A 576,716-nucleotide genomic window follows, 5' to 3' on the forward strand; every position below is an offset into this window, starting at 1 on the left:
GAAGCATCCCCATAGTATGATGCTGCTACCACCATGCTTCACGGTAGGGATGATGTTCTCAGGATGATGTACGGTTTTAGGCTTGCGCCAAACATAGCGCTTAGCTTTGAGGCCAGAAAGCCCATAAAGGCCAGTTTTGTGAAGCACCGGGCTGTTGTTGCCGTATGCACAGTGTCTCCCAGCTCAGTCGTGGAAGACTGTAACTCCTTTAGAGTTGCCATTGGTCTCTTGGTGGCCTCCCTGACTAGTGCCCTTCTCGCCCGGATACTCAGTTTTTGAGGACGGCCTGTTCTAGACAAATTCACAGTTGTGCCATATTCTCTCCATTTCTTAATCATGGATTTTACCGTGCTCCGGGGGATATTCAATGCCTTGGAAATGTTCTTATATCCTACCCCTGATTGGTGCTTTTGAAGAACCTTATTCCGGATTTGCTTTGAATGTTCCTTCGTCTTCATGATGAAGTTTTTGTTAGGAAATGTACTAACCAACTGTGGGACCTCCCAGAGACAGGTATATTTAACCTGAAATCATGTGAAACACCTTAATTGCACACAGGTGGACTCCATTCAACTAATTATGTGACTTCTAAAGACAATTGGTTGCACCAGAGCTTATTTAGGTGTGTCATAGCAAAGGGGGTGAATACTTATGCAATCAATTATTTTCTGTTTTATATTTGTAATTAATTTTGAACAATCTGTAGATTTTATTTTTCACTTTGACATTACAGACTTTTTTGTGTTGATCAGTCGCAAAAACTCCTAATTAAATCAATTTTGATTCCATGTTGTAACACAATACAATGTGGAAAAGTCCAAGGGGGGTGAATACTTTTGAGAGCCACTGTAATTGTATTTAGGCACGGGGATTGCACTTCACTTCACGTGCATTTAAAGTATGTAATATGTGAGCACGGGGTTGCACAGAATTAGTTCACGTGCTGGGATTCAAGTGAATAATTAATTAGTAATTGAATCCCGGCACAACAGTATATATAGACGCACAAAGCACTCACTCTGGGTTGTGTATTCGTGAGTGGAGAATGGGTGAGAGAGAAGGAGATTTATAAAAATAACAATTGCTATTTCATGCTGGAAGCTTCAGCACGGTACTTGTTTAGTGTTCGTCCACTTTGTTTGTCTGTCTATTTACTTTGGCCAACGCGCCGTTTTGTTTTGTGAATTGTGTTACAAACCTTTTATATTCTGTCTGTTTGATAATAAACTGTGCAGCAGCGCATTCAATTCATCACATCACCTCGCAGTTCTGTGTGTTTCCTTTCCTGGGTCTGACGTCATCACTCAGCCAGCCTGTTCACACCTCATATAACAAACAGAGAACAGGTGAAACCTTCTCTTTCTGATGGCCATTAATCCCCAGGAACTGCCATGGGTCTAACTTGTTATTGCTTAAAATGAACTAGATAGCATACACTGTTTTACACAGTTACTTCACTAGTTGGTACAGATTAAAATGTGATCTTTAGTCAGACCAGACGCAGTTGCAATATTATCTATCTTTTGAGTGGACTGAATAAATTGAACTCCAAACAGGGAAAGTAAAATGACTGTGTGACAGGATTGACCGAGGTTTGAGACTCAGAGACAGTATAAAGTTCAAAATAAAAGTTTTAATAAACAAAAATACAAAATGAACCAGCACAAGGGCCAAACAAAAAGGTTTTAAACATAAAATACAAACACAAAACAAAAACTTACAAAATAAAGTTTCCAGGCTGGGCGTTGCCTTCACTGGAACAGAAAAACCAACTGAAAACACAGCACAAACAAAAACACTCCTTCTCTTCTTCCAGAACTCTCCTTACAACCCTCTCTAGCCAGGGCCTCTCCCCTGGCTTTTATCCACTGTGGCTGGAGCCCAATTAATCAATAATTGCTAATTAGTCAATTAGGGCTCCAGCCACATTCTCACATGTTTTCCTGGCAGGGAGGAATTTTAACCCCCTCCCTGCCAGTCCCAACCATGATCATAAAGACGGGGCAGTCCCCCGTCACAGACTGGTATCACGATGTTGTGAAAGATCCAGAACCACATGTAATGTGTGTCATTTGACACTGGTCCAAGAACTAACTATAATATGTGTGACATGCACTGTACAGTATCTATAATAAATGGTGTGTTGCAGGTCCCAGCATATATAATATAAACAGATATTTGAATATACTGCAGTATTTATGAAACATGCATGAAATTCCTAAATCATATACTGTATGTAAATCATATATGGGTAAAAAGTCACAATGTACTGGAGCAATCTGCAGTGGCTTAGTTTAGACATTACATATTACAAGCAGTCATTTCTAGTTAAAACAGAAGGATTTCCACTGAACACGCTACTATTGCCCTCTGTAGCATGTCTCAACATCCTTAACTTGTACAATACTGTAAGTTAGTCTGGGAGATTTCCTATAAGTTTGAGGTGGCGGGAGGGTGATTGAGTTTTTTTAGACCGGGGCTGTCTGTAAAATATAAGATAACTTTAGCTTATACTGTACAGCAGGGGTCTCCAGCCCTGGTCCTGGAGAGCCCCAATCCTGTAGGTTTTATAGATGTCTTTACATAATCAATGGCAAAAGATCTGGAACACATGTTAATCTTGACTAATTAAGCCAATAATTGGTTCAATTATGTAACTGAGAGGTTGGTTGAAATGAAAACCAGAAGACCCTGCAGCTCTCCAGGACCATGGTTGGAGACCTCTGCTGTACCCTGCCTATGAACACTACTTCATGTTTAAAAGATTATAAAGATGTTAAACTTGGCAAATCTAGTAATTTATATTGTTTTTATACAATCCTAGTAGTTAATACAGTACAACATTTTAGGCACCACTGAAGTTTGGGTTCATGGAAAAGTTAGCTAGAGATCTTGATCTCATAGATATGATCCTAACAATTCTGCTGGACTCAGTATGGCACGACATGTTTGAAATGTTTCTATCGACTACTGTAGGTGGACCCCCTCCCTCCCCACCAAAAAAAAAAAAAAAAAAAAATATATATATATATATATATATATATATATATATATATATATATATATATATATATATTATATAAATGTAGTCAGTCATATGCAACAGCAAGCACTATTTATTTTGCTATTTTGCTTTATTTGTAATGTAATTTCTAGAGTATAATGTGCACAAATGTACTTAGAAAATGTATAATGTGCTTTTTTTATTCTGTAAAACTTTCAATACTGTCACCCCTTTGGTGTGCACATGAAATTATTAGCAGAATAAAATACTTTCCAAACCACAATTTGAAATTTTGAATAACACATATTATGAATGTTGGTAAATGTTGAAAATGCAGCTTGTGAAACTTTTTATCCTTTACTTAAAAATAAATCAGCTGTCATCGCAGACCAAGAACAAACAACATATTAAGTTGAGCAGGTTCACAGGCATCCAATGTGGACATGGGAATAGTAGATTTCTATTTGTGCCAGGTTTGTGCCATGTTCTTAGCCAAGCTACATTATATTAGCACTGCTTGAGTCCACTGAGAACAGTGAAAGGCTGCATTGAATGTAGCTCTTTTGTGAGCTCTGGGGGAGAAGAGAAAGGACATGGTAAAGTTTTTTTTTATTGACCTTGCTCCAAATCCACTGTGTCTAACTAGGAAATTGTTCCGTCAAATGAAAGCCAAAAGGCATCTACACCTTAGTTTGGCTGAGGCAGCAAAACCATTCAGAAAACAACAGTTTGGCAAATTGATGTAAATTAAAACAAAATTAATCCTTACACAAATTCACAGCAGTACTTCTGAAGACATTTGAAGTGAATTAAGTATTTTGGACATAGTAACTTTTCCATGCAGTACTGCTATAAAGTTAATGGGGTCAATTGAATGATCTAAACGGTGGTGGGTATAATACTGCCACTGTTATATCATTAAAAGAAGGGACATTTGTGAAAAACAACATCTAGATGACAGGTAGCTAATTGCTATAGATTTCCTCCATTTGTTGCTATTTAATACAGGATGCTGGTTTATCATATTTTCTAGACACCAGCACATCCTTCTCTGTGGTTCAAAACAAGTTATGACATTAACCTATTGGACAACATTGTAATAATTTGTATACCCCAGTGGTCCTAATATTAAGCACATACATTGGTATACTAGTAAACTGATGCTTGCTGAAGATGGCTCGAAACACAATATTCACATTTTTAAAGTTAATATAAAATGGAATTTGCTGTTTGCTTGTGCTCTGCATAGATTCTTTAAAGTGCAGCTCATCAAATGAATCGTATCCGTGGGACAAGTTTTTGTGTAATTATGTAATTCATGGAAATGAAATCTCACCACTGCTGTAGATGAGTTGAATATCTGCTGAAGGACAGCGTATAAAGACTTGGCTTGGTTCAATAAGAATGATTAAAAAATTGAAATAATAGATCTTTGGGACCAGTTTGTTCATTGCATCTCTTATTTCCTCTTTACAACTGTGCTTTGTGTTTGAACCAGACCATTATGCCTTCTTTGGGGCCAGCAAAAACCTTGGCTACCATAGCATTGTGTTGACTGCAAATCCTTATAATAAAAAAGTTCATTTTCTCCATAGAGATATACTTTATACAGTGTAATTAAACTTGTTTTCATAGGAATTAATGCTAATTACCCAGTAAGAAATGTTACACTAACACTGGTATCATCATGTTAAATAACTATTGCATTTTTTTAATTTATCAAATAACAAAGCATGCTGTAAACTACAGACACCTGGATTTATCATGACATACCTCATTTGATTAAGAATAAATAATAGCGTGCACGGGGGAAGGCAGCAGGACTGGTAGGTGACGTAATCACACATGAAGACATATACGATATACGCTCCTTTCAAAAGAGCCGGCTCTTTTGTACAGTGGTATCGGCGCTATGCTTCAGTGCGAGAGGTCTCAGGTTTGCGCCCGCCCTCTGTCTGTGTGATGCACTTGCCTGCATTAACCGAGATCACTACAATACATATATACAGTATTATAATCTAAAAGTGAATACTTAACAGTAAATAAAAACTGTTTAACATTAAACAGTTGACGAAAGAGTGACATCCACTAAATTAATAAACTTTCTAAAATAAAATATGGTGTTAATGGGCAAGAAAAGAACATATATAACCTACGTATGCGATGGCGACCATTTTGAAAGGACTCTTTTAAAACCTTTTATTATTTAATCATTTTTCCATTATAGTGTGCACTGTGGTTCTAACTCATTTTTAGAGCAGCTAAGTGATGGGTTGTGTATCTAAAAGAAGATTAGGGAGACACTAATATTTTTGGGCCATCTATTTAATGGGGGGGCCGCTGTAACACCTTGCCAATAGGGCAAGGACAATAGAAACTAAAACCTGGGAGAGGTTATAACTCAGGCAAAAAGTTATCTATATGTACTATAAATACACAGACTCTTTTAGAAATCAGGTAATTTATCACAATAACCTTTCAATGAATGCCCAAGACACAGGTTTTTATAAAAATACAGGTCAACTCTGGTTTTATTTCAGTCACCGCTGTACCAGAAGGGGTGGGTGGCTGGAGACGCAGCTCTGCTCAACCCCCGGAGAAAAGTGCAAAAGATGCCAAATTGTGAACAAAGTGAACAAAACCAAAATTTAATTTTAATACAATACAAATCAATCAAATACATATAAAATAAACCAAACAGAACTCAACTAAATAAAATCACACCAATACTGGAACACCATAGAAAGAATAACTAGTGGGCTGCAAATTTGGCAGGGGTGCAGTACCAACCCAGACCACCAGGAGGTACAGCCTTCAAGATGATCTGTAGTCAAATAAATAGATTTAAACGGGATAGAGAGATAGAGTTAACAGTTTGTAATTTAAGTTGAAGATAAACAAGTAGGCCAAAAAAAAAAAAAAAAAAAAAAAATTAAAAACACAATTTCAATAAAATACGGCAGCAATTACACCATTCAATAGACTGGACTGAGGGAGGAATTGCAAGGACAGCACAGCGGACTTCAAAATCAACCAGCAATCACACAGACAGGTCGTCGGACCTGCAGTGAATGGGCTAAATAGCAATACAAACAAAAAAAGTGTTAAGAAAAAACTCTTAGTTTGTAAAGCACTTCTTTATCAACAAAACAATGCGAATGGATAGTCTCACTATAACCAAACCCGTTTCTATACGACCAGAAAACAAACAGAATCAATATTCTCATTTCTCTCCAACAAAGCACATATATAGCGAAAAGACAAACACGGAAATTAGCTTGAATTAACAACGTGCAGTGTCTAAAAAAGTACCAGGTGCGTCAATTAGAAGCAATGACATAACCGCAGCAGATAAAAGGTAAGCTACCGATCGTTAAAACAGCATCCATCTATTCTGAATGACAACAGCATTCAGCTATTGTATAATTAATTAAACAATGCGTTATCAACATCTTTAAAGTGCCGCGTGCAATCATGGATTTATTAAAGCAGCCCCAATACTAGTTAAATATACAAAAAGTAGGGAATATTTGACTAAAATACACATTTGTTACAAGACAGTTTGTTATTTACCCCAGTTACCTCAATGTTTTCTTGTATTTGCCACTATTCTTGTTTATTTCCATTTTGTTTTAGTCACATAAAGTTTGTTCACACTAAGGATATCTTTTCTGAAAACTGCCGAATGACACACGGTTGGTTTAAATTAAATGAATGATGTCAGTGAGTTGTAAATAACTCAATAATGATATTAGGTTTGGGAATACAAAAGTGCTTATTGACTACACACAGTTGGTATTTACTATACTAATTGGTCATATACAGTTTGCACACATAACCTTAACCAGCTGAGTGATTGTATTAAGTCAGTGAACACTGAAATACTGTATTGTTCATTGCTTGATTGTATGTAATTCTACTTTTTGTGAATAATAACAAAAAAAATGATTTAAAATTTGTTTTACTGAAAGTAAATAATTGTTTGCAGCACATAGATAATTCAATACATTATACTGGACTCTAGGGTCATCTATGCGAAACAATCCGTATCTCTTGCACCTAGAAACGTGTTAACTTAAATGTGAAATATAATACAAGGATATCTCTGTTCATAATGCATATAAAAAGTCAAGTGTGTCATAATACACCAGTGCAGGAATGTTTTATATAGGTATTCTTGGCAGCATTACAAATAATTGACATTGCAAAAATGTTTTGTCCCCATCAAATTAGACAAGGATGAATCAATCTGAACCAGTTTAGAAAAGCTCCGACAATAGCATTGTTTCCGTTAGTGTGGGGCTTTTTTTTTAGCTTGCACAAACTCCAACAATATCATGTTATCCTGGTCAACACTGAAGCAACAGGGATTACAAGACATCAAACTGCAAGAAGTCATCTTCCCTTTGAAGTACTAATTGACTGTCTATCAGTCAGCAGCTAATCCAGTTTCTGCATGCACTAGGGTCTCCAGAGTAACTGAGCTGGGCCTGTCTCTGGCCTTTGCACTAAATCATATTAAACTAATGTGTTGAAAGATTTGCTATTTTTGATGGCACTATCATTAATGCATGTTCTACAGTGCATGTGTAGTGGCTTGCCAGCATTCTGGGTAATTGATTTATTTGTTTTATAACATTGAAACACTAATGTCCATGAAACTCATGCCCCCCAGTAATGTGATAACACAAGGACATCATGAGGATATTAATTAGTTTTAGGTTAATCAACTGGAACTCTGTTAGGTTAGCCCTCCTACCAAAATCATTGCATTCTTAGGGTGCAAACACCTTCAGGCCTGACTAAGTACAAACTGTGTGAGTTTCAGCCCACCCTGTATGTTAGTGAAAACTGTATTAAATAGCTAAAATTATCCCTTAAGTGCTTGCTTCACACAAATGAAATGTTCACAACTGGGCATCTTTCAAAGGACATATCACATACAATATTATAAACCAAAAAGAACATTGGACACTTCCATAGCCAATTAAGATGTCCATTAATTGCCTACTAATGTGAACTAAATGCTTCATCACTTTGATTAAACTCTAATGCAGCAGCCTAACTGTATTTGAAACTCAAAGCAACGATATTGGGATACAAAGTTAAGAGTCCTGATATAGGAGATTTTATTGAACGACATTAATTGAAATAGTAATGTGTTTACTACTTTCACCTGCTGCCCTGTTTACTTTTGAAAACCAAAACCATAAACTATTTAATTATCTTTATTTTTTTACTCAGTACTGCATACAAAATAAATAAATATTTTTTTGAAGATAAAAAAAGTTTGATTTGGGGATGTTTGAACCTTCCTTTGGCGATAGCTGGATCTAAAACCAATTTTATAAAATAAAATAAAATAAAAACATATGTTGAACTACTCCCAGGTCATTTTGGGTCCATTCAGAGTATTACAAAAAAAATCTATAATAATACATGAGAAAAGCAGACTGTGCACGAAATATAAAGCTTACAAGAAGTAAGAACATTGATTCATATGTATTGGTTAGCACAAAACAGGTTTTGCTTTGCTGGTGGTCTGATCATAATCATTCTCTTGCTTCAGTAAACTTGTTAATTTATACCACTTGCTGTCTTTCTAACTCAAGCAGCAAGAAGGGTGTGGTTATCTAAAACCCAACACCTCTCCTTGTCTGTAAATAACAAATCTGCCACATCACTGTGCAGTGACCGTAAAGGTATTTTAATGTAAAAGCAGTGAAGTGTGCCACACTGTTTACTTTCACCAGCAGTGTTGTCATTTTAATTTGTATATCTTTGTTGGTGTGCAAGGCAAGGCTTCACTGGGATTGGAGGAACTGTGGGAGAGGGTGGTTCTCGAGGCTTAGCATTCTGTAAGTCAAAATGTGACTTTGAGTCATGGTAAATACGTTTATTGCTTTTTTAAAACGTTTTCTTTACATTAAACCTTATTTGTAGCAACATTTTATAAAAACGCTATAATACGAACATTCTAAGTGCATATACTAGGGATTATATCCCTGTAGCTCAGCCAATCAGAGTGCAGGGAATCTTTTCACTGAAGTATTCAATTATATAGTCAGATCGTATAAATTATCCTGAGCACTATTATTATATTAGATGTAATTAAAATAAAAAAGCTGTTAACCCATAGCCACAAATGAGACCAGGACCACTTAATCCTCAATAACATCTCTTATCACAAAGTGGGATTGTGTGTAATAAATCAGTTAGTTTGTGTGTAATGTTTTCCTAAATCTTTATCTTTATGCACTTGGTGCCTGAGAAACAGATGTTTCTTGGTGCCAGAAGGAATTACAAATTGCAGACAGGAACAGTCAGGTGACTTGGACATACCTGGACATTGGACATTGTGTCTTCTTTTCACAGCAATCTGATCTCCCTCAGACTGGGTGCCGCCACCTGACACTTCTATAGGCTTGCAACTTGCAATTAGGGCCGATTGACTGGCTGATCAGGGCTGGAGAGGTGGGTTGGCTAGGATTACTGTGTGCACTGAGTGTCAGTATGTAATGGGGCAGAACCTGATTCTACATGCCACGTTACAAAAAAGAAACAAGAAAGAAAAAAGCGGTTACTGTATGTTAGTGAATTTGGAAATATTGATACAATAAACAACATAAGGTAACTTTTTTTAGCTTTTTGCTTTGGACAATACACTATACACCTCAACTCTAGTATATATTTATATCAATAATATCCCCCAAAAATTAAAGAGCAAACATTAACTATGGCACAAATAACAGCATGAACATACATTCAAAAAAGTTGTTCAGGCATTCACCATGTAGGCCATTCAAGAGCTCTTCAATAAAGTGCTGCAAAAAAGAAGCACATCTTTGTATCACTTTTGTATCTTTTACCCTTATTATTTCCTGGTCACATGTCTATTATCAAGACTTTAGTTCATACGAGCAGTAATAATTAAAATGGTAAATATCTAATCTGTCTCTATTTCCAAGTAATATTTTGTAATATACAAATATCTGCAAAAACATCTCAGCTCAAACCTCCAAAGCCTGAAGTAAACAATATACCACAAACACATTATCACGTATTCACAAGTAAGAAAACTTGCATACTTTAAGACAAGAAAACACAGTTTAATAACAACATCAGTACACCTGCGCTGTGAAGTTTGAATTTACAAGCTGAACTAGCATTTTTTTTTTTTTTTTGGGGGTTGTTTTTCTATGTTGAGGTTAAAACATGTTTTCTGTATTTCCTGACTGTTTGCTGGTCACATGCATTGAAATCCAAAGGTGGATGCAACTCAAGCAAATATTGGAAGTGGGTAATGGTTATTGATTTACTGTTTAATCAGGGACTCCGGGTACATTCCAACGCAGCCACAGATGTGTAACACTATAAGTCACAAAAGAATTGCTGACTGTCATAAATGCGGTGTGGAGCTTTCTATAATAATACATGAATGACCTGAACATTGCCTGATTAGATTATACTGAGGGTCAGTAATGACGAGGCCAGCACACCTGAGCAGTGCTGAATGTTTACATTTCCTGCTAGCTATGCTATCTGAAGCAGTAGCACAGACAAGAATGATTTAACCTATAACTGACCTCAGTAACCTCAGCTACAACTTTTTTTTTATTTTCTTACTAAAATGGCACTTGTCTGTCAAGAACCTGTCACTGTCACTTACATAATGCGAGGGCAGGATCAGGCCTGAGCTGTCCATCTTGTGAAAAATAGGTTAACAATGAATATAGTATCTTCTACAATCCCCACTGCTGTTGTGGGGAATTCACAAATTGTGAGTATCTAATCTGGTCAGGAGGGTAAATCACCCACACCAAAGCTTGAGTTTTGTGATAGGCATTCATTTTGAAGGAGAAGTGAAAGAGCCTGGAAAACATAGAAGTTTAACTAAAAATCGAACAATTGAATGCTTGGTAACTCGGTCTCACACAATAAAAAATCCAAATGCAGAACAATGATCTTATTGTGAACTTTTGTACAGCAGTTACAAGAACATAAGTAGATGGAAATGTGTATTAATCCAGCACTGCTATCCATAAATATTTGCCAATAGACAAGTTGAATTATACACATTCAGTTTACCATGTGTACTGTATGAACGTTTATTTATAGTGAGTTGAAAAACTGGTAGAATAATTATAATTTTGTTCCTCAAAGTGTTTTATACAAGCTAAGCCGCTAGAGTACTCAGTTTCACTGCTCAAAATACACAGCACACAGGAGTTTATAGAGCAACCTACACTACGGTATGCATATTATTGCACAAACAGAAACCAGGTTTACTGTGTTAACTAATCTGACTCTGTTGACCCTGTACTGCACACATTATTTATCAGGGATTTCATGTTTCTTAACACTGGGCAATCCTTGTTAAGAATGGCCTCATGGTTTTTATTATATATACTTAAAATGCAGACTGCAATGTTAATTGTATACAGTAAATTAAATCCCAAGACTGCTCTGTATGAGTTCAGAACCAGTGTTACTTGTCATCTCATGCCTTTTTGCAAACCAGAAGCCTGGTCATTCCAAACTGTCATTCTGACATTTTGTGTAGGCTATTTATTTATTCATCCACTTTATTTATGTTATAGTAATATCATTGTAATAATAGAAAAAAAGACTTACAAAACACACGTTTGAATTATTAAAATATTAACTAACTAAAAAAAATCACTAAAAGTATGTTCTTGTATATTGTGGCAGCAATAAATAAAACAGAACATCATTTTACGTTTCTTTTTTTTATACATTTGTATTGTTATTAGTATTAGGGCTACAACATTATAATGTCACTTTGACTAGCGTATGTGTAGACTTAGACTATATATTTTTGCAGATATTTATCCTTTTATTCTAGACCGTGGTCAGGACCATAGGTCTTGAAACCGCAACTGCAAATAAATCATTTGCAAATGCTTGTAACACACATGATTCTAAGAACTAATCGTTACTAGCCATTTTAGAAAAAGATGTACTTGAGTGTCGTTCTGCTCCCCTGACAAGGTGGTAGTTTAAGTAGTACTTTGATGGTTGGAATTTTATTCCCAGAACATAAATAAAAAATACACAAAGGAACCCAGCAGGTCTCTCCAAAATGGGAGAAGGAGAAAACGGCAAAACACAGCACAAAAGCTTTTTAAGCAAGTTAAAATTGTTTAGAATTTAACATGCATGCACAGCACTATGAAGGTTAAACTATGATACTGGATCTTTACATCATTCTCGTTCCATTAAACTGGTTCACCTACTGCTGTATTTAATCAAGATGCTATTTAATTCAACAGTTGTGGATTAATGCTATGTTCTGTATTCATAAAACGTGATACATATATTAAGAGATTATTAAAACTGATGTATTATTCAACAGCAACTTTTAAAACTTGCTTTGAGAAAGTTTCTAAATCCATGCTAAGCTTAATGTATATAGCACTATGTGTTTTTTTGTAACTAAAGAAATATCTGTTTAAGCTATTTAGCTTAATAAATTGGCTACCTTCAGCTTCTGACATTGCCTGCTCCTGTGACATAGTGATTAGTACAATTCATTAAAAGTTTGTAATTACAGAAGACTTTTGTAGACCAAGGCCTGCGGGCAAGCCATTCTAACACCTGTATAAACAGGAATACAACATTTTCCATCGTAGTTTAATAAAAAACTGGAGCCCTGTTTATACAACACTAATCATTAAAAGTAAGTTTAAGAGCACAAATGAGTCCAGTTACATAGCTGTGTTAACCTGCACTCAAAGCTGGTGCCTCATTAGTGGCGCACACTTGTGCTTTCATATAGGGGTGAGAAAATGTGTATATATTTTTATGTTAGATGCTATCATTTATTTACCACTTACATATTTATGTTGCATCCAAAAGCAGGTTGGTTCACAGGAAGGCTTCAGGCTGTGTACAAAGGCATTCAGAGGGTTTTGTTTAATTTTCCATTTAGCCAATTATTTTACCCCCATTTTTCTCCTCAATTTAGAATGTCCAATTACTGTATGCTCCCTCACTGCCCCAATTCATCACAACAGTGCAGGAGAATGGAAGGTCAGTGGGAGTCATCCGATCCCAAGACCAAGCCAGTTGCCTCTTTACACTCAGGAGCTTGAGAGCAGATATCAGCAAGCTAGCTGCTAATGGAGGACAAAGGACAGCCCTAAAGGTATCCACTGGAGCTCACCTGGTACCTAGCAAGTAGGGTGTGGTGTACCTTGATGATTTTGCCTCTTACTCATCAGAGACAATGAAATGTTCCCTGTGGAATCCCCAGGGAAGACTGACAACTTTGCACAGCCAGGACGCAAACCTGCACTCCCCTGAAATCATGACTCCCCTTTACACCACACGGTTATGCCTATTAAAGGTGAGCCACAGGGACACTTGTACTTGACATTTTCTTACCGAGAGGATTAGGTGGACATACACTGACACCATTCTGACACATTGGACAGGCAAAGTGGTGACACATATTCAGGGATGCAAATAAATGGTTCACAGGCCTGCATGTAGGCCAGAATAAAAAAAATCCAAACTTCAAAGCATAACTCGTAAGCGCAAAAGCGAACCACAAATTGATGAAACAGCGATATTTTAATTTAAATTGTATTTGAATAATGTTTTCTATAAAAATGTTACTTTTTAAAGTGTTCTGCAAGCTGCTGTCATGAAATCCATTAATAACCTGAATCACAACCGTAGTACCAGTATGTATTCCATGCTTGCCTAGCAATGACATCACAGCCAATGACTATAGCACATGTAGCCACATGGTACTGTCAGACAGAGTTTAGATGCACAAGACAGAGCTGAGTTTGAAACTTCAAATTAATCACTGTCAGAAAAAAAGGAAACTTAGTTGTCATTTGTTTATGATCTTTTTCAATCATATGCTTACTCTTATCACACCCTTTTGAAATGCTACTGTTCAACAAATGTGTATGCCTTGCCAGCTGTGGGGCAAAACAAATGAATTCATAGAAACACACTAGAATTGAAGCAGTTTATTATTGGAAGTATGATTCCAATATATTGTGCTTACTTGGTGTTACTGGTGCTATATATTATGTTTGGTTTGGTTTTCATACAATAATGCACCATTATTTCTTTAGTAATCTTAATTTAAACAAATAAAAACATTTAGAAATGATACAGGGGCTAATCTACTGTTTGTCGTCCCCTAGTACTCATGTTGTGCTATGTTAAACGCAGTTATTCTGTTTCGTTATTATGATATTGATCTCAATGCCGACTAAAAAATTTGAACTGCCCAATACTTTTTATTTGAACCCCTGCACATACTACTGTGCCACTGAAATAGTCAGCTAAGCACAATCTCCATTCTGCATACATTTCTAAGCTTTATTCATTTCAGGATTTCCACCTTGTATATAATTGCGGCTTGTTATATGTGCAGGTGTTTTATACTCCAATAAGCCAAAGCACACAAGTATTAGCGAAGGTGTTTGTAGTCCTTTTGGCTTCAGGACACACACTTGATTCAATTTACTATCAGTGTTCACTACTATGGTTTAACACACTTTCATTATGCTTTACAACACTATGCTATGTTTTTATTATTTATTGCAGTGGCAGACAACATTATTTTACCCCCGCCTTACAATTCAATGATTCTCAACTGTTATTTACAACATTTAAACAGTGTTATATCTATATATCGTATAAGTGTCTCATACAGGTTTTATATGATCCAAGACAGTATATACATAGAAAATCACAGCAGTTGTTTTATCATTTAGGAAGTATTATGTTAAAATTGTTCAAAAATATATATTATATTTATTATATTTGTTGTAGTTAAAATTAAGTCTGTTAGTTTTGTGAGGCTTGCATGTCATTAGCTTGATAAGATTTGTGGTTTTGCTCAGAATCGAAACTATAAATCATCCTCAACCTTAGACACTAGGTTCACTATTAATACATAGTTTTGTTTCCTGATTAAATGTCTGAGCTCCCAGCTTCCGACACCCCACCACCTCCACCACCTCCATTCCCCAACCCCTTTCTGGTGCCCATAACTCAAATCTTGAATGTTCTCTGCCATGCTTGAATAAATTCCCGCTTTTCCTGACCATTAACCACTAGCTCTGGAATGTGCATTTACTGTCTGAGTTCTCCTGCCCTCCCTTTCGGCACCAGGCTGCAAGTCAGGATTGTCTGTTTGCTGAATGAAGAACTCTTTACAGCCTGTTTGATATGGTCTGGGAGCCCACAGAAAACCACTGATGCAAAACCCACTTTTATCCCATGGGCCGATGGGAGTCCTGAAGGATAGGAAGCATTTCGAACAGACCGGACACGCTGGCTAGCACAGAGAAAAAGGGAATTATACCTCCTTGTGCTGCCTTAATGCATTTTCATAATCACTAGCATCCGAGAAAAGGTTCATGTATATCAAAAACTAGTATATTCAAGAACGTTAGCTTGAAAGCAAATGCTGTCTTGTCATGCACTTGTAGTTTCCTTTGTGCTGTGTTTATTGGAGTAAAAAGCTGCTTACATTTATTATTCTTTAGAAAGGATGTTTTGCATTATTTGAGCTTCTGTAGTTTTACAAAGGGAGGGAAAAGATGCATACAATTTTAAAAAGTTCAGTCAGCTGGTAAATAACCCTACATTTTTAAGACACGCTTCAGGGTAACCTGGTTTATAAGTTAATACAACACACTTATGTTTATTAATCTACTTTCAACTGTATACGTACATAGCAGAAAGCAGAATGTTTTTATTGGACTATAAGCTAATGAATTTCCAATGGTAATATTTGTAACACAGAGAAATTAACTACCAAAGATACAAAAAATAAATAAAAATACATATAACAATTAAAATACGATTCAAAATTGTCATGCTATTATTCCTGAAAAAATACCTGTCCTTTTTATTTTGATGTGGGTTTACACCTAACTTCTAAACTTTTAAAACATGCGTTGCATTATAAAGGGTGTTTACAAGGACTTTGTAAGATTTTTAGAATGGTATTATTGAAACTTAACTAATCAACCAGGTTTACAGAGCATTCTACTTGTCATCTCTGTTTTTTTTATATCTCCAAGGTTGTTGAAATGTAATTATTTGTTAAATGTTTCTACTCACAGCACAAAATAAATTCCTTAATGTTCTATGCTAAAGTTGTGCCAACATGCTACCGCTGCTACTAATTCAATTAACTTTCTTTTTTAAACTACGTAAGTTAATATGCGTTTTTATATATATAAATATATAGTAGTATATATATATATAGTAGCATTGCGACTATCAGAATAGCTTCATTGGCCCATGATTTATTTGTTTTGATGCATTTCTTAACACAAGATTAGCAACAGAGTTACAGGAGATACTGTACATACTGTAAGAACATACTGTAAGTGTATTTTTGTCTCATTAATATGATGATTCTGCAATTTGTCCCTTTTTGACCCATGTAACGATGTTAATCATACCAAAGTGGCACTGGCCTATACCCCCGCAGGCCCAATTATTCCACTATTAGAACGTGCATTTCCAAAATCTAGTATAGTACAGTACGAACATTCCGTTCTGGGTGACAGAAGTCACTATAAATGTATCTATGTCTCCCGTTAGAGTTGATAAGCAGACTTGCCATGCTTGGCATATATTATATGTCACCAGCATGTTTTAAATGTTTGTTTTTTTTTCTCCCATTATTATTTGCAGTAATTCAATAAGGGGACATACTATTACATGTTACATTATATAGGTACTGTGCTGTATAATAACAGTGGTAGTGGCGTCCGTTTTCTACTTGACACTTGCTAGTGTTAGGTCAGGCACTTAATCTGTAGTTAATTATTATTATTATTATTATTATTATTATTATTATTATTATTATTATTATTATTATTATTTATTTCTTAGCAGACGCCCTTATCCAGGGCGACTTACAATCGCAAGCAAATACAAATACATTCAAGTGTTACAATACAAGTAATACAATAAGAGCAAGAAATACAATAATTTTTGTTCAAGTGTGACAAACCACAATTCAATAATACAGCAGATAATAGTGATAGTTACATCAGGATATGATTAAATAGTGATAGTTACAGATGTGCTCAAATTTGTTGGTACCCTTACAGCTCATTGAAATAATGCTTCATTCCTCCTGAAAAGTGATGAAATTAAAAGCTATTTTATCATGTATACTTGCATGCCTTTGGTATGTCATAGAATAAAGCAAAGAAGCTGTGAAAAGAGATGAATTATTGCTTATTCTACAAAGATATTCTAAAATGGCCTGGATACATTTGTTGGTACCCCTTAGAAAAGATAATAAATAATTGGATTATAGTGATATTTCAAACTAATTAGTTTCTTTAATTAGTATCACACATGTCTCCAATCTTGTAATCAGTCATTCAGCCTATTTAAATGGAGAAAAGTAGTCACTGTGCTGTTTGGTATCATTGTGTGCACCACACTGAACATGGACCAGAGAAAGCAAAGGAGAGAGTTGTCTGAGGAGATCAGAAAGAAAATAATAGACAAGCATGGTAAAGGTAAAGGCTACAAGACCATCTCCAAGCAGCTTGATGTTCCTGTGACAACAGTTGCAAATATTATTAAGAAGTTGAAGGTCCATGGAACTGTAGCCAGCCTTCCTGGGCGCGGCCGCAAGAGGAAAATCGACCCCAGATTGAACAGAAGGATAGTGCGAATGGTAGAAAAAGAACCAAGGATAACTGCCAAAGAGATACAAGCTGAACTCCAAGGTGAAGGTACGTCAGTTTCTGATCGCACCATCTGTCGCTTTTTGAGTGAAAGTGGGCTCCATGGAAGAAGACCCAGGAGGACTCCACTTTTGAAAGAAAAACATAAAAAAGCCAGACTGGAATTTGCTAAAATGCATATTAACAAGCCACAATCCTTCTGGGAGAATGTCCTTTGGACAGATGAGTCAAAACTGGAGCTTTTTGGCAAGTCACATCAGCTCTGTGTTCACAGACGAAAAAATGAAGCTTTCAAAGAAAAGAACACCATACCTACAGTGAAACATTGAGGAGGCTCGGTTATGTTTTGGGGCTGCTTTGCTGCGCCTGGCACAGGGTGCCTTGAATCTGTGCAGGGCACAATGAAATCTCAAGACTATCAAGGCATTCTGGAGCGAAACGTACTGTCCAGTGTCAGAAAGCTCTGTCTCAGTCGCAGGTCATGGGTCCTCCAACAGGATAATGACCCAAAACACACAGCTAAAAGCACCCAAGAATGGAAAAGAACAAAACATTGGACTATTCTGAAGTGGCCTTCTGTGAGTCCTGATCTGAATCCTATCGAACATCTATGGAAAGAGCTGAAACTTGCAGTCTGGAGAAGGCACCCATCAAACCTGAGACAGCTGGAGCAGTTTGCTCAGGAAGAGTGGGCTAAACTACCTGTTAACAGGTGCAGAAGTCTCACTGAGAGCTACAGAAAACGTTTGATTGCAGTGATTGCCTCTAAAGGTTGTGCAACAAAATATTAGGTTAGCGGTCCCATCATTTTTGTCCATGCCATTTTCATTTGTTTTATTATTTACAATATTATGTTGAATAAAAAATCAAAAGTAAAGTCTGATTTCTATTAAATATGGAATAAACAATGGTGGATGCCAATTACTTTTGTCAGTTTCAAGTTATTTCAGAGAAAATTGTGCATTCTTTGTTTTTTGTGGAGGGGTACCAACAAATTTGAGCACGTCTGTACATCAGCATATGATTAAGTACAAAATACTACAGGTTAAACACTTGGCAGATTACAATATTCTGAAGTACAGGATTAAATGCAGTAAAATAGGGGGCAGATAAGAGCAAAATAAAGCACATTTAAATGAAGGGTGATAGTGTCCCAGGATACAACAGAGGAGTTCTACAGGTGCTGTTTGAAGAGGTGAGTCTTAAGGAGGCGCCGGAATGTGGTCAGGGACTGGGCAGTCCTGACATCTGTAGGAAGGTCGTTCCACCACTGCGGAGCAAGGGTGGAGAAGGAGCGGGCTCTGGAGGCAGGGGAGCGTAGCGGAGGTAGATCCAGTCTTCTAGTGCAGGCGGAGCGGAGAGGTCGAGTGGGGGTGTAGGGAGAGATGAGGGTCTGGAGGTAGCTGGGTGCAGTCTGATCAAGGCATATGTAGGCTAGTACAAGAGTCTTGAACTGGATGCGAGCGGTGATCGGGAGCCAGTGGAGCGAGCGGAGTAGTGGAGTAGCGTGGGCGAAGCGAGGCAGAGAGAACACCAGGCGGGCAGCAGAGTTCTGGATGAGCTGGAGCGGACGGGTGGCGGACGCAGGGAGGCCAGCCAGGAGGGAGTTGCAGTAGTCTAGGCGGGAGAGTACCAGGGCCTGGACCAGGAGCTGGGTAGCATAGTTGGTGAGGAAGGATCGGATTCTTCGGATGTTGCTCAGGAAGAATCGGCAAGTGCGTGCCAGAGTGGAGATGTGCTGGGAATAGGAGAGGCAGGGGTCCAGGGTGACTCCAAGGTTCTTAGCGGAGGAAGAGGGAGAGAGTGTGGTAGATTCCAGAGGAACAGAGATAGAGAGATCAGAGGAGGGGGAGGAGGAGGGAAAGAAAAGGAGGTCAGATTTAGAGAGGTTGAGTTTGAGGTGATGCGAGTGCATCCAGGAGGAAATAGCAGACAGACAGGTAGAGATACGGGAGGAGATTGTGGAGTCAGAGGTGGGGAAGGAGAGGAAAATCTGAGCATCATCAGCATAGAAATGGTATGAGAAACCATAGGATGTGATGAGGGGGCCCAGGGAGTGGGTGTAGAGAAAGAACAGGAGAGGACCCAACACTGACCCTTGGGGGACTCCAGTTAAGAGTGGGCGAGATGTGGAGGTTGCTCCACGCCAGGTTACCTGGTAAGTGCGGTTGGAGAGGTAGGAGGAGAACCAGGCCAGAGCAGTGCCAGAGATCCCCAGGTCAGCAAGAGATGATAGTAGAATAGAGTGATCAACAGTGTCAAAGGCAGCAGAGAGGTCGAGGAGAATTAGGACAGAGGAGAGAGAGGCAGCTCGGGCACACTTAAGTGAGTTGGTGACAGACAGGAGGGTGGTTTCAGTGGAGTGAGCAGAGCGGAAGCCAGATTGGAGAGGGTCAAGCAGAGAGTGGTTGGACAGGAAAGCAGAGAGCTGGCGGTGTACAGTCCGCTCGAGGGTTTTGGAGAGGAAGGGTAGGAGGGAGACAGGACGGTAGCTCTGGAGGGAGGTGGGGTCGAGGGTAGGTTTTTTGAGGAGGGGAGTGATAGAGGCTTTTTTGAAGGCAGAGGGAAAGATGCCAGAAAGTAGAGAGGTGTTGAGGAGTGAGGAGATGAAGGGGAGTAGAGCAGGAGCAGCAGCTTGAAAGAGGTGAGTGGGGAGGGGGTCCAAGGCACACGTGGTGGGTTTGTGACCCTGGAGCAGGGAGAAGAGGTCAGAGTCTGAGAGGGGCAAGAAGGTGGAGAAGGAGGGCGAGTTAGTAGGGGATGTAGTGGGTGTAGGGGTTGGAGCAGGAGGGGGTGCGGGGGAGAGAGAGGTGTTAAAGAGTTTGCGGATATCTGAGATTTTAGAAGAGAAGAAGGAGGCAAAGTCGTCAGGGGAGATAGAGGAGGGAGGAGGAGGGGGCGGAGGGTTAAGGAGGGAGGAGAAGGTAGAGAATAGTTTACATGGGTTGTTAGTGGAGGCTTAGATTGCAGATTGGAAATAAGCACATTTAGCAGAGGAGAGAGTAGAGGAGAAGGAGGAGAGGAGAGTGCGGTAAAGGTCTAGGGCAGCAGGGAGTTTGGTTCTCTTCCATTTCTTTTCAGCAGATGGCTGGGGTTGGAGAGATGGATGTTGAAGTCACCCAACAGGACAGTCGGGGTAGACAGAGATGGGAGGGAGGAGAGTAGATAGTCGAGTTCATCCAGAAAGTGAGTGAGAGGCCCAGGGGGGCTCCATCTGTATTGAGGCTCTAGAACAAAAAACAATTTGGAAGCATTAGTTGCCACCCACACTTTGGGTTACGGGGGTGGAGTAGCTGTTCAGCAGATTCAACACCTTAAAGTAACATGCACTGGTGGATACTCTAATGTGTACCTGATATACCAGCAGCAATTTAAAAATGTTCAGTTGTTTTTTTCTCATTTGAATAATTTGAACATGGATTTTCTTCTTTCAAATAGATATACTTTATTGCATAATATTTAGAGTTATGTAATGCTGGGGTGTGGTTGCACAACATTTACTCTCATGTAAACATGTCCTAGTTTTATCTACAGGAATACGTGTTTTCAGTTCCATCCACCGGGCTTGTCTTATACCAGATATGAGGAAACTACACAATGTGAGGTCTACTTGAATGAGTTAAAGTTAAAATAAAGTGGACTTTAGTGTGGGCTAGTTTTACAGGGTACAAACGACTATTGTTATATTTAACTGCATATTTTTTTTACAATCTATTTCAAACAAACATTGAGATTATTATGACATTCACCAGAAAAATATAACTGCCTGAATACATTTGGCACATTCTGTAAAGGAACACAAAACATACTGTATTGACTCAATATATTTTGAAAATTGCCAAAAGTTCAACCAGATGGAAATATGGGCTTTCTAAAGTTGTTTTCTTCACATCATCTAATTTATTGCATCCAAATGTTTTCCTGGACCTTCATGAATCAATAATAAAATGAAACACATTGGGAATTGCTTTCTTATTTCACCAGTAATACTCAAAGTTCCCATGGTGAACTTCCTTTTTAGTATGATAAGGTTTTTCTCCTATACCAGAGCTGTCTGGATTTAATTAGTTCAGTTACTCCCATGATGTCAATTACCAAGGGCACAGAAGAGAATTCCTCTCATCAGGGGGAGGCTGATAACTAGGAATGAGTGAGTGTCCAAGGTGGCCCAATGAATGCCCTGCAACTTAATGTAATTTCCGCCAGGGGTTATTCCTGGGATAAGGATGACATCTGTGCAGTGAAGTCATTTCAACCCAGAAAAGCTGCTGGTTACAATTACTAATGCTCAAAAACAACAGTTTTGACCATCAGGACCACCAGAAGAACAAAAACAGTCTGCTTAGGCCCACTTTTATTCCTTATGGTTTTATTCAAAGGGTCTGGCTATTGGAAAATGTGCAGGGTCAAACAAAAGTGAAGTGATTTTAATGATATGGAATGCTTTGATGCTAGGCTTCATAGCCTTATAATTGCCAGCACTATAGCTTTACAGCACTGCTTTGTTGTGTTCTAGACTGCAGATGCTTTTGCAAAATACACACACTGTATGGGAGTGGCAAAATAGTTTATAATGTAAGCATTGGGAAATAAAACCATGCAGTTCTCATAAACTCTTTATGTGAGATATATAACCTGCAAACATATTTGTTTTTTTAAGGAATGACTAACTATAGGAATTAAAAACACAATGTTTAATTAAGAAAGAGAGATTAAACTTTCCAAAGCTGTCTCATAACCTGTGTTAAATGGGCTGTTAAGTAAGGAACAGTATCTTTCCATTCAGACTGGTGTGGTCAGGCCATTTCACATGTACAGTGTACAGTGTATAGAACTATCCCGTGTCTGATTTATCCTTCGGCATAGTAAGGTTTTGTTTTTTGTTTTTTTTACATTTTTTTAATTATTATTATTTATTTTTGGTGAGAACAGTTACAGAACAGGATGTCTCCTACTCACACATGAAATACATTTTGTGTAAATATTGAACAGTCTGTGTGTACATTTCCTGTAAGCACAGTTTAACTGTTAGATAGACCATACACAATTCAATGGGTAACATTCTATTCATGGTTTAGAAATGAAAATATTAGGCTTCAGTCTAATATAACATTAAATACCGGGCTGCTAAAAAAACAATCCTTATGTTGTGTTTACAGCTTAAGATTTTAAAAATCCACAAAAATACTGCAAGCACCATGAACACCACAAGCATTTCCACTGTCCTGCCAATGCAGCTAAAACATTTGCTTTTTCGTTTCTTTACTTTACATATCCTAGTTTAAATATGAACCTATACTGACACCTTAAGCATTGAAATGTAATGATCAATCTTTTAATTGGGTACAAGTCGTCAGTGCATCCAGTCACAGTGCAAGGAGTGTCCCGATCCATACATTAGCTAAATACCCATCACACACAGCCAATCATACTGTTCTGTACTGATGCTATCCTGCCCACCACTTTTGCTTGGTCAGCTTATACAAGTGAGGTTATGTACCTTATGGTGTCCATAGCTTTACAAAGACATTAGTGGGGGTCAAAAAAAAATAAAAAGTACAAATGTTCCTAAAGCTTTCTGCACGATCCGATCGGGGTGAAGTATTACTGAGTTGATGTAAAGGTGAGTGCTTGGAGTCCTACTGTTGCACTATACAGTATCATTACAATTTTAGAGACAAAAATAATGTATGCACACATGGGAGATGTTTCCTACCTACCTCACAGTGTTCATATTGGCACCGTTTGTATATAAAAGTATAGAGAGATTAAACTTGAGGTTAAACTGTTGATGTGTAAACCAGGGGCAGAGTGAAGCCACTTGTTTTACCTCAGGAATGAAGTCATTCCTTTTGAGGCATTTAGCACAGCTCTCCTAAAGTTCATGTTGTTATAAATCAAGGCTAAACTATAACATTCATCTTCTTTATTCAAAACAGCATCAGCTTCAGCAGTTGGAATGCAAGATTGTGTGCAAAACTTTAAAGCGTTAATTAAAAAAACAAAAAAAAAACGTTTGATCTACAGACATACCTCAATTGAAATAACATTCAGTTCTATTTCTAACTCTGATCACCCCCAAAGCTTGGGGGGCTGTGTTTATATCCAGGGCTGCCATTCAAGGTGTAGCATTATCATCCTTCTTCAGAGAGGTAGTACCAAGTTGCATCAAATACAAGTCTGTGGTTGCACCTAGTAATTCTCACTCGAGTGAGAAAGAAATAGAACTGCGCTAGCTGCTTTTAGCTGCAGTCTGCTGGAGGTCACCGGCTGCAGAGTGATGACTGCCTTGCTACAACCTTTTCTCCAAACTAAGCTATGGGTTGTTTCCTTGAGGATACTAAATGCAATACAGACTATTGCTGGTAGGCGTCATTAGCAAGCAAGGCATTATTAAAACAAGAAGCCAAAAATACTGGCAATTGGTGTCACTGGGGAAGAAACTGATAAATAAAACCACACCTTATCACACTATGTAAACATTAGTGGAGTTGTTCTTGCATTAGCATTTGCAAAAAAGACCACTACATTTAGAAGTTTCTAGGGAAAATGTATCTACAATATTATCTGTAGATTATAGAATATTCTATGTGCCTGTTATAGGTGATGCAATTGTTAATAAATGGAAACCCAATTATAACATGACACTGGGGACTTCATTAAAAAGGTTTCACTCCAATGTAATGACTTTTCTTTTTCCCCTGTGAAGGAAAATTACATACTTAACTGCTCAGGTGCTCCCAATTATGTACTTTCAAAAGCCACTATAATGATAGCAGTGCCAAAATTAAGCATTAATGTCAGGCGCCATGGTCATTCTGCTAGATAATTGACTGAGGTGACAGTTAGCAGCAGTCGTGTTAAGGTAAGTTGTTGGTTCAGCATGCATTCAGGAAGAAAGGCAGATCTAGACAGGCATAATTGGGTACTTCCTTTTAACCTTTGTCTGTTTCTTTGAAGAATTCCCTGCTGCAAGTAGTGAAAGTTCAGAACATGTTATTTTAGTTCTGCTATAAGCCAACAAGGAAGACATTCCTTCCACAGCATGTGTCTTTTTATTTGGTTAATTTATATGTCCCCTTTGCATTATCTTTGGTACATGCATATTTCTTTCAGACACATTTAGTTTCCCTGCCTTTGCCCAGGTCACATCCTATTGTTAAAATGATTAGACATTGCTGCATACCAAAACAAAAATTGCGGTTTGTGGCCATGTTTAAACTAAAAGTAATCTTTACTTAAATTTGGCAATCCTGCTTCTGTTGCTTTGGTCTCATTCTTTTTGCAAATGTACAGAATCATCTGTATACAAAGCAACAGGTCCAATAACAGACACATGGGTAGTTTAATCTTAATGGTATCTCTTATCAGATTTTCAAATTAGTTTTTAATAACTTTCCTTGACCTTATTCAAGCAGCATGGTGTTACTTTCAAATAGCTTGATGGCACAGTGGCTATTGGTATATACGCCACATTATGCCACATTAACAATTCAGCAATTCTTTTCAACAGTCCAAATTATTTTTGAAATAATAGACAAAAGCATGTTTATGTCTCATTTGGTTGACCACTGAAAAATATGTGGGCTGGATAATCACCAGTAGTCGATTGCTAATCTTGTATAGTAAGCTAATTACTGAACAGTGCTGAGAGAATTCAGAGATAGAACCTTTCCCAGGCTCCAGGCCGCAATCTTTTAATACTCTGCTAGTCTATCAGCTGTTAGCAAGGCCTTAAACAACAGCTGCCAGAAACTGCAAACATCCGGCTTCTACTGAGGCATAAAGAACCAATTGATAGCAACAAACTGCAGGAAGCTCAGGAATTCCTGCAAGTTTACAACTTAATTCAGAAAGATTCAGTATTCACTTCTTAAACAGAAACACTTTATGTAAACAGAAACGACACTCAAAATATACAGTACATATAGTGTAATACACGTCACATAACAGAAACACAATTACATATGGTAAACACACATCACCTCAAGTTAAATGAACCTACATGAACTATAACAAGAAAAAAAATAGAAAAAAAAATACTTAAGGTAAAATAAAGACTGTTCTGTTCATGAGCCATGTTGACAGTTGAAGTTAGAGTCTGAGTGAAATGCAAGTTGCTGGAGAGCTGGACTGCACCGCTTTGTGGTCTGCTTGGGAAGACTAGGGAACCACCCTTTGCTCCACTTGTTGTTTTTACCTTGTCCTGTGCTATGTGACTGAACTGGGAAAAAAAAACGCTTGCAGTCTTCTTTCGTATTGTGGACGCATGTTAGACCCTCCTGGAAAAGCACCAATATGATAAACACATTCTGGGCCAAATTTAGATATATTCTGAAAACCGCATTTTAAAAGATTATCTTTTCATATAATAAAACAGAGTGACTATAACCAGTAGAAAATCTAGTAGCAGCAGCCTCTAATAATAAAATAAAATACAAATAAAATTTAATTAAATTAAAGGTAGTTTAGCATTAGAGTTTACGTTTAGAGAAAGGGAAATGGGTATTTGTATTAGGCATTTGTTTTGTGCAACAGAGATGATCAGGTATCTACTATAATATAAAAACAACCATTTCAGAATACATTACTGTGGCAAAGTGGTTGACTGGGTACAGGTGCAGGAGTGATGCAGTGCATAATTAAGCAGACAGGTTTGTAATCCAGTTTGGAAAAAGGTTTATTTATATCCAGGTCTGGTGACCAAACAATAAACACAAATATCCGTCCCACAATATACTAAAACGGTCACCAGTCCTGGGTGCGTGCAGTAGTGGTGGGTGATACAGGTTTATAAGTGACAATACTGCAGTGCTGTTCCGGGTTTGGTGCTGGCCCTTGGCAACAGCTCCGGAACATGTTAGCCGTCTAATAATAACAAACAAGAATAATTATAGACAAATAAACAAAACACTCATGAGACGTTTTATCACTGGGTCTCTCACGGGTACTTTCAGGTTCAATCTCACAAACCAAAGTGAAGGAACAGATTGCGTCTGTCTGTCCCCTTTTATGCTGTCACACATGACCCCTTGGTAAACGAGTGCCCCTCCAATCCGCGACTGCCACATCGTTTCCCTTCCGGAGGGAGGTGATGCACTGGAGTTCCGCCCCCTTTCTAGCTGGCCGACTTCCCTTGAACCCTGGGAAAGAACTGGCAGGTCAGCCCATCCAAGTAACGCTGTTCTCGCTGCTTAGCGCCCTCACAGGTCGGGAGGGAGATTTACTAGCAAGAATCATTATATTTCTGTCACAATTAGTTACCTACCTGTTCAGAACTGCTGTTCATTATGGTCTTAGGGTCACTGTTTGCCCTGAGTACACACTTGACAAGGTGGCATAGACTCCACAAAGTACTACAATGTGTCTTGAGGTTAATCGATTCAATCATAATATTTCACGTAACTGGTGCAGCGAGGTAGGCAGAGGATCTTTATGATAATTGCATCATTCAGGCAAATCCCTGCATGCTCATGGAAGGTGACCATGGAAGATGCCTGAAGTCTCTATCATGGACCTCAACCCATTCACATGTAATTCTGGCATGGTGGATGCATCTCTTCTTAAAAGTACCCACTGCCACCAGGGTACAAGTGCAGCATTGTTGGGTGGCTTGATCCACATTCTTTCAGCCTTCCAGTAATTAAGGAACTTGTGTTGTCTTCTCTATATTTGAGTTCTCTCATCCACGCAAAAATCACTCCTTAATCATCAGTAGTCCAATCTCTGCTTCTTTCAGCATACTTTCTTTTTGGTACCAATGATGAATGGTTTTCACAGTGGTCTCCAACTTAAGTAGTCCATCCATTGCAAGGTTCAATGCATGGTATAGAAAGGGGTGTGGGCTGCCCAGAATTGAATGTCATTTGAGCTACTGTTTGATGGTGTTCAGGTTTGACAAGCCCCTCCAGCTGTCTCTTCCAACTCCTTTTATCATTGCATTTACACTCTGAAATCTAACCTGTTGATGAAGCCTACCAACATGACTGTCCTTACAACTATGGCTCCTGCTCAGAGAGCACCCACTATCATGGTTCTTTCAAATGCTGTTTAATAATTTCTGGTAGACTAAGTGGAACTGTGCTTTTTCCCTACAGCTTCATAGTACTGGTACATGGATCACATGTCACATCACATGATCAAGCTAAATTTTCATCTCTAATTCAGGATGATGCCAAATCCTATTCGATAGACAGGTCCTGATGAAGCATCCAGACAGTGTTCTACGGGTTCCTTTTGAAAGTTCTGTATACAGTAATAGCTTACCATTGAGCCTTTCTTTACTTTCTTATACAGTAGTTCTACCTTGGCCTACTGCAAGACACTTTTTTTAAATGAGCTTTTCAGTTCAAAATATAATGTCATGCTTTGGTTTGCTATCATTTTTGAAAAAGTAAAAAGTGTTCAAAAAATACAGATTGGTTGGCCTTGTTATCTGCAATTCCTAAATGTACTCGTCATATTTGGCACATACTCTTCTGTTCTTTTGATAAGTACCTAAACAGGATGTCCTTGCAAATTAAATCTAAAAAGTCTCTGGAAAGACTTCCTCCCTCTGGGATAAGTATTAAAATTGGCAGCTGGCTTGACAGGAAATCTACAGGAATGCAATTCAGCCAGCATTGCACAATGGGTCCAGCAGATGTCACTAAGACAAGCCCAAAGCCCCATAATAGCAGCTCAGTCAGGTCATCAGCATTTCTGGAGCTTGAAAAATGAGCTAACATTTCATAGCCTACAATGTTTCTTTTCATTGATTTTCAGTTGTTTAATCAGGTGAGATTTTTCATCCACTTGACTAAACCTAAGAAAGGGTTATTGTATAGAGCTATTTTTAATATCAAACAGCAAAACAACGAGGGGCTTCCTGAAGACTGGACACCTCATATTGGGATTTTTAAAAAGACTGCAAAGAGTTGAGCTTCTAATGCAACTTTTTTTCAGAGCAATTTATCCCTTTTGCCTGATATGGCTATTGCAACATCCCTATTGCCAGTAATAAGGGCACTTTGTTCATTTTATCTTTAAATGTTTTTAACCTGGGTACTTTTGTTCAGTGTATTTTATGAAAAGGACTGATACCCGAGGAAGAAAAAAAAAGATTACTTTAAACTATCCAAAACTCTGGAATACTTAAAAAGATATATTTTATATTATGTACAAAGAGCAAACTGATGAAGAAACTAGCCCAAGACATTTGTCAATGTAACCATTTAACTTACAAACAAAAACAGTTTAAAGTTTTTATTTTATTAGTTTTTTAAATAGTTGTAATACCAGTCTTCTCTCCAGAACTAATGCATTCAATTCTCACTTCTGACAGCTGTGCTATCTAACCAAAACCTTTTACACGCAGTGTGAGAAAACAGGGATCAGCTGGCGATGTGATATCTACAAAATGGGCCAAGTTACAAAAAGTATTCGCTGTTGATGCAGTATCTACAAAACAGGCCAAGTTACAAGAAAAAAAAAATCCCACCTCCCCACAGCCATCCCTGAAGGCTTGAAATTAAGTCCAGCTGAGCAAAAAGCACGAAAGAACCTTGGAAAATGGAAGAAATATAATGGGTTTTGTTCACATGTATAGAATAGAACATGCAAACCTGCTGAAGTCCCCTGCTGAATAGAATGAATGTCATTTGAGGTGGGAGGGTATATAAAAGACTTGACAGCAGGAGTTGTCCTTTTAGCCTTTTTATTTGATGTAGTCACAGATGCTTTCCTCTATCAGGGAGGAAGGAGGAGGAAAGAAGAAAAGCAGTAATAACATATCTTGTCAGCAGAGGATTCAAAGAGGCATCGTTGTTTCATATGAACTGTGGACAGCTCAGTATTATCAGGAGAGATAGTGCTGAAGGAGTGGGTCCTCTCCATACACTGGAAGCTGAGGCCTTGAAATTGAATAAAACTGAACAGATAAGGTATGGGGGAAATAATTCAGTAAACACCAGTGTTGATTTTTTGGGTTTTGCAATACTCACATGCACAAAGAAAATCTCAATCTGCTTCATAGAAATGCATTCCCTGTCAATCCATTTCCAAGGGGGGTTGTTGATTACGTCCAGGCATATTCTAGTTTGGGACAAGGCAAAGGCAAAAGTTTTCTCTTTGTAAATTGTTTGATACACTGTAGTGTGAGCCATGGTATCAGGCACTATACAAACTATAATTAAGTAACCAACTATGCCAACCTCTTAGTTATAGAGAAGAGATAACTATTTGATTTGTTTTATATCTATAGCTAAAATAAGAACAAGTTTGTTTTATTTCAGGGAAGCAGCAATATAACTGAGCAGCCACACAAAAGAAGGTCCACCAGTTGCCATCAATTATACAACATTTATTATCCCAACAGTTAAAATCAGGTTTTAAAAGAAATTAAACAATCATTAAGCATTATCCCATAATACATTAAATGGAAAAATACAGAAGAAAACAAAAAAGGACAGTCTCTTTCCAGGGCTCAACAGTCTGTAAAGTCCATCCGTTCAAATAGTCCAAACCAGTAGAGTGCGTGCAGGAAACAACGACTGCAACAGATGTTCGGGGGGGGGGGCAGGGCAAAAGCAAGAAACAATCTAATAATAAAAAACGCAAAACCAACATGTACTTTCAGTGATAGAAAAAAATATATAACTATTAAAATAAAAAGGAAAAAAATCCAAACTTAAAACAAAAAAAAATAAAAAAAACTTAACTTTGAAGAGGGGAGTAAACAAATCCCTCTCCCCTCTCAAATAGCAAAAGCTGTGACTCGATCTCCGAGCTGCCGGTGTTCTGACCATCTGAGCATCCCCCTCCAAATGATCATCCCGTAGCACAGATTATCAGACTAGTCTGATCATTTGCGCATCCCCCTCCAAATGAGCTACCTAAAGAGAACAATGCGAGGAAGCTCATTAGGAGAAAAAGACCACTCCAAATGGGCTACCCTGTGTTTTAATTGAAATGTACAGGTTAACCCTCAAAATCCTGGGTAGCTCATTTGGATGAGAAGAAAAGACTGCTCCAAATGGGCTAAATTGTGTTTTAATTGAAATGTAGGGTAGCTCATTTGGAGGGGCAGCACAATGAAACTGATAATGGTGATGTGCATTTGGAAGTGCAATGTAGATGTGTCTAAGACAGAAAACAAGGCTCTGTGTGTCGCTTTAGATTGCAGGGTAGATAGATCATAGACAACATCTTGAGGAAGTTATTATTTATTTATAGCTGATTACTGTTTTTGTGGCAGAAAAAAAACAACAGAAATCCCAGCAATAACAATCGGTTTCTCCAGCATGCTGTGGAAGCCGAACTAAACAACTAAAAAAAGAACAAAGCAAAGACCTTCTTCTACCCATTGACTTTACATTTTTTGCACATAAATGAAAAATCATGCGATAACTCTTCGGCAGAGTACGGAGTGCATTCAGTGTGTGCCCGTCTGTTGCAGTGATCACATTGCACCTGAAAAAAGTAAAATAAATATTTTCCACTAGATGATTGCTAAACATATTACCCAGATATAGATGACACTAAGTAATTATTTAATAGTTTATTACACTTAAAATATATAACTGCGTATATTCTGTGGCAGATATACAATAAAAAAATAAAGAATATTGTGATCTTCCAGGGGATCTAGTGTCAGCAAATTATGCCCTGACACCAGTTATATAGAAATAGCGCAATCATTCCAAAACACACAACACCTACTCACAATATTATCAGAAAATACCAAGGAAGATCACATTCATTATTTGTCTTGATGTAATTAGTTGTTCTGGTTCAGTAAACACAAGTTAAATTGATCAAATATACACTTACTTCTGAAACAACTAAATACTATATATAATTACTAGAATAAATAAATAATTAATAATACACATGTTGTGTAATAATACAGGTATATTTACCATGTTAATTGTGGTGTTGGCTGATTGCGGGTCCATCATGCTGCATATTATGCAGTATTCATCTATGTTACCTGTGAAAGCAAACAAATTAGACAAACTAAAACAAGTATTTTAAAACCCTAATTATTTTGATCAACATTTTCAAATAAAAAGTTGTCACATTTTAAAGCAGTATAGTTCAACATGTACATGTAGCATCTATGGAAATTACATTTAGGAATAATATTGTGAACAAGAAGTGTTTATTGATGCAGTCCTTTAAAAAAAAAAAAACAAAAAAAAAACACTATCCAGTATCAAACAAGAGCAATGAGGGATTGTATTTATATTAGGCATCACAGAGAGATGAGTTCTGCGCAGTGCCATGGATTGTGGCTTTCAACACAGTATTGTATATCAGCCCTTCATTACTGCAAATATAATAAACATTTTACAAAAAGCATGAGGCAGAACGGCTCAATAGATTCTCTTAGTTGTGTTGTTCAGTCCTGGACTGTTGTGTCCTTTCATGTTGCTCATTCAATCTGCTATATATTCATAAGTGTTCAAATTACATGGTAGTCTTCCAGTTGTTTTAAACCTGTACACAGTAATGTGTTACCCTGATTTTCCATAAGGAGGCCAGCAATCTCCAGTCTTTCTGCTCTTATAGATGCTGGGCTGGTTTCCACCTGATCAATTGATCCGCTTGTAAGGTACTGTTCTGCAAACTGAAAAACAAAGCAAAGGTGTAATTTAAAAATTAAACACGAAAAGATTTAAGATAATAATGTTAGCTTTTTACATTTAATATCAGAACACCACAACTGCTGCCATCCAAAGTCTTGAAAGTCTGCAATTTACAAACCGTCTTATTTCCTGTGTCCACATTAGCTCTCACGAAACTCCTAGAAAACAGACAGTTTTTTAGAATTCTCATTGTAATGCCAACTCTACGGAGTGTACCTGCACTCCTAACTCAGGTCTACAGCCTGTATTCAATTCAATGTATAGCTGTAATCAAGTGTTTATTTGGCAGGAGTTATATTTCAATCTTAAGATACTTCACAATAGTAAACTGAATCCATTTTTATTCTGCTTAAGATACATTTAAAAACATAACATATATAACACTCGTATAACACGTATACCAACCTCCAGTTTCTTAATTCATCTGCTATACTTGTCCTTCTCACCCAGTGGATCAATCAAGACCACAGTATTTTCACGATCTGCAAAATACCGTATTTTATAATGGTAGCAGCAGCAGTTGTGGCTGTGTTAGTGAGAATAATTTAAATCTGTTAAGTTAGTAGATTCTTTTAATATGGTTTATTTACAATAACCTTGAATCTTCACTTAACCATAAATAAAGATAATTTAGTAATACCTAGACATAACATTTTGGAAATATTAGTTGTAACCAAAACACAATTTAATCAAAACAGAAAATGTAGGTAACGATGAAAATGTGTCTGTTGAATTTTGTTAATGTTACATAATAACATACCACAAGAATCCAGTGACTTACAGTATTGTAAGGGCACAGCACAATCGCATGTTCTTGTATTCTGATCTGTTAAATGTATGAAAATGTAAGGCCTGATGTTACATTTACATTTTACTAATTTCTTTGAGAACAGCTTATATATTACATGATTAGTACATTTCTGACAGATCTGAATTATCCATTTAATATTGATGTGGCAATAACTGCAGTCATGCAGTAGACCTTTTTCTGGTCAAAGAAAACATGTTTTACTCCTAATGTAATATAAAGTTACCTGAACAAATTGCCAAGAATGAATAAACATTTGTAATAAATGCAGATACACAATGAAAGGTATGGATACTTTAGTTAACACAAATGGGTAATTCATTTGTGCAGATCTGTATTCCATTGTAATGTCAAAATTAAAACTGATTAATTACGAGAACTATTGAGAATTTAAGCAAGCTCAGATTCATTTAAATAACATATACTTACCTTGAGTGTGTTTGTTAATACATGGAGGTATGAATCAATCACCTAATGTTACACACACACAAACGGTATAAGCAGAAGGTATTTTATCAGTATTATTATGTCATGAAAAAGGGCTGTTCAAATGGTTTGAATTAGATATTTCCTTACCTCATCTGACAACCAGGCGGATTCTTTTAGAGTTTCAAATGAAGTGTCATACAGCTTGTATGGACCGACAATATCTTAAATTTGTCCAACAGCCTTTTGAGACCACAGTTGCACTACTGAGAAGATTAAACAGTATGCAAGATGCAGAATGTTAAATCCAAGGATGCGATTAATATTGCAGAGAACAAATAAGAAATTGCCTAAACATTTTAAATTATTATTTTTCAAATAAAGTAGTGTTATTAAATTCATTTTGTAGTAATAGACAGATGTGAATTTTACTTTTGTTACATTTTTGGTGTCCATTATGGGAGGTTCCATTGGGAGAAGTAACTCCTGTCAGCAGTAACCTGTTCCATGGAGCCAGTACCTAATATCAACCATCATTCCTGGCCAGTAAAATCTGGATGACAAGGCATTTCTTGTTTTGAAAACTCCACTATGCCCCCCCCCCATGGGAGAGCAGTGGAATTCTTGGAACAGTTCCCTGCCACGCTCCCTTGTCATCACCACCTTTTTTGCTGTTCCCTTTGCAGAATAATACAGCTCTCCATCTAAATCAGTGGAACAAATGTTTATTTCAGTGGTTTAGTTGGAGGATATGTCATATCAGCAATTTGTCCCAAGAAATTCCAGAAAACTTTATTTAGAAAAGCATGAGTTTAAGGTATTCTAAATCACATTGCAGGGTCCACATATTTCAGTGACATTTAATCAAATATGTAAGGGTTATTGAAACTGAAAAATTGGCCTTGTTGTATAATACCTAGCATTGAATGCAAGAGTCCACTATTTAATGTACTTACTTTGAATGGAAAATTTGAAGCATATCTTCTTAAAGTTAGCTTCTGTAGCATGGAGTAAGATGGTGGATAATTGTTATCAGAAAGGTAAATGTACACTTCACGCATTCGATCATCCATGGCTATCTGTGCTTTAAAAAACAGAAACATAACTTATAATACAAGAGACCCATGGGCGTAGCTTTCATATGTGCAGGTGATTCAAGCTGCACCAGAATAAGAAACCAACTTTTAGGTGTGTGTGTGAAAAGAAGGGGGGCCCATCTAAGAATTCTGCACCAGGGCCCATTCCAACCACTTTACGAGGTTCCCAGCTGAACTGAATACCAGAAAAACCCTCCTGTATCAAGCAAGTTAAGTATAGCCTTGTTTTTATTATTGAATTGATCCAAGTTATTTGTAACTTACTTTAGCACTATTACTATTAGTGGCATGTTTTAACTATACTACTTCTAGCTGGTGGTTTTATTTAATTTTAACTACAATTGCAAGCACTGTTTGGAACCAGGGTAAATTCCTTAAACCAGTTCCAAGTGTATCTCGGCTTTGAAATAGTGCTAATTACTACTGGGCTAATTACCCAATCATGCCCAGGTGCAGAACCTGGCCAATGATAAAATCCTCAGCAGCTGCTTGATGCACCAGCACCAAGCACCTCTGAACGGAAGAGCCTGTGAACAAAAGAGCCAGAGGAGTCAAGAGCCTGTGAACTCTTGAAATGTGTTAATTTGTGATAATCTAAATTTTTTTGCACTTGTTAGCAGTTAAACTTGCTCTTTTTAGGACTGAAGCTATTGTATATTGCATGTTATAATAATTACAGTTCACTTAAGAGCAAGATACAAAATACAATCACTTCAGGTTATAATACAAGAGATACATCAATACTACTACGACTAATAATAACCAAGTTACGCCCCTGAATAGATCAGTGGTGGCCATAGCGGTGGACATTTCACTTCCCTAGCAATTTCACGGGGTGTAAAAATGTTTTAAACACTGTGCACATGAAAGCATCTCGCAATCGCGGCTAGCTGCTGTTCTGCTCGCTCTATTGCTCAACAGGCACGTCTTTTTAGAATAAACTGGAATGGTAATGATGGGCATTCCATGATATTTCCATGGATGTGGAAATACTCCAGGAGTCTAGTGTCCTTAACATCTACTTGGTTACACAGAATTAAATAACCTACATTCGAAGGGCAGAGTAACTTGCCTGAATTACGCAAACACAATTTCGTCCACTGGTCTCCATGCTGGTCCTAGTCCGCGGGCTCCCTCTGAGCTGGTAAAGGCACCAAAGTTGAAAATAAATTGGAGCAAATACATTTTTCTTTAAGCATTTAAAGTATCCTAGTTGACACTAACTTGTCATTTTAAAGCTATAAATTACAGGGTTTTTTTTTTTCTTCTGCATACAGTTCAGGATCTACTCTCTGATTATATTTAGCTAGACATTGTTGCTCGATTTTTTGTTTTTCCATTCAATAATTCTTCCCAATTAAAAAAAAAGAATAAGAAATGACCCAAGAAACAGAACCCCCACATATAGCCACTTTTGTAAATTAGTTTATCAGTTGGGCGTCTGTGATAATTATAATAAAAAAGAGGTCTGTTATTCACGTTATGAAAAAAAAAAAATGAACCTCTGATCAAAGACACTCGGTTTAAGTTCACATTTTCGTTTTTTTTTTTTTTTTTTTAATTCTTTAGTGAAGTAATATAATGTACACAATACCGATTGCAAATGATGGTACTAAATTGTAATACATAACTTAAAACACAAACTAAATTAAATGATTGTACCTTGCTATGGCAGTTTGAATTCTGATGGTAGCTCAAATTCTGGAGGTGTGTCATATGACGTCATAAGATGTCAAAAAATTGAAATGCGCATGTGCAGTAGCCCATTTGGCGGGGATGCTCAGTTTTTTAGAACACCGGCTCGCTCAGTCTTGTTCTGTGGTCTTGTTGGTCACTGCTCCACGGATCCGTCAGCCTCCCCATTAGTGCAAAAGGGCTCTGCTCGTCCCTGCTTCGGTCGGTCTTTATAGTTACAACCCAGAAAAACTCAGCCTGAAAGAGACTCAAACAACCGCATACACCAACGTACTAGACGTCTACCTAGTCAAAAAAATAAATACAATGGACGTCAGATTCTCTCTATTTATTTTGTTGTGGTGGCTGTGGAGACTGTTAAGCAATTAAATCTCTAAAACATCCCCAACACAAACAATATATTACAAACAGAACAAATATAAATACATTGTTGTCACATTACATTGTTTGCTGTTCAAGCTGCATATATTTTGAAAGCATTCAATAAATACAGTGTTTATTAAAAAGTTTTTCCAACTGTCTGCCATTAATTTTGTATGTTTTCATAGTAAACCATTGCAGGGATACTCCGGCACTGATTTTGATGTTGGGGAAAACCTCTAACATTACTGATTTTGATAAAAAAAAAAAAAAATAAAAAAAAAAATCTTAGCAAATGGGAACAAACTGCATTTGCCCTGTAATTAATTGGAGAATTTGTGTGTGTATCTTGAGGCACTACAGTACCTCAAGTTGGAATAAAATATGTAGTATGTAAAAATGGAGAAATTCTATTATACATGACCAGGCATCTGCCTTTCAAGTGAATGCAATGAACTAGACAAGAGGTGGCTGAGAATGTCAGCTGCTCTCATTGACACTGAGGTTAGAAAAGTATCCCTGTGAGGCGCTCATAGGAAGAGCAGTTCAAAGAGGCCTGTTTCAGACATGTCAGGTCCGTTCCATATGGGTGTATGGTTGTTTGTGGGTGGTTTCCACCTACTCTGGCCTTGCACTGCAAAACCTTTGTAGCAATTATACTCAACCGTATTTATGCCTGTTACTTCATGTATATTCGTTACAGAGTAGTCCTTGGAAACTATGTTGTGTTTCTGAAAGGAGAATCCACCCACTATTCATATACGTAATCAATAGCCCTCTCATCTTCGCCTCCTTGTTGTTTCTTTGTTTGGTGTTTCTTACCTGGCATTATGGATTTGACTCCTCCAAACGTTAGTTCTCGCATCCCCGTTGTTGTAAAAGTTTTAAAATCCCTATTTTTCGAACTTGGAGTTCCCTCTGGGACCCACTGCTAGTCTCAAACTTCTTGGGAATTCAACTGGATTCAGGAAAAATGGAAGCTTGCCTCCCCCAAGATAAATTGCTCCGCATTAAAGACTTTTTAAAATCTTTCAGCTCTCAAAAGTCGTGTACTAAATGCAAACTTTTTTCTCTACTTGGCAATCTCAATTTTGCGATAAGGATTATTCCTCAAGGTCATTCATTTATTTCTTACCTTTTGAAACTAGCCTCTTCTGTTTCTGAATTACATCACCACATCAATCTCAATGCTGGGTGCTGAGCAGGTACCACTCTATGGTCCCGCCTTCTTTCAAGCTAGAACGATATCTAATTTTTCTATGGTGACATCATCTCATCCCTTGTCCTGTATACTGATGCTGCCCCCTCTCAAGGTTTCAGTGGCATATAATAATAATAATAATAATAATAATAATAATAATAATAATAATAATAATGATGTTATTTTCTGTTCTGAACCCGGAAGAAGGGTAAACTTTCGGCCATGAAATCCCTAAGGTTTCCTCCCGCCTTTCGGTGAGTAGGGTTTTTTTCCTACCTGAGTGCTGGGTGGTTTAATTCTGCAAGGCGAGGGCGGTTGAGGTGGGCCTGTTCTTTAGGGGAAAATGGTCACGGTCACATGCCCTGCTGCTGGCAAGATATATTTAATTTATTTTTTAATTTGTATTATTTTATTAGGTAGTTCGGCCAGCATAAGGGGCGGCTATCGAGCTCCAGTGGACAAGGCCCAGATCAAATCAAATGTCATTCATTCTAAGTATGTTGGCCTTTTGGGAGAGAGTGGCCTTGAGTGCCACTCTTCCTGGCCGCTGGCAATATAAGTTTCAATTTTTATTTGTAGTTTTTTCCTTTATTAGGTAGTTCGGCCAGTATAAGGGGCAGCTATTGTGCTCCAGTGATCAGACCACAAATGAAAATCCATCAGTTAATTACAAGGATTCTTCTTTTCTCTATTTTACAAAATGTCATTAATTCTAATCGTGGGCTGGGCAATTTTAGGTAGGCTAGGCGGCCTTGTTCTTTTGGGGGAGGGTGGCCCAGAGTGCCACTTGTCCTGCCCGCTGGGATTAGTTATCATTCAATCAATATACATTTACATCATAGTTCGGTCAGCATATAGGGGCGGTTATCGAGCTTCAATGGACAAGGCAATGTTATATTACGTTTAATTATGGGCATGGTCATTTGTCAAATACAATAACGAATTGTTAATTTTAAATATTTTGTGGATGTCTCCTTTCTGAATTGGAAACTATGTTGTGTTTCTGAAAGGAGAATCCACCCACTAATCATACGTAATCATACATAATCAAGCTGTTAATTTCAATAGCCCCCTCATCTATGCCTCCCTGTAGTTTCTTTGGTTGGTCCCCCTACTTCCCTGCCTCCACCCTGTCTAGGGGGAAGGTGGCCCAGAGTGCCACTTGTCTTGCCCGCTGGCATTATTATTATTATTATTATTATTATTATTATTATTATTATTATTAATATTATTATTTATTGCTTTGCAGACGCCCTTATCCAGGGCGAATTACAGTCGTAAACAAAAAATACATTTCAAGAATCACAGTACAAGTAATAATACAATGACTTTGGTTCTAGCAAGTACAAGTATGACAAAATACGATTCAATAACGGAGCAGATAACAGTGTCAGTGATAGTTACATCAGGATATAATTAAATATAAAATACTACAGATTAAATAACACTTGACAGATTACAGTACTCTAAAGTACAGGATTAAATGCAGTAAAATAGGGGGCAGATAAGAGCAAGTAAAGCGCATTTAAGGAAGAGTGATAAGTGTCCAGGGGGAAAAAAGAGGAGTTCTACAGGTGCTGTCTGAAGAGGTGAGTCTTGAGGAGGCGCCGGAAGGTGGTCAGGGACTGGGCAGTCCTGACATCTGTAGGAAGGTCATTCCACCACTGCGGGCGAGGGTGAAGAAGGAGTGGGCTCTGGAGGCAGGGGAGCGTAAAGGAGGTAGAGCCAGTCTTCTAGTGCAGGCGGAGCGGAGAGGTCGAGTGGGGGTGTAGGGAGAGATGAGGGTCTGGAGGTAGCTGGGTGCAGTCTGGTCAAGGCATCTGTAGGCTAGTACAAGAGTCTTGAACTGGATGCGAGCGGTGATCGGGAGCCAGTGGAGTGAGCGGAGCAGTGGAGTTGCGTGGGAGAAGCGAGGCAGAGAGAACACCAGGCGAGCAGCGGAGTTCTGGATGAGCCGGAGTGGACGGGTGGCGGACACAGGGCCAGCCTGGAGGGAGTTGCAGTAGTCTAGGTGGGAGAGTACCAGGGCCTGGACCAGGAGCTGGCTGGCGTAGTTGGTGAGGAAGGGTCGGATTCTTCGTATGTTGCTCAGGAAGAATCGGCAAGTGCGTGTCAGTGGAGATGTGCTGGGAATAAGAGAGGCAGGGGTACAGGGTGACTCCGAGGTTCTTAGCTGAGGAGGAGGGAGAGAGTGTGGTAGATTCCAGAGGAACAGAGATAGAGAGATCAGAGGAGGGGGAGGAGGAGGAGGAAAAGAAAAGGAGGTCAGATTTAGAGGTTGAGTTTGAGATGATGCGAGTGCATCCAGGAGGAGATAGCAGACAGACAGGTCTTTATCATTCAATCAATATACATTTAGATCATAGTTTGCCAGTGTTTTTTGAGGTTCTGTGTAGTTTACACATGTGTGATCAAAGTGTGTCTTGAATTTTGTTATATTTTTGAGGAAATTGAAAAAATATACCGTCAGACCTGAACCATAGAGACAAAAAAGGAGTGTTATTTAGAGAGGCTGTCTGACAGAGGAGCTGTAAATGGTAAGTGTATTTGTTGGGCTGTGTGGATGTGTGGTCTCTACTTGAAGCAATCCATACTAACATGACACAAAACAGAACACTGATTTTGTGTATATGTCTGTGACAAGGATGACGTGTGTCGTGACGTCAGGCCAGGAAATTAATGCACAACACCAAAAGCAGACTGGGGTACAACTGCGCTGTGGCGCACTTACTATTAAATAAAAAGTTTAACCAAAACACTTTCTCAAAACAAAATGGCACATTGGCCAAACAAACAAACAAACAAACAAACATATTCTGAACAAACAGAACACTAAATTAAATCATGCTTGTGTAAATTGCTCACTTTTAGTTTCGGTTCTTACATGTCCCTTTCCTCCTCTGGACAACCCACCCCGTGCAGCCAAAGCTGTAGGTCTTTTATATTATGGCTGAGGGATTAACTGGCTATTAATTATCCTGTTAACCCCTCGGCCATAGGGCCGGACCAAATCAAAGTTAGAACTTAGCGAACGAGGATGCAAAAGCATTTGCGATAATAAAACACAAGAAAAATTACAAGCGAAATCTCGCGGAACCAAAAACAAGCCCTTTTCGCCCTTCAAAAAGCAGCTATCGCTTGTTGACTAAGTGGGTTGAGAAGGGGGAGTGGTTTATTATCGCCTGACCAAATCTACTCAATTCCAGCTATAAATCACATCACAAGACTTTCACAGGACTGGATTTTATAGTTAACTTCAAACTTGTCGAAAGCTATCGCGTATTAAGCAAATAATAAAAAAAATAACACTAAACATCCTGATATTCACAACAACAAAAACAAAAAAACAATATATGCCTCAACGCTCCACTGACCTCATATATCAAACACTTGCACACAACACTGAATAATTTAAAATGAATAATTTACAGTATCAAATATCACTATATGTATTATTCCTATTATTATCATAATATGTCGTGTTTGTTGCACCAACGAAACACGCACAAGACTTCTTTAGCCTACTTTTTTTTTTTGCCACTGTTCGAGTTAAATGTTAATAAAGCAATACGTCATATTTTAATACGTACAAACAGTAAACTCTTTTCTACTCACGGAGAGGTTTGCTTGAAGCAGTGTCTCTTTCAGTAACGGTAAAGCTTTTTAGATATATTTTCTTTTATTTCTTATCTTTGTAGTAAGCTACAACTACGGACGGTACACTTTTTTTAAGTCCATGGACATATTCACAGGTCATCTGTGACGTCACCTACCTCTGGTCAAATTATTCATTTCTTAAAGGCACAGTGCTCCATTACATTGAACTTTGATCAAACTCAAGGCTAACAAATGTAAACAAACTAGAATACTAATAAAGAATGTATGAATGTTTTAACCATTTTAAAATATATTAACTTTTAGTTTTAAACATTTGGTTACTCTCGTAAAGTACTTCAACATGTTGGCCTACACAAACATTATGAAGCCCAAATTCTCGGCATGTAAGAACAAGCCCACCGTTCCAGAACAAGGGGGCACATTTTGGCTATACTGTGTCTGCATGCCAAGCGGTCCCCTTGAATCGTATAAATCCATGTAGACAACAAAATTACGTAATACTTATAAAGGTCATCTCAGAAGCATCAAGATGAAGTTTTTAAATTTGCTTTGGATTTTCGACAGAAGAAATAATAATAATAATAATAATAATAATAATAATAATAATAATAATAATAATAATACAACTACCCGACTCTGCAATCTGCAATCTTTTTTTTTCACTGCACTGGATAGCATTTCATTCGACTTCTTATTGTATATAATATGTACCGGTACTGATCCTGGTGACAGTGTTACATTGGTTTTTGGATGTTCTATTCACCCCAAGTTTCTTTTGTTTTGTTTTTTTAATCTTCGTTCTTGTGCAGTTACTATACAGCCTTGTGCACAACAGGGCTTTGGGCAGCACCGTGCCAGTCTGGTATGAGGATGCTGGCATTGCATGGTGCTGACACTTTACAAAAATCATGAAAACAATGTGGCACGCTTTCATAACAGTGACAGTACAATGCAGCACAATGCTGCAGACGTCGTGGAAAAAGGGGTAACTGACAAGTGTGTGTGTGTGTGTGTGTGTGTTTTCTTTGTTTGATTTGGTCCGGCCCATAGTCTGCATGAGTCTAATAATTATGTGTGACTGTCAGGTAGTTACATAATCAGTAGCTGACAATCACACATTCTCACAAGTAAATTAAAACAATAACAAATAATGGCGGACGGCACCTCGCTCGTCCTGCCAAACATAATAAACTACAAAATAATACAGCAAATACAAAATACAAGTCATAATATGCACAGGGGCGGGGAGTACCCCATCACAATGTCACAAGTGACTAATTAGTTGGGGTTATGCACATTATGCTTTGCTTTTGTATTTATTATATTAATATGGTTTCATTTGCACTTGTGTTTCACATTTTATTTTTGTTCATGACCCAAATTTTTGTGCTATTTGTTAAGTGTGTGTTATTACTTGTACAACAAAATGGGTGACTAGTAATAATTAGTCTGATGCCCCAATTCCAAATGCAGCCAGGTCTTTTCCATTTGCACCAATTAACAATCATTGACAGTCCATTATAAAAAGGGAGCCAAAAGTAAGGAAGGGGAGCAAGTGGTTCCAGGGGGAACTGAATGGAGGAAGTCGGCTATTGTGACAGACAGACCTGGATGGTAAACAACAAGGATCGTTTAGAACACAGAACGGAATACAGAAAGATAATGACACGGCAGCCCGATGGAAAAAAGGACTGTTCAGAAACTGATAGTAATGCTAAGTATTTATCCTGGAATTGTACTGCTGAAGTGGTGCTAAGTGGATTAAGAGGACTGTTAATGTTTTTACACCGAGGACCGTGTGGAGTTTGACAAATGCTTCAAAAGTAAAGACACTGCAGAAATATCTAGATTACCAGTATTAATGGTGGTTTGACAAGGTGTTGTATTGCTTCCTTTCAAGGTACCCCCCCTCCATGACCGATGCCCTGGAAGAGCAAACAGGCACCAGCCAAGGGACAGACCGCCAGCTCCCAGTACACACCTTTTTAAAATAAATTAAAATATATACATTTTGCGCACGTCAATCATTGCAGTTACCTAATATTAAGCACACTTGTGAATCACGAAAGTTTGAGGGAGCACTATTATTATTATTATTATTTATTTCTTAGCAGACACCCTTATCCAGGGCGACTTACAATCGTAAGCAAATACATTTCAAGTGTTACAATACAAGCAATACAATAAGAGCAAGAACACACTATACTGGTAATGCAGGAACAAAGAGATAACAAACATACTTTTGATTCAGCTAGTTGTCACCTTAAATCCTATTGACATATAAAAGAAAAACTTCTCTTTGTAAGCCGACACAAAGCTGGGTCTGTTATGTAATAACACACATAATCTTGAGTATTTTATATATACTAGATGCAATTTCTTTCATTAAACACTTTTAACAGCTCACACTGCTTTTTTTTTTTTTTTTTTTTTTTTAACAAGCCAAAGGACTGCATTGTAGGTTTAACCAAGGCATGTATCTGTTTTTTTTACCCCCCTGTCATTCATAAGCAAAGACCACCAGCATCACAGAACAACCCTTGGCCTTCATTAACCACACTGTAGGGTCCCCTGTTACTACTTTGTCTTATTCTGTGTTGGGTTAAGTACTTCTGAAAATGTAACATTTTTTTTCAGTAGTAGATTATCCTTTTATTACCACGTGTTTTTATGTCTTTTTTCTTTGCACACATGGAGAAGAACAAAGAGAATTTAAGAAAGTCACCCTAATAAACTTGAATCCTTCTTAGTTCAGAAATGCAGGAGTTAAGTCTTGCGGTTCAGGCTCTGACCTGTTAACTGCAGATGAAAACCCAGTAGGCAGAGGGGAAAGAAAGAAAAGGAAAAAAGGAAAGGCTAATGATCCCTTCTTTGTCGAGCTCTGTAGCCTCTGGGAAAGGAAAGCATTGCTCTTTCAGGGTGAGAGAAGGGGAGAGAAAGAGACCAGATTAGCACTCTCCCTATGGCACCTCGCCTCATCAGGAGGAACTTTTCCAAGGGCTGAATTATAATCGTTATAGGGGTACCATAGGGAAATAAAGGTTGTGTAACCAATGAAAAGATTCATTTAGAAATGCCTGATGGGGGGGCCAGGGTCACCATTAATTTTCTCTAGAAAAGACACTGCTGTGCTAGGGGGCGCAAGGGGCTTATTTGCAAGCCTTCATGCTTTTCACCTCTGCTTTCCAGTCAGCTATTTTGGGGCATACTCGGTCAAATCAGTGGGCCTTTGCATGAACCAAATAATTTGCTTGTGCATTGTTATCACAATAATGGATGGCAGTAATATAGCATCATGTGTACCTGTTAACAGTCCCAAACCTCCCTATGGTGCTTTTATGTTATTCTCTGCCTCAAACGTATGGGACAAATCAATAATCACAGAAATAATCTTGCAGTAGAATTTCAAGTGAGAAAATTTATACCAGCAACAACCTATTCTGGTCAGAGCTGGTAGTTTTGTGTTTTTTTGCTGGTCATGCAGGTTCAAGAGACTTTATTCAGGTTGAAGAGCTGGTTAGGTGGGTTCAAAAAAAATAATGTAAAGTCCTGCAAAGTATCAGGCAGGATACTCAGAGGATAGGTAATGCCTTTTATTGAACTGACTGAACAATAATTAATCACAAGCTGATCTCTTTTCTACTTTCACCTGAAGAAGAGATCTCAGATCTTGAAAGTCAGTCCAATCTCTTTGTCTCTCATCTCTTGACTGATACAGCTATCATTTCACCTATCAAGGCAGGCTACTCTAAATGTGCCTGCAAATACTGTACCAGGAACATCTTTGTAACTATCATTAAAAGTCAAGCAGTCATTGGATTTAAGTAGTTAACATGGGCGCAGTTTTCTTTAAAATGTTTAAGATACACTGCCCCTATTTTTCCACAGTACTACAAAAAAAATGAAGGCGTAAGTAGCTTGAAATGGTTTTCCCCTTGTCTTTCTGAGTCTATGTTCATTATCAGACTGTTTGGAGAATGTGTTGAAACAAAAATCTGGCCTGTTGGAAGTACATCAGAACCATGATTGAAGGAGAGAAAATAGGGCCATCTTGTGGTCAATCATGAAAGGTATACAGTTTGTAAAATATTTAGGAAATAACAATACTTTTTGTAGTAAACAATATAACCGAGTGTCACATTTCAGTATATAAAATGTTAGCATGTTGTTGTTATTGTCTTATTCGGCTCCTCTATGTCTAGATGACCATTAAATGTGTGTTTTTCTTCTTTTTAATGAACCTATCAAGTAGAACTTTAATCTTTTGGCTATATGTAAAATAGCATAATGAAACATTTCCACTCTTCCTGGATTGATGACATCCAAAAAGTAGCCTGCAGATTTTCTTCTTCTTCTTCTTCTTCTTCTTCTTCTTCTTCTTCTTCTTCTTCTTCTTCTTCTTCTTCTTCTTTGTTGTTCTATAAACTTGCAACAAACAGTATTACCACTTAGTGATGGGCAATGTAGTGTTACAGTTAAACTACAGTGATCCACTGTAGACTTCTTATGCAGAAGCATATCAGCAGAGAATGAAAGGAAAGAGTGGGCCCCCTACTTAGGGTTATCAAGAAATTCACACCATTTTTTAGATAAGTTCAGATATCAGGCTATCAGACAGACTACCTTAGATGGGCTGTGAACTCATGACCTGAAAATACAAAAGATAATGTGTATTGTAGCTTCAGGTTTTCCATGAATTACCATCAACAAACTAGTTTTATAACCTCTTTTTATGATGGGTGTGCTTTACATATGTTTTAATCAGATATTACTTTTAAACCTAGATGGAAACCCAATCACAGATCTGAAGCAACTCACAAATGGTCAACAAATACTGTTTATCTTTCTTTAACTGCAACTATGTGTGTGTGTGATAAGTCTGTTTAAACTGCCTTATCAAACTGTTCAAACCTGTTCTTTGAAATAAATGAAGTGAAAGTTTAGCAAATATCATCCCCTTAAAGGAGCATTTTATAGTACCTTTGTTGGGACGAAATATGTGTGTTTATTTTCCTCAGTGATTTCCCCTAATGCCACACTTATCTACATCTTTTTGATGATAAAAGATGATTATTCTGGGGGGTTGTTTTCGGGTGAAGGTAAAGTTCAGGCCAGCTGCCCTCCAAGTGACCCCCGGTGACAGTTGTATATGGTGAAATAAGCCCTAATAAGGGGCACTGCTTTACAATAGGCCATTTGACCATAAAGAAGAATGGCCTTTAGAGGTATACGAGACTAGGCCATTAAGAGGTTTGCAGTTCATATGCTAATGTATAAATGGTTCATGCATGCCCTTAATACAACTGCTGTAAAATAATTATAAGGTAAAATTACATTTGTACAACCTCAGGCAAAATAGAAACCACTTACTGTAATAAATTCTAATGGGGGTTTCATGATCTTTAAAATCTCCATATTAAATGAATATTTTATTCATTGTAGTAATCCTTACTGAATTTATAATAATTGGAACTCCTAACTAACTTAGATCAAATAATATCTAATAAAGTGTTTGAATAGTTAATCCACATATTTAAATATTTCATGTTTTTACTGAACTTGTCAATACCTTAAAGTTGGTATGTACTTTTTTTGTCATTTTAAAACTGCTTATACAATCATGTGTTGTGCCTTTATCTAGATTAGCTATTTTAAACCAGTTATTTTTTAAAACTTTGACACAATTCAAAGATTTTCTTTTCCTTTAAAAGTTTTGGAGCATGTCTGAGTCCCTGAAATGACCTTCTCCTGGAGATTCAAAGCTTTAAGTGGGTTTCAACAGCAGAATGAAGAATGCAGGAAGTTTTCAGCAGAGTTTGTTCCCAAATTGGCATGTTGGAACAGAGCCTAAGAGAAGGCGTTAAAAGATAGAGGGAATTATCATTCATCAGGGCACTCAATCTCTTCCTGTACTGCTTCCTTATCCTGGTGCATAGACTGATATGCAGAGAAAGGGTATTGGAACTAGATTTTATAGAGAGACAAACACTTACAGTTAATATGCACATTATTGCTCAGATATAGTGCTAACATGACAAATTATTTTATTTTATTAGATTTTTTTAAAATAATTTAGTCGTTGCCAATTATTGTTTTATTATTTTCTCCCCAATTTGGAATGGCCAATTATTTTTAGGCTCAGTTCACCGCTACCACCCCTGCGCTGACTCGGGAGGGCGAAGACGAACACACGCTGTCCTCCGAAGCGTGTGCCGTCAGCCAACTGCTTTTTTTTCACACTGTGGACTCACCATGTAGCCGCCCAAGAGCTACAGCGTCGGAGGACAATGCAGCTCTCGGGCAGCTAACAGGCAAGCCCACAGGTGCCCGGCCAGACTACAGGGGTCACTGGTGCGCGGTCAGCCGAGGACACCCTGGCCGACCTAACTCTCCCTTCCATCAGAGAGTACAGAGAATGCATAGTATAGTTAGTACATTCATAAGCAACGGAGCAAAGGAAATGCATGCTGTAAAAGCAATGCGGATGAAGTATTTATGCTGGTCAGAATTTATAAAGGTAATCCTACACTTCTGTTTACAACTTTGAGAATGTGAATAATTAATATAAAATCTAAATTTGGCAATTTAGTAAACAAGCATAGTAATGAAGTGTAGTAGACTGATTAAGTTGTTTAATATTCCAAAAGGGTCATAGTATAGTTCTGGGATACAAGTATATACTGTATATACTTCACGGTCATCCTTAATCAGTTTACAGCTGTATTTGTAGTTCTGAATGCTTCTTAAAATGAAACTGTTTTTAAACATTTGCATACTATACCGTCTATATACTATACATCTACTGGTCTTTAGCATGGCTAACCAAGGTTCTGACCATGCTGTACCATACTTATTGATTTACTAGGTTTGCTTTTTTCTTTGCTAGGTTTTCCCCACATCTTTACTAAGCTTTTATAAACTTTTATGGCTTTAATGGTATGATATTCTGATGTAACATTTTAAAAGGTTAAATTAAGGGATTAAATAATGAACTATATTTAAACTAAATATCAAATTAATAGATAACTGAGTTAAACTGCATGTACATTTGCACTGAAAATACAACAAGAAAACAAAGAGGGTGTAAAAACAGTTGAACTAAATACAGTAATATGTGGCTCCTGCATGCATGCGCTCACGGCTTTCTCACAGTGAAAATAAACATGACGTGTTTGTATTTATAAGGATTATAATGAATGTTGAATGTTTTCTTTGACAAATGGGTAATGTCAGACTTTAGCCAAAAACTGTCCTTAACATTAAACAAAACCAGATAACTCCTGACCTAAATGCAGCTTTGATTGGTAGTACATTTAAGCCCTGCTGAGTGAAAAATTATGCTGCCAAGAAATGCTTTTCAACACTCTGACTGGATTCAGTATCACTAAGCAATGCAGAGTGTATTTAAAGCACTGGGTAAAGGATAAGAATCCTATTGCATAGGAGTTCAGTTCAAGTAATTTCAGGCTTTACTACTATGAGCATTGTAAGCTGAACTAAAATCAAGGTTGCTATAGAGTTCTTTATTAAACTCAGGTGTGACTAATTTGTAAAGCTTGCCTTTTTAATTTTAATAGAAAGAAAATCTTTGTTGTGTCTGCATGTGTAGCATGGGTTCAACAGGCAAAACGAATGATCTGCAGTAAGACACTGTCATCAGCTGCTTACTTATTTTAAATAGACGGAGACTGTAGATTAGATACATGAAGAAACACGTTTATTTGTCATATACAATCAGGACTGGAACACAAGTCTCACACTATTGTACAAACTAACAAGAGCCCCGAGCTCTGGCAATCTCACTACTTATAATATTAACCAATGAGCATCGAGTACATTCATGCTCTTTCTTCCTTATATGGAACATAGCATTGTTACATCAACACTTTTTAACTCTTTAGTTACCTTTACACCATTTTACATCTGCTTCAATCCTGTTATATGTATGTCACATAACACAATCTTGTAGGTTGTTCACATTAAATTTCAAATTTAATCAAAATTAAAATGCTTAAGCATTTGTAGTTTCTAACAAAAGAATAATTTTAGATGATAATGTTTGGGAACAAGAAAATTAATGGTCTACCCTACTTAAAAAAATTACAAGCCATTATTATCTAAAAAAAAAAAAAAAAAAACATCTGTGATCTTTGTTCATCTGCTGGATGTCAATGATACCACTCGGTGATATTTGAATGGGCGGCTTTAAAACTAAGATGCAATCCCAAGGATATACATTATTGCATTCTGGTACATTTACCATGGTGGACATGTGCAGTACCAGTAGGGGGAGAGCTGTGTGGATGGGGTTAATAGCCATCAGCCATCAGCTCTCCACTGGTCACCCCATATATGCATAAGCTTTATTTTCTTGGTTTAACTGAATTTGGTTTTTTTTTTTTTCCCCATGTAAGGACATGAAACAAGAACCATGTGCCAAAGACAGATCTGTTGAAAATATGCAGAATGTGTACCCTGAAAAGGCCACAGACGGCATTGCTTCCTGTTGTTCTGAAATTTGTCTTTCCCATCAGATAATCCAGGCATCAGCTGTGCTGTTATCATTCAAACAGGAAAGGAACCCTGAGATCTGATACAGATGGAACTACCAAGTACCTAAACTCTGAACAAGCACTTATGTTTGAGTTACAATCAAACCTCTATCTGCAATTCCTGTTTCCTAGTTTTTGTTGCTTTAATGTCTGATTCAAAGTAACATGACGTGGGGAATTCTTAGAATAGAAACGTAGCAAAGCAACAAAAACATCTGTCAGCTGTCTCCTTGTAGAGGAAACAGCACATTACTGTCTGAAGTCCTGATGTCTGTTTTATAGCCTTCTAAAAACAAAATGGATGGTACAGTACAGTACAGCTGTCCTTTTGACTCTTTTGACTCGTGTTGCTTGCAGTTACCCTGTCATTTAGGAATTACCATAATTCATTTTATTCTAACTGGATTGTGACATTTCAGAATAGGCCCAAAATAAGTGCTTTTGAAAATAATTTGGTAAGAATTATTACTTCATATTGAGAAATCAATGACCCGTACATTAAAAAAATGTGATGAGATTCCAGGGAGGATTCCTAGGTTTACCTTGTCAAAATCTGGTGACCAGATTTTGACAAGAATCCTGTGACATCTCTGGTGTGTTCCAGCAAAGCCTTATCAGACCGTTAATGCCCTTTGCCACAGAACTGACATTTGCACAAACTGATATAAAGAATAATCATGTAATTTACATTTGTCAAGGACTGGGTGACAGCACACCAAACATGATAAATATATACTATAAAAGCTAGCTGACTGAAATCTCATGTCAGTTACAAGATGGCCAACAGTGGATTAAGTTATGTAAAAACTACAAACATAACCTAAACAGAGAAAAAACAGAGTTTTTTCTATTAAAGTATTGCAACATTTAATTTGCTAACCTAGCAGCATAATTTCTAGAAAAGTACCAGGGGGCGTGAGTGTGCCATTCTTTTTCATATCTCACGTTCATTCATTTTCCTGATGATCTGGGATATTTCCAGATAGTCATTTTTGACCCTGTGGCAAAGTGGTTAACAGTGTGCAAGTGACCAATAAAGAGACAGACAATGATAATTATTATTATTATTTATTTCTTAGCAGATGCCCATATCCAGGGCAACTTAAAATTGTTACAAGATATCACATTATTTTTACATACAACTACATTATTTTTTACACATTATTTTTACATACAATTACCCATTTATACAGTTGGGTTTTTACTGGAGCAATCTAGGTAAAGTACCATGCTCAAAGGTACAACAGCAGTGTCCTCCATCTGGGATGAACCCACAACCCTCCGGTCAAAAGTCCAGAGCCCTAACCACTACTCCACACTGCTGCCCGTTCAATAATCCAGGTGCAATGGTATTTTATTTTATAATCCAATTGCCTGATGGCGAAACAGCAGTAAATAATAACAATGATAAGCAATACAGCGGCCTGTATTGCTTTACTGTAATCCGCGGGTTGGTCCCGAAATAATAAACAATCTTTTACACCCACACGTAACAGAAACACAAACACAAGTCCATAGTGTGTGCTCTAGTGCTCGTAGTGCAAATACAGTTTATTGTGCAAACAAGGTGAAGTGTTGTCCGCGTTTAGTGCTAGCCTCTGGCGACAGCTCCGGATCGTGTTAGCCATCTAAATAACAAACAAGTACACTTTAGACACGACAAACAAAACAGACGGTTCACAACACAGGTCTCCTTTTGGTTTCACTTTAACCATTTACAAAGGAATAGATCACATGGCTCCGTCCCTTTTGTACCATCTATCATGACTCCTTGATTAACGAGTGCAACAGCTCCTCCAATCCGTGGCTGCCACATTGTTTCCCTTCCGGGTTGATGATTTAGTGTACCGGAGCTCCGCCCCCTTTCTAGATTACCAACTTCCGCCTTACCCTGGGAATGAATTGTCTGGCCACCCGGTCCAAGGTACTCTGTTCCCTTTACACATTGCCCTCACAGGTCGGGAGGGAGATGCTTCACCAAGAATCATTTTGTTTCTGTCACAGACCCACAACATTTAATTTAAATGCACTGAAATGCAATGCAATGCAAAGAGTATTTGTTTCAAATAATTACATTCTGTTAAACTGATTTTATAATTGACAGAAGCTTAGGTTTTTAGAAGTAGACAACTACTGTACTGTATAGTGATTTTAACCGGGTTATAATTGTCCATTGGAGATAACTAACTGTGGAAGCAATAATGTTTTATATATGGTGTAGATTGTATTTGAATTCAACATCCAAAGTCATTAAGCTAGCTTTAATATTAACCCCTCAAGAAGACAGTAACATATATATATATATATATATATATATATATATATATATATATATATATATATATATATATACAGTGCCTTGCAAAAGTATTCAGACCCCTGACCAATTCTCTCATATTACTGAATTACAAATGGTACATTGAAATTTCGTTCTGTTTGATATTTTATTTTAAAACTCTGAATTATTGTAAGGTGACATTGGTTTTATGTAGGGAAATATTTTTAAGAAAAATAAAAAACTGAAATATCTTGCTTGCATAAGTATTCAACCCCCACACATTAATATTTGGTAGAGCCACCTTTTGCTGCAATAACAGCTTTAAGTCTTTTGGGGTAAGTATGTACCAGCTTTGCACACAGTGTCGGAGTGATTTTGGCCCATTCTTCTTGGCAGATTTGCTCCAGGTTATTCAGGTTGGTTGGACGACGCTTGTGGACCGCAATTTTCAAATAGTGCCACAGATTCTCAATGGGATTGAGATCAGGACTTTGACTGGGCCACTGTAGGACATTCACCTTTTTGTTCTTGAGCCACTCCAATGTTGCTTTGGCCTTGTGCTTGGGATCATTGTCCTGCTGAAAGGTGAATTTCCTCCCAAGCTTCAGCTTTTTAGCGGACTGGAGCAGGTTCTCTTGCAGTATTTCCCTGTGTTTTGCTCCATCCATTCTTCCTTCAATTTTAACAAGATGCCCAGTCCCTGCTGATGAGAAGCATCCCCACAGCATGATGCTGCCACCACTATACTTCACTGTAGAGATGGTGTGTCTTGAGGCATGGGCAGTGTTAGGTTTGCGCCAAAAAGCTCTATCATGGTCTCATCTGACCACAAAACCTTTTCCCACATCGCAGCTGGGTCACTCTCATGCTTTCTGGCAAACTCCAGACGTGCTTTCAGATGGTACTTTTTGAGTAACGGCTTCTTTCTTGCCACCCTCCCATACAGGCCAGTGTTATGCAGAGCTCTTGATATGGTTGACTGGTGCATCATTACTCCACTCCCAGCCACTGAACTCTGTAGCTCCTTCAAAGTGATTGTTGGCCTCTCTGTGGCTTCTCTCACAAGTCTCCTTCTTGTTTGAGTGCTGAGTTTTGAGGGACGACCTTTTCTTGGCAGTGCCTGGGTGGTGTGATGCAGCTTCCACTTCCTGATTATTGATCCAACTGTGCTCACTGGGATATCCAAACACTTGGATATTATTTTGTACCCTTTCGCTAATCTATGCATTTGTATTACTTTATCTCTAACTTCTGTAGAATGCTCTTTGTCTTCATTTTCCTTCAGATTCACAGCCTGGCCAATGATCCTTCAACAATGGGGTTTTTATCCAGAAAATGTGACAGCAACTTTAAACAGGTGGAGGCCAATGGTAAGGTAATTGTGTCCTCGTTAGGGCAATTTCTTTCATCGATGTAAACTGGGAGCTTCCACAGCACAGGGGTTGAATACTTATGCAAGCAAGATATTTCAGTTTTTTTATTTTTCTTAAAAATATTTTCCAACATAAAACCAATGTCACCTTACAATAATTGATTTTGAGTTTCAGAGTTTTAAAATAAAATATCAAACAGAACGAAATTTCAATGTACCATTTCTAATTCAGTAATATGAGAGAATTGGTCAGGGGTCTGAATACTTTTGCAAGGCACTGTGTGTGTGTGTGTGTGTGTGTGTATATATATATATATATATATATATATATATATATATATATATATATATATATATATATATATGAAAATGGAATTTGAAGCAACTTACTGTTTAACATTTTACTGTAATCTATGCAACACAATACAATACATTTCCAAAAGCAATTCATTTTCAAATCTTATTATTATTATGGTCTAATGTTAATTTGTGATGGGTTTCAATTTCATCCAAACCTTAAAGTTAATATGAATCGCAAAATTCTAAATTCCAATTCAGCCCCCCATCATGATAATTTAAATATTGTTCTCTATCCAACGGGCGCTTTTCAAAGTGAGTATGATCCTGTAGCATTTAGTACAAGACACACCTTTAGAGTAGGGGTATGCAGATATTCTAAATAATTCCCTTTAACAGGGCTGTCAAAAAAATAATGGCGATTAATCTTGAGATTAAAAAAATGAATCTAATTTAATTGCATATTTAATTGATACAATTACTGCATCCATCTAATTTAAGTTTGTTTTATTACTGATGCTATTATTATTATTATTATTATTATTATTATTATTATTATTATTATTATTATTATCAGTTTCCTTTACAGTTTCCTTTACACATAAAGTGATGTTTTTCATTGCTGTTTAAATAATAATAATAATAATAATTTTAAATTCTCTTTTATTAATAACTTGAAATTGCCTAAATGAAACACAACATTCAGAGTAAAAATAAATGTAGTTATTGAAATAAAACAAAGCTACAATGTTAACGGGTCTGCAGTCGATAACTATCCAACAGCACTGGTTATAGTATTGTACTCCGCTTGATTCATGGGTTTGCAATGAGCCTGAATATTTAAAAGAGTACTCTGTCGAAACTGATGGGTTTAATTTATTGTTGTATTGTTGTTGTCAGTCACAGAAAAAAAAAAAAACTACTAGAAAATGTAATTTGAGAAGTGAAAGCATGTTTAGCATGCAGGTGGTACAGCAGACAACATGCACTTCTGTGATATTGGAACTCACTTTTAAATGTGTATTATTATTATTATTATTATTATTATTATTATTATTATTATTATTATTATTATTATTATTATTATTAGGGCTACAACATTTTAACAAGTGTCGCATTCGACTCGTTTATGTGCAAACTAGACATGATCTTTTCTTATCTTGCTGATATTCATCCTTTTATTTCCATGACTGTGGTCAGGACCACGGGTTTTGAAAATGCACTACTTAATAAATCATTATCAGCTCATTAAGGAAAGTGGAAATGTATTGTCGAGATAATAAGATAAATTATCTCAGGATCTCGATATGTGGAACTGTTATTTTGAGATATCTTTCGATATCGACATAACACATTTATATTTTTTTCCATGTCCTCTATGAGCCAGTGTACAAACATGATTCAAAGAAATGATATAATTTTAGAAAGGATGTAAGTCCAGTGGTGTTCTCCACTGACAAGGCGGCAGTGTTTGAATGACAGGTTAGTTCTGTTGAGGTGAGCAGGTAAACCTTGATTACTTCAGTCGTAAGTTAGCAGACACAGGCCCAATCTTGCAGCTGCTTTTGAAAAGGAGTCAGTGTTATTTCAAGTAGCACTTTGAAAACTGGAATTTCTTTAAAAGTTTTTACATTGAAAACACACAAACGATTCACTCAGATAACCCTGCAGAGTTACCTGAGCAAACCCTTTGTGTATTTTCAATGTAGAAAATTGAAAGAAATTCCAGTTTTCAAAGTGCTGCTTTAAATTACACAACATGTTGTCACACGAGTGGGAAAGCTTGCAGGCATGTTTAACATTGCGATCAGAGAGAGAGAGAGAGAGAGATCTGCTTTCCACAACCTTTCAATTAAAATATAATGTGGTATTTTGCTGTACTAATATAACAAACTATGGGATATTACTTTATATGAATGATCATGTTATGTACAAATGTAAGAATTAGCTTTCTGTGGTGGTGTACTTTTTTCTTTCAAATAGCATATATCTATAATCGTTTGCGCGATATATTTTAATATCAAATATATATCTTCCACACTATTACAGTTTTGTAACAGCATACATTAGTGTATATCTAATGTAATCACAGTTTTACATATAGACTGCCCCTGTTTTCATTTATGTCCCAAATAGTGGGCTGCTTTGCTTTTCAGATAATGTCTCAAATTCTGGGCCAATTTGGTTTGCAGATAGCGTCCCAAATTCTGGGCCGCTTTGGTTTTTAGATAACGTCCCTGTGACAGGATAGCTAAGTGGTGACGTCAGGCCAGATGCAGGAAGAAAACAAACAAAAATACTGCGGTGCAAAAGGTGCGGCGTGCGCCATTTTTATTTTCAGACACAAAAATAAAATAAAAGGTTTAACAAAAAAACACACTCTTGCTCACAGAGCGAAAATAAAACAGTTAAAGAAAACAAAATCTCGAACCCAAAAATACATAAAATCAGTCAGGCTGGGCAATAGCCTTCACTGACACAAATTTCTTTTAGTTTCGTTTTCTTTTCAGTTTACCTCACTCTGGTTCCTCCTTCCTAGAACACCCACCCAGAGCAGGGAGAACTGCAGGCTTATATGCAGGTGACCATCTCCCGATTAGCAACAATTAATTAACTCGGGAGATGGTCACCTTCTGCACAAGGTTTTTTTAAATGCAGATGGGGCTTCCCATCCACGCTGCCAAACAAAACCTATGGCTCTTCGCCGTCACATTTAATAAAACAATAACAATAAGTAAATCAATAATAATAATAATAATAATAATAATAATAATAATAATAATAATAATAATAAATTGCACAGGAGCGGAGGGTTACCCCGTTCTAAAAATAAACCACACATTCATGACAGAGCTTTGCCCCGCCCCAATTTCTGTGCCTCTCTGTTTTTTAGATAATGTCCCAGATTCTGGGCTGCTTTGCATTTTCGAATTCAGCCCAGTTTTTGGGATATTCTGCTCAGCTGACAGCCGAGTTTCTAAGTCATGCATGCAAAGTTTACAATAAACTGGATCATGAATTCATTTAAGAGTAACCCTTAGTACATGAATCAAAGTTAATGTATTTTTTACTCTCCACAGAAAACATTATTTTTTTTTTACGAAGAAACAGAAATAAAATGTAAATGTTGAAAAAATGTGTTTCTTATTACAATGAAGAAACTACATTGCACTGAAATAGATACTTGCAAATTAATTAAAGCAGTCTTTTTCCTTTATTAAAGGCTAATATTAAAACACATTTTTGAGAAGGAACATGGTATTCCAAAACAAGGACATCTCATTTGCTTATGTAATGTCCGTCAATATATTGTAGCATTTCTGGTTCTTTTTGGGACAGAAATGAGACTGCAACCTTGAGTAGATGAGGGCCATTTAATTTAATTAATCACAAAATAAAATCATAAAGTGAGGGAAAGGGGACTGGGAGTCAAACGTGAAAATAAATGATGTAGTAGTTTTTCTTTTACCCTACCCTTCCCAGTATTTTCCCTGCACCCCCTTGTATGCCCTCGCTTCCCCCCCTCTTTTGCACCAAACCTGCACTCCAATTCCCCTCCACACACATCCACACACAACCCCTGCACGCACACACCACCATGCAACCCCTGCATGCACACACCACTATGCAACTCCTACACGCACACACCACCATGCAACCTTTGCACGCACACACCACCATGCAACCCTTGCAAGCACACACCACCATGCAACCCCTGCACGCATACACCCACCATGCAACCCCTGCACGCACACACCACCATGCAGTCCTTGCACGCTACACACCACCATGCAACCCTTGCATGCACACACCACCTTGCAACCCCTGCACACACACCCTCTACACCTGATTCTCTCTCTTCCCTCCAGGATCACTACAATATAGTCATGCCTAGAGGTTTGCTGAGCTGTCCTGGCACCTAGAACCGTGAAAACGGTGACTCCTTCTGCGGTTTCCCCGTAGGGTCCCTGTGACAAAGATGGCTGTGTGGTGAGGGCCGGCCAGATGCAGGAAAATAAACAGACAAGGCGTACTGCAGTGCAAAGGCGCGGAGGCACCGTGTTTATTTAAACACAAAAACAAAATAAAGATTTATACAAAACACCAAAATAAAGGGCACAAGGGCCAAACAAACAAACAGTAACAAGTAGTATGCTGGTTGCAAAACCAGCATATGTAGCAATTGTTTATTTCTATTCACAAACTCACGTCTCTCCTCTGACACTCTCCACCTTCTGAGCCGAGAGTGGGTCCTATGGCCCCTTTAGGGGGAAGCCCCCCTCCGGTTTTTAATTTTGAAACTTTAACCTCGGAGGCATGGTTTAAAAATAGTGACCCAGGAAGATGTATTTGTGGAAGACTGTGTGTTAGCTCTAGGAAGCCGTATTGGATACAATAATATTGTATCTGCTTCTAAAATGAATAAGGCCATTGTTATTTAAAAAAAAAAACAGAAGAATTAGTAAACGGCGTAGTAGAAGAGGGGGTGACGGTGAGTGTTTTTTTTTTTTGGCCCGTGCTTCTGTTGTCTTCCCCGGTAGTGAAGGTGGCGATTTCGAACATACCCCCGTTTCTCAAGAACGAGCTGCTGGTTACTGAGCTGAGCCGTCACGGAAATCTCACGTCAGAGCTCAGGAGCTGGGACACGTCATGTCATTCAGAAGACAGGTATTTATGATTTTAAAAGATGCAGAACAGGACCTTATTCTTGTAATGAAATACAAGATTGAAGGGATTGAATATGTTATTTTTGTAACTTCGGATGTTATGAACTGCTACAGCTGCGGAGCGCGAGGGCATATTCGGCACACATGTCCGAGGAAAGAGCCTGCTGCCGGGCAGGGAGAACAGCGGGAGGGGGATGAACGAAATGAACAGACGGAAGCTGCTGATGGTGATCAGCCGCGGGGTGAGGAAGTGCCTGCCAGTGAGATTGTGGAAAGGGAGTTAATAAATGAGGGTGACGCCGGGGAAAGAACGTCAGAAGTAGAAATAATAATTACTGATGACGGAGAGGGAGTAATGCCTGCAGTAAGCGCTGATGGTGAAAAAATACACGGTAGACAGACATGGGAATGAGGAGACGGTAGTTCAGGTTTCTTGTGTAACAAATTAAGGAGATAGTGGACTTTTTAAAATACCAAAAGAAAAACAATTAAAAAGACTGTATACATCTTAAAAGGTGCCTGTCTCTGCAAAAAAAAGAACCATGGTTGTAAGTGAAAGCCACACTGGTCAGCAGGTAGAAGCAGCAGTAACAGCAGCCCCAGGTGAGGAGTCTGACTGGAGGCCCGAGGGAGTGCCGGTGCGTCCCGAAGGGACTCGTTACGGAGCTCTGCAGCAAGCTTGGCCTCAGAGAGTGGAGACGAGCTGACAGATGAGGGGGGATTGGAACTGTACAGTGATCTTGATAGGAACCATTTGGAACCAAGTCCACAGTCAGTTACGCAGCTTCTGAAGGTAATTCATTCACATGATTTGGTTGATGTCTGGAGGAACCAGAATGGTATTAAAAAGAAATACACCTGGGTTGGCCCTGGTCAGGTTTCAGTGACCAGACTAGACAGATTTTATTATTATTATTATTTATTTCTTAGCAGACGCCCTTATCCAGGGCGACTTACAATCGCAAGCAAATACAAATACATTCAAGTGTTACAATATAAGTCATACAATAAGAACAAGAAATACAATAATTCTCAAGTGTGACAAACCACAATTCAATAATACAGCAGATAATAGTGAAAGTTACATCAGGATATGATTAAGTAGTGATAGTTACATCAGGATATGATTAAGTACAAAATACTACAGATTAAACACTTGGGAGATTACAATATTCTGAGGTACAGGATTAAATGCAGTAAAATAGGGGGCAGATAAGAGCAAAATAAAGCATATTTAAATGAAGGGTGATAGTGTCCCAGGATACAACAGAGGAGTTCTACAGGTGCTGTTTGAAGAGGTGAGTCTTAAGGAGGCGCCGGAATGTGGTCAGGGACTGGGCAGTCCTGACATCTGTAGGAAGGTCGTTCCACCACTGCGGAGCAAGGGTGGAGAAGGAGCGGGCTCGGGAGGCAGGGGAGCGTAGCGGAGGTAGAGCCAGTCTTCTAGTGCAGGCGGAGCGGAGAGGTCGAGTGGGGGTGTAGGGAGAGATGAGGGTCTGGAGGTAGCTGGGTGCAGTCTGATCAAGGCATCTGTAGGCTAGTACAAGAGTCTTGAACTGGATGCGAGCGGTGATCGGGAGCCAGTGGAGCGAGCGGAGTAGTGGAGTAGCGTGGGCGAAGCGAGGTAGAGAGAACACCAGGCGAGCAGCAGAGTTCTGGATGAGCTGGAGCGGACGGGTGGCGGACGCAGGGAGGCCAGCCAGGAGGGAGTTGCAGTAGTCTAGGCGGGAGAGTACCAGGGCCTGGACCAGGAGCTGGGTAGCATAGTTGGTGAGGAAGGGTCGGATTCTTCGGATGTTGCTCAGGAAGAATCTGCAAGTGCGTGCCAGAGTGGAGATGTGCTGGGAATAAGAGAGGCAGGGGTCCAGGGTGACTCCAAGGTTTTTAGCTGAGGAAGAGGGAGAGAGTGTGGTAGATTCCAGAGGAACAGAGATAGAGAGATCAGAGGAGGGGGAGGAGGAGGGAAAGAAAAGGAGGTCAGATTTAGAGAGGTTGAGTTTGAGGTGATGCGAGTGCATCCAGGAGGAAATAGCAGACAGACAGGTAGAGATACGGGAGGAGATGGTGGAGTCAGAGGTGGGGAAGGAGAGGAAAATCTGAGCATCATCAGCATAGAAATGGTATGAGAAACCATAGGATGCGATGAGGGGGCCCAGGGAGCGGGTGTAGAGAGAGAACAGGAGAGGACCCAAGACTGACCCTTGGGGGACTCCAGTCAAGAGAGGGTGAGGTGTGGAGGTTGCTCCACGCCAGGTTACCTGGTAAGTGCGGTTGGAGAGGTAGGAGGAGAACCAGGCCAGAGCAGTGCCAGAGATCCCCAGGTCAGCAAGAGATGATAGTAGAATAGAGTGATCAACAGTGTCAAAGGCAGCAGAGAGGTCGAGGAGAATTAGGACAGAGGAGAGAGAGGCAGCTCGGGCACACTTAAGTGAGTTGGTGACAGAGAGAAGGGCGGTTTCAGTGGAGTGAGCAGAGCGGAAGCCAGATTGGAGAGGGTCAAGCAGAGAGTGGTTGGACAGGAAAGCAGAGAGCTGGCGGTGTACAGTCCGCTCGAGGGTTTTGGAGAGGAAGGGTAGGAGGGAGACAGGACGGTAGCTCTGGAGGGAGGTGGGGTCGAGGGTAGGTTTTTTGAGGAGGGGAGTGATAGAGGCTTTTTTGAAGGCAGAGGGGAAGATGCCAGAAAGTAGAGAGGTGTTGAGGAGGGAGGAGATGAATGGGAGTAGAGCAGGAGCAGCAGCTTGAAAGAGGTGAGTGGGGAGGGGGTCCAAGGCACACGTGGTGGGTTTGTGACCCTGGAGCAGGGAGGAGAGGTCAGAGTCTGAGAGGGGCAAGAAGGTGGAGAGGGAGGGCGAGTTAGTAGGGGATGTAGTGGGTGTAGGGGTTGGAGCAGGAGGGGGTGCGGGGGAGGGAGAGGTGTTAAAGAGTTTGCGGATATCTGAGATTTTAGAAGAGAAGAAGGAGGCAAAGTCGTCAGGGGAGATAGAGGAGGGAGGAGGAGGGGGGGGAGGGTTTAGGAGGGAGGAGAAGGTAGAGAATAGTTTACGTGGGTTGTTAGTGGAGGCTTGGATTACAGATTGGAAATAAGCACATTTAGCAGAGGAGAGAGTAGAGGAGAAGGAGGAGAGAAGAGTGCGGTAAAGGTCTAGGGCAGCAGGGAGTTTGGTTCTCTTCCATTTCTTTTCAGCAGATCGCAGTGTGATTCTTGCCGAGCGGAGCACAGAGGAGAGCCAGGGATGGGGAGGGGAGGGGCGAGCGGGTCGGGAGGTGAGGGGACAGAGGGAGTCGAGGGAGGAGGTGAGTGATGAGAAGAGGGTGGAGGTAGCAGAGTCTACGGAGAGTTGTGAAAAGGAGTCGATAGGAGGGAGGTGAGAGAGAGCAGTGGAGGCAAGGACAGAGGGGGAGAGAGAGCGGAGGTTACGGCGAGAGGTGACAGTGGGGGTAGGAGGAGCAGGGAGAGGGGGGAGAGACAGAGAAAAAGAGATGAAATAGTGATCAGAGAGGTCCAGGGGGGTGACAGAGAGGTTGGAGGGGCAGCAGGCCCTGGAGAAGGTGAGGTCCAGTTGACGGCCAGCTTTGTGGGTAGGAGGGGACGGAGAGAGACAGAAGTCGAAGGAGTGAAGGAGAGGGAGGAATCCAGCAGAGTGGCTGGGGTTGGAGAGATGGATGTTGAAGTAACCCAACAGGACAGTCGGGGTAGACAGAGAGGGGAGGGAGGAGAGTAGATAGTCGAGTTCATCCAGAAAGTGAGTGAGAGGCCCAGGGGGGCGGTACAAAACAATGAGCAGGAGTTGACAGGGAGAGGTTAGTTGGACTGCATGAAATTCAAAGGTAGTGACAGAGAGGGAGGTGAGATCAGAGGGGACAGAAAAGAGTAAGGAGGGAGAGAGGAGAAGACCCGTCCCACCTCCCCGTCCGGTGAGACGCGGGGTATGGGACAGGACGTAGAGAGAGGACAGGGCAGCAGGAGTAACAGTGTTATCAGGGGACAGCCAGGTTTCAGTGAGAGCAAGGAAATCGAGCGAGAGGTGGGAGGCAAAGGCAGAGATGAAATCAGCTTTGTTAGCAGAAGAGTGACAGTTCCAGAGTGCACCAGAGAGTGTGCGGGAGGGGGGGAGAGGCAGAGAAATGAGGTTAGAGGGGTTGGAGGAGCAACAGCGGAGGGAGGGCAGAGGACGAGGACGGGAGGACAGAACAGGGATGTGAGAGACAGTCATAGCAGGACAAGCAAGACAAAAGGCACAGTAGGAGCAGTGGGGTGGAGGATACAGACCTGACTAGTAGATGGCTTCTTCCAGAGCGCTGGGAGGTTCGGATCTAGTCGAACAGCGTCTCAGCGCAGGCCTCCCCTCGCTGGACTCCCACAGCTAGACTCCCGGCTCTTTTGTTGAGGCTCTTCTGTTGGCTGGCGCTTCGTGCTGGCGCTAAAATAAGCTGCTTGAATAAATGTTGTTACCCCTGCTTGGCAAAAGAACCAACTAAACTGTGTGGAAACCAATCAAATAGCAAAATCAACTGCTAATCAATTTAGCCACTCACCTGGTACTAATCACACACAAACTCAGCCAATTCAAACACCACCTTACAATGTCACCAAATGTAGTAGTTACAATTACAAAAGCAGGAACTTATCTATCTGCCTCTCTCCCTGGTTCCCTGAAGACTTGTACAATCACCCCCAATAGTCTGTCCGACCACTGTCTGGTCACACTGTTGTACTCTATCCCCTCTGGTTTGACATGTAATGCTTACTGGCACTTAAATAATCGTTTGTTGTTAGATAATGATTTTAAGCACTGTTTTGTGTACTTTTGGGAGGGATGGAGAACGCAGCAGTGTAGATTTGTTTCTCTCAGGCAGTGGTGGGACAGGAAGACCCAGGTCAGACTCCTCTGTCAGCAATACACTGAAGTCACCAGAGGCAGTCTGAATGAGGCTATGAGGAGGCTGTAGGGGGAGATCTCAGGGCTGTACTCAGCACCTCAAATAGATCACAAGGGCAGATTGATTGAAGATCTGAAACTCAAGAAGCAGGAGTTAGCCAGCCTGCTGGATACTAAAGTATGGGGGGCACTGGTACAGTCACGGTTCCAGAGTATTACAGAGGTTGACGCACCAACACAGTTCTTCTTTGGGCTGGAGAGGAAGACACAGCAGAGCAGGGTGATACACTGTCTGAAGACGCCTGAAGGGAGAGTGCTGGAAAACAGGGAGGAAATCTGAACAACAGGAGGGCGCCAGGGCTTGGTGGACTAACCGCTGAGTTTTATAGAGAGTTCTAGGCTCTGTTGGGGCTGGATTTGCTCTTGGTGTTGCAGGAGAGCTTGAAGGAAGGTCTGTTGCCCTTGAGCTGCCAGCGGGCAGTCATCACCCTGCTGCCTAAAAAAGGAGACCTGACTTCTATAAAGAACTGTAGCCCTGTGTCGCTCTTGTCAATGGATTATAAAATCCTGTCCAAGGTCTTGTCAATTAAGCTGAGAGCGGTGATGACAGAGGCAGTGCACCCCGACCAGACGTACTGTGTGCCCGACAGGTCCATATTTGACAATATTATTGTCCAGAGAGGCACCAGGCAGGGATACCCCCTTTCTGGAATGCTCTACTCTCTCTCCATAGAGCCCCTGCTACATAGGCTGAGGCAGCTGCTTATTGGCCTGCTTATTCCCACCCATCCCTTGCAGGCAGTCAGGGTCGCGGCATACGCTGATGATTTGATCATCTGTGTGTCCGGCCAGCAAGATGTAGATGCTCTTTGTCAGTGTCAAGAGCAGTTTGAGAGGGTGTCCTCAGCTAAGGTAAACTGGGCAAAGAGCAACGCACATCTGGTGGGAGCTTGGGAGGGGGCGCACCCCCCTGCTCTCCAGGCCGGGTTGCAGTGGACTCGCTCTGGACCTAAGGTTTTAGGGGTGTTTTTGGGTGAGATTGATGAGACCCAGAAAAACTGGAATGGGCTTTTAGAGAAAGTCCAGAGTAGGCTGATTGCGTGGCGTTGGTTGCTGCCCCAACTTTCTTTTAGGAGTAGAGCATTGATTATAAATAACTTGGCGGCCTCTATGCTTTGGCATAGTTTCACCTGCTTGGACCCTCCCCAGGAGCTTGTTACACTGATCCAGAGAGTATTTTTGGATTTTTAACGGGATGGGCTGCATTGGGTCAAGAAGGGCGTGCTGTACCTGCTCCTCCAGGAGGGTGGGCAGGGACTTATTGATATCAGCAGCAGGCTTGCAGCTTTCCGGTTACAGGCATCTCAGAGGCTGCTGTGCCCCCCGGACCCTACTCACCCCCTACCTTGGATAATATTGGCTACAGCCATTATGCAGTGTGTTGGGGGGTTGCAATATGATAGGCATTTGTTTGTGATCCATAGTCCTGCTCTAGATCTGTCCCTCCTCCCAGAGTTTTATAAGAAACTGTTTAAGGTATGGCAGTGTTTACAAATAAAGAGAGACCCTGAACCTTTTAACTTTTTTTTGGTTTTTAGAGGAGCCACTGGTCCTTAATGAAAATTTTAAAATAGGATTGTTATTTTCTAAGACTTTTATTTCTATATTGGTCCGTGCAGGAGTTACTAAGATAAGGGATCTTTTAGATTTACAGCATTTTCAGTGGGTTAGTGTTGAAAGCCTGGCTATGAGGCTGGGAGTCAGGTCTGAAAGGGTCATTTCCAGGTTTTTATTTGCACTAAAGGAGGCACTCCCCTCTGGCGCTGTGGAGAGGGTGAATCAGGCTTTCTCTGAGCGTCAATGGCCAGACGACGCAAATGTTAGTTTTCCCCCCTCGTCCTGAGCTCTACCACTCCCTTACCGGATACACCAGGTTGCCTAATGACTTGTCATGATCTGACCAGTGTTTCCCTCTCCACAGCTGATAAGAAGGTCCTTTACCAACTGTGTGTGAAGGTGCAGCACCGCCAGCAGTTGCAGCCCCCCCCTGGACACCCCTTGGAGGGAGCGCCTGGCTGTGGAGGAAGGCCTCAGCCCCTCCTGGAAGAGTCTTTACAAGCCTCCATTGCCCAAGAGATCCGGAGACTTGCAGTGGAGAATTCTCCATACTGCTGTTGCCACCAATGCCTTTGCCCACACCTTGGACCCTCGTGTGGCAGACATATGCCCGTATTGTACAGACAGAGAGACTGTTTTCCACTGGTTTTGCTACTGCCCTAGATTACAGCCGCTGTTTGCTGTATTGAAGAGAGTGTTTAATGATTTTACTCTGGTTTTCTCCCCTACTGTGTTTATATTCGGGGTGCAGTACACCAAGCGCTATAAGTATCAGTGCCAAATGGCAAATTTCCTGGCAGGGCAAGTCAAGCTGCCTATACTTAAGAGTAGGAAGAGTCAGGTTGGGTGTATGGAAGTACAGAGTGCTCTCTCTTTCTTTAAGACTCTTGTGGAGTCCAGGATCCACCTGGACTTTAGATACTATACCATCATCAAAGATTTGGACACTTTTGGGCAGGTGTGGGGAGTGCAGGGTATTTTGTATGCCATAGATAATAATGAGCTGCTGCTAGTCCTGTGATGTTGTCATTGTTTTTTAATGATTTTTAATTGTGTTCGAACGAAAAATGAAAAAGATAATGTTTTTTATGGTTATTTTTAGTGTTTGTGATATATTTGTGTGTATGGGGATGTTTATGTATAAATATGTAGGTATGTATGTATAGAGTTAGTTATGTGTGTGTGTATATATATATATGTGTGTGTGTGTGTGTATGTATTGTAAATTTATTGCATGTTTGCACTATTGAATGGACACTATTCGGCTGTACTGTCTTTTCAGGAAGAGGGTAAAAAAGGGGGTTTTAAGGTATTTATTGTAAAATGAATGTCTAAATAAAAGTCAAGTCTCTCTCTCTCTCTATCTCCCTCTATCTCTCTCTCTCTCTCTCTCTATGTTAAATGTTAAAAATGCCTGCAAGCTTTCCCACTCATGTGACAACATATTCATGTGACAGACATGGACCAATCAAAACGCGAGTGTTATGCGATTCCATCCCAAAAACCGGGCCTGTGTCATACCTCGCTTAACCTGCTTAGAAAGCAGGATAATAATTAGGCTGCTGTATGTTAGTTACATATTTATGAATACTTTAAAGTATTTCAATGTATTTCAACTACTTTACTCATATTTAAATATTTTCAAATAATAGTTACTTTCTGCAATCCGTATTTAATTATTTTCAAATAACAGTTAATTTCTGCAATCTGTATTTAATTATTTTCAATTATTTACAACTTGTATTTAATTATTTTCAAATAATAGTTACTTTCTGCGATATGTATTTAATTATTTTCAAATAGTTACTTTTCAAACCATATTTATAACTATATTTATCCAGTGGTGTAGTCGAGGGTATATGCAGGTAAATGGCGTTTACCCACTTTTATTTTGGCCAATATAGCGCTTACCCACTTCTCATATAAGGAATACAGAGTTTACTAATTTCTACGATCCTAACAGCGCTCTGGAAGATGCCATATACTAGTCAGGTCTGTACCCTCCACACCACCGCTCCCTATTTGTCTCGCCTGTCCTGCTATGACTGTCTCTCACATCCCTGTTCTGTCCTCTCGCCCTCACCCTCTGCCCTCTCTCTGCCGCTGCTCTCCAACCCCTCTAACCTCATACCTCTGCCTCTCCCCCCCTCCCGCACTCTCTCTGGTGCACTCTGGAAATGTCACTCTTCTGCTAACAAAGCTGATTTCATCTCTGCCTTTGCCTCCCACCTCTCTCTCGATTTCCTTGCTCTCACTGAAACCTGGCTGTCCCCTGATAACACTGTAACTCCTGCCACCCTGTCCTCTCTCTACGTCCTGTCTCATACCCCGCGTCTCACTGGACGGGGAGGTGGGACTGGTCTTCTCCTCTCTCCCTCCTTACTCTTTTCTGTCCCCTCTGACCTCTCCTCACTCTCTGTTAACACCTTTGAATTTCATGCTGTCCAACTAACCTCCTGTGTCAACTCCTGCTAATTGTACTGTACCGTCCCCCCTGGACCTCTCGCTCACTTTCTCGATGAACTCAACTATCTACTCTCCTCCCTACCCTCTCTGTCTACCACAACTGTCCTGATAGGTGACCAATATCCATCTCTCCAACCCCAGTCACTCTGCCGGATTCCTCCCTCTCCTTCACTCCTTCGACTTCTGTCTCTCTCCATCCCCCCCTACCCACAAAGCTGGCCGTCAACTGGACCTCACCTTCTCCAGGGCCTGCTGCCCCTCCAGCCTCTCTGTCATCCCCCTGGACCTCTCTGATCACTACTTCATCTCTTTTTCTCTGTCTCTCCCCAATCTCCCTGCTCCTTCTACCCCCACTGTCACCTCTCGTCGTAACCTCCGCTCTCTCTCCCCCTCTGTCCTTGCCTCCACCGCTCTCTCTCACCTCCCTCCTACTGACTCCTTCTCCCAACTCTCTGTAGACTCTGCTACCTCCACCCTCTTCTCCTCCCTCGACTCCCTCTGTCCCCTCCCCTCCCCAACCCTGGCTCTCCTCTGCGCTCCGCTCAGCAAGAACCACACTGCGATCTGCTGAAAAGAAATGGAAGAGAACCAAACTCCCTGCTGCCCTAGACCTCTACCGCACTATCCTCTCCTCCTTCTCCTCTACTCTCTCCTCTGCTAAATGTACTTATTTCTAATCTGTAATCCAAGCCTCCATTAACAACCCACATAAACTATTCTCTACCTTCTCCTCCCTCCTAAACCCTCCCCCTCCTCCTCTATCTCCTCTGATGACTTTGCCTCCTTCTTCTCTTCTAAAATCTCAGATATCCGCAAACTCTTTAACACCTCTCCCCCCCCCCTCACCCCCTCCTGCTCAAACCCCTACACCCACTGCATCCCCTACTAACTCACCCTCCTTCTCCACCTTCTCTCCCCTCTCAGACTCTGACCTCTCCTCCCTGCTCCAGGGTCACAAACCCACCACGTGTGCCCTGGACCCCCTCCCCACTCACCTCTTTCAAGCTGCTGCTCCTGCACTACTTCCCTTCTTCTCCTCCCTTCTCAACACCTCTCTCCTTTCTGGTCTCTTTCCCTCTGCCTTCAAACAAGCCTCTATCACTCCCCTCCTCAAAAAACCCTCGACCCCACCTCCCTCCAGAGCTACCGTCCTGTCTCCCTCTTACCCTTCCTCTCCAAAACCCTTGAGCGGGCTGTACACCGCCAGCTCTCTGCTTTCCTGTCCAACCACTCTCTGCTCGACCCTCTCCAATCTGGCCTCCACTCTGCTCACGCCACTGAAACCGCCCTCCTGTCTGTCACCAACTCACTAAACCCGCCTAGACTACTGCAACTCCCTCCTGGCTGGCCTCCCTGCATCCGCCACCCGTCCGCTCCAGCTCATCCAGAACTCTGCTGCTCGCCTGGTGTTCTCTCTGCCTCGCTTCTCCCACACAACTCTGCTGCTCCGCTCACTCCACTGGCTCCCGATCACCGCTCGCATCCAGTTCAAGACTCTTGTACTAGCCTACAGACGCCTTGACCAGTCTGCACCCAGCTACCTCCAGACCCTCATCTCTCCCTACACCCCCACTCGACCTCTCCGCTCCGCCTGCACTAGAAGACTGGCTCTACCTCCTCTACGCTCCCCTGCCTCCAGAGCCCGCTCCTTCTCCACCCTCGCCCCGCAGTGGTGAAATGACCTTCCTACAGATGTCAAGACTGCCCAGTCCCTGACCACCTTCTGGCGCCTCCTCAAGACTCACCTCTTCAGACAGCACCTGTAGAACTCCTCTTTTTTCCCTCTGGACACGTATCACTCTTCCTTAAATGCGCTTTACTTGCTCTTATCTGCCCCCTATTTTACTGCATTTAATCCTGTACTTTAGAGTACTGTAATCTGTCAAGTGTTATTTAATCTGTAGTATTTTGTATTTAATTATATCTTGATGTAACTATCACTGACACTGTTATCTGCTCCGTTATTGAATCGTATTTTGTCATACTTGTACTTGCTAGAACCAAAGTCATTGTATTTATCTTGCTCTTAATTGTATTATTACTTGTACTGTGATTCTTGAAATGTATTTTTGTTTATGACTGTAAATCGCCCTGGATAAGGGCGTCTGCTAAGAAATAAATAATAATAATAATAAAAATAATACTCTCCTGTGATGTGCAAATCCTGGCCTGGGTTAAAGACAAGATATTTTAACTGTGTTGCGTTGCTGGGTGCGAGACTGATAGCTGAGAGCTCTCAGAACTGCGGCACGAGTAGGGGGACTGTGTGTTCTGTGTGTGTGTGTGTGTGTGTGTGTGAGTGTTCTGTGATTGGTTGTTTATGTTCTGTTCATGTTATGCTGTTAGGCACACTGGACCTGCAGGGTGGTGCTAGTAGCCTTCATCCTAGCCTGTGAAAGGACGCTCACAGAACTGTTCAGTGAAGCGCACCGTCAGCTCTGTGACTGTTCACGTGAACAGCACGTGAAAGGGTAAAGGACTGTATAGGTGGCTCTGGTTGGCTGAGGGCCGATAACAAATGTATCTGTTCATGTCTGTTCAATCTATCTGTTCAACTCTACCAAACAGGGCAGTTGCATGTAGCATATGTATCATAGGCAAGGCAACAATGCATGTGAAAATCGAATTATTGGTGAATTTTACGCTAGGTAATTTGCAATCCACTGTGAGAATACAGAATGATAAAATGTTAAATAAAATGTATGTTTATATAAGAATAGGGTTCATGTTAAAGTTCACCACAAGATGGCAGTAATACCTAATGATCCATTTTAATGAAACAAGAACATAAAGAAGCTGCAGTACATGTTGAACCAGTCTGTGTTCCAGTCAACCATTATTCATCACTACAGTGGTCAGCATCCTGCTTTAAATGAGTCCTAAGGGCTTTGTCTGTTGTGTGAGCCACAATTATATGCTGTCAGATTTACTTAAAAATATATCCAATGAATAGTAGTCCCAAAATGAACTGCTAATGGTGATCAAATAATTTCTAAATCTGTTACTGCAGTTGCAGAATATTTGACAACCCTACAATTTACCTATTATCAATCCCAAGCCAACTCAACCATGTCTGTAAAAAAAAATAAAATAAAAAATACTTAGCCTTACTCACAGCTATAACAAAATATGACTGTCATGTTGTAGGTGTATCAGACAGGCTAGAGTTGAATCCTAGCAGAAATAACATTTAGAAAGCCTCAATAACTCTGGAAGATAAATGATAAATGTTAAAATGTAACATCTGTTGGAGTGTTTACAACTAAAGCTATGACCAGCTATTACCACATTGTGTTTTTTCTTACCAGCTTTGAGTCAGCTGCACCTCATTATTCCTACTGTAACATGCAGTCTTGTGTGATACACTGCTGTTACGGATTCTGTGCAGTCCCCTGTCTGTGAGATTAGATGAGGTTAAAAGACGCTTGTTTGAGGTGCTGTGACCCAGATCTCATAGATTGGCTGCTGCCGATCGCAGAGGTTAAAGGAGGGAAGAGTGTAACGGGCAGTGTTGTGGATACACTGCCATTACAGATTCTGTGCAGTCCCCTGTCTGTGAGATTAGATGAGGTTAAAAGCTCTACAGTCACAGATGCAAATGAGCATGGCTATTTTGCATTGTGGTTTAGATGCTCGCTTGCGATGCGCAGGTTTGCGCCCAGCCTCCGCCCTGTTACACTGCCACTTTTAAATTAAAAATAAAGCTGGAGGCACCGTGAACAATACCCAGGGAACAGCATTAACATATTAAGCCTTCGTAACCCCAAACAAGGGATGGATAGAATGCTGTAGGTAGACAGGAAGTCAGAAGTTTTATTTTTTAATGCAGCACACATTGAACTTTGTTTTTGGCTTCTGTCCAGTCTAGTGGCAAAGTGAATGAAATAAAAAATGTAGATAATACTCTTTTTTTAACATTGGCTCAATTTGTTTAATAAGGGCTTGCAGGTTTTAAGAACATAAGAACATTTACAAATGAAAGGAGCCCATTCAGCCCATCTATATCTGTCTGGTTCCTAGCTGATTTTCTAACACATGAAAACTAGGTAAAGGTGAAATCTTATGTATAAAATAAACTTTTGGCAAGAGATTTATAAAGTAGGTCACAGCTTGATAAGAGACAAAGGCCACAGCCTATTGCCAGGCAAAGCCATTAAAAAATCTGCAGTAGAGTAGAAGGAGAGAAACAAGGTGGAAAGTTATCATACAAGTACGATTTAAACAGGCAGTCTGATTATCAAACAGAGGCACAAAAGGTACATAAGAACATTGCCCGAACAATCATAATGCACTGTGTGACTGTGAAAGAGTAGCCTTGCTGGCAAGCTACTGGCAGGAGGGAGAGTCAGAGATAGAATGATGCAGCGCTAATGAGCATGTTTATTAATAAAACAAACAAAAAACACAGGAACAAATAAACACAAGAACAAAGACCAAAAACAAAAGGTTTAAACAAAACAAATGCCTACTTTCCAGGCTCGGCAGCATGCTTTCACTGGAACTTCTCCTTTGGCACTTCTCCTTTCAAACTCCTCCTGTTCAAGCTGGGGCTGGTGCTAGGGCTAGGGCTAGGGCTAGAGCTAGAGCTAGGCCTTCACTTTCACTTCACCCTCCACCCTCCAGTAAACAAAGGGTTTGAAATCCCTTTTATACCACTGTGACAGAAAGACAGTGATTCTTGGTGGTAAATCTCCCTCTCGACCTGTGAGGATGCTAAGTAACGGGAACAGAGTACTCTGGACTACTTGGCCTGAGACTTCGTTCCGAGAGCTAAAAGGAAGTCGGTCATGTAGAAAAGAGACGGAGCTTCGGTACACTAACTCATTGACCCGGAAGGGAAATGATGTGGCAGCCGCGGATTGGAGAAGCGGCTGCATGACCAAGGGGTCATAAATAACGGTATAAATAGGGGTAGAAGCAATGTTATCTGTTCCTTCATTTTGGTTATTATGAAAGTGACCTGGAAGGACCTGTATTGTTGTGATTAATCGTGAGTGTTTGTTTTGTTCTGTCTGTTTGTTTGTAATCACTAGACAGCTAACACGTTCTGGAGCTGTCGCCAGAGGCCAGCACAAACCCGGAACAGCACTGCACTCGTATCACTATAAATTGTATCTGTACCACAATCACTAATTCACGCACTAATCGGACTTGTGTGTGTGTTTTTGTGTTTAATGTGGGGATACAATAACAGGACTATTATTTCGGGACTAACTGGGGATTATAACGTAAGTAATACACGCCGCTGTATTACTTACCAGCATTATTATTTACTGTTTGTTTCGCCGTCAGGCACTGGACAAAAAGAAATAAAAACAAACCTTTGCACCTGGATTACAATTGTCTGTCTGTTCTTTGATCACCTGCACACTATTAACACTAGAAGGACCAGGGATATACTCATACCTAGAAGCTATATAACGAAAGGAGAAACAGTCGGATTTAAAACGTTTTTTTTTTTTTCACAAACATCTGAACAACCGAAGCATATATATATATATATATATATATATATATATATATATATATATATATATATATACATAATGATTTCCATTACACGAGAGTAGATGTTAAAACTTCATGCTGATTTGAACTTCGCTCTCGCCAAGATAAGCACCAACTAAGATGTAGATTGACAGTAAACTAATGTGATCCATCTGTGTCTCCATCCATTTGCGTTTCCTTCCATATGATGATGTAGATATCCTTCTGTCTGGTGTTGATGGCTGAAGTGTAATGCTGGCTCCAGGGATCAGCTTATTGCCTCTCTAGCACATCAGCACACACAACGGCTGCGATGCTGGCCCGGGGATCAACCACAGTCGGTCTCCCCAGCGCATCAGCATGACAACCATCTGGATTGAGCTGAGTAGGGTAAATCTCTGGGGTCTTCAAGTGGGCACCTTCCATCCTCGGTGTTTCCTCGACTAGCCCACGACACCTCAAGAGGGCTCGGCGGTGATTCTTGCTCTCCTGGGCGGAGGAATGTTGTCTTTCGTGTGTAATGTTTTGATGGAACAGGTGGCAACTTATTGGTCATGTTACGCTTGTCTTCCAATGCTAAGGTCAAACATCGCAGCACCCGGTCATGGCGCCAAGTAAACCGTCCTTGGCTAAGAGCCACCTTACATCCTGTCAAAATGTGCCTTAATGTTGCAGGTGATGAACACAAAGGACATGAGGGATCCTCTCCTACCCAGAGGTTTAGGTTCTGTGGTGATGGGAGAACATCATATGTTGACCTATATATATATATTGTGAACAATCGAGTTCACTTTTGGTAGGTAACCAAGGTGTACAGGTGAGTGTAGGGAGTAAGCAGACGGGAAACTAGAGTTCAAAGGCAAATTAACGTTTCTTTATTTTATAATTGAAACCACCATTCAAAACCTACACAATGGGAAGTCCTTTTTATTAACCACCCGGACAGGCTCGGTCACTGGTAGTTGAATGTCTTTTATTAAGGACCTTTTTCTGTATTCGTTACAGGTTGTGCTGTTCTCCACTAGAGGGCGCTCTTCGAGGGTAAGTATACTGTCCCGGCTTGGCAGTCTGAGAATTGTAGCTCATGTGCGATGGCGACCCTCTAGGTGATATTCTCCAGGTTGGTGCAAAGGTAAGTTTCTTTCTCTGTGTGAAGTTGCAGCAGTCCCATAGGTATAACCAAATTGTAATCTCCACAATTCTTTCAGGCTGCAACTCCCTGGCAATAAAGAGCTGCCAGAAACCATGAACCACGTGACCAGGATGCCCGTTCAAAACCAGTCCAACCAAATAAACACACTCTTTATTTAAAACATTGTCCCAGTGTGTATTTGTAATCCACTTTGTTTTGTACTCTGTCGTTGGTGACTGTTTCACTTTGTCTACATCGGGACCATTCCGGTGTAGGGCTCCACCCCAGTGGGTTTTAAACTTTTACATGTTACTTCCTTTAGAGTTATACAGTCCTTTCTATGAACCGTTCCTTGGTTCAGTGGCGTATTTACAGTGTACTTTCTAACAGGGTTGTTTTTCCCCATGTAATATCAGTTCAACAAAAAGTGTAAAAATAAACAGCAACACAATCAAGCCAGCCGTAGCTCTCTCTCTCGGCGTCCTTTGCCGGAGGGTATTTTTAAGTTTCTGCTGGCTAACAGTACACGCTTCTCCCGTGCTGCACAACCCGCATTAAATAAGGTTAATTTCACTTCCTTAATTTTACAATATCAGACTGCCATATGCAGGATATAATACAGTTCCATGGATTCCTGTGTCAGTATTTTCCAGGCTATCAGTTCCTGTAAATTTCAACCGCTAAGGTAAGTAATCTTTTAAACTTTCCAGCTTCTTGCAAAAACACATTAAACACCAAACGTAGGTGTGGTACTTGCCAAAGAACTTGTGTAAGCCAACGTTGCTTCGTCCTTTGTTTTCTTGGTTTCTTTATTCCAGGTTACTGTGCATAACGTGAGCACCCTTGTTTCCTGGTTCACCAGCAACACAATCCAACTTATCTTAAACTCAGCTCTCTCTACTACTACAGCAGTGCAGTCTTTTATCGAGCCCGCCCCATCTGAGCTAATCTCTGCGGGAAATGCAGTCTTTTATAGTCACGCCCATTTTACCTTACTGGAACCCACAGAACTGTTTTTAACCCTTTTTATCATATCATTATATCATTTCCATTTCTCATTTTTACTATTGTCCTGTGGCAAAAACAACTGAACATTATATTATTTAACAGATACGGAAATATCCCCAGCTATTTCCATGGTTATTGACTATATATATATATATTGTAACACAGTGGCTGGATGGGTAGGCTGGAATCAGAATACAAGTACTTAGAGGCTGAAAGTGGTCTTCAACAACAGGACTTGCAGTTTATTATTTACAGGTTTGGAATAAACAACAAAAATAACCCACAACACCTCACAGGGCACAAAAGAAAAGGCCTAGCTCTGCACAGAGCACTAACTAAACACAGGCGTTCCTAAACTACAGTTGGAACGGCTAAGCCGCTTATCCAACAAACAAAGCATTTATCAAACTGTAACCAAACACAGGGTTACTTTCTTTAGTCAGGAATTTTTCCCTTTTCACAGACCATGTAAATTTAACTTGCCCTTAGTCTTCCACACTCTCTCCACTCGCGATCACCGAGCACTGACAAAGAGACAGCTTATATCTATGCCCGATTAGCTTAATTGGAGACAGCTTGACTTCAGCTGCTCCTACTAATCAGCTAGTTAAGCATTTGAGAGAGAACTGTCTCTCGACCCCCTAGTGGACATTCTGCACGTAACCCTTTCTTTTTAAATAGTTTTAAGATCAGGAGCTTTCTGGGAACAGTGCCCTCTTCATTCTCAAGCTGATATACCTACTTTCCAACACAAATTCCACGCACCTTATTACAATATGAACATTTATTTTACAAATCAAAACAAGAAAATGTAAATAAATAAACATCTGAACAGACATCGGTTTACAACATACATATTTATAAAACTGAAACGATAGCAATACATTTTCAACAGCAATCGGTTTATTATCAGGTGAGCAAAAGCAACTGAATAACATAGATAAATAAACTTAGAAAAAAAACATTTTACAGAAGCGCATAGCACAAGAAGTTATTAAAAAAGTCTAATTTATTGTTCTTTTTTTGACAAAAGGGTATTCCTTTACCTTGAGTCTAAGGCTGTTCACAATCAACACAGATAATGAGCTTCTCCACGACGCCTTTTTGCACAGAGCACAGCTGTCCGAAGTTTTATTTTTATTGCACTTGCCAACCTTGCATTGGCGTCTCTTGCGGCTCTCAGCGGGGTTGCCAACTTCAGCTGTGGGTACACGCTTGGCAGTCTCACTCTGTTCCAAATGCTTCTTGCTAAGTTCCTGTGCTTACCAAAGCAGACCATGGTTGGTCTGGCAATCAGGTGCCAGCCTTTCAAAAGGATGATTGAAAAACAATAGATTGTCATTCACTCGGGCAGAGAGTAGAGACTAATTGAATTACAGCTAAACACATTGCGGACTGGTAAATAAAAATAATAAAATAGAATACCATTCTGTATAATCTAAATACAATTGTTTTCTGTGTGGCCGTCAATGTGACTGCTCCTGGGGCTTTTAGGTATAATGTAATATATCTCCTTTATTTCTGCACTCCCACGTTTCATGCTTTGTGAGAATATGTAATACATACGGACAGAAAGGTACATGAACGTGCAGCTCCATATGTGTTACATGACTGGAGAAAACCGCCAAAATGACTGCCGCTGGGCTTCTAGTGTTAAGCACTTTGCCACAACCATGTAGCTGGGACTTGATTGATGATCAATTATCCAATCAAGACCCAGCCAAATTCCACACACATATTTGGCAGGGATGGAATTAACCCCATCCCTGATAAACTTAAATACAAAATACGCAGTCTTTATTTACAGACAAAAACACACTATTTACATGTGCATGGCTTCTGACCTGCCAGTGACATTATAGCAGTTGATGCTGCACTGTCCAATATTTTAAGACCAGGAAAATGTAGAAACACTAAAATAAATCTCAAACAAAAATCAGGCCTGACCAAATACAATGTGGGATGACAGGGTGACCTATACAATACGCAGGTATGGAGTAGGATGGATGAAACACATTTCTTTTTACAGAGAGAGACCTTTCAGGTCTTGTGTGATAGAGTCTTATTTATTTCTAATTTAGTGCACATGTTTATTAAAAGCAAAGATACTGGATTTCCCCAAATGTCTCAGTGGTATTTGTCCAGGCTAACTAAGAAATGCTAATTAACTATGAGGTTTGAAACTCTAGCCTTCAGTGTCTCAGGGCATCCATTTGAATTCCACATGTAAAATAGATCACATGCAGTTTCTGTGAAGGAAGCTACAAGTACAGTATTAACCACATAAGAACATAAGAACATAAAGTTTACAAACGAGAGGAGGCCATTCAGCCCATCTTGCTCGTTTGGTTGTTAATAGCTTATTGATCCCAGAATCTCATCAAGCAGCTTCTTGAAGGATCCCAGGGTGTCAGCTTCAACAACATTAATGGGGAGTTGGTTCCAGACACTCACAATTCTCTGTGTAAAAAAGTGCCTCCTATTTTCTGTTCTGAATGCCCCTTTATATAATCTCCATTTGTGACCCCTGGTCCTTGTTTATTTTTTCAGGTCAAAAAAGTCCCCTGGGTCGACATTGTCTATACCTTTTAGGATTTTGAATGCTTGAATCAGATCACAGTGTAGTCTTCTTTGTTCAAGACTGTCTGCATACAACATGCCTTTTAAACCAAGGATAATTCTGGTTGCTCTTCATTGCACTCTTTCTAGAGCAGCAATATCCTTTTTGTAACGAGGTGACCAGAACTGAACACAATATTCTAGGTGAGGTCTTATTAATGCATTGTAAAGTTTTAACATTACTTCCCTTGATTTAAATTCAACACTTCTCACAATATATCCGATTGGCCTTTTTTATAGCTTCCCCACATTGTCTAGATGAAGACATTTCTGAGTCAACATAAACTCCTATGTCTTTTTCATAGATCCCTTCTTCAATTTCAGTATCTCCCATATGATATTTATAATGCACATTTTTATTTCCTGCGTGCAATACTTTACACTTTTCTCTATTAAATGTCATTTGCCATGTGTCTGCCCAGTTCTGAATGCTGTCAAGATCATTTTGAATGACCTTTGCTGCTGCAACAGTGTTTGCCACTCCTCCTATTTTTGTGTCATCTGCAAATTTAACAAGTTTGCTTACTATACTATACTGATCCCTGTGGTACACCACTGGTTACCTCGCTCCATTTTGAGGTTTCTCCTCTAATCAGTACTTTCTGTTTTCTACCTGTTAACCACTCCCTAATCCATGTGCATGCATTTCCTTGAATCCCTACTGCTTTCAGTTTGAGAATTAATCTTTTATGCAGGACTTTGTCAAAAGCTTTCTGGAAATCTAAATAAACCATGTCGTATGCTTTGCAATTATCTATTGTCGATGTTGCATCCTCAAAAAAATCAAGCAGGTTAGTTAGACATGATCTCCCTTTCCTAAAACCATGCTGACTGTCTCCCAGGATATTGTTACCATATAGGTAATTTTCCATTTTGGATATTATTATAGTTTCCATAAGTTTACATATAATAGAAGTCAGGCTTATTGGTCTGTAGTTACCTAGTTTGGTTTTGTCTCCCTTTTTGTGGATCGGTATTACGTTTGCAATTTTCCAGGCTGTCGGTACACCCCCTGTGTCAAGAGACTGTTGCATGATCTTGGTTAGCGGTTTGTAAATAACTTCTTTCATTTCTTTGAGTACTATTGGGAGGATCTCATCCGGCCCAGGGGATTTGTTTATTTTAAGAGCTCCTAGTCCCTTTAACACTTCTGCCTCTATTATGCAAAAGTTATTGAAAACTGGATAGGAACAGGTCAACATGTGGGGCATGTTGTCCGTGTCCTCCTTTGTAAAAACCTGTGAAAAGTAATCATTTAATATATTTGCTATTTTTTTTTCTTCATCTATGATTTTGCCATTTGTGTCTCTTAGACATTTAACTTCCTCTTTCAATGTTCTCTTGCTGTTATAATATTGGAAAAACATTTTGGATTGGTTTTAGCCCCCGTAGCAATATTGATTTCTATCTCTCTCTTGGCCTTTCTAACTTCCTTTTTGACTTGTGTTTGCAGTTCCAAGTACTCTTTCTGTGTACTTTGTTTTTCGTCCCTTTTAAACGCTCTGTAAACTGCTTTTTTTCGCTGAATATTTTTTTTGATTGATCTATTACACCATTTTGGTCATTTTGTTTTAGATTTAGATTTGTCTACCTTTGGTATGTAATTGTTTTGCGCATCTAGTACTACATTTAAAAAAAAAACAGCCATCCTTTTTCTGTGGATGTTTTCTCTATTTTACTCCAATCTACTTCTGTTAGTCTCTGTTTCATACCTTCATAGTTTGATTTTCTAAAATTGTAAACCTTAGCTTTAGTCATTACTTTTGGGGTTTTAAAAATCACTTCAAATGAGACCATTTTGTGGTCTGAGTTTGCCAATGGCTCTCTGACCTCTGTTTTAGTTATTCTGTCTTCGTTATTTGAAAAGACCAAATCAAGGCATGCCTCCCCTCTAGTCGGTGCCTTGACAAATTGCATTAGGAAGAAGTCATTTGTCATTTTCACCATTTCAATTTCGTCCGTCGTGCTCCCCACCGGGTTCTCCCATTAGTTTGGCTTCTCCTTTTCTACACGCATTTCTAATGTCATTGTATAACAGATTATTTTGCTTGGCATCTGAATTTGGCGGTCTATAGCACAGTATGGACACTTTAGTACATGTATACCCTCTAAATGAAGCAACAACTAAAGTGAAGAGCTCCTATTAGAGCTTAAAACTAGCAGGCCTGCTTGACTAAGCGTTCACAGCTCTAACTCCTACAAGCGTAACCCCTAAGCTCCTTATATACTCATTCATTGAATTAACTTTCATAAAACGGCTGTGCAAGGGGATGACCTCAACTCAGACTACTTCAGATTTTTGCAGTTGTGTTAAAAATAGGTTTTAGAGTTATAGAAAATGTTTGCAGTCGTGCGACTATTTAGTTAGTTCTCACAAGGGCATTACAGTACTTTCAGAAATCATTATTGAAACTTTGCTTATGCCATTTCTAGCCACTTGGTTAGGACTGAGAAAGGTAATTGAACTACATTGTCATAATTTAATGTTAGCAATTTTTTTATTGAAATTTTAATTAACTTGCTATACACTGAGTGTACAAAACATTAGGAACACTTGCTCTTTCCATGAAATAGACTGACGAGGTGAATCCAGGTGAAAGCTATGATCCCTTATTGATGTAACCTGTTAAATCCAATTCAATCAGTGTAGATGAAGGGGAGACAGGTTAAAGAAGGATTTTTAAGCCTTAACACAATTGAGACATGGATTATTGTACTGTATGTGTGCCATTCAGTGGGTAAATGGGCAAGACAAAAGATTTAAGTGCTTTTGAACGGGGTATGGTAGTAGGTGCCAGGCGCGCCCGTTTGAGTGTGTCAAGAACTGCAACGCTGCTGGGTTTTTCACACTCAACAGTTTCCCGTGTGTATCAAGGATGGTCCACCACCCAAAGGACATCCAGCCAACGGCAGGCCAGTGGTCGAAAACAGCTCATTGATGAAAGAGGCCAAAGGAGGCTGACACGAATTGTGCAGAGCAACAGATGGCCTACAGTTAGTCAACTGACAGTCCAGTATAACATTGGTGCCGAAAGACCCATAAAAGAATGCACAACTCGTCGTACCTTGACACGAATGGGGTATGGCAGCCGACAACCTAACAGAGTTCCACTTCTTTCAGCAAAACACAAGAAACTGCGGTTGCAGTGGGCTAAGGAACGAAAACACTGGACACTGGAGGATTGGGAAAACATTGCCTGGTCTGATGAATCCCGGTTCCTGCTGTTTCACACTGATGGGAGGACTAGGGTATGGAGAAAACCACATGAGTACATGCATCAATCATGCCGCGTGTCAACATTGCAGGCTGGTGGTGGTGGTGTGATGGTGTGGGGTGTGTTTTCATAGCACACATTGGGCCCCTTGATAAAAGTGGAGCAACGTTTGAATGCCACAGGATATCTGAACATCATTGCCAATCAGGTGCATCCCTTCATGGCAGCAGTGTATTCATCTGCTAATGGATTTTTTCAGCAGGATAATGCCTCATGTCACAAGGCTAGGATTGTCCAGGAATGGTTCCACAAACATGACCGTGAATTCAGCTTACTGCAGTGGCCTGCAGTCACCAGATCTCAATCCAATTGAGCATCTGTGGGATGAGATGGAACGAGCTATTCAGAGTAGAGATCCACTACCAGCCAACTTGACACAACTGTGGGAAGCATTGGAATCAACATGGGCCAGCATCCCTTTGGAACGCTTTCAACACCTTGTAGTCCATGCCCCGACAAATTGAGGCTGTTCTGAGGGCAAAAGGGGGTGCAACTCAATATTAGGAAGGTGTTCCTAATGTTTTGTACACTCAGTGTATGTAGTGTGTTGGCTTTTTGCCATGAATTAAAAATTCTCTTGATGAACATTTTATTAATGAGTTATCACTATTTAACCATGTTGATTTCTTAATCGATTTTTACAAATGTATTATTAGTTACTTAAAGTTATCATTTAATTTATCTTGTGCTAATAAAATGTACATAAAGATCCCTGTGTCTTGAGTTTGCTAGATGTCCATTCTTATACCGAACCTGGAATGGGACATGGTATTATAAATATATTATTTGTTTATTGTTATTACACACAAAGCTGACTGTTGTTTACCATGGAAAATTACAGCATTGCACAAATTGTTCTACTCTTGTTTTCTTTAACAATACTTAGTATTAGATTAGTAAAATGGCTTCCTTGATTAAGGAGATGAGTGGATTAGGTCTTTTACATACAAGTGAATCTAAGCTGCTGTAATAAAGCAAAATACCTCGTGCCTGGTTGGTTAATAATGTGTTTTACTGCTCTTGCCCAAATTGTTTTTCAAATGTCATTAGTGGGATGTCATGTCGTTAGTAGTGAATACTGTTTCAACTGATTTATCTTATGACTCATTAATTAAAAATAAACTCTGAGGTATAAAATGAAACTGACCAACAGGTATTGCAGATCGCCATGGCTGAAAACCAGCAGAGATGTTTTATATATACAGCCCTTTCATTCAGGCAATACAGCATATAGGGGATCAGGTGATACTGCGTATACTACCCTGGCTTAGAAACCCTACCCGTCCAGATGGATGACAGCTGCTGAGGAAGCATTTTTAGCACCACGCTTGGGCAAATACAGGTAGTGGACACTTGAAAGGGAGTGTGGCAGATACTGATGAAATGGACTAAAGAATCAGATAAATTATTTACACTGCCATTCATTTGTATTAGTTTTTATTGCCTTTTCTGTCTGATTTCTGGTCATTTTATTATGTTTTGTTTTTCCAAAATAAATAAATAAATAAATAAATAAAGGCAACAAGACAAAAACACTACACAGGTGAGCAGAAGGTTTTTGTGCATCATCAGTAATGACACTGTCGACAAAACACTGTCCTACCTAGGCAGTAAACATGTTGGCCAAAGCAAATTGTAGTCCTGTAATAAGCTAGAAAACATCAATGACAAATGAGTAACAAATGGTTTAGTAAATGTCTTAGATCAATTCAATCACAGTGGGGAGAAATATGATGGTATATGTAGATGGTGACCTACATAAAGCAAACTTAGGTTAGTTAAAATTACATATGGGTTGTCTCTCACAGAAGAGTTGGAGGATATTTAACATTGGGTGGACCCTAGAAGTACCAGTCTATTTTTTTAAGAACCACTTCTGCAATTGTGTTGTGCATCATCAGTCATTGTATATACTGTATGTATTCCGGTAAAGCATATTGTGATCAACTTAACGATGCGCCATTGTATTTGTATATCCATACACTAGGGCCTAAATGTAATCAAAGTTTATGGTGCCGCCATAGCTATACATTATGATGGCTATGGCACTGCAATAATGTTGATTTCATCCTGGTCCCAGAATTGGCCCTTGACATGCCCACAGTTCCAGCTGCAGCAATGTAGATGTATTAACCTCATTTTCTTTGCAAAATTCTATAACCAACAAGATCAAATGCCTAAGGAAGGTTGATATAAGTATATTGCCAAAACAGCATCATTTGTGAGGTTAAAATAGCAGTAAAATGTTCTGCCCCGAAGCCTGCAATGGAGTTAATATACTGTTTTTGACTTATCTATAATCTTACTAGCCAGCTTTTCTGTTTTTTTTTTTATTACAGATGATTGTACTGATACCAGTCTATAGATGGATCTAACATGCCTGCCTCTTTATTAGCTTTTCATAAACAGTAAGAGGTACTTCTCTTATCTGCATTGATCAGTTAAGTAAATAGGTCAAGGGCTTATATAGAATGATACCAGCATATTTAACAAGTTGAGTAACACAATACTATAGAAGTAACTATATTGTCAATCAAATAGACTGCCATTTGTGACAACAGAACTAGAAGCTCTAAAGACTTTAAGACATTTCTTTCTCACTGCATGTGAGCCGCAGGACTACATGAAAAAGTAAACTGCTGCCATTTCATAACAGAATGATTATAGAAGATAGCAAAGCAAATTCAGGTGCCTTCAGGTGGGAATCTATTTACAGGTTCAATAATGGAAAGAAAAACTTGGTGCAGAGGAAAATAGTACCTGATGATAATGCCTTATACTGCTATTCTGACCGCCCAGACAGAAGAATGGTTTCCAGTTTTCCACTGCCAGACTTGTACATATTTGTAATTTTTAAAATCATTTTAAACATTATTATATCGGTCAAAATTGACTTTAGAACCCTTTATGTGACAAATTTTCTAAAAAAAAAAATATTAAAGCCTCTGAACTGCTGACCTAACATCACTGTTATTAAAAGCTTGGCTCAAAGCAAAACATCTTGATTCCATGGACTTGCAACAGAATTTTATGCAGCATTTAGTGAACAAAAAGGTGATTTAGTATGTACAAGCCATGATACAGTTCAAAGAGTGAATAGCTGGTGGTCTAGCTGAGTCAAATTAGACCAGATTTATAACTGTGTCACACGTTAAGCCCCCATACTCTAGTTTTATAATTAGATATGCCAGACTCTCCCATCTCTTGTACATGCAGCATTTTAAACCTGTAAGCTGTGTTTTAAGTCACGTAATAGACCCATTAACATGTTATTCTTTTGAGTTGCGAGTTGTATATTTCTAACTTTTGTTTTTGAATGATGACTAATACTAAAAAAAATACAAAAAAGTTAAATAACATCCCTTTAATGAACAAGTAAGCTCAAATGTTTAAAACAAAACTAGATATATTTGTTCTGAAATTCTGTTGGATTGAAAAAAAAAAAAAAGATTTCATTTTATGAATGATTTATGGTTATAATCACAGTTAATTTAAATGTAAACTGTTTGGCCTTTTAGAGAATAATCCATTAAAACAATTATCAAAAACCTTTGTCCTGAATTAGAACTTTGATTCAATTGCAAATGAGTTGCTGGTGCATACATCAAAGCATGACATAGGATTAAGTATAGAAAGCATGATTGGACAGAAGGAACATAATTTATTACTGGTTTACTCTAACTCAGAATAAAAAAAGACAAATTATATGTAAATTAGGCAGTACATAAAGACAGCAACTCTGTAGGGGTGCATTGGTGTAGTCAAAAAATAGATACAGACAAAGGAAAGACAATTTAGATTATTTTAAGTTTAAGGAAGACATTATGTAGGTGTATTATGTTGAACAAAAAAAGCAGTGTGTTGCATCTGCAGTTTTAAGGCGGGGGCGCAGTCCTGGGGGTCGCTGGTATTCATGGTGGGTTTCTTCCGTGATGTCAAGTCGCTAGAGAATGGTCTGCCTCACTCGCTCATAGTCGAGGGCATCTTCATTGGATAAGGCTTGGTAGGCTGCCTGGGCCTCCCCAATCAAATTGGGCCCCAACTGGGTAGCCCACCAATCCCGAGACCACTGCGCTGCCATTGCCTGCCTCTCAAAGGCAACTAAATAGGCCTCGGGATCATCATCCACCGACATTTTTACCACCCTTATCCTTGGTAAGGGTGGCGTTGGTTCTGTCGCCGGTCCCCCCCGATTGGCTTCCAGGAACATGGCGTGCATCCGCTCCATCATGGTCGCCATTCCCTCCTGATGTCTTCACTCCTGTGCCTCCAATATCGCTTCCAACGCGGCGGCGTCCATCCTGAATCCCTCTTCTGAACACCAACTGTGACAGGATGAATGATGTGGTGCAAAAGACTGCAAATGTCCAAACGTATTCTCCCAAAACAAGTAATTTAATAATCCACACAAGAACAGAAATATCCACAAAAATAATCCAAACAGGAAAATAATACACCCTGATACCATCGATGGTAATCAGGGCAAAACAAAACAAGGTCCACGTTCCAAAAATAACAAACAAAAAGACACTCCTTAACCACAATCCTCCGTGCACGAAACTGTGCTCTTTCCAAAGGGGACTGTGGTGCGTGCGCTGTGCTGTGTTGTGCTGTGTGATGAGGGGCGTGCTCTGGGGTTAGTGCTGGCTTGGTAGCGACAGCCTCCCGTCCTCCTGCTCCTCTACGAAAACACACAAACAAACAAACATACACCAGCTCTGGCCGGTCAATTATTGTTTCAGCGCAAGGGGAGATACTGACGTAGCTGCTTCCCCTTTGTACCCATAAAACTCCTCCCTGCAATCAACGCATCGCCTGGTTTCTCCAATAGAGGGCTGCCCCGCAGCTGACTGCAATGGAATCGTCCTGAGTACTTGCAGCTATGCGCCCCTCCTAATATGGTTACCTTCCGGTTTCCACCTACCACTGAGGTGGCAGATCTAGGAGGCAGCTTACCTTCCCCCTTACACAGCGCCCTTTCTAATGGGGAGGGAGATTTACAGCATCGATCCTTTCTCTCTCTATCACAGATGCCAAAAAACGAACATTATTTCAGCTATAATGACCTCCAGGCAGGGCATTTCCTGGCCATTAATGCCCTGGCTAGGAGAGTTGTTTATAATATAGAACAAAAAAATCTAATGACATAAAAAAAAATAATGTAATCAAATGTATGACATAAATAACAACATTAAAGTATTTATCAGTCTTTGCTGCTTAAACTTAGTATGCCGGCATTCTGTCGGGCCACGTGATGTCTGGTAGACACTTCAGCCTTGAGCCCCACTTAAATCTGAGACAAAAGCAACCTAACAACAGAAGGGTCCTTTATACTGACATGATTGGCAAACCCAGTACTCATTATTTACACATTATGCAGTGCAAGGCTCCCTCTTTCTTTAGCTATGTCATTTGCACATAAAAAACAACATGCAGTACTGAGGGTAGTGAATTAGTGAAAGGTCCTTACACAATAAAGTATTGCAGGTATACAAGTCACTGTCTACATGGCCTAACAGTGAATTAATAGAATGTGTTAGTTATCGAATTCGAGAAGAACAACGGAGAACTATATATTTGTGTTTTTTTTAATGAATACTACTGTAACAGGGGCAGGGTAATGAAGCCAAACAAGTGTAGGAGCATGCACAGCTACAGTGGGGGTAACTACGCTTGGGCTAAGCCACCACCGTGCCGTGCAGTAATCCAACTACACCAGCTCTATAAAGAAAGAGCAACTAAAATGTAATGTTTCCCAATTTTGTCCTAGTTTAACAGCACAGGTTATTTTATTTGGAAGGAGCAATGCATGAACCACAAGGAAAGTAGAGGACAAGCAAAATTGAGTTTTTATTTTTTTATTTACAAGATAAAATATGCTTTTCGCATTTACAAAACTAAAATGTATCAAATGGATCCTTTATTCCAGGGCTTCATAAAAACAGAGGCATATTAGTTATCAGCTACACAAATTAGACACAGTAGTTAACATGTCACCATCACAGGTTATAAAGCACTGAAGGGCACCTAAGCAGAATAAAACAATCCTGAGTTAATTGCATTGGTGAATTGGAAATGTGGTTCACGGGGCGGAGCTATGCCACCTGATAGTGTTTATTGACAGAGTTAGTAAACATATACACATGGAGAGAGGAGCGCCGCCTGTTCCAGGCCCAACATTTACTTGATCGATAGACACGATAAACAGGAGGGGGGCCACCGTCTTTGAGGTGACCCGACAAACGAGAGGGGCACCGTCTCTGAGGTTACCCGACATACGAAGAGGCTCGCGAACCGGAAAGAAAACATGAATTAGTATGGATAACACAAAAGAGGTTCCAGCTCTTCCTGACCCAACATATACAGTAGGGGGGTTCCGTTGCTGAGGAGACCCGACAAACAGGAGGGGGGCCACCGTCTTTGAGGTGACCCGACATACCAAGAGGGGCACCATCTCTGAGGTTACCCGACATACGAAGAGGCTCGCGAACCGGAAAGAAAACATAAAGTTAGTATTTGTTAAAACATATAATGCGTGGTGTTCCACCTCTTTGAAGCCCAACATAATAGAAGGGGGGTTCCGTCGCTGAGGAGACCCGACAAACAGGAGAGGGGCCACCGTCTTTGAGGAGACCCGACAAACACGAGGGATGCCACCGCTTGGGGACCCTCACATAGAGGCATCAGACCTGAAAGAAGAATCCCAAAAGAAACATACATGCAGATGGAAGGGTTTGGCCGGGGGTCCCCTCTGACTCATGGAGAACCCTCCTCTATGAGGTAAATGAAGCGGAGCTTAACAAAGGGTTGGAGAAAGTGGAATCACTAACCCCCAGAGGAGACCGATGCAAAGGCGGTTGAGATGCTAGAGGAGGAGGAGGGAGGAGGAGGAAACGAAAAAACACAAGACAGCGAGGTAGAGGTGACTAATGTTTAAATAAGGTAGGTTTAATTGGTGACAGCAGATGATAGGTTGTTGGTGCCTAGCTCCGCCCCCTGAACCCCACCTATAGGTTAACATTTCACGGGGCGGAGCTATGCCACCTGATAGTGTTTATTGACAGAGTTAGTAAACATATACACATGGAGAGAGGGGCTCCGCCTGTTCCAGGCCCAACATTTACTTGATCGATAGACACGATAAACAGGAGGGGGGCTACCGTCTTTGAGGTGACCCGACAAACGAGAGGGGTGCACCGTCTCTGAGGTTACCCGACATACGAAGAGGCTCGCGAACCGGAAAGAAAACATGAATTAATATGGATAACACAAAAGAGGTTCCAGCTCTTCCTGACCCAACATATACAGTAGGGGGGTTCCGTCGCTGAGGAGACCCGACAAACAGGAGGGGGGCCACCGTCTTTGAGGTGACCCGACATACCAAGAGGGGCACCGTCTCTGAGGTTACCCGACATACGAAGAGGCTCGCGAACCGGAAAGAAAACATAAAGTTAGTATTTGTTAAAACATATAATGCGTGGTGTTCCACCTCTTTGAAGCCCAACATAATAGAAGGGGGGTTCCGTCGCTGAGGAGACCCGACAAACAGGAGAGGGGCCACCGTCTTTGAGGAGACCCGACAAACACGAGGGATGCCACCGCTTGGGGACCCTCACATAGAGGCATCAGACCTGAAAGAAGAATCCCAAAAGAAACATACATGCAGATGGAAGGGTTTGGCCGGGGGTCCCCTCTGACTCATGGAGAACCCTCCTCTATGAGGTAAATGAAGCGAAGCTTAACAAATGGTTGGAGAAAGTGGAATCACTAACCCCCCAAAAGATGGACCCCCGGCTCCCCGCTGACGCAACATGAAGAAAAAAGAGAGAACCACCAATGCATAAGAAAAGAGAAAACATTTAGACGAAAGAAAACAAACACTTAACAAGATGAAGGGGTTAGTAGACTGTACCCTAATGACTATGTGAAGACCCTCTGCACAGTGGAAAGAAAAAAAAACCCTTTCTTTAATTTTATTTCTTAGGGGGAAATCTTTGGTGGCTCAGGCAGAAAGGTCGTCCCCACTCCGGACATACTAGCAATGGACTGATGTGCGGAGGATATTTCAGATGATGAAGAACGAATATAACTTTCAACTGCTGATGAAGTCCAGCGCCCCATATTTTTAATTAAATGCTGGTTAATGTTGGCTTTTGCGGCTGAAGTAGCTGCCCCTATTCTAAATGAATAAGGAGTGTAGAATTGTGAAGGAAGACCTGCTCTGGATACCACAGTGGAAAGGTGTGTTGAAAACCAATGCCTTGATACAATGGACCGGCTTGAATTGATAAACAAAGGGTCGGAGGATGAAATGGCTTTGCGTTCTGCAATGTACTTCAACATGGAAGTGAAGGGACACAGAGGAGAGTTGATCTTAGAAAGCTGAATACATTGTCCTTGCCGCAGTTGATCTGTTTTTGAAATACGAAGAAATAAGATGAAATGAGAATCTGGGATGAGCTTGAGGTCACTGCAGCGGATACCTAGGGTAGGAAAGCTGGCAATAGAAGGAACTGTATATTCAGAACATCTCAAAAATCCAAAAAATGCAGATAGACATATGACTTCCATAGTTAGATCATCAAATGGAGAAAAACAGCCGTGGCGGAGAATTGAAATCAATTTACTGAGAATGTCTATAGAAATAGGCAGGCGAGCAGAAGAAGGAGCCGGAGAGCACTTGGAAATTCCTCGTAGAAGGAGACGAACCGCTGGAATTGATAATAGAGTTGGGGAATTGATGGACATCAAGCGAAATTGATGCTGAATTCCTGACAAATATAGTCTGATTGTAGCTGGTGCCAGATGTAGAGAGTCCTTTGCGTGCACTATGAACGCCATGATCCAGTCCTGGTTGAATGGAGTAGGATTAATACTGCTTTGTAAACAGAAAGTTACATAACATGCCCAACCTGTAGAGTACGAGGATCTGGTAGATGGGGCAAGTGCTGATGCCATGTAATCTTGAGCTGAATTAAGAAGTTTATTAATAGTTGGATTTAGTTGAAAATCAGCTGATTGAACTGTGGCGTTGCTGCTGGATATTGCAGAGCTGAGGGCAGCAAACTGTGGAATTTGGAAATCTGTAAACGGGAAAGAGCATCAGCTGCATTATTAAAAATGCCCGGTACGTGGCGAGCTTGTATTAGGAAGTTATTGAAATCCATACTAGCCGCCGCAGCAATTGCATTATAAGGGCAGAGGAGGAACGTCCTTTATTTATAATATGCACTGTAGTTGAATTATCACAGTAAAATAGTAATTGACCAGAGATGACCCCATAGCTGGGCAGCTGCTACTATTGGGTATATCTCTAGTAGAGCTGTGGATTTTAGATGAGGAGATATGTTCTCGATTTCCTCAGGCCATGTACTGCAAAACCATTGATTATTAAATAGACCTCCGAATCCCAGAGATGAGGCATCAGTAAATAAAGCCATATCGTGAGGAGCGGAAATGAAATCATCATAAAACATAGAGAGACCATTCCAGTGCTGAATAAGCGCAGACCACATTTTAATGTCTTTCCTAGCTTCTGAAGAGATATTTAAATAGGAGTCCAGATTTTTTGCTGTTGATGCCAGTGCTAGCAGCCGAGATATAAACGTCCTCCCCTGTGGAATGATACGTATTGCAAAGCTAAAGTAACCCAGCAATGAAAGCAGTGCCCGTTTTTTAATTGTTTTACTGATCTGAAAATCCTGAATGAGCAAACGAATGTGGTTAAGTTTAGACTCAGGCAGGCGGGCTTCAAACTTTTCTGTATCTAGAATGATTCCAAGGAATTCCAAAGAATGAAGGGGACCGATTGATTTTTCTTCTGAAAGCAGAACGCCAACTTCAGAAAATAAGCTTTTAAGATTGGAAATCGCTTCTGCTGGTGCATCTGAAGGAGGAGAAATTACTAAAAAATCGTCCAGCAAGTGGAGCAAGAATGGGACATGATAGACATTAAGGAGAATCCAGCATAATGCTTCCGACAGGGTATCAAATATCTTCGGGCTGCTGCGGCAGCCGAAAGTCAATTGAGTGGCAAAATAAAACTTCCCTTCCCAGCATATACCAAACAGGTGACGGAGAGAAGGATGGATTGGTATTACTTTAAATGCGTCTGATATATCTGCTTTTGCTAACCAGGAACCACGACCTGCTAATTTAATTGAATGTATTGCGTCTGCAATAGTGATGTAATGCAGGGAAAATTGATCTTGGGGAATTAATGAGTTAATGCTGCTGGTGCTTGACCCCCGTGGTGCTGATAAATCAATAATGAGACGCTTTTTTCCTGACATTTTCCTCGTGGCAATGCCGATAGGATTAATTCTATATACTGGAAAAGGAGGAGCTAAAAATGGACCGACTATAAATCCTTTTTTAATTTCTTTTTCGATGAGAGACTGCACTGATTGTTGATCGTGAGTCGCTGAATAAAGATTTTTGCTTTGGAACGAGGAAGAAGGAATTTGAGTAAGACCGGTTGAAAAACCATTTTTTAATCCGTCGATCAGGTAATTAATTAAGTTACTGTCGGGATGATTCTGTAATTTACATGATAACGCCAGGATGTTTATAGGAGTAAAGACGGTGAGCATCGGGGAAAGTCACTTGCGTTTTAAAGGGCAGATTGTATTAGAGTGAGCGTCACCACAATTGCTGCACATGTGGATAAAATTGCATTGCCTATTCGAACAGAAGCCAGTATTGAAATTGTTGCAGATTTGTCTTCCTCCTGAAAATCTGATACTGCGCCCGTATTTGTCTTTCCTTGTAGATTGATTGAGGGGAGCTGAAGAATGTATAGGATTAGGTACTGAAAATCTGTATGAATTAGCGGCGAAACCGGGTGCTTTAGAAGTTGATGCAATTGCAGCTTTAGGGCAGAGGGCTGTTGAATGAGCTGTTGAAGCGCAGACCCCACATGCATTAGCCCTTAAACCACCGAAAATTCTATTAAATAGATCTGGATCAGGTTTAGCCCAATTGACGATGTGATTATCTGCTGCCAATATCGCTGCTGCTTTAGCAGAGAATGCTTTATGATACTCATAAAACATAGTCCCTCCGTATCTGACAGACAGCTCCACGATGTAATATTCGTACTATTCCAATTCAGCTCTGCGGTTAGGGTATACCGAGCATAACACATCTCTGAATATGGAGAAAGCAAGGACAAACTCCCCTAATGTAAGATTTTTAAGCAGTCTGGGATCTCTGGATTTTAGAGTTACCGCCAAATCTCCACAATCGACTACTCTATGGTCCAAGAATTCCGAAGTCGTCATTAATAGTGAAACAAGATTAATGTCCTTACCTTCGAGAATGACACGTCTGATTTGTGGAGATATAGTGTGACGTCTCGCTGCAGTTGGAGAGGAGGATCCGTATGTAGATGCAGTAGCGAGGTTGTATATTGGAGGATCTGCTTCGCTGGCTGAAATTAGGGCTGGACTATAAGAAGCTGTAGGTGGCGCTGCAGTATTTGATGCTGAAATTAATGACTGCGCTGTAGATTGTTTTCCCTGTTCCATAACAGACACCCTTTTTTCTAAATCCGACAGTTGAGAACTGATCGAAGATAGAGTATCGGAAAAAGGCTGCATAAATGATTTTATCTCGTTGAATATTTGTGAGTGTTGGATTTCAATGGCTGGCTGCTGGTTAGCGGTGCTAGTTGTGGGGGTGGTTAGATCCGGAATAGACTGCCTGCTGTCTGTTTTAGGACGCTGAATGGCTGGGCGCGGCTGATTATGTTGAGATTGAATTGCAATAGAGAATAAAAAGAGACTCTCTATCACTCCCTGCCAGAATCGCATTACCATTTTTAAGGAGGGTTTTTATCAATTTATTCATGGGCCAGTCCTTCCAAAACAATCGATCCGGAGGGGCGTCCTGAGTCCGAAGACGCTTGGATCGCCGCAGATTCGATGTTTGGGTGGCAGGAACGGTAGGCAACATTTGTACTGGAACCTGGTCGAGAGCCTGATCAGGAGCCTGATCAGATGTAACTGAAATAGCAGAAGGGGAGAAAAAACGGAGACTGGATGGACCCTGGATTGAAGCTGAAGGAGAATGATCTGTTAATGACAGAAAATCCTGGGAATCCTCAGAATCCGATGACAGCTGCTGTAAGTACTCCATTATTGAGGTACGCAAATGTAGATGGGTCTTGAAATCGCTTAGGTTTAAGCCAAAAACGATAAAACACAAGACAGCGAGGTAGAGGTGACTAATGTTTAAATAAGGTAGGTTTAATTGGTGACAGCAGATGATAGGTTGTTGGTGCCTAGCTCCGCCCCCTGAACCCCACTATAGGTTAACATTTGAGGACTCCGTCAACAAAATGTATTCAAATCAAAATAACTTCAACTAAACAAAACAAAACCTAGCGAGTCCTCAATCTCACCTCCAATGGAGTTCAGATACCGAGCATAGGGAACGTATTCCATTGACTAAATAATCCCAGTCTCACAGCTATCAAAGAAAGGAAATGGATTTTCATTTTACAGGCTAAATAATCCCATAGGAGCCATTCTAGATCCCCCCCTACCCCTCTTGCTACAGGCAGAGCCGGTGCCAGGCTAAGAATGTAGCAGCAGTGGCAACACATGAGCTACAATTGCTATATGCGGATACACACCACCACCAGTATACGCTACATTTCATAAACTTCACACACAAAGTAGCAGTTTCTCAATAACCCCTACCGCCGCTCCTACTTTCCAGCCCGGCATCCATGCTCACCCGAACTGCTCGTTATCCTAAACATCCTCCCAGCTCTCCCTCATCCTTCTTAATGAAGCTTTATAAAGTATTCAGCTACAAACAATTGAACTAATTAATCAATTACAAGACGAGTTTCTTTCACACATTCACACGTGTTTTAAAAAACATATCAATGTAAAATAATCAAAGAGCAATAGAAAAACGACATCTTAAATTATAAATTACATATATATTTTTGGCATATAAATCTTTAGTTCTAACCTTGAAAAATAGATTGCTATAGGTCCTGCATTTCCACTAAATTACACAGGACAGCCATATCTGAAAGACATCTAGATAGGCTTCTTTCCACCACTGTGTTGTTCTTAGATAGCCAATAAGGATTTCTCTTAAATGTTCACTTTGCCCTGCCAATCTGCCACAAAAGTGGCAATGAGCTCTTAAGATTTATGACTGTGGCCAACAACTAAATCGAGGTACCATACAGTAATGCATGGGTTATAATAAGTCATAATAACTTTTAAATGAATGGTTAACAGATATGTATTGCTATTTTATGCAGTTAACTAAGGGAAGTGGTCTGTCAGCTTCAGCTGCCTTTAGGGGGGTGTCAAGCCCACAGTGTCTGGTTTCACATAAAGTAGGGTGAACAGAAGGGTAAACTATGGAATATTTAGCTATAACTTGAATATTTTAAATGGGTTTTACTTCACTACCAGAAGACTGGCAAGTGCTTTCCATTTTGTTAACATTTAACATAAGGATTTTCAAGTCATTTGAAATCATTAGTATGACTGTGATCTGACAGCTGCACAGATAAACTTAAAAAAGCCACGAAGGATACAGTTCTGAGCTTTTTAATCTACACAAACATAGGCAATTTGAATAATTGAAAGTCGTAATACTGCTGTAAGATTCTTCATTTAGATACTGTGTCAGCTGACACTGGTTTCCAGATGGATCAGATAACAACAATAATCAATATGTTACAACAGATGTGTAGCCCACAGTCACAGGGCAGATCTATGAACATATAGCCTGTGACAGAGCGGTTGCCGTATGCAGGTGTGGTGACGTCACGGGCCAGGAACACAAACCAAAACAAGGAAATAGAGGGGCAAAACTGAAGTGCAACGGCGCTCAGCTCGTTTATTAAATAATAATACAAACAAAAGAGTTAAAAAAAAAACACAAGACACTACAAAACAAAAGGGCACAAGGGCCAAACAAACAAACACTAAACAAGTAGTATGCTGGTTGTGAAACCAGCATACGTAGCAATTGTTTATTTATTTTTTCACAGACTTACGTCTCTCCTCTGACACTCTCTTCTCTGAGTGCAGACAGCTGCAGTCTTTTATATTCCATAGTCCATAGTCCAGGCCATAGTTTGCACAAGTTTAATAAGGATGCGTGACTGTCAGCTAGTTAAATAAATCACTAGCTGATCAGTCACTCATCCTCACGAGGTTTTTAAAATATATATAAAACAATAACAAATAATATCGGCTTTTGCCATCATATAAACATATAAATAAATAATAAACAAAGGGGTGGGACACTCCGCCACAAAGCACTTGAACCAAAAAGCGCAGGGTTTTCATACGGGTTGTCGATGTAGTAGGCACAGATAAACAATGCAAGGTCAGTGACCATAAGGTCAATTGGGTTACCAATAAGAGAGGAGTTGGCAGTTACATAGGTAGGTATCTATCAAGAATGCTAAATATCTCAGTCGAAATTAATAAAAACAAATCTTTACAAGAATACTATCCATAGATAGTGAAATTTACCATGAACTTGGAGACCCAAACTGTCAATAGATAGTAGAAATGAAGGCTGGGATGATGCATTACATGGATTGATCACCAGTGATGGTCAAGCATATGTACTGTTTTTTTTTTCCTTTGTTTTTTATTGTTGTTAGTTTTAACAGCACTTTCTTGCATGTGGGTTCATTTTATACAACTACACATAAATAAAAGGTAGAAAAAAACAACCAAGATAGCTTTCCAAAAGTAACCTGCTTAGCCAGAAGCATCTTAAGCATCCCAGCAACCTTAGACCTCAATGAGCAGTTTTTCAGCAAGGCTGGGCAGATTGGAAACAAGCTCTGTTCCTCTTTAAAAGCAAAGAAAGTGGCTGCTGTCCTGTTTCTTAACAAAAACAAGACAGAAGAAATGGACACTAAGGGTCAATTGCAACAAACTGAAAGCAGCGTACTAACTGGGTATGATCCTGTGGTTAGTACGCAGCTCCGTACTAAACTAGTACGCAAGTTAAATACCAATTGCAACGAACTTGGAGGCTGAAGTTAGTCCCCAGCTGCGTACTAAAAAAGGTCTCAGTTGCAACAAACCCAAAAATAACTGCTGCTGCCCTCTAGAGGATACTAAGTATGGGACGAACTTAGTCTAACTCTTGCTATGGACTAAGAATTTTAGTATCGTACTAAGTGGAATAGGGGAAGACATGTGAAAGTCCCAGAATGTACTGGCAGTTTTTTTTGCTGAAATAATAATGTGTGCATATAATATGCACATATATACAGTATGTCGTCACTATATTTGAAGCATCTGCTGTCTGTACAGATATTGTAATAGTAAAATAAAATTACATTATGACTACAATACTGTTAACTACTAATAATGAAGGAAGGCGTCGGCAGCATTACAGTCATGCATATAGAGCCTGTAGTATGCGATAGTAGGTTTCACATTTGAGAGATGTATTTATTTAATTTGAGGGGACTCGACACTGGTGTTTCTTAGGGGCGAGCAGGGATATTGAGGAGTAGGGACACAGTGGGTAGAATGTGAGTTAAGTGTTATTTTACGTAGTAGGACCTGGGGGCACATTGAAAAATAAAATAAACAGTGCTCTTCTCAGGGTGTTTTTAGAAGTGATTATCTATGATACTTCTTCAGATTACCACCCCTACCCCTGACCACGGTTATCCTTTACTCCCTTTAAAACAGCCTGGGCCGCGCCGCACGAGGTGCAACTGTCTGTATCATGTATAAAGCTAATGTTGTAATCAAAAACAGAATTCAAAATTAAACCAGCTTTGCTAGTTTATTTCATGGCATTGTAAAAATGATTATTAGCTCCTAATATCGTAAAATACATACATTACTGTTACAAATATTTCAAATGTTCTGATTCAGAGCCATCCTGCCTTGCACCGTGTCTAGCTCCCTGTAAAAGGATGAAGCGGTTCTGATAATGAATGAAAGAATGATTTAGAGCCCCCTTCAGTTCCTGTTTGGTAACAACAACAATGCTTGATCCTTAGTACCGTACTAAATCTGGGGATCAGCTAGTCTACAACTTTGTTCCGCTTGTTTTTCGATGCAATTGGTACTAACTTAGTACGCAGCTGGGGATGATCCCGAGATTGTACCGTACTAGCTAGTACGCAACTTAGTACACAGCTCCGTACTAACTCTGCAAGTTCGTTGCAATTGACCCTAAGATACTGGACTGTTTTTTTGTAAACAAGTTATGTTGTTGTTGCCAAAGTGGAACTATCCATCACTTGTATTTGCTTGTTTAATTGTTCAGTGTATTATCATCATGCTTTTACATGGCACCAATAGAAGACAAAATAAGGTATGATATTATTTTAGAGGAGTTATAATCTTATGTAATTTAATTGAGGTAATGGCTCTCAATAATGTATAGCTAGAGTATATTATACAGATGCCAAGACATAAACTGATTTTTGGAAAGCCCCTGGTTATGCATACATAGAAAATTATCTGGATGCTGCAGACTTTTTTGATAAATATTGTGAGAAAATAGGTAGTTTTATAAGCTGTGTAGAATGGCACACTGTGTGGCTCTTGCTGCAAAATTGATTTTTTTCTTCTTTAGCAGCAGTTAATTGTCCCCCCAACACAGCACTACAGTGGACACCAAAACAAAGCTATGAAATGAAATGGAACATGAGTTAATTAGAATAAAACCTTGAATAAAACCTAGTTCTTTTTTAAACTTTTAATAAATATGCAAATCTTTCCATTTGTATATCTATGTTTTATATTTATATGGGATAGAAATAATTGTGTACTCTAGACCATTCTATTGTAATTGCTTTAAAACATAGAACTAATATTGTTAAACATATTTAACTGCAAGGCATAGTATTTATTTATTTATGTATTTATTTTTGGCTTAGGCCTGAGCTCAAAATACAATACAAATACAATACAATAAATTCCTTGCAGAGCCTTTATGAACAGGCATCCCAGAGAACAGTACAAACAGGATTAAAAACCACATATAGTTATGGTAAGTTTTTAGAGTTAAAAGAAAAGTGTAAGATTGTAAGAAGGTTAAGAAAGAAAAAGGACAGGCATATTGTAAACTAGCACAAACCTTATTTACAGTAACATTTCTATTTTTATTCTATAACAACAAATATATTCTGAAAAACTAGAAATACAGTAAAAACTACAGTATATCAGAAAGTGTACTTGGACTCTGGTACCTACTGCCCCCCACCCATAAAAAAATTATGGAAGGTTTGGAGTCTGTGCACCGAAGATTTTGGACATTCTGCTACCCTGTGCAATGGTATCATTTTTACTGTACTCTATATAGTGCATCATTTTTTGAGAGTAGCTGTTATTTTATTCATGCTAATATTGGACTTTTCCTTCACCAAACAAAACTAGACAGTAGTTGTGAGCACCAACCGAGATGTATCTTCACTGTAATATATGGGCCTTCAGCGCTTTTCCTCTGCATCAGCACACAGAACGACTGCGATGGTCACTCCAGGGATCAACCAAAGTGCAGCTTCCCTAGCGCCTCAGCATGTCAACCATCCTAGGAAGTCCGAGGACAGGTGAGTCAAAACCTGCTACAAATAGTTTTCTCAAAGGGCCATTTTGAACTCAGAAGTTTGGTAAATGCTGTATTTTGGTGTAATACTTATCAATTATACTTTAGTACTTATAGGAAAAGTACTATTTATAGGTTTTAACAACTTCCTGAACCACTGTAAATAAAACCTGTGATAGGGTAGCGTCACGGCCCAGACTGGCTACGAGCAGGAATTAGACCCAGAAAGCTGCAGTTTAAAGTGCTACTGAGTTGAAACAGCACAGCACAAACTCCTCCAACAAAGGATTTCTAGTTCCTTTTATACATGTGGCCACTCCCCAATTAGCACCAATTACCTACACACCTGAGGCATCCTGCAGTTCAAATTTAATGCATACTTTTTTTTTTATGGCCGCACATGTGATTGCTGCTAGGGATAGATTTAACCTCATCCCTGCCAGCCTTAAATTCCCACACGCAAACTATATACATTAAGGGCTTTTGCCCTGCCAGAAAACCAAAGATTATTTGTATGCCATATGCAAGGGCGTAGGTTTGGTTTGAACATTGGTGGGGACACAATTTTTTAGGGGGGCGGAGTCACGGTCGCTAGGGGGTTCGGGGGCATGCTCCCCTGGGAAGAAATTTTTTAGGAGACAACTGTTAAATGGTAACTTCTGGTGGCTTGAAATGAATGCTGGACATGAATCGAGGACAATCTGATTGACATGAAGTTGGCTGGTATACACTTAAAACACTATGATAAAGTGTCCCTCCTGGAAGCTGGTTTGACATCCCTGCTATATAATTACTAATAACCTGAATTATAACCTATCCCAGCCTTACTGTAAGCTACCAATACCCCTGGCGCTACAAGCATGAGCACATGCACGCTCACGTGCTCTGCCTGCCTCTCCTGTGTCTGTGCTGCTGCTCTTACCTGGGTGCATTGCTTCATTCACCTGATAAAATAATAAATTGATGTATGTCATATAGAGAGAAAATATATGGCTATGCTAACTTTATTTGCTGAGTATTACTATACAGCATTAGCCTACTATCATATCACAATGTGCCTCAAACAATAATATATCTCAAAACTGAGTCTAACACTTTCACTGTTATAATCACTAAGCCATTACAGACCTCACCTGCGACCCTGTTGCTCCACCTGCCTCTGTACTGCTTTTACCAGGTTGCACTGCTTCATTCACCTGATAAAATGATAAATTGATGCATGCTGTTTAGAGAGAAAGTATGACTCTGCTAACTTCATTAGTAAATTATTTTTACATTTGCTATGAGAATCATTATCAATTGTGTTTATTACTTTAACAACATCTTCCATCCTACTTACACTTTGACTTTTTGTAAAAAAAACTTCCTTACGTCCATCTTTCTTTTTTTGGTTGCTATTATGCTTTAGTCACCTAAAGCCAAATTGAAGTGATTAGCTAACGTTAGTTGGATGACGATATCAAAACATGCTCACGCACACTCACACTCACACACTCTCTCTCTCTCACACACACACACATAATGATTTAGCTGTGAAACAAGCTAGCTAGCCACCAAGGACGTGGGGTTAGCAGCTAGCAATGGGTCGCTAACGTAATAGGTAGGTAGGTCGGTAGGTTTATTCACTCAAACTATGTTGCTGACGAGCTGACAATACCTTCAGCCCCGGCACCTGGCATTCATTCAGTCAGTGGCTCACACTCATATCAGACTGACCGGCAAGCGGCAGCTTCAGATGAGCATCTTTCCAGAGTCCAGCCTAAGCCACTGTCCATTCAATCAAATACATATGTTCGTGTTCGCTTTTTACACACACGATACAAAAATATCAAGCAAGGAGTAAGTTAGTTACAAAGGGAGGAAGGAGGAGGATTGAAATAATGTGATAACGCATTAACCAACAAACACAAATATCGAATTCAACTGATTATATTTATTCTTATTTTTTAAAATAAATGTGAAAATTGTGGCACAATATACACCGTTTAAGAATGACTAGATTTTTTTTTATTTTAAACCCGGAGATTTACCTTTCACTCCCGAGTCCTTGTGCACTTTCGCACTTCAATGAAAACAACACTCTGCTGGTCCCTGACCTCAGCCACGCACTGAGTCTGTGTTACAGTGATGCATTATGGAAGGGCCTAAGCCAATCAAATTAGCGTGTTTTTTTGTTTGTTTTTTTGGAGGAGGGAGGAGTAACGAGGGGGGGCTTGAGAGAGTTAACCCTTTGTGGAGCAGATAAAATGACTTGACAAAAGACGTTTCAGATTTATCAAAATTATTGGTAGGGACAATTCAACGGTCCCTTGACATTGGTAGGGACATGTCCCTACCGTCCCTAGCTAAATCTACGCCGGTGGCCATATGTATTCCTAATGTACTTTAATAGGGTAATTTTTATACCTTAATTTACATCTAATTGCATTGGACTGAATACAGACTTTTAAAAACAATGCAAAACAAAAGTTTGAGAGTCAAGAATAAGCATTTAAACACTGTTTAAATATGAATCATAACAGACGTTTTATGATATTTACCAAAATGTGAAGCCCGGGTAAAATTCAGATTTTTTAAAATTTATGTGGATAAACTAAGGCATTTATAATTCTTTTGATGGGAAAATACATGTTTTAATTGGATTGCTTTTAAACTATTACCTCATTTGCTTTAAAAGTGCTTGTTCCACAATCAGGAAATAAAGCTTTCAAATGATGTATGGCAAATACACTTCAGGAAGAAAGAGAAAGGTTGCTTTCATGCGTAAGTGCTGACAACAAAAAAATCAATAACATTTTAGATCCTTTTACAATCAGCAACAACAGCAACCTCTTGGATGAGAGCATGCTCTGGATTAAAGGCAGTTTAATTGTCACTGTTCCTTATGCCTCTTATTGCCCTAAAAATGGGAGTGTATGTGTGCAAATGCATATTGTACAACACACAGATAAAGATGTGAGACCAATGCAACACTTGTGCTTCTTTGAAAATAAACAAATAAATAGAGGATACTGAATGATCGTTCGTGATATATGGTTTTTATTCACTGCAGGAGGATGTCCCAGTAAATCACTAGCCCCCAAAAGGGTGAGTGGTTTATGTAAGGAATAAAAACCATATACCACAAATGATCATTCAGTATTCTGTTTATACAACAAGTATATGTTTAAAATAAATAGCAATAAAATGTGTAAATTTTGTATATTAAATCAATTAATTCAGGGATTCTTTTTTCCTGGCAGATCTTTACTTTAATTGTCAACAGACTGTGCATCGACGTGGATTAATTTAGAACCCTGTTTATGGCCTCAGATAAATCAGACACAGTCAGATAGGCAACTGGCATTTCTTGACTAAACTGTTGTTTCCTATCATTACCGGTAATGAAAGGGCTACATACAGGCTGTTTGGATAAGTCAGACACAGGCAGATCGGTAAATGGCATTTCTTGACTAAACTCGTTCTCAAGGAAATCAGGAGTCCAAATCAAAACAACAATAGAAATCTGAAACTATTTCAGACATTCTAAAGTTGTTACAAAACACGTACAGGTGGCAGTATTGTTTGAACTACCAAAGCCCAGCTCGATCCTGAATTTCAGCAGCACATAACTGAATTGGAATGTAAACAAAGACACATTCAAAACTAGTCCTGGTAAGCATGTTATCCCACTCAAGCGAGATAACAAAAATATATCCCACGCTAGATATACCCACTCTTGTGGTATAAAAATTATAGGGACACCTGCAAATCTTACAAATAAATTAAAACTATACATAGACCATTGGCTTATGTAAAAGTTTATTATCCATTTCAGAAGGAAATATAACAGTGGAGAAGTTTTACTGGCATTTTACCTCCCATGAAACTGTTACCCTTTGTAAAAGAGTGTACATTCCTCTCTGTCAGAATGCTACAGACAGCTTTTAGAACCTGAACTAACTGAGACAAGAGATCCATGTGAAAATGAGACAGACATCGGAAAATAGGTGTTCTTTTAAATGGCGATCCAGAAAGAGTGTAGAGGAGGATATATAGTACATTTATAGTAGGAGCCACACCAGACACTACAGAATTATACAAAACAATGTAACCGTGGACAAAAAGACTTGTTAAAGTTAAATAAAAGCTACAAGGAGAAGGAACTAACTTCAATATCACTGCAGTAACACTTGGCTTTAGCCAGGACAAAAGTATAAAGTAAAAGTCTTTGGAAACAATCTTTGACAAATCAATTGACTGTAATAAATGAAAATAAGGCAACCTATATGACATATGATATGGTATCCTCTGCAGTCGTGTGGCAGGGATGGCCGAGTGGTCTGACGTCACGGCAGAAGAAGGGACCACAACAACAAAAAGGTATTGTGCAGTGGCGCGGGCGCCGTTTTATTTAATGAATCCAAAAAAATAAATAAAATATTCAAACAGAAAACACTCGCTCACAGAGCAAAATAAATAATTAAACAAAAAGAAATCACTAACACAAAAACACAGGTCAGGCTGGGCAGATCGCCGTCACTGTTCCTGTTTACTGTTAAATTTCAATTTCTCTCCTCTCGTTCTCCCGTTCCTCCTGTCGAACACCCACACAAAACACCCACCCCGATCTAAAGAGCTGCAGGCTTTTTATAACAGGTGACCATCTCCCGATTAGCAACAAATTAAACCACTTAATTCATTCGGGAGATGGCCACCTTCTGCACGAGTTTTAATTAATTACTCCTGGCAGAGGACGAGCACTGATCTCGCCTCTGCCAGGACACGTTTTTAAAAATAAACAAAACAATAACACATACGGCGCTCGCCGACAAATACAATACAATAAATCATAATACAATACAAAATAAACACACTGCACAGGGGCGGAGGGGGGGACCCCGATCTAAAAATAAATAAACAATGTACAGGGCTGCTCGCCCTGTTACATATCCCCCTCCTTGTGCGAAGCACACATGGCCCCAACGGCCACCTCCCCCCTCAGTCTCAATGTCCTCGGAGAGGGGGAAGCAAGTTGCTTCTGGGGGGTGGCCATGGTGGAATCTCCAGCACCCCCCAATTCTTTGTGGCCGGCAGCTCCCTCTTCTGGGGCTCCCTCCACACTCTCTCCTGCCGCGAAAGTGCGGCTGGGGGAGCTGGTCTCCTGACCTTCCCCCTCCTCTTCATGGCCAGCAGTTCCCCTCCGTGGGGCTCCGACCACCCAAACTCCTGCCGCGAAAGTGCGGCTGGGGGATCTGGTCTCCTGACCTCCCCCCCTTTCTTGATGGCCGGCCGCTCCCCTCCGTGGGGCTCCGACCACATGACCTCCGGCCGCGAAAGTGCGGCTGGGGGAGCTGGTCTCCTGACCTCCCCCCCTTTCTTGATGGCCGGCAGCTCCCCTCCGTGGGGCTCCGACCACAGTGTAGGGACCCCAGGTGAAGCAGGATCCCTGGCGACCCCAGGCGACGGCAGCGGACCCTCGGGAGGCGACGGCAGCGGCAGCGGACCCTCGGGAGGCGACGGCAGCGGCAGCGGACCCTCGGGAGGCGACGGCAGCGGCAGCGGACCCTCGGGAGGCGACGGCAGCGGACTCTCGGGAGGCGACGGCAGCGGCAGCGGACCCTCGGGAGGCGACGGCAGCGGCAGCGGACCCTCGGGAGGCGACGGCAGCGGACCCTCGGGAGGCGACGGCAGCGGACCCTCGGGAGGCGACGCAGGACCGGCAGCAACCCTAGGAGATGCAAGGGAGACACAGGCGACCCTAGGCGATGCCGACGGCGGGAGGGGAGCCCCTGGCCATGAAGGCGGCAGCAGGAGCTCCACTTCTCCCAATGGTGGTGGTTGTGGTGGAGGTAGAGGTAGCTCCTGCTCCTCTCCTCTTGACAGTAAAGGCGGCAGGGGCTCCTCCTCTTCTGGCGGCCAAGGCGGCAGGGGCTCCTCCCCTTCAGGCGGCCAAGGCGGCAGGGGCTCCTCCCCTTCAGGCGGCCAAGGCGGCAGGGCTTCCTCCCTTTCAGGCGGCCAAGGCGGCAGGGCTTCCTCCCCTTCAGGCTGCCAAGGCGGCAGGGCTTCCTCCCCTTCAGGCGGCCAAGGCGGCAGGGCTTCCTCCCCTTCAGGCGGCAGGGCTTCCTCCCCTTCAGGCGGCAGGGCTTCCTCCCCTTCAGGCGGCCAAGGCGGCAGGGCTTCCTCCCCTTCAGGCGGCCAAGGCGGCAGGGCTTCCTCCCCTTCAGGCTGCGAAGGCAGCTCCTCCCCTTCTGGCAGCGAAGGCGGCTCCTCCCCTTCTGGCAGCGAAGGCGGCTCCTCCCCTTCTGGCAGCGAAGGCGGCTCCTCCCCTTCTGGCAGCGAAGGCGGCAGGGGCGCCTCCCCTTCTGGCTGCAACAGGGAAACCAGCAGGCATGTTCCCTCTGCTGGCGGTGGTGGAAGCGGAACCAGCAGGCATGCTCCCTCTGCTGGTGGTGGTGGTGGGAGCGACATGTCGTCCTCCCACGGAGACGGAGGTGGCACCAGCAGGTATTCTCCCTCTGCTGGTGGTGGGAGCGACACGTCGTTCTCCCACGGCAGTGGAGGTGGAACCAGCAGGTATGCTCCCTCTGCAGGCGGAGGTGGGAGCGACACACAGTCCTCCCACGGAGACGGAGGTGGCACCAGCAGGTATGCTCCCTCTGCTGGCGGAGGTGGGAGCGACTCACAGTCCTCCCAGGCCGGTGGAGATGGCACCAGCAGGTATGCTCCCTCTGCTGGCGGAGGTGGGAGCGACTCACAGTCCTCCCACGGCGGTGGAGGTGGAACCAGCAGGTATGCTCCCTCTGCTGGTGGAGGTGGGAGCGGCTCACAGTCCTCCCACGGAGACGGAGGTAGCACCAGCAGGTATTCTCCCTCTGCTGGCGGAGGTGGGAGCGACTCACAGTCCTCCCAGGGCGGTGGAGGTGGCACCAGCAGGTATGCTCCCTCTGCTGGCGGAGGTGGGAGAGACACCCAGTCCTCCCAGGGCGGTGGAGGTGGAACCAGCAGGTATGCTCCCTCTGCTGGCGGAGGTGGGAGCGACTCACAGTCCTCCCACGGAGACGGAGGTGGAACCAGCAGGTATGCTCCCTCTGCTGGCGGAGGTGGGAGCGACTCACAGTCCTCCCACAGAGGTGGAGGTGTAACCAGCAGGAACTTTCCCTCTGCTGGCAGGTACCTGGGCTGTGGACCTTCGGCCTTCCCCTTCCTGGGCCGTGGACGCACCGACTCCCCCCTCTTGGGCCGTGGACGCACCGACTCCCCCCTCTTGGGCCGTGGACGCACCGACTCCCCCCTCTTGGGCCGTGGACGCACCGACTCCTCCCTTTTAGGCGCAGGACGTTCGGGCTCCTCCCTTTTAGGCGCAGGACGTTCGGGCTCCTCCCTTTTAGGCGCAGGACGTTCGGGCTCCTCCCTTTTAGGCGCAGGACGTTCAGGTTCCTCCCACTCCAGGTCCGTGTCTTTGAAGACCTCCAGGCAGTGGTGCTCCTCATGCCCGTATCTCATGCAGTTGGTGCACCACTCCTCTTCCCCTCGTTCCACTTTTCCTCTCTGCCGCCTCCTCCTCCTCCTCCTCACCTCTGTCTGTGTCCCCTCCTCCTGCCATATGGGGAAGGTGCCAGGGGAAATGTGCCATGGCTCCCCACAGTTAAAACACCACTCCTCCCCCAACAGGCAGGTAAGGCAGACTTGCTGCGGCTGTTGCTGCTGCAGCGGCTGCTGTCTCCTCATCCTTCTTCCTCCCATCTTCCTCTTCAGTCTCCTTTTCTCCCTCCACACACTCAAAAAACGAAAAAAAAATGAAAAAGATGCAGTACCCTCTTCTGCCTGCGTCCTGGAGGCGCTGCGATCCCACGCAGGACACCACGTGTGGCAGGGATGGCCGAGTGGTCTGACGTCACGGCAGAAGAAGGGACCACAACAACAAAAAGGTATTGTGCAGTGGCGCGGGCGCCGTTTTATTTAATGAATCCAAAAAAATAAATAAAATATTCAAACAGAAAACACTCGCTCACAGAGCAAAATAAATAATTAAACAAAAAGAAATCACTAACACAAAAACACAGGTCAGGCTGGGCAGATCGCCGTCACTGTTCCTGTTTACTGTTAAATTTCAATTTCTCTCCTCTCGTTCTCCCGTTCCTCCTGTCGAACACCCACACAAAACACCCACCCCGATCTAAAGAGCTGCAGGCTTTTTATAACAGGTGACCATCTCCCGATTAGCAACAAATTAAACCACTTAATTCATTCGGGAGATGGCCACCTTCTGCACGAGTTTTAATTAATTACTCCTGGCAGAGGACGAGCACTGATCTCGCCTCTGCCAGGACACGTTTTTAAAAATAAACAAAACAATAACACATACGGCGCTCGCCGACAAATACAATACAATAAATCATAATACAATACAAAATAAACACACTGCACAGGGGCGGAGGGGGGGACCCCGATCTAAAAATAAATAAACAATGTACAGGGCTGCTCGCCCTGTTACAAGTGGTTATAAATATTTGTGGGGGCTCTCGGTAAACATGATTCCCTTTCAAGTCGAAAATAACCATCAACATGAGATATTGCCGTCAGGCAGCACCGGTAGGCTGAGCTTTTATAGCAAAGCTGCCGATAGGCCCCCACGCCAGCTGCAGTGTAAGCCCGCCCCCCTGGGAGGCGACGGCAGCGGCAGCGGACCCTCGGGAGGCGACGGCAGCGGACCCTCGGGAGGCGACGGCAGCGGACCCTCGGGAGGCGACGCAGGACCGGCAGCAACCCTAGGAGATGCAAGGGAGACACAGGCGACCCTAGGCGATGCCGACGGCGGGAGGGGAGCCCCTGGCCATGAAGGCGGCAGCAGGAGCTCCACTTCTCCCAATGGTGGTGGTTGTGGTGGAGGTAGAGGTAGCTCCTGCTCCTCTCCTCTTGACAGTAAAGGCGGCAGGGGCTCCTCCTCTTCTGGCGGCCAAGGCGGCAGGGGCTCCTCCCCTTCAGGCGGCCAAGGCGGCAGGGGCTCCTCCCCTTCAGGCGGCCAAGGCGGCAGGGCTTCCTCCCTTTCAGGCGGCCAAGGCGGCAGGGCTTCCTCCCCTTCAGGCTGCCAAGGCGGCAGGGCTTCCTCCCCTTCAGGCGGCCAAGGCGGCAGGGCTTCCTCCCCTTCAGGCGGCAGGGCTTCCTCCCCTTCAGGCGGCAGGGCTTCCTCCCCTTCAGGCTGCGAAGGCGGCTCCTCCCCTTCTGGCAGCGAAGGCGGCTCCTCCCCTTCTGGCAGCGAAGGCGGCTCCTCCCCTTCTGGCAGCGAAGGCGGCTCCTCCCCTTCTGGCAGCGAAGGCGGCAGGGGCGCCTCCCCTTCTGGCTGCAACAGGGAAACCAGCAGGCATGTTCCCTCTGCTGGCGGTGGTGGAAGCGGAACCAGCAGGCATGCTCCCTCTGCTGGTGGTGGTGGTGGGAGCGACATGTCGTCCTCCCACGGAGACGGAGGTGGCACCAGCAGGTATTCTCCCTCTGCTGGTGGTGGGAGCGACACGTCGTTCTCCCACGGCAGTGGAGGTGGAACCAGCAGGTATGCTCCCTCTGCTGGCGGAGGTGGGAGCGACACACAGTCCTCCCACGGAGACGGAGGTGGCACCAGCAGGTATGCTCCCTCTGCTGGCGGAGGTGGGAGCGACTCACAGTCCTCCCAGGGCGGTGGAGATGGCACCAGCAGGTATGCTCCCTCTGCTGGCGGAGGTGGGAGCGACTCACAGTCCTCCCACGGCGGTGGAGGTGGAACCAGCAGGTATGCTCCCTCTGCTGGTGGAGGTGGGAGCGGCTCACAGTCCTCCCACGGAGACGGAGGTAGCACCAGCAGGTATTCTCCCTCTGCTGGCGGAGGTGGGAGCGACTCACAGTCCTCCCAGGGCGGTGGAGGTGGCACCAGCAGGTATGCTCCCTCTGCTGGCGGAGGTGGGAGAGACACCCAGTCCTCCCACAGAGGTGGAGGTGTAACCAGCAGGAACTTTCCCTCTGCTGGCAGGTACCTGGGCTGTGGACCTTCGGCCTTCCCCTTCCTGGGCCGTGGACGCACCGACTCCCCCCTCTTGGGCCGTGGACGCACCGACTCCCCCCTCTTGGGCCGTGGACGCACCGACTCCTCCCTTTTAGGCGCAGGACGTTCGGGCTCCTCCCTTTTAGGCGCAGGACGTTCGGGCTCCTCCCTTTTAGGCGCAGGACGTTCGGGCTCCTCCCTTTTAGGCGCAGGACGTTCAGGTTCCTCCCACTCCAGGTCCGTGTCTTTGAAGACCTCCAGGCAGTGGTGCTCCTCATGCCCGTATCTCATGCAGTTGGTGCACCACTCCTCTTCCCCTCGTTCCACTTTTCCTCTCTGCCGCCTCCTCCTCCTCCTCCTCACCTCTGTCTGTGTCCCCTCCTCCTGCCATATGGGGAAGGTGCCAGGGGAAATGTGCCATGGCTCCCCACAGTTAAAACACCACTCCTCCCCCAACAGGCAGGTAAGGCAGACTTGCTGCGGCTGTTGCTGCTGCAGCGGCTGCTGTCTCCTCATCCTTCTTCCTCCCATCTTCCTCTTCAGTCTCCTTTTCTCCCTCCACACACTCAAAAAACGAAAAAAAAATGAAAAAGATGCAGTACCCTCTTCTGCCTGCGTCCTGGAGGCGCTGCGATCCCACGCAGGACACCACGTGTGGCAGGGATGGCCGAGTGGTCTGACGTCACGGCAGAAGAAGGGACCACAACAACAAAAAGGTATTGTGCAGTGGCGCGGGCGCCGTTTTATTTAATGAATCCAAAAAAATAAATAAAATATTCAAACAGAAAACACTCGCTCACAGAGCAAAATAAATAATTAAACAAAAAGAAATCACTAACACAAAAACACAGGTCAGGCTGGGCAGATCGCCGTCACTGTTCCTGTTTACTGTTAAATTTCAATTTCTCTCCTCTCGTTCTCCCGTTCCTCCTGTCGAACACCCACACAAAACACCCACCCCGATCTAAAGAGCTGCAGGCTTTTTATAACAGGTGACCATCTCCCGATTAGCAACAAATTAAACCACTTAATTCATTCGGGAGATGGCCACCTTCTGCACGAGTTTTAATTAATTACTCCTGGCAGAGGACGAGCACTGATCTCGCCTCTGCCAGGACACGTTTTTAAAAATAAACAAAACAATAACACATACGGCGCTCGCCGACAAATACAATACAATAAATCATAATACAATACAAAATAAACACACTGCACAGGGGCGGAGGGGGGGACCCCGATCTAAAAATAAATAAACAATGTACAGGGCTGCTCGCCCTGTTACAAGTGGTTATAAATATTTGTGGGGGCTCTCGGTAAACATGATTCCCTTTCAAGTCGAAAATAACCATCAACATGAGATATTGCCGTCAGGCAGCACCGGTAGGCTGAGCTTTTATAGCAAAGCTGCCGATAGGCCCCCACGCCAGCTGCAGTGTAAGCCCGCCCCCCTGGGAGCTTACTTAACTGCGCGCGTGGGGATGCACTTCCTCTTTTGTCTTCAGCCTTGGTACGGTAGGTAATAGATAACAGAGCGAGCTTGTTAACTGATTGTACTCGATAAGCTTTACGCTTGAGAAGCTGGTTAATTACCCCTTCTCTGAGTTTATTTCAGTTACTGTGTTTTAGGATTATATATATTTCTTGTTAATATATATATTTTTCCTTTCGCTTTGCTTCGGCATCGCGTCTTCGTGGTCTCCCGTCTTCCTTTTCTTTGTTATTATTATAATATATAATTTATATTATATTTATTATTTGGGTTTTTTGTGTGTATATATATTGTTATATATATTCTTTTTTGTATATTGTTTGGGACGCGTGTTGCGTTGGCCTTAGGCCACGCGCATTTTTGCAGCCTCGGTCTTGCTTAGGCTAGACCGCATGTGTGTGTGTGTGTGCGTGCAGCCTGCATTGCAGTCTCCCCCCCCACCGCGGCGCGTTCTACCGCCACGTGGCTGCTATTGAGTATAGCCCCACTGTTCTTACACTATACGTAGTGTCTGCTGCAGCGTCCAAACAAAAAAAAAAAAAAAAAAAAAAAAAAAGTTTTTTTCCCATACAGTATTAAGGAAGACGACCACCAAGTGCATTAACTGTTGCCCTTATAAGCAGCACAACACCTTGTCTTTCGAGACTCAGACACAGTACTAGAGCACATAGCGTCTCCGCTTTGCGGGTCAGCTGACGTGGATCGTCTGGTGCAGTACTCGCGCTCCGGCGCTTTCGGTGTCAGCGCTTAGGCGCCTGGTGTAGCGCTTCGGCGCCTAGTGCTTGGGCTCAGTGCACGCAACGCACCTGTGCACGCACCTCGACGCTCGGTGCTCGGTGCCTCGGTGCACGCACCTCGACGCTCGGTGCTCGGTGCACGCACCTCGACGCTCGGTGCTCGGTGCCTCGGTGCACGCACCTCGACGTTCGGTGCTCGGTGCCTCGGTGCACGCACCTCGACGCTCGGTGCTCGGTGCCTCGGTGCACGCACCTCGACGCTCGGTTCTCGGTGCCTCGGTGCACGCACCTCGACGCTCGGTGCTCGGTGCCTCGGTGCACGCACCTCGACGCTCGACGCTCGGTGCTCGGTGCCTCGGTGCACGCACCTCGACGCTCGACGCTCGGTGCTCGGTGCACGCACCTCGACGCTCGGTGCTCGGTGCACGCACCTCGACGCTCGGTGCTCGGTGCCTCGGTGCACGTACCTCGACGCTCGGTGCTCGGTGCCTCGGTGCACGCACCTCGACGCTCGGTGCTCGGTGCCTCGGTGCACGCACCTCGACGCTCGGTGCTCGGTGCCTCGGTGCACGCACCTCGACGCTCGGTGCTCGGTGCCTCGGTGCACGCACCTCGACGCTCGGTGCCTCGGTGCACGCACCTCAACGCTCAGTGCCTTAGTGCACGCACTCGACGTTTGTCTTTCAGTGCTTGGTGCACGCGCCTCAACGCACCTTAAAGCTGTTCGCTTGGTGCTCAGTGCTTAACGCTCGGCGCTCCTATTACTGGCACGGTACGCTTCAGCATACAACGTGCTGCACCATGTCATTTCACCGCTGTGTCACCTGTGGGACGAAGTTACCGGCTAATGACCCGCATGAGGACTGCGTGTCCTGTCTGGGGCCGGAGCATGCGGCATCTGCTTTGGCAGACAAAGCCTTTTGCACGTTATGTGCAAGTTTTCAGACGCGCACTCTGCGTCGTAGGGCGAGGAGAGCAGTCGGGGATCGCTCCCCTTCATCTGGGTCGTCACACACCCTTTCCGCCCCGCAGCCTTCTTTGGCTTCCCCGCCAGCGAAGCTGCCTTTTTCCAGGAGTTCGCCTTCCCAGGTTACCCCTGGTCAACGATCTCCTGACGTTAGGCGTAAGAGAGACCGCTCCCACAGCCTTTCTGTAAGGCGAGGCCCTTCTCCTCGCGGCGAACGCCCCCGTCAGATCTCGAGATCCCGCTCTAGATCGCCCCGAAGGAGAGGACGTTCCCGTTCTCCTCGTCGCGACAGGCGAGGTGGTGTAACTGAGCTTACTAATAAGATGTCTCAGTTTATGGACCTTATGATGGGGCAGCAATCGTTGCTCATGTCCCTGGCCACAGCTCGGGCCGCAGAGGAGCCAGTCAGACCGGCTGTCAACCAGCCGATCATCCTACCACAACCCCTGTCCGTTCCAGTTGCGCAACAGGACGCATGGGACATGGATGCTATCTCTCGAGATGCATCAGAGGGTGAGCCTCTCCACGGAGAGGATAGTGTGGAGGCAGAGCTCACGTCCCACCACTCAGAGTCTGAGATGGAGGTAGGCGTGGATGACTCTTTATGGTCCCTAGTAGAGCGGGCGACTCGCCACCTGGGCTTAGAATGGCCTGCCACTGAAGAGCCTAGGCGCTCTCTTTTTGAGTCGCCTTTGGCACAGGGCCAGCAGTCTAGGACGCTTCCGGCCTTCCCAGACTTTGTTAAGGAGGTGCAGTCCACTTGGGGGACTCCAGCCTCCGCCCCGGCAACCTCGCATAAGGCGGCTGCCTTTACCATGCAAGGTGCGAGTGAAGCGGGTCTGGCGTCATTTCCGCCAGTTGGCGCTGCGTTCGCACTCTCTGGGTTGGTGAAAGACCCCACCTGTCCTAACAAGCAGTGCAGGATCACCGAGGTGCACCTCAAGAAGGGCTATTCGGCGGCTACAGAGGCAGTTAGGCTGTCCAATCTGGCCAGCCTCCTCTCAGTTTATCAGGCTGCGCTAATAAAGGATCTCCCAGACTACCCTTCGGTGTCTCTGAGAGCAGAGTTGGGGCTAGTTGCCCAGCTGCTGGTCAAGCTAGCCCAGCTTAACGCGCGGGCCCAGGGCAGGAGCATCGCGTCTCTGGTGGTGGCCAGACGACAGCTCTGGCTCTCGCAGGCGAGAGTCCAGGAGCATGACAAAGCTCCCTTGTTGGATGCCCCAATTACACCGGGGCACACATTTGGCCCAGCGGTGGAAGAGATGTTGCAAAGCTCAGCTAAGGCTAGAGAGACATCACAGCAGTTGGCTACGATATGGCCGCGTAGGCCTTTCCAGGTCAAACGCCCACAAGAACATCAGTGGCGTAGAACACCACCGCAACACCAGCCGCGTCCAGGGGGTACTAAAACCTCCCCGGCGGATACAGCAGCGCGTGGCCAAATCCCAAGGGGACGACCGCAGCGCACAGGGTGGCGACCTAGAGGAGGCGGCAGACCACGCCCTCGTGGCGCTGGCCAGGCCCCTCGTGAGCGAGCGAAGCCTAAGCAGCCCTGAGAAAACCAGGCAGCCATTAACCCAACCCTATACTGTTCCACAGCTTCTGTTTTGGCAACAATGCACCAGCGATATCTGGGTGCCCAAAACTATACTCACCGGGTACACCCTTCAGTTCCGGTTAAACCCCCCCCCCCCTTCAGGGGGGTGGTGGTAACTGTGGTGAAGGACGTGGTTCAGTCCTCGGCTCTGAATGTGGAAATACAGGCATTGCTCAGGAAGCATGCCATTCAACTAGTAGACCCTGCTCTGACCGACCAGGGGTTCTACTCCAAATACTTCCTTGTGCCAAAGAAGGACGGCGGGCTCCGCCCTATTCTAGACCTGCGTGTACTGAACAAATACCTACGGGTGTTGTCGTTCAAGATGCTCACGCACAGGCACATTGTCCAGTCTGTCCGGCAGGGCGACTGGTTTACCACCATAGATCTGACAGATGCGTACTTTCACGTTCCCATCTGTCCGGGTCACAGGAAGTATCTACGATTCGCATTCCAGAGCAGGGTCTACGAGTTTTGCGTCCTGCCATTCGGCCTGTCTCTAGCTCCTCGAACCTTTTCGAAGTGTATGGACGCCATTTTAGCTCCTTTGCGGGCTCAAGGCGTCCGACTGCTGAACTATCTGGACGACTGGCTCGTCTGCGCGCAGTCAAAGGAGCAGCTGGCACAGCACACAGTGATGGTTACAGACCATCTCCAGCGGCTAGGTCTGAAGGTCAATCCAGACAAGAGCCGCCTCGTGCCCAGCCAACAGACCGAGTTTTTGGGTCTGCATCTGGACTCCGTGTCCATGGAAGTGACCCTATCGACACAAAGAGTTGCCTCATTAGAGCGGTGTCTCTCCCTATTCAGGTTGAGAGAAACAGTCAGCATGGAGCTCTGTCAGCGCATGCTGGGGTTGATGGCTGCCGCCTCGCAAGCCCTTCCTTTGGGCTTACTACACCAGAGACCTCTGCAGGCCTGGTTCAATGCCTTCGCGTTGCACCCGCGGAGAGACAAGCACCGCAGGTTGAGGGTATCCCGAACCTGCTGGGAGGCATTACGCTGGTGGAAAGTTCAGTCGAACATCCGCCAGGGCGTGCGCTTGGGTCCCATCTTCCGAAGGGAAGTTATCACAACCGACGCTTCCAACCAAGGTTGGGGAGCAGTCTGGAACGGGACAGGGACCCGTGGAGTGTGGTCAGGACCCTGGAGGTCAGCCCACATCAACGCTCTGGAACTCAGAGCAGTGGACCTCGCCCTTCGGCACTTCTTGCCAGTGCTTCTAGACAAGCACGTGTTAGTGCGGTCAGACAACACCACAGTAGTGGCGTATATCAATCGCCAGGGCGGATTGCGGTCCCCCGGTCTTCACCGGATGGTAACGCGGCTGTTGCTCTGGGCTCAACCGCGTTTAGCCTCTCTGCGTGCAGTTCATCTGCCGGGCAGAGTCAATTACGCAGCGGATCTCCTGTCCAGAGGAGGTCCTCTTGCGGGCGAATGGCGTCTTCACCCTCGGGTGGTAGAGCGCATCTGGGAATGGTTCGGCACAGCGCAGGTCGATCTCTTCGCTTCGCGAGAGACCACGCACTGTCCTCTATGGTTCTCGGTGAAGGACCTCGACAGCCCCCTGGGGGTGGATGCACTGGCTCACGAATGGCCGCCAGGGCTCCTGTATGCCTTTCCACCGATTCCGATGCTCCCCGCCTTCTTGGAGAAGGTCAGGGTAGAGCGAGCGACAGTGATTCTGATCGCTCCTCGGTGGCCTCGGAGAATATGGTTCCCGAGTCTAGTGCAATTACTGCACGGCCGCCCGAGGGAGCTCCCTCTGCGAGCGGACCTGTTGTCCCAAGCTCAAGGAGAGCTTTGGCATCCGAACCCCAAACTCATGCAGTTATGGGCTTGGCCCCTGAGCGGGCGCGCCTGTCAGCCTTAGGGCTTTCGACTGCAGTTATATCGACCATCCAGAGTGCGAGAGCGCCCTCTACTAGGTCGCAGTATGCGTATAAGTGGCAGTTGTTTCAGAGTTGGTGTCTGGCTGAGAGCCACGACCCAGTCTCTTGTCCTATGGCAGTAATATTGCAGTTTCTGCAGAAACTGCTGGATGAAGGGAAATCTCCTTCTACACTTAAAGTGTATTTAGCCGCCATTTCGGCTTGTCATGTACGCATTGACGGTTTATCACCTGGTTGCCATTTTTTGGCATCTCAGTTTCTGAAAGGCGCAAGACGCTTGCGGCCTCCAAGAACGACCAGTTTACCGTCTTGGAGCCTTGATGTGGTGCTAGAAGCCCTTACCAAGGCACCATTTGAGCCTCTCCACAGCGTGGATATGAAGCTCATATCTATTAAGACTGCATTTTTGCTGGCTGTGGTATCAGCAAAACGCGTGAGCGAGTTACATGCACTTTCAGTGCATCCTTCTTGTACTCGTTTTGCAGGAGACGGTTCTAAGGTCTCCATGCGCCCTAATCCGGCCTTTTTACCAAAGGTTATATCCCCGTTCCACATGAACCAGTCAGTCGAGTTGATGGCGTTCCATCCTCCTCCTTTTTCTTCCCCAGAGGAAGAGCGGTTACACATGCTCTGCCCCGTGAGGGCATTGAGGTGTTATATCGACCGTACAAAGACTGTGAGGCAGACGGAACAGTTGTTCATATGCCATGGTTCTAGATCTTTGGGTCAGCCGCTGTCTAAACAGCGCCTTTCCCACTGGATAGTGGATGCTATTAAATTAGCGTATAAATCTGCAGGCCTTCCACCACCAGGGCAGTTGAAGGCGCATTCTACCAGGGGTATGGCGACATCCTGGGCCCTCTTTCGAGGGGTGCCGGTGTCTGATATTTGCGCGGCAGCCAGTTGGGCTACGCCGCATCCTTTCATGAGGTTTTACAGGTTAAATGTACTGGATTCCTCTGCTCCACTGTTTGGAGCATCTGTTTTACACTCTACGACGCCTCAGGATGCGGACGTATAGAGTGGTTGATAGCATGGTGTTGACTGTTCCACCTTTAAGACAGGTGTCATTACGAGCATAGACGCTGAGGCGCAGCTCCGCATATGCCTAGATGTACTGCCTACGCAGTTGCGTTATGACGTAAGTCTGTCCTACTGCCGAGAATCCTCCCTCGCGACAGCTAGGGTACACTGTATCCCATGTTGATGGTTATTTTCGACTTGAAAGGGAACGATAGGTTGCGGATGCAACCCCGGTTCCCTGAAAGAGAAAATAACCATCAAGCTGCGAGGTCGCTCCGGTAGCCTTCACGGCCTGAAGAGCAAAAGAGGAAGTGCATCCCCACGCGCGCAGTTAAGTAAGCTCCCAGGGGGGCGGGCTTACACTGCAGCTGGCGTGGGGGCCTATCGGCAGCTTTGCTATAAAAGCTCAGCCTACCGGTGCTGCCTGACGGCAATATCTCATGTTGATGGTTATTTTCTCTTTCAGGGAACCGGGGTTGCATCCGCAACCTATCGTTATTATTGATGCAGTATTTACATATTGTACATGCTTGGAAACTGCAGGGCGATTGATTATGATCTTTTGGAAATACAATATACTACACAGTTCACATATATAATCTAGTGCAGCTGCACAAAGAAGCATGTTTGACTTCTTGTGACTTAGTGGTGAGTTGTATGCAGAAACTACCTTTGACAAATAGAAACAAACTGTTAGAAATGGAGTAGGAATACTGTTTTGAAGGTGTGTCAATTGTCAAGGTGTGAAAAAGTTAACATAAAAACATTCAAAACTTTTGGGGAGTATGGTACTTATATATATATTGTGAGATAGTGGGTTGTGAGAGACAGCAGGGAGGGGGTTAAAACCTCCCTGCGAGAGAAACATGTGCGGAATGCACCTTTTTGTTTGATTGTTTTGCTTTTGTTTAGTTTAATTATTTAATTGTTTTATTATTAATTATCATCCACACCTGGGCGTTATGGGAAAATTAGATCCAGGTGCGGGGTTTAAAAGGAGAGCAGTCAGCCTGTTCGAGGCTGCTGAGTAGAAGGAGGCAGAAGGAAGGTGCTCTGCTTCCGAGCAGTCCTGAGAGTAAGTGCTTTGTTAAGAGTGTTAGTGTTAGTGTTAGTGTTAGTGTTAGTGTTAGTGTTAGTGTTGGTTGTCAGGTAAACGGCTTAGCCGTCCTGCAAGTTAGTCAGGGAAATACCTGTTCAGTAAGCGCTCCAAACGGAGTTAGGTGTTTGTTTGTATTTTGTTTATTTCGTATTTGTTTTATTTTTGTGTTTATTAAAAATAATAGCGCGACAGCGCTGAAAACTCAATTTCTGTGTTTCCGGGTCGTATTTTTAAAGGGGCACAAACCCAAGTGAGTGCAGCTGGTTTACAATATATATATAAATGTATGCATTACATTTGAACTGCAGGATGCCTCAGGTGTGTTGTTTTGTTAATAAAACATTAATCCAAAGAAAACCTTCTCTCCTTCAAGCAGTATACAGTGGAATGTTTTTATTTATTATTACAGAAACATTTTCCACACTTTCTCTCCATAGAAATAAGGTCTGTGCTGTGGTGAAAGTTGCTTTGGTCTCCTAGCAACTGTAAGCCTATTTTTCTGCTTCTACCTCAGTTTTGCTATTGAAAAGGTTGCTGAATACAAATAACCTGTTGATTAGGGGGTGGGTGTATTGCTAATGGTGAGAACCCTAATAAAAACAATAGTTCAATCAAAAATGAAAACATTTCCCCTGTGAATTGGTACATATCTGGAGGGCTCAGGGAGATAGATAATGGAGATGCCCACTAAGGCTGATCCCCTAGATTTAAACGTTATAACACATTTGTTATTAATTATGGCCATTTCTTTATTTTGGTGTATTCTGTGGCAAACCTAACTTCACTAGGGATCTATTTTTTATTTATCAATACAATACTTCAAAATACATTCAAGCAATGCTCCTCCTTCATTTTCCTCCTTCATGTTGAAGTTGATTTATGAGTTCATATAAAGGACATTCTGTACCAAGCAATAGATGTGCAGGTGCATAGATGTATTACTTGGCAACTCAACATTATTTTCAATACTGCGGAAGAAACACATTCCTCTTATTGTTATGAATGAACTTATTTTCTTTATCATAGCCATTGCATTTAATAAAAAAAAGTCAGCTAAAATGTATAAAACCTATTTCATGTATACAGTATATCTACACTACATATACTAAGAATGAAAGGACATTTCTGGTAGCCTTATTTTGTAGATTAGTACTACACACCTACAGAAGATGAAGCAATGATGGTAGATTTGACATTTGCTATTCAGTTCATACAGCGACAGCGTAGGAGAAGTACAGTTGTAGAAAAGTACACAGCAATTTAGAAGCAGTAAGGAGAAATGACATCTTTACAACTGCTTTAATCAGAAAATACATTACTTGGGAAATTAGTGCAGCTTACATTCTAACAGCTGCGTGTCTTTTTCTGATAACAAGCTGTAACTAAGAGCAGCTGATTCAAATTCGGCGCCCTTCTGAGACAAGGGGACAGGGTGGAGCTACAAGTACCAGCAGACATAAACAAAAGCAAGGCAGTTCATACAGCGACAGAGTGTGAGAAGTACAGTCGTGGAAAACTACACAGCAGTTAGAAGCAGTTTGAAAGCAGGTTGACAGCTGCAGAAACTAAACTTAAACTTACAAAAAAATTAACATAGCCTTCAAGCCAGTAATCTGTGACATCTGCATGATGTGGGAAATCCGAGAAAACCCAGCAGAGCTAAACCAAGTGTGTGTAAAGTGCTGCACGATCCAGGACTTGCTTAAACTAGTAAGTATGGTAGAAAGGGAGCTGCAGGATATGAGAGAGCAACAGGAGTTTGAGGAGTTGGCACACCGGAAATTCTTGGAAGTTCACACCCCTAACAGACAGAAAGCCACCAGGATAGACAGAAGAGGGTCAAAACAACTGGGTTCAGGTAGGTAGAGGCAGGGGAAAAAAAGAAACGTAGTCAAACAGAACCACCAGAAATCAAAACGTCAAACAAATTTGGCCCACTATAAAATTTAGATTATCAAAACCAACATCCAGGACCCCATAAACAGTGTTGGCCAGGCAGCAAAAAGAAGGGAGGTCATGATTGTTGGGGTCTCCATATTGAGAAACACAGCAAGTTCAGTGCGCAGTCTGGACCCCCTTCCTACAACAGTGTGCAGCCTTCCAGGAGCCTCTGTCAAGCACATCACTGAGAACATGGACAGGCTCCTAGAACGAACAGGAGACGACCCGGTAGTAGTCGTCCACATCGGTACAAACAACATTGGAAGAGACAGACCAAGATCCCTGCAAAACAAATTCAGAGAGCTAGGAAGGAAATTAAAAGACAAGACCAAAACTGTGGTATTTTCTGGGATACTGCAAAGGACCATATGGACAGCTGGAAATACAAATTCAAAATGCATGGCTGAAATCGTGGTGCACACAGGAAGGCTTTACCTTTCTTGAGCATTGAAGCACATTCTACAACAAGGACTATCTATATAGACGGGACAGACTGCACTTAAACAAAAAAGGAACCAATCTACTTGGAGAAAGGATCCTTGAGGAGGTTCAGAAGCATACTAGAAAGGAAGGGGGGATAAAATAAACAAAAAAACAGAAGGGAGCTGTGGCGGAGTGTCCCGCCCCTACTTATTATTATTTGTATTTTTGTTTGCGGCGCGGATAAAAGCACCGCGTCTTTTGTTATTGTTTTTTATATTTAAAAACCCCGTGAGGATGCGTGGCTGATCAGCTACTGATTATTTAACTAGCTGACAGTCACGCATCCTTACCAAACATGTGCAGACTGTGGCCGAGGGGTAATAAGATAATTAACAGCTAGTTAACCCCTCGGCCAGAGTATAAGAACCAGCAGCTGTCAGTGCTGCGGGGTTTGAGTGTACAGAGGAGAGTACGGGAGAACACGGGAGAGTGAGCGAAAAAACAATTGCTATATTTAAAATATACTTGTTGCTGTTTATTTGTTTGGCCAACTCGCCTTTTTGTTTTGTTGTTTGTTTAAATCTTTTGTTTTGGTTATTTGGTTAATAAATCACGCTGAGTGCCGTAGCATTCAGCTTCACCCGCCCATCCATTGTTTTGGTTCAGTTACTTCCTGGTCCGTGACGTCACCACACCTCACCACTGCAAGCCATCCTGCTACAGGAGCCTACATGAAAACAAGGGCAACAACTCAGGTAAGATAGCCATTAAATGTATTTATCTAAATGCTAGAAGTCTCAGAAACAAAATGTTAGAACAGTTGACAATTACATCCCAAAAGTAGACAAATCAAAATGTAAAACAAAATGGTTTAAGAGATCAATTAAAAAATATTCAGAGAAGAAGGACATTTTACAGAGCATTTAAAAGGTACCAAGAACAAAGTACACAGAAAGAGTACTTGGAACTGCAAACACAAGTCAAAAAGGAAGTTAAAAAGGCCGAGAGAGAGATAGAAATGAGCATTGCTAAGGAGGCTAAAACCAATTCCAAAAAGTTTTTCCAATATTATAACAGCAAGAGAACATTCAAAGAGGAGGTAAAATGTCTAAGATACAAATGGCAAAATCATAGACAAAGAAAAAAAATAGCAAATATATTAAATGATTACTTTTCACAAGTTTTTACAAAGAAGGATACGGACAACATGCCCCACATGTTGACCTGCTCCTATCCAGTTTTAAAAAACTTTAACATAACAGAGGCAGAAGTGTTAAAGGGACTAGGAGCTCTTAAAATAAACAAATCCCCTGGGCCAGATGAGATCCTCCCAATAGTACTCAAAGAAATGAAAGAAGTTATTTACAAACCGCTAACCAAGATCATGAAACAGTCTCTTGACACAGGGGGTGTACCGACAGACTGGAAAATTGCAAACGTAATACCGATCCACAAAAAGGGAGACAAAACCGAACCAGGTAACTACAGACCAATAAGTCTGACTTCTATTATATGTAAACTTATGGAAACTATAATAAGATCCAAAATGGAAAATTACCTATATGGTAACAATATCCTGGGAGACAGTCCGCATGGTTTTAGGAAAGGGAGATCATGCTTGATTTTTTTGAGGATGCAACATAGACAATAGATAATTGCAAAGCATACGACATGGTTTATTTAGATTTCCAGAAAGCTTTTGACAAAGTCCCGCATAAAAGATTAATTCTCAAACTGAAAGCAGTAGGGATTCAAGGAAATGCATGCACATGGATTAGGGAGTGGTTAACATGTAGAAAACAGAAAGTACTGATTAGAGGAGAAACCTCAAAATGGAACGAGGTAACCAGTGGTGTACCACAGGGATCAGTATTTGCTATTCTTAATCTACATTAATGATTTAGATTCTGGTATAGTAAGCAAACTTGTTAAATTTGCAGACGACACAAAAATAGGAGGAGTGGCAAACACTGTTGCAGCAGCAAAGGTCATTCAAAATGATCTTGACAGCATTCAGAACTGGGCAGACACATGGCAAATGACATTTAATAGAGAAAAGTGTAAAGTATTGCACGCAGGCAATAAAAATGTGCATTATAAATATCATATGGGAGGTACTGAAATTGAAGAAGGGATCTGTGAAAAAGACCTAGAGTTTATGTTGACTCAGAAATGTCTTCATCTAGGCAATGTAGGGAAGCTATAAAGAAGGCCAACAAAATGCTCGGATATATAATGAAAAGTGTTGAATTTAAATCAAGGGAAGTAATGTTAAAACTTTACAATGCATTAGTAAGACCTCACCTAGAATATTGTGCTCAGCTCTGATCACCTCGCTAGAAAAGGGATATTGCTGCTCTAGAAAGAGTGCTAAGAAGAGCAACCAGAATTATTCCGGGTTTAAAAGGCATGTCATATGCAGACAGGCTAAAAGAATTGAACCTATTCAGTCTTGAACAAAGAAGACTACGTTGCGATCTGATTCAAGCATTCAGAATTCTAAAAGGTATTGACAATGTCGACCCAGGGGACTTTTTTTTACCTGAAAAAAGAAATAAGGACCAGGGGTCACAAATGGAGATTTTAGTCTGTAATCCATATATTTATTCTATATGTTGAAAATATATGGTGCACCATATATTTTCATTAGTCTGTAATCCATATAAAATAAATATATGGATTACAGGAGACTAAAATATATTTTAAATATATCCCATATATTTAAAATTAAATATATAAAAAGGGTCCAATTTCTATATATGAAAAATATAAGGATCATATTTTTCTACCATATATTAAAAAGATATGTTTTTTCCATAAGGGACAGAGAAAGAGACTTCCAAGCAGACATGCAACAAGTGTGACTGATTAGAACAAAATCCACCTTGGAGAGTATTTGGCAAACAGCAAAACCTCATAAAACTTTGGGGTAACAAAATAAAATACCATCCAGATCATGGTGTAGTTTTTGTCATATCTTTTTTTCATGCTACTGGCAGAATGAAAGGCAGGGATGAGAGGTGTCTTCCCTGATAAAGAGAGGTAAATAACTCTCTACTCTTAAGAACATTGTATGTTGTGTACTTCAGTTAAAAACAGATTTAGGGTAGCTGCATGAATACACTGCATTGCTGATCAATAATATAGTCATGCCTGTGTATTGGTTGCAGTTATAATAAATATATAAAATTGTAACGGGAGACCTGGACTGGCCATCTGACGTATGCATGATGCTGCAGGAAGAGGGCGGCAGTCACGGGGAATCCGCCTGTCAGTCATGGCAGTGACACAGAGAGGTGGGGAAGAGGGTGTGTGGGCTTTTCCTCTCTCTGAGTGGCTGAAGGGCGGGCTCATGGGGATTGCTCGGCCAATAAACGGATACTTTGTTGTTCCCTCAGGTCTGCCCTTTTTAGATGAATGAGCCAGCGGAGGCGCTACGGACGGAGCGGGGCTGGAAGAGAGCCGCCAAATAATTACAAATAAAATATAAAGAAAAGAATCTTGTGCAGTGGGGAAATGAATGGGCAGACCCCAGGGTTTGTATAGGGAAGTGCAGCACCTTTATTTTGTAGATTTTGGTTAACAGTGTTTATTTTAGTTTTTCTTTGTGCCTTCTGTTTTGCCTATTATTTAATGCACCTGCGTGTGCGCTATAGGTTAGCGGTGAAATACCTTTACCATCATTGGTAACAACGGTATCACAGTGCCACCTTGTGGTCGTAAATAAATCGTGCACCTGAGTGGTGTTTAGAAACCCAGTTTTCTGTCTCCTGTGTCAGTGATTTTCCCCCACCCTTCCACACGTGGTGTTAGAGTGGGATTCACTGGCATCGCCCATAAAAAGCAGTGCACCCACAGAAGGAGCAGAAATGGATGCCACGCAATTCGCAGCCATGATGGACCTCCTGCGTCAGACCCTCACTGCTGCGGTGCAGGGGGCTGCTAGACCGGCAGGTCCATATCCCAGGTAGCAGAGGCCAACTAAAATGACAGCTGATGATCGCCCTGAAGCCTACTTAGAGGTCTTTGAGGCTATGGCGACCTTGGCTGGGTGGGACCAGGCACAATGGGCTAGCTACCTCTTGCCCCAACTGACGGGAGAGGCACAAGCAGCGGTGAGGGCGCTATCCCCGGAACGCATGATGGATTACCCCACACTAAAAGCGGCCATCCTTAATCGTGTGGGGGCCACGCCAGAGGGCTACCGGCGAAAGTTCCGGGAGACGCGTTTCACGGCAGAGGAGCATCCCAGAACAATAGCCCACCGCCTGAAGGATTACGCTATGGGTTGGCTGAACCCGGACACGACCACCAAAGCCAGGTTGGTGGAGGTGATCGTGGTGGAGCGTTTTCTGGAGTGCTTGGCTCCAGGACCTCAGCTATGGGTACAGCGGCAGGCACCTGCCACTTTGGACCGGGCGGTCGAGTTGGCGGAGCAGTACCAGGCAACGGAGCCAACGCCAGCGAGACTGCCTGGACAAAGTGTGGCTACCGGACCACCCCCTCTACTGGCCCCGGAAAGGGCGAAGGGACTTGGGGGAAGGGGTAAACAGGGTCCTGGACGGGGGGTGTCGGCGGGAGTTCCCGGCCCGGGAACCGGGGCAGGGTGACCCATGGGCTGCTGCGGTGTCGGACCGGGGTCTCTTTGATGGCTCCGGTCTTTCCGCCTCTTGCCGAAGCTCCGGGGCGGGAAACCAGCTCACCGAGGTGTTGGACGTGCAGGGAGGTGAGCCACATCGCTCGGGATTGCCACGTGATGGATTGTGACCTCGGCCGACCAGGTAAGCATGTTCAATTACCTCGGTCACTTCAGCAGACGGGTTTTGTTATTCCTGTGTCCGTGGATGGTACAAAAACCCAGGCTCTCTTGGACTCAGGGTGTGGTCAGTCCCTGGTACAGGAGAGCCTAATCTCACCGGGGCATAAGCAAATATTGGGACGGGTGCATATTAAATGTATTTTGCGGCCCCATCAGCAGTACGCCGCTGCTTACATAGATGACGTGGTTATCCACAGTGAGGATTGGCCGAGTCATCTGTGTAAGGTAGCGGCGGTACTGCGATCCTTGCGGGAGGCTGGGCTCACTGCTAACCCAAAGAAATGTGCCATTGGGAAGAATGAGTCGGAGTATTTGGGGTATCGAGTAGGGAGCGGCCAGATCAGACCGCTGATTGCTAAGGTGAAAGCCTTGGCTGCCTGGCCGGTCCCTACAACTAAAACCCAGGTGTGCTCTTTCTTGGGTCTAGTGGGTTATTATAGGAAGTTCATTCCGAGTTTCGCTACGCTCGCTACGCCTTTGACAGACCTCACCCGGAAGGCTGCCCCAAATACGGTTCAGTGGACAGAGCCGTGCCAGAGGGCCTTTTTCGCTCTGAAGCAAAGGTTGTGTAGCAAGCCAGTGCTGTGCAGTCCTGATTTCGGCAAGAGGTTAACCCTGCAGACGGATGTGTCAGAGACAGGTCTCGGGGCAGTGTTGTCTCAGGAGGTGCGGGGAAGCGAGCACCCGGTCCTGTACATCAGCAGGAAGCTCCTTCCCTGTGAAAAGAACTATAGTACCATCGAGAAGGAGTGTCTCGCGGTAAAGTGGGCAGTCGAGTCACTCCGGTACTACCTCCTGGGGCGACACTTCACCCCGGTGACAGATCATGCCCCTTTAGCGTGGCTTCACTGGATGAAAAATAACAACACCAGAATCACCCGGTGGTACTTGGCCCTGCAGCCCTATGCCTTCAGGGTTGTCCACCGAGCAGGAAAGCTGCATTAAAATGCTGATTCTTTCTCTCGGGATGGCATGGGGGTGTAGGATTTCGAATGGACCGGTGGTGCCATTCTGGGGGGGGGGGGGGGGGGGGTGTAACAGGGGAGACCTGGACTGGCCGTCTGACATATGCACGATGCTGCAGGAAGAGGGCGGCAGTCCTGAGGAATCCACCTGTCAGTCATAGCAGTGACACAGAGAGGTGGGGAAGAGGGTGTGTGGGCTTTCCCTCTCTCTGAGTAGCTGGGGGGCGGGCTCATGGGGATTGCTCAGCCTATAAACGGATACTTTGTATAGGGAAGTGAGGGAACACTGGTGAGTGTAGGATGGAGTCCCAGACCGTGCGGATAGCAAAGTGCAGCACCTTTATTTTGTAGATTTTAGTTAACAGTGTTTATTTTTGTTTTTCTTTGTGCCTTCTGTTTTGTCTATTATTTAATGCACCTGTGTGTGCGCTATAGGTGAGCGGTGAAATACCTTTACCATCGTTGGTAACAACAGTATCACAGTGCCACCTTGTGGCCGTAAATAAATCGTGCACCTGAGTGGTGTTTAGAAACCCAGTTTTCTGTCTCCTGTGTCAGTGATTTTCCCCCACCCTTCTATAAAAATACACTGACACATTTCAATAATGTGTTAATGAGTTGGCTGGGGCTGGGGGGGATTAGTGAATGATTACTTTATGGTATTGTGGTGTTACAAAAAGAAAGAAAAGAAAACTAGGAACCCTAAGTATGTAAATAAAATGAATAAACAAAGAAGAATACCAAAGAAACCAATCAAATCTATATCTAAGTAGTATATAAGTGGCTTCAACACAATTAACATACTAACATGCTTTTAACCTCTTCCCCCATCCACCAAAATGTCTGTTATGTTCTGTAGGGAATAGGCAGAAGACTCAGGTGGAAGTTCACAGTCTTTATTTACATGACGGTACTGCGGGTACAACTCACTAGTAGTCTACTACTGAACGCGCCAAAACAACAACAGGCTCCCCGTTATACAGTAGGACCCTAGGCAGCTGCCGCTTGCCTGACTAGAACTAAACCACATTGCTACATCTCCTCCCCTCTTAGTCCCAAAGTCTGAATGTAGTTATAAAACATAACAACTGAAAGGGAACAACTTTTTAACATTTAGTGGGAACTCTAACTAAGAGCATGGGTGTAGACTGGTCCATACTCGAGGCACCATAAGGGGATTATTCTGCCCCTTTTACTACATAGTCCTTGAAATGTGCAGGTGCCTTCCTATTTCTAGTGGGGTAGCGTGGTTCAACTTCTGGCTCTGTACCTTGAGGGCCGGATAGATGGATCTCTTCATTGCTGTGCTGCACTACAGGTGTACTCATGCTCTCCTCCCCTGTGACTGTGCTGGGACCGAAGTCTTCCAGTGGCTGTGGTCCCCGTGGAGTGGTGGTGGGGCTCTGATCCAAACGGAGGCGCACGTGATCTTGGTGCCTTTTGATGATCTGACCGTCCTCTGTCACAACTTTCCATGATACTGGCCCTGTTTTTTCAAGTATTGTACCTGGTATCCATTTGTTTCCATGTGCTTGAAAACCTCACACATATACTGCATCAGACTCAGCTAGTTCCCGATCTCTAGCATGTATATCATGCAAGTCCTTCTGCTTTGCTTGCTTCTGGGAGACTTTGTTCGACAGGCAGGGGTGCATTAGGTCCAGGTGTGTTCTCAGTTGGCGTCCCATTAGTAATTGAGACGGACTTACCCCTGTAGTAGTCTGGGGGGTTATTCTGTACTTTTTTTTTCCACAAGTACTTTTTTTTCTGCAATTTTTGTTTCCACATTCCCCCCGTCATTTTCTTCATTCCTTCTTTGAATGTGCGGACAGCTCTCTCCGCCAATCCGTTTGAAGCGGGATGATAAGGAGATGTCTTGATGTGCTTGATCCCGTTTTTCCGCAGGAATGTTTCAAATTCAGTGCTCACAAAACTGGGGCCATTGTCCGTGACCACCATGGCTGGCAATCCATGTGTTGCAAAATTGTGCTGCAGTTTCTCTATGGTCATTGTAGACGTGATTGAGGTCATTGTGTGGATGTCAATCCACTTTGAATGTGCGTCAATTAATATGAAAAACATCTTACCCATGAAAGGGCCCAGAAAATCCAAATGCAGTCTCATCCACGGCTGATTCGGCCACTCCCATGGGTGCAGAGGTGCTTCAGCAGGTGCTGTTTGGTTTACTTGGCACACTTGGCATTTTTTTTACTGCTGTCTCCAGGTCAACCTCCATGTTTGGCCACCAAACATAACTGCGGGCCAGGGCCTTCATGCGGGATATTCCAGGGTGGACTTCATGCAGCTCTTCCACCATTCGCTGTCGGCCTTGTGGGGGAATAATCACCCTGCTGCCCCATAGCACACCTCCTCCACACTCAGTTCATCTTTGCGGACCACAAAAGGTTTCAGTGCTGGAGCTGAACACACTTGGGGCCATCCACCGAGTACAATTTGGTGAATTTTTGAAAGCACAGGATCCTGGCGAGTCCAAGTCTTGATGTGCTGCACTTGAATAGGGGTTCCCTCAAGATGTTCCATCAGCAAAATCACATCTCCAATTTCCGGTGTTTCTCCCAGCATTTCTGGCAAGGGGAGACGGCTTAAGGCGTCTGCATTGGCATGTTTTGTCCCCTCTTTGTAGGAGATTGTATACTCATAGGCTATTAGGGTTAATGCCCACCTCTGAATTCGGGCAGCTGCAAGCTGTGGAATGCCTTTGCTTTCACTGAATAGACCTAATAACAGCTTGTGATCCGTAAGTATGGTAAAGTGCTTACCATAAAGGTACTGGTGGAACTTCTTAAGGCCAAAAATAATCGCCAGGCCTTCTTTTTCCAGCTGGGAATATCCCCTTTCTGCTGTTGTCAGGGAGCGAGACATATATCCAATAGGTCGCTCTGAGCCATCAGATAATCTGTGTGACAAGACGGCCCCCAGTCCATAAGGTGATGCATCATAGGATAGATATAGCTCTTTAGCAGCATCAAAGTGCACCAATAACTTGTCTGAATGGAGGCATGCTTTGGATTTTTGAAAGGCTTGGTCCTCTTCCCTCCCCCACTTCCACACAGTCTCCTTCCGTAACAGATTGTGCAGTGGTTCTAGAATGGTAGACACATTTGGTAAGAATTTGTGGTAATAATTCAGCATGCCTAGGTATGCCCTCAATTGTGTCTGATTTATGGGTCTGGGAGCCTCTTTAATGGCTGCGACTTTTTCTGCAACAGGATGAACCCCATTTTCCTCAATTCTGTATCCCAGGTACACTACTTCAGATGCCAGTAAACAGCACTTGTCCAAACGCAATCGCAGACCTGCTGTTGAAAGTCTATTCAAAACCTTGTCTAGGTGATCCATGTGACTTGCATCATCTTTCCCTGTGATAAGTATATCATCAATGCGAACCACCACATGTGGGATGCCCTGCAACAGGCTTTCCATTGTTCGTTGGAAAATGCCTGGCGCTGAAGAAACTCCATAAGGCAGTCTGGTATATTGATACAGCCCTTTGTGCGTATTAATTGTGGTGAATTTCCTAGAACCTTCATCCAATATCATCTGATATGCTTGAGACATGTCCAGCTTTGTAAATTTCTGACCTCCCCCTAACACTGCTAGCAAGTCCTCAGTTTTCGGAATTGGATAATTGTCCAGTTTTGAAACTTGGTTGACTGTGACTTTATAATCACCACATATTCTAATTGATTTGTCTTGCTTGACCACCGGTACAATTGGTGCTGCCCACTCAGCGAAAGACACTGGTTCAATTATTCCTGCCTTTTCCAATCTCTGAAGCTCTGTCTCCACTTTGTCTCTCAGTGCATAGGGCAAAGGCCTGGGTTTAAAATATCTGGGCTTTACTTCAGGGTCTACATATATTTTTGCAGTGGTTCCTACTAATGTGCCTAATGTCCATCTAAATCTATTAGGACTCGGAATGGATCAACTTTCTTCCCTTCATGTGATACATTGTATAAGCCTCTCCAATGTCCTTTTCCCCTTCAAGAAATTTGCTCCACGAACGTCACTTTTCCCTCTAAATGGTGCTCTTACAGATTTTTCATTTGCTTTATTTCTGCATTTTCGGGCCAAATGCCCCCTCTTGTGGCAGGAGTGACAAATTGCATCAGCAAATCCGCACGTCTCAACACTGTGCTTTCCACTGCATCGGAAACACCCGAATGTACCTACTGTTTTTGACGCAGAAGACTGGATTATGTTGATTGTAGATTCGGCTTTGGACTGCTGCTGTAACTCCAACACATCTTTGGCTGCCGTTTCTATGGCTGTTGCTAACTCCACGGCTCGTTGTAAAGACAAATCGGATTCTGAATGCAACCGGCGTTGGATCAGATCATCGTTTATCCCGCACACCAGTCTGTCTCGTATCATGTCATCCAGCGAAGCACCAAAGGCACAGAATTTGGTAAGTCTGCGTAGCTCGGCTACAAAAACTGACACTGTCTGCCCTTCTTTCCTGAATTTACTGTGGAATTTAAAACGCTGTACTATGACGCTCGGTTTTGGCTTGAAATGGTTGGTTAGTACCGTTGTTAACTGCACAAACGTTAAATCTGTTGGCTTGCGGGGCTGGATTAAGTCTCGCAAAAGACTACAGCTTTTGCTTCCACAAACACTTAAGAAAATAGCTTTCTGTTATGCTGCGTCACTTATTTCGTTCGCTTCAAAATAATATCCCAATCGCTCCACATATTGCAGCCAGTCTTCTGAGTCAGGCTCAAATTCGCTTATTTTCCCATAAGTTGCCATACTCCCTAATTTCTGTTTTTAATTTAACATGAGTTCTTTTAAAGGCCTACCTCGTCGCCAATGTTATGTTCTGTAGGGAATAGGCAGAAGACTCAGGTGGAAGTTCACAGTCTTTATTTACATGACGGTACTGCGGGTACAACTCACTAGTAGTCTACTACTGAACGCGCCAAAACAACAACAGGCTCCCCGTTATACAGTAGGACCCTAGGCAGCTGCCGCTTGCCTGACTAGAACTAAACCACATTACTACAATGTCAGTACACCGCACACTGTGAAACAGGTGTGACTTGTCCAGAATTGAACATTTATGTTATTTGGGCTACTGTTGCACATCTGTTGCTTGTCACAATACATTGGAAATCTGGTCACCCTAAGTAGAGGCCTATCTCTAATACACAGTCAGTGTGACTCACAAGGTCCTTTTCAAACTAATTCAATAAGTATCCCCCCATTATTAATTTGTGTTTCATTTGAGGAAAATTAAGTGAAAACAGTGTATTGAATATTATGTCAAGAACAAAAATAGTACACATTAATAAACAACTGGTATGCTAAAAAAAAAAACAGGCAGATTAACTAGCTTTGTTATTTAACAAACACCCAATCTCAGCACTGACTGACCCTTTTCTGAGTTAATCTTTCCCACTGAATATTGAATGAATAGAATACTGATTTTACCAAATTGTGGGCAGCGCAACAATTCCATATTGTAAATCTAGAGACAAAAAAAAAGAATCATCAGTTTTCATAGTATTTAGTCAAAAATACTTAATTATGAGTAAGTACTGTAGCTTCAAATGCAATTTAAATGTTTTATTTTACATTTATTTTACTATTTTAGGATGTTTACAACCATTTTGAGTAGTTCAGGGTTCTGTCTTTCCAAAATTGAATTATCATTGTTTTTCTCTAAATCTACCTTTTCCTGGATTTGAGCTAGCATTGAACTAGACTAAATATACCAACTACCTGCCTTATTCATTCCATTCAAGTCAAATGACACTTTGAACTTTAAACTCTGCCAGCCTCTAGCCGTCATCCTAAGACAGACCAACAATTTTGTATGGTAAGTGAAGTGAAGAAAGGCAGAGCTGTTTCCCAGTGGTGTTTGTAATGCTACATGTATAAAATGATTGATACATTATTGAAAGTCTGCATTGCAATATTATTTTGATGGCTGTGCTGTAGGTGCTGAAAAAAAAACAAGAATGTGATGTGCATGAAGAAAAGTGTTCCATTGCCTCTGCTGCTACTGTAGAAATATTCTAAAATGCCTGTCATACAGTCGCCTTAATGTAAGTCACAACAACCTACAGCACAATCTGATACTCCAGAATATGAATGGTCAGCAGATTCTTCCTCTAGAGAACTTTCTATGTCTAGGTGTGTCCAAGCTGTTATAACTGCAGGAGTCAGCCTAGCTACAAGTGTTGACAACAGGAGTTGCAATAAAAAAAAAAAAAAAAACAATTGGCAGGATTGCGAGTAAACTGTACTTACTTCCCATCGTTCTTGGACTTGGAAAAATGTTCCTCCCACGTTGAAATTATATTTGACACAGTTTTATATTAACCGTTTCAAACAGAGTTTTGGAATAGGTTGAAGACTCCCTAAATACAATTACATTCGTGGTATAGATCTCAATCTAGAATAATGACAATATAATGGGGCTTTTATTCATGTTTTACTAGAGCTCTAATTTTTCCAGTGCTACAGGTACGATTATCACTGCTACCTACTTGGATTGCTGAGGCAATAAATGCAGTAGCCCAAGACTTGTTGTATCATATTCATAACCAATGCATTCACAGTGCAAAATAATCATAACTTAAACTTCACTTGACACTTGGAAAATGAGACTACCAGAGGTTTCTAAAAAAAAGCTTACCGGTATATAATTCTGCATTTGTTAAATGCACCGCACAGGGTGCATTTTTCTATGATGCTTACATGAAATACTAATTGTTACTGTAAGATCCTGCCGTTGTCAGTAAACTAGTGGTGCAATCGGCACCCTAATTTCATATTCGATTATCGTATAGACATTTATCAACGATAATCGATGCATTGACATTTTATTTTTCAAAATAAAGAACAGTTGTTTTTTTTAACAGAAGATTGTGACAGGATGGCTTGAGTGGTGATGTCATCCCCGGAAAAAAACACACAGTACTGCGAGGTGAAATGCTGAATACACTTGCTTGTGTAGCAGTGGGTGTGCTAAAATGTACTAAAAACATTAGACCCCCATAAGACAGCCTTTAAAAGTGAAAACAAATATTGAGCTTCTGTGTATTTTGTTGTTTAGTGAAGTTATTGAATTGCTGTTTCAGTTTTCTGCCAGCTGGTGGCGGTAGCGACGCTCCCTTTCACTCTAATTCGTCAGTGTTATGAAGTGCATGTAGTAAACACTGAACACAGAGAAATTGTGTTGCGTAGCTGCTAAAATAAAAGAACAGTCTTTTATATGGTTACAGGTAAGCTGGCAACCACATATTAATCTATAATATGTATAAACATGTTTAGGATGATTTTTGCTAGGTTATTTGTAAGTTTGTGTTTTTGAATTTATAAATCTACCACGAAAATGCATTGCAGTTAGCATATAGGAATGTGTAAGTCAAAGGGAAAACTCAAGGCCTAGAAAAAGTTTTAAAATGATTTATGAATAAACTTGTTTCTTGTGTAATTTGGACAAACATTTTGAGAGAATGTTTTTATTAATTTCAGTTATTATGTTTTACTGTTTGTTTGAATTATTAAATTGTATTACAATGCGTTTAGAGAGAAACTGGGCCTTGTTTAATACTGTGCTATTCCATATAGGGAATTGAATATATATTGGTAAAGTTTTTGACACGTCATTAATATTATTTTTTTCAATAACTACACTGATTTATAGTTATTATTTTCCTATTTTGTTTAATCTAAAGTTATCATTCAGGTTTTACTGTAAACTGAAACAGTAAAAACGATGTTTAATGGTACTGTTGAAACTATAGATAACACCGTGTAACAATTTTTTTTTTTTTTTTTTTTTTGTTCCTGGGTAGTAAGTGTTATTTCCTAATTGCTTATGCCTCAAAAGTATAGAAAATGGCTATTATTCCCCACAAACTTTGTTTTTGTGACCAGGACAGTGATATTTTGAAATTTACCTAGTTTCCAGAACATTCCAGATAGATTCAGTGCTGAGTAAACTTGGAGTAACTTCTAGAACTTTCTAGAACTTTCTAGAACTTTCTAGTAATATAAATAGTAGTATAAATACAGGGGCCTTAAGCCCACCAGTTCAGTTTAGTTCCAGCTGCCTAAGTGGATACATATCTGCATTTTTCTGAGATGGCATCAAGGTCATAGGAGACTTCAAAATGGTGGCATTCCTGACGGGTCTCCAAGGCGGTTTTACCAAGTTTCCCTGCTATCTTTGCCTTTGGGACAGCAGGGACACCAAGGCGCACTACCACAGGCGGGACTGGCCACAGCGGACCGAGTTCTCTGTGGGGAGGAACAACGTCAAGTGGGAGCCACTGGTGGACCCCCGGAAGGTGCTGATGCCACCACTGCACATCAAATTGGGCCTTATGAAACAATTTGTCAGAGCTCTAGATAAGGAGTCGGCAGCCTTCAGGTACCTTCAAGACTTCTTCCCTAAGCTGTCTGAGGCAAAGGTCAAAGCCAGTGTCTTCGTCGGACCACAGATAAAGAAGATCCTGGAGTGCAATGAATTCCCCAAGAAGCTCACTAGTAAGGAGAAAGCGGCTTGGAACAGCTTTGTCGCAGTGGTTCGGGGCTTCCTGGGCAATCACAAGGCCGAAAACTATGTGGAGCTGGTTGAGACTCTGGTGAAGAACTACGGCACAATGGGCTGTAGGATGTCCCTCAAAGTCCATATCCTTGATGCTCATCTTGATAAATTCAAGGAGAACATGGGAGCGTACTCGGAGGAGCAAGGCGAGCGCTTCCACCAGGATATACTGGACTTTGAATGCCGCTACCAAGGACAGTATAACGAGAACATGATGGGAGACTACATTTGGGGGCTGATTCGTGAAAGTGATTTACAGTATAATCATAAATCTCGAAAAACTACTCACTTCTAAATCTTTTGTAGTCATCTTTGTATTACTTTAGTATAAATGCATGTTAATTTGGATTCATATGTTGTTTTTTTCTGAACGAAAAGACACAAATTCGCCCGTTTTCTCATTGGAAATAGGTAAATTTCAAAATATCACTGTCCTGGTCACAAAAGCAAAGTTTGTGGGGAATAATAGCCATTTTCTATACTTTTGAGGCATAAGCAATTAGGAAATAACACTTACTACCCAGGAACAAAAATTGTGTTACATAGTGTAATAAATCTATGGGAAGTTTAAAAAATAATACTATTCAGTTGAATATGGTCTATAAATATTGTTTTTGTGGTTGTACTTGTTAACATAAATAATAGTATGAATGTTAATTATGGTAAATTTACTGTAGTGGAGATGTTTTGTATTATTGTTTTGTTTATTTTGTGTTTATTTTGAAGTAATGTGTCAGTGTTCTGAAGTGCATGCAGTAAACACTGAACGCAGAGAAGTTGTGTTGGGTAGCTGCTAAAATAAAAGAACAATCTTTTATCTGGTTACAGAAAATCTACAAATAAATGTGTTGCACCAGGATGGACTCCGCTTTTTCATTCTAAGAAATTCAACACTTGCACCAGTTTATTGCAAATAAAAGGTTTAAACAGAAAACAAAACACTGAAAATAAAGAGCACAATGGTCAAACGAACAGGTTGACATTAACAAACACAGTGAGACAGACACACAAGTACCATGCTGGTGCTTCCAGCACGAAATAGCAATTGTTATTATTTAATTTAATTTACTCTCCTTCTCTCTCCCGTTCTCTACTCACCGATCACCCAACCCCGAGTGAGTGTTTCGTGCCTCTATATATACATTGTGCTGGGATTCAATTACTAATTAATTATTCACTTGAATCCCAGCACATGAACTAAATTGTGCAATCCCGTGCTCCCATACTATTACATACTTTATCTTCACGTGAAGTGATTATGCAATTCCAGTGCCTAAATACAACTATATATTTTAATTCACTTGTGCTACAGACCCATTTATATCCCATGCACCAATACCTATACACCAACATTAACACACCACATGCAACATATAACACATAATTAGGGCTTCTGACTTTCAGTTTTAACCGATAAAACCCAATAAAACACCCGATAGAAAAAAATGAAATCGGTGAGTAGCCAGTAAACACCGGAAAACACCAGAAAAACTGTGGAAATGGTTAATCAATTCACGTTGACATTACCCATGTTCCATTAAAAAATAAAACCTACTACAAAAATAATAATAAATAAATTTCCCACTGCTGCTGGGCAATGTCCCGCCTTCCTGACTTGCATCTATCATTGATTTGTTCTGAATACTTTAAACCCGCCCCAACTACTGAGTGACAGCACATTCCTACATTTCTATTGGAGACTCCGCTTGCGAGATTTAAAACGAGATTACAATCAGGATGGAGGCTTGTTAGCGGGATTTAAAGTTGTATTACAGTTAAGATACAAAGGATTTAAAACAGAATTGTGGCGAAATGTACAAAAATGCCTAGTTACTACTACTATACATATTTTAACAGAAAAAAATTCAAGCATTTTGGAAAGTAACCAAAACCACTAATTTCATAAAGTATATCAAAAACGAAAGCCCCCCAAAAAACGATTTACATAAAACTCAAAAATAGTTAAAAAATAAGCACCGAAAAATACAATTAATAAAACCTGAAAAACAGAAGCCCTACACATAATACACACATGGGCGGGGCACACTTCCACAAAGATCCAATAACTAAAAACACAGTTGTACATACTAGTTAAACAAAAAAGCACAACTTATATTCAAATTAGAAAAAAATAAAAACAAAGGACGTACATTTTTAACAACTGAAAAGAATATGTCCCAATAACATTGTAATAATAATAATAATAATAATAAAGTACTATATTTTAACAGAAGTAATTTCTATCTGAAGTATGTTTGTTCATTATTGTTAACATTTTATGTCCCAAAGCAAAGCAAAACATTTGAATTAATCTCACAAATCCTGACTAATTTAACTATTGTACTAAATTCAGCTTCTTTTTATATAAAATTGCCATATAATCCAAACACAACATGCTTTGCAACAAAAGAAGGTAATTGGTAGATTTAACAGATTTAAAAAAAATAAAAAAATAAAAATATTGCCTTAATTTTTAAATATAATTTGATGCATCAATTCACCAATATGTAATCGAAGCTCGGGAAATTTAAGGACAGATGATAAATAATCGATGCATCTATTAATTGTTGCATTCCTACAGTAAACTCAGCTTCTTTTTGAGTACACAATTAGCTACGCTAGAATATTCTAATTTTAGTAGAGGGTTGGGGTGTTTGGAAAAGGAACTCCTCATTTTTGCAATACCTTTGTAAACTATCAGCAGATGCTGGATTGTTTGGGAGAAGCTTCCCACTTCTTGGGAGTTGATTGACATAGCAGGCAGCTCTGCCACAGAGATGGTTACTTGGGAAGCTGGTAGCTCCCTGTTTTAAATAATTAGCCAATGAATTTACAGTGGAGGAATGGGAAGCAACTCCCAACCCCTCCAGCATTGGCTGGTAGTTAAAATTAAATATAAGTTGTTAGGTTTTAATTCAATGGAATGAAACATACTCAACACAAAACAAGTTCCCTCGGTTGCCTTTGTTTACATAGTTTTTATTTGAAACACCACTGGGGTGCATGGTTTTATTTTTCCCAGCACAGGGTGCTCGGATGCCTTAAACCAAATACCGACACTAGTAAGTGGGTAGATCTCAGTGGTTACCAACAATGGTAGGGATAGACAGTCTGAGTTGCACTTACAGGTGCTGCAAATAATATTCCACAAACAAAAGGCGAAAGCAAAAAGGAAAATAAAACACAGTAACAAAACAGCCTTCGCTCTCCGGTACAGCACGGGTTTCAGAGATACCTTGCTGCTCCCGCACTAACACTCAGGGGGTTATCCAGTATTCTCCAGCTAAACTGACAACGTCCCACTCAGGTATGTAATAAAATAATAGGTATCGCCTGTCTCACTCAGCCGGGCTTGCTTGCCCCTTTTTCTGTCCAGACACTGGTGAGCTGTGTTTATGTTTGGTAGTCCAATTTTCCAAAACCAGCTCCTGCTGTCGTTTCTCCTAGATGGGCAAGAGTGAAGGAACAGCAAACCGTCACTTTTATTGTTCGAGCGACCCACCCAAGACTCGCCTCCCGATTACTCAGAGATAGAGAGATGCGACACACCCTCACCCAACCTCTCTGTGTCATCGCCATGATTGACAGGCGGATCCCACGGGGCTCCGGCACCCCTAAACCCCTGCCCCCCCGGAGAATCATGCCTGCGTCTGATAGCCAGCACAGGTCTCCCCTATAACAATATACATTTTTAATCAATCCAACCAGCCATTTACTGCAATGAGGGTAGAATGACAAGAGTATCCACTAAAAAAAATATTTAGAAATCATGTATTTGATAATGTCTGGTTCTCTATATTTGTACGTATAGTTTTGTAACACTTTAGTGTTTGTGCACTATATTTTAAAACTGCTTGGCATTTTAAAAAATATGAAATGTTCTAAAATGTAATTTATATGTAATGATATGCAAACACAAATGCACTTTGTCCATCTAAAACTGCACACTTCACCATTTCTTTCCATTTAATTCAAGCAGCTGAATACAATTAAAATATTCACTCGTTGTTTCCTCTTCCAGCTGCTTATAAAAGCTTAGAAGTTAATTTGATCAACCTATACACTGGCGGGATAAACACCTAGCTTTTATTGTCAAGCACTAGGGGATCACCCTGGATTGCATCAACCACCTATCCATTATTAGGGATTATCCAGCATGAATCCCCATTTTATTAAATACAATAAAAAAATCTAGCTTTGGCATATACAACAGGCTTTGATAAATCAAACACTGTGATTGGCTGAACAAGATGACATGACCATGCAGTAAGAATTGTCTTATTACATGGCTAGGATCTAATCACCTCTGGAGATCAAAGAGTGTCTGGGTCAACGGCTTTAAAAAGTTCTTGCTGCCACACTGGCAGTTAAGGGTTTCAGGCCCCACAGATATTCACCTTTTGTAAAATCACCAAAATGAAATAGAATTGATCAAATTAAAATGATAATCAGTTTCCTTAAAGTACTGAATTCAGCTGAACTGCAGGATCAGAAATCAGGGTGGAGAGTGGTTGCACTGGATCTTAACAATGGAGAGACTGCGTAAGAAAAACAAAAAAACAACCAATGTTCAGATTTTCAAGAATAAAAAGTTCAATACATTACCGTAATTGCAGACATCAGTGTGTATTACAATAGTGAGCAGTTTTGTTGAGGTTGACTGATATGAGTGGCATTCCTGCACTGAAACTCTGGAGATTACAAAGTAAAGGTGCAGAGCATGATTGTTGTACTATGGAAACAGTGATTTCAAATATCACCTTACTGAAATGTAAAACAGTTATTTTACAAACAAAATAATGCATTAAAACTTCAATATATATATAAAAAAGGAGTAATACCTATTTTAGCAAATGTGCGGCTTCTAAAGACAATTAGTATAGGGAATATGTTGAATTCTAAGTTTAAAATCATATTGTTTTTGGTTTTCTTTTCATAACATAAACATATGCTACCTTCCTCCGGGGTGTGCAGTAACCCTACAGCCCTTGCCACACAATGCATCCAGGCATGCAGTAAGATCTGTCTTATTGCTTACTGAACCCAGCAGGGGTATATGCTGATTGAGTCAACCTCCTAATTGAACAAGGAAGAGTTGGTTTTGGGTTGCTGAGAAGATTTCTAACCCTGACTTAACCTGACATATATTGTGCAAAGAGATTTACATTTTAAGTACATTGTAGCTATGCATAATTACATTGCAATTATGTGTAAGTCCACATGAATGTACAATGTAACTACTATGTAAATGCACTGTAATTAGAGACACTTAATGTAAAGTGTTACCCAAGACACAGTATAATTAAGACTGAGGAAGACAGTATTTCATGACCAGTATCTAAAACCTTCCAATTCATATAATTTAAATAATAATAATAATAAAATAATGAAGTATTATTTTAAAACATATATTTGATATTCACTTAATATATTTAGATTATCATGATAATGTTAAAAACCACCTTTGCAATCAGTTCCCTTTTACAAGGCTGGTAGGTGTCTGTGTTTTGTTTGATAACCCTATGTATCTGTGTTGCTATCTGGCACTACATTGAATGCTACGTTCTTAGTAGTCATTTTGGAAGTGTTTGACCTTTTAATAGTTGCTGTCACATTGAACAAAACATGTCATATTGCCATGGTGGCTGAGACTTTGGATTTAAACTACAATCCTTGAGAATGAGAGTTCTGAAGTGGCAAGCTTGCATATGACTACCCACAAGCCCATCCCAAGGGAAAAGCCTTAACATTTACAAATGACAAATGAGAAAATTAGATTGCATGCTTGAGTGACAAGGACAGGGAGCTGTACTGCATAAACAAGGACATATACTCATCGCGTCATTTACACCCACCTTAGAAGGTTTTATTCTTCATCTCATACATATTTCATATTAGCTGCTTCTTTGTTCCATAATTAAAGCCTTGATATAAAACATAAAATACAGAATAAAACATTTCCTTCATGTGATGAAGTTTCTGATAACAAACGTGATGCTCAACACCAGGCACAGTAGTGAATTAAGTGTTCTACAAGTATTAACATAATTAGTCACAACTTCTAACCACTTCATATATGTTAGGGTTACAGTTTAAATCCCACATGGAACTAAATATTTCAATGAACATATTTCAACATATTTATGTATTAAAAATAGTGGGATGACAGCATGTCCAATTAAAATGACTATATCCATTAATATTGTTGAATGATGCTTGGTTTTCAGCCAAGAATAAAGTCCTCAATTCATAGTTACAAAGTACCTCCTAAGAGAACACTTCGCCGAAGGGAACACCCTTGTGGTGAAACAGATTTTTCCCATTGTAAATGCTCCGGCTAAAGCAGGGCTTCTCAGACTTGTTCCTGGGGACCCCCTGTGACTGCTAATTTTTATTCCGAGCTCTCAATTACTTAACTAGACCCTTAATTAAACTGATAATTTGCTTAATTAGACCTTTTTACTTGTTTTCAGTTGCATATTTCAAGTCAGTTATAACATTTTATAAGTAACTTGAACTGCAACTGTTTAAGAGCTGAAAACAAGTAAAAAGGTCTAATTAAGCAAATTATTGGTTCAATTAAGGGTCTAGTTAAGTAATTGAGAGCTCGGTTGGAATGAAAACACAGGGAGTCCCCAGGACCGAGTTTGAGAAGCCCTGGGCTAAAGGAACAGGAACTTCACTTAAAAGAACACCTTCTTGAAAATGATAGCGATTAGTTCACAAAGAATACAATAGTTTTGTAACCTGATAACTCATCATCATCAAACTTAAATTTAAATGGTTTATTCAGTGTTTTCAAAAGCAACTTGAGGCACACTGATTGGTTTATTAAATCTTTCCAGAACTGCTGTCATATCATTGACTCGTTTTGTATTCTGATTTCCACGAGTGCACCTGATCGCTACAAAATGGCATGTAAACAAATGGTGAAATGCATCACTGTTTGTCCTGCTACAAAAGGTTGGAAATTGTTCGCGCTCTTGAAAAAATCCTGAATCAGACACAAGTTGCCGAACAATTTGGTGTTTCCCGTTCCTGTGAGTTGCTTCACCATTCTGTTAAATAATGTGCATGCCTTGTATATTGCTGCTGTATTTTTTAACATGCGTAGAGGTGTAGTGTTAATTTAGTTTGACAGTTTATTCCCATTAGTTTGTCTGTTACTTTATTATTATAGTTTATTAACATACACTTGCCTATTGCTTTTCTTTTACTTCTTTTACTTATTCAGTTCATTTTATATGTTGATGTGTAACACGTGTGTTTCTTTTTTTATTATTATTTCGTTTGTTTGCACTCTCCCTCCCGTTCGTGGAGCTTGCTGATTTAACAGACTGTCAGCCTGCTAATATTATTGTCTGTTCTCCATGCATGCAGTGGTTAGTTACCTGTGCGGGATGACCTCACCTTGCTCACCTGGTTGCAATGTACTGATTATTCCTCTTTAAAATGGAGATACGGAGAGAACATGGCAGAGCATGCTTGATTGTGAAAAGTTGCTACCTGTATTCCTGGACTCACTGACTGAAGAGAGAAGCTGATCGTGGACGAGAGTTAAACTTGGATGTGGCACTGTCACAGGAATGGCTGAGTGGTGACGTCAGGCCAGATGCAGGAACAAACACAGAAGTGCTGCAGGGCAAAAGGGGCTGCGGCACCATTTATATTTAAACAATAAAATAAAAGGTTTGAACAAAAATAAACACACAGAGTAAAAATAAATAGTCAAAGAAAACAAAATCACAAACACTAAGCAAAATAAGTCAGGCTGGGCAATAGCCTTCACTGATCCTTGATTTTTAGTTTCTTTCATTTCAGATGCCTTCTCTCGCTCTCGTTCTCTCCAATACTCTCCACCCCAGAGCGCAGAAAACTGCAGGCTTTTTATACAGGTGACCATCTCCCAATTAGCAACAATAAATCAATGAATTAACTCGGGAGATGGTCACCTTCTGCACAAGGTTTTTATGATGGGGCTTTTAACCCCACCCATGCTGCCAAACAATAACAGAACACACGGCTATTCGCCGTCATTTCTAAACAATAAATCATAATACAATAAATAATAACAGTGCACATATACTATATACATAGGGGACGGGCACTTTGCCATAGGTACTCACCGATATTGGTGCCTGTGCAGGATATAGGGTGACCAGATAGCAAGAGTGAAAAATCGGGACACTTTCAGTTGGTGAGGGGAGGAAAGAAACCTTGTGAATTACTGCACAACGCAAGCGACACAAACTACATATCTAGATAGGCTTTTTTATTCCTTCACCTTCCTATGTGCATTGCACTTAGTCAAAAACAAAAACTTAGAGAAATATAATTGAAAAAAAACATACTCCAAAGCAGTTAAATTTCTTGTTTACTGTTCAGATGACAACAATGTCAGCCTATCAGTGCGTCTGTGACCTGCTGTACTGTACATAGCAGGTGGGACAAAGTCAGTGCTGCATTGTTTTGATTTTGGTTGCTAAAATCTAGTTTTCGGCATTAGAAGTAAAATACCAGAAATGGAAAACAAGCAAAGTATATTTTGTGTTTCCTTCTGTATGATGATGTAGATATCCTTCTGCCTGGTGTTGATGGCTGAAGTGTAATGCTGGCTCCAGGGATCAGCTTATTTTGCCTCCCTAGCGCATCAGCACACACAACGGCTGCGATGCTGGCTCCGGGGATCAACCACAGTGCGGTCTCCCCAGCGCATCAGCATGACAACTGTCTGGATTATGCTAAGTAGGGTACATCTCTGGGGTCTTCAAGTGGGCACCTTCCATCCTCTGTGTTTCGTCGACTAGCCCACGACACCTCAAGAGGGCTTGATGGTGATTCTGGTGTCCCAGCATCACCCCCTCTGTCCCCCACTCAACTCAGCCCAGCTTACCCGTCCATCAGCGTTTCTTTCTATTGTGCTTGAAATCCCCAACCAGAATATTTCCGTCTCAACCAGAGCCATTTGCTGCTCCTCTTTGCCGCTTCAGAAAAGTTCTTCACTGTGAGAAGCAAATCTTGGCCACTGAATCCGACGTCTGTGAGCCACAATTCCTCGACAACCCACCTCCACTAGGAAAACCCAGACTCTCTATCCTCGCTATTCCGCTTCAGCGGCTAGTTGAGCATACAGCAGTTTCTTCCTCTCATACTCCTCATCTACAGCATCATGGCACTGTTAACTCTACAATATCTGGTCAAAGGTTAGTGGTGGCAATCTCAGGTGGAAAAATAAGCTGTTGACCAACATCTGCCAGCATTTTCCAGTCTCTAGCAGCTTCCAGTTGTCCTGGGCGAGGATTGGTTTGAACACCTTTTCTTGGTGGTTGCTCTCCTGGGTGGAGGAATGTTGTCTTTTGTGTGTAATGTTTTGATGGAACAGGTGGCAACTTGTAACGATCACTCTGCATAACTGAGAAGCAGTTGTACTGTCCTCCCTAAGGAGATACTACTGGCCCTATTCCTATAGCTAAATAAGTCAGCAAGAGTGACAGACAGCAAAAGCAGGGATGTCAGAGGTGTCAGTTTCAAGAACAATCGGTTTATTATTGTGAACAATAATGTCAACAAATGAAGAAATGAACAAATGAATGAGATGAATAATGATAAGACAGGAATTCAAATAATTGTAGGTAACAGGTAAGAAATAAGATGGTACAGATAAGTATGTAGGGACAAACAGAAGGCTAAACAGATTCACAAAGTAGAAAATTAATGGTGTCCGGAGGGTCTCCAATAAACCCACACTCACAAACACAACCCACACAGATAGACAAAAGATAAATAAATAGATACAGACGAAAAACAGTGACTTGTGGGAACAATTACATTTAACAGTCTCTATGGCAATGGTGGGAAAATGACAGGTAGGCCCAACAAGTCCAGTAAAGCAGGGTAATTGAAATCCATACAAAGTAACAAAATAACAAAAAATACAGGAAACAAAGTATCAAATTAAAGTAGAAAAAATCCAAACAAAAAAGAAATGATCTCACCCACAAATAAGGCAGTCCAGCAAAGTGTCCCGAAATGATGGTGATTGTAGAAGGTTGAAAACATTGAGTACGTTGAAATTGTTGAGACTGTCCAGTAGTGTTGAGTTGAATGGTGAACAGTTGTTTGGAAAAAATCAGGAGGATCAGGAAAAAATGGAGACTGTCACACATAAAACAACAAACACTAACAGACCTAGAAAAACAGCTAAACTTAAACAAGTAACAGTGAAAACAAAAAGAGCAGTTTAGACAAAGCGCAGTGACAAAAGAAAATAAACGGATGCACTGGAATTATCTAAGGATGGTAATGGATTCACTGAAATTTAAGTAGAGAAAATGCTGTAGTTTAATGGATTCCTGTGAGAAAGGGAGTCTCCCTCAGGCCTGATTAGCCAGCTTTAATACAAGTGCTGGCTACTAATGAGCTCTAAGTTTGGAGGGGTGGAAATCTGAATGAGCCAATGGGGAGAGAGGATGAACAGAGGGTGGTTGCAAGGAACTATGGGAAATGAAGTTTTAACCTGGCCAGGCTACTGACCCTAATTAAAGGGACAGGTGGGTGAGACTTATACCCACATTATGTAGCATGGGAATTGCTACAAACTTATTGGTCATGTTACGCTTGTCTTCCAATGCTAAGGCCAAACATCGCAGCACCTGGTCATGGCACCAAGTAAACCGTCCTTACATCCTGTCAAAATGTGCCTTCATGTTGCAGGTGATGAACACAATGGACATGAGGGATCCTCTCCTACCCAGAGGTTTAGGTTCTATGGTGATGGGAGAACATCATATGTTGACCTGATGAGGAAACTGATCCTGCTCTGTTCCATTGACCATAGGTCTTGCCAGCCAATCTTGCGTTGTTCCACACTCTCCCATCTCATCCATTCTCCCTGCTTGGCCTGGGAAATGACCTTCATGCACTTCATCCTCTCCTCCTGCTTTTGCACCTCATTGACTACCAGCTTGAGCTGGGGCTGCCTTGTTCCATGTAGAAGAACTGAGACCAAGACCCCCTCTTCCATGCTGAACTTGCCCCATGATATCACCAATTCGAAGAGCAGCCTTTGCATCTTCCATGGCTTTCTTTGTTGCCCACTTCCAGTTTTCAACATAGGTGCTGCCTCCCTTACGCATTTGTCACATGACTCTACTAATGTCATTTACAGTCGGACCTTGGCACACTTAAACTCCTCGGTTAGAGTGGAGACTGGTAGCTGCAGTATTCCTTTACCATAAAGTCTGCCCAGATTTCCCTGCTCTGGCAAAGCTTCCTTCAGATGTACAGGACTGGGTGCTCGCTTCCCCGAACCTCCTGACACAACACTGCCCTGAGACCTGTCTCTGACGCATCCGTTTGCAGGATGAACCTCTTACTGAAATCAGGACTGCACAGCACTGGCTTGCTACACACCCTTCACTTCAGAGCGAGAAAGGCCCTCTGGCACGACTTCGTCGACTGAACCGTATTTGGGGCCTTCCGGGTGATGTCTGTCAAGGAAGTAGCGAGCTTGGTGAAGCTCGGGATGAACTTCCTATAATAGCCCTCTAGTCCCAAGAAAGAGCTCACCTGGGTTTTGGTCGTAGGGACCGGCCAGTCAGCCAAGGCTTTCACCTTAGCAATCAGCGGTCTGATCTGGCCATTCCCTACTCAATACCCCAAATACATCATCTATTTAAGCAGCGGCGTACTGCTGATGGGGCCGCAAAATGCGATCCATCATCCGCAGGAAAGTAGCTGGCGCTCCGTGCAAACCAAAAGGCATGGTATAAACCAAAGGGAGTTGAAAACGCTGTCCTCTCTGTGGATTTCAGGGTCAGGGGTATCTGCCAGTACCCCTTCGTTAAATCCAGTGTCGTCATAAAATGAGCCGTGCCTAGACGCTCCAGCAACTCATCTACCCAGGGCATGGGATAAGCGTCAAACTTCGATTTTTCATTAACTCGCCTGAAGTCAATACAAAACCGAGTTGACCCGTCTGGCTTATCTATTAAAACAATGGGACTGTTTCAGTCACTTTGGGACTCTTCTATTACCCCCAGTCTAAGCATTTAATCAATTTCCGTTTTTATTGTGCTCAGGTATACGGTATGGCCTCTGGCGAACTGGCGCCCCTGGCTCAACTTCAGTGTGATGTTGAACTACTCGAGTCTGCCCCGGGACGGGAGAATACACATCAGGAAATTCCATCATCAGAGCCCGAGCTTGACATTTCTGTGTTGGTGTCAGATTATCTGCAGTCTAAACTGACTCTTTTTTCGCCAACACAGAAAGATCAGGTCCCAGGTCTGTGTCGTCATCTGCCTGCACCACTAACAACGCCTCCTGTTACAACCAGGGCTTGCAGATCTCATAGTCCACCATCCCAATCCGGCGTGTAACCTCAAAAGGTCCTTGCCACTTAGCCAGAAGTTTCAACTTGGAATTAGGTAATAATGGATGCACTTTATCCCCCGACTGAAATGTGTGTAACCCAGCTCCTCTGTTGTACTGTTTCTCCTGCCTGTGTTGTGCCTGCTGCAAATTGTTTTATGGCCATTTTCCAACAGACTCAAGACGTTTGTGCAGGTCCAACACATACCGGACGGTATTGGTCGAATTATCCTGCTGCTCCTCCCACATCTCTTTGACCAGATCAAGCACACCCCGTGGTCTCCACCCATACAACAACTCGATTGGTGAAAACCCCGTAGAAGCCTAAGGTACCTCTCTGATTGCAAATAGAAGGGGAGGAATCAGCTGGTCCCAGTAACACACATCACTATGAATAAGTCTGTGCAACATGTTCTTAAGGGTCTTATTAAAACGCTCCACAAGACCATCGGTTTGAGGATGAAACAATGGTCTTAATGGTCTTAATTCCCAAAAGCTTACATGTTCCGTGGACTAGTCGAGACATAAAGTTGGTGCTTTGGTCGGTTAGTATTTCTTTGGGGATCCCGACTCAGGGAAAAAACCTTCACAAGCTTGTTGACAATAGATTTAGCAGAGGCGGAGGGGAATAGCCTCGGGATAAGGCGTAGCGTAATCCAGAATGACCAATAGGTATGTGTATCCTGCCGCACTCCTCTGCTGCGGTCTAACTATATACATTCCAATACGCTCAAACGAAGCTTCCACTAGGGGCAATGGCGCCAATGGAGCTCGTGGGATGACTCTAGGACTGGCCTTCTGACACTACCCACAACTTTCGCAAAAAACGTCTGATGTCACCATCCAGCCCCATCCAGTAGAACCGTGTCACAAGCCTCGCTTTAGTCTTATCCCTTCCCAAATGACCAGACAGGGGAATAGCGTGAGCCAACCGCAATAAATCCTCCTTAAAGGGTTGAGGAATGAGCAATTGGTGATGCACTTCCTCAATCTGGGGTAATTTCTCAACATAGTACATTAGATCTCGAGCAAGTTCAAAGTGAGGGTAAGCGGCGACGTGTCTAGGCTCGACCACCCAACCATTAACCACAGCTGCATGGCCAAAGAGCCTGCCCAGCACGTCATCATGTCCTTGCTCGAGTCGGAAGTCACGGGAACGAGCTAAAAAATCAGCTGCCATGGCTTCCAGCTCGGCATCGGGTCAGTTCTGAGTGGAGACAGCCGAACCAGACCCCTGCGCTGGCTCCGTGGCCTCCCCCACACTCTTCACCAATTGCCCCCACCTGAAACTTCTCTGACTCCCTCCATTGCCAGCCCTCATTCTTAGCGGCCTGGCACTCCCGTTTAGTTTCACAGGGTTTAAATTTTTGACAATACCATTCCAGGTCATGAAAGGGGAGAATCTCTCCAATTACTTCCTCTTTCTTAGCCACTGCTAAGTCCCATCCCAGAACTACTGGTACTGGCAATTGAGGAAACAACCCTACCTGTACTCACGTCACCTGCTGGCCAAATTTTACATTTATACTAACCTTGGGATAAGAGCGTACATCCCCATGAATACATTTAAAATGCACCCGTCCCAATATTTGTTTATGCCCCGGTGAGATTAGGCTCTACTGTATTAGGGACTGACCACACCCTGAATCCAAGAGAGCCTGGGCACCCATCTGCTGAAGTGACTGAGGTAAATGAACACGCTTACCTGGTCGGCTGAGGTTACAATCCATCACAGGGCAATCCCGATCGATGTGGCCCACCACTCTGCACGTCCAACACCTCGGTGGACTAGTTTCTCACCCTGGAGCTTCAGCAAGAGGTGGAAATACTGGAGCCATCAAAGAGGCTCGATGATAAGGTGACCGTGCGAGACCCCAGTCCGACACCGCAGCAGCTCGTGGGTAACCCCACCCTGCCCCGGTTCCTGGGCTGAGAGACCCTGCCGACACCCCCCATCCAAAAACCTGTCTACCCCTTCCCCCAGTCCCTTTGTCCTCTCCGGGGCCAGTAGAGGGGGTGATACGGTAGTCACACTCTGTCAAGGCAGTCTAGCTGGCATTGGTTCCGCTGCTTGGTACTGCTCTGCCAATTCGACCGCCCGCTCCAGAGTGGCAGGTGCCTGTCGCTATACCCATAGCCGAGGTACCGGGGCCAAGCACTCCAAAAATCACTCGACCATCTCCACCAGCCTGGCTTTGGTATTCGCATCTGGGTTCAGTCAGCCCATGGCGTGATCCTTCAGCCAATGGGCGATGGTTCTGGGACACTCCCCCGCCGAGAAGCGCTCCTACCAAAACTTTTGGCAGTATCCCTCCGGCGTGGCCCCCACGTGATTAAGGATGGCTGCTTTCACTATGTGGTAATCCATCATACACTCGGGAGACAGCGTCCTCGCCATTGCTTGCGCATCCCCCGTCAGCTGTGGCATGAGGTAGCTAGCCCTTTGTGCCTGGTCCCAACCTGCAGAAGTTGCCATTGCCTCAAACACCTCCAGGTAGGCTTCAGGTCGAGCCTCTGCTGTGACCTTGTCCCGTTGGCCTAGCAGCCCCCTGAACCGCAGAAGTTAGGGTCTGGCGTAGGAGATCCATCATATCGTTGCACTGTTCTCTGTCCGGCCACAAAGCTTCCACTGGCTCGTGTACGTCCTATAGGGACAGATCTGAGGGAACAACAGAGCGTTATTTATAGGTTCAGCAATCCTCTAAGGCCTGCCTCTCAGCCACTCAGAGAGAAGGAAATCCAACACACCCTCTTTCCCACCTCTCCGTGTCATTGCCATGACTGACAGGCGGATCTTATGAGACTGCTGCCCTCTTCTTGTAGCACCATTCATACGTCAGTGTGGCGGAGTGTTCCGCCCCTTTGTTTATTATTTATTTATATTATGATTTTTATATGTTTATTACGGCGAAGCGCTGCGTATTTGTTATTGTTTTGTATATGTATTTTTAAAAACCTTGTGAGAATGCGTGACTGATCAGCTACTGATTATTTAACTAGCTGGAAGTCGCGCATCCTTACTAAACTCGTGCAGACTATGGCCGAGGGGTAATAATTAATTATTAGCTGGTTAACCCCTCGGCCAGAATATAAAAGCCTGCAGCTATCTGCACTCAGGGGAGGGGTGTACAGAAGAGAGTACGGGAGAGCGAGCAAGGAGAGAGAAAGTAAAAACAACTGCTAAGCATGCTGGTTTTTACACCAGCACAATACTTATTTGTTTATTTGTTTGGCCAACGTGCCTTTTTGTTTAGTGTGTTTGTGTTTGTTCAAATCTTTTGTTATTATTTAATAAAAACACTGAGTGCCGTAGTGCTGCAGTTTCACCACCGCCATTCATTGTTTTGGTTTCTATTTCTGGTCCGTGACGTCATCACCCACACGCCACTCAACAACAGCTCGGTCACAGTCAGACAGTCAGTACAGATCTCCCCTGTTACAATAACAAATTAACAAATACCGAGCCTTTTAAGATATAGTCTTCATATTGGTATTCAATAGCTATCTCAGCTTTAGTACAGTAAAATAAAATATGTTAATCAAAGTAAAGAAATATACCAAAATGAATAGTCTATGTTATTTCTATAGTTATTCATTCTCTATATACATATTATATAGCTAGCATCACTATCACGGCACTTTCAGACTACTTTCATGGCAGTGTTGCACAATTATTAATCATCAGTTCAACTGCAAATATCATTCTGTCTAAACATTCAGAATGCAGCATTAATAATAGCAAATAAAACTCACAATAAGACATTAGGTTTTAGTAATTCAAAACGTTAGGTTACTTACCATAACCCTGGTTCCCTACCATAACCCTGGTTCCCTGAAAGAGAAGATGACCACCAATGACATTATGTATGGGATATGCCTGCCCATTGGATAGGTATCTCTATACCAGAGCTGCCGATAGTCCCCTTCCTGGTGTCACAGGGTGACCTAACGTTTACAATTTGTTTGTTTTTTTAGTTTTGTTTAACGCTTTACATACAGGTGTTTTAAAGCACCTCATATGATTAATGTACTAGCTTTACACTAAATGAAATGAAAGTTTAGGAACCATATTATTGTGAATAACAATAACGTTTATAATATACTAGTGTCTAGGAGACTTTCACAACATGATTGAACGTTTTTAATTGTCTTGCAGCTGCCAGAGCTACACACAGTAAGACTTGCACAAGTTATTTAAGTGAGTTATTTTGAGCATGTTTTATAAAATGTTATATTGGCTTGGTATTTAAGTTCAATTTTGCTTTATTTAGGATGAATTGCACATATTGTATTTTTTTTATTATGATTACATGTGCACGTTTTTATTATTTTAAATCTGGTCTTACCGTGTGTCTTGGTATGGAACGACATCCAGGCTGGGAGGGGGTTGAGAGTGAGTGAAGTCTCTTCCAGTAGAAAATGTATGCATTTTCCGCAAAGATGTTGGGAATAGTTCGTACAAATAACGTTAATAGATTCTGTCAACTGATTCGCTCTGGACAGTCAAGGGAGGAGCTTGATGGATATAAAGGAGCAGAGCCACAGGCAGCGAAGAGAGAGAGCCACAGGCAGCGACAAAGAGAGAGAGCCACAGGCAGCGACAAAGAGAGCCACAGGCAGCGAAGAGAGAGCGCCACAGGCAGTGAGGAGAGCAGTGACACAGAGAGCAGAGATGTGGAGAGCAGAGACTGGGATCCACATAGAAATGACAGATACTAAATGCACCAGTAGAACAAGCAGGCTGTACAGAAGGGTGGACTCAGGATGAAAGGGTTCAGTTTTAAAGAGAAGTAGTCGGCCCTCTTTTCAATGATTAGTACATTGCCTAATAGGGTTTTTGACCCGCTTGCTGTTTAGGAACCCTAGTGCACCTTTATTTTCTCTCTGCTAGAGTAATACCTGTATTTTAAAAAGATATAACCACAATAATTTGTATTTGTCTGCAACTTGTGATTTGTTCTGCAACGTTTAATGCTTGTTATTAGGCTATAAAGGCTTCCCCTTTGAAATGGCATGTATATTTGGCTGTGTCTAGTTATTACTTTTAAGAAAATATTTTTGTGGTGTGATTTATTGTTTTGCCCCTTTATATTGATATAAATGCCCACCACAGAGTGAGTGGTATTTCAGGTGCTGCATTTTAACGAACTGTGGCTGTAGAGTGTGCTCTTAAATATATGCTCTATGTATTGGTATAGTTAACTATAAAGAAGTATACTTTAATTTTTGTTGGGCTGTTATGTACACTGCATAACTGTGAGGGTCACTCAGTGCTGTTGCTTTTTCTGTCTCCAGGTGGGGGTGCCTGCCACCTCAAGGGAGGAGCCTGGCACCAATGTAGGGGGGACACTAGCTGCACCTGTCCTGGAGCAGTTGATGAGGATCCAGTGGTGGCTGTTGTGACTTGGTGGCAAAAGTATCAAAAAAAGTATTTTTTTTTTATACTTTTGCACCCTAGCAAAGTAGTGGGTGTTTCTTTTATTTATTTATTTTGATACTTTGTGCACTACTGTGCACTAGCAAATTAGTGTGTGTGTTTTTATTATTATTATTTTTTTACTTTTGGTAACTTGGTATTGTTAGTTTATAGAAATGTTATTGCCATATTTTAATGATTTTATAAGGATGAATAAATATTTTTTATTGTGAAACTGCACCACTGTTGTTTGCCTCTCATGTCATGGTCTGTCTGCTCTGAGTTTCAACTGGTCATATTTATGAACGGGTTGCTTTTAGTGTTACTAGGGTCCTAGTGCCCCATTCATTTAGTCACTAGGTGGCATAGTCGGCTACTTAAACTTAAACTCAGAGTGTCATGTGACACTGGGATGATGCACTCGGTCCCATCCGCCAAGGTGATAAAACTGTCATCCAAAGGAAACCATTTTTCTTTTTCCATCGAACTCGTGAGGGCGACCGATCTCACCTCGCTGTTGGTGGTTGTCTTCTCTTTCAGGGAACCTGGGTTACGGTAAGTAACCTAACGTTCCCTTTCAATTCGAAGATGACCACCAATGACATTACGTATGGGATAATGTATACCAGAGCCATCGCGAGGGAAAAGGAACGGCAGCATATGAGGGACGCACAAGCACTGTCTAACCCAGAGGTTAGCGGTGTGAACTTACACCCTCAAGGACCCTTGTACCTACAGAAGGCAAGGCAGGATCTACCACATTAAGATGGTAGAACCTGGAGAAAGTATGCTGCGTAGCCCAGCTAGCCGCAGTAAAATCAGACATCAAGGCACCTCTGAAGAGGGCCCAAGATGTAGCCAACCCTCTAGTGGCGTGTGCGGCTACCCTACCAGGTGATTGCAAGCCAGCACCATTATACGCAGTCGAGACTGTATCAACAATCCAATGTGATAGACGCTGCTTAGAGAGGGACTGTCCTAGGGTCCGTGTCCCGTGACAGATAAAGAGCTGGTCAGATTGACGCAGAGCTCTTGTTCTATACACGTAGCTTCTCAATGCCCACACTGGGCAGAGGAAATTCAATCTCATCCTCCATTGAAGCAAACGGAGGTGGATGGAAGGAGTCCAGTTCCACAGACTGATTAACGTGGAAGGCTGTGATCACCTTGGGGAGAAAAGCAGGGTTGGTGCACAGAGACACCCTGCTGCCATCCTCCCAAATACACATGCAGGAGCTGTGCACAGACAGCGCCTGCAGCTCACTGACCCGCTTAGCGGCGGTAATAGCCATGAAGAAGGCTGTCTTCATAGACAGGTACTTCAGCGCTATGGAGTGTATTGGCTCAAACGGGGCCTTCGTGAGAGCCTCTAGTACATTATTAAGGATCCATTCAGGGAGAACAGTCCCGCCTTTAAGAAAACGGGTAGCCAAAAAATGCGCTCCTGGAGACATTGAATCTACGGGGGCATGGCAAGCAGAGATAGCCGCTAAATACACCTTCCAAGTGGAAGGTGACCTACCAGCATCAAGCAGTTCTTGCAGAAACTGTAAGATGACTGGCATAGGGCAAGACATGGGGTCATGGCTTCTGACTGATCAGCTACTGATTTATTTAGCTGGCTGACAGTCATCCTTATTAAACTCATGCAGACGGTGACCATCTCCCGAGTTAATTCATTGATTAATTGTTGCTAATTGGGAGATGGTCACTGTATATAAACCTGCAGCTCTCTACCCTCAGGGGAGTGTACAGAGGAGAGTACGGGAGAGCGGAGAGAGCGTAGAGAAAGAAACAATTGCTATATAGAAACTATACTTGTTTCGTTATTATTTATTTGTTTGGCAAACACACCTTTTTGTTTGGTGTTTGTTTTATTCTGTTTAAATCTTTTTGGTTTATTTATTTAATAAATACGTTGAGCGCCATAGCGTTCAGCTTCACCCACCATCCATTGTTTTGTTTCGTTTACTTCCTGGTCCGTGACGTCACCAGTCACACGCCACTCAACAGCTGCTCGACCACATATGGTGTCCTGCGTGGGACAAACAACGCCTCCAGGAGCCGGACCAGGAACAGCAAAGGGCGTTTTTTGTTAGTTTTTTTTCGTGTTTTGGGAAAATAATAATAAAAAAATAAATAAATAAATAAATAAATAATGGAAGGCTGGAGCTGGAGTGACGGCTGCGGGGAACTGCAGGAGAGGAAGGACAGGGAGGAGGAGTGTCGCCTAATGGATAGACATCCAGGGCGATATAGCCAGCCATCGCAGGTGTGCCCCCTCTGCGACCAAAACCATCAGTTTGCCAACTGTCCCTTCCGCTATTATGAAGAGGAGGAACCAGCCCAGGAGAGGAAGGCGGGAAAAGGAGCAGGAAGAGAAGGGGGAGAGGTAAGCTGCAGCAGCAACAGCAACCGCAGCAACAGCAGGAGGAGGTCAGGGATGATGGCTGGGAGGTTTATGTTACAAACCTCGTGGCGGAGTTATGCCCTGGCTGTGGGGCATATGGGCACACGTTGGCCATATGCCCCACGCAATATGAAGAGGGGGAGTGCAAGTATCCAGCGCCCAGAAGGGGGGAGCACAAGCATCCAGCGCCCAGAAGGGGGGAGCCCGTGCATCCAGCGCCCAGAAGGGGGGAGCCCGTGCATCCAGCGCCCGGGGGTGGGAGCCCACAGGTCCAGAACCTAGGCCTCTAGCAGCAGAGGAAGAATACCTGCTGCCTCTGCCTCTGTCATCTCCACCGCTTCCACCAGCAGGAGCAGAGCAGCAGGAGCTGCCTCAGTCTCCGCCACCTCCACCACTTCCACCAGCAGGAGCAGAGCAATGGGAGCTGCCTCTGTCTCCGCCACCTCCACCGCTTGCATGAGCAGAGCAGCGGGAGCTGCCTCTGCCTCCGCCACCTCCACCGCCAGGAGCAGAACAGCAGGAGCTGCCTCTGTCTCCGCCACCTCCACCAGCAGAGGGTGAATACCTGCTGGTTCTATCTCCACTTCCACCAGCAGTGGGTGAATGCCTGCTGGTTCCACCTCAGCCATTGTGGGAGGACTGCTTGACCCTCCCACCTCCACGAGCACAGGGTGAATGCCTGCTGGTTCCGTCTCAACCGCCGTGGGAGAACAGCTTGCCGCTCCCAGCTCCACCAGCAGAGGGTGAATGCCTGCTGGTTCCGCCTCAGCCACCGTGGGAGGACTGCTTGCCCCTCCCACCTCCACCAGCAGAGGGTGAATGCCTGCTGGTTCCATCTCAACCGTTGTGGGAGAATAGCTTGCTGCTTCCAGCTCCACCAGCAGAGGGTGAATGCCTGCTGGTTCCGCCTCAGCCGCCGTGGGAGGACAGCTTACCGCTCCCACCTCCACCAGCAGAGGGTGAATACCTGCTGGTTCCATCTCCACCTCCACCAGCAGAGGGTGAATATCTGCTGGTTCCATCTCAAGCGCCGTGGGAGGACAGCTTACCGCTCCCACCTCCACCAGCAGAGGGTGAATACCTGCTGGTTCCATCTCCACCTCCACCAGCAGAGGGTGAATACCTGCTGGTTCCACCTCCACCGTCATGGGAAGGATTGCTCCTGCCCTGCCTCGCACCGCACAAGGATGCCTGCCTCGCACCGCCCAGGGATGCCTGCCTCGCACCGCCCTGGGATGCCTGCCTCGCACCGCCCAGGGATGCCTGCCTCGCACCGCCTAGGGATGCCTGCCTCGCACCGCCCTGGGATGCCTGCCTCGCACCGCCCAAGGATGCCTGCCTCGCACCGCCCAGGGATGCCTGCCTCGCACCGCCTAGGGATGCCTGCCTCGCACCGCCCAGGGATGCCTGCCATGCATCGCCCAAGGTTGCCTGTTGCTACCTGTTGCTCCGCATCGCCTGGGGCTGCCTGTTGCTCCACATTGCCTGGGGCTGCCTGTTGCTCCACATCGCCTCGTTATTGTTTATTTGTTTGGCCAACGCGCCTTTTTGTTTGGTGTTTGTTTTGTTCTGTTTAAATCTTTTTGGTTTATTTATTTAATAAATACGTTGAGCGCCATAGCATTCAGCTTCACCCGCCATCCATTGTTTTGTTTCGTTTACTTCCTGGTCCGTGACGTCACCAGTCACACGCCATTCAACAGCTGCTCGACCACAGGCGGGTTATTAACTTTTAGTTTGCAATATTGTATGATACTATTGCACTGTAGGCTGGATACTATTGTACTGTTGGCTGCTAATTCTCCATTTTTGCTGCTAATCTATATTACTGTTGCTAAACTATACTACTGCTAGACAATCATAGTTAATATCAAGCACCAATTTAACCAGGCTGCGGTGGAGTGCTTTAGCAGCTTAGTTTTCATTGTTTGTTTTGTTTATATTAGTGGAAGCACTGAATGCTTAATTGCACTTTTGTTGTTTATTTTATTGATTATTGTTTGAGTATCAATCACTGGATTATTTGTTCTGTTTGTAACTATTTTTCCCTTTTGTTATTTTCTTGTTACACTTATACAGTGTAAAAACTGACCTGCTTAGTAAACCAAGCAAATTGGTTATAATTGTAATTGGTTTGTCTATCTCTATAGACTCTCAACTATTTTCCTGACTGTCTGATTTTTATTGTGACACTTTTCTGTAATAAAAGTACTCCTTGGTTTTTAATACGGCCTCCCTGGACTTTGTTACATAGGAAGGACTCATACTGAAACCCCCAATTAAAAGAAATTGTGTGCTATATATTATCCTAACTCAATTATTTTATTAATATTTCTGGGGTGTAATTCCTCGGTGGCGTAGTCAGGTTATATTATTTAATCTCCAATTCTGTAATTACTTGTTACAGATGCACGTGCGTCATAACAAGTAATACATATTTATTTATTGATTCATGTTGTGTCTGGTCGCTAACTCCATCTTAGAGAACTCTTTGGCTATAACACTTTTCTTGTTTCCCAAGGGGTGTTTTCTTAGCTGGAGACTACTGTATTTCATTGCTGTCTCAGGGATAAATGAAACAAAGATGTGCAAACTTGAATCATTTGTTCTAAAACAGTACAACCTTTAGGACTATACTCGTCAATGTAAAAGGTATTTACTTTTATTTCATGTTAATAGCTGGCAATATCCTTTTTGGAGCAGCTTTTTACAATGATTGAGCCCTGATAATCAACAGCCATCCTTGGAGACATGGTTTCAATAAAGTGCTTCAGAATAACAGTAGAGAAAATACTGCCACTCCACAGAACTGAACTAGGGTATTGCCATGACAACTGGAATTGTTGAATTCCATGTTTTATATTATTGCAAATACATTAAGGCACTGTTACATCACATGAAGAACTGCACCATTTTAACGGTCATTAAATATTCACTATCATAGTTTCAACTTCAAAGTGTTGTACATGCATTATTTTGCAATTATAAAAAATGGACCTGAAAATGTTTTCATGCTTTGTTTTGCCGTTCTCTTTTTTTCCAATTTTGGAGAGACCTGCCTCCTGATATAGAAATGTAACAATTTAGCTTAAGCTTACAATGGTTAGTTATTTTTAATTGTCAGTGGAAGCCAAAACATTGAAGGTCTTCAATATATATTCTATGTTACCATGGCAACAGACCTCTAAACTGGAAAAAATAAATCCTGTTACATTCATACGTATGTATATGGCTAATAGTTTTTATCTTACCTACGTCATTACTGCCTATGCCGCTGTGGCAAAGTGGTAATGACGTGCAGGTGAGTGCAGTGCAGAATAATCACACAGACAAACGTTGATACAGGTGCAAGGGTGTTTATTTAAATTAATAAATGTCCAGAGCCTCAAGGCAAAACCTGTAAATAATAATGGTGCTGGAAGTGATATAGCGGCGTATATCACTTCTCGTTATAATCCTACGGGTTTGACCCGCAACCCCAAAGTCCCGTTCCGACACCCACACTAAACACAAACACAAAGACAGTGCGTGATTCAAGTGCTAAAAGGTGCAAACAACAGACAGTTCCAGTAGTGAAAAGGTGAGTGGTGAAGTCCGGGTTTGTCGCTGGCCTGCGGCTGCAGCTCCGGATCGTGCTCAGTAATCTTTAGTGAAACAACACACAAGACACACAGTGTTAGGACACAGACACAAAACACTCACGGTCGATTTCACAAACGGGCTCCTTCTTGGTCATATAATTTAACCATATGCAAAGGAACAGATCACTCAAGCCATGCCCCCTATTTATACCCTCGCCCATGACCCCGAGGTTAACGAGCGCATCCGCTCCTCCAGTCCTCGGATGCCACGCCGCTTACCGTCTGGGTCACTGAGCTCGGGTGCCATGGCTCCGCCCCCTTCCGAACTGACCGACTTCCATCTACCCTACGGAATAAATTGTCGTGCCATTTCATTAAGGGTACTCTGTTCCTCGTATACCGTGCCCTCACAGGTCGAGAGGGAGATCTAACACTAAGACTCATTCGATCTCTGTCACATATCCCACCGCTCAGAGTGGAGCCGAAGGAACACTCGGCTAAACCTACCTTTCCCATTACTCCCCCCTCCCGGGAAAAATAATCCGCATTTTGGTGGTCTTTCCCTGCACGGTGTACCATATGAAGGGCTGCAATGCCAGATACCACCGAGTTATCCGGGCATTGCTGTCCTTCATTGTGCTTAACCACTTGAGTGGGGCGTGGTCAGTGACAAGATCAAATGAGTGTCCCAGCAGGTAGTATCTTAAAGAGTGAGTAGCCCATTTCATGGCCAAACACTCTTTTTCGACGACGGAGTAGTTGCGCTCCCGAGGGAGCATTTTTTTACTTATGTACAAAACAGGGTGTTCTACTCCGCCTACCATTTGAGACAGGACTGCACCCAAACCGACATCCGAAGCATCGGTGTGGAGGATGAATCTCTTAGTGAAGTCTGGAGTGATGAGAGCAGGGGCCTGGCAAAGTCTCTGCTTAACAGTATTAAACGCCCCCTGACATTCTTCTGACCATTTAATTAAATTTGGTGCGCTCTTTTTGGTGAGGTCAACTAAGGGATTAACCACTGTGGCATACTCGGGGATAAAGCGGCGGTAATAACCGGCTAACCCCAGTAGCGACCGCACTTGAGCCTTGGTTTTGGGGATTGCCGCGTCTACCAAGGCCTGGACCTTGGAGACAACGGGTTTCACCCTGCCATTCCCCATTACAAATCCCAAATATTGTGTTTCTCTTTTGGCAAACGCACATTTTCGCAAGTTAGCTGTCAGCCGGGCTGCCCTTAGAGACTGAAGGACGGCTGTGATCCTAGCCAAATGCTCTCGCCAGGTGGAGCTGTAAATGACCACATCATCAATATACGCTGCCGCATATTCACGATGTGGGTGTAAAACCTGGTCCATCAGTCTCTGGAAGGCAGCAGGCGCACCATGTAACCCAAACGGCATGGTTGTAAAATGAAACAGCCCCTCTGGTGTTGAAAATGCGGTTTTCTCTCTAGACCTACGAGTTAACGGGATCTGCCAATATCCTTTCGTCAGATCCAGAGTGGAGATGAACCTCGCCGTCCCCAGTCTATCTAGGAGTTTGTCGACCCGAGGCATGGGATACGCATCAAACTTGGCAATAGCGTTTACCTTGCGGAAATCAACGCAGAAGCGGTTGGTGCCGTCCTTTTTGGCCACTATCACAATTGGACTGCACCACTCGCTCCTGGAAGGCTCAATCACCCCAAGTTCGAGCATGTCCCATACCTCTTTGCGAACGCCACTCCGTCGACTTTCCGGGACCCGGTAAGGTCTCTCTCGCACTGTGACACCTGGGGGAGAGATAATGTCATATTCAGCGAGGTTAGTTCTACCGGGCGTGTTAGAAAAAACATCGCTAAATTCCTCAATTAACCTGCGTAGTTCACGTTGCTGATCAGGAAGTAACTGTTCCCCCATCGAAATGTTCTTTGTGCTAGAGGGTTCTAGCTCGGGCCCTAAATCATCCTCTATATTGCCTGGGGCTATAAATAACACCTCTCTTGCCTGCCAGGGCTTTAATAAATTTATGTGATAAATTTATTTTTTGTTACGGCGATCGGGCTGTTTAATTTCGTAATTCACCTTTCCTATAGCCCGAATCACCTCATATGGCCCTTGCCATTTAGCACATAGTTTGGATTCCGCTGAGGGAAGTAGCAGCATTACCTTGTCTCCCGGTCGAAAAGTTCGGATTAATGCATTTTGATTGTAATGCTGCTGTTGTCGATGCTGAGCCGATCTGAGATTGTCTTGGGCCAAACGACCGACCAAATCTAGGCGATCTCTCAGTAGGAGCACATGCTGCACTACATTTTTGGACGAGCCTTTGTGCTCCTCCCACCCCTCTCTCAACAGATCGAGGATGCCGCGAGGCTGTCGGCCGTACAAGAGCTCGAAGGGGGAGAACCCTGTCGAACTCTGCGGCACCTCTCTCACTGCAAAAAGGAGGTAGGGAAGGAGCGATGCCCAATGTTTTTGCTCCTGATTCACAAATCGTCTCAGCATCGCCTTTAGAGTCTGATTAAAACGTTCCACCAAACCGTCCGTCTGTGGATGGTAAACCGACGTTCTGATGGGACGTATTTTTAGTAATTTATATACCTGCTGTAGCGTATTTGACAAGAAATTAGTTCCATGATCAGTCAATATCTCGTTGGGGATCCCTACTCTTGCCATAATCTGCACTAGTTCTTTGGCTATCGCAGCAGCACTAGTGGACCTCAATGGAACTGCCTCTGGGTATCGCGTTGCGTAATCTACCACCACTAATATATGCGTATACCCGGAGTCAGAAGGTAGCAAAGGGCCGACTATGTCCACTGCGATGCGTTCAAAGGGGGTGGAAATAATCGGCAGTGGGACCAAAGGGGCGGGGCGCACTCGACCCGGCGCTACTCTCTGGCAGTCTGGGCATGTGGCTACATACTTCGACACTTCTTTATAAACACCTGGCCAAAAGAATCGAGCCAATATCCGTTCCCTTGTCTTGTCAACTCCGAGGTGCCCCGCAAAAGGGATATCATGCGCCAGCCTCATGACCTCCAGCCGACAAGACGGGGGAACCAATAATTGTGTTACAGGATGTCCTGTGCCCGCGGCCAGGTTTACCCTATATAGTAATTGCCCCTTGATAATGAAGTGTGGAAATACTAGTGCCCCAGCGCCTTCAACATCCTTACCTTCAATGGACCGGACCTGTCCCCGAATGTGCACCAGTGATGGGTCATTGTCCTGCTCCCACACTAGGTTCACATTCGAGTGCCACATGTCCGGTATATTGAGCGGGGCGGGAGTAACATCTGCCCTTGATGGCCCAGTAACCTCGCCCTCTCGGTCACACTGCGTTCCGACCCCCTTTGACTGACGTTTTTCACCGTTATAACAGGCTCCCACCAGCCCCCAGCCTTGTCTCATTAACGCTCCCTCCCATTTCCGCAGCCTTCTCTCTTTGTTTGTTTTTTTCGGCCGGAACAGGGAAGAGAACATTTCCGCTTGAAAGGGAAAAACATTACCAATCATTTCCCCTTCTACTTTTTCTGCCACATTTGCGTGTATGGCCGGGACTGCCCTTAATTTCAATAAATCTTTATAGTTGGGCCAGTCCCGACCCAGAATAATGGGATGTGGTAACCTTTCCGCTACCCCAACTACCAGGGAACGTTTCATCGGACCGACCGATAAATATGCTTTTACTGTGGGGTATGTTGCCGTGTCTCCATGGATACAGGAGATCGCCACCTGACCTTGTGGCTGCCACACCATACCGCCTAAGAGAGATGCTCTAATTAAGGTCTGACCACACCCTGTGTCCACTAATGCATGGGTTTTCACATTTCCAAAAATCACCTTAACAATACAAGGCCCCTCCCGACCATTTTTCCCTCGCTCACCCGCTTCAGATGCCAGATTACAGACGGCCACGTCACACTCCATCGCAGATGGGCATGACCTAGCCTGATGTCCCGGCTGGCGGCACCTAAAACAGGTAGGGGGAAAGGAGGGCACAGTGTTAAATGGTCTGTCCCGCTGCTGGTATGGCAACGGGGCAGGGGCAGCACCTCTACCCCCGCTGGGGGCCGACCTTGGTCTCCATGAAGAGGAGGCAAGGTCGCCCATTGGGGTTGGTGCTCTCGGAGGTCGTTGAACCGGTCCTGGTGGTGGGGCTGATGGAGCAGAGAGAGGAGGTGGGGCTCGGCTGCTCCGTTGAGGTAGCGGGGTGAGTAGCCCGGTCTGGGCGGATACCAGGGAGTCCTCGAAGTCCTCAGCGAGCTTGACTGCCTGTTCCAGGGTGTCGGGGTTGTGGCGCCGTATCCATCCTTGGGTCTCGGCGCCGACCACATGACAAAACTGCTCAATGACGATGGCCTCCCCCATCTGGGCAGTTGTTTTTAGCGCCGGGGTGAGCCAGTGTATCATGTGGTCACAGAGCTTCTGCGCGACCACCCTGGGGCGTACGTTCGGGGACCTCCTGTACTCCCTGAACCTCACTCGGTGCGTTTCCTCCGTAATGTTAAGACGGCGGAGAATAGCCAGCTTTACCAGGTCATATTGAGCGGCGTCGTCATCCCCCATCGCCTGGTAGGCTGCCTGCGCTTCCCCAATCAGGCAGGGTCCCAGCTGGCTTGCCCAGAACTGTCGGGGCCATGACGCGGTGGTAGCCAGCCGCTCAAATGCCACCAGGTATGCTTCTGGATCATCATCCGCCGTCATTTTATGCGTCCTGGCTTTGGGCGCTATGAAGCCGCGTTCCGCTGATGCTGTGGGAGGTATTGCCAGCCCGACCCTCTCGATCAGCGCAGTGTACCTCTCCTCTCTCCGTCTTTCCTCCCCCTCCCGTCTGCTGTCCAGCTGCTCCAGCAGCACCGACAGTGTTGCGTAGTCCATCCCACTTCTGACACCACGTGTGGCAAAGTGGTAATGACGTGCAGGTGAGTGCAGTGCAGAATAATCACACAGACAAACGTTGATACAGGTGCAAGGGTGTTTATTTAAATTAATAAATGTCCAGAGCCTCAAGGCAAAACCTGTAAATAATAATGGTGCTGGAAGTGATATAGCGGCGTATATCACTTCTCGTTATAATCCTACGGGTTTGACCCGCAACCCCAAAGTCCCGTTCCGACACCCACACTAAACACAAACACAAAGACAGTGCGTGATTCAAGTGCTAAAAGGTGCAAACAACAGACAGTTCCAGTAGTGAAAAGGTGAGTGGTGAAGTCCGGGTTTGTCGCTGGCCTGCGGCTGCAGCTCCGGATCGTGCTCAGTAATCTTTAGTGAAACAACACACAAGACACACAGTGTTAGGACACAGACACAAAACACTCATGGTCGATTTCACAAACGGGCTCCTTCTTGGTCATATAATTTAACCATATGCAAAGGAACAGATCACTCAAGCCATGCCCCCTATTTATACCCTCGCCCATGACCCCGAGGTTAACGAGCGCATCCGCTCCTCCAGTCCTCGGATGCCACGCCGCTTACCGTCTGGGTCACTGAGCTCGGGTGCCATGGCTCCGCCCCCTTCCGAACTGACCGACTTCCATCTACCCTACGGAATAAATTGTCGTGCCATTTCATTAAGGGTACTCTGTTCCTCGTATACCGTGCCCTCACAGGTCGAGAGGGAGATCTAACACTAAGACTCATTCGATCTCTGTCACAGCCGCTTAAAGAGTAAGTAGTGGGGTTCTGAAAAATATAGTTATATATCACCATGTGTTGCTACAACTGTTTAAATAACATACCTGTCATTGTTCTTTTCATTGTTAACATCCTGATAACTTTTTACATTTACAACTTTAAAATCTGTTTCAAAGCTCTTTTCAAAATGGCTGTTTAGTGCACTGGGGTTTGAGATCTGCCCTCTAAATCACTGTAGGAAGAGCGATTAAAAGAAAAAAAAAGCAAGTGCTCTGGCTCTTGTGTTCCGTCCCACATCATGGATCGTTATTGCTGTGTTCCTGTTTAACAATGTGGGTAATACTTCAGTGCACTAGAGCAGCCATTTTGAAAAGAGCTTTGAAACAGAGTTTAAAGTGTTAAGTGTAAAAAGTTGTCAGGATGTTAACAATGAAAAGAAAAATGACATATGTGTTATTTAAAGAGTTGTAGCAACACGTGGGGATGTATAACGTTATATTTTTTCGGAACCCACTACTTGCTCTTTAAGGTCAACAGCCGCCATATTTATAACAAACAAGACCCACTACTAAAACGCACAATGTCGTATTTTGCATTCAGTGGGAGAAACGGCATAATTTCACCAGCTACCTGAAAGAGTCCTGGACATACACCTTTTAAAGTGTGTCTATAAAAAATTAATAAACTTTCAACAAATTTCTCTCTGAAGAATAGCAGCTTAATCTGTGCAGCCCTAACTATGAATGCAGCATTTTCTACAGCAGCGCGTCACAGTTTACACAAAAACGAAACTAGATAAGTAAGAAACATAGAATATAGAAAATAATAATGTAGGTCAGAATATATTACCACACAAAAATATGATATATTATTGTCTGTAATACAGTATATTCTGACCCATATAGTATTCTTTATATAACATTTTATTTTATGTTTATTAATTACTTCCCATCTGAAAAGTTGAAAGCTAAACAACAGATGACATTTCTAAAGTAGACAAAATATGAGGTGATATTTCCATGTAATACTTTTTTTTGTAATTAGTCTAACAACAACAACCTCTTCTTACTATTACAACTAGAAAAGCCTCCGGCATTTAATTTATTTGTTTAAAACTTAAACTTCTTTTCAATAGGAATATTTAAAAAGTGAATTATTTAGTTGTGTTAATCCACTCAATCAACCTAGAATAACATTTTGCGAACAGAACATGTTCAACTTCAAGGGCATGCGTTCAGTATATTCTCAGGGGTTGAGGGAAGCTTGTTCTTCTCATGGGAGCATGTAAGACCAAATCATTTTATACTAGCTGTACCCTACAACAGTATATAGGTTTAGGAGCTTTACAGACTCTAGGTCACGTAAACTCTTAGGTAATTAAATGAGGATGATATCTAGTTTTTTTTGTATATTACACACACAAAAAAATAATGAATATAGAAAATTGTCATTCTTGGGATATAATTATCTGATGTAAATCAATACGAGCAGGAAATAAATTGTATGGTGCAACATCCCTTTTCTGACAAACCTTAGCTTAACAAGTGTTTATTTGACAGATAGATGGACATACAGTATGTAGATCCCTATGCACACAGATTATGTGCAAAATAATTCCTCAGGTTTCAGAATAGGTGCTTCTCTTGTTATATGCACAACTATAAGTATGACATACAGACACATTGCCTCAACATGAATCCAAATTCTAATACTACTTTTATAAATTGTGCTAAAGAAGATAATTATTAAGTTTCATCACGATTGGACACAAGGCTCCCCAGGTGTATAAATGTAAAACAGTCAGATAGACAAGGCGTCTCAGATTATGAATGCCCTTTGTCTGCTCTCTTACAAGTTTGTCTCCTTAGCAGTGAGTTCAGTTACTTGGGAAGCAAGCACAACAATAAAATGCATTTTGGACTGTATTTTCATGTTGTCCTATGTTTAGCTATAATAACTGCTAATAGACATGTCTTTTTTTTAATTCATTTTAAATCAATATCACTTCAGCTAATTGATTGGTTTTCTAAAAAGGGTCTCTCAGTGTGGGAGTTCTTTCTTTTTTTCTGGTTTTGTACCCTCTGGCCTTCACTCTTGTGTGCATGCCTCATGGAATACAAATATCCACTACAGATGCAGTACATATTCAGTTCTGATAGTTTTAGCAGAACATGATGCCACAATTAGTCTGTTTTACTTGTTTTCATTACATAGACTTATTTTTCTGTGCTTTCTATTGAATATATGTAATACACCTGTATACATGTGTGATGATTTACAAGCGGAATAAGGGTTGAGAAGGTATGATAACAATGTGACTTTGTATGTACAGTATAAGCATCTCTTGCAATGTGCTGTCTCATGAGGCAATAGTGAAGCCAATGAGTCCAGGTTTCTGTTTTTGACTACAGCGCTTTAGGTAATGCTGACTTCCAAAGTTTTCCTTTCCACCGTTTGACTGCCTATTTCTCTTAATCTGTCCACAGATATTAAAAGTAATTATTTTGTTTGTGAAGTTAGAGTATCTAGATCAGTGGTTCCCAGTCCTGGTCCTGGGGACCCACTGTGTCTGCTGGTTTTCATTCCAATTACTTAAATATACCCTTAATTGAACTGATCATTTGCTTAATTAGACCTTTTTAATTGTTTTTAGCTCTTAAACAGTTGCAGAGTTCAAGTTACTTATAAAATGGTATAGCTAATTGAAATATGCAATTGTTAAGTGCTGAAAACAATTAAAAAGGTTTAATTCATCAAATTGTCAATTTGATTAAGAGTCTTGTTAAGTAATTGAGAGCTCAGTTGGACTAAAAACCAGCAGACACAGTGGGTCCCCAGGACCGGTTTGGGAACCACTGGTCTAGAGCTTTGCATAAGCATAGTTTGCATGGTGCTGAAACAACTGGGACAACTGGAAATACCCTTGATTCAAGATAATGTGCAGTCATGTATATTCTAAATTGGCTGGAGAAACTACCATGACCCCCAATTTCTTTCTGTCCGACTTCCAAACGGATACTGACAAGCCCGTCTGTGAGTGCCCTTAACATCCACATCAGAAGACAGGGCTTGCTACTAGATTACAAATAGTTTTTGTACATCATACACAAGGAAAGTACATTAGTTTAAATTGATTATTTACGTCTGCTGCTCTTTTCATTTTGTTAGGGTATGAAAAATTGTATTTTGTGTACTTAATCAATAGTTTTGTTATAAGTGGCTACATGAGAGCAAAGTATTATTGCATAAAGTTTCATAACAAGTTCTATTTGGTCTTTACAATAATCTGCTTCATGTTTGTCTTTGTAGAACAAGGCAACATTCCCTTTGGTCTGTCTGTCTTACTTTTATCCCAAATTTCTTCCTTTGTAAACTAACCCACTGGAGATTATTTTGTTTCAGAATGAAGTTCAAGAGCATTTTTTTCAGTTCTTGATTAGAAATAATGCTGGCTACACTGCGCTGTGAGAGAGCACACATCTGTACGAGCAAGGTTCATAGGGATATCCCTTTCCTGCCATGTTGTACAGATAGGGTTAACGTGTGTATGATTCATGTGGGTAATGTGGGTACTTTTATTTAAACAATTGATTAAAACACATACCTATATTACTGACAGCATTTTTGGGGTGCATTTTTCCACTTGGGGATGAAGCTCAACATTCAGGCCAGGTTTCATGTGCATTAGAAAGTAACATGAGATATGTAGTTCACATACACCCACTTCAAAACCAATGTGGCATGGCATGCTAGGCTATTTATTAGCAATATTGTTTTTCAATATACATTACAACTATGGGTCATCAAAAATTCCCTTTAAAATCTGATTGCAAAGACCCTCAAAAAGAATAAGACAGGTGTGTGTCTGATCTGATTAAAAGTGATGTGAATCAAGGGTATTGGTACCAAACACAAGGACAACTGTCTTAATATAAATTTCATAAATAAACATCTTTGTTTTTTGAGTAGGGTATATTGATTTGGCTTTGTCAGTTAATGTACATCGCTCAAAAAGGCTTCAGAACTGTAGGGAAATCTTTGCAAGCTTGTGTATCCAACAAAGTACCCACAGCTTAATGAAGTTGAAAGAATAGTAAAACTAAACCAGCCAAGCAATTCTAAATGATGGCAACATGTCAACGTGCATTGAATGATTAACCTCTTGGGGGTTGTAATCAACAAAGGTGGGTTTTTTAATGAAAGCTGCATGAGCTTAATGGAAACTGACCTAATTCTTTGACAGATGGTCTATACTTAAAGGTATTTCAAACATGATTGCATTTGCATTACACAAAATGCTTTGAATACCCTTGAACAATAATAATAACAATACTGATTTTTGTACACCTGGATATCAGCTGGATCTATTACTATGCCCTGTATATACGTCTGAAGGAACCCTCCGAACAGAGAGTTTTACCCTACTGCACAGTAACCCTTCACACATTGCAAACAGGATCATAGTAAGCTGATATTTGCAGGAACTAACACTGCCCTTTTATATAGAGTAGACACCACAGGGCTTGTCTGGCAGCAAAGTCAATAATTAGAATTCAATATGTAAAGTAATACTGTTTTGCATCCTAATCTATTGTAATTTATTACAAATAAAACTACGGCATTCCGATTTCCCTCATGGCAATTTGTCCATTTCTTTATTGAATAGGTGTCACAATTAAGGACTACCCAACTTTTAACTCAACTAAAGATAACTACCCTTTCATAAAAAAAAAAAAAACCTTTATAGATGAGCCTATTTCAACTTGGATGCATCCTTTCCTCAGCTTTGGAAAATGCAACAACGGTTCTTCCTTTTTTGCTCACGTCTACAGTATTTTTTTCCGGTTACTGTATCAGCAATAGGTGCACAAACTGAGAAGTCGTCACCATGGTCAGGAATAATTTAAAAGGAGTTTCATCTGAAATCCTGCCATCTAGTCTCACTGAGTGCTTTAACATGCTAAATGAGAATTGATTATCCCATTCTCTTTGCAGGAAATCCAATCTTGATATTGGCTATCACTCCTGACAGGGAAAGCTGCTGTGATAGAAAGCCTGCTCATTTACAGCTGCCCAAGCAATTGGTAATTTTTTACTTGCCATATGCAAACTTTTGTCTTATAATAAATAATTTCAGCAAAGTAAAGCTTGACTGGCCCTTTTGTCTTACAAGTTTCAGGTAAAATATTGGACTATGATAAATATTAGAAGACCAGCCAATGCCCCTAAAATAATCTAATACTGAGGGCAATTTATCATTTGAACTCACACATTTGATTGAACTCTGTTTGATTGAACTCTGCTGAAGAGTGCAAGGCTAGCTGCTACTTATAACCACACTGCCCACACTGCCCATATGCATACTGTAACTGTAAATGAAGCAAGCTCAAGTAACCCGATGCAAATAAGTTTAGCATCCCTAGTGGTCTTATGAGCACTACTAGTTCTAGCATTAGTTGAAGTTGTACATGTGTCCTGTAGTTTTATATAATCTCCCTATTTGTACTAACATCATTTAAACTTCTGGGTTAATTATTATTTATGTATGCATCGTGAAATACATATTACATGTTGAAATATAATTCGCTAATTCAGTTAAAGCTTTATCGTATATATACATTTTAAAAGAATATCATTGTTTTCTCCATTTGCCTGAAGTATTCTTAACTGTACAAGATTAATCATTATAAAACTCCTAAATTTTTTATTACAAAAACCTTTGATGTTCTAATTCAGTAATACTGAAAATATTAAATATTTATTATGAGAGCAGATTTTTATGTTCCACAAATCCTCTGATCACCAACAAAATGATCTTGTGGTTGAATAGAGTTCATGAGGTTAATGGACATCTGGAAACAGTTTATAAAATATTCAAATCTCAAAATTAATTATGCAGTCATGTTGAACTGCTTGTTTAAAATATTAAAGAGCAACAGTCACCATACTTAATGAATATTATAGTGAAACAATTTAGTTAGTAGCAGTGTATCAAAATATGATTTTTAATTCTGTAACCAATTGTTGTATAAAAGATCTGCTGGCTTCTCTGTGTACTATAACACAGTTTACAATACAAAAATGTTGTTGCGTGTGCATTTTCCTTACTGTTGTTGGCTAAACTGATTGGTAACTGTTCATGCTACTGTATTTGGTTTGCATAAAACATTGCTACAGAGAACTGATTCAACACATTTAGGGATTGGGTTATTTGGGGATTAATCACTGGGGGTGTACAACTTTATTAATTAGTGAAGATGTTGATTGACTACTGAGAGTTATGGGCATTGAAGTAAAAGTGTGAAAAAACCAAGGACTGTGAAAGAGATAGGGTCTTAGGGACAGCACAATGTGTGTTTTGGGAACGTAAATAAATTGCTGCTCCTGGGGGAAGGGGATTATACCTGTATCCGGTCTGTGTTCATGAAACACATCCAAGATGTAAAAGTGCTGTGTACAATGTTTATGATTTTTTCTTCTTGTCAAATAAGAATGACACTACATGTACAGTACCTCAGGGTCTTAGCTTTATAAAAATATTTAGACGATTCTTCATTTTCGTATAATTTAGTGCAATTGCAGTGTAGTGTTTTATTTGGTTCTTTCAAATTATACTTGCAAATTATTTAAAATATGTTATGTTAACTAATACTAAAGAGATATAACTAAAAAAGTGCAATGTTTTTTTTTAAAATGAACATTCTTATTTATATCATTCTCCACTTTAGTTTATACATGAGTCCTGGCATCTGGGAAGCACTGGGCCAGCTGTTCCTTTTTTATCTCACAAAGTGCTTCTGTGTGATTTATCATGATCAACTTGGAGCTTTCCACACATTTTTATTTGTAGAGTTTAATTACACACACACACCCCCATCCAATTCAATCGTCTAAGTTTGAGATTCAAAGTTAAGTGTGTGTCCTCTAATTCCCTTACCAAGCCAATAGCCTCTTAACACTCAGGAGCTCAACAGCAAATGTCAGCGAGCTAACAGCCCCTGCATGACAAAAAGCCAGCCCTGCAGGTGTCTGCTCGAGCTCAGGCACCTGGTAAGTAGGGTCCTCTGCAGGGCGATGAGGAGAAACAGTACCTGTCCTTTTCAGTTCCCAATCCTCAAACACTGTAAATCACCACAACGTGCCCTTTGGGATCCCCAGTGAGCTACTCATGTTACAGTATAGTGTTATCATGAAAAAGTAGGTCATCTAGCACAGGAACGGAACTGTTATATCCCTTGTTACTGTCTTATGGAAATTAATATCCACAAGGGTGCATAGAGACTTGAAAAGTTGCAAATGCTTATATCTCCTCAGTCAGAAAATATTATTGAGATGACCTGATCTGGTGCTAATTCCAGTTGTTGCTATCCTTTGTCAAGATGCAAACTGGAAAAAAAAACTGTAGCACTGTTCAGCTGGTTGATTATGTCATGTACTGTTGCCAATATGTGTTGCTCTCTTTGTATTGTAGTGTTTAAAAGCCTCATATCCTCACTTTATCAGGTGATTTTGGTTTTGGTATTGTTACTAAGGGGGCAAAGCTTGAGGTAGGTCCTTACACTCTTTCTCTGATGTACTGTCTTTCATATCTTTCAATTCCACCTCTATTTTTTAAAGGAATCCAGCCATGTATTTGACTCACTTTCAGAGGCATGTCAATGTGCAAGATAATTTGTGCTTTAATTTCTCAATTCCGTTTAAGAAAGATTGAAACTCATTCAGCGATTTGTCAGATTGAAACATTGGACATTCGTTTTGCATGTTGTGGATAATGCATCAGTCCAAGCTCTTTGGCTGTAGTACAGCAGATTAGACATCAACCATCCTTGTACGACATTAATATTACAGCTACAGATTTTGTTTGATTTCACGGCAGAACAGATATCGGTTTTATGACATGTTTTTGAGTCTTGTGATGGATTGTGACTTGCTGTCGACTGATTAATATCTTTATATAGTGGTGGTGCCCCACCTGGACAGAGAATTATTAAACTGTGAAGGCGACAGATTACCAAGTCAATTATTTTACCACGTCCTTCAAATCCTCATCTATAGGCCCACCAAAGGTCAGTTTGTTAGCTGGTGTCCCACAAGCGGGTTGAGCCCTTCAAAGAGGGGGACATTTTCGATACTTTCATCCTGAAGCCTTTTTGTGGGGTTATTAAATCAGACTGTAAAGTAGGTAGACAGTATACACTGCATACAGAAGGTCAGTTAAATTATGAGCACACCTAAGCAATTTGAAAGTGATATCTCTTCTACTTTAGAAGGAACATGCACTTAAAAATCACTAAGGAAATTGACGATTGGAAAATTTTTCAATTTTAAGGCCCCCAGCAACACAGAAATACTAAAGCGGTGGTACTTATTTTGCATGAATTCTACAGAAGACCTCCCTGGCTATCTGTACAGAAGCATTCATAGGGCTACTGACATTTTAAATATCATTTTTAGATCCTCAAAATCACTCCAAAATGAGATGTCTTTCAAGTATGACTACCCGCCCTACAAAAGGGAGTGTATGGTGTATCTCAGCAACTCTTCATCATTGAGCATACATATTTGGTCTGGTTTCATACCTGACCTGTATCTTCCACTACACAAAAAATAAGATGAATCAAAATCTTGAGGCAGGCATTTTCCTGGATTTTGGTTGATTTGACAAGGAATGACCGAGTACTCTAAATAAGCTATTACGTGCAATACTTATGTGCTATATTTGCCTGTAGAGAAAGATGGTATTGTAAGTGTGGCCTTTCAGTGCTGCGAAAATACTGAACTTTCATGAGAACAAAACTGAAACAAAAATATTGAATAAAAAAATAATTGTCAAGATTTTCCCTACACCCCATAATAAGAAATTATTACAGTTCAATCTTGTCCTCCTGAAGTGCCAAGTAATATTTTAAAACTGCATACTCTGCAAGGCCAATGTGATTTTAACTGTTATACATCTAATAAAAGGTGTCCCCTGAAGTAACATTACACATTTGCAATAACTTCTTGAATACATCATCATAAACAATTTCAATGTGGTAAAAAGAAAATAACATAACCTTACGCTTGTGACTCAAGCAAATAAGCTTTCCAATTTCATGGTTCCAGTGCTTTAATTGTTGTGCTCAAACACATTGTTTTTAAATCAATGTTTAAATGATAAATATGAACTATGCTTGCAATAAAATGTAATGTTTTCTTAAAAAGATTAAACAGAAAGATTTGCAATCACATGCAACACTTCTGTAACACAATAAACAAATACATATTGCATACCGTTTTTTGTGCTGCAAAAAATAATGATTTATTGAGTCATAAAGTGGTTTTAAATACAGATCGGCTTGAATTTTTTACACCTTACACATCACAGCATACCGTTATTATCTTACATTAGTTTGCAGTATCAAATATAGCCTATGAGAACACTAAGAATAAAACTATTTCAGGACTATTGAAGAACAGGTTAGTTTTTCACTTTTACAGTAATTTCACACTTTGTAGGGAAACATTTGGTGTTTTTATTTAAACTCAGAAAATGCAACACATGAAAAAAGGTGTATAAAGACCACTCTCAGTTAAGCTTCAAGCTCTACAATTGTCAGTCTGAGCCCCTAAATTGCCTCCTTGTCTCTGTTATTCTGCTTGAAATCAGATTTGTATTTATAGATTTGAAGACATAAATAATAATATTTTAACGAGCACTATTGGATACGGATGGGTGGTTGTCAGCTGGAATACCCTCAGTGGCGTGTTTGCTGCCACCACCTTTAAAAACCCAGTCAGGTCCAGTAAAGGCCAACAATGTCAGTGGAAGCGACAGTTCAAAGCAAGACCCAGGAGTCAGGGATCTTTTAAAAACTTTTATAACATAAATTAACAAGAACAAAAATCAAGCATGTGTTGTGTTGGTATTTTAAGTATTTATCCCTAATATGTGGTATTGCAGGAACACACAGGACAACCAATCAGTAAACGCCAAATCTTTATTTCACTTCATTGCCCGGAACACACGTACAGGAAGGCCACCCTTGATGTTCATTTCATATGCTATGATACAGGAATTAACTCTTTAGTTGCCTACCAGCACAGCGTGTATTCACAGGGAAATAGTAAATTACTTACACAATGCAAATATAATTGTTGTTTCTAGTATTTTAATAGAGGTAGATTTATGCAAGTGTATATTCCATTTATAACCTTAATTACTGTACAGTACCAATGTAATCTAATTAAATGGTTGCCCCTACAAGATGCACTCTAAAAAAAAGCAATTTAAAATATATAAATGCTCCATGCAACCAGTCTCCACTGACTCAGTGCTTGAGAAAAAGAGTGGGAGAGAGGTATAAAGGAAAGGGGTACTGTATATATCTGACTGCTCATAAACACACTGCTCCCAAGTAGGAATTACACTGAATCTGAACTACTTCTCATAACAATCGTATATTCTCCAATCCTCAAAGTCCACACCTTTAGGTGCAATCTTGTTTCTCAGCTTCTCGCCCCAGCAGAGGTCACAACTTGCAAATTACAGCTCCCAGATCCAGCACAGTTCATCTCCAGCATCACCCTCCTCCAAACTCACCACCTCAATGTAAGGTATATTGGTCTCCAAAAATAGGGATTGTGCCTGCATTTCAAAAAAGTGAATATGTTTCAAATATGTAAGTAATATTTCTGTAAAAAAAAAAAAAACAAACGCTGAGTTTGAACATCATAAATTTAAGGTCCGAGGACAAGTTACTTCTTGCTGATTGGTTGTCTTAAGAGGTGGGTGCAAATTGGAGGCACTATGTCCAAGACAAGGTGCCTGTTGATTGGTGAGTCCACACATGGAGGACAGGGTTGTGGACCTCCTGATTTGAGGCTCCACAATTTGTTTTACAGCAATCACTATTGCCATTAGTGTCGCACTAATCCTCATACTTGCACTAAAGTCTTTGGAAATGGAAAGGTAACTGCTAGTGAGTCAGGACTGCTGCTTTGTTTAATTTGTTGTCTGTTTAGGAATCATTTGATGAAAAGGGTTTCCCATTTTTAACTGTGTGTCTCCTTTGCCCTTAAATTATGAATAAGCCAAAATTGAACCTGTTAAGGTACACAAAGATTTTGAGCAGTTGTTCAAACAGTTTCTTATTAAAATACTTTTGAGTGACTCAAGTATCACCTGGAAACAGACAATTTGAATGACCAGATCCAACCTGTCATTGCATTTTAAACCTTGTTTCGTGCACCTCACTGTGAAAATAAGAACGTTAGTGTTTATTTTTCTTTTTTTTTTTTTTTGGGGGGGGGGGGGGGCAATGTCCCTTGTACCTTAAAGGGAATTAAGATGCTTAGTGTGACTACAGGGCATCAGTTAAGTATTAAGGTATAGTAGTCAAAAAAGTTATCTAAGCTGTTTACAAGAGTCACAAGGGAAACAAGATGTAAAGCTACAGTGTGCTGGACAGCTATGGCCAAATGTTTTGCATCACCTAGAATTTTAGGATTGAAACAAAATAAAAACTATATGAACTTAATCTTTTTTTAACATCATGTAATCAAATAAACTGCAAAATTATATCACAAAAGTCTACCAGAAGCCATAATAAGCCAGTATTTCATATTAGATTTTGAAATGTCACATTTTTACATTTTTGTCAGTTTTTCATTAAGTATATGGAAAACTACAAAGCAGTATGTAATTCAATATGTTAACATACCATTATTATTCATCAGGTTTCATTCAACTTTATGAAGCAAAATTAGTTAATTAATTCTATAGGGTGATGTAAAACATTTGGCCATAGCTGTAGACTGTAAGCCTAGGAGTTTATTATTATTATTTTATATATATTGTAACCGGCCGCACTCACAGTCATTTGTTTGCCCCTATAATACAGAGACCCAGGACACAGAAATTGATTTTTCAAGCGCAGTTGCAAACAAAAACAAAATAAACACCTAGCTCTTACGAGCCCTAACTTCACTTTGAACAGGTCCCTGACTAACACGCAGGACGGCTAAGCCGTTTACCTGTCAACAAACAAAACACACAGTTTTAACACATCACTTTTACATTGACTGCTCAGAAACAGAGCACACCTTCTGTCCCCTTCTACTCAGCAGTCCAGTGCAGACTAACTGCACCTCTTAATCTCGTTCTAATTTACAATTACTTCCAGGTGCACGGCATTTATTCAGCGCGTCTCAGGCTAGTCAGGTACAATTTATTTTCACACGCGCAGTTTATTTTAGACGCACTGTTTTAAAGTATTTTTTTCCACAGTAAAACAGGTTTAAAAGGCACTGCATATCAACAGGACACTCAGTACTGCATCTCCAGCCCTGCCCCACCCCTTGTTCGCTGTATTTTTCACATACCTCTTCATAGTAGTGCATACCGATAAATCATCTCTTGATCACTCGTTTTATCACCAAACTCCTCAATAATGCGATCCAAGTCATTATTTTATTACTATAACATCTCAAAAAAGCTCTGCAAATGTCTGTGTTATTCTTTGAGCACTGGATGCAGAAGCAGCTATTTTGTTTGTTTATGTCTGTGTTATCTACGTGGTGAGATAGGCCCATTTTTTTTTGGCTTCTCTCAGCTCCTATGGTCTCACTCGGTCATTGAATGGTTTTCTCAGCTTTTTCCGGTGAAAAAACGACTAGAGACCTGTTTTTTTATGTTTTTCTGTTGTTGTCAGACAGGGTCCGACATTGGACCGGAAAGGGAAAATTGCAATGTCGGATCAGGTCCGACATAGGACTGCAAAGGGTTGAAAGACCACCCACCCTCAAGTCCAATTTCTTTAATCTTCGCCCTTCTCCACGGGCAGGCTTCAGGGTGGGTTGTTCCCTCTGGCGCTTCCAAGAAGGGACCGAGAACTGGCAATGAGGGACCCCACCGTGGTGACAGGGGCAATTGGTGCGCCGACCGCAGACCTGATGGGTGGTACAGCAGGTAGAGGTCTGCGGATGGGTAACGACGTAGCGACCTCTGAACCACCTGGGGGAGCACAGCTACAGGCAGGGGAAGCCCAAGCGACTTCTGCCGCCTGCGTCGCGACGTCTGGGGTTGCAGGGGGAGCGCAGTGGTGAACCAGACGAGGGATTGTGCCTGGTGGATCAGACTCCTGGGCTCCAGGTCCAACGGCGGGAGGTCCAGAACCTTAGGTATGGTATCCAGGAGCACAGGGCAAGAGACCGCACTGACCAGCGCCGGACTAGCTTCCGGTGTTGGAGAGTGGAGCAGTGGTGGAGGTGCGCTCTTCACCTCCTCTGGCTCTGCAGACAGCACCTCCTCTCCCTTGATTGCAGCCAGTGGCTCCGGAGACAGCAACAGCTCCTCCTCCGCTGGCTCGGGAGACAGCGGGACTTCTCTCGCCGGCTTCCACTTCTGGAGCAGTAGCTCCAGTGGTGTTGGCTCCTGTTCTTTTATATCTTATAGGGGCAAACCCATCTCCCCTCTTCGCCTCTCAACCTCCTCCTGTAGTCACCGGTTGCTTGCTTGTTGCTCCGCCGTGTTTTTGTTGATCCTTGTGATCAATTCTTTTAAATCCATTTTAATTTCTGGGTCTTTAGGGGCACCCACACTCGCTGCCACCATATGTAACCGGCCGCACTCACGGTCGTTCGTTTGCCCCTATAATACGTAGACCCAGGACACAGAAATGGATTTTTCAAGCATGATTGCGCTATTTTTAATAAGCCACCCACAAACAAACAAAAACTAAATAAACACCTTACGAGCCCTAACTTCACTTTGAACAGGTCCCTGACTAACACGCAGGATGGCTAAGCCGTTTACCTGTCAACAAACAAAACACACAGTTTTAACACAGCACTTTTACATTGACTGCTTGAAAACAGAGCACACCTTCTGTCTCCTTCTACTCAGCAGTCCAGTGCAGACTACTTGCACCTCTTAAATACCCTGCACCTGGTTCTAATTTACAATTAATCCCAGGTGCAGGGTATAATTAACAATAAAATAAATTAAACAATTAAACAAACTGTGCATACGCACATGTTTTATGCAGGGAGGATATTAACACCCTCCCTGCTGTGGTACAATATATATATATATACAGTGCCTTGCAAAAGTATTCACACCCCAGACCAATTCTCTCATATTACTAAATTACAAATGGTACACTGAAATTTCGTTCTGTTTGATATTTTATTTTAAAACACTAAAACTCAAAATCAATTATTGTAAGGTGACATTGGTTTTATGTTGGGAAATATTTTTAAGAAAAATAAAAAACTGAAATATCTTGCTTGCATAAGTATTCAGCCCCTGTGCTGTGGAAGCTCCCAGTTTACACCGATGAAAAAAACTGCCCTAATGAGGACACAATTACCTTACCATTGGCCTCCACCTGTGAACCATTAAAGTTGCTGTCACCTTTTCTGGATAAAAAACCCACAATAATTGGTTTTGAGTTTCAGTGTTTTAAAATAAAATATAGAACAGAACGAAATTTCAATGTACCATTTGTAATTCAGTAATATGAGAGAACTGGTCAGGGGTCTGAATACTTTTGCAAGGCACTGTATATATACATATATACAGTGCCTTGCAAAAGTATATTATATTTTATTTTAAAACACTGAAACTCAAAATCAATTATTGTAAGGTGACATTGGTTTTATGTTGGGAAACATTTTTAAGAAAAATTAAAAGCTGAAATATCTATATATATATATTAAAACACATGAGACAGAATAAATGTTCTAACCCTTTGCGGTCCTATGTTGGACCAGGTCCGAGTCCCTGCCGAGAAAACCATTAAATGGCTGAGTGAGAGTGATAGGAGCCGAGAGAAGCCGAAAAAAAAGGGGCGGATCTGAGCAATACACATAGCCCCAGCATATAAACAAACAAGATAGCTGCTTCCGCATCCAGCGCTCAAAGAATATCACTGACATTTGCAGAGCTTTTTGAGATGTTATAGTAATAAAATAATGACTTGGATCGCATTATTGAGGAGTTTGTTGATAAAAAGAGTGATCAGGAGATGATTTATCAGTATGCACAACTATGAAGAGGTATATGAAAAATACAGCGAGCAAGGGGTGGGGCGGGGCTGGAGATGTAGTACTGAGTGTCCTGTTGATATGCAGTGCCTTTTAAACTAATTTTACTGTGAAAAAAATACTTTTAAACAGCGTGTCTAAAATAAACTGCACATGTGAAAATAAATTGGACCTGACGCACCTGAGACGTGCTGAATAAATGGACTGCTAAGGGCTAATATAATTATAAGTCCATGGGAATCTCTGGCCCCTACTCTGGCCTGGTTCTCCTCCTACCTCTCCAACCGTACTTACCAGGTAACCTGGCGTGGAGCAACCTCCACACCTCACCCTCTCTCAAAAGGAGTCCCCTAAGGATCAGTCTTGGGTCCTATCCTGCTCTCTCTCTACACCCGCTCCCTGGGCCCCCTCATCGCATTCTATGGTTTCTCATACCATTTCTATGCTGATGATGCTCAGATTTTTCTTTCCTTCCCCACCTCTGACTCCACCATCCCCTCCCATATCTATACCTGTCTGTCTGCTATCTCCTCCTGGATGCACTCACATCACCTCAAACTCAACCTCTCTAAATCTGACCTCCTTTTCTTTCCCTCCTCCTCCTCCCCCTCCTCTGATCTCTCTATCTCCGTTCCTATGGAATCTACCACACTCTCTCCCTCCTCCTCAGCTAAGATCCTTGGAGTCAACCTGGACCCCTGTCTCTCTTATTCCCAGCACATCTCCACTCTGGCACGCACTTGCCGATTCTTCCTGAGCAACATACGAATAATCCGACCCTTCCTCACCAACTACGCCACCCAGCTCCTGGTCCAGGCCCTGGTACTCTCGCGCCTAGACTACTGCAACTCCCTCCTGGCTGGCCTCCCTGTGTCCGCCACCCATCTGCTCCAGCTCATCCAGAACTCCGCTGCTCGCCTGGTGTTCTCTCTGCCTCGCTTCTCCCACACGACTACACTGCTCCGCTCACTGCTCGCATCCAGTTCAAGACTCTTGTACTCGCCTACAGATGCCTTGATCAGACTGCACCCAGCTACCTCCAGACCCTCATCTCTCCCTACACCCCCACTCGACCTCTCCGCTCCTCCTGCACTAGAAGACTGGTTGTACCTCCTCTACGCTCCCCTGCCTCCAGATCCCGTTCCTTCTCCACCCTCGCCCCGCAGTGGTGGAATGACCTTCCTACAGATATTAGGACTGCCCAGTCCCTGACCATCTTCCGGCGCCTCCTCAAGACTCACCTCTTCAGACAGCACCTGTAGAACTCCTCTTTTCCCTCTGGACACTTATCACTCTTTCTTAAATGCGCTTTACTTGTTATTATCTGCTCCCTATTTTACTGCATTTAATCCTGTACTTTAGAGTATCTCTAGTGTCATTTAAATCTGTAGTATTTTGTATTTAATTATATCCTGATGTAACTATCACTGACACTGTTATCTGCTCCGTTATTGAATCGTATTTTGTCATATACTTGTACTTGCTAGAACCAAAGTCATTGTATTTTATCTTGGTCTTAATTGTATTAATACTTGTACTGTGATTCTTGAAATGTATTTTTGTTTACGACTGTAAGTCACCCTGGATAAGGGTGTCTGCTAAGAAATAAATAATAATAATAATAATAATAATAATAATAAGTGAAATACATCAGATTTACAGTGTTTCCCCTTTTTTATTAGCTCTAAATAAGATTCTGTGATGTTTTGTTTCTGCTTTTGTCTCTTCCTGGCTGCTGTAAACCGTCTCCGCCCCTCTCAGTGACGTCACGCGAAAAAAAGAAACGATCAGGAAGTGAACGTCAGTCCCTCCCCTATCCATTGTTATGTGTTTTAAGCCTGTACTGTGGCCCTGTAAGTCATCAAAACAAAGTGCTTTTTTAATCGTATTTACACGATCGCTGTCCTAGAAGCCCACTTCAGTATGTTGTGTTAACATGATCCCGGTCCTTAAAGGGTTAATAATAAGGTGGTGTTTTTAAAAGAGCGAGAGAATTAAAATACAACACTTGCTCATACAAACCTCATAGTCATATTTTTGGTTAAGTGGGAGAAACAAGAGAACTTCACAAGATATCTGAAATAGACAAAGTCAGGATTGAACTGTGCTTGTTGTAATTGCAGCAGTTCTGTATACTCTAAGAAATATAGAATATATAAAATAACATTAAATAAACATTACTGCCAGAAATCAACTCAAGACATAGTAGACTGTGATAGTATATTCTGACTCATACATTCCATGTATGGTTAACCATTTGTCCCCAAAAGATGTATATATTTCCGATTAAATCATAAATGTGAATCTGGTATGCATTTACATTGATGTTAAAAGAAACACATATTAGAACCATCACCAAAAAGCAGCCTTATTATAGCTAGCATGCATTCGTATTTAGCTCTGTATTTGCATACTGGTATATACAATTGTGTTTAGATTGAAATATTACCATTGATAAAAGATAACATTCAGCTATTTATTTTATTGAACTAAAAGAATTTAAATGCAGGTGCAGTATACCTGTATTGCTGCTAATTATAGATTATAGGATCTTGTGGCAGGGCAAAGTCGTCCTGCCCCTTTAAGGGAAGGGGTCACGTGATTGGCAACCATTCTGTGGAGCCGGAATGGCCACCAATTAAACACAAATTGGGGGATGTAACAGGGCAAGGTGCCCTGTACATTTGATTTGTTTATTTATTTTTAGAACGGAGTGCCCCTCCGCCCCTGTGCAGTGGATGTTGTATTTATTTTGTATTATGATTTAGTATTGTATTTTATATGACGGCGAGGCGCCGCAGGTTTTGTTTTTGTATTTATTATTATTAATATGTTAGATGACGGTGTAGCCGAATGTTTGTTTATTATTTAGTAGCGTGGATGGGAAGCCCCATCCACACAGTATTTAAAAACTCGTGCAGAAGGTGGCCATCTCCCGAATTAATTAAGTGATTAATTTTGTTGCTGATCGGGAGATGGTCACTTGAATATAAAAAGCCTGCAGCTCTCCAGCTCGGGGTGGGAGTTCAGAGGAGGAACGAGAGCGGAGAGAAAACGAAACAAAACGAAACTTAATAATAGACATAGGAACAGTGAAGGCAATCTGCCCAGCCTGACCTGTGTTTTATTTATATTTTGTGTTCGGGATTTGTTTTGTTAAAATATTTATTTTTGTTTTGCAAATAAAAACGGCAGCCAGCCGATTCTTTCTTTTACCTGCAGTACTCCCTGGTGTCAGTAATTTTTCCCTTCCTGCTTCTGCTTGACGTCAGACCACCAGTCACCCTGTCACAGGGGATTATATAATTAATTATTTAATTGGCCCAGCTGGCCAATACAAAGCCGGCCATGCTGCAGCATTCAAGAGAGAACAAAAGAGAAACACTGAAGTGCTGGGGGCTGTGTGTTTGCTACCTTCCTGACTGTGTTTATGTTATGAATGTTATGTTTTGTTTAAGATATTTCTGTTGTTTTGTTTAAATCTTTGTTTTGGCCATCGTGCCCTTTATTTTGCTGTGTGGCGTTTCTTTTATTTATGTTTTGGTTTATTAAAATAAACCCCCCCCATGTGTTAAAATACCCTGTCTTGAGTCTTGAGAACACCAGTATCCTCTGCTTTCCTGTCACATACCTCTATTAACACAGCTCATATTGGGGAAATATTTCTTATAAAAAGAGGAAAAGTATTAAAATAAAATTAACAATCTCTGCTGTCAAAATAGCTTACACAGGTGAGTACCCTCACATGGTAAAGGCACGTCTGTCGGTGTGCAGGGTGAGTCATACAGTGGGTATCGCAGGTTTGTGCGGGATTCCACTGGGATCGCCCCATTGATTCTGGTGCTCCTGAGGGTTAGGAAGGCATAATTGTCTTGGATTGTTTCTCCTCACCAAACCACAGTGGATGCTACTTGTGAACATTCGCTCTCACCCACTGACCTTCATTTCAGCTGTTGTAGGCAATTGCTGCGGTGAGGGAACGTAATAGGGCATTGTAAGCTAGTGGAACAAATAGGAGTGATATAATTGGGCACTATTTTTGTTCAAAGAAAGCATGCTTTCATCAGCTGCAGGAGCATTTATATTTCATGACATTTTAGTCCAATAGCTGCAACATCTTCAGATAAAGAGATAATATTTCTGGTGTGGAGGATAACAATTATAAACCTCATGGTTTGTCATAGATAATCAGGTTCCAAGTAGAATGGGCATTATTCCATGTTAGATAGCATTTATGTTTAGTACCTAGTTCTATCAGTTATCAACGAAAAAGAATACAAATCAATGAATATTTAACATTAATGTCACTTTTGGAACAAAAGCCACTGTTGTCAAACATAAGCTAATGAACATTCTAGGGTTAACTAATGAGTTTTGGGGCAGGGCGTGAATACGTTAAAACCTGGTAAATTAGTGAGTCGGGTTCTCACTTACCTGAACAAACTAATGTTAGAGAGACACTGTACATAAAATCGATTGATTTTCTACCAATTACTGTAATAACCTCAAAAGTTTCAGTTGTGATTGACTAGATTTAGTACTACTTAACAATTTTCTTGATTTTTTTTTTAAGATACAGTGAGTACACTAAATAAACTGTAGAAATGCTGTATTAGGCATTAATACCAAAACTTGTATAAGTTAAAATACAAATAAAGGGTTTTTGTTCAGAGAGTTGCTGGAATAAAGTTAAAAATCAAGTGCCTTTTAACTCAAAACCTCAAAACACCAATACTGCAGTGTAGTAAGGTAAAGATATATATATATATATATATATATATATATATATATATATATATATATATATATATATATATATATATATATATATATTGTAAACGATCCAGTAGACACGTGCTGCTGAAACGTTTCTTTCCCGTTCCACCAACTGGCACAGACTCAATACGTTTGCAGGCAAGTAATTTTTATTTACAATATTTACATCAAATAAACAGTTTTTGTCACGGTTCTCGCCCTGTACGGGCCACTGACTAACTCACTTCTTCAACCCTCTCTAGCTATATCAGGATAGAGAGATAGCAAAAGAAGTCCAAGGATCCTCCGACTGAAGTGAGTCAGCCCGCGGGTAAGAACAGGGCCAGCTCTCCTCTCTAGAGCTAGCCTGAGTCACCTGTAAGTGTAGGGAGCTCCCTCTGCTGGAGTATATCTGCCACACAGGTAACTATCCACCAGACTCCCTCTGCTGGAGTAGTCCTGCAACTCAGGTAAGAACAAGGCAGGCTCCCTCTGCTGGAGTAGTCCTGCAACTCAGGTAAGAACAAGACAGGCTCCCTCTGCTGGAGTAGTCCTGTAATACAGGTAAGTATTAGACCGGCTCCCTCTGCTGGAGTAGTCCTGCAACTCAGGTAAGAACAAGGCAGGCTCCCTCTGCTGGAGTAGTCCTGTAATACAGGTAAGTATTAGACCGGCTCCCTCTGCTGGAGTAGTCCTGTAGCACAGGTAAGAACAAGACAGGCTCCCTCTGCTAGAGTAGTCCTGTAGCACAGGTAAGAACAAGACAGGCTCCCTCTGCTAGGGTAGTCCTGTAACATAAGTAAGTACAAGGCAAGCTCCCTCTGCTGGAGTAGTTCTAGAACACTGGTAATTACAAGACAAGCTCCCTCTGATGCAGTAATCCTGGGACACAGGTGAGTAGAAGAATGGATCCGTTTTTAATGAAGACTTCCAGGAACACAACAGCGATAACCCCAGACGTGCAGAGAAATGAACAAGGATAAAACAAGTTATATCCAGGCTGTGGAGAAAGAACTCCTGCAGCCAACTCCCGGTCATCCACAAAAGCAAATTGTGTTTCTTCTAAAAGCCAGTGTCCATTTTTCCTGTATTCATTATATGCAAAGTATCTTGTGTCTGTGTTATGAATAAACAATGTCTTGCACTTCCAGTCTCACAAGCCCGTTCCTTCTGGTTATTATTTACTGTCTCAGCAACACGTAAATAACCAATACCTCTCCGGGTTATAAAGCATATAGCACAACACACTATGGTTGTGGCGGCGCACAACCGCATAGCACAGAATACCGCGGGTCTCTTTTAAATTGCTACGGAGTACACTATCTTCAAGTCGCACCCCGACAACAGAAAATAAAAATAAACTTTAACAAACAAAAGGCTACCTCAACAAGAGGAAAAACCACACTTTGAAAAACCACACTTTGAAAAACAAAACGCCGGCTATATTTTAACACAAACGATAGCTTTTCCTTGAGATCTCTTTCTTTTTGGTTGTTTTCCCAACACACTGGAGCTTGCACACTATTTCCTTTCAGGGCAACCGGGCCGTATTCCCCACACTTCTCTCCCCTATGGCTCTGCCCTGTTCCTTTTTAAACCCAGAAACCCCACCCCATTAATTGACACTCGGATTTCTGGGTTGTGTAGTTTCTTCCTTAGCGCCGCCATTTCTTAAAGGCGACGCTATCCTTTCCTCACAATATATATATATATATATATATATATATATATATATATATATATATATATATAGTAGCGGTTTCAGGGGTTGTGTTGTGGATGGACGTTATGTGCCTGCGAGGTTTCTTTGTTTTCTGTCTGCCAGGACCACGGACAGCAATGTGAAGTAGTCCACAGAGGCAGGACCACGGACAGCTCAGTGGAAACTTCTAGACTGCAGCAGAACAGCCACACCTGTCTCCTGCTAAATAAACAAATAATAATAATAAACAGTTGTAATCAGAGCCAAACTGCAGACAGGTGATACTAATCAATTGCTCTATTTAACCACGCCCTGGATTTCTTTCTTTGTCTTTTTGATCCTGGCAGGTGAAGGAGTGGGAGGTATTTGGAGAGAGAGCGTGTACTGTGGAGAAGGAGGTTTTACAGAGAGGTAAATAAAATTACAACAAGGATTGAACACTCAACGACCAACTAGGACTGGAGAACCCGAACGGCACTTGGACCCACCTTCTGTATGAAAACGACCCTCGGTAACAAACCCCGGCCTGAAAAGACAACGTGCTGAAGGACCTCCCACTGGTGGCGGATTATTTACTTTGTTTGTTTTGATTTTTATTTATCAAGAACGCGGCCAAAGCCTGGAAATAATAAACAGGTTTTAACCTTTACTTGGACTTGTGTTGTGTGGCTTTATGTGTAAACTCCGCCTTACAAAGAACCCGCCCCAGAAAACGCTACAATATATATATATATATATATATATATATATATATATATATATATATATATATATATATATTTGTCCCATATGTGACATTTTTGTCCACCACCTGCTTCGCTATTTAAGGTCAAGTGCCTATAAGCACTACAATGCCTTAAAAAGTGACAGTGTTATATTCTTGTCACTGTAGCATATTTTTGTAGTTTACTAAGAGTGTGCTGAGTAATGAGTATAACTGAGTATCCGAGTACGAGTACAAATCTCACACTCCTTATTTAGACCACTCCTACTTTTAGCCCAACTCACTTCTGTTTTGTACAAATAGAACCTGATAACTATTGGAATCACTGTCAAGTAATGTTACAGCACTGTCTGATCACTTTCTGCATGCCAGAAATTGCAGGCGTTATCTCATGCACATGCTGACAGCGCGCCTAATAGTATTATGTGGGGGGAAGTAAAAATACATCATTTAGCTTTGAAAACTGATAGAAAACTAAGCTGTTTTTAACGTACCATACAGAATAATATTTCCATTGGCAGATTAAGAGGTTTTGTGTGATTGGCATATTTAGATGTCCAAAACCACTTAACAATAAATACATTCTGGTTTTAATGTTATAGAATATAGAAGGTGTAACACTAAAAGGCCAATACTTATTTTTGTGCAGTAACTTAAACTTTATATTGTAAATTGGTGTCAAAATAACCAGGCTGTTTACCAACATTTAAAAACAATAATAAAGACATGCATAATATGTTACTCAAGTGCAGTACATTACTCACACATAGCAGTCTTTATAAAAGTAAGAATCATTGTTTTTAAATAAAAGGATTTTGTCAACTAATGAAACCCTAATTCTATTAATATAAACTAAATGTATCTGTAAAATACAATCCCTTATCATTTACAGATACAGAAAATACGTATTACATGGCTTAGTCATGTAATATGGCATTTTTGTGTTCTTGTGACCAAGGGATGTTAATTCCAAAGATTGCCTTGTTTTAACTGCTTGGCTTGTTTAACTTTTCCCAGTAACACTAAGGTAAGGTATAAACAGAACAGAGCTTTTACGAAGTTTCCAAAGTAACACTCTACAGGCAATTAGTTTGATATTTTTTATAACAGCACTAAAGTTAATGAAGGCACATTCCCCATCACAGTTTGTACAGCTACATTATTATTTTAATTAAGAAAGAAGAATATAAAAACATATGGAACATTGTTTGAAAAAAACTATTACAAGTGCAACCATCCTCCTCATAACATTAGAGAGAGTATCCCCAAACAAAAACATCTAAATCCCAGAACTCATTACATTTTTATTTGGAGTTGGTGTACTACCCTCTTTTGGGACTCACAGCAGAACAGTTTATAGGTTGCTGTACGAATACAAATCCTTTTAATATGTTACATCTTCAAAGCAGCTTAAGTGAAATGTTTCTTCCTAATTCATTGGTATTGAGGAAAGGAAATTATTTTTTTGTCAAACGTATGAGAAGCTCTATGAGAACCATTGATTCTAGTATTTATCAGTAAATCCCAGTCATTTTGTGTCTCAAGATGACATTTGGTAAGTGTTTCTTTTTGTTTGGTTTTCCTTTCTGTTTTTGCTCTTTTTTCTCTTTATCAGTTTCTATAGTCTATGTAATAGAATAACTGAGATGATTTTCTACTCAGGATACCAAGAGATTTAGTGAGCAAATAGTCTGAGTGAAGTTATCCATCAGAAAACTCCTCATCCCCAAATTTACTGCTTACAAGGAAAAAGGAGAACATCTTGGGGTACTATTATACTGGTGAGATGATCATTAAAATATTTTGCATATGTTTTAAAGAGGAGAGGTTCCAAGGTATCTGGTCAGTAAGAGGAAAAATGGGCAATACACCCCTGAGCCTTAAATTGTTTGTTCTTTACATAATATGTGTTGGTATCTATATATATATATATATATATATATATATATATATATATATATATATATATATATATATATATATATATATATATAGTGGTAGAGTGACCGATGGCCAAGGCAACCCCCAGTAGGAAATACGCAAAACACAGGAGATGCAGTGAAACGCCGTAGCGTATGTTTATTGTGTACAGTGCCAAAATAAAATAAACAAACCAAAACCTACTCCAACAAGGAGTGTTAAATAACAATCAGTCCCTATCTAGGACAGGACAGCGAGGCTGTTTCCCTGTACAGAAAACACTTGGTAAATGTTACCAACAGCGCAACTGTTCCACCCAGTAACAGTTGTTCTTGCGAACTTACATAAATCTCCTCAGAAACATTGTATCACACTCTACAACCTCCTCCCTGGTAGTCTCTCCCTTTCACTGGATTCGAGGCTGGCTTTATACAGCCAGGACTCCGCCCTAACAAGATACAGCTGTGTCCTGTTACACAATTACCTCTGCCCAATTTGACTGTGGCTTTCTGAGAAACGTAGTCTTTTAGTCGGCAGCCATTTTACCACACTGCACACAGTACCCAGTATACATACAGTGATTTATTATGGAAACAGGATTGTTTTCATTCTGTTGCTTATGTATGCATTGTTACATACTTTACCATACGTTCCCCAAACCCCTCTGTCACAATATATACACTGAGTGTACAAAACATTAGGAACACCTGCTCTTTCCATGAAATAGACTGACGAGGTGAATCCAGGTGAAAGCTATGATCCCTTATTGATGTAACCTGTTAAATCCACTTCAATCAGTGTAGATGAAGGGGAGACAGGTTAAAGGATTTTGAAGCATTGACACAATTGAGACATGGATTGTGTTTGTGTGCCATTCAGAGGGTAAATGGGCAAGACAAAAGAATTAAGTGCCTTTGAACGGGTTATGGTAGTAGGTGCCAGGCGCGCCGGTTTGAATGTGTCAAGAACTGCAACGCTGCTGGGTTTTTCATGCTCAGCAGTTTCCTGTGTGTATCAAGGATGGTCCACCACCCAAAGGACATCCAGCCAACAGCAGGCCAGTGGTCGAAAACAGCTCATTGATGAAAGAGGCAAAGGAGGCTGACACGAATTGTGCAGAGCAACAGACGGGCTACAGTTAGTCAACTGACAGTCCAGTACAACATTGGTGCCGAAAGACCCATAAAAGAATGCACAACTCGTCGTACCTTGACATGAATGGTGTATGGCAGCCGACGACCTGACAGAGTTCCACTTCTTTCAGCAAAACACAAGAAACTGCGGTTGCAGTGGGCTAAGGAATGAAAACACTGGACACTAGAGGATTGGAAAAACATTGCCTTGTCTGAAGAATCCTGGTTCCTGCTGTTTCACACTGATGGGAGGACTAGGTATGGAGAAAACCACATGAGTACATGCATCCATCATGCCGCGTGTCAACATTGCAGGCTAGTGGTGGTGGTGTGATGGTGTGGGGTTTGTTTTCATGGCACACATTGGGCACCTTGATAAAAGTGGAGCAACATTTAAATGCCACAGGATATCTGAACATCACTGCCAATCAGGTTCATCCTTCATGGCAGCAGTGTATCCATCTGCTGGTGGATTTTTTCAGCAGGATAATGCCCCATGCCACAAGGCAAGGATTGTCCAGGAATGGTTCCACGAACATGACAGTGAATTCAGCTTACTGCAGTGGCCTGCCCAGTCACCAGATCTCAGACACAATTGTGGGAAGCATTGGAGTCAACATGGGCCAGCATCCCCGCGGAACGCTTTCGACACCTTGTAGAGTCCATGCCCCGACGAACTGAGGCTGTTCTGAGGGCAAAAGGGGGTGCAACTCAATATTAGTATTTTTGACACTGAATGTTATCAGATCTTCAACCAAAACCTAATATTAGGTAAAAGGAACCAGAGTGAACAAATAACACAAAAGTTTGATACATATTTCATTTATTTATTAAAGTTATGCAACACTGTCACAAAGATGGCCAGAGTGGGTGGCGTCAGACCAGAAAGGAATACACAGACAGAGACGGTGGTATGGTGAGCTGAGTGCAATGGCTGCACTCAGCGTTTATTAACAAATAAAAGGTTTAAAAGCAGCACAAAACACAGGACACGGCACTATACGCCAAAGTAAAAAGACAAACAAAAACGCACTAAACACAAACGGTGCACGGAGACAAACAAACACGGTGAGTACACACACTTATCTTTACTTTTAATGATTTTAACTCTCCTCTCTCTCTCTCACCCGTTCTCCTCTTCCGAACACCTAACCCCGAGTGACTAAAAATGTGCCTATTTATACTGTTGTGCTGGGATTCAATTACTAATTAATTATTCACTTGAATCCCAGCACGTGAATTAATTCTGTGCAACCCCGTGCTCACATATTACATTTAACCAGCACGTGAAGTGATTTGTGCCCTCCTCGTGCCTAAATACAAATCTACACTTTTTAAATACACGTGAAACACAGACCCGTTTATATCCCGTGTACCAATGACTATACACCAACATTAACATACGCACCATACATACAACACATAACACACAAATGCACACAGGGGCGGGGCGCTTTGCCACATATACCCCCCCCCTGTGCAAAGCACACATGGCCTCAACGGCCACCTCCCCCCTTAAATACCCAGCAGTCTCTGGCTGGGAAGGGAGGCTTCAGTGGGCCCATGGCTGGAAATGCTGTCAGCTCCCCTGCCGGTAGTGGCACGGCTGACAGCATGCTGGTCCCGTCCTGCAGCGAAAAAGCTGCGGGGGCAGGTGGTCCCCCGACCTCCCCCTTTTTCGTAGCCGGCAGCTCCCTCCTGTGGGGCTCCGGCCACAAGAACTCCTGCAGCGAAACTGCTGCTGGGGAAAGTGGTCTCCAGACCTCGTCCCCCTTCTTCGTGGCCGGCAGCTCCCCTTTCTGGGGCTCCGGCCACCGTACTCCCTGTGGAGGTATGGGCAGCAGAGGCAGCTCCTGCTCCTCTGCTCCGGGCGGTGGCGGAAGCAGAGGCAGCTCCAGCTCCTCTGCTCCTGGTGGTGGTGGAGGCAGAGGCAGCTCCTGCTCCTCTGCTCCTAGTGGAGGAAGCGTTGGAGGTGGCGGAGGCAGAGGCAGCTCCTGCTCCTCTGCTCCTAGTGGAGGAAGCGGTGGAGGTGGCGGAGGAAGAGGCAGCTCCTGCTCCTCTGCTCCTTCCGGTGGAGGTGGCGGAGACAGAGGCAGCTCCTGCTGCTCTGTTCCTGCCGGTGGAGGTGGCGGAGGCAGAGGCAGCTCCTCTGCTCCTGGCGGCGCTGGCTCCCTCCTCTGTGGCGGCTGGGCTGTTGCGCGCCGTGCTGCCTTCAGCAGCATGAATAGAGGCTGCTGGGGGACACCAGCCTCCTGCCCCTCTCCCCCCAAAAAATTTTCAGGGGGTTGGGCCTGTAACTCCTCCCCTTCCGGCTCTTGGGGCTGAACCAGCAGGCATTTTCCCTCTGCTGGTGGCTTGGGTCCCAGAGCTGTGGAAGCCCCGACTTGCCTCCCTTTGGGCTGTGGACGCACCGACTCCTCCCTTTTGGGCTGTGGATGCACCGACTCCCCCCTCTTGGGCTGTGGACGTTCGGGCTCCGCCCACTCAGGCGTAGGATGTTCAGGCTCCTCCCACTCAGGCGTAGGACATTCGGGCTCCTCCCACTCAGGCGTAGGACGTTCGGGCTCCTCCAACTCAGGCGTAGGACGTTCGGGCTCCTCCCACTCAGGCGTAGGACGTTCAGGCTCCTTCCGCTTGGGCTGTGGACGCTCAGGCTCCTCCCGTTTGGGCTGTGGATGCTCAGGCTCCTCCCATTTGGGCTGTGGACGCTCAGGCTCCTCCCATTTGGGCTGTGGACACTCAGGCTCCTCCCATTTGGGCTGTGGACGCTCAGGCTCCTCCCGCTCGGGCTGTGGACGCTCAGGCTCCTCCCGCTTGGGCTGTGGACACTCAGGCTCCTCCCCATAACTGCGGAAGGGACAGTGGGCGAACAGGTGATCCTGGTCGCAGAGGAGGCACCCCGGCGATGGCTTGTTACATCGCCGTGGATGCCTGTCCCTTAGGCGGCACTCCTCCTCCCTGTCCTTCACCTCTTTATCTGTCTCTGCCTCCCGCTTGGGCTGTGGAGGCAAAACCAGCAGGCATTCACCCTCTGCTGGTGGAGATGGGGACAGCAGGTACTCCTCTGCTGGTGGTCCTGCTACCTGGGCTGCTGTTCCGTTTATCGTTGCCTCCAGGTAGCTGAGGAGAAACTCCACACCTTCCTCCAAGGTGTTTGGGGTGTGTTCCTGCTGATAGGCCTCCCATCTCTCACTGTCCATCATCCACAGGGCCCGGACGACTATGGGCAGAGACTGGGCCTCCAGCCCAGCATTCTCCAGGAACCAGTCCCGCCATTTTGTGGCGTCTTCTGCCATTATATATATATATATATATATATATATATATATATATATATATATATATTTTTTTTTTTTTTTAAACAAAACCCCTCCTGGTCTGACGCTTGGAGGCGCGGCTATCCCACGATGACACCACGTGTCACAAAGACGGCCAGAGTGGGTGGCGTCAGACCAGAAAGGAATACACAGACAGAGACGGTGGTTGTGATGATGAGCCGAGTGCAATGGCTGCACTCAGCGTTTAATAACAAAATAAAAGGTTTAAACAACGGAATACAAAACAGGACACGGCACTTGACGCCAAAATAAACAGACAGACAAAACGACTGACACTAAACAAACGGTGCACGGACAGACAAACAAACACGGTGAGAACAAACACTTATCTTTACGATCTTTTATATTTACTTTACTCCTCTCTCTCTCTCACCCGTTCTCCTCTTCCGAACACCCAAAACCGACTGAATGAAATGTGCGTCTATATATACTATTGTGCTGGGATTCAATTACTAATTAATTATTCACTTGAATCCCAGCACGTGAATTAATTCTGTGCAACCCCGTGCCACACATTATACATATTTTATCTGCACGTGAAGTGATGTGCCATCCTCGTGCCTAAATATAATTATACACTTTAAACACACGTGAAACACAGACCCGTTTATATCCCGTGTACCAATCTATACACCAACATTAACATACGCACGCATACATACATACACAGAACACACAAATACACACAGGGGCGGGGCACTTTGCCACAAACACCCAATGCCCCCATGTAAAAAAGTAATTACCCCCTTAGACTCAATAAATGGTTACGCCACCTTTAGCAGCAATAACTGCAACCAAGCGCTTCCTGTAGTTATTGATTAGTCTCTCACAGCGCTATTGAGGAATTTTGGCCCACTCCTCCATGCAGAACTGCTTCAACTCAGTGACATTTGTGCGTTTTTGAGCATCAGGAATTTCTTTTGTTCGTGGCATGATGTGCTTCTAGAACCTGTGTGCTGACAACTTCACTGTGATGGTAAGGGCCAAAGTTAGTCAGATTTATATTGGGCAGGGCTGGCCCAAAACAGGCCTGGTTGTTAACCAAAGTACTCAAACAGTTGACCCTAATTATCCCTTTAATTGGGTGAATTAACTAGGGGGGGTGTGGCGGAGTGTCCCGCCCCTATTTATTATTATTTGTATTTTTGTTTGCGGCGCAGTTAAAAGCGCTGCGTCTTTTGTTATTTATTTTTTATACTTAAAAACCTGTGAGGATGCGTGGCTGATCAGCTACTGATTATTTAACTAGCTGACAGCCACGCATCTACACTACACACTACAAAAGAAAAAAACTTGCGGTATGAACTTCAAAAACATTTTCTGTTATTTATTTATGTTATTTAGTTATATGCTGTATCAGCTGTATTTAAACAAAATACTATAATGTCATGAATATTTGGCGAATCACATCCATAAAACCTATTTCGCTCCAGAAATGTTGGCGTCCTGTAGTAGTATATTACTTCATTATATGTACAGCACTAAGATCTTTGTGCCAAAAATGTTTACGTTTTTTTTCACACACAAAAAACGCATAATAAAAGGCTTGCAAATATTTATGGCTTTACAGTATATAAAGTCAGATTTACTATCCAACCTTGCCTCCTATTTTGACTGACTCATATATTAAATATGTTCTGCAGACTCATCGTGTAAAATTAAATGCCTTTTTTGCAACTATTTTAGTGTGGGAATGTATTGAAAGACCACGTTCCTGACACCGTGCCTGTGCCCCTTTACTTCAGTTCACAATGCACATGCTGAATTAACTGTATAAAAAGTAGCACCGCTATACAGTAAAACATGAATATTCACTTACAGTATTGCACTTAAACTGGGTAAATGTAATAATGCAGCATCGGTAATGGCTTTGGATTTGGGAATTTAATACACTAAACGATCTACACTGAAGTGGGGGAGACTGTAATTCTATACCACTTTGTTTTATTTCATATGCTGGCTATTTGTTACATTGCTCAATAAATGTAATCAGGAAACACATTTTCAGTATTTTAATGTTCACCGTGTTTAATTTATGCATGAAAAACATATGTAGAACGCTCCCCATGGTGTAGCTCTTACAGTATTTCCCCCATCCCCCCCTTAAACATGTTTTACCGAGGGATTACTGTATGTTATTTTTTTTAAATTTGGTTTTCACCTTCACAGGTTGTGAATAAGTCTGTTCTCAGTGTATGTTGCCGGTATAGATTAAGCTTTTTAATGAAGCACATTGCTGTTTGCCGAATTCCTGAATAAACTCCTATTTGTTTCTGATTGAATTTGGCCAACAGGTGGAGCTCTTTGTATAGAAAATATAAATATATAATTAATTGTGAATAATGCTCCTGGAAAATACACTTTTCATTTTAAATTGTAATTAGCAATAATTTCACTCTTACAGTGAATGTTGCTCAAAGTCTCTGTGGGCTTTCAAAACACTCAATAATCTCATTAGATTTCCTTAATGGACAGGTAAGGATAAACAGAATTTCTCAACATAAAATAAAAAGTGTTTAACTCTTACTGTGCCATGGACTGATCTTGGTATTAAAACAAAGGTAAGTGATTAAAGTCTATTCGCATGTAAGGATATCCCACAATATTCTAACAATAAGGACAATAAGACATTTTTACTTGTCTTATTTTTTTTTTACATTCAGAAAGCAATTGGAAATGTAGCCTATGTTTCTCTTCATTAAACAGTTACCAGGATTGCTTTCACAACTGTACCAGCATGTCTAAAAAATTATTCAGGCTTATCCTGAAGCATGCAGGTTTTCCCTAGAGTTGCAGTTGTAATAATAATAATAGTAATAATAATAATAATAATAATAATAATAATAAATAAAAAAAGACCACAGAGGATGCAAGCAAAAAATGAGCCCCATAACACCTATTAGCGTTAGTGATGTGTAACCACACCACTCATTAGCTTTGGCACACTCATTGAGGGTAGAAGCATGTGTCCTTATCTCTTAATGAAGTGCCACTGGCCTTTCAGAGCAGTTCTACTTCATGTAGTTTGCCTGATACTATGTTCATAACTTCCCTTACCTTACAGACTTCATTGCTTCCTTGTTTATGCAAAGCATACTCTAACCCCACAAGTTGGAAAAGTAGGGCACAGGCCACCCTGACCCCCTGTTTTCATCACACCTTATGGGGGTCAGTGATATGGTTGCTCATAATTAGAAATATTCTGATGTTGTGAATAGCTGTTTCAAGGTTTTAAATTCAAAGGAACTTAATGACTGCAGCACGGCAGATCTGAATCATCTGAAAGTGCTTTTGAAATGAATTCTCATGACCGTGACATAAAAATAGAAAAATAAATGAAAAATATAATGGTTCAGTTTTTAATGAACAGCAAAATGAACAAAGCAGACCAATTTCAATTCATGAAAGCTGGCTTGGTGTTTAGTGTGGAACTCTGATGTGTAAAGGTAGTTGACTAGTATTCTGGGTTTCTCAGGCACAAGTAAATGGTTGTGTGGATTTATTGAAGTATGCATAGCTGTAGGTCTTTTATATTCTTCAACTAATGTCATATAATACGGTTTCAGATGCATGTTTAAATAGGTTTAGAATAACTGTTATTCTGCGTGAATATACTGAATATAATGTGCATTTTTTTGATCAACCAGGTTTTTGGACACAGGTGGGCAGTGAAGGGCTGAATGGCCTCCTCTCATTTGTAGATTGTTATGTTCTCTTGTGAAAGCATACATCTCTTATATTTAGACAAAATGAACAAAATAGTATTTTTCCTGCATTGAAATGGTCACTTAAATAATTATTTCAATTACTCTGTTGATGGCACAAGTGATCTTTTTCTGAAAATAAATTGTTTTCCATATAGGCTACTAACTAAAAGGAAGGGTTCCCCAAAGATCTGGTGAGGGACATATTATTATGTTTCCAGGTCCATTTATTGAAAGTATACAACAACAACACAACACCAGTTGGGATTTTCTTTACATTAAAAAAAGCAGATTTTCTTTTTAAATATGTAGGATATTACAGGAGAAATCTTGATTTAACAACCACGTTTAAAAAATAAATAAATAAATACTTACAAGATGGGATTATCAGTGTATCTGTTAATGCACATAAACTGGCATGCATTTGGAAATGGGCAAATCAGCTTTAAATCAACCAAATTACTACTTTTGAAAGCTTTACACATTTCACAATTCAAGAGAAAATTAACTAAATCAGACAATGGTCTCTTCTCTTTTACACAGCTGGCTGCTGCTGATGAAAAGCAGGAAGTGGTCTCTGGAGTGTATTTCTTAAGTCTATCAGATGATGATGAAAAATCATGTTAAATAAATAATAGAATTCGGTCTTAATTTACAGTTTTAAACTGCCATGTTCTTCTTAAAGTGATCTAACAATCCTGTGAAATGATCCATATACACTGTCGCTGTAATGCATGTAATGACCAATATAAATAAGATAATCAATTTACTTTTCTACCAGAAACAGCTACTGTAAAGGTTGACAAAATATGATAGACATGATTTGACACCTCTTCAGTTTATGTAAATTCAAGTGCAATTGTTTATCACACTGCCCTGCACATTGTTGTATGTTCGACAAACAAAGGGATGGAAATGTTAGGATTATGAGTTATATTAGAAACAATATTGTTTCTGTTCTTTTTTTTTTTTGTTAAGAAGTTATTAGTCACCAAAATCGCATTCCAGGATAAGTGCAGTTCGAGTTTGTATTTCAAAATCAAGGGTAAACGCATTCTGCTCTAGCATTAGAGATTTGCCCCGTCATCGAAATCAGGCCCTATATGCCTAGTTTTAAAATGTCACCATTTTATTTTTTCACTTTTCATTTAAATGAGTTTTCAAGCATTATTATTTTTTTTTTGTTTGTTTTTGCTTTCTAGGATAATACTGGTACTGGCGAGACGAAGTCCAGTGCCTCCAACCCCCAAGAAGTCAGTGTATTGAACGTATACAGACACCCTGAAGGACCTTATTGCATTTATAATCCAGGTGAAAAAGTGGATTTGAAAAAGAAAAAAACAGAAATCATTTTTAGGGCAAAAAAAACAACAAAAAAAAAACGTTTTTTATTAAATATTCTTACGCCAAAAAAGGGAACAAAAAATAGTCCTATTTATAACTACCCAGTAAGTAAAGCTGGGTAAATAAATTTAATTGAAACAGGACTATTTATTTTTTATATGTGTTGAATTGTACATTGCCATTGTATGTACATTGTTTAAAAACATGCTGAAAAGATCCACCCCTGATAATACTGTACATCTACCCAGAAGCCCGGCACTGTTTCGGTTAACAGAGCTTCAGAGTTCATTATTTTTTTCAAGGTCTGTGTTGGAGAGGGGTAGATAATGTGTAGAAGTGTCTTTTTGTGTTTTTCTGTAGCATTTACAGAGCGCTAAAAAGACATTATTTGAAGTCACAAAGTCAGGGTGAGTGTGTATATTGACAGATTCGCCGGTTTTGTTTTCATTTATATATCCATTTATTCCAACTCGGAGACTAACGTAGCTTGAAATTATATATTCTTCCCCTTGGGCATTTTGACATTTCCACAGAAATCTTAGTATTTTATTAAGATGTGCATTGTCCACAGTTGAGACATCTATTTCAATGTGTTTCTGTTTTAGCCACTCTTGAAAGACGACAATTGGCACACTGTGTCATTTCTTTTGTATTTTCTTCCAATTTATTTAATTGTTCTTCATCCAAATCGGCATGTCTGCTTACTTTTTCTTTGGTGGTTCAGTTTCTTCAAAGACATTCATATCTTCAGGTAATTGTTCACTCAGTTTTACTAGTTACTGTAAGTGTAAACAAGATGCCTACTGTACTATAAATTCTGTGAGGCAGCACAGTAATTTCTGATAATGTGATGAGGTTTCAACTGTCCATATCCCTCCAATATACGGACAGCTGGAACCTTGCTTGTTTCACGTTCCATTGCCAGACCTGGATTTGTATCTATCTATATATATATATATCTATATATATATATATATATATATATATATATATATATATATATATATATATATATAGATATACAGTGCCCTCCATAAGTATTGGGACAGTGAAATCAAAATTGCTATTTTTGCTGTACACTCAAGCAATATGAAAATATGAGTAAAAGATTAATATGAGGCAAAAGTACAGAATGTCACATTTTATTTCTGGTGGTTTCAAGACATACATGTTTTACCAACTAAGAATAACAGCACTTTTAGAGTTCCATCCCCCCATTTTATGTGAGCATAAGTATTGGGACAATTCAACTTAAATCAAATATAGGAAGTATAAAAGCTAGTATTTTGTCGCAAATCCCTTGCATGCAATAACAACAGTGAGTCTGCGACCCATTGACATCACCAAACTCTTGGTATCGTCCTTTGAGATGCTTTGCCAAGCCTTTACTGCAGCCATTTTCAGCTGTTGCTTGTTTTGGGGAGTTTCTGACTTCAGTCTCCTCTTCAGCAAGTGAAATGCATGTTCAATCGGATTTAAATCAGGAGATTGACTTGGCCAGTCTAAAACTTTCCACTTTTTTCCCCTGATGAACTCCTTGGTTGCGTTGGCAGTGTGTTTTGGGTCATTGTCCTTTTTCATTGTGAAGCGCTGCCCAATGAGTCTGGTGGCATTTTCTTGTACATTGGTAGCCAAGATGCTTCTGTACACTTCTGAAGTCATTCTGCTGCTGCCATCATTCATTACATCATCAATAAAGATGAGTGAGCCCGTTCCAGAGGCAGCCATGCATGCCCATGCCATGACACTACCTCCACCATGCTTCACAGATGAGGTGGTATGCTTTGGATCATCTGCAGTTCCTTTTTTTCTCCACACTTTTGCCTTCCCATCACTTTGATAAAGGTTAATCTTTGTCTCATCTGTCCATAAAACTCTGTTCCAAAACTCTACTGGCTCATCTCTGTACTTTTTAGCAAATTCTAATCTGGCGTTTCTGTTTTTGGTGCTGATCAGAGGATTGCGTCTTGCAGTGTAGCCTTTGTAATTCTGCTGCCAAAGTCTTCTGCGAACAGTAGATTGTGACACTTTCACCCCAGCATTCTGGAGGTTGTTGGTGATTTCACTGACACTTATTTTAGGGTTGTTTTTCACAGCTCTGGTCATTTTTCTGTCATCAAGTGCTGTTGTTTTCCTTGGCCGACCTGGTTGTTGCCGATTGCTGAAGATACCAGTGGTTTCTTTCTTTTTCAGGACATCCCAAACTATTGATTTGGCTATGCCCAACTTTTGTGCTATGGTTCTAATGGAGTTCCTCTTTTCTTTTAGCATCCAAATCACTTGCTTTTCTTTCATAGACAGCTCCCTAGTCTTCATGTTGGATTATGCCTACTGACACCAAACGCAGAGTCCAAAGGCAAAAGCAAAGGATAGAACTGAGACTACACATTCACAGCTCTTTTATGTGTGAACAATCAATGCAATAGGAAACACCTGATCAATTAGAAACACCTGTGAGCCAAATGTCCCAATGCTTATGCTCACATAAAATGGGGGGATGGAACTCTGAAAGTGCTGTTATTCATAGTTGCTAAAACATATGTGTTGAAACAGCCAGAAATAAAAGGTGACATTCTGTACTTTTGCCTCATATTCATCTAGTAATCGTATTTTCATATTGCTTGAGTATACAGCAAAAATAGCAAATTTGACTTCACTGTCCCAATACTTATGGAGGGCACTATATATATATATATATGTGTGTGTGTGTGTGTGTGTGTGTGTGTGTGTTAAAGTGAAACAGAACCTAGTACTACTGTTCATTAGCTAGATAAAAAAAACAACAAAAAAAAAACAGTATATGTTATGTCTGCTATTAACAAATTAGTCCTGCATCATTTGCTGGTAGCAGTGGTTATGCCAGGGGGAGGCAAGGGGTGGTGGGCGCTACCCCTGAAATTTGTGCAACTCCCTTCCCGATAGATTGTGCAACTCCCTTCCCTAAAATTTCCACTAAAAATTACATCTCCTAAAATATAATGTCTTCATTTACCACACAAGAAAAATCCATTCAACAAAACATTATCCAATTGCTGGTTAGCCATATTACCTTTACAGCCAATCAGAGTAAGAACATTTCAAAGCTTCTCAAAGTCAGTCATGACCGTCATTTGGTTGAAGCATGAGCACATGAGTGAGAAAGGAACCAAACTAGAACCAAGACTTGTACCACCTGTTAGTACAAAAAAGCCTTTGCCTGCCTATAATATTAAACTAAACTGTTTTATAAGTTATAGATTTTTTATTAGTGCAGTCCCTTATTTTATTTTCCGGTGTCGTGAGCTTGTAAGCTATTCCATTGTGTTGTATTTATATTGTAAATTGTTAACTGAGATGGAGAATATAATGTTAAAAACAGACCTCAAGTAGTGTAATTATTTGCAGAGTAGGTGTCATACCTCAATGAAAAAAAGACACAGCCGGAAAGAACCTTGTAGAACACACACAGTTAAAAAAGAGCTATGGTTTGTCCATTCTTGAACATGTGGAATGCCCCTTGATTTCAAGTTTAAAAGAAAGGCATGGATGGATAATGTTCTAATTGAGCCTGCTGTACATTTGGAGAAGTTTATGGTTGTCTGTTATGTGTAAGGTGGAAATATTTTAAAAGTTGAACTTATTGCAGTAATATTAGATTTTACTGTAGACATTACAGTAAGTAATAGAGCTATGTATCATACATAAAATATATTTTTTGTCAAGTCCACATCCAGGTTAGTGGGTTTTTTCCACCTGTTTCTTTCATAATATTGTGTGACATTCTCCCTGGCTGCGTACGATAAAATAAACTATGGTAACAATTGGTATCTTTTGAGTATATAATATTGCAGGTCATCTTGGTAATTTTCAATTTACTAAAAACAAAAAATTATGAAAACAAAAATTTAGCAAAAATACTCTACAGTCCTTTCGCAAAGCGCCTTAATGTATCTTCCACTGATCTCCTGCTCTGCGCCCACCCAAGCCCATCTGTCTGCCACCCCTTCATCTCCCCTCTTTCAGAATCCTGGAGTCATCACTGGCTGGTAGACTACAAATACACATAATACCTGCCTTGGTACACTAACAAATTAACCATATGTAGAAAGGCCCCACAATGCAAATTCCCTAACACATACAAAGCATGCTCACTGGTTCTTCACTCCCAGAATGAGCACTGGTAAGTACCTGCTCCACATACCCTTACTAACTCCTTCTTCCCCTACGCTGCCTGCTTCAAACTTGAAAATATCTGTTTACTTTGACAAACAAATCTCTGCTTCTCAGCGAACTTATAATCAATACCAATCTTGATCTTCTCTGTCTAGCTGAAACCTGGCATTCTGTAAACGACATGCACTTACTGCATCTAGCCACCCCAAAGGGCTATTCCCTCTTTGACAAACCCTGCCCATGGTACACCCTCGAACTACGACTGCTTAAATCTGCCTGCTGCAAGCTCGAGTGCAAGTGGAGGTCATCTGGACTAACATACAGTGTCCATTTTAGGACATCCTCCTCCCTCCTCTAAAACTCCCTCCTCCCTCCTCTAAAACTCCCAGCTTCGTCCTCCTTCCTCTTAAACACCCTCCTCTAAAACTCCCTGGTTCGTCCTCCATCCTCCAAAACTCCCTCCTCCTTCCTTCAAAACTCCCTCCTTTCTCCTCTAAAACTCCCTGCCCCCTCCTCCTTCCTCCAAAAATCCCTCCTCCCTCCTTTAAAACTCCCTGCTCCATCCTCCAAAACTCCCTACTCTCTCCTCCAAAACTCTGTCCTACTACAACTTCTGTCTCCTGTGTCAGTGAATACCCACACCCTTCCACAGTAAGACATTTGCTTTTTTGAAGGAAAGGAAGGAAGATGTAGTTATGTGTGCATAACAGTATTTTAGAACATGACAACTTTTCACATTAGTGTATTGTATTTAGGTATTAGCACAGTATTGAAATTCATATTTTATTCTACTGATTTTTAAATATGAATATTAATAAATACCGCGATTTAAATTAAGCTAAATAACTTTTTCTTAACATTGTATTTTGGCTACGTACAAAAGCTTCCATTTCAGTAACTTAAAAATATAAAAAATATAGCAATGAATTGAGACAGTGTGTAACAGGGCGAGCAGCCCTTTACAGGGTCTGCCCCTGTGTTATTTTGTATTTGTTTATTATGATTTATTTATGTATTTATATGACGGCGAAGCGCCGTATGTTTTGTTTTTGTTTTTGTATTTATTATTGTATTTTATATGACGGCGTAGCCGTGCGGTTTTGTTTATTTTAAAATGTGTTCCGGCAGAGGCGAGATTGGTGCTCGTCCTCTGCCAGGAATAATTAATAAACTTGTGCAGAAGGTGGCCATCTCCCGAATTAAGTGATTAATTTTGTTGCTAATCGGGAGATGGTCACCTGCTTAAAAGCCTGCAGCTCGCTGCACTCGGGGTGGGTGTTAGAGCGGAGAGAGTGAGCGAGCGAAAACTAAACTAAAAGAAAAAGAAAAGCCAGGATCAGTGAAGGCTACTGCCCAGCCTGACCTGGATCATTTATTATTTTGTGTTCGAGATTTGTTTTGTTTACCTGTTTTATTTTGCTCAAGTGTTTTGTGTTTAAATATTTTATTCATTTTTGTATTATTTGAATAAAACGGCCCAGCCGCATCTTTCTTTTGCAACTGCAGTTGCCTGTGTGTGTTCTTCCTGCATCTGGCCTGACGTCACGTCTCAGCCATTCCTGTCACACAGTGGCTTTTACGTTATTTAAAAAAAAATACTCTTCTAAATCTATGTCCTTTTGTACTAAATCAGTCATATGATACATTATTTTAAAAATTAACCAATTCATATTATTAAAGGAATGGCCATTTTTTTTTTGACAGTCTTTGGCCTTTGAAACTGCAATGCTTACAGACAAGGTTAAAATATATGTAAATGAATATATAATATAACTTTAATCAATTATTTGATGTAACTGAGCATGTCTGCTTTTTTTACCTTTCACATAAAATATATTTATTCTAACAGATGCTGCATAAATTTTTCATGAAATGAAAAAAGCACTTCAGGAGAAAACATCAGTGAAGAAGAAACAGTTTCCACTCACAAAAAAGGAAAAAAAACATCATTCATAAAGGTTTGCTGAAAATCATGTAAAAAAACATGCATACACATACAAAAATATGTAAGTGTAAATATCTATCTATATATAAAGTCCACAAAATGTAACTGTAACAGGGCGAGGAGCCCTGTACAGTGTTTTGTTTATTTATTTTTAGAACGGGATCTCCCCCTCCGCCCCTGTGCAGGTTATTGTTTTGTATTTGTTTGTTTTAGATTTATTTATGTTTGTAAATGACGGCAAAAGACGTGTGTTTTGGTGTATGATTTATTTGTTGTATTATTATTATCGGTATGTGTAAATATGATGGCGAGAGCCATGCGTTGTGTTTGTTATTGTTTTATTTATTTTTAAACGTATTCTGGCAGAGGCGAGATTGGTGCTCGTTTCTGCCAGGAATAATTTAAAAACCTTGTGCAGAAGGTGGCCATCTCCCGTGTTAATTAAGTGATTAATTTGTTGCTAATCGGGAGATGGTCACCTGTATATAAACCAGCAGCTCTCTACCCTCAGGGTGGGTGTTAGAAGCGAGAGCGGAGATCGAGAGGAGAGAGAGACAGAGAGAGAGAGAGAGAGAGAAATGCAACTTAAAAGAACTACGGATCAGTGAAGGCTACTGCCCAGCCTGACTGGTAATGTTTATTTTGTGTTTGAGATTTGTTTTGTTTAAATATTTTATTTATTTTTGTATTATTTAAATAAAACAGCGCACGCCGCGTTTGTTTTGAATCTGCAGTACTTATCTGGTGTCAGTTTTTGGTTCCTGCTTCTGACCTGACGTCACCACTCGTCCACCCTGTCACACATGGTGTCCTGCGTGGGATCGTAGTGCCTCCTGGACGCAGGCAGAGTTGGATACTGCAGATTTTTTTCCGTTTTTTTTCTAATACTTGTGGAGAAAAGGAGAGTGAGGAAGAAGGATGGGAGGAAAAAGGAGGATGGGAAGGAGACAGCAGCCGCTGCAGCAACAGCCGCAGCAAGTCTGCCTTACCTGCCTGTGGGGGGAGGAGTGGTGCTTTAATTGTGGGGAGCCATGGCACATATCCACTGGCACCTTCCCCATATGGCAGGAAGAAGAGACCCAGACAGAGGTGAGAAGGAGGCAGAGAGGAAGGAAGGCAAGAGAGGAAGAGGAGTGGTTCACCAACTGCATGTGGTACGGGCATGAGGAGCACCACTACCTGGAGATCTTCCAAGACACGGACCTGGAGTGGGAGGAGCCTGAACATCCTGCGCCTGAGTGGGAGGAGCCTGAACATCCTGTGCCTCAGTGGGAGGAGCCCGAACATCCACAGCCCAAGAGGGGGAGTCGGTGCATCCACAGCCCAAGAGGGGGGAGTCGGTGCATCCACAGCCCAAGAGAGGGGAGTCGGTGCATCCACAGCCCAGGTATCTGCCAGCAGAGGGAGAATACCTGCTACTTCCACCTCCACCTCCATGGGAGGACTGTGTGTCGCTCCCACCTCCGCCAGCAGAGGGAGAGTACCTGCTGGTTCCGCCTTCACCGCCGTGTGAGGACTGTGTGTCACTCCCACCTCCACCAGCAGAGGAAGAATATCTGCTGGTGCCATCTCCACCTCCGTGGGAGGACTGTGTGTCGCTCCCACCCCTACCAGCAGAGGGAGAATACCTGCTGGTTCCGCCTCCACCGTCGTGGGAGGACGACTTGCCGCTCCCACCTCCACCAGCAGAGGGAGAGTACCTGCTGGTCCCACCACCATCTGAGGGAGAGGAGCAGGAGCTGCCTCTCCCTTCAAGACAGGATGGACCGGGACAAGATGCTGGCGGTCCACAGCTGCCCTTGCATAGGCTGCTAAGCAGAGCAAGTGGGGAAACCGCCGGGTTGCAGCGGCTGAGAAGAGGGCCAACCCCAGCACCACCGCTGGTCCTGGCTCCCCTCCTGCAATCGCCTCCCGAGGGTCCGCTGCCGCCATCGCCTCCTGAGGGTCCACTGCCGCCACTGCCCTGTCATGCATCGCCTGGGGATGCCAGTTCGCCATCGCCCGGGGATGCCTGCCTCGCACCGCCCAAGGATGTCTGCCTCGCACTGCCCAAGGATGCCTGCCTCGCACCGCTCAGGGATGCCACACCCGCTCCGCTCAGGGATGCCACATCTGGATCGCCTGGGGTTGCCTGTTGCTCTGCATCGCCTGGGGTTGCCTGCTGCTCCACATCGCCTGGGGTTGCCTGCTGCTCCACATCGCCTGGGGTTGCGTGTTGCTCCGCATAGCCTGGGGTTGCCTGTTGCTCCGCATAGCCTGGGGCTGCTTGCTGCTCCGCATCGCCTGGGGCTGCCTGTTACTCCACATCGCCTGTGGAGCCACCAGTTAAGGGTACGAGGGAGAAGTGGAGCTCCCGGTGCTGCCTCCATGGCCAGGGGGTCCGCTGCTGCCGTCGCCTCCCGAGGGTCCACTGCTGCCATTGCCTCCCGAGGGTCCTGCTTCATCTGGGGTTGCCGAGGGTCCTGCTTCGCCTGGGGTCGCCGGGGGTCCTGCTTCACCTGGGGTCACTACCAGTCCTGCCATGCAGCAGGAAATACTTTGGCTGGAGCCCCATGGAGGGGAGCTGGCAGCCAGGAAGAAAGAGGGGGAGGTCAGGAGACCCGCTCCCCCCGCAGCATTTTCGCTGCCAGATAGTGTGTGGCTGAAGCGCCAGAAGAGGGAGCTGCTAGTCACGAAGAAGTGGGGGGTGGAGGACATTCCACCATGGCTGCCCCTAGAAACATCTTGCTTTCCTCTCTTCCGGGACTATGAGACTGAGGGGGAAGGTGGCCGTAGGGCCATGTGTGCTTCGCAAAAGGAGGGGGATATGTAACAGGGTGAGGAGCCCTGTACATTGATTTGTTTATTTATTTTTAGAATGGGGTCTCCCCCTCCGCCCCTGTGCAGGTTATTGTTTTGTATTTGTTTGTTTTAGATTTATTTATGTTTGTAAATGACGGCGAAAGACGTGTGTTTTGGTGTATGATTTATTTGTTGTATTATTATTATTGGTATGTGTAAATATGACGGCGAGAGCCATGCGCCGTGTTTGTTATTGTTTTGTTTATTTTTAAACGTGTTCTGGCAGAGGCGAGATTGGTGCTCGTCCTCTGCTACTAATAATTTAAAAACCTTGTGCAGAAGGTGGCCATCTATCGAGTTAATTAAGTGATTAATTTGTTGCTAATCGGGAAATGGTCACCTGTATATAAACCTGCAGCTCTCTACCCTCATGGTGGGTGTTAGGAGCGAGAGAGAAACGCAACTTAAAAGAAATACGGATCAGTGAAGGCTACTGCCCAGCCTGACTGGTAATGTTTATTTTGTGTTTGAGATTTGTTTTGTTTAAATATTTATTTTCTCTCTGTGAACAAGTGTTTTCTGTTTAAATATTTTATTTATTTTTGTATTATTTAAATAAAACGGCGCACGCCACATTTGATTTGAAACTGCAGTACTTATCTGGTGTCAGTTTTTGGTTCCTGCTTCTGACCTGACGTCATCACTTGTCCACCCTGTCACAGTAACATATAATATTATTATTATTATTATTATTATTATTATTTTTTTATTTTTTTATTTTTTTTTTCTTAGCAGATGCCCTTAGCCAGGGCGACTTACAGTCATAAACAAAAATACATTTAAAAAATCACAGTGCAAGTATTAATACAATTAAGAGCAAGATAAATATAATGACTTTGGTTCTAGCAAGTACAACAAAATACGATTCAATAACAGAGCAGATAACAGTGTCATTGATAGTTACATGAGGATATAATTAAATACAAAATACTACAGATTAAATAACACTTGACAGGTTACAGTTCTCTAAAGTACATGATTAAATGCAGTAAAATAGAGGGCAGATAAGAGCAAATAAAGTGCATTTAAGGAAGAGTGATGTGTCCAGAGGGGAAAAAAGAGGAGTTCTACAGGTGCTGTCTGAAGAGGTTAGTCTTGAGGAGGTGCCGGAAGGTGGTCAGGGACTGGGCAGTCCTGACATCTGTAGGAAGGTCATTCCACCACTGCGGGATGAGGGTGGAGAAGGAGTGGGCTCTGGAGGCAGGGGAGCGTAGAGGAGTGTGGCAGGATAGCAGCAGAGGGAAGACTCAGAGACAGAAAGTGCAGTGAAACCAAAATATTTTAATTAACAAAACACAAATAAAAAGGCATGATGGCCAACCAAAAAGAGAAACACAAAACAGGCTTTAAACAAACCAAAAATAAAAAACACTCACTCTCTCTCTAACACACGTCTTCTCTCTGTTACAAACACTCACCCCCTAACATACCCAACCACTCCCTTTTATACAGGTGCCTGGGCTAATTGGGCAAGTCGCACCTCATTAGCCCAGGCACATTCCACACATTCCTCACACATACTCACTGAACCACACCCCAAACTCACTCACATCCACTCTAAACAATACAAAAACCCAAAACCACCACAAAATAGGCTGCACCCCATCACACACCTCCCCTCCTTGTGCGCAGCACAACATGGCCTAAATGGCCACCTCCCCCCTCAGTCTAAAAGTCCCGGAAGAGGGGGAAACACAGTGTCCATGGGGGTGGCCATGGTGGGAGGTCCGGCACCCCCCAACTCTTCGTGGCCGGCAGCTCCCTCTTCCGGGGCTCCCGCCACACACTATCCTGCCGCAAACGTGTGGCTGGGGGAGCTGGTCTCCTGACCCCCCCCCCCTTCTTCATGGCCGGCATTTCCCCTCCGTGGGGCTCTGACCACACGATCTCCGGCAGCGAAACTGCTGCGAGGGGAACTGATCTCCCCCCCTTTCTTCATGGCCGGCAGCTCCCCTCCGTGGGGCTCCGGCCACAGTGTAGCGACCCCAGGCGAAGCAGGACCCTCAACGACCCCAGGCGAAGCAGGATCTCTGGCGACCCCAGGCGAAGCAGGATCCCTGGCGACCCCAGGCGAAGCAGGATCCCTGGCGAACCCAGGCGAAGCAGGATCCCTGGCGACCCCAGGCGACGGCAGCAGCAGCGGACCCTCGGGAGGCGACGGCAGCAGCAGCGGACCCTCGGGAGGCGACGGCAGCAGCAGCGGACCCTCGGGAGGCGACGGCAGCAGCAGCGGACCCTCGGGAGGCGACGGCAGCAGCAGCGGACCCTCGGGAGGCGACGGCAGAGGCAACTCCTGCCCCTCTCCCTCGGGTGGTGGTGGTGGAGGCAGAGGCAGCTCCTGCTCCTCTCCCTCGGGTGGTGGTGGTGGAGGCAGAGGCAGCTCCTGCCCCTCTCCCTCGGGTGGTGGTGGAGGCAGAGGCAGCTCCTGCTCCTCTCCCTCGGGTGGTGGTGGTGGGAACAGCAGCTCGTCTCCCTCTGGTGGCGGAGGCGGGAACAGCAGCTCGTCTCCCTCCGGTGGCGCTGCTGGCTCCTCCGACAGCGGGGTTAGAGCTGTTGGCGCTGCCGGCTCCTCTGACAGCGGGGGTAGGGCTGGTGGCGCTGCTGGCTCCTCCGACAGCGGGGGTAGGGCTGGCGGCGCTGCCGGCTCCTCCGACAGTGGGGGTAGGGCTGGTGGCGCTTCCGGCTCCTCCGACAGCAGGGGTAGGGCTGGTGGCGGGCGTCTCCGCTGGGCTCCCTTCAGCAGCAAAAACAGCGGCTGCTGTGGAGCCTGAGCTTCACGCCCTCGTCCCTCCCAAAAAAAAATAGGGGTTTGGGCCTTCAGCTTCTCCCCTCCGGACACAGGATGCACTGGCTCCTCTCCTCCGGACCTAGGACGCACCGGCTCCTCCCCTCCGGGCCGTGGACGCACCGACTCCCCCCTCTCGGACCGTGGACGCACCGACTCCCCCCTCTCGGGCTGTGAACGTTCGGGCTCCTCCCACTCGGGCTGTGGACGTTCGGGCTCCTCCCACTCGGGCTGTGGACGTTCGGGCTCCTCCCACTCAGGCTGTGGACGTTGGGGCTCCTCCCACTCGGGCTGTTGCAGCGGCAGCTCCTCCTCCTCTTACTGGGTGGGGCAGATGTCCACTGTGTGTCCATATGCCCCACAGCCGGGGCACAACTCTGCTGCGAGCCCTTTTAAAAATAGCTCCCATCTGTCATCTGCCTCCTCCTGGACCAGCTCCATTTTCCTCCACCTCATCCTCTCTTCCCTTTTTTTTATTTATTTTTTTAAACAAAACAAAAAAACTGCACTTCCACTCTGAGTCTCCAGGGGGCGCTATCCCACTCTGACACCAACCTGTGGCAGGATAGCAGCAGAGGGAAGACTCAGAGACAGAAAGTGCAGTGAAACCAAAATATTTTAATTAACAAAACACAAATAAAAAGGCATGATGGCCAACCAAAAAGACAAACACAAAACAGGCTTTAAACAAACCAAAAAAAAAACACTCACTCTCTCTCTAACACACGTCTTCTCTCTGTTACAAACACTCACCCCCTAACATACCCAACCACTCCCTTTTATACAGGTGCCTGGGCTAATTGGGCAATTCGCACCTCATTAGCCCAGGCACATTCCACACATTCCTCACACATACTCACTGAACCACACCCCAAACTCACTCACATCCACTCTAAACAATACAAAAAACCCCAAACCACCACAAAATAGGCTGCACCCCATCACAAGGAGGTAGAGCCAGTCTGAGGTGATGCGAGTGCATCCAGGAGGAGATAGCAGACAGACAGGTAGAGATACGGGAGGGGATGGTGGAGTCAGAGGTGGGGAAGGAGAGGAAAATCTGAGCATCAGCAGCATAGAAATCGTATGAGAAACCATAAGATGCAATGAGGGGGCCCAGGGACTGGGTGTAGAGAGAATACAGGAGAGGACCCAAGACTGACCATTGGGGGACTCCTGTTGAGAGAGGGCGAGGTGTGGAGGTTGCTTTATGCCAGGTTACCTGGTAAGTGCAGTTGGAGAGGTGGGAGGAGAACCAGGCCAGAGCAGTGCCAGAGATTCCCAGGTCAGCGAGAGAGGATAGTAGAATAGAGTGATCGACAGTGTCAAAGGCAGCAGAGAGGTCGAGGAGAATTAGGACAGAGGAGAGAGAGGCAACTCGGGCAGAGTTTAGTGAGTTGATGACAGACAGGAGAGCGGTTTCAGTGGAGTGAGCAGAGCAGAAGCCAGATTGGAGAGGGTCGAGCAGAGAGTGGTTGGACAGGAAAGCAGAGCTAGCGGTGTACAGCCCGCTCAAGGATTTTGGAGAGGAAGGATAGGAGGGAGACAGGACGGTAGCTCTGGAGGGAGGTGGGGTCGAGGGTAGGTTTTTTTGAGGAGGGAAGTGATAGAGGCTTGTTTGAAGGCAGAGGGAAAGAGACCAGAAAGGAGAGAGGTGTTGAGAAGGGAGGAGAAGAAGGGAAGTAGTGCAGGAGCAGCAGCTTGAAAGAGGTGAGTGGGGAGGGGGTCCAGGGCACACGTGGTGGGTTTGTGACCCTGGAGCAGGGAGGAGAGGTCAGAGTCTGAGAGGGGAGAGAAGGTGGAGAAGGAGGGTGAGTTAGTAGGGGATGCAGTGGGTGTAGGGGTTAGAGCAGGAGCAGGTGTGAGGGAGGGAGAGGTAAAGAGTTTGGAAAGACTAAACATATAGCTTATTTGTAACATTCTTATTTACCATTGTTTTAAGTGTCATAAATAAAAAATAAAATAATAAAATAAAAAACTGTACTGAATTGAGTACATGGCACGTGCTTTGAAAAATGTTTAGTCTTTCCAATTGGTAGTTAAACATGATGAATTAAGGCAAATGGTATCAATATTTATGAATCATACTTCATGATTTTCATAAAACTTCTTCCTTAAGAAGAAGGTACTGCCTATGGAGTGGAGACCAAAAAACTAACACCAAACCTGGAAAATACCAGAAGGTTATTTTAGAAGAAGAGCCTCCCAAGTTCTGAGAGAATCAGAAGGTTATGATGACCTAATAAGGAAAGCTAAGGACATGCTGTGGAAGGATAAGGAAAACGATGAGGCACAGTACACACTATGCAATGTTGATGGATCAAGATGGCCAAAAACTGATTTTGAGAAAGAGTATCAATTGGTCAGTGATATTCCAGATTTATGGAAGAAAACATTATATGTTGGCCGTAGAGATTTAGGTAAGTTTTATTAAAAGAAAAAAAAGTAGGCCTTTATATTGTTGCTATCTGTCCGTGCAGTATGAAGTATATACAATGCCATAGAAAGTCTACACCCCCTTTCAAAATGTTCACCTTTTGTTGCCTTATACCCTGGAATTAAAATGCATTAAAATAGTTTTTTTTTCATTTATCTGCACATACTACCCCACAACTTTCAAGTGAAAAAAATATTCTAGAGATTTGTAGAAAGTTAATTAAAAATAAAAACTGAAATAGCTTGGTTGGATAAGTGTCCACCCCCCTTGTAATAGCAATCCTAAATTAGCTCAGGTGTAACCAATCGCCTTCAAAATCCCACATCAAGTTAAGTGGCCTCCACCTGTGTTAAATTGTAGTGATTCACATTTTTTCAGGATAAATTCAGCAGTTCCTGTAGGTTCCCTCTGCTGGGTAGTGCATTTCAAAGCAAAGACTCAACCATGAGCACCAAGGCGCTTTCAAAAGAATTCCGGGACAAAGTTGTTGAAAGGCACAGATCAGGGGATGGGTATAAAAAAATATCAAAGGCCTTGAATATCCCTTGGAGCACGGTCAAGACGATTATTAAGAAGTGGAAGGTGTATGGCACCACCAAGACCCTGCCTAGATCAGGCCATCCCTCCAAACTGGATAACCGAGCAAGAAGGAGACTGATCAGAGATGCTACCAAGAGGCCAATGGCAACTTTGCAAGGCTTTTATGGCCAAGACAAAGTGTGCATGTGACAACAATATCCCAAGCACTCCACAAATCTGGCCTGTATGGTAGGGTGGCAAGAAGGAAGCCATTACTCAAGAAAGCCCACCTTGAATCCCGTTTGAAGTATGCAAAAACACAAACAAAAAAATGGTGATCCTGTAGCCATGTGGTCTGACCAAACTAAAATTGAACTTTTTGGCCTAAATGCAAAGCGTTATGTTTGAAGGAAGCTTCATAATAATTATATTTGTTGTTATAATACTATTCTTGTTGGTCTTTGAGAGAAGAATTGTACACACAATAATTACAGGAAATGTTTTTTTGTTTTTTTGTTTTTTGTTTTTTTTTAACAGGCATCAGATTTTAAAGATTAGATTGTTTCTTTCTATATTTGTAGGAGACTTTGTCATCCCAACATTGTGCAATTTATGGCTGCAGAAGAAACTGAAACCTACTTATAGCAAACAAGTACATCCACGGTGCAAGCTTGCACATTGTGCTTTATCAGAAAGACTGCCCAATAAAGGTATGGAATATATTTTGTCTGATATCAGTTTTCTTACAACATATGTTTTTGGCAGAGTATTAATATATTATGGATGCTTACCCCATTGTCTAAACCAGTGGTTCTCAACCCTGGTCCTGGCGACCCACTGTGTCTGCTGGTTTTCGTTCCAACAGAGTGCTCAATTGCTTAATTGATCTCTTAACAGATTTATCAACCAACGGAAATAACGATATATGTATAATTAATTACTTTATTTGTTCAATAAAGGGTGTACTTAAGTAATTGAGAGCGCAGTTGGAGTGAAAACCAGAAGGGACAGTGGATCGCCAAGAACACGGTTGAGAAACACTAGTCTAAACAAGAGGTTATAAACCCTGTCTCCCTGGAGGACTGTAGTGTCTTCTGCCTTTCATACGAACTCAGTTGTCAGTTATGTTATTGAACCCTAAATTCAACTAATGATCTGCTCATTTCCTGTGGCTGCTGGGGTTCATTCCAGCTCAATTGTCAGCTACTTAATTGAACACTTAACCTGAACTATCTCCACCTGTATAAGATTAAAACAATTGCAAATCAACTATCAGTTCAGTTAAGGGTCAATTATATAACTGAGCGATGACCTGGAACAAAAGACTACTTTTATTTTTAATTACAATTACTGTGATAATAAGTAATATTGCTATATTAATTACTTATTTAATTTTAGACCTGTATAACGATGTTGTACTCTTTTTACAGTTGCAAGCAGAAGACATAAATTAAGTTGCTCTTGATGTGTCAATGGTAGTGGAATACATCCATTCCAAAAATGTAATCCACTAGGATCTGAAGCCAGAAAAAATTTTGGTGAGCTTTTTGTGGGCAATTCCGATTTGATTTTATTATTTTATTTTAAGCAATTTACTTTTATTAAGATGGGAAGAAATTCAAGAAAGGATAAGCTTCTGAAATGATTGTTTCTATTAACTGAGTACATCAAATATTATTGAAAATTGGCAAGTTTTATACATCTGAAATTCTTACAGATTTCATATCACCCATCTTGAATATCTACAAAAGATTATCATAAATCAAAGTAAAAAGTAAAATGTAATTAAAAGTAATGCCACATTTATCATTTCCTGTAATATAATACAGATACAATGATTACTGTACTTTAAATTAGAATAACATATGATGGACAGGAACAAATATATTAGGGAAGCAAATATCATTAATACAGATAATACACCAATTTATTTAGCTTTTATCTTGATAGCAATCAACAACATCCATTTTATTTTTTATTTTTTTCTACTGTTGAAAGTAAAAAGCTTCATAGTTGATATGCACTTTCATGATTGTTTCTGGTATATTGTAAATATAAAAACAAGATCAGGCTTAGGTGACTGTTCCTTATAATAATAATAATAATACATGGTGCTACACACTGAAGACAGTTCATTCAATGTCAACTTAACCAGAAGTCTGAACTAACAATCTCAAGATTTTTTAAGATAAAAAAGTTGGGTGGGTTAGTGGAGGGGAGACATCTTTAAGAAATGAGAGCTGAGTGTCTGGAATGAAATTACCTTCATACACTAAACCATACAGCATTATGTACCGTATGTGAAATAAGGAGGACAATAAAGTAGCATTATGTTTTTTTAATGATACATCTATCAAAAACAAATCACATGTGTTACAATCACTGATTTTACAATAGTCCTATTTTCCATTGCACGTTTTTTCAGCAGCTACCTGGCCAAACCACCTGAACTTTAAAATTTTACACAGCCACTACTATAATCATTACTACATTGAAGGGATGTTAAAATAATGTCCTGTATAACGGTTACATGTTTTAAAAAAGCAATATATAATATATATGAAACATATAGCATTTAATAAATTCTTGCATATTTATTAAATATAATGTAACCTACTGTCACATCTCTCCACTGCAATGCTGTCTCTCCCTGTGTAATACAACAAACATATCATTACAATGATCCATAGACAACATGACAAGAATAATATTATATGACAAAGTATAACAAAAATAATTCTAAAAAGAAATATTGTGCACAATTGAAAATGGTAACGTCAAATTAACATTCTAAAGTGGATAAACACTGCCAAGAAAGTTCCAAAAATATACAAAATTATAAGCAAATGCAGTTGCGTTAAGCGATATATCAATAAATAATTAAATGTAATGAACTTAGACGCTAAACCTATATACTTTTATGCTGCACATTAATAAATACCGGGACTTTTTAATTCTATTCTTATAAATAAATAAACAGCATTACCTTTCTCTCTCTCTCTCTCTCTCTCTCTCTCTCTCTCTCTCTCTCTCTCTCTCTCTCTCTCTCTCTCTCTCAATTCAATTTCAATTCTATTTCAATTTCAATTGCTTTTTTGACATGACTGATTTTTTACAAGTATTGCCAAAGCAACGATGGGTAAATTCCATCTTTACAATGAACATTTAAAACATGTAAATAAAACAAAAACAACACAGTACTTCAAACACATCACAACAATAATAATAAGAATAATGATATACATTTATATATGTATTCTATAACATTTATTTATTTATTTATTTATTTTTCTTTTCCTACCTGTGTGAGGAGCCTCATTGTCACTCCCTGTCCTTCAGGCTGTGGCAGGCGCTTGTGTACTGGGCTGCCACTTCTATACAGCTTGTGTGCTCACCGAGGAGGATGGGGAGTTTTTCTGGGTCTGGCAAGTCTGAGAAATCTATGCAGAGATGTTGTATTTTTGGGAAGAGGCTTCCCTTATATTCTTATATTTTGTGCACTGCAGAAAAAAGTGTATCTCTGTCTCGACCTGATTGAGCTGACAGTGATCACACAGCCTGTCCTCTTTGGGCAGCCATGTCTGCCTGTGTTGGCCCTTCTCAATGGCCAGGCTGTGCTCACTGTACCTGTACTTTGTTAAGGTCTGTCTCTGTTTACTGTTTTTCACCCTGGTCAGGTATTCAGCCAGGATGTAGTGTCTTTTTAGGGCCCAATAGCATTCCAGTTTGCTTTGTGTTTCAGTGTGTGTGTCCCAATGAATAAGATATTCTTGTTTGTTTTGTGCTATAATTTGGTTGACCCTGATTGTATGAGTTAGAGTGGAGCTGTCCTGAAGCTGGTTGGTGTTAGTGTGTGTTAGTGCAGTGAGCTTCAGGACCAGCTGGCTGTGGGGACTCTTCTCTGGGCTCTGCTCTTGGTATTGCAAGGCTTTATGGTGGTAAGAGTTTATGTTACTATTTTTTAGATGGAGCCAAAATTTAATTGCTCTTTTTTGGATATTAATCAATAGTGGGTATTGGCCTAATTCAGCCCTGCGTGCATTGTTTGGAGTTTTCCTTTGTATTTGCAGGATACTTTTGCAAAACTCTGTATGCAGGGCTTCTGTTGGGTGTTTGTCCCATTTTGTAAAATCCTGCTCTGGGAGCGGACCCCACACTTCACTGCCATACAGGGCAATGGGTTGGATGACACTTTCAAACATTTTTAGCCAAATTTTAATTGGGATCTTTATATGAATTTTTCTCTTAACCCTTTGCGGTCCATTGTCGGGCGTATCTCATGAATAGTCATACATACCCCTGGCATTAAATAGGGGCGGTCATAAGGAAACAAGCTGAATGGTACTGTGTCAGCGCACAGAGACTATCACAGACATTTGCAGAGCTTTTTTGAGATATTATAGTAATAAAATAATGACTTGGATTGCATTATTGAGGAGTCTGGTGATAAAACAAGTGATCAGGAGATGATTGATCGGTATGTACGACTATTATTATTATTATTATTTATTTATTAGCATATGTGAAAGCGATAGCGAACGAAAGGGTGGGGCGGGGCTAGAGATGCCTAGTGAGTGCTTTTTTGATATGTAGGGCCTTTTAAACCCGTTTGACTGTGAAAAAAAATACTTTTAAACAGCACGTCTAAAATTAACTGCGCGTGTGAAAATAAATTGGACCTGACGCGCACTTAATAAATGGACTGCAAAGGGTTAATAGCATAAAATGCCCTGCATGCTTTTTCTTTTAGTGCCTTCACTGCCAGGTTGAAACTCCCTGACGCGCTGATTTCTAGGCCTAGAAAGGTGTAGTGTGTGCAGTGTTCCAAAGTGTTTTTGCCCAGGGTGAAGTGGAACTTATTTCCCTGAGATCTGGCTTTCTTCTGGAATATCATGACTGTTCTAGCAATTACAGGCTCTGCTGAAGACCCTGCTCTGTGGGTGACAGCAGGACCAGGTCATCTGCGTAGAGCAGGAATTTAACTTCAGTGTCATGTAGAGTGAGGCCAGGAGCTGCAGACTGCTCCAACACTGTGGCCAGCTGATTGATATAGATGTTGAACAGTGTTGGGCTCAGACTGCAGCCCTGTCTACTCCCCGCCCTTGTGAGAAAAATGGTGTTCTTTTATTGCCAATCTTAACCCCGCATTTATTTTCTGTATACATAGATTTGATGATGTCATATACTTTACCCCCTACAACGCTTTGGATAACTTTGTAAAATATTCCTCTCTCTCTCTCTCTCTCTCTCTCTCTCTCTCTCTCTCTCTCTCTCTCTCTCTCTCTCTCTCTCTCTCTCTCTCTCTCTCTCTCTCTCTCTCTCTCTCTCTCTCTCTCCCTCTCTCTCTCTCTCTCTCTCTCTCTCTCTCTCTCTCTCTAACAATTTAAATTACATTTACCATCCTGCAGGCAGGTTGTAATTATTAAAAAAAAAAATGCAGAGTAGATGGAGACTTTGTATGATTGCATCACTTCCATAGCAACAGTCCTAGCGACCAGGAATCAATAACATCGGAATGTGACGGAGGTAGGAGGGAGGTTTTGGAGGATGGAACAGAGAGTTTTTGAGTATGGAGCAGGGGGTTTTGGAGGAAGAAGGAGGGAGCAGGGAGTTTTGGAGGAGAGAGGACAGAGTTTTATAGGAAGGAGCAAGGGAGTTTTGCAGGAGGGAGGACAGAGTTTTGGAGGACGGAGGAGGGAATTTTAGAGGAGGGAGGAGGGATTTTTGGAGGAAGGAGGACGGAGCAGGGAGTTTTAGAGGAGGAAGGAGGGAGTTTTGGAGGACGGAGTTTTGGAGGAGGGAGGACGAAGCAAGGAGTTTTAGAGGAGGGAGGAGAGAGTTTTAGAGGATGGAGGACCAAGCAGGGAGTTTTAGAGGAGGGAGGAGGGAGTTTTAGAGGAGGCAGTTTTAGAGGACACCGTACTAATGGTTCAGAAAGATCTGGACTGACCATCTCACGAACTACAGGCGTGCACTCGCTGCGGCCAAGGTGAAGTACTTCTCTGAAATCATAACCACAAACCCAGTTTACTACTTGACCACCTTGACACTCCTCCAGTTGCCCCTCCTGCCCTCTCTTCCTTCTCTCCTCTCTCCATTGCTGATGTTTCCGGCTTACTGTTGAAATCAACTACTGCTACAGTACGTGCCCCCTGGACCCCTGGCCGACTAACCTTGTCCGTGTCTATGCTTCTGGTCTTGCTTCTTCCATTATGCACACTTTCAACCTGTCCCTGAACTCTGGCTTGGTTCCTGCTGCCCTTAAGCTTGCCCGAGTTATGCCTGTACTCAAAAAACCCTCCCTCGACCTGGCTGACTTATCTAATTTCTGTCCCATCTCCAAGCTCCCTTTTCTCTCAAAAACTCTCAAAAGGGCTGTAGCCAGTCAGCTGATGAAACATCTCTACAGTCTGGTTTCCGGCCGACTGAAGCTGCACTGCTCCGGATTGTGAATGATCTCCTGCTCAATGCTGATGCAGGTGCTCCTCTGTGCTTGTCATCCTTGACGTAACAGCCACTTTTGACACCATAGATCATGGCATTCTTCTTGACCGCCTTCAGAAGTGTGCTGGAATCTCTGGAACCTGTCTCTCCTGGATGTCCTCTTACCTATCTGGATGCATGCCATCTGTTTTCTATGCTGGACGCAGTGGCTTTGCAAACCCAGTCACTTGTGGTGTCCCCCAAGGATCTGTCCTTGGGCCCCTTCTCTTCAATATCTACATGCTTCCCTTGGGTCACGTCATCCGCCAACACAGCTTCATGTTTCACTCCTATGCTGATGACACCCAGCTATACTTAAAGCTCGACCCAGGAAGCCCCTCTGCCATGGTCTGGCTCTCGGCTTGCATTCAAGACGTCGAGGCCTGGATGTCTGCCAATTTTTTTTCAGCTGGACACTAGCAAATCCTTTAGTAGGATCCAAAACTCAACTTAAGAATCTAAATGTAGCTGCCCTGAACCTCGGAAACTGTCTGCTGCTGCCTTCCCCCACAGTACAAAGCCTTGGTGTACTTCTTGACAGCAAACTCTCCTTTGATGCCCACATCTCCTCCGTGGTCAAATCTTCCTTCTACCATCTTTGAAACATCTCCAAAGTCCGTCCCTACCCCTCCCGGATGCAGAGATACTTTGTTATGCATTTGTCTCCTCTCAACTTGACTACTGCAACTCTCTATATGGTGGTCTCCCGGCATACACCATAAACCGACTGCAGCTAGTTCAGAATGTCGCTGCCAGGATCCTTACCAGATGTAAAAAACGTGATCACATCACCCCCCGTCTTGCCCATCTGCACTGGCTACCTGTAAAGTTCAGGACTACAGTCAAAACTCTCCTGCTCACCTACAATGCCCTTCATCACATACAGTAGGTCCCGAGTACCTCCTCATCCTGCTGATCCGCTATGTCCCTGCCCGCAGGCTGAGGTCCTCCAACTCTGGCCTGCTTGTTATCCCCAAGCAAAAGTGCACCACACTTGAAGAACGCTCATTTAGCTTCATGGCTCCGACTCTTTGGAACTCTATCCCAGCTTTGGTGCGTGATGCGCCCACCGACGCTCGTTTAAATCAACTCTCAAGACCCACCTGTTCTCTCTTGCTTTCCATGCTCTTTAAGCCTGATATCTGCTATTAGCTGCTGTGTTGCTGCTACTATGTCATGTATTATGCACTTTGCACTGTATTTAATATACTATTTCATGTATTATGCACTTTCCACTGTATTTAATGTATTATGCTTTTTTTACTGTATAGCATGGATTATGTATTTCTCTATATTTAAAGTATTATGGATTTTCTTGTTGTTACTGCATCTTGTAAAGCGCTTTGTGATGGTGGTCCACTATGAAAGGCACTATATAAAATAACGATTGATTGATTGATTGATACAGCAGATGCAATGTGGTGATCGTTTGCTAAATATATCTACCTATATACACTTTCATACATAAAATAATTTCCTGTAAAACTTTTTTTCTTTTTCAGTTCTACTTCATGCCTGAGCAAAAGAACAATCTTCTCTGTAAACCACTTTCTTAACAAGAACACCATTGGTAAAAAAAGGAAATCTGTCATTTTGACAATGCATTGATGTATTAAAGGCTGTGTTTGTTACAATGCTGTGTTTGGAATAGGGTTTGCTTTCTTGACAGCATGACTGTGTCAGCAATAAGTATAGATCAATATTTTTATAGCATTGCTGTGAGTTGAATACATAATTGGCTACTACCTTCAGAGTTGAAGAACGATAACAATTGAAGAGGGATTAGTGCTTCAGCAGTGTCTTCCAATCTGCTGCAGATTAAATCTCCATGGCATTGACATTATAGTAATTGCCCTGTCCTTTATGGATGCCAGTGGTGTTTGGACATGGTGGGTTTTTAGGAATATAGCTTGTGGAAACAACATGAACATGATTGAATACTATCAATTTCTACAAATTATTAAAGGAATTAAGATTGATGCAATAAAATTGCTACTGTTATCAAATAAGCATAGATAACGACTTGCATTAATCAAGTGTGCCCACTCACAAAATTATTTTCCATAAATTAATTAAAATGAAAATCTGAATTATTCTCTCCATGGATTAAGATGAAACACTCACTTGTTTTGCACCTTAGTTGGGAATCTGCCTGTTTTTTTGTTTGACTGGTGCAGCAGTATTTAAAATAGTTATTAATTATGAATTGACATAAAATCTATATTTTATGAAAGATAGAATGATCTACCATGCTTGGCTGTACAGAGGCTTGTTATGCATATATTAAACAGCAATCTCAATCTTGTTAGGACTACATAGCAAAATATTAAAGATAATTATAATGCATAGTTCAATATTGGCATGGCAGTGTCAGAAAAGGTATTTTAATATAAAGATTGCCTACTGAGTCAGTGCTATTGATTCATTTTAATTCAATGTTTATTTCTAATACTGCACTTTATTATTCAAAATTAAAATTGCATGCGAACTATTGATTTAAATTACCATGCCCATTTTGTAACATTTCCCAAAGGTATAAAACTGCATTTTGTGCAGAAAATTCTTATATAACTAGATATAAAATAAATCACTTCCACACTAGCCTTAGTTTTATGGAAAAAAGTCTAAGTAAAGTTTGTTTCCCCCTGTGACGGTGTACACCCTGCCCCTGTGTTTATTTGTATTATTATCATCTTCTTCTTCTTCTTCTTCTTCTTCTTCTTCTTCTTCTTCTTCTTCTTCTTCTTCTTGTTAAATGTATTTGTGTTGTTATTTTTTCTAGTTAAGATAGCCATATTAACAAAACATCAAAATTGAAAATGAATGCACAAAACGTTATATCCTAGCTAATTCTTATAATCTCATCCCTGCCAAATTTCCATTAAAAATAAATAAACTTTATTTCTAACCAAAAAAAAAACCCAAAAATAACACACACACACTATTTACTAGTGCAGGGCCTCAGCCCTGCCATGGTCACCTATACTATTCCTAATGTAGTTATAAAATACAACTGCTACAATATATATATATATATATATATATATATATATATATATATATATATATATATATATATAATGGAAGTTCATTGGTTGTTACGCCCTTCTTTATTTAAATTATTTCAGTTTGTTATTAGATGAGGTTTATCTGTTACAATTATCCAGTACACCTTAATTTCATTGAAGGGGAGTCCTTGTAACTGCACCATAGGAGTAAGTAGCTATTGAGCAGTTTGCCTCTCCTGACTTTCTCCTCACAGCCTTTCCTCTTCCATCTCCGGTGCAGCCTCTTCAAAGGTAGTTTGGTTCTGCACTCTACAATATGTACAACACCCAGATAACTGAGCATGTGCAAAGGAATCAGTTATCCAAAAGCTGAACACAACCAACTAGTCTTATATTCATCAACATGTAGTAGGGATAATGCAAGAACTAACTTATCGCTGATTTCAATCAAAGTGTTCTGGATAAACAGCTACATCAGCCAAACCAACTCTACCTGACAGCTAAATGAAATGAAGGGAAAAAAATACTGTAGATAGCATAAATAACTTATAACTAAGTGATTTGCAGCTGAAAAATGCCCATATTGTGGCAAAAATCGGCGCTTTGCACGAGCAAACAGTGTTAAGCAGCGGTAAAGTGGGACTGTAGTGGCCATACAAATGCAGCATATGTAAAGAATGGTTTTCACCTACCGTTCTGCACCCGCTATTTACATGATATTGAAATGTATTCAAATGAAGAAAAGAGCATGGAATCGGCAGGATCTGGAATATTAAGCGGGCGCAAACATTATAATGAGATGTAAGGATTTTGCCTTGTACTTTGGCAATTGCTGACCCTCCAAAAACATTGCACCTCTTCTTACATTGGCCTCAGGATGGATGCTGTGGTACACTTCCTGATGCGACAACGCTTGGCTCTTGTTGAGGACAGGGAGGAAACATCCTGCATATTCAAACCCAGGGTCACTGTTTGGCATGCTGGAGGATGTGGTGGTAAGGTGTTAAGAAAATATTTAATGACCCTAGAACAATAAATAAATGTGAAAGTCTGGTTTATAATTTAGGCAACATAGTGGAGACCCACTGTATTTAGTTAGTAACAACTGTATTTTAGTATATATATATATATATATATATATATATATATATATATATATATATATATATATAAAGAGAGAGAGAGAGAGAGAGAGAGAGAGAGAGAGAATAATAAATGGTCTTCAGTGAGTTACAGGAAAATAATTCCATCCAGGGTTTATGTCACGTCATAAAGTACGAGACTGTTATTATTATTATTATTTGTTTATTTAGCAGACGCCTTTATCCAAGGCGACTTACAGAGACTAGGGTGTGTGAACTATGCATCAGCTGCAGAGTCACTTACAATTACATCTCACCCGAAAGACGGAGCACAAGGAGGTTAAGTGACTTGCTCAGGGTCACACAATGAGTCAGTGGCTGAGGTGGGATTTGAACTGGGGACCTCCTGGTTACAAGCCTGTTTCTTTAACCACTGGACCACACTGTTAGGTCGAGTGCTTTATAAACTGTCACAGAAACCCGAGATGGAATTATTTTCCTTTAACGCACTGAAGCCCATCTATTATTTTTTATAATACATGGATTTTATCTGTGATTAAAAGAAAGACAATAAACGGGTGTTGAGGTTCAAATTGCAAGTGAATTTAATGAATAATAATAATGTAAATTTAGGCAATATTAAAGAATCTTAAATATAATATTCTTTTTGATAATTCAGGAACGTTGAATTAAACTGGGTAGATAATGAAGTGCAAAAAATAACTTATTTTTAAGGAAAAGGTGTTTCAATGGGGTATGCTTTTTATTTTATTTGTCGCTGTGAGAGTCAAAGATTATTTGTCTCGTTCGCTTGGTTTGTGCTGCCGTTGGTGAAGCATGATTGTAAATCTCCACAGAGACAGATTTTTTAAAGAGCCTAAAAACCATGAATTATGGATGTTGTCGAGTGATTTTGTTTGAAAGTGGCCGGGGTGCACAGAAGTCAAATATGGGTCAAAGGTCAAGTATAATCTTCTAGACGAATATGCCATTTTGACATCAGTACTGCAATATTATGCCTTTTTTTCAAATGGCTCGGGGTGTAAGTACAGCCTTCATCCACACATTATATATATATATATATATATATATATATATATATATATATATATATATAGCTTCATACCAAAACGCTATATATCCATTTTCATTGTTTTTAGTAAATTGATATATATTTTTTTATTTCTGATACTTGGCAACAAGCATGGTTGCTTTTTTCATTATTAATGTGAGTAAGAACAATAAAACAAATATATAAACATTTTAAATCTACCTCAGAAAGTAAAAAAAAAAAAAAAAAATGAAGACTTTTATTTTTATGCAAAATGCTACATATCCATATCTCTACCAACAGCTTCACAAGTCCCCCTACATATGTCTTCATTTCCATCAAACATTTGTTAATATGAATTTATTTTAATACAGAATATACAGCATGTCAATTATTATCCAAACATCATCTTCAGATCTTCATCTGTGCAACTTCAGAACATGCTGATACACAAAACAATGTATCAACAACAACAAGGAATACAAATCAATCTATCTACCAGCTTGTCTAATAAGTAACTACAGCAACACAGAGTAAATTCATGGTCATGAGCAACACACTTCCTTTACTTGTTACATAATGTGAGCTGACGAAGAAGAGATTCATCCTAAGAAACTTTGTCTGCCTTCTCATAAAATGTATCATGATTCAGCACGAGATCTGCTGGTGTATGCTTGTCAGCATGACAGTGGTCAGTGTTCTTATCAGCAGAATGACTGCAGACCTTTCAGAATGGCGCTCTCGCTGCTTCTGCTCTTGCTTGTGAGCATCCTTGGATGCCTTACATTGTCACCGTCAGGCGATGTTACCACTGGCTCTGATATTTTATCAAATCTGTTCATTTTGACTGATTTATTCAGCCCAGTCATGATCCAACTTTCACTCGGAGATAATGTGCGCTGCCAATTGTGATGCAAGCGTGATGCTGATTGGCCGATGTGATATATTGTGGTTTGATGAAAACCGGAATTGCCAGATGTCGTGTTTTGAAATGATAGCTGTTTTTAGAATTTGGATTACATGGCAGATATCACATTTCGACTGAAAATGAGTACGCCAAGTGAAAAGGCTACCCTTCAGGAGTAAATTGACAGCTATAGTTGGAAATGTGTGAGATTTACATTTATCACATACTGCTATGCAACTCTTCATATATATATATATATACAGTGCCTTGCGAAAGTATTCGGCCCCCTTGAACTTTGCGACCTTTTGCCACATTTCAGGCTTCAAACATAAAGATATGAAACTGTAATTTTTTGTGAAGAATCAACAACAAGTGGGACACAATCATGAAGTGGAACGAAATTTATTGGATATTTCAAACTTTTTTAACAAATAAAAAACTGAAAAATTGGGCGTGCAAAATTATTCAGCCCCCTTAAGTTAATACTTTGTAGCGCCACCTTTTGCTGCGATTACAGCTGTAAGTCGCTTGGGGTATGTCTCTATCAGTTTTGCACATTGAGAGACTGAAATTTTTGCCCATTCCTCCTTGCAAAACAGCTCGAGCTCAGTGAGGTTGGATGGAGAGCATTTGTGAACAGCAGTTTTCAGTTCTTTCCACAGATTCTCGATTGGATTCAGGTCTGGACTTTGACTTGGCCATTCTAACACCTGGATATGTTTATTTGTGAACCTTTCCATTGTAGATTTTGCTTTATGTTTTGGATCATTGTCTTGTTGGAAGACAAATCTCCGTCCCAGTCTCAGGTCTTTTGCAGACTCCATCAGGTTTTCTTCCAGAATGGTCCTGTATTTGGCTCCATCCATCTTCCCATCAATTTTAACCATCTTCCCTGTCCCTGCTGAAGAAAAGCAGGCCCAAACCATGATGCTGCCACCACCATGTTTGACAGTGGGGATGGTGTGTTCAGGGTGATGAGCTGTGTTGTTTTTACGCCAAACATAACGTTTTGCATTGTTGCCAAAAAGTTCGATTTTGGTTTCATCTGACCAGAGCACCTTCTTCCACATGTTTGGTGTGTCTCCCAGGTGGCTTGTGGCAAACTGTAAACGACACTTTTTATGGATATCTTTATGAAATGGCTTTCTTCTTGCCACTCTTCCATAAAGGCCAGATTTGTGCAGTATACGACTGATTGTTGTCCTATGGACAGAGTCTCCCACCTCAGCTGTAGATGTCTGCAGTTCATCCAGAGTGATAATGGGACTCTTGGCTGCATCTCTGATCAGTCTTCTCCTTGTATGAACTGAAAGTTTAGAGGGACGGCCAGGTCTTGGTAGATTTGCAGTGGTCTGATACTCCTTCCATTTCAATATTATCGCTTGCACAGTGCTCCTTGGGATGTTTAAAGCTTGGGAAATCTTTTTGTATCCAAATCCGGCTTTAAACTTCTCCACAACAGTATCTCGGACCTGCCTGGTGTGTTCCTTGTTCTTCATGATGCTCTCTGCGCTTTAAACGGACCTCTGAGACTATCACAGTGCAGGTGCATTTATACGGAGACTTGATTACACACAGGTGGATTCTATTTACATCATTAGTCATTTAGGTCAACATTGGATCATTCAGAGATCCTCACTGAACTTCTGGAGAGAGTTTGCTGCACTGAAAGTTAAGGGGCTGAATAATTTTGCACGCCCAATTTTTCAGTTTTTTATTTGTTAAAAAAGTTTGAAATATCCAATAAATTTCGTTCCACTTCATGATTGTGTCCCACTTGTTGTTGATTCTTCACAAAAAATTACAGTTTCATATCTTTATGTTTGAAGCCTGAAATGTGGCAAAAGGTCGCAAAGTTCAAGGGGGCCGAATACTTTCGCAAGGCACTGTATATATATATATATATATATATATATATATATATATATATATATATATATATATATATATATACTACCGGTCAAAAGTTTTAGAACACCCCCATTTTTCCAGTTTTTATTGAAATTTAAGCAGTTCAAGTCCAGTGAATAACCTGAAATGGTACAAAGGTAAGCCAGAGGTTAAAGTTTAGGTTACCAAAAACTGAAAAATAATGTACATTTCAGAGTTATACAAAAAGGCCTTTTTCAGGGAACAAGTAATGGGTTAACAACTTACAGCTGTTCTGCAGCAATGGAAGTAAATTAAGCCTTGAAAGTTGATGCTAACAATTCCTACAGGTGTCCCAACTTTTGTTGATTACTTACAAACCCTCTGTCTGTATAAAAGCAGTGTTGGAACAGACTGTGTTACTACACCCTCTTAAGCATTATTTGGACAGTATTGTACTGCAGGAAGTAGTATATTGCTCTCATAATGGCGAGAAAAAGGCAATTAACAAAGGAAGACAGACAGACCATTATAACCCTTAAAAGTGTAGGTCTTTCCTTTAGAGAAATTGCAAAGAAAGCCAAGGTGTCCGTGAGTACAGTTTGCTACACCATCAAAAGGCACTTGGAAACTGGAGGAAACTCTAACAGGAAGAGGTCTGGCAGACCCAAAGCCACAACAGAATCAGAAGACAAGTTTCTGAGAGTCAACAGCTTGCGTGATAGGCGGCTCACAGGACAACAGCTTCAAGCACAGCTTAACACTGGTCGAAGTAAGCAAGTCTCAGTTTCAACTGTGAAGAGAAGACTTCGAGCTGCAGGTTTGACAGGTCGAGTGGCAGTAAGAAAGCCATTGCTAAGATGGCAAAATAAGAAAAAGAGGCTTGCCTGGGCCATGAAGCACCGCCAGTGGACTACTGAAGACTGGAAGAAGGTCTTATGAAACGATTAATCAAAATTTGAAATCTTCGGTTCATCACGCAGGGTTTTTGTACGCCGTCGAGTAGGCGAAAGGATGGTTCCTCGGTGTGTGACACCAACTGTCAAACATGGAGAAGGAAGCGTGGTGGTCTGGGGCTCTTTTTCTGGATCCAGAGTCGGCGACTTGCACAGAGTGAGTGGCACCCTGAACCAAAACTGCTACCACAGCATTTTGCAGCGCCATGCAATACCCTCTGGTATACGCCTAGTTGGTCAGGGGTTCATCCTACAGCAACCCAAAACATACCTCCAGGCTATGTCAGAGCTACCTTAGAAGAAAAGAACAAGACGGTAGGCTTCAAATCATGGAATGGCCAGCACAGTCTCCAGACTTAAGCCCCATCGAGCTGGTTTGGGATGAACTGGACAGAAGGGTGAAAGCAAAGCAACCTACAAGTGCAACACATTTGTGGGAACTTCTGCAACAGTGTTGGGAAGAACTTTCCGAACAATATTTGATTTCCATTGTAGAAAGAATGCCACGAGTGTGTTCGGCTGTTATATCTGCAAAAGGTGGCTACTTTGATGAGTCAAAAATTTAGATTAAATTTTGTTAAACAAAACGATTCCATGATTTCTTTTTTTATCTCCAATTGTTTATTTGTTCTATGCTTTAATTTCAGAGTACATTGAGACATTAAACTGCGAAAATTTCAATAAAAACTGAAAAAATGTAGGTGTTCTAAAACTTTTGACTGGTAGTGTATATATATATATATATATATATATATATATATATATATATATATATATATATATTAAGAAAAAGTTTTTTTAAAAGATGTACACAAAAAAGTTTAAAAGATTAAAAAATCTTTTATTTGCAGGACGTTTTGGGCAAAAAGCCCTTCTTCAGCGGTTAAAATTTTTAAACAGCTTAAGAAGGGCTTTTGCCCGAAACGTCCTGAAAATTTTTTAATCTTTTAAACTTTTTGTGTACATCTTTTAAAAAACTTTCTTTCATATGTCTTCAATTTTGTACACTGCTGTTATATATGTGTATATATAGTTGTTTATATATATATATATATATATATATATATATATATATATATATATATATATATATATATTATAATATAATATATATATAATGTTCAATAAAACAAAAACAAAAATATTGTCTAAAACACAAGAAAACATTACATAAACCCTAGATTCAACATGCCTATATTAACAGCAGTACTTGCTCCTCCAACTTTTGTTTGTAGCATTAAACCGTACATTGCAATTGCCTTTTAGTTATCGATAGCAATAACAACAACAACAATAATAATAAAACGTGTTAAACGACAATAACATTTGCATGGTGGTAGATGTTAGCATATTAGTGGTGTATCAACATGATCTATCTAGGCTTTCCTACTGTTTTGTAGTTTGTGTATCACCTTTCACCTTTCATGAAATATGACAAGCAACTGTACAGAAGGGCAGCCCTTTAGTACAGACAGGGAATGCAACATTAATAAAAAGGTTTTCAGCAATCTTTGAAAATGAATCCTGTAATTTCTCTTGGGGATGTTTCTTTGGGAGGGGGGATAACTCTGGGTAATAGAGATTTTGATGCGTTGTAGCATGTCAAAAGGGTTTTGTGGAAGACCAGAGAGCAAGGAGCATGCTGTAGTCTTAGTACAAGGGTCCTAGCAGTACATCACAGACAAGCAGTGTTTCGAAGTAAAATGCCTTGTGACTGATGTACAGGAGAATCAAAGCTTAATTCCTCTACCAATTTGTTTATCCATGCTCTCACAGTGGAAGTCTGCAGTCAGAAATGTCCAGTATACAGTGCCTATAGAAAGTCTACACCCCCTTGAACTTTTTTCACATTTTGTTGTGTCAGTGCCTCAGAGTTTCATGCATTTAAATTATTTTTTTCCACTTATCTACACACCATACTCCACACTGTTAAGGGGAAAAAAGTTTTTATTGAGAAAAAATATATATATATATATTAAAAATACAAAACTGAAAGATCATAATTGGATAAGTCTCCACCCCCCTGAGTTAATACTTGGTGAAAGCAGCTTTGGCAGCAATTACAGCTGTGAGTCTGTTGGGATAGGTCTCTACCTACTTTGCACACCTAGATTTGACAATATTTGACCATTCTTCTTTACAAAACTGTTTAAACTCTGTCAAGTTCCTTGGGGAGCATTGATGGACAGCAATCTTCAAGTCATGCCACAAATGTTCGATTGGATTTAGGTCAGGGCTCTGACTGGGCCACTCAAGGACATTTACCTTTTTGTTCCTTAGCCACTCCAGTGTAGCTTTGGCTGTGTGCTTTGGGTCGTTGTCATGCTGAAAGGTGAACTTCTATCCCAGTTTCAGCTTTCTTGCAGAGGGCAGCAGGTTTTCCTTAAGGACTTCTCTGTACTTTGCTCCATTAATTTTCGCTTCTATCCTGACAAGTGCCCCAGTCCCTGCTGATGAGAAACATACCCATAACATGATGCTGCCTCCACCATGCTTCACAGTAGGGATGGTGTTCTTTGGGTGATACGCTGCGTTGGGTTTGCGCCAAACATAACGCTTTGCATTTAGGTCAAAAAGTTCCATTTTAGTTTGGTCAGACCACAAAACTTTTTGCCACATGGCTACAGAATCTCCTGCGTGTTTTTTTGCATACTTCAAACAGGATTCAAGGGCTTTCTTGAGTAATGGCTTCCTTCTTGCCACCCTACCATACAGGCCAGATTTGTGGAGTGCTTGGGATATTGTTGTCACATGCACACTTTGTCTTGGCCATAAAAGCCTGTAGCTCTTGCAAAGTTGCCATTGGCCTCTTGGTAGCATCTCTGATCAGTCTCCTTCTTGCTCGGTTATCCAGTTTGGAGGGACGGCCTGATCTAGGCAGGGTCTTGTGGTGCCATACACCTTCCACTTCTTAATAATCGTCTTGACCGTGCTCCAAGGGATATTCAAGGCCTTTGATATTTTTTTATACCCATCCCCTGATCTGTGCCTTTCAACAACTTTGTTCCGGAGTTCTTTTGAAAGCGCCTTGGTGCTCATGGTTGAGTCTTTGCTTTGAAATGCACTACCCAGTAGAGGGAACCTACAGGAACTGCTGAATTTATCCTGAAATCATGTGAATCACTACAAATTAACACCGGTGGAGGCCACTGAACTTGCAGTGTGATTTTGAAGGGCATTGGTTACACCTGAGCTAATTTAGGATTGCTATTACAAGGAGGGTGGACACTTATCCAACCAAGCTATTTCAGTTTTTATTTTTAATTAATTTTCTACAAATTTTTAGAATATTTTTTTCACTTGGAAGTTGTGGGGCAGGATGTGTAGATAAATGAAAAAAAAAATATTTTAATGCATTTTAATTCCAGGCTATAATGCAACAAAAGGTGAACATTTTGAAAGGGGGTGTAGACTTTCTATAGGCACTGTAGTTGTCCAAGCTATGATTAATACAGATTTAATAGACAGAATACAGACAGCATGTACTGAGATTTAAATGAAGTGTTGTTGGCAAACATGAACATTTACAGAATGTCTCCATTATCAGGATTAAAAGTGGCAACTGAGCTAATCTGCTGCATAGGGTTTTTGGCCAAGATAGGTTGTACACTGTGGGTAAGATTTGAGTGCAACTAAACAAACACCATCCCTTGGATTGGATTGTTAGGCGCGGATACATTCGGGATTCAGTTCTACCGAAGCCCTGAACCGCAGATGAAAAAACACAGAATCTATCAACTTGATTTTGAACAATTAGTTGATGTCATTGGTAATAAACCCTCGTTTGTGTTTGTGCTCCTATACCGTAACATGTGTTTTGCTTTTTAATCTCAACCAGGGTTGGGGGCAATTGCTGTTCATCAATTCCAATTCCATTTCTAATTCCGCTTTAAAATCCATTCCCAGTTCCAATTCCCTTTTAATCAATTCCAACACATCATTGATCAAACTTGCCATTATCACTATTCTGTTAAAATGAGCTTCTAACAGTGGAAACAAATTGCTTAACTTGAATTGGGAATTGATTTTAAAAAGCAATTGGAATTTAAAAACATGAATTGAACCCAACCCTGCTCACAACATACCAGTATCAATTTAGTGACCTTTATAATTGACTCTACTGTTTTAATCATTTTTTAATAGAAAACCACATGATAGTAATATTATACACATCTGTATATTTTGTTTCACATTCTTATTGTAACTACAGGTAGGGAACAAAAAAATGGAAACACCTGGGTAAATGAGCGACACCAAGTATATTGAAAGCAAGGGCTTCCACACAGGTGTGGCTCATGCGTTAATTAAGCAAATAACATCCCAGCATGCTTAGGGTCATGTATAAAAATGCTGGACAGGCCTGGTTGCCTATAATTATGGCTTCCATACCTGCAAGAGGAGACCTCAGTGACTTTGAAAGAAGGGTGATTGTTGGGGCTCATTTGGCAGGAGCTTCAGTGACCAAGACAGAACAAACTTGCTGATGTTTCATGAGCAACGGTGTCTAAGGTGATATCGGCATGGAAAGACATCATCAGCAAAGGACAACAGTGGGCGGAAGCGCATACTCCAGGATCGTGATATCCGTGCATTAATTTGAAGTGCAAGGCAAAACAGGCAAGCAACTGCAGATCAATTGACTGCAAATTTCAACCTGGGACGCGAGTAGCCAGTTTAATCAAAAATGGTCCGCCGAGCACTCCACAGAGCGGGATACCATAGTGGCCCAATGCCCTATTAAGTGACTTTACATTGGCGTTTCCATTTTTTTGTTCACTACCTGTATATGACTCAATGCTTGCTTGGAGTTTTTGTTATTAGCACTATGCCCAATTCTCCCTTCAACTTGCCCCCTAGTATGACATTGAAGTGTTAAACACCAGATTAGGGCTTCACCCACATTACAATTTCTAAACAGGTTTTAACATTTTAATCAAAAATAATATTCAAATAAATTAATATTTGCAAAATGTCATGTTACAATTTGATGTTTTTTGTTGTCTTTCAGAAATAAACACAGACATTGTGTACCTGCGTCAGTTTAATTTGGGATGCATGTATTGGCATGTGTTGTTTGTATATGTGTACAAACTCCACAACTGTGAGCAGGAGGGCCAAGGTTTCCCAAGATCATTGTAATTATCATAGGCTCTGTGTGGTTATGATCACAGTTTAAGTACTTGCTAAAAGACTCTGGCACAGATTTCTAAAAGGATTGAGCATGTTTTACAACCATAAAACGGGCACTGAGGGTTCTGAATTCTTGTATGGGATTTATAAAACACATGCAATGACATAAACACACAATTAACACGTGATTTGCGGGGCAATGTCTCTGTGCGCTTTAGCCCTTGATGCATATGTAATTCTGTATATGCATATGTAATCCTGGGGCGTTTCTGAACGAAGCGGGTAAAATTGGGAGGGGATTTTACAAATGAGGTCTATTAAATTAGGGTGACCATACGTCCCCATTTTCCAGGGACAGTCCCTGGATGAGGTACTGTGTCCCCGGGCAAATAATGTCCCTGGAACGGTCCCCGGTTCACAAAGCTCATCCCCGAATAAACTTACTATTAATTTCTCGCATTGGTCTAATGTAATGTAAATGCGTTTTAGAGAAATATCCATGTTTCTATCATTAAATTAAATCCAACCGCTTTCTTGATTCATCACAGACATTCGTAGTAACCAAAAAAGTTACCGTGGGTTGATTGACAGAAATTCCTACCACTCAGTTTCTTTGTATAATCACTGACATTCTACTGATGGTAGCCTATCGGTCTAGTTTGTTGAGCTGACCCACTCTTGTTTCAGCTGCTGGTAAATCCAGCTTCAGTACACACTGGAGTGAGTGTGAAGTACAAGACTTAAGAGGGCATTATTTAGATTACTTTGTTTTTTTAATAAATGCATTATCGTCTGAAAAAAAAAAAAAAAAGCAAAAAAACACTTTTTTTTGTTTTAAAGAAAAACATGCTCGGTTTAGATAGGCTAATTTACGGAGCCCCAGAGACGACATGGTTGAGAAAAAAAAAAAACGTTGGACTAATCTGTGCGCACAGTTTACTAGCACAGTTTGTCATCAGTAAAGTGAGGCTTTAGGAGGCGCCAGCATACATATGAGTTTGCAAAATGGTGAGCAAAAGAGGAATTAATCGAGACATATTTTTACTTAGGACTGAAATATAAGGACATTATTCATGTCCTCAGTGCAAAACACAGGATAATACTGAGTCTCGGGAACCTACAGCGGATCCTCAAAAAAAAGGGACTACTTCACCGCGGAAACTATACAAATTTGGTTGACATTGTCAAATTTATCCAACATGAACTTCAAGGATCTGGGGCATTGCATGGTTATAGATGGATGTACCAGAAATGCAAACTAAATGGATTCAAAGTTCGAAAACAGGATGTTCGTCAATTTTAACTGCCGTTGATCCGACTGGGACAAGAGAACGCAGTTCGAGGAGACTTCATAGATGGTCATATTTTGCCAAGGGACCTAATTTTATCTGGCACGTAGACTCGTATGACAAGCTGCGACCTTTTGGAATTTGTATCAACGGTGGCATAGATGGATTTTCCAGAAAAATGGTATGGCTAAATGCTTATAACACAAGCAGTGATCCTAAAGTTATAGGAGGGTACTTCATGGAAACTGAAGAACAACTTGAAGGTTGTCCTAAAATTGTAAGGACAGATAAAGGATGTCACGTTTTCACTTTTCACGTTCTCTTTTTATTATATTATTTGCTCTATACACACTCTTAACTCAGGGGAGACGTTGAGGAGGACAAAGATGTTAAAAACTCCTAGTGGTTTGCATTCGAGCACTGGTCCATTAAACCTTTATTTAGTCAAGAAAATCACTCAGACTCATTCATTTGAAGTTTTACGAATCAGAGCAACATTAGCGCTCCTTCGGTTTATTAAAATGCCTTTAATATTGGATTAGTAGTTTGCGCATACCACCAACCCAAAAACATGTAACAACAATTAGCAATCCTAAGTTTATTACAAGCTCAGCATTAATACTTCAATAACATAATACAATTATATGTATTTAGTGCAGCCCTCGGGCTGGCTAAGCACAAAGCCTACAAGCACCCACTGCTATATTTAAGCACATTCAATATAACACTCTCTTAATACTAAAACATAGTGTCAATACCTCATAGCAATATAACCAATACATGCAAGATACAATAATACCATTAATATGCTTACCTCCTATTACAAGGGAGAGTAGCGTGAACAAAAGAGAAGGACTGTCTTGTGAAGACCTGCAAAGGATGGACCACGTGGCTCTGCCAAGCTGAGTCTTGATTGTGGTGGTCTCAGTGTGATCTGCCCAGGGTTTTTATACAATTTTTGTCCCATTGAAAGCAATGGGAAGCCCCAATTAAATCCAATCATTAATCTATATAGACAGCTCTTATCTCTTGGCAAACAGTAATCTGTTAAAAAATTCCAACCAACTCTTCAGACTTAATTGGAATCATATGCCAACAAATTAACACTGGCCCATGATCTCATCCACTCATTTCTGACCCCCTCCTTTTTTGAAAAGTTAGGTGAAGCGGAGTTCACAAAGTCCTTGTTACCTTTCTACCTTTCTATATGTGCATTTATAAAAGCATATTTGTTTTAATATATGAGTGTTGTGTAAATATGTACCACTCTAATAGTCTTGATTATACTGATTATATGTGCCTGGCTTCTAAAAAATATATTCCCTCATGTCATCTCATTTTTCAAATTGGTTTCCTTCTCTCCTTACAGGTGTGTGTATAGCAAGTATTATAGGGAACTTCCATCCTATGTCTTTTAGTATAGAGTTTCTCCCTGTGGAAAATCTAATTATTTTACTTGAATTGCAAGGCTGTGATGTCTTTCTCTTATGGGTCCCTGGTAGCCTGCCTTCAAATTACTCTGTACTTTTCAGCTACACACAAACTGGCTAAAACCAGCTTGCTGGAGACACCTCTTTTCTTGCCAAGTTTAATAGTGATTAATGTTCCCTAGAACTTTCCTTACACCTGTATCTTACGTGCTTGTTCCGCCTGGCAACTAACTATCTTAATATATTTTGGAATTAGACCATTTCTATTCTGTCATTTCTTCTTCTAAATTGAAGAATACTTCTAGCCTTGATACCGTAAATTCCTGATAAGAGAATCCCCGCTTCTCTTGCCAACGAAGACCTCTTGGCATCAAGCACTGATCCCTCCAAAGGCAGGCTTGTAGAAAGTTTGAGAAAGCAGGTTACACAGAGTTTACTTTTCCAAAGCCTGTCTTTTGCTTATAGTTATTCTTCAATATTTTTTCAATCTTTTTATTTTGTATTTTAAACACAACATCTTTTTATGCTGCATTATCTTTTTAACTCAGAGCCAAACTAAGTATTTTACTCCTTATAGAATATGGTTGTTAACTATTCTCCTCTTTACTAGCAGCAGCATAGCAGCAATATCACAATAACAATTTATTTAACTTTTCTGTTCCCTTTCTGTGGTGTATCTTCTAAAATACTTATCTTTCTTAAAAAGTACTCCTAACCCCTTTTTCTTTATATTCAGAAAGTATAATTCCTAAATGCAAGCACACAGCAATCCTTCTCATTAAATTGGGACTCAGTATTCAACCATGCCCATCTTGATAAGAAACAGCTTCAGGTATGCTATCATGTCAGGCAGGACTGAGCATATGATTTTACACATAAAAATTGTTCATAATATTTCACACTGTTATATAAACTAACAATCATTAACATTACTTATGATTACATGTTACCACAACAATCTATACTACTTAAAGCAAACATATTAACGTACATCTATTAGTACAACATTATTCTGTATTCAAGCTGAAAAGTGTTAACAGAGATTTTAGCACTCAATTCTGGGAACCGTGCATATTTTAATAAGAGACTGCTCAGGGCCGGCCAGTGTATCAAGTTGTACCAGATTCTGTTATACGGTCTTACAGAGAGAGCACTTTACAGTATTTGTTACAGACTAAAGATTATTCAAACATTACAAGTGGTTACAACACATATCATCTCATTAATACATTTCATTTTTAAATCATCCAGTCCATGTCCAATGTTTCAGCTCGTTCCCAGCAGGACTCCACTTCTGTCTTGGGTTCAGCTCGGGTCGGCTCTGCAAACACCACAATACCTATTTTGCTCTACATCATTAGCGGGCAGACTTAATACAACTGAATCTGAATCAATCGAGGAGCTGTGAACTCTAGCCACTGAAATTCTCCATGCAAAGGAATCCAATTTCTTACTACACATAATAACTGGTTCGGGGTCACCCGTGACAAGGAACAGAAAACAGTTCTGTCCGCGAATTTCAACATTTCCTTCGACGTGATGATGATGATGCTTTTGCAGGGGAGAGGAGTTTTCTGTACGGTCAGAGCATACAACCAGAGAATTGAAAGTTGGTGGGGCTTTTGTGCTAAGAATGCATCGACTTCTGGCTCGAACTGTTCCACAACATGGAAAATGAAGGACAATTTGATGGGGACTTCCTTGACAAAAACCTAGTCATCTTCTGTTTCCTTGGCATTATTCAGGTACGTTGTTTGTCATTTAATTATTAATGAAATTGCTGTAAATAATAATACCGTAATAATAATGATGATATAGTAGTCTGTGTAACTGTGTGCACCAATTAGTATTCCCTGTTTACCGGTAATAGAGAAAAAAATAAACAGGTGAAAGGGGGTGGGGGCTGCTTATTAAATGTTTAACATTTCTCATAAATTACAAGACAAGGTGAGAAATGCTCCTGTGATTTATAAGAAAATAGTTGGCTACTCTTAGTACTATAACCAAAATATCAGTTAATTAAGATTCTCATATGGGATCAAACAAATCAAGCTGTAGGTAGCCTATAGTACTGAATTAGAGTATAGTATTCTTTAAGTACAACAGTCAAAATATCAATATTATGGTTTTGACGTCTGATCAAGTGCCAGAGCTTCTTTACAATTGTCCCATTTGAGATGGCACAACCAATCTATGCATACAATTCAATCTTTTATTATTATTATTATTATTTATTTCTTAGCAGACACCCTTATCCAGGGCGACTTACAATCGCAAGCAAATACATTCAAGTGTTACAATACAAGTAATACAATAAGAGCAAGAAATACAATAATTTTTGTTCAAGTGTGACAAACCACAATTCAATAATACAGCAGATAATAGTGATAGTTACATCAGGATATGATTAAATAGTAATAGTTACATCAGGATATGATTAAGTACAAAATACTACAGGTTAAACACTTGGCAGATTACAATATTCTGAAGTACAGGATTAAATGCAGTAAAATAGGGGGCAGATAAGAGCAAAATACAGCACATTTAAATGAAGGGTGATAGTGTCCCAGGATACAACAGAGGAGTTCTACAGGTGCTGTTTGAAGAGGTGAGTCTTAAGGAGGCGCCGGAATGTGGTCAGGGACTGGGCAGTCCTGACATCTGTAGGAAGGTCGTTCCACCACTGCGGAGCAAGGGTGGAGAAGGAGTGGGCTCGGGAGAGTAGCGGAGGTAGAGCTAGTCTTCTAGTGCAGGCGGAGCGGAGAGGTCGAGTGGGGGTGTAGGGAGAGATGAGGGTCTGGAGGTAGCTGGGTGCAGTCTGGTCAAGGCATCTGTAGGCTAGTACAAGAGTCTTGAACTGGATGCGAGCGGTGATCGGGAGCCAGTGGAGTGAGCGGAGTAGTGGAGTAGCGTGGGCGAAGCGAGGCAGAGAGAACACCAGGTGGGCAGCAGAGTTCTGGATGAGCTGGAGCGGACGGGTGGCGGACGCAGGGAGGCCAGCCAGGAGGGAGTTGCAGTAGTCAGGCGGGAGAGTACCAGGGCCTGGACCAGGAGCTGGGTAGCATAGTTGGTGAGGAAGGGTCGGATTCTTCGGATGTTGCTCAGGAAGAATCGGCAAGTGCGTGCCAGAGTGGAGATGTGCTGGGAATAAGAGAGGCAGGGGTCCAGGGTGACTCCAAGGTTCTTAGCGGAGGAAGAGGGAGAGAGTGTGGTAGATTCCAGAGGAACAGAGATAGAGAGATCAGAGGAGGGGGAGGAGGAGGGAAAGAAAAGGAAGTCAGATTTAGAGAGGTTGAGTTTGAGGTGATGCGAGTGCATCCAGGAGGAAATAGCAGACAGGTAGAGATACGGGAGGAGATGGTGGAGTCAGAGGTGGGGGAAGGAGAGGAAAATCTGAGCATCATCAGCATAGAAATGGTATGAGAAACCATAGGATGCGATGAGGGGGCCCAGGGAGCGGGTGTAGAGAGAGAACAGGAGAGGACCCAAGACTGACCCTTGGGGGACTCCAGTTAAGTGGGTGAGGTGTGGATGTTGCTCCACGCCAGGTTACCTGGTAAGTGCGGTTGGAGAGGTAGGAGGAGAACCAGGCCAGAGCAGTGCCAGAGATCCCCAGGTCAGCAAGAGATGATAGTAGAATAGAGTGATCAACAGTGTCAAAGGCAGCAGAGAGGTCGAGGAGAATTAGGACAGAGGAGAGAGAGGCAGCTCGGGCACACATAAGTGAGTTGGTGACAGACAGAAGGGCGGTTTCAGTGGAGTCAGCAGAGCGGAAGCCAGATTGGAGAGGGTCAAGCAGAGAGTGGTTGGACAGGAAAGCAGAGAGCTGGTGGTGTACAGTCCGCTCGAGGGTTTTGGAGAGGAAGGGTAGGAGGGAGACAGGACGGTAGCTCTGGAGGGAGGTGGGGTCGAGGGTAGGTTTTTTGAGGAGGGGAGTGATAGAGGCTTTTTTGAAGGCAGAGGGAAAGATGCCAGAAAGTAGAGAGGTGTTGAGGAGTGAGGAGATGAAGGGGAGTAGAGCAGGAGCAGCAGCTTGAAAGAGGTGAGTGGGGAGGGGGTCCAAGGCACACGTGGTGGGTTTGTGACCCTGGAGCAGAGAGGAGAGGTCAGAGTCTGAGAGGGGCAAGAAGGTGGGGAAGGAGGGCGAGTTAGTAGGGGATGTAGTGGGTGTAGGGGTTGGAGCAGGAGGGGGTGCGGGGGAGGGAGAGGTGTTAAAGAGTTTGCGGATATCTGAGATTTTAGAAGAGAAGGAGGCAAAGTCGTCAGGGGAGATAGAGGAGGGAGGAGGAGGGGGGGAGGGTTTAGGAGGGAGGAGAAGGTAGAGAATAGTTTACGTGGGTTGTTAGTGGAGGCTTCGATTACAGATTGGAAATAAGCACATTTAGCAGAGGAGAGAGTAGAGGAGAAGGAGGAGAGTGCGGTAAAGGTCTAGGGCAGCAGGGAGTTTGGTTCTCTTCCATTTCTTTTCAGCAGATCGCAGTGTGATTCTTGCCGAGCGGAGCGCAGAGGAGAGCCAGGGATGGGGAGGGGAGGGGCGAGCAGGTCGGGAGGTGAGGGGACAGAGGGAGTCGAGGGAGGAGGTGAGGGAGGAGAAGAGGGTGGAGGTAGCAGAGTCTACGGAGAGTTGTGAAAAGGAGTCAATAGGAGGGAGGTGAGAGAGAGCAGTGGAGGCAAGGACAGAGGGGGAGAGAGAGCGGAGGTTACGGCGAGAGGTGACAGTGGGGGTAGGAGGAGCAGGGAGAGGGGGGAGAGACAGAGAAAAAGAGATGAAATCTTTGAAAGCATATTATCTGTATTAACAAAGGGAAATATTTTTTTCTTTATTTACTTTGTTGTAGGATAAACTTGATGCTACTGTTGATGTTTGGAACTCCCATGTGATCCGTCCATCGAAGAATGACAAAGTTCCACATGGTCGACCAAGCGTCATGTATTCTGTACCAGAACTGTACGATACACAAGAATACCTATGTGGCGTAAATGCCTGCAAGTAAGACTGCACTTTCTGGAGTACTTTTATGTGTGACGAGGATGTGTTTCACTTATGCATGTTGATAATGACAGAGAGAAACCTGGACATTGAAAATGAAGCATACAAGGCACACGACTTATACCTAGAGCTCAAACAAGTTTTGTCAACATTATTGTAATAAACCAGTTGCCAAAAAAAAAAAACACAAGTAGTGGCATGAGCTGAAAAAAAATAAGATGGCATTCTTTGTCAAATACAGTTGTTCTCAACCCTGAATGACTACTGTATCTGCTGTTTTTGTTCAGGCTTAGCTCTTACTTAATTTAACCCTTAAACTTACTCATGATTAAAATATTTAGACCTTTTCTTTTGTTTTAAACTGTTAAAGAGGTGGACATTGTTCATAGTGTTCAATTAAGTAACAGACAACTCAGCTGAAACAAAACCAGCACACACAGGGGTCTTCCCGGACCAGGTTCACTGGTCAAATACCTTCGTATTTTGCATTCAGCGCATGAATTTCATTTTCTCTAGCTAGACACTCAGCTTGACAGACAAGAAAAAAATAAAAACATTCATTTTAAGTGGACCATGTGTTTTATACCTAAAACAGTGTTCATTATTCCTCCTGGGTGACATATATTTGATTGTCATCAAACTTGAATAAGTTGCATATGGTAGTGTGACAGGGTGGCTTTTTAGTTTATTTTTGTACCAAGGTATTTTTGTTGACTCCAAGAACCTTTCCTACTTCCCTTCATGTCTGAATGTGTGTGTGCTTGTGATATGCATGATTAATGAATTCTGACTTACCATTTCCCCTATATTCCCCAAATCACTGCAGTGTATCCCCATTCTTGGAGAACAACACAAGTAAAGAGAAAATATAATTAAAAAACCAAAGTTTGTATTATTCATACCTGTGTATAAAAATCCTTGTTGCTGGTGGTAGCTGATCAGCAGTGTATAAAAGATGGCCGCCAGTGATACCTCAGCATATAAAGATGGCTGATAGTGCCACATCAGCAGAAACAAAATGGTTGCTGAGGTTAAAGGTCATAGCTAATATTTAAAAGTGCACTTTTCTTTATGTTGTTGTCTTATATATGTGTATGGTTAACCTTATGTGTGTGGATCTGGACAAAATATTTTTTTGATGATGCTAATGAAGCATTTTTGCATCTGTATTTATTTATTTTATTTTTTTTAAAAATGAGAGCTGTATCTTTAAATGAGAGTTGCCTTATGGGAAATTCATTCTATATATAAAGGCCTTGGAATGCTCAGGGGGGGAGCTCTAACCTTGAAGGTGGGTGCTGGAGAGACGTATTACTTTCTCTTGTGTTTCTTTTGTTTCATATAAATAAATCGTTTTTTTTGCAATTTAATTCTGGTGTTTTTATCATCCTTTTTGGCAAGCCAACTTCCAACACCCCAAAAGAAAGAAGACCGCTGGAGTAAAGTGGTACAGCATCTTAAACAGATGGCAGATGAGGATAAGAAGTTATAACAGGTGCCAGACCCAAAACAACTCCTACCTTGCAAGTCCAGACCAGGTCCCAAAAGACTAATTTTCCAGCAACCAGAGTTTCTGAACCAGCAGCTGAACTGTCAGGTGGCCCACCGGAAGTAGGGTCACTGTTAAAATGGCTGGCGATTCAGCAGGTGGAGACTGAAAAAAGACGACAGGAGGATGAGAAATGCCGGGTGGAGGAATTCCAGAGGTTCTGTGAAGAACAGCAGTTCCGAGAGCTGAAACTGCTTAAGGAGCAGCTTCAGAGAGAAGAACAGCAGCGCCAAGATTGGACAGACATGCTGAAAGCTCTGAAAGAAGCAGAATCTCGCCAAGTGCTGGTCTGGAAGGATCCCAAGCTGGTTAGGCTGATGCCAGATGATGACATTGAGGCATATTTGACTACTTTTTTACCTAAAGGCCTTGGAATGCTCAGGGGGGGAGCTCTAACCTTGAAGGTGGGTGCTGGAGAGACTCATGGCGTATTACTTTCTCTTGTGTTTCTTTTGTTTCATATAAATAAATCGTTTTTTTGCAATTTGATTCTGGTGTTTTTATCATCCTTTTTGGCAAGCCAAACCCAGTCACTCGGCCCGGTGACAGGTAGTAAAAACAAAATAAAAAAATCTTACAGCAAAATTGTTGAGCAACACAAACTCACCACCACATCACAGTTCATCTTCATGGGTTTGATGTTTGATATACTCTCAGCTGAAGTGCTGGTTTTCTTTCAAAATACATGTTTTAGAACAGGATTTGGCTATCTTGGCATTCCATTCCATTTCAATTCCTTGTTCCAAGTAAGTCTCATTAGAGATGTGACATGCGGCAGCAGGGTCAATTCAGTAAGTAAGGGTAATGTAAGCAAATAAAGTACTGGTTGGATCAGATTCCTAGAATTAAATGGAATTGAGTACCCCTGGTGCAAATAGTGGCATGAACAGGAGCAGACTTCTATTTAGGGGAGGAAGACTGTCCTGTTATGTATAATATACTAAGAAGCGCCTAAGTCAGGGTTTCTCAATCCTGTTTCTGATGACCCACTGTGTCTTCTGGATATCTTTCCAATGGACCACTCAATTACTAAAATGAACCCTAAATTAAAGACATGCCAACGAGAATGTAACATAAGGCAAAAAAACTGATTTAAGTATTTCGTTTTACATGGGGAGGAGCTACCAGAACAAGAAAAAACACACAAGATACAGTAGTTATAGAAATAAGTTTATCACAAAGTCAAGACTTGTGGCAGTATGACCGAATAACAATAAAGAACATTTTTTGTATTATTCTTTATTATGGGCATCTTTAAACTTGAATTAAAATGTAAAACCAATCAGTCTGATGTTCAAAAGGGGCAAAAGAAAATAACTAGGTCTAAAATTATTCTAAAACTTGATTCTTGTGTTTTTTTAATTTATTTATGAAACAAATACTGAATTTATGCTTGCATTTATTTTGATAAAACCAGCTATAGACCTAGTAAGGTGTGAATAATGCTGGGGGCTACTGAAGACATTTGTACTGCAACGGTTACTAATATATATATATTATATATATCGTATAGACATGTTTCATACATGAGAAGGCCATTCAGTAAATGCCGAGTTATTTCTATTTAAAACTTTTTTCTGCATAAATCCATTTATCACCTCTTATGAAAAAAGAGCAGATATCTGTGACTTAAGCATTAAGCATACAGGCTAAAACTGTAGCCCAATCAAATCAATATAGCTGAATAAGATGCAGAAATTCTGGCTCAGTGCTGGCTCAAGGATTTTGGCCCGATGTCACTCGCCAGAATCGGCCCCGTGTATCCGACCAGATCCTGACCGAATTGACTCAAGATTAAATAATTGAAACCTGGAAACAAATTACTTAACTGTAGAAACATGTAATAAAAACACAGCTATATTTTAATTTTGCAGTGACACTGTTCAACTTCTTACTTAAATTGCACCAAACACCAAAATTGCATGAAATCCGTTATATGCAAAATACAGTATTATAGAGCATAAAAGCCATAAACGCCATATATATTCATATATATATATATATATATATATATATATATATATATATATTATATATATATATATATATGAATATGAATAAATAAAATAAAGTTAAATTACTCAAAAGTAGCATGAGCGCACCAACATTCTCAAAACATTCACAAGAAAAATCTCTTGCTTTAACCGTCTAATAACTTGGTAATTTGTCACTTGTCGCTTATCAAGGATCGAATGAAGTAAGTCTCTTTGAATTTTATTTTTAACCTATACTGTGAACTGTAATATTATTATGTATTTGTGTAGGGCGATAACAAAAAATATTGTATGCACCGCATGTTGTAATTTTAACATATAACAGGGAATAATAGTTAAGTTAAAGCAGTAGTGTGGGTTTACACAGGTTTTGATTCTCATAAAACTTGGTAACTTACCTAAAATAGATGTGTAGCCTTTAGAGGATGTTGATCAGACTGACAGAAAATATCTATATTTTGCCCCTCAGATTGTCTTTTCTATTGTCTTCCGTCACAAAAGTAAGTCTCACTGTTGATTTCGGTTTTTTTAGTTTAGTTGTTTTTGTGATTGATTGAATGGTTAAAAAAAAAAAAAATTAAAAATAATGGAAAGAAAAAGATTTGGGATCAATGTTGTGTGTCCTGATGTGTTTCTTTCTTTTTTCTCTCTCGCTCCTTGTAAGGTTTTCTGTTTAAAGTACAATAAGCCTCTGTGCCCTTTGTCTTCTACATAAGACCAATTTTGTATCGATCATGATTCATGATTGACAGAAAATCTGTATTTTGCCCCTCAGATTGTCTTTTGTATCAGACAAGATCGTCTATCACACAAAAGTAAGTGTCACTGCATAGTAGTTTTGAAGTTTCGTTTTTAGTTTTGTTGTTTTTTGATTGAATGAAAGTGCATCTATGTATAACTACCTTTAGAATGTGAGTAGTAAAAGTTATCGCAATAAAAACACTTAGCTGTTTTGTTTCACTTATGTCTCACACAGACTACAGTGAAGTCTAAAGGCTCACAGTTTGCCTAACTATTAACTATTACGGTTCTCTCTTGTCACACCTAACTTTATAGATTTTTTATCTTGGGGTGATTGGGGGAACAAATGTGAAGGAAACTGTCTGGAGATTGCTCAGCAAGACCATCAACAACACCCTGGCTCAACAAATGAACTGGACTGGTGTAAATGGAAAGAGAGCTTTTAAAAATCTAACATTAAAGGATGTTGTTTTTGATAAGTGTGTTTTAATTTTTTTAGTAAGGTAACAAGAGCTCCCATGATAATGCATTCAGTCTTACAGAGCTACAGGTATAAACAAAAATAATTAAGTAGACAGTTTTTTTTTTTAATCCAGTTAAAAATCAATTTTAAAGTCATTAAGGAGTCATTGCCAATGCTCAATAAGGTGACTCTGTTACTCTGTAAACTTCCTCTCCAGCACTGGCAAGGACATATTTCTTTCAAAGCTAAATAATTTGTCAGTTTCCCATTTTGAATTGTTATTTTTATGTGGCATCAACAAGAGTTTCCCTTATTAAATGTTATTAAATACGGTACAACAGACTATTGTATTTATCTTGCTCTTAATTGTATTATTACTTGTACTGTAATACTTGAAATGTACTTGCTTACGATTGTAAGTCACCCTGGATAAGGGTGTCTGCTAAGAAATAAATAAAAATAATAAATAATAATAATATTGAGAAAATACTGTGATTAACAGCTGATATCCTCTGTTTAATACTTTTATAAGAACGTAAAAGTAGCTTTGAAAGTAGCAAGCAAGTAGCTTTAACTGTAGTTAAATATTTTCCAGCTTAGCAAGTCCTTATTGGGGGGAGTAACTATTTACTTTTTCAAATTAGCTTCCCCAACACTGCTCTGAGGTGAATTTTTTTCTTGATATAATTTTTTTATTTATTCTATTTTTTGCTTTACCATAGGTGCTGTTAGGAGGAACAGCCTGACATCCAAAGTAACGGATGAGGAAATTGAGGTGATCATAAAAAGATGGTTCCAGCTAGCCGGAGACAGAGCAGGAGGACGGAGAGCAAGAGAAAATAAAAAAAAAACTGTAGACTCTTAACAGCCAGGCCCGGACTGGCCATCTGCACGATCTGGCAAATGCCAGAAGGCCCGATCCCGAAGTGGACTGGTCGATGGATTTTGGGCCGTTGTCAGTGAATTAAAAAATAAAATAAAAAAAATTACGGCTTTAGTAGTCATCAACGAGATGTGCACGAAATACACGTCAGTCATATACATCCCCCCACTTGAAAAGATCCTGCAAACCCCTAACGCCGCCCCCACTCCCCCTCGTCAACGAGTATGTATGGGCTGGCGTCCACGATAAATGCCAGGGCTGAATTTTGTTCCCAGTCCGTCATTGCTAACAGCCCACTGTAAATAACCCCCTTTTTCTATTATTTTTTTATGCATTTGTTCTGCATTTGTCATTAATTTAATTGAATCTTTTAAATCTTTGTTTGTAATGTTTGTTTTTTTTCACTTCATGTAATTGTAAATTGTAAATACATTGTGTTTATTCACTACTTGTGTCTTATATGTTCATTTCTTGAATACATGAAAAAACCCTAAAGGCACTATACTACTGGCCCAGTAGTCTTACAATGTTCATGTTTTAATTTATTAATGTAACAAATAATGAATGTACACTTGCATTGCTTTTGGTAAAACCAATTACATTGCTTTTTTTCTGTGTGGACAGGGAACTTAACCTAGTTTTGAGTTTAATGCTAATGAGTAGCCGTTTTAATACTGAGAGACATATTTTTAGGATTAAAATTTATAATTCAAAGCTGATTATATTATTTGAAATGGAATCGGGCTGAGCCTGGCTGCCGGGATCGCGCCAGAGTCACAGCCGTAATCGGCCCAGTTCTGGTTCGACAGACACGGGCCTACCCTGGCTGCTGGGTCCGGCCCGGCTCCCTCGGACCGATAAAGGGCTGTAATACAGTTTGACATCAGACCGATTCCGGCAGCCGGCATCGTGCCAAAATCACCGCCGTAGTCGGGCCAGTACTGGACCAGAATATGTGTGCTATCTGGGTATAGGCAATCCACGGGGAGCGTGTAGTGTATGTATGCATGAAAAACCGACAGAAAAGTGTTTCAGACTGTCGAAATTACACATTGATAAATCCTGCATCATTTAAGGAAAAGGTGTATGTAAACATGAAACGTTTGGAAACGATTTATTAAAAAGTTTGAAACACCGACACTTGATGAAGGCCTGGCTGTATGCTATCTAGTGCGAATATCAAAATTAATACCCTTCAAAATGCATGTCAAAAATTGGACATTTTTTCAAGTAATTTGCAATAATAATAAAAACATATGTTAGGCTGTTTTATTTTGAGTAACATTTACCGTATCTAACAAACAAACCTGAAGTTCAGCTTCTCTCTTCCCTCTCAATGGAACTTTACTGAACGGAATGTGTTTTTACACAAATTCATGGAGGGACAAACGATTAAAAAAAAAAGGATTGTTATAAATGTGTAGCTCCATCTACTGGGCATTATCAACAAATGGATAGTGTAAGAGAAATCAGATTTTGTAGAAATGATTTGACTAGTCTGATAGATTACAGGCTTGAAAATACGTACTAATAAACATTTTTTCCCAACTCCAAATTGAAATATTACAGACAGGCATATTGATTTTTAACTATTAACACACACAACATTTAAGGCTAGAATGGTAGACATCTTAATAAAAATAAGTATAATCACCTGATCAGAATGCACACTCTCTATATATCACAATGCTTTGCGCACAGTGAGACGGAAGTCTCCATTGAAAATCCCCGGAGGCGAGTATCTTGTTAAATAGAATATCTTTTGAAATGCCCTTCTAAATATTATTGGCTGCAGCAGTTTTGAGTGAGGCTGGATTTTCATTGATTAAAATATTAGTGTGTGCTCCCATTGGCTAGAAAGGTTGCATTTTTTTCGCACAGTGCGAGATTGACAGTTGGAAGTTTGTCTGGTCGTTGGGAAGTTTGTCTGGTTGATTGGAAATTTGCAGGTCCGTACAGCCCTTTCGTATTAATAAATTTACAAATTAATTAATGAATTATTAGATTAATTAACAAATACGTTTATGAATTACTGTATGAATTGACACATTTATGGACTAATTGCTGGACAAATTGACCTATTCACAAATTGACAAACAAATTGACAAACAAATTGACAAACAAATTGACAAACTAACGGCCCGATAGTTTTGGCACAAATGGCGCTCCATACATGAGGATTATATGAGAATGGCGAGGGAGTAAGTACAAACCTTTATTATAATGTATGGTACAATATTAAGTTTAATATCCTGTTTTTGGATCTTTGTTTTTCATAAACGCCAGTGTTATGGGCATTAATAAGTGTTCTTGCTTGGTGCGTATGTAAATGTGTTAAACAGTGTTGAAGAAAAAACCCATCAAAATACAAAGATTTTTTTTTTTTTTTAAATACTTTTTTTTCCTTTTCTAAATTGACATGACATGAAAACCCATAACAGCATACTGTACAGTAGTATGTCAGTAAGATTCGATTTTATATTTTCAGGAATCTCCTGGTTACCCATATCCCAAAGTTCCCAGTATACATGTGTATCCCTGGCTACTTGGCTTTGGCTTGAAGGCATCAGGAGAAGTAGGCTCTTACATATTGCCTGTTTTGTTTAGTATGGGGAATTTTTTAAATGTCTGCTTTTTTGAAAATGTAAAGTTTTTTGCAATTATTGCGGAGTGTGTGTTTATTTCTGTAGGTTATATGCATATTTGTTTTCGATTTGTAATGAATATGTGCAACTGTTAAATATAAGTTGCTCGCAATACAATCTGCAACACACATTTAATCTTGGCTACTTTGCTGTGCTTCCATAACTGAGTGTCCCTGGATTTGGTTTACAAAATATGGTCACCCTATATTAAATATAATTTAAAATTTATTTTATTACTTTATTAAAGCTGCCGGTAATTACGGGCCTCGTATTTGCTTGATTATTTTAAGAACGCTGAAAAGCAGGCAGTAATTTGCCGCAGTCAGACAGTAGGCTATATAAAAGGCAAAGTGATGTGGGAGACTTGTCTGCAGCAAGAAGGAGACATTGTTTTCAATTAAACATTTAATAACATTTTGCAAAGAGATAATTTTTTAACTATTCCGATTAAGTCAGTTTGCAAATTACGGTTTATAGTACCGGTACAATATTGTTTTGCAAACTCCAATTTTCAATACATGTTTTATAGCTTACATGACAAAACAGAAAGTCTGCAAGTAGAGAATATAGAATCCATGTAAAAAAGTTTCTTAGAAGCACCTAAAAAGGTCTCCACACAGTGGCATGTGTTACAAATATTGCTTGTACTAAAATCTTCAATTCCATATTGGTAAATTTCAGTTTTCACTTCTGAGCATCCTCATTTACCATGGCTAGTACCAGGCTGAGGTCTTTGTGTGCCATTCATTTTCTTTTGGAATGTGTAAACTACACATGCAGGGTTGACCCAAACCCGCTATGTATTATGAGTGATGTGAAATTCTCCACCACTAATTGCAATGAGGGGTATTTAAATTGTTTGATTGCAGAATTGCCTGCTTTACCTAATTAGTCTTATAAAATAGGTTGTTATTTTGATGATGAGTGCAGCCGTTGAACACGCACATTACGTGGCTTTTTGCGGTCGGTTTTTCCCCTTTATAAATTTGGGCCTCTGTATCTTGTCTGCTCTCATTAGTGTTGACACAATTAGAGGGATGTGTTTAAACACTTCCAACAGGTGTACTTGCTGCATTGAAATTGGATTCCTTGTTTTCTCACAAAGTAAAGTTTACATTTGTAAAATGGATGTAACACACATAGCTATACAGAGACTTACAAAAAATGGCAGAAAATTAACCCAAACTGTAGCCAGGCATATTTGTTTCAGTAAAACAGTTTAAAAATAGAGTCAATTAATAAAGATAATTTTGAAAGCGCCATGCTAATGTCACAGCAGAATACCGGTGCCCCGCCCATGGCAAAATACCCAGGCTCCTCTGCATTCGTGGTTACAGAGCTTTTACCCTCATCTCATCTCACCAACTGGGGACAGAATCCACAACGGCAGTGCATCGCACAGCACATCGCGTTACACTAAACGCAGACTGCAACATTTTTGTTTTATACTCCTAGTGCTGGTAAACATTAGTAAGTATGTGCATTTTGACTCAATTGGATTTCAATTTAAGTAAAAGTAAAATGCAGTGAAGGTTTACCATTTACCTCTATAGATTTTTAGGACAGCTCCGGTACTGGCTTCAAAAACTTTTGTGCTGATCTAAAATATTAAAGGTTAGATTCTGCACTCCACGCAGAGCGTGTACTTAATATATTTCTTACATTAGCGACCCTGGTGTGGTGTCACCAACTTGACAACTATTAAATGTATTTATCTTAATGCTAGAAGTCTCAGAAACAAAATGTTAGAACTTGAAGCTACTGCACTAACAAGTAACTACAATGTGATAGGTGTTACAGAAACTTGGTTGTCTGAGAGTGATGGACACGAATATGATTTTAGTGGGTACACACTGTATAGGAAAGACAGGCAGGACAGAAGAGGCGGAGGGGTAGCGCTATACATAAGAAATAGTCTTGAAGCCCAGGTGTTAAATCAGGACAAAGAAAACAATGCAGAATCAATATGGGTCAGAATAATGGACAAAAATTCAAAGGGCATAATAATAGGAGCATGCTATAGACCACCAAATTCAGACGCTGAGCAAAATAGTCTGTTATACAATGAGATTCGAAATGCGTGTAGAAAAGGAGAAGCCATACTAATGGGGAATTTCAACTTCCCCCGTATAAAATGGGAGAACCCGGTGGGGAGCACGACGGACGAAATTGAAATGGTGAAAATGACAAATGACTGCTGCCTAACACAATTTGTCAAGGCACCGACTAGAGGGGAGGCATGCCTTGATTTAGTCTTTTCAAATAATGAAGACAGAATAACTAAAACAGAGGTCAGAGAGCCATTGGCAAACTCAGATCACAACATGGTCTCATTTAAAGTATTTTTTAAAACCCCAAAAGTAATGACTAAAGCTAAGGTTTACAATTTTAGAAAAGCAAACTATGAAGGTATGAAACAGAGACGACAGAAGTAGATTGGAGTAAAATAGAGAAAACATCCACAGAAAAAGGATGGCTGTTTTTTAAAAATGTAGTACTAGATGCGCAAAACAATTACATCCCAAAAGTAGACAAATCTAAATCTAAAACAAAATGGCCAAAATGGTTTAATAGATCAATTTAAAAAAATATTCAATGAAAAAAGGCACTTTACAGAGCGTTTAAAAGGGACAAAAAACAAAGTACACAGAAAGAGTACTTGGAACTGCAAACACAAGTCAAAAAGGAAGTTAGAAAGGCCAAGAGAGAGATAGAAATCAATATTGCTAAGGGGGCTAAAACCAATTCCAAAATGTTTTTCCAATATTATAACAGTAAGAGAACATTCAAAGAGGAGGTTAAATGTCTAAGAGACACAAATGGCAAAATCATAGATGAAGAAAAAAAAAAATTGCAAATATATTAAATGATTACTTTTCACAGGTTTTTACAAAGGAGGACACAGACAACATGCCCCACATGTCGACCTGTTCCTATCCAATTTTAAATAACTTTAGCATAACAGAGGCAGAAGTGTTAAAGGGACTAGAAGCTCTTAAAATAAACAAATCCCCTGGGCCGGATGAGATCCTCCCAATAGTACTCAAAGAAATGAAAGAAGTTATTTCCAAACCGCTAACCAAGATCATGCAACAGTCTCTTGACAAAGGGGTTGTACCGACAGACTGGAAAATAGCAAACGTAATACTGATCCACAAAAAGGGAGACAAAACCGAACCAGGTAACTACAGACCAATAAGCCTGACTTCTATTATATGTAAACTTATGGAAACTATAATAAGATCCAAAATGAAAAATTACCTATATGGTAAAAATATCCTGGGAGACAGTCAGCATGGTTTTAGGAAAGGGAGATCATGTCTAACTAACCTAGTTGACTTTTTTGAGGATGCAACAGTGAAAATGGATAATTGCAAAGAATACGACATGGTTTATTTAGATTTCCAGAAAGCTTTTGACAAAGTCCCGCATAAAAGATTAATTCTCAAACTGAACGCAGGAGGGATTCAAGGAAATGCATGCACATGGATTAGGGAGTGGTTAACAGTAGAAAACAGAAAGTACTGATTAGAGGAGAAACCTCAAAATGGAGCGAGGTAACCAGTGGTGTACCACAGGAATCAGTATTAGGTCATCTGCTATTCCTAATCTACATTAATGATTTAGATTCTGGTATAGTAAGCAAACTTGTTAAATTTGCAGACGACACAAAAATAGGAGGAGTGGCAAACACTGTTGCAGCAGCAAAGGTCATTCAAAATGATCTAGACAGCATTCAGAACTGGGCAGACACATGGCAAATGACATTTAATAGAGAAAAGTGTAAAGTATTGCATGCAGACAATAAAAATGTTCATTATAAATATCATATGGGAGATGCTGAAATTGAAGAAGGGAACTATGAAAAAGACCTAGGAGTTTATGTTGACTCAGAAATGTCTTCATCTAGACAATGTGGGGAAGCTATAAAAAAGGCCAACAAGATGCTCGGATATATTGTGAAAAGTGTTGAATTTAAATCAAGGGAAGTAATGTTAAAACTTTACAATGCATTAGTAAGACCTCACCTAGAATACTGTGTTCAGTTCTGGTCACCTCGTTACAAAAAGGATATTGCTGATCTAGAAAGAGTGCAAAGAAGAGCAACCAGAATTATCCCGGGTTTAAAAGGCATTTCGTATGCAGACAGGCTAAAAGAATTGAATCTATTCAGTCTTGAACAAAGAAGACTACGCGGCGATCTGATTCAAACATTCAAAATCCTAAAAGGTATAGACAATGTCGACCCAGGGGACTTGTTTGACTTGAAAAAAGAAACAAGGACCAGGGGTCAGAAATGGAGATTAGATAAAGGGGCATTCAGAGCAGCACATAGGAGGCACTTTTTTTACACAGAGAGTTGTGAGGGTCTGGAACCAACTCCCCAGTAATGTTGTTGAAGCTGAAACCCTGGGATCCTTCAAGAAGCTGCTTGATGAGATTCTGGGATCAATAAGCTACTAACAACCAAACGAGCAAGATGGGCTGAATGGCCTCCTCTCGTTTGTAAACTTTCTTATGTTCTTATAATGCGCCACTTGGGAGCCCTAACTTTTAGGTAGTAAAAAAAGCATGAAAATAAAAATGAAAATTAAAAATGCATCATTGAAAATTCATGCATTTTTTTAAAATGACCCCAATGTACAATAATAATTAAAAAATATATATTTTGCCATAATAGGTGTTCTTTCGTTAAAGTTCTAAAGAAAAACGCACCAGCTGACTTAAAACGAAAAAAAAAAACACGGTAAGTTTTTCATGGAACCGAGTGTAGCACTGTGAGGTAAAACTTAAACATGTACTTAATATATTTCATACGTTAGCGACCCTGGTGTGGTGTCACCGACTTGAAGTAAGGATGAAGTATTTTTATATATCTGAGTTGTATAGCCTGTGTGCCAATTGCAGCGCTATTATTTCGCTGTTAGTATACATATTTAATGCAAAATATATTGAATAAAGTATGGATAAACATTTCACTGCTGCCATTACCAATGCTTTTATTTTTGTTAGTGCTGGGACGAATATTTTTTGACATGTATTCAGATACAAAAATCAGATGTTCATATTCACTAGAAATGACAAAAATACCTTGCACTTATTTACCACCTCAACAGAAGTTGTGCGACAGTTTAAAAAATGGCAAATGAAAAAGAGCTCTGTGTGATATGTGAGATTAATATATAAATAAACACACATGCACAGGATCAACATAGCAGCTCTTGAGCCTCTATTTAAAAGTTTTAGACAGCAAAAAGTAAACAAACCGAATTATGCGCGCGCACACAGTGATCTTTTATGGAACGCCATCTGGGTCAAAAATGCGTTGTGCTGCTTTAGTCAAAATCTCATGCCCAACTTGCTAGAAATGCTGTGTAGTGATCTTTGTATAGATTTTATATATTTTTTGTTGTGACTTTGTTATGCGAAATGTAATAAACGAGAACCAAAACAGTGAGTTTTTTCCCCTTCATAGTCCAACACCATTTCCGCGTTTGTTTTATTTGATGTGTTTAAAGTTACATTTCAGTTCTCGTTTTGCTATAAAATAAAGGCACACGCAGAGGAGCCACGCCCCCCTGCCCCTGCCGCTATGCTGTCTCTGCCTGCATTCTGAGCAATATAATGGCTTGTATTATTTTTTGAAAATAACTAATATCTGAACGAATATCTAAATTATGAATGAATATTTGAACATGAAAATCCTGTGTTTGTCCCAGCACTTATTTTTCATTACATTCTACCCAATTTCAAATGACCAAATCATATCTCCTTTAGTTCTGATTTCTAATACAATCTAATGGTAGACCTGCTGCTTGGCCTTGATATGGAACATCATTTCCACCTCACTTTAATGAATGAATAAAGTGGGTTGTTAAAAATAGAACATACCATTAATTTTGCAAACCTTCCATCTGTACAGGCTGGCACAAAAAACCCTTATAACTATAGAAAATCTGTTGTGATAAAAGAAAAGCAAATGTAGTACTCTGGGCTTGGACAGACACACATCAAAATAATATTCTTAACTGCTGATTATAGAAGAAGGGATGTTTGTTTACAACTCAGTTTACATTTTCACCGCTGATTCAGGCTTGTTGTTGTGTTGGAGACTTGTTTCTTCAGAATTATTAATTCTTTCTATGCTTCCTGAACGATTATCTCTTCCTATTTGCACACTGATACTATACAAAACTGAAACTGTATTTGTTTTTTAAATAAAATAAACATTTAGTTGCATTATTATTCGGCTACTTTCCGTTTTCTTTGCAGCACTTACTCTCATCTGCGAACACTCACAGGAAGACTCTCTCTCACAATACACCGCGCTTGCCTTACAGTGGTGAAAAGACAACACGGAAATTTAAAGGTACGGGCACATAATTTAAAGCTTGAACTGCAGTATCAAACTAACATAATAAATGTATCAAAATATCACCAACTGTGTTTTGGTGTCATTTTGGTTACAAATTTAACACTGCAATGAAGTATTTGTATTTTAACCAAAGGGTCCTGCAATACTCCCCTCCACAATAAAATGGCGTCCCAGCATTTGTCAGGGCTACTCTAGTTTGGCAGCTACTTCAAGACAATTAAACTTATAACTCTAAAAAAAGAAGCTTCCCATGTGTTTACTCTTGGGGTTTGAAACCTATTCTGATTATTCAGATAATTATCCATAAGTCAGTGACATTAGCTATCTGATGGCTGGCCATTTGCACAAATATTTAAATATCATCACCTTTATATTTCTTATCTCCCAGAAATGTTACAATAACTTTATGCATGTTTTTATTTTTTAGTTCAACTAAACTTATTCTGTTTGCACCTTACAGGTACATAGCAATACTTTTCTTAAGCACAAAGTGCTACTTTTTCTTCTAAAACACGAATAAGGTATTAAGTAGCATCTTAATATTCATTACATTGAATCACTGAAACTATCTGTAACCTTTAAATTGAACAGTAACAAATGTCAATGTTTACAAAAACTGTTTTTCGCAACAAATAACAACAAATATTATGCATGTTTTTGCCAAGATTTCAGTTTTACAGTTTTATTCTTTCCATAGTCTCCAATAACTGACTGGTACTTGCAATGGGTTCCAAAATGGCGTTCCTCCTACAGCTTGAACAGTCCATGGCAATATAACAGGCCATTTTGTTTCCTGTTGAACTTGTATTCTTATTGAAATAATCGGACTCACCTAGGGGTTGATCAGGGGATAACTTGGCTGACCCAGCGTGTCGTATGTCAGTATCCTTCTGGGTAATCAGACAATCTTGTCTGTGTTTGAACTGAGACTCCTCAGGAACAGAATTATCCAGTTCCTCAGCCAAGTCTGAAAAGTTGCTGTCTTCCACTGAAACTGAAGATTCTTCTTCTGACAAGTCGACTAACTGAGTCTCAGTTCAGCATATTGGTTCAGAATTACATACTGGTGGATGCATTTCTGGAATAAAAACATAGCGATCACTATGATCGGGGCTGCTGCAAGGCCTGCCATTTTCAGTGTTTGTACAGTCATGTATCGTCCTCTGTGCGCTACCATTGGGTCACCATGGGGTTAGAAGGGCACCCCGTTATTAAAAGCCCAGAGAGAAGATAATGTGAATAAGGATGTTTGTGATGATGATGATGATAATAATAATAATAGTTGTGATGAATGATAATGTTTAAAAATATAAGATAATAGTGACGTTGATTTGATGCTTGAGTGGAAGCTAACATTGGAGCCTTGCGTGTGTTGATTGTTGTTGCTGGCTCCAATGTTCCCTCCCACCCACCTTTGTGATTTGTTTGTGTGTGTTTTATATATATATATATATATATATATATATATATATATATATATATATATATATAAAAAAAAATGTCGAATGGACCCCTACGGGTTCCATTCTGAGCAGGAGGATATGTGGCTGGACGGAAGCCCTGCACATGGGAAATATGTAGTTTTATTGTATATTTTCGGGTTAATTGTTGTAAATAGATTGATTTAATTAATGAATTAAATAATTAATTAACTCTATCACAGTCAGTCTTTGGAAAGGAAAGTGGCATGAACTGATCATCACCTGAGCTATCAGATTCCACATCAGTGTTCTGTCAGTTTCTGACATCTGGTTTGTCTGCTGCAAGTAACTGGTTTCACTGGTGAATTCAAACTGGTAACTGATTCCTCAAAGGGTAAAGAATCATAAGGCATCAGGAGATTTTGATGAAGTATTCTGTTTTTTCCTGTGCAATGCTTGGGTCTGACGTCATACACAGGACTTTTTACTCCTTTCCTTTCTACCACCTGGTAAATTTTATCTTCCCAGTATGCTCTAAGTTTGCCTGGGCCTCCCCGCTCCAACAGGTTTCAGACAAGAACTGTCTCCTGGAAACAAGATAGAGCTTCTCACATTCCAGTCATAGTAGTTATTATTCTGGTCAGCAGACTTTCAAATGTTTTTCAATGCAATATCATATGCTTCTTTTAACTGCTGTTGCCATTTTTGTGCTAGTCTTGGTAAAAAATATTGCTGTGCTTAGCTACCAAACATTACATCCACAGGTAATCTTGATGACCAAATAGAACGGTGAATGCCCAGTTGCTTCACTGGTAGTGCAATTATGAATTTGTTAAGGTGGTCCTTACAATCAGATTTCTTCACCTCGTCAAGAGTTCTGAGCATTGAGAGCAAAGTTCTATTGAAGCGCTCGGCAGGGATATGGAGATGGAGTTCTGTATGCCGGTATATTTCTGAAGTCATCTAATGAGCTGGTTCTCAAATTCTTGCCTCTCAAACTCTCTCAACACATAATCATTGAATATCTGGTCTGTTGCAGTCTTGCCTAGTTTATTCTTGATGGGATAGGCTTGGGAAAATTTTGTAAAGACATCCAGCACAACTAAGATATATTCAAAACCACCCTTGCTTTTCTCCAGATGGAGATAGTCAATTGCTATCATTTCGAATGGAGCAGTTGCCATAACATTTTGCATTTGAGCCTTGCTGGTCACATTTGGTTTCTTCTGCTTTACACATCTGCAAACCCTTGTTATGTTGTGCTCTATATCTGATTTCATACAAGGCCAGTTGTATTTGTGACCTTAAATTCGTTACTCTTCTTAGAACTCCATCAGTGCCCGAGTGTAATTTATTCCACTCTCTTAAGATCTCTTACTGTTTGAATGGTTCTTTTACTTGGTCGCTTACCTTTAGCTTTGAGTTCTAGAACTCGCTGAATGTGTGGCTCGTCAGTTTGTGCTTTTCGCAGCTCTTCACAAGTGAGGGACTTAATAGCTTCACTGGAAATGGTTTCCTCTTTTTCTGCCATAGAATGACAGGCTACTATTGAAGATATCAAGTTCACTTCACCTTTATCCTGAGCGCTCGTGCTTTGGTTTAAAGCTGTCAATGTCAGACGAGCACTCTTCTGTACAGAGATTGATGCATTCTTCCATGTTGAGTGGTGTCCTAGACAGAAAATATGCATCTGTATTTGTCTTTCCTGGTCGATACTTAATAGTGAGTTTAAAGACTGCTAATTCGGATACCCAACGATGACCAGGTCCATTTAACTTTTCCGATGTAATAGGTCAGTGGATTATTATCAGTGTATACCGTGAATGAAGCATAAAACAGGTAGTCTCTAAAACACTTTGTAACTGACCACTTAAGAGCTAAAAACTCTAACTTTCCAGAATGTAAATTATACATTTTTTTCTGCTGGGCTTAACGTTCTGGAGCCAAAAGCAACTACTCTAAGCTTACCATCCTGCTGCTGGTACAAAACCGCTCCCAGCCCTTCTGCAGAAGCATCTGTGTGAAGGACGTATGGCTTCTGGAAATCTGGGTAAGCTATGACTGGTGGATTTGACAGAGTGATAATTAGAGTTTCCAAATGCTTTTGCCAATGATGTTTGTTTACATTGTAGAGTCATTTTGTAGAACTTGAGACTTGTTTGATGACTTTGACATTCAGTTTTACAGTTTTACAGTTTGGTTCTTCCAGTCAAACCTATCTTCTGCTGTCACTCAGTTTCACTGCAGTAGTTTATTTTTTCAAGAAGTGTTTTATTGGGATTGGAATTTTAAACTTTTACAGTAGTAATACAGTATACAGTAGTCTGTCAAGTATCCGACTGTGGTGGTGGCAGAGTAAGGCAGATATTATAAAAAGGAAGGGGCTTGGCAGTTGCCTCCAAGTAGTCTTTCTAATTGGTGCAACAGAAAGATTGACACTGGGCCGGGTGTTATGGTCGACCAATCTGGCGCTTCAGTGGTTCACTCTGTGTTCATGCTGTAATAGGCGTGGCATGGTATCCAGTCCATGTGGTAAGATAGTTAATGACAAGCATTTTTTCTGAAGTTTGTTATATTTTTTAATAATATGGCATCTCTAAACAAAGGAACAAGGCAAAGCAATGTTTGACATTCAGTGGTTTATGCATATCATATTAACTTGACTGTTTTTATTTTTATCATCTCTTTGTAGATGGCAAAGCCTTTTCAGCTACTACTAATTTTGCTTTCAGTTCAGCTATTTCATGTTTTTGCTGCTGCACGTTTTCAATGTCACTGCTAATGTAGAGACATCTGCTGCTAAAGCTTCTTATAACTGCTTGTGGTCTACCATTTAGATTTTCCTCTAGCATAGCCTGTAGTTTACCATTTAAATCCAACAGTAATGACAGACCTTCATCTTCTAGTTGAACAAGGGTATCACTCTACAGATAGTTAACAACATGTTTCTTCAGAGCACAACATGTTTTTCCTGATACATTTGTTCTATCATCATTAACAATTCCTGAGAAATCACAAGTGGGGTAGACATTTCTCACCCATTACACACAGCTTCCCTTCTATCTCCATCAGTGTATTTTCCCGTTCAGTCGACATATAATGAGTTCTGGCCTCTGAATAGTTGAGCTGACGAAGGCTACAGTATAGCTTAAAAACTGCTTGCCTAATTAATAAACATTTTTGGCAAATTATACCCTAGATTGTGACTAGCTCACAGTAACTTATTTTGCGTACCAAATTTTGTTGTCAAAATTTAGCAATGGAAAATATAAGTATGAGCAGAGAAGCGCAGCCTACTCAAAAAATTTGAAATAAATAAGCTTTTTTTTTATTTATATGGAATTTATTTATATGGAGTATACAAAAAATACATAGCTTTAACATGGAGGCAGCTGTCCAATCCGAATTCTCCACTCAGTCACCACTGTACGTTTGGAGGAGGCAGATGTGCTCTTGTCTCCTCTGTAGTTATCATTAGGATGTTTATTAGCCGATCATATTCTTCCATTTCTTCAGCTGGCTTGCATTGCACACTGAGTAAGTGGCTGTACATTCAGAAAGTAAAATGTAAAAAGTACTACTCTGGAATCAGGTGATGAATGATAGACCATAAACTTCTGATAGTTTGTTTGTTTGTTTGTATTCAGCTCATGGTGAATGAATACCATTTCTGGGAGAAAAACCCAAACCCTAAACCATCCATTTTTTGTGTGTGTCATTTTCTATGTCATCCTGATATTTAAAAAAAAAAAGAAATCTAAACAGAGAAAGGCAGAGGAACAACAAAGCAACTCAATTTTACTGTAAAAGAAAACCAAATGGTTTAAGTAGGTTTATAATGAATATAATTTGCACGTAAAGCTGTTTGTCAAAACTGGTATATTAACAAATAAACCGTTAAAGGAAATAAAATGCTTATTATTTTTAATGGCAATGATTTTTTAATAATTTGAAGTTACTGCTATACTAATGAACACTGTTTCTTAATTTGCCTTTTGAGTGCCATGTAAAAGGTTCACAATCAGATTTTCAAATAGCATTAAATCCCCAAGAACCCAATTAGCAATGACCTAAGCATATGTTATTTGTTTTCCCTAAACTGAAAGCATGCAAGTTTTAAAATTACAAGCTACTAGATGATAAGCATTTCGTTACAATGCCTTACAGTAGCCAATTTAATACATTGAGAAATGCAGTTTTACAATACAGAATAGCTGCAGTCAACTGAAATTTACTTACTTTTACAGACAAAAAAAAAAGTACTAATACAACTGTCATGCATTATTAAAATTACAGAATGTGAATAGCAATTCAACTCCTAGAGACCCATTCACAAGGCTTTGTAGGGACTGTTTCATGTCTATAACGCACAACCTGTATACAACACAGAGCTTATCCTAAAATGTGCAAAAGGTTGCACATAATATTATGAAAATAACAGTACTTCATAATATTTATTTGAAAAAAAAAGTTTGCAACAATATGTACAGAAGGCAACCATAATTCTGAACCTGACAACATACAGAAACACATTTAAGATGATGTTCACCTTAGAACCCAGTACTGGGCTGGGAAGTGTAGAAATGAATTTTTGTGATTTGAGTGATGAGGGTCTATAATGGTTGCAATACATATAAAGGGTTCAATACATTTCATGAATATTTGCTAATAGGCAAAGGTTTTTTTTTTTTTCAGAGTAGCATTTCTAGATGTCAGCAAAATTAATGTTTTACTTGAAGAAATACACATTGGGTGTATTTTAAGGATATGTAGTTAGTTTAGTATTGATTTAAACTGACAGGTTGATTAACTGTGTGCAGTTCAACTAAACATGTCTAGTGAAGAGAATAAAGCACATCTAACTGCCCATCTAAGCTTGTTCGGTTCCTAGTGGCTGACTGATCTCAGAACTTTACCAAGTTGGGTCCAAGTGACTCTGCCTTAACAACATGACTGGGAATCCCATTCCATATCCTCACCACTCTCTGTTGAAGAATGGTCTCCTTCCCTCTTTCCTAAGTCTTTATCCACTTAGTTTCCACCTGTGTCCTCTGCTCCTGGTATTCTGTAGTGCGCTTCAAATATTAGTTTGGGTTAACTGTGTCAATTCCTTTTAGATTGTAAATACTTCAGTCATGCCCCCCTAATTCTTTGTTCCAGGCTAAATAGATTAATTTCTTTCAGCCATCTTTGTAGTTCCTTATCCATAAATTCCTATAAATGAAAGTTCCTTTTCACCTTTAAAAACGCCTATTCATTATTTCAAATACAAGCTACCGACCAAGTGACTTTATAATTCTATTGTAAATGTGTGATGCATGTGACCTTGAGATACAAAAAGAAAAAGCACAATAGATTTTAATATCTTTATTTCATATTAATTTACACAGATGTTTATCCAGACCTTGAGGGTATTCCATGGTCTAAACAGTCACATCTGCTGTTTTAAATAACATTATTTCTATATTTGTTATTTACAGATTAACAATGACCTGCTAATTATCAAATCTCATAAAAAAAGATTATTAGTGGAGTTCTTTGTTATTCAACATGTGCTTCTTAAGTAATATCAGTATAAACCAATGCCCATAAAACAGGCTTCCATTTTCACTGATCTCCATTGTGTTCTCTATCAGAATCATATCATGCTAAGCACACTTAACAGTTTGTCTTTGGAAGACTGACTTCTAAACAGGCTACACTAATTTAAACGTTTTCATAAATGAAAGACTAAAACATAACAAAGAGGGAAACATTTGTTTTAACGTAGTTATTTTGTGAACATTATCTTGGAGATGAGATCCATTTCAGAAAACAGTGTTAGTAACCTGTTCCCACTCCAGATCCATTTCAGAAAACAGTGTTAGTAACCTGTTCCCACTCCAGATGCATTTCAGAAAACAGTGTTAGTAACCTGTTCCCACTCCAGATCCATTTCAGAAAACAGTGTTAGTAACCTGTTCCCACTCCAGATCCATTTCAGAAAACAGTGTTAGTAACCTGTTCCCACTCCAGATCCATTTCAGAAAACAGTGTTAGTAACCTGTTCCCACTCCAGATGCATTTCTAGGTGAGAAACAGACCGCAACAACACTCTGAGCTATAAAGAACTAAATCAAAGTATAAAATAGTAAGACATTTGAGAACAGCATTTTAATCACTGTCATGATTCAATATACAGTATATATTAGTCTTAACCCCCCTATCAGTTTTTTTTTTTAATTCATTACATATAGACTGGTGTACTAATGTACGTTACTTACTAATGTACGTTACTTACTAATGTAAGTTAAAGAGGTAAAAAAATACAAATAAAACATCCACAATAAGTTATAGTTAAAAAATAATAAAATATGTCTATGGTCATAACCTGTTGTCCACATGAACACAGTATACAGAATTGATGACGGCCATCTGGCCAAAACATTGCTCTGTTTTTAACTTTTTAAATAATAAAGAATGGAAATTTGATCTAAGATCTATCATTATGGTGTTGCACCTCTACTTGCATCAATTGTGAACAATATAGATATATTTGAGAGACAACTATCCCAAAAATGGAAATACTGGTACTTATATAAAATAGTCAGTGTGCAGTATAAGCTACATGTTTTGGACTTTAGAACAAAAAAGTCTCATAGCAGTTTTAAAAGAATCCCACAAGTATAAAGGCAGCTTGGACAATGTACTATGCTGAGAATATTGTATATGAGCCTGGGTATTGAACTATTGCTACAAATGAGTCATTGAATGAAGACTGGATCTCTGTTGTTAAATCTGGTAACAACAATCATACATCTAACTAAAAGGGCAGTGGATTTTTTGTATATTAAATAAATGGTCAGTTGGTTGTACAATTTAGAGTGTATATGTCACTGGTACAGGTATTTATTGTTACAGTATCATATTTATACATACACATTGGTAAAGGTGGGAACATGTGGGGGTTATTTTGGAATCAGGTTGTACCTTACTTCTGATGCTCAGCATGCATCCAACATTCAAAGCTACTTTTCTACAGACAGCATGTTTCCTAGTCATCAAAATGTGTTGCAGAATTTCTCCTTGTATCTATTGCCAGCTATCTGAAAGAACAGCTGAACTCAAAAGGAATGCGATTGTGGAATAAGGCTCCCCAGCTGCCATATTCAAACCAAAATGCTATTTTCTTACGGAGGTTGATGGGCAGGAACCAAATTTAACTCCTGGGTAACTGATTTAAAGGGTCAGACCTCATATTTGTGAAGTATTACAAACGCTGTGCTGAACATTTTAATATCTATTTGAAAATACTAACAAAAAAGACAGAATCATGCTTTAATCCATTAGACTAATATGGACTATTTTACTGAACTAGGCTATGCTTTGGGGTTTAATAGAAACAAATATATCATTTTAAAATAAGTTGTGGATTTGTACTGGGCAGTCAATTGTGCCCTGAGTAAGTGGATTGTTTGTGCTCTGGCTTACAATATATCCAGACAACTTTTAAGTAATCAAGAGAAATCACACAGACCCATTCGGGTTTTAAGTTTTAACGAATCAGAGCAGTATTAGTATTCCTTTGGTTTATTAAATGCTTAAACATGGATCGAGTGGTTACAGACCACATTGGATCCCAGCTAATAGGCCATCCAGTGCCTTTACAATTTTAACAGTGTTAACACTTCAATACAATTATGGTTATCACATGTTTCACCCTTAGGCCAGACATGCAGAACGCTAAAACGCCCACTGCTAAATCCTAAAGCATCCAATATGTCACTCTCCTAAAGCTAAAGTATAATTCCTACCCCTATGTAGTCAATGCTTCAATATTAGTGAGATCAAAATTCAAGAGTATACTCACCTCCCAATATATTGAAGTGTTTTGTAGAAGTATAGACAAGAGCTGTCTTCGAAGGCAGAGACTTCTGAATACGACCAAACAGCAACCAGTTGTTTTAGAGATCTTCAGAGAATGGACCAAACAGCTTGTATTACCAAGCTGAATGATACTTGACTGGGGTCTTGCCTTGACTTTTTATAGAACTTTTCTTTGTGTGTCAGAAGACTTAATTAAATCTAAACATTTGGTCTATTTTGGCAGCTCTTTAAGTGAATAATATATTTAAAAAGTCCCAGCAACTCCTTTAAAATTAATTGGATATGATTTAATGTTCTCTACCTCTCTAATCTGTTATATATATGAGGTAACCTTCAAACTGATAATATATTTTGAGGTACCAGAGAGAGAGAGAGAGAGAGAGAGAGAGAGAGAGAGAGAGAGAGAGAGAGAGAGAGAGAGAGAGAGAGAGAGACCCCCTACTTCCAGTAGTCCTTGACAATTTATAAATAAGAATTCGAGGGGCCCACTTTGTAACCGGAGTTTACTTTTAACACTAGAACCACCAGGCGTACATACCTAGAACTAACGCAGCAGTCTTTTTTACGTTATATTAAAATGCGTATATAACTACTGCAGCGTCGCACGCTACAAAACTTTTTTTGTTTTCCTTCAGGATGTTGTCTGTGGCAGAGTTTTTGCAGCCTGCTTGTTACACATGAGGGAAAGCACCAACACGAGACTTGGGGGTGGTGTTGGAAGGGGACTTATGATTGCAAATGCTGGGCTATAAAACAGAGTGGTTTTAGCAGCTCAGAGACGACTTTTGACAGCAGGAGCTTATGACACTCTGTGGAGCAATAGACAATAGTGCCTAAAATGTGTTTGTTTGACTGTTTATACAAGTGTTTTCTGTTTGCCCTTTTATTTTGTACCTGAGTTTGATTCTATTAGCTATTCAATAGTAATTTCTGTCTCCAGTCTTGTAATAGCTGGTTTGGTACACTATTATTCAGTAACTTTTTTTTTCCCAATATAATCACGCCTAAGACTTGCTGTGCAGTGTTGCGTTGTATTGATCTATTCATTTTAACTAGAAAATAAGTATTTTTACAGCTGTTGATAGATAAATCACATCTGAAAATGTGTCCTGTAGCCATTCAAAACAAGCGTGAAGCTCTGAAGTTCAGCAGCACTAAGCCAAACCCACTGTTTTTACTATGACAGTCAAAATGACAGCTGCGGTAGTTCTCCATAGGTTTCTGCAACCCTGGGTCTACTGATGGTTTCAGATGTTTAATATATATATTTAGGAAAAGTCAAAAAAGCACAGGTCCCTAGCTGCCAAATCAGTGGAGAAAAATGCATTTAAAAACCGTGATGCGCCAAAAAGACAGCTTTGGTAGTTCTAGTTCTAAGCACTTTCCCAAATTCATTGCATTAGAGATCATACTTTTGCTCGATTCAAGAGATGCTCGGACTGGTATCTCTACAGAGAAGAAGAGCTTACATCCTAATTTCAAGCAACTAAGCTCTCATTCATTTTATGAATAACATAATGAGAATAAGACCATTAACTTTGTTTTCTTCCACCATAAAGTACCTTCTGTTGGTTAACATACAGATTATACACAGCGAAGGAACCTTGAATTAGACGGCATCCAACCAGCAAAATCCCGCTTTGAATGCCAAGACTCATTTTCCCTTATCGCCGAAGGTTTAATGCTGCCTTGCCGAGCAGGCAAAAGCCAGGAGGCCTTTTACAGTATGTCCACTGTGTACTTAATACAGATTTGCTGCCTCTAAGGTTATTAAATTTGATCACAGCTTGTACTAAATTGTCTCACTTTTAAATTTTAGTTTTCCTGTAATAAATACTTCTGTTTTCTAGTACAACTTAAATAAGTGCAACACTTCTTTTTTAGTTTGAAATGTGATTCTTTCTAAAGGCTGCTTTTTTCTTTGCAATACCAGAAGCTCCTGTGTTTTTTTGCTTACAAACTGCTTTCTGATTAAAGTTACTGCTTTTTCTGATAAGAACTTTCACTGTGAGCATTTTCTCAAGCCAATTAAATGAGATCCTCAGTCCTTCCTTTACAGTTTTTTCTGTTACAATTTTCTATTACTGTAAAACCTTTACACCTATATTCTGTTTTATTTAGATTGGAATACCTGTGTTTAGCTTAAAGACTGCTTTCAATTCAAGCTTACCTCTTTTTCTATTAACAAACTTGACTGTGAACACGTTCTCCAGTTAATTAAATGAGATCCTCATTTCTGCCTTGCCTCTCAAGGTTAACACAGGCTTCCGCACCAGTAGCTCTCAGATGAGGTTATTTTTTTTCGTTATTTTAATAAGCTTGTTTTTTAGTTCTAATCCTTTCATCCTGCTCATAATTTGCTGCAATAGTATTTCTGCTGGTTTCATATTCTTTAAAACACAGTACAGTTATTACAATATTTTAACATTTGCGGGGTTTACATGCAAGTTTTAACCGCTCTACTATCTTGCATTCATGATGTGTCACGCACAAATGACGCATGATTGTGCTCGTTCCAAAAGTGCACGGCATAAAAAGTGCACGCTAATTGGCCTAATTAGTCCCTAGGCAACAAACTCGAAAGTCGTGCAAAATACTTACAATAGACTTTCATGAAATAGCACGATACCTCCTCCACTTCCCCTATATAAAAGAACGCTCTTCTCTAGGAATGTTCTTTCCACCCTGTTGTCCTCCTCTGTAGCGTAAGTAAGATTTTCCTTATCCCAATCTTACTAATACAAATCAGTTAAATATCCATCCATCCATTATTATCAATCTGCTTCTCCTGATGAGGGTCGCGGCTAAATTGTATATAGAGATGTTGATTTATACCAATACAATGATGTCAGCAGTTTATAACATTATTTATTCATTTCAGTGAATTTATGAATGATGCATTAGAACTACCAGATCATTATTACCAGTATTGTTATCATAATAATAATACTACAAATAATGTCGCTTTTTTCATGCAGGATGTTTCAAGCTTCCACCCCTTCTGACAGCACACAACCTGGGGGTTATGGATGAACTGGATCGACCTCGCCAAAGAAATGCCACCATTTTCACCAGTATTACCGGGGCTCTGGCTGAACTTGGTATAAATAGAACGCTCCTGCAGGTACGAGGTAAATTCAAGAAACTGAAATGTCTGTACCTGCAGGAGAGACAACGCCTGCAGTCCTCCGGTCAAAGCTTGAGGTCCCAATTTTGATTCTGGGAGGAAATGCACCGGTTAATGGGTGACCGGCTAGTGGCAGTGGCATCGGACCATTTGCTGGAATCCTCATCCTCCCAGACGTCCCGCTGCCTCATGTCTGGGACAAGCTATGTCACCTAGGTCCATGCAAGACTACTTGGTTGACGAGAGGGTCCCGGTGACTGATGATCAACAACATGTGGGGCAGCGGGAGGAAGAGGATGAAGGTGATAGCCAGGGGGGGTCAAGCTCCGCTGTCTGTTCCTCCTCCTCCTGAACTACCAGCTGCTGAAGATGTTCAGCAACCTCTTAAGTATCCTAATCATAATGTTCGGAAAGTGAAATATTGTATTGTGCACAATTGAATAACTTTACCTGTAGCGTATCCATAGGTTAAAACAGATTATGAAAGATGTTCCCCACACATACGAGTTTATGAGTGTGTGAGTGTGTGTGTGTGTGTGTGTGTTTTTTTTTGTAATGTAGCTTAAAAACTCACTCGAGATGGCTTTTGCTGTTTATGTGATAGAGTATGTATATACTTTCCATTTGTAGTTATTTTACTGCTTTGTACAGTGCTTTGAGTAGCCTATGTGAAATGCATTTTCTAAATGTTGTTAATAAAGTTAATGTCTAAATTCTCTTATTTTAAAGTGTGTAGATGGTATTAAACAAATGGTCAATTCTGGTGGCAATTTAAGTTTTATATTTTGTTTCAGGGGCTGCTCAAGCCACTCAACGTCAAAGGGGGGCTTGACAGAGCGACAATTCAGACAGCATCTGATCCAGGAGCATTGCCTGATGCCCCTGGAGTACAGAAGGATGTACCGTCTGATTGCACGCACTGCTGCCAGGCAGGATCGGCAACACAACCACCTCATGGAAAGGCTGGACCACGCTGATCAACAGCACCAAGAGGTGGTTGCGTTGCACGCCGAATTTCTGCGCACAATAAAAAGAGAACTGCAGGTGCCTACCCCAGCTCCCGCTGAGGTGGGAACCCGTTCTGCTGTGCGCAGTCCTGCTGAATCAGTGGTCCGTGAAGTTGAGCAGCTGGGGCGAATCACAGGACCACGAGTAGAGGGAGTTCTTCGATGGGACACGCCAGTTCAGCTAGAGGGCAAGGTCGAGTGTAAATGCTGACGTGTGGCAATCTGTCCTTATATAAATAGAGTGCAGAACTCTTCAGGACATAGGCGTCATGGGAAGACCCTGGATGTCCCGGAAGCTATATTAAAGAAATATGTTTGGAAAAAAAGGGATGTAATATAAATGCATGATATGTAGCATATATAATCGTATATATCAAAGTAATTGTTGTCTCACCATCCATGGTCATCCACTACAGCCTGGATAATTAAGGATGCCCAGAATTTACGATTAATGTAATTGCGGCGGTGGCGGTGTGGGGCATCTATTGCCCCCATTACCTGAGGCAGACCGTATGTATCATACACACGGCGAACTATCATCTGACTGTCTCTCTCGTCAGGCATGACAATATAGGTAGACATATGTCTGCGAACAAGAGAGCGGCAGAAAATGTTCAGGTAGTGATGGACACTGGATTTGTGGACTCCAAATACATTCCCGACAACTCTGTACTCTGCGGCCGATGCAAGTTTGTACAGAGCAATACCCACTCGCTTCTGCAGCGGCACAGGTGTATGGACATGTATTGGTGACGGCTCCATGTCCACACTTACAAGTTCCACCAGTTGGTCAAACGTAGCTCGGATGATCCGAAATGTTTCAATCCATTGTTCTACATAAGAAAGCAATAGATGCACGATTCCTTTCCTGCAAACCCATTGCATGGGACTGAAGGAGTTCTTCCCATACAAGACTTAATCTAGCTAGTGTTTGTCTGCGTCTTCTCCATCCATCCATTTTTGTCGCAACTAACTTGTAAGTAGGCCTATGATTTTATATACCCTTATAACTAATTAGCAAATACACACAAATTATATATTTATTATATTAACAGCGTTTGTGTTTCCACATTTTCTGCATAATTGTAATATTTCAACAAAGTACCTGTGTTTGAAAACAAAACATCATGAGTTGTTTTTTATTATATTTGTTCTACTGATTAATTGATACATTAACGCATATTTGTGATTATTGAATGCATAATCCTTTTGTTTAACACATTAACAGTTACGCAGTTGGCTAAGACTAATATATATGGGTGTGTGAAAGGACATCAGTAGCCTAAGAAGCATAAGAAAAGCAGTAATGGGAATTGGTGAGTGCTGTCGGTTTTTGTACACATGCTACTTCCACCATTTCTAGAACAACTAATTCTAAACAATAATAGTAATAACTATTAATATTGTCTTCTTCTTGGCAGCATGGACCGTTTTAATTGCAAGCCCTTTGCATTCTAGACATATGAGGGGTAACCTTCTCTTCATCTCTGCCTAGCGTGTAAAGCCTCATGTAAACCCCTATGCATTATTTGAACGATATCCTTTATCGCGCAGCATCTCTTTTCAGCGCGTTTGGTGATATTTAAATAAACCCTCCCATTATTTTATTATTAATGAGGTCGTTTGCATTTGGACGACTAAATATTGTTAGCTGGGCTCCCATCTCTACAGTTCTGAATGCTGTCTAGATCATTTTAAATGACCTTTGCTGCTGCAACAGTGTTTGCCACTCCTCTTATTTTTGTGTCGTCTGCAAATTTAACAAGTTTGCTTACTATACCAGAATCTAAATCATTAATGTAGATTAGGAATAGCAGAGGACATAATACTGATCCCTGTGGTACACCACTGGTTACCTCGCTCCATTTTGAGGTTTCTCCTCTAATCAGTACTTTCTGTTTTCTACATGTTAACCACTCCCTAATCCATGTGCATGTATTTCCTTGAATCCCTACTGCGTTCAGTTTGAGAATTAATCTTTTATGCGGGACTTTGTCAAAAGCTTTCTGGAAATCTAAATAAACCATGTCGTATGCTTTGCAATTATCCATTGTCGATGTTGCATCCTCAAAAAAAATCAAGCAGGTTAGTTAGACTCCATCTCCCTTTCCTAAAACCATGCTGACTGTCTCCCAGGATATTGTTACCATATAGGTTATTTACCATTTTGGATCTTATTATAGTTTCCATAAGTTTACATATAATAGAAGTCAGGCTTTTTGGTCTGTAGTTACCTGGTTCGGTTTTGTCTCCCTTTTTGTGGATCGGTATTACATTTGCAATTTTCCAGTCTGTCGGTACAACCCCTGTGTCAAGAGTCTGTTGCATGATCTTGGTTAGCGGTTTGTAAATAACTTCTTTCATTTCTTTGAATACTATTGGGAGGATCTCATCCGGCCCAGGGGATTTGTTTATTTTGATTACTTAAATAAAAAATCTAAATTATGTTCATATTTATTATCATTACTAAATTCGAAAATTCTAGTGGATGCATAACTTTTGGCCATAGCTGTATTATTAATCTATAACAAAAACAAGCGATCAAAAAAAGGTGCCAAGTTAGAAGCAAGAATTGTGTGAATCTTGGGCCCCAGCACCTTTCCAATTGTGCCTATTTGCTTGATGCTTGACAAGGTTGCCCCAATTGCTTCTCCTAACTTGGATTTTGTGTTTGATATCACCCCTTTAAACGGCTGTTGCGTTTTTCTAACTTGTTTTTTTTACATTGACAATGTTTTTGTCATGGGATATCACTTCTTTTTTTTACTTCAACAAATAATGAATAATGTGAGGGAAAGAGATTAGAGAATGTGTATGGTAGACAGACAGACAATCCACGAGAGTAATAAGTCAAGTAAAATAACAGTAATGAGAAAAGATTTGAAAGTAAGATAGTGGTATATAAGGGACTTTTTGACTGTATTGAAAGTGTAAAGATTGTATTATTTTGGTTGCAAATGTACATCCATCAGTGATAAAAACAATATGTATATTTTGGTAACTTGATTTTTACGCAGGTACAAAAGTAAAATGTGATGAATGGTTAAAAATATACTTATGACTGTCAGTGCTAAAGGGCAGTATACTAAGAGATTATAATGCTTGAAACAAAACAGTATTCTCCTTGATATACTGGAGTTATGAACTTAGCCCAATAGAAGTCATTTGTAAAGCATTAGATCTCTTCATAAAAGGCCATATACATGTCCTTTGCATTTTTTGGCCATGGTTTGACTTCAATGAGTGTGTCATTTGCATACACCCATTTTCCAGTAGCACCCACTGCAAGAGCAGACACATAGTGTCCTGAATCAACACCCTGTCCCTGGTGTATGATACACCGTGTAACAATTTTTTATTTTTTTTTGGTTCCTGGGTAGTAAGTGTTATTTCCTAATTGCTTATGCCTCAAAAGTATAGAAAATGGCTATTATTCCCCACAAACTTTGCTTTTGTGACCAGGACAGTGATATTTTGAAATTTACCTATTTTCCAGACCATTCCAGATAGATTCAGTGCTGAGTAAACTTGGAGTAACTTCTAGAACTTTCCAGTAATATAAATAGTAGTATAAATACAGGGGCCTTAGTGGATACATATCTGCATTTTTCTGAGATGGCATCAAGAGGCTGCAAGCATCCGGCAGACACATTTTGGTATGTCTGCGGCCAATTTATCAAGACAAGAGCGAAAAAGTACTCTGTGGAAGCATCTGCTAAGATGTGTAAGGCCTACAAGGCATATTTCGGCATGCCTGTCAGGGATCAAGACAAACCCTGGGCACCTCATTTCACCTGCGAGCACTGCAAAAAACCTCTGGAAGGTAAGATGGACAGTTGTTGCTCGGAATTTTATGATATAAAATTTGTTAAAATTTTTAAAATTGTAAAAGTTTTTAATTTCAAAATGTTTTACAATTTTCAATGTTATTGAAAAAATATATCATATATGAAAAATGTTGCAAGAATCTCTTACACATTAGTCATGGGTGAAATAAATGTATTTTTGTAGGATGGTACAGAGGGGAAAAGAGAGCCATGAAGTTCGCTATCCCAAGAATTTGGCGGGATCCCACTGACCACTCAAGCAACTGCTACTTCTGCATGGTGGACCCTTCCAAACGTCGGACTGGCAAGAATGCACCTGCTATCACGTATCCGGACCTTCCTTCATCCATCGCCCCGGTGCCACACTGCCATGAGCTCCCCGTACCCACTCCTCCGGAGAGAGAGCAGCCGTCTTTAGAAGAGAGCAGCAAGTCAGAGAGCGAGGAAGACGTTGTAGATCCAGATGACAATTTCAGAGGTGGAGCTGAGGAGAGAAACCCATACTACCCCAACCAAAAAGACCTCAACGACTTGATTAGAGATCTTGGTCTCACCAAGTCCAATGCCGAGATTTTGACGTCTAGGCTCAAGCAGTGGAACTTGTTGGATGAAAGTGTGCAAGTCGCAGATAAGAGGAAGCGTCACCAACCTTTTTCCAGCTTCTTCACCCGTCAAGATGGGCTCTGCTTCTGCCACAATGTGACCAGTCTGTTCGAGGCAATCGGAATCACCTGTAACCAGAATGAGTGGCGCCTCTTCATTGACAGCTCATCCAGGAGCCTCAAAGCCGTGCTGCTCCATAATGGTAACAAGTACCCGTCTCTTCCCCTGGCTCACTCGGTGCACCTCAAAGAGGATTACAACAGCATCAAGACCTTGCTGGACGCCTTGAAGTATGATGAGTACGGCTGGGAGGTCATAGGAGACTTCAAAATGGTGGCATTCCTGATGGGTCTCCAAGGCGGTTTTACCAAGTTTCCCTGCTATCTTTGCCTTTGGGACAGCAGGGACACCAAGGCGCACTACCACAGGCGGGACTGGCCACAGCGGACCGAGTTCTCTGTGGGGAGGAACAACGTCAAGTGGGAGCCACTGGTGGACCCCCGGAAGGTGCTGATGCCACCACTGCACATCAAATTGGGCCTTATGAAACAATTTGTCAGAGCTCTAGATAAGGAGTCGGCTGCCTTCAAGTACCTTCAAGACTTCTTCCCTAAGCTGTCTGAGGCAAAGGTCAAAGTCGGTGTCTTCGTCGGACCACAGGTAAAGAAGATCCTGGAGTGCAATGAATTCCCCAAGAAGCTCACTAGTAAGGAGAAAGCGGCTTGGAACAGCTTTGTCGCAGTGGTTCGGGGCTTCCTGGGCAATCACAAGGCCGAAAACTATGTGGAGCTGGTTGAGACTCTGGTGAAGAACTACGGCACAATGGGCTGTAGGATGTCCCTCAAAGTCCATATCCTAGATGCTCATCTTGATAAATTCAAGGAGAACATGGGAGCGTACTCGGAGGAGCAAGGCGAGCGCTTCCACCAGGATATACTGGACTTTGAACGCCGCTACCAAGGACAGTATAACGAGAACATGATGGGAGACTACATTTGGGGGCTGATTCGTGAAAGTGATTTACAGTATAATCGTAAATCTCGAAAAACTACTCACTTCTAAATCTTTTGTAGTCATTTTTGTATTACTTTAGTATAAATACATGTTAATTTGGATTCATATGTTGTTTTTTTCTGACTTTATGTGAACGAAAAGACACAAATTCTCCTGTTTTCTCATTGGAAATAGGTAAATTTCAAAATATCACTGTCCTGGTCACAAAAGCAAAGTTTGTGGGGAATAATAGCCATTTTCTATAATTTTGAGGCATAAGCAATTAGGAAATAACACTTACTACCCAGGAACAAAAAATGTGTTACATAGTGTAATGGAAGATAATTGGTCATTCCTGTTGTCCACAGTAATTTTGCTCTTATGCACAGTAGTAAACTTGGCATTGTGTCGCTTTGTAACAGTCCCATCTGGTTTGTTTGCATAAGTTGGACTGCAGCCATTGTTCCTGCTGATTGAATAAGATGGTGTTTCATGATTGGAGAAGTGTTGCTTTGCTTACATTTGCTACCAGGAATGGTTGCCCATTTGTCATTTCTATATGACATTTGCCTTTTTCATCAATGGGAATGCATGTTAGAACAGTGCTATTATATGTGGCTTCCCAAAAGTAGGCCTCAGTGTGAGGTGTGTGTTGACTTGGGCCACATATCATCTCTACTTGTTGGGAGACATTGTCCTGTGCGAGAATTTGTTTAAGAAAGACACATGTGCTGCTTTGTAGTTCAGTAAACAGATTGTAGCTTGTTCTGCATTTTCAAAGAGACCTTGATGGAAAGGTCAGCAAGATATGTTGCTGTCATGAGTTTTGAAGCATGACTCCTGCCTTTTAAGTTTTTCACTAGTCGTGTGACCTAGTATTGTTTTTGGCGTTGGAGTGTTTTGTATGTGTTTACTAATTGTTTCACTTTGTAGCAAATGTTGTAGTTGTGTCTTCTTTTAGCGCTTACAAGGATATATTTGTCAGCATAATATGGTCTAAAGTTTTTTGTTTGGGTTCTGATGGTATTGTCTTTTCTTTGCAGTTGTTTGTAAAGCAGGATTGCAGCATGCTTTGTCTTTTCACTGTTTCTTTTTGGTTCTGCGTGGTGTTTGTAGGTTTCACGTTCCCGAAATTGCTTTGCCGCTGTGTTTTGTTGGTAACGTTCCCGCTGTTGAAGTCGCTTTGCCTCTAAGTTTTTATGGTATCTTTCGTGCTCCCGAAGTCTCTTTGACTCTGGGTTTTTATGGTAGCTTTCACGCTCCCGAAGTCTCTTTGCCTCTGATAGAAGCTGTTCTTGTTGCCTTTGTGTTTGGATATGTGGGTCCTGATGGTTGGGATGTAATTGTTTTAGTTGTTTTGGTTCTGGGTTATTTTGGCAGTGTTCCTGCAGTTGTTGTTGTTTTCGTTCTGGCTGTGGTTTGTAAATTCTTTGCTGTTCTGTTTTAAACTTTGGGGTATGACTGGTGTAGTGTTGTATTGGGGCATGATTGGTGTTGTGCTGGAATAGAAAGTTCTGTGGCTCTGGTTCTTGATAAAGTTGTACTTTCTGCTGTTGTGTTTTGTGCTGTGTCTCCAAGTAATACTAATCTGTCTGTTTGTGTTGTTGAGTTTGTCTGTTTAGTTGTTGGTCCCAATGACATTATTCCTGTTGCTGTTGGGCTCTGGCCTGTGGTTCATTGCAATGCTGATCCTGCTGGAATGTGTTACAGACAGTTGTGCGATGATATTCCTGACTGAGCTGTGTTCGCTCTGCAGATCTTACTTGGATAGTTGTGCAATGGTATTCCTGAATGTGCGGATTCCGTTCTGAATATGGTGGTTCAAGTGGTATTCACGTCATTGTCTTTGTTGTTTTCTGGTGAAAGGCTGGCTGTAAGAAATGATAATCCTTAATATCATTGTATGAGTATCCATAAACATAATGTGATACAAACAGACATGGGGTCAAATGCATTTACATTTAAATGTAAATGACTACATGTATTTGAAAATTGGAATTTGCTCAATGCAAATGTTATGTATGTACAACCAAACTAAATACAAATGCAAATATGTCACAAATGCTAAATGCATTTCAAATAGTTTGGCATATAACATTTGTTAATTGAGCTATTTATTGTCATGAATTTGGCACAGGCCTTTACCAAGGTACATAGAATGAGTATAGTTTATATAACGGCAACATAAACACAGTAGTTGCGTAGTTAATAGTCATTTCAAGGTATGTACCAATATCAGAAGCATGTTACATAAAACAGTGTTTCTCAATCTTGGTCCTGGGGTCCCACTGTCTGCTCTGAGCTCTGAATTACTTCATTGAGCCCTCAATTGAACTAATTGTCTAATCAGAGCTTTTGAATGATTTTTAGTTCTTAAATGGCTAGTTGCACAGGCCCAAATTAGCACTAATCTTGGACTACCTAATGTTAACTCAGGTAAGGTAGTCCAAGATTAGTCCTGATCAGGGTCTGTGGACTAGCAAAAAGAGCTGGATATTTCAAGTTATGTTTAACATTGCATGAAGTAACTAATTGTTAGTTCAATTGGGGGATGAATGTAATAATTGAGATCTCAGTTTGAACAATAACAGCAGACACCGTAATGATTGTAATGTTTAATAAACATGAAGTTGTGTAAAGTGGAGTCCTTTTTAGTTTGCATCTTTCAGGTTGATAAACTTTACCAACAATACTGAGGATTATTTTTCTCACTTTCTTACCTGCATTATTATAGAAAAGTATTTAAAAGCATTTGAAATTTAAATTGTTTGAAGCTTTTCCATGATATACAAATACAAATGAAAATGCTTCTATTTCAGAATATACAAATATCAAGTCAAATGCAAATAGTGCACATTATAAAGAAAAAACAACTTCAAAGAATCCAAGAAAACAGAAATATTGTTGAAACACAGAAAGTACAGTAGATAAGAGTGTAAGCAAGCAATCAGTAAAAGCAGGTGTGTAGGTCACACACCTGCTTTTACTGATTTGCTTGCTTACACTCATTTGGGTAAAATGTTGTGTATGTGAAATAATAGAACCAAAAATAATAAAAAACAAAATTAAACTATAAATTATAGCAAATAAACTAACATATGGCACAGATTGAACACATAACGTTTAAGAATTATGTAGAATTCCAAATGCCTAAACACCAGTGTTCTGCCTAATGACGTATCAACACTGCTGTTTAGGAATAGAACACTTCTATTTTACTATATACACTTACCTAGATATTAAACATGTCACAAATTCTTTGGTTTTACAGACTAAATGTATGAAAAGAAGACAGATGTATCCATAATACAGTCAAATTTAATGTCACTCCCTGCTTATTATAATTAATTGAATTGAAATGTCCGAATGTAATGTATGCTGTTTGTAAATAGGCTGAGAGAAACTTTGTTTATGTTATTTTAAAATGCTTTCCTGCTTAAACATGTTGAAATCGTTTATATCACGGAAGATGCATTGATATATTAACAGTATTTGCATGATGTTGGTTTAATAAAGTAATATGCAAACTTTCCCACAACGTGGTGTGAGAAACAACGTTGTTTTCATAACAAATCCAACAAAACATGGCAGCAGGCATGATACGTGTTTTCAAGAATGTTTCTCGGAGCCAAATGCTATACTGATTCCTTTGGGGCTATATGATGAATTAAAAAATATATTATCACTAAGACATAGCCTATAAACCAGGTGTTTAACTTTAAAACATGTAGGCTATTTGTCACACTTTTCAATTGATTCTAAATGTGTTTAGGAATTAAACACCTTGTGGCTTTTATTTTATATACTCTTAGACCTGTTTGAGTTGTAACACTTTTAAAATGTTCATACGCGTTGATAACAGGGCTGGTATTTAAAACCAAGCACTAACCAAGCCTGAAGATTATTATTATATTTCTTAGCAGACAATATCCAGGGCAATTGTGTCATTTTTTTTTTTTTTACATACAATTACCAATGTATTTTTTCTGCTGCAATAGGCAAAAGAGCAGTGTGTCCCTCACCTGGTCTTGAACCTATGACCCTCCAGTATGTAATGGAGTGCCCCAACTATTATATTACGACACTGACATATATTGCCAAATGCAAGCACTAAGTGATGGCTCACTAGTGTCATATATATATATATATATATATATATATATATATATATATATATATATATATAAATATATAGAACACCATTACATCATGTAAGAATAAATCATGAATTTGAATGTAAACAATAACAAGTAGTTGTCATGCCGTCAAAAACCTATAAATACCTCCAATGTTTGGATTCAAACACAGGCTCCCTTGAGAAAGATATGTACAACATATCGAAACGTTGGGCAGCTGGCTCTTTGAGCTAAAATATATATATATATATATATATATATATATATATATATATATATATATATAATTATATGTAATTTTTTTAACGTGATTTTTTTTTTTTTTTTACTTTTATATGGGTAGGCCTATACAAATATCAGTTGCTCTGGATAAAAGCATCAGCCAAATCAATTAATGACATGTATTTTCCTGGCTTGCCATTTATTAATTTATGTACATTTTAAAAATTAAACAAATTTGAACAGTTACCCAGTGATGCAGAAGGTTAAACTGTGTCTGTATCACAGCCTAGAACTCATGTTGCTAATTTGAACCTTGGGATTTTTTTTTTTGTGCGATATGTTATGCAGGATAGTCCCTGCCAAAATTTGAAAAAAATAAATAAATGAATAAATAGATAAATGAATAAATAAATAATTATCAAAATAAATAAATAAATACAGACCCTCTGCTGAGGCAGCATGGCACTCCCAACCATTTCCTAATGTATGAACTGATTAAAGCTTCCAGCTTCTCTACTGTTGTCAAAGATACCTCGTACACAGTCAGTGGCCACAGCAGCCTCAGCAGTAGACCAAACTGAAAGCACCAGAGTTTTAGTTTGCCTGGTAAAGCGCTGCTGTCTGTGCTCTTCAACCCTTCCACTGCTTGTTGTCTAACTTCTCCCACACAAACTGTGTCCTTTAGATCCCCGTCGTACCATCTCCCAAGACTTTTCCACTGGCTTCTCAGACACTGTTGGTATTGCCTCACCATCAATGTAGAACATTTTATCTACTACTTTACCTTTAATTATAGACATTCTCCTTGATTTAGTGGGCTTGAATTGTATTCGTGCCCATTCAATGTTATTGGTTAATTTGCCCAATAACCGATTAGTGCAGGCTACTGTTGTAGCCATGATTGTCATGTCATCTGTGAATGCTCGAATTGGTGGTAGTCGCATTCCAGAAGCCAAGCGCTTCCCACTACCCATTTTGATGCCCTAATGATTACTTCCATTGCCATGGTAAAAGCCAGTGGAGAAATGGTGCATCCTGCCATTATTCCAACCTCTAGGCATTGCCATGTAGTGCTAAATTCTGAAGTTGAAAAACTAAATTGCAAATCTCCAAAGTAGGCTTTCACTAAATTTGTTATTGTCATCGGTACACTGAAAAAATCAAATGCTGCTGTTCATGTGGCACTGAACCATATGCATTAGCCAAATCCAGGAATGTCACATGGAGCTTGACAGATCACATTGATGTGTTCTAAGCATCCTGGGAAACTTGGAATGCCTGCTTTTTGTACTGAAGTGTCAATGAAGCAGTTCTGTAATAGGTAAGTTGACAATCTCTGAGCAATAATGCTAAAGAAAATCTTGCCTTCTACGTTTAATAGGGAAATAGGGTGAAACTGACTGATGCTTGTAGAATCTTTTTCTTTAGGTATAAATACTCCACCTGTTTGGTGCCATGCTCTTGGTACAACCTGTTTTTCCCATGCCACTTTCATCAATTTCCACAGGATTCGTAGAACTCCTGAAGCACTCTTGTACACTCTGTACGGAACTCCATTAGGCCCTGGAGATGATGAAGCCATTGCTTTTTTCTCAGCTCTCTCTACTTCTTTCCACTTAGGTGCACAGTCCTCCATTTGGTATTCTGGTGGATTGATAGGTGGGATGTCTGAAGGAATTGACATAGGCTTCTGCCTTTTTGAATCTGTATGTGTTTCCCCCAAATATCTCTCCAGCTCAGACTTTGCTTTTAGTGTACCATTCTTCTCACTAGTGGATAACTTCTTTACAAATTTGAATGGGTCTAAAGTTAGTTCTCGCACGCTCCTTCTTTTTGTAGCGTTTCCGTAGGCGCTCAGCTCTGCGCAATGTTGCAAGCTTATCTTTTATGACCCTTTGTAAGAGATTGAGTCCCTCCTTCTGACTTTGTTCTGCTCTTCTCCATTGCTTCCTCAGCTGTCTCCTTTCTCTAACAAAGCGTTCAATCTCCTGCTGCCGTCAGACTTTCCAGGAATAGTTTGTTCTTTTTCCTTCCTTTTTTCAACTCCAAACCTCTCGCTTCCATATGTGTAGATGATGTCCCCAAATTTATCCATCTTATTTTCAACTGTTCCACTTAACCTTGCCTACGCAAAGCAGACATCTGTGTTTACTGTGTCCCACACAGTTTTCTCACAAGCTCTTGGCCATTTAACTCCAGGCTTGTGCCCGTTGAGGTTCTTTTCTCTCTTATGCTGGTTTATCTGACCGGGTTCACAAGGATCATTAGGTTCATCACTAACTATCCATGCAAGTGCTCCTCATGTCTATGACAGGGGTGCTGATATCCTACGAACTGTGGCTTGCTTCCTGTCACTGCAATTCAACTGACTTGACTGACTTCGTAAGAAGTACTGATCAATGCGAGGCCCTTGTCCCTTCTCCCTCGAGCATTTCATTCTCCTTTGATGAATCTTCAAACCCCTGACCGTTGTCACCTTGCTCCAGTCGCAGACACAAACCTGGAGTTCCATGTCTTTGCAAACTGCAGATCTTGAACTAGTCTTTTGTGAAATACTCTCCATACTCCTATCCGTTTCCGTTCCTAAGTCGTTAACCATGTTGTCCAACGTTGAGTCATCTTCCGCTCTAGCTCTCGCAGACTCTAGGAGTATTTTTCTCTTTATTAGAAGCCTTGGGCGGGTGTCTCCAGCATCCTGTAAACACAGAGCTGGATACTGCCAACAAGGGTAGCTAACCCTTGCCAGCCCCAATGGGGTCTCTTTCCTCCTGTCAGCTGTCTCTCCAGGCTGTCACGAGGTCTTTCCCTTGTTGCCAGCTGCACTATTCACAGCAATCACTGGACGTATCCAGATCTTTATGATTTCCATTACGCGAGAGTAGATGTTAAAACTTCATTCTGATTTGAACTCGGCTCTCGCCAAGATAAGCACCAACTAAGACGTAGCTTTACAGTAAACTAATGTCATCCATCTGTGTCTCCATTCATTCATTCATATGATGATGTAGATATCCTTCTGCCTGGTGTTGATGGCTGAAATGTAATGCTGGCTCCAGGGATCAGCTTATTTTTGCCTTCCTAGTGCATCAGCATACACAATTGCTGCGATGCTGGCTCCAGGGATCAACATATAGGATATTGTAACTTAAAAAAAGAAATGTCTTAATCAGAAACCTGTTTTGTATGAAGTCTGAAATATGTTTTTGTATTTGTGTAATGCAATCCAATCACATTATATGGTTCCACAGGCATTTTTGCAATCATTGCAGCTAATCAAGTGCAGCTTTTTTTTCTTTTTTTGCCATATCGTGAAGCCATTATAATTGTAATGGTTTTGTAATTGCACTTGCCTTTTTCAAACTATGAAATCAAATAATTGACCATGTGCCTTAATTTGGTTCATTTATACAATAAAATAATAGTCGTAAACAATTAGTTTACAAAAGTTGCATGATTCCATTATTTGCTGCAGCAGGGCTTCCCAAGAGAGAAGATCCCCTATGACATCCTGACTGAGGACCCCCAGTGAACCCATAAACATGGAGCAGCTTACTTTCATTGCAAATGAAATTGTTCCTTTCTCTCAAAAAAAATACATAGAATACATAGCTTCTTTGGATGTTTTTGCTGTAAATGGCTGTAGCAGGGCGCTAGTCAGCCCTGCTGATTACAAGTGTATTTGTTTATTTTTAGAATGGGGTTCTTCCCTCCGCCCCTGTGCTGTGTTATTTTGTATTTGTTTTGTATTATTATTATTATTTTTATTATTATTGTTATTGTTGTTTTGTTATTTATTATTATACGACGGCGAACCGCTGTGTTATTTTATTTATTTGTCGGCGTAGCCGTGTTTTGTTTTATATTTTGTTTAGCGTGGATGGGTAGTCCCATCCACAGTTTAAAAAAACTCGTGCAGAAGGTGAACCATCTCCCGAATTAATTACGGGATTAATTTTGTTGCTAATTGGGAGATGGTTCACCTTAATAAAAGCCTGCAGCTCTCGGCACTCGGGGTGGGTGTCAGAAGGAGAGAGTGAGCGAGAGGAGTGACGGAGAAACGAGATAAAGAAATTAAACATAGGAACAGTGAAGGCAATCTGCCCAGCCTGACCTGTGTTGCATTTATTTTGTGTTAGAATTGTTTTTGTTTAAATATTTTCTTTTGCTCTGTGAGCAGTGTTTTTGTTAAAACCTTTTATTTATTTTTGTTATTTTGTTTAATAAAAACGGCGCAAGCGCCTTTACCTGCAGTATGTCCCTGGTGTCAGTTTGTTTTCGTGCCTGCTTCTGCCGTGACGTCACCACTCAGCCACCCTGTCACAATGGCATTTCAACTTTGAAGGTTAGAGGCACTCAAGACAGCAATTCAGGCAGATCACACACTTTGGGCAATCTAGACCAGGGTTTACCAATTACTTAATCAAACCCTTAATTGAACTAAAAATGTGCTTAATTAGACCTTTTTAATTGTTCTCAGCTCCTAAAAAGTTGCTGATTTTCAAGTTACTTATTAACTGTATAGTTAACTTGAAATCTCCAACTGTTTAAAAGCTGAAAATAAATAAAAGTGTTTAAATGAGCTAATGAATGGTTAAATTAAGTGTTCAATTAAGTAATTGAGAACTCAGTTGGAATGAAAACTGGCAGACTCAGGGGTCCCCCAGGACCCTGTTTGGGAAACCCTGATCTAGGTTATCTTCCTTTCTTAACACACACACACACACACACACACAAATCAAAACTGAATATAATCAGTCATATTTTCTAAATGATTATTTTAATACCTTTAGTGAGAGAAGTTGTTCGTTTGTACCAGCCATGGTAGAAGTACTACTGCTTTCGTTATGTTCAGTGTCATGTCTCAGACCAGGGGTCTCCAACCCTGGTCCTGGGAGCCTGCAGCCAGCTGGTTTTATAGGTGTCTTTACATCATCAGTAGCTAAATATCTGGAACACCTGTTAATCTTGACTAATTATGCCAATAATTGGTCAAATTAAGTAACAGAGATTGGTTAAAATGAAAACCAGCAGCCACAGTAGAACTCCAGGACCAGGGTTGGAGACCCCTGTCTCAGACGTTTGAGAAACTGCTTCATAACTACTGTACTTAGTTATATACTGTCTGACTGCAAATGCAACATCTGCCTGTAAGCAGGAGCAGTATGGTTTATTTTATTTATGTATTGGGAATAATAATGGGCAGCTGGCTCTTTGAGCGAATATATATATATATATATATATATATATATATATATATATATATATATATATATATATATATACACAGTCAACTCTCAATTATCCGGGGGTGGATTAACCGGTTTGCGGATTAACTGTGTAAAAAATAATAATGGATCATGTATTTGTGAAAAAATTAAAATTATGTACTACAAATCAGCGAAAACATCAGAAGACATCTATTGTTTGGAACAATACAATACAAGAGACTGAGCAATGATGACATTGTGAGGTCGCTTGTCGGAGAGGAGGAGAATGACAGCGATAGTGAGGGGGAGGGGCTAGCTAGCAAAAACAAGATCACGCATGGTGCTGTGCTTAATCACCTAGACTGTCTGCTGGACTATTTAGAAAGTGAAGAGGACAGTTTGCTCAGTGACAAATTGATGTTGCATAGGCTTCGTTCTAATATTCGAAAAAAAGAGCTCAGCTAAGAAACAGACAACATTAACAGACTATTTTAAAATACAGTAGTGTAACCTTTTGGCCGTTTTTCGTCAAGCAATTTATGTGATGTTTTGTGTTCCTAAGCTATTGTACTTGTATTGTTTTTATACTTTTGGATGACGTCTGTAGAACGGTAAATGTGTTCCTAAATATTGGACGTAATTTTAACTAAATAAGTTTACATTAAATCAATTTTGTACCACGTTTTGACTAGTTTTGTTTTAATCGTGATTTTGGGTTATCCGTGACCTCCTTCCCCCCCCATTACCCCAGTTAATCGAGAGTTTTCAGCCCCAAACACTTTTTCCACATTTTGTTGTCTCAGATTCAGAATTTGAAATAGATTGTCAAATCAAAAGAAAAATTCCAAAAGCTTTACTAAAAATGAAAAACGGAAATTATCAGATTAAAAAAGTATTCATACCCTTTGTAATTGCAAGCCAAAATTTGCTCAGGTGCAATATATTACCTCAACAAGTCACATATTTTGTTGATGGACTCCACCTGTGTAAGAAATGAGTGGATCACCTGCTTTAAATTAATCTGTAAGGATAAATACCGCTCTCTCTGGTCCCACAGTATGGTAGAGACTTTCAAAAGAAAGAATCAAAATGAAGACCGAAAGAGCATTCTAAGCAAGTCAGGGATGTGATCATAGAGAAGCACAAATCTGGGGAAGGGTACAAAACCATTTCAAAGACATTGAACATCCCTCGGAGCTCAGTGCAGTCCATCGTACAGGCTTTCACTAAGTGGAAAAAATATGAAACTACCACCACACTGCCTAGATCAGGCCGCCCCTCTAAACTTGCCGGACAAGAAGGGCACTTCTTAGGGAAGCTACTGTGAGGCCAACTGTGACTCTGAATGAGTTACAGAAGTCAGTGGCTGCGATGGACAATGATGTTCATGTATCAAGAATCTCCAAGGCATTCCACAAAAAGGGCCTTTATGGGAGAGTGGCAAGGAAGAAGCCCTGGCTGAAAAAAACATATCCTTGCCCGCAAAGAGTTCGCAAAACGTCACCTAGAAGATACTGCAGTTATGTGGCAAAACGTCTTGTGGTCTGATGAGACTAACATTGAACTTTTTGGCCTGAATGCGAAGCGGTATGTGTGGCGCAAATCAAACACTGCACACCAGCGAGGTAACAACATCCCCACCGTAAACTATGGCGGTGGTAGCATCATGTTATGGGGATGCTTTTCAGCAGCAGGGACTGGCAATATTGTCAGGATTGATGGGAGGATGAATGGCACACAATACAGAGAAATCCTGGATAAAAACCTGCGCCCCTCTGCCAAAAAACTCAAACTGCGGAAGAAGTTTGTCTTTCAACAGGACAATGATCCAAAGCGCACTGCCAGAGCAACACTGGAGTGGCTTAAAATGAAGAGAATAGATGTCCTTGAGTGGCCCAGTCAGAGTCCTGACCTTAATCCCATCGAAAATCTGTGGCAAGACCTCAAAATTGCTGTCCGTCACCGTTCCCCAACTAACTTGACACAGCTTGAGCAATTTTGCAAGGAGGAATGGGCAAATATTGCTCCATCACGGTGTGCAAAGTTAATAGAGACTTATCTGAAAATACTACTGGCTGTAATAGCTGCCAGAGGTGGTTCAACCAAGTATTGACCCAGGGGGATGAATACTTAAAAAATGATAACATTTCTGGTTTTTAATTTTTATTATTTTATTGTTTACTATTTTCTTTCTTTTTGAGGGAGACTCTGTGAAGAAGAATGTGTGACTCACAGATAAAATTCTAATGCATCAAAATCCCAGGCTGTGAGACTTTTAAATGTGAAAAAAGGGATGGGGGCCTAATACTTTTTCAAGGCACTGTATGTATACTGTGATATATATATATATATATATATATATATATATATATATATATATATATATATATATATATATACACTGAGTGTACAAAACATTAGGAACTAGGGCTGCACGATTAATCGAATTCTGATTGAAATTGCGATATTGACATGTGCAATATCCATATCGCAAGAGGCTGTGATTTTCTCCTTTCTTTGACACTCCGTTAAAACAACAAAAACTAGGCTACGGTACCTCCTCCAATGAAATGCGCTAGACTTCGTTCATTCAGTGTCTTCATGCACAGAGGGTGCCGACCAATCACAAGTGGGCTCTCTCACTCTCTGTGTGTCATACACATGCTAACCAATCACAAGTGTCCCCACAGAGCGCGCTTTTAGACGCTGATGAGGAGAAAAGAGAAAGGGCTTGTCGGAAAAATGAGTGCTGCTGAGGAGAGCGTTGATTTGGTGGCCAAGAAGGGGGCATCCTCTGTCGTATGGCAGTATTTCGGCTTCAAACCAACTGATGTTACCCAAACGCAAGTCTTGTGCAAAAAGTGCATCCGAGTTGTTGCGATAACTAGAGGCAACACAACTAATTTATTCAATCATTTGAAAAAGCACCATCGCCCACTTTATGACGATTGTATGATGAAAAAAGCACCCGCCAGCACGAATGTGCCCCCGCCACAGCCAGCCAAACAGGCATTGCTTAAAGATGCGTTTTCAAGTGTAACGCCTTACGAAAAAACATCCAAAAGACACATAGAAATCACAGAGGCCATAACCTACCACATAGCCAAAGACATGGTGCCAATCTACACAGTAAGCAAGGACGGCTTCAAGAAGCTGATTAACAAATTGGACAGAAGATACAAGATTCCATCTCGGACATATTTCTCCAAAGTCGCGATCCCTGCAATGTATGACAAAATTAAGCGACAAGTTGAAACAGAGCTCACACAAGTTGATTATTACGCGACAACAACAGACCTCTGGTCCAGTAGAACAACCGAGCTCTACATTAGTTTAACTGTTCATTTTATTGATGAGGACTTTCAGCTTCAAAGTCGGTGCCTGCAAACGTCATACTTCCCAGAGGACCATACGGGAGAAAATATCGCTATGGGGTTGAGAGAGGCTTTAGCCACCTGGGGCCTGAAAGAGGAGAAGGAAGTTTGCATCACTACTGATAACGGGGCAAACGTGGTCAAGGCTATCGCGTTGAATGACTGTACCAGGCTCCAATGTTTTGGCCACAGACTGCAGCTTGCAATTGGTAAGTGTTAGGCTACATGTTTTTAAGGCACTTTTATCATTTCAGTTATAATAATGATTGAGCCTACACATACATAATTACACAATCATAAGCTTCTGCAGCCTATGGCTGCCTGAATAATATTATCTTAGGTTATTTAAGAACTCAACTCATAATAGTAATAGAAAATAGGAACTCATAATGTTATTAATTAATTAATGTTTAAACCCTTTGCGGTCCATTTATTCAGCGTGTGTCAGGCGCGTCAGGTCCAATTTACTTTCACACGCGCAGTTTATTTTAGATGCGCTGTTTAAAAGTTTTTTTTTCAGAGTAAAACAGGTTTAAAAGGCACTGCATATCAACAGAACACTCAGTACTGCATCTCCAGCCACGCCCCACCCTTTGTTCGCTATATTTTTCACATATGCCAAGAAATAAATAATAATAATAATAATAATAGTCGTGCATACCGATAAATCATCTCCTGATCACTCGTTTTATCACCAAACTCCTCAATAATGCGATCCAAGTCATTATTTTATTACTATAACATCTCAAAAAGCTCTGCAAATGTCCGTTATATTCTCTGAGCACTGGATGCAGAAGCTGCTAGCTTGTTTGCTTATGGGCGTGTTATCTCTGATGCTGGGGGCTATGACTATTCATGAGATACGCCCTTTTTTTTCGACTTAACTCGGCTCCTATCACTCTCACTCAGCCATTGAATGGTTTTCTCGGCTTTTTCCGGAGAAAAAACGACTAGAGACCTGTTTTTTCCGTCTTTTTGATGATGTCGGACAGGGTCCGACATTGGACCAGAAAGAGTTAAGTGCTGCGCTTATAGCAAACTATATTTTAATTATCATGTTAAAAATGAGTTGTTAGGTGTAATAATCCTATCTATTATAATATGTATTTAAGGTCTTAATCATTGTGTCATATTTATTTCAGAAAATGCAGTGAAAGATGATGCCCGCATTGACCGTACTGCAGGCCTTTGCAAGAAGTTGGTGGGAGCCTTCTCTTACAGCTGGAAGAAAAAGAGGGCACTGGGTGAAGCACAGAAGGAGCTCAACCTTCCAGAGCATCTACTTATCACAGAATGCCAAACAAGATGGGGATCCAGACAGATGATGATAGAGAGGGTGCTGGAGCAGAACTCGGCCTTGTCTCAGGTCCTCTCTGGAGACAAAAAGTCAAGGCACCTGATCCCATCATGGCAAGACATAGGAGTTCTGGAATCAGTCAGCAAGTCCCTGAGCCCACTTCTGGAGTTCACGGACACTCTGTCAGGTGAAGAGTATGTCAGCGTATCTTACCTGAAGCCAGTTCTTCATCTGTTCAACACAACCCTGCTGGCACCGGAGGAAGACGATGAGGAAGAGGAAACAGAACTCACAAAGTCCATAAACACAAAGATCTTGGACTACTTGAACAAGAAGTATGAAGACCCTGGCACACAAGAGCTTCTGGACATGGCCTCTTTTCTCGATCCACGGTTCAGAATGGAATACGTCAGTGTGAACAACGTCCCAAGCACAAAGAAAAGAGTGACTTCAGAGATGGAGGAGACAGCATGCAAGGTGAATATGGTGACCAGAGTTGGCAGGATATAAGATATTTCATAACTATACTATGTTAACTTATTTCTTGTGGGTAAAGTCTAATGTAATTATGTAATATATATAAATGGTCTCTGTGGATTTTATGATGATACACTGTGAAGCCAATTGCCTTGAGACATTTTAGATGTTTTACAATCTGTACTCTATTCTGGGAAATGAGGCCTTCTGTGACTGTGAGGATAGAGCCAGCAGATGAAGGTCCAAGTGAGGAAGCAGATGCAAGTCCATCCCCTGCAAAGAAGGCCAAGAAGTCATTGGGCAGCTTCTTCAAGACCAAGGACAAAACCACAGCCACGAACCCCTCTCTGCACCTACAGCAATCCACAGAGGCCGAACTGAACAGCTACCTGCTGGCGCCATCCATCGACAGCGAGGCAGATCAACTGGCTTGGTGGAAAGTTCATCAGATCAGCTTTCCACTGGCTCCCGAGTGGCGCATCCAGTAAAGGCGCTCCTCGCAGGATGTGCTCTATAGCCTGGAGATCGCTGGTTCGAATCCAGGCTATGTCACAGCTGACCGTGACCGAGAGTTCCTAGGGGGCGGCCACAATTGGCTGAGCGCTGCCCGGGTAGGGAGGGCTTAGGTCTGCAGGGGAATCCGCGGCTCACCACGCATCAGCGACCCCTGTGGCCGATAGGGCGCCTGTGGCTCTGCAGCGGAGCCGCCAGATCTGTGTTGTCCTCCGGCACTATAGGTCTGGTAGCATTGCTGTGGATCTGCAGTGCGAAAAATGACGGCTTGGAAGGAGCACGTTTCGGAGGACGCGTGTTTCAGCCTCCGTTTCCTGAGTCGGCGGGGGGGTTGCGAGCGGTGAGCCGGGGATACAGATAATAATTGGGCATGCTAAATTGGGGTGAAAACCGGGGTAAAAATAATTGGCGACGACTAAATTTATAAAAAAAAAAAAAGAAAGATCAGCTTTCCACTACTCTCAAAGCTGGCAAGGAAGTATCTGTGCATCCCCGCTACCAGCTCACCATCAGAGAGGGTATTCAGCACATCGGGCAACGTAGTGACATGTCATCGCTCATGTTTGAAGCCAGCTATGGTTATCATGCTGGTCTTCCTAGCAAAAAACCTGTAAATGCTTTAAGATAAAGCTTGAATACAATTTTGATGTTAATTATTTTAAGTCATTTGCTTTCCTTTTTAACGCTGTATGGTTGACATGCTGGCTTTCTTGCAAATAACCTGTAATTGCTTTAAGATAAAGCTTTAATATAATTTAAATGTTATTTATTTTACATAATTTATATCACTTTTCACAACTTTGTTACAGCTGTATTTTCCAGCCCCAGTTTAAACACATTACCCATAAATGAAGCACATTTAAGTTTGGTTATTACTTAGTGACATCATTTCAGTTATATTACCTAACAATGTCTTCAGGGGCAGTCAAAACAAACATTTGACTAACCAGGAGCTGGTGGACATTATTTTGATGTTAAGAAATTCAATAAAACAATGTTGGAAAATATTTGGTTTTGTATTCAGTTAGCACAGTATGTATTTATTCCTATGATCTCATTTTAGAAGCATTGTCCCCTACCCTGACACTTGTTTTAACCATGTCTGATTGCATTTTTGAAGTTTTCACCCAAGTGTTTGAAAATCGCAATTCATAATCACAATTGCAATATCTGGCCAAAAAAATCGCAATTAGATATTTTATCCAAATCGTGCAGCCCTGATAGGAACACCTTCCTAATATTGAGTTGCACCCCCTTTTGCCCTCAGAAAAGCCTCGTCGGGGCATGGACTCTACAAGGTGTCGAAAGCGTTCCACAGGGATGCTGGCCCATGTTGACTCCAATGCTTCCCACAGTTGTGTCAAGTTGGCTGGTAGTGGATCTCTACTCTGAATAGCTTGTTCCATCTCATCCCACAGATGCTCAATTGGATTGAGATCTGGTGACTGGGCAGGCCACTGCAGTAAGCTGAATTCACTGTCATGTTCGTGGAACCATTCCTGGACAATCCTAGCCTTGTGGCATGGGGCATGATCCTGCTGAAAAAATCCATTTGCAGATGGATACACTGCTGCCATGAAGGGATGCACCTGATTGGCAATGATGTTCAGATATCCTGTGGCATTCAAACGTTGCTCCACTTTTATCAAGGGGCCCAATGTGTGCCATGAAAGGAGGAATTACATCTTTAAATTAAATCTGGAGTTGCTTTAATCAGAAAATCAGAAAACATTGCAGCTTAAAGCATTACAGCTGCGTGTATTTTTCTGATAACAAGCTGAAACTTGGAGCAGCTGATTCAAATTCTGCAGCGTTCTGAGACACGGGGGAGGGGCGGAGCCCGCAGCACAAGCACAAACAAACAAAAGGCAGGCAGTCTTCCCAGTGACAGCGTGTGGAAGTGACAGCGTGGGAGAAGTACGAGTGGACAAATTGACACAGTTAGAAGCAGAAAGGAGGAATTACATCTTTAAATTAAATCTGGAGTTGCTTTAATCAGAAAACATTGCAGCTTAAAGCCTTACATCTGCGTGTATTTTTCTGATAACAAGCTGAAACTTGGAGCAGCTGATTCAAATTCCGCGGATTTCTGAGACACGGGGAGGGGCGGAGCCCGCAGCACAAGCACAAACAAACAAAAGGCAGGCAGTCTTCCCAGCGACAGCGTGTGGAAGCGACAGCATGGGAGAAGTACAAGTGGACAAGTCAACACAGTTAGAAGCAGTTTGAAAGCAGGTTGACAGCTGCAGAAGCTAAACTGAACTTCCAAAAAAGAAAAAAAACAACAACATGGTCTTCAAGCCAGTAATCTGTGACAACTGCATGATGTGGGAAATCCGAGAAAACCCAACAGAGCTCAACCAAGTTTGTGTAAAGTGTTGCACGATCCAGGACTTGCTTAAATGATTAAGCCTGCTAGAAAAGGAGCTGGAGGAAATGAGACAGCAACAGGAGCTTGAGGAGCTGACACACCCACAATTCATGGAAGTCTGCACCCCTAGCAGACTGAAAGCCACCAGGGAGATGGAAGAGACCCAGCTTCGAAACAGTTGGGTTCATATAGGCAGAAGCAGGGAAAAAAAGGAACTTCGTCAAACACAACCACCATAAATCCAGACATCCAACAAATTTGAGCCACTTCAACATGACCAAAACCAACATCAAGAGAATGAAAGAAACAACATCCAGGTCCCTATAAACAGTGCTGACAAGGCAGCAAAAAGAAGGGAGGTCATGATTGTTGGGGACTCCATATTGAGAAACACAGCAAGTTCAGTTCGCAGTTTGGACCCCCTTACTACAACAGTGTGCTGCCTTCCAGGAGCCTCTGTCAAGCACATCACTGAGAACGTGGACAGGCTCCTAGAATGAACAGGAGTCGACCCGGTAGTAGTCGTCCACATCAGTACAAACAACATTGGAAGAGACAGACCAAGATCCCTGCAAAACAAATTCAGAGAGCTAGGAAGGAAATTAAAAGACAAGACCAAAACTGTGGTATTTTCTGGGATACTGCCGGCACCTTGCAAAGGACCATATGGACAGCTGGAAATACAAAATCAAAATACATGGCTAAAATCGTGGTGCACACAGGAAGGCTTCACCTTTCTTGAACATTGGAGCACATTCTACAACAAGGACTATCTATATAGGTGGGACGGACTGCACTTAAACAGAAAGGGAACCAATCTACTTGGAGAAAGGATCCTTGAGGAGGTCCAGAAGCATATAAACTAGAAAGGAAGGGGGGAGAAAACAAAAACAAACAGAAAACAAAAACAGATAACATCAAAATAAGGGCAACAACTCAGGTAAGACAACTATTAAATGTATTTATCTTAATGCTAGAAGTCTCAGAAACAAAATGTTAGAACTTGAAGCTACTGCACTAACAAGTAACTACGATGTGATAGGTGTTACAGAAACTTGGTTGTCTGAGAGTGATGGAGACAAATATAATATTAGTGGGTACACACTGTATAGGAAAGACAGGCAGGACAGAAGAGGCGGAGGGGTAGCGCTATACATAAGAAATAGTCTTGAAGTCCAGGTGTTAAATCAGGACAAAGAAAATAATGCAGAATCAATATGGGTCAGAATAATGGACAAAAATTCAAAGGGCATAATAATAGGAGCATGCTATAGACCACCAAATTCAGACGCTGAGCAAAATAGTCTGTTATACAATGAGATTCGAAATGCGTGTAGAAAAGGAGAAGCCATACTAATGCTGAATTTCAACTTCCCCCGTATAAAATGGGAGAACCCGGTGGGGAGCACGACGGACGAAATTGAAATGGTGGAAATGACAAATGACTGCTTCCTAACACAATTTGTCAAGGCACCGACTAGAGGGGAGGCATGCCTTGATTTAGTCTTTTCAAATAATGAAGACAGAATAACTAAAACAGAGGTCAGAGAGCCATTGGCAAACTCAGACCACAACATGGTCTCATTTAAAGTATTTTTTAAAACCCCAAAAGAAATGACTAAAGCTAAGGTTTACAATTTTAGAAAAGCAAACTATGAAGGTATGAAACAGAGACTAACAGAAGTAGATTGGAGTAAAATAGAGAAAACATCCACAGAAAAAGGATGGCTGTTTTTTAAAAATGTAGTACTAGATGCGCAAAACAATTACATCCCAAAAGTAGACAAATCTAAATCTAAAACAAAATGACCAAAATGGTGTAATAGATCAATCAAAAAAAATATTCAGCGAAAAAAAGCAGTTTACAGAGCGTTTAAAAGGGACCAAAAACAAATTACACAGAAAGAGTACTTGGAACTGCAAACACAAGTCAAAAAGGAAGTTAGAAAGGCCAAGAGAGAGATAGAATATTGCTAAGGGGGCTAAAACCAATTCCAAAATGTTTTTTCATTATTATAACAGCAAGAGAACATTCAAAGAGGAGGTTAAATGTCTAAGACACAAATGGCAAAATCATAGATGAAGAAAAAAAAAATAGCAAATATATTAAATGATTACTTTTCATAGGTTTTTACAAAGGAGGACATGGAAAACATGCCCCACATGTCGACCTGTTCCTATCCAACTTTAAATAACTTTAGCATAACAGAGGCAGAAGTGTTAAAGGGACTAGGAGCTCTTAAAATAAACAAATCCTCTGGGCTGGATGAGATCCTCCCAATAGTACTCAAAGAAATGAAAGAAGTTATTTCCAAACCGCTAACCAAGATCATGCAACAGTCTCTTGACACAGGGGTTGTACCGAAAGACTGGAAAATAGCAAACGTAATACTGATCCACAAAAAGGGAGACAAAACTGAACCAGGTAACTACACACCAATAAGCCTGACTTCTATTATATGTAAACTTACGGAAACTATAATAAGATCCAAAATGGAAAATTACCTATATGGTAACAATATCTTGGGAGATAGTCAGCATGTTTTTAGGAAAGGGAGATCGTGTCTAACTAACCTACTTGACTTTTTTGAGGATGCAACATTGAAAATGGATAATTGCAAAGAATACGACATGGTTTATTTAGATTTCCAGAAAGCTTTTGACAAAGTCCTGCATAAAAGATTAATTCTCAAACTGAACGCAGTAGGGATTCAAGGAAATGCATGCACATGGATTAGGGAGTGGTTAACATGTAGAAAACAGAAAGTACTGATTAGAGGAGAGACCTCAAAATGGAGCGAGGTAACCAGTGGTGTACCACAGGGATCAGTATTATGTCCTCTGCTATTCCTAATCTACATTAATGATTTAGATTCTGGTATAGTAAGCAAACTCGTTAAATTTGCAGACGACACAAAAATAGGAGGAGTGGCAAACACTGTTGCAGCAGCAAAGGTCATTCAAAATGATCTAGACAGCATTCAGAACTGGGCAGACACATGGCAAATGAAATTTAATAGAGAAAAGTGTAAAGTATTGCATGCAGGCAACAAAAATGTGCATTATAAATATCATATGGGAGATTGAAGACGAGAACTATGAAAAAGACCTAGGAGTTTATGTTCACTCAGAAATGTCTTCATCTAGACAATGTGGGGAAGCTATAAAAAAGGCCAACAAGATGCTTGGATATATTGTGAGAAGTGTTGAATTTAAATCAAGGGAAGTAATGTTAAAACTTAACAATGCATTAGTAAGACCTCACCTAGAATATTGTGTTCAGTTCTGGTCACCTCATTACAAAAAGGATATTGCTGCTCTAGAAAGAGTGCAAAGAAGAGCAACCAGAATTATCCTGGGATTAAAAGGCATGTCGTATGCAGACAGGCTAAAAGAATTGAATCTATTCAGTCTTGAACAAAGAAGACTACGCGGCGATCTGATTCAAACATTCAAAATCCTAAAAGGTATAGACAATGTCGACCCAGGGGACTTCTTTGACCTGAATAAAGAAACAAGCACCAGGGGTCACAAATGGAGATTAGATAAAGGGGCATTCAGAACAGAAAATAGGAGGCATTTTTTTACACAGAGAATTGTGAGGGTCTGGAACCAACTCCTCAGTAATGTTGTTGAAGCTGACACCTTGGGATCCTTCAAGAAGCTGCTTAATGAGATTCTGGGATCAATAAGCTACTAACAACCAAACGAGCAAGATGGGCTGAATGGCCTCCTCTCGTTTGTAAACTTTCTTATGTTCTTCTTATGTTCTTATATATATATATATATATATATATATATATATATATATATATATATATATATATATATATATATATATATATATATATTGTAACAAACTGGTGGGGTACCCTGCAGGTTACTCCTTTGCTGCTTCCACCGACTGGCACAGACACGTAGAACTTTCAGGCAAGTAACTTTTATTTACAATATTCAGACACCAACACTTTCATTTTATAACTTATTGCCCTGTACGGGTCACTTAACTGACTCACTTCTTCGCCCCTCTCTAACTATTTCAGAATACCGTGTCCTGCAGGCCGAGGCCTGTACAAGTCCTCCCAGGAGGGCTGAGTCTATGGAAAGGGGTCACCGTAGGCTCTCCCAGCGGTAGTAGCTTTGTATTCCAAGTAGTCAGACGGGCTCCCTCGACTGGCATGTTTCTGCAACACGGGTAAGTATCCACAGACTCCCCCTTGCTGGAGTCTCTCTGCAACACAGGTAAGGACGGCGCCGACTCCCTCTGCTGGAGTCTCGCTGCAACACAGGTAAGAATAAAGAAGACCCCCTCTGCTGGAGTATGGAACGAGCCCCTCTGAAGAAGGGCTCCTGGAAGGCCACTCCTGTGACCCACCTCCAAAAGACGTACCCAACAGTGTTAATGAATAATATCCAGACTGTGGGGAAAGGACCCCGGCAGCCAATGTTCTAGTAGATTCCAGAACACACAGGAGCATCCCAGTCCACGCCCAATGTCCACACACCTGTATATAATGTGGTTCCTGTACGTCTCACAATAAACTACGTCCTGCAAACCAAACTGTTGCCTCAGTCCACTTTTTCCAACCCGCTGCTCCTGCAGCGCATGCATGCACAATTTCCCTTCGGGTCCCGGGTATTTTACACAGTCAAACAGACGGCAGCTGTGACGGTGCCCAACCGTCACGGAAGCTGCGGAACTGCTTCAAACTCAATACTGTGGAGAATAGACAGTAGTTGTGACGGTGCCCAACCGTCACGGAAACTGCGGAACTACTTCAAACTCAATACTGTGGAGCTGCGTTTATCTAAAAACGTTTCATCAAAATAAATTAAACTTGTCGAAACAAAAGACTACCTCACCAAGAGGAAAACGCTCACAGTTTACCAAAACAAAACTCTTATTCAAACCAAACAAAACGTTCACTTTACCTTACAATACTTTGTAACACACTGTTTACTTTCTGGGTACTTTTCAGCAGGACGATCCAACGGTGCTCCCCACAATCACCCCCTGCTGCCTGCCCTACTTCCTTATATACCCCAGGAACCCCGCCCTATCCATTAGTGCTCAGGTTCCTGGGTGCTGTTTGTTTTTTTTTTGTTCTTTTTTAAAAGGCGCCGCTACTCTTTCTTACAATATATACAGTGCCTTGCGAAAGTATTCGGCCCCCTTGAACTTTGCGACCTTTTGCCACATTTCAGGCTTCAAACATAAAGATATGAAACTGTAATTTTTTGTGAAGAATCAACAACAAGTGGGACACAATCATGAAGTGGAACGAAATTTATTGGATATTTCAAACTTTTTTAACAAATAAAAAACTGAAAAATTGGGCGTGCAAAATTATTCAGCCCCTTTACTTTCAGTGCAGCAAACTCTCTCCAGAAGTTCAGTGAGGATCTCTGAATGATCCAATGTTAACCTAAATGACTAATGATGATAAATAGAATCCACCTGTGTGTAATCAAGTCTCCGTATAAATGCACCTGCACTGTGATAGTCTCAGAGGTCCGTTTAAAGCGCAGAGAGCATCATGAAGAACAAGGAACACACCAGGCAGGTCCGAGATACTGTTGTGGAGAAGTTTAAAGCCGGATTTGGATACAAAAAGATTTCCCAAGCTTTAAACATCCCAAGGAGCACTGTGCAAGCGATAATATTGAAATGGAAGGAGTATCAGACCACTGCAAATCTACCAAGACCTGGCCGTCCCTCTAAACTTTCGGCTCATACAGGGAGAAGACTGATCAGAGATGCAGCCAAGAGGCCCATGATCACTCTGGATGAACTGCAGAGATCTACAGCTGAGGTGGGAGACTCTGTCCATAGGACAACAATCAGTCGTATACTGCACAAATCTGGCCTTTATGGAAGAGTGGCAAGAAGAAAGCCATTTCTTAAAGATATCCATAAAAAGTGTCATTTACAGTTTGCCACAAGCCACCTGGGAGACACACCAAACATGTGGAAGAAGGTGCTCTGGTCAGATGAAACCAAAATCGAACTTTTTGGCAACAATGCAAAACGTTATGTTTGGCGTAAAAGCAACACAGCTCATCACCCTGAACACACCATCCCCACTGTCAAACATGGTGGTGGCAGCATCATGGTTTGGGCCTGCTTTTCTTCAGCAGGGACAGGGAAGATGGTTAAAATTGATGGGAAGATGGATGGAGCCAAATACAGGACCATTCTGGAAGAAAACCTGATGGAGTCTGCAAAAGACCTGAGACTGGGACGGAGATTTGTCTTCCAACAAGACAATGATCCAAAACATAAAGCAAAATCTACAATGGAATGGTTCACAAATAAACATATCCAGGTGTTAGAATGGCCAAGTCAAAGTCCAGACCTGAATCCAATCGAGAATCTGTGGAAAGAACTGAAAACTGCTGTTCACAAATGCTCTCCATCCAACCTCACTGAGCTTGAGCTGTTTTGCAAGGAGGAATGGGCAAAAATTTCAGTTTCTCGATGTGCAAAACTGATAGAGACATACCCCAAGCGACTTACAGCTGTAATCGCAGCAAAAGGTGGCGCTACAAAGTATTAACTTAAGGGGGCTGAATAATTTTGCACGCCCAATTTTTCAGTTTTTTATTTGTTAAAAAAGTTTGAAATATCCAATAAATTTCGTTCCACTTCATGATTGTGTCCCACTTGTTGTTGATTCTTCACAAAAAATTACAGTTTCATATCTTTATGTTTGAAGCCTGAAATGTGGCAAAAGGTCGCAAAGTTCAAGGGGGCCGAATACTTTCGCAAGGCACTGTATATATATATATATATATATACTGTATATATCCTGTGTGTATATATAGATATAGATAGATAGATAGATATACTTTTACAGATAAAATATACATTTGTGGCAGAAATCCTGCATTTATTTATTTATGTATTTCTTTAACCCTCATAGACACGTTGGAAACTGGAGCCCAGCAATAAAACAACATATAACTAACAATCGAGTAAATGAATGAATGAAAATGTGCATATGAACACATTACTTAGCTTTTCCTTTTACTTCTGGCCATTGTTTGGTATAATGTGTTGTTTATGCTATACAAAATGGATAAAGATGTCCAATGCACACAGCTGTTTCCTAGCAAGTGAAGGCACAACTGTATTCTGGATGCTGTAGTTTATTCTTGGAACATGTCACAGGCACAAAAAATCTATAACATCAAGGTTACCTTAAGGCCAGTGGTTCGGTACTGCACTGAGTAAGTGTTATCAGTAAGCAATTGCTTTGTCCAAAGTGACTGCGCTGACAGCATCAAGAGATTCTTTTTTTCTGTTTTATTGAGAAAAATAAAATGGATCCTTTGTTTAAATTTATAACCACTGACTATACAAGCGTGTTATACTAATGTAGCAGTATCATATTTTTACAGCTACCCCCACCAACAAAGGGTCCTAGTGCTGACTATAGTTAATTATTACTTAAATGTTTTAAGTAATGTAATGTAATGTAATGAGCACTGTGCTTAACTATCCTAATTAAAAAAAAAAAAAAACAGCACATTAAATCTTTTCACTGGCAATCCTATAAATTGCCAAGTTTATTTTTTTTTCAGTTTGAACCGAGTTTTGGTTCATCTTGTTCACTTGCATGAGGTCCTTTTGAAAACAGTACAGCCTTACTTAAAACTTCAATTTTAGATGCCTTCACCCACAAGATGCATAGATGTAGCAGGAGAGCATGACTGAATTCTCATCTACATACAACAAATCATGTACAGCCTGCTATGTGTACTGCAAGAAAACAGGTTTCCAAGTGACACAAGTACAGAAATCCAGAAATTGATTGGTGATGGTGCAACTAAATAATTGCTTAAATTCATTTTGACTAAGAATTTAAATACAGTACAAAAAAGGATACTGTTAAAAACAATTTCGTGAAAACAGTAAGCAACATCACTACATTGGCATCACAAAATTATATTGACCAAGCATAATACAAAATGTGTGCCTTACATCAAATAGTATCCTGCCGATGCCATTGCTGTAATTCTTGGATAATTTCAGGTCCAGTTTGTCAGTTTTTTTGTACAGAGGCTTTACTTAAAAATGTGGTTGTGGCATACAGATAAAGTATTAATATGCTGCTTCATGATATGCATGCAAACATATTTTGTTGGCAGTCATAGTAATCAATTTAAAGAGCTTATTAAATTAACTGTTCTATACAACTGTTCTATACATAATAATCGATTATTAAATGAACTGTTCTATACAAACACTAGATTACAGGGTCTCATATATCTATTCTTCATGTACACGGGGAAGTAAATATACACTGAGTGTACAAAACATTAGGAACACCTTCCTAATATTGAGTTGCACCCACTTTTGCCCTCAGAAAAGCCTCAATTCGTCGGGGCATGGACTCTACAAGGTGTCGAAAGCGTTCCACAGGGATGCTGGCCCATGTTGATTCCAATGCTTCCCACAGTTGTGTCAAGTTGGCTGGTAGTGGATCTCTACTCGGAATAGCTTGTTCCATCTCATCCCACAGATGCTCAATTGGATTGAGATCTGGTGACTGGGCAGGCCACGGCAGTAAGCTGAATTCACTGTCATGTTCGTGGAACCATTCCTGGACAATCCTAGCCTTGTGGCATGGGGCATTATCCTGCTGAAAAAATCCATTAGCAGATGGATACACTGCTGCCATGAAGGGATGCACCTGATTGGCAATGATGTTCAGATATCCTGTGGCATTCAAACGTTGCTCCACTTTTATCAAGGGGCCCAATGTGCGCCATGAAAACACACCCCACGCCATCACACCACCACCACCAGCCTGCAATGTTGACATGCGGCATGATGGATGCATGTACATATGTGGTTTTTTCCATACCCTAGTCCTCCCATCAGCGTGAAACAGCAGGAACCGGGATTCATCAGACCAGACAATGTTTTTCCAATCCTCCAGTGTCCAGTGTTTTCGTTCCTTAGCCCACTGCAACCGCAGTTTCTTGTGTTTTGCTGAAAGAAGTGGAACTCTGTTAGGTCGTCAGCTGCCATACCCCATTCGTGTCAAGTTACGACGAGTTGTGCATTCTTTTATGGGTCTTTTGGCACCAATGTTGTACTGGACTGTCAGCTGACTAACTGTAGCCCGTCTGTTGCTCTGCACAATTCGTGTCAGCCTCCTTTGGCCTCTTTCATCAATGAGCTGTTTTCGACTACTGGCCTGTCATTGGCTAGATGTCCTTTGGGTGGTGGATCATCCTTGATACACATTGGAAACTGTTGAGTGTGAAAAACCCAGCAGCGCTGCAGTTCTTGACACACTCAAACCGGCGCGCCTGGCACCTACTACCATACCTTGTTCAAAGGCACTTACTGTAAATCTTTTGTCTTGCCCATTTACCCTCTGAATGGCACAAATACATAATCCATGTCTCAATTGTGTCAAGGCTTAAAAATCCTTCTTTAACCTGTCTCCCCTTCATCTACACTGATTGAAGTGGATTTAACAGGTTACATCAATAAGGGATCACAGCTTTCATCTGGATTCACCTTGTCAGTCTATTTCATGGAAAGAGCAAGTGTTCCTAATGTTTTGTACACTCAGTGTGTGTGTATATATATATATATATATATATATATATATATATATATATATATATATATATATAATTATACAGGTGTGTTAAATATAGTGTTTAATCCACTGAAGCTTCTTGTTGTCTTTTTTCCAAATCATCATGAAAAAACAGAGGAGTCAAGGTTTCTCTTCAATATTTTCCTACACCTGCTGTGAGAATCTGTCAGACATAGTGGACTAGTCAAGTTAATTTTTAACCATGCACTATATTTTCAAGGATCAGTAGGTCAAGGACAATGTTGTGTATCTTTTTTCTATACTCCTGAAGGAACTGTAGACTGTTATACAAGATTTGTTTTGACAACCATGTAATCAGTGTTTTTCTGAAATTTCTTTTAAATAAAATATCTTACTGTGCCACAATGTGTAGATCATTATTGATCCCTTTTCCTATTAAACAGCTGAATAACATTCCACGTACATTCATTGTAATTACAGTCACAATAGCTGGAGTAAAAGATGAGGCTGCCAATGTTTTCTCATGTCTCACATATCATAATTATATCATAATTGGTGATAAAAGACCTCACACTGTATGTCAGTATGCTTTTACATACGTTTTCATTTCCGCTAGTCTTTTTAATTAGCTAGCTAATCTCAACAAACTGAAGAACTCAGCAATGTCAACACGGTTTTCTGACCTGCCTCAAGGAGAAGATGCTTAGGCTTTAACATTCATTGTCTAACCTGTCACCATCATCATTCTTATTGTCTTGAACTGTTTTTCAAGATAAGTCCAGTTTTTAAAAGAGATGCATGTTTAAAGAAGTGTTCTTGACCATGCATGTCTCCAAGGCAAACAATGTGTTAATGAAATTCAGGACATGCAGAAGAAAAGGCACATGAAAATCTTCTCCCAAATGAAATGTTGTAAATAAAATAAACAAAAACTTGCAAAGAATTGTTAATCTTTTTAAACCTGATCAAATGATTGAATCTGCCATTTAGTATTACCACAGTGACCTGCATGTTGCAGTGGCAATGTTGCCACTCGTGATGCAATTCAAAGAGAAATGTTATATACAGCTACTATTGCTCTTGCCCAAATACATGATTATTGTATAGTAAACACCTTGTTGCAAGCTTTAAAGCTCCCTTTTGTATTTTCCTTATTAATATTATTATTACACTGGTACTGGTACTAAAATTAAGCCATTTTGTTTCCACGGTTGGTACCTTGTGGTAGAAAAAACACTCAGGTATATGGTACAGTAGGTATTGTATATTTCTTATTTCTTTATATATATAAAATAGATGGGCTTCAGTGAGTTACAGGAAAATAATTTCATCCAGGGTTTCTGTGACGTCATAAATTACGAGAGCGAAGGTCGAGCAATTTATAAACTGTCACAGAAACCCGAGATTGAATTGCTTTCCTGTGACTAACTCACTGAAGAGGCCCATCTATTATTTTTTTTTATAATACATGGATACCCGTGTGATGCTAATATTAAAGAAGACGAGGTTCAGCAGTACAGTTCTGGGTTTTTTTTTTTAAATACAGTACAGTCCGCTTATAAGAATCACATCCATCCCGGGTGTTTTGATTCTTATAAGCGGATGATTCTTTAAAGCGGACCGATATGATTACTGTGGTGCAGAATCAAACTTAGTATGAGAATAAGAGCTTGTTCCCTGTAGTGTAATGGGTTGACCACTAGATGTCACGAGTTCCCGCATGTATGCATGCCCACGTAAAATCCACAGCTGCTTTCCTTAACAAATTATGGATAATAATCAATTGGTTAACTGCTTGTTAAAGTTAATGACACCTCGATAGAAATGGCTTAGCCGATAGCTTTATGATGGGGGTATAGAGGCGTAAGAAAGCAGAAGTAACAAAAAGAAACAAAACTTGAGTAAGAGATCTAGTGTTTGTTCTACACGAAGTACTGTTAGTTAGTGCTAGAGCTAGAGCTAGGTTTATTTTGTTTGTTTTATTAGCAGTTGTTTCGCCACCACAGTGTAATAAAAATAAAACCAAGACCGGTTTAAAACTCCAGTCAAGACTCCAGTCTGATAATTTACACTGTTCTCGGCCACTCTGTCACATCACAATTAGCAAAGGTATGCCATCAGCAGTTTAAATATAGTATACAGATGTCAATGGTGCTCAGTCATTGAGAACAATACAAAACAAGTCCTCGTGGGTAAGCAGCTTGTTATGTGATCACAGTTATGTTTACTCAAGGCTGCTGAATCCTATTTTACTACTGTATACTTGAGAAGCAATCATCTCGTGAGGGTGCCTAGTTTAACTGCCGTGCGGTGGTATGTGTAATGACCTTTGAATTAAAATGACACTACAGTATTTTACTGTCGGGACTGCCACTGCATTTAAACATCTATGGCTTACTTATCTTCTGTTGTGATGCAAATCTCACAGTTTTTCATTAAGCGGAGATGCAAGCTCTGCAATCCCCCCGCCCCCTCCTCCTCCTCCTCCTGCTCTTCCTCCTCCTCCTCACCATGCTGCACCGCAATCCCATTCCCTCTACATGCATATCACACAACACTGCTGTGCTCAGTATGTATTCAATGAATGTGTATTCACTTTATTGAAACACATTTTCACTAACATAGAACCCCCCAAAAAACATACCTGCACAATGTAGTGGTGCAGTCACATTTGATTACAAACAATGCAGTGTTTCCTGCATCATTGCACTATCCACGCTGCATACATGCCTAATCATGCAAGATGTGATCAAATTCAAATTCAAAAACAGCTTTTATTAGCTGTACACGTCATTGCACTTGATCAAGTACCATATTACATGTAGTCAGTTTGCCCCGAAATTATTCTTATAAGCGGATTGCTTGATTCTTACAAGTGGATTACATTGGTTGGTATAGGAATGATTTTGTCCCAGTGGTTTTGATCAATATATGCAGGTGATTCTTATAAACGGACTGCACTGTAGTGTTTTTCAGTGCTGTACAGACGTTCTATTTCATTATCCGTTTAGTTTACCAGCTTTACATCTTTTTTTTAACATATTCTCATTTTGTTGATCATTTGTGATCATTTCTGTACTGTGGGTGTTGTCGAGTGATTGAAAACGAGACATTTTGTAATTGAATTGAAAGTGATGGTCTCGAGGATTCGAATGGGTCAAAGTTCAAGTATATTTTCCTCTAGAGGAATTATCACTTTTTGACGTCATTACTGTGGTATTATAACTTTTTTTCGAATGGTTCAGGATGCAAATATAGCCGTCATCCATATATTATATATATAATACAAAGATGAAGGCTATATTTGCATCCTGAGTCATTCGAAAAAAAGGAATAATAGCACAGTAGTGACATCAAAATGGCATTTTCGTCTGGAAGATTATACTTAAACTTTGACCCATATTTGACTTGTGTGCACCCCGAGACCACTTTCAAACACAAAATGTCTTGTTTTAAATCACTCGACAACACCCACAATTTGTGGTTTTTAGGCACTTTTAACAAATCTGTCTCTGTGAAGATTTACAATCATCCTCCACCAACGGGAGCACCAAACAAGCGAGCGAGACAAATAATCTTCAAATCTGACAGTGACTAAGAAAACAAAAAAAAGCATACCCCATTGAAACACCTTTTTCTTAAAAATCTGTTATTTTTTGCAGTTCATTATATACCCAGTTTAATTCACTGTTCCTGAATTATCAAAAAGAAAATTATATTTAAGAGTCTTTAATATTAACTTAATGTACGTTATTATTATTCATTCAATTCACTTGCAATTTGAACCCTAACACCCGTTTATTGTCTTTTTTTATTACAGATACTAATAAAAAATAATCAAGGTCTAGTAGTTTATAAACTGTCACAGAAACTCACTGAAGCCCATACATTATATATATATATATATATATATATATATACAGTGACTTGCAAAAGTATTCAGACTCCTGACCAATTCTCTCATATTACTGAATTACAAATGGTACATTGAAATTTCGTTCTGTTTGATATTTTATTTTAAAACACTGAAAGTCAAAATCAATTATTGTAAGGTGACATTGGTTTTATGTTGGGAAATATTTTTAGGAAAAATAATAAACTGAAATATCTTGCTTGCATAAGTATTCAACCCCTGTGCTGTGGAAGCTCCCAGTTTACACCGATGAAAGAAATTGCCCTAACGAGGACACAATTACCTTAAAAGATGCAGTGTTGTCAGACCTTGAATAATGCAAAGAAAATAAGTTCATATTCATTTTTAAACAACACAATACTAATGTTTTAACTTAGGAAGAGTTCAGAAATCAATATTTGGTGGAATAACCCTGATTTTCAAGCACAGTTTTCATGCATCTTGGCATGCTCTCCACCAGTTGTTCACATTGATGTTGGGTGACTTTATGCCACTCCTGGTGCAAAAATTCAAGCAGCTCGGCTTTGTTTGATGGCTTGTGACCATCCATCTTCCTCTTGATCACATTCCAGAGGTTTTCAATGGGGTTCAGGTCTGGAGATTGGGCTGGCCATGACAGGGTCTTGATCTGGTGGTCCTCCATCCACACCTTGATTGACCTGGCTGTGTGGCATGGAGCATTGTCCTGCTGGAAAAACCAATCCTCAGAGTTGGGGAACATTGTCAGAGCAGAAGGAAGCAAGTTTTCTTCCAGGACAACCTTGTACTTGGCTTGATTCATGCGTCCTTCACAAAGACAAATTTGCCCGATTGCAGACTTGCTGAAGCACCCCCAGATGAGTCCAATTTTCAGCTTTGCCCAACACCTGGTCGTCTAATGGTTAGACGGAGACCTGGAGAGGCCTACAAGCCACTGTGTCTCGCACCCACTGTGAAATGTGGTGGAGGATCGGTGATGATCTGGGGGTGCTTCGGGCATATCTAATATGGCTGCTTGACCATCACACCTTGTTCAAAGTCAGAAATGGCATCAAACTTGGTTCTACCAATGGCTCAAACTTTTATACCTGCTACCTTTGGTAATTTGCAATTCAGAAACAACTGTCTTGGTACAGTGCACTGGCTGCTACTAAATGGGAGGATGTTGTACACAAATGTATATACTATATAAATATATTAGGGGTGCACCGATAATTGAACATAAGAACATAAGAAAGTTTACAAACGAGAGGAGGCCATTCAGCCCATCTTGCTCGTTTGGTTGTTAGTAGCTTATTGATCACAAAATCTCATCAAGCAGCTTCTTGAAGGATCCCAGGGTGTCAGCTTCAACAACATTACTGAGGAGTTGGTTTCAGACCCTCACAATTCTCTGTGTAAAAAAGTGCCTCCTATGTCCTGTTCTGAATGCCCCTTTATCTAATCTCCATTTGTTACCCCTGGGTCGACATTGTCTATACCTTTTAGGATTTTGAATGTTTGAATCAGATCGCCACGTAGTCTTCTTTGTTCAAGACTGAATAGATTCAATTCTTTTAGCCTGTCTGCATACGACATGCCTTTTAATCCCGGGATAATTCTGGTTGCTCTTTTTTGCACTCTTTCTAGAGCAGCAATATCCTTTTTGTAATGAGGTGACCAGAACTGGTGACCAGAAATTGGTAGTCTATCGGCATGGCGCCGATATAAAGAAAGAAAACACAATCGGCTATCTGCACTTTTTGTTATTTTAGGTGATAATGGACACTGATATTCATGCTTGAATTTCTTCCAGCACAGAATTTAATGTTTATTTTGACGAGCTTACTAATGACACAAGAACAGACAGTAATTTTCCTTGCAGTACTGTGAAACGTGCAATCAACCTGCAGTAAATATGTCTGAAGACAACAATAGAATAGCTGAGTTGTGTGCAGCAAAACAGACTTGATGCTGCATTAAATTAAACAATGAACTGTGAGTAGAATATTATTCTGCTGCTTTTTTTTTTTTTTTTTTTTTTTTTTTTTTAGGTTGAATCCTAAATAACATTAATGGTTTAAGTTATTATTATTGCTTGAACAGATCTCATGAACACAGGAAAGGCATTTGCTTGAGTTGCAGCAAATTGAACCCTAACTCCAGCCTGATGCAAGGGAAGCCCTGGCCACATTGTCTAGCATTTGGTACACTAGACACAGGTGGAAACTCCATTCTCTACTACTTTTGCTCCTAATTTTTTGCAAAAATACAAGGTTGGTAACAGGTGGATGTGTTTTGTATATCGTTCACTGAAATATAATCCATATATTGTATTTTAACAAACATGCTTCAATTAACATAAACCTTCCTAGCATACTGTGAGAAACAACGTCCTCCAGGTACATGCATCTCCATACACAACTGTTTCATATATTGAAATGCAGCTACAAAACAACGGGCTAGGTTCACTCCCACTCTACTGATTTATTTGAAGGAATTCAATTTGAACAGCAAGTGTGCCCATTTCATTACTGCACAGATGTCATTAGCCACCTTTATATGTGCACAAACTGCGGGGTATGTTATGGGCCCAGTATGCTATTGTGTTCCAGATATTGATTGATTTGGCAGCAGGCCAGCCTCTCCAACAGCTTAGATACAACCAGCAGGACAAACACTGTTCAGCATGTATTGAAATCTCTTCTCCAGGGCTGTCAGCCACGACCCCCTGGCACAGCTATCAGTCACAGAGGGAGGTGAGCCAACCTGAGGTGATCCCTCCATCCTAAATAAAATTAGGCCAAAACTTGGTTGGTTGAAACAGTAATGTCAATGTTGTTATTTGGACCGCACAATTGGCACATCTTAATAACTGATAGCTGTTTGTCACTTTTAGAAACTAGGAAACTGCAGCAGCTGGCAGACCGAAAAAAATACAAATACAGATTACATTGATATATTAATAAATACATGTTTAACCTAATCATAAGCAGGCAGTGAAATTCAATCCCTCCCCTATTCAATGATATGCATTAATAAGCTGTGCGACAAAGTATGGTGGCCCAGTAAGTTAAATAAATGAAGTGTGTTTCTTATTGTGTTTACACGATCATGGTCCTTAAAGGGTTAATCAAAGATTACATTTTACCAAAAACTATAATCCCACAGTTCACTGCAGCGATGATACATTTCTAAGCAAACAAGTCAAGTGAAATGAAAATGATTTTTTATCAAAAGAAAAGTAAGACAAATAATTGCAAATAAAATAGGAGTTTAGTTCTATATTAAACCCCACTGTCAGGTTGTTATAGACTGCCACACAATAATTGTGTGATCAAGGGCAACAGAGGGACTGCTTTTGTTTTGTGTTGATTAATTAACATGTTTTATTGAATTGAATTAATACCTAACAACTTAAAATTTCTTAAAAGGCATGCACTCTGTGTATTGGCACACCCCCATTGGTAGTTACCTAGTCATTTCCATGTTATTGCATTATGCATGTCCAGTAATCTAAAGTGTTACTAAAGTGTTTTATTCCTAGCTTAACATTTGCTCTTGCACTTGCTCCAAGCCCCAAAAATGTAACTTAAATCACTAAGCTAGGTAGGAAATGTAAAAAAATACAACAACAGGCTTTCAAACTTTTATTTTGTGAACCATGAAACACACACAATTTGCCAATTAATCCTTATGGTGAATTCGTTTTTTACTGTCATTTTCTGGAACAAAACAAAATTTTTTTTTAGTATTACAAGGTTGTGATACGTGGGTCCCAACCAGAGCTGCCTTGAAACACATACAGAGTTTACAGAGCTGTGCATGGCTGAACTGAGTTTAAGAAAATTAAGCTAAATAAATCACCATCAGAAAAAAAGCCTTTTCAGATAGTGCAGAAAAATACCAGATACAAAAACTCTGTCACATTGGCAAATATGAGAAATATGGCAAATATGACTATAGATATGTACCCAAACAAATTAATTTTCTGTGCTTTGTTACTGTGACCATCCTGGAGAATTTGTAAAATGTTTTTATGTCTGTAGGTATGGCAACAAGCAGAGAGAATATTTATTAATTCTTTCCAATGGGCAAAACTCCTCTTATTAAAAGAGTGAAAGCCTAATTTCAGTAAAGCGTTTTGCTAATTGGCTCCCAGAACTACACAGACTTTCTTAATTCTCTCCCCGCTTCTCTTTTCCCCTGTAGGATTGTGTTGTCTTAGTTGATTTGGCATGGGCTCTGGTCACATCTCCCAATTCTCTTCCATCTGACGACTCAAACTTCATAAGACTCATTTTCTGGTCAGCAGACCCTTTAAACAACAACAAAAAATAATAATTTGAAAAGTCATTGGCAGTGGTTTTAAACATGATATTATAGTCTTGCTTTTAAGAAGCTATTATTGATTGCGAAGTTGCCGGAGCTACATTGTGCCAGAATCCAGTCAGAGACCACAAGTGTTCCCACTTCTTTGTCTTGCCTTCCATTCTGCTTTACAGCTTCCACTTTCATTTCCAACTTGAATTACTAATAACTATTGAACTATGTGACCGAGCAGCTGTTGAGTGGCGTGTGTGGTGACGTCACGGACCAGGAAGTACCAGAATCAAAACAATGGATGGGCAGGTGAAGCTGAACGCTACGGCGCTCAGCGTATTTATTAAATAATAAACAAAAGATTTAAACAAACAACAAAACAAACGAAAAGGCACGTTGGCCAAACAAATAAACAAATAAGTATCGTGCTGGTCTAAACCAGCATGCTTTGCAGTTATTTTTAAGTTCAGTTTTCTCTCTCTCCTCGCTCTCTCGTACACTCCTCTGTACACGCTCTCCGAGGGTAGAGAGCTGCATGTTTATATACAGTGACCATCTCCCGATTAGTAACAATTAATCAATGAATTAACTCAGGAGATGGTCACCGTCTGCACGAGTTTAATGAGGATGCGTGACTGTCAGCTAGCTAAATAAATCACTAGCTGATCAGTCACGCATCCTCACAGGGTTTTTAAATTATAAAAACAATAACAAATATGCGGCGCTTTCATCTGCGCCGCAAACAAAAATACAAATAATAATACAATAATAATTACAAGTTGATTGCTGATGCTCTTTGAACTTTCTAGAACAGGGCTTCTCAAACTCGGTCCTGGGGACCCCCTGTGTCTGCTGGTTTTCATTCCAACTGAACTCTCAATTACTTAAAGTCCATATGAAAATAAACATGAGCACGGCTTTCATATTGCTGACTTAATAAAAAAAAAAATAACATCAGAAAACCAGTACAAACACATTGCATGCTCGAGATTTCTGATGCAGAAATCAAAAGAATGAATCCCCTCATCCAGCTTTTTAAGGTAAGCTTTCGATTTTAAATGTTATCTTTAAGGTAATGTTCATAAGCACATTACTGGGAAAGGATGTCTGCCAAGAAATAATAATAATTACGTGCAGTTCAAAAGGAGGTTAAGCCTATTTAATTTCACTAAATCGGGGAAAGCATAAGTGTGTATTTCATGAATGAAGTTGAAGAGCTGTACGTGACCATGCAAGTCATCTCGGCCCTGTAATATAAACCATGCTTTATTTTTTAAGTGTTTGGGAAACAGTAAACAAGAACAACATTCAGAATTGTCGACCTGCAGACAAGGTGTGTGTCGCTCGCATTCCACATGCCAGCGTGGTTATTTTCTCTTGCTGGAGGTTCAAAACAGTTCAGAATCGGGCCTCAAACCACTTATTCTTCCTCCCCACAATTTCTTTCATTACACACCACAATCCCGCTGTCCTTACAGTAATACAGACTACTCAAAATGTTGAAGAAATTCGTAATGATTGCTTTCACAGTCTGAAGCCATGTATATCTCTCATCTGTTCCTGGTATGTGTTCCCCTAGTGATATCACACCAACTTTGTGCATCATCGGTGCGTTGTCTGTATTTTCCGGAATTATTGATAGTTTTACGTCTCTTGGTGCCATAAAATTGATCATGGAGATTTAATTTCTTGCTCATTGTGAAAATAAACCAAGTACGCCCGCAAAGACAAAAAATCATTTTCTGTGTGAGATACGGACTTTAACTATACGCTTAATTGAACTGATAATTTGCTTAATTTGACCTTTTTACTTATTTTCTGCTCTTAAAAAGTTAGCTATAACATTTCATAAGTAACTTAACTGCAACTGTTTATGAAAACAAGTAAAAAAGGTCTAATTAAGCAAATTATCAGTTCAATTAAGAGTATAGTTAGGGCTTCTGATTTTAGGTTTTAACCGATAAAACCCGATAAAACACCCCCGATACAAAAATAATTAAATCGGTGGATAGCCAATAAACACCGGGAAAAACTGTGGAAATGGTTAATCTATTCACGTTTCTTACGATAACTAGCCTTCAAGTTGCTAGATGGCGCACTAGTATATGTGTTAAGTACATGTCTGTTATAATCTTTACGCAGCACTAGAGTTCAGGTCTGTGTCAGTTGTAAGCAAGCCAGAACGCAAGACACACGGTATTGTAATGAGCTACAATAAAGCTGAGTTATCTCAACCAACACACTGTCTTCATTGTTCCCGAGACACAACAAAACAACGTTGACTTTACCCTTTCCCCATTAAAAAAAAAAAAAAAACCTACTACAAAAATAATAATAAATACATTTCTCAGGGCTGCTGGGCAATGTCCCGCCATCCTGACTTGTAAATATCATTGATTCGTTCTGAATACTTTGAAACCGCCTCAACTACTGAAATGACAGCGCATTCCTACATTTCTATTGGATACTCCGCTTCAAGATTTAAAGCTGTATTACAGTTAAGATGCAGAGGATTTAAAACAGAATTGTGACAAAATGTACAAAAATTCCTACACACAAAAACCCCAGAAGAATGTGCCCTTGACCATAGGGATTTCGTTGTGGAAGACAGCAAAGGAAAGAAGGTACAACTTATGTGTGCAAGTACTGTCCAGTTACTATAAATATTTTAACAAACAAACAAAAAAAAAACGCTCAAGCATTTTGGAAAGTAACCAAAACACTAATTTCATACAGTATATCAAAAACGAAAGCCCCGAAAAAAACGATTTACATAAAACTCGAAAATAGCTAAAAATAAGCGCTGAAAAATACAATTATTAAAACCCAAAAAACAGAAGCCCTAGGTATAGTTAAGTAATTGAGATCTCGGTTGGATTGAAAAACGTTTGAGAAGCCCTGTTCTAGAACATTATTTTTAGTTTCCTTTTAATTTGGATGACGTAGTTTATTGCCTACAATATTCCTATACAGACATAATGTTATCTTGTAAATGAAATCTGTTAGTTTAATTCCATTGCTCTTTTGTACTCTGGGGATTATACTGGTATATAGACCACCCTGTTCTTTTGTTGCCAGATAAGCAATTCATCTATCAGCAAAGCTTACAGTAGCACTATGTTTTCCATCTGGTCTGGAATAGTCAATCTATAATGCTGTATTGTATTCTGCCTAGGTTTGCCAACCCCAGCAAGTCTGTTTTTGGTCTTTGCATTATTTCTTCCTTGTTTCTACTTCAAACAACCTGTTAGTACTGCTATAAGGTAAAATGTAACTGTACTTCAGGGTTTTATTTCCAAGGGTTTTACAGGTGTTTTGGGATGCCTGAAGTCAAATGCTTCATGGATTGTTGCACTTAAATAAAATGTTTTACCACTTATCAACCCTTATAAATTTGTCTCTTTGTACAGTATATACGCATGAAGTCCATAGTTTATTTGTCTCTTCAAAGTTATTGATACACATTTTGACCAAACAGCCATAAATCCAGTACTGCATTCCCTGTCAGTTATAATAATAATAAAAAAAAACAGAAATCAGTATCATTATAGTCTTAAACTGTGATCTAAACTAAGTTTTAAAATGTCACCAGGATGTGATATATATATTTTTTTGCTGCAGGCTTAAACGATCAATTATTTTTACTTAATATCATACATTATAAAAACTGCAAAACCATAACTAGCTGTGTTAAGTGTACAGCAGTATTGTGTGTTTGGGTCGACTTATCTATTCAGTCGCCACTGAATCAGAACTACAGTAGAGTCAGCACTCGGATACAGTATGTTTACTCACGTACACGTCAGTCGCATTTTACTGCCTTTCTATTAAGAATAAAATCAATCCCCATTATATATACACTACCGGTCAAAAGTTTTAGAACACCTCCATTTTTCCAGTTTTTATTGAAATTTACGAAGTTTAATGTCTCAATGTACTCTGAAATTAAAGCATAGAACAAAGAAACAATTGGAGATAAAAAAGAAATCATGGAATCGTTTTATTAACAAAATTTAATCTAAATTTTTGACTCATCAAATTAGCCACCTTTTGCAGATATAACAGCCGAACACACTCGTGGCATTCTTTCTACAATGGAAATCAAATATTGTTCGGAAAGTTCTTCCCAACACTGTTGCAGAAGTTCCCACAAATGTGTTACACTTGTAGGTTGCTTTGCTTTCGCCCTTCTGTCCAGTTCATCCCAAACCAGCTCGATGGGGTTTAAGTCTGGAGACTGTGCTGGCCATTCCATGATTTGAAGCCTACCATCTTGTTCTTTTCTTCTAAGGTAGTTCTGACATAGCCTGGAGGTATGTTTTGGGTCATTATCTTGCTGTAGGATGAACCCCTGACTAACTAGGGAATACCAGAGGGTATTGCATGGCGCTGCAAAATGCTGTGGTAGCCGTTTTGGTTCAGGGTGCCACTCACTCTGTGCAAGTCGCCGACTCTGGATCCAGCAAAAGAGCCCCAGACCATCACGCTTCCTCCTCCATGTTTGACAGTTGGTGTCACGGACCGAGGAACCATCCTTTCGCCTACTCGACGGCATACAAAAACCCTGTGTGATGAACCATTTTTATTTTGATTCATCGGTCCATAAGACCTTCTTCCAGTCTTCAGTAGTCCACTGGTGGTGCTTCATGGCCCAGGCAAGCCTCTTTTTCTTATTTTGCCATCTTAGCAATGGCTTTCTTACTGCCACTCGACCTGTCAAACCAGCAGCTCGAAGTCTTCTCTTCACAGTTGAAACTGAGACTTGCTTACTTCGACCAGTGTTAAGCTGTGCTTGAAGCTGTTGTCCTGTGAGCCGCCTATCACGCAAGCTGTTGACTCTCTACTGATTCTGTTGTGGCTTTGGGTCTGCCAGACCTCTTCCTGTCAGAGTTTCCAAGTGCCTTTTGATGGTGTAGGAAACTGTACTCACGGACACCTTGGCTTTCTTTGCAATTTCTCTAAAGGAAAGACCTACACTTTTAAGGGTTATAATGGTCTGTCTGTCTTCCTTTGTTAATTGCCTTTTTCTCGCCATTATGAGAGCAATATACTACTTCCTGCAGTACAATACTGTCCAAATAATGCTTAAGAGGGTGTAGTAACACAGTCTGTTCCAACACTGCTTTTATACAGACAGAGGGTTTGTAAGTAATCAACAAAAGTTGGGACACCTGTAGGAATTGTTAGCATCAACTTTCAAGGCTTAATTTACTTCCATTGCTGCAGAACAGCTGTAAGTTGTTAACCCATTACTTGTTCCCTGAAAAAGGCCTTTTTGTATAACTCTGAAATGTACATTATTTTTCAATTTTTGGTAACCTAAACTTTTTTTTTTTTAACCTCTGGCAGTTTACCGCTTACCTTTGTACCATTTCAGGTTATTCACTGGACTTGAACTGCTTAAATTTCAATAAAAACTGGAAAAATGGGGGTGTTTTAAAACTTTTGACCGGTAGTGTATGTAACAACACTTACCCGTCACACGCTATTTCTGACTCCATCACCAGTTTTCTGATACAAAGCCCATCTCTTCAATGTTACAATTTATTTGAATATCCGTCACAGCATGCAGTTTTTTTTCCCCCCTCTGCATGCCAAATCAGTCTGTTTTAATTGTGCAGTTACTCAGCGCTTCCACCAGTTTCACTTGACGAAAATGCAGCCAAAACAAAGTGAAGAGACAAGCTGTGGTAATGTAACAGTTAATCATTAAACAGTTCTAGATACTGTGATGTATTTTTTTAAATCTGTGATCTTTAGTTGTTTTTGTGCATTTTCATTTGCAAGTGAACTGTGACATTAGGGCTTTATTGAGCACTATATCCTGCAATTTTGAATACTGACTTTGGATACTGCTTTAATTCTTTTTTTATATATTTTGCTAAATTGCATTACATTTTACGTTGTACGCAGTTCTGTGCATGGATAACATTTTGATTTAATTTTGCTGTTCGTAGTTAATGGTGAATTTTACGTACCGGATTTAAAAGCATGTACTGTATTACAGTCCACGTGTCATCTCTTGGCAAGTTATATTTTCAGAATCCTCTCGTTCTGAATTAAAATACTGCTTCTGTTGAAAATATAGTATTGTACCAACAAAACCAATACAGTACATCTAAATGGAAGCCTACTTTCTTTTAAAACACCTTTCAGATATGTATTTTTGATATTGTATATTTTTTGTGTTCCCTGAAAAATGGACAAGGGTTGGAATGGGCCAAAAATGAAATAATCAGATATGCTTCACACGCGTTTAACCATCACTGAAGTCAACATTTTATAGGGTTGGATGTGTGAGTGCTGACTGTATAACTCCCAGGTTACCTTTCTGTTGATATACTGATCCCCCTGGAAGGATGTCAAACTGGAAAGGGGATTACAAAATAATTGAAAGGGTTCCCTGAGTGGCTTATCTGGTAAAAGCATGGCCCTGTGGTGTGCAGGGTGAGTCATACAGTCAGGGTAGCGCAGGTTCATGTCCTGGCTGTGCAAAGTCATCAGTCTTCTGGAGGGCGCGTTGTATTGGCTCTGACACTCCCCGCAGTTTAAGGAGGCAAAACCGGCAGGGATTGTTTCTCCTCATCGTACTACAGTGGACCCTACCAGCCAGGCGCCTAGTGAGCTCAGGTGGAAACCAGTAGCCGGTAGCATGCTGACATCCGCTCTGTGAAGAGCAATCTGGCTTGGTGGTGGGATTGCAGGACGCCCACTGAACCGTCAGTTCTCCTAAGCTGTGTAGGGATGCGGCGGTGAGGAGAAAAAATAATTGTACATTCTATGTTCGGGAGAAAATCTAGGATAAAATAATTGGCCACTCTAAAAAAAAATGACAAGTCTTTTAATGAATTCAGGAGATATGACAGTATAGTTCCCTTTAGAAATGTGTGGTTAACCATAGGACGCATTGTTAGTTATTCTTTATACAGTGTACACATATTTATGAATAATTATGTATATGACAATAATAATAATACTCTTGATTATGCAAAAATATAATATCTGTATGCAGATGGAACTGCTAACTGTCAGCCTATATTTCCTCAATTCTGACTAGCATTAGCTTCAGGCTGCTGTTAACCACGATTATGTAGTACTTTCAGTCTGTGTGACACCCAGTGCAGTATATCATCCCACAGGTACAGTATCCTGTTTGCTGTTAAAATAATAATACAATGCTAAGCTAATTTTCCATTTCTATGTAAAAATAGATGTTGTCGTATATGCCCCTATATAACAGAGTTCTTACCAAAGTTTTAAAACCCATTTATTCTATTAGCACTAGTAATATTAACACTTTTACTTTTAATTTTTTTGTAATTGTTGGTCCTATACTTATATTTTTACTTCAATTTGGAATATGCAGATGTTTAAATGACAATAGTATTGCAATGAAGATTGCTTCTACTTCCTGGTACAAAATCACTTTATGTGCTGTTGCTCAGTTCTTCCACTTGTACAAAGTCATATTGCAATTTATAATTATATTCCTCGAATCAGTGAATGTAATTTAAATTATATTAAAAAATTGCCATGATATTTACTAAAAGCCTTATTATCACACAGCACTGTGGATGATCACTTTAACAGATTTAAGGTCAAGGTTGGCCCAATTGTTTCTACTAACTTGGCTTGTGTTTTTCATGCAAGTTCGATCCGCTTTTACAGTGCCTGAAAAACACAAGCCAAGTTAGTAGAAACAATTGGGGCAACCTTGACCCCCACCGCTTTTACAGTTGTGCCTATTTGCTTTGTCCTGGGCAAGGTTGCCCCAATGGTTTATTGAAACTAGGTTTGTGTTTTTGATATCTCCACTTTAAATGGCTGGGCACTTTGATAACTTGGCATTTTTTCACATTTCCAGTGTGTTTTTGTTTCAGATATCACTTCTTTTTTCACTTAATGGATAATAACACACACACACACGTTACGTGAATAGCAAAATTGTTCAGTGAGCAGCATCGGATAAATAGAATAGGTCCACCAGGGTGTCCTCGGCTCACCGTGCACCAGCGACCCCTGTAGACTGGCCAGGCGCCTGCGGTCATGCCTCTAAGTTGCTCAGAGCTGCGTGGTCCTCCGATACTGTAGCTCTGGGTTGGCTGCATGGCGAAAAGAAGCAGACGGATGAAGGCACACGTTTCGGAGAACATGTGTGTCTGTCTTCGTCCCTCCCGAGTCAGCGTGGAGATGGCAGTGGTGGGCCGGGTTGTAATAAACAATAATTGGGCTTACCAAATTGGGGAGAAAATAAGAAACATAATTGGCGATTCCAAATAAAAAAAAATAATAAAATAAATGTGTTTGTTACACATAAATAAAATATATTTTAAGTTTGCAATATAAACCCTGTGTGGGAATCAAACCCAAGGCATGCTTCCAATGCACCTTGCAATGCAGACGCCGTATTTTCACGCCACACAGTTGAAAGTTTGCCCTTCTGTTTTACAACATTTGCAAGTAGTATAGCAGTAAAGTTACAGTTTTGAACAAGTAACGGGACAAACAAGATTTTGTAAATAATGATTATGTATTATCCCGATTGTATTGAAATCTTTCATCTGATTTTCCAAACTATCATAATAAGCTTGATCCGTTCATTTAGTATATTGTAACGTTTTCATGTTTAGGAAGTAATACTCGGAGAGACGGTGTTGAATTCTCAAAATGTTTGTTTTATTTAAAAATACAGAGAATTCCTATCAGGGGCTGGAATTCACGGCACCAAAATAATAACCCTACATTTTAGTCTTGGCACTTCCACTGCATATTCTCTCCGGTCACAGCTCAAACGCCCGCTCAGTCGCACCCACAGTTCAAGTTCAGTGCTGGACTGTCTTCAGTCCCCAGGCTCATGCACCCCCTTATTTTATAACCTCCCGGCGTTTCCCGCTGCTCTCCGGCTGTACAACCCCCGAAAACAGCAGCACACATTCTCCCCACTCCTTCACTCAATCCCTCTTCCCATGCTAAGTAACAACGTGACCCGTTCCCCTTACAATACATGTAACATATAAAAAACAGACAAGACAAACTGAAAAGACAACAAGTCCTGCAACAAAGCAATTGTCCAGGTCATTACAATATATTTTTTTATTTGAAAATAAAAATATATGAAAGCATGACGACCATTATGTATAAAAATGTTCACTAATATCTTCACTAATATACAGTTGAACTGTTGAGTATTTATTTTTGTTTCATACAGTATTAGTGTTTATGTGATAGTGAAAAATAAGTAAATAAATATCAAGATAGATAAAGAAAGAAATACATGTATATGTATTAATTTATGAATTAATTTATTTAAATATTTATTGTTTTACCTTTATTACTAAATATATAAGCTATCCTTCAGCATAGCTAATTCTCAGAAAAATGATGTTCCTTTTTGTCCAGTGGGGACCACAAATAGCATTACTCTCATCAACCAGTACTGAGATGAAATGTACTTCCTTGCACCAATAGGGACCACAATGAGCATTACACTGACAGGAAACCTTCACCAACATTTTTCAGAGCTCAAGATCATAATCTCAGAATGATGATGATGACTATGATGATGAAGATTAATGATGACTCAAAAAATCTCCAAAGTATGTGTCCTGAGAATTCTCAACTGGCTGACATCTTTCAAAATACTGCTTATCTCAACTAATCGTGTAGCACTGATGACAGTAACACAACATGCTTGCGAAATGAAGGTTATAGTTTCAAATCCCACTCATGTCAGACATTTTTTTTATATTTATATTTTTGCATGCAAATGTTCAATTTTAAAACAGAAATAAATCATTTAATATAAATAATATAGATGCCACAATAAGTGCTTTCCCTGGTATATTTCCATGTTGACAAAAGTAAATTAATTGTCATTAAAACTCGGCTGTCCTGTAATATACATATGCATGGATAAAACTCCCTGGGGACTGCAAAAAATACGTTGGGAGAAAAAGAAAGAGGAGAAGGACTTTTTTTTACCTTACTTTGGCAACTTATTTCTCTTACTGTATGACAGGTATTGACTTTTTTTCTACATTTCACCTAAGAGTGTTGGGAATACAAAAATTTAAAGTGAAATGGTGCTTTTGGCTGATTTATTTTTGCTGCATTATCCTGAAAACATATAAACTATCCTTGCTGTATAGAGAGTTTGATAACTTGGCGCGAGGAACTACAGTTCCTGTCAATCTGCAACAGCAGTGAATCACAACACTGCTTGTTACATAAACATGCTGGAAATAGGACATCAGCACACAGGTATCTAAGCAACGAGATATTGTTATGCATTAGCAAAACACCTAGAGAGAGTCTTGTTCTTTTCAAACTATTTACTATCAAATACACTTTAAATTAAACCTGTGGTTAACACATTGAACATACTGGTTTTACAAAATGCCAGAGTATGAAAACAATTGTGAAAATCATTTGAACAACTGCAATTACAGTACAATCTGAAACTTTATTGTTAACTGAATTGAGCCTAGCATGTCAAAATGAAAATATTAAACTGTATCATTAGGGAACATAGTTCCAATGCAAGTTATTTAATGCACTAGAGAAGAGGTTTTCAAACTGGGGGGCGCCAATACCTGACTGGAAAATACTTTTTTCATGCTGATTGTAAAAGCTCTGTGGTAAATGGCAGACTCGGTGGGCCTCTGGGATGATTGACTCAATCAACTACCCAGGCAGGGATAATGTTTAATCTGACCAGCCCCCTGTTAAATCTGACCAGTTCCCTTCGTTTCAGACCTATCGTAGCTTAACAACTCTATCGCCCAACCCTCCTTCATTTGAAAGTGCAGTGGCGGTGGGTTTTAATATCAAATACATTTTGTTCACAACATAAAATAAAAAAAAATATATATAAAATAAATCTTTTATAAAGTTATAATAAAGTTATAATACAAAATTAAGCTGGACAAACACTACTGCAAATTACTATTAGTAATTGCATTAACATTAATAAAGACTAGTCATTTATTAAAATGTTGCACCCTCGTTTTCTCGTTCTTTATTCCGCTTTTGAATATGAAAGTGGACTTGGAGGATTTAAAAGCCCATTTTTTGTTTCACAGCAAAACAACATAAATGAAACTGATTTTACTATTACTATTATTGCAGTATTGTTAATGCAGTATACCTTTTATTTCACAAACATAAACACATTGAAATGTGTTATTAAAGGCACTAATGGTGTTCTACTAGTAAGACCAGGCCATGATATAAATTATTATTATTATTATTTATTTCTTAGCAGACACCCTTATCCAGGGCGACTTACAATTGTTACAAGATATCACATTATATATTATTTCACATTATACAGATATTACATTATTTTTACATACAATTACCCATTTATACAGTTGGGTTTTTACTGGAGCAATCTAGGTAAAGTACCTTGCTCAAGGGTCAACAGCAGTGTCCCCCACTGGGGATTGAACCCACAACCCTCCGGTCAAGAGTCCAGAGCCCTAACCACTACTCCACTCTGCTGCCCCTAAATAAATGATACTAACTGTACTGTAATTATAATAGTACAAACAGTTTAATTTACAGGGTTTGTCTGTGAAACAATTAAATGGGCTTTTAAATCCTCCACATCCTTACTTTCTCGTTTAAATGTGGGATGAAGAACAAGAATAAGTGACTATGTAATGATGTTAGTACAATAACGAATAGTGATTATAATAAAGTGTATCCATCTTTAAATATATATTATAACTTTATTAAAGATTAGTCGCTTATTTAAATGGTGCACAGCACGCTCAACGCTACATTATTGTAATGACCTGCCGATTTCCATTGTTGCAGGACTTATTGACTGCCCCGTTTGTTTGTCTTTTATGTTTCTGTATTATTATTATTATTATTATTATTATTATTATTATTATTATTATTATTATTTATTTCTTAGTATTACATAATGTTTTGCTGTGTCACTCCACATGCATTTGTACCCCTAGAATGCTGGCGGGAGATTGGGGTCCGAATGGCATGCCCTGGATTGGTGAAGGCGGATGGAGGGCACGGTTTAATATGAAGAGATAAATAGGAGTGCATGCCTGAGTGCAGTTGTGCCAGTGAGTGACAGAGGCTGTCTCAGTGAGAGCAAGAGGTAGACTGGAATTTAGCACAGAGAGATGTTATTTATTTTGTTTTACTTTGGTGTGGTCCTTAATTGTTTATTTGACCTGTGCTAATAAACTGCTGAATTCAAGCACGAAGCTACTACCTGTGTGGAGCCTGCTTTCATTTTACACGCAATGTTACAATATGTTATTTTAGTAAAATCATATTTTTCTAAATATTGTACTGTTTACTAGAAGGGGGGCACAGCACAAAACAAATCTCTTAAGGGGGGTGCAGCAAAAAGGAACCCCTGCTCTAGAGATGTGCTGATGGTTGTGTTTTCCAAGTAATTACCTTTAAGAAACATTTGTCGGCAGGTATTAAATATTGGCCCGAACTTGACGATTTTTTATTTGTTTTACAGCGGAGAGGAAAAATGAACCCTTTGCATTTATTCAGCGCGTCTCAGGTGCGTCAGGTCCAATTTATTTTCACACATGCAATTTATTTTAGATGCAATGTTTAAAAGTATTTTTTCTCACAGTAAAACAGGTTTAAAAGGCACTGCATGTCAACAGGACACTCAGTACTGTATCTCCAGCCCCGCCAGACCCATTGTTCGCTGTATTTTTCACATACCTCTTCATAGTAGTACATATCGTATCGTGGGCAGCAGTGTGGAGTAGTGGTTAGGGCTCTGGACTCTTGACCAGAGGGTTGTGGGTTCAATCCCTGGTAGGGGACACTGCTGCTGTACTCTTGAGCAAGGTACTTTACCTAGATTGCTCCAGTAAAAACCCAACTGTATAAATGGGCAACTGTATGTGAAAATAATGTGATATCTTGTAACAATTGTAAGTCGCCCTGGATAAGGGCATCTGCTAAGAAATAAATAATAATAATAATATCGATAAATCATCTCCTGATCACTCGTTTTTATCACCAAACTCCTCAATAATGCGATCCAAGTCATTATTTTATTACTATAACATCTACAAAAAGCTCTGCAAATGTCTGTGATATTATTTGAGCACTGGATGTGGAAGCAGCTATCTTGTTTGTTTATGTCCGTGTTATCTCTGTGGTGCCGGGGCTATCTGTATTGCTCAGATCCGCCCCCTTTTTTTCGGCTTCTCTCGGCTCCTATCGGTTTTCTCGACTTTTTCTGGAGAAAAAACGACTAGAGACCTGTTTTTTACGTCTTTTTGATGATGTCGGACAGGGTCCGACATTGGCCCGGAAAGGGAAAATTGCAATGTTGGACCGCAAATGGTTAATGCCAGCAAATGCCCGCCCTTTGCCTGTGTGTGGATTGCCTCGCCCTGTGTGTTGCGCCTGCCTGCGTTAACTGAGATCACTACCTTGGTGTTCGCAGTGTGATGCAGGTAGGTGACGTAAGCACACACAAAGGCATATGCCCGATATACGCTCCTTGCCTGCCTGTGTTAACCAAGATCGCTACAATATATTTACTATGTAGTAGCTTCAGTGCTTATTTGTTTCTGTTTCATCAAAGAAGCTTACCAGTCTCAGTTGTTAATAAAGAATTGCTTGGTACGGCCTGTAGCTATTGCAGAACGTTTCATGAGATTACATCACAAACAAGATCACTGCTGAAGTCTCAAGAACTTTAACAACATGTTTCCTATAGCATGAGCAATATGTGTGGTAGGTGTATTCTACATCATATTCTGATGACAATAAGAGAGAATTTGGAGTTTCTAAACTGCATGTAAACCAAGCCACTGTGGGATTCTCTTGTTGACAAAGTTCCGGATGGCACCTCAGCAAACACAATCGATCCAAAGACTCTGTGCCATATGCAAGTTCTATCCAATTCCTAAAATTGGCAACCTAATTTAATAATCTGCTTTTTATCTATTCCATAAGGTGCGTCCCTTATGGAATACTTTTTTTTTTTAATTTAACAGGATATTTATTTCACTTTTCTATGTTATTTATGGCTTCTCTCACAGATCAAAATATCCTTGCCAGAAACAAAGCTGACTCATCTACCAGTGAATCAGATTTTAATGACTATGTATAAAATGTCAAGTTTAATTACTTGCTTGTGTGAATACTGAACAGCATAATGAATCTTGAAATTATATATATATGCTGTTCAGTATTCACACAAGCAAGTAATAAGTATATATATATATATATATATATATATATATATATATATATATATATATATATATATATATATATAATATATATATATATATATATATATATATAATCAGCCATTTAAATTAAAATTATACATCAGTATTAACTGAACAACATACAGACTTTCATGTTTCGCTGCAGATCAAGCTGCGCAACTCCAGCAGTCCCCTTTAAACTTAAAGACCTTTTCAAGTCTGCTTTTGTTCATCACTTCTGGTATAAAAACACTGACAGACTTCTCTAGGGAATGAAGAAAAACTACTTAATTGTCAGATGCTTAGCCTTTCCTACTTACTGAACAATGTTAAAAAATAAGAATGAAACCTTCAACAATCTAAGCTTTAAAATGTATTATTATTATTATTTTTTTTAAATAGCTGGCACTGTCATTTACATAAAACATCAAACTGTTATGAAACAGTTCAGGCTTAAGGAATATAAGGAAACAAGTCAAACAGCAACTTGCAATACTAATGTTTTTCAAACATGTAAATTAGCAGTTTGTTTTTTTCCCCTTAGCAAAATGAAAATCAATTTAAAAGCTGTATAAAAATAAATACATAAATAAAATAACATCTGTTTTAAAATCTATTCATCTTGGATAAAGGTGACTGCTAAATAAATAAATAATAAGAAGCAATACAGTCTTCCTGTCTACTTATTTTTTAAAGGCTAAAGGCTGCTACACACCAGAGGCGATGTGTCAAAATGAATAGATTGATAAGTATCTTTCACACGACAAGCAACGCAAGGGCAACACTGGAGCGATGCAAAATAAACAGAATTGAATCCTATTTTTGGTGATGTGTCGTGCAATAACTAGGGGATTGACCAATGCACGTGGTCCAGCAGGGTGAAGCAGTATCTAAAATGAGGAAAACATAATACTTGCAGTGGAAAATGTGCATTGCATTAAAAAGGGGGTTTACAACGACTATGTAAGATTTTAGAATGACATAACAGAAACATTCCAATTTGACTTACCTAATTGTGGTCATGTGGGTTTACAGCAGATGTAACGCGAGTGTTCTACTTGTCATGTCTGTTTTGTTTTCTCTGAGGATGGTTACATCTAATTATTTGGTAAATGTTTCCATTAAGATTCCCTCATAGCACAAAAGAGATCTGTTAATGTGCTGTGCTGAAGTTGTGCCAATACACGACTGCGACGACTAATTCAATTGAAGTTTTTTTTTTTTTTAACCACGTACTATTAATATCTGTTACTCATTCTTACTCAGCAATGCAACCATCAAAATAGTTTCACTGTAGTATGAACTTCATTCAAGGTAAAACAAAATGTGTCTAGTAAAAGATGTACAAACTCCAAATCAATTTATTAAAAAAAAAAAAAGGCTACACTATTTTTAAGTAATTTTGTATTAAAATGCTTTCCAACAACGGAAATCGATGCAATGATCTTAAGAACCGCAAGCTATGGCCTTATTGATTTGGTTTGCTGATATTTTAATGGTTTTAACAGTCTGGAGGTGTGTTTGACTTTACTTGTGTGTTTCTAATTTATATTAAAAAAATGACATTATAAACAGATTAACCTGTTTTGAGATTAAGAATGAACTTTTGACAATCGTGGTGAAGCATGGATGTAGCCCCTTTTGCCTAGCTGGCTGAAAATTAGGTTTGTGTAGATTCTTTTTAATGCCATTGTTGACTCTCAGAAATGACAAAGAACTAAAAGCTGTTGCCAGGAGCAAAGCAATAAATATATGAAAACAATGAGGTATATTTTGTCTCTGCATATGTAGTCTTCAGAAAATCCACAATAGCCCTAATGACTGTGAAAAATATTGCTTTTAATACTGATGAGTGTCTTGAAACAGTGGGATTTTAAGAACTAATTGGACAGGTTTTTATTTAAAAGCAATACTTCTCACATAAGCGTATATCTACTAAAGAAAGTGTGTGTATGAGATTGGGGGAGTACAGCTTTAAGAAATGGCGGAACAGTGATTAGAAGATATAGAACAGAAGGAGAGTGGTCCGTTTTTAACTGTGGCGGGAGTGCTGGGAGTTTAAAAGAAGCTAGGCTGCCACAGTAGGGGGGTGGTTGAGAGAACCATACAGAGAGACCGATAGGGAGAGATCGCATGTGTTTACTTTTTTATGTGTTTTGCCAGTCAGAGGAGCAATGCTCTGGATTAAAAGGACAAGGAGCAGTGAAACAGAAACAGGAGCAGTATACAGAGAGAAGGCAAGAGCCGACTTATCCGCTGTGGTGCAAGGTTGCGGGGTGATATGCAAACCGTGAGCATTATTCAGTGCGAAGTGTGTGGTTGGCTGCCTACTCCAGCAGAAGAGTGTAGCGCTGGAAGTCAGAAATAAATAAACAGTTCAGTGGGATTGTAGCAGAGCGAACACAACAGTTGAAGGTGTGTTTGTTTTATTTGGTGTGTGAGATCAACAAAAACTGACATAGATAAGAAGTTTGGAATAATCGTTTTAATGAGCTGTACTGAGTCACAGGTCACCGGGTTGTCCAACAGAGGGAGGCAGAGGGTGGAACCTTCCAGAACCACTGACCTGCGATACCAGCGATCTCCAGTAGAGGGAAACAAATAACTGAAAGAAAGATTGGGATTAAAAAAAGACATCATAAAGACTGTGGGTTATAAATGTTACAAGGATTGTATATTACACTTACCTAAAGAAGGTTCCGAAGGGGAACCCCAAACAAACTCTTTGTTTCAAGTCCTTGTTTATCTTTTGTTTTATTTTGTTAGTTGACAGGATAGTGAGTGGAAAATAAAACATCAAGGTTCAGTTTAGCTAATACCCCGGTGAGGGTTAGGTTTTTATTATTTTCAGTTTTAGTTTCATTTTTTTTTTCTTTTTGTATAATAAAATATCTAGATTTAATTGAACTGCCGTTTCCTGGTCTAATTGGTGCAAGGAGTGGTCAGAATACCCAAACATTTGAGCCCACAGTTCACATGACATAAAAATGTACATTTCATATATTCTATTGCAATAATCTCCCTATGATTGATTATTTATTTATTTATTTGTTTGTTTTAGTCTTGCAGTAGATCTCCATTTCTTTAACTCTATATTAATCCGGCTCTTATGTGTTGCAAATTTACTTTTTAAATCTGTTGGTCATGGATTGGGACAGGCTGACAAATCATTTGGAACAGGAGCTAACCACATTCTAGTTTATTCCATTGTATAACACAGATATGTTGGCTGCAACATCTACTGCACAACAGCCCCAAACGGATAGCTATATCTTGACTGCTATGATTCAATTAGGTACCTTGCAGTTAGTAAATTGAATTTGTGAGAGTTGCCAATCAGGTCAGCATTTTGGCCTGTTCATGTAGTGTGGTCTGTTACATTGGCTACGCAGGCTTTGTTACAATGCCACTTACATATCAAAAAGGATTTATGTGTACTGTGCATAGATATGGGGTACTGTATCATGCCCGGGTTTCACCAAATATTACTTTTGCAAGACGTAAATGGGAAGAAGAGCTTGTCATGTTTATAATGAAACCTACCTGTAATTCCCTCAATGCAAAGTGTCAGACAAGTGTGCAACCATATACAAAAAGCAATAATTAAAGGGGAGTTTTAGCAATTATTTACAAAAATAGTTTCAGAGGAAAATGTTTTTGGCAAAATCCCCAAAGTGAGCTGACAGCCTGAACTACAGTGCACAAAGATGTGGCTGATGCTAAAGTATTTAAAGAAAAACACAACAGAGCTTATTAATGCAGAATATAAACATTATTGCAAAGTCAAGCAGTGACAACAGAAATAGAATGGGCTGAAAACAGCTGCCTATAGCTTAAAAATTCTGAGAGGAGCTTTAAAGGTTGTATCAGTGTAATACTGAGGGTCTTCAGCGGCTGCAAAACATATCCCCAGTGGGTGCATTTCACAAACACTGTACTATACCTTTTGCTGTTAAGACACTGCAAAATTGACCTGGACCATTTGAAAAAAAAAATGTTATGTACATGTTTTCCACAATTTGTATTCAATAAAGCTGTGTATTGTTGGTTTCTACTGTTCTTCCTTTGCATTCAGTGACGCAGATAGGGTTTTTGTCGACCAAGTTACTATCACAATGTACCATGGTTACATGTTGATATATTAAAGTGTACTCTGGTTTAGACGAAGTACTTTGGCATTTTACAAATGTACCCTGCTTTTCAGATTTCGCTAGAAATAGCAAACCGTTGACTTCTGCTCATGACATGCTCATTACAGCGCCCAACATGACTGCCTCCAGTCACTAGGGTGCCTCAGGGCGAGTTGTTTAATTATCTCATGAGCTTTCAGACATATGTGGCAGCCAATATGGTGAGAAAGGGGAGGGAGAGTAAGGGATTGAAATATTGATATGTTGAGATAATTTAACCTGTGATCTGGACATGACAGTTTGAAATGTCAAGATCCTGAGATCATTTATCTTGTGATCTTGAACTTTTGAATTTATTTATTTTTTTCACTGCCCTTAATGAGACGCCATTATTTACCAATAACCTGTGCTAAAGAATTGCCTTTGTAAGTTTCATCACCATTGAGCGGTTCCCTATGTGTAAAAAATGTAAGTGTGACATTCAGATAGACAGACAGATAGCATCCATAAACCCCAGATGATGTAATACACTCAATAACTTGTACTAAAGGCAATTCTTAGCAGATGACATCACACTAAGCAGTACTAGATATGCAAAACTCAAACTAAGTATGACAGACGTGTATGGACACTTGCCTCACCTATACTAAGGGAATAATAGCTTCTAACATTCATTTTACCCCAACAGCAGAACAGAAAAAAGTGTACAACATATTGTTTCTGAAATACATTTGTATTATTTATTTAGAATCGAAAAAGCAAAAAATATAGTATAAATTAATAAAAGGAAAGAAAAATAGGTCTCATGAATGATATCTAGGGTTAGTAGTCTTAGGCCTTAATCACACTGAACAAAACTGTAAGAAAACGCTATTAAATACAGTTTTGTTAAGTGAGATTAGCGGGTTGTCAAAGTTTTGATTTGGTTCCTAAACATTTGGTCTTATTTCGAAAACGGAGAACACTACAAGTCGCAACATGCATCACTTATCTTTGTAGTGAAACTAGGTGTAGTACCTAATCTTACCAACAAGGTTTATTAAGTCATTGTAATAAACTACAAATCCCACAGTTCCATTGGAGCTGTACAGTCTGGCAGATTTGGGCTGACAAATTTGGTAACAAGGTGATGTTGGAAATGACTCGCAACACGAAACAAGACTTGAAACCAGGGTACATTTGTGACAGGCCGAGGTACCAAACGATAGCTTTGTCTAAACCAATGTACACTTTGATATATCGATAGTACCCCAAATTACATTTAATTCAGACAACAAATTAATTCAGTGTAATTATCTTATTCATGGAAGACTGCTTTATTTTTGTATGAAAACAATAATGATAATTTACTGTAAGTGTATTGTTTTTCAGAATATTGTAATATTACAATACAATTAAATCTACTTTAATGCACAAACACAAGTAAATTGAACACAAATAATGGTTTCCAAAAGTAAGAACAATAAATCCATATAAATTGTTATTTAACACATTATTATTATTATTATTATTATTATTATTATTATTATTATTATTATTAAAGAAATAGTAACACATTTATCAAACATAACATACTAATAATAACATTTTACAAAGTCAAACAAAATTGTACGTCCTGTCTTTTTACACACAATAGACTAGATTCTCAAAGCTATTTACTGTTATTCGATAATTGAGTCTGTAAGTAGTCTAACTTAAATGGTAAGTTATTTTTCATTCGTTGTTTTTAACTTTTGAAGTAAATAGCTTAAGAAACTAGCCCAAAAAAACAGGGAATACTTGTTTTGTTTTAGGGTTTTTGATACAAAATACAAGAGACCAGATTTATTTAGTTGACTGCTGCTGGGTTTTATGCTGAAGTGAACAATGTGAAATGCAAAGTATATATTAAAAAAAACAAACGTGGCCAGCATATGAATACCATGTTTAACAATCACAAACTATAACTAAACTAAAACTATCAATCTGAAAAATACATTACAAACCCGGGCTGTCAAAATCAAACCTTTCCTTTTGGGCCGATTTGTACCTAAGAAACATTGTAAAATGCCTGTTGATGGTGGTTATTTGTTTTGGTAGCTCACTGCTTTATATGGATTTTAATGAGATGGGCTGAGCAATAAGATCATGATGCATTAGAAGGGACGCTTTAGAGATTTTCCACTAGCTTTGCAAATTCAAAAGGACTTTCAGTGAGTGGTAATGGTGAGCTGGTCTTATTATAGAGCTGGTCGATTCATTAATTCCTTTTTTTCCTTGCAATGCTTTATGTGTGCAAATCTGAGCATGCAATGACATACCACTGCTGTGCTTTAACAGCATGTCCACATCTATGCATTAACTCCTACTGTGATAGAATGATGGCACTGCATTACATTGATTACAAAGAATGGACCGTCAGGAAAAGTCAGACAGCAAAAATATATATTGCTCTTGTGTGCAATGTCCATGTTTTGTGATTTTAATCAGGGGGCTCATTGCATGCAAAACCCATTTTTTTCTCTTCCAGGTCTGCATAGCAATAGTACTGTGGAAGGAGCAATACATAAACCAATTGGGGTGGGTCAGTAGTATACGCTATAGCAGATGTCACCATGTTAACTTTTACCAATGAGAATGCAGCATTTGGTTTTGACCGGTGCCCTTAGCCAATCAGGATGGACCGGAAGTCCCACCTCCCAGTTCCTGTCATGTGTTTGTAGTTTTAATGCAAATATGGAAATCCCACCTCCCATCCTGTCACGTGTATGTAGTGTTTAAGGCACTTATGGAAATCATTATTATTATTATTATTATTATTATTATTATTTATTATTTATTTCTTATCCAGGGTGACTTACAGTCGTAAACAAAAATACATTTCAAAGAAAATCATGTTCCATGATTTTAGTTTATCACATTAAAATGGGGAATTAAACAAAGGTTTGGGGTATTATTTTTTTAGTTTGTGTTATATTCTTTATTTCAGAAAATTAAAATGATCAATGAAATGGGTAAACAGGAGTAAACATTGTTTTGTTATATGTGTTATTTCAGAAAATAAAATAAGCTTTTTACAAAAATAAAATAAGTTTGAAAACAGGGGTAACAGGAGAGCATAATCTGCAAATACGTGTGGTTTTTGCCTATTCCCCTGGCTGGAATTCGCGTTGCTGTTTGAATCAGCGTTGAAATAGGTAAGTGGATTGTAGTTTATTTGTTATAATCATTGCTTGCTTAGGTAAGCAGCCTGCACTTAAATTAAAAATTTTAAAAAATGAATTAAGTTATCCAAACTGTGTTGGGGTGTGTTGAATTGTTAGGTTGATGCAAACTTAGTGTTAAGTATATGGCTCCAGGCCGACAGGATAGTATAAATTGGCAATCAGTGTCTTAGAACGCCAGTCGTTCTAAGAGCCAGCCAGTCTAAGGGCCACAAGTCCAAGGGCAGTCTGAGCTGTGGCAGTCTGAGCTGTGGCAGTCTAAGGGCCACAAGTCCAAGGGCAGTCCAAGAGCCACAAGTCCAAGGGCAGTCTGAGCTGTGGCAGTCCGAGCAAGGACAGCTGGAGCAAGGAACTTTTCCAAATCCTTCCCAATGGCTACTGAGGCCTCATTCCTACCTTGACACCTAATGTCTGGATCCCCTGGACAAAGCGGGTTCACTCGTTCTCCACTCCCAGAATGAGCACTGGTAAGTACCTGCTGCACATACCCTTATTAACTCCTCCCCCTATGCTGCCTGGTACAAACTTGAAAATCTACTTTTTCAATTGTCGCTCTCTGACTAACAAATCTCTGCTTCTCAGCGAACTTATAAACGATACCAATCTTGATCTTCTCTGTCTAGCTGAAACCTGGCATTCTGTAAACGACATGCACTTACTGCATCTAGCCACCCCAAAGGGCTATTCCCTCTTTGACAAACCTTGCCTCACTGGCCGAGGTGGGGGCACTACTGTTATTGCAAATTGTGCGCTTGCTTCCTCAGTTCTTTCTTTGCCTGCCTTTTCTTCATTTGAGCATCTAGCCGTCAAGCTCCCCTCTCCCATGTCCCTTACCTTTGCTGTTATCTACCATCCACCTAAGAACAACTCTGCTTTATTTTTTAACAATATCTATTTGTATCAATAAAAGCTGCATCTACCATGTGGACATATGTCCATAGGACCTTAAGACTTTTCTTAAATACATTTTTCAATAACCTTGTTTTTAACATTTTAATGCTTTAACACTTTCAATCTTATTTTATGTATTTATTTTTTCAACACTTTGTACCTTTTTATTTTTCCCATTTTTACTGCTAATTTTATTTATTTATTTTATTATTTTATTTTCTGAAATAACACATATAACAAAACAATGTATACCCTTTTTACCCATTTCATTGATCATTTTATTTTTCTGAAATAAATAACACAAACTAAAAAATAATACCCAAAACCTTAAATAGGGCACTAAACACTATGGTGCACCATAATTGCAATTAGTGTGCACGTTCATGATTTCCATATTTACTATTGCAATTGTATTAATTATTGTGCAAAATAGTGGGCATATTATGGCGCACACTGATTTTATTGTGCCACACTATGGTAATCAGAATGAATATGTGATGTGTATTGTAATGCATGATAATGTATTTAAATGAGCCACTCCGCTCTGAATAATGAGATGAGCTTCATTCACACCGTATTTACTAAAGGGCGATAATCGTAGTGTGCAGCTTAAAGTGAGTGATAATTAGTTTGTTTGGAAACCAGACTTTAACCACTGATAGGCGCACTATTTAAACCTATTTTTCTGGCTTGAAATCTCTCTGGCATCATGGAGGCATTACTTGCATTAAAGTTTTCATACAGTGCCGTGAAAATTAACTGTAAATAACAGGTTATATTAAGCGTGAATGAACATTAATTAATGTTATAATTTCTTAAATAAAACACTGGACCAAACAAGGTATTATAATTTAAAACAATCTCCTCCACTAGAATTTATAACTCCTCTGTGTGCAGTTTTTGTTTGCGTTGCCTCACCTGTCCCCGGCGGAGGGCTGTGTCTGTTGATCGCTCATTTGTGGTCAATGTAAGCCACCTCCACCTTTCATAATAAGCCACTGACCAAAGGATAAGACTGGACTGCTGGCGCTTTTTATATCACGGTGGTCACAGGTAAGTCTCGGACATTATTGTGCACATTAAATTATCGCTCACAATACATGTAGTGTGCACGCTATGGTATGTAAATTAGCCAAATAGTGTGCACATAAATTAATGCGTTCTCTGTTAGTAAATGGGACAGTAAATTTAGATTTATGGTGCACGTTAGGCTCACTTCTTAATGTGTACTAGGGTGTGTGAACTATGCATCAGCTGCAGAGTCACTTAAAACTACGTCTCACCCGAAAGACGGAGCACAAGGAGGTTAAGTGCTTGCTCAGGGTCACACAATGAGTCAGTGGCTGAGGTGGGATTTGAACCAGGGGCCTCCTGGTTACAAGCCCTTTTCTTTAACCACTGGACCACACAGCCTCCCCATTACAGATACATTTAGTGCCCTTTCGTAAATGAGGTCCAGTATATAGAAATACGACAATAATATTAAAATACAGTGGGATAGATTCTCATTTTTTAATCTAAATCATTTGCTAGGCTACAATTTTTCATGAAAGAAAAACAACCCCAATAAATATTCTCTTATTCTTTTTATATTTTCTTTGTGTTTTATCTTTTCTGAATACGCTCAAATTTTGAGAATCCAGCCAGTGTTTCAAGCATTCAGTTCAATAATGTTTGAGGGTATACATGAATAAGACCATAACAGTTATTTTATATTTTGTTTTCATTAACTAATTACCTTATATACATCAAGCCACAGCTCTGCGCATACACAACATGTTTTACAGACTTCCACCCCACCTAACCAATCCCCATCACACGAGTGTGGCCTCACCCAGATTTACACATTCATTACACCACCCCTAACCAGCCCACTTCAGGTGTTTAAACACGTGCCCCCCACAGTTCAGCTGCCGTTAACCCCCCAGTACAATACAAAGATAGCAGATAGCAAGATAGAAAGGAAAAAAGGGCCATTGACATTAAAGATGCAGCACCACTGTACAAACAACAAAATATCATTTTGTATTAACTTCAGTAAAGTTAATACAAAATGCTAAAAATATAATACAGTATCAACATTGGTTAAATACCATTTCCTCTAAAGAATGCCATGTGACTTTTTGCAACTGGTATTTTATCATCCTTAATTAGATCTTATTTTGGCAGTGTGCCCTTTGCTTTTTTAGTATTATTGTTCTAGAATTCCCCTTTTCCAGAAACAGTAAATGCTGCTTTTAAGATTGTAAAACTGTGTTACATATTTAAATTTTCAATGCACTTTACTGTTCTTTCCAAGTAAATACTGTATATTATATTGTCTTATTACATTGAACGTTTTTCTAGATGTCACTGGAAAATGTGATGAATGTAACTTTGGTTAGATAAATTTAACAAAGTATAATTCAGCTGACTGGATAACAAGCATGTAAGGATTTTAAGCTCAGATCCCCTGGAAGTGTCTGACAATGGCTTGGCTTACCTGCTGTTTATGCTCCGAATGATCTCCCCATTGCCACGTGAATGTAACATGGCACACACTCACAGTCCTTAAGCTACTGGAAGTGCACAACCAAAATATGGTACAGCTAAAACGGTACAGTAAACCTCTTACTCACGATTACAAGCTGTTTTTAAAATCTTTCTGACTCTTCTTAAAATCCCTTCTACTGCTTCGGTAAAACGACTTAAATTCTAGGATAACAACTGCCAAGTATATGGCTTGGCTGTGTATGTTTTATTTATGTATTTATTTATTTATTTATTTATTTATTTGTATAGTAAGCAAGTGAAAATGAGAAGCTTTATAGTTGTTGATAGCAAAAGAAACTTTTTTTTTTTTCAAAACAAAATTTAAGTATTGTACTTCAGTAGGACTGGTGTTTGGTGTTGCACATCAATATTGATGCACACCAATACTGAAATGAGAGACACACTGGTAATCTATTACTCAAGTACCGTACATTTTGAGTATTTGAGTACCAGTACTATATTCTTGTCCAATAACAGTTTTTGCCTGATTATTTTTATGTCTGGATGCAAATTGAAACATATTGAAAGCTGCTTTGTAATAAGATACCCACTGAAGTTGCTGGGTGTGTCACAGCATTATATTGTGAGACTCTTTAATTAAACAAGAGCATTACCAGCAGGAGTTATAACTACTCAGTTTTAGCACCTGGAACAATTAATAACATTGTGCAAAAACATTCTGCAATCAGGCAACTAGGAAAACAAAGACAGCGTTTACCTCAATTAAAAAAAGCTTTCTGTCACAGATGCTCGAAAAGAAGACAAAACTGAAATGAAAAAAGTATGATAATCCCCATATCTGATATAATCTGGTATAATTAAAAATAATGTAACAGGGGGTTGCATATGGATTTGATGGGCCTTTACTAAAACAATGTAGCTACACCACTTTAGACTGAGCAAATGAGCTGTGCTGTCAAGCTGTTTTAACGTGATATAATTTTCCAAAAAGAATTGCAGTCTTTAATTATTTATATTGCGTCAGGAGAATGAGGATTACTGGGGCAGATTGATGTTTGCAATGCAAAAAAATAAAAAAATACAGAGATACTAGGGTGACCCAGACAGTCCCGAAATATAAAGATAAAGTCCCAGTCCTTGGCTTAATGTCTCCGGGACGGCATTTGTCCCGAATTCATAGACACAGTGCAATCTTACAGTTTAGCGCCATGGTCAAATCATAGTATATCTGTTTATAGCACATCATAGCACCGCCCCTGCCTCATTATTTTGCAATGCCTTACACTCGCTCGCTCGCCAGTTAAAATAATAAAAAAATGATGTATATATCCAGGCGTGCCCCCAGAAATCTTTCACATGGTACACACAACTGAACCACACCGACATCCCATCTCATGCTGATGAAGTGTTTCAGTCAGAGTGCTGCATTTATGTTCTTTCCTGAGTTCCCTTTTTAAAAATGAATAAACACAGCACGCTGTCACTGAGACAGAACAGCAACTGCAGTGACAGCCAAATAGTGCACAGACTTAAAGGAAAAACTAGCTCACAGTTATTTTATGCTGGTTCCATTTCTAATCATTTTACTCTCACAATCACTACAACTAATCATTACACCCCTCCCCCCCCCCCCGCAAACAGTAAAAAAAAAGTTATAAAAAAGGTGTCAATATACCCCAGCATATAAAATGGCAGGTGTCCCGTTTTTGCATTTTGAAAAGATGGTCACCCTAAGCGATACTAGTTTTAGATGTAGCACGCACATGCTATAGAGAAAGAGCACAACTTCAGAGTTAAGCTGCATCAAGACACACATGTGGACTTTCCTGGTCTATGCTGCAACGCCTAGGGAGAACATGTCTCAGTTAAGATCACTGTAGTGTAAAAGCTTCACCCCAATTTCCACAGTTCTGTCGGTTTGTGTAGCAAATTGGGTTAATTCAAATTCAAGGAGAATTTCTGTGGAAGGGTGGTGAGTAATTCACTGACACACACGGGAGACAGAAGTTTTTTTTGAAAACACTGCACTGGTGCCCCAGTTTTATTATTTTGGATATTTTTCTTTTAGCCTGCAGAGGGCGCTGTTGTCCGTGGCCTGAGTACCAACAACCGTACACAGGACCACAGGAATACTAATACTGATAAACAGTAGACACACTCGTGCACTCACAGGTACTCAAAATAATAATGAAAACAAAAGGCGAAATGAAAAGGGAAAATAAAGCACAGTAATAAAACTACAAAATAAAGGTGCTGTTTACGCAGTGCCCCCACTGCCGATAAGCCGGGCAGTTCGAGATCGCCGTCCTACGCTGTTATGCACTATACACTGGGATGGCCAAGGTTCCCCTATCACTACACACGTCCCCTCGGGTATGTAACAATATATTTTAATAAATGGTTTATTTATTGCTGGCTGTCTTCCTCAGCCGTGATTGCCTGTTTTGGTTGCTCACTCCAACCACTGGCGTTCTTGCCTGGCCTATGTTTACACTGACCTTCTTAGCCAGCATCTGTGTATTCCCAATCACAGCCACCTGAATGCATAACCAAGCACAGTACTTATGGGCCGAGCAATCCCCCAAGGCCCTCCTCTCAGCCACTCAGAGAGAGGGAAAGCCAACACACCCTCTTCCCCACCGCTCCCTGTCACTGCCATGAGTGACAAGCGGAGCTACAAGCCTGCTGCCCCCTTCCTGCAGTACCATGCATGCGCCAGATAGTCAGCACAGATCAACACCCCCTGCCCCCCCGTTACACTGTCCCTAAAAGAAAACTACATGTAAACCCAACTCCCTCAAAAAGGTACTACCGGGGCTCCCGAGTGGCGCATCCAGTAAAAGCACTCGCTAGAGTGCAGGATGCGCTCTATAGCCTGGACGTTGCCGGATCGAGTCCAGGCTATTCCACAGCCGACCGTGGACGGGAGCTCCCAGGTGGCGGCGCTCAATTGGCCAAGCGTCGCCCGGGGGGGGAGGGAGGGTTAGGTCTGCCAGGGTGTCCTCGGCTCATCGTGCAGCAGCGACCCCTGTAGTCTGGCCGGGCACCTGCGGACTTGCCTGTAAGCTGCCCAGAGCTGCGTTGTCCTCCAACGCTGTAGCTCTGAGGCGGCTGCACGGTGAGTTCGCAGTGTGTAAAGAAGCGGGTGGCTGACGGCACACGCTTCGGAGGACAGTAGGGTGCCTGCGGTTCTGCAGTGGACCTATCAGATCTGTGTTGTCTTCCAGCACTATAGGTCTGGTGGCCTCGCTGTGGATCCGCAGTATGAAAAATGATGGATTGGCAGGAGCACGTTTCGGAGGACATGTGTTCAGGCCTCCATTTCCCGAGTCACCAGGGGGTTGCAGCGGTGAACCGGGATACAAATAACAATTGGGCATTCCAAATTGGGGAGAAAACCGGGGTAAAAAAAAAAAGATACTCATACAGATTATTACTATTACTGATTCCAAGACTGTGCCTAAACTGCATTATCTGATGAAACAAGGTATGTTATAGAATGTCGAATGAAGTTACTCAGGCATACAGCCAACTAAGCTTTTCTGTAAGATTACCGGACGAAGTAATCTGCCTTAATGCATTTGGCTGTGTAAACATCTGTTATATCTTTTGTTACACTGGTGCCAATTAGATAAATGTACACATTTCAATTAAACCAGTGAAAAGAAAAACAATCAAGACTCAGCCAAAGCATGTTCTGGGCTTGTACATTTGTTCAGATTTAATAACATGGCAAGTCACAACAATTGAAGCTAGAGTAGCTGGTGCTGCATTAGTAATCCTCATGTTTTCTGATGTAGTGGAATACTGCATTATGTGCTTAGGGGTTGATTAAGATCCCTGGTTAGGTGGGTGAGCTTTGTCAGAATCTGTAGGTTGCTACGATATTCAACTGCTTAAAATTCAACAGCAACTTGTTATGGCACTAAAGTGATACTGAAACAGTAACTTAATGTAGCCCATCTGCTAAATGGTTAATCTATGCAGTTGATGACTGCAGTGAACTCAGCATATGTTTATAGCTTAACTATTTTGTAAGCAGACTGTCATATATTTGAGATATTTCCAAACCATGTAGTGAATGAAAGTTTTTCTACTAAAATCAAATACTCTGCATTGCATTTCATTTTTAATTCCCTTTTTTTTTCCTCAGCTGTTATTTTAGTAGCACGTTGCTCTGCCTATCGAGGTCTGGATAGGTGTACACTTTACAATTAGAGTCTTTAGTATATTTACTGTTTTTCATGATGGTCACATCATAAATTGCCTTGCCTGCAGACACTTCGTTTACATAGGGGCACGGCTTGACTGGGTTAATATTGTGGAAGTAAACCAGCCACAGACCGTCAATAGCACCTCTGTTAATGCTGACTGAGCAGTGTCTGAGTGTGTTACCTGGGATTGAATACAGAGCATGACATCAAGTCACAGATCAGGTGGTTTTACTTCACGTAAGGCTTCGTAAATCAAACCCTTAATGTTTTGCAGTGCCTAAGACAAAAACTGCCTTACGTTCCACAAGCATCTTGTGTACTGTACTGTTTATAATTAAATGGTAGTTTATAATGCACACAAAAGAAGTGTACAGCACATCCTATGATAGTTTTGCACATTAAAACACACAGCTGTTTAAGTAATGGGACAGGGTGTTCCAGGTCCCATCAGAGCATAATGTATTTATGGAATTACTACTGTAACATAAACAGAAGAAACATGTCTTCCCATGTGGTTAGTACCTTATGTAAATGCTAAATATCTATTGAAATTGTGTTTTTTTATTTGGTACATATATTAAATGTCTTTATTTATGCACTTTTCCAAGGTGAGAAAATGCTTTAACTATAGCATTTAGAATTAAATAGGACTTTTTATAGATCGTAATGCTTATTGATGAGGTGAGGTCTACCTAATACTACATAATGTACTTAAAGTAGAATGTGTAATTAGTGAAGTATCTGCATAATGCCTTAGAAGACATCTGATTTATTAATGAGGGATCATTAGAAATACCAATAGGAGCAAGAGGCAAGGGAAGAGTTTTAATCAAGAAATTAAAGAAAGCTGCAGAAAAGATTAGTCACTCATTTCAGCTCACGATTATACTAGATTTTGATCTCCCTTTGCAAATTGCTTGAACTTTACCTGAATTATAGCAATTTAACAGACATGACTGCTATATTCTGAAAACTGTAAATTCAATTTAAAGCCCAGCCAATTGGATGTACTGTATATATTTGTTAAATTTAAGTCAGTGGCAATAAATATAATTTATTTTAGAAATAAATACCTCCATTTATTACTGTCACAAATTTAGCCGAGCTTCTATGCAGAAAGCAGCAGCATGTGGACAAGGTGGAGCTTTTTTATTTTCATGGTATTATTTGTTAGGGTTCAGTAATATCCACAACTTAAAGAAACCTGCCTCTCATTTCCATATCATCTTGCTACTTCCAAAGTTTCCATTCTTTTATTTAAAAAAAACAAACAAAACAAAGCAAAAAAAAAACTATATTTCTCATTTATTTACTTTTAGAAATTGCATCCAAAATTTCTCAATTAACTTAAAACAGGCCCTATATGTTTTCTAATAGTGTATCTAAAGCTTGAAGCTACTGCACTAACAAGTAACAAGGACCATATGAAATACAAAATCAAAATGCATGGCTGAATTTGTGGTGCACACAGGAATGCTTCACCTTTCTTGAACATTGGAGCACATTCTACAACAATAACTATCTATATAGGTGGGACGGACTGCACTTAAACAGAAAGGGAACCAATCTACTCGGAGAAAGGATCCTTGAGGAGGTCCAGAAGCATTTAAACTAGAAAGGAAGGGGGGCGAAAACAAAAAAACAGAAGGGAGACCACATCAAAAAAAGGGCAACAACTCAGGTAAGACAACTATTAAATGTATTTATCTTAATGCTAGAAGTCTCAGAAACAAAATGTTAGAACTTGAAGCTACTGCACTAAGAAGTAACTACGATGTGATAGGTGTTACAGAAACTTGGTTGTCTGAAAGTGATGGAGACGAATACAATATTAGTGGGTACACACTGTATAGGAAAGACGGGCAGGACAGAAGAGGCGGAGGGGTAGCGCTATACATAAGAAATAGTCTTGAAGCCCAGGTGTTAAATCTGAATAAAGAAAACAACGCAGAATCAATATGGGTCAGAATAATGGACAAAAATTCAAGGGCATAATAACACTATGTAACACAATTTTTGTTCCTGGGTAGTAAGTGTTATTTCCTAATTGCTTATGCCTCAGAAGTATAGAAAATGGCTATTATTCCCCACAAACTTTGCTTTTGTGACCAGGACAGTGATATTTTGAAATTTACCTAGTACTTGGAACTGCAAACACAAGTCAAAAAGGAAGTTAGAAAGGCCAAGAGAGAGATAGAAATCAACATTGCTAAGGGTGCTAAAACCAATTCCAAAATGTTTTTCCAATATTATAACAGCAAGAGAACATTCAAAGAGGAGGTTAAATGTCTAAGAGACACAAATAGCAAAATCATAGACTAAGATAAAAAAAATAGCAAATATATTAAATGATTAATTTTCACAGGTTTTTACAAAGGAGGACACGGACAACATGCCCTACATGTCGACCTGTTCCTATCCAGTTTTATATAACTTTAGCATAACAGAGGCAGAAATGTTAAAGGGACTAGGAGCTCTTAAAATAAACAAATCCCCTGGGCTGGATGAGATCCTCCCAATAGCACTCAAAAAAATCAAAGAAGTTATTTATAGACCGCTAACCAAGATCATGCAACAGACTCTTGACACATAGGTTGTACTGATAGACTGGAAAATTGCAAACGTAATACCGATCCACAAAAAGGGAGACAAAACCGAACCAGGTAACTACAGACCAATAAGCCTGACTTCTATTATATGTAAACTTATGGAAACTATAATAAGATCCAAAATGGAAAATTACCTATATGGTAACAATATCCTGGGAGACAGTCAGCATGGTTTTAGGAAAGGGAGATCGTGTCTAACTAACCTGCTTGATTTTTTTGAGGATGCAACATCGACAATGGGTAATTGCAAAGCACACAACATGGTTTATTTAGATTTCCAGAAAGCTTTTGACAAAGTCTCACATAAAAGATTAATTCTCAAACTGAACGCAGTAGGGATTCAAGGAAATGAATGCACATGGATTAGGGAGTGGTTAACATGTAGAAAACAGAAAGTACTGATTAGAGGAGAAACCTCAAAATGGAGCGAGGTAACCAGTGGTGTACCACAGGGATCAGTATTAGGTCCTCTGCTATTCCTGATCTACATTAATGATTTAGATTCTGGTATAGTAAGCAAACTTGTTAAATTTGGAGACGACACAAAAATAGGAGGAGTGGCAAACACTGTTGCAGCAGCAAAGGTCATTCAAAATGATCTAGACAACATTCAGAACTGGGCAGACACATGGCAAATGACATTTAATAGAGAAAAGTGTAAAGTACTGCACACAGGCAATAAAAATGTGCATTATAAATAACATATGGGAGACACTGAAATTGAAGAAGGAATCTATGAAAAAGTTTATGGAGGCTGTGTCGTCCAGTGGTTAAAGAAAAGGGCTTGTAACCAGGAGGTCCCCGGTTCAAAACCCACCTCAGCCACTGACTCATTGTGTGACCCTGAGCAAGTCACTTAACCTCCTTGTGCTCTGTCTTTTGGGTGAGACGTAATTGTAAGTGTCTCTACAGCTGATGCATAGTTTACACACCCTAGTCTCTGTAAGTCGCCTTGGATAAAGGCGTCTGCTAAATAAACAAATAATAATAATGTTGACTCAGAAATGTCTTCATCTAGACAATGTGGGGAAGCTATAAAAAAAGGCCAACAAGATGCTTGGATATATTGTGAGAAGTGTTGAATTTAAATCAAGGGAAGTAATGTTAAAACTTTACAATGCATTAGTAAGACCTCACCTAGAATATTGTGTTCAGTTCTGGTCACCTTGTTACGAAAAGGATATTGCTGCTCTAGAAAGAGTGCAAAGAAGAGCAACCAGAATTATCCCGGGTTTAAAAGGCATGTCGTATGCAGACAGGCTAAAAGAATTGAATCTATTCAGTCTTGAACAAAGAAGACTACGCGGTGATCTGATTCAAGCATTCAAAATCCTAAAAGGTATAGACAATATTGACCCAGGGGACTTTTTTTGACCTGAAAAAAGAAACAAGGACCAGGGGTCACAAATGGAGATTAGGGGGGCTCCCGAGTGGCTCATCCAGTAAAAGCACTCGCAAGATGCACTCTATAGCCTGGATGTCGCGAGTTTGAATCCAGGCTATTCCACAGCTGACCGTGGACAGGAGCTCCCAGGGGGCGGCGCTCAATTGGCCGAGCGTCGCCCGGGGGGAGGAAGGGTTAGGTCGGCCAGGGTGTCCTTGGCTCACCGCGCACCAGCGACCCCTGTAGTCTGGCCGGGCGCCTGTGGGCTTGCCTGTAAGCTGCCCAGAGCTGCGTTGTCCTCCGACGCTGTAGCTCTGCGGCGGCTGCACGGTGAGTCTGCAGAGTGTAAAGAAATGGGCGGCTGATGGCACGCGCTTCAGAGGACAGCGTGTGTTCATCTTCACCCCTCCCGAGTCAGCGCAGGGGTGGTAGCGGTGAACTGAGCCTAAAAATAATTGGTCATTTAAAATTGGGGAGAAAATAATAAAAAATAATTGGCAACGACTAAATCTATAAAAAAAACAAACAAAAAAACAAAAACAAATGGAGATTAGATAAAGGGGCATTCAGAACAGAAAATAGGAGGCACTTTTTTTCCACAGAGAATTGTGAGGGTCTGGAACCAACTCCCCAGTAATGTTGTTGAAGCTGACACCATGGGATACTTCAAGAAGCTGCTTGATGAGATTCTGGGATCAATAAGCTACTAACAACCAAACGAGCAAGATGGGCTGAATGGCCTTCTCTCGTTTGTAAACTTTCTTATGTTTCTTATGTTTACAGTAAACTAGACTGTACATCAATAAATAAGGTGACGTGTAGCCTTCCTGCAGTCTTGTGTCAGCAGAGTGATTTCTCTTATTCCATATGTAACACTGTAAACTCCCCTATGTTCAAGTTTTACAGCAGGAAGCTGAATAGAAAATGTTATGTCAAAAATTTAAATTGCCCTTGCCATACCACACAGCTGTGTACCCTTGCACTACTGTGTATTGTACCTGTCAGTATACATGATCAATGGAGCCACCAGACAAACCACCAGCTCCAAGAGAATTGGTTTGAATGCAGCACACTGTACAGTCAGTTCCCGCACCTGAACACAATTGTATCTTTTTGTAAATTAGCCAACACCTACAATACAAATTCACTTACCACAAATGTCCTTTAGTTCAAATTACATTTGTAACTCTGACAGGTACACGTAACTAGCACACTGCAATGTAAAATACATTTTTCTAACTCTACAGTTTAAAGGTGAACGTCTTACAGTTCATCTAAAGAGCATGCACTGTAGTCGAGAGGTAACTACATGTCTAATGCTAATGTCAGTATTATTCAACTGATCAGCAGCTAGGATGAGATCCATTACAATACATCTCAGCCACTGAATTGAACAGAGAGACAAAAGCTGATCTGTAGTCACAGCCACTAGAAGAGATCCATTACCCCCCCCCCCACACACACACGTTTAATCAAAGCTCACCCTTGTGCATAAACACCCAGGCTCAGGGAGTTTCAATACAGTGTTTGTTACCGTAACAGCTTTCAGTCCCCCAGGATCCAGAAGGTCCTTTAGAGAATCAGATGACTCACAAGCCAGCATAAATGCTGCAGCTTATAATGAAAAGAACACAGACATAAAATGACCTGTTTCAGCCCTTCAGGATTCTTTTCCACAGGGGCCCCACTGTAATGAATTGCCATCTCAAGCTTATGGAATGTAATTGAAAGGCAAGGCCTTGACTCCAACTATATTATATTTTCTTTTTTTTTGCGCAGGTTAAAAAGCTAAATAGCAGATATGCATTTATTCCTGAAACTAAAAAACGTTCACATCTTATACGGATACAATTTAAAACATCCAGCACAATAGACTTAAACAAAGCATTCACACCACTAACCTGTATTGTTCCTCTTATCCTTGAGCTCAGTCACGAGGATACTTGCTTCTGCAGCTTGCGGAAAGGTTCAAAGTTCCTGTGACTCAAATGCAGGAGAACACTATATTATTCAAACATTTCAGAAAGATGGGGACTGTTTTATTCTTTCAAAATGTAACAAGGTACATAAATCAAAAAGCAGAAGAAGCATATTTATACCAGGTTACATATACACATCGATAATAAACATGGTTTGTGGGTTGACAAACCCTTAAAATAGTGGCATGGTGACAGCTCAAACTAAAATTGAGAAACTCTATTAGATCAGCCTTCACTCCAAACAAATGCTCTGAATCAAAACTGACTGCAATGTCTTTAAACAGTCCTGTTTCTGTCAGGGAGGGAGAGGAGAATGTATTTATTGAAGAATATTGTATCTTTTAAGATAAAACATTAAGGGTAACTGTGGCACATACTAGTCAGGGGTCACATATTTCATGTCCAGGCTGAAATAGCTTAAAAGTATCGCACTGCATTTTGTTTAAAGTCTTTAGAACACAAAGATTAACGTGCTTTTAGGACCTGTTCATGTTAATAGAGGAAAGTGTTCTATTTGTGCTGGAAGGCAGCTCTAATATATATAAGTCATATTTGTATATCTGTGAAATTATTTAATTCCAAACTGATTAATTTTATTATAAGGACATGTCCAATTCATTTGTATCATTTAAGATTGTTTAATACATGCATGTATTCAGAAAAATAGGACAATATTAAACTGCTAACACAGTTAAAATGCTTAACAATAAATCACTTCTAGTAATTATGAATTATAAAGTGTTTTATTTTTCTTTTTTTTCAACCAAATCTATATTTTTCACAGCGTTCATTACATTCCATATTGTACAGGTACAGTGTTCTGCACTGTACCCAATAAAATAAGCTCCTGTGGTGGGATGTTTACTATAATGGAAATAATGAATGCTTATTTTAATATTATCAAATAATTTCAGGGTTTTTTGTAGAACATTTTGAAAATGCATGACTATATATATATATATATATATATATATATATATATATATATATATATATATATATATATATATATGCGTGTGGTAACTTTTAAATAGCCAAAAAACGACCACAATTTCCAGTACATTCCTGCATAATAAGCTACATCATGTTCATTTATTTTTGGTGCATAATTTTGTTACTTGTGATATTTAAAACTGTATTGCTCATCAGTGTAGAATTTGATCAATTCTCCAGTATTTTTTTTGCAATTATTATTATTATTATTTTTTTATCTTGCATTGTTTTATTAAATGCACTTAGACACTGTTAAGAAGACTTGGGCTAATTTATACCCAGTGGTAACATATAGGCATTGAGTTGGAAAAAAAATCTCATTATGATTCAAAAAAGTAGGTAGAATTAATTTAACTCACATTAATTAGTCGACAATTACAAAACCAGTGGCTTGGAAACTGCTCAGGACAGTTATGAGATGAAATGAAAATGCAGCAATCTGCTAATTGCTGAATTTTTATGATCATAATTCAGCGACATAGATCACAAACAAAATATATTATACTGGCCTTTGTAAAGTTGGTAGTTTAATTCTTATTATCTAATAATTCAAATTGTAAATGATTCAATAATATTTAGGATGACAAGGTATTGATAATTTAGGGGATAATACATTGAATTGATATAAAAATGGAGTCTTTAGATCAAGTCAACAGCTGGATTCCCCAGACTTCTGAAAGAAAATCCAGTTAAAAAGAAGGATATTGAAAGAAAAGCAGACCATCAGACCTATGTAAAATGCATAGCACTGTGACAAGGCAGATACAGTTTGGTACAGCTCAAGGAGAAACCTTGCAGAGGGAAAATGTGCCTTGGAGGAAATAGTTACTCTAAGTGTCAGAGGACGTCACTGCCCAAGCAAATTGGAGGGTTTAGATTGCTGAGTATCTCCCTGTGCTAAACAGATAAAGTAAGCACTGTATGCACAATGTTCCTTTTTAGCCAGTGGGTTACTTTTCTCTTTGAGAGAAGGTTTTCTTTTGTATTGTTTGTCGTATTTTTCTTTGGCTATTTTGAATAAACATTCAGGTCAGTGATTTAAATAAAATCACTGCCTGTCTAAAGCTCAACTCACTCTGGCGGCCTGTTTGACACAAAAAAAGCTACAAAGTTTTATACTAATAAGCAAAACAATACTGAAAACAAGTGCATAGCTTTAGATTCTTTATTTTGAAACATTGCTTGATAACCCAATACAGATGTGGATGCTTGTTTTACTGTCCCCAGATGTACTTGGTAAAGAAAACCAAACATGAACTTATTTACTGGACGTCGGTGGTGTATCTTTTGTTGTGGTGTAAACATGACAGCACTCCAGAGCTGCATCAGCTGATTATTCTGTAAAGTATGAAGAGCCACTCGTAGTAAAGAGCAGATTTCAATTTACGGATCAGCTAGTGTGAAAAGCTATTTGTTACTGCTGTTGTCTACAAGTGGTGTCAGATTGGTATAAGAAGCTCATGTAAAAGAAAGAAACAGAAAGCCAGTATATGGTAGAGGAGTCGATCTAATATACAGTATATGAGTGTTAAGCAGCAGGGGCTCCATATAAGAAGATGTCAAAGAAAAGAACATTAAGGAACCTAAATATACAGTTGTAGTCAACATGTTTACTGCTGCGGAGCAGATCCTGGTTTATTGTTTTCAACAATAAGGACCTTTGAAAGCAATTTAGAATTTATGGAAAATATTTAACATTTTAATTACCGGTACCACAGTCATAACTATTATATATGTTATAATAATGAGGAATAAGGAAAGTTGTGTTAAGCAGTGTTTAAAACAAAAACAGTTTGCATGTTGTGAAACCATTTTAAGGCACTAATTATTGAACATTTTTCTTTGACAGCCTTATGCTATGAGTAGCAAAAGTGTACCCAGAATGGCCTGCAGAAAATACATGTTTGCAGAGTAATATTTCTTTGAAAAAGAGAGCAATCTTGTGTTTTCAAGTCTTTTATATATATATATATATATATATATATATATATATATATATATATATATATATATATATATATAATTACAATAACGTTACCGTAACATAAAAAATGAATGAATGAATAAATAGGCTACACAAAATGGTTAGGCATGAGATGACAACCAAACACTGGTTCTTACCTCAGCACACAACCAGAGCGGGTTTGGCACTTCACTTTTACAAGGCATTTTAAGAACATTATGTTTTAATGTCGTATAAAAATACAACAATAAAACCTGTCTAAAACTGATAGGCCATTGATTTGGTTGCTGCATGTGACACCAGGAAAACCATATCCTAGCAACCTGAGCAGCTACTTTCTGTATGCATCTACTGACTTTTATTGGGTTGTACCTGCTATTACCTCACTGGTAAGAATGAAGACGCTAATTCCCAGGACTGCTTCAGGATAGAGTGGAGTTGCCCGAGCCAATTATAATGCTGAAAAAGTACTGACGATTATTTCAAGGGATGTAGGAAGATAGGAAACAGCACAGCAAGATCAAATGCACCAATATTGTTTTAACTTATAGTGATGTGATACTTTCTCTTTTAGTGAAATATCTTTCTATTCCATTTCACACATTTTCAAGTGTTTAATTGAAACAATGCAAAAAACACAAAGCCAGTCAAATGCAGTTCCCTGCTGTGTTGCAGTTTTGCATCCTTTCAGTGTTTAGGGATGCATTCAAAGCTAATAAGTACAACATATCTGCTCACAGATGAACGAGCAAATTGACAGCCTGCTGTGAACTCTTAAACAGAAACCTTGCTAATTAGAATAATGCATGTGAAGCACAATACATACAATTGTATCTTCTATTTAGTTTGCAAGCCTAAAGGTGATTGTAACACCCGTGTTTATTGTTTTTGGATTATGTTATTATAGTCTGTCAATAAAGTGTATTGATAGAATTTGAGGGACTACAAATACTTTGTACCTGCAGAAAGACTGCCCCTGAACAATTCAATAATGAATGGGCGAATGTATATGTGCTAACATGTGTTTGTGTAATTATACAGACTAAACTGTATCCTACATAACCATATCCAATGCAATTTTGAAGTCCAGTGCCCACTGTGTTCATAATCATATTCAGGTGCTTACAGCTTACACACTTTGATCCATGGTGAGGATTTTTCTATTTATATAACAAACCAAAGTTTACAAATACTGGCATAGCTATTTCTTTATACAGTATATTTAAGGTGACCATATGGCTCCATGTTCAACAGGACAGTTTGGGATAGTTCAGGCTTTTCAACTCACAACCCAATGTATTCTGGGAAGCGTAGTCCTTCTTCTCTTAAAGGTAAGAATGGTACCTGAGACAGGTAAAACGTACCAAAATGCATTGGGTTGCGAGTTGAAAAGCCTGAACTATTCCAAACTGTCCTGCTGAACACGGAGCCGTATGGTCACCTTCAGTATATTGAACATGTGCTGTTTAATTCAATTTGTTTTCTGTACCTGGCATGTGTCTACTACAATGGTTATATTAAGTAGCAAAAGAAAGGATTGTTTAATTGTATTATCTACGGTACCTACTGATCCAATATATTTGAAATTATTGATCTGCTGTAAATTGATATTTATTAATTTTTTTAAATAGAAATTGCTGTTAATAATCTGTAATACATACTCATAAACTTTTGTTTTCTATTGGAAAGCCAATGTGGATTGTAATAACCTCAAGTCGAGCACAGCACTTCTATCTTGGTGAAAAAGGTAATTATTAACACCCCACTATCTTGATTAATTAGAGCTAGTGTTTGTAGGCATCCATCATGACTTTCTTGCCAAGATACTTGGTTCAATGCTCTCCTCAGTCTTATGTCCTACAGACTGGCATCTATCACACTTCTACTGTGCTGTAGCAGGTGTGAGGCTCTCCAGACCTTTACAGTTGTCCAGGGGGCGAAACCACACACCCAACACAACACAAACTCCCCATGTAGCCTGGTTATTGCAGTCTCATTGACAGGACATGAGTTTGTTTCTTTCTCAGACTTGAATGAGTCCCACCTCATTAATCTCTCAAGCTTTATAGAGAATTAAAACATGTTTTGTTTTAATTAAAAAATGTAGGTCGACAAGTGTTATTTGTAGTGTGAGAAATTTTAAAAAAGGGATTGTAACTTAATTACTCGGTATGCATTTGTTAATGCATTATGTGTCTGCGACTAAGGCTAATGTCGCGACTAAGGCTAAGTTTCAACTTCAATTTATTTATATTGAAAACCTTAAGTTGTTAAACCATGTTGAAAATAACACCTAAACTGTGAACATAATACAAAAAAGGCCCTTTGCTAAAACAAAAGGCATTCGCAGGCGACATTATAGTAAAGCTGAATTTGATTTTTGGATGGTATTTTTTTTCAGTTCTATTTGTGAAGAAACATTATCACTCTCTTTGTGCAAATACTTCACTGCTGCACACCTCCATCACTGTATTCTTCTTCAAGAGGTTACATGAAGGAAAGCAGTCCACTATGCTGCTCTACCTCTGCAACGGTCTCCCTCTGGGGTCGAGTGAAGCTTACTTCCCAACCTTAGAAGCCTAGCCGCGCTCGCCTCGTCCACTGCCAGAAAGGTTCCCCGCTAGCCAGAGGAGACCCCTAGCCCAATCTATCCTAACTCTCTCCCAGTTTTCCATTCTCTACCCTCTAGGTTCCCCTTGGGGGAAGTAACAGTTGCTTCCCAGCCTTGGAGGCCAACCGGTTTGGTCTCACCTCTGCAAGGGCAGCTTTCCACAAGGGGAAACCCTGTACTCCTTCCTAAGTCACAAAACACTTCTCTCCTATTCTCAATTCCTGAGGTTCTTCCTCCACGCAGCCCTTGCTCCTGTCCTATGAATATATAGCAATTTGTCAGATCTACTAAGGGAAGGTAATACATATTAGATAAGATTTACTGGAATTGTTTTGTTAGCTCTGAGTACTTTAAAGGGAAATAATCCTCGTGGGCTGAGGAAAGAGTGATCAGTTTATTCATCGAAGCGTTGCAGATGCGTTCTGTTTGTCTGTAGATACTCCCGGCATCAGGGATGTTCACCTTTTAGAATAGACAAGACTTCCCTTTAACGCTTAGGGCATGGTTATACAACTATTTCTAATTAATTCATATTAATTAGTAAGTCAAAGTATACACCAATGTTATGTTAGTAAAAATACATACAAAGATATTCCCCTTATTATTTTTCCAATCAGCTATTGCTATTTTCCAATCAATATAAGATCATGAGAAGATAAGAAAAGTTATGAACAAGAGGAGGCCCATCAGTAACAACATAGTGGCTTGGTAAACATTTCCATACACGCCAGTCTTTGGACTCTATAGTTTATCTGTTTTTTGTGCTTTAATTCACTATATGACAGGCTTAGCATATGGAATCCATTATAGTAGCACCAATTTATTTTAGTGTTTTGCTGCATGTGTCTATCCTCTAACTCCAGTCCACTGTAACTGTATAATACTAATGAAAGTGATTTCTACATGGGTGAGTTAGGAGCTGTGATAGAGGGAGAAAGGATCGATGCTGTAAATCTCCCTCCTGATTAGAAAGGGCGCTGTGTAAGGGGGAAGGTAAGCTGCCTCCTAGATCTGCCACCTCGGTGGTAGGTGGAAACCGGAAGGTGACCATATTAGGAGGGGCGCGTAGCTGCAAGTACTCAGGACGATTCCATTGCAGTCAGCTGCGGGGCAGCCCTCTATTGGAAAAACCATGGTGACGCGTTGACTGCAGGGAGGAGTTTGCTGGGTACAAAGGGGAAGCAGCTACGTCAATTTCTCCTCTTGCGCTGAGAAACTGAGCCACCAGCCGGAGCGTTGTGTTTTTTGGATTACGTGTTGTTTGTTGTGTGTTTTCAGAGGTGGAGTAGGAGCGCGGGACTGCAGCCACGCAGCCAGTTCCAGACCACAGAGCACTACCTTCCCTTCACCAACATCAGCACACCCCGTATGGATTACAGAGCACTTTCATGAACAGGACACTCGGGATTTCATTGTGGACACTTTCTGTTTGTTTTTGTATTTTTGTTTGTCAGCCAGCTGTGTTCCCCCCAATACCCTCGCTGGTAAAGGGGAGGTTTATTTTAATAAACACAGTTGTTGTTTTGTGAGAAATACTGTTTCAGGACTTCAGGATTTATTCACACACCACTTGCATCCGTCACAGGAGCACAGCCACATTCCATTTCTACTACCTGGGTCTCATTTCGCTTTGTTGTAACATGGACAGCTACAGCATCTGAGCTCACCTGTCTGTACTGATCATTGCACTTAAAAGGAATTGAAATAAAAGGAAATTACATCACAGATTAATGCAGTCCTTTTGGTGGAACAGAATTAGGTGGGTACACACATGTAAAAATAATCTATCTGATTTCAAATGTAAGCAAAGCTTGAGAGGTTTGTAATCAATTAATCAGAACCTTAGATGTAAATTACAACCTAAAGTACTCCTAAATTAATGGGATTTCCATAATTAAAATAAATAGGTCTATCAAGAATACTTAAATAAGCATGATTTTAAGACTCTTGAATGAATGTCCAATGGACCAGGGGATTTGTTTGTCTTGACAGTCTCCACTCATCTAAGTACTTCTGTTTAATTTACTGTTTAAATGCATCTAGAATAGAATTTGCATTGTTTGTAACCGGGGGCATGTGATTGGTCATCACAGATGACAACCTGTCCTCTTTCAATACTGTACATCTTCTAATGGCTTAGATCCTCTACCGTTGTTTCCCTGTTAAACCTTAGACTCTCGGCTTCTGCCTTTACTGTTCTTTACGGTTACATTTCCATATAATTTATGCAGTGTTTAGCATATAGCAATCAAGGCAGTTGTGTATGGTTTTGACATATACAGACATGCTCAGATTTGTTGGTACCCCTCCACAAAAAACGAAGAATGCACAATTTTCTCTGAAATAACTTGAAACTGACAAAAGTAATTGGCATCCACCATTGTTTATTCCATATTTAATAGAAATCAGACTTTGCTTTTGATTTTTTATTCAACATAATATTGTAAATAAGAAAACAAATGAAAATGGCATGGACAAAAATGATGGGACCGCTAACCTAATATTTTGTTGCACAACCTTTAGAGACAATCACTGCAATCAAACGTTTTCTGTAGCTCTCAATGAGACTTCTGCACCTGTTAACAGGTAGTTTGGCCCACTTTTCCTGAGCAAACTGCTCCAGCTGTCTCAGGTTTGATGGGTGCCTTCTCCTGACTGCAAGTTTCAGCTCTTTCCATAGATGTTCGATAGGATTCAGATCAGGACTCATAGAAGGCCACTTCAGAATAGTCCAATGTTTTGTTCTTATCCATTCTTGGGTGCTTTTAGCTGTGTGTTTTGGGTCATTATCCTGTTGGAGGACCCATGACCTGTGACAGAGCTTTCTGACACTGGGCAGTACGTTTCGCTCCAGAATGCCTTGATAGTCTTGAGATTTCATTGTGCCCTGCACAGGTTCAAGGCACCCTGTGCCAGGCGCAGCAAAGCAGCCCCAAAACATAACCGAGCCTCCTCCATGTTTCACTGTAGGTATGGTGTTCTTTTCTTTGAAAGCTTCATTTTTTCATCTGTGAACTTAGAGCTGATGTGACTTGCCAAAAAGCTCCAGTTTTGACTCATCCGTCCAAAGGACATTCTCCCAGAAGGATTGTGGCTTGTCAATATGCATTTTAGCAAATTCCAGTCTGGCTTTTTTATGTTTTTCTTTCAAAAGTGGAGTCCTCCTGGGTCTTCTTCCATGGCCCACTTTCGCTCAAAAAGTGATGGATGGTGCGATCAGAAACTGACGTACCTTCACCTTGGAGTTCAGCTTGTATCTCTTTGGCAGTTATCCTTGGTTCTTTTTCTACCATTCGCACTATTCTTCTGTTCAATCTGGGGTCGATTTTCCTCTTGCGGCCGCGCCCAGGGAGGTTGGCTACAGTTACATGGACCTTAAACTTCTTAACTGTTGTCACAGGAACATCAAGCTGCTTGGAGTTGGTCTTGTAGCCTTTACCTTTACCATGCTTGTCTATTATTTTCTTTCTGATCTCCTCAGACAACTCTCTCCTTTGCTTTCTCTGGTCCATGTTCAGTGTGGTGCACACAATGATACCAAAAAGTACAGTGACTATTTTTCTCCATTTAAATAGGCTGAATGACTGATTACAAGATTGGAGACATGTGTGATACTAATTAAAGAAACTAATTAGTTTGAAATATCACTATAATCCAATTATTTATTATCTTTTCTAAGGGGTACCAACAAATGTGTCCAGGCTATTTTAGAATATCTTTGTAGAATAAGCAATAATTCATCTCTTTTCACAGCTTCTTTGCTTTATTCTATGACATACCAAAGGCATGCAAGTATACATGATAAAATAGCTTTTAATTTCATCACTTTTCAGGAGGAATTAAACATTATTTCAATGAGCTGTAAGGGTACCAACAAATTTGAGCACGTCTGTAGGTGTAGCTTATTACACAATGAGTTCAAAGCAAGTCATATACTTTCTTGGTGTATGTTAAGCATTTTGAGTTAAGGAACTGCATTTGAAATAGCTTCCACTGTGTCTGATATAACAGAGAGGCAGTCTCATAGGAGTCCAAATGAGGTGCTGCACTGTCAACACTTCGCTTCCGCTTCACAGCTCAGCTAGATGGCAACATTCCAGTCATCAAAGTTCTCAGAGTTAGTGTCAAAGTGATTAGGTCCCAACGGAATCACATCTTCTAACTGAACGCATTGGAAACATTTAAGGTTTGCCATTCTGTAGTAAAACACATACACTACATTATTGTGTACAGAATAATTCTAAGCACAGTTTGTGCACAAGTAAATGCAAGAAAAAAGCTGTGCAGGGCAATCTCTCAAGGGAATATACATAATTCTTATGAAATCAAATGACAACGATTTAATTTATTTAATGCATATCCGGTGTCAAATCATTCATTTAATAGCTTATAGTGATTTGGGGTGTGACGGGGTGCCTGCCCCCCCTATATATATATATTTGTATTATGATTTATTGTTATTGTTTGTATTCTGTATATTCTGCTGTTTGAGAACCGGCTATGTATTAGTTAAAATGCAGTTGTATTAGTGTTTGGCTAGGATGGGGTTAATTCCCATCCAGGGATGATTGTTCAGGTGCAGGTGGTCAGGAGTTTATTGATTGTTAATTGTGCAATTAACTCCTAACCACCTGCTATATAAGCCCAGCTCCAGGCTCATTAGTTTGGTTGGAGTGAGGAGAAGGTACAGAGACAGAGTTTGGAAAGTCTGAAGGAGATAGACAGCATTGTGAGAAAACGACTGCTACCTTTGTTTTGTTAAGGTATTCGTTCTGTTTATTTCCTGTATTGTAGCTTTATTTTGTTTGGCCCTTGTGCCTTTTTATTTTTGTGTTTTGAAAAGTCTTTATTTTGTTTAATAAAAAACTGCGCAGCCACACAGTGTTTTGCCCCGCATTCTGCCCTTGGTGTACTGCTTTCCTGGAACCTGACGTCACACACATCACCACATCAGCCATCCTGCCACGCGTGCTGTCATCATGGGATCAAACAGCGCCTCAGAGGACTCAGGCAAGGAGCAGTACTGTGGGTGCCTTATTTTTGTTTTTTTCTTTGAGAAGAAGTATTATTATTTTTTTTAATATGGGAAGGAACAGCCGCAAGAAGCAGCAACAGCGGCAGCAGCAGCAACAGCAGCAGCAGCCACCCCGGCAAGAAGAGCCATGGGTGGAACCGTGGGAAGTCTGGCCCGGGTGCACCTGATGTGGCCACTTGGAGCACTGCTGGTTGGACTGCCCGGAGGTGCCTTCAGACTGGTGCAGTCGCTGTGAGGGTTCTGGACACAGCTGGAGGAAGTGCCCTTTTGTGGGACCGGCAGTGCAACAGCCATTGCAGCCTGCACTGGAGGAAGAGTCCAGCGTGGCTTCACTGCCGTCTGCTGCCTGTCAGGTCTACCTGGTGGATGAAAAGTGTTCTGTTTGCGGCAAATTCGGGCACACAGTGGCCATTTGCCCCTCCCAATATCAAGGAGAGGTGTTGGCTGCTCGAATGAGCCAAGACCAGGCACACCGAAGAACCCAGAAAGAACCGTCTGGAGAAGGGCTGCCAGCTCTGGTGCTACTGGTTGCAGATTACTTCGCAGGAGATTCGGGATTGGCTGGTGGACCTCGAGGGGGACATGAAGAAGGACCTTCCAGTGGCGATTAACACCCTGTGGGCTTGAGATGGGAAATGGTGGGAAGCTTGGGAGAAGCAGCACCACCCAGAGTCCTTCCAGGACATTGCAGCCATGGTGCTTGATTACCTGGCTGCAGACATGGGCGGGGCTCCACCATTACCAATTTTATCGGGCGGTGCCTTGCTTACTCCAGAGCCCATGAGGGAGGAGCCCGAGTGTCCTGTGTCCAAGAAGGGGAAGCCCAAGTCGCCACACCCAAAGGAGCTGATGTGTCCAGTGCCCAGAGGGGAGGAGCCTGACTGTCCAGTGCCCAGAGAGGAGGAGCAGTTGCCTTCTGAAGAGCCAGAGGAGGAGGAGTTGCCTTCCGAAAAGTCAGGGGAGGAGGAGGAGGAGGTGCCTCGAGGGGACGTGTTTAGTTATAAGGGGAACGCCAGCCACCCCAGTGTATAGGGTAACTGAGCGTAGGACAGAGGCCCGTTCTGACCGGCTTAGCGACAGTGGGGGAACTGCGTAAGCAGCACTTTTGTTTGTAGTTTTATTACTGTGTTTTATTTTCCCTTTTTCTTTCGCGTTTGGTTTTCATTATTATTTACAAGCATTTGTATGTGTAGTTGCCTATGTACCTGTATTGGTAACACCATGGTTCTGTTTACTGTTGTCCGTGTCCAGACCACGGACAACAGCGGCCTCTACTGGTGGAAATAAATCAGTGTGCCTGAGCGGCGTTACAAATAAAGTACTGTCTCCTTGTGTCAGTGAATTGCCCACCACCCTTCCACATTCTGACAAACAACATTGTCAGCATTTTGTTTTAATGACAGAAACAAATCTAACAGCTGGTGGACAATTAGTTCCTTTTTGCACTGGACAGCCATGCAAATTATAATAAAGGAAACCTATAAATATTGTTATGTTGACAAAACATAGTGTCAATAACACCTGGATTTACAACATAAATATTGATGAAAAAGAAAGTCTGATTATTCACAATACATGCATTCATTCATACATCTCTGTATCATTGGGACTGCCCAGATTATTAAAAGTATTGCATCCCAAAGCATGGAAACAAAATACTATTATTCATTGGAATTCATTACAGCTCTGTCTTGTAAGTTGCTGCGTTTCTCCTTCAGTAAGCTGCAGAGAGGATGTAATAGAAATTTCAGCCTAGCTCACACTGACAAGATTGTATCTGTTTACAGGACCAGTGCTCATTTTAGTGACAAACTTCGACTAGATCAAGTCACATTTGAGAAGTATATTGTTTTACCTCTGCTGGTTCAATTGTTTTTAGTATTCAGTAAATGCAAGGGAAGCAAAAGACTGCAGTTGTGGGTGCACAGGAAAAAGCAAAGAAAACTTCACTCGTAATTATTTGGAAATGACATCAGGAAGTTAATATATATATATATATATATATATATATATATATATATATATATATATATATATATATATTGAGTGGCCGAAAAAACTTTGTAGTAAAAATAGAAACTGAGCTGGTCTGTGCATTACAGCAAATCAAAAGGTATTCAATGAAGTTCCACTGTGCTGCTCAAAGCGAACGAAAGGTAAAATCAAACACTTACAGTAATGTAACATGAATACTATTTAAAGTACACTGAGCAAATCTGTGCAAGACAATTCTGTGGTTAAAAAACATTAAAAAACAGTGCAGGCACATTGATAGGGTTTTCATAATTGCATTTTTTATATTACATTAAAAGTTTAAAACATCTGTAAGAGACTTGGAGCGTATGGTAAAAGTTTGGTGAAGATTGGTGCAAAACCAAGGCAGTTATCATGTTCACCTGGTACAGTGTGAATGGCAAGACATGACAATGCATAAGCTTCCTCATGCATCAACCCCTTACTGTAATGCTTATTTAACAAAAAGCATAAGAAAATACACCAAAGGTAACACAACATGGAAAAGCCTGTTGAACTGTTTACATCCCTGTGGAAGGGTTGGGGGTATTCACTGACACGGGAGACAGAAGATGATATTTGAAAACACTGCACAGGTGCCCAGTTTTATTTATTTAATTTATGATTTATTTTAGCCTGCAGAGGGCACCGTTGTCTGTGGCCTGTATACCGGCAATGGTAATCAGAACCACAGTTTACCAACACAGGTATATGCAGGTTCGTGCAGGTGCTCAAAAATAATAATGAAAACCAAAGGCGAAATGAAAAGGGAAAATAAAACACAGTAATAAAACTACAATTCAATTCAATTCTATTCAAACCTTTATTTAACCAGGTAAAGACATTGAGAACAAGTTCTCATTTAAAATGCCGACCTGGCAAAGAGGCAACATAAATACAACAAAGATGTCTCTAATAGACAGTTAGAGACATTACAGCAATACGAAATCAATAAAAATTAAAAAAAAACCTAATAAAATCAGCGTCTGCTTTGACAAGCACATGAAACAGGGAAAAGAGCTTCAAGTCTAGAAAAGAAAGCACCCTCTAAGATAAAACCAGGGAGTTTAAGCCTTGATTGTAACTCATTCCAATCGTGAGCAGCTGCATATTGGAACGAGTTATGCCCAACAGCAGTAAAAACACAAGGGACAATTAAACTAATCAAATTGCTGAATTGAAGGTTGTAATAGGAGACCGATATAGTCAACAATTCGCTTAAATAGAGGGGTGATTTCCCGATTAGGGTTTTATAAATGAGTCTGTACCAATGACAATTGGTAGTACAGACATCTGTACAATAAGTACTTAACTGGCCGAGTGAAGCATGATTTATTTCGGTGAAGAAAGCAGAGTCTAGCTCGAACTTTCAATTGTAGTTTAACGATATGTGATTTAAAAGTAAGTGCACTGTCTAGCCAAATACCCAGATATTTATTAACTTCCACTTGCTCAAGGTCAACCTTACAAAAGGTACCAATTTTGCAGCCTTGCTCAAGAACTGCAGGATTGGTAACATTTGCAAGTCCCCTATTATATAACATACATTTAGTTTTATCAACATTAAGCAATAAACGTAGATCACAAAAAGATTTTTGAATCTGATTGAAACTTGCTTGCAAGTCTGATAGCACTGAAGATAGAGTAGGGCCAATTGAATATAAAATAGTGTCATCAGCATAGAGATGGATATATGAATGATCGATTCCCTTAGCAATATTATTAATATAAATGGAAAAAAGAGAAGTGCTCAATATCAAACCTTGTGGCCCACCTTTAGTAACCAAGCAAGGCTGTGATATAAATCCATCTGATTTGACACATTGCGTTCTATTTAAAAGGTAGTTCTGAAACCAAGCAGCAGAAACCCCGTCACAGCCTATGCTCCGTAGCTTGTTCAAAAGAATAGAATAATCCACAGTATCAAAAGCCTTAGATAAATCAATAAAAATAGCTGCACAACAGTGATTTTTATCAAGGCCCATAGTAATATCATTCAGGACTTTTAAAACTGCTGTAACACACCCATGTCGAGCACGAAAACCTGATTGTGTATCAGATAAGATATTGTTTCTCTCTAAAAAGAGACTTAGTTGCTTATTTACAATTGTTTCCATAACCTTAGAGAGGCAGGGTAAAATAGAAATAGGCCTATAACAATTGGGATCTGTTACCTCACCCCCTTTAAAGAGGGGCGTGACGAATGATGATTTCCAATCTAGTGGAATTTCAGCTGTTTTAAAAGAAAGGTTAAATAAAATAAATAAATAACATACTAGTGAAGATAACAAATAAGCTGCTGATTTTTACAAAAAAAGGATCAATGCCGTCAGATCCCGCAGATTTGTTAGGGTTGATCTTACTTAAAACGTCAATAATTTCAATTTCTTTGACCGGTTGCAATGAGAAGGTGTAAGTTATAGTAATTCACTTTAGCCCTCCTAACAGCTTGTGTGCACTTATTTCCCCCACTGCCGCTATATCGGTCAGCTCTGGTCTCCGTCCTACGCTTCGCTGTGCACTATACACTGGGGTGGCCAAGGTTCCCCTATCACTACACACGTCCCCTCGGGTATGTAACCATATATTTTGATAAATGGTTTATTTAAGGCTGGCTGTCTCCCTCAGCCTTGCTTGCCTGATTTTATTCTTCATGCTTCTACCACTGGCATTCCTGTCTGGTGTTTGTTTATGCTCACCTCCCCAGCTAGCGTCACTGGGTTTCCCCGGTCATGGACACCCGAATACACAACCAAGCGCAGTTCTTATGGGTCGAGCAACCCCCCAAGGCCCGCCTCTCAAGCACTCAGAGAGAGGGAAAGCCAATGCACCTTCCTCCCAACCTCTCTGTGTCATTGCCATGATTGACAGGCGGATCTTACAAAGCTGCTGCCCCCTGCCTGCAGAACCATGCATGCGCCAGACAGTCAGTACAGATCTCCCTCGTTACAATCCCCAATGAGTTTATTAAAAGGCAGGGCTTGAAAGGATTTCAAGAATTATTCAACAGAATTACTGTAAAAAAACAACTGTGCTTCCAAGAGAGGAGTAAAACATGTATTAGCTGAGGAAGCACTGTGAATGTGATTTGATTATGAAGTGGTAGAGTGACAGAACATCCTGGTGGGAAATCAAATTGGGTTTCATAAGGGAAGAAGCAAAATTATGTATCTATGTATTCCTCAATAGGATTTACAGAAATGTAATATTTACATGCAGAGGGCCTCAAAGCTACAATAATTATAAGTTGGGCTGTATTTCTTTCACTGTCTAAAAATAGTTATTTCAAGATATTTCACAATTAAACACACATAATATTTATTAAAGCAGAAAAAAAATGTTGTCACATTCAAAATGTATAATATATCTCTGGATATATTATGCAACTAATGTTCCTAAATATATAAATGCTAATCTGAAAAATAACAATAGACATGTAAAATGTCCCCCTTCTTGTACTGGACAGAGTGCTCTTAAGCAGAAATAGTTGAGTTTTACAGACATCTTTAAGCTCTGTTGTGTGTTCAATCATGTTCAAATATGTATATTTACAATATTCATTCAGAAATTTGATTTTTCACAGGAGACATGTTTCATGGTAATGGGTAGATTTCACAGAAATTGATAACCATGAAAAAAACACCATTATAAGTGAATTCACATGTTTTATACATTTGTAATCTAAACTGTGTTTGTAAAGATGAAGTCTAAACAAGCAGGCAGGGCCGTTCTTGCATCATGACTTGCTCATATTTTATTATTTAACACACCTTAGCATTTGCTCTCTTATTTATACCGAATTGAACTTGGTCTAGAAACCTATTAAAATGTTAAGTGGGAGGCAGCCATGCTGGTATAATTAAAATAGGATAATTTCCATGAAGTCTCAAGGTTCCTTGGACCTTGCTTACTACAATCCTATACTTTCCAAAGCCTCAGTCTTCAGCACCGTTCTTGCATAACAAAGAAGGCAGTGTGTAATCTACTGGTAGCTTAAACACAAAGAGTCTGTTTTGTTTTACAAAAATCTGACAGATGTTATCAGAAATAAATACATGAATAAAATATATGTTGAGTGTGTGCATGTTATGGATACAATATGTTTGATTTAATCAATATTGAAATATGAATTCATACACATTTATAAAGTATGAATGCTAAAAAAAACATTTAATTTAGATATGTAATGTTCTGTATTATAGGTGTGATTGAAACATGAGACCTGACTAAGTGTAACCTAGTAGCTGGTTTACAAAAATAAGTCAGTGTGTAATACTTTATTCTTCCATTATTCATTCTTTGCAATTATGGGCTCTGCAAAGATTTTAAAAAATGTTATTCAGAGCCCTGTTTTATTATTTGAAAAGTTTTACAGACCAGTTAGCCTCTTTAACAATAGTCTAGAACAGTTAAATGAATAACAAACTCTGAATAACTCACAAACTAAATATTTTTCTGCAACCTGCTCTGATTACATACTTTACCCTATACTTTGCTCAAATGTGACCATTTGCTTTGGACAAGACTGCAGATGTCAAGGAGGAATGTAGTATTGTGTAGGTTGTACTTTATAGCTCATCGAAACTTATTGTGTGATGGACAAAATATCTGTCACAGGGCTAGATTTGGATTGAAGCAGATCAGGCAGGAATTTAACAAAAATCCTTTTAATTCATAGCATTCTTCAATTTGCCTTGCATTCTATGTACAAACCATATATATGTTTGTCATCTGAAAGATGGTTGTGTTTGGAGATGCGGTGGTGAGCTGCATGCTGGAGTTTATTTCAGAGGTAATAAGGGCATATATGATATCACATTCAACTTAAATATCTGATTCTACTGTTAAATTGATTGATCATTCATACATACTGTTGTCCCATTTGTTTTGTACCAGAATAGATTTTATTGCATGACAATGCCTAAGCACACACAATACATATTATGTAAATTAATATTCCCCAAGACAGCAATCAGAGGCTAATTAACAGCATTCAACAAAAGTACAGGGCTTGCATCAATTCCAGATGCAGGGTCGGATTAACCTTTTGTGGGCTTGCATGGGGAACGATTGTAAAAGACAGGAGATGGACACAGAAGTTGTCTTTGACACAGCACCCAGCTGCACAGGTTTTATTTACAATATTTTAAGTTTCAATAGTTTAAGTTGTAGATGGAGGTGGCCTCCACTAGGGTACCAGCAATGGTAGCCCTAGGGCAAAAAGAATACACACAAGTGTACATAAAATAAATTATAAAAGAAAAAATACAAAATAAAACACAGTGGGTAAAAACAGCTAACAAAAGCCAAAGCTGTCCAAAACACCAGCCGTGCGCTGCTCCCACTAAAAGGGAACCTTCACTATCTCACCCTTTACATTTCTCATATGAACTACCAGGGTTTGAATTCAATTTTTGTATGACAGTGGGGAGGATTTAAAACTGTTTAAAAATAAAAAATATATATGAAAAACTTTAATACATTTTATTTACAGCATCTTTATTCATACTAGTCTTTCTTCAGATAAGTAATTTGTATATTACAAAGCAAGTATTACCGTGAATAACTTACTCAGCAAAACCACTACATGTAGCTATTGTTCTATTTACAGAGATGAAAAATGTTGTGACGAGGTAAAGCGATCCCGTGCTGTAATCTACCCTCCCAGCCTCCAGGGGGCTGTGAGCCAGCCTAGAAGGCCCCAACAGAGATGGTATGACATGGCAGTTCCACCTTTGGGGCGAAAGTCCCGAAAGGACGGTCACCATCTTTGTTGAGGGCAACAACACGGAATGTGCTGGAAAGTCCCAGAATTGGGAGGTGATTAAAATGCCGATCACTGATTGGTGTTCCGTTGATTAGGGGGCGTTCCGCAGCACATAAAAGGGGGCCGTGTTGTAGCAGTCGGGCTGGTATCTGAAAGCACGAAGGAGTGTGGGAGAGGTACTGAGGGTGATATAAAAAAAACAACAAACAAATGCTAACTGTGATTCTTTGGCAGATCTGAACAAACTACTTTAAAAGAGAGACAACCAACCAGGAGGGTGGACAACAGAACGGCCAGAAAGGCGAGAGCAGCCACCCAGAGCCTGGATGATTTTACTTTGTTGTTTATTTGTTTTTGTCTCTCCACATTTCAGTTAGCGTTTCTCCTTGTTTGGACATTTTCTTGTGTTTATTGTCCTGTCCTGATTGCCACTGTTAGTGGAAAAGAATAAAAGGGAAAAGAGAAGAACTTGTGGAATATCACACCATTGTCTGGATTTTATTATGTTTATACCTACACCCCACTCAGCTATCTGTGACAAATGTCTTCAGATTTTTCAGCTTGCCTTTGCTGCAGCAAACATTTCAATTAAACTGGAGAAGTCTACAGAGTTTACCATCTCAGATTCAATGGATAAGAGAGTAAGACTGTAAGTCTTTCTTGAACCATTGTAGCACATAAAGCACTTGTTAACCTTTTTAAATGTGAAAAAGACCTTTCACCACTGCAGTTTGAGACTGGTAGGGTCAGGTAAATGCAATAAAGACATTTGGAAAGGCTGTTTGCAAATTATGCATGTACATTATGGTCAGCATTTGAAGTGGTGTAGGCAGAGCTTGTGATAACGGCTTGGAGGCAAGCTGCTTTATAAGTGAGCACCACTGTACCCATTCTTCAAAGATCTCTTCATTGAGGTCATCTGAATATAATTCAATTAAACTTCTGAGAGACTCTTTAACAGCAGTACTGTCAAGGTCCCCTGTTAAAAAAACAGAAACGGTGGTTTATTTCTGAATATACATGAATTCTTCTGTTGAGGTGGCTGACGAGTGAGTCAACTATTGTGTAGAACGAGTCCACTTTGAACTTCTCTTCACCAGTCAGCACAACAGCAGGTTCTTCACTTTCGTCAGCCATACGCTTTGGACGACGTTGCCGCTTTAACTGAAAGTTAGCTGTAAAACTTAAAGACGTTGCAGATTCATGGTAGTCCTCAAAATCTTCCAGTTGTGCTGCCACAAACTCAGATAGTGACTTCAGCAGTGTCACAGCTGTGCCTAAGTCCATTGTTTCAGACTGCAGAAGTTAACTTGTTTTGTTTATTCTTGTAAGGATACTACTCCAAAATGTTGTTATAAATGCAGTCTCCAAATGATCCATGGTTTTAGCTAATGAGTTTGCCTCTGCTCGTGTGTCGCACTTCTGCAGAGTGTCTGCACCAAGAGCCTGAAGCACAGATTTGCAGCTTTTGTAGTTGCATGATAAACTGCGATGCACATCCGCTCTAGCTGACCACCTTGTGTCACTGAGGCGCTTCGGGAAAAGTTTACTCTTACTGGCCTCTAATGTCTTCTCGTTCAGAGAATCTCGCAAGAGGTCCCAGCGATAAGTCGATCCTGAGAAAAACACATACAGTTTTTGGACAAATCCAAAAAAATTTAATTGCATGACTCAGCAGCAGCAACACCACATAGGTTAAGTGATTGGGTGATGCATGGGATATACACTGCTTTTTCGTTAACTGCAATTACCGGGGTTTGAACACCAGAATAAATGGCAGACATGTTACTATCATTGTCGTATGTTTGACCTCTGCAGTCCTTTAGATTGATATTTAGTTTGTCACTTAGGGTTTCACTGATAACATTAAACAGATGAAGACCTGTATGCGATGTAACTGGAACAAAATTCAATTCAGTATGGCTAATATCCAGTGTGGAATCAACGCTGAAGGAAAAGTACTTAGCCAATTTTAGCTCATCCCCAATGACCTGCTTTACCTTGTCAGCCATGAGTTTGATGAACTGTTCACAGATTGTTGATGATAGGTATGATGTTGTGCAATGACCAGCATTCCCATACTTGTCGATGTGGTGGGCCAGGAAAGGGTCGTACTCTGCTAAGAAGTCTAAGCAGCCAAGGAAGTTGCCATTATTAAGACTGCCAAAGGTTTCATTAGTCCCTGTCAGTGCCAGACCTCGTGTTGTCAGAAATGTTATTGCTGATACGACTCGCTTCAACACTTCTGTGCAGTAATTTCTTTCTTTAATATATCCATCTGCTATATGTTTATCATGGGTTTGAGTCTTCGATAAATGCATTGTATAAGTGATGAGAGCTTGTCGGTGCTCAGTAGAACTTTCATGGTCACCAAATCTGCCAATGTGATCGCATGAATTAAATCCTCTCTTGGCTAGTGCAGATGTGCTGTTCAGAGAAAACAATTTGCACACAAAACAGAAGACACAGCCAGTCGATGGTGAGTATATGAGCCAGGGCCTTTCAATAGTTTTACCATTTGGGGACACTTGATTGAAGACTGTATCACAGACTTTCCTAAAATCAAAAATATTTTAATATTAATGCATACTCTCCAACATTTGAGATGAAAATAGGCACACAACCTAGAATGTATATTTTTACCTTTAGATACAACAAAAATGTGTTTATTTCAATTGTCTCACAAAATCTCATTAGGCAGTATTCTTAAAGCCATGCTCAGTTGCCCTGTCTTGGCTCACACTTGATTTGTTTATAAAGCAGGTGGTATAAATGAACTTAATCCGAAGTACAATTATTTTAATTTTACAATGTATATCTCCTAGTGCACAAATACTACAGAAGGAAGAGCAATTCCTGTACTGGCATGATATAGTTTACAGTTGTAAAAAATAAATAAAAAAAAGGTATTCACAACCTTCATTTGAAGCAATGTTATTTGGTGATTAATTTCATAGTTAATAGTCAGTTTAATAAATATTGTTCATTAAACTATATATTTTTTATCAATGATAAATTTACAGTTTGTTGAACACTGATTCAGCCTAGAGAAAGCTGTAAGCCAGGTGATTGAACTAAGTTCAGTGGGTATGTGCAATTGATTTCCATTGACTTAACTTATAAACTGTAGACATATAATTTTTGCTTTTATTTACAGTCATTCAAACGATATGATTTGTTTTAGTGCATTGACAAACATCAGTTACTTGCTGCACAATATCAGTTATTAGTATGTGTATAGATAATCGATTCTACGTAGGTTTCCATTTGTATATTTCAACTTAATAAAAATGAAAAACAGAATCCCAGTAGATATAAACTTTTTTTTTTTCACTGTAGAGCTTCCAGAACAGACAATAAGGAGGACGAAATAGCGGCTCACATTTTTTTCTCCTTTCAGTTTCACACACACACACACACACACAAAAGTTTCTCACAGATCCCCATAAGCTCTTGATGACTTTTGCCTCACCAACTGTTTACTTCTCTTTATAATAATCATCACAGTAATTGTTATTGGCATATGATATTTGTAAATTACACTGAATAAAATATATTTTATATATATGTTATTGTGACAGGGTGGCGCAAGGGATGAGGCCCAGAGGCAGACTGCAGTTCAAACAAAAGACTTTTATTAAATAAAAAACAAAATAAACAGGCACGAGGGCCAAACAAAAGGTTTTAAAAACACAGACAATAAACACAAAGTAAAACTTAAAAAAAAAAGCTTCCAGGCTGAGCTTTGCCTTCACTGGACTGCAAAATTACAAAAAAACAACACACAAAGAAAACCCAGCAAGCAACACAAAATACCTGCTTGCTTCCTCAGCTACCTCTCTCTACTGAGGAGCTGAGGCCTCCTTTTATGTCAGGTGGCTGGGTGCTAATTGATTACCAATTACTCCCACCTGACACAATAAACCTGGGCAGGGAGGAGAATTTAACCCCATCCCTGCCAATATTTCCAAGGGCAGAGCCCTGCTCTGCCACACACCTCCCCTCACGTACAAACTCCCCCCCTTTTTAACCCAAGCCCTCCCCCCCAAGAGTCCCCTTATGTCCCTGGGGTGGCCTATTTCAGCGGGCGGTGGTGGGCGGGGTTGATGTCGGATCCCCCAAGCTTTCTTCAATGGCAGGGGCCCCGGACCTTCAAAGCACGCAAACACTGGCAGGGAATTTGAACCCTCCAGCAGGAGCAGCGTTGGTGGCACCTCTGGTGGCGGAGGCGGGAATGGCAGCCCGTTTCCCTCTGGTGGCAGAGGCGGGAACGGCGGCCCGTCTCCCTCTGGTGGCAGAGGCGGGAACGGCGGCCCCGTCTCCCTCTGGTGGCGGCGGAGGATATGGCGGCCCGTCTCCCTCTGGTGGCGGAGGCGGGAACGGCGGCCCGTCTCCCTCTGGTGGCGGAGGCGGGAACGGCGGCCCGTCTCCCTCTGGTGGCGGAGGCGGAAACAGCAGCCCCTGAGGAACAGCAGGCGGAGATGGCGGACCCTCGGGAACAGCAGGCAGAGATGGCGGATCCTCGGGGACAGCAGGTGGAGATGGCGGACCCTTTGTAACAGCATGCGGAGACAGCGGACTCTCGAGAACAACAGGCGGAGACGGTGGACCCTCGGGGACAGCAGGCGGAGACGGCGGCCACTCCGGCAACGGCAATTACAGCTCCTCCACTGGCAACGGCTCCAGCCACTCCGGCATCGGTGTTGGTGGCTGTGGCCATTCTAGTGGTCTCTGAGGTCGGGCTGGCACCTCCTGCTGTCGCAGTCGGGTGCGCCTCCACTGAGTTCCTCTCAGCAGCATGTGCAAGGGCTGCTGAGGGGCGTCAGCCTTCTCCCTTTCCGGTTCTCTGGTCCGTGGTTCCTCCACTTCTGGTTCTCTGGTCCGTGACTCCTCCCCTTCTGGCTCCCGGGTCAGTGGCTCCTCCCCTTCTGGCTCTTGGGTCTGTGGCTCCTCCCCTTCTGGCTCTCGGGCTGGCAGCTCCACCCCCTCTGCCTCTCGGGACGGCAGCACCACTCCCTCCGGAAAACGGGACTGCAGCTCCACCCCCTCTGGCTCTGGGGACGACAGCTCCACCCCCTCTGGCTCTCGGGACAGCAGCTCCACCACCTCTGGCTCTCGTGACGGCAGCTCCACCCCCTCTGGCTCTCAGGATGGCAGCAGCGGGGGAACCAGCAGGCATGCTCCCTCTGCTGGTGGCAGCGATGGAGGCGGAACCAGCAGGTACTCTCCCTCTGCTGGTGGAGGTGGGAGCGGCAAGTCGTCCTCCCACTGATGTGGAGGCGGAACCAGCAGGAACTTTCCCTCTGCTGGCGGAGGTGGAAGCAACACACAGTCCTCCTACGGCAGAAGAGGTGGCACCAGCAGGTATTCTCCCTCTGCTGGTGGAGGCGGGAGCGACAAACAGTCCTCCCAGGGCGGTGGAGGTGGAACCAGCAGGTACTCTCCCTCTGCTGGTGGATACGTGGGCTGTGGACGTTCGGCCTTCCCTCTCTTGGGTTGTGGACGCACCGACTCCCCCCTCTTGGGCTGTGGACGCACCGACTCCCCCCTCTTGGGCTGTGGATGTTCGGGCTCCTCCCACTCAGGCGCAGGACATTCAGGCTCCTCCCACTCAGGCGCAGGACGTTCAGGCTCCTCCCACTCAGGTGCAGGACGTTCGGGCTTCTTCCACTCCAGGTCTGTGTCCTGTAAGACCTCCAGGCAGTGGTGCTCCTCATGCCCGTACTGAATGCAGTGGGTGCACCACTCCTCTTCCTCCCATGTCTTCCTTCCTCTCTGTGACAGGGTGGCGCAAGGGATGAGGCCAAGAGGCAGACTGCAGTTCAAACAAAAGACTTTTATTAAATAAAAAACACAAAATAAAACAGGCACGAGGGCCAAACAAAAGGTTTTTAAAACACAGACAATAAACACAGAGTAAAACTTACAAAAATAAGGCTTCCAGGCTGAGCTTTGCCTTCACTAGACTGCAAAATTACAAAAAAAAACAGCACACAAAGAAAAACCAGCAAGCAACACAAAATACCTGCTTGCTTCCTCAGCTACCTCTCTCTACTGAGGAGCTGAGGCCTCCTTTTATGTCAGGTGGCTGGGTGCTAATTGATTACTAATTACTCCCACCTGAGCAGGGAGGAGAATTTAACCCCATCCATGCCAATATTTCCAAGGGCAGAGCCCTGCTCTGCCACAGTTTATATATATATATATATATATATATATATATATATATATATATATATATATATATATATACAGACGTGCTCAAATTTGTTGGTACCCCTCCACAAAAAATGAAGAATGCACAATTTTCTCTGAAATAACTTGAAACTAACAAAAGTAATTGGCATCCACCATTGTTTATTCCATATTTAATAGAAATCAGAGTTTGCTTTTGATTTTTTATTCAACATAATATTGTAAATAAGAAAACAAATGAAAATGGCATGGACAAAAATGATGGGACCGCTAACCTAATATTTTGTTGCACAACCTTTAGAGGCAATCACTGCAATCAAATGCAAAAGACCTAGGAGTTTATGTTGACTCAGAAATGTCTTCATCTAGACAATGTGGGGAAGCTATAAGAAAGGCCAACAAGATGCTCGGATATATTGTGAGAAGTGTTGAATTTAAATCAAGGGAAGTAATGCTAAAACTCTACAATGCATTAGTAAGACCTCACCTAGAATATTGTGTTCAGTTCTGGTCACCTCGTTACAAAAAGGATATTGCTGCTCTAGAAAGAGTGCAAAGAAGAGCGACCAGAATTATCCCGGGTTTAAAAGGCATGTCGTATGCAGACAGGCTAAAAGAATTGAATCTATTCAGTCTTGAACAAAGAAGACTACGCGGCGATCTGATTCAAACATTCAAAATCCTAAAAGGTATAGACAATGTCAACCCGGGGGACTTCTTTGACTTGAAAAAAGAAAAAAGGACCAGGGGTCATAAATGGAGATTAGATAAAGGGGCATTCAGAACAGAAAATAGGAGACACTTTTTTACACAGAGAATTGTGAGGGTCTGGAACCAACTCCCCAGTAATGTTGTTGAAGCTGACACCCTGGGATCCTTCAAGAAGCTGCTTGATGAGATTCTGGGATCAATAAGCTACTAACAACCAAACGAGCAAGATGGGCTGAATGGCCTCCTCTCGTTTGTAAACTTTCTTATGTTCTTATGTTCTTAAGATAAGCAAAAAAGACTGTATAAAATAAATAATACCAGTACTGAGCTATATTGTAATTTTCCAACATGTAGAATATATTTGACTTTATTAATGATTCAATGGAATCAACCAAAATTACACATTTCTCAAATTATACATTTATTTCCAAAAAAATGAAGTGTCACAATTATTGGCACCCTTGTTTTCAGTACTTTGTGCTCCCTCCCCTTGCAAGGAAAACAGCACTGAGTCTTATTCTATAATGTTTAATGAGATTGGAGAACACATTGGGAGGGATCTTAGACCATTCCTCCATACAGAATCTTTCCAGATCCTTGATATCCTTCGGTCTGCGCTTATGGACTGCCCTTTTCAATTGAAACCACAGGTTTTCAATGGGGTTCAAGTCTGGAGACTAAGATGGCCATTGCAAAATGTTGATTTTGTGGTCAATTAACCATTTCTTTGTGGATTTTGATGTGTGCTTGGGGTCATTGTCTTGCTGGAAGATCCACTTGCGGCCAAGTTTCAGCCTCCTGGCAGAAGCAACCAGGTTTTTGGCTAAAATGTCCTGGTACTGGGTAGAGTTCATGATGCCGTTGACCTTAACAAGGGCCCCAGGACCAGTGGAAGCAAAACAGCCCCATAACATCAAAGATCCACCACCATATTTTACAGTAGGTATGAGGTTATTTTCTGCACACGCATCCTTCTTTTGAAGCCAAACCCACCGCTGGTGTGTGTGGCCAAAAAGCTCTATTTTTGTCTCATCTGACCATAGTACCCGGTTCCAATCGAAGTGCCAATGCCGTTTAGCAAACTCCAGGCGCTTACATTTGTTGGTTGCTCTCAATAAAGGTTTTTTTTCTGGCAACCCTTCCAAATAGCCTATTGGCATGAAGGTGGCGTCTAATTGTAGATTTGGAAACTTGATGACCCCAAGATGCAACCAAGTTCTGTAATTCTCCAACTGTGGCCCTTGGATTTCCCTTTGCCTCCCGAACCATCTGCCTCACTGTGCGTGGGGGCAAGATACACTTGCGTCCTCTATCAGACAAGTTTACCACTGTTGCCCTAATAGTGGTAAGTGGTATATTTATATATATATATATATATAGCACTGTGACAGAGATCGAATGGTGCTTGGTGTTAGATCTCCCTCTCGACCTGTGAGGGCACTGTGTAACGGGAACAGAGTACCCTTAACTAAATGGCACGACAATTTATTCCGCAGTGTAGGTGGAAGTTGGTCATTTAGGAAAGGTTAGTGTTTTGTTAACTGTCGTCTGCTTTTAATAGACTACCAGTTGCACGATCCGGAGCTGTAGCGAAAGCCAGCATAAACTCGGACATCACTTTCATCCCTGAATTTCACGGAGAACTGTATTACACCACTTGCACGTATTCACCATCACTAAGAACTGTGTTTGTGTTTTGTGTTTAGTGTTGGTGTGTAAAACTGGACTTTTTGGTTACAGGTCAAACCCGGGGAATTACAAATACTGAGTGATACACGCCGCTGTATCACTCCAACATTATTATTTACAGGTGTTTGCCATAAGGCTCTGGACATTGTTAATTAAATCAATAAACACCCTTGCACCTGGAAATCATTGTCTGTCTGTTTTATATTCGCTCTGCACTACACTCACCTGTATTCACTCACCACTTTGCCACATGTGGTTGTCAGAAGAGGGATGGATTACACAGCACTGTCGGTGCTGCTGGAGCAGCTGGACAGCAGACGGGAGGCTGAGGAAAGACGGAGAGAGGAGAGGTACACGGCGCTAATTGAGATGGTCGGACTAGTAGCACAAACAGCAGCGGCACCCGTCATGGCGGCCCCAAAAGCGAGGACTCACAAGATGACGATGGAGGATGACACAGAAGCCTACTTGGTGGCATTTGAGCAGTTGGCTAACACCGCGTCATGACCCCGAGAGTTCTGGGCAAGCCAATTGGGACCCTGCCTGATTGGAGAGGCACAGGCAGCTTACCAGGCTATGTCGGATGATGACGTCGCTCAATATGACCTGGTGAAGCTAGCCATCCTCCGCCATCTGAATATTACGGAGGAAACCCACCTGAGTGAGGCTCAGGGAGTACAAGAGGTCCCCGAATACACACCCCAGTGTGGTGGTGCAACAGCTCTGTGACCCCATGGTACACTGGCTCACCCCGGCACTGAAAACAAGTGCACAGTGAGGCCATTGTTATCGAGCAGTTTTGCCATGTGGTCGGTGCCGAGACCCAGGCGTGGATACGGTGCCACAACCCCAACACCCTGGACCAGGCCTGATGTCAGCCCAGTCCGGGCTACTCACCGCTCCAACACTGCTGAGCATCCGAGCACCACCCCCTCTCTCTGCACCTCCACCCCCACCACTGGGATGGCTCAACGACCTTCTAGACCGCCGGCCCCAATGATAAACCTTGCCTCTCCTCCATGGAGACCAAGGTTGACCCCCAGCTGGGGTAGAGGTGCTGCCCCCTCCCCATTGCCATACCAGCAGCGGGACAGATATCTAACCTCTGTGCCCTCCTTTCCCCCTACCTGTTTTAGGTGCCACCAGCCGGGTCATCAGGCCAAGTCATGCCCATCTGTAATGGAGTGTGACGTGGCCGTATGCAATCTGGCATCAGAAGTGGGTAAACGAGGGGAAAATGGTCAGGAGGGGTCTTGTATTGTTAAAGTAATTTTGGGAAATGTGAAAACTCATGCATTAGTGGACACAGGGTGTGGTCAGACCTTAATTAGAACGTCTCTCTTGGGCGGTGTGTTGTGGCAGCCACAAGGTCAGGTGGCTATCTCATGTATCCATGGAGACACGGCAACATACCCCACAGTCAAAGTATATTTATTGGTCAGTCCGATCACCTGATAGTGGGGGTGGCGGAAAGGTTACCACACCCAATTATTCTGGGTAGAGACTTGGTGAAATTAATGGCAGTCCCGACCGCACACGTAAACGTGGCAGAGAAAGACTAAAGGGAAATGATTGGTAATGTGTTTCCCTTTCAAACTGAAATGTTTTCTCCCCTGTTCCGCATGAGAAAAACAAATAAAGAGAGAAGGATGCGGAAATGGGAGGGAGCATTAATGAGACAAGGCTGGGGGCTGGCGGGAGCCTGCTACAATGGTAACAAACGCCAGTCAAAGGGGGTCAGAACGCAGTGTGACCAAGAGGGCGAGGTTACTGGGCCATCAAGGGCAGATGTTACTCCCGCCCCTCTCAATATACCGGACATGTGGCACTCAAGTGCAGACATAGTGTGGAGCCAAAATAAAGACCCCTCACTAGTGCACACTGGGCGCTAGTATTTCCATATTTCATTATCAAGGGGAAATTACTATATAAGGTAAACCTTGCCACGGGCACAGGACAGCCTGTAACACAATTATTGGTTCCCCCGTCTTGTCGACTGGAGGTCATGAGGCTGGTGCATGATACCCCTTTTGCAGGGCACCTCGGAACTGACAAGACAAGGGAGCAAATATTGGCTCGATTTTATTGGGTAGGACTTCATAAAGATGTGTCGAAATATGTAGCCAAATGCCCAGACTACCATGGAGTAGCGCCGGGTTGAGTGCGCCCCGCCCCTTTGGTCCCACTGCCGATTATTTCCACCCCCTTTGAACGCATTGCAATAGACATAGTCGGCCCATTGCTACCTTCTGACTCCGGGTATACGCATATATTAGTGGTGGCAGATTACGCAACACGATACCCGGAGGCAGTTACATTAAGGTCCACTATTGCTGCTGCGATAGCCAAAGAGCTAGTGCAGATTATGGCTAGAGTAGGCATCCCCAAGGAGATCTTGACTGATCATGGAACTAACTTCTTGTCTAATACGTTACAGCAAGTATACAAAATATTAAAAATACGTCCCATCAGGACATCTGTTTATCATCCACAGACGGACGGTTTGGGGGGACGTTTTAATCAGACCTTGAAGGCGATGCTGAGACGATTTGTGAATCAGGAGCAAAAACATTGGGCGTCGCTTCTCCCCTACCTCCTTTTTGCAGTGAGAGAGGTGCCGCAGAGTTCGACAGGGTTCTCCCCCTTCGACCTTTTATACGCCCGACAGCCTCACGGCATTCTCGATCTATTGAGAGAGGGGAGGGAAGAGCACAAAGGCTCGTCCAAAAATGTAGTGCAGCATGTGCTCCTACTTAGAGATCACCTAGATTTGGTCAGTCGTTTGGCCCAGGACAATCTCAAATCGGCTCAGCACTGACAACAGCAGCATTACAATCAAAATGCATTAATTTGAACTTTTCGACCTGGAGCCAAGGTAATGCTGCTGCTTCCCTCCTCAGAATCAAAACTATGTGCTAATTGGCAGGGGCCATATGAAGTGATTTGGGCTATAGGAAAGGTGAATTATGAAATTAGACAGCTCGATCGCCGTAATGAAAAATAAATTTATCAGGCAAGGGAGGCCTTATTTATAGCCCCAGGCAATATAGAGGATGATATGGGCCCCGAGTTAGAGACCTCTAGCACAAAGGACATTCCGATGGGGGAACAGTTACTTCCTGATCAGCAACAGGAGCTGCGTATGTAAATTGAGGAATTCAACTATGTTTTTTCTGACGTGCCCGATAGAACTAACCTTGCTGAATATGCCATTGTCTCTCCCCCAGGTGTCACAGTGCGAGAGAGACCTTATCGGATTCCAGAAAGTTGACAAGGTGGTGTTCGCAAAGAGGTATGGGACATGCTCGAACTTGGGGTGATTGAGCCTTCCAGGAGCGAGTGGTGCAGTCCAATTGTGATAGTGGCCAAAAAGGACGGCACCAACCGCTTCTGCGTTGATTTCCGCAAGGTAAACACTATTGCCAAGTTTGATGTGTATCCCATGCCTCGGACAAGCTTCTATACAGACTGGGGATAGCAAGGTTTATTTCCACTCTGGATCTGACGAAGGGATATTGGCAGATCCCGTTAACTCCTAGTTCTAGAGAGAAAACAGCATTTTCAACACCAGAGGGGCTGTTTCATTTCACAACCATGCCGTTTGGGCTACATGGTGTGCCCGCTGCCTTCCAGAGACTGATGGATCAGGTTTTACATCCACATCGTGAATATGCGGCAGTGTATATTGATGATGTGTTGATTTACAGTTCGACCTCACAACTGTCCTTCAGTCTCTAAGGGCAGCCCGGCTGACAGCTAACTTGCGAAAATGTGCGTTTGCCAAAAAAGAGACACAATACTTGGAATTTATAATGGGCAATGGCAGGGTGAAACCTGTTGTCACCAAGGTCCAGGCCTTGTTGGACGCGGCAATCCCCAAAACCAAGGCTCAGGTGAGGTCTCTACTGGGGTTAGCCGGTTATTACCGCCGCTTTATCCCCAGTATGCCACAGTGGATAATCCCTTAGTTGACCTCACCAGGAAGAGCGCACCAAATCAATTAAGTGGTCAGAAGAATGTCAGGGGGCATTTGATATTGTTAAGCAGAGACTTTGCCAGGCCCCCCCTCTCATCACTCCAGACTTCACCAAGAGTTTCATCCTCCACACCTATGTGTCGGATGTCGGTTTGGGTGCAGTCCTTTCCCAAATGGTAGATGGAGTAGAACATCCCATTCTGTATATAAGTAAAAAGATGCTCCCCCGGGAGCACAACTACTCTGTTGTCGAAAAAGAGTGTTTGGCCATCAAATGGGCTACTCACTCTTTGAGGTACTACCTGCTGGGGCACTCATTTGATCTCGTCACTGACCACGCTCCACTAAAGTGGTTAAGCACAATGAAGGACAGCAATGCCCGGATAACTCAGTGGTATCTGGCATTGCAGCCCTTCATGTACCACATGGTACACCGTGCGGGGAAAGACCACCAAAATGCGGATTATTTTTCCCGGGAGGGGGGAGTAATGGGAAAGGTAGATTTAGCCGAGTGTTCCTTCAGTGGGATATGTGACAGAGATCAAATGGTGAATGTTGTTAGATCTCCCTCTCGACCTGTAAGGGCACTGTGTAACGGGAACAGAGTACCCTTAACTAAATGGCACAACAATTTATTCCGTAGGGTAGGTGGAAGTTGGTCATTTAGGAAAGGGGTGCACCTATGGTATCTAAACTCAATGACCCAGACGGTAAATGGTGTGGCATCCGAGGATTGAAGGAGCGGATGCGCTCGTTAACCTAGGGGTCATGAGTCAGGATATAAATAGGGGACTTAGCGTACGTGATCTGTTCCTTGGTAAATGGATAGTGTTGAAAACCTACAAGGAGTCTGTGTGCTGTTTTGTGAACCGTGAGTTTTGTCTTGTGTTTGTTAGTGTTTTGTTAACTGTCGTCTGTTTTTTAATAGACTACCAGTTGCATGATCCAGAGCTGTAGCGAAAGCCAGCATAAACCCGGACATCACTTTCACCCCTGCATTTCACGGAGAACTGTATTACACCACTTGCATGTATTCACTATCACTAAGAACTGTGTTTGTATTTTGTGTTTAGTGTTGGTGTGTGTGGCAATGTGCCCCGCCCCTGTGTGCATGTGTGTGTTATATGTTGTATGTTACGTGTTGTGTGTAAATGTTGGTGTATAGTCATTGGTACACGGGATATAAACGGGTCTGTGTAACACGAGTATTTAAATTGTATAATTATATTTAGGCACGGGATTGCACTATCACTTCACGTGCATTTAAAGTATAGTATGTGAGCACGGGGTTGCACAGAATTAATTCACGTGCTGGGATTCAAGTGAATAATTAATTAGTAATTGAATCCCAGCACAACAGTATATATAGATGCACATTTCACTCACTCGGGGTTGGGTGTTCGTGAGTGGAGAACGGGAGAGAGAGAGAGGAGATAAGAGGTTAGAAATAACAATTGCTACAGCGTGCTGGAAGTGCCAGCACGGTACTTGTTTAAACGTTCGTCCGCTTGTTTTGTGTGTTAGTGCGTTTTGTTTATATATTTATTTTGGCGTAAGTGCCGTGTCCTGTTTTGTGTTCTGTCTGTTTAAACCTTTTATTTCGTTTAATAAACGCTGAGTGCCACCATTGCACTCAGCATTACTCATCACCACCGTCTGTCTGTGTGTTTCTTCCGGGTCTGACGTGTCACCACTCAGCCAGCCTTGTGACAGTGTGTAAAACTGGACTTTTGGCTACAGGTCAAACTTGGGTAATTACAAATACCGAGTGATACATGCCGCTGTATCACTCCAACATTATTATTTACAGGTGTTTACCATAAGGCTCTGGACATTGTTAATTAAATCAACAAACACCTTTGCACCTGGAAATCATTGTCTGTCTGTTTTGTATCCACTCTGCATTGCACTCACCTTTACTCACTCACCACTTTGCCACAAGCACATATTTAGAAAAAAAGTTCTACTTTGAAATGATGTGTTTATAAATGTACCCGGTTCTACATTATCGTTATGGGGGCGGGGGGGACAAACTGCAATTTCTAGGCACCTGGCCTGAAAGTCATAGTTAAATCAACCCCTGCTGGAAAAACCTGATCTCATAAAACTACTCAAATGATGTATAAAACAATGCATAAAAAAGTTATAATTACCTTGTTCTGTCCTTATGTTGTCTTCATGACACTGCATATTTTCGATCATGATTTTCGGTAGAAATCCGGGCCCGTGTCTATGCAGTACTGTTGGGTGAAAGCATCAACAGTCCACAGGGCAGAATTTGAGGAAGGTAATCGTACTGGTGTGTTTTACAGCAGCAGGTTATCGCTGTGTACTTTATTTGGTGAAAGGATTTCATCAGAAGAAACAGCAGCATGTTCTTCAGAGCTATGATCAATGTAGGCTGGACCCGTCGCCGTACTAGTAACATCAATTACACACTCATCATCATTACTAGTACGACTAGTCGTATTAGTATCATCACCGGGAGTCTCTGTACTGTTATTAATGAAGTAACTGGTTATGCAACGCAGTTTTGCATTCTGATCTTCAACTTCTGCTATATGCCTCCGTTTTTGAGCGGCACTTAAATTTTTTCATCATTATTTTCTTTATCGCTTGGACTTGTTTGTTCGTTCTCCTATATTTATAGTCTCCCACTCTGCACCTCACCCGCGCCTGCAGCAGACAGCAGTGCATGCATACACACACCCCTACACCGCTGACAGTGTGACGCCAATACCTTACCGTAAAAGACTGCAGTGCGGAAATAAAATGCAAACTACAACACCATGACAACATTATTGTGTGGCACTTAAAATATTATACACTTTTTAAATAGTTTGTTTTTAAAAATGTAGCACCAAGTTCTTAATATATACACACATTCTCTATTGAAATGTGTCGCGATTCGCAATGTGTATACTCAAAAAAAATATATGTATGTAGTTGTTATGGGACCCCTCCGAGTGTGGGCCTGGCGCCACGGATCCATTGGCGCCATTGTAAACCCAGCTCTGGCCAGAGGTAGTACAACACCAGACTGAACACAGTGTAAATGTTAAATGAACTCAGGGACACAACAAAAGTTGGTTGTATCTTAGCACGTTTCCATGAATCACATAACCCAGCTACGTACTCGATTTGCCTTCCCACACCTCCATTTTCATGTTTTTAAATTACTCATTTTGGCTCCCATTTCGGGAGGAAATTACATTACTAAATGTCAATCAAAAATGTTATAGGGGGCGGGAACATACCGTATAACGGGACATTTTGGCTGGTATTAAAGTCAGTGGATTTGCTACCTTGGGGGATATTGATGCGATGCAGTTTTGCATATTTTTAATTCCAAAAAGATTCAAATAAATATTTACTTAATGAAATCTGTCTGCTAAAACATCATCTCATTTACAGTAACTTGTTATACTAGCATCTACAATGTCACTGCTGCAACTTGGAGAACAACAACGAAGGCCTTCTAATCAGTTAGACGAGCAAGCACTGGTAAAATCAGCTCTGTTTTATACGGTGCAGAATTTATTTAGTTTTGTTGATGGACTTTGCGATACCTGCACGGTGTGTGTCTTTAGTAATATCTAAAATGTATCGACAATAACAGTCACCCATTCTGTTACAGGCTTTCTAACAAGTGTGGCATAAACTAAACCCTTGTAAAGAAAAGAAAAACAACTGAAAAATGCTTAACATAAAAAAAGAACTGTCCTACTACAGTAACAGGCGCAGTTTACAGTGTCTCTGGGTTTCTGATCACATCAGATCAATTCCAGACTCCTTTGATGGAAATGTCCGGTCTACTTTGAATGTTTTCAAGCAAATTGGCTTCATCACTGCCATTCTCATATCCACTTTGACATCCAACACATTACTTCCCTTGTCCAGCGTTTCTTTCCCTGTTCTGCATACCAGTCTGCCAAAGGTATATGTACTGCATGAAACAAATGTGAAAGAATATCTAGATGGATTTATCTTTAAAATGATTGACAATTTGACTGTAATACCTTCTGTATTAGACTTTATTAGAAGCATGTTTAGTGCTAATGCACATTCATTGGATCAGTTGTGGATTATTTGGCAAAATAAGAGAATACTTGTCTTAAGTATAGTGTTACTGATCTGCAGAAAATAAGCAATTTAACTTTAGCAAAGGTCACAAATTCTAAAATGAAAACTTTCAGGAAAATGAATTTGCAGAATTTAGATAAGAAGTTAGACTGTAGCAATTTGGCTGTGAACCAACTTCAGAAACATCCAATGCAATAAAACATTTAGTAACCTAATCTGGTAGGCTTGCCCATCTAAAACGAATCTGTACTGCTGCAGAGAGCATTGTTTTAGACACATTTTAAATAAATAAATAAATAAATACATAAATACAAACATACATATGACATCAGAAGTGTTTACTGAGATATATGTTTTAAGAAAAAGTATTCACTTAATAGATTCTAAAATGGGTGCATGTTATATTCTGAAATTTACAGTTGACTTTATAATCCTGTCTCATTTTCTTTTATATTATTTACTAACTGGTATAGTGTAATAAAGATTACTCTAAACAAATCTTTAAAGGCACGCTGTGGTTTTGGGCCTAATCCTCTATTTTACTTGCAAGGTATATTCAATTAGCAGTGCCTGCTTGCAGAGAGAACATTACACGTGGCCAGCATTAGTAAAAATGAGCCAAACTGACATCTATAACGGTGATGCTGTCAGTATGGCTACTGCACAGTTATAATTACATGATTATCAGTATGCTCATTTCGAAAAACTAGAAATAAACACAAAAAAAGATTAATTTAAGTGAGCATAAGTTCTTATTGTTGTTTTTTTTTTTTTTTTTTGCTGTTTTTTAAGATTTGCAGATGTTTCTTTACTTAAAAGTACAACTACAATGAAAAAGCGTCAACTCTAAACCACAAAATTGTGTCTGGAGCTTGACATGAAAAGACTGTCAAGAAATGTTAAAACAATACACATTAATGTATTTACTTAAGCATTACATAATAAGCCAGATTTCACTGAAGTTTGAAAGAAGTGTTTTTGCGAACAGTTGGACTGGCACGCCTTTTATTCCTCCTCATTCTACAAAGCCTTGTAAAAAATGTGCCGACAGGCCTGTTTTTAACTACCTTTTTGAGCTGTGTAGTTTTTACTCTAGAACCTGATGGATTTTTTTTTTTTGTTCCTGGGTATTAAGTGTTATTTCCTAATTGCTTATGCCTCAAAAGTATAGAAAATGGCTATTATTCCCCACAAACTTTGCTTTTGTGACCAGGACAGTGATATTTTGAAATTTACCTATTTTCCAGAACATTCCAGATAGATTCAGTGCTGAGTAAACTTGGAGTAACTTCTAGAACTTTCTAGAACTTTCCAGTAATATAAATAGTAGTATAAATACAGGGGCCTTAAGCCCACCAGTTCAGTTTAGTTCCAGCTGCCTAAGTGGATACATATCTGCATTTTTCTGAGATGGCATCAAGAGGCTGCAAGCATCCGGCAGACGCATTTTGCTATGTCTGCGGCCAATTTATCAAGACAAGAGCGAAAAAGTACTCCGTGGAAGCATCTGCTAAGATGTGTGAGGCCTACAAGGCATATTTCGGCATGCCTGTCGGTGATCAAGACAAACCCTGGGCACCTCATTTCACCTGCAAGCACTGCAAAAAAACTCTGGAAGGTAAGATGGACAATTGTTGCTCGGAATTTTATGTTATAAAATTTGTTAAAAAATTTTAAATTGTAAAAGTTTTTAATTTTAAAATGTTTTACAATTTTCAATGTTATTGAAAAAATATATCATATATGAAAAATGTTGCGAGAATCTCTTACACATTAGTCATGGGTGAAATAAATGTATTTTTGTAGGATGGTACAGAGGGGAAAAGAGAGCCATGAAGTTCGCTATCCCAAGAATTTGGCGGGAACCCACTGACCACTCAAGCAACTGCTACTTCTGCATGGTGGACCCTTCCAAACGTCGGACTATCAAGAATGCACCTGCTATCACGTATCCGGACCTTCCTTCATCCATCGCCCCGGTGCCACACTGCCATGAGCTCCCCGTACCCACTCCTCCGGAGAGAGAGCAGCCGTCTTTAGAAGAGAGCAGCAAGTCAGAGAGCGAGGAAGACGTTGTAGATCCAGATGACAATTTCAGAGGTGGAGCTGAGGAGAGAAACCCATGCTACCCCAACCAAAAAGACCTCAACGACTTGATTAGAGATCTTGGTCTCACCAAGTCCAATGCCGAGCTTTTGACGTCTAGGCTCAAGCAGTGGAACTTGTTGGATGAAAGTGTGCAAGTCGCAGACCAGAGGAAGCGTCACCAACCTTTTTCCAGCTTCTTCACCCGTCAAGATGGGCTCTGCTTCTGCCACAATGTGACCAGTCTGTTCGAGGCAATCGGAATCGCCTGTAACCAGAATGAGTGGCACCTCTTCATTGACAGCTCATCCAGGAGCCTCAAAGCCGTGCTGCTCCATAATGGTAACAAGTACCCGTCTCTTCCCCTGGCTCACTCGGTGCACCTCAAAGAGGATTACAACAGCATCAAGACCTTGCTGGACGCCTTGAAGTATGATGAGTACGGCTGGGAGGTCATAGGAGACTTCAAAATGGTGGCATTCCTGATGGGTCTCCAAGGCGGTTTTATCAAGTTTCCCTGCTATCTTTGCCTTTGGGACAGCAGGGACACCAAGGCGCACTACCACAGGCGGGACTGGCCACAGCGGACCGAGTTCTCTGTGGGGAGGAACAACGTCAAGTGGGAGCCACTGGTGGACCCCCAGAAGGTGCTGATGCCACCACTGCACATCAAATTGGGCCTTATGAAACAATTTGTCAGAGCTCTAGATAAGGAGTCGGCAGCCTTCAAGTACCTTCAAGACTTCTTCCCTAAGCTGTCTGAGGCAAAGGTCAAAGCCGGTGTCTTCGTCGAACCACAGATAAAGAAGATCCTGGAGTGCAATGAATTCCCCAAGAAGCTCACTAGTAAGGAGAAAGCGGCTTGAAACAGCTTTGTCGCAGTGATTCGGGGCTTCCTGGGCAATCACAAGGCCGTAAACTATGTGGAGCTGGTTAAGACTCTGGTGAAGAACTACGGCACAATGGGCTGTAGGATGTCCCTCAAAGTCCATATCCTTGATGCTCATCTTGATAAATTCAAGGAGAACATGGGAGCGTACTCGGAGGAGCAAGGTGAGCGCTTCCACCAGGATATACTGGACTTTGAACGCCGCTACCAAGGACAGTATAACGAGAACATGATGGGAGACTACATTTGGGGGCTGATTCGTGAAAGTGATTTACAGTATAATCGTAAATCTCAAAAAACTACTCACTTCTAAATCTTTTGTAGTCATTTTTGTATTACTTTAGTATAAATACATGTTAATTTGGATTCATATGTTGTTTTTTTCTGACTTTATGTGAACGAAAAGACACAAATTCGCCCGTTTTCTCATTGGAAATTTCAAAATATCACTGTCCTGGTCACAAAAGCAAAGTTTGTGGGGAATAATAGCCATTTTCTATACTTTTGAGGCATAAGCAATTAGGAAATAACACTTACTACCCAGGAACAAAAATTGTGTTACATAGTGTTATTTTAGTAACACATTTCAATGAGGTAGTTGGACAATGTATTTTCCATCTTCAAATTCTGACAGAACTCCCAACTTGGAGTAATCTAGTCATACATGGAGCTCTACTCAGAGCCTAATAGGCCTGTTCATGTTCTTGTTGAGCCCCCTGTCTGACCCTTTCTTCCTTTTGCTGACTCATTTCATGCAACAGTGTATTAATTAAGCAATAAGGCACGAGAGGGCATGAGTTGTGCTGGATATTGTGACTTCTTGCTGCGTTGGCCTGCAACCAAAATATTAAAATATCCAGTTAAAAATTCATGAAGAGTCGTTTCACAAGACGATGGCTGATACCAACTAAAAGGAGGAACATACAACTGAATATCTGACAACTGGATCCGACCGAAGTTACAGAAAATGACTGGTATGTACTACAAAAACAAAAAAACTGGTTCATAGTGAAAATTAATATAAACTGGAAGATATGACAAGACTCCTTGTTGTCTTCAGTATCTTCCATGACAGCAGGTAGTTTGACAGATGTTTTCTTTAATTTTGTATGGTGCAGTGATATTTGGTTAAGCATAGGTGCAGTGATTTACCTTTGTTCCTAAGACATTGTGCTGGATAGTGTAATGGCTTGGAACACTGAAGGACTATGCAGCATTCTAACACTCCATTTTATAAAGTATATTTCAATAGGTACTCCCAGAAACAATAGTGTCACATAGAAACTAGGTGCATAATGTGTACCTTATCTTAAATAAACATGTGTCTTCTGTAGTTTTTGTTTAACTTCTCGCTAATAATATTAAAATGTTGAAATATTGTAATTAGTGAAATTTAAATTCCAGTGATTTGCAGAAATAAAACTGTAAGGGTTGATAAAATAAAATACAACTGGTTTCACAAAGCATTGTTGCTTGTTACTGGTATTAAAACCTGACAGCCAGTTCATTCATTCATTCAGTCATTCAAAACAGCAATTTCTTAAAATCTTTTGAGCATTAAATCCCCCCAAAAATATCTACAGTGACTAAAGTATTTCAAGGTTTTTTGTACATATTTAATTTTTTTGAAATTTGCAGACAAAGGAAATAGTTTATTTTGTGGCAAACAAAAGAGTAGGTGTACTAAAGTATTGCGGCTGGCAAAAAAGTCGCAAACCAGTTGCAATCAAAACAGAAGTCTAACGTGAAATAGACTAAACATGCGCATTGCTGTTAGCGACTTTTTAGGGAATGCTTTTGAAAGCATGTTTTAAACAGTCACAATTGATGCTGGCATTTCCCAGTCTGCCTTTTCTCATGCTTTGCTAGTTGTGCTAAATGCATTTTTGAGGTGAACACCCAAATACCTATTTTTCCCTAAAAGCAGGGTGTACTTACATGCCTTGAAAACTAATTTCTGTTACATTTCTGGTTTCCCCACATGTTTCGCTAACCCCTCGAGCTTATTTTGAACATCTGTATAGGAAACACACCTATTCTATTAATGTGCAGGTGGTTGTTATTGTGCATAATTTAGCACTGCACCACTGACTAACTTAAATAAAAACTAACCCTATACATTTGGCTTATATAGGCTACTCATGATAATACGAATTAGTGGTATAATGCAAAATATGTTGCTGGTCCCTTGAAATTTGTATTGACAAGAATTGACTGTCCTAACTTGTCAATGCAGCACCATGATCTATTTTGTGTTAATTGTCTAGGACAAGATAATAATAATAATAATAATAATAATAATAATAATAATAATAATAATAATAAAAAACGCTAAACTCATTTTGTTTCAATTTAAAATAATATTTTATTCGCATTGTACACCAATGTGTACAATACAGCAGCATGATTTATTTTGTGTTACCGGTAGCCTGCAGGTTAAAGTAAAAAGGAAGTGTGCTAGGTATTCATTTGATTTCACTACTGTACTGTATAATGTATTGGCATACTGTACAGATTTATATTTTTTCATAATGTAATGTGTAGTAGGTGAGTGTTTGTAACAGAGAGAGAGAGAGAGAGAGAGAGAGAGAGAGTGTGAGTGAGTGAGTGAGTGAGTGAGTGAGTGAGTGTGTGTGTGGGGGGGGGGTTGGGTTTGTTTAAAGCCTGTTTTTGTGTTTGTCTTTTTGGTTGGCCATCGTGCCTTTTTATTTGTGTTTTGTTAATTAAAATATTTTGGTTTCACTGCACTTTCTGTCTCTGAGTCTTCCCTCTGCCGCTATCCTGCCACAGGTGCCTACCCAAAATACATTAATGTCATTTCAGCACAATGATTTATACATTTTAAATACACTGAGCACTATAAATGTATGTGTGCATGATTTTATTGTATTTTTTTAAACCTGACACCTTCTTATTTCGGACAAACATGTTTGGTTTAGCGAGGGGCTACTGTATGATTATGAAAAGCTTTTTGATAGTGTGACAGGGTGACGTTGTGGTGACGTCAGGCCAGAAGCAGGAACAGAAAAACTGACACCAGTGCTGCAGTGAAAAGACGCTGTGCGCTGTTTATTTCAATAATACAAAAAATAAAATAAATATTTTAACAAAAATAAACTACGCTCACAGAGCAAAACAAAAGGTTAAACAAAACAGTCATGAACATAAAATAACCCGGTCCGGCTGGGCAATCACCTTCACGGACCCTATGAGGTACGTTTAGTTTAGTTTAGTTTAGTTTAGTTTAGTTGCTCTCGTTCTCCTACGTTCCTCCTCCGAATTCACCCCCCCCCTCTGAGTTGAGAGTAGGTCTTTTATATTCGTGGCTGGAGCCTTAATTACCTATTAATAAATTACCTTATTAAAGCTCCAACCACATTCCCACGAGAGTTCTAAGGAAGGGGTTTTAACCCCATCCCCACCGACTACATTTACAAGACCGGCTCTTTCGCCGATCTCAAACAGTAAATAATAAAAGACGGACGGTGCTCGACCGCCCGCACATAAACACAATAATAATAACGATAATACAAAACATACAAATAATAATACAGGGGCGGGGTGTACCCTGTCACAGATAGAAACACTTTTTTTTTATTTTTTTATTTGTGGACCCACTATAAAATCTGATGGGATTAAACTGCTTTTCATTCATATTCAAAAAAATGTCTCGCAATGCTAGAGATCTCGGTAAGATGATGCAACAAATATTTAAATTAGTATATTACGGCTCTCTTGATTAAAATATTTTCTCTTAGTACATACGACAAAATGTATACTTTGAGAAATGTTGCAACAGAAAAGCAAATTTGTGGTATGTTTGCGCTGCGACTGGCCCATCTTAGTACATCTACCCCAAAGTGTGTCTCTATGGAATACCCTGCTTAAATTTAGAAGCTGAATCACACAATGTTTCAAATGTAATGCGCAAATTGCCTAAGGCTGTACTTTAAGAGAATATAAATAGCAAAAGTTCCTGTTGAATGACGTTTTCACAAAATGTTGATACAGGTGTATACTGAACGTTTATACAAGAAAATATAATCCATACTAAAATGTAAAATTAATTAATTACATACTGTAATAGCAATGCTGCTGCTGCTTATGGTTCAGTATGCCACTGAGCTTAGCATAACAAAGCAGATAAGGACAGGACCTTGGTTTAATGTGTAATCCTAAAGCAGGAAGCAGGGGCTGCAACATTTCCTTACTCAAGCCCTTTCACAAATAGAGAACAATCTCACTCATTGGATATGTAGTTATCTAAAACACCACCATTAGATGCATTACTATACTATGTTAAGCAAGTTGTACGGACAAAGTGATTCTTCTTTTTAGATACAGTACTGTGACCGAGCTGTTGTTGAGTGGCGTGTGGGTGGTGACGTCACAAACCAGAAACAGAAACCAAAACAAGGAATGGTGGTGGTGGAACACAAAACAAAAAGGCGCGTTGGCCAACAAACAAGTATCGTGCTGGTTTTTAGCCAGCACGTCTAGCAATTGTTTTACTCTCACTCTCCCACAGCCTTACGTCTCTCCTCTGACACTCTCCGCTTTCTGAGTCGAGAGTGGGTCTTTTATATTCTGGCCGAGGGGTTAACTAGCTGTTAATTAATTATCCTATTACCCCTCAGCCATAGTCTGCACGAGTTTAGTAAGGATGTGTGACTGTCAGCTAGTTAAATAAATCACTAGCTGATCAGTCACGGATCCTCACAAGGTTTTTAAAATATGAATATAAAACAATAACAAGTGCGCGGCGCTTCACCGTAATATAAACATATAAATCATAATATAAATTAAATATTAAACAAAGGGGCGGGATACTCCACCACAGGTACTACAAGAAGGTTTTAAATATGATTACATACATCTTTAGCTGACTTGAAAAGATGAGGAAATGGTGTATGGTAACTGCACCACAACCTGCATTAATAAAGAACAATTCACATGTTGCAGGTTATGGTTCACCCTGCAGAGGAGGAACACTTTAAAGAGTTGGTCTATGTTACTCTGGAACTTTGTTTTCCGGAAGGCACATGTTTTAATTAGCAGTCTTGAGCTGTGCTTGTTGAAAGCTGTAACATTCTGATCCATTCGGCAGAAGGCGACACAAGCCTCGGAGTTGTTATCATCATATGATGTGTATGCTTTTGTTGTCAAGAAAGTCTGCTGATCTTCCTATCCCAAAGTCTCTATTAGGATAAGGAATAAAAAGACATTTGACCATTTCATACAATGCAAATTACGATCCTGAGAACCCCTCACTAAATATTAATGAACATTGTGAAGTTAAAAGAGGAAAAGAGCTGATAAGTTTGGGGATTCAATTGTAAATGTCATATTGAAAGATAAAGAGGATTGATGTATTATGGTTTCAAAAATTGGTAACGGTTACCATTTCAGGTATCCAAAATGTATGACTCAGAGATATGCAGATCTTTATAAAAAGTTGAAATTATTCACACTGCACAAAGAATAACAACACTTATGTATTATGTTCATTTACTTCTGGACTTTAATGCTAGGAGCTAGAAGGGTAATACAATCTGTTTTAATAATATTTTCTGATCATTTTAAAATGTCATTTCTTAACTCTATCATTCATTTTAAAAACTCTATTTGCATGGTTCATTTTTTTAAAGAAGATAATGTAGTACATTGCTTTTCCAGTACATGAATTAAAAACACAGACTTAATGTAATCAGTTAAAATCTGACTGGATGGAGGTTGTTTACATTCATCATGTCATTGCCCAAAATCACTCTCAGTCTCGTATGAGTTGGCTGTGTGTGTTAGTTTGATTAGAAGTGTGTAATGACTGTGCTCTAAGATGTACGTTATGAATTAAAATTAGACAAATAAATACAAAATAATGTCTAAAGTTTGTGTTATGTTCAAATAAAGAAACCGAAGATGTTGAACTGCAACAACCTAGGAGTCATCTGAATTTCATGGGTACTGAACAGAGAAAACAAACCTACTGCATAAGCAAGGATGCATAGGCAGGCTGCAACAGTTTATTTATGTCATATGTGTTTTTCAGTTAATATATTATCAAAACATATCACACGCACAAAAAACAGAAAGAATAAATTGATCCATTCTCGGCTTTCATTGTCTTTGACTGGTAGTATTTACAGAAACAAGTGCATTTGGTTTATTTAATCACTATGTGTACCGTTTGTTCAAAGAAAATGTTTTTATCTGTCATCTAAAAAGTTGTTACATGCCTTGCTAAAAAAGTCACGACACACCACTGCTGAGAAGTCATTGATATCAGACTAATGCAAGGCCTAAGATTGTTGTGATGGTCGGTCTGTCCTAATACATAGAACTGTGATAGTCTGGTAGTCTGACTGAATATATAACAAATGTTACATTTCCTGGCATGTCCACATAGCTTTTCTTTTGATATCATAGTTTTTTAATATTAAATCTGTAGTGATGCATATTAGAATGTACTGTATGAAATAAAATAAACAATTGATCAAACTGGCTGTTTACCAAAAACAACAGTTAAGAGTCTTTGAGAGAGCAATATCACTGTATACATCACTTTTTTCTACTAAGCTCAATTAAGTTAATGAGGCTAAAGACCTGGGTAACATAGAATATAAATATGAAAGCTCAAATTATTGTACTCCATGAAAAATGGCAGTATGCCAACACCTGATAGCTGACTAATGAATTCTACCAGCAGTCTCAGCTACAAATTTATGTGCTAGTATTTAAAGCCTCTTTGCAGTATCAAAAAAGAAGAGTGATTCTCTCTATACCAATTTCTTAATACAATACATTACTGCTACGTACTTTCCCCATGTAGAAGAATCCTGGGGCACTTTAATGTGAACATATATATGTGTGGAAGTTTAACCCTTTGCAGTCCATTTATTCAGCGCCTGTCACGCACGTCAGGTCCAATTTATCACAAGCTGTTTAAAAGTAATTTTGTTCACAGTAAAACGGGTTTAAAAGGCACTACATATCAACAGGACACTCAGTACTGCATCTCCAGCCCTGCCCCACTCCTTGTTCGCTGTATTTATCACATATCTCTTCATAGTAGTGCATACTGATAAATCATCTCCTGATCACTCGATTTATCACCAAACTCCTCAATAATGCTATCCAAGTCATTATTTTATTACTATAACATCTAAAAAAGCTTGGCAAATGTCCGCGATTTTCTTTGAGCACTGGATGCGGAAGAAGCTATCTTGTTTGATTATGTCCGTGTTATGTCTGTGGTGAAGGGGCTATGCGTATTGCTCAGATCTGCCTCCGTTTTTTTTATTTTCAGCTTCTCTCAGCTTCTATTGGCCTCTCTCGGCCATTAAAAGCTTTTCTCGGCTTTTTCCGTAAAGAAAAAACGACTAGGGACCTGTGCTTGATGTCTTTTTGATGATGTTGGACAGGGTGCGACATCGGACCGGAAAGGAAAAATTGTAATGTCGGACCTGGTCCGACATAAGAACGCAATGGGTTAACAAAACAGAGCTTACCATTGTTCTGTTTAATATTACTTTGAATACTTTCTTTAGGCTTGTATATGCATTTTTACCATAACAATTATTTTAGGTATGTCTCCTCAGAAATGGTCACAAATTGTCTCAGGACTGTCATGGGCAAAGAGTAAATACATATATAGCCTTTTGTTGTTATTCTGGAATGCCTTGTCTTGAGGAGTTATAAAACACTTACAGCTTTCAAGTTTAAATTCAGGAGATATGGGTGATAAGTAGGTTTCCTTCTCTTCGATTTTTATTTTTTTACCAAATAAACGATTAATATAAACGTTTATTTTAGAAAGAGTTTACCGTTTACCGGATCTTTATTTTTCCATTCAAGCAAAGAAATCGACCATTATGCTTTAAAAAAAACACAGAATTTTTATGCCATTGAGAAATGTCTTATTTAGCGAAACCCTTATTTAGCGAAACCTTTATCATATTCAACATGCAAGAAAACCATGGTTACCAACATTCTAATTGAAATAACATTTGGTCACAGCAGAGCTATACCTTGTTAGATATAGATCCTACACAAATTTAAAAACTGTCTCAAGTAAACCGTAGAAAATGCAGTATATGAAAGTGTATTACACAGACTTTTATAGCAGAAATTTACAAGTAAAAATAATATGCAGAGAACAAAACATTAGATAGTTGAACAGAACTAACTTGCACTTATTATTTGGAGTCTGAGCTCCCCCTCTCCTGCTTCAGGCTCAGCACAGCTGGACTCAGAGTCACTGGAAGATAAGGCAGACGGGCCCGCTTCGTCCTTTGCAGGTTATTAAATAGGTTGCAGTTAAAGCTGAATTACATAGTTTAAAATAAATACATTAGTTAATACTCTAAAGCATTGATGTACTGTATCATTTTGGAATTCTTCTTTAAAACAACCCACCTCTTTAATATAACATGTGTATTCAACATGTGCAGTCTGCATTGTATGAGTGACATTCCCATTAAGCCAATCACAGCTCACAGAGGTAGTAAAATAGCCAATCAAATGGTGCACAGGATCCATTTCCTTACGCACACATGTAACAGCACAGCACCCAATTTTAATTAGGATAGAGAAGCGAAGGTTTGTTTAAACAATTTATTTTACTTTGTGTAAAATTTAAAATCAGTAGCCAAAATGTAGTTGGAGATGTCACGGAAGCGAAAGGTGGAGGCGGAACACAGAAGATTCCACAGATGATTATTGTTTTCACTGACTAATTTTGACGGCAAAGCAATATGTCTGATTTGCAGTGCAACGGTTGCAGTTATGAAAGATTATAAAATACAACGTCACTATGACATGCTGCACAAAGCAACATATTTTGAGTTTACTGGAAATGAAAGAAGCAATGGAGTCTCAACAGTCTGAAAATGAGAAAAAAATATAAAAAAGTACTGTGGATGCCAGTTTTATTATTAGCAAAGAGATTGCATGTGTTGCCAAACCTTTTTCAGATGGTGAATTTGTTAAAAGGTGCATGCTTAAAACAGCTGATGTAGTATTCCCTGAAAAAATAAAAAAAAATTTCGAACGTCAGTCTGTCTCGTAACACGGTTGCCGAGTGTATTACCGAAATGGCAGGTAATATTAATGTTAATGTTATTGAAGAGCTTTTAAGTTTTAAGCATAAACAACACAACCAAAGGAAATGACTTTTTTTAATTCCAAGAAGACATGGACATTGCAGTTACCTTGGAAGAAACTATCTGGGATTACTAAATTTAGTGTGCGTCATAATATGGCAAGTATCGCACGCGATAATGAATACAATGGAAGTCATTAACGTGCACACAAATTGCAATTATGGTGCACCATAATGTTTAGTGCCCTTTCGTAAATGAGGCCCTTAATGTGATAGCTTTAATTATATCCATTGCTTCTGATCAGGTAAGTGTATTATATTGTACAGCACATGTTTGTAAATCCTATCTAACAACAGCAACATAAATGTCTTTAGAATTGCTATATAGAAGACAACCAGTTTAGAATGTTACAATGTATAGTGCTCTGTTTTTACTTCTAAAGGGCTGTACCTGCATTCCATTGCAAATGTTATCTATGGAAGTTTAATTTTAGCCAGGCAGGAAAGGATTAGAAAAAAATGCATAGGAATTGGTTTCTCTCCTCCACTCCCAAACCCCACCCAATTTGCATAGTATGAGTCTTCATTTCATAACACCAGTTTGTGCTAATTTCTAAGTAACATCTGCTTCATAATGTGCACAGATTTGTAAACAACTTTGTGTAACTGGGGAGCTTTGTTAAACTGTTAATTGGTCTCATTGAAAAGATGCATATGTGGTGAAAGCCTTTAACCAAAGTTGTGAAATGAAAGGGATATTTCTCATTAAAAGAAATTAATACTCTTAGATAAAGGTATAAATATGGTATTGTCAGAAACCACACGTTCTTTTTATTTAGATATATGCTCTGAGCACACTCAAACTCAGGGGAGATGTTTAAGGAGTAAAGAAATGTTTTAGACTCCTGTAGTGGATTGTTCGTGCACTGGGCTTGCAACGTATCCAGACAACTTTTAATAATCAAGAAAATCACACAGACTCTAATTTAATTTGAAGCTTTAACGAATCAGAGCAGTATTTGTACTCCTTCGATATATTAAATGCCTAATAATGGATTGAGTGGTTGCAGGCTATTTTAGATCCCTGCTAATAGGCATAATCTGGGCGTTTCCAGCATTAATATTATTATTATTATTATTTATTTCTTAGCAGACGCCCTTACCCAGGGCGACCTACAGTCATAAACAAAAAATACATTTCAAGAATCACAGTACAAGTACAGGATTAAATGCAGTAAAATAGGGAGCAGATAAGTGCAAGTAAAGCGCATTAAGGAAGAGTGATAAAGTGTCCAGAGGGAAAAGAGAAGTTCTACAGGTGCTGTCTGAAGAGGTGAGTCTTGAGGAGGCACCGGAAGGTGGTCAGGAACTGGGCAGTCCTGACATATGTAGGAAGGTAATTCCACCAGGGTGGAGAAGGAGTAGGCTATGGAGGCAGGGGAGCGTAGAGGAGGTACAGACAGTCTTCTAGTGCAGGAGGAGTGGAGAGGTTGAGTGGGTGTGTAGGGAGAGGGTGTGTAATACTTCAATACAGTAATACAAATATGATTATCATATGCTTAGCCCTTAGGCTAGCCATGCAAAAAAGCTAAAGCGCCCACCGCTAAATCGTAAAACAACCTATATATCACTTCCCAAAGCTAAAATGTAAATCCTATACCTTATAGCAATGCATCAATATAAATGAGATATAAATTCAAAAATGTTCTTATCTACCTATATGGAAGTGTAGTTGTAGAATACAATGTAAAAACAAGAACTCTCTTCAAAAGCAGAGACTTTTAAATATGACCAAATGGCAACCAGCTTTTTCAGAGACCACGGACCACGTCAGCTTGCAAGATCAAGTTCAATGGTATCAAAGAGGGTCTTGCTCTGGGCTTATATAGGATTTTCCCTCCATTGAATATATCAGGAGTCCCAATTAAATCTGATCATCAATCTACCTTGACAGTTCTTATCTTTGAGTTAATGATACATTCTACAAGAATCTGGTCAACTCCTTTTTAAAACTAATTGGACTTTGCAACAGGGCCAGGAGCCCTGTACATGAGCAGGGGGCAGGGCTAAGCCCTGCTCCTATAAAGTGTATTTGTTTTGGATTATTATTATTATTATTATTATTATTATTATTATTATTATTATTATTATTATTATTATTATTGTTATAATGATTATTGTTATGTTTAATTATTTGAATATATGACGGCGAGAAGCTGTAGGTTTTGTTTGGCAGCGTAGATGGGAAGCCCCATCCACAATTTAAAAACCTTGTCTAGAAGGTGGCCATCTCCCGAATTAATTAAGTGATTTATTTGTTGCTAATCGGAAGATGGTCACCTGCATATGAGCCTGCAGCTCTCTGCAGTCTGAGTGGGGGTTCGGAGGAGGAACGTATGTGAGAGAGAGACGGGAGAAACAGTGAAGTTAAAACAAAACTGAAAGTCTAGGAACAGTGAAAGCAACTGCCCAGCCTGACCTAGGGTCTGTTTGTTTTTTTTGTGTTTGAGATTTATTTTCGCTCTGTGAGCAGTGTGTTTTGTGTTTAAATATTGATTTTATTTTAATTTAAATAAACGGTGCACGCCGCGTCTTTTGCCCTGCAGTACTGCATTTGTTTTTGTTCCTGCTTCTGGCCTGACGTCACCACAACAGCCTCCCTGTCACAGAGTTATATGAAAACATTTAAAATTAATTGGATATAACTCTTTTCCAAAATATTGGAACATGATCTTATGGTTCTCATTGTCAACCCCTCCTTTCTCTAAAAAATCAGGTGAACTGAAGTTCACAGGATCCTTGCTAATAAGTACAGTACAAGTTTATATGTGTTTTAAAATGCTATTTTCTATGTATGTATATCTATATATATATATATCTATATATATATATATATATATATATATATATATGTAACCTCCCTGCCAACTCTTTGTTCCTACTGGCCATGGGAACTGGGGGTTGACAGCGCAAATTATTTTCCCTGGATCCATCGGACAGCTATGTTCATAAAAAAAAAACAAAGAAATTGCTAAATGGAGTTCTTCGAGTATTTCTGGAACTATTGGGACCGAACTGCGTTTCTGGGGGAACCTTTTAGGCAGGAGGACGAAAACAAGTAGGAGAGCACATGGAGAGAGAGAGAGAGAGGGAGTTTAGAGCGAGAGAATGGAAGGCTGCTGTGTAGCAACGGGCAGAACAGTCGAGAAAATAAATGAACAGTAATAAAAGTTAAAATAATAATTCTCGGTTTGAGAAATATTACTTGAAAGCATTCCAGTTTGAAAGATGACACATACATATATCTGAGGAAACGAAGGATTTTCTAAAAGAAACAAGAAACTGTCCAAGACGAGAAAAAAAAGAAAATACTTATGTGAGTACTATACCTACCGCATATTTTAGTTGGTCAGGGAATTTCATTTTTTGGATTGCTTTGGACCGAGTTAAAAATTAAACTTCATTGCAACAGAGGACGAATACATATATATTTTTTTGATCACACACATTGGATTAAATAAAACAAACTGTGTATTGTTTTGCTACCATGAAGGATTGAACTGTTACTTTAGAAAACCACACAAAAGGGAGATTTATTTTTTTTAAACAAAACCAACGGACATTTTGTTTTGTTTTTCAATCTACTAAAGAAATCAAACGAGACGTTCTAAGATATTTTATTTTGGGGATCCCCAGTTGATATTGTAATATATTAAAACCGTTGTACCACTGAATGTATAGGTAAAAGAAAAAAGAAAAAACTTATTTTTGTTGTTGAATTTTGTAATATTATTTTTGAATAAGAAATGCATATGAGTGTTTACAACTTTTATTTTTCAGAGTATAGTGTGTTGGGTACTGGACAACAGTACTAAAAGCTGTTTAAATTGTTTATATTTCCTAGTAAAAGTATCCACTGTACTTAGTGGTGCAGCTGGAGTTTATTAGGTGGAGGCATCGCGCTATATGTATTTTGGGTTATGCAAATCAGACACTCACTTAACCATTATGTTAATTTAACAGTAACACACAATCTTTGCAGGTGTAGCAGAACTTGCCTCTTTATTGCATACAGTCCTACACAACAAGGTCTCTAATATTATTTAAAAAAAAAAAAAATAGTGAACCGAACCCAGGTCACATATCTCTCCCTTAGTATTGTGAGGCGCCTTGAATCGTACTGAGCGGAGAAGTGGGGTCACAAATGGAGGCGTCACTGGGATATCGTAATTAAGATTTCAGATTTCAGATCACAAAATGGAGGCTAGACTGAAGGACTGGTGTCGCTGGGAGAGTATTGATCCTACTAGAGCATTAGTTGTGATTGGAGTTCAAGAAGAACACAAAGCAGCTCATATTGAAGAAGTTCTTGATAATCTCAAGACATTGGGATGACTCAAAGTGAGAAGTCGTCTGCAACAGGCCCCGACCAGGACAAGCAGTGTGTTGGTAGAGTGCACTGCCGACGTCACAGATTTAGATGTGCCACCTGAGATTAAGGACACTAGTAAGAGCATTGACTGGGAGTTGTTCTGCTTGAGCAATGAAGCCCGTCCTTCAGAGGCCGTACCTGTAAGCAATATAGCAAATATGTTTCAAAGTTCTGTGAATCAAGAAGCAGCTACTGCTACTCTTGGTGGTTCTAGTCCAGAAGCCATACTAGAAGACATGGGAAAGGTTTTGAAAGAAGCAATGAAGCCACATTATGAAACCGGTCCCTACAGACGACTGCAGCCTTTTAGTGGGACAGTGCCAACACCGCCGGGCGAAGATGATTATGACTCATGGATGGAGCAAGTGAATCAGAATTTGCCAGAATGGCAATGCTCTGACCTGGAGAAAAGAAAGCAGTTTATTGAGAGTTTGAAATCACCTGCCTTAGGAGTAGCTACAGCACTGAGAGCCAGCTGCAAGGACGCTACTGTTGCAGATTATTTGAAGATACTTGAGCATACTTATGATACAGCTGCCACTGGAGAAGACCTGTATTATAAGTTCAAAGGTTTGAGACAGAAATCTGGTGAAAGAATATCGGAATTTCTCCTTCGCCTTGAACAGCTTCTACAAAAAGTACTTGCAAAACAAGGGATTGAGAAAGCCCGACTTGACCAAGTCAGGGTAGAACAGTTAATTAAGGGAGTGTTATACAGCACTGAGATTTTGATGCATCTCAGACTGAGAGAAGGGAATCTCCACCACCATTCCCTACTCTTTTACAAGAGATAAGAGAAGAAGAGGAGAGGGAAGCTGAAAAAAGCTCTTTCAGAGTTCCTGTGTCTCAGGTGCAGCTTCATGAAGAACCTGCCTCAACCCCTGAGGTTGACATAAAAGCTCTTCAGAAGCAAATTCGGGACTTGCAGACAACTATAGCCTCTATGCAGAAGACTCATGTTTCAACACAGAAGGCTGAGCCTTTAAGTCCTCCTAGAATGCCCACTCCTCGCAAGGGGCCAAAGACACAGGAGTATTTCTTTTGTTATAATTGCGGAGAGGATGGACACACCTCCAGGAGGTGTCAAGGCACAAAGAACCTTGAACCTTATTCGCGCAAGAGGGAAGTTAGGAAACTTCAACGCCAGAGCCGGAGCGTACTGGGCCTCCTGAACAGAGAAGCTCCCATACACCTGTTTACACCTGTCCTATGCAAGGACTGAGTCCACCCAGTCTGTCACTTTGCGGCCCGGATTGAAGATCGCTGACTTACATTCTGTTGACTATGTAGCTCACACCAACAGGGTTACAGATGAGCCAGCTACGATGGATACCAGTCTTTTCAATTTTGGATCTTCCCCTGTACCGCCTTATTGGCAGAACCGCCTTAGGAAGCGGATGGAAGAAAGAGCCAAAGCATTCTCTTTGAGCGAGTGGGATGTGGGAGTTGCACATGGAGTGGAGCATCACATCAGACTTACTGATGAGCGCCCTTTCAGGGAAAGATCTCGGAGACTCGCACCTGCGGATGTGGATGATGTCCGAAACCATCTTAAAGAACTTCTGAATGCAGGAATCATACCTGAGTCCCTTAGTCCATATGCATCACCCATTGTTGTGGTGCGGAAAAAGAGTGGACAGATCAGATTATGCATAGACTACCGCACCTTGAACAAGAGGACAGTACCTGACCAATATTGCAGTCCCCAGCATTGATGATGCTCTGGATTGCATGGCCGGCAGCAAATGGTTTTCTGTTCTGGACCTTAGAAACGGTTATCAGATACCCATGGGTGAGGCAGACAAAAAGAAGACCGCCTTTATCTGTCCCCTCGGGTTCTACCAATTTGAACAAATGCCACAGGGAGTGACAGGAGCCCCTGCCACTTTTCAACGTCTAATGGAGAAGGCAGTGGGGGACATGAACCTCCTGGAGGTGCTTGTTTACTTGGATGATTTGATTGTTTTTGGAAAAACCCTGGAAGAACATGAGGAGCGGCTTCTGAAGGTACCTGATCGCTTGGAAGCCTGTGGTTTAAAACTTTCACTTGACAAGTGTCAGTTCTGCCAGACGTCTGAAATATCTTGGCCATATCTTGGAGTGTCAACAGACCCTGCCAAGAGTGAAGCTCTCAACACTTGGCCTCAACCAGTGAACCTCGAGACCCTCCAGTCCTTTCTAGGATTTTGTGGCTATTATCGGAGGTTTGTTGAAGGATATTCCTCCATAGTGCGGCCATTGCATGAAATAACAAGAGTTTATGCCCCCAAGAAAAAATGGAGAGAACCTAAAGGCCCTCCACCGGCTACAACTTACTTTAAAGAGAACGAACCATTTGGAGACCGTTGGACTGAAGAGTGTGGGAATGCTTTTTGTGCCATTACTGATAGACACCAACTCACCGGTACTGGCCTTTGCAGATCCAAACAAGCCTTACACACTCCACGTCGATGCCAGTCTGGGTGGACTCGGGGGAGTGTTGTATCAAGAGCATCCGGAGGGATGGAGGCCAGTAGCTTACGCAAGCAGAAGTCTGTCCCGCACTGAGAAGCACTACCCGGCTCACAAACTTGAATTTTTGGCACTTAAGTGGGCTGTTGTGGACAAATTCCATGCCACCTGTATGGAGCTCAGTTTCTGGTCCGCACAGACAACAACCCACTTACCTATATCCAGACGACAGCCAAATTGGATGCAACTGGGCAGAGATGGATGGCGGCCCTGTCCAACTACGACTTTAACCTACAGTACCGCCCAGGATGCATCAACATTGATGCAGATGCGTTGTCAAGGAGACCCCACCCCTCTGAAGAAGAGGACGGTGACTGGGTTGAAATACCTGCTCCTGGAGTGAAAGCTACTTGCCTGATTGTTGAAATAGACAAGTGCGAGCCTGGCCTCCAAGATTGTGCTGCAGTTAACCTAGGGGTCTCTCCTGAAGCCCTACCGGCTGCCCTGGTAAATTTTACTGGACTGGACCTGACTAGTTGCCCAGTCCCTGACCACATTCCGGCGCCTCCTTAAGACTCACCTCTTCAAAGAGCACCTGTAGAACTCCTCTGTTTGTATCCTGGGACACTATCACCCTTCATGTAAATGTGCTTTATTTTGCTCTTATCAGCCCCTATTTTACTGCATTTAATCCTGTACTTCAGAATACTGTAATCTGCCAAGTTTTTAACCTGTAGTACTTTGTATTTAATCACATCCTCATGCAACTATCACTATTTAATCATATCCTGATGTAACTATCACTATTACCTGCTGTATTATTGAATTGTGGTTTGTCAAACTTGTACTTTACTTGAACAAAAGTTATTGTATTTCTTGCTCTTATTGTATTACTTGTATTGTAACGCTTGAAATGTTTTTGCTTACGATTGTAAGTCTCCCTGGATAAGGGCGTCTGCTAAGAAATAAATAATAATAATAATAATAGTTTGCCCCAGTTGACCACAGAAGATATCTGGAGAGCGCAATAGAATGACCCTGTGATTTCAAGTGTTGTTGCTGCTATGAAGTCTGGGAGGAAACTTGCACCTTTTGCTAAGGTCTTGGGATATACTCAGTTTTAAGAATGGAGTGCTGTACAGGACTCCCAAAGACTCCAGTTTTTTCAACAGGAGACAGCTTGTCCTTCCAAAAGAATTTCACAAAATTGTCATGAAATCTCTTCACAATGAGATGGGACATCTAGGAATAGAAAGAACACAAGACCTTGCCTGTGCACGTTTCTACTGGCCTCGAATGGCTAGGGACATTGAGCACCATTGCAAATCCTGTGGAAGATGTGTACAAAGAAAAACCTTACCTACTCAGTCGGGGGCCTTGGTCAATATCACCACTGAAGCGCCATTAGTGTTAGTATGTATGGACTTTCTTTCCATAGAGAATGACAATAAAAATTTTAACAGTGTTCTAGTTGTGACAGACCATTTTACCTGCTACGCACAGGCTTACCCTACCAAGGACCAGCATGCTAGCAGAGCTCCTTTGGGACAAGTTTTTCGTACATTATGGATTGCCAAAGAGAATTCATTCTGATCAGGGAAGGGATTTCGAGAGTCGACTGATCAATGAGTTGCTCCAGCTTGTAGGAATCAGGAAGTCTCGAACTTCCCCATACCACCCTCAAGGAAATCCACAGCCTGAACGATTCAATCGCACCTTATTGAATATGCTTGGAAGCCTTCGACCTACGCAGAAGACTGAATGGAGCAAGCACCTGAACTAGTTAGTTCATGCCTATAATTGTACAAGAAATGACTCCAAAGGATATGGGAGAGAAGTTAGATTACCAGTTGATTTGTGTTTTGGAGTGTCTCCTGATGGTGTTTCTTCTGAGGAGTACCTACAGTATATCACTCAGTTAAGAGAACAGCTTAAAGAAGCCTACCGTATAGCTTCTGATGCTGCCAGGCGGAATAACACAGCAAAGAACAATTATGACAGAAGAGTCTGTCATCAAGAACTTCAACCTGGAGATCGAGTTTTCCTTCGGAATCTTGGAATCCCTGGAAAACATAAAATAGCAGACGTGTGGAAACTCCAGCCCTATGTTATTGAGAAGAAGCTGCCCGGATTGCCTACTTACCAAGTGAAACCAGAGAGTGGAAATGGACCCATCAAAACGTTTCACCGAAATCACCTCTTGTTGATTGGACAACTCGTGGAGGAACCAATTTGTGCGCCTCAGAAAGGTACACGACCCGGACACAAAGCAAGACGCAGAAAAGGAAAATACTTACCCAGTCCACTGCTGATGCCCCAAGAGAAGATCCTGATCCTGTTCCATTGATTGTTGCAGACGTTGGAAGTAGCTCCGAGGATGATATGAGTTATCCGTTGCTAACACCCTTGGAATTTAAAGAATCAGATCTACCAATTTTAGACCTGGAAGCTGAACCGTTCATGCCAGTTAAATCGGTAGTTGTTGTATCTGAACCTGAAGAGGATGCAGTTTTAATTGATTCTAGTTCTGAGCCTGAAGAAGTAGTTACTAATCAGCTGCCTTGTGAGGATGAAAATGTAATGACAGAACCTGTTGTTGAAGAAGCTGATCTACCTCCAGAGCCCGAATTAGAGCCTAATCTAGAACCTAGAGACCGGAATTCAACAACAAGATATTCAAAGAGATGAGACCAATTAAACCTGAGGTAAAACTTACTTATGATGAGCTAGGAGTTTCACAAAACACTCCATTGCACACAGCACACAGACATCTTGTTGCGTTTTGCAATAAGTTACACATGTTCTCTAAACGTTCTACTAACACCCACTACCCTAAGTAATACATGGTATAAAAGTGTGTGATACCATTTTGAATGTCTAATTTCTAGCACTCTGTTAAAAGGTATAATGGGTAATTGTTTTATATACTCTAATAATGTTGATGATATCAATGTGGGATAGACAGTTAAAACAAGACTTGTGATGTTGTAAACTTTATGACATTTATTGATATGCCTTGGGGTCAGGGCATGAGGACTTGCCGGGACGTCAAGTTTCTTTGTAAGGGGTGAGTGTAACCTCCCTGCCAACTCTTTCTTCCTACTGGCCATGGGAACTGGGGGTTGACAGCGCAAATTATTTTCCCTGGATCCATCGGCAGCTATGTTCATAAAAAAAACAAAGAAATTGCTAAATGGAGTTCTTCGAGTATTTCTGGAACTATCGGGACCGAACTGCGTTTCTGGGGGAACCTTTTAGGCAGGAGGACGAAAACAAGTAGGAGAGCACATGGAGAGAGAGAGAGAGAGGGAGTTTAGAGCGAGAGAACAGAAGGCTGCTGTGTAGCAACGGGCAGAACAGTCGAGAAAATAAATGAACAGTAATAAAAGTTAAAATAATAATTCTCGGTTTGAGAAATATTACTTGAAAGCATTCCAGTTTGGAAGATGACACATACATATATCTGAGAAAACGAAGGATTTTCTAAAAGAAACAAGAAACTGTCCAAGACGAGAAAAAAAAAGAAAATACTTGTGTGAGTACTATACCTACCGCATATTTTAGTTGGTCAGGGAATTTCATTTTTTGAATAAATAAGACTCCAGTGGATTGCTTTGGAGTTAAACTTCATTGCAACAGAGGACAAATACATATATATTTTTTTGATCACACACATTGGATTAAATAAAACAAACTGTGTATTGTTTTGCTACCATGAAGGATTGAACTGTTACTTTAGAAAACCACACAAAAGGGAGATTTACTTTTTTAAACAAAACCAACAGACTTTTTTTTTTCAATCTACTAAAGAAATCAAACGAGACTTTCTAAGATATTTTATTTTGGGGATCCCCAGTTGATATTGTAATATATTAAAACCGTGGTACCACTGACTATATAGGTAAAAGAAAAAAGAAAAAACATATTTTTGTTGTTGAATATTGTAATAATATTTTTGAATAAGAAATGCATATGAGTGTTTACAACTTTTATTTTTGAACTGGGAATCATTTTCATTTAAGTAAGCACCTGTGTAATAAAATACATTATTTTTTGCATTGGTATTTCTGTTTATAATTCAGAGTATAGTGTGTTGGGTACTGGACATCAGTACTAAAAGCTGTTTGTATTTCCTAGTAAAAGTATCCACTGTACTTAGTGGTGCAGCTGGAGTTTATTAGGTGGAGGCATCACGCTATTTTTTGGGTGTATTTTGGGTTATGCAAATCAGACTCTTAACCATTATGTTAATTTAACAGTAACACTTAATCTTTGCCTGTTTACTGCATACAGTCCTACACACCAAGGTCTCTAATATTATTTAAAAAAAAAAAATAGTGAACCTAACCCAGGTCCCATACCTCTCCCTTAGTATTGTGAGGTGCCTTGAATCGTACTGAGCGGAGAAGTGGGGTCATGTCTATACAGTGCCTTGCGAAAGTATTCGGCCCCCTTGAACTTTGCGACCTTTTGCCACATTTCAGGCTTCAAACATAAAGATATGAAACTGTAATTTTTTGTGAAGAATCAACAACAAGTGGGACACAATCATGAAGTGGAACAAAATTTATTGGATATTTCAAACTTTTTTAACAAATAAAAAACTGAAAAATTGGGCGTGCAAAATTATTCAGCCCCTTTACTTTCTGTGCAGCAAACTCTCTCCAGAAGTTCAGTGAGGATCTCTGAATGATCCAATGTTGACCTAAATGACTAATGATGACAAATAGAATCCACCTGTGTGTAATCAAGTCTCCGTATAAATGCACCTGCACTGTGATAGTCTCAGAGGTCCGTTTAAAGCGCAGAGAGCATCATGAAGAACAAGGAACACACCAGGCAGGTCCGAGATACTGTTGTGGAGAAGTTTAAAGCCGGATTTGGATACAAAAAGATTTCCCAAGCTTTAAACATCCCAAGGAGCAGTGTGCAAGCGATAATATTGAAATGAAAGGAGTATCAGACCACTGCAAATCTACCAAGACCTGGCCGTCCCTCTAAACTTTCAGCTCATACAAGGAGAAGACTGATCAGAGATGCAGCCAAGAGGCCCATGATCACTCTGGATGAACTGCAGAGATCTACAGCTGAGGTGGGAGACTCTGTCCATAGGACAACAATCAGTCGTATACTGCACAAATCTGGCCTTTATAGAAGAGTGGCAAGAAGAAAGCCATTTCTTAAAGATATCCATAAAAAGTGTTGTTTACAGTTTGCCACAAGCCACCTGGGAGACACACCAAACATGTGGAAGAAGGTGCTCTGGTCAGATGAAACCAAAATCGAACTTTTTGGCAACAATGCAAAACATTATGTTTGGCGTAAAAGCAACACAGCTCATCACCCTGAACACACCATCCCCACTGTCAAACATGGTGGTGGCAGCATCATGGTTTGGGCCTGCTTTTCTTCAGCAGGGACAGGGAAGATGGTTAAAATTGATGGGAAGATGGATGGAGCCAAATACAGGACCATTCTGGAAGAAAACCTGATGGAGTCTGCAAAAGACCTGAGACTGGGACGGAGATTTGTCTTCCAATAAGACAATGATCCAAAACATAAAGCAAAATCTACAATGGAATGGTTCACAAATAAACATATCCAGGTGTTAGAATGGCCAAGTCAAAGTCCAGACCTGAATCCAATCGAGAATCTGTGGAAAGAACTGAAAACTGCTGTTCACAAATGCTCTCCATCCAACCTCACTGAGCTCGAGCTGTTTTGCAAGGAGGAATGGGCAAAAATTTCAGTCTCTCGATGTGCAAAACTGATAGAGACATACCCCAAGCGACTTACAGCTGTAATCGCAGCAAAAGGTGGCGCTACAAAGTATTAACTGAAGGGGGCTGAATAATTTTGCACGCCCAATTTTTCAGTTTTTTATTTGTTAAAAAAGTTTGAAATATCCAATAAATTTCGTTCCACTTCATGATTGTGTCCCACTTGTTGATTCTTCACAAAAAATTACAGTTTCATATCTTTATGTTTGAAGCCTGAAATGTGGCAAAAGGTCGCAAAGTTCAAGGGGGCCGAATACTTTCGCAAGGCACTGTATATATATATATATATATATATATATATATATATATATATATATATATATATATATATATATGCATCAACTTTTTGTTTGATTATATTAACCTGGGTCTACAATATGTTATCTTAAGCCTTTGAATAAAACCACTAAGCATACAGTGACCAGTCCAGTTATTTTCATTTACATTCAGGCTATAATGAACATGTTAAATATAATAACTGTTCCATGCTTGGACTAAGCCTGACCTCTTTCTGTTTCTAAAAATCCGCCTGCACAAGCAGGTTTCGGACACCCTGTTTACCTTTGCAGGCTAGTTTTTTAATTAATATGAAACTCCACTGTAAGCGATTTTCCAAATTCACCGCATGAAGTCATTTTCGGCTCACAAACATCATCCCAATTAAAGTTGCTACCTTTCTGATAAGAACTGATACTGTAGACAACTTTTCTAATTTAAATGAAACGCTCGTTTCGACTGCCAAGTTTTAATTAATTTCTATAATATAATGAAGAGAACGGACATTATCCCATATACTCCCTTATTCTGGTACCAAATCGTATTAACGAGATCGCTCATTTTAGAAAGGACATGCCAGATAGGTTCTGGCTATTGAAATGGGATTTTTGGTGATGAGCAACAATCCCATTTCAATAGCTAGAACCTATTTGTCATGCCCACTACTGCTTTTGCTTATAAGCAGGTGAAGAAGGGGTCACAAAATTAGTTATATTCCTTCAGCAAGTTTACTGTATACTAAAGTCTTTTTTTTATTGCAGTAAAAACTTTATATAAACTAAACATTTATATTCTTTAGTTGAATTGGTATTGTAATAAGGGAAAGCTTAGCTCATTTCACATATAAAATACTACAATATTCCCTTAAACCAATACAAAGTATATTTAACATTATCTCAAATATGTTTACAACATTGTCAATGTCAAGCTGATCAACTCTTATAATGAACTTTTAATATGTTCTTTCAACAGTTTAACTTTAAATGATTTTATAACATGTATTTCTAATTCACATACTTCAATATAACAGTCTCTCCTAGAAATTGTAATTTTATTTTACTCCATTGTTATACACAGAAGGCAAGATGTTCATTTTAATTAGGCACCTGCTTGGCAGCAAATGCAACCTTGAATATTAAAACTTAGGACTGCTCATACATTTACTTAATGTTATTATATTAGGTTTCTTGTTTATTTAAATACTTGGTTTTTCTTACTACAGTCGAACCACATACCTATCCAAGTTTGATTGCTTCTGGATTAACTCTGTTCCATAGAGTTTGCCATTCTGCTCTCGCTGGATCAGAATGTTTTAAGGCTCTGTGTCTAATTAAAAAAGATGCTTTTGCCCGCTAAGGGAGGTTTGGAACTTTAAGCAGACCGGCCTGACCTTCAGTGCAATGAACTTCTTCACACAGGCCTAACACAGATCTGCTAATAATATTTTCTACTGGTTTTATATTCTTTAAAACACATTACAGCCATTACAAAATGTTGTTGCAGTTTCACAAATGTTCGATTTTCAAGATCATCCTGCTTCCAGTAGCGGTGACAGTCTTTAAAAGAATAATACCTGCAAAAACTTAAATCTTGTTAGCTGGGCTCCCATCTCTACATTCTCATTCCCATCATCAGTGGGCAAACACATTTTAACTGAATCTGGGTCCATCAAAGAACCGCACACCCTTGCAACCAAGGCCTTTTATGCAAAAGGATCTAATGACTTACAGCACAAAAGGGGTGTGCCAAAACCGTTTGTGAGATTATTCACTTGTGTAACATCAGAATTGAGTGTTATACTGGTAATTATCATATGTAAGCCTTTAGGCAAGGTTCAGGGGACGAGAGCAGGGGTTCCAGCTATACCCTATTAAACAATTAACACATTAAATTGATACATTAACACCCCATACGTTAATCACTTAACTCACCTATTTAAAGCCTAAACACAAGCACCTCCTTATCTAAGTGTTTCACTTCTTGAACAGGACACAGCAAGACCTCCATTTTGCTATTCCATAGTAAAAAAGACAAGCCTGCTACCATGGCTACCATCCCGATCCTTACCTTCTCATCCGATTTAGACGGAAGCCAGCAGCCGGGTCCCTCAACTGCAGCCATCCAGCCAGCGACAACAACTTCGCAGATCCAAGCGCCACAGCTCAGCCCCACAACTGCTTCATTACAAGGACTGGCCATTCGCAAAAATCCTGAAATTTCTATTTTAAAAAAGGTATACCCATTCCAGCAGGAAGCGATTAACTGGCATTATTTCATATTCTCTGCACAGAGCCAAACCAGTGATTCCTTGCTTGACAGACAGCAGCCAGGCAACCTCCAGCAAAAATAAACGCCCCTGTGTCCCCAGGGATGCCATTCCAGCATACAGCGAAGCACTAACCATCAAGCCCAGCACAACCCGATCCCATTTACAGTCTGCACCAACTACTGCAACTCCCTCCTGGCCGGCCTCCCTGCGTCCGCCACCCATCTGCTCCAGCTCATCCGGAACTCCGCTGCTTGCCTGGTGTTTTCTCTGCCTCGCTTCTCCCATGCTACACTATTCCGCTCACTGCGCTGGCTCCCGATCAAAGCTTGCATCCAGTTTATGACTCTTGTACTCGCCTACCGATGCCTTGAGCAGACTGCATCCAGCCATCTCCAGACCATCATCTCTCCCTACACCCCCACCCAACCTCTCCGCCTGCACTAGAAGACTGGATGTACCTCCTCTATGCTCTCCTGCCTCCAGAGCCCGCTCCTTCTCCACCCTCGCCCCACAGTGGTGAAATGACCTTGCTATGGATGTAAGGACTGCCCAGTCCCTGACCACCTTCCGGCGCCTCCTCAAGACACACCTTTTCAGACAACACCTGCTAAAACACAACTCTTCCCTTCTGGATTACATAGCACTCTGCCTTTAATGCACTTTAACTTGCACTTATCTGCTCCCTATTTTACTGTATTTAATCCTGCACTTAATCCAATCTGTAGTATCTTGTATTTCACTTGCACTCGTATCTAACACTGATGTAACTATCAACACTGTTATCTGCTCTTGAACTGCCCCGATATCAAATCGTACTGTGTTTTGTATTTGCTCTTATTAGGACTGAAGTCATTGTATTTTGTATCTTGCACTTAATTGTTAACACTTTTTGCCCCCCCAAAAAACAATTAACCAAAAACCACTACCAAAACGACCCTGACTACACCACCCCGATTGGATATAGAGCAGAAGGAACTCTATTTGATCTTTTAACATAGTAAGTACCTGACCACATGCAAGCACTTTTCAATTGAATGAAAACTAGTAAAACTAGTGACATGAAATACAAAAGTATTTATTGTTTACAAATAAGAAAACTGTTTATTTTTTAAAAAGACAAGGGGATATTCGCAGGTGGACCCTAGCACAATGTGGAAAATACAGCTCTGACTTTCCTTCACCCAAAAAGTTGTCTGCTTGTACAGGAAGTGCTTCAATATTTAGTTTGGTTTGGTTTGGGCCTCTTTATCTTATACAGTGGCTCGCAAAAGTATTCACCCCCCTTGGACTTTTCCACATTTTATTGTGTTACAACATGGAATCAAAATGGATTTGATTAGGAGTTTTTGCCACTGATCAACATAAAAAAGTCCATAATGTCAAAGTGAAAAATAAAATCTACAAATTGTTCTAAATTAATTACAAATACAAAACAGAAAATAATTGATTGCATAAGTATTCACCCCCTTGAGTCAATATTTGGTAGAGGCACCTTTGGCAGCAATTACAGCCATGAGTCTATTTGGATAAGTCTCTACCAGCTTTGCACATCTGGACACTGCAATTTTTGCCCATTCTTCTTTGCAAAATTGCTCAAGCTCCGTCAAGTTGGATGGGGACTTGGTGAACAGCAATTTCAACTATTTCCACATATTCTGTTGGATTGAGGTCCAGGCTTTGACTGGGCCACTCCAGGACATTGACCTTTTTGTTTTTAAGCCACTCCAGTGTGGCTTTGGCTGTATGTTTGGGGTCATTGTCCTGCTGGAAGATGAATCTTCTCCCAAGTCCCAGGTCTATTGCAGACTTCAGAAGGTTTTCCTCCAGGATTTCTCTGCATTTTGCTGCATCTGTTTTGCCCTCTATCTTCACGAGCTTTCCAGGCCCTGACACAGAGAAGCATCCCCATATCATGATGCCGCCATCACCATGCTTCACGGTAGGGATGGTGTTCTCAGGATGATGTGCAGTGTTATGCTTGCGCCAAACATAACACTTAGCGTTGAGGCCAAAAGCTCTATTTTGGTCTCATCAGACCATAGAATCTTCTTCCACTTGGTCTCAGAGTCTCCCACATGCCTTCTGGCAAACTCTAGCCGAGATTTGATGTGAGTTTTTTTTCAACAATGGCTTTCTTTTTGCCACTCTCCCATACAGGCCAGTTTTGTGAAGCACCCGGGCTATTATTGCTGTATGCACAGTGTCTCCCAGCTCAGCCGTGGAAGACTGTAACTCCTTTAGAGTTGCCATAGGCCTCTTGGTGGCCTCCCTGACTAGTGCCCTTCTCGCCCGGAAACTCAGTTTTTGAGGAAGGCCTTTTCTAGACAGATTCAGTTGTGCCATATTCTCTCCATTTCTTAATAATGGACTTTACTGTGCTCCGGGGGATATTCAGTGCCTTGGAAATGTTCTTATATCCTACCCCTGATTGGTGCTTTTGAAGAACCTTATTCTGGATTTGCTTTGAATGTTCCTTCATCTTCATGATGTAGTTTTTGTTAGGAAATGTACTAACCAACTGTGGGACCTCCCAGAGACAGGTGTATTTAATCTGAAATCATGTGAAACACCTTAATTGCACACAGGTGGACTCCATTCAACTAATTATGTGACTTCTAAAGACAATTGGTTGTACCAGAGCTTATTTAGGTGTGTCACAGCAAAGGGGGTGAATACTTATGCAATCAATTATTTTCCGTTTTATATTTGTAATTCATTTCGAACAATTTGTAGATTTTATTTTTCACTTTGACATTATGGACTTTTTTGTGTTGATCAGTGGTAAAAACTCATCTAAACCCACATAAAATGTACAGCATGTATTTGCCCTCTTTAAAGTAATAAAGGGTTTTGGATGTTTATGAAACTCTTAACCTTGGGTACAGACTATCCTATATTTCCCAGTGAAATAGCTGTGAATATGTATTGTAAAGGGCTATGAATAATGACTACTTCACGTGTAGCAGCTGAGAATGTATTTGTCAGAAAGAAGTGTGTTTATCTGCCAAATAAGACTTGAGCAGAAAGACAATACAAGTACAGTACATGACAGATTAAGACATACTGCTTTAGAACAAGTGCTACATGTTGGCATCTCAATAATGTGTTTTTTTTTTTTTTTAAACGATGACTGGCTGTCTACCTTGGAGATTGCAGCTATAATAAATACACAAATGGCTATACGGTACAGGTGAAAAATAATCTTGTGAGCCCTTAACCCTTTTAGCTAGGGAACACAGTGCTATGCCAGTGGTGTGTCATAATAAAAATGTACAGTGTTGTATTAAAATCTATGTTTAACATTCCATCACCAATAAGACCACTCCTGTATGACTGTGGAAAGCCTGCATATGTGCTTTTATTCAAATGCTTTAACAATCTCAATCTCAATCTCCCTATTTATAACATTTACCTTGAACTATTCACAGGCCACTTTGGGACCATTTAGACCCCAATTATGCTGGATATGAAATCACAGAAATAATTTAATACATTATAATTAGGGCTTCTGATTTTCGGTTTTAACCGATAAAACCCGATAAAACACCCCCAATACAAAAAAAAGAGAAATCGGTGGATAGCCAATAAACACCAGAAAAACTGTGGGTATGGTTAATCAATTCACGTTGACTTTACCCTATTCCCATTAAAAAATAAAACCTACTACAAAAATAATAATAAATACATTTCCCAGTGCTGCTGGGCAATGTCCCGCCTTCCTGACTTGCATCTATCATTGATTCGTTCTCAATACTTTACACCCGCCCCAGCTACTGAATGACAGCACATTCCTACATTTCTATTGGAGACTCCACTTGCGAGATTTAAAACAAGATTACAATCAGGATGGAGGCTTGTTAGCGAGATTTCAAGCTGTATTACAGTTAAGATACAGAGGACTTAAAACAGAATTGTGGCGAAATGTACAAAAATGCCTACACACAAAAACCCGAGAAGAATGTGCCCGTGACCGTAGGGATTTTGTTGTGGAAGACAGCAAAGGAAAGAAGGTACAACTTAAGTATGCAAGTACTGTCGAGTTACTACTATACATATTTAGTAAGCCCTGAAAAAAACAATTTACATAAAACTCAAAAATAGCTAAAAAAAATAAGCACCGAAAATTACAATTAATAAAACCCAAAAAACAGAAGCCCCAATTATATTATAAACCACGAGAGCGAGTCACCAGAAGCTGAAGATAAAATAACAGCCTTATATAATTAATATATCAATCAGTTTCTGTATATATGGGTAACTTCCGGTTATATGGGTATCATTATTCATTAATAATTCATTTCTATAGCTACAAAATATTTACATTGGTAACTGTGCCAAGATGGCGCTGGTGGTGGAAGGTAAACAAACAGGACAGAGATGGACAGGTTGCAGTTTTATGTGCCAGAGCGCATATTTATTCAAAATAATACAAAATAAAGTTTTAAACAAAACCATCACGTACCACAAATACCAAAAGATCCTCACTCCCAGTAAACACTGTTACGGTGTGCTGGAGCCCTACCCAGGAGCATGTCTCTCTGCTGCTGCCTTTAATGGGGCTTTTTGCTCCACTTTATATCATGTGGCTGTTCCCATTTAGAACCAATTATCTAATTTGGGAACTGTCACATTCTCTCATGTATTTGGCATGGATATGAATTAATCCCATCCCTGCCAACCACCACCACCAACACACAAACAAAACACTATTTACAAGCAGGGCTCTGCCCTACCACAGCAATTTAGGAAACGTGCGTGAGCCCTTAATTAAAGAGTCACTGAGTGAAAATGAGATATTTGTACTTGTCCTGTTCAAAGTAATACCCTTTGTTGTTGTAATTACTAGATATCTCTTGTCAATGGAGTAAAGTATACTACTTATTTCAACCTGAATAGGCTTTTTTTTGGTATAAATACAGCCTGTGTATTTAAAATGAATTAAATAACACGGCAAAGCCTTGGATTATTTATGCAAATGGAACAGATCCCAGGACCCAAAATAGAACCCTGAGATACTCTGGGTCAAATAGACTTGTATGTGATCAGTAGGAAGCAAAACAAACATAAAAAAACATTATTATTATATTAGGTTCAACAGTATGTATTTGTTTTCCTAAATGAAAAGCATAGATACATCTATAACAAATGAATACAATGGTTAGTGTTGAAATTTAAATGTGGATGGCTTTGCTTGTTAATAATGGCTTGGTTTCCAAGCAAAAATAAAACCAAGTCTCACCTTTTTACCATGCTATTTTGGTAGTATCTTTTTGACAATTTGATTTTGCGTGTTGTTTTCTTTTAGAGAGAGAAATTCTCTTTCAAAATTCAAATGACATAATTCATATTAAATATGGTAGAGTATATTTATATTTAAATGTTTCTATTAGTGTTCCAATTCGGCCTTGCACAACTACAAATACCATTCACTTTTCTTAAACTGAGTTTACAATAAAATGTAAAATTGGGTTGAAGAACCATACCAGCAGGTGAAGTCTGCCTAGAAAAAAGAAATAAAAATACAATACAGCAATGTTAAAAGTTTTGCATCACCTAGAATTTTAGGAATGAGACTTAATTAAAAAAAATTAAAACCGTAATACGGAGGAAGCCATTTCTCTTTTTGCCTCGAACCCATGAGGGCGACCATCACAGTTGGTGGTTGTCTTCTCTTTCAGGGAACCAGGGTTACGGTAAGTAATCTAATGTTCCCTTTCAATTCGAAGACGACCACCAACAACATTAGGTATGTGATAATGTATACCAGAGCCGTCACGAGGGAGAAGGAATGGCAGCATACGAGGGACGCATCAGAACCAAAGGTTAGCGGTGCGAGCGTGCAACTTCAAGGACCCTCGTGCCTATTTAAGGCAAGGAATGATCTACCACATTCAAGCGGTAAAACCTGGAGAATGTATGCGGCATAGCCCAGCTAGCCGCCGTAAATATATCGGAGAGCGAAGCCCCTCTGAAGAGGGCCAAAGATGTAGCCAACCCTGTAGTAGAGTGCACAGCTACTCTCCCAGGTGGGGGTAAGCCAGCACTGTCATACGCCGCCGAGACTGTGTCCACAATCCAATGCAACAGTCGCTGCTGCGAAGGGGCTACCCTAGGGTCCGTATACCGCGACAGACAAAGAGCTGGTCAGTATGACGCAGAGCTCTTGGCTTATCCACGTAACACCTCAATGTCCGCACTGGGCAGAGGAAATTTATTTCCTATCCTCTGAAGCAAAAGGTGGTGGATGGAAAGACTCCAATTCCACAGATTGATTCATGTGGAAGGCTGTAATCACCTTGGGGAGGAAAGCAGGGTTTGTACGCAGTGACACCCTGCTGCCATCGTCCCAAATACGCATACAGGAGCAGTGCACCGACAGCGCCTGCAACTCTCTAACTTGCTTAACGGAGGTGATAGCCAAGAGGAAGGCTGTCTGAATAGACAGATGCTTCAACTCTATGGAGTGTATAGGCTCAAACAGGGCTTTCGTGAGAGACTCCAGTACAACATCAAGGCTCCACTAGGGGAGAACGTTCCTCCTAGGCGGCCGTAAAAATGCACACCCGGAAATACAGAATCTATGGGAGTATGGCATGCAGAGATAGTCACTAAATACACCTGGAAGGTGACCTACCAGCATCAAGCATTTCTTGCAGAAACTGCAAGATAACCGGCATTGGGCAAGAAACTGGGTCATGACTTCTAGTCAGGCACCAATTTTGGAAATACTTCCACTTATAGGCATACAGCGACCTAGTGGAGTCTGCCCTAGCACTCTACAGAGTACCCACAACCACATCTGATAGCCTAAGGCTGTCCAGTGGTCACGTTCAGGGGCCAGAGCCATAATTGGAACCTGCCAGGTTCTGGATGCCAGACAGTGCCTCTTGCCTGACTGAGGAGATCCAGACGAAGCAGGATCTCCCAGGGCTGGCCTTGTATGAGCTGGCACAGGGTCGAGAACCAGATTCTCCTGGGCCATCGAGGGGCCACTAGGATAACTGTCACTTTCTCTAACCGGACCTTCTCCAAGAAGGCCGGGAGCAACGGTACTGGTGGGAACACATAAAGGAGTGTCTTGGGCCACTCGTGGGCTAGAGCGTCAACGCCAAGTGGACCGCTGAAGTGGTGGTGGGAATACCACAGAGAGCAATGTGTCATCTCCGCCGAGGCGAGGCGCTCAACCTGCGCCTTCCCAAACCATTCCCAAATGCGCTTCACCACCTGTGGATGAGTCGCCACTTTGACGGATGCGCACCATCACTCGACAGGAGGTCTGAAAAACAGTTCGCCACTCCGAGAAGATGCGTCGCCCGTAGGGACAGCAGGTTCCGTTGTGCCCAAATCAGGAGCTAGAGGGCGATGCGATGCAACCCCAGGGAACAGAGGCCGCCCTGGTGGTTGACATACGCCACCACAGATTTTTTGACCATTCGAACCAGGTCATGTTTTCCATGCAACACTGGAAGGAAGTGCTGGAGAGCCAGGAAAATCAGGGAACAGTGGGAATGGCTGTGCTGTGGGAGCTACTGCCTGCGTCCGAAACACGGACTGGCAGAGCTCTGTCGGTGTGTGGTAAGGATGACTGGTGCAGTACAAAAAGAGTATAATGTCCAGGCTGCCGTTTCCCAATAATAACAATATTTATTACAATGCAACAGAAAGTTCAAAAAGTAATCCAAAAATAAAATAATAATAAGCCTCGCTACCAATCGATGGTATTGGGGCCAAATAACAAAAAGGTTCAAAGTCCAAAAAGTAAACAAAAAGACACGCCGTTAGTCACAATCCTCTGTGCACGAAAACTGTGCTCTTTTCCTCCGGGGATCGTGGTGCGTGCGCTGTGTGGTGTTGTGCTGTGTGATGAGGGGCGCGCTTTGGGGTGAATGCTGGCTCTCCGGCTACAGCCTCCCGTCCTCCTGCTCCTCTACGAAAACACAAACAGACACGTAACTGTGACAGTCTGGCTCGCAGTGGTGATGTGGATGACGTCACGGACCAGGAAGTAACTCAAACCAAACAGTGGATGGGCGGTTGAAGCTGAGTGTTAGTGCACTCAGCGTATTTAATAAACAAAATATTAAACAAATTAACACAACACAAAACAAAAGGGCACAAGGGCCAAACGAATGAACAAACAAACAAGTAAGTGATGTGCTGGGAAATCCAGCACGTCTTAGCAATTGTTTTGTTAATGTTGCTTTTTCTCTCTCCGCTCTCCCGTACTCTCCTCTACACTCTCAAAAACCCCGAGTGCAGAGTGCTGCTGGTTTATATACTCTGGCCGAGGGATTTAACTAGTTGGTAATTATCTTATTATCCCCCGGCCAGAGTCTGCACGCGTTTGGTAAGGATGCATGACTGTCAGCTAGTTAAATAATCAGTAGCTGATCAGCCATGCATCCTCACGGGGTTTTTAAATATAATAACAAAAGACGCGGCGCTTTTACCCGCGCCGCAAACAAAAATACAAATAATAATAAATAGGGGCGGGACACTCCGCCACACATGCCCCCCCTTGTGCGCAGCACACATGGCCTTTTCGGCCACCTCCCCCCTTAGTCCCCAAAGTCCCGGTCAGCAGTCCCGGCGCAGGAACAGGGGCAGCAACGGGCCAAAGGTGGCGGCCACGGTGGGATGTCCTCCTCCCACCCAAACAGCCGTAGTGTTCCAATGGCCCGCGCACCGGCCAGCTCCTCTGGCCAAAAAATTTCTGGGGGTGGTCTCCAGACCTGCCCCCCCTTCTTCATGGCCGACAGCTCCCCTCCGTGGGGCTCTGGCCACCCTTTCTCCTGCAGCGAAATTGCTGCGGGGGAAGCTGGTCTCCTGACCTCCCCCCCCTTCTTCATGGCTGACAGCTGCCCTTCACGGGGCTCCAGCCACAGTATTTCCTGCCGCGAAAGTGCGGCTGGGGAAGCTGGTCTCCTGACCTCCCCCCCCTTTTCCATGGCTGGCAGCTCCCCTTCGTGGGGCTCTGACCACATGATCTCCGGCCGCGAAAGTGCGGCTGGGGAAGCTGGTCTCCTGACCTCCCCCCCTTTCTTCATGGCCGGCAGCTCCCCTCCGTGGGGCTCCGACCACAGTGTAGTGACCCCAGGCGAAGCAGGATCCCTGGCGACCCCAGGCAAAGCAGGATCCCTGGCGACCCCAGGCGAAGCAGGATCCCTGGCGACCCCAGGCGAAGCAGGATCCCTGGCGACCCCAGGCGATGTGGAACAGGCAGCCCCAGGCGATGCGAGGCAGGCATCCCTGGGTGGTGCGAGGCAGGGCAGGAGCAGTCCTTCCCATGACGGTGGATGTGGAACCAGCAGGTATTCACCCTCTGCTGGTGGAGGTGGGAGGGGAAAGCAGTCCTCCCACAGCGGCTGAGACGGAACCAGCAGGTATTCACCCTCTGCTGGTGGAGCTGGGAGTGGCAAGCAGTCCTCCCACGGCGGCTGAGGCGGAACCAGCAGGTATTCATCCTCTGCTGGTGGAGGTGGGAGGGGCAAGCAGTCCTCCCACGACGGTTGAGGCAGAACCAGCAGGCATTCATCCTCTGCTGGTGGAGGTGGGAGGGGCAAGCAGTCCTCCCACGACGGTGGAGGCGGAACCAGCAGGCATTCACCCTCTGCTGGTGGAGGTGGGAGGGGCAAGCAGTCCTCCCACGACGGTGGATGTGGAACCAGCAGGCATTCACCCTCTGCTGGTGGAGGTGGCGGAGGCAGAGGCAGCTCTTGCTGCTCTGCTCCTGGTGATGGTGGAGACAGAAGCAGCTCCTGCTGCCCTGCTCCTGGTGGTGGTGGAGACAGAGGCAGCTCCTGCTGCTCTGCTCCTGGTGGTGGTGGAGGCAGAGGCGATGGGGCGGATGCTGGCCACTCAGAGGGAGGCTGTGGCGGTTCTGGCTCCCTCTGCTGTGGCGGCTGGGCTGGTGTGTGCCGTGCTCCCTTCAGCAGCATAAATAGAGGCTGCTGGGGAACATCAGCATCCTGCCCTTCTCCCCCCCAGAAAAATTCAGGGGGTTGAGCCTGTAACTCCTCCCCTTCTGGCTCTTGGGACTGCAGCTTGGGTCCTAAGGCTGTGGAAGCGCAGACTTCCACCTCTTGGGCTATGGACGCACCGACTCCTCCCTCTTGGGCTGTGGACGCACCGACTCCTCCCTCTTGGGCTGTGGACGCACCGACTCCCCCCTCTTGGGCGTAGGACGTTCGGGCTCCTCCCACTCGGCCGTAGGACGTTCGGGCTCCTCCCACTCGGGCGTAGGACGTTCGGGCTCCTCCCACTCGGGCGTAGGACGTTCGGGCTCCTCCCACTCGGGCGTAGGACGTTCGGGCTCCTCCCACTCGGGCGTAGGACGTTCGGGCTCCTCCCACTCGGGCGTAGGACGTTCGGGCTCCTCCCCAGGCTGTGGAGGCGAAACCAGCAGGCATTCTCCCTCTGCTGGTGGAGACGGTAGCGATGGCTCCTCTCCCTCTGATGCTGGAGACGGTAGCGATGGCTCCTCTCCCTCTGATGCTGGAGATGGCAGCGATGGCTCCTCTCCCTCTGATGCTGGAGACGGTAGCGATGGCTCCTCTCCCTCTGATGCTGGAGACGGCAGCGATGGCTCCTCTCCCTCTGGCGCTGGAGACGGCAGCGATGGCTCCTCTCCCTCTGGCGCTGGAGACGGCAGCGATGGCTCCTCTCCCTCTGGCGCTGGAGACGGCAGCGATGGCTCCTCTCCCTCTGCTGGTGGAGACGGTAGCGATGGCTCCTCTCCCTTTTGTGCTGGAGATGGCAGCAGCAGGGTCTCTCCCATATCCGCAGCCAGGTAGTTGAACACCATGGCTGCGATGTCTGGGAGGGAAGCTGGGTGGTGTTGCTGTTCCCAGGCCTCCCAGCGCTCCCCATCTCTTGCCCACAGGAGGTTGATCACTGCAGGGAGGGCTTCCTCATAATCCCTCCCCGGCTCCACCAGCCAGTCCCAGACTCCCTCAGAGGAGAGTGCATTCGTCCTCTTTGGAGGATGCAGGTCCTCCCTCACTGGACGCTCTGGCTCCTCTTTCTCCTGCCATGGAGGGGGTTGGTCTGGTGCCACGTGCCCAACCTCACCAACCGCGAAGCACCACTCCTCACCCTTCAGGCAGGTGAGGCAGATATCCAGTGTGGCAAGGTAAGGCTGATGTTGCTGCGCCTCCTGCTGCTGTTGTTGCTGCTGCTGCTGCTTTCTCCTCCGGCTACTTTTCCCCATTTTTAATTTGAAAAAAAAAACGAACAAACAAAAAAAAACGCACTTTTCAATCCTGGTCCGGCTGTTGGAGGCGTTGTTTGTCCCACGCAGGACACCATATGTGACAGTCTGGCTCGCAGTGGTGATGTGGATGACGTCACGGACCAGGAAGTAACTCAAACCAAACAGTGGATGGGCGGTTGAAGCTGAGTGTTAGTGCACTCAGCGTATTTAATAAACAAAATATTAAACAAATTAACACAACACAAAACAAAAGGGCACAAGGGCCAAACGAATGAACAAACAAACAAGTAAGTGATGTGCTGGGAAATCCAGCACGTCTTAGCAATTGTTTTGTTAATGTTGCTTTTTCTCTCTCCGCTCTCCCGTACTCTCCTCTACACTCTCAAAAACCCCGAGTGCAGAGTGCTGCTGGTTTATATACTCTGGCCGAGGGATTTAACTAGTTGGTAATTATCTTATTATCCCCCGGCCAGAGTCTGCACGCGTTTGGTAAGGATGCATGACTGTCAGCTAGTTAAATAATCAGTAGCTGATCAGCCATGCATCCTCACGGGGTTTTTAAATATAATAACAAAAGACGCGGCGCTTTTACCCGCGCCGCAAACAAAAATACAAATAATAATAAATAGGGGCGGGACACTCCGCCACAGTAACACAAAGGTAAACAAAACACTAGCTCCAGCTGGTCGTTCTCATTTTCTCAGCGCAAGGGGAGGTTTTGACGTAGCTGCTTCCCCTTTGTACCCAGCAAACTCCTCCCTGCAGTCAACGCGTCGCCATGGTTTCTCCAATAGAGGGCTGCCCCGCAGCTGACTGCAATGGAATCGTCCTGAGTACTTGCAGCTACGCGCCCCTCCTAATATGGTCACCTTCCGGTTTCCACCTACCACCGAGGTGGTAGATCTAGGAGGCAGCATACCTTCCCCCTTACACAGCACCCTTTCTAATCGGGAGGGAGATTTACAGCATCGATCCTTTCTCTCTTTATCACATATCTCACCCCTCAGAGTGATGCCGAAGGAACACTCGGCCAATTCTACATTCCCCAATGGTCCCCCCTCCCTTGAAAAAAAATCTGCATTTTGATGCTCCTTACCCGCACGATGTTTCACTGTATAGTGGAAGGGTTGCAGCGCCAGATACCACCGAGTTTTCCGAGCGTTATTGTCCTTCATCATATGTAACCACCTTAAAGGAGCATGATCAGTGATAAGAGAGAAAGAACCCTCCAACAAGTAATAGTGAAGTGCGTGAGTATCCCATTTGATGGCTAAACACTCCTTCTCAATGACGGAGTAGTTAATCTCCCTAGGAGCCATTTTTTTGCTCAAATAAATAACAGGGTGTTCTACCCCGTCAATTTGTTGGGACAGGACCGCCCCCAGACCAATGTGGGAGGCATCGGTCTGCAGGATGAACTCTTTGCTGAAATCTGGTGAAATCAGAGTGGGAGCTTGACAGAGTCGCTTCTTGATCAAATCAAATGCCTCCTGACACTGCCCTGTCCATTTAACAATTTTTGGAGCAGCCTTTCGGATGAGATCTACCAGGGGGTTAACTATGGTGGCATACTCGGGGATAAATCGGCGGTAATAGCCGGCTAACCCCAATAGCGATCTCACCTTTGACTTGGTTCTCGGGATCGCCGTCTCCACCAGCGCTTGGACTTTGGAAGCGATCGGTCTCACCCGGCCATTACCCATAATGTAGCCAAGATATTGGGTCTCCTGTTTGCCAAATGCACACTTGCCCAACTTGGCTGTTAGCCCCGCCTCCCTCAGAGACTGGAGGACGGCTGAAACTCTAACAATATGCTCCTTCCAGGTGGAGCTAAAAATCACCACATCATCAATGTACACGGTGGCATACTGATGATGGGGAGCTAAGACCTGGTCCATCAGTCTCTGAATGGTGGCAGGAGCTCCATGCAACCCGAAGGGCATGGTCCGGAAATGGAACAAGCCATCTGGGGTAGAGAAAGCAGTTTTCTCTTTCGAGCTCTGAGTCAGTGGAATCTGCCAGTATCCCTTCGTCAGGTCCAAGGTCGAAATCAACCGCGCCTTACCCAGTCGGTCGAGAGCTCATCCACAAGGGGCATTGGATATGCATCGAACTTGGAGATGGCATTAACCTTTCGAAAGTCCACGCAGAACCGAGTGGAGCCGTCCTTCTTGCCCACCATCACGATAGAACTGCACCACTCGCTCCGGGAAAGTTCAATGACGCCAAGCTCGAGCATATCCTTCACCTCCTTGCGAACAGGAACCCTGCGACACTCTGGGATCCGGTACGGTCTCTCCCGGACCCTGACCCCTGGTGGAGTAATAATAGCATGAAAAATAACATTAGTCCGGGCAAGTCAGAGAAAACATCACTAAACCTTTCCACTAACTGGTAGAGCTCTTGTTTCTGATCCGGAAGTAACTGTTCCCCCATTGGAATATGAGTTGTAGCTGGTGGATTGGCAGTGGGACCAAAATCCTCTTCCAAACTGTCACCAGCTACAAATAGGGCCTCCCTTTCATTCCAGGGTTTTAGCAAATTGATATGATAAATTTCGGTTTTATTTTGGCGATTCGGGTTGTCTAATTTCATAATTTACTTTACCAATTTCCCGAACCACCTCATATGGCCCCTGCCACTTAGCATACAACTTAGATTCTGATGTGGGAAGTAGCAACAGTACTTTATCACCTGGCCGAAAAGTCCGAATATGTGCTTGTTTGCTGTACTGTTGCTCCTGGCGATGCTGAGCTAGTTTTAGGTTCTCCTGTGCCAAACGACCAACCAATGCTAGGCGGTCTCTTAACATAATTACATATTTGACTATGTTTTTAGAAGTTTTTGTTTGCTCCTCCCACCCTTCTTTCACAAGATCAAGGATACCTCGTGGTTGCCCCCCATACAGCAGCTCAAAGGGAGAAAACCCGGTCGAACTCTGAGGCACCTCTCTCACTGCAAACATTAGGTAAGGGAGGAGTTTAGCCCAATGTTTTTGCTCTTGGTTGACAAACCGCTTCAGCATCTGTTTCAAGGTCTGATTAAAACGTTCCACCAAACCGTCCGTCTGCGGGTGATAAATGGAGGTTCGGATCGACTTAATTTGCATTAATTTGTACAATTCTTTCAAACATTGTGACATGAAGTTCGTTCCGTGATCAGTGAGGATTTCTTTTGGAATCCCTACTCTCGATATAATATTCACTAACTCTTTAGCAATGGCTGCGGCACTAGTGGATCTCAATGGTACTGCCTCTGGATATCTGGTCGCGTAGTCCACCACTACCAAAATGTGCGTATATCCAGAGTCAGACTGGCTCAATGGACCCACTATATCCATAGCAATGAGCTCAAAGGGAACTGAGATCAGGGGCAGTGGGACCAGCGGGGCCGGGCGAACCCGCCCCGGCGCTACTTGCTGGCATTCCGGGCATTCCGCTACATATCGCGCCACCTCACTAAAAACTCCCATCCAATAAAATCAAGCCAATATTCGTTCCCGAGTGTTATCGATACCTAAATGGCCCGAACAGGGGACACCGTGAGCCAACCGCATGATTCACGTCGAAAAGACTGGGGAACGAGTAGTTGTGTTACAATCTGACTTGTGCTCGTGGCTTGGGATACTCTATACAGTAAGTGCCCGACAATAATGTGGTGGGGATATGTAAGCGGCCGGCTATCCTCTACATCCTTCCCCTCGATAGACCGAACCTGCCCCCAGATGTGGGCCAGCGAAGGATTGTTCTTTTGCTCCAACGCTAGGTCCACATCTCGGTCCCAGAATTTGGGGATATCGAGCGGAGCTAAAGTAGCTTCAGCCCTGGGGGCCTCAGTAACTTGCCCCCGCAGGTCACACTGGGTCCCATCCCCCTTTCCATTACATTTGACTGATCCTGAGGCTTCCCCCACCAAACCCCAGCCTTGTTTCTTTAATGTTCCTTCCCATTTTTCAACCGTTCGCTCTTTTTTTGGTTTTTTTGGGCGAAATCGAGAGTGGAACAAATCGGTGTGCAGTGGAAAGATATTACCAATAGTTTCCCCCGCTGCTCCCATGGTCTTGCCGGAGACTGGCTTTACCGTTTTATTAATCATGCTGTCAAAATGCAGCCAGTCTCGACCTAAAATAACTGGATATGGCAACTTCTCTGCCACGGCCACGATTACGCGGCGGGCATGACATCCAACTGTCAAATCTAATTTGGTGAGGGGGTAGTCCTTGTTATCCCCATAAATACAGGAAATGACCACGACCCCTCGTGACCACCAAGGTACCCCCTTTAATAGAGCTTGTCTAATTAAAGTCTGCCCACATCCTGAGTCCACTAATGCGTGGGTGCTCACCTCACCAACCCGTACATTAACAACACAAGGCCCCTCCCTATCATTACCCCTGAACTTGCCTGGTTCTGTCAGGACGTAATGGGAGGTCACCCCACACTCCATGGCCGCTGGACAATTCCGCGCCAGGTGACCGACCTCCTGGCACCGGTAACGTGGGGCGAAAGGGTGCCCACGGAGCCTGCGTGTCCCGTTGCCGGTTTGGCAGCGGGGAGGGGTACTCTGCTCTTACCCCGCTGGGGGTCGCCCTCACTCTCCACTGTGTTGGAGGGAGGCCGCCCATGGGGTGAAGTTGCAGTGCTGGTCCGTGGGTAGTGGGGGTGACACGGGGTGGTGGTGGTGTTGCCGCTCGCGGGCTACTGGAGGCAGGAGCAGGTAGGGTGACCACTGGAGTGGAAGGGAGGGCGTCCTCGAACCCTTCGGCCAATCGAACTGCTGCATCCAGCATGGTGGGACGGTGTCGACTGACCCAGGTCCGGGTGTCCGGCCCCAGCACCTTCACAAACTGCTCAATGGCGATAAGCTCAGTTACTTTCTCCGCACTATTGGTGCCGGGGCAGAGCCACCGGGTCACGTGGTCCACCAGTTGTTGCGCCACTACGAGGGGTCGCAGTCCTGAGGGTCGCTGGTATTCCCGGAACCGGCGACGCTGGGTCTCTTCAGTGATATCCAGTCGCTGAAGAATGGCCTGCCTCACATCATCATAATCAAGGGTGTCTTAATTTGTTAAGGCTTGGTAGGCTGCCTGGGCCTCCCCGATCAAATTGGGGCCCAACTGGGAAGCCCACCAATCCCGAGGCCACTGTGCTGCCGTAGCCTGCCTTTCAAAAGCTACTAAGTAGGCCTCAGGATCATCCTCCAGCGACATCTTCACCACCCTTATCCTGGGAACGGGTGGCGTTGGTTCGGTCGTCGGTCCCCCCCCCCCTCGATTAGCCTCCAGGAACATGGAATGCATCCGCTCCATCATGGTCGCCATTCCCTCTTGATGTCTGCTCTCCTGCGCTTCCAGTATTGCTCCCAATGCGGCGGCGTCCATCCTTGATCCCTCTTCTGATCACCAACTGTGGTAAGGATGACTGGTGCAGTGCAAAAAGAGTATAATGTCCAGGCTGCCGTTTCCCAATAATAACAATATTTATTACAATTACAACAGAAAGTTCAAAAAGTAATCCAAAAATGAAATAATAATAAGCCCCACTACCAATCGATGGTATTGGGGCCAAATAACAAAAAGGTTCAAAGTCCAAAAAGTAAACAAAAAGAAACGCCGTTAGCCACAATCCTCCGGGCACGAAAACTGTGCTCTTTTCCTCTGGGGGATCGTGGTGCGTGCGCTGTGCGGTGTTGTGCTGTGTGGTCAGGGGCGTGCTCTGGGGTGAATACTGGCTCTACGGCTACAGCCTCCCGTCCTCCTGCTCCTCTACGAAAACACAAACAGACACGTAACACAAAGGTAAACAAAACACTAGCTCCGGCTGGTCGTTCTCATTTTCTCAGCGCAAGGGGAGGTTTTGACGTAGCTGCTTCCCCTTTGTACCCAGCAAACTCCTCCCTGCAGTCAACGTGTCGCCATGGTTTCTCCAATAGAGGGCTGCCCCGCAGCTGACTGCAATGGAATCGTCCTGAGTACTTGCAGCTATGTGCCCCTCCTAATATGGTCACCTTCCGGTTTCCACCTACCACCGAGGTGGTAGATCTAGGAGGCAGCATACCTTCCCCCTTACACAACCCTTTCTAATCGGGAGGGAGATTTACAGCATCGATCCTTTCTCTCTTTATCACACAGTGTCATCAAGGGGATCTGCAAAAAATTTGCAGTGCGCCCAATTAATGCTGGCATGGAGCTGGGCAATGGCGGTAAACTAGTCTACTAGTAAACTAGGCAGCTAAGTTCTGACACAGTCGACGGTGCCTTCTCCTCCTCTTCCTCCACCTCCATGGGGAAGGAGTCTTCATCCCAGGAGACCGCAAAAGAAAGCATGTCCTCCTCCGCCATCAAAGGCTGCAGCTCCGGCTCGACCTGGGCTTCCATGGGAGACCCAGGGGCTGAATCTGGTGCAGGCGGTAGCGGAGCCTCTATCAGTGCCGCAGGAGCTTGCTCCCTAGACAACGGCTCAAGGACCTAAGCCATACGCTCCTTAAGATAAATGATGTCCCTCACCTGCTTTGAGCGCTTCACCCTTCTCACCTGGGGGGAGGGGTAGCGACTGTGAGGTCTCATCACAGGAGCCTGAGCGCAGGGTATCTGCTACGAGGTGCTCTGTGAGAGCTGCAGGAGCGGGGATGGGGCACCGGGTACCATGCGCACTGCGTGCACTGAGCATCGAGTACACCAAGCACCGTGTGCACCGAATGCACCAAGACGCTATGCGCTGACTACCTAGCTGCTGCACAACGCAGGCAAGCGGGATACCACGTGTGCACTGCAGATGTGCCAGCAATGGTATTTAGTCAACAACAATAACTAATATATATATATATATATATATATATATATATATATATATATATATATATATATATATATATTAAAACTGCTACAGCTGAGTCGGATTTATCATTAATTGATGAAGGAGAAGCACAATATTCTTATAGTAATAATAATAATAATAATAATAATAATAATAGCTGCATCCAAATTCCTCTCGCTAGTTGAACGCTGCTATATTTACGTTACTGGGCTATACACGTTTTCAACAAATTCCTCAGCTCATATTAAGCCCCACATTTGGCTCTTTGAAGAAATTTGTAGAAGCAACAGTTTTTTTTTCTTTTTTTTTTCAAAACATATTGCTTGTCTTGTGAAACAATTCTTGCCATATGGATCAGGTTTAAGAGATTTCACTTCAGCTAGTACCTGGTGTTGAGGTCAGTAGCCCGCAGCGATATATACCACAGGCAAGAATTCAACACATTTTTTTTGTTGGTACACATGAAAGGTGCTACATAAGACTAGTATAACATGCATTGAATCTTATCTTAATGTTAAGGGACTGGAAAATCTAGAGGTTTAAAAAAAAAAAAAAGTAAACTCGAACTGAGGCAAAAGAAAGCTGCAACGGAGAAAATAAAAATAAAAAAACAAGCAGACTGCTGCAACACAGGCATTGTTGTTTCTATAGACAGGAAGTAAGTGCATGTATTGATTCAGACGGATAACTTGTCACACTGTTTTCCTTTTGAGTGCAGAGTTATCTGGAGTTTACCATATTTCATGGTTTTTTTTTTTTAATTTGAGAAAATGAAGACCTATGAACACCTACTTGGCTTGAAAAAAAAATTGAACCGGTATTAACTGGTATTTCATTTCATTTGTTTCGAACCAGAACGGAACGAATCCCTGGATTAAATAATGAATTAAGGCTCCAGCCACAGGTGTATAAATAGTGATCGTGGGTGTTAGTGGTTAATGATTAGAGTTAATGTTGGTGAAGGTATGTGTTTTGTGTTCCATGCTGTCTCGTCCTGTATTATCGTGACCTTTTGTTTTGGCCCTTGTGCCTTTTTATTTTGTTAATGTGTTTTGTTCCTGTCCGTTCTGTGTTTACGAGTTGTAAATAAACATGTACATTAGTGCTTTATCTTCAGCTTCTCTCCATGCCAGTAACATCTGGGCCATGAAGCTACCCCGTCACATACACAAAGTGGCCTGTTAATATGAGTAACAAGTTAGTACAACTTAGTCTAAAGAATCACTGAACTAACTTAATACATGGTTTTACAATCCGCTAGGGAGCAAAAGACTGATATATTGCTTTTGTTGCAATTGAGGACATCTTGAGAATTTGTAGTCTATCTGGAAGTGTCTGATTTGTTGCAATTGGAACTATCCTGTAGTTTATCATTAGCACAAACCAGAGGATCATCCCAGTTGGTATGCTACTTTTAATTTGTTGCAATTGACCCATACATTTCTCTGTGAAATAAATTTCTCTGAAGTGTGTGGCATTTTAAGATCTAAACTTGGGAAGCAGACACATAATCAAAATTTCTGGAAAAAACTGGACAAAATCTGCAAAGGCCATGGAGTGGCTACGACAGCTGACATGATGAAAACGTCTGAGAGATATAACCATCAACACTCAACAGCTGTAATATAAGAAGACAGGTCTCACAGTTGCTAACATTGTGAAATAAATCAAATATGATTTAAGAAGCTGTCGGGAAGGTGAGTGGTGTGGGGAAAATAACCAGTCCAGTGTTATACTTTCCAAAAAGAGTCCGGTTTTATTTTAATTTTAATCATAATTATAACGCTGTGTAACAAATTTATTTATTTTTTTGTTCCTGGGTAGTAAGTGTTATTTCCTAACTGCTTATGCCTCAAAAGTATAGAAAATGGCTATTATTCCCCACAAACTTTGCTTTTGTGACCAGGACAGTGATACTTTGAAATTTACCTATTTTCCAGAACATTCCAGATAGATTCAGTGCTGAGTAAACTTGGAGTAACTTCTAGAACTTTCTAGAACTTTCCAGTAATATAAATAGTAGTATAAATACAGGGGCCTTAAGCCCACCAGTTCAGTTTAGTTCCAGCTGCCTAAGTGGATACATATCTGCATTTTTCTGAGATGGCATCAAGGTCACAGGAGACTTCAAAATGGTGGCATTCCTGATGGGTCTCCAAGGCGGTTTTACCAAGTTTCCCTGCTATCTTTGCCTTTGGGACAGCAGGGACACCAAGGCGCACTACCACAGGCGGGACTGGCCACAGCGGACCGAGTTCTCTGTAGGGAGGAACAACGTCAAGTGGGAGCCACTGGTGGACCCCCGGAAGGTGCTGATGCCACCGCTGCACATCAAATTGGGCCTTATGAAACAATTTGTCAGAGCTCTAGATAAAGGAGTCGGCAGCCTTCAAGTACCTTCGAGACTTCTTCCCTAAGCTGTCTGAGGCAAAGGTCAAAGCTGGTGTCTTCGTCGGACCACAGGTAAAGAAGATCCTGGAGTGCAATGAATTCCCCAAGAAGCTCACTAATAAGGAGAAAGTGGCTTGGAACAGCTTTGTCGCAGTGGTTCGGGGCTTCCTGGGCAATCTCAAGGTCGAAAACTATGTGGAGCTGGTTGAGACTCTGGTGAAGAACTACGGCACAATGGGCTGTAGGATGTCCCTCAAAGTCCATATCCTTGATGCTCATCTTGATAAATTCAAGGAGAACATGGGAGCGTACTCGGAGGAGCAAGGCGAGCGCTTCCACCAGGATATACTGGACTTTGAACGCCGTTACCAAGGACAGTATAACGAGAACATGATGGGAGACTACATTTGGGGGCTGATTCATGAAAGTGATTTACAGTATAATCGTAAATCTTGAAAAACTACTCGCTTCTAAATCTTTTGTAGTCATTTTTGTATTACTTTAGTATAAATACATGTTAATTTGGATTCATATGTTGTTTTTTTCTGACTTTATGTGAACGAAAAGACACAAATTCGCCCGTTTTCTCATTGGAAATAGGTAAATTTCAAAATATCACTGTCCTGGTCACAAAAGCAAAGTTTGTGGGGAATAATAGCCATTTTCTATACTTTTGAGGCATAAGCAATTACGAAATAACACTTACTACCCAGGAACAAAAATTGTGTTACATAGTGATAATCAAGTAATATTCTTCTCTCCCACTCAAGCACGGTGCAGCAATGGTGCAGGTGTGGGTTGTGGTCAAGTGCAGGGTTGAGTGCTCCAGGGTTGTGTGCTGGCTCAGCAGCTTCAGCTCCCTTCAGTCCTCCTCTGCAAAAACAAAACAAGCCGTCAGTGTTCCTGCTGCATTAGCATTCAGTGTAAGGGGCCGTACTCACATAGCTGCATCCCCTTTGTACTGCCAAACCCCTTCCTGTGATCATAGAAGCACCCCGCTCTGCAATTGCTGCCTGAACCACAGCTGATCACAATATAGTAGTTTCAGCAGTCTTACAGCTATGGCCTTTCTCCACAATGGCCGACTCCCAGTTCTGTCTTAACATCGAATCGACCAATCCTTGAGAAAGCGTACCACCACTCCTCATCAGGAGGTACATTTGCAGCTTGGTTCCTTCTCTGCTTGTCACAGAAGCTAAAAAATAATAAAAAGGTATCTGAGTGCAAAGCAAACACAGGTTTGTTTGTTTTAGTTTCATTTAAGAAACTGGAGAAAAAATTAACACACAGTTGATAAGTGCTTTTCCCATTTTCTTAGAAAAAACAATAATGATGTTGAATTCTAGACATATTATTAGCCATTGTGTTAAATTGGTAACCATAACAACTGTGGGAACTTGTGCAAGTGTGGACAACAATAATGGTACAGATTTTTTACCAGGAAGAAAAGACTCAAAAGATAACCTGAAAGAATCTTTAAAATGTTGCACTGTATTATTATTATTATTATTATTATTATTATTATTATTATTATTATTATTGTTATTATTATTATTACTGAAATCTGAACAATCAAAAGACAAAATATGAAACCATTTTCTTGCTTCCTTTCTATTACTGTTGGTCAAACCACTTTGACTAACACATACTTTTTTTTCTCCAACGATATGGAGGTCTTTAACCTTTCAGTTTATACCTTCTTATCTATACCAGCCTATTACAGCTGCTGGGATTGTGATTCCATAATTAGCCTATTACAGCTCTTCACAGGTCAGCATGAATGGAATTCCACCAGCCCCCAGCTCAAACTCCCTTCAAGTAACAAGGTGAAGGGGACGTGCAGTCCAGCGCAAAGGTAAAGCACTTTGCCTCACATTTGCGTTACCATGTTTCCTCAAAACCAGGCCCTACGGGTTTGTGGAAAGAATAACTTTTCTAGTCTGTTGATTTTGATGATATTGTTGTAAATGCATTTAACCTGCAAGGCATTATTCATGAATTATTCATTATCTCCTTGGGACTTTTTGATGATTCCTACCAGCCATGTGCACAGCAAGTTATCAGATAAGCACACTTGTGAAGAATCTAATTAACCTTCTTTCATCAGCATCATTACCAGTACCTGATGGTTAATACGATGTCTTGCAATTTAATGCTGTTATTAGTGAATGTAATTACTATTATTATTATTTGTTTATTTAGCAGACGCCTTTATCCAGGGCGACTTACAGAGACTAGGGTGTGTGAACTATGCATCAGCTGGAGAGTCACTTACAAGTACATCTCACCCGAAAGACGGAGCACAAGGAGGTTGAGTGACTTGCTCAGGGTCACACAATGAGTCAGTGGCTGAGATGGGATTTAAACTGGGGACCTCCTGGTTACAAGCCCGTTTCTTTAACCACTGGACCTCACAGCTTCCTTGTAACATAATGCTCAGCATTCAACATACTGTATAAGTACGATGGGTAAATAACAAGCATAAACATAAATAAATCTAACCAAATGAAAATAGTGGAAGTTAACAATTTAAACTGTTATCTTCTGGCTGCACTGTATCTGTTTCAACATCTATGGCTACATGTACAATTTATATACAGTACATTAGCATAATATAATGCACATGAAAAAAAAACACACACAGATCATAACCAGTGTAAAGACTGTTAAACAGTGTTTTTTGTAACACCTGTAGCCATACAGTTTTAAAAACAAAGATTAAATTACAGATTAAAAAGATAACCAAGCTAGTCTAATCTAGTATTTGTTTGTGTGTGTAACATTACAATCCCCATACACATGCTTTAATCTAAATTAGTACTGAGAAAATGTAACACAACTTTCAGTCTTAACTGATCTCAAATACTAAACGTACTTCACTGGATCATTAGTTCTGGGACAGGACAACACTGTGATGTATATTATTTTATTTAATACTGTTTCTTACCTCACAATGAGCACACCATTAGAGAGCTGAGATGATCGCCCATTCCGTAATGGCAGTGAAAGTATATCAGTTGTAATTGTGGACTCACTTATCAATGCAGCTCAGCTGTACTTAAGAAGATAATAAAAAAACATTGATATCACTATGTAACACAATTTTTGTTCCTGGGTAGTAAGTGTTATTTCGTAATTGCTTATGCCTCAAAAGTATAGAAAATGGCTATTATTCCCCACAAACTTTGCTTTTGTGACCAGGACAGTGATATTTTGAAATTTACCTATTTCCAATGAGAAAACGGGCAAATTTGTGTCATTCACATAAAGTCAGAAAAAAACAACATATGAATCCAAATTAACATGTATTTATACTAAAGTAATACAAAAATGACTACAAAAGATTTAGAAGTGAGTAGTTTTTCGAGATTTACGATTATACTGTAAATCACTTTCACGAATCAGCCCCCAAATGTAGTCTCCCATCATGTTCTCTTTATACTGTCCTTGGTAGCGGCGTTCAAAGTCCAGTATATCCTGGTGGAAGCGCTCGCCTTGCTCCTCCGAGTACGTTCCCATGTTCTCCTTGAATTTATCAAGATGAGCATCAAGGATATGGATTTTGAGGGACATCCTACAGCCCATTGTGCCATAGTTCTTCACCAGAGTTTCAACCAGCTCCACATAGTTTTCGGCCTTGTGATTGCCCAGGAAGCCCCGAACCACTGCGACAAAGCTGTTCCAAGCCGCTTTCTCCTTACTAGTGAGCTTTTTGGGGAATTCATTGCACTCCAGGATCTTCTTTACCTGTGGTCCGACGAAGACACCAGCTTTGACCTTTGCCTCAGACAGCTTAGGGAAGAAGTCTCGAAGGTACTTGAAGGCTGCCGACTCCTTATCTAGAGCTCTGACAAATTGTTTCATAAGGCCCAATTTGATGTGCAGTGGTGGCATCAGCACCTTCCGGGGGTCCACCAGTGGCTCCCACTTGACGTTGTTCCTCCCCACAGAGAACTCGGTCCGCTGTGGCCAGTCCCGCCTGTGGTAGTGCGCCTTGGTGTCCCTGCTGTCCCAAAGGCAAAGATAGCAGGGAAACTTGGTAAAACCGCCTTGGAGACCCATCAGCAATGCCACCATTTTGAAGTCTCCTATGACCTTGATGCCATCTCAGAAAAATGCAGATATGTATCCACTTAGGCAGCTGGAACTAAACTGAACTGGTGGGCTTAAGGCCCCTGTATTTATACTACTATTTATATTACTGGAAAGTTCTAGAAAGTTCTAGAAGTTACTCCAAGTTTACTCAGCACTGAATCTATCTGGAATGTTCTGGAAAATAGGTAAATTTCAAAATATCACTGTCCTGGTCACAAAAGCAAAGTTTGTGGGGAATAATAGCCATTTTCTATACTTTTGAGGCATAAGCAATTAGGAAATAACACTTACTACCCAGGAACCAAAAAAAATAAAAAATTGTTACACGGTGTATTTAGAGGATATTTATTTTTCTTAGGCATATTAATCCCAAGGATGCAAATGTTCAGAACTTGCTCACTGAAGACACAGAAAGGCTGATTGAAGAATACAAAAAAGGATAAAGCTAATTTCTCAATTATTATTTCTACATTATGTACTATACAAAATAAGCTGATTTCTATGGGAAAAAAAGGAATATTATTCATGATTAATATTCATATCCTCTTTACTGCCTGCCCCAATTCAATAATTCACATATAATGGTTCCTAGATAGAGTGCAAAGCTCATGTGGGATCTTTGCCTTCAACACAGGAAGTGAACTTGTGCCTACAGTAGGTGAATAAAAAAAGTTAAACAGCAAATCAAGGTCTTAGTTTAGCTAATTAAAAATAAAGTCTTGGTACTGCCAACTGTAGAAGAAAAGTGTTTATTTTCACTTTCAGTTTGGGTTCATATGCAGTAGGAAAACAGTTCATAGAATTGTGTCTTTTATACACTCTGAATTACCCTGTCATGTTTATTAAAATTATTAAACTGTATGCTTGCCTAATAATGCTTCTTTTTATAAGATATTAACGGTTTTTCCACTCCTTCCAGTACTCAGTTGTTTGTGGCACCCATAAAATAAGTACAGTAGTCTCTGCATATAGGAACACCTCCTAAGAGAACACTTCGCCTTAGAGAGCAACCTTGTGGTGAAATGGAAATTTCCCTTTGTAAATGCTCCGCCTAAAGGAACAGGAACTTTGCTAAAAGAACACCTTTTGGCACTGATAGCGATTTGATGGTAACCGATTAAAAACTGATACAGTAATGTTTTGTAACCTGATAACTCACCATCATCAAATTTAAATGGTTTATTCAAGCTTTCATACTGTTAGAACTGCTGCTGCATTTTTTAACATGTGTAGGAGTGTTGTGTTAATAACCATTGCGTTAAAATGAATTCTCATATTCATAATTACTGTTAGAGCTGCTGCTGCATTTTTGGCGTATGTAGGTGCTTTGTTAATCTAGTTTTGTCAGCTAGTTTATTAATGTTGGTTTGTCAGTTAGTTTATTATTATAGTATGTTAATATATGTTTGCCTATTGCTTTTCTCTTATTCTGTTCATTTCTTATGTTGATGCACGTGTGTCATGACATAAGTAATACATACATTTGTATTTATTAATTCATATTGTGATTGGCCTTGGCATTTTGTGTCCGGTGGTCAACTCTGTCTTAGGGCAGCAGTGTGGAGTAGTGGTTAGGGCTCTGGACTCTTGACCGGAGGGTTGTGGGTTCAATCCCAGGGGGCACACTGCTGCTCTACCCTTGAGCAAGGTACTAGATTGCTCCAGTAAAAACCCAACCTTATAAATGGGTAATTGTATGTAAAAATAATGTGATATCTGTATAATGTGATATCTTGTAACAATTGTAAGTCGCCCTGGATAAGGGCGTCTGCTAAGAAATAAATAATAACTCTGGTTAGGCAACTGTTATATACTGTAGTGTATCCATTTTAGTTCACTTCCCAGTAGTCTGCCATTAAATAAGGATTTTTAGAGTTTGAACTGTGCTAAACCAACTCACATTACCTAAATAAGGTACAATGACATGAAACAACATTTTCAAAATGCAATGATCATGCCTTCTTTTGATATTGAGATTGTTTAGCCCAAACTAATAAATTCATACTTCAATGCTTTGTTTTGTCCAAAAGAAATATGAATACAAAAAAGAAAAAGAACCAAGAGCGCTCTTTGGTTTAAACTGTTAATAATATAACAAATCTTCATATTATGAAAAGGTGCTCTTTGGAGTCAAGGGTTTCTTCAAAAGTTTAGTAAAAAAATATAGGTGAGAAAATATCTGTATCCATTGTTTTCATGCAAATTTAAATTAATCCATCAGGCAAACCAAGGCACTCTTACAAACGTATAGGTAAAAAACCTTTATTAAATGGGGCATATCCAAAAACATAGCTGTGGCAGAGCAGGGCTCTGCCCTTAGAAATACTGGCAGGGAAGGAGTTAAATTCTCCTCCCTGCCCAGATTGATTGCGTCAGGTGGGAGCAATCAACCCATTAATCATTCAATTAAGGACTCAGCCACCTGGCATAAAAGGAGGCTTCAGCCTCCCATTTGGGAGAGAGAGTTCTAGAAGAGAAGAAGTGTTTTTGTGTGTGCTGTGTTTTTTTGACCAGTGAAGGCAACGCCCAGCCTGGAAACTTTATTTGTAAGTTTTGTTTTGTGTTTATTTTGTGTTTGAAACCTTTTTGTTTGGCCCTCGTGCCTGTTTATTTTGTATTTTTGTTTATTAAAAACTTTATTTTGAACTTTCAAACTGTCTCTGAGTCTCAACCTCTGTCATCCTTGTCACAATAGCATATCCAAAAACAGAGAACACAAAGCCAGCATGTTCTAAAAAACAAACAGAGAATACACCTTTAAGAACTGATTTCAATAAACACAGGATGGTTTTTTTCCAAATCCAGTGTAAAGCCATTTATCACATTTATTAAGGAGTTATTGTCAAGAGATTTGGTTGAAAACCTGCCTGACCATGATCATTGATTTCAAATAATGCTTCAACAATGGCATAATACATTGAAATCTGATTTCTGATTTCTCATAAAGTTTAAAATAAAGATGACTATGCTATTGTGCTAATTTATTGGTAATGACTATCTTCCTGGCTGGTCTTATTTAAAGAAGCCACACATTCTACAGTACACTTGGTTCCTTACCATTTAAGAAATTGACCAGAATAAATAAAAAATAAAAAAAAACATAAAAAAATACATTTATACTGTATAAACATAGTCTCAGTGAATTTCCCCTGCAGTGATGTCATGCTGCATGAAACATTTCTGTTGAGGTATGCTTGCTTACATCACTAGGTAACTGTCAACTGTGATAATGTTAGATCCCAAAACAAACCCAAAAGCAAATGGATTTGTAAAGAAACAAAAGGTTATATTTTTACAATGTTTTTTTTTTTTTTTTTTATGTTCACAATATAGTAGTTTTTCTTAATTTTTCTTCAATGCACATATTTATAATATGAATGATATCAAATGTGGTATGTATACAGTAGTAAATACGTTGAATATAAATGTAATATGTCACTTGATATGGCTGCTGTGGAAAATCATTCACCATGCAGCAAGTAAACTTGGCAGGTGAAGGACCTGAATCATGGACAACAGGGTTCTATGACAACCAACACGCTTCAAATTAACTAATTTCCACTGTCAAAATAGCAGAATGCAGCATTTTCACTGGGACACACAACACTTTGTGATGGATGACATCCTTCTAATTGGTTAGGGATGGTGTTTCTACTGACTTTATAACTACACTGTACAGCTGTGGCCAAAAGTTTTGCATCACCTAGAATTTTAGGATTGAGACAATTAAAACAAAAACTATATGAAATAATGTAGCTCTTTTATTTAACATCATATAATGAAAACTGCAAAATGATATTGTAAAGGTCTACCGGAAGCCATAATAGTAGTACAGTATTTCATGTTAGATTTTAAAAAGTCACATTTTTCAATTTTTGTCATTTTTTGGTTAAATATATGGATAACTACAAAGCGGTACATAATTCAATATGTTAACGTAATGTTATTTAGGAGGTTTCATTCGACTTTATGAAGCAAAATTACTTAATTCTACAGGGTGATGCAAAATGTTTGGCCATAGCTGTATATTCACACCCTCTGTGGAAGCTGGGTTTTAAGAATACACAAAGAGGCACATATTAAAATGGACCATCATACCCAGAACAGAGATCTAGAAGTTCTCAGACCTGCTTCTGAATAGAACAGGAAACAAATAAAGGTAACATTTGTAAATGTTGTAACTGCACCGTACACCAAACATATTTTTGCCTAACAGGGAAAAATGTCTACAAACATCCATATTTCAGGAGAGAATGAACATGATGTATCACATGATCTATGTTCATTTGCTACATGATTTATAATGAATTATATATCTCAATACTCTTGGACTTATATATGTCAGTTGATATTTGAAGGCACTGGAGCGTTAACACTTTCAGACTCATGATTTCAGTGTTTTGATTAATTGTAGTTCCGTTCTTTTGAAAAATGTGGTTGCCAGTGACAGCACTTAAAAGTGATTTATGTCTCATTGTTAACTCATTGGACATGTTATTTGATGTCTGAAGACTATGTGGCTGCTGACACCTTGTTTCAATAAGCAATAACAGTGATTTACAGTCAATTCTCATTAAAATGAACTTGAATTAAACACGTTGCCCTAGTTTGAACAGCTGGGTTTAAAGGATTTAGGACATTTATTTACTTATAGAATGTTTCTGACCCATATACCCTCCCCCACTAGTATATTTTAAGGAAACTACATTTGGATGCAGAGTCCTGCACATGACTAACATACATTAGAATCATCATATCCAAGGTAAGATCTGGGTACAACTAATGGTAGTGATTCACACATCACTATCTTAATCTGTTCAGCTCCTCAGGCTCCACTTGACTCCTTGTTGAGGAAATTCCAATCAAACTTCAACACTCTCTTCATAACAATCTTTCATGAATACGCTCTATCTCTCAACACTTTAATTTTTTCTCCTGCTTCTTTGATTTGAAGCTTGCCTGGGGCAAGGTCAACTCTGTAGCCTTCCCAAGATTACACATTCTGACAGATTCTTCTTCTTCAATATCTACGTATTGAACCATTCTGACAGGGCTCTGCACCAACTTGCCACAATTGTTGACCATTTTGCAGTACATTTATGCTATTATAAACCTAAACAAACACAGACTACTGTAAGTAAATCTCTCTGGTATCTGGACCTCTTTGGATAAAAGTATTTGGTATTGTAGGGTTGCGTGGGAAATGAAGGCAAGCTCATACAGGTATTTCAGGTTCTCGAATGTAGTGGTTTATTAAGTCGGCACTTGTTGCAACATCTTATCCCCTGATTTGTGACAACGATGTTGCAAACGGGTCCCGCTCGTGCGGCAAGCTGAGCTTCTGATTGGTAGAGATTCTCCTGTCTCTGATGTCCCTGAACACCTGCTGCAATTGAACCTTTGACTCTGGGTCACAGAACATTCCCGAATGCGGTTACAGCAGACCCAGGGTTCACAGTATTAGAATAAATATTAGTTATGGTAGATGAAAATTGTGTATGTTTTTATAACAGTAAATTTATTGTATGAGTGGAAAATCTCTGGAAGAAGCATATTAGAATTAAAATATGTTATTGTCTATTACAACCACTCTACAAACTGGCATTATGTATAATTAGGCATAAATTAAAACTAGTATAAAAAACCAAACTAAAACAAAAGCAAGACATTGTGTATATACTCACATGTCCTGCTGTGGCCATTCTGAATTGTGCAGTTGTTGAGCAGCAAATGAAATGGCTAAACATCCACACAACGAGCTATCTCTTAAAAGAAAATGTGTGCTTCACAAACAAGTTGAACGTTTCCCAAAACCAACACAAAAAGAGCCAAGTTAAACATTAAAAATCACAAGGCAACCCGTTTTAGACATTCTGAAAAGGGGAAGATGCCTACCAAAAAGCAACAGTGAGAAAACCTGAATGCCAACAGAAAGTGCCTGAATCCTGCATGCAGGTATGAACAAGTTAATATCTTTCTATGGGAATGGTTTAAACAGTCTCATGCCAATAGCAGGTAAAGATTTCGCTGACGCATTGTTGTGTTTAAAGTTTGCTGAGGCATTATTATGTTTATTATATTGTGTATGTATATTAATATATACGTTTTAAGTGTTCAGATAGTTTTGTCATTTTACCTTTTCTAGGTACAGTATTAGACTTTTTATAGTAAATCCAGCTCACTGTCTAATATGTCACTATTTTCCGGTCCCAGGCGACACCAGATTGGGCAGGTTTTACTGTTTTGCGCAGTGATTTTGCAGTTTAACATAATTTCCCCACGCCTGGAGAACTGCTTTTCACATTTTTTTAAAACATGTTTTACCATGCTTCATCATAGTTTCTACTTTGTCTAAGGTAATAGATCCACACCAGGCTGAATTTTGAAATAAAACCAAGACAGTGACTTTGTGAGTAGCTTTAACTTCAATCAGAGCTGTGCCACTTGTTTTACTCGTATGGGGATATGGATGTAAAGTGCTGCTGATTTTGTGTCCTTTTTTTACTCTCTTGTGGGACTGTCAATGTAAAGGTTAAATTAAAAGTATAACTCCAGGCTAACTCCCATAGGCTTTTCTTGTAATCCACTGAATAGAAAAACTTAAACAGGGTATTAGAGACCATGTTCACAAAACATTAACATACGCATTGTTGCTCTGTGCACCAGCATGTTAATTTGGCCCAAGGAGTATATGTCTAAGGCCCTATAACTTTTTAATGGCTCCCTACACTCACATGCACCACTACACTTCAAACATAATCTTCCTTTTCTTGAAATATAGCAAGCTTGTTTTTATTATTATTATTGTTTTTTGTATTTGTGGCATACCTTCTTCCCCCGCTCAGCCTTACAGACTCACCTCATTACTAAATGGAAGATACAAAGAGGAGGAACTACAGAAGGCAGATATAAAATCAACCCCAGATGTTATTTCACCTAACAAATAATATTGTTTATTATTTACCTGGATCTACAGTTATTATCAGTCCCCAAATATACCATTTATGTAAGGGATAAAACACTGATCTCTCGTCAAAATAATTTCCATAGGACAAGACAGAAGCATTAATCCCTCATAACGACTGTAAATACAAAATTAGATTAATCATTAACATGAAATTAGAGCTATTATTATCACCATGCATCCACAGTATATTGTATTTTATTATAATTAGGGCTTCTAGTTTTCAGGTTTTATTTTTGATCATGTGATGTCCCTTTAAATATCTTTTGAGCTGATTCGCTTTCTTAATCAAACACTAATTACCAAAGGAAGTTGTTTCTTTTTACCCTCATATCTTGATTGAGTTCACAAATGACGTGCATTGATCTCACCTGATTCTATTTGAACCTGCATTTCATTCTGGCTTTAATCGCCGAATTCAGTTTATTAATTCCCACTGCGTTAGTTTCTAATAGTGTGTTGCTAATTTAAACAATTTGGTATTCAGTTATGGCTTAACAACTATTAATTAAGGTTTTTAGGAGGCTTTGTGGTCCAGTAGTTAAAGAAAAGGGCTTGGAACCAGGAGGTCCCCGGTTCAAATCCCACCTTAGCCACTGACTCATTGTGTGATCCTGAGCAAGTCACTTAACCTCCTTGTGCTCCGTCTTTCGGGTGAGACGTAGTTGTAAGTGACAATGCAGCTGATGCATAGTTCACACACCCTAGTCTCTGTAAGTCGCCTTGGATAAAGGCGTCTGCTAAATAAACAAATAATAATAATAATAAAAAAGAGAGGGAGAGAGATGGAAAATAAAAAACTGAAAACTAGAAGCCCTAATTATAATACATTGTTAAGCGATATTGCCAATGGATAGCTCTGCAAACTAAAAATTGCATACCTGTACTACAGTTTTGACATCAAAAATCAGATGTCAAAACTGTGAAAAAAGTATATTACTGTGAGCTACTTTCAAAGTATGTGGAATTAATTGCTGTAATAAGTCAATGCAAAGATTAATCAAATTTGGGCAAGCAGTTCCCAAAATATTTCTTTTAATAGCTTAGCCAATCAGGTATCAGTAGTGTGAAAAAGTATGTCAGCATGAACTAAACACAATAACTTCTAGTAACGAGTGTCCATGCAAAGTGTAACCAAATTTTAGCAAATGGTTCTGAAGCCTTTATTAGCACAGCTAATCATCAGAGACCAAAACTCATGCAAAAGTCAGTCACAACAAAGACTTGGCTACTCCCCAAGGACTAATGAATGCACATATTGAGTTTCATCTGAATAAGCAATTCTAAAGATATAATAATAACAATGTTTTTTTTTTTTGTATAGCGTCTTTAATAGTGGACCACCACCACAAAGCACTTTACAGAGGTAGGCTGTGAACTGTGCATTATATGCAGAGTCACTTACAATAGGACATTGATTTAACAGCTCATCCGCAGGATGGAGCACTAGGAGGTTAAGTGACTTGCTCAGGGTCACACAATGAGTGAGTCAGTGGCAGAGGTGGGATTTAAACCGGTGACTTGAACCGGTCACTGGACCACACTGCCTCCTATAATTACTTGTACTTAAAACAAACATAAATGCATCCCCTGTCATCGGGGAGAAGTGTAAATGCAAATGTTGCAGAAGCTAATGAGGTAGCAGCTAAGTTATGGGTGGTATGGCATTTCCTGACTTTTGTTGCTTCAAGCTGCACCATGAATTTCATTTATGTGGTCTTTTTTTTTGTAAAGATTTCCCCGACTTTTGTGGCGTCAAGCTTAAGCCATAAATTTTGTTTTAGTTTTTTTGTAATGAATATGACATTTTATTTTTTTATAGTCCTACAAAATTTAAATATTTTTAGTTTAAACTACAGGAACATAATTCATATTTGAAAAATGTTTAAGTCAGTGCTCTCCTGGCTCAATTCCAACTCTTTCTTCACCAGAATCTTCTATGTAAAAAGACTGTGTGACATATGTATATCCAGACAGATACCTATATGCCCCGGTTCTCACTGTGCTTTTACAGCTCAAAGTAATGCTGTAAGAAGTAACCTTAATCACCATAAGAAAATGCTAGAGGGAGTATTACCGATTTATCTCACCTCATTTGTTGAATTATATGTTGTAACTTTAGCCTGAAGTCAAATGTATATTAAATGTATTTTTGTGATAGACCTATACTAGCAACTATATCCTGCGTAAACAAAAAGTCCTTCAGTTGTGATCTGTTTCACTTTATATTAATGTGATTACATGAACTAGAAATGCATTCCGGAACTTCATCACCTCCACTCTCAAATCCCAACCATACATTTTATTTAATTTCAATCTTTCAAGCATAATTTGTCTGTACATATTTTAAAAAACATATCAACAATATAGGCTGGCATTGACCTTTTAGGTCATTAGCTTCTGCAAATAAAATCCAGTAGATCTTGATTCTCACTACCATGTACAGCAAAAACATTGAAATACTGGGCCTTGGGTTTTTAAAGCATAAACTCATGAGAAATGTTAAGAATATGTTTGCGTTCATTTTAATTGTGAGACTGTTATTGACTTTTTAACAAATATATAGAACAGGAATATTAAATAAACTGTATTCATAAAAACAGACTTTAGAAAAAATATTTAAATAGCTCTCAAATAAAATAGTTATGTATTGTGACCTTCATCTTTAAAGAGAATAGGTGATTTTAATTGCTGGAACACAAGACAACAGAAATTTCCATATAATGTCAGATGGAAAATGCATTACACTAAAAAGGGTCAGTTATGTGTGAACCAAAATGATTTTTATTACAAAATAATAATATTATTTTATGAGTATGAAGTGCAGAAATATAGATTGATGTTAACTTTTACAAAATATTCATTCCTGAACTGGGCTAACTTCCAGTTTAATTGTTTTAACTGACAGAATAATCTGCCAAAAAGAAGCTGCTTTGTTAATGAATTGGGTTGTAAATGAAGGCATAATGCACAAGTGTACAAGGGCTTTTCAGCAGGGAGGGGTGTGTGTCTCCTTTGGTTGTACTGTTTATACTCACATTCCCATTCCTTTTGTATGCAGTTACAATTAATGATGATCAACTGTGGACCCAGAGTAGAGTGCATTTACTTTTAATAAACTATTAATATTTATGTAATTCAATTTTCTTAAAATTGCAACCATAGTTTTGTTGATTAGGTTCTCTGTCTGGGGACTGCCTTGGGTGGCAACAGCAATGAAAAGTGGATTAAATTAACCTCAATCTTCTGCTCTATATCAACAGTCCCGGAATGCTGCCTGGTCATGTTGTTTTGGAAGTATTGTGTCATTGCCCCGCACATTGCTTCCCTGTGGGCTGATGTTGCTAGGAATGGCTTTCACCTAGTTAAAGGTTTCAATAGGAACCCTAAGAAGTGTTTCAACATTCTCCTTTTTGTTTCTGGTGTCTGCATGCTTAAATCGTTCTGTTCCGTTGCTCCAATATCTGTCTTTTATTTTGCTAGGAGAATCCTAACTGCAGATTTCCTAGTTACATTTAAACAAAGTGATAACATGGCTATTCATTTCTGTATAGATATATTAAAAGTAGTCAAAACAACTAAAACACTACTATTAAAATAAATCAATGTATTTCTCAAGCACAACAGTATAATCTTTTTCACAATAAAACACATTGATTTGTATTCGGAATGAACCCCAAAGCCAAGTAAATACATACATCAAAAAATGCAGCTATTTTACTTTTTTTGTTATCAGTTCTGGCTCAGTTTGGGGTTCGTCACTTTGTTTCTTACTTATAAAATTTGGCTTGAGCAACTGCAACCTTCTATTTAGGCAATGATACTCTTGTCTCGATCAGCAAAAACTACACATCTATCATTTTTAAACCATTCAATCATTTCCTTACAAGGGAGACAACTATTTATAACCTTAAAGGAGTGAATGACCTACCTTACCGTACTTGTAGGATGAAGCTTTTGACTTTTAAATTAATATATATATATATATATATATATATATATATATATATATATATATATTAATTTGAAAACACAAGAAATAAGAATGTAGATATATAAGCCTTATTGGTTTAGAGTCTAGTTGAGCTTTTAGGGTGCTGTAAAAATACTGATTTACTATATCGCCAACTAGCATTTTTCCACTGTGAATAGATTAAACTGACTCAGCAGACTATTTCAAAAGAAGAAAATTGCATCATTTGGAATATAATGCAGCTAATGAAGTCAAAAACTATAAACAGAATAGTAACCTAAACACTGCAATTATGTCTATGTAAGCATTTGATAATAGTGAATTATGTAATTATGTTTTGTAATGCATTTGCATGACCAATTATAGAGCTAAAGCAAGTGCATTAACTCATTTACACTGCTGTGTCAGTCTCATTCCATCTCTCACTGTGTATCCTTCCCTGGATCCCCCAACCCCTTAACATACTTCACAATACAAGAGAAATGGAAAGCATATTTACAATGCTTACAATTCATATGTAACCACTGCAAATGTTATGTAGCCCATATTTTTACAAAACTATACGTAGAATCTTGTCATATGAATTGGAGTATGAATGTTTTACATAATGTGTTTTGTATGCAACTTTGAATGTAAGAACATTAAGGATCAGCATGAGATTATAAAACCTTTGTTTATTTTAATACATGTAAAATCAGATCAAATTTAATTTGTACGATAATTGATCACGTGCAATTTTTTTTTACCCAAGTCTGAATTGAACTAAACTTTGCAAACATGTAGTGCCATGTGTACTGTGAAGGAAAATAACTTGCAATAACTCACCACGTGACCCAAGATGGTGTGAACTGACACTCACACACAGATTGGTGAAACATCTTGCTGGTCTTTGAGTCCCATTTATGGTAATTAAGGAGGAACAATGCTAATACTTTGAAAGTCACACATCATAAGAACCTTTTACTTTTAATTAAACATGCATTGCATTAAAAAGTAATAATAAACTTCTGTAGCAGGGCAATTGCCCAGCACATGTGGAAATTAGTGTTGGTGTAATTTATATGGGGAAATGGGTTTATTTTGTGTGCATTTTGGAGTTTATTTGTTTGATTAATTGATTGTTTACAGACGGGCGCACATTTGAGACTTTGCTGCCTGCTGGGTTTGGTTGAAAGGAGGGGCAGTGGATGATTGGCTGTGCCTGTCCTCAATCAGTAGGTGGGCGGGTCTTGACCGAGTGTTCGTCAGTTTAAAAACATCCGGTGGAGATGGATCGGGGCGACTGCAACGCCATGCTACAGAGGGGAGCTGCATATACTCAGTAGAAGAGAGTCCACTCTGCAGGAACGACAGCTACACATAACCCTGAAACTGCAAGCGGTGCTTGTGAAGGCAATGCCCAGCCAAGGCCGTATGAAGAAGCAGGAGTCGTTGTATGAATACCGGCTCATCAGTAGGTTCGTTTAGGGGATAGTGATCCCAAGTATAGTGAGGGTTACGTAGTGTAGCCGGTTCCTGGAGCGGGACTCCTCGTTTATAAGGCTAGCGCTCACCCTGTGTGGTATCTTTTATTTGTAGTTTTTGTACTGTGTTTTATTTTGCCTTTTGTACAGCCTGCTCTATGTGTCCTCTGTGCGCAACCATCGTTGGTAGCGTCACATGACCTGTTTATTTACTTTGTTTTGTGTTAATCAATCCTGCGTTTGTGCTTGCGTTTCAATTCCACCTCCCATGTCTCTCTGTATTGCCTAAGCAGCGGTTACCCACACACGTGACACAAACACCCAGTCACAACTTCCAAAAAAAAGAAATTCGACTGGTAAAAGTTGTAGGGTTCTTAACTCCAATCCAATACTATTTTAAAGAAAGGCTATTATCTATAATTATCAGAAGAGCCGTGCATTTGATTTAAAATTCTTTCTAACAATTGGATTCAAAGCAATGATCTTACAGACTACAAGTAAAGGTTTATTAATTGAGCTGCACAAAGAGTTATGCTTGCTTTTCAGATTTCAGTGTTTTTATCAGCGATAGTCTAGAGGTGAGTACATCTCAACTTTAAAATCACATCTTTGATTTGTTTTATAAATTCATGAATAAAGAAATGTAAATGTTTTGAGATTACTCGTGGAAATAATAATTTCTTATGGAATATAAATTAGTTTTAGTTAGTCTGAGCACAACAGGTTCTATATTAATAACACTGTCAGATTTGTATTGATTGATACTCAATAATTGTGTATAAGCAAGGGAAACTGAGGGAACACATTGTATTGTGTTGAGTAATTAAAATATTTTATTCCATTTAATTAATGCCTAAAAACTTCACATTTCTTAAATCTGTTCTTATGCATGTCTGCTCTCATGGCACAGTGGAACTCCTTGACGAACAATACAAAATGACTTCAGCAGGCTTCTTGGAGGCCATATGGTTACCTTTCTTGCCTAGGGATGCTTGGTTGGAGTTGGCTTTGGCCCAGTATTCTTTTAGGGCAGTGTTGTCACGCTCCACCTGGGTACCCACCCGGACCAGATCTGCCACTGTCCTCACAGTTCCTCTTAGACAGCTGGCGAGTTGGGGATTACTGTTGTTAAGTATCCATCGCACTATGTGACAGTCTGGCTCGCAGTGGTGATGTGGATGACGTCACGGACCAGGAAGTAACTCAAACCAAACAGTGGATGGGCGGTTGAAGCTGAGTGTTAGTGCACTCAGCGTATTTAATAAACAAAATATTAAACAAATTAACACAACACAAAACAAAAGGGCACAAGGGCCAAACGAATGAACAAACAAACAAGTAAGTGATGTGCTGGGAAATCCAGCACGTCTTAGCAATTGTTTGGTTAATGTTGCTTTTTCTCTCTCCGCTCTCCCGTACTCTCCTCTACACTCTCAACCCCGAGTGCAGAGTGCTGCTGGTTTATATACTCTGGCCGAGGGATTTAACTAGTTGGTAATTATCTTATTATCCCCCGGCCAGAGTCTGCACGCGTTTGGTAAGGATGCATGACTGTCAGCTAGTTAAATAATCAGTAGCTGATCAGCCATGCATCCTCACGGGGTTTTTAAATATAATAACAAAAGACGCGGCGCTTTTACCCGCGCCGCAAACAAAAATACAAATAATAATAAATAGGGGCGGGACACTCCGCCACACACTACCTCCACCTCTTCCAAATCCGGCTTCCAGCGCAGGCACAGTGCACTATAGTCATAGGCAAAATCTCTTATTTGCTCGTTGGGCAACTGCACCCTGGATCGGAGCCACTCCTCGATCTCCACCTGGAAGTCTGAAGGCAGAAAGGCTTGACGGAACACATCCTTGAATACCTGCCAAGTTTGAATGCCGTGGCGCTCCGCCACCCACCAGCTCTTTGCCGAACCCTTCAGGGTGGTTGAGAGTGTAGCAAGGATCTCACTGTCGGACATTGGCCGTAGAGCAAGGAACTCGTCACACTTATCCACAAACTCGATGGCATCAGTGTTGGGTTCCTCCCCAAACTCGGGGAAGTTGATTTTAATTGGCAGCTTCGCTTGAGGAAGATTACCTCTGGAACCAGTTGACGCCCTCTCAAATGAGAACTATGGTGGTACTGATAGGCTTCCGGAGGTGGTAGATGGGAAAACTAGAGGCAGACGAGGTGTGCTGGTCTTTTTTAGGAGCTTCCTAAGCTCCTCTGCCCAGAGTGCATCACGGCGTTTAAAACAATTGACTGTGGCTTTTTCCAATTCATCAATTCCTTCATCCGTAAACGTACTTCTCATTAAATCTTCTTTCGATATATCCTCTCAGGACCTCTTCCCTGTTAAAAGTGCTCTCCTGGTTGTGGGTGAAGTCACTCTCCAGTTGCTCCACTCACTGGGTGAGTTGCTGGATCTGCTCACACATTTGCTCAATAGCACCCCTGTCAGTCAGATTCCCTTCATCATCATCGCCCCTGATAAGTGCTAACTCTTCATGACTAATATATAGGTAAACAGAATTTGGAACATTATCTGAAAAGCAAAGCGGCCCAGAATTTGCGACATAAATGAAAACAGGGGCAGTCTATATGTAAAACTGTGATTACATTAGAGATAAACTAATGTATCCTCTAACAAAACTGCAATAGTGTATACATTTTATATTAAAATATATCGCAAAAACGATTACAGATATATGCTACTTGAAAGAAAAAAGTACACCACCACAGAAAGCCAATTCTTACATTCATGCATAACATGATAATTCATATAAAGTAATCGCCCATAGTTTGTTATATCAGTACAGCGTCATACCACATTATATTTTAATGGCAAGGTTGTAGAAAGCAGATCACTCTCTCTCTCTCTGATCACAATGTTAAAAATGCCTGCAAGCTTTTCCACTCGTGTGACGACATATTCATGTGACAGACATGGACCAATCAAAACGCGAGACTGTTATGCGGTTCCATCCCAAAAACCGGGCCTGTGTCATACCTCACTCTGCCACCAGCAGACAGGAAGTTTTTTTTGCTCTTTAAAGTCGTAAAAGAGCCTATGACATGGAACTTAACTGTTACCATAAACATACAAAATAATATTAACAGGTCTCACTTGAACATATAGTCACATTATTTTTACCAAATTATGTTTAATCACGCTACAATGAATCAAATAATACCCGGAAATACACAGAGGGCGATCTCCATTTCCTGGTGTGGGGCCAGGAGACTATGACCTCAGGCTCCTTGCATCTGCCAGTATGGATGACAGCGACAGTGAAAGTGAAAGTGAGAGTAGCCTAATTTTATCAGTTTCAGACACCTCTTATGAATGTGAATTATGTAGTGATGGGTCTGATGTAGAGAGAGAAAACAGGGATTGTCTCCCGTATCAATTTAAGCCGTATGCCTCCGAATCAGAAGAGTCAAACTCGGAGAGAGACTCCGACAACACCAACACGGACGGACCAAAGGGACAGCAGATGTCCGCGGAGAATCAGCGTCTTGGCAACACAGAATGGTTAATAAAAACCCTTACGTTTAACATAGATTGATACTTAAAATATTTCATATTACCCATAATTGTATAGTTGTGTCAGTCCTTTAGTTAACAATATTGATACATTAATTATTGATACTAGCAGAATAATCGAACGCTATGGATACCGGTATGTATTTAACATATCTCTCTCTATATACATATGTACAGTATATTAAGGATGTGCAAATCATAATGCAGAGATGTCAAAGGCTACAATTTGGCTGTAGCAGCTACTATTTTTTGGAGGTACCGCTTTGGCGCTATGTTGAAGGGGTATGTATAATACTATGATTTTTAATAAATAAATAAATACATGATGGATATTCCCTGAACACTTATGAAATATTATTTCAATACCATGTTTTCTTTTTTTTTTTAATGAATTAATGGTTCGTAATACTGTGTTTCACTGACAGTTTATTGTGGCATTGACATACTAAAATCTCTAAGCCGGGTTGCTTAGTAACCAGTTTAGAAACACACAAAACTCTAAACAATTGCTTTTATATTACCGAATTTATATATTACATCATTATATTGCACATTGTGTGTATAAAGACCCTGTGCTTGCAGTGTATTTTTTTCTGAAAAAACTAAAAACAAATTACTAGTGGTATACCCGTAGTGTTTAATGCAAAACCCTATAAACCCTAATTTTATAAATGAAAACGAAAATATACCTCCAAATAACAGTTGATCTCTGCTTATCACGGGATGGGATAGGATGGGATTTTTTTTGACAGGGCAGGATGAGACGGGAATTTAAAAAAAAAAGGACGGGGAAAATTAGGACAGGACAAGACTGGAAATGATTACGCTTTCATGGGATGGGATGGGACAAGAACATTTCTGACAGGACACTCTGGAGGCGGGGGAGCAAAGGGGGGGTATAGCTAATCTGCCGGAGGCAAAGAAGCGGAGGGGGTGAGAGGGGGTGTAGGGAGAAATAATAGTCTGGAGGTAGGAGGGGACAGAAAGGTTGAGACAGCAATAGGCAAATCCAAGAGTTCTGAATTGGATGCGAGCTGCAATAGGGAGCCAGTGGAGGGAGTGGAGCAGCATGGGAGAAATGAGGAAGGGAAAAGACAAGGCAAGCAGCACAGTTTTGGATGAGCTGGAGTGGATGGATAGGCTGGCCAGGAGGGAGTTGCAGTAGTCAAAGCGGGACTGTACCAGGGCCTGAACTAGGAGCTGCGTGGAGTATTTGGTGAGGAAGGGGTGAATTCTGTGTATGTTGCTGAGGAAAAAGCGTCAAGAGCGTGCCAGAGTAGAGATGAGAGGAGGAGAGAGAGGGGTCAAGGATGACACTGAGGTTCTTGGTGGATGAGGAGGGAGAGAAGGTGGTGGATTCAACAATCAATCTGAATTTCTAAAGCAAATGGTGATGCTGAAATTGCAATAAAAATGCTCTTTGACTATTTGTGTGATTTTTAGACTTGCAGATTACTTTGCAATTTGTGAGTCTGGGAACATGTCTACTACAGATGTGCTGAACTAGTCACAACATGTAAAGGTCTCTGCATATGTAACTTTCTTGATCTCCGTTTTTCCTTTGGCAACAAAATATGTTATTGAAGCTCTAGTTTTCTTAACGTCACTGGCTTGGTGTTTTTGTGATGCTTACCACAAACATCATCATTCTTACTACCATGTCCCACCATTAAAATCAGTCCTGCATATTTTACGGAAAGTATGTCTTTTTCCAACATTGCTTAGGATTATATGTATATGGTTGAGTCCCGGCAAATAAGGGAGAGTTGAGAGGTCTGCAGTAATTAAAATTAACAAGTGGTATGAAACACGGGGTGGGGGTGGGGGGGGGCAACTGCCCACCGTAAATGATGCCCCTGGTGAACCCCTACTAGATGTAATTTCAGCAAAAATATCTTGTTCGCTATGAATAGTTTGAAACATAGTACAGCTAGTGCATTAAAATGGTGGTCCACGTCTACTTTGTTGGTTTTGGTTTAATTTCCGGTTTATCAAATTACAATGTGTAATGATTTCATTTAAAACACATTCTCAATTCTAAGTCTATGTGTACATTGTATAACAGTTCTCTAGGTTGTTAAATCATGGTGACAGACAACCCCTTTCATGAGCCAGTAACATTATAGAACTCACCAACAACCCAAGGTCAGAATTTGAGCTAATAAAATATTTCTGAAACAGGAAGGCCCTTTGGTAATGTGTGGAGATTTGAATTTAATTTCGGAAGAAATAGACAAACGCAATCCAACATCTTCCTTGGTGAATAATAGCCTAAGAAAGGTATGGGGAAAAAAATAAAAGACACAGGCTAGTAGACCGCTAGAGAACACTTCATCAAGGACAACACTTACAATTTTCTGGTGTCTTTTTCCGTTAAAAAAAAAAAAATTTAATCAAACAGGTGACATAATTCTAATAATAATAATATCAGGGCCAAATTAGCCATGAAATGTATATTAAACAAGTAAAATGTTGAGGGCATTTTACATTGTCAGCAATATAACAGTACTTCTGAGCTGCAATAATGATTAGCACGCTGTCACTACAAATATAAAACATTTCTAACATGCAATGAGAACATTAATAATTAATATCGCAGTGTTCTTTATGATTCATGCACACAATGGCTTTACTGCTGTCAGATATGACAGGATATTAGTGTTATTTGTGCAAGTGTTGCTGTCAGTAACAAGCCCCCAGGTTCCAGTCAATTGAAGAAGCACATGCAAATTTTGGGGGAAAACAAGACCTGTAGGGGATACTAATCTATTTGTCTTCCATGCAAGTTCTCAGTTAGAAAGCAGAATGCCACATTTTAGTGAAAACCACATGCTGTGCTCTTCTTGCGGCTGACACATCTGCTGATCACTAACTTACCGGTAATCAAAGGTAAGAACGCTTCATTGTGTCTATGTTTACTGTCATGCTGGTCGTGTGGTGTTGAGTTGAGGGTATACATCTGTTATTATATGACCTACACCCTCACCCCCACCCCCTCAGCGTCCAGCATTCCAAATGTTGGCAAGTATGTAAATAGCAAGGGAAATGAAGAGCAGTATGTCATTTAAAAATGATTATCTTTATAGATATATACATTGTATCTACTGTACAAAGTAAGACACTTGACAGGGAGCTGTTTGCATGTTGTAAATAGGAGGTCGATTTTCTACATTTGCTGTACAGTCAAACCATTTTTTTCAACTATAGGTATTGTTTGCTGACTCAAGTGTTACATTTATTCATAGAGGAAAGGAACAATTCCTGTTTGCTATAAATCAAAGAACAAAATTATGTTATATACCAACAATTTCCTAAGCCATTTACCCAAAAATATTTTTTTTTATGGTTTGATATATTAATGTTTGGATTTTCAGTGGCTGTTTGCACAAATAAAACACCATTTAACTTAGTTTAGAAACAGACACAAACACAGAAATCTTAGTAAAATGAAATTGTGTTTTTAAAGAATTTAACTTACAATACTAGGTTTATGAGATTAAAATATTTTATTTAAAAAATGCACACATTGGGAGTAGACAATTCATGAAACAATTCACTGTTGTTGTATAATATAAAAGTGTCTATTAAGTCAATTTTCCAGCTAGTCATACAGTATATAAAACTAAGCAAAACAATTTTACCTGGCTAGTAGAGAACGGTGTTTGTGTTTCAGCCATTATAAATAAAAGAGCACCTTCATATGTATGAAGTTATCTTAGTCATGTACTCTTCTTAACTCTTTGTCAGCAGCAATAAAGTGGCATAAAATGTATCTCTCTCTCTCTCTCTGTATGTGTATATATATATATATATATATATTTTAACTCATATATTTATATATATATATTTATATATATAAACACCTTCAAAGAATAAAAAAAATAATTACAATCTGAGTAGCGTGGTTATCAAAGTTTCAAAGTCCTGTAGATGGGGGCACATTTACACCAAATTGTCTATAGTCTGTCTCAGACATCAATTCTACAAGTCAACAGGACTGAGCAATAGTGGTACTGTAGACTACAGCAGGGGTTCCCCAATGGGCCGCAGAAGCAACACATCCTATGTATTTTTTATATATATAATAACAAAAAGAAAAAATAAGATTCCGATGAAAAAAGAACAAGTTGGCTTCATTTTATTTACAGTGTTACAGTTTAAGTTTTTTTCTTAAGAAGTGCTAATAGTGTGCCGCAGTGCCTAATATGGCTGAACAGGTTTGGAAACTCCTGGCCTACAATATATGAAAGGCATGGCTTTTTTGCAACTCAAGAAATAAAGTCATATAAATCAATGATTTTAAAAGCCATCCATTTTTTCTACATCCATCCCACTCCCCCTTGCAACTCTCAGCACTCTGCAAATCAACAGGAGCTGTACATGGCAGTCTATACAGTATATGAAAGGCATGGCTTTTTTGCAACTCCCTTTCAATACTGTGCTGTAGCAGATAATAAGCAGAACGTCAGAGTTACAAACACCTTGGGAGTGGAGGTTGTTGGTAAGTCTGAATATCTATAACTCTGAAAATTAGTTTTGAATGGTTTTAATAAATGTGTACACCTGCTCTCAACACCCTCAATCTGGCAAATAATACAAGGATACAGCACAGTAATGCAATACGTATATAGTTATGGTTCTAAAGACTTTAAAACTGTACTACAAATGGAAAAAAGGCTATTTTTAAGTTACCATTGAAATCGTGACTGTAGCAAAAACACAGATTTAAACAGTCAGGAAAACATGGGTTAACGTAGTGCTTGTTTTTATTCTAAACAAAATGCATTCATGAAATTCAGTCATTCAGTTTCCTTTGGCTTGACAAACAAAACAAACAAAAAAAAAAAACCCTGGGCTTTGTTTAAAACTAAAATGTTCCTCATAGAAGTTTAAAGCACCCTTGTGTTCTCATTAGATTTCTCAGAATCATGTCTAACCTCCAAGTACATCTAGCACTCCAGATAGTAGCCTTTAACCGACTCCCCCTGCACCACCCTGCCCCCAGTGTATGTAAGAAATACCAGATTTACTAATTATTTATTTATAGTACGTCCACTAGAGGCAGAGTGTTACAGGAGGGTAGGTTACTTGTTCCATTCTTTGTAACAGATGTACTTGGAGTGAAACAAAAAACTGATACAAAGTGAATCTATACAAAAAGAAAACTGACAATGGCATTAGTCTGTGACATAGGTTATACAAAAAAAAAAGTGTGTGGCCAAAGCAACTTAACACAGAACATTAAAAAAAAATAATAATGAAAGAGAAGAACTTGAGTGGTTGCCAGATTGTCTTTCACAATAGACATACAGTATGTAATGCAGGCCATAGCAGAAAAGTGGTTAACAGTGTGCAGGTGCAGGTGATCAAAGAACAGACAGACAATTATAATCCAGGTGCAAAGTTGTTTAATGGGTTTTGTATGTCCAGTGCCTGACGGCAAAACAAACAGTAAACAATAAATGATGCTAAGTAATACAGCGGTGTGTATTACTTATATTGTAATCCCCGGGTTTGTCCTGAAATAATAGTCCTGTTTATTATACACCCACATGAAACACAAAACACATACACAAGTCTGTTAGTACGTGAATTAGTGCTCGTGGTGCAAATACAGTTATTTATGATACAAGTGAAGTGCTGTTCTGGGTTTATGCTGGCCCTTGGCGACAGCTCCGGAATGTGTTAGCCGTCTACAAATTACAAGACACAGTTAGACAAACAAACAAACACTCACGATACGGATACACAAAACACAGGTCCTTCCAGGTTCTTTTCTCAAACCAAAACAAAGGAACAGATTACGTCGCTTCGTCCCCTACTTATACCGTCACTCATGACCCCTTGGTAAACGATTGCAGCCACTTCTCCAATCCGTGGCTGCTACATCATTTCCCTTCCGGGTCGATGAGTTAATGTACCGAAGCTCTGCCCCTTTTCTAAATGACCGACTTCCTTTTAAATGAAGTGTCAGGCCAAGTGGTCCAGGGTACTCTGTTCCCGTTACTTAGCGCCCTCACAGGTCACCAAGAATCATTGTCTTTCAAACACAATAGTTGAGTAATTACAACAAGAAGCAGTCAGGATCCCAAGAAAGAAACCATTAACTTGACAGAAAAAAATGCTTTTAAAATGTAAGACAATTACACACTAAGGACTGCAGGTCAGATTTGAAGAGTTTACTAGCAGGAGCTACGTTGTAAGGTAAAGGCTGTTTCGATGAATGTGATTTTTCTTTTGTTTTTTTATAACCTCTAAAAGGAAAGGTTAGTTAGATCTCTCTAGGTGGCTGCTTTTTAACTAGTTGCTGGAGGAACCAAACTGACAAGAGGCTGCTCATGATTTCAACGCATAAGCACTTGGGTCTCTTTTCAGATGTTCCTCTCAGCAGGGCAGAGAGAGCAGCTTTTATGAAACAATTCTTCATTCTCCAGTAGCTAACGATACTGATAAGCAATAGTGAATTGTAAAATATCACATGCAAATTGCATGGTTCATATGAATACCCTCCAAATTTTTGTGCATAACACCTATGTAAACTGGACTTCCTTTTCAGCTCATGCATTTATTATGTAAAACAATAGTAAGAGTCAATCCTGCCAGGATCGAGTTATCTTTGATTTAAAGGTCACAGCCTGTAGACAAGAAATAACACTTGAGTGGTAATGTAGTTAATTGATATAGCTCTACAACAGGTGATAATCCTAAAAGCTTATTTTTTACAGATCAATACCCCTGTTTCTACTGACCTTTGTAAAACTTATAATACACAATAAGAAGTCTGTTCTTATGCAATCAATTAACCTGTGGTTTCCTACTTTGACTGTAAATACTACTGGGTAAATATTTTTTTTGACTAATCCACTAAATATCTACTGGAAATAATGGATTTATATTTTGGTACTTGCATCTTTTCTAATAATAACTACATAATACAACATATTTTTTACTGTGATTTTTTAAATGATTCTTTTTAAGCTAAGGTAGATTGATGTATTTTCTGAGGATGTGCAGAACATCAGATTGTATTACTAATTTGTATTTCAGTACTACTGTATGTATTATGATTAGGTGTTAAAAGAGATCTAAGCCATTTCGAAATACTGTTGGAGTGTTTTGAGTCAGTCACTCATTTTGTTATGTATTCTTCTGGATAATTATATTTGATGTTAAAATGCATAAGTTTCATAGTTTATTATCAAAATATTAGTTTGTATACATTTAAGAAAAATGTATGTTTCTGAATAATCTTGAGTAAAATGAGTTCCACATCCAGTTTTACCTGCCCTTTGAATTGCTTTGGTCATGACTTATCAATCTGTGCTTGTGGGTTAAAAAGACTCAAAGAAATGTTTAATAATATGGAACCAAAATATAATCTTCAAATTAAATGACATATATAATCAGGTTTATGTATTGATCAAAGTTTGACATTTCATACTGATACAAAATATTGTTTTCATTTTGTTTAGCAAGAATGTAATGCTAATCATTTTTAATTCGCCTCCTGTGGTGATTGCTGCTATTGGAGAAAATATAGAAACGACTGTAAGTGAAAAAATAAACAGCTCCTTTAATTTTAATTACATAATGTATACACTTTGGTAAGTAAAGCCCTAGTAAAATCATTGCGCACATTTGTTTTTTAGTCTTCCAAACATGCTTCCTACATCTCTTCTCAACACTAGTTTACCTTCTCCAGAGTCTCCCATACAGTCTAGGAGGCCATCATGCAAAATGTCACTCAAATCAGTCAACCTGATGAAAACGGCTCACTTCATTATAATACACACTGATATCTGCAATTACTAATACTTTTTTTTTTATAGAATATTTTTGAAAAAAATGCACCTTTTTTTTCATATACAGTCTTAGTTGTTAATATCCAATGCAATCAAGCTGCACCCCGATTTCTGATCCTGCAGTCTGTTTGAATTTGGTACTTCAGCCCAGAGCTTTACAGGAACTATCAGCATGATTGAAACGATTGAGATTACAAAAAAAAAAAAAAAAATCCAAGGAAATTGATTATCATTTATGATTTTATTATTCTGTAAAGCTGACAGAGGTGACAAAGTATATATAAAATTATGATCCCCTACATATTCTCCCTGGGTGAGTGTTATATCCTTGACATTTTTGTCCATACAACAAAGAGGCCGGAGAGATAGAGAGACAACATCCATCAAGACAGACTGTGCTTTGGATTGTTACCATGGAAACCTTTTATGCCTCAAAAATATCTTGCATTATTGCTGGTTGTGGTCTGGTTCATTCTGCCTGATGGCCAATTTTACATTCTTGAAACAACAATAACTGATTAGCCTTTTATAAAGGTTTGTTTACCCAAATTTGAAGAGGAACCAAACCAAAATGGCTGACGTGTGACCGTCTTTTTTTTTGTTGTTGTTGTTTTTCACCATCTTCAAATATTAAGGGACTTTTAATATGGCCAAAGTAACGCAGTCATGGCAATTCTAATCAATGAGTACACAGGGTACTATAGTATCTTGGTCAACAAAGACCCAATCTGTCAGTACGTTTACATGACAAAAGGTTTTTGGAAAACTAATGTTTTCGGAAAACTGAATTAGAAAACTGATTTTCTTAAAATGTTACTTTTCTGTGTTTACATGATTAGCAATAGAAAATCTAATTAGAATTCAGCTGTATACATGGATTGAAGTTTTCGGAAAACGCAGGATATTTTCGCATGCAAAGTACTGTAGTAGCCTAAGTACGATTTGAAGACCGGACATTTCTGCGATAGAACGGAGACCAAACCAATATAGTGCTTTATCGAAGTGTCAGGTCTTAAATTCAAAGATTACTATCCTATACCTCTGTTCAGATTCCCCACAATGAGCAATCAGCCTTTCCAACAGCTCATCCTGTTCTATATTACCAGTTTCTTTTGCAGACGTTATTTTAAATTATCACGTCATTTTAAAGCTGGAAAACATTTGCTGCTTCAGTATGGGCTATTAACAAATACATACAGACTTTAACAAATGTGTTACTTTATCCCTAACTAGACAAATGGATGCATGCAGACTGACTACAGATTATTATTTTCTCTGTTTTCTAAAACCACATGCAGGAATGAAGGTCAAAGTTTGCACATGTGCAGTACGCTATCGGAATAAGTTTTCCGAAAAGATGGTTTACATGATTAGTACCAGGTGAGTGTGGTTAAATTGAATATTGAATATAAATTGAGGTTAATTTGCTATTTGATTGGTTTCCACACAGTTTAGTTTTTTTTTTTCCCAACCAGTTGTTATATTAGCCAGGCAGGCTATTTGTGCGCCAGCACGAAGCGCCAGCCAACCAAAGCGCCTCACAACAAAAGAGCCGGGAGTTTAGCTGTGGGAGTCCAGCGAGGGGAGGCCTGCGCCAAGACGCTGTTGGAATAGATCCGAACCTAGCAGCACTCTGGAAGACGCCATCTACTAGTCAGGTCTGTACCCTCCACCCCACCACTCCCACTGTGCCTATTTGTCTTGCCTGTCCAGCTATGACTATCTCTCACATTCCTGTTCTGTCCTCTCGCCCTTGTCCTCTGCCCTCTCTCCGCCGCTGCTCCTCTAACCCCTCTAACCTCATCCCTCTGCCTCTCCCCCCCTCCTGCACACTCTCTGGTGCACTCTGGAACTGTCACTCTTCTGCTAACAAAGCTGATTTCATCTCTGCCTTTGCCTCCCATCTCTCTCTCAATTTCCTTGCTCTCAATGAAACCTGGCTCTCCCCTGATAACACTGTAACTCCTGCCACCCTGTCCTCTCTCTACGTCCTGTCCCTAGACTCCTGCAACTCCCTCCTGGCTGGCCTCCCTACGTCCGCCCCCCATCCTCTCCAGCTCATCCAGAACTCCGCTGCTCGCCTGGTGTTCTCTCTGCCTCGCTTCTCCCACGCAACTCCACTGCTCCGCTCACTCCACTGGCTCCCGATCACCGCTCGCATCCAGTTCAAGACTCTTGTACTAGCCTACAGATGCCTTGACCAGACTGCACCCAGCTACCTCCAAACCCTCATCTCTCCCTACACCCCCACTCAACCTCTCCACTCCTCCTGCACTAGAAGACTGGCTGTACCTCCTCTATGCTCCCCTGCCTCCAGAGCCCGCTCCTTCTCCACCCTCGCCCCGCAGTGGTGGAATGACCTTCCTACAGATGTCAGGACTGCCCAGTCCCTAACCACCTTCCGGCGCCTCCTCAAGATTCACCTCTTCAGACAGCACCTGTAGAACTCCTCTTTTCCCTCTGGACACTTATCACTCGTCCTTAAATGCGCTTTACTTGCTCTTATCTGCCCCTTATTTTACTGCATTTAATCCTGTACTTTAGAGTACTGCAATCTGTCACAAGTGTTATTTAATCTGTATTATTTTGTATTTAATTATATCCTGATGTAACTATCACTGACACTTATCTGCTCCGTTATTGAATCGTATTTTGTCATATACTTGTACTTGCTAGAACCAAAGTCATTGTATTTTTATCTTGCTCTTAATTGTATTATTACTTGTACTGTGATTCTTGAAATGTATTTTGTTTACGACTGTAAGTCGCCCTGGATAAGGGCATCTGCTAAGAAATAAATAATAATAATAATAATAATAATAATATACATTTTGTTAGTTTTCAGAATTTAATCAGAAATTTCTAGGTGCTTTTTTCCGAAAACGGACTTTCGGAATATTCCAATCCATTTTCCGAAAACTGTGTTTAGATGACTTTTGATATTGGAATTCTTCTGCTCATGTAAACGCGACACTCCATGGCTACCTGTAGCATTCCCTTAACCTTTCAGTTACATTGCTTAGTTTTTGTAAAGCGAAGACACTGCATTTTTCACTGTGGGAGTCATCCAATAAAATTCTAAATATTTTCAGGATTCTGCCATTGATTTTGCCATTGAAGCAGAAAATAAATGTAATAGCTCACTGCTAAAGTCTGAAATTTCAACAATTGAAGAGTACATTAACTTGGTTTAAATGCAGTTTAGAAACTCCAAATTCTCTCCATTGTTGTGAGAATATGACATAACATGCATATATCATGCACCTTCAACACGTTACAGGAAATGCATGGTCAAAATATGGTATGGGGGTAAATCAGCTTCTCATGCTAAAAAGACACAAATTGACTGAAACATGTTTTGTTTTTTTTGCATGGCAACAAGTTGGAATTCAAAACATATATTCACAAAACTTCAGCAGAGAAGATTTCTTTTATGATGTGACCTTGTGTAATTTCTACTACAAAGCCATACCAAGCAATTTGTTATTAACGACTGAGATCTGTTGAAAGTAGCCCTGGCAAGCTTCTTTGACCAAATAAGAATAAATAAGCATATGCAGGGGACTGAGGCTCAGAGACCTTTCATTCTGTATGTTTTTGGAATGCTTTGACAGATTATTTTTTTTCTTTTATCCTTTACAGTTTTTATTTTTATTTTCAGGTTTGGTGATTGGATAGCTTTGCTTAAACAATTCAAAACAGAGGCATTTCCCAACAATCTTGGTGGGTTAGCATCCTTACATTCAACATAATGTTCTGTTCCACCTTTCAAATTTGTGGTGTTTTTAACTTAATAAAAAATCCAGGGCTCTACTCATCTGCCATATATTTGAAAGGTAATACCAAAAAACATTTTTGTGACAAACATCTCTTCAAAGCTTTAAACAGAAGATATGCAAAATCCTCTCCAAGTAATCAATTACGTATGAACACTCTTTATTATTAAGCACTAAGGGGAACATTGTTATCATCGGTATGCACGTTTCACAGTAAGACATACAACAAATGTAATATGTACACACATGCAACTTTTCTACATACTTCTTTTGGATATAACAATGAAAATGAAACACTTAACAATTAAATCATGAATCATTAAATGATTGCGAATACAACTAAATCAATTTGTTATACAATAAACATTGCTGTTTTCTCAAGTTGATGGTAAAATGTCTTAACTCTTAATATCCAGGAATATAAGTAGCAAACTTCTGATTATTAGCAAAGCACTTCACTTGCCACACATACTTTTACAGCTTGTTTTCTGTGTACATAACTTAATAATAACCTAATAACAGTTCCTGTTTATTTTGAGCGAATATAAGACTGATCATGTAACGTGGATTTAGCATGTAGCTGACCGAAACTGAAGGCAAATGTAGTGCTATTTGATTCACTGGCTGCTCCAAAAAAACAAGCAAAATGTAATGTTGAATTTCATTAGCTGGCTGTGATGTAATGCTTTGTAGCTGACCACTGAGGTGTAAGACCATGGGAAGAGCGCTTTTTTCAAATTATTGTATGTTTGAAAACAATGGAAAGAGACAGAGAACAGATTGAACGGGAACAAAAAAAATGTATTAACCGTAAACAAAATCTTGAATATTGTTTTCGTTCCAGAACATAATAAATTAATTTCATTTAGTTTTTTGTTTCTGGTTCATGAAAGATTGTGTTTATATTTTCGTTTATCATTCTGGTTCTGGTTCCGTTTCGAATCCCTGATTTAATCACTTATTCAATTCACAGCTCCAGCCACATTCCCACATGTTTTGACAGGGAGAAAAGTAACCCCCTCCCTGCCAACCCATTATTCCCCAAACCAACACATACATACATGCATGCCTCGGCAGGGCTTTTGCCTTGCCACACTGCCACATACCTCCCCCCTATGTGCACAGCACACATGGCCGCCATCGGCCACCTCCCCCCCCAAAACACCAACAATCTCCCCTCATGTCCCTCTTTCCCCCATATGAATCCTTGTGGGTGGGTTGGTGATTGGGGCTGTGGTGGAGGTCTCCTCACTTCCTCCTTCTTCTGCCAGGGTGTCCCCACTGTTGATAGTGGGGCGAGGCATTCCGGCAGCAGAAATGCTGCTATTATTATTATTATTATTATTTATTTCTTAGCAGACGCCCTTATCCAGGGCGACTTACAATTGTTACAAGATATCACATTATTTTTACATACAATTACCCATTTATACAGTTGGGTTTTTACTGGAGCAATCTAGGTAAAGTACCTTGCTCAATCCCACCAGGGATTGAACCCACAACCCTCCGGTCAAGAGTCCAGAGCCCTAACCACTACTCCACACTGCTGCCCATGCAACACTGGCAGCGGCAATGCTAACAGCGGTGTGGGACACTCTGGCAGCAGAAATGCTTCTTCCTCCGGACCTGCAGACAGCTGTGGCAATGCTGGCAACAGTACAGGGCACTCCAGCAGTGGAAATGCTGCCTCCTCCAGACCTGCAGCTAGTAGCAGCGGTGCAGGGCACTCCGGCAAACAGCTTCTCCCTGTAGCGCTGGAGACAGTGGGACATCATCCTGTGGCACTGGAGACACTGGGGCCTCTTCCTGTGGTGCTGGTGACAGCAGTGCTTCTCCCTGTGGTGCTGGAGACAGCGTGATGCTGGAGACAGCGTGGCACTGGAGACACCGGGGCCTCTTCCTGTGGCACTGCTGACAGTGGGGCTTCTCCCTGAGGTGCTGGAGACAGCAGAGCATCACCCTGTGGCACTGCTGACAGCAGGGCTTCTCCCTGAGGTGCTGGAGACAGCAGAGCATCACCCTGTGGCGCTGGAGACAGCGGGGCATCTCCCTGTGGCGCTGGAGACAGAGGGGCATCTCCCTGTGGCGCTGGAGACAGAGGGGCATCTCCCTGTGGCGCTGGTGACAGCGGGGCATCTCCCTGTGGCGCTGGAGACAGAGGGGCATCTCCCTGTGGCGCTGGTGACAGAGGGGCATCACCCTGTGGCGCTGGAGACAGCGGGGCTTCTCCCTGTGGTGCTGGAGACAGCGGGGCATCTCCCTGTGGTGCTGGAGACAGCGGGGCTTCTCCCTGTGGTGCTGGAGACAGCTGGGCTTCTCCCTGTGGTGCTGGAGACAGCGGGGCATCTCCCTGTGGTGCTGGAGACAGCGGGGCTTCTCCCTGTGGTGCTGGAGACAGCGGGGCTTCTCCCTGTGGTGCTGGAGACAGCGGGGCTTCTCCTTGTGGTGCTGGAGACAGCGGGGCTTCTCCCTGTGGTGCTGGAGACAGCGGGGCTTCTCCTTGTGGCGCTGGAGATAGAGATAATGTTGGTGTTAGAGAGAGGGTATGTGTTTTCATGTACTGTGCTGTACTATACTGTTCATCCTGTGTTATTTAAGTATGAGTGTTTTGTATAGACCTTTTGATTTGGCCCTTGTGTCTGTTATTTTGTTAATGTGTTTTTGTTCGTGTGTGTTTAGTGTTTTGTTTATTTATTATTATTATTAAATATGCGCTTTACTGCAGCTCTTCTGTGTCTGTCTCCCTTCCTTGTCACATAGAAGCTTACAGTTATCTTTTTTATCTGTCTTTTTAAATAAATCAGTATAGTAGGTATTCACGTTACATTTTTTTTTCATTTTGATACAAAACCTTGGATTACATCGACATCATGTTAAAACCGGTATATATATATATATATATATATAAAACAACAAACATACATTTTACCAAGCGAAAAAATCAAATAAGAGTAACACAAAAAATAAATGGAACAATCTCGCAAAATTTAAGTGCATTAGCTCAATCCAAAAAATAATTTCTTGGCCTCCAGACATATTTTCATTATTTTCTCTACAGCACTGTAATGTGATGTATGTTGCTATTAGACATACAATGTTGTTACAGCATTTATCAAAGATATTGGTTATACTATTTTACAATTTTTCCAGCTATGCACTTAGATGTGACCACTTCAACATTTTATGGCCAACTGATGTATTCTTAAACCTGTAAAACTGTTATGGATTGTGTATAGGATTAGGTTTGACTAAATTCCACTTCTGAGCAAGATCAGCTTTGGGTTAAATGGGTTTCTTTGTTGATCACTATAATTTGCAAAGCAACTAAGGGATCATTTGCATATTAGCTAGCTAAAGGCCTTAGGCCCCTAAAGGACTTTGGCAGTAAATAATATGGTATATTATTTGTGACATCTTCTAATTAACTGGAGATTTCTCTCAAATGCTTTTATATTGTACGCAATGACACCCAGTATTATGACAAGAGAATAGGACAAGAGAACGTTAGGTTACTTACCGTAACCCTGGTTCCCTGAAAGAGAAGACGACCACTAACTTTACTTTTGGGATATTCCTGCCACAGGTCAGGTACTCACTGAGCATTTTATGTCAGAGCTGCCGATAGGTCCTTCCGTCCCGCCTACCGAGGGATTAGTCAACCCACGGAGACCATTTTCTCTTTTGCCTCTCACCTACGGTAAGGTAAGCTTCTGTGTTACTTACTGAGTGTGTTTTTTAAAGAGCTCTTCTGAATCAACTCCAGTTCCTTTGCATTCGTGCTGACAGTCGGCTTGCTGCTTTCCTGGAATCAGCAGCTCTATCTCTGAGTCTCTTTCTGCTTCTTTCTTTCACAGCCTGCTTCGCTTGCGTCGCAGGCTGTATTTACTACGACTGTCTGTCGTATGCGAGTGACTGCCTGTGCAGTGTTTGATTAAGTGTATGTGTGTGTGTTGTCTTTTCAGCCTACACTCTCAAGGAGAACACCTTTTCTCTGCCACTGCTCAGCGTTGCCGTATCGCCGCCGTTGAGTGACTCTGCCAACTGCCGCTCGCGCAGTTGGACGAAATAAAAATAAATATTATTTGTGCGTTGTTGTTGTGTGTTCACCTGTGTATCGACCCTGTCGCACAACCTCTCTTTGCCTGTGTTTGTTCGGTGAAATTTGCTGCATTGCAGTATGAAAAAAGACAACAACAGCCAGTCAGCCGTGTACTTCCTCCACCGGGGCTGTGTTTCTACCTGCCTACATAATGACATTTATAATAGCTTGAATAATCTCAGCTCCCACGCTAATTTGTCCTTAATAACCTCATTTATAATTGGCTTTATAGACATTTATAACTTGCTCTTTCATATTTACGTAGCATCTATTAATCGTTTATAAATGGTTTAATAAAGTGTTTACTAGCAGACATTATAAAGCATTAATAATGGTGCTAATAAGGTGCTTTATAAATATTTATAACCTGTTTGTTTATAGTCTATATGCTATGTATTCATCATCTATAAAGGGTTAATAAAGTGTTTATTATTGGACCTTATTGTAAAGTGCTACCATTATTTCCATCACTGATATATTGTAAGTGCTACTAATGGGCTGATAAAATGGCTGTGTGTTTAAAATAATGGACACATTCTCCTTCTAGAGGGGTGTCAGGTTCTGTATCTGTACCATGGGAAGTTGTGTCTCCACATCAAGCTTGAAGGGAACCAATCATTTTTTGTGTTGGCAAACAATAAACATGAGCAGAAGGGCATGAATTCATTCTTTATTTAATCTGATGACCTGATTGCCTGTGTGTGTCTCGATTACCCTATCACACCACATGAAGATGTTATTTATGCACTTTACTGCTAAGGATAGTGTGAAGTCCCAAAAATGAATTTCTCTAGAAAATGGCCAAGAACCAAGGAGACTAGCATTACTGATCACATTATCCTGGTTCTTTACCATTTGCTTTTTAAACAATTTGCAACTGCTGTGAGATTCACTATTGTGTGATACAATCCATCTGATTCTATACAAGCTGTCAATTAAAATGTGTGTAAAACATTGGCAATTAACAGTCAATATAAGGTCATTTGTAGATGATAAACAATGCAGCATAGCTACAGTAAGTCTATTACATGTCATTTTAACACGCAATGATTTGATTCAGGCCCGTTTATAACCAATTTGTACATTTCTCAAGTGTCTCAGAAATGAACCTTTTATGGAAGATAATACATTTGAGCGAACCAATACTTGATATCAAAATGATAAATTAGGTATGTAGTAGATGGTGACCTGTTAAGTCAATCAATCAAACAGAACGGAATCGAAGTATGTTTTGTGTTCTAGTCAATATGCAGTATGTATTATTTTAAACACTGAAATGTAGTTTCCCTGTTGGAAATTCCACCAATAATGAGTAATGAAACTTAAAATGAAAAGGTATACAGTACTTACTATTCTTAGTTAATATCACTTTCAAGTTTAATTAAACTATACTTTAAAATAGTATGATGATGAACTCAATTATTTTGCTAATTAAAACTCAATACATTGAATTAACCACAACTTACCATTTGAAGTGCACTTAATGTATACATATTATGTTGTCATAACTTAATGTCTTTGTGTTCTGCTTACTGATTTATTTTCTTACCGTTTACTTAAAATGTTTAAGTTGTGGTAACTTCAATGTAAATTAAAAAATATAAACTTAGTGGAACTCAAAAGGCAATTGTACGGTTAATCCATTCTTTTCTAGGCAACTGATTACCTGAGGTTAATTGAGTAGCACTAACTCAAACTAAATAATACATGCAATATATAAAGTTAACACAAATAAAAAAAATATATATATGTTCACATGCATAATTAAAATATGAAGAATGTTTTATTGTAACAATAACAATTTGAAAATTGTGTTTAACAAAGGTGCAATAATGGTGTCATAACGACATAAAGTATTTGAGAGGTCTGTTACTTTACACAGTGCAACTTTGTTCTGTAGTGTGAAAAGAGGTTAAGTGATCTTGTCTGTCTAAATCCCAAATCATCGCCAAGTCCCTACTCCCTAGATACTCCCATAGAGATGTTAGGATAAGTGTAAACATGGTAAAAAAAAAAAATTCCACCCAGCCTATCAGAAGGCAGGGTGGGGTTGTTACTCAGATCTACCCAGCCTATCAGAAGACAAGGTGGGGTTGTTTCTCAGATCTACATAGGAGGTAGGGGTCTATTTGGAATTCAGAAAATGACTGACCATTTTGAGGTAGCCTCTGCTTCCAGATGTTGATAGTCTCTGAGAAAAAAACAAAAAACCATTTACCATGAGCTTAAGTGCTTTTCAACAATAGAAATTCTCTAGAAAAAGCTTGCCAGAAGCATGTTGGCAGAGTATGTGAGCAACCTAAAAAAGTATATTACGTAGAATCAACTACATCAAATGATTATCAACAAACTAAAGCTGGGCTCATAGGTGCTGCCCACAACTGTATTACACCAATTCTGTTACATCACCATCATCTTCCACTTGCCCGCCTTAGGCCACATGACTAAAGTAAAACACTTCTGTGGCCTGTAAAGTTTGCTTTCCCTGTTAGAAAACAAAAACTCAGGATTTGTTCTGTATTCCAACTACCATAACAGCTCTTTCAGTGCCCTAACTAAGGTCACAAGAAAATAAGAGAAATGAAACTCATACACTGGCTGCAAACTCAAAATGTCTTCCACAGTGTAAAAATAATGCATCCAATAGAATCCAGGCGGATCGTGTCTTTGGTCAATCACTACACATGTATCAGCAAGTCATTTGCAATTTGTGATTAGTACCAGGGAGTGTGGTTAATTTTAATTTGAATAGAGGTTGATTTGCAATTGGATTGGTCTCCACACAGCCTCCTGTAGTGGTGTGATCCCATTGAAGTGTGTGAAAGTATTGTTTTGGTTTCTTTTACTGTCTCTAGCGCAGTTAGCAGCTGTTGCCAGTTCCCTTGAAAAGTCAGGTTGGAACCTATTTAAGCTGAGTGAATCTACTAGTGGTCAGTCAACAGATAATCGGTGTCTGAGGCAGAAGGGCAAGTTTCTGCTTCAAGTAATTTTAAATTAACTACATTAAGTAACATTGTAAGGTGGCGTTTCGATTTAGGTGAGGTAGTGTGTGATTAGTACCAGGTGAGTGTGGTTGAATTGAATAGAAGTTAATTTGCTATTTGATTGGTTTCCACACAGTTTAGTTTTTTCTTTTCCCACCCAGCTGTTAAATTAGTCAGGCAGGCTATTTGTGCGCCAGCACGAAACACCAGCCAACCGAAGAGCCTCAACAAAAGAGCTGGGAGTCTATCTGTGGGAGTGTAGCAAGGGGAGGCCTGTAGGAATAGATCCGAACCTAGCAGCACTCTGGAAGACGCCATCTACTAGTCAGGTCTGTACCCTCCACCCCACCGCTCTCACTGTGCCTATTTGTCTCGCCTGTCCTGCTATGACTGTCTCTCATATCCCTGTTCTGTCCTCTCGCCCTCATCCTCTGCCCTCTTTCCGCCGCTGCTCCTCCAACCCCTCTAATCTCATCCCTCTGCCTCTCCCCCCTCTCACTCTCTCCCATCCCGCACTCTCTCTGGTGCACGCTGGAACTGTCACTCTTCTGCTAACAAAGCTTATTTCATCTCTGCCTTTGCCTCCCACCTCTCTCTCGATTTCCTTGCTCTCACTGAATCCTGGCTGTCCCCTGATAACACTGTAACTCCTGCAGCCCTGTCCTCTCTCTACGTCCTGTCCCATACCCCGCGTCACACTGGACGGGGAGGTGGGTCTGGTCTTCTCCTCTCTCCCTCCTTACTCTCTTCTGTCCCCTCCGACCTCTCCTCACTCTCTGTTAACACCTTTGAATTTCATGCTGTTCAACTAACCTCTCCCTGTTAACTCCCGCTAATTGTACTGTACCGTCCCCCTGGACCTCTTGCTCACTTTCTCGATGAACTCAGCTAACTACTCTCCTTCCTCCCCTCTCTGTCTACCCCAACTGTCCTGTTAGGTGACTTCAATATCCATCTCTCCAACCCCAGCCACTCTGCTGGATTCCTCCTTCTCCTTCACTCCTTCGACTTCTGTCTCTCTCCATCGCCCCCTACCCACAAAGCTGGCCGTCAACTGGACCTCACCTTCTCCAGGGCCTGCTGCCCCTCCACCCTCTCTGTCACCCCCCTGGACATCTCTGGTCACTATTTCATCTCTTTTTCTCTGTCTCTGCCCTCTCTCCCTGCTCCTCCTACCCCCACTGCCATCTCTCGCCGTAACCTCCGCTCTCTCTCCCCCTCTGTCCTTGCTTCCACCGCTCTCTCTCACCTCCCTCCTACTGACTCCTTCTCCCAACTCTCTGTAGACTCTGCTATCTCCACCCTCTTCTCCTCCCTCACCTCCTCCCTCGACTCCCTCTGTCCCCTCATCTCCCGACCTGCTCGCCCCTCCCCTCCCCAACCCTGGCTCTCCTCTGTGCTCCGCTCAGCAAGAACCACACTAAGATCTGCTGAAAAGAAATGGAAGAGACTCCAGAGTCACAAACCCACCACGTATGCCCTGGGTCCCCTCCCCACTCACCTCTTTCAAGCTGCTGCTCCTGCTCTACTTCCCTTCATCTCCTCCCTTCTCAACACCTCTCTCCTTTCTGGTCTCTTTCCCTCTGCCTTCAAACAAGCCTCAATCACTCCCCTCCTCAAAAAACCTACCCTCGACTCCACCACACTCCAGAGCTACCGTCCTGTCTCCCTCCTACCCTTCCTCTCCAAAACCCTCGAGCGGGCTGTACACCACCAGCTCTCTGCTTTCCTGTCCAACCACTCTCTGCTCGACCCTCTCCAATCTGGCTTCCGCTCTGCTCACTCCACTGAAACCGTCCTCCTGTCTGTCACCAACTCACTAAACTCTGCCCGAGCTGCCTCTCTCTCTCCTCTGTCCTAATTCTCCTCGACCTCTCTGCTGCCTTTGACACTGTTGATCACTCTATTCTACTATCCTCTCTCGCTGACCTGGGAATCTCTGGCACTGCTCTGGCCTGGTTCCCCTCCTACCTCTCCAACCGCACTTACCAGGTAACCTGGCATGGAGCAACCTCCACACCTCGCCTTCTCTCAACAGGAGTCCTCCAAGGATCAGTCTTGGGTCCTCTCCTGTTCTCGCTCTACACCCGCTCCCTGGGCCCCCTCGTCACATCCTATGGTTTCTCATACCATTTCTATGCTGATGATGCTCAGATTTTCCTCTCCTTCCTCACATCTGACTCCACCATCCCCTCCTGTATCTCTATCTGTCTGTCTGCTACATCCTCCTGGATGCACTCGCATCACCTCAAACTCAACCTCTCTAAATCTGACCTCCTTTTCTTTCCCTCCTCCTCCTCCCCCTCCTCTGATCTGTTTATCTCTGTTCCTCTGGAATCTACCACACTCTCTCCCTCCTCCTCAGCTAAGAACCTCAGAGTCACCCTGGACCCCTGCCTCTCTTATTCCCAGCACATCTCCACTCTGGCACGCACTTGCCGATTCTTCCTGAGCAACATACGAAAAATCCGACCCTTCCTCACCAACTACACCACCCAGCTCCTGGTCCAGGCCCTGGTACTCTCCCGCCTAGACTACTGCAACTCCCTCCTGGCTGGCCTCCCTGCGTCCGCCACCCGTCCGCTACAGCTCATCCAGAACTCTGCTGCCCGCCTGGTGTTCTCTCTGCCTTGCTTCTCCCACGCAACTCCACTGCTCCGCTCACTCCACTGGCTCCCGATCACCGCTCGCATCCAGTTCAAGACTCTTGTACTAGCTTACAGATGCCTTGACCAGACTGCACCCAGCTACCTCCAGACCCTCATCTCTCCCTACACCCCCACTCGACCTCTCCGCTCCTCCTGCACTAGAAGACTGGCTGTACCTCCTCTACGCTCCCCTGCCTCCAGAGCCCGCTCCTTCTCCACCCTCGCCCCGCAGTGGTGGAATGACCTTCCTACAGATGTCAGGACTGCCCAGTCCCTGACCACCTTCCGGCGCCTCCTCAAGACTCACCTCTTCAGACAGCACCTGTAGATCTCCTCTTTTTTCCCTCTGGACACTTATCACTCTTCCTTAAATGCGCTTTACTTGCTCTTATCTGCCCCCTATTTTACTGCATTTAATCCTGTACTTTAGAGTACTGTAATCTGTCACAAGTGTTATTTATCTGTAGTATTTTGTATTTAACTAGAGTTGCGAGCAACTTTACGGCTTCCAAGCAGTTATCGTAAAATTTAAGTGCATTGGTTATTATAGATGAAACGTTATCATCACACCTGTGTTAACTGTGTTAATTTTGGCACAAATATTGGAATTATTGGTTAGTAGCCAATTTAAATTTTATTTGGATGCACACAAAATTCTAAATAGTATGCAGTCATATACTTTGAAAATAATGCATATAAGAGGCTAACATTGTTCTAAATTGGAAATCGCTCTGTTTGAGTTTGTGTGCGTGCGTGCGTGTGAGCGTGTGGTGACCTATTCTTAATTTTGCAATATAAAATAAAGTCTACAGCATGTATTGGTTCTTGTATATTTTAATGCCACTATCATTTAATGTGCATTTTTAAAGCAATAGAAAGTGATAGTGTAACGATTGGCTATCAGGGGTGTCTGGCAAATACACAATTCACCATATTTAATTGTCACCAAACCGCTACTAGGACATAACATGTGCACGATTTATGAGTAACACCACTCGAATCCTATGCCGAGGAATTATAAACAGGACAGAGGAGAGAAGAAGCTGGAACAGAACCCAGAGAGACAGTACTGGTTCTTGTATATTTTAATGCCACTATCATTTAATGTGCATTCGTAAAGCAATAGAAAGTGATAATAGTGTAATGATTGGCTATCTGGGGTGCTTGGCTTCGTTGCCACATGTTCAGAATTTGCGATTGTTGTTTTATCAGTTTAGTCTTAATTAGAACTATCACTGTAATTATGAAAAAAAAAAAAAAACAGACGTCATATCAGTAAAATGAATAGTGAATTTTTAAAAAAAAATTTGGCTTCTGTTCAGCTACGACAGCATTTTTTTAAAAAATGTGATTACAGAACATTTGTGTACAGCCCGAGAAGACGGTAATTTTTTTCAAATGCTTTGTGTGTATCAGTATTGCCTGCATGTCCACGAGGTTATAAGTAAACAAACAGCATTACGGCTGAGAAGCTGGTAAGCTCGAATTATACTAAAATGTCCGCTTTTTGGGGGGATTCTCCATGAATAACTATGCGATGTTTACAGTTATAACGCTATTTCATAGAGAAAGCAATTGGGAAGAGTTTTGTCCATACATTTCATTACCTACAATTACTACTTAAATGAAATAGAGAGAAGAAGATTGAATTTTGATGATTTCATATTTTTATGGTAATTTTATGACATTAATCAATGTGGTTGCCAAACCACAGAACCAATCAGCTTCATATAAAGAACAGTTTATCATGGACTATCCCTCAACATGTATGGCAATTTTCAGACCTCTGCAGTAAGCGGTTTCCGATACATAGGCGTTTTAACAAATACCGCAAAATCCAATATGGCTGCCGAACCATGTGACTTGCGCAAATTTGCTGAATATCACCGACTATCCCCCATAGGCATCTACCAGTGTACTGAATTTCGTGAGTTTTTGAGCATGTTTTGGCAGAAAAAAAAAAAAATAAATAAAAAATAATAATAATAATAATAATAATAATAATAATAATAATAATAATAATAATAATCCTAACAAAAACAATAGGCTTCCCCAGCCTACGGCTTGGAAGCCTAATTATATCCTGATGTAACTATCACTGACACTGTTATCTGCTCCGTTACTAAATTGTATTTTGTCATTGTGGTAGAGTCCTGGTATACTTGTCTCAGGCGGCCAAGGAGAACACAGAAGAGACTGAGGTAGAGATTGACGTTGATACGCCGACACAGGCGCACAGGATTTAATCAATAAACATAAACAAAAAGTAAATAATAATGTCATGTGACGCTGCCAGTGATGGTAGCGCACAGAGGACGATACATGACTGTACAAACACTCAAAATAAAACACAATGCAATACTATAAATCAAAGGTGCTGTGAAAACGGCAGGCCTTGCAGCAGCCCTGATCATAGTGATCGCTATGTTTTTATACTGACGCTCCACCGAGACATGCCCACCTGCCTGCTGGAACAGCTCATTGCTTTCAGCTGCTGCTCCACGCAGACAGGTAATCTTCCCCGGCGGAGCGCCACAGCAGTTAAACAATTAATTAAATCAATTTACAACAAATAACGCAAAAATAGACACAATAAAACTACATATTTCCCCATGTGTAGGCTTCCGCCCTGCATATACTTGTACTTGCTAGAACCAAAGTCATTGTATTTTATCTTGCTCTTGTATTATTACTCGTACTGTGATTCTTGAAATGTATTTTTGTTTACGACTGTAAGTCTCCCTGGATAAGGGTGTCTGCTAAGAAATAAATAATAATAATGAAATAATTCTTCAAAGCCTGCAGTCTTGGCTTAAGTTTCCCATCTTCTAGGTCCAGTTCCTTTGGATAACTCAGATGTAGAGCATAGATCAGACCGAACATTACCAGGAAAGCGTCAGCCAGTCTTGGTAGGTTGGTCACCATGACCACTCTCCAGGACAATGGAAATCTTGATTGGGTTGAAGTGGATCGGCTTTTCAGTGTCGTCACTGATGACTGTAAGGATGGCGACTGGTGCATCACCAGTCGACATCTCAGGCTCATCCACCTGAAATGCACAAATGACAGCAAAAGTAGCATTTAGAAGACTAAGGTTAAGACTGAAATAGCTTTAAAAACTTGCTGTATAACAACCACAAATTGATATAACGTTGAATTGGAATGCACACAATCAACACACACACACACCAGAGGGGCAAAAAACTAACCCTGCATGTCTTGAAAAATCCCGAGACGTCCTCGCACAGCAACACAGGAAGGGCACGGAGCACAGTGGTACGACTTGTGTGGGCATCATGTTGGTCCAGAAAAGATAATAATCCCAAATCCATTTTGAGACATAGGTCTAATCTCAACATCAACCCCAAGCCCTCACGCCCTATGCACTCTGGAGATCTGACAAGATTTGGCAGGTGTTAACAATATGCCATACATTCCAACTAGCCTATCAGAGGTCTATGTGGAGCTGCTAGCATATTGCCTACACCTGTCATATCCTTTCAGATCTCCAAAGTGCACAGGGCAGGAGGGCTTAGGGTTGACCTTCATATTGGGTCACACTTGTCTACCTGGCACACAAATCTTATGAATAGTTGAATGGATACATACATCATGCATCACAAAATCACCAGTACATGAACCCTCAGATCACTAAAGTGATAACAATGTAGACGTATTCCAACCAGAAAATAGATTATGCTTGATATACTTTGACCCAGGTCTGATTCCCATCTTTAGATATGCAGTGACCTAATGACGTATGCATTGACCATCTTACCTGTAGATCATGAATCCTCAGAATGTCAGTTGGAATTCGACATACACCTACACACAGAAATGACAGACAAGTGACAGTATTCAAGTTATTTAATTTATCTTATGTACGTAAAAATAATATGGAAAAACAAAATATTGGTGAAAAAACGAAGCTGTGCAATTTTACCTGCGACTCCAAATGTAGAGCCGGCCAGCGCTCAAGGATATCTCTCACAGGTTTGGTGACTACCTCCTGCTGCCGCAGGGCAAATGTCATCTGCATCATCCTATCGATGAGGGGTAGGGTTTTCTCAGTCTTCTGAACTTCTTGGATTATCTCCACCCTCTGTCTTTCAAGACTTGCCAAGTCCTGTCCTTTGGTGAAGTCGGGCAAAAAGTTCACTTCAGCACGCTTGGGTCTCTTTATGTTTGAGTGCGATGGTTCATTCCCTGGATTACTTCTGCTTCTTTTTCCTGCATTTACACTGACCTCTTGACATCCTGCTCTCCTCAACTTGGTTCTGTAGTTACCCATTTTATATTTTATGCTGCTCTTCCATCCATACCAGCCAGTCTCAGATCCAAGCTCTTTCAGGCATAATTCCTAATTTTGAAACATGACAAATACCTTGAAACCTTAAGTACTTTGTCAACTATGCATTTTCATTCAATGCAGATTTAATCAGAGCTCAATTGCTAAATTGACCTGCAATAGATTGTAACGTTGACATACTCAGAGTAACTGAGATTAAAAAATGTCAAAGAAACATGCCAAAATATCAATGCCACCACCTTACCTATATCCCTCCCTAACAGTTACAAAACTAAAAACAAAATACCTTTACTTGATAGCTATCATGGAGCAAAATGCTCAGCTACACCATGTTAAAGGCTGCTAACGTTAGACCGATCTTGTCATAGCCACATGGTCTACTCTAAGCCACCATTTTGTGCACCTGGCACCACCACGCGATTTCATCAAAAACGTGGCCATCCGACATTACGAGTTTCTTCTGGCTTTTTCCAGGCTAGCTATAGCTACTAAAGTTAATTCAGGCTAGCAGGAATGGCTTTCATAGCTACATGCAACCTATTTGAAACGAATGGAAGCTTGAATTATTTAGCTAACTACCTAGGTTCATAAGTAAACGTTACATTGTCCAAAGCTGAAGACATGTTAGAAAGGTGCCAATAGCTAGCCATTTAACGTGTTAGCATAGGTTTGCGCAGGAGGGGCACTGAATTCAGATCGTGATAGCTATCTAAGGCTCTTGACAAAGCTGAAGGCGTCTAAAACATAGCAAATATATGTAAACAGTGCTTACATCATTGAATCATTAGTCGGTTGAGAAGCTAATGCAATCGACATTTGTACTCACCGAGACCTTATCCGCAGGTACACTGCTCGTCAAGTGTGAAAAAAAAAGTGTCCAGGATTGCAGTGAGACACAGGCAAACCAGCCAATCGCACCGACGTGTTTGTTCAACGTCATGGAAAACACACACCCGATTGGCTAGCCTGCATTTGAAAATTGCCTTTCGTAAATTTCAAAGATAGATTAGTTTGAAAAATAACCAGAAATATTTTAGATTTTTAGCATCTGCATCTCTCCACAACTATCCTGTGTTAGCTAGCTAGCTTTCTGGCTTAGTGAGCTGACTTAGCAGGCTGGCGGCTTAGCAGAAATGAATTGTGAAGTTCGTAAAATTATAACAAACTATACAGACTTGATCATGATTCCAGGTTTACCATATGCAATTTCGCCACCTCCGCAGACAGAAGAGATTAAACGTTTAGTTAGCCTACAATATTAGTTGAACTCCAGGAAAAGCCGCCATATTTTAGATGATTTTTCTCGACCGTGCCAACGTCGATGACGTTTGTGACGTCACACGTTAATGAACTCAAACTGAAAAGATTTGTGTGTCAGCAAATCTAATATCAGAAGTTCTCTTTACATAAAATCCCACATATAGTTAATCTGAATCAAAAACATAATTGCGACAAAATCAAAACTGAGTTGCAAGTTAAGGGAACCCAAAACGTTTGTGTCAGTACTACTATTTTATACCTTTTGTGATTCCAATACGTAATTTATTCAATGAGTTTAACTATTTGGGTTTACAGTGAAGGTAAACAATATAAACAGTATACTTGATTAAGTTTACAATGTTTGAAATGTTGTGTCATTACAAATATTTCAGGAATAAAGGTAATTGCAGTATATTAGCACCATGTAGCATGTAACCATTTGGTAGTTAATATTGGTTTTTGTGAGGAACCCGGCTTATAGTGAACTCAAATATCCCACTTCCCTTTTAATTCCCCTTTCAAATTTCATTTCAAGGAGTGACAATGAAAGTGTTGGATCAATAACATAGTTAGAAGTGCCTGCCAATGTTACATTACTATAATGCCCATCATGCAATTCATATGAACCCCTGTCTTCTTTCCAATGGAGGAAACTCTGTTCTGTTCTATTCTTTATGCTGGCAGTATAAATGTCTATTTCTATTATGATAGTTGCAATTACATGCAACACAACAATGTTGAGGCTAACATTTATGCTGAAAGAAAATGTTAATTTCTTAATTTAACCTCAATTCCACCCCCAAATGCAAAAATTCATACTCTGGTAAGTCAGGTGAAGCCTCAAGAAGCACGACTCAGAAATCTCCTAAAATTCATAAAGTGTGAAATTCCGCAGAACTACTCTACCCTTCAATCTAGAAAGCATTGAAGCAAAGGGTAAAAGCCAGAAAACTTGAATAAAAGTACAATTGAGCGGAATACTAATATATCCTGAAAGGTATGATATGTCATCCAATATTGTTTTTTAGTCAGAGCATTGCATTCTTGACTGTGCTACATTTAGTGTTCCAGTTTGGGAAGGGTTATACATATTTTTGTTGCTGAGGGAAGCAAAAAAAGTCTACTCACCAAGCGATTAAATGAAATGACTCATGGTTGGTCATAGTGCTCTATTATAAATGAAGTCCCTGTCTTTAACATTTGAGACAGATTGTATTAGAGCTTTAATAAATTAATAAGCATTCAGGCCTTATGAATACATCTGTGGTTACACATTCAAAATAACCACAACCACCACTAAGATTCCTTCAACATGATTAAAGTGTTTCCTATTTTTCTGTGACTTGAGGGCAGATTAAACCTATATTCTGTGCACTGCCTTAGGCAGGATAAATGCCAGTATTAAAATATAAATTCACAATGCCGCCCAATTGCTTGGTATTAAAATAAAAATTCACAGTGCCGCACAAAGAGGATTTTTGTCATTTTAAGATGGTATAAAAATATATTAATTCAAGCATTGCGGAACCTACATAAGGTCACACATCTCCTTTTTAAAAGACACCTTAGAGGTTGCTTTTATTGAGTGCTCTTGCAGATTCACGTTTAAAAAATTGTGACTTTTCCGAAAATACATTGATTGTTGTACTTTTTATTGTGCTTGTATTATTTAAAGCGTAACAAAATTCATAGTAAACTAATCTAATTGATTTTAAAGAAATTGTACAGCTCAATGTAGTGTGTCCAATCATTTACCAGAAGCAACCTAAACCGGCTGCCAGGTTCCTAAATGCAGTGTAACAGGTAGTGTGTCAATAAGGCAGAAGTTTGCTGTATTTATTTTTAAGTGCTAAAAAATGTGTACACTATTCTTTCAGAAATGGGAATTTTCACAGGTTATTACATATTGCACAGTAATGACTACATTTCATGGAAAATGTTAAATCCGTGATTACTGTGAAAAAAATACAGCCTTACTTATTATGTATTATATTAGGATATATTGACTGAGTCTTGAATTTGGAACATCCCATTAGCAAAGTAATAAAACTTTGGGGCCCTATATACATTGCCTAGATTTACATGCACTATCTATATGGAAATATAATGCATCAGGTACCTAAAAAAAAAAGTCTTAAACAAGCTGCAAGAAAATCTATTCCTGTTTCCACCACGATTGCATCATTGTGACAGGTTAAACTTTTTCATATACATAAAACAGACAAGTCTCATGTACATGGTTGAATTTAATCACAGACGTTGAACTAGAGGAGTGTATTGGCAACACAAATAAGCGCACAGTTTACTGTGAATACAATAACTGCCTTGAATTTGCACCAGTCTTCACCACACTCTTTTAAACCTTACAAGAAACTAATCAAAGTGGAACTTACTGGTAGTTTCTTATGCAGTACTCTGATGATACATTTTGCAAAATCATAGTACCAGTGATCAAAGCACTTAAAATGTTATACATGTTGTGACAGGGTGTAAGTCCTGCATGTGTAAATAGTGTGTGTGGTTTTGAATGTAAGTTTGGCGTGTGGCCATTCCCCAATTAGGTTGAGTGTTAATTTGGGAATGTTCACATGTATGTAAAGGAAGCAAAATCCTTTGTTTGGGAGAAGAGTTTAGGATGAGTTTGTGAACTGTGTTGGTGGTTTTGAACTGTTTACTGAAGGTGAATGTCCATACTGAATAGTAGTATCAATATTTACATTTTGTTTTTGTTTGTGAAACCCTTTTATTTTGGCTCTTGTGCAGTTTCTTTGTTTTGTGTTAAATAAATATGTGCTATAGTGCCTTAACGGCAGCTTTCCTGTCTCTCTTCCTGCCAGTAACAGCTTGGGCAGTGACGCTATCCTGTCACACTTGGTGATAGAAGTGGGATAGAGAATGCAGTGAAAAAAAATGAAAAAACACACGAGGAGAAGCATCTCTTCTGTTTCATTTTAAGTTCTTAGTAGTTTGAATCTGAAATTTTAACTAGTGTCACGTCCCAAGCTGTTACTGGGAAACATTCTTCCTTCTCTGTTTCTTCGTATGTATATTAACTGTTTCTAAAGAACACATGCCCAGAATTAATGAGGAGCATCTGTTTAAAGGCAAAAACATGTTCACCTGACTGATGCAGGGATTCTTGCTAGCACCAGCTCCTAACTGTCTGAAGAAACACTATACTCTTATCTTCATCTTTCATGTTTGCAGCAACATCATTTGTTGGCATTGTATTGCTTTTGATGATCTTTTTTTTAAAATCTTGCTGTCTTTCCTTGCAGTTTCATGAATGTGCAATTTTACACTTCAAACAAAGCTGAAATACAAACAGCGTAATTAAAATGTTTTTCCTTTCTTTTCTGACACACATATATTGTTAAAGAGTTATTCTCATAATTAAACCTTCACAGTGTTGTACATACATTCTTGAGCAATCCTTTCATAGATTGTCAGAAAAAGGAAAACCTGTAATTCAAATACTGCCACAGTGGAGAGCTTCTCTATTTCCATAATTATGAACCGATTTATTTATTTATTTATTTATTTATTTATTTATTTATTTATTTATTTGCATTACAATATTAATAAACAAGTGCAAATTGAATTTTAACTCAGAGCAACTTGCATGCCACCATGGTCTCCTGAGTGAAAGAATCTAGGTGAATTCACTGATAATCTCAGGATTGCAGGTGAAATGTAAACAGAGCCACCATCGTTTGACAGTTACACAAAGCTGTTTATAATTCTGAAAAAGTACTGAAAGTTATTTCAGGAGAACTGGGAACACAGCGGAAAAATAACAACGTCTAATACACCTTGCATATATCTCCTACTCCCAGCACATCTCCACTCTAGCACGCACCTGCCGATTCTTCCTGAGCAACATACGAAGAATCTGACCCTTCCTCACCAACTACATGCAACTCCTCGTCCAGGCCCTGGTACTCTCCCACCTAGACTACTGCAATTCCCTCCTGGCCGGCCTGCCTGCGTCCGCCACCCGTCTGCTCCAGCTCATCCAGAACTCCGCTGCTCGCCTGGTGTTCTCTCTGCCTCGCTTCTCCCACGCAACTCCACTGATATTTCACCAGTGTTCTAAATAAAACCAATTCACTCAGAATAGAGTAGAGCTAATTAATTAGTTGGGACCTTCCACAAGCCATATTTCTCCAAACTCTAATACTGGAATCCACAACATTGGCTTTCTTGTATGAACTACACTGTTTCACATGGCAAAAGGAGTCACTGCATTTTCTACAGTATAATTATTCATTTTTATTTTTGCACTATTACCCATTCTTCTTTCAAACTTTATGATTTCCATTACACGAGAGTAGATGTTAAAACTTCATGCTGATTTGAACTCGGCTCTCGCCAAGATAAGCACCAACTAAGACGTAGCTTTACAGTAAACTAATGTGATCCATATGTGTCTCCCTCCATTTACGTTTCCTTCCATATGATGATGTAGATATCCTTCTGTCTGGTGTTAATGGCTGAAGTGTAATGCTGGCTCCAGGGATCAGCTTATTTTGCCTCCCTGGCGCATCAGCACACACAACGGCTGCGATGCTGGCTCCGGGGATCAACCAAAGTGCGGCCTCCCCAGCGCATCAGCATGACAACCGTCTGGATTGAGCTAAGTAGGGTACATCTCTGGGGTTTTCAAGTGGGCACCTTCCATCCTCAGTGTTTCGTCGACTAGCCCACGACACCTCAAGAGGGCTCGACGGTGATTCTGGCGTCCCAGCATCACCCCCCTCCGTCCCCCACTCAACTCAGCCCAGCTTACTTACCTGTCCCCAGTCAGAATCTTTCCGTCTCAACCACAGCCAGTTGCTGCTCCTCTCTGCTGCTTCAGATAAGTTCTTCACTGTGCGACGCAACTCTTGGCCACTGAATCCGACGTCTCTGAGAAACCGGGTTGTAGAGTGTGCCACAAATCCTCGACAACCCACTTCCACTGGGTAAATCCGAACTCTCCATCCTCGCTGTTCCGCTTCAGTGGCTAGTTGAGCATAACGCAGTTTCTTCCTCTCATACGCCTCATCTACAGCATCCTCCCATGGCACTGTTAACTCTACCAGGTGAACAAGGCGTGCTGATCCAGACCACAAGACAATATCTGGTCGAAGGTTAGTGGTGGCAATCTCAGGTGGAAAAATAAGCTGTTGACCAACATCTGCCAGCATATTCCAGTCTCTAGCAGCTTCCAGTTGTCCTGGACGAGGATTGGTTTTAACACCTTTTCTTGGTGGTTGCTCTCCTGGGCGGAGGAATGTTGTCTTTTGTGTGTAATGTTTTGATGGAACAGGTGGCAACTTATTGGTCATGTTACGCTTGTTTTCCAATGCTAAGGCCAAACATCGCAGCACCTGGTCATGGCGCCAAGTAAACCGTCCTTGGCTAAGAGCCACCTTACATCCTGTCAAAATGTGCCTTAATGTTGCAGGTGATGAACACAAAGGACATGAGGGATACTCTCCTACCCAGAGGTTTAGGTTCTGTGGTGATGGGAGAACATCATATGTTGACCTGATGAGGAAACTGATCCTGCTCTGTTCCATTGACCATAGGTCTTGCCAGCCAATCTTGCGTTGTTCCACACTCTCCCATCTCATCCATTCTCCCTGTTTGGCCTGGGAAATGGCCTTTATACACCTCATCCTCTCCTCCTGTTTTTGCAACTCGTTGACTACCAGCTTCCTCCTTTGAGCTTTACAGTTCAGTAAGAATTTTTGCTAACATAATCTTATGGCTGGAAGTCAATTATGACATTGAAATTTTCAGGTACAATTGCAGATTTGTGCAGTTCAATGAAGTACATAAAGCAGAAGTGGATTGTAATGTGTGGATTTTATGCTTCCAAGAAACATAAAACACTGCTTTGTGTAGCACAGTATACATGGAGCAGCAATATACCATACAGTACTACAGAAGATTCATTTTCTATTTCACTGGTGCCTTCTGAGTGAAATTTAATGGAGAGTGTTATTTTACATGTAGGGTTTCACATATTGCATGTCCCATCCATTTTCAGGTACCCCTTTCCAAACATCAAATACTCATCACTACATACCTTAACATGAATTACACATTTCTGAGTACAAGGAAATCTGTTGTTGGTTAAAGCACATTTCGACAGCAAAGATAATGCAGTTATTGAACATGTTACCAATCACAATGACTTCCGTATGGCCAGTCTTCGGGGAGAATTTGTCATGTGCTTAGTGATGTCATTGATGATGTCATATGTGATGTCAAGTGTGACAGGAAGCATACACATAAGGGTGCAGAGTTAAGGGTGCATGGCTACCTTAACTTGCAATTTCCTAACCTTTTGGACATTTGCAAACAAACCTTAACATTACTTTAACAGTTTTTGCCATTGAATATACAGTGTATATACAGCTCTGGAAAAAATTAAGAGACCACTGCAAAATTATCAGTTTCTCTGGTTTTACTATTTATAGGTATGTGTTTGGGTAAAATGAACATTTTTGTTTTATTCTATAAACTACTGACAACATTTCTCCCAAATTCCAAATAAAAATATTGTCATTTAGAGCATTTATTTGCAGAAAATGACAACTGGTCAAAATAACAAAAAAGATGCAGTGTTGTCAGACCTCGCATAATGCAAAGAAAATAAGTTCATATTCATTTTTAAACAACACAATACTAATGTTTTAACTTAGGAAGAGTTCAGAAATCAATATTTGGTGGAATAACCCTGATTTTCAAGCACAGCTTTCATGCGTCTTGGCATGCTCTCCACCAGTCTTTCACATTGATGTTGGGTGACTTTATGCCACTCCTGGCGCAAAAATTCAAGCAGCTCGGCTTTGTTTGATGGCTTGTGACCATCCATTTTCCTCTTGATCACATTCCAGAGGTTTTCAATGGGGTTCAGGTCTGGAGATTGGGCTGGCCATGACAGGGTCTTGATCTGGTGGTCCTCCATCCACACCTTGATTGACCTGGCTGTGTGGCATGGAGCATTGTCCTGCTGGAAAAACCAATCCTCAGAGTTGGGGAACATTGTCAGAGCAGAAGGAAGCAAGTTTTCTTCCAGGACAACCTTGTACTTTATTTAGTTTTAGCAGAGAGTGAGCATAATCTCTGAAAGCTAGGACTGTGCCTAATTGAACAGCTGTACTACTGTTTGTGAAGACGACACAGTTGACGTTTATTTAGTTTTAGCAGAGTGAGTATAATCTCTGCAAATTAGAAAGTTACCCGAGTCAACTCAAGTACTGGCGTGAGCGTATTTTGTGTTAAGTTTTTGAGATGGGAAACGTTTGTTTTGTTCTGTGTACTGTGTGGGACTCTGCTAAAAAAAGACACAGACAATGGGGCAGGGTTTATGGATGATTGTTTATTGTTTTACAACAAGCTGAACACACTGGCCGGACACCAGAGTTGTGTTCAGCTAGCGAACTGTTTCAACGCACTCCAGTCTACTTACCTTGGATACAGCTTTACCACGATAGCAGGAGCTATCGTATTGTTTCAACGCACCCCAGTTTACTTGACTTTGTTACTGTTGTACCACGAAAGCAGGAGTTACCTTTCGGTTTCACCGTGTTCCAGCAGAGGGAGCCAGATCCAGCGTACTTACCTGTGGGCGCACCGTGCTCCAGCAGAGGGAGCCAGATCCAGCGTACTTACCTGTGTGCGCACTTTCCTGTTCCTGGTCCTCCAGTAGGAGGAGCAGCGCTTCGCTAAGGGTCTACAGACAAGAGACCTAACTAAGACTGTACCAGCACGAAGAAGTAATCTCCTGGGGTAGGCCTAGACAGGGAACAAAAGTGAGACAGTTAGTGGCCCGTACACTTTTGGTGGTAGGAAGCAAAGTTTTGTTTGGTAATAAAATAAAGATACTCACCAGTGTAAACCTACGAGTCTAGTTTCTGCCAGGAAAACGACGCCCTCTGGAGGGCATATTTCACTATATATATATATATATATATATATATATATATATATATATATATATATATATATATATGAACATAAGAAAGTTTACAAACGAGAGGAGGCCATTCAGCCCATCTTGCTCGTTTGGTTGTTAGGAGCTTATTGATCCCAGAATCTCATCAAACAGCTTCCTGAAGGATCCCAGGGTGTCAGCTTTAACAACATAACTGGGGAGTTGGTTCCAGACCCTCAGAATTCTCTGTGTAAAAAAGTGCATCCTTTTTCTGTTCTGAATGTTCCTTTATCTAATCTCCTTTTGTGACCCCTGGTCCTTGTTTCTTTTTTCAGGTCAAAAAAGTCCCCTGGGTCAACATTGTCTATACCTTTAGGATTTTGAATGCTTGAATCAGATCACCAGTAGTCTTCTTTGTTCAAGACTGAATAGATTCAATTCTTTTAGCCTGTCTGCATACAACATGCCTTTTAAACCAGGGATAATTCTGGTTGCTCTTCTTTGCACTCTTTCTAGAGCAGAAATATCCTTTTTGTAACAAGGTGACCAGAACTGAACACAATATTCTAGGTGAGGTCTTACTAATGCATTGTAAAGTTTTAACATTACTTCCCTTGATTTAAATTCAACACTTCTCACAATATATCCAAGCATCTTGTTGGCCTTTTTTATAGCTTCCCCACATTGTCTAAATGAAGACATTTCTGAGTCAACATAAACTCCTAGGTCTTTTTCATAGATCCCTTCTTCAATTTCAGTATCTCTGTTACAGGCTAGCTGCAGTGATGACGTCAGTCCAGAAAGAATCACTCAGACAGACAGTACTGGGGTTGAAACTGAAAATGCAATGGCTGCGCTCAGTAGGTTTAATGAAACAAATAAAAGGTTTTAAACAGAAAACAGGACACGGCACTTGAGGCCAAAATAAATAGACAAACAAAACAGATTAACACTAAACAAACAGTGGACGGACAGACAAACAAACACGGTGAGTCTAAACACTTATTATTATTATTTTAGTTTCTTTTACCTCTTCACACATGTTCTCCACTCACCGAACATACAACCCAGAGTGAGTAAAATGTGCATCTATATATACTGTTGTGCTGGGATTCAATTACTAATTAACCCTCTGCAATCCATTTATTAAGTGTGTGTCAGGCGCGTCTGGTCCAATTTATTTTCACACGCGCAGTTAATTTTAGACGCGCTGTTTAAAAGTTTTTTTTTTCCACAGTCAAACGGGTTTAAAAGGCCCTGCAAATCAACAAAGCACTCACTAGGCATCTCCAGCCCCGCCCCACCCTTTCGTTCGCTATAGCTTTCACATATGCAAATAAATAAATAATAATAATAATAATAATAGTCGTACATACTGATCAATTATCTCCTGATCACTCGTTTTTATCACCAAACGCCTCAATAATGTGATCCAAGTCATTATTTTATTACTATAACATCTGAAAAAAGCTCTGCAAATGTCTGTGATATTCTCTGAGTGCTGATGCAGTCAGAGGCAGCTTGTTTCCTTATGGCCACCCCTATCTGATGCCAGGGGCAAGTATGACTAATCATGAGATACGCCCCTTTTTAAAAAAAAAAATTTTTCGGCTTGTCTCGGCTCCTGTCGCTCCCACTCAGCCATTGAATGGTTTTCTCGGCTTTTCTGGAGAAAAAACGACTAGAAACACGTTTTTTGCGTCTTTTTGATGATGTCGGACAGGGTCCGACATAGGACCGCAAAGGGTTAATTATTCACTTGAATCCCAGCACGTGAACTAATTATGTGCAACTCCGTGCTCACATATTAAATACTTTAAATACACGTGAAGTGAAGTGCAATCCCAGTGCCTAAATACAATTATACATTTTAAATAACTTGTGCTGCACACACCCATTTATATCCCGTGCAGCCATATCTATACACCAACATTAACACACGCAACATACAACATAAAACACAAAAATACACACAGGGGCAGTTCACATTGCCACATATACCCCCCCTTGTGCGCAGCATACATGGCTTCAACAGCTACCTCCGCCCTTAAAATCCCCAAAGTCTCGCTCAAAGTCCTGGGACAAGAATAGGGACTTCAAGAGGTTCACGGGTGGCAATGTTGCCAGTAGCCAGGCTGCTACTAGCAATGCTGTGAGCGTAACTGCTGACAGCTCCCAGGCTGACTCCTTCAGCCAGGGCAGTCCTAGCAGCGGAAAGGCTGCTTGGGGGGTGGTCTCCTGACCTCCCTCCTTCTTCGTAGCCAGCAGCTCCCTTTTGTGGGGCTCCGGCCACAGTACTTCCGGCAGCGAAAGTGCTGTAGTGGGAGCAGGTCTCCTGACCTCCCCCACGATCTCCGGCAGCGAAACTGCTGCTGAGGTTGGTGGTCTCCGGACCTCCTCCCCCTTCTTTGTGGCTGGCAGCTCCCCTTGGTGGGGTTCCAGTCACAGTACTTCCTGCTGTGATGCGGAGCACCAGGCAGCCCCAGGCGATGCGGAGCACCAGGCAGCCCCAGGCGATGCGGAGCACCAGGCATCCTTGGGCGATGCAAGGCAGGCATCCTTGGACGAAGCGAGGCAGGCAGCATCTTTGGGCGAAGCGAGGCTGGCATCCTTGGGCAAAGTTAGGCTGGCATCCTTGGGCGGTGTGAGGCTGGCATCCTTGGGCAAAGTGAGGCAGGCATCCTTGGGTGGTGCGAGGCTGGCATCCTTGGGCGGTGTGAGGCAGGCATCCTTGGGCGGTGCCAAACTCAGCTGCAGCTCCTCTGGTGGTGGAAGTGGGAGCAGCTGGCAATCTTCCTACAGCAGTGAAGGCGGAACCAGCAGGTATTCACTCTCTGCTGGTGGAGGTGGGAGGGGTAAGCACTCCCACAACGGTGGAGGTGGAACCAGCAGGTATTCACCCTCTGCTGGTGGAGGAGGCAGAGGCAGCTCCTGCTGCTCTGCTCCTGCTGGTGGAGGTGGTGGAGGCAGAGGCAGCTCCTGCTGCTCTCCTCCTGGTAGCGAAGGTGGTGGAGTCCGAGGCAGCTCCTGCTGCTCTGCTCCTGGTGGAGGTGGTGGAGGCAGAGGCAGCTCCTGCTGCTCTGCTCCTAGTGGTGGAAGCGATGAAGGTGGGAGCAGCGTGTAGTCTCCTGGCGATGGAGGTGGGAGCAGCGTGTAGTCTCCAGGCAACGGAGGTGGGAGCAGCGTGTAGTCTCTCCCTCTTGCAGGGAACTGGTGTGGCTCTCCCTCTCTTGCAGGGGACTGGTGCGGCTCTCCCTCTCTTGCAGGGGACTGGTGCCGCTCTGCCTCACTTGCAGAGGACTGGTGCGGCTCCGCCTCTCTTGCAGGGGACTGGTGCGGGTCTCTCTCACTTGCAGGGGACTGGTGCAGGTCTCCCTCTCTTGCAGGGGATGGGTGCGGCTCAGAAGGCGCAACCATCAGGCACTTTTCCTCTGCTGGTGAAAATGGGGACAGCAGGCATTCTTCCTCTGCTGGTGGAGATGGGAACAGCAGGCATTTTTGCTACCTGGAGGCTGCTGTTCTGTTTATAGCTGCCTCCAGGTAGCTGAGGACCAACTCCACACCTTCCTCCAAGGTGTTTGGGGTGTGTTCCCTCTCATATGCCTTCCATCGCTCCCTGTCCATCAGCCACAGGACCCGGATGGCTATGGGCATAGACTAGGCCTCTAGCCCAGCATTGTCCAGGATCCAGTCCCGCAGCCTGATGGCGTCTTCTGCCATTGCCCTTTATTTATTTATTTATTTATTTCCCTGCAGTACTCTTTCTGGCCTGAGTCTTGGGGGCGCTGTTATCCCGCTTCTGACATCCACATGTGACAGGCTAGCTGCAGTGATGACGTCAGACCAGTACTGGGGTTGAAACTGAAAACGCAATGGCTGCGTTCAGTAGGTTTAATGAAACAAATAAAAGGTTTTAAACAGAAAACAGGACACGGTACTTGTGGCCAAAATAAATAGACAAACAAAACGGATTAACACTAAACAAACAATGGACAGACAGACAAACAAACACGGTGAGTCTAAACACTTATTATTATTATTTTAGTTTCTTTTACCTCCTCTCCACACCCGTTCTCCACTCACCGAACACACAACCCCAAGTGAGTAAAACGTGCATCTACATATACTGTTGTGCTGGGATTCAATTACTATTCACTTGAATCCCAGCACGTGAACTAATTATGTGCAACCCCGTGCTCACATATTAAATACTTTAAATGCACGTGAAGTGAAGCGCAATCCCTAAATACAATTATAAATTTTAAATAACTAGTGCTGCACACACCAATTTATACCCCGTGCAGCCATATCTATACACCAACATTAACACACGCAACATACAACATAAAACACAAAAATACACACAGGGGCGGGGCACATTGCCACATTCTCAAAGTGTTTGCCACTCCTCCTATTTTTGTGTCGTCTGCAAATTTAACAAGTTTGCTTACTATACCAGAATCTAAATCATTAATGTAGTTTAGGAATAGCAGAGGACCTAATACTGATCCCTGTGGTTCACCACTGGTTACCTCGCTCCATTTTGAGGTTTCTCCTCTAATCAGTACTTTCTGTTTTCTACATGTTAACCACACCCTAATCCATGTGCATGCATTTCCATGAATCCCTACTGCGTTCAGTCTGAGAATTACTCTTTTATGCAGGACTTTGTCAAAACCTTTCTGGAAATCTAAATAAACCATGTTGTATGCTTTGCAATTATCCATTGTTGATGTTGCATCCTCAAAAAAATCAAGCAAGTTAGTTAGACCTGCTTGATTTTAAAGAGTTTTAATGGGAGTTCTTCTTGGCTCACTCTGATAAGACCAAGTCTCAGGCAGTAATTGTGCGTGCTGCACTTACTGTTTAAATAATTTATATAAAATATGCAATGCAAATATTTTTGAATAGCATGTTTACACAGATAACCATGAATAAACTAAAATAAAGAGGATAGATAGCGTCTCGCTTTGTTTTATGTTTAATTTGGCTAATTTGTCAACACTACTGTTTTAAAGATCGCTCATCTCCAGTACAATTATTTAGAGAAAGTGGATTTGTAAATAAATCTACTACGGTGTTTCCCTTGTCTGGTAAAATTAAAAAATATATATAGAGAAAATTAAATTCTAAATACTGAAATGTATTGTTTTTCTCAATAACAGTCGGCAAAATTCAGTGCTTATCCGGCACATTAACACCCTGCCTCTGCTCACGAATGATTGGACAGCTGTCAGATCTTTCACTTTCCCATTGGCTACTCACTTGCCTTCAATTTTCATGCAGAATACCGTGAATGGCCTCTGCTTGCTTATGATTGGACAGCTGCGTAAAACTTGGCAGATATTTGACTCTCCTATTGGTTAAACTTACTTTCAGTACTTGCAACTGAAACAGACACACTTTATGTCTCACCCAGCTAACTTATGATTGGGCTACCGCAGAGAAAATGCAGATATTCAATTGGTTGATCGTGTTACAGAGGCCCTTCAGGAAAAAAAAAATGTCGAGTACGTACAAGCACAGCATAAGCGAGTAGCACTGTCAACAGACTGCTGTGACGCTTTTGTTGGAAAACATGTTTAGAGCTTTATTTATTTTCCCACGCTATGACCCGCCAGAAATGTGTTCACAACCCATAATTTAAGAACAGCTGCCGCGGGCACGATGGTCTGGCTTTACGGGCACCACTTTTAGGACCACTGGTATAGATACACATAATACTTTAAAAGATTTAGGTATGAAGGAGAATTGGGAATTGTGAACTAATAACTTGAACTATCAGCCACACTTGTTTGGTCTTACAGTCCACCGATATTATAACTGTATTCCTAAATACCAGAGTTACCATGGAAACTGTTACATATAAAACAAGTCATGATATTCAATTACATATTTAGCCTATTTCATCTTGCTATCCAAGTGCAAAAACCTTTATTTCAAACAATTGTTTAAATTTAATTAGAAAAAAAAACCCCAAAAAACACTTTAGAGCCCTAAACTAAATTACTAAAGTATTGGGTAGATGGTGGCTGGGCTCCAACCACAGAACACAAACATTTTGGCACTTAGAGGTAGGAGGCCAAGCAATTTACAGAAAAAGCTAGCTTCATGATAGCTTGAAATTGACAAAATGCATTGACCTTTTAGAATTCATTACAAAAACAAAATAAACAAAAATGACGCGTTTGATGGAAAGTTTATTAGATACATGTTAATGTTCTTGCTTAGGACAACAGTAATGACCTATATCTATTAATAACATTTGTCTCAACAAATTTAGGAGCTCAATTTAAAAAAGACCCATGGTTACGCAAGTGGATAGACTTAGCCACACACCCTGGCCGTAGTGGGGATGCGTAGATGGTGTTGTCCAAGTTGAACAAATGAATAGGAAAGGAAAACGTGCCTGGATTCCAGGCTGAACCATGAGTCTTTCTGTAAAAAATGAAACACTATACATCAACTATCTTTGTATGAAATAGGTTGTTTACTGTTATCTGTTAAAAGCATCTTACTTTAAATACAGTTGTAGCGTCCTCTGAGATTCAGATAGACAGTCGGCCTCACCAATGGGTCAGGTTACGTTTAACAAAGCCAAGTGATGTTGAACAGCCTAGACCTGCTGATTTGGAACTTTATTTGAAGTGCTATTGCCCTAATAAAATGCCTTCTGATAATGATTAGTGAGAAAAAACACACAAAAAAAAAAACAATACTTGCTTAAATGGTCTGAGGTGCTTTTTACAAAGTCCAATTGTGTAGTTTATTTCCATTTAGTTTTAACTCAGAATGCAGTCAGTATTTAAGTATCTGATAATTAATCACATGGGCAGTTGATAAATAAGAACTAGCAGACTAGTAATAAAGAGACTAATGTATAGTTCCACAATGATAATGTTAAAAACAGCTTTATTCTTTATTGAACTACTAAAACTTTAAAAGCAAATATATTATATCATTTCAAATATTTTATTTTATGCTCACAACCCCAGGGGATTGAATGCACTCATTCAACCATTACACCATTAATACAATGTTTAATACCATCTAACTCCCATCCACTGCTAAACTTAAAATGAGAATATGTTTTTCTTGCCTCATATTTCTGAGCTTTATCAGGAGTATTTTAGAACCAAGGTTTTGACTAATGTTTCCTTTGCTTTTTTACAGTATACAGTATAACCTTTATCAATGTGAAATCATGTATGTGGCCATGATTTATTTCCAGCTTTATTTCGGAATGAGATTGGATGTTCGCTCTTAGCCTTGATGTTCATTTTTATTTATATAAGATGTTGCTTGCTCACAATGTGACAGATTGTACTTTGCCAGAGGCCTATCTCTGGTTTTGATACATCGGTCTGTTCCCCACATTCCTATTTCTTCAGCAAAACTGTAAATGTAGTCTAATTACCTGGGAAGTTAATTTCTCTTAGGCTTATACACAAGTTTACAAAGTCTATGAGGAAATGTATGGAGGCACTAAATGTGATTTCAACTGATTAAAATTAAACTTCTAATATTTGTAATTTTAAAAAAGCATCTGTAGTTGACTTAGTCATTCATTCATAATGATGGCATGTAATTAAAAAATTTCAAGCACACAGGCTTGCTTTGTTGGACAAAATAGATGCTTCTTTCTTCATAAAAAAAAAAAAAAAATCATCTCATTACTCCGATAGCATGTTATTGAGATACTTATTTCTGTAACTTCAGTACCATCTGTTTTGTACATATTAATTTGTAATTTACTGAACATTGGCATTGAAAATATGTTTATTGTTGCAGGGCCAAGATTCAGTTTTGTGTTATAATGGAAGCATGTGGGTGTGTGTATGTGTGCACATGTAGGGGGTGATGGGTGGGAAGGGATGGAGGGAGACAATATATACAGCAACTGTGCCTCTGTGTTTTTCACTACAGTATTCTTGCCTTTGTTGCCCACAGGGCCATGAGAAATACACCAAAGAACAAACAGACTGTTTCACCTGCCCTGTTTTAATAAAGATTATCCATAGATTCCTGGTCACAGGAACATCATTTAACAGTCTATGTTAGAGATACATTTCACAGGATATGACACTACAGAATTTGGAAGCGTCACAGTTTTCTGTAGTGAGTAGGGGAGACAAAATAGACCAGGTAGTCGTGAAATAACATATTGTTTTTGTTATTTCCCATTACATTACTAACAAATGTATTTTCTTCCCATTAAGATTTGAAAATGTTCAGAATTAAGTATTAAAGAATAAGTAGCAGGGTTCCAAGAAATATAGCATTACACGTCCCCACGTGTTGCTGCAGCTGTTTAAATAACGTACCTGTAATTTTTTCTTTTCATTGTTAACATCCTGACAATGTTTTACACTTATAACTTTAAGTCTGTTTCAAATCTCTTTTCAAAATGTCTGCTCTACTGCAATAAGGATTATTGTCCACATTGTCAAACAGGTAACACAGCAGTAACGATCCATGATGTGGTACGGAACAGAAAAGCCAAAGCACTTGTTGGTATGGTTTACTCTTTGAAATATTTCTTCCTGCAGTGATTTAGAGGACATATCTCAAACCCCAGTGCACCAGAGCAGACATTTTGAAAAGAGCTTTGAAACAGACTTTGAAGTTATAAGTGTAAAACGTCAGGATGTTAGCAATGAAAACAACAAATCAGGTAGTTGTAGCAACACGCTGGGACGTATTACACTCTATTTTTCTGAACCCCACTACTTACTCTTTATAGTTCTAGGGAAACAGAAGAACGTTATGAGGGGCATGGTAATATACCAAACGTTGTCAGTTGTTTCTGACCCCCCAGAGCGAAAATCTTAGCATTACTGCTTTACAATACATACAAAAATAGCAAGTTCTTAACCAATCACAAACGGCTTGAAATCTGCCCTTTCTATCTAATCTTTAGTAGTGTAAAGAATTGTATCCTTTCTGTTGTTTTTATCCTTCAATATAATAGCCAAATCTTTATTTGTACTTTATTGGTGTCATCCCGCTCTTTAGCTGACATGGCATCTCACTAACAGGCTCCACTTGTTCTCATTCGAAAGTGGACTATTTCTAATTGATACCTCCTTGATTTTGCTCCAGAATGCACAATCAGCTATTCATGTATTAATTCCTATGTTAATGAAGGACACACCCTTTTAATGCACCTTTGCTCTGCCAAACACAGGAGCAAACAGTAATATTAATGAAAACAGGATGATAATCAACCTCTCTAATTCATCACTTAAGACCTAGTTTGCTGGGTGTATTATTTATTTATGTATTTATTTATTTATTTATTTATTTATTATTATTATTATTATTATTATTATTATTATTATTATTATTATTATTATTATTATTATTATTATTATTATTATTATTATTAATAATTATGTATGCAGTTCTTAAAGACCACCTAAAACCTAATTTGTCTCTCTGTTTTTACTGTCATGTTTATATAGGTACTGTATGGAATTCAACAATATTTTTTTTGCTTCTCCAACTTGACACCATGTGCATTTGGAACCCATTCACCTAATGCTTACAATCCATTCACTCCCTTATACAAGCAGTACAGATTAGGATGTATTAATTTTAGTTTATAGCCTATTATTAGTATTGGATGTCATTTATCCAAAATTCCTGCAAAATAACATATGAACAAATGCTTTGACAATAAGCACCTTCATAATAATAATAATAATAATAATAATAATAATAATAATGGTTCCTGTATATAAATGGGTTTTATGTTTGAATATTAGGTGACCCTGACTTGTCTATTTAATTAATAATTCACTATAGATTAAAGTGGTTTCTCACAGTGTAACATTAAATATAAAACCATTACGTCACTACTTTTGTTAATTGGAATATATACATATAACTAAACTGTTGCGGAAATTGCGAAACAAACTAATTGAGAGTGCCTAAAAGAAAATAAATTGCATTACTTTGTTGATTGATTCTAGTGTTAGTGTTATTCTCTTTAAAAAAAAAAAAAAAAAAATTAACGACTGGAGTAAAAGCTTTGGCATTGTACCACGAAGAATTGTAGATTAATGTCTTAAATCTATCTGATGTTTAATTTTAAGTTGGTAGCCAATCAAATGAAAATAAAATAATTCCTATTTGTTTTAGAGATATTGGAATGATTGTGATTTTTCTTCTTGGCTTGTTTTCAGTTGATTCTAAAAAGAAAAAAGTGTTTCTTGAATTTTAGGAAGGAACTGCTTAGGGATGATGTTTCAGGTTGGATTGGCAGACAGAATATGAAGGATCATGTCTAGGGATAGAGTATCAGCCATGACTAGCAGATATGTTGTGTGAGGCTCTGTACCTATCTGGGAGAAAAGAAGCTTTAAACAGATTTCAATGAAGCATTCAGGAAACCATGTTCCCTGTGGGAAGTTAAGTCTTTTTGTCTTGAATGTTAATGCTAATGCTAAATGGTATATTCCCTGATGACCTTGAATGTTTCAGCAACAGCAGGTTTGTGACAAAAGGTCAAAAAATAAAGCTGAAGATGAACCTTTATCCAGCAATTAGCTGTTGCTTTTACGTTTTACTTTTCACATTAACTTCAAGAAAAAAAGCACTGCATAGAAATATTACATCAATCTACAGTGTTATACAAATACATATCAATGCTTTGCTGACTTATTAGACGTTTATTGTTTTGTAACCTTTTTTCCCTAATCATTAGGGCTCACAAATGCTGCAGTCATAGTTTTGCTTTGTCTCAGGCATTTATGACTTCAACTTGCAAAATATAGCTTATCTGTCAGGTCTTTAGCTTTGTGACATTGGGGTCTATGCAAATTATCTTAACAGTGGCAGATCTAATACTGCCATTTCAGTCATTACAATATTTCATAACTGCATCTTTATTAATTATTTAAACAGTGAAGGTACTTGGATTTCCTACTATTGTAAAACAGGATTTTTTTGCAGCAACTTAATTTCGCTAACGGCCTTCAAGGTCCATTTTTGCTGCAATAAATGTTTGTGCTGCTTTTGCTTTTAATGTACGGCACATGTATGAATAATATATTTCACGGCATATTCATTTTGCAGATTTTTAATAAACGCAAAATTAGCAAACATTTCTTGATCGCGAAATGTTCTTGTTTTACAATATTTACATGAATTGAATACATCCCATTATCTTCACTGTTTACTTTCTTTGCTTTAATCCAGTTGCTAGAGCAGTCAGGCAATTCATTACCTCTTACATCACATTATATACTGTTCATTAACGTGACGAGACGTTTTTAGGGTGCTAACCTGTTTTTGTTAAATATTATACTGTAATGTGTTTTGTATAGAAAATTAGATCTGTCCAAAAATAAAATATTCAATATATACATGGGAATAACATTGTAACCAGAGGTGCACTTTTTTAGCATTTAGGCCCTCGAGTACTCGGGCATCAAAAATTTATGCCAGGCACTATTCTCCACTACATATATATATATATTTTTTGCTGTTGACCCAGAAGTGCTTTCATCTTCAGAGGTCGATTAGCCCCTAGCCCTGCAGTAAAATCATTCTTGTTGCACGGCCATGTGATCTTGTTTAGCCAATCAGTCAGTAGCAGACGAATTCCAAATAATTGGGTTTGGAAAATCTGACGCAATATGAAATGAATGGGGACGGAAGTCTGCACCGGGAGGCCTTTGGCCGAAAATAAGTTGCAAGAGGTTGGCCGCAGAGAGAGCATACATGTATTAACATATTTATTAATGTTTATGTGAATGAATGAATGTTAGTAGTTTAATATTAATTATTTCTTTAAAATGAATTAATAAAAGTATTAAACAAAAAAATTAAGACGGTGGGCAGCAATGTTATGTAAACAGGATAAAAACTCAGATAAACAATATCTAGCACATCATAGACGCTGATAAATAGCATGGATAAATAACTAGACAGATGCTCACCAAGGTGGCGTGTCATACTGACATTTTGACCAGAGTTTAGAACATAAAAACAAAGCTGAAACCATAATTGTACTGCTGCTTTTTTTTAACATCACTATTAAGTTTTAATTATGTTGTTAATCAATTTTATGTATAAAGCCCATCTTCATAAAGATATAAAATGACTGGGCATGAATACCGGGAGGCTTGCAGCCCAAGATCAGTTTCATTAGATCAGCCACAGAGAGCTAATATTCCCTGTTGAGCAGGCAGCATTCTCATGCAGTGTCTTGTGTTATGGGCACATCTCTTTCTGAGCAGACCTCTTGGAAAGCCCATTTAAGTTTTAAAGACAATGTCACAAAGTGTTTGTGTTCCAAAGGACATCTACCCCCTACCATTGCTGAGATGTTAACACTCCTATTATGTTTCTGGTCTATTTGGCCCAACACTGGTTTCCATTGACCTTAAATGTTACTTTTTCTTTTTTTCCCCTATAATATTTTATGACTAAGATATTGTACACAAGATGACCCGAGGTATTTATATATGTAGCTTTGTATGTATGAAGAAAATTAAGAAAATAAAATGCTTTTGCTTGGTCTTTTATTATTATTATTATTATTATTATTATTATGGCTAGTAGTCAGTAATTATTTATTTATTTATTTATTTTTTTTAATTTTAGTCGTTGACGATTAGTTTTTATTATTTTCTCCCCAATTTGAAATGCCCAATTATTTTTAGGTTCAGCTCACCGCTACCACCCCTGCGCTGACTCGGGAGGGGCGAAGATGAACACACGCTGTCCTCCGAAGCGTGTGCCATCAGCCACCCTCTTCTTTACACTTTGCAGACTCACCGTGCAGTTGCCTCAGAGCTACAGCGTCGGAGGACAACGCAGCTCTGGGCAGCTAACAGACAAGCCCGCAGGCGCCCGGCCAGACTACAGGGGTCGCTGGTGCACAGTGAGCCGAGGACACCCTGGCCGACCTAACCCTCCCTCCCCCCGGACGACGCTCGGCCAATGGAGCGCCGCCCCCTGGGAGCTCCCGTCCACGGTCGGCTGTGGAATGGCCTGGACTCGAACCGGCGACGTCTAGGCTATAGAGCTCATCCTGCACTCTAGCGAGTGCTTTTACTGGATGCGCCACTCGGGAGCCCCCCTGTAGTCAGTCATTTTTTCTGCAAGTAACAGCATCTCTCTGATAAAGAGGTTAAAAATAACCACTTGCGAGTGGTTATCAGACAAAGACATTTCAGCAGAGCTGGAGAGAGACAGTGAAGTGGAAGAGGAAGTGTCAGAAACTGAAGACAATAATGACGATGATCCCGATTACTGTGAATCATCCTCTGATGAGTCTGAAGATGCCAACACTGAATCTGTGTGGCGGAGTGTCCCACCCCTTTGTATTTATTTGTTTATTGTTATGATTTCTGTAAATATATATGATGGCGAAAAGCCGCGTTTGGTATTTTATTATTGTATGGCAGGACAAGCAAGGTGCCGTCCGCCAGGTTACTGTGTGTTTATTTAAGAAACTAAAACCTAACTAAAAAACAGCACTGTTAACGTTGAACTAAGGTTGCCACCCGTTCCGTATAATACGGAATCGTCCCGTATTGATAAATAAAATGCGTTCCGTTTCAAATCGATATGGAATGCAATTTGTTCCGTATTTTGCACTACTGAGCCAAATGTATTTTTCAAGCATGAGAAGTCAGAGATCTCCGTCTCTGGTGAAGCACCAACTTCCTACCGGAACCGGATCCATCACAGAGTTAGCAGGTAATTATGGGAGGTGTAGTTCATTTGATTAACAATTATTCACTTTACACATACTGCGTGAAAAAGATCGACTAGCACAAGGCAGTTCTAAATCTTATTGTGTGGTGTGTGCCGCTGTCAGCTATGTAGCTATGAAACATATAACCTAGCTGACCAATTTCGGACACAATGGCAAATTCGGTAACACCTCAAAAAAAAAAAAAAAAAACACGGATTCAAAAACATAGAGACGAATGGGAGAAGGATTTTACATGGGTGAACAAAGTTCATCACAATATTTTCAAAGCCCGGTGCACTGTGTGCAGAAAATAATTTTTGATCTCTCACGGCGGAGTTTGTGACCTTAGACAGCATGAAGCATGAGAAGGCCATGCTCATAACGAACAAGGAGAACCAATCAGGCTATTCAATCATTCTTTTTTCCAGAGAGATCACCTGAAGCTGATAAGGTAGGCAGGCTACTGTCTTTCTCCTTGCATAATTTATTCCTCTAGCTAGAGCGATTACAATTATATTAACTAACGTTAGAATGTTACCCACCGCAATTTCTAGACATTCACTGACCCGAGCACAAAGTTATGATTTTCTTCTGTAATGCGGTCTCCGGTCTCTTTTTTTGCTTTCTTGTGTAATTATTTGAATTAATTACACATTGGACAGTGTTGTTCTTGTGTAGTTTTGACTTTTGATAGTTTACGAAATATATTTTCTGGGTCGCTCTCACAACTCAAAGTGCAGCACCAATTAGTAGCTAACATTACTCTTAACGTTTTAAATGGACTTTATTATTATTTAATGTATCGATCATTTTCTGGGTTCTTATAATCTAAGATGTATCCTATTTATATATTTGCATTTTAATAGTATGTATTGAACGTGTTGCTGTTATTATTTGCATCACACAATTTGTATTTAAATATTGAAATAACTAGCTAGTATTACTTAATGTATTCATTATATATATATATATATATATATATATATATATATATATATATATATATATATACAGCCGTGCTCAAATTTGTTGGTACCCTTACAGCTCATTGAAATAATGCTTTATTCCTCCTGAAAAGTGATGAAATTAAAAGCTATTTTATCATGTATACTTGCATGCCTTTGGTATGTCATAGAATAAAGCAAAGAAGCTGTGAAAAGAGATGAATTATTGCTTATTCTACAAAGATATTCTAAAATGGCCTGGACACATTTGTTGGTACCCCTTAGAAAAGATAATAAATAATTGGATTATAGTGATATTTCAAACTAATTAGTTTCTTTAATTAGTATCACACATGTCTCCAATCTTGTAATCAGTCATTCAGCCTATTTAAATGGAGAAAAGTAGTCACTGTGCTGTTTGGTATCATTGTGTGCACCACACTGAACATGGACCAGAGAAAGCAAAGGAGAGAGTTGTCTGAGGAGATCAGAAAGAAAATAATAGACAAGCATGGTAAAGGCTACAAGACCATCTCCAAGCAGCTTGATGTTCCTGTGACAACAGTTGCAAATATTATGAAGAAGTTAACTGTAGCCAACCTCCCTGGGTGCGGCTGCAAGTGGAAAATCGACCCCAGATTGAACAGAAGGATAGTGCGAATGGTAGAAAAAGAACCAAGGATAACTGCCAAAGAGATACAAGCTGAACTCCGAGGTGAAGGTAAGTCAGTTTCTGATCGCACCATCCGTCGCTTTTTGAGCGAAAGTGGGCTCCATGAAAGAAGTTTTTTGAAAGAAAAACATAAAAAAGCCAGACTGGAATTTGCTAAAATGCATATTGACAAGCAACAATCCTTCTGGGAGAATGTCCTTTGGACTGATGAGTAAAAACTGGAGCTTTTTGGCAAGTTACATCAGCTCTATGTTCACAGATGAAAAAATGAAGCTTTCAAAGAAAAGAACACCATACCTACAGTGAAACATGGAGGAGGCTCGGTTATGTTTTGGGGCTGCTTTGCTGCACCTGGTACAGGGTGCCTTGAATCTGTGCAGGGCACAATGAAATCTCAAGACTATCAAGGCATTCTGGAGCGAAACATACTGCCCAGTGTCAGAAAGCTCTGTCTCAGTCGCAGGTCATGGGTCCTCCAACAGGATAATGACCCAAAACACACAGCTAAAAGCACCCAAGAATGGATAAGAACAAAACATTGGACTATTCTGAAGTGGCCTTCTATGAGTCCTGATCTGAATCCTATCAAACATCTATGGAAAGAGCTGAAACTTGCAGTCTGGAGAAGGCACCCATCAAACCTGAGACAGCTGGAGCAGTTTGCTTAGGAAGAGTGGGCCAAACTACCTGTTAACAGGTGCAGAAGTCTCATTGAGAGCTACAGAAAACTTTGATTGCAGTGATTGCCTCTAAAGGTTGTGCAACAAAATATTAGGTTAAGGGTCCCATCATTTTCGTCCATGCCATTTTCATTTGTTTTATTATTTACAATATTATATTGAATAAAAAATCAAAAGCAAAGTCTGATTTCTATTAAATATGGAATAAACAATGGTGGATGCCAATTACTTTTGTCAGTTTCAAGTTATTTCAGAGAAAATTGTGCATTCTACGTTTTTTGTGGAGGGGTACCAACAAATTTGAGCACGTCTGTATATATATACAGTGCCTTGCATTTTGTCCCCTTGGACTTTTCCACATTTTGTAGTGTTACAACCTGAAATTAAAATGGATTTAATTAGGATTTTTTGTCACTGATCTACACAAAATAGTCCATAATGTCGAAGTGGGGAAAAAAATCTACATATTTTTCAATATTATTTACAAATAAAAAACTGAAAAGTCTTGATTGCATAAGTATCCACCCCCTCTGCTGTGACACCCCTAAATAAGCTCTGGTGCAACCAATTGCCTTCATAAGTCACATAATTAGTTGAATGGAGTCCACCTGTGTGCAATTAGAGTGTCACATGATCTCAGATTAAATACACCTGTTTCTGGAAGGCCCCAGAGTTTGTTAGAGAACATATCTAAACAAACAGCATCATGAAGACCAAGGAGTTATCAAAACAAGTCCGGGATAAAGTTCTGAAGAAGCACCAATCAGGGTTGGGTTATAAAAAAATATCCCAAACTTTGAACATCCCCCGGAGCACCGTTAAATCCATTATTAAAAAATGTTAAGAATATGGCACAACCGCGACTCTGCCTAGAGAAGGCCGCCCACCAAAACTCAGTGACCAGGTAAGGAGGGCATTAGTCAGAGAAGCAACCAAGAGGCCAATGGTAACTCTGAAGGAGCTGGAGAGAGCCACAGCTGAGATGGGAGAAACTGTCCATGAGACAACTATAACCCGGACGCTCCACAAAGCTGGGCTTTATGGAAGAGTGGCGAGAAGAAAGCCATTGCTGAAAAAAACCCATATATTGGATTTTGCCAAAAGGCATGTGGGAGACACAGCAAACATGTGGAAAAAGGTTCTCTGGTCTGATGAGACCAAAATTGAACTTTTTGGCCTTAGCGCAAAACGCTATGTGTGGCGCAAAGCCAACACTGCTCGTCACCCTGAGAACACCATCCCCACAGTGAAGCATGGTGGTGACAGCATCATGTTATGGGGATGCTTTTCATCGGCAGGGACTGGGAAACTGGTCAGGATTGAGGGCAAGATGGATGGAGCCAAATACAGGGAAATTCTAGAGGAAAACCTGTTTCAGTCTGCAAGAGACTTGGGACTTGGGTGGAGGTTCACCTTCCAGCAGGATAATGACCCTAAACACACAGCCAAAGCTACACTGGAGTGGTTTAAAAACAAGAACCTGAATGTCTTAGAATGGCCCAGTCAAAGCCCAGACCTCAATCCGATTGAGAATCTGTGGCAAGACTTGAAAATTGCTGTTCACCAACGGTCCCCATCCAACTTGACAGAGCTTGAGCAATTTTGCCAAGAAGAATGGGCAAAAATTGCAGGATCCAGATGTGCAAAGCTGGTAGAGACTTACCCAAAAAACTCACAGCTGTAATTGCTGCCAAAGGTGCTTCTACCAAGTATTGACTCAGGGGGGTGAATACTTACGCAACCAACAAATGTCTTTTTTTTGTTTAATTAACTTTTGTGTCACAATAAAAAATATTTTGCACCTTCAAAGTGTTAAGTATATTGTGTAAATCAAATGGTAAAAATCCCAATTAAATCCATTTTAATTCCAGGTTGCAACACTACAAAATGTGGAAAAGTCCAAGGGGGGTGAATACTTATGCAAGGCACTGTATGTATATACAGCTTTTAGTGGCGACAACAGACATGTCAACTATGGTGTCCATCGCAAAGCAAATGGAGCGACAGCCGAAACAGGTGTTCAGTAGAGCTTATCAAAAGTGAGCTCCTTGTGAGCCTCTATTTTGATGTGGGGTGTGCAGACTTCCACTCCTTGATCATGGAGGACAAACCTCTCCTTGCTGCTGCAAGAAGCAAACAAAAATATGCATGGAAAAGGAAATAAAGAACTTAATGGCTGCCAATAAAGATTCAATATATGTTGGTACCATCCATGTTTGGACACAACAGCATTGTTATTAGCTCATCATAAGCAATTTGTAAATCAGTAATAATTTCTACTTTACTAACAATTACTAAATTCACATATCTTTGTAATTTTGACAACCAATTTTGATTCACAATTTGTATATGCAGAGAGTTTACGAAGATCAATATATATTTTTTTTATTTATCTTTAGCTTTATGCAGCAAATTCATTGTGTCATGTGACTTCCTGTCAGCAGAAATTTCATCGGGAACCACGTTAGGTTGCATGTCCACTGCTTAATTTGAAATGTGCAATAGCTTGTGGTATTTATTTTAAAGGGAACTTGTAATTCCACATAGTTCTAGGTTTTTCATTGATATTTGTTTGTATTGAATGTGTGTGAAATCCTGACATTTGTTTGGATTGCCAAGAATCTACAAAAAGTGCCCTGGAACTAACGTTATATATAATAAATGTTTTTGGCCAATAGAAAACGTAAAAAGCCTATGATACTTTCATTTGTCAAAATATCTTAAAATACATTAACTAATAATTATGTTTTAAGCGGTCTACTTTATCTGTGAGAGTAAAAATGGGGGGGGGGGGCACGGGTGTTGCATGGCGTTGCATTAGGGTCTGTTCTTTATTTTTGAGGTCATAAGGTGGCAAACCTACGTCAAATTATATGTCGATGAATTGTCATTATATCACACCAGACTTTAATCTCAATGCCAGAGTTTTAACAATAAATGTTTCCACTGGAGGACACCAAAACGGGTGAAAACAATGTCATTTAAGTTTCTCAAACCACGGAATTACCATGTACGACTGACTTGGCCCTGCTGCAGGGTGATTATGTCCTTTTTCAGTGTGCCACTGCAAAGATGAATTTCCCATCTTTTTGCTGTTATATTTAAGTAAAAGTTTGCAAGATTTGTTAGTTTGCTTGTCTGTCGCTTTGAACTGAACTCTCTACTGCTGTTTAGCCAGGCTATTGTTTAACAACTGCTGATTAAAATGATCCTCGAGTGGGAATGTTACCTTTTTTTTGTAATAAATATAGCGTTGATTACATTGTGCTTTATGCATGGTTAATTAACGGAAAGTTACATTTTTTATTCACTATATGTGTATTATAGAGAGTGAATTATTTTATTTAGTATTTTGGTCAGATGTGTGTTGTTATGTGTCCTGTGGAGTAAAGGTAAGGAGTTAAGAACACATTTACCGGTTGTGGTCCTGGGGGTTGCCACTTTTTCTTGTAATGACACTTGAGTGTGATGACGAAATGCAGTAACCCCGCCCACAGCCTGCTTTGGCCCCGAGCCAGATTCAGATATTTTGCAGGGCTGGAGATTCACGGCTTTGTTCCGGCTCGGCTCGGGTATTTGCTAGGGTAAACACACCCGTACCGTGACGGCGTGAAGCCCTCACGGTACAGGTGTGCTATTGTAAACAGGGTAATATAGTCGGGTCCCGTCGGGTTTGGGTCGGGTAGCCAGGCCTCAGACGTTATACACCACGACTAAAATAAAAATGACACAGTTTGTGTCGTGTGTTTCCTTTATCAGTGCTTGAGCACACAGTTCAAAAGTAAAGCAAATATGTCTGGATTTACCCAGTACACTAATACTGCTGTTTGTAATCCAGGCGCAGGCAAATCCACACAATGCTCTTTCTTGTTGCCTACCGGTGCTGTAATTACAGTTGGTCTTAAAAATCCATAGCAGTTATTTAAACCAGTCCGTCTGCATTTTGACGCAAGTTCATACAGGCAAGAGGAGTGAGCGTTGTTTCCACACAGGTAAGTTTAACACAGTGCTAAATATACTGTACAGCATATCGAATCTTCGACAACGGGTCCACACACTACATTGCTCTTAAACTTCCACCACAATCTTGCTCACAGCTCAATTGTGATAATACCATGTACTCACTGGTCGCTGGGTTTGCTCATACTCCACCCTCTGTTTTTAAAAACTCACTCAGCGGCTACAGTTCTGCACAATCCTGCTGCAATCTCCAAGCTTTATTTAAATTTTCCTCCGGTTGAGTCTGCTCCGTTCTCTACACCCACATTTGTATACTCGTTAAGTAACATAGTCGTTCAGAGTGAGAACGCTCAGAAAGCACACTGAGCTGAATTTAAATGACTTAACACTCTGCTACACGAGAGCGCTGAGCGACTTTTAAAATGGCGACTAATAATTATTTGCTTTTTGGTATTTGTGATGTTCTGGTTGATGAAATGTCCCGAGATGAGGGTCTCATTGGTATTGAATAAATGTTAGTATTAGTATATACTTATAGTTATATTGGATTTGTTTGTAAATGTGTTTATTTTTGCTTTTTAATATGCTCGGTGTATATACCCTCCGTATATTACCATTGTTGGTATTGTATACGATTGGTGTTTATGTACTGTAAATAAATACTGCGCAGCATGTTCAAACCTCATCTCTGTCTCCTTGCTTCCATTCCAGCTCTAGCCTGCCTGCTTCAGCCACGGTAACAACCCGAATCCACCACAAGTAGCCTTTTTACAAGTTTGATTTTAATAAAACAATTATTTATTAAATGCCTACACAATTTATTTTGTTTACAGCTAGATTACTGTAGTACAATTTTTATTTCTAAGTTGATTTCTAAGATACTTATATTCTTAGACAATACATTTTAAATACAAGTAAACAAAGACAGAAATGCAGTTTTTCTATGTATCTTAAGATTTATTAAAAAAAAAAAACATGCAAATGATAAATGTATCAATTTCATGAATTTTATTAACAAATTCTGTTAATTTCATATATACAATTAGATTTTTTGGTCTCCCAGTTTTATTATTATTGTCAGATACAGTTTTGTAATTTCTTTTTAAATTTCGCCATTTTTTGTCACATACTACTGAACTTATAAAACTGTATCCAACTGCCTGAATATTTAATGCAATTCTGTCCCAGACACGTTTCTTCTGGCCAGGTTTGTGGAACTGCTCCTTGTTAATCTGGAGCTCTGTCAACATCACTCGCTAGAAAAAAGAAAAAAAACAAAAAAAGAAAAAAACAATTACAACTAGTAAATCCATATTACAAAACTTTACAGTACCGGTAGTTATAATGGAACACATATAGATACTGAAAATCACTACAACGGAAAAGTGTCATGTCTAAGCGCCTGTCTAAGAATGTTTAATTTTAATAATTAAAAATGTTAAGAATGTTTCATTTTAAAAGGAATCTTGTACTGGTATTTTACTCCAACTGACATGTAACGACCGATAAATCTTAATATGCCAAGATGATACATTTTAAATCATCCAAATCACCACATATACATTTTAACATTGTAGCATTTTAAATCATCCAAATCTCCATACAGTAAAGAGATAAGTAAAAAGTATCTTGCCCTGTGTGAAGTTACTGTGCCCCGATCCCGGTACCTCACTGCGCTCGGTGCTCTGTTTGGACTGAGCCTCATTTCTGCCTGTGTTTAATACCGACATTGCATAGGATTGATCTTATAATAATAATAATAATAATAATAATAATAATAATAATAATAATAATAATAACAACAATAATAACAACAACAATAATAATAATAATAATAATAATAATAATAATACATTAATAACTATAACACATCTCTAAATTCGAAAACAGTAATTTTCACCATCATGTTTTAATACATAACTTCATTAAGTCGAACCAATTCATCGTCGGCAACATACAAAGTAAATTTGTCAATTCCGTCTGTCACCTCCACTTGTTTCCTGCAGGTGGCGAGCTCCGTGCGCTCACTCTGATCACCAATACAAAATGCTCAGGAGCGCTCTGAGCGGCTCGGTTAGAGCGGAACTGAGCAAGCCGTTAAATCCATTATTTTACTGAGCCGCTCTGAGCGGCTCACTTAGTTAACGCACCTAGAATAAAATACTACATTAATTCAGATATATATATATATATATATACAGTGCCTATAGAAAGTCTACACCCCCTTGAACTTTTTTCACATTTTGTTGTGTCAGGATGGCGCAAGGGATGAGGCCCAGAGACAGACTGCAGTTCAAACAAAATACTTTTATTAAATAAAAGACACAAAATAAACAGGCACGAGGGCCAAACAAAAGGTTTTTAAACACAAACAAACACAAAGTTAAACTTACAAAAAATAAATCTTCGGGGCTGAGCTTTGCCTTCACTGGACTGCATAAATTCCAAAAAACAGCACACAAAGAAAAAAACCAGCAAGCAACAAAAAAAAAAAAAAAAACACCCTTGCTTCCTCAGCTACCTCTTCTAATGAGGAGCTGAGGCCTCCTTTTATGCCTACGGGCAGCAGTGTGGAGTAGTGGTTAGGGCTCTGGACTCTTGACTAGAGGGTTGTGGGTTCAATCCCAGGTGGGGGACACCGCTGCTGTAACCTTGAGCAAGGTACTTTACCTAGATTGCTCCAGTAAAAAACCCAACTGTATAAATGGGCAATTGTATGTAAAAAAAAATATGTAAAAAATAATGTAATTGTATGTAAAATAAATAATGTGATATCTTGTAACAATTGTAAGTCACCCTGGATAAGGGCATCTGCAAAGAAACATAATAATAATAATAATAATAATAATAATAATAATAATAATAATAATAATGTCAGGTGGCTGGGTGCTGATTGATTACTAATGATTCCCACCTGACACAATAAACCTGGGCAGGGAGGGGAATATTTAACTCCATCTCTGCCAATATTTATCCCTCAGGTGGGCTATTTCAGCGAGGGGTGGTGGGTGGGGTTGATGTCAGATCCCCCAAGCTTTCTTCAATGGCAGGGGCCCCGGACCTTCAAAGCACGCAAACGCTGGCAGGGAACCTGGACCCTCCAGCAGGAGCAGCGCTGGTGGCACCTCTGGTGGTGGAGGCGGGAACGGCAGCCCGTCTCCCTCTGGTAGCGGAGGCGGGAACGGCGGCCCGTCTCCCTCTGGTGGTGGAAACGGTGGCCCGTCTCCCTCTGGTGGCGGAGGCGGGAACGGTGGCCCGTCTCCCTCTGGTGGCGGAGGCGGGAACGGCGGCCCATCTCCCTCTGGTGGCGGAGGCGTGAACGGCGGACCCTCATGAACAGCAGGCGGAGACGGCGGACCCTCATGAACAGCAGGCAGAGACGGCGGACCCTCAGGAACAGCAGGTGGACCCTCAGGAACAGCGAGTTGAGATGGCGGACTCTCAGGAACAGCAGGCAGACCCTTGGGAACAGCAAGCGGAGACGGCAGCCACTCCGGCAACGGAAGTTCCAGCTCCTCCGGTGACAACAGCTACAGCCACTCCGGCATCAGCGGTGGTGGCTGTGGCCATTCTAGCGGCCTCTGAGGTCAGGCAGGCACCTCCTGTCGTCGCAGTCGGGTGCGCCTCCACTGCGCTCCTCTCAGCAGCATGTGCAAGGGCTGCTGAGGGGCGTCAGCCTTCTCCCTTTCCGGTTCTCTGGTCCGTGGCTCTTCCACTTCCGGTTCTCTGGCCCGTGGCTCCTTCCCTTCTGGCTCTCGGGTCCGTGGCTCCTCCCCTTCCGGCTCTCGGGTCAGTGGCTCCTCCCCTTCCGGCTCTCAGGACGGCAGCTCCTCCCCTTCCGGCTCTCGGGACGGCAGCTCCACCCCCTCTGGCTCTTGGGACGGCAGCTCCACCCCCTCTGGCTCTTGGGACGGCAGCTCCACTCCCTCTGGCTCTCGGGACGGCAGCTCCACCCCTTCTGGCTCTCGGGACGGCAGCTCCACCCCTTCTGGCTCTCGGGATGGCAGCAGCGGGGGAACCAGCAGGCATGCTCCCTCTGCTGGTGGCGGCGATGGAGGCGGAACCAGCAGGTACTCTCCCTCGACTGGTGGAGGTGGGAGCAGCAAGTCATCCTCCCATGAAGGTGGAGGCAGAACCAGCAGGTATTCTCCCTCTGCTGGCGGATACCTCAGCTGTGGACATTCAGCCTTCCCCCTCTTGGGTTGTGGGCGCACCGACTCCCCCCTCCTTGGGCTGTGGACGCACCGACTCCCCCCTCTTGGGCTGTGGACGCACCTCTTGGGCTGTGGACATTCAGACTCCTCCCACTCAGGCGCAGAACGTTCGGGCTCCTCCCACTCAGTCCTCCCACTCCAGGTCTGTGTCCTGTAAGACCTCCAGGCAGTGGTGTTCCTCATGCCCCTACTGCATGCATTGGGTGCACCACTCCTCTTCCTCCCATGTCTTCCTTCCTCTCTGCCTCCTTCTCCTCACCTCTGTTTGGGTGGGGCAAATGGCCACTGTGTGCCCAAACTCCCCACAACCAGGGCACCACTCATCTACTACATAGATCGGGCCAATGTCCCCCGGTGGCAGCTGTTGCTGCTGCCTCTTGCAGCTCTTCCTCCTTTTTCCTCCCATCCTCTTTTAAAAAAAAAAAAAAAAAAAAAAAAAACACGCTCACATAAAAAAAATTTGCTATTCAAAAAAAAAAAAAAAAAACCTGCAGTACTGCTCTGAGCCTCCCGGAGGCTCTATATCCCACCTCTACACCACATGTGACAGGATGGCTCAAGTGATGAGGCCCAGAGACAGACTGCAGTTCAAACAAAAGACTTTTATTAAATAACAAAACTCAATAAACAGACACAAGGGCCAAACAAAAAGGTTCTTAAACACAAATAATAAACATGAAGTAAAAACTTATAGAAATAAGGCTTCCAGGCTGAGCTTTGCCTTCACTGGATTGCAAAATTAATAAAAACCAGCACACAAAGAAAAAACCACTCTTGCTTCCTCAGCTACCTCTCTCTACTGAGTAGCTGAGGCCTCCTTTTATTTCCGGTGGCTGGGTGCTAATTGATTACTAATTACTCCCACCTGACACAATAAACCTGGGCAGGGAGGAGAATTTAACCCCATCCCTGCCAATATTTACAAGGGCAGAGCCCTGCTCTGCCACACTCCCCCAGAGTGTCTCTTTGGTGTACATGACCTTTGAAAGTGCCTGACACAGTCAATACGGTATGATTTACGTCAGCACTGGAAAACTGTAAATCTACTTTTTCAAACACCACTATCCCTAGTCAATAATAATGTTTGCAATCATTTGAGTGATTCTGGGTTCTGGTGCTGCAATACTAAGTTATTATAATTGTTCAATAAATCTGCTTTTCTGGCTTTGGGCTTGTCTGGGGAATCTTATGTGCCTGTGCTAAATAGCCTTTTTTTAAACCCTTCTCTGCTGAGGCCCTTGTAATGCCCTTTGCTACAGGCATTTTTTGAATTTGGGACTCTCCTGGCTTACATCAAAATTACACTATGTTCCTTTTCAGGTACCCCTGGCAAACTATATATATATATATATATATATATATATATATATATATATATATTAGCTCAAAGAGCCAGCTGCCCAACGTTTCGATATGTTGTACATTTCTTTCTCAAGGGAGCCTGTGTTTGAATCAAAACATTGGAGGTATTTATAGGTTTTTGACGGCACGACAACTACTTGTTATTGTTTACATTCAAATCCATGATTTATTCTTACATGATGTAATGGTGTTCTATATATTGTGACATCACTTTTACTTCTATCTTTGAATCTGTATTAATTCTAATTAACACTACTTTACATAAACTTATATTTTTATTATATCATGCAATGCTGGCTCTGAGGATCAGTCTAGATTTGGCCTCCTCAGCGCATGAGTATGCACAACTTTTGAATGATTATATATATATATATATATATATATATATATATATATATATATATATATATATATATATATATATATATTGTCAGACTCTGAAGTTTCTATTGGTGCCAAGTTTTTGTGGTTTATTTGGACATGTGACCAAAAATACAGCTATTATTGTAAACAAAATGCAACTTTTTTCATAAAATGTATTATACCTGCATCACATTTAGTTCCTAAAATGCTAATGTTTGGTGTAAGAATGAAGAAACTTTCAAGATGCTGGATGTGCCTGTGCCTATGTGGACATCTTTTCATTGGCTTTGGGGGGTTTACATGCTCTAGACAGATACCAGGCCACATTTAATTTGCCACTTTGAAAAACGCAGCCTATGTTCTATTGTACCCACCCTGATTTCAAATGGCCACTACTCCACCAAATAATAAGATATTTATATATAAGTACATATTTTCTGAAACTACACAAGATAAGGATTTTATAAATGGGTAACATGACCTTGTGTGTCAATGGGGTGTTACCCATAATCCTTCTGCAATTTGAGGTAATGTCACAGCATATCTCAAAAGTTTCCTTATATTTGGACCTGTGAATCTAACAGATGTTGTTCCACTGTTAAAAAGACAGTGTTTCTGGATTGCCCTGAGTGTCCTGAATTCAGACATACCAAATATGTGCCCCTTTCTATAGTTTGTCAGGCTTTCGTAGGTCCTAGATTGAGACTAGGTCACTTTGAACTTTCCCCTTCCACAAGGTAATGTTGCTGCATGACAGTAAGTAACTTTTAGTACCTTTTGTTACATTTGTTACTGGTCATGGTGGTTTGTTCTGGGGTTTAGTCATTCTAGTACTCATGTACCGTGTGGTACCTTTCAAAACACTCCTTTAAACAGAGGCCTGGCTGAGAGGGACAGTGCGGACAGTAGTTCCATGTATCCCTCCGCATGCCCTTGCGGGAACATGCACAGCACTTTTTTTGTGGCCTTGCTTTACTCCCAGATGGTGGTAGCGTCCATATAAAATGATGTTCAGTAAGTCTAGCCACTGTCTCTAATCTTACTGTTTCTGGTATTTCTTGGCTGGCAAATATGAAGCTGGAGATGACAGAAGTCTGAAAGGCTAGAAAAGTACGCTTGTTTTCTGGAGCCGTACAGTACACAACATGGCTGTTGTATAACGAAATCTGGACCATGTGCATGGCACATTTTTTATACCATGCCATGGTCTTCCTTGCAGCATTGTACGGCTCCAGCATTTGGTCCGACTTATCTACACCTCCCATGTGTCTATTGTAGTCCAGCACACACTCAGGATTATTTGTGCGAGTGTCCCAACCTCACACAGGAACTGCCATCGTGGCCTCATTGTGAATTGTGGTGAGGAGGTACACATTTTTTTTTATCTGTGTATTTCATTGCCAGCAGTTCCTCACAGCACAGAGCGCTGGTTTCGCCACGCCTCTGTTTCTTGGCTACCAATTGATGGGTAAATCGCTTCCGGTTTGGTCTTATTGTGCCACAAGCCATTGTCTGAGATGTGTACAAAACCCTAAACAGAGGGATTCCTGTGTAGAGGTTGTCTGCATACAAATGGTAGCCCAAATTTAGGAGGGGAAAAAACATATCCCATACAATTTTCTCAGAGGTCTGAAACCATGGGGGGCAGCCAAGTGGCTCAATCTGAGAGTCCTTCCCTGTGTACCCAGTGAAGCTCTCACACAGTTTGTCCAGTTTAATCCCATAAAAATGAGCCTCCCCTTGAATAGAAGGAGGGCCTCATCCACAGATACATTTTTGTCTCTTCAAATTTATTCTGTCGGTGATTGAAAAGGGGTCACAATTTGAAGGGTATGTCAAATTCAGGATGGTCCCTCAGGAGAGCATTAGAATTGTCATTATAGTGTAAAAAATGGCACTGAGCCGTTTTCTTGCCATTTTACTGAGTAAAACTTCAAAATTAACAATAAAATAATAAAAACACAAATAAACTTCAAGGCCAGTTTATCCCAATTTCAATATTTATTGAAAAACCAATCCCCAAAAATCCTTAATTACTGTAAAATTGCAGAAAATATAAAACCTAAAATAAATCAATAAATACTAAAAGTTTTTTTTACAAAAAAAAAAGAAATACAAAAAAGTGGGAAAAAAAATCAAAATGCAGAATAGGAAAAAGAATCTGATCTGAAATATGCAATGCTGTCACAGTAGAAAATTGATAATACAATTATATCCTATTATGTTGTCAGAGGTGAAGAAATAATTATTCTTTAAAAAAAAAAAAAATTAAAGCCAGTCCTTCTCACAATTGACAGTACAATATATGTTTTATAATAATGTAAAGTTTTTTGTTTTGTTTTTATTTTTTTAATTTATGGAGCAAAAAATAAATAAATTAAAACCAATAACTATATATTGTATACAATCAAAATGATTTTATGAAGCAGGGATATGAGAAGAAAAAAAATCAGTTTTTAGTAGAAAATGAAAAACCACCCTTCCCTAAAAACAAATCGTTGTCAAATCAGAGAGAAGAGGTGAAAACAATATTCTGTATAACCTAAAAAATAAATCCAATAAATGTTAATCAAAATCGTTATTTCAAAAAACAAAAACAAATAAAAGAGAGGAAAAAAATCAAATGACCTGGAAACAAAATCTGATGATGAATAAAAGTTAAAAAAAAAAAAAAAAAAGTATATATGGGTGATTCTACAAATAGGGTACATTTTATGTCCCTGGGCCATATTTTGGGTACATTATAAAATAAAATTACAAAACCAATGTCCATTGTAAAATACAATGCTAATTGTATATTTTAAATTTGAAATAATATAACATAAAGCATTAACTGAGCAAATAATTAATATAATATATCCTATATGCATGTTTTGGTGATGTCCCTATAGGCTAATAGTTCATTAATTAATTAAACTCAGTAAATTGTATAAAATATATACAATTCAGCCATTATCATGGAAAACAAACTAGAACATATTTGTACAAATATGTATTTATTTATATTTTTACAGTTAAATATGTATCTACAGTCTAAAATTTATGATATGTAATGTACGTAAAATCAGTGTCAACCCTGTTACTGGAGGAGAAATCCCCCCTCAAAATAATGGTTTATCCCAAAACCATGTGATCTTCAGCATGTGACCTCATCTACAGGGAAGAAGATAAGAGGCACAACTACAGGTATGTTTCTAAACATCTGTGACTACATTTTTCACTTTAAGTTGTATTTGGGTATACAGTATATTATCTAACCGTCAACAATGTTACTTAAAAGTAATTATGATAGTTTGATCCATAAAAAAAAAAAAAAACACTTTTACATTGCTTATAAAGCCCTATACTAAGATCACAACATGTGGTTTCAGGCTGCTTTCCTCATGGCGCATGAAGGCCGAATAAGTGATAAATGTCAACACTGTTACCACTGTTAAAGTAACAGAGTTGACTGAAGGTAACAGATTTGACATTTTAAAAAATATATACAAATAAGATTACTTTGTTACAATATTTAACATTCATTTTTGTCTGGATTTGTAATTAAACTGTATAAAGACCAGTAAGGAAATTCTTATTTTTTTCCCAGACAGATATAGAATAAAATGGTACTTTATGCTGCAGAAAAGAAACGGCGCTATCGTGCTCGCCGTGATGCCGATCTCATTAAAAGAGAGCAATACCTGCAAAGGGAGCGCCAGAAATGGCAAGAAAAAAAAGAAGCAGGGAAAGTAAAGTCAGTGGCAGAGCTAAGTGATAGGGAGAAACGTAGAAAATGCAAGTTTTGGAGAAAAGCTCAACAGCAGTCTAGGGAAACGAAGAAAAGAGTAGCATCTCTGGTAACACCCCCACAGAGCCCTGAGGAGAATCCACAGCCTGGACCATCAAGGTTAGATAGAGTATAAATGCATACAGTATAAGTGGAAACATTTAAGATTGCATGTAAAAAAAACAAAAAAAAAAAAAACAGTGGTTAGTGTTAATATTCCTCAGTAGACCTTTAAGTAATTATTTAAAAAATAACATTTTCAAGGATACTTTTTGATCTTGCTTTTGCTTATTTACAGGCAACTGCTATCTGGCAGAAGAAAAATAAGAAAGGAAAACAGTCAAATATATAGAGAAATTAAAAGATTGAAAAATTCTATAAAAGGACAGCAGAGACTTACAGACAGGTATAAGAAAAGGTACCAACGCTTGTTAAAGAAAACAGAATCTCCCAGATCAAAAACAAATAGGTTGCTGAGAGGATTTCCAGTTCCAGATACTCTCCGTAAAACCCTTGTCTTTCATCATTCATTAATTGAAGACATTAAACAGAAATATTGCAATTCCAAAAAAGAAAAGAACAAGCAACTTATTTCACAAATCATTACAGGAAAAATTCAAAAGAAGTACAGATTGCAAAAATGTGCTCAAAAAGCCTTTGGGTTTTCAAGAAAGCGGTTTCGTAGGGGCCTAGAAAATGAACAAGAACCGTTAACATTTGTTCGGAGAAAATTCAGAACAGCTGCCAATGAACTAAAGAGGGAAGTTGTTGTCTTTTACGTCATGATACCAGTCATATAACTGCAAGCAAGAAACAAACCATTACAGTGAACAAATACCAAATGCAAAAACGCTTCCTACATTGAAGAATCTGCACAGAAAATTCCTTCTGGAGAATCCATTTGCAACCATCTCCTATTCATTGTTCTGCCGCATGCGACCATTTTGGGTTGTGCATCCAACAATTTCTGATCGAGAAACATGTCTTTGTAAACTTCATGAGAATCTTGGTTTCCTTGCAGACAAGCTGCATCAGCTTAAACTTCTCGATAGTATTGACTTGGAATGCTTGGCTGAATCGATTTGCTGTGATCCTGCTTCGAAAACATGTATGTATGGTGAATGTGCCCAATGCGAAGACACTGAGCTTCCACTTACTTCTACCTGTGATGCACAGGCCAATGTATCATACTGGCAGTGGACAACCAAGTCAGTGCTAAAGGAAAAGAAAAAACAAAGATAAAGTAAAGGAACAGGTCCCTGTAAAAGTCACAGTAAAGCAAGAAATGGAAAGCGCCATGGAGGAGCTAGTTGAGATGTTTCAAAACCAACTCCAAAAGTTCAGAAGACATCTTTTCAACATAAAACAGTTCTTGTACCACCGTGAACTGAAGAAAAACATGTCAGCACATGAGTGCTTGATTTATATCGACTTCTCAGAAAACTATTCTTGCAAGTTCGGTAGTGAAATTCAAGCAGTGCACTTTGCCTCATCTCAACAACAAGCTACACTACATACTGGAGTGCTGTATCTTGGTGGAAAAGAAGAGCATGTCTGCTTTAGTACAATATCTCCATCCAAACAAAAGGGCCCTCCAGCAATATGGGAATACCTTGCTCCTGTTCTAGATCATCGGAAAGAAGTGTATCCCTTTGTGTCTGTTGTTCACTTTTTCAGTGATGGGCCATGCACACAATACAGGCAAAAGGGAAATTTGTATCTTTTTAGCACTGAACTACACAAGAGAGGGTTCACTGCAGGAACATGGAACTTCTTTGAGGCAAGCCATGGCAAAGGTGCTCCCGATGGAGTAGGTGGTGTTCTGAAAAGAACAGCTGACAGGTTAGTCAGTCACGGAAGGGATATACCAAGTGCTGCTCATTTGTTCAAGTCATTATGTGATGCAGGTACAACTGTAAAGTTGTTCTACGTGGATAATAATATTGTAGACAAAGCCACAAAAGAAATGCCTACAGGTCTTCCAATTGTACCTTCAACAATGAAAATTCATCAGCTCATCACACTTGCTCCAGGAAAGCTTACATATCGAGATGTTAGCTGTTTGTGCTCAACACAACAGGTGCTAGAATGTCAATGCTACAATACACAAAACTTCAGCTTTGCAGTTCAACCTCTTTCTGAATCTCCAGAGCCTGCTGATTGGGACATTCAATGGCAAAATCCAGATGTCCTTGGGAAATGGTGTGTCCTTAAGTATGAAGATGAGCTGTATACTGGAATTGTACTTCAAACTAATGAAACACATATACAAGTGAAGTGCATGCATCGTGTTGGGTCCAACAGATTTTATTGGCCCAATCGTGATGATATGTTGTGGTACTTATATGATGATGGTGATATGCATGATTCCACCACCAAAGCCCATGACTGCCCGTCATGTTGAGATCTGTAAAGCAGTATGGTCCAAAACAACAGAAGTGTACCGCACATTATTGATTTGTATGCTATAACAGTATCCATGAGTTTCCATGACTGCAGGAGCCTCTATACACATACAACATCCACACCACCTCCAAATACTCCTGGATATTTGTTTAGTAGCTTTAGTTTACACTAAGTATGTAATGTGTGATACACTATATGAGGCGCATATTCAATTTTTTGTGGCATCCTAGTACTTCTTAGTCTCAGTCACTTAGTTACGACATTTGTTTGCAATGTTCAAACCCCCGTCCTGTCAATTCTGTTACCACGGTCAACTATGTTACTGTCACGTCAGCTATGTTACCTTTGAATTTATTAGTCTAAAATGTATTCAATATAGTTTAGAGAAAAGATAGCTTGAGTTGATTATAAACAAAATCAAACTGAATGATACAATGCCCTTCAGATTATAGAAATGAACCTTATATTAAGACTTTCATATAAAAATTGTAATACCTCGGAATCATTTCTGCAGATCAACAGTCTTAATAGATTTTAAACATAAGTTCTTTACTTGTTAACAACTAGCTTTTTTTAAACTAAGATAAGAGACACATGAACTGCCATATATCCATGAATTAGATATTTAATAGTAGACACACTACATGTCAGTAACAGAGTTGACCAAAAATACTGTTTACATGTGGATTTTTAGCATAAATCTTTTAGGTGTTTTGCTGTTGAGCTCTGCAAAGAGCAGTGTGGCAGTCTGGCTCGCAGTGGTGACGTCACGGACCAGGAAGCAGAAACCAAAACAATGGATGGGCGGTTGAAGCTGAGTGCAACAGCACTCAGCGTATTTATTAATAAACAACAAAACACAAGATTTAAACAAAACAACAAAACAAAAGGGCACGAGGGCCAAACGAATGAACAAACAAACAAGTAAGTGATGTGCTGGGTAATCCAGCACATTTTAGCAATTGTTTTTTTAAATGTTACTCGCTCTCTCCGCTCCCCGTACTCTCCTCTGTACACCCAACCTCGAGTGCAGAGAGCTGCAGGTTTATATACTCTGGCCGAGGGATTAACTAGTTGTTAATTATCTTATTATCCCTCGGCCAGAGTCTGCATGCATTTGGTAAGGATGCATGACTGTCAGCTAGTTAAATAATCAGTAGCTGATCAGCCATGCATCCTCACAGGGTTTTTAAATATAATAATAAAAGACGCAGCGCTTTTACCCGCGCCGCAAACAAAAATACAAATAATAATACATAGGGGCGGGACACTCCGCCACACATGCCCTCCCTTGTGCGCAGCACACATGGCCTTTTCGGCCACCTCCCCCCTTAGTCCCCAAAGTCCCGGTTAGCAGTCCCGGCGCAGGAACAGGGCAGCAACGGACCAAAGGTGGCGGCCACGGTGGGATGTCCTCCTCCCCTTCATGGGGCTCCAGCCACAGTATTTCCTGCCGCATGGCAGGACTGGTAGCGACCCCAGGCAAAACAGGACCCCTGGCGACCCCAGGCGAAGCAGGATCCCTGGCGACCCCAGGCGAAGCAGGATCCCTGGCGACCCCAGGCGACGGCAGCAGACCCTCGGGAGGCGACGGCAGCGGACCCTCGGGAGGTGACGGCAGCGGCAGTGGACCCTCGGGAGGCAGCGGCAGCGGACCCTCGGGAGGCGACGGCAGCGGCAGCGGACCCTCGGGAGGCGACGGCAGCGGACCCTCGGGAGGTGACGGCAGCGGCAGTGGACCCTCGGGAGGCAGCGGCAGCGGACCCTCGGGAGGCGACAGCAGCGGCAGCGGACCCTCGGGAGGCGACGGCAGCGGACCCTCAGGAGGCGATGGCAGCAGCAGCGGACCCTCGGGAGGCAACGGCAGCAGCAGCAGCAGCAGCGGACCCTCAGGAGGTGAACTCGGGAGGGGAGCCCCTGGCCATGGAGGCGGCAGCGGGAGCTCCACTTCTCCCTCGTTCCCTGTAGCTGGTGGCTCTCCAGGCGATGTGGAGCAACAGGCAGCCCCAGGCGATGCGGAGCAACAGGCAGCCCCAGGCGATGCGAGGCAGGCATCCCTGGGTGGTGCGAGGCAGGGCAGGAGCAGTTCTTCCCATGACGGTTGATGTGGAACCAGCAGGTATTCACCATCTGCTATTGGAGGTGGGAGGGAAAAGCAGTCCTTCCACAGCGGCTGGGGCGGAACCAGCAGGTATTCACCCTCTGCTGGTGGAGCTGGGAGTGGCAAGCAGTCCTCCCACGGCAGCTGAGGCGGAACCAGCAGGTATTCACCCTCTGCTGGTTGAGGTGGGAGGGGCAAGCAGTCCTCCCACGGCGGTTGAGGCAGAACCAGAAGGCATTCACCCTCTGCTGGTGGAGGTGGGAGGGGCAAGCAGTCCTCCCACGACGGTGGAGGCGGAACCAGCAGGCATTCACCCTCTGCTGGTGGAGGTGGGAGGGGCAAGCAGTCCTCCCACGACGGTGGAGGCGGAACCAGCAGGCATTCACCCTCTGCTGGTGGAGGTGGCGGAGGCAGAGGCAGCTCTTGCTGCTCTGCTCCTGGTGATGGTGGAGACAGAAGCAGCTCCTGCTGCTCTGCTCCTGGTGGTGGTGGAGACAGAGGCAGCTCCTGCTGCTCTGCTCCTGACGGTGGTGGAGACAGAGGCAGCTCCTGCTGCTCTGCTCCTGACGGTGGTGGAGACAGAGGCAGCTCCTGCTGCTCTGCTCCTGGTGGTGGAGACAGTGGCGATGGCTCCTCACCCCCTAACGCTGGAGACGGCAGCCATGGCTCCTCTCCCTCTGGCGTTGGAGACGGCAGCACTGGCTCCTCTCCCTCAGGCGCTGGAGACGGCAGCAATGGCTCCTCTCCCTCGGGCGCTGGAGACGGCAGCAATGGCTCCTCTCCCTCGGGCGCTGGAGATGGCAGCAATGGCTCCTCTCCTTCGGGCGTTGGAGAAGGCAGCGATGACTCTTCTCCCTCTGGCGCTGGAGACGGCAGCGATGGCTCCTCTCCCTCTGGCGCTGGAGACGGCAGCGATGGCTCCTCTCCCTCTGGCGCTGGAGAAGGCAGCGATGACTCTTCTCCCTCTGGCGCTGGAGACGGCAGCGATGGCTCCTCTCCCTCTGGAGACGGCAGCGATGGCTCCTCTCCCTCTGGCGCTGGAGACGGCAGTGATGACCCCTCTCCCTCTGGCGCTGGAAACAGCAGCGGGGCCCCTCCCATATCTGCAGCCAGGTAGTTGAGCACCATGGCTGCGATGTCTGGGAGGGATGCTGGGTGGTGTTTCTGTTCCCAGGCCTCCCAGCGCTCCCCATCTCTTGCCCACAGGAGGTTGATCACAGCAGGGAGGGCATCCACGATATCCCTCTCAGGCTCCGCCAGCCAGTCCCAGATCCCCTCTGAGGAAAGTGGACCAGTCCGCCTCGGAGGATGCAGAGGCAGCTCCTGCTCCTTTCCCTCGGACGGTGGTGGTGGAGGTGAAACCAGCAGGTATTCTTCCCCTGCTAGTGGAGCCATTGGCTGTGGACACTCGGCCTCCCCCCCCTTGGGCTGTGGATGGACCGACCCCTCATCCTCCTCCCACATAGGCGCAGGATGTTCAGGCTCCTCCCTCAACTGCCATGGAGGGGGTTGGTCGGGTGCTACATGCCCAACCTCACCAACGGCGAAGCACCATTCCTCACCCCTCAGACAGGTGAGGCAGACGTCCAGCACAGCAGAGACCCGGCGGGACTTGCGACCAGCCCCGCGCTGTTGCACCTGCTGCTGCTGTTTCCTCCTTCTTCCCATTATTTAATTTGAAAAAAAACGAACAAACAAAAAAAAAACGCACTTTTCTGTCCTGGTCCGGCTCTTGGAGGCGTTGTTTGTCCCACGCAGGACACCATATGTGACAGTCTGGCTGGCAGTGGTGAGTGTGATGACGTCACGGACCAGGAAGTAACTGAATCACAAACAATGGATGGGCGGATGAAGCTGAGTGCAACGGCACTCAGGGTATTTATTAATAAACAACAAAACACAAGATTTAAACAAAACAACAAAACAAAAGGGCACGAGGGCCAAATGAATGAACAAACAAGTAAGTGATGTGCTGGGTAATCCAGCACGTTTTAGCAATTGTTTTTTTAAATGTTACTCGCTCTCTCCGCTCCCCGTACTCTCCTCTGTACACCCAACCTCGAGTGCAGAGAGCTGCAGGTTTATATACTCTGGCCGAGGGATTAACTAGTTGTTAATTATCTTATTATCCCTCGGCCAGAGTCTGCATGCATTTGGTAAGGATGCATGACTGTCAGCTAGTTAAATAATCAGTAGCTGATCAGCCATGCATCCTCACGGGGTTTTTAAATATAATAATAAAAGACGCAGCGCTTTTACCCGCGCCGCAAACAAAAATACAAATAATAATACAGAGGGGCGGGACACTCCGCCACAAGCAGTTTCTGTATATTTGAAGGTTTATTTTTATATATATATAAGTATATTGTTAATGCTTTTAAAATATAAAGTAAATATATTGAGAAATATAAAATTCATATGAGAAAAATACATTATGTATACATTTGAAATATCACATTTAATATACAGTATGTACTTGTACTTAATAAAAAACAAATAATATTGTAGACAAGCTGGGCACTTATAACCACCTTTATGGATTAATAAGTGAATCAATGCAGCTCTTTTTATAACACCGGAAGTGTTATTTGGCAGAGATTGCGAAGAGCAGTGACTCACCTCTCACTTTACACAAACACAGGCACACAGGCATCTCTCCACTCTTGTAGACGCACACACCTCTCAGGGTGATTGTCACAGATTAATAACAAATCACAGAAATACTCCCAAATGAGCCAAACATGTAAAACAATTATCACAAAAACAGTAAGCAAATATTTACAATAATCAACAAATAATTGCAGTTTTCACACAAAATTTACCCCCCCCCAGCATCCTTTGCAAGCAACTAATTTACATTAGTCTGCTCCGGCAATATCGATATACCTTATGACAAATACATATATAAAACGAGCAAGATGGGCTGAATGGCCTCCTCTCGTTTGTAACCTTTCTTATGTTCTTATGTTCTAATGCTTTGTATAATAAATATATTGATTAATGTTAAATTAAAAAAGGTAAATACATGTTTCAATACAATTAAATATATAATTTATGTAGTGTATGGTATATATATTTAGTTAATATTTAATCAATGTCTAAGGTCAACATCATATACAGTGTTAGCATCATTATACATTTCAGGGAAACTTATGAATACATTCTTAACACTAGAACCGCCAAGGCTGTCGATTTGACAGTTTTCACTTTTAAAATTTAAATTACTCAGATCTGTGGTTGTCTGTTCTTGACATTTACTAAATATATGTATTAAATACCCTGGCAGCGTATGAAAGGCAGGATCACAAAAATAAAAAAAAAAGTTACAAAACACTTCTACCTAGAACCGCCTGACGCCGTCATATTGACGGTTATATAGAACACAATAGCATTTTGATTATACAGAATAGTATTCTATTTTTAAAATGTTTTATTCATCAGTCAGTAGCATAGAATGTCTTCAGAAATATTTTGTACAGACGTAAAAGCAGCACTGAAGGTATCGACCTCTGTACCAGCTGACGAATGCAATAATTAAAAGACACTAGCTGCGCCCAAATCGTGTGGAGAAAAAAGTGATTAGGAGAACACTTTGGCTTCTTTGAGAACATGTTGTTCTGTTGTGATTGTAACCAGATTTCCTTTATTTATTTTTGTTACCGCGTTTCAACTACGTCTGTATGAACGCAGTTGTCCATTTTTTTTATTCACAGTTAGTTTGCATCCTTTTTATGTCTATAGGCTGCATAAACACATTTATTTTCAATTTTATATTACTTATTTTGTTTGTGCAGTTTTGTATAATAATATACCTGTATACAGACTTTTTTACTTTACTTACTTGGCTGGTAAATGCATGTTTTAGTAAATAAACCCAATTATTTTCAATTATGTCTTGCTTATTTACAGAGTTTCAGTTGTATAGTATAGTGTATAAATAACATACCTGTATGTTTCTGTTGTGTTTCATCATTTTTTGCAGTTGCGCTTTATGTAATATGTGTGTATATTAACTAATTTCTTGTCAAATGCCCACTTATTTACATTATGTTGGTTGTACAGATGCTTTATGTGACATGGCTGGATAAAACTACGACTTAAATCGGATTGTTTGCTGTGGCAGGGCGAGGAGCCTTGCACATGAAAAGGGGGCAGGAATGTATTATTTATTTTTAGAACGGGGTACCCCTCTGCCCCTGTGCAATTTATTATTTTGTATTTGTTTTTATTATTATTATTATTATTATTATTATTATTACTATTATTATTATTGTTGCTATGATTTATTTATTTATAAATATGACGGCGTAGCCGTGTTTTGTTATTGTTTTATTCATTGTTTGGCAGCGTGGATGGGAAGCCCCATCCTCAATTTAAAAACCTTGTGTAGAAGGTGGCTGAATTAATTAAGTTATTAATTTGTTGCTAACTGGGAAATGGTCACCTGCATATAAGCCTACAGTTCTCCCTGCTCCAGGTGTGCTTTCAGAAGAGGAGAGAACGAGCGAGAGTGAGGAGGAAAAGGAAAAGAAAAAAAGATCAACATAGGATCAGTGAAAGTGATCTGCCCAGCCTGACCTGTGTGTTTGGTATTTTGTGTTCATGATTTTGTTTTGGTATACCTGTTTGATTTGGCTCTGTGAGCAGTGTTTTTGTTAAAATATTTTATTTATTTTTCTTATTTAAAAATAAATGGCACACCCAGCGTCTTTTGCCCTGCAGTACCTGCCTTTGTTTTCTTCCTGCATCTGGCCTGACGTCACCACGTCAGCCATCCTGTCACATTTGCCCTTTCATTATTGTAATTATATTGTTTTTAATACAGCCGTCAGGCTCATGGTGGTTCTAGGTATGCCTATAACTCTGGCGGTTTTAGTGTTAATGTATTTTTATTCAGTTCTAAAATATTTACACCAATGTGTTTCTAAATATATTTTTTAATATATTTAAACAGCATTCGTAAATAATGTTTTTAAAATGTATGACAAATGTAAGGCAAAAACATAATATATTTTAGATGTATGGTTGCAAATATATATTGATAATAATATATTGTAAAATATATTTATAGTCAGTTAAATAAAATGAATTAATGTATAAAAATACATAAAAATATTGGTGCATTTGTAATATATTTTAAATATAATTTAATCTGTGAGCCTGTGGCAATGTGGCCACGCCCTTGTGCGTAGTTTGTTTATATGTTGCGTGTGGTGTGTTAATGTTGGTGTATAGAGATGGCTGCACGGGATATAAATGGGTGTGTGCAGCACGAGTTATTTAAGATGTAATTGTATTTAAGCACGAGATTGCACGTAATGAATTCACGTGCTGGGATTCAAGTGAATAATTAATTAGTAATTGAATCCCAGCACAACAGTATATATAGATGCACATTTCACTCACTCGGGGTTGGGTGTTCGTGAGCGGAGAACGGGTGGGATAGAAGGAGAAATAAAAGCTAAAGTAAAGAATAACAATTGCTACAGCGTGCTGGAAGTGCCAGCACGGTACTTGTTTAAACGTTCGTCTGCTTGTTTTGTGTGTTAGTGCGTTTTGTTTGTCTGTTTATTTTGGCTCAAGTGTCGTGTCCTGTTTTGTGTTTAAAACCTTTTTATTTTGCAATAAACCTTCTGAACGCTACCGTTGCGTCTCAGTTTCACTCACCACTACTGTCTGTCTGTGTTTCTTCCGGGTCTGACGTGTCACCACTCAGCCAGCCTTGTGACATAGCCATTTATTTATTTTATATGTTGAAAATATATGGTAAGGTTATAAATATATTATTCATATATTTAACATGTTTCCCATTCATAAAAAAGGTGAACCAAATCTGAATCCTACATCCGCCCAAATACACATCCATTTTAATACATCCTTCCAATGTGTGCAGTTCTTCTTTAAATAAAATACACAAATCCGGTATTGAACTGTTGTATTTAACAACAGGTATTCAAGAACAAGAACACGTTTGATGAACTCTGTCGCAGCTCTCGACTCCCTAAATTACTTGCGGTGCACGCACTAAACATGTCACGCAGCTGTTGAATGTAAACATACCTCCCTGTATGCAACAGCAGTCACATCACACTTTTCATAGAGTAAAGTTATGCAGTAAACCTGTGATATATTGTAACAGCAAACTGATGTAGACTTTTGTGCTTTGTTGCTTTGTCTGTGAAACATGTTCTAAAGATCATACTGAAATAAAAAAAATTGGTGCACAGAAATATTTTTTGTACTTGTACAACTGTCAGATGTGCAAGACGTTGTTGAACAATATGCTTTAGTAAATGACATGTTACGTTATTGTAATGTGCCAATACAAGTTGAACCATTTGGGAACTGCTGTGTTTTGTTAAAATAATTTTAAAACTATTTCGTAGCCCATTTGATAGGTGTTACACACAAGGTGCATTTAAATCAACGTGGGTTTTATTTCAAAGGGAGATTCAGGTCACTCGCGGTAATTTTTTCACTCATAGCTAGAAAGATCAGGTGACACGGGTTGAAACGTCATAAAAGATAATAATGGGTTATGGCAAAGATGCAGCTCTCCGTTCTTCTAAAGGTAAAGTAAATGATTCTGTATTTTGACATTTCTGTTGTGGGTGGGAGGGAGCTAGCGGTAAATTGTGTATATTTCAAACTAAAATCTTATTCAGGGATACATTGCCATTTGTTAATAAAAATACTATTAACTAAAAGGCTCAAAACTATAGATTGTGCGCGTCCCTTGTAAGTAGCTGCCAGTCAGTTTTTCATTCAACAGTTTCCTTCAGTTTTCTTGACAATTTTTGTAGTATTCGGTATTCGGCCGAATCTTTTGAGATGGATTCGGTATTCGGCCGAATCCCAAAACCTTGGATTAGGTGCATCCCTACTGATAATAGAATACTGAAGTCTTGCTTAGGTTTCATTTATTGTTAAGGAATCTTATGCCACCAAGACAGTTAATTAAACTTGAATAATTTAGTTTAGCTTAATGAAGGCATAGCAGTTTGCTAACAGTGAAAAGTATTTGGCACATCTCATTTAACAGTTCAGTTCAAAATTTGTATCATTGGCCTAATTGCAGACTCTGAACTGTTCATCCTATTAGCATCATTAGTTACATTCTGCCAAATTAGTTTTCTGCGGGTGGGTGGGTGTTTCATTATGTGACTGTGCAATGGAGACTTGACTAGGTCCGTGGCTACAGAGAGAAATCCATTCAATCATGATTTATTGCCCTTATTAGTAAACCAGCCCCTGTGTCAGGTCTGAAGATTTTCCAGTTTATTTAAATGAGGATTATATAAACAAGATTAAGCAATTGTTTATATATATATATATATATATATATATATATATATATATATATATATATATATATATATATATATATATATATGATGGTGTTCATTTTCTAGATTGCTTTACTCAACTCAGTATCTCAGCCCTGGCCACAGTCAGATATTCAGAAGCAAAGAATACACTGAAAGTTATTTTACTTGGTACAAAACCCTGGCATGCCATGTGAATTAATTAAAAATGTCAATGAAAATACAGAGTACTGTATCTTCTTTATAATTAAAACTATTGTTTTATTCTTGTGTCTATTTACATCACGTCATCCATACCTAAACGGCAATGACCACCACTCCAGCATCTGTTTCCAATTAACAGATACTGTGCATTCTGTAGTGCATTACTATGGAAAGCAGTATCCAAACATTTACTGTGACAGTTCTGTATTTCCTTTTAACCATTTGAATGCTGTTGCCTTAAGCAAATTCTTTTTTTTCAACAGCTTCTGTTGGGGCCTTGACATACAACAATAACCCATTGAAAACATGCCTGAAATACTGAAGACAAGCATGTCTGATTACCTTCTGTCATAACAATTTCACAGCCTTGTATTTTTGGATACACTTCAAATACAGGTACATTAATTGCACCGTAGATACACTTTATATTCACATTTTTTATTATTCAATACATGTACTGTACTTACAACAAAATTGTAATTCATGAGAATTCCATCCTCACCGTCACAGCACTGTGTGCTTAGTGCATGTAGCAAATATTAATTAATGGCAAATAATGTAGGGTAATCAGTAATAATACAGTAAAGATAAATCCAAATTACTATGATTACATGTCAGAAGATACTTATCCAGTCATCTAGTATACCCACCTGGAAGTTATCCCTGAGATAATCTCCCCTAGGGAGTCATCATCAATTGAGAGACTTCAAAAGGAACCCCACAAAAGACCTTTCTCAGGCATCTACACTGCATACCACCCAAGCGCTGCACCTTACAAACCATCACAAAATCTGCACAACTCCATTATATTAATGCTTCTCCTTTGTACTCCATCTTGAGGCATGCTTGGGTGGTATAAAACACAGACATCATATTGTATTCCTGGTCTTCTACTAAAAAAACACCACTTTGAAGGAATAAAATAAGAAATGTTTGTAAGTGAATCTTACTGTGTAATGAATATGTTTTATATTAATGGCCTATAAATATTAGTGTTCTGTTTCTGGTTTTATTATTCAATTGGGCTTTTTAATAACGCTGTGTTTACTGTAATTTTTTTTAAAAATGTAATGCAAAATATATCCAAATACCTTATTTTCTTCACCCTGCAAAATTTTGCAAGTTTGCATTTTTTCTCCAATCTTTCCAGGGCTCAGCATATGCTCCATGGGCATGAACTATGCTCTACAATTTTATTTAAACAACATCCTCTGAGTATTCAGAGGTAATATTTCAGTACATGACAGTATAGCATAAATTCAATAAATGATTCCCTTGGAAGCCAGGTCTATTTAGTTTCTCTGAACAAATGCAGCTATAGTGTGGCACTAACTTCTATAGGATTAAAAGGTCTTATTTCAATTGTGAGTGGTGGTCTCTCAAATGCAGTGCTACTATTGTACCCATAGAACATACAGCTACTGTCATCAGTGAAACTGCTTTGGTGATTCACAATTATAAAAAGTATGGGACACCATTTTAAGGTTTATGTGTTTACCAGCTGGCCTTCAGCTTTATTTCATGAGTCTGTATAGATTTGCAAACAAATGATATGTGTCTCCCTGGCTATGATTTTCCTACATTTTGTAATACAATAAAGTATTTGATTTACCACTTTTACCCACTTTTAGTAGGGTTTACAACCAACTTAACTGTAGTTGAGGTGGGCATTATAGTATTTTAATTGAGGTAGGGCTATGCTAAAGCAGTATTGAAAGTTATTGAAAGTTAACATTAAAAATACATTTAAGAAATACAGTATAGCACAATAAATATAACAAAAATATTGTTAACCATAGCAAAGCAAAATAGCACAGCAGAAAACAAAACAAACAAAAAAAACATAGGTAGCCTATTATACTGATTGACCATTGGGTGGTGTGTTTATGTACTGTATATATATATATATATATATATATATATATATATATATATATATATATATATATATCACATACTGTTGTTTTGCAAATCAATGTAACCTCTGAGGCAGATCTCCTACTCACTATTGAAGTCTTCTTTAAAATCTTTTAACAGGTTTTGGGGTATCCATATCGGCCCATCCAATGGCTAATATCTATCTTATAGCAAGAAGTTGGAGACGACTCTAGTTACAGTGTACTCTATGTGTAGTCTAGCTGTATATTATCCCCTATCTGTAACACATAAACCCTACATTTTTATGTCAGTTCCCAGTATTCAAATGTATTGTCATCTTTATATACCTCTTTCAACCTACAATTCTCACCAGTATTATATATTATTAAACATGCAATTTGCACACACAGCTTATATTCAAGTGATCTAAATAGTGGAAGATCTTAATACCACCAAAATAGGTTAAAAACCTGGTACTTTATTTGTAAAGACAAAAATACTCTGAGGAGACTTGCATCCACTGTTAGAGCTATTGGTCCACAACTGTTTATATTAATTGAATAGCCCCCTTAATGTTTATGTTTTCACTTTAGAACTAGTCTACATTGATTAATTAGAATGGTGGTTTTAAAATGCAATTTTCTCCAGTCATGTAACACATATGGGGCTGTGTGTTCGTGTACCTTTCTGTCCGTATATATTAACTATTCTCACAAAGCATTAAACACGGGAGTGCAGAAATAAAGGAGATATATTACATTATACTGAAAAGCCCCGGGAGCAGTCACATTGACGGCCACACAGAAAACAATTATATTTTGATTATACAGAACGGTATTCTACTTTATTATTTTAATTTCTAGTCCGCAATGTGTTTAGCTGTAATTCGATTAGTCTCTACTCTGCCTGAGTGAATGACTGACAGTCTATTGTTTTTCAATCAGCCTTTTGAAAGGCTGGCGCCGGCTTGCCAGCTGTGCTGCTTCAGTCAGTCAATTATCATCAGGACTAGTGAAAATAAATACCAGAGACCGTGGAGTTTTACAACGCAACAAAATATGGAGTTGATGGCACGGAAGTATTCCATGAAAGCTGGCTCACGACGGCGGCCCGTTCAGGTGTTTTTACAATGTATTGGACCTAGCAGCCATCAACTCTTGGGTACTTTACAAAGAATGCACTGAGAAGAATTTACCAAGGAGAGAATATATTTTACAGTTAGCACAGGAACTTCTCAAGAAGCATTTGGAACAGAGGGAGACTGCCAAGTGTGCACCCACAGCTGAAGCTGGCAACCCCGCTGAGAGCCGCAAGAGACGCCAATGCCAGGTTGGCAAGTGCAATAAAAATAAAACTTCGGACAGCTGTGCCCTGTGCAGAAAGGCGGCGTGGAGAAGAGCATTATCTGTGTTGATTGTGAACAGCCTTAGATTCAAGGCAAAGGAATACCCTTTTGTTGAAAAAAAGAAAAATAAATTAGACTTTTTTTTATAACTTCTTGTGCTGTGCTCTTCTGTAAGATGTTTTCTTCTGTTTATTTATCTATGTTGTTCAGTTGCTTTTGCTCATCTGATAATAAACCGATTGTTGTTGAAAAGTTAAAAATGTATTGCTATTGTTTCAGTTTTATGAATATCTTAGTTTGATTTGTAAAAGAAATGTTCATTCATATATATATATATATATATATATATATATATATATATATATATATATATATATATATATATATATATATATATATGCGCTTTGGTTGTTCAGATGTTCATGTGACATACTCAATAAAAAAAAAAAAAACTAATTACATCCGACTGTTTCTCCTTTCATTATACTATTTACAGTGTTTTGAATACAGCCGTCTAGGCCGGGGCTTCTAGGTATGAGTATATCTCCGGTCCTTCTAGTATTAATAGTATTAAATACATGAGATCCAGTGTAGTTCCCAAGAAAATAATGTACAGTGGCTCTCAAAAGTATTCACCCCCCCTTGGACTTTTCCACATTTTATTGTGTTACAACATGGAATCAAAATGGATTTAATTAGGAGTTTTTGCCACTGATCAACACAAAAAAGTCTGTAATGTCAAAGTGAAAAATAAAATCTACAAATTGTTCTAAATTAATTACAAATATAAAACAGAAAATAATTTATTGCATAAGTATTCACCCCCTTTGCTATGACACACCTAAATAAACTCTGGTGCAACCAATTGTCTTTAGAAGTCAAATAATTAGTTGAATGGAGTCCACCTGTGTGCAATTAAGGTGTTTCACATGATTTCAGATTAAATACACCTGTCTCTGGGAGGTCCCACAGTTGGTTAGTACATTTCCTAACAAAAACTTAATTATGAAGACGAAGGAACATTCAAAGCAAATCCGGAATAAGGTTCTTCAAAAGCACCAGTCAGGGGTAGGATATAACAACATTTCCAAGTCTTTGAATATCCCCCGGAGCACAGTAAAGTCCATTATTAAGAAATGGAGAGAATATGGCACAACTGTGAATCTGTCTAGAACAGGCCATCCTCAAAAACTGAGTTTCCGGGCGAGAAGGGCACTAGTCAGGGAGGCCACCTAGAGGCCTATGGCAACTTTAAAGGAGATACAGTCTTCCACGGCTGAGCTGGGAGACACTGTACATACGGCAACAATAGCCCGGGTGCTTCACAAAACTGGCCTTTATGGGAGAGTGGCAAAAAGAAAGCCATTGTTGAAAAAATCTTGGCTAGAGTTTGCCAGTAGAATCTGAGACCAAGTGGAAGAATATTCTATGGTCTGATGAGACCAAAATAGAGCTTTTTGGCCTCAAAGCTAAGCGCTATGTTTGGCGCGAGCCTAACACCGCACATCATCCTGAGAACACCATCCCTACCGTGAAACATGGTGGTGGCAGCATCAAACTATGGAGATGTTTCTCTGCATCAGGGCCTGGAAAGCTTGTGAAGATAGAGGGCAAAATGGATGCAGCAAAGTACAGAGAAATCCTGGAGGAAAACCTGCTGAAGTCTGCAAGAGACCTGGGACTTGGGAGAAGATTCATCTTCCAGCAGGACAATGACCCCAAACATACAGCCAAAGCCACACTGGAGTGGCTTAAAAACAAAAAGGTCAATGTCCTGGAGTGGCCCAGTCCGACCACATGATCTCCGGCCGCGAAAGTGCGGCTGGGGGAGCTGGTCTCCGGACCTCTCCCCCTTTCTTCATGGCCGTCCGTTCCCCTCCGTAGGGCTCCGGCCATAGTGTAGTGACCCCAGGCGAAGCAGGATCCCTGGCGACCCCAGGCGAAGCAGGATCCCTGGCGACCCCAGGCGACGACAGCGGACCCTCGGGAGGCGACGGCAGCGGACCCTCGGGAGGCGACGGCAGCGGCAGCGGACCCTCGGGAGGCGACGGCAGCGGACCCTCGGGAGGCGACGGCAGCGGACCCTCGGGAGGCGACGGCAGCGGCGTCGGACCCTTGGGAGGCGATGGCAGCGGACCCTCGGGAGGCGACGGCAGCGGGAGCTCCACTTCTCCCTCATTCCCTGTAGCTGGTGGCTCTCCAGGCGATGTGGAGCAACAGGCAGCCCCAGGTGATGCAGAGCAACAGGCAGCCCCAGGTGATGCAGAGCAACAGGCAGCCCCAGGCGATGCGAGGCAGGCCAGGAGCAGTCCTTCCCATGACGGTGGATGTGGAACCAGCAGGTATTCACCCTCTGCTGGTGGAGGTGGGAGTGGCAAGCAGTCCTCCCACAGCGGTTGAGGCAGAACCAGCAGGCATTCACCCTCTGTTGGTGGAGGTGGGAGGGGCAAGCAGTCCTCCCACGACGGTGGAGGCAGAACCAGCAGGCATTCACCCTCTGCCCTCGGGGAGGGCCTCTTCAGCATTCCTCCCAGGCTCCACCAGCCAGCCCCAGATTCCCTCAGAGGAGAGTGAACTCCTCTTTGCCAGCGGACCCTCTCCCCCTGACGCCGGACGCTCAGGCTCCTCCATCTCCTGCCATGGAGGGGTGCCACGTGCCCGACCTCACCAACCGCGAAGCACCACTCCTCACCCTTCAGGCAGGTGAGGCAGACGTCCAGTGTGGCAAGGTAAGGCTGCTGTTGCTGCGCCTCCTGCTGCTGTTGTTGCTGCTGCTGCTTTCTCCTCTGGCTACTTTTCCCCATTTTTATTTATTTATTTTTATTTATTTTTTTTCCCCCCCAAAAAAACACACAAAAATACTTTTTGAATAAAAAAACAAAAAAAACGTCCTTATCCTTTCCTGGTCCGGCTGTTGGAGGCGTTGTTTACCCCACTACTGACACCATATTTGGCAGTCTGGCTCGCAGCGGTGGTGGATGACGTCACGGACCAGGAAGTAACTGACACCAAAACAGTGGATGGGCGGGTGAAGCTGAACGCAATTGCGTTCAGCATATTTAATAAACAAACAAATGATTTTAACCAAACACAAAACAAAAGGGCACGAGGGCCAAACGAATAAACAAACAAACAAGTAAGTGTTGTGCTGGATAATCCAGCACGTTTTAGCAATTGTTTTTTTAAATGTTGCTCGCTCTCTCCGCTCCCCGTACTCTCCTCTGTACACCCAACCTCGAGTGCAGAGAGCTGCAGGTTTATATACTCTGGCCGAGGGATTAACTAGTTGTTAATTATCTTATTATCCCTCGGCCAGAGTCTGCACACGTTTGGTAAGGATGCATGACTGTCAGCTAGTTAAATAATCAGTAGCTGATCAGCCATGCATCCTCACAGGGTTTTTGAATATAATAATAAAAGACGCTGCGCTTTTACCCGCGCCACAAACAAAAATACAAATAATAATAAATAGGGGCGGGACACTCCGCCACACAGTAATAGAACAATACATTGGAAATGACATCTCAACATGCAAATTGCAGCTTCTAATTTGTTTATCTGGGTTGTTGCTGTTATTGCCTCGTTCTTGCTAATAGAAATATCATTTGATTGCATTGCTGAGAGAAAGTCTTGAGGGATAAATATTAAGTATTACTGAACAATTTGAATAATGATTTGAATGGCAACTAGGGTGGAACACTATCTGCATACTGCACAACAAATTATTTTACATTGTTGAGACATCTGTTCAGCAGGACACAACACTGACCACCAAGTCTGAGTTTTTGGCTATTTTTATTGCTCTTGTTAATTAGACACAACAAAACTGTGAGCTGCTGTCAAGTCTAGTGGTGTCTGTTTCGTCTGATTTCTTTATTTAGTTAATTTCTTGATTGCTTCAAACTAACCACCAAAGGTTAATTAACAATGCTATATATTGTAGCGATCCTTGGGGGGGGTATCAGGATAGTGTAAAGGGTGTGTGTGCGCGTGCAGGGGTTGCATGGTGTGTGTGTGCGTGTGTTTAGGGGTGATAGAGAGATAGAGCAGAAATGGGGTAGGGTAAAGAAAAACAAGTACTACTAATCAATTGTTGTAGCTATATTAAGCAGCAAGCTCCTGCAAGCCATATAAAGGACAGTATTCTCAAAGGACTTTTTAAAATCTAGCCTTAAGCATGGTGTGCATCACATGTGGGAATTATCTTGTTTCATGTTGAAATAGTGTTAGTGACAGTTGATACATGTTATCCCAAGGTGTTCCAGCAAGGATTTTAAAATTAAGAATATATTTTTGTATTTTTCATTCAGACATTTGCTTATTCCAGCAGCACTGTGTGGCGTTAGTTCAGGCAAAGTAAATACAGAGCACTGAGGGTAATTGTGACAAGGGAAGGAGTTGCCAGGAAGAAAGTTTTTTTTTCTCTACTCTGGAAGAATAATTATACAGGAGACCTTGTTTTTTTTTGTTTTTTTGCATAGTAGTGAAGACACTTGTGGTGTTTGCCAGTGCATGCCCAGTCTCAGTTAATTGTTTTACAGTATATGCCGTGACTGACACAAATGACCTACATGTATTAAAGTATGAATAACCTACAGTCCAGACAGCAGTGCTTTTAGTAGGTGACCCCTGGGGATCCCCATGCAACTTTTTGTGTTCTGAGCTCACCTACTGGGCAATTTACATATTATACATGAATATATTAAAACTTCCAGTCACCCCTTCCCCATGTTTGTACATATCTCAAAAAGCGTCTATAGCCATACAGACAGGCGCTGAGCAACAGCTTGCTGTGTTTTGTTTTGTGTTGTGTTGCAGACTCTTATCAATCCAGGAATGGAAGCTATGGAGCCAGCACTAACACCAGCAGCATCTACCCCTGCACACGAGCACAATCCAGGACAGCGTCTGCTCCACAGGATTAACTACTACGAAACCCTTCAACTACAAGATGGTGCTCGTGTAGGCATTGCCCAGCCGAGGCCGTGTGAAGAGGCAGGAGATGGTGTGAGAAGGCCAGGACTCCGGGAGCCCAGAGGTAGGATAGTTTAGGGGAGGTTGATCCCAAACAGTAAGAGAGGGTGTGCGTAGTGTAGTAGCTTCCTGAAGTAGGACGTTCCTTTTAGTGGGACTAGCGCTCGCCATTTCTGTGGCAAACTTTTATTTTTAGCTTTTTGAATTGTTTTGTTTTCTTTATTAAATGTGACACTAGGACTACCATTGCTGATTTCTATTAATTCTGTGCACCTGTGTGGTGTGTCAACACCCAATGCTCTGTGTCTGCATCATTATTGTTCAGTGATGACCCACGTATGTTGTAACAAACCCCCCTGTTACAATGACCTTGCAGATCAAATGTGATTACTGTCACATCACAGTAAGTGTTTGCCTGAAAAAAGTGCCATTTATGTTAAGATGTGCTTACCTAATGTAAATTACCCTATTTCAGGTTAACATTGTTTTATTGTCTAAGTTTAGTTTTGCAATAAAAACACATTTTAAATAACAAAACACATAAAACATCATTTAGATTTAATTTTAACTAGCCTATAGGTTATACAGAAAATCATCACTATACGTATAACCCACAATGCAGAATGACAAATGACTAATTTAATTTAAATGTAACTATATTCCAGAAAACTACTGACAGAATTAGCACTCATTTTTACCATGGAAACACACATTCTTCAGTTTCCAGAAGTATCTTATAAATGAGAACAGTCTATTTAAGGCTGTTCTATGAAATCAAATGAAAATATAAATATTAAACATTTTTGCATTTAAAAATAAAAAAATACAAAAATAATTCACTATGATATGTTAAGTGGTAAGTTCCTTATCAATGCTATTAATGCTGTTGATTTCTACTAAAATGGATCAGAAGACCTCGGGGCTGTGAGACAGCAATAAAGGCTAAATTTGGAACCTGGAGGAGGCCTGAGTAGGGTATGCCTTGCACAGTGATGATTTACCTGTTTTATATTTCTTTTCCAAATTGTCAAAGACACAGCTAATAAGCAAGATATCATAGATGACAGCTACAAGATAGGCAGATGTTGCGGTTAATAAAGAAATTTAAATATATATTCACATCCCTATTGCCTACTTAGAAAAACAGCCACATTTAACACAAGCATCTAATTCCCTGTTTAGGACTTTGTCATTTTAGTAGACAACCACATGTCCCTTCCTGTGAGTGCCCTAGACTGTCACTGCTGTTTTATCAGTCTTGGGGATGCTGTTAGTATGCATGTCACTCTCTTTAAATAATGTCATTTGGGGGCTGTGTTGTTTTTCAACAGCTGTTGAATGCTACATTGCTGGTTGAGATTTCATGTCAGTCAGTCCAGATGGGACACCTATTTTCTGTCTCTGAATATGATAAAAAAAAAATACCTGTCAGTAAACATAGGAATAAATATTAGGGAAACTGATCTTTGAATGAGTCATGTATAGCCTACATAGCACCTTTACAGTGTGTATTTGGGATAAGTGACCCCTATAATATACAATACAACTAAAATGTAGGTTTTCCATAGGGTTTAGGAGTGACAACCCATGGAGTTATACTGGTAAGGTAGAGGAATGTAATAATGGGATAAGATTGTCTATACCAATTTTGTTAATGACTAACTTGAAGACTAACATCTAGTCCTCATCCATACCTCCAATGGACTTCTTTGATGGCAACATTATAGGAGGCTGTGTGGTCCAGTGGTTAAAGAAAAGGGCTTGTAACCAGGAGGTCCCCAGTTCAAATCCCACCTCAGCCACTGACTCATTGTGTGACCCTGAGCAAGTCACTTCACCTCCTTGTGCTCCGTCTTTCGGGTGAGACGTAGTTGTAAGTGACTCTGCAGCTGATGCATAGTTCACACACCCTAGTCTCTGTAAGTCGCCTTGGATAAAGGCGTCTGCTAAATAAACAAATAATAACATTATTGTGATGACCTTGCGGGTGGGGGTTCTCAGGTTGTCAAGGGGATTGTTTGTAAGGGTTGTTCATAGTAGGGGTTAAGGGAGCTCAGGGGGCATGGGCTACCTGCAATGTTTTTGGGAGAGGGACCTGTTGTGTTGGAGGTATTGTTAGCGTGAGAGAGGGTGGTAGATAGTTATGTCTGGGGGGGGAGGTGTCTTAAGCAGGGCGCAAATGCTGAATGGCTGGGTGTCGAGCTCATATACGTAGAGTGTGATTGTGGTGGTTAATTGGGGTGTAGTGTGAGTGGTACAAATGTGGAGCACCAGCTTGCACTTAGGTGGTTATGGAGACCAAAGAGATAAAGGCTGGGCTGCAGTTCGTGTCTCATGGGTTTATTACTGTTGTCCGCATCTCAGTGCCTGCTGGAGAGAGTGCTAGAAAGCTGCCAGGGGTTTACAATTACTGTGTTCATTAGCTGCCTTCATCTTTTATTTGCTCCCAGTTCCCGTTACCTATTCTTATTCATTGAATAAACACTGTCTTGGGCCTTTTGTACCAAAAGGGACTGTCTTGTCACATTATTCTACTGTACAGGCTAATGAAACCCCAATGTCATCATGACTAAAAGGAATTAGACATTTTCTCCCCCAATTTACAGACTAAAACGCAATCGCACAGGAGCCACTCTAGACTCCCCTATCCACTACAGAGCCCATCTGCCAGGTTAATAATGCAACAGCAGCAGATTATCTCAGACCGTTTTACATGCATCAAGTAGCAGTTTTTCAAAACCCTTTCAATCTCACAAATCTACGACTGCTTCTTTTGCATCTCACTCCATGCTCGCAAGCATTGCTCGTTATCTCTACCGTCCTCCCATGCTGTTTCATGCTCTTTAATGCTGAATACACCCTTCTGCACAGAATGAATGTGAATTAGTTAATTACATCAAGATTACCTTTAAATTCTCACTTTCTATAAAAACAAACATAATACATACAAAATGTTATTTCACTATCCAATCCTGAAGTGTTACATTCATAAAGAACTCCCACTCCAGATGAACCACTAACAATAGTGTAATCAACAAGTTCTATATCGTTACACAGTCACCCGTGTTAAAAGTGTACTCAAATTATTGTTGTATTATGACTTCAAATATGTCCACCTAGGAACGGGGACGAATTGTCATGGACCCAAAAACTACTAGGGTTAAATAGTAAAATATAATCACCTTTAAGCCATAGGTGATGCTATTTAGTATGCTTGTTCTGTGTTTTTTATGGCGTGTACCACCTGTTGTTTTAGTCAGAAATTAATGCCAAACAATACTGAGGAACCATTAATTTAGTTATTGAAGTTCTTCCTCTTCAGAGACACAGATGAGGATTTTATATGTTGTCTTTATGATGGTAAATTCACCCTCAAGTATTGTTATGCCACTTTTCTTACTTTTGCTCCTGGCAAATTTAGGAAAAACAATAAGGTTTGTGATCATTTTGAGAATAATTTGACATTGTGTGTGGTTCCTCTACAGCAGGGCTTCTCAAACTCTGTCCTGGGGATCCCCCGTGTCTGGTGGTTTTCATTCCAACCAAGGTCTCAGTTACTTATCTAGACCATTAATTGAACTGATCATTTGCTTAATTAGACCTTTTTACTTGTTTTCAGCTTAGATATAACATTTTATAAGTAACTTGAACTGCAACTGCTTAAGACAAATCGTCCTTGAAGCAAACTTTTGTTCCAATTCATCTATGTGTCCCATTTATGCCACAGGCCTGAGAATGCTGAAACTGAAACTTGTACCAGCTGACAATCATTTCTCTGGAGACCTGACGTATACATGTCCTTGTTTGCAAACTGTGAAACCTCTTAGATCAGCATTTAATCAGCAGACCAGTTATTAACTTCACAGTTGCAACATTCTCCTATTCTCTCTGCTGACAAGGAAAAAACAAATCTTATAATATCATATACACAGTTTTACTGTGTAAGCTAACAACATCAAAAGTGGTAAAGTAAGTATGATCAGCTTTAATTAAGGTACTTTCTGTACAGTAGGAGAGATTCTGATATTCAAAATGTGCTTAAAAACTCCTGATCCAGCCAGAAGGCACAATCTTCTTTTTTCGAGTGGCAGTTCTCTCGCCTAAACTGCACCAATGACATCTTTTACACAACATCAATAAAAAAATAAATTTAAAAAAGTATAAATGTTCATCAAAAATGAAGCCACACTTGTTTGTTAGGAACATACATAAATACAAAAATAGGGGGAAACAAAGCTGATACTATTTCTTTACGGATACATTTTCAAAATCTCCATTACATATTCATTCTGAAACTTTCTTACACTGAATAATAACAATTCAATGTGGGCAATACATTATTAGTCCAAAATGTTTGAATAGGATATATGAAAACAATACCTTATTCATTACTGTATGGACAGACAGACAGGTTCCTTTATATATTCCCAAATGTGTATAGTCTCAGTAATGTGGTACAGTTAGCACAACTGCATATGTGGTATAAGTTAACCAGTCATGAAATTAACTGTAGCCAGTCAATAGGTCAATGCCCGTCCATTGTTAATTGAATAATGTATCAAGGAATGTGATTTATTTGTAGGCATGTCTCAGTAATTAGGGCAAGAATAATAATAATAATAATAATAATAATAATAATAATAATAATAATAATAATAATAATAATAATAATAATGGCACTGTTCACCAGTTAAATCTTGATTACCGAACATTATCTTGGTAGTTTACCATCTCTAGTTTGTTTCTGTCTGTAAAAGAAAATGAAGGTTCTTAATGATTTAAACAATACACCTAAATCTGTCACTCTTTAGATCAATTGAGTAGACCATGATGCTCTACAGGTGGTAAGAAAAGACTCAAGGGATGTAATTAAGTAAATGGTATGATTATATATTATCACCACTTCCACACTTACTCCTGTAATACCTTAAAGCAGAATACTATTTTACGTTAATGTAATCATCATTTTCTACACAGTTGATATCAAAGTGACCAGTATGTAATTAGTTAATTTTTTAAACATGTACCCTCACTCCTATTAATGGAAGTAGGCTGTCCAGACCTTGTGCTTTTAATGCACCTAACCCTTCAATAACAACTTATGTTATTATCTGAATGACCTTCATTTCCAGTCTGCGATGTAACCCTTATAAATGTAACCCTAAGAAAAAATAATTTTAACAAAACCTGAACAATCCTTTTCAAGTTGACCAATTAAGTAATGATTTCCAAAAAAAACATTGTTGCATTTAAATTGCAGCTCTTTTTACTTCACAGTGATTATTGACAGCTTCCCAGTCCTTTGGTCTTCCTCTGTTTTCTTCCCAACAGTGAACTTTATTTGAAAGCTTTGCTTTTTGTTATCTCAGGTCCACCAATACTGTATCCTGGCTGTCAATCAATACACAATAATAAATTATTTCTTAGCAGACGCCCTTATCAAGGGTGACTTACAATTGTTAAAAAATAGCACATTATTTTTACATACAATTACACATTTATACAGTTGGGATTTTACTAGAGTAATCTAGGTAAAGTATCTTGCTTAAGGGTACAACAGCAGTGTCCCCGACTGGGGATTGAACCCATGACCCTGCAGTCAAGAGTCCAGAGCCCGAACCACTACTCCACACTGCTGCCCTATTACTGTATCAAACATTTATTACAAGAAATGTTTTCTCTAACTTTGTGATTCACAGAGGCGTGCGTGTTTGTATTATGTTTCTCTCTTCTTATTTATGTTAAAAAATAAAGCACTGTGTAACAGGGCGAGGAGCCCTGTACATGTGTGTGGTTATTTATTTTTAGAACGGGATCTCCCACTCCGCCCCGGTGTTATTTTGTATTTGTGTTTTATGATTTATTATTGTATTTATGTATACATGACGGCAAAACAGCGTGGGTTTTGTTATTGTTTTGTTATTTATAAATGTGATGGTGTAGCCGTGTGTTTTTGTTTTGTATTGTTTAGTAGCGTGGATGGGTAGCCCCATCCACAGTAATTAAAAAAAAAACTCAGATTGTGGCCGAGGGGTAATAGAATAATTGCCAGCTAGTTAAACCCCTTGGCCACGGTATAAAAAGCCTGCAACTCTCCATGTTTCGGGGTGAATGTTCAGAGGAGGAACAAGAGCGAGAGGAGAGATACAGTTATTGAAAGCTAAGATCCCAGGAACATTGACAGCAACTGCCCAGCCTGACCTAGGATTGTATTATTTGTGTTAGTGATTTGTTTTATTTATTATTATTATTATTTATTTCTTAGCAGATGCCCTTATCCAGGGTGACTTACAATTGTTACAAGATATCACATTATTTTTACATACAATTACCCATTTATACAGTTGGGTTTTTACTGGAGCAATTTAGGTAAAGTACCTTGCTCAAGGGTACAGCCTATTTAATGGCTGGTAACAAACTGCGCCGGCTGCCTATTGGCAGCCGGCGCACCAGCTGCCCGAAGGCAGCCGGTGAAAAGATTCAGTTTGGCACCCCCTAATCAAAAAGGGGGGGCCAACAAAAACCGGCCGTTAACTAAGCCAGTGGCCAAATTAAATGTTCAAAACAAAAGGGGGGGTGGTGCAGAGCACGCCACCCAGAGCCCACTGGTCGACAAAAGCCGTCATGTCGCCAGTGGACTCTGCGTCGGCGTGCTCCAACGCCACCCGGGAACGAAGGAGGGCCCTGAACATGGCCCCACAGTCAAAGAGACCCTCCCCGGTGATCTTACGCTTCCTGGTCTTGTAGATGGTAAGTTTGCCAAGAGCCAGGAGCAGATTCACCAGGAGGTCCCTCTTCCTGGTGGAGCCACGAACAGGGTGCCCGAAAATAAAGAGGGTGGGGGAAAAATGCAGCCAGAACTGCAGCAGTAGGTTCTTGAGGAACACAAAAAACGGCTGCAGCGTGGCGCAGAGGAGGTAAATGTGGAACACCGACTCGGACTCACCGCAGAAAGGACATGCGGGGTCCGAGTCAGTGAAGTGACGCAAGACCTCTCCTGACGCGAGCGCTCCGTGTAGCACCCTCCATCCCAGGTCCCCAGCGCCTCTGGGGACCAGCGGGGAGTACAAGGCCTCCCACTGGGGACTCTCGCCCTCCTGGGGTTGGAGGGGCTCCCGCCAAGCGGTGTCTCGGCGGGAGACGAGGGCGAGGAAGTGGAGGGTGTGGAGCGCCATCGCGTACAGGGTCCTCCTCGTCACGGAACGAAGGGTGGTCGAGGAGAACTGCAAGGTCCTGCTCAGGTGGTTCTCGAGGGGAGGCTGAGGGGGAGCCCGGTCCTTTGGTTTGATCAGCAGGACCGGAGAGCCGGGGGTAGGGAGGGACGATGGCTCCCCGGTCCTGAGGACCCCCTCGAGATACCTGACAGAGTCTGGGTGCAAAGCTGCTTTGCACTCCCGGATCGCTCGGCGGGCCGTTCTGAGGGTGCCCCGAGTCGCCCTGGCGACCAGCGACTCGGGAGTCAGCCACGCCAAGCGTTGGTGATCCAGGAGATCCCAGACTCTGGTCACCTTGGCCGAGATCAACAGGCTCCGCACCGCGGGGGATTCCAACACCTGCGCACCTAGATGGGGGTTGTGCAGCAGGGGCTCCAGGAGGAATTCCTCCCCCTCGGTCGGAACCGCATCTCGGCCGATATCGAACATGCTCCGGGTCTTGAGCAGGTCCCTGTAAAAGACCGGCAGCTCGGGGAGACGGATCCCCGGGAGGTTGAGCCAGAACAGCTGCCGGTCGTAGCCCAAGCGGTGCAGCTGGCGCAGGAGGAGGGAGGCCAGCGCGCACCACTGCGGGGCCGGGTCCGCGTACAGGTATCTCTGCAGGGTCTGGAGGCGGAAGGTGTGCACCTGAGTCCTGATGCACACCAACCCTTGTCCCCCCTCGGCCAGAGGGAGGCTCAGCACCCCCGCAGAGACCCAATGCTTTCCGGCCCAGAAGAAGTCAGTCAGCTTCCTCTGGACCCTGGCCACAAACTCAGGGGGCGGGCTCAGGACGGTGAGTTGATGCCAGAGCATTGACGCCACCAGTTGGTTGATGACCAGAGCCCTGCCCCTGAAGGAAAGCACTTTCAGCAGACCCGACCACGACCTCAGTCTCGCAGCAACCTTGTCCTCCAACTCCACCCAGTTGGCTGCGACCGAGGTCTCCGCGGGGCTCAGGTGAACTCCCAGGTATTTGAAGCTGTCCGCACTCCACTGGAACTGCTGGAGCGCGGCAGGGAGGCAGTCCACCCGCCAGGGGCCTACCAACAACCCGGAGCATTTGGTCCAGTTGATCCTGGCAGAGGACGCGGCAGAGTAAACGCTCTGGCAGCTCCGCGTCCTCTCCAGATCGACCGGATCGGAGGCCACTAGGAGCACGTCGTCGGTGTAAGCCGACAGGACCACCTTCATGTCCGGCGCGCCGAGCGCCATCCCCGCGAGCCTCCTGTGATGGAGGCAGAGGAAGGGCTCGATGCACAGCGCGTACAGTTGTCCGGACAGAGGGCAGCCTTGACGTACTCCTCTCCTGAAGGTGAGGGGCGCGGTCAGGGATCAGTTCACCTTCAAAAGGCACTCGGCAGAGGCGTACAGCATTCGGAAGAGGCCAACGAACTTCGGCCCGAATCCGAATGCTCGCAGGGTTCCAAAGAGATACTCGTGATCCACCCGGTCGAACGCCTTCTCTTGGTCGAGAGACAAGAAGGCGACCGACCGACCGGTCCCCTTGCAGTAGTGCAGCAGGTCCTAAACCAGGAAGATGTTGTCGAAGATCGTCCGGTTCGGGACCGTGTAGGACTGGTCGGGGTGGATCACGTCTGCCAGCACGGACTTGAGCCTCAGGGAGGCGGCCTTGGCCACGATTTTGTAGTCCGTGCACAGCAGCGAGACCGGGCGCCAGTTCTCAAGGCAGCGGAGATCCCCCTTCTTGGGCCAGCGTGATCACCGCTCGCCTCATCAAAAGGGGCATCTCCCCGGTCTCGTAGGCTTCCGCCAGGACCTGCGCAAAGGCGGGCCCCAGCAAGTCCCAGAACTTTCTGAAGAACTCCACGGTCAGCCCGTCGATGCCCGGCGATTTGTTGTAGGGCATCCGACTGAGAGTGCCAGAGAGCTCGGCCAGGGTCAGTCGGCCCTCGAACTCTTCCCTGACGCCCTCGCCGACCGTGGGAAGCCCGTCCCAAAGAACCCTGCACGATTCGGGGTCGACGGGATCCGGAGAGAAGATATCAGAGTAAAAGGCTCTGGCCCTCTCGTTCACGCTCTCCGGATCCGTCAGAAGGGAGCCGTCGTCTGCCAGAAGGCAGGTAATGTTCTTGCGGTCTCCCTTCTTTTTCTCCAACGCGTAGAAGAAGTGTGAGCCGCGGTCCATCTCCCGAAGGAACCGGATCCGCGAGCGCACAAACGCTCCCTGGGACCGCTGGAGCTGCAGGTCCCGCAGGGTGCTCTTCTTCTCTTCGTACGCGCTCTGCTCCCTTTCCAGCCGCTCGATCCGCGAGTCCCTCCGCCTGCTCGCACCCCTCGTGTACTCCTGACAGAAGATCTTGATCTGCGCTTTCCCCACGTCCCACCACTGACGCCACGTGGGGAAGCGAGATCGTCTGCCGTGCCAGACCGTCCAAAAGTCCCGGAAAGACCGCTCAAAGCGCTCGTCCTCCAACAAGGCGTTGTTAAAGTCCCGACTGGCACCAGGGCCACCGCCACGGCCACCAGGTTGTGGTCCGTGAACGGCGCCGGCCTGATGTCGGAGGAGCGAACGCAGTGAGCGTGGTTCCTGGTGACGTAGAACTGGTCGATCCGGGACTGAGACACCTGCCCCTCCCTCACCCTGGTGAAGGTGAAGGCGGGGACGTCTGGGTGATGCCAACGCCAGATGTCGACCAGAGAGAGCTGAGCGGTCAGCTCTCTCAGTGCTGCCGACGAGAGAGGGTAGTGTTCTTGCCCCCCCACCCTGTCCGCGGCTTCGAGGGTGCAGTTGAAATCACCCCCGAGGACCACACACTCGTCGGCGCTGATGTTGTTCATATAGGTCGACATCCGGCGAAAGAACTGGACCCTCGCCGGACCCGTGGACGGCGCGTACACGTTCACCAGGTGAACGATACTGTCGCCGTCCCAGATCCGGTGGTGTAACAGACGGCCCGGCTCGACGTCTACCACATCGAGTACCGTGGGAAGAAAGGACCCGGAGAAGAGCGTCGCCACCCCACAAGAGGTGCCGGTGAGATGGCTGAACGACACTCTCCCCCACCACTCCAGAAGCCAGTTGGCTTCCGCCTCTGGGGTCGTGTGGGTTTCCTGCAGGAAGCACACAGAGTAACCCCCTTTTTTCAGGTAGGAGATTACCTGGGCCCTGCGGAAAGGGTCCCTACACCCGTTGACGTTCACAGTACCGATGTGATACATGATCCTCTGTCAAGAGTTGTCGGTGACGCTCACAGGAGATCCTGAGTTCTCCCGAAGCTCACCAACTGGTCATGTAACTTGCGGGCCCGAATGTGCACGTTCGAGCCCGAAGTTTTATTGGCGTGGCTGGCCCTGAGGAAGGACCTCACAGAGGTTAGGATCCTCTGGAAATCCTCCCATTTGTCCAGGGCCAGCTGTACCTTGTCCCTGCGGTGGACGGTGGCCTCCAAGAACTCCAGGAGATCTGCCGCAGGGATGTCCGGAGAAGGGGCGGACAGACTCTCCGAGCCCACGCTGCACACGGTCTCCGAGTCCGCCTCCCTCTCCTCCGGTTCTCCACCGCCCCCCTCGCGGTGGAGAAGCACAACGCACTCACGTTGGTGGGTGAGCGCTTTGCGTCTTATTTTGATCTTAACCGACTCCCCCAGCGCCCCCCCCCCCAGGGGACGCGGCGGGAGAGATCGGCGGAGGGACCCTGGCGGGGACCGTCTGCACCCTGGATTTCGGGGGCGCAGACGGGAGCTCGGCGTACGCCGCCGAGCCAGATGGTTTGGTCCCTGCTCTGGGTCCCTCCTTTGAGGTCCGAGGCACGGTCTCAGGCCTGTCCTCTTTCCTCGAAGGAAGGGGATCCACCCTCTCGGGTCCTTCCCCTCCCTCCCCTAGAGAAAGGGGATACAACCTTTCGGGTCCTTCCCCTTCCTCCGCATCAGTCACCGGTTGGTTTTTCAGGGGCTCCTCCCGCGCCCCCTCGGTGACTGGAACCGGCCCCTCGATGCTGGGTCGGGGACCGGTTTCTTGGCCCCGTTGCACTTCGGGGAGGGGATCTACCGCGAGGGCACCACCTTCTGCCCTCTCTGGTTCTTCCCCTCCCTTCCGCGCTCCGGAGGCCAATGTAAGCGCGGGCTCCGCAGAGCCCACGACTGCCTCAGGGGGTGTTTCCTCGTCCCCCTCTGCGGCAGCACGAGGGCCGAAACCCCCGTCGCCACAAGAGAGGGAAACCTGAGGCAGCTCTTGTTCTGACTGGTGGGGCTCAGCTCCCCCCTCCGACCCCTCAGCCGGGGCCGCCTGCATGGGCCCCGCGTTGTCCGCGGAGCCCACGTCTGCCTCGGGAGCCTGAGGCAGCTCTTGTTCTGGGAGGGGTAGTTCTTCCTCCCCCTCCGGCCCCTCGACGGGGGTCGCCTGCATGGGCTCCACGTTATCTGCGGAGCCCATGCCTGCCTCGGGAGCTGGTTCCGCCGCCCCCTCCTCGGCAACACAGGTTTCAGGACCCGTGTCGCCTCCGGAGGAAGGTGGTGCCCGAGGCAGCTGTTCTGTCGGGGGTCCCTCCTGCGCCCCCTCGGCAACCTCTGCTGCGGCCGGCCCCTCGGTGGTAGAGTCGGGGCCGGCTTCCGAGGTCTCTTTAGTGATGGGGAGGGGATCTACCAGAAGGGCTCCATTTGCCCTTGCGGGTTCCTCCCTCCCCTTTGGCCTCTCAGCGGGGGCCTCTTCCATGGGCTCCGCTGTTTCTTCTGCGGAGCCCCGGACCGCCTCGGGGGATGGATCCTTCTCCCCCTCTGTGGCATTACGAGGACCGAGGCCCTCATTGCCGGCAGAGGGGGGACGCCGAGGCGGTCGCTTTGGTTTTTGGGGGCCCTCTTTCGCCCCCCCGGGGACCCCCACCAAGAGGCTGAGACGTGCTTGCGCCCGCCTCTTCCCCCTGAGGCTGCCGGAGGCAGTCTCCTGCCCTGCCACGGCGACGGGGAGCCCACCTCTGGCAGCGCTTCTCTCCTCGCCCTCTGTGGGGAGGAGGTGCTTGGTTTTACGGGCGGCTTTGCCGCCCTGCCTCGTGGGGGGTGCCGTCGAGGGAGTCCCTTTCTCTGGGACTCCCCCAGACCCACCGCCAGATGGTGCGGCGGCGGGCTTCGTCTCACCCCGCTTGGCCTCCCCGGTGGACCTGGCCACCGCCTTCTTTTTGCGGCGGGCGACCGCGGTCCATTCGGCGGCCTTCTCCCTTGGCGCGCTTTCAAGAGGCGCGGAGGGTCTGGCCATCTCGGGGGCCTTCTCTCCCTTTCCCCCCTCAGATGTTCCTGGGAGGGGGGCGGGTGCTTTTTTGCCCCCTTCTGCGGGCCTCTTTGAAGGCACTGGGGGCGAGGTGGACTCGGAGGGGCGCGGTGCGGGCGCGGGTGGCTTTGCGCTTTTCTGGAGTTTGGGGCACCTCTTTTTTTGGTGCCCCAGCTCCTTGCAGTGAAAGCACCGCACCTCCTCCGAGGAGTAAAAAATGACATAATTGGTCCCCTGAAAGGGGACCACAAAACTGCCCTCCACGGCGTCCCTCCCCACCAGGTGGATGGTCACCTGGCGCCGGAAGGACAGCACGTGGCGGAGGGGTTGGTCCTTGCACCCTAGGGGGATGGGGTGGATGCCCGTTTTTAGCTCCCCTAGGGCCTGAAGATGGGGCTTCAGGAGGTCGTCCTTCAAAAAAGGTGGGACGTTTGAAAGGACGACCCTGCTGCCCAACCCCTCCAAGGGTTCAATGGGGATGTATATCCCCCCAACCGCGAGACCCCTCTCAATAGCAGTGTGCGTGGCGGCCTCAGATTTTAAAAAGAAGACGGCCTTGCCATACATCTTTGAGGCCGCCACGATGGTCGATGGCCCGACCACCTTGGCCATGGCTTTCACCATGGCCTCTATTGAGAGGGTATCTCGGAGGAGGCACCTGACCCCGTGCCTCCTGGTCAAGTGTTTAAAGGGGGCTGCAGCCTCCCCTGCAGCCACCTTTGCCCATTTATTTATTTATTTGTTTGTTTGTTTGTTTGTTTGTTTGTTTGTTTGTTTGTTTATTTATTTTTTAATTATTATTTTAAATAAATAAAGAAAAACAAAATAATACACCCACCCCTGCACTTCCATAGTGCAGAGGCAGATAAAAAATTAAAACAAACAAACAAAAATTATTATTATTATTTTTTTTTTTTTTTAAAGAAATAAAATAAAATACACACAAACCCCTGCACTCCTATAGCACAGGGGCAAAATAAAAATGAAACAAACAGAAAAGTTTTTTTTTGTTTTTTTTTTTAAAACAACAAACGTTTTTTTTTTATTTATTTTTTAATAAATAAATAAATACGAAATCGCAAAGAAAAATCCAGAAATAAATCGAAGTTTAAAACTAAAAAATAGTTCCAAACTAAAAAAGAATGAAAAAACAAACTAAGGGCAAACAAAGGAGCACATGGCCTGTGCTCCTTGTCTGCCCTTCCCCCACTCTGCACAAGGCAGAAGCAGGGGATTAAAACAAAGGATTTTTTAAAACTAAAACTAAAACAGTGCAGTGATTTGAAATAATTTTAAAATAAACTAAAGAAAGTGCTCTTTAATACAAAATTAAAAAGCAAAGAAAAGAAACTAGTTTAAACGAAGTAAAAATTAAAAGAACAAAACAAACAAAGGAAAAAACAAGCCAAAATGGCTGCCCTCCTACACTTGCAAACAAAGCAAGTGTAGGAGAACAAAAGAAATAAAATGTGTTTTAAAACACTAAATAAAAGTTTTAATTAACAAAAAAAGGTGCCCTGCTGCTTTAGAAATAATATAAAGTAAAAAGATTTTGAAAATAAAAAGATGAAAACACTGTTTTGTGAACTTTTAGCAGGAGCTCTCCTCACACACGTCTGCTCTCGCTCAAGGGTACAACAGCAGTGTCCCCTACCAGGGATTGAACCCACAACCCTCCGGTCAAGAGTCCAGAGCCCTAACCACTACTCCACACTGCTGCCCTATTTAAAATATTTATTTTCGCTCTGTGAGCAAGTTTCTTTTTTTGTTATAAAACCTTTATTTTTTGTATTATTTAAAAAAACTACAGTACTGTCTTTGTGTTTTGGTCCCTGCTTCTGGCCTGATGTCACCACTCGTCCACCCTGTCACACACTGGAAAAACTCTGAAAATGTTTACTCAATTCACAATGACTTCACCCCTTTCCCAGTGCAGTTAATTATGCAATGTCCATCCTTCCTGACTTGTATCTAGCACTGATTATTTCGGAATACTTTAAACCCACCCCAACTACTGAGTGGCAGCAAATTCTACATTTCTATTGGAAACTCTGCAGACTCGGATGATTTTACACGCTTGCAAGATTTAAAACAGATTTAATACAGAGAATTGTTCTTGCTCACAGGATTTGACGTTTTATTACAATTAGATAGGGCGGATTGACACGCAATGGAATTTAAAACAGAATTACAAATTGTGGTGAAATTATTATAAATGCCTAGACCCACAAAAAACCCAGAAGAATATGCCTGTGACTTTAAGGATTTAGTTGTGGAGGACAGCAAAGGAAAGAAGATACAAGTTTGCAAGTACTGTTGAGTTACAATACATATTGTGCCAGGAAAAACCGCCCAAGAATTTTGGAAAATGACCGAAAGCAATACTCTCATACAGTATATAAAAAGCGAAAGCCCTGAAAAAAACTATTTCAGGTGATCTACATAAAACTTGAAAATAGCTTAAAATAAACACAGAAAAACAGAAGCCCTAAATATAATATGCATTTGTGTTATTTTTGTGGGCTGTACAGCATTTTTTCAAATTTTGTTTCTTCAAATGCTAGATGACATTAAATTTGCCCATCCCCACCTTTTCCACAAGTTACTTAAATAAGGAGAATTCATTGTTCCACTGGGAAATGTTTTCTGGGTAATTAACCCATTGAATATAAGTGATATATTGACCTTCATTGACAAACACAAAGCAAAACAGTGTTGCAGAGACATGGGGTCTGATTTTCCCTATGGGGAAACTGCCCATCTAATTAATTTCCTATGGAGTGGGCAGTTTGCCCAGTTTGCACACGGGTGAAAATCTTTTCTACAAAACCTATTTCTTGGGGATCAGCTTGATTCACCGTTTACACTTTTCATCAAATAAAAATGCCTTTCTGTTGCTATGCAACATATGAAAGAACTAGAATTGTTAGAATCAGACCTGCAGTGGCATTGCTTATTGGGGGAATTTATTTGAACAGTATATAATGTTTTAATTTTCTACAAATGAAACTGCAATTCAGTGTCAGTAAATGAATTTTCAACAACAACATCTATTTAAATGTGGCACTTTGAAGGTCACTGTAAAGTGGTGTGTAAAAGAAAGATAAAATCTTGAAAACTGAATGAGAGGACTGCCTTGCACTTTGTATTTAAGAAAAGACAATGCACAAAGTAACAACAGTAGCTGTTAAATAATCAATAAGATCAGAATAGGTATTCTTCGACATGTTAAAAAAAAAAAAAAAGATTGCGTCAAATGCAAACAAAACCGATGGCTTTTTTCAAGCAGGGACAGAACTGTGGATCGAACATTGATGTATCACACAATTCTGTGTTGGCTCAGCATTTACATTTCCACAACAGACCTAGGCCTGGACCAAATCAAAACTTTGACAACTCGCTAATCACACTTAACAAAACTGCAACTGTGGTAATTGTGAGTTAATAAATGTAAAATCTCCATACAAAATCACAGTTTCAGAATCTACTGTACAAAAGTAGATCAGGTATCAGTATTGTTTGCTTGTCTCATGGCTTTGTGATTTTGTCAAGCACGAGGGATTAACATCTCAGAATTTTCCCAATTATTAAAGGGTCCTATGGGTTTGAAAAGGATAGACAGTACATACATTTTTCCCGGTGATGGATTATCTATTTGTAATATGTCTATAGTATAGACAGTGGACAGTCATTTGTATGTGGGGCTAGCATTTTTTATTTATTTATTTTTCTCTACATACAGGTTGAGTTAGGATTACTGTATGCTATCCATTTTACCCAGAAATACAGCTGTATGCAGTATTCTGAAATGCTCCATTTCACTCCCAAGATGACCTTTTCTGTTCAGTGAGCTCACCGCTTACCTTGCTGAGCTAATGTCCATCATAAGCAGTATTCTATTAATTTGTCAGCCAATAAATTTATTTAATTATTGCATTGGAACATGTGAGTATATGCTAAGACAACCCCTTTTTCTGTCATTTGCTATAAAAGTACATTGTTGATTACATGTCAAATAATACCATCTGACAACACAGCATGAAATGCAGGTGATTTCACTCATCCTTGTTTGTGATGATTTCTCGTCAACACAATCAGGTGTGAAAGCATTCAACCACAATCAGAGGGCTCCTGAATGGCACATCCGGTAAAGGCACTCCGACAAAGTGCAGGATATGCCCTATAGCTTGGAGATCGCCAGTTCGAATCCAAGCTTTGCCACTGCCGACTGTGGACGGGAGTTCCCAGGGGGTGGTGCACAATTGGCCAAACGCTGCCTGGGCGGGGTAGGGGTTAGGTCGACTGGGGAGTCCTTGGCTCACCGCACACCAGCAACCCCTGTGGCTGGCCGGGCCCCTGTAGGCAATTCAGAAGGGCATGGTCCTCCATCGCTGTAAGTTCTGGATATGGCTGCATGGCGGGTTTGCAGAGTGAAAAAAAGTGGATGGCTGACGGCACTCGTTTCGGAGGATTTGAGTGCTTGTCTTCGTCTCTCCTGAGTTAGTTCGGGTCTGGGGGTTGAGCCAGGGTGAATAATAATTTGGACATTCCAAATTGAGAGAAAATTGGAAAATGAATACAGATAATTGTTAAAAAAATAAAACAATCAGCCACAATGGAGGTAAATGACAAATGTATTCCCATTTCTTAAAGACAAAGATAATCACTACTGCTCTCAATGTTTCAATATACAGTACCTCACAGGCTTTGAAATTTCCCCTCCCCAAACAAGGAATTTTTCTCATCACTAGCCCTGTCCAATTTGATTAAAAAGTTCAATTTTCAAGGCTTCTGTTTCCGAATATTAATATCAGGGACAGCTGGTAATGAGCCGTTCCTTAGCTGAATGTTGCATTTTAGTTTCCTCTAAAGAGAATGAGTCAGGTTTAATACAATGTATTCTGTATGGTGTTGGTGTTGCACATGTATACAGAACACTGGGGAATTGGGCAAGGAATTAAATTTGACTATGTTGGTAAATTATATCCATCAATTGAAGAAATGTAATGGACACTAAACAAAACAATTACTGAGGATAATTCTGATGACTACTTTGTTCAACTTGCAGAAAATTATTTTAGTCTGCCCAGTAACCAGAGCTATACAAATTGAATATCTATGAGACTGAACAGGTTCAAAAGCATATTGTAGCTATTTTGTAAAGGGTTTACTGGTAGGTTCCTAGGCTACAGTACATTAGACTAGCCTTTACTGATTTAAAAAAATGGTGCAAGCAGATACCATCTTTTAGAAACCCACATGGCAAAAAAATGTATGAATCATATATGAAAGATAATATGTGATTCATATATTTCGGGTTATGTGCAACATATATTACTCATATATTGAACATATATGAATTTTATATAAATTATGGCCACTTTCTTATAAGTCCACTTATATGTTCCATATATGATTAAGATATCACCTTGCATATAGAAATTATATGTTCCATATATCACCTCACATATAGAACATATATTCTTCAAATATTAAATATTTGGCATATATAACTCATATATCAAACTGTATGTGACACATGTTAATTCATATAACATCCATATATGTTTCATATATCACCTCACATAGAACATATATTCTTCATATATTAATAAAATATTTAACACCTAAGTTATTAAATCATTTATCAAACTGTGATACATATGTTGATTCATATAACATCCATTTATAGTCTATGATTAAGTAACTCAAAATAAGTTTAGTATATTAGAAATGTATTAGCGGTGTTCCATAAATGATGAAGTAACATATCACATTTTTAAAGTTAAGTTGAAATAAAATGGCTGTTAGATTCCACTGATGAGTTTACTTTATCACAATACTGGACCTACCTATTAGGATAACAGGATTTGTTAGTGTCATATACGTATTGCATGTTTATATTCATCTTTAATAATTGTAATGCTATTATAAACCAAAAAAAACAACAGATATCTTTTTTTATTATTTTACATTGCCATTGTAATTTCATGTTATAAACATTGTTAATGTTAACTTAAATGTTAACTAAAATTCTGGTGCTTTCAGTTTGGTCTACTGCTGAGGCTGCTGTGGTCACTGACTGTGTACGAGGTTTCTTTTACAACAGTGGAGAAGCTGGAAGTTTTAATAAGTTCATACATCAGGAAATGGTTGGGAGTTCCATGCTGCCTCAGCAGAGTGGGACTTTATGGTAAAGAAATACTTCAGCTACCTGTCTCCACTCTAACCAAGGAGTTTAAGTGTGCCAAGGTCCAACTGGAAATGACATTAGTAGAGTCACGTGACAAATGCGTAAGGGAGGCAGCACCTGTGTTGAAAACTGGAAGAAAGTGGGCGACAAAGAAAACCGTGGAAGATGCACAGGCTGCCCTTCGAATCGATGATATCATGGGGCAAGTTCAGCATGGAAGAGGGGGTCTTGGTTTAGTTCAGCTCCTCCTACAAGGCACAAGGCAGCCCCAGCTCAACGGAGGAAACTGGTAGTCAAGAAGGTGCAAAAGCAGGAGGAGAGGATGAGGTGTGTAAAGGCCATTTCCCAAGCCAAGCAGGGAGAATGGATGAGATGGGAGAGTGTGGAACAACGCAAGATTGGCTGGCAAGACCTACGGACAATGGAATAGAGCAGGATCAGTTTCCTCATCAGGTCAACATATGATGTTCTCCCATCACCACAGAACCTAAACCTCTGGGTAGGAGAAGATCCCTCATGTCCTATGTGTTCATCACCTGCAACATTAAGGCACATTTTGACAGGATGTAAGGTCGCTTTTAGCAAAGGACGGTTTACTTGGCGCCATGACCAGGTGCTGCGTTGTGTGTGCTGATGCACCAGGGAGGCAAAAATAAGCTGATCCCTGTAGCCAGCATTACACCAGGCAGAAGGATATCTACATCATCATATGGAAGGAAACGCAAATGGATGGAGACACAGATGGATCACATGAGTTTACTGTAAAGCTACATCTTAGCTGGTGCTTATCTTGGTGAAAGCCGAGTTCAAATCAGCAGTTTTAACATATACTCTCATGTAATCAAAAATTCTTGAACAAGAACAACCTGAATTTAATAATCTAAATAGTGACCTTAAAAAAATCAGAAACACCACAAAGAGTAAAAAATCCATATAAAACTCAGGAATCTTAACAAAGACAATGGCAACAGGAAAACAAAAGCTAAAACAAATGAAAATGTTAGGTTACTTACCATAACTCTGGTTCCCTGAAAAAGAAATGTCAACCATTATGGGAAATGACCCTTGTGTCACATGACTTGACCACATATTTAAAAAGCTGCCTTATAGGCCCGGTGTGACCATGTGTCTGTTGCATTCTGGAACAAGACGCTATGTCACACAGCAACCTTCGCCATTTGATTCCGTATGGCAATGAAGGCGATTTAGCGACTTGCAAATGTAATGGTTGTTCTTGTTCAGGGAACCAGGGTTACGGTAAGTAACCTAACGTTCCCTTTCAATCTCGAAAAGTCAACCATTACGAGTTGGGAAATGTATGCCCAAGCTGTCACAGTAAGCCAATGCAGCCACAAGCCTTGCCCTGGCGCAAGCCTAACTGGAAAGCTGCTGCGCAAGAGGGCAAGCTACATCAAAGACTCACAGAAGGCGCCACTGAAGTCGCCACATTCAGTCTGTAAAACCTTATAAACGTGTGTGGTGTGGTCCATGCCGCAGCGTTACATATGTCAGGTAGGGATGCCCCATGAAACTGCCCAAGACGTCATAGTCCCTCTAGTGGAGTGAGCTGTAATGTCACTTGGAGAGGGTAGGTTAGCCAGCTCATAAGCCAGCCGGATCATATCCACTATCCAATGCGACAAACGCTGCTTGGAAAGTGCCTGACCTTGAGTGAGCGACCCATAACACACCAATAACTGGGTTGTCTGTTGCCATGAATGAGACCTATCAATGTAACATCTCAGGGCAGAGTGTATTAAGTCTGTGATCTGCTTTAGAGGGGAAGGGGGGCGGGTGGAATGCCTCCAATTCCACTGACTGGTTCAAGTGAAACTGTGAAACAACCTTAGGCAGAAAAGCCGGGATAGTGCATAAAGTAACGCTATCACCGCTGCTGGCAAAGCGCAAACAGGAACCCTCTATGGAAAGGGACCTGTAACTCACTGACGTGACGGCCAGGAGAAAGGCCGATGTAAAAGACAAGTATTTAGGGTCCACTGAATGCAGAGGCTTGAAGGGAGCCTTTGTAAGACCCTCTAGAACCAGACGCCAGGAAGGAACCATCAGTTTAAGGGGAGGGCGGAGCCGCCTAGCCCCTTTTAAAAACTGCACTGCCCAATTTTGACATGGCACACAGATATAGTAGCCAGGTATACCTTCAACGTAGAGGGGGATTTTCCCTCCTCTAGGAGGTCCTGTAGAAATTGCAAAATAACCGATATGGGGCAGGGGGTGGGGTCATGGTCTCTCGCCAAGCACCACTCCTGGAAAACCCTCCATTTTTAAGAATACTGAGACCTTGTTGAAGAGGCTCTCGCATTCTGTAGTGTGGCTGTAATAGAGGCTGAGAGTCTGAGGGCACTCAGACGCTTCCATTCAGGGGCCAGACCCACAGCTGGACTGACTCGTGGTCCGGGTGCCACAGATGGCCCTGAGCCTGACTGAGAAGGTCCCGCATAGCAGGATCCACCACAGCTGTCCCTGAATGAGCTGGCTCAGAGCGGCAAACCATATCCTCCTGGGCCAGTGTGGCACAACAAGGAGGACCCTCGTGCCCTCGTTCCGTACCTTCTCCAAGAAGGATGGGATCAGCGCTAGAGGGAGGAAGGCATACAGCAAACCCTGAGGCCAGCTGTGACCTAGGGCATCGATTCCTAGAGGGCCCTCGCCTCTGTGAATTGAGAACCACAGGGGGCAATGTGTGGACTACTCTGAGACAAACAGGTCAACTGTCGTGCTGCCAAACCTGTGCCAAATCATGGCTACCACCTGGGGATGCAGGCGCCGCTCGGCATGGCGAGGAGCCCGCCTCAACAGCAGGTCTGCTGCCTGGTGCGAAACCCCCGGTAGGTGGACTGCCCTGAGGGACAGAAAAAGCGGTTGTGCCCAGGTGAGCAACTGGAATGACGCTTGGTGCAGCCCCGGGGACCGTAGCCCCCCCTGGCGATTGACATATGCCACGACAGTGGTATTGTCCGTGCGCACTAGTACATGCTTGCCCTGCAGCACTGATTGAAAATTGTGCAGGGCCAGGTGCACTGCCCTCAGTTCCAGTGCATTGATGTGGGTGGACTGCCACCTGCCAGTCCAGACCCCACGGGTCCCCCTGCCGGTCCAAACCACCCCCCAACAAAGGTTTGTCAGCAACACTCTCCGGTATATTACACCCATAGTTACTCATAGGATTCTTCCACCAGCTCAGGGCATGCCAGCATGACCAAGACACCTTCAGCTGGTGGTGTCTGTCTTGGGCTGGGTGAACTACTTGGACATTGTGCCATGCCTGCAAGGGGCACATATGGAGGAGACCAAGAGAGAGGACAGAGGAGGCTGCGGCCAGCAGACCTAGCAACCGTTGGCACAGCACCACCTGCACTGACTGTCTGAAATGAAAAAGGGACAGACAGGCTTGCAATGCACTTACCCTGTTGACCGACAGGGAAGCGAGCATGGAGCGGGAATCCAGCTGGATCCCCAGGAAAACCGTCTCTTGCGCCGGCTGTAGGGAACTCTTCTCCAGGTTGAGTGTGAGCCCCAGCCGGGTAAGATGCTCCGTCACTAGAGCCATGTGAGACATGGCTTGATCCTGTGACTGGCCACAGATGAGCCAGTAGTCCAAGTAATTGAGGACCCTGCAGCCACAGGGGTGCCATAACTGCATCCATGCACTTGGAGAAAGTCCTGGGAGCAAGAGACAGACTGAAAGGCGAAGCGGATGTACTTTCTGTGGCCAGGACGTATCGGGACGTGGAAGTACGCAGCCCGGAGGTCCACGGTCGCAAACCAGTCGCCCGGCCGGACGGACTGGTGAATGTGACGGTGAATGTGTGTAAAAACCCTCCTGTTGACATGGGGGTTCTACAAGGCGAATTGCACGCTTTGTGAGTAAAGCGTCCAATTCTTGCGTAAGGACAGAGGCCTGTGCGGGGTCGGACACCAAAGTGTTCACCAGCCCCTTGAAGGGAGGAGGTCCGGCTCGAAACTGGAGTAAGTGGCTGGAGTGGATTGTTGCAAGCACCCACAAGGTGGTACTGGCTGAACGGGTGCAGGGCCTGAGGTCATAGCCCATCAGGTTTGCTGCTGCATTTGCTGAGCCTGCTGGGCTGTGTTCGGCTGGCGCTGCCTCTGTTGAGGGCGCTGCTGGGGTCTCTGCCGGGCACTGCCTGCTGCTGTCGATGGTCAGTTGTGGGGGTACTGCCTGCTTGGCCCAGGTGGAGCAGTGATTAATTTGTTGCTAATCCGGAGATGGTCACCTGCATATAAGCCTGCAGTTCTCCCTGCTCTTTGTGGGTTGTTCAGAGGAGAGAATGGAGCGAGAGAAAGAGACAAAGAAACGAGAAAGAAACTAAATGAAACAGAAAGTAAAGTAAAAATAATCTAGGAACAGTGAAGGCGATTTGCCCAGCCTGACCTGGATCATTTGTTTGGTGTTTTGTGTTAGTAATTTTTGTTTTTGTTAAAACCTTTATTTTGCTCTGCGAGCAGTGTTTTTGTTTAAATATTTATTTTATTTTTGTTATTTAAATAAACGGTGCACGCTGCGTCTTGTGCCCTGCAGTACTGCCTGTGTGTTTTCTTCCTGCGTCTGGCCTGACGTCACCACTTAGCCATCCTGTCACAGGACAAAAAAAGGGTGAGTACTATTTACTAATTTTTAATTATTTAGCAAATGTTTTAACTTAACCCTTTGCAGTCCATTCTGCGTGTCTCAGGTGCGTCAGGTCCAATTTATTTTCACACGCGCAGTTTATTTTAGACGCGCTGTTTAAATGCATTTTTTTCACAGTAAAACAGGTTTAAAAGGCACTGCATATTAACAGGACACTCAGTACTGCATCTCCAGCCCCGAACCACCCCTTGTTCGCTGTATTTTTTACATACCTCTTCATAGTAGTGCATACAGATAAATCATCTCCTGATCACTCGTTTTATCACCAAACTCCTCAATAATGCAATTCAAGTCATTATTTTATTACTATAACATCTCAAAAAAGCTTGGCAAATGTCTGTGATAATCTTTGAGCACTGGATGCAGAAGCAGTTATCTTGGTTGTTTATGTCCGTGTTATCTCTGTGGTGCCAGGTCTATCTGTATTTCTCAGATACGCCCCTTTTTTTCGGCTTCTCTCGGCTCCTATCGGTCTCACTCGGCCATTGAATGGTTTTCTCGGCTTTTTCCTGAGAAAAAAACGACTAGAGACCTGTTTTTTACGTCTTTTTGATAATGTCGGACAGGGTCTGGCATAGGACCACAAAGGGATGAGGTATTTTTTATATTGTTGTGCTTTACAGTATTTTATATCAAGATGTACTTACTACTATCAAAATGTATATTCCCATGGTAGAGAGGCCATCCTCCCTGGGTTTTTTTTCCTACTTTCCACTGTACTATGACCTCTTCTTCAGACAATAGACTTCCCATGATGTCAAAATTTGCCCCATTAAAATGTTTCACCCACTCAGTTGGTACATCACTATATTTGCCTAAATCTGCATTTTTCCATGAAATCAACGCAAACTTTTAAGACAGTTTCTTAGTTCTGTAAAAAGAAAAAGAAATAGCATTTGGAAAAACATTTGGCAGACTGAGGTATGCCTCATAAGTCTTTGTAGCAATGTGCCCCGCCCCTGTGCATTTGTGTGTTATATGTTGCATGTATTGTGTAAATGTTGCATGTATTGTAGTTGGTACACGGCATATAATGTGGGTAATAAGCACGAGTGTTTAAAATGTATAATTGTATTTAGGCACGGGGATTGCACTTCACTTCACATGCATTTAATATGTGAGCACGGGGTTGCACAGAATTAGTTCATGTGCTGGAATTTAAGTGAATAATTAATTAGTAATTGAATCCCGGCACAACAGTATATATAGATGCACGTTTTACCAACTCAGGGTTTTTGTGTTTTCGCGAGTGGAGAACAGGTGTGGACAGGAGAGAACTAAAAAAAACTAAATCTAAGAAAAAAGTAAATAACAAATGCTACTCATGCAAGAGGGCTCGCACGATACTTGTTTGGTTCGTCCACTTTGTTTGTTTGTTTGTCTGTCTATTTACTTTGGCCAATGCGCCGTTTTTGTTTTTCAGTATGTGTTTTCTGTTTTGTTTAACCTTTTTAATTTGCAATAAACCGGCGCAAGCAAGCACATTTACCATTTCATCCATCCTGTCTGTGTTGTTCATTTCCTGGTTCTGACATCACCAATCAGCCAGACTGTCACATATGGTGTCAGAAACGGGATGACAGCGGCCCCAAACGTTGACCAGGGAAAGTGCGTTATTTTATTTTTTGTTGAGGTGTCCTTTTGGAGGAGAAAAGGGATTACAAATATTGTTTTTGGGGAAAAAAAATAAGGAAATGGAAGACTGGAGAGACGGCTGCCGGGACCTGGAGGGCCTCCTTGGGGGCCTCAAGGACCAAGGCTGGTGCCCTACCTGCGGGGTCTATGGACACATGGTGATGATCTGCCCCTTCCAAGGTGAGGAGGAGGAACCGGCCCAGGAGAGGAAGGTAGCGAGAAGGACCAGGAACAGAATGGGGAACGGAAAGCTGCAGCAGCAACCGCAGCAACAGCAGGAGGAGGTCGGGGATGAAGGCTGGGAGGTTTTTTTAAAGAACCTCACGGCGGAGTTATGCCCTGGCTGTGGGGCTTATGGGCACACTTTAGCCATATGCCCCATGCAGTATGAAGAGGAGGAACTAGCGCCGAGACGGGGGGACCGCAAGCGTCCAGCGCCCAGACAGGGGAATCCAAAGCCCGAGAGGCAGCTGTTCCCATCTTCACCAGCAGAGCAAGAATGCCTGCTGTCCCCATCTCCACCAGCAAAGGAAAAATGTCTGCTGTCCCCATCTCCACCAGCAGAGGAAGAATGCCTGCTGTCCCCATCTCCACCAGCAGAGAAAGACTGCCTGCTGTCCCCATCTCCACCAGCAGAGGAAGAATGCCTGCTGGTTTCCCCTTCTGAGACAGAGACGCACTAGTCCCCTGCAAGTGAGGGAGAGTCGCACCAGTCCCCTGCAAGTGAGGGAGAGTCGCACCAGTCCCCTGTAAGGGAAGGAGAGCCGCACCAGTCCCCTGCAACAAGGGGAGACTACATGCTGCTCCCACCTCTGTCGCCAGGAGACTACATGCTGCTCCCACCTCCGTCACCAGGAGACTACACGCTGTTCCCACCGCCACTAGGAGCAGAGCAGCAGGAGCTGCCTCTGCCTCCACCGCTTCCGCCACTAGGAGCAGAGCAGCAGGAGCTGCCTCTGCCTCCACCACCTCCACCAGAAGAGCTGGAGCTACCTCCACCACCCGAGGGATAGGAGCTACAGTTGAGTTGGCCACCACCCGGGGATGCCTTCATGTCACCGTCCGGGGATGCCTTCACGTCACTGCCCGGGGATGCCTGCCTCGCACCACCCAAGGATGCCTGCCTCGTACCGCCCAAGGATGCCTGCCTCACACCATCCCAAGGATGCCAGCCTCGCTTCGCCAAAGGATGCCAGCCTCACTTTGCCCAAGGATGCCTGCCTCGCTTTGCCCAAGGATGCCTGCCTTGCATCACCTGGAGCTGCCTGTTGCTCCACATCGCCTGGGCTCGCTCCCAGCCCTGCTTTGCTGCAAGAAGTGCTCTGGCCGGAGCCCCACAGGGGGATCTGCCGGCTACGAAGAAGGGGGAGGTCGGGGGACTACCTGCTCCCACAGCCTTTCTGCTGCCGGGACTGCCCCAGCTGGAGGAGTTAGCCAGGGAACGGTCAGCCTGGCCACTAAGGGTATTGGGGTGGGAGGAGGACGTCCCACCATGGACGCCCCCATGGACCATTGCTGCCCCTGTTTCTGGTCCGGAACTAAAACTGGGACTTTCGGACTAAGGGGGGAGGTGGCAGTTGAGGCCATGTATGCTGCACACAAGAGGGGGGATATGTAGCAATGTGCCCTGCCCACGGAAGAGGAAAGATGAGGGTGTATCCCTGCTCTGGTGTGGTACCAGAGGCAAGAGAACATAGATCAACAGTTGAATTGGCAGAACTTGCAACAAAGGCAGGTGTAGATATTCTGGGAGTAAAAGATCCATCACTCCTTCTTAATGTACCTTTCTTTGATATTATAGAAAATATGGTCCCAGACTACATGCATTGTGTGCTTTTGGGAGTGTGTAGACAAATGTGTGCATTGCGGTTTGACTCTTGTTATCATAATGAAAGTTGGTACATTGGAACCACAGTGGCAGAAATTGATGACTTACTTTTGTCAATACAACCACCTTGTACAATGACAAGAGTTCCTCGCTCCATTACTACTAGAAAGTATTGGAAAGCCCATGAATGGGATGTATGGCTGCGGTATTACAGCTTACCAGCACTTAAGGGAATACTTCCTACAGAATCCTGTAAGCACTGGGCTCTTCTTGTGGAGGGGGTTAGCATTTTATTGAGCAGTGAGATTACTGAAGAACTCTTCAGCGTGGACACGATATCCTTATTTACTATGTTGCTGAAGTGCAAGAGCTGTATATAGAACAACACTTGAGCTTTAATATCCATCTCTTATTACATCTGCAACAAAGTGTCAAAAACTGGGGTCCACTGTGGGCCCACTCATCCTTCAAATTGCTTCAAATGGAAAAGAGCAGTAATGCTGTACCACTTCAAATCTGTAAAGCCTTTGTTTGAAACAGCACTTACCTCAAATTGCTAAGCCCTACATACTTTCAGCTTCATCTGAGTTTTAAGAATTCTATGAGAAACAAACATCATATTTACACCACATTAAAAATGCAGAGACATGCAATGGCATTACTACATTAGGTTCTGGTAATATTTCTAAAATATCTGAACAAGATTATATTGCTCTGCACAGTGTAATTCAAAATATAAATAGAGATGTAAATGCAAAATACTACAATCGAATAATTGTAAATGATTATCCATAATAAAACATATTTAAGGAGTGTAAAACAAAACAACTATGTAGTTAATCTACACAATAGGGGTGTATTTAGAATAGAAACATTTGTAAAGTTGCTGGGAGATCAACAAAATGTGTGCTATGCTATTGGTGAGTATGGGAATTTAACACAACAAAGTTTAAATAAGGGTGATGTGTTGAAGACCAAATTGTCTCATATTAAGCATGTTTATGTTTATATATTTCCCATGCAAGATTAAGCTGTGATACATTATGCAATTTGATAAAAACACATAATACCATGTAAGAATTTGTCTTGATATTTTTTGCTGTAACCTGTCTTGCTGCTGTTGTCTTGATATCCTTGTGAACAAAACATTTGGATGTCACTGAACTAAATAACTTAATAAATATAAAGTATCTCTCTTTATTGTATATTGTTTTTAATGGACATGCCTTTTTCTGCCATTTGTTTTAGTATGTCCCTTCAATGGGGAGACATAACTGGTGTCTTCTAAAAACTTAAAAAATGTAAATACTTGTAAAATGACAAAATAATGAGATGTTACAAAACATTAGTTAATGTTTTAAAAAATGTTGAAAAAAAGACAAAAAAGATGATCATGTTGTCTTCACCACAGACCTGCATTGTTTTGGTTCCTGTTAGCAAGACAATGTCGTTTTCTTTCTCTTTTTTTGATCTGCTGGACTTCTGGCAAGTGCGGGACTCTTTCAAGATTCATAAAGGGACAGACAGAGAGTAGAGTGTGAGGTCTACAGCTTCAGTAGGGAGGCAACATTTGTTAGGGATACACACAGTATAATAGTACTGGAGTTCAGGGTTTCTGGAGCCCTGATGTCAGAAGCAGCATGGCGGTGGTGATAACAGACCAGTGAACTGAACAATAATAGAGTAACTGTCAGCCAGTCAGGGAGAGCGCAGTACAGACCTGTATAAGGAAACATCAACACATACTCCTGCTGTTCCAGGGGTTAACACCAAATAGCCTTGTGTTTCTTTCTTTGGAACCAGATGGCCCAGAATTCATTTAAATACATTATGCCACAGTAAGCAAGCATTTTATACAATTATTTAACACAATATTGATTTATAGGAACTGAAATAGTGTGCTACATTTATTATATTTTATTGAAGTACAGTATGTTGTAAAATAATTTTTTCATTTTGTATATTTCCAATGCAATATTTGTTTGATTTGTCAAAATGCTCATTGTGTCATCTTAATCTTTGATATACTGTTCAGAGCTGAGGTTTGGCGTGGATATTGCTGCAACAATTGTTATTGTTATTGGTATTAGCATAAGTTCACCCCTGTAGAAAAGGGTTCATGTTCCATTTCACTTTAGATTCTAATTTTTTATGTTGGAAAATACCCTACAATAATGTACTGGATTATTTCTGTTGACTTGCAATGTAGGAGTCTGATAATACCATTTATGTGCAACCAAAGTGGCCCAGGCATTTCATGTGATTACTGATTCAAATGGGTAGTCAATGACTGTATCCTGCCAGGCAGAAACTAAAAATGTCAGTCAGTAAATGACTTGAGAGAGTATAAAAGAAAGTTGGTGAAGTAAGCAGCCATTGCCCAGAATACCCACAAAACAGTATTGGGTAAAAATCATGATTACCTAAGTCTGAATCAATTTGTTAACAATTCTAAGCAATATACTGTAAGTTACCCTGTGTAATGTACACAGAGATCCAATGGGATATTGATGATGTAGGAGTGTCACATTATGATTATGAGAGAGAGAGAGAGAGAGAGAGAGAGAGAGAGAGAGAGAGAGAGAGAGAGAGAGAGAGAGAGACTTTGACTTTTAAGATCCTTTATTTAAATATTCCAAATAAAATCCATTAAAATTCAAATAAAAGTAAAACACAACAAAAGTTAAGATTCCTACTGCCTCAGCAGAATTAAAAAAATCCTAAAATACATCATGTTCTCCTTAATAACAGAATTTAAACAAAATAAAAGGATCATAAAAAATCAATATAAAAACAGTGTTTTTTCCTTGTTGAAAACAGATTAAAGCCAAAACACTGTAAAACAAAAAATTAAATAAAATTAGAACAAAAAACTGGAGCTCCCCCTCCTCACTCACAGCACACAAGGCGTCTCCCACACACCACCTCTCCTGGAAGTCCTCCAGGTTACTGACCAGTTTAAAATACTAAAACTCTACTCTGATCTGGCTGACCACGAGCACGCTGAACTGAACCACTAAACTGGTCAGTCCAGGACCAGAGAGTTGATTTTTCCTTGTCTTTAAAATAGCCAATTTTGTCTGTCCAATTAAAAAATGAATAAGAACACACCTGTTTTTTCATTTTAAAACTGTACAGAACCCCAAAAATAAAAAGCTCCTTACTAAAAACAACCCTCAAACAAACCTGACCCTCAGCAGGTGCAACAGGGGCTCTATAACCAGCGAATACAGCATACCAGACAGGGCGCAGCCCTGCCTTATACCCCTGCACACTGGGAAGGGCTGACTCAGCCCATTGTTGATCTTTAAAATACTAAAAATGTTGGAATATAAAAGCCGAATATAAGAGATAAAACCAGGGCCGAACCCGAAGGCCTCCAGTGTTTTAAAGAGGTAGGTGTGGTTGACTCTATTGAAAGCCTTCTCTTGATCCAGGGAGACCATTCCTACATTCAAATCACAAATATCACTTACAGTTAAAAAATAAAAAATAAGTTATCAAAAATAGAGCGACCCGGTGTACAATATGTTTGATCCATATGTACCACAGTTCCAAAAACTGTTTTTAATCTATTAGCGATTGTTTTGGATAAAATCTTTAAATCAGAATATAAAAGTGACACAGGTCTCCAATTCTTAAGCTGGCAAAGGTCTCCCTTCTTGGCAGCAGTGTAACCACTGCAATACGGCAGCTAAGAGGCAGTTCCTTGTGGCTGAGGCTCTCTCTCAGAACCTGGAGCAAATCCTCCCCTATTATATCCCAGAAAATATTATAAAATTCTGCTGGCAGTCCATCGATCCCGGGAACCTTTCCGCTGGAGAGCTGCTTGACAGCGGCGGTCATCTCCTGGTGGGTCAGCGGTGCGTCCAGCTGAATCTGCTCCTCCTCACTGAGGCTGGATAACCCCTGGAGCAGCCGCTCAGTGTCCTCTAGGTTGCACAGTTCTTTATTATAAAGTTCCTTGTAAAAACACAGCGCCTCTCTGCTGATTTCCTCCCGGGTGTGCAGTTCTTTCCCACCAGGAGTCCTGATACGGCACAACTGTATACTGTCTGCTCTCTTCCTTTCCAGGTTGAAAAAGAAACTGGTGGGGGCATCTATGTCTCTCAACTCAAGGAATCTAGAACGCACAATCGCCCCCTTCACTCTTTCCTTCAGCAAGCTCCCCAGCGCAAGTTTCTGCTATTTTAGGTTCTCCAGGGTCTGTTCTTTAAATTCTGAATTTAAACTTTCCTCTAGGAGGAGGATTTTTGACTCCAGCTCTCTCACGGCTGTGTTCAGTGACCTGGTTGCATTTATAGTATATTGTTGACAAAAACATTTAATTTGTATTTTGCCAATGTCCCACCACTGTCTTAAATCTTTATACTGTGCTTTTTCTTTTTTCCAAATTATCCAAAAAAGTTTGAATTGTTGCTTGAATTTTACATCTTGTAATAATTTTACATTGAAATGCCAGTAAGATGTTCTGTGGGGTTCTGATTGAATTATTACTGTAATTAATAGACAGTGGTGGTCAGAGAGACTACTGGGGATGATTCTTGCTTTGATAAATTTATTTAAATAATTTTTAGAAGTATAAAACCGGTCTAGTCTCGCTCTATATACACAGTTTGTGTGATACTGAGACCAGGTGTATTGTCTTGAACTGGGGTGCAGGCATCTCCATATGTCAACCAGGTCACTGGACTCTAACAATGCAGCCAACTCTCTGGAGGACAGTACAATTAAAATCTCCTCCTAGTACCACCTCATCGTTATTATTAATATTAAAAAGAGCTTGCTTTATTTTTTTTAAAAATAAAATTCGTTCCCCCCCTCTATTGGAGGCATAAATATTAATAAAAACATACACTGTATTGCCCAGCCTAGCTCTTACTTTTAAAATCCTCCCTTTCTCGATTTCATCCATATCTAATAAAACTGCCCCTAGGCTGGGTTTAAAAAGCACGGCTACTCCTGCACTAGTACTAGCGCCGTGACTCATCACGCACAGCCCCTTCCACTCGCCACACCTCCTCATTCTCCTGATCCGAGTGCGGTTCCTGCAGAAACACCACCCCCGCCTGCTTCTGCTCCAAAAACTCAACTAGCTGCACCCTCTTAAAAGACTGTCTACAGCCGTTTAGATTGAAAGAAACAAAAACGCACCTTTCCATCATAGCTAAAAAAACTAACAGACTAAAACAAGTAATAAAAGAAGTTTCATAAAACACAGCCATTTTTAAACAAGAGATTTTGAACCACTGTTAAGATCTTTCTTAATTTTCTGAACAATTTTTTTTTTAATCTATAAGGTTTTGGCTTATCAAATTCTTCTATTGTTGCTTTCCTTGTAATAACGTGAGCGGAGTGGAGAAATAACTTTAAATCAGGGAAAAAAACTCTATTTTTACTCCCCTTTTCTCTTTTGTTTCTGTCATAAAATCATTTACCTGCTCAAGCGTGTATAACTTTTTCTTACTGAAGGGTTGGCTGTCAGGGATGTCTGAGATAAGGGAGGAGTCAGAGTGCTCCCCCTCCATCTCTTCTGCGCTGTCATCTCGCTCGCCCCCGAGAAACCGCTCCTCCGCAGCTCCCTCCGACTCCTCGACACCGGTCTCTGCCTCAGCCGTCACTGTTTCAGGCGGCTGAGATTCAGCCAGCGGAGAATCTTGCACCGCGCCCGGCTCACCCTCCACTGTGTTCTCTTCCTCCGTATTGGGAGGGACTGACTCCCCATCTGGAGCCCGCAGTCTCCCTGTCTGCACGGGTTCGGAGTTCGGAGTGAGAGTGTCTAATGCTTCAGCGTACGATACTCCCTGAAGCATGGAGCAATGCACAGAGCTTGGTGCCGCCTCTTCGCTGTCACTTGATATTGATAGTAAATATTCTTCACCAATTCAGTGGAAGAATTGTATGTATTTGAATTTAAATCGGAATCTGAATTCAGTATTATTACTAATACTTCTTTCTCACTGAGCGATTTTCGCCGGTTTAAAAACACTGTTGACATTTTTGTGACTGGGAAAATTGTATGTAATTCAGTCAATATCTGGCAGAGGGCACAAGAGACCAATAAAAGGTGTTACAGAAACCTAGTGTCAGACTATTATGTGATCAGGGGTTTTGAAGGCTCAGTAATTCAAGTTTAAAGTTGCAGAATGTACCGGTACGTTCATACTACTTTAAAAAATCATGGCCTTGGTTTATTCTATTGGAATAAAGTATTATCTCAACTTAATTAAGGGATAGCTGCATGTAATAGTTAATATCCAGGATTTTTCACTACATATCCACAACACTAAATCTTATTTTTACAGCCTAATCTGATTTACAAGCAAATAAATGTTGTTTAGTGTTACCAACAGTCCCATATCATAAGGAACAACTATTATTTAAATAAACATTCCCCTGCCCCTTAAAAATCAATAAGGTATGTCATTTATCCTGTATTATATAACTGTAGATTTGAATCCTACATGCTGCTTGTTCAGTATCCATGTCATTAAGTTGTGGTAGAATAACTGCAAAGTTACCGGTTTATATACTTTAGCAACTGATTGCCAACTGCTACCAGTTCAGTTCTTTTTAATATATTTGCCACTTTTAGACTTCCTAAACACAGGGTACAATCTCGTGTGTCAGATTTGGAAGCTCAGGATACAATGCTTGTACAGGTAAAAAAAAAAAAATAGAATTTAAAGCAAATTTAAAAACCCAGGATCACCCATATTTTATTTTCATTTAGTTCACGAAATAGTCCCAGAGATATAAACCATTTATTTTGTAGCAGCGACATGTACCATACTCTCATCCCTCAACCATTACCAATACTGAATGTATTTGTGTTTTAAATCATTCTATGGCATAAAATCTGTTTCACTAAATTTTAGGAGGCAGTGTGGTCCAGTGGTTAAAGACCAGGGCTTGTAACCAGAAGGTCACTGGTTCAAATCCCACCTCTGCCACTGACTGACTCACTGTGTGACCCTAAGCAAGTCGCTTAACCTCCTTGTGCTCCCTGCAGATGAGATGTTAAATCAATGTCCTATTAATAGTGACTCTGCATATAATGCACAGTTCACAGTCTACCTCAGTAAAGTGCTTTGTGATGGTGGTCCACTATGATGATGCTCGCTTGCAGTCTGTGGTTCATCGGTTCACACCAAATATTTTTCATGTAAAAGCATGCTGTTGCTTTTAAATACACATCCATACAAGCAATTGCAATGTTATTACAGTGTAGACAGAGACATTTAATGTGTCACCAACATTTTTAACAGTTATTCACAAGCTATATTATTCACAAGTTATATTAATATTTAAAATATTTGTGGAACAAGTACAAAGGCACAGTACAGTTAATTCCTTTGGATGAAAAAAATATCATGCTATTTTGCAGGAAATGTTTAGGTTGTTTTTTAAAACAATTCTTTGAGTTTTTTTTATATCCCTGATTTTATTTTTATTTTTTTTAATGTTTCTGTTAAAAAAAAAAAAAAAAAAAATCCTCTTAGAAAACTGATACTGTTTTGGTATAATCACAAAATCATAATTAACCGTGATGTGCATTGACACATCAAAGATAATATCCGTGAATAATATGGAAATACTTTCAGCCTTGAAAGATATGGTTATATGGCTGATGGTGTTTGATGATCAGATTATCATCACATATTATGTGTTTTTTTTCAGATCATACTTAATACTTCAGTAATAGTATTTGGTAATTGAACATTGTAAATCCTGTTTATTATTAAACGTGCCAATGATGACTTAGATTGTACTAGGTTTCAGTAGCAGTGTACCTCAATGTCCTAAAAGCTGCATAGACCTGAGGCACAGCTCTGATGTCAATGGATGGCAGTCTCATTGTTATTCCACTGGTAGGGCTGAAATCAGCAGGCGGAGGGCTTTTGGTTATTATGCACCAAAATTATTGCTTGCAAGAGGCATTCCCAAGTCTTTGACACAAGGTGTTTTGATCACTCAAGTTTCATATCTATTTTCTTACAACAATATCTAATGGATTGAGAAAGAGTTTGGGCATATTTAAAAAAAAAAAAGAAAAACTGCATCCAATTGGCCTTTATACAATGTCATTGTTACAAAAATATATGCAAGCCATTTACGTTAGTATGTTCAGGGAGAACTTTAAATTCCTACGTTTCACTGCTGGTGTGTTTTTGAGAGTTTTTGTCATACTGTATTGTGACGATAGGTAAATGTGTCGGTTTGCTTGGCTATATATTACGTGCTTCCTTTAAAAAAATAATTACGTAACATTGAGATTGCAGAGGCAGGGATATAAAGCTAGCACTGTTGCAGGACGGGGAAAAAGACGTTGTGCGCAAGGTGTGGAGAGAGAGAGAGACTTTTAAGATCCTTTATTAAACATTCCAATTAAAATCCATTAAAAATAAATAAAGGTAAAACACAACAAAAATAAGACTTATCAATATTAAAAATCTTAAAATACACCATGTTCTCCTTAAAAATAGATTTTAAACAAAAAAAGGATCATAAAAAATCAACTAAAAACAGATTAAAGCCAAAATTAATAAAAACACTGTAAAACAATACAAATAAAATTAAAAACTAGAACAAAAACTGGAGCTCCCCCTCCTCACTCACAGCACACAAGGCGTCTCCCACACACCACCTCTCCTGAAAGTCCTCCGGGTTATTACTGAGTTTAAAAAATTCAAATTCCACTCTTATCCGGCTGACCACCAGCACCCTGAACTGCACCACAACATCAGTCAGCCTGGCCCCAGAGATACTGTTCTTTCTGGATTTTAAAATGGCTAATTTTGCTTGACCCATTATAAAATTAATTAAAACACATCTGTTTCTCTTTTTAAAACTGTAGGGAACCCCAAAAATAAAAAGCTCTTTCGTGAACTCCTCACCTAGGCCCTGCATGAGCTCTTGTAGAAGATGGAAGAGTGGTCCTAGCCTGACACACTCGCTATACATGTGAAACACTGTTTCCTCTGCAGAGCAGAAACAGCACTCTGAGCTAATGCTAGCATCAACTCTGTGGAGAAACCTGCCGGTGGACACAGTAGAGTGCAGGATCCTCCACTGCAGGTCCCCCGCTCTCTTGGTGAGGGGCAATTTATACAGAACCCTCCATACTGGCCTGCACCCCTCCTTTACCTCCAGACATGCCCTCCACCTTGAATTCACCAACCCCCTCAACTGGTGGGAATGTGATGCCTTCACACACATCTGGTAAATCTTCTTACTTTCTGCTGTATGAAGAGTTAGATCTTTAACTGTGTCTAGGTTTAATAGCATTCCCTCGTTATCTACATCTTCCTCTCCTTCACCTACTGCTGGACACACCAGCAGCCCTGGAAAGATTAAGTCTTGTCTCTGCCCTGTGCCGCTGGACATCTCCTCCCTCAAAGCCTCCCTGAACTCGGGGGAAAGAGAACTCCTTAGTTTACTGACCATTTTCTCAGCCAGTCTCTCAGTGCCAGCCCAGCCGCCCAGCCAGCTGTGTAGCAGTCAGCCAGCAGGAGAGCTCAAAGTTGATCAGGTGTCTCAGTCTGGTCACTCCTGCCCTCACAAAACTGGCACAGAGCGTCATTGACTGAAAAAAAAGTACAGGGAAGAGTGGATTGAAAAATAAGGCTCCTCCAACAGGGCCCTGCCTGTCAGGGACCCCTCATCTCTTTTTACCCTCACTGCCCTCCAGGCATCTAAAACACTCAAGTAAAAAGAAGAGAGACCTACTTTAGCTAGTCTGGTACTCTCAATTAAAAACAGGTGTTTATCTATCCCCAGCCCCGCTACTCTGCTTAGGAAAAAACAAGCCAGCCTCTTCCAATGAGCCTCCTCCCCAGCATATAGCAGCCTCTGAACCGCCTGCAGTCTGAAGGCTGCCACCCTGCTGGCAATGCTGACCAGCCCCTGCCCCCCTTCATCAGTGGGGAGATACAGGACCGCTGGCCTCAGCCAATGTCTCCCACTCCAGAAAAACTCCAGCAGTATTCTTTGGATCTCCTGCACCATGCCCCGGGGAGGGTCCAGACACACCAGCCTGTGCCACAGCATGGAGGCCACCAGATTATTGATCACCAGGACCCTTCCCCTAAAGGACAGCTGAGCCAGCAGTCCCCTCCATCTCTGCAGCCGCCCCCTCACCCTGTCCACTAGGCCCTCCCAGTTTTTCTGCATATATATCTCCACTCCAAAAAACACTCCCAGCACTTTTATACCTGTCCTGTCCCATCTTAGTGCCTCGGGCAGGACAGGGGGGGTACAATCATGCCAACTGCCTGACAGGAAGGTGTCACACTTTGCCCAGTTAACTCTTGCTGTAGAGGCTCTCTGGAATGTGTGCAGGCTCTGCTGTAGTGCCTTGATGTCTCCGTCACTGCACACAAACACGTTCACATCGTCTGCATAAGCGGACACCTTCACTGCGAAAGGGGAGGGTGAGGAGGGCACTGCCCAGCCAACCAGCCGGCCCCTCAGCAGGTGCAGCAGGGGCTCTAAGGCCAGTGAATAAAGCATTCCAGACAGGGAGCAGCCCTGCCTAATACCCCTGCACACTGGGAAGGGCTGACTCAGCCCATTGTTAATCTTTAAAATGCTAAAAACATTCAAATATAAAAGCTGGATGTAAGAAATAAAAACTGGGCCAAACCTGAAGGCTTCCAGGGTTTTAAATAGGTATGTGTGGTCGACCCTGTCAAACGCTTTCTCCTGATCTAAAGAAACCAGCCCAACATTCAAATCACATGTATTACCCATTGATAAAAAGTCTCGAATTAAAAACTAATTATCAAAAATGGAACGTCCCGGAATGCAGTAAGTTTGGTCCATGTGAATTACAGTTCCTATGCACATCTTTAGTCTATTGACGAGACATTTTGAAATTATTTTAAAATCGGAGCATAAAAGCGAAACAGGTCTCCAGTTTTTTAGCAAGCACAGGTCTCCTTTCTTGGGCAGCAGTGTGATTACTGCTCTCCTGCAGCTGAGGGGCAGTTCTTTATCTCGGAGGCTCTCTCCCAGCACCTGCAAAAAGTCCTCACCAATCATAGTCCAGAAACTTTAAAAAAATTCAGCGGGCAGTCCATCAATGCCAGGAGCTTTTCCATTTGAAAGCTGTGTAACAGCAGTGGTCAGCTCCTGATATGTTAGTGGCTTATCTAATTGGTGCTGTTCTTCCTCGCTCAGGGTGGGCAAATCCTGGAGCAGCAGGTCTGTATCCTTCTGGTCACAAGGCTCTTTGCTGTATAGTTCAGTATAGAATTTTACTGCCTCCCTGCTGATCTCCTCCCGGCTGTACAGCTCCCTGCCGCAAGGCGTCCGGATGCAATGCATCTTCCGGCTGTCTGCTCTCCTCCTCTCCAAGTCAAAAAAGAAACTGGAGGGGGTTTCCATGTCTTTAAGCTCCCCTTCACTCTTTCCTTCAGCAGGCTGCCCAGCATGTGTTTCTGCTCCCTCAGAGTTTGCAGGGTCTGCTCCTGATGGTCTGTGTCCAGGCTGCTCTCTAACTGGAGAATTTTAAACTCCAGCTCTCTCACCGCTGCGTTCAGGCAAAAGATTTTAATCTGTGTTTTGCCAATGTCCCACCACTGCCTAATATTTTTATAATTTGTTTTTTCTTTTTTCCAAATGTTCCAAAAATCATTAAATTGTTTTACAAAAAGTGTGTCCTGTAATAACTTTAAATTAAAATGCCAGTAGGAGGTGCTGTGAGAGTCAGTGGTAAGTATTACTGTAACTAACAGGCAGTGGTGGTCAGAGAGGCTACTGGAGATGATATTGGCTGTAATGAATTTATTCAAATATGTGTGTGATGTGTAGAAGCGGTCTAACCTGGCTCTATATATTTGTTGTGAGTGACAATGAGACCAGGTGTACTGTCTTGCATTAGGATGCAGACACCTCCAGACACCAACCAGCCCACTGAACTGAAAAACTGCAGCTAATTCACTTGAGGATTGGGGATTGGGTTCCTCATTATTTCTATCCATTGTAAAATCAATAGTGCAGTTAAAATCTCCTTCCACCACCACCACATCATCATTATCAATATTTAAAAGAGCTTGCCTTAATTTAGTAAAAATTAAAATGCATTCCCTTCCTTTATTTGGTGCATAAATATTAATAAAAACAAATACAGTACCACCCAACCTTGCTCTTACTTTTAGTAACCTCCCTTTTTCAATTTCTTCTATGTCTAAAATTGTTGCTCCAAGGCTGGCCTTAAATAAAATTGCCACTCCTGCACTGGTGCTTGAGCCGTGGCTCAGCCTACACGGCCCCCTCCACTCTGCCAGCCACGCCGCCTCATTCTCCCTGTCTGAGTGCGTCTCCTGCAGCAGCGCGACCCCCGCCCGCTTCTGCTCTAAAAACTCACACAGCTGCACTCTTTTAAAAGACTGTCTGCAGCCATTCACGTTAAAAGAAATAAAAATGCACTTTTCCATAGCGGCTAAAAAATATAAAACTGACAGAATAAAACAAGCAACAATAAAAAAATTCTTAAAAGAAGTATCCATTATAAAATTATTGGTTAGCATCATTAGCGATCTTTTCCTTAATTATTTGTACATATTTTTTAAGACGGTACCTTTTTCTCTGGTCAAACTCCTCTAATGTTGCCTTTTGTGTGACGATGTGTGCTGAGTGGAGGAATAATCTCAAATCGGGGAAGAAGTTTTCAATTTTAACCCCCCTTTTCCCTTTTGTACTTTCCATAAACAGTTTAAATTCATCTAGAGTATAAAGTTTTTTCCCCCTGTTAACAGGTTGGCTATCGGGGATGTCAGAGATAAGCGAGGAGTCAGAGAGCTCCCCCTCCATTTCCTCTGCTCCGTCCTCGCTGTCTGCTCCGCTGTCCACGGCTGCCAGCTCCTCCGCGGCTCTCTCCACCTCTACAGCGCCGCTCTCCTCTCCTCCTCCTCCTCCCAGTACAGCCACAGCCGTCACCGCTGCCTCTGCCTCCGCCTCCGCTTGCTGGGGTTCAGAGAGAGAAGAGAGCTGAACTATGCCAGGTTGTAAGCCTGTCGCCGTGCCGCTCCCCTCTCCCTCCATGTCAGGAGGGACAGACCCCCCTGCCTGAGACTGCAGGCTCCCCTCCAGCACAGGCTCGGGGCTCTGCTCCATTCCCCGCTCGCGATTAGGTAGACCTGCAGCTTCTTTGTTTTTTTTTTGTTTTTTTTTGTTTTTTTAACTATCATCACAAAGCCCTCATCATTTTCAGTAGTTTCATTTTGTGACGGACCGTGGCTGAGTCTCTTCAGCCTCGGCTGTGGTGTAGGCGGCTTCATCCCGTTCGGCGGCTCCCTGCTCTCTGCAGACTCCGGCTGGCACTGCGATGGGGGAGCAGCCTCATCCTCCCGCTCACCCCCAACATCCCCAGCCTTCTCCCTGCCATCAGTCCCCTGCTCCTGCCTTTCCTCATTTTTATTTTTTCTCGGGCAGGCCCTCCTTTGGTGTCCCTGTTCCCCACAGTTAAAGCACCGCATTGTGTCCGAGCTGACAAACACAACGCAGCCCGTCCTTTCCACACTGAAGCTCCAAGCAACATCAATCACCTCCCCCGGGTTATTCAGCAGCAAAATCGCCTGTCTCCGAAAAGACAGGATGTGCTTAACATTTGTATTTTTGCACCCTAATGGTATATTTTTAATTGGGGACACCAGTTTGCCATATCGGGCAAGTTTGCCAAGGTCTCGTTTTTTAAAAATGGCGGCACATTAGACATGATTACCTTGGTAACAGGGGTTACTAAGGGGGATACTTGGATAAAATCCCCTTTGACCGAAAAACCTTCCTCCACTAGTTGATTGACCAGTGATACCTCTTTTAAAAATACGACAAACCTTTTATTCATCCGGGATGCCGACACTATATTGTCACACCCGACCACCTCTCCCACTGCCAGCAGGCACTCCTCCACCGACACGCCGGCATCGGGTAAGCAGCTAACCCCATGTCGGCGGCTGAGAGCCCCCAGCCCTCCAGAGTGAGATCCCATAACGGGAACCCCCCCCCACACACATTACTCTATAAACGGTAAAGTACAAACAAAGCAACGAAACAAAGATATATAAACAAACTAAACAATTAAAAATGAAATATAGATATTTGCAAAAAATATAGTAGCGAAAACACTCCCCTACCGCACCAGCGTTCAAACGCTACTGCCTCTCCGCAAGCTCCTCCCACAATCCCACAATCCTCAGCGAGAGAGCGAGAGAGAGAGAGAGAGAGAGAGGAAAGTTTTGAAAATATGGTGGCACACTACTGAAGACAAGTGTAGCTGTGTTTTGTTTGTTTTTGCAAGTATAGCTGTTGGATGTTTTACAGAATAGAATAAAGAAAAATAACGAACTATTCGAGTGAGCTGTGTTGCAGTGTTGCGGTGAGAGCTGTGGCTGGAGTGCGTGTGGAACCTGGGGAGACGGGTTGTTTCTGAATCTACATCGGATTAGAGAAAATCAACTTTTGTTTACAGTTTTTCCTGATAGGGACAATTGCATTTTCATCGAACTGTCTTAACTATTTCCTGCTGATTTTTATTACGGTGGAAAAGGAGAGCGTACCACTAATTTTATTCCTCTTAAACAAATGGAAATTTACTGCGATTTGTTCTTATACACAGATGCACTTTATTTCTTTTTCTGTCATTTCTCCTGCTTCTTTGGATAAACGTGCTGGAACTCTTGTGCAACATTTAATTCCCGTATTGCAATGCATTGCAACCTTATTAGTTATGCTATATAGTTTTATTATTTATATATTTGCATAGCATAAGTGGGCCATTGACTAGTTTTTATCGACTATTGCAAGTTAAGAATAGTGGCAGTAGTGTCAGTTAAGGACAGATTATAAACAATATAGCATAATGAATGGTCTTTTGTTATTTAATTGATGGTTAACTAATCTATTATATGCTAACTATTTAATTAAAATGTTATGTGCAGTATATTTATTAGTTACATGCAATATGTGTAACGAGTTTATTAAGTGTGCAAATATATATATGTATAACTTATTGGGTTCAATAACTTATCTGAGTACAATATAACTGGTTGCGCAATATATAGTGATGTGTAATATAATTACCTGTTGGGCTCAGTATAACCAATTAATAGTGTGATTATATGCTAACTATTTAACTAATGTTATGTGCAATATATTTATTAGCTACTTGCGTGCAATATGTGTAACAAGTTTAAATGTGCAAATATATGTATATATATATGTAACTTATTTGAGTGCAATATATAACAATACTGTGCAATATATAACAATGCTGTGCAATATATTTGTTGTTGGTGTTCGTATAACCAATTAATAGTGTGATTGGTCAATTGATGTAATTAACTAGTATACTTTCCTTTGTTAGTTCACTGTCAGTAACCAAGAGGCCTGCTTGTTATTTGTAGAGCGCAATAAATGCTTGGATTGTATGGTTCCTCAGTGCTTTTTCTCCTAGCTGTCCTGATTGTTAATTATTTATTTTTAATTACACAGTTATTATTCCCTGGGCATATATAGGGTGTAGAGGTGTCACATGTGGAAAAGTGAATTACTATGTCCTAGTAGCGGTTTGGTGACAATTAAATATGGTAGATTATGCATTTGCCTGGCACCTATAGCCAACCGTTACAGCATAAAAATGTAAACCATCCAGATGGTTGCAGGATAAGAACAATGTTAGGGACCCTGTTTGGTTCTTTTCACTGCACTGCTTGTCTTCACAGTTGTTTAAAAAAAGAGCCCTTTTTAACTTGGTATATTTAAGAGGGTGTGCCAAATGATTATTTTTGTAAACAAATATTCATTTGTTTATTAAATTAAATAAACCTCTGGGTAGGAGAGGATCCCTCATGTCCTTTGTGTTCATCACCTGCAACATTAAGGCACATTTTGACAGGATGTAAGGTGGCTCTTAGCCAAGGACGGTTTACTTGGCGCCATGACCAGGTCCTGCGATGTTTGGCCTTAGCATTGGAAGACAAGCGTAACATGACCAATAAGTTGCCACTAGTTCCATCAAAACATTACACACAAAAGACAACATTCCTCCGCCCAGGAGAGCAACCACCAAGAAAAGGTGTTAAAACCAACCCTCGCCCAGGACAACTGGAAGCTGCTAGAGACTGGAAAATGCTGGCAGATGTTGGTCAACGGCTTATTTTTCCACCTGAGATTGCCACCACTAACCTTCGACCAGATATTGTCTTGTGGTCTGGATCAGCACGCCTTGTTCACCTGGTAGAGTTAACAGTGCCATGGGAGGATGCTGTAGATGAGGCGTATGAGAGGAAGAAACTGCGGTATGCTCAACTAGCCACTGAAGCGGAACAGCGAGGATGGAGAGTTCGGGTTTACCCAGTGGAAGTGGGTTGTCGAGGATTTGTGGCACAATCTACAACCCGGTTTCTCAGAGACGTTGGATTCAGTGGCCAAGAGTTGCGTTGCACAGTGAAGAACTTATCTGAAGCAGCAGAGAGGAGCAGCAACTGGCTGTGGTTGAGATGGAAAGATTCTGGCTGGGGATCTCAAGCACAATAGAAAGAAAGAAACGCTGATGTACAGGTAAGTAAGCTGGGCTGAGTTGAGTGGGGAACGGAGGGGGGTGATGCTGGGACGCCAGAATCACCGTCAAGCCCTCTTGAGGTGTCGTGGGCTAGTCGACAAAACACTGAGTGTGGAAGGTGTCCACTTGAAAACCCCAGAGATGTACCCTACTTAGCTCAATCCAGACGGTTGTCAAGCTGATGCGCTGGGGAGGCCGCACTGTGGTTGATCCCCGGAGCCAGCATCGCAGCCGTTGTGTGTGCTGATGCGCCAGGGAGGCAAAATAAGCTGATCCCTGGAGCCAGCATTACACTTCAGCCATTAACACCAGACAGAAGGATATCTACATCATCATATGGAAGGAAACGTAAATGGATGGAGATGCAGATGGATCACATTAGTTTACTGTAAAGCTACGTCTTAGTTGGTGCTTATCTTGGCGAGAACCGAGTTCAAATCAGCATGAAGTTTTAACATCTACTCTCGTGTAATGGAAATCATGAAGATCTGGATACGTCCAGTGACTGCTGTGAATAGTGCAGCTGGCAACAAGGGAAAGACCTTGTGACAGCCTGGAGAGACAGCTGACAGGAGGAAAGAGACCCCATTGGGGCTGGTAAGGGTTAGCTACCCTTGTTGGCAGTATCCAGCTTTGTGTTTACAGGATGCTGGAGACACCCGCCCAAGGCTTCTAAGAAATTAAAGAGAAAAATACCCCTAGAGTCTGTGAGTCTGGAAGATGACTCAACGTTGGACAACACGGTTGACGACTTAGGAACGGATACGGATATGAGTATGGAGAGTACTTCACAAAAGACTAGTTCAAGATCTGCAGTTAACAAAGACATGGAACTCCAGGTTTGTGTCTGCGGCTGGAGCAAGGCGACAACGGTCAGGGGTTTGAAGATTCATCAAGGGAGAATGAAATGCTTGAGGGAGAAGGGACAAGGGCCTCGCATTGATCAGTACTTCTTACGAAGTCAGTCAAGTCAGTCGAATGAAATCCAGCGACAGGAAGCAAACCATAGTTTGCAGGATATCAGCACCCCTGTCATAGATGTGAGGAGGACTTGCATGGACACAGTTAGTGATGAACCTAATGATCCTTGTGAACCCGGTCAGACAAACCAGCATAAGAGAGAAAAGAACCTCAACGGGCACAAGCCTGGAGTTTAATGGCCAAGAGCTTGTGAGAAAACTGCATGGGACACAGTAAACACAGATCTCTGCGTTGCATTGGAAAGATTAAGTGGAACAGTTGAAAAGAAGCTGGATAAATTTGGGGACATCATCTACGCATATGGAAGTGAGAGGTTTGGAGTTGAAAAAAGGAAGGAAAAAGTACAAACTATTCCTGGAAAGTCTAGACGGCAACAGGAGATTGAACGCTTAGTTAGAGAAAGGAGACAGCTGAGGAACCAATGGAGAAGAGCAGAACAAAGTCAGAAGGAGGGACTCAATCTCTTACAAAGGGTCATAAAAGATAAGCTTGCAACATTGCGCAGAGCTGAGCGCCTACGGAAAGGCTACAAAAAGAAGGAGCGTGCGAGAGCTAACTTTTATAAAGACTCATTCAAATTTGTAAAGAAGTTATTCACCAGTGAGAAGAATGGCACACTAAAAGCATCTAAGGTTGAGCTGGAGAGATATTTGGAGGAAACATACAGATTCAAAAAGGCAGGAGCCTATGTCAATTCCGTCAGACATCCCACCT

The 576,716-nt window shown here is 41.0% G+C and overlaps 1 protein-coding gene and 1 long non-coding RNA gene across 4 annotated transcripts; one reads left to right on the plus strand and one right to left on the minus strand.

The window, feature by feature from the left end:
* Positions 1-30,162: 30,162 nt before the first annotated feature.
* Positions 30,163-35,192, minus strand: LOC131737905 (uncharacterized). Of its 3 annotated transcripts, XR_009329471.1 has the most exons (6): positions 34,536-35,192; positions 33,127-34,283; positions 32,751-32,827; positions 32,218-32,503; positions 31,617-31,687; positions 30,163-31,167 (listed from the first exon to the last, which is right to left on the minus strand). It is a non-coding gene; the product is annotated as an uncharacterized LOC131737905 (long non-coding RNA). The 3 variants fall into 3 exon arrangements; XR_009329470.1 differs by having other exon boundaries at positions 32,218-32,326; positions 33,127-35,192; XR_009329469.1 differs by having other exon boundaries at positions 33,127-35,192.
* A 250,841-nt stretch (positions 35,193-286,033) lies between these two features.
* LOC131737954 (E3 SUMO-protein ligase ZBED1-like) lies at positions 286,034-288,472 on the plus strand. The gene is made up of 2 exons (XM_059030390.1): positions 286,034-286,874; positions 287,808-288,472. The coding sequence occupies exons 1-2, from the start codon at positions 286,034-286,036 to the stop codon at positions 288,470-288,472; spliced, it is 1,506 nt and encodes a 501-aa protein (XP_058886373.1).
* Positions 288,473-576,716: the final 288,244 nt, after the last annotated feature.

This window comes from Acipenser ruthenus, chromosome 9, assembly GCF_902713425.1.
Source record: "Acipenser ruthenus chromosome 9, fAciRut3.2 maternal haplotype, whole genome shotgun sequence".
Taxonomy (NCBI): domain Eukaryota; kingdom Metazoa; phylum Chordata; class Actinopteri; order Acipenseriformes; family Acipenseridae; genus Acipenser; species Acipenser ruthenus.

Coding starts and splice junctions, on each gene's coding strand:
- LOC131737954 (XM_059030390.1), top strand. CDS start 286,034: ATGAGTGCTGCTGAGGAGAGCGTTGATTTGGTGGCCAAGAAGGGGGCA. Junction 286,875..287,807: donor CAGACTGCAGCTTGCAATTG/GTAAGTGTTAGG, acceptor TATTTATTTCAG/AAAATGCAGTGAAAGATGAT.